This window comes from Uloborus diversus, chromosome 3, assembly GCF_026930045.1.
Source record: "Uloborus diversus isolate 005 chromosome 3, Udiv.v.3.1, whole genome shotgun sequence".
NCBI lineage: Eukaryota > Metazoa > Arthropoda > Arachnida > Araneae > Uloboridae > Uloborus > Uloborus diversus.
This window is the reverse complement of record NC_072733.1, coordinates 118,626,145-119,101,586: the sequence shown is the minus strand read 5'-3', so window position 1 is coordinate 119,101,586 and position 475,442 is coordinate 118,626,145. Positions and strand designations below refer to the sequence as shown.

At 33.2% G+C, this 475,442-nt stretch overlaps 1 protein-coding gene and 1 long non-coding RNA gene across 2 annotated transcripts; both read right to left on the bottom strand.

The window, feature by feature from the left end:
• Window positions 1–16,258: 16,258 nt before the first annotated feature.
• Window positions 16,259–290,673, bottom strand: LOC129218165 (plastin-1-like). Its single transcript, XM_054852379.1, has 13 exons — window positions 290,580–290,673; window positions 117,669–117,836; window positions 107,472–107,638; window positions 101,798–101,893; window positions 98,274–98,481; window positions 96,573–96,758; window positions 82,602–82,676; window positions 72,567–72,777; window positions 63,470–63,558; window positions 57,926–58,115; window positions 27,854–27,963; window positions 21,661–21,804; window positions 16,259–21,547 (listed from the first exon to the last, which is right to left on the bottom strand). Exons 1-13 carry the CDS (start codon window positions 290,652–290,654, stop codon window positions 21,371–21,373), a joined length of 1,896 nt encoding a protein of 631 aa, XP_054708354.1. The 5' UTR covers window positions 290,655–290,673; the 3' UTR covers window positions 16,259–21,370.
• Window positions 290,674–361,235: 70,562 nt separating this feature from the next.
• Window positions 361,236–370,940, bottom strand: LOC129218164 (uncharacterized). Its single transcript, XR_008580298.1, has 3 exons — window positions 370,692–370,940; window positions 367,733–367,824; window positions 361,236–361,447 (listed from the first exon to the last, which is right to left on the bottom strand). It is a non-coding gene; the product is annotated as an uncharacterized LOC129218164 (long non-coding RNA).
• Between the last annotated feature and the right edge of the window lie 104,502 nt (window positions 370,941–475,442).

The following is a 475,442-nucleotide window of genomic DNA, read 5'->3' as shown; positions in this document are numbered from 1 at the left end:
AAAATCAACTTATTTAATTTTTTTCCAGTAAGCAAATTTCGCACTCAAGTTACATTTCATCACTTTATATGCTTTTCCAGAGTTTCATTTAATTTATCACATTTTATTTAATCAACTCTATTAATTATTTTTTGATTAGTATTTAACTTAGTCATTTTATCGCATAGTGTTTTACTTTATTATTATTATTTTTTTTTCATACAAGCACTCTTGTTAGAATAAAACAAAATTTTCAACATTCATGAATTAGAATCACTTTGACTATTTCATTTTCCCAATAATATTTTACTTTAACAACTAATTTCTTTAACAAAATCGATATCATTTATTTTAGTCTTTATCCTTTTCGAACGATACATTCAAATGGACAGCTATACGTTAAATTAAGAAACTTAATCTAAATTTTGACAAATTAAGTTATAGCTAAATACTGACTAAAATTAAGTACAAAAGACTAACCTTTTTGGGGTGAAATCCCTCAAGTACCAGCTATCGCGAAGTTATTTAAAAACAGTGAATGAAATTGTAATAAGTGGATTGTTAATTATAACTCAATCTCACAAATTACAACTACATGCATGTTTTATTTGAAATCGCTGCATACGGCTGTTTGCCCATCGTCGATTTGCAGAAGGCATGCCGTGAAATCGCAAATCAACGCGGCTGTTGAAAAAAACTACCATAATCCCAAAGAACTTCCCATCGTCCACACACACCGATGCGAATTGAGAAAATGACTTTATCAATATTGCTATCTACCCCTTTACCGATAACAGATAACAAACCCCACGTGCGAGTATTATTCACCACCTGGCCTACGTCTTTCAAGTGATGTCACTGTTTCTGACCAATTAAAATTAGTTCACGTTTCTCAAATATCAAGCACATAGATCGACAATAGCCTGATGTCTGGTTTTCCAAACAAAATTTTAGATTTTAATTCGTAGTTTCGAATTAATTTCTTTTTCATTTCAAACTTATATAAAAAAATTTCCAGCTTGTAAGAATATTTCTTTCAAAAACAGATTTTTGATTCAAAACAGTATTTTTTCAAACTTGTAATATTTTTCTACTTAGAAAATGAAATCAAAAATTTTTGTTTTCTTTAATCATATAAAATGTTTTTAAAAAATAATTTCTCAAACTTGTAATATTTTTCCACTAATTAAAAAAAAAATCAATTTTTTTTTTCAATCATATAAAAATCAATTTTTATTCTTACAACAATAAATTTTGCCGCAAAAATATTTTTTTCAAATCAAAATAATAATAATAATATTTTTGTAACATATTATTTTTTTTTCTTTTCAATCTTTTTTTTTTCGCAAAACTATTTTTTTTTTCAAAAATTTTCAAACTTACAAAATAAAATTTTTTCAACTGAATCTTTAAACGAAATGATTTAATTAAATTTAAAACTCAATATCACTTTACTCTTAGTATTAATAACCAATAGCACTTAACCATTTACTCTTCGCACTCTAAGTATTAATTAACACACATGCATTATAAATAATAATAATAATGTTTAAGATACTTACAAATCATCTACTCAAGCTTTCAAATATCCATCTAGCATGTTATTGTTCATTCGTGTGAGGGAACTTGTAATAAAACTTTACTCATCAACCGAAATTATAAGCGAAAATATCACATTTTTAGCACTTAATATAATCCTACAATTAACAAATTGGTTTTAACTTTGAATTTAAGAAAAATAAAAACTATTACACACTTAGTAACATATCTATCGATGTATATTATTTCATGACAAATCACAAATAGGTGAGGATCTTTTATCGATCATGTGACCAACTAAGTTAAGAAAGAGCATCCTTATCTCATATGAGAATTTATAAGTCTTTAATATTTCTCTTTAATGTAAGTGTATTCATACGTACGAGTTTGTGTATGTGAATATAACTGTGTATTGTTTTCAAACCATTGACATGTTTAAGCTTTACGGTTCTAATTTTGACTTTCCACTTAGCATTAGTCGAAGTCCTTCGCATGTATTTAACTATAGAAATATCACAAAAATTATATTTTCATTCAGTCTTAATTACAAAACCATACAATAACATGAAGACAACACCGATAGTATAAAGATTACTTACAATAAAGTGCATATAAAAAATATATGTAAGAGTGATTTCAAAGTATAATCCATCAACCATATTCAACATCTCAATAAAAACACAAGTCTCTTTTAAAATGATAAACACAATTTATTCACACACACAGTAAAAGACAATTAAAAAAACTTACATCTTTAAGTAAAACTCTTCAAAACTTTCAAGCGTATTTTTAACATCAATTGCATCAAATAAATCAGACACATGACATTTTAAACATGGACTATCAACATTCAAAGTAACGAAGTCACGAGTCAAGTTTTCCCAATTAACATTAAAAAGAGCCTGTTCGAAAAAAGTGTCGAACTTCCGACCCCTTGTTAATGATTCACATTCATGCACGCTCATGTAAAAAATGAATCCATTTTTACAATCCACACATTCTTTTTTAGAAAGGTAGTTTATGTTGCATATGAGCTCATCAAATAGTCACTTACGTAGAGAATCAGCCAGTTTACCAACTTCTTGTGATGTATATGTGCTGATTTTATCACATCGACAATCACAGGGATATTTTTTCTCAATTTCCGGAAGGATGTACTCTTTTAGAGTATAAGTCATAAGTTTGTCTTTGACACTACGTGAGATACAAGGGGACGCGTAGCACAATTTGTCAATCTGGCTTTCCAAAAGTAGAACTCTATCAGGTATCAACTGGAACACTTCTCGTTTCAGTTTGAACAATCTTTGCACACTAACACAGATGTTACCATTCGCACTCGACTCTCCTTTTTTATAACAAAAGCGAAATCACGGTCTTCGATTAATTTTTGATTTATATTTTTACGTAGGCTTGAAATTAGTGATCTCCACACATCTGGTTCTAAGGAAACACCATCCTTAGTTAGTCGAAGAATACCATCTTTCCCACACGTATATCTTCTAATATGCACGCGTGTACGTTTCCGAAAAGTATTCACCTAAAGTGAAAATACAATCACCCAAGTGTATCGTATCATCAGGCTGTGGAGAAGCCTCAGTGTTCATTTTCATGTTCGTTGCATCCCATCTGTTCATCTTCAGGCTTCAAAGTTTCAGAATGATTTTCACCAGCGTTACTCATTCTTAACTCTCATAGGATTAAGAGTCACAATACTAAAACAACTTCCTGTGAACTTAAAAAATAAATCAAACTAGGTTTTAACACTAGCGGGTGAAGAAAAATCCTAAGTACATAGAATGAAATTTCACGACGTCTTTCAAAGCTCAGAATCACTCTGAAAATGATTCTCCAAACATCCACTATAAACCAATGAATATTCACTTTAACCAATGAGAAGTGTAAATAAATCTCCTGCTACTGACGTCATAGAATATCACACGAACTTTTGAGCAGAATTGAGTTGTTTTCCACAGTATTCAGATTTTTAGAAAATGCCAACACTTTGACTTCCAACTTCATCCTGACCTACTACGAGTAATTTTAAGATGGTAGCAGGTTTTCACATCACGCCGAATGCCGATGACGGTTTCGCATCTCGCGCATGACATGCTCAATCACGTGTAATTGATCATGTCAATTTGCAGGAGATGCGAAACCGTCATCGGCATTCGGTGTGATGTGAAAACCTGCTACCATCTTAAAATTACTCGTAGTAGGTCAGGATGAAGTTGGAAGTCAAAGTGTTGGCATTTTCTAAAAATCTGAATACTGTGGAAAACAACTCAATTCTGCTCAAAAGTTCGTGTGATATTCTATGACGTCAGTAGCAGGAGATTTATTTACACTTCTCATTGGTTAAAGTGAATATTCATTGGTTTATAGTGGATGTTTGGAGAATCATTTTCAGAGTGATTCTGAGCTTTGAAAGACGTCGTGAAATTTCATTCTATGTACTTAGGATTTTTCTTCACCCGCTAGTGTTAAAACCTAGTTTGATTTATTTTTTAAGTTCACAGGAAGTTGTTTTAGTATTGTGACTCTTAATCCTATGAGAGTTAAGAATGAGTAACGCTGGTGAAAATCATTCTGAAACTTTGAAGCCTGAAGATGAACAGATGGGATGCAACGAACATGAAAATGAACACTGAGGCTTCTCCACAGCCTGATGTTGTGGATACACTTGGGTGATTGTATTTTCACTTTAGGTGAATACTTTTCGGAAACGTACACGCGTGCATATTAGAAGATATACGTGTGGGAAAGATGGTATTCTTCGACCAACTAAGGATGGTGTTTCCTTAGAACCAGATGTGTGGAGATCACTAATTTCAAACCTACGTAAAAATATAAATCAAAAATTAATCGAAGACCGTGATTTCGCTTTTGTTATAAAAAAGGAGAGTCGAGTGCGAATGGTAACATCTGTGTTAGTGTGCAAAGATTGTTCAAACTGAAACGAGAAGTGTTCCAGTTGATACCTGATAGAGTTCTACTTTTGGAAAGCCAGATTGACAAATTGTGCTACGCGTCCCCTTGTATCTCACGTAGTGTCAAAGACAAACTTATGACTTATACTCTAAAAGAGTACATCCTTCCGGAAATTGAGAAAAAATATCCCTGTGATTGTCGATGTGATAAAATCAGCACATAATATACATCACAAGAAGTTGGTAAACTGGCTGATTCTCTACGTAAGTGACTATTTGATGAGCTCATATGCAACATAAACTACCTTTCTAAAAAAGAATGTGTGGATTGTAAAAATGGATTCATTTTTTACATGAGCGTGCATGAATGTGAATCATTAACAAGGGGTCGGAAGTTCGACACTTTTTTCGAACAGGCTCTTTTTAATGTTAATTGGGAAAACTTGACTCGTGACTTCGTTACTTTGAATGTTGATAGTCCATGTTTAAAATGTCATGTGTCTGATTTATTTGATGCAATTGATGTTAAAAATACGCTTGAAAGTTTTGAAGAGTTTTACTTAAAGATGTAAGTTTTTTTAATTGTCTTTTACTGTGTGTGTGAATAAATTGTGTTTATCATTTTAAAAGAGACTTGTGTTTTTATTGAGATGTTGAATATGGTTGATGGATTATACTTTGAAATCACTCTTACATATATTTTTTATATGCACTTTATTGTAAGTAAGCTTTATACTATCGGTGTTGTCTTCATGTTATTGTATGGTTTTGTAATTAAGACTGAATGAAAATATAATTTTTGTGATATTTCTATAGTTTAATACATGCGAAGGACTTCGACTAATGCTAAGTGGAAAGTCAAAATTAGAACCGTAAAGCTTAAACATGTCAATGGTTTGAAAACAATACACAGTTATATTCACATACACAAACTCGTACGTAAGAATACACTTACATTAAAGAGAAATATTAAAGACTTAGAAATTCTCATATGAGATAAGGATGCTCTTTCTTAACTTAGTTGGTCACATGATCGATAAAAGATCCTCACCTATTTGTGATTTGTCATGAAATAATATACATCGATAGATATGTTACTAAGTGTGTAATAGTTTTTATTTTTCTAAAATTCAAAGTTAAAACCAATTTGTTAATTGTAGGATTATATTAAGTGCTAAAAATGTGATATTTTCGCTTATAATTTCGGTTGATGAGTAAAGTTTTATTACAAGTTCCCTCACACGAATGAACAATAACATGCTAGATGGATATTTGAAAGCTTGAGTAGATGATTTGTAAGTATCTTAAACATTATTATTATTATTTATAATGCATGTGTGTTAATTAATACTTAGAGTGCGAAGAGTAAATGGTTAAGTGCTATTGGTTATTAATATTAAGAGTAAAGTGATATTGAGTTTTAAATTTAATTAAATCATTTCGTTTAAAGATTCAGTTGAAAAAATTTTATTTTGTAAGTTTGAAAATTTTTGAAAAAAAAAAATAGTTTTGCGAAAAAAAAAAGATTGAAAAGAAAAAAAAAATAATATGTTACAAAAATATTATTATTATTATTTTGATTTGAAAACAATATTTTTGCGGCAAAATTTATTGTTGTAAGAATAAAAATTGATTTTTATATGATTGAAAAAAAAAATTGATTTTTTTTTTAATTAGTGGAAAAATATTACAAGTTTGAGAAATTATTTTTTTAAAACATTTTATATGATTAAAGAAAACAAAAATTTTTGATTTCATTTTCTAAGTAGAAAAATATTACAAGTTTGAAAAAATACTGTTTTGAATCAAAAATCTGTTTTTGAAAGAAATATTCTTACAAGCTGGAAATTTTTTTATATAAGTTTGAAATGAAAAAGAAATTAATTCGAAACTACGAATTAAAATCTAAAATTTTGTTTGGAAAACCAGACATCAGGCTATTGTCGATCTATGTGCTTGATATTTGAGAAACGTGAACTAATTTTAATTGGTCAGAAACAGTGACATCACTTGAAAGACGTAGGCCAGGTGGTGAATAATACTCGCACGTGGGGTTTGTTATCTGTTATCGGTAAAGGGGTAGATAGCAATATTGATAAAGTCATTTTCTCAATTCGCATCGGTGTGTGTGGACGATGGGAAGTTCTTTGGGATTATGGTAGTTTTTTTCAACAGCCGCGTTGATTTGCGATTTCACGGCATGCCTTCTGCAAATCGACGATGGGCAAACAGCCGTATGCAGCGATTTCAAATAAAACATGCATGTAGTTGTAATTTGTGAGATTGAGTTATAATTAACAATCCACTTATTACAATTTCATTCACTGTTTTTAAATAACTTCGCGATAGCTGGTACTTGAGGGATTTCACCCCAAAAAGGTTAGTCTTTTGTACTTAATTTTAGTCAGTATTTAGCTATAACTTAATTTGTCAAAATTTAGATTAAGTTTCTTAATTTAACGTATAGCTGTCCATTTGAATGTATCGTTCGAAAAGGATAAAGACTAAAATAAATGATATCGATTTTGTTAAAGAAATTAGTTGTTAAAGTAAAATATTATTGGGAAAATGAAATAGTCAAAGTGATTCTAATTCATGAATGTTGAAAATTTTGTTTTATTCTAACAAGAGTGCTTGTATGAAAAAAAAAATAATAATAAAGTAAAACACTATGCGATAAAATGACTAAGTTAAATACTAATCAAAAAATAATTAATAGAGTTGATTAAATAAAATGTGATAAATTAAATGAAACTCTGGAAAAGCATATAAAGTGATGAAATGTAACTTGAGTGCGAAATTTGCTTACTGGAAAAAAATTAAATAAGTTGATTTTTTTAAAATCGTGAAAATTTATTAATGATAAGTGTTAATTACTACTAAGAGTAAATTGATTGCAAGTTTTTAAAATAAATTAGTTGGATGAAAATTGTAGACCTGATAATGTTTCGAAAAATTTGTGGGTTCGATTCCTGTTACTAATTGTGAAAAATTTCTAAGTTTAAAAATAACGGGAAAAAAAACGATAAAGTAAAAACAAGCAAGAAAATGATTAAGTTAAATACTAAGCGATAAAATGACTAAGTTTAATACTAATCAAAAAATAATTAAATAAAATGTGATAAATTCAATAAAACTCTTGAAAAGCATATGTAGTGATAAAATGTAACTTGAGTGCGAAATTTGCTTACTGGAAAAAATTAAATAAGTTGATTTTTAAAATCCATGAAAATTTCTTAATGATAAGTGTTTATTAATGCTAAGAGTAAATTGATTCCAAGTTTTGAAATGAATTTCAGTAGAAATTATTTTTCGGTAAGTCTATTTTTAAAATTTGCTGACATGAAGTTTTGATACTCGACTTATAATTTTAACATTTCTCGGGTTCTTCATTGATGCTTAACTTTTTTATGTGATGTGTTTTATTTTACCGTAGGTAAAAATAATTAAATAAAAGTGAAATTTATAAATTGTAATGAAAATTCTGTTAATGAAATTAGTTGGTTGTAAAGTAATATTTTGGAAAAGCTGTAATGAATGATAAATAGTAAAACGTAGTAAGTAAAATAGTAAAGTATGGTAAAGTAAAATAAAATAGTCAGAGGGGATTTAATTCATGAAAGTTGAAAATTTTATTTTATTCCATCAAGAGTGTTTGCATGAAAAAAAAAATAAATAAAATAAAGAAATCAAAATATGATTAACTTAAATATCGATGATAAAAAATAATTATTAGAGTTAATTAAATGAAATGCGATAAATTAAATGAAACTCATGAAAAGCATATGTAGTGATAAAATATAACTTGAGTGGGAAATTTGGTTACAGTAAAAAATTATTTAAGAAGATAATTTTTAAAATTCATGAAAATATTTGATAGTGATAAGTGTTAATTAATACGAAGAGTAAATTGATTGTAGATTTTGGAAAATTAAATGGATAAATGTATAAAAATAATAACGTATGTGATAATGTAAAATAATAATAATGAAAAAGAATCAAAGACGATTAAATGAATCTAAATCGTAAATGAGTTGCTATTTTAGTAAACTCAAACTAGAGTGAAAAGCATTTTAGTAGGAACATGTTAATATCTCTTGTGCTAAGAAAAATAAATAACTTTTAAGCATAATTTTGTAACTGGAATAAATGTATGATAAAATGATTAAGTTAAGTATTAATGAAAAAGTAATTATTAGAGTTAATTAAATGGAATGTGATAAATTCAATGAAACTCTTGAAGCGTATATGCAGTGTTGGAATGTAACTTGAGTGCGCAATTTGCTTACTGGAAAAAATTAATTAAGTTGATTTTTTAAAATCCGTGAAAATTTGTTAATGATAAGTGTTAATTACTACTACGAGTAAATTGATTGCAAGTTTGACATGATTGCAAAAATTGAAGACATGATAACGTTTCGAAAAATTTGAGGTTTCGATTCCTGTCACTAATTGCGAAAAATTTCTAAGTTTAAAAATATCGGAAAAAAAACGAAAAAGTAAAAACAAGCGAGAAAATGATCAAACTCTAAAATATACTTAAAAAAAAAAATCGAAATCACGAAAAAATAATTTAAGTCTGAAATGCTTGAAATTAGTTAAAGACTAAAAGGCTAAGAAAATAGTTAAAGACTGAAAATAATTGAAAAACGCTAAAATAGTGAAAAAAAATAATCAAAGTGCTAAATGACAGGAAAAACGTTAAAGTTCAAAATGTATGAACAAGTTAGAAAAAATAAAAATGATAAAGTTTGAAATGCATGAAAAAGAAAATCAAAGTTTAAAATATATTTCAAGTCCACAAAGCATTGAAATAAATCTAAAATCTCGAATGGGTTGTATTTAAATAAATCTTTACTTAAGTGAAAACTTTGTTATTATGAAAAATAATAATAATGATGATAGTTTCAATTATGAACTGAAATTCAGTTAATGACATGCCATGATTAGTACTAAAGAGTGAATTAACTGATGGTTTTAAAATTAATTTAATTGTAATATTCGTTGTCATGGTACAGATTCACATTAAGACTGAAAGTGTAATGGAAAATATAGCATAGTGGTTAGCATACGTTTTTGCTAACTCAAAGTTTGGGTGTTCGATTCCCAACACTCTGTAAAATAAAAATAATTAAATTCGCGGAAATATTCTAAGTCCGGAAAAAATATTCAAAGTTCCGATAGATGGCGCCACGAACGTTCTTAAAAGTAAAAATCGAAAAGTAAAAACATAGCAACAATTGTTGCCAACCGAAAACTAAAAACTTTGACGTTGCCATCCAAAAACTTACCTTCTACAAAGTGTTGCCATTCCCTAAAACGAAGTACAAAAGCGCGGGAAAAAAAAGCGCGCTAAAAATACCCCCTGTAACCTTTCACGGTAAAAATGACAAAGTCCAAAAATGCGGGAAAAAAAGCGCGCCAAAAATATCCTCGTCATCTTCTTCAAGATTCAGGCGCAACCCAAGGTCAACCCCAAGGTCGGGAGGAGGTGGAGGGGATCGACGGAGGTGTTAACACCTCAACACCTCCGTTGTCCCAGAACTGTCAATTATTAACTACTTATATCTAATTATAGTCGCACTGGAAAGCAAATGGTTGTTAACTAACTTAATAGCTGCGTGCATCGTCTAAAAAATCAAGGGTAGTCCAAAATGCAAAGGCGTAAAATTAGTTTCGACACATTTTACTACTCTCTAGACATGAAATAACAAGCAATCCAACGCTAAAGAGTTGCTGACTGCAGCAACCATAGATAAGAAAAAAATAAGTTCTCGTTATTTCCGACTCATTGGCGCCCATGTTGGAAAGATGAAATACGTTTCGAAGCGTTGCGTCATCACTTCCGCGTCTAGATTTCTTGAAATAACAAAAAGCTTTCTGAATAATGAGGAGTTCGCTATTAGATGAAGGGTTCCTACTATTTCGGAAACGTTTCCGATATATCCAGAAACGTTTCCGGAATTCGTTACAGTGCAGAGCATGTGCGTATTTTTACTCGGACTTTTTACTTTTTTTCCAAAATCGTTGTTCAGTCCGAAAAAAAACAGCATTAGATTCATCGATTTAATCGGAAGGAAACTAATATTTCACAACGAATATTTTTACAGGATTCACAATAAATCCACGAATAGAAGGTACTGGAAATGCACCAGCATTATAAACTGCAGAGTAAGGGTGGTTTTAAGTAAAGGACAATTTGAAAGTATAATTGGAAATCATAACCCGTTCAGAGTTTTTATTATGCCTAACGATTTTTTGGGGGGTTGGGGGGAGTTTAGTGCCTAAAATTGAATTACTTTTGGAAAAAAGACGTAAGTTTGTTCGTTGACTTACGCTCTTTCAACAAAAACTAATTTAATTGTTTTCCAGGCATCCAAAATATTGGTTTTAAATTTTTTTTTCCCTTCCGTGTGCGTTTTTGCCGATGAAGGAAAACATATTTTTTTATATTGAATGAGCCGACTAAGTGAAAGTGAGGCCCAAGGCCCACAATAATTTGGAGTCCCTTCTCCATTCTATCACTTTATGTCAACACAAAATATTGCTTAACTTCTCCTCAGTGCAGAGTCTTTTTTTTTTTTTTTTACATCATGGGGCCTTGTGCAGTCGCTGTTTGCCCATGTCTTGCGCCCATACTGCTTTTTTATAGTCATTTTATAAATTAATTTTAAACTGCTTTTTTATATTCATTTTATAAGTATATTATAGCTCAGTTAAATGGTGAAGGGGATATTGCCCGCCCCCTCTCACGCAAATATGCAAAAGAAAAAAATTGGTCATGTACCAAACAGTTTTTTTTTTTTTCAGTCTTCTTCGTTTTACTAGTCAGTTTATTAATGATAATAAACTTATACTTTGGATGAAATTTAAGGAATGAAGCTTTCGTACTGATACAGAACATCTAAATGAGACAAATGCTAACCAAGCATCATAAGAAGTTTTTTTTTAAATTAATTAATCATTGATTTTTTTTTTTATTATTATTTTCTAAACAATACACGATCCTTTTATGCTATGCATAGGTTTTTCAAAAATTTGGGTACCCTTAGGAAATTGGGTTCCCTAGGCCCAGGCATACTTGACCTGTGTGGTATTCAGGCCTTGAGAGGAAGTAGGAAGAAATCAGAAAAGCGCCAAGCTATTAGTGTATAAACAGGCCCGGACTGGCCATAGACTTGACCGGGACTTTTCCCGGTGCGTCCTCTCGAAAGGCGCCCTTCTGTTGTTTTCTTATTTTCCAAAACAATGTTTTAGCAATATTTAAATAAAATTATGTGGAACCAAGAAGTGATTTTGCATGTGAATATTTTCACATGCAAAAGCAATGTTCTTATTTATATGAACGTTCCTTTTTATTACCCCCATAAAGGCAATTAGTCCCCTCTCGTATTCAAAACATATTCCAGTTTTTGTAAATAGATTTAATTCCTTCACTGTCTTATTGGCCAGATGTGTGCACAAAGGAAGGGGGTCACGGCATAACCTTCGGCATTAAAATTTTTTGGGGATAACTTAAGAGATTTTTTTAATTTCTTAAGTTACCCACGTTCTTGAGGGGGGGGGGGTGTAGCATTTGGACGAGGGAGTTCGTCATTGGCCTGGAAGTGGGGGGTTGTCGCCCTTGTCTAAGCTACAATACTACCTTAAAAATATTTATATTTAAATTTCTACATAAAATCATTACATTTTATGCTGCCTTTATATCATTTTGGGAAGTTTTTAATGTGTCTTCCCTCAGATGAAGTTCTGTACCCCTCCCCCCTTGCTATCCTGTTGACTTATGAAGGTTATTATTATGAATAAATTTTGCATCAATGAACCAATACAATTCATTATGAGCGAAACGAAGTTCGACTTTGAAGAAGGAATGTATGACAATGTCAAATGTCACTAAGTAAAGCGCAAAGGTATTACTACTAGTGACGTCGCTAAGGTGGCCGGAAGGGGGGGGGGGCTGTCCGCCCCGGGTTTGACTTGTCTGATGGGGGGTGACACCCAAAGTGGAATTGCAAGTTTATGAATATGAAGCTGAAATGCATTTTTAAGACTTCTAATTTGAAAATTTTCCAGAGGGTGGGACCGCCCAGACCCCAATATTTCCCACTCCACATCATGGAATTAATACATACTACTATACTTAGAATTAGGTTCATACTGTCCATACTTAGACCTAGTACCAAAAAACTGAAAACCCATTGTCTTTCCCTGTGTGTGAGTTACGTTTAACACTAGAACTACTGACATTTTCTGTATACCTAGAAAGACTGAAGAGGCCAGAGTGGTCCCTACACATTTTTGGGGTGAATTATTTTAAAAATTCTTCCTGAGTGAGTACACATGCGTGATGCACCTTTTTTCATGACTAAATGAAAACTTAGTATGCAATTATTTGTAGTGTTTCTCTCTATACTGGCCAAAAGGTTGGATAAGTTTTTCTTTCCAAGAGCAATGGCCACAGTTAGGCTGGTAAGCAGTCGGTACTGTTTATAGCATTTGGATATCCACTAGCTGTATAAAGCGGAAGTTACAGGTTAAACTAGAGTGAATGGCCTTTTTTATGCTAGAACAATTAAGAGAAAGGAAAAAAATAATTTTTTTAATTGTAAAAAAGCTTAGGGGCCACTGTGGCCCCTCCCGTCTTTCTAGGTATAAGGATCAATACTTACAGTACTATGAGGCGAATGATTAAATGATTAAACAAGCATTTAAATAGTGTCATATAATGAAAAGTCAGGAAGTTACATTACGTTGTGTTAGACATTATCCGAGTTATTAAACAACAAACTATGCGAGGGGCCACACAGGCCCCCTCCGTCTTTCTAGTGTTAAAGTAATTACGGGGCCGACAATTTCACAGACCCCCTTCTTTTTTTGATCTCTCGATGCACACATGCGTCTAGGGCAAGTTACATAAAAAAAATCATAGTTTTTATTTGTCTTTTGTATATTATCCCACTTAGTTTTGTTTTTCACAAATACAGTTGTGTCTGAAAATTGTAAAATTTTCATATTTACATAGAATCGAATTTTTTTTTTTTTTTTTTGCGTTTCGAGGGAAGGGGAGCGGAGGTGTGACATCACAAATTACCACTCCGAATGTCCCCCATGCTAGGTACGCCACTGGTATTACGAATATTAATAAGAGTCAAGAAAGACTATATTAGAAATGTAATGTGAGAAATAAATATCGAAATAACCTTATTCGTTTTCTATCTGTAGTATAGTTATACACATTCCAGGGTAGTATACAGCCTAAAAAATAAAGAGCACTATTTCTTTCATAGAATAAAAGCTAAAGATTCTAACCATTTAAGTATTTTATGAGGGTCTTTCAAAGCATTCTTGTACTGCACAAGAGCTTTTGACTATCTTTTGGTAAGCAGAAAAAAGAGAGCATACATGTAGACCACACACTTGTTTTATGGCTTTAAATGACGCCTTTTAAGATGCTTTTTATGGATAAGGATCTGTGATGCTTGGGGATGTTCAACGGATCTCTGTTGGACAAGGGAGGACAAATATCATAAAAAGACAACTATTAAAAATTGTATAGTATTAATATTATTCCAAATTAGTAAATTTGAGAATGCATTGGTAATTTATAATTTTCGTAGATTTTCTAAAATTGAGGTATTTCCTCCCCTTCATCATTTATTCTCACCTCAAAAAAAAAATAAAAAAAGATATTAATAAGGTCTGCCACGGAGGTGAAGAATTTTCCATTAATGCAGGCCTAATAGATAAATTTTTCAGGGAAATAAATTTTTTCTTAGTTGCTACAGTCTGCTCAGGTTAAGCATATGAAAACATGTGAACTTCTTTTTTTACATTAATTTACGTTCCGAAATTCAAGTTCACGAAAGTGAGAATTCCCAATAACCACCCTCAGTTTTTAAAACCAAATCTATCTTGATTTTCAAGTAAAATCTCACAACTTCTATATGGCTGAACATAAACAAGGGGGCTCCATCGCATAAGGGAAATAAAATGTGATGTCATTACTGCCATCTGTTAATGAGAAATGGCATTTTGTGACGGAGGTGAGAATTTATTGTATGACGTAATTCCTTATGGTTCTAAAACGAACTAAAACACACTATTAAAAAAATAAATATACTTTAACAGTTAGCATTTGAGGCACTTGTGAAAGAAATAATAAATAAAGAACCAGTTATTAAGCAACAGAAACAGTAACATCAGGTGTCTGACATGCCACGGAGGTGAGAATTCACATGCTGTGAACCAAAAATATGTTAAAATAAGAATTACTATTAAAACATTGCTGGCAGGTTTAAATAGATATATACTTTTGATGAAATTAAAAAAAAAAAATTAAAAAAAAAAACAGAAACTTTATAAAATGAATTGTTTTTTAAAGTATTTACTAAAAGGCGTGTGACGGAAAAGATACTTTTTGGAGATAACCCTAATAGTTTTGCAATGACAATACAAGTTGTAAGTTTTGAAAGCTAAAGTTCCAATGTTAATGAAACATATCTCACTTGCTTAAAAATAATAACTTGAACCAGTGAAAAAATTGAGTATGCAATTCCACGAAAAAGTAGCCATTTTGTCTAGTACATGAGGGTTAAGAAGCATTAAGAAGTTTGATAATTTTAAAAAGGAATAACGAAATTTTTTACTTAATGAATCGCACATACATGTGTGTTTAGGTAACAAGATATTGTTCAATGCCGATTTAAATTTATTATTTTTAATCTAATATATGAGGCATTACTTGCGAGACAAAGTGACCGCTTTCCGTGAAATGGCCCTAATGTGTACTTCATGAAAATAAAGAGCTTCGTGTGAATAATACGAGAAGTTAGTTTTAATTCTTTATTTTCATGCTATTTCTGAATTACTAAATTTATTCTTTATAGGAGCTTTTTTTTTTCTTGGTTTATTTATTAAATAATAAGATAGGTTGAATGTTGTGAAATGTAGTTTGCAGTTATCAAATTCAGACAGGAATAATTAACTTTAGGAATGTATGCAATTAACAAGCGCATGAATTAAATTCATTTTCCATACAAAAAAACTTTCAGATTTTATTATTTTTACGATTAAAATTATTTTTTTACTCAGCACATCCATAATATTCATATTCTAAATAGCCATCCCACATTAAATCACATTTAAAATGTTTCGGTTTGAAAATAAATGTACTGTATAAAAGATATTAAGACATTTCACGAAGAGATTCAGAAATATTTGGGAAACGCCTTTGCCTAATAATAAAGTTTTAAAATAAAATTTTCTTCCATTTACAGTACAGAATATGATATCGTCAAGAATCTTAAAATATTTTGAACAAAAAAAAAAAAAAAAATTAATGAGAAACAAGTTGTGTAACTCAATATATCTTCAAAGTGGACTTTTAGAAAGACAATATTAGCATTTTGTAGTCCAAGTTGGCGGTCTAACGATAACACACGAAAAAAATCCCTGAAAATTTTCCCTCTCGCTCGAGTTGGAGGAGAAGGCATCTATTGCAATTCTTATCTCCCCTTTCCCCTTTGTTCCTTTCCAAGCCTCCCGAGTTTGACACTTATTCCCTAAGGGTTGGGGCGAGTTTTAGGGTGAACCGTTAAAACACTCCACTCAGATTTATATCTCCATGTGCACATTGTTTTGTTTACTTCCACTATCAGTTCTCGCTGAATTCATTATCATTCACTCAAGTTGCCTCATGTGAAGGAGGCTGAACTCATCATTTTACCATAGGGACTAAGAAACACTCTTACAGCTATATTTTTGATAATATAGATAGTTCTGTAAAAGAAATAATTGGAATTACAAATTTCAGCAGTCAAAGCTTTATTTTACAAATAAAGAAGCTGTATGTATGTAAAACATAAAAGGAATAGTTCAATACATAAATATATGACTTGGAATACCAATATTTTGAATTCAATCAAACATGTTGATGTTTTGAATATATGTATATACAGCATAAGCACTTATGAAATGTACAAAATATATAAAATATCTAAATATTAAAATACACATTATGTAAATTGCTCAAACAATTCAAGATTTTTATCAAAATACATTCATACAAAAATCATTAAAATGGCCGGATATATCAAAGACTAAAAAAGTTTGTCTGGAAAGCATCTAATTCAAAATTGTAGTATTACAAGATATTTTCTGATTAATGCAAGCTTTTTTTTGGAAATGTTATATAACTTTGCACATTAATATTCTTCAAAAGTAGCTTAGAATAAATGTTAATATTGACAAAACAGCCAATTAAAACTCAAATTTATTAGAAAGGATTTCTTCTAATTAAAACAACATAATAAATTTCTTGAAAAAGATAAAACTTCAAGCTGCAGTTCTGCATTCAAGTTGCAATACAACGCAATTCTGCTTTAGCTCTGTGGCGGAAATTTACAACTTTATACGGCAGCTTTTATCTGCACTTTTTGAAGTAAAGTTGTACCATGTTTAGGAACCTCTCACTAGCGAGTTAAAATACTTATAGCTATTAGTATGAAGATGTACTTAGCTACTATACAAGACCTTCAGCTCTATAATGGCTATTCCAGCCTGACATGCCCAAAAAATGGATGAAACTGTAATACTGTTGTTTGGCATTTGCTTGCAAAGCGACAAGGATTTGTGTTAGAAAACTTATTGTTATTCTAATTGATACCATTGTATAAGAACAGCACAGTTTTAAATTAAAATAAATGCTCATTGTATTTCTTCTCTTCCTACTAAAAAAGCTGGTCTTTTTACTTGATTTATTTTTAATTATATAATTCTAAATAGTCTATCTGAACTTATAGCAATTTGAAAATTCGTTTTATAAATTAAAATCATAAGAGCAAACAGCACAATAAAAGACATTAAAAATACATAATATTACCATTATAAAAACTGCACAAATTTTAATAAAAAGTGAAATAGCTCATGTGCATTAATTTCTTGAATGAGTATATTATGCTAAGAAATGGATATCTATTTCTACAATTAGGACATATTAAACCTTTCACATTTTCAATATGAATAATAAGAAAATTTGACAAAACTTATGCATTCTGGACAGTAACTTGGCACATATTCATTTAAAATTAATTTCATTTAAAGATATTAGTAAAACATTTATTTCATTCAAATCAGGAGAATATTTAAAAACATAAATAGCACCCAGATAAACATTTCACATCTAGATATGCATATGTATTTCTACTATTATAAATCCATAGACCTTTTAAGTTTCAGTTGCTAAGAAAAACAATACAGTCAACTCACAGTTTGAGATGTGACCAATAAAACTTAGTTAAGTGCTGAGTAGGAATTTCAGATTGAATCAAAATTACGAATGTTAAATATAACCTATTTTTAATTAGATTTATTTCACTAAGGTGTAAATTTTATGAATATAATTTAAATTAAGAATGAATCTTATAAATATTTTTATGCTTTACTTTCTGCAATCATCTGACTTCACATTTTTTATACTTACTTTTTGGTACATCTATTGTTTCTTAATATTTAAAAAAAGTTTTTCTACCATTTAGATTTTATGTGTTAAGTGCATTATGTTTGGAACAACATAGTTATATAGTGATACTAAAAAATAAAAATTTGAGTTATGAGCAGAAACCAAAAGCAAAGCAAAACTGTGTACAACTATTCACGCATTATAATTACTTTTAGTCTTTTAGGTCAGTGGCATAATATGTAGGTGTTTGTCTCTTATGTCTTAGGGTGCAGGCTTAAACTGTCTGCAGACTGAATTTGAAAGAAGCAGACTATTGTCAATGTTTTTACATGTTGCAGATTATTCAGCATGTTAAAAAAACCCTCAAATGTCTATTTGAACCAGATACTCTTGGCTGAATTAAAATTCCAAGTGCAATTTTGCATTGAGACAGCCCATATGCCTTCATCTGGTGGAAATTGGGCGTCAGAATTTAACAAACATTTCATATCCTAAATTATAGCTAAAGTGGAAATATCCCTACAAAAGAAAAAAAAATCTGCTGGAAGCAGCTTTTGTTTAGCTACATTTATTGCTCTAAGTTATTGTAAAATTAGTTTAATTATTATTAAATAAAATCATTATGATTTTATTGTTAATATTTAAAGAATGAAAGATTATTCTTTGAATTCCGTAACCAAAATATACACATACAATTTTGTCAAAATTACAGGTCCACGCTTTCATTTGGAGTAGTTTAATTTCCCTACTACTCTGTAAATTTGTATGCAGGCTTGCATACATTGAGATGCAAAAATATTTGTAAAAAGTTTTAAAAATCAAGTACAAAATGTTGCTGGTTCATAATTAGTGATTTTATCATGCTTTTAATGGTTTCTTTCACACATCTTTTTATCTCATCTTGATTATTTCCAACACTTTTTTTAAAAATCAATTACAATGCTTTTGGGGGAGATTTGATCATTTTCCTTTAATATTCATCAGTGGTTATAAGCATGTCATTTATATTTATACCCTAAACATTTTCTAATAAAGATCCCTTACTGGGTTGTTTATTTTTTATATATAGACTGCATGTCCTTTTTTCCTCATTAAATATGTTGAGAACTTTTTGATTTTATCTTGAGAAAATTTGTACATCACTCACATAAAGTGCAAATAATATGCATATGTTAGTAACATTTCTGAATAATTTATTGTAGATCATTTGTATTTAGAAGCTGATTGGCTACTTCATGTTTTTATGAGAATTTAATTAAATACACATAAATATTTTAATAGAAGAACTATTTAAACGTAAGAATTGCATCTAGCATGTACACTGAAATTGATCAAAAAACAATTTTTTTTTTTTTGCACGGGGGCCTGATTTAAAGAAAAACAAGACACAATCTTTCATACATACGCACACAGTTTTTAACTCTAAAACTTGTTATTTTTTTCATGAACTCACAATCACACCTGGGGATGTATTTGGTAAATTTAAGACAAAACGACACTTAAAGAATTTTTTTTTTCATGTCACAGTCTAGTTTCTAATGCAAAACACAGCTTTTCAGTCTGTCTTGTCCATTTAGAATTAATACATACTTGGCACACTTCATGAAAGATTGTTTCAATACAATAAATCCATTAGACATAACATCTTAATCAATTATTGTCATACATTCTACCTTAGAAGAGGAAAGTGATTTTCCCCCTTTTCCTTTAACCATGTTTGCACCATTGTGTAGATACCTAAGTCATTTGAAACAAAAAGGTATCATAATTCAAGTTTTGAAAATTATATTTCTTATCACATTCAAAAATCATGTTTATGTTTCTGTCATGACATTCTTTTATTGCACCAAAATTGAAAAAACATTTCTATCCCAAAAATAATTGATAAAAATTTCCAAGATACCATACTTATTCATAAGTAACATGGATCTACTTTTAAAAAAATGCCTGAATTTATCTTCAAAAACTTCCTGTTAATACATTTTTTGCAAAAAAAAAAATACTTTTTTTTAATCACACTTTATGAATACTTTTTATCAACTTACTTTTGAAACATTCTTGAATGCTTTAACAATTTTTTGATATTTTTAATGTTAGCATTAAAAACGCAAAATTTATTAACTTTTGGTTCACATGAATGGAAGAAAAAGTAAGAGCATATGTAAAATGAATGAATTAGACATTTAAAGATGACATTTGCTAATGTCACAAGTCTATACACAGAACTCAAAAAAATAAGAACATCAATTAGTTAAAAAATATGTATACACTCAATGTGCGATAACTCGAAGTTTTTATCAAGTCCTGTCTTTAATTCCATGCTAATTATTCTCAATATTTCGAAGTAAACTTCCTTTAACTCTAAGTTTTTTCCAAGATGATAAATTCATTTCGAAAACATGAAAAAAAAAGAAGTGACTATGAGAGAAAAATTATTTCACCTTTACTTGCAATTCCTGCAAAATAGACCTCTAAAGCAAGGAGAACCCTTGTTGAACCTATGTGCGATAAAGGAGTTACACGTGCGGAAATGAGTTTGTTGTTTTATTTTGTTGTACTGTACTGTTTACACTTTGACATGCTGCTAGACTACAAATTTGTTTTTAAGCGGTCAAGTTGTCAAGTCAACTGATTGTACCTTTATTCAAAGGCTGACCTAAGTTAAGATGTGTTCACCTTCATTCTTTAGTTCGATCATTTGCTGATAAGTTCCTGTGAGACAGAGCGAGTTTTCTTTACTTTTAAAGATGTCTAAGCAAATACTCTATCAATGATATTAAAAGAGAAACTTCTAAAGCGGTAGAATTGTTGAATCCGAATTTGAAACGAATGGAGATGTGCACCTTTTCTGAAGTAGAATCAGATCTACTCAAGTGGTTCCAGCAATATTGAAATCAAAACCATGCTTTTAATTTTTTTTTCTCTCAATATATTTGATTAAACTGTGAATATTGTGCTGAAAAACTTTTCTGTAATTTTGTCTGTAATATGTACATATTAATTAAAATATTCGATGGTTTTTAATATTAAAATGACGAAAACCGAAACTAGCGGTAAGTCAAACTTCCGATAAGTCTAAGTTTTTCGTCGGTCCCTTTAGATTCAAGTTATCGCGAATTGACTATATTATACAAGAAGTGCAAATAATTGCATACATGTATTTTGGATTTAAAAAAAACCTCATTTTCAATGCAGAAGATGTAAGTTTATGGACAAAAGAATATTTGAAAGTAGTGCAAGTATTAGAAAGTTATGTTATGCAATTATGCTGAATGTAGTATAAGGTTTAGGGAAAAAACAGTTTCTGTATCTTTTAAGGAATTCTCAACTCTTGAGAGAAAGAATTAGATTTTTTTTTCACTGAATTTCAATCTAGTATTTACATCTAATTTTGTATTATAAATTTGCAATGCAGTTGAAAGCACAATATTTTTCCAAAATTTACATAACTTCTACATTTCTAAGTTCATTCTGTGATGCTTTTTACACCCATATTAGGAATGTAGTCCCTAGCCATAAGACATGCAAAAACTGTCATAACCATCTTTTGCTTTACTTCTGCAATATCTTCAGGAAGAGCATAAATTCTAGCACCAATTTTTCTTGCCATAGAAATGGCATATTTTGCATTAGCCATTCTATCCTATAATGAAAAAAGCATTCATTTTTCATCTATGCAACTTTTTTTTATGAACACATGATAGTACAAGTATTTCTCATTTAATATGTTTACAGTAAATTAAACCATATACGTACCTCTGGTACATTACCAGACAAAACTTGACTATAATTTATTGAACCTGGTTGAATGGCATCAATTAGATCAATGATAGGTAAAGCTGAGGAAATTGAGGAATCTTGAAAATTTTTTATACTTGTTTCTTTTCCAACTTCTTTCAGCTAAAATTTAAAATAATATTTTAAGCACCAAAATTAACTTGTCAAGCACACTTGTTAATGCATGCACCTATAAATTATAACTGTAAATAAAGAAATTATGTTATGCTAGGAAGCGTTGAAAACTAATATAAGAAAATGCTATTAAATAAAATTTGGCCAACTTTTAGAAATGTGTCATGCGACTTACAAGAGGAGACGAGACAATTCCATTCACAAAAATAGAATAGATACTATGAAAGAAAACACTCAAAGTTGAAACCAGTTAAGGAAGGCACTTAAATTTTTCCATCTTATTCGAATGCTCCCGGTCCTTTACAACCGCTGAAGGCAACCTGAACTGACTGACAATCTCCTTTTTGATTCAGTGAATACTAGTTTTGACGGGGGAGGGGGGTGCATGATGGAATGGAAAAAGGTTTGCCAAGCCTTTTTTTTCTTTGTTGGTTAAACGAAGTTTCCAGTAGTAGAAGATTTTAGGGAAGAGAAAACTTTTTAAAATAGCATAACTAAATTGCCATATAATAAGCAACCTGCTAACCAAAAAAAAAAAAAAAAGAAATTAGGTTTCTTTATCTTTTCATGGCTGGATTTCCAATAAATTTAGGGAAGCAATTAAGAAAATTGTTTTCAATAAAGATTACATTAGCTGCTTAAAGTTGCAAAATAAAATGAATAAAAATAATCTGACTTTCAAAAGAAACCTTCATTTTAAACTAAAATATCTTCAAATTCAAGCAGGCAATATATGCATGCAATATATTGACAGTGGGGTTAGTTCATCCAGCGACTGCAGTTTCATCGTTATTGCAGACTCATTAGTCTAGAATAGACAATAGCTGAGCTGGAGCCAGATGTCATCTCAGTGAAGCTGAGAGTGCCAACGAAGTAGTAGCTGAAGTAAATTTAGCACACCGGCAAGAGTCAAGATTAAAGAAAAAATGACAGTAGTCTTAAACATCATTCATATGTCGCTTTTAGGGACAACAGTTTCAAAAAAATTAAAAATGATCAAGCGCAGCCATCCATCCTACGAGTCTGTATAGGTCAACTTCATGTGACTTTAACTAGGGATGCACCGGATAGTGATTTTGCCGGATACCGGATATCAGGGGCGGCAAATAGGGGGGTCAAGAGGGGGCGGTCGCACCCCCAAATATTTGAGCAGAATGATAGAAAATGGGTGAATTTAATTTATGTAAGTCGGAAATCAATGTTCGTTAAAGGAAATCTCGCTGGTTCTCAGCAACTACTTGATGAAACTCGACACATTCTCAGACTAGAAAAAGTGTTTTTCGTTATTTGGATGATGACTTAGAAATTCATGAAGTATTTTCGGCTTTTTCAGAACATAGAAAAGTGTTAGAGAACCATGGTTAATTTTAACTAAAGACATTGCTTCATACAGACTAAATATTTCACACTTGTGTGTCCAGTGTAACGATGGTATGTCCAATATGAGAGGCTCGTGAAAAGTGGTGTGGCTGCATGGTTTTCACAAGAAAATTCCTTGATATTTTACATTCACTTTTACGCTCTTTTTTTAAGTGTATATTTATTTAATGAGTGTTCATCGCTTTCTTCTGCTAGAAACACGTTCAAAAAAATTCTTCCACCAAGCCAGTTTTAAAGAGGCGCAAAAAAAAAAAAAAAAAAAAAAAAAAAAAAAAAAAAAAATCCCACATGTTGATGTGAAGTCAAACATTGATTTTTGAATATTTTGTATGAAGTAATACATTCGGTTTTGAATGAAATTAACACAAAACTTGATGATAATTACTTTTCTGTATGGTTGGCTGGAATTATGGTTATTTGGATTGGATTTGGTCACGAAAAATAAAATGTTTCAACTGTGAGTAAAATTTTTAGCATGAGGCAAGAAAAATTGCGAGCAATATACCGACAGAATGGTTTTCACATCCAGAGACTGCAATTTCGTCCTTGTTATGGACTCATCAGTCTGGAATAGTGAATAACAGAGCTGGAGGCAGATGATATCTCATTGAAGCTGAGAGTGCCGACATAACTAGATTATTAAATGATGAAAAGTTTAAGCCCCTCACAGTTTTTGAAGTAGCCTGGGTGATTTTCATACATAACTTTGTGTTACTTCAATTATTTTTTAACTATTACTATCAGCTTAGCTAGTAGAGAAAGATTTTTTTTATGTCTCAGGAGGTTAGAGAAATATTTACGAAGCACAAAGGGGTGGAAAAAAATACCTTTTCCATTTAGCCGAACTGGCAAAACAGCACCACATTGGGCACTGATAGATTAGTAACACGATTTCCTGCTCTTCCCAATGCCAACAATCATGCATTATAACTTTTCCAAAAGGTATTAAAACTTTATTAGCGAGATGTTTTGTATGATAACTTTTTAGTCAATGAATCAAAATTTTAATTGTTTCTAAACACTAATTTTATTCTTATTAAACCGATTTTATGACAACTTCTTGTTAGCTAATGTGCGTTTTGTTTCGCTTTGGGGTTATAAGAAACTCGACCCCCCAAATGAAATGGTGAAATGCCGCCCCTGCCGGATATCCGATGCCCCTTACCTGCCGGATTTGGATATCCGGGCCGGATAACCGACGGATATCCGGCAATACGATTGCACTGCATGTTCGCATATTTTTCTACAATGCCGTTTCAAAACAATAAATCAAACTTGTTCCACATATCATTTCTTTAAAAACATGTTAAGTACATTCAAATGTACTTTTTTAGAGCCTCTATATTTTAATTTAGGAATTGTGCTATATATAAAATGAAACATTAAAATATTGTTTTATTTCGAGAGATTTTTTCGAAAGAGACAAACTTTCGGCAAAAATTAATTTTGTATGTGATGTACACATGGTTTAAACTTTTAATTATTCATAGTTGAAATCTTAAAGGTCGTATAATGAGTCGTATTTGTTATTAGATTTGCATGACGTGTAGAAATTGTTTTAAATTTTAACATAAAGTAATACATTTTCTTGTTTCCAATTTAGAAATAACAAAAAATAAAACTTTGCTTTGAAATCATTTTTATTACAGATAATACACGGGTAAAATTTTTCTAACATACAAGTTAAAAAAGAAAATATTAAAACAGGGCCAGTTTGACTCAAAAAATAAATAAACTTAAATAATCAACTTAAAATTTTACTTTAATTCCAGAAAACAAAGATTCACTCTCTCTAAAGATGCAAATTAGCATCTTAAATACAGGGGTGCCCCCCTAAGAGCAAGGGCCCACCCCCTAAAATCCATAAATACCTCCCCCCCCAAAAAGAGAGAAAAAATACCCTTAAAACATCCCCCCTCCTAGGTGGGCACCCCAGCTAACAAATTAATAAACTTATGCTAAAATAATCAACTGAAAATTTTACTTTAATTCCAGAAAACAAAGATTCACTCTCTTAAAAGATGCAAATTAACATCTTAAATACAGTATTAAGAGTCATTCTCAACGCGTTCACTTTTTAAAAACAAATTAATAAACTTACGCTTAAAGAACGCTCTGAAGAAAGCAATCCTAGCCTCAGTATATATGAGCAAAAAGTCTGAACTAAAACGATCACGTCATTAGTTTCAGTTCAGATCTAAATAGCCCTATAGTATAATCAAAAATCATGAAGCAAAACTATGATGTCATCAGTTTTAGTTTAGATCTAAACCAAAACTTAATTGGTCTGTGTTTTGCTAAGTCTAAATGCAAAGCAAAAGTAATAGAAAAAATGACAAGACTAGAAATTAAAACTGAAAAAAAAAAAAAAAAAAGCTCTCTCCGTTTTTTCTTTATTTATATTTTTAGTTCATACAGAGATTATTTGAAGCCTGAGAACTCTAATTTCACTTGCCCGATCTGCCACCCTCCCTTCTCCTTCCTCTAAAATGTGTGTACATTTGATCTGAGATTTTTCTTTTTTGTGGATGGTTTTTTTTCCAGGTAGATTTCAACTCATTTTTACGGAAGTGGAATAATTTTAAAAAGGGGGAGAAAACTTTTATGGATAACTAAAAATGGAAAAAATACAAATGCAACACAAAATTTTGGATATAAATGAATGCAATGAAAGGATTTTAGCATGTGTAGAAATATACAAGCAAAAAAAATTTCGAAAATAGTTCATTTGTACAGCTGCGCGCGCTGGGTGCAAGCATCGACTACGTCATTGGTCACTACATATTGGTTTCTTGATGGTTCTTCATCCTTTTAGTATCACTGAAAACGGAAGTTTCCACACCGTACTACTCTAAACATTGCTTTGTTTCAGTGCAACTATTCCGCATTTTTCATTAGTTTCTTTCATTCTTTGTTTTAATGTTCATGAGATATAATGGCACCAAAGCGTGCATTATTAAATTATTAATACACTGTAACTATATTATTGTTTTATTTACATGCCTCTCTCCCATTGACCATTAATTTTGTACATTGTAACAGAGTTTTATGTTGAATAATGCAGCTTTTTTTATGCAAGAAACGGTAATATATAGTTAAGAAATGGTTCAAAATAGTGTGAGAGGTGTTTACAAATGCCTACACCTTTTTAGTGTGTTTCTAAAAATCCGAATTCATACATTTTTCTACTACGCTAAATTTCAACTTACGCGAGAGGAGTAGTGGAATGCATTCCTCCCCCAAGTCGGAACTTGACTGTATTTTAATTTTCAACACGGCCGCTCCTCCAACTTCAAGTGCTTTGATATGAACCATTTCAAGGTCGACTTTTCACTTCAGCGTGTTAAAGCAGAGAGTGAGAGAGGGAGGGAGAAATTATTGGCAACATACCGTCAGTAGATTCGCGAAGGAGAGGGGGGACGACGCGGGGGAATGGCAGAAGCTACGTTTGAAGAGGAATGGTCGTTTTTGAAGCAGCAATTAAAAGAGAAAGCATCATCAAAAAGTTTATAAAACAGTGAAAGCTTTAACTGGAATTTTTGCAAAAGTAAATTCAAAATTAAACCCTCATTTCGTACCGGATAACCCCACATCAACCCCGGATATCTCTCACATTTTTACCGAATAACTGCCCGGATATCCTGGAAAAAAACTGTCGGATATCCAGATCCGGAGTGGCTTGCCGGATCGGATACCTCATAGTTCCGGATAGTTAAAAAATCAGCCGGATAGGCCGGATACCGGATAGTTACCGGATATCCGGTGCATTCCTAACTTTAACTTTGACAGTATTTGAAACATCTCACAAATCCTGATAATTCTAGAATTTTATCTAATCTTAAATACAGCATATCTCAACAGGTTCACGGCACTTCCCAGAGCACAGGGAGGTCAACTGTATAAGAACATGCTATCTCACAAATCTAGAAAGTTGGCAAAAATGATGGTCGTCATGTTGCTAGATATTTTTATGTTGCAAGATTTTTTTAAAAACCATTTTAAATGTTCCATAAAAACGCCCTCTGGCGGCGAAATTTTGAACTATTTTTTTTATTCGCACAAAGAAATTTCCATCCCTTCATTATGTAGTGCACAAAATTTTGTTACTTTCTCACACAGGCAACTGAAAGGGGAGGGGGGGGGGTGGAGCACTGCCCCATCACTTCCAATAGTAAAGAGGCCTTGCTCCCTCACTTTTCAGAGTTAAAAATTAATGATTGATACAAAAATAATTCTTCCTTAGATAAACTGATATATTTCACCAAAATAAAAGCCAAAAATTCGAAATAACGTGCTTTTTTCATGTTATTTCATAAGAGTAGAATATTTCATTAGAAGGGGACAGTCTATGGTGGCCATCTGTTCTGAATTTTGATGCCATACTCCACATTTTTAGAAGTCATTTAATCATTCATGTTAAAGTTAAAAATTGTAGCCCAATTTTACAGAAAAAAAAGCTTTAGGGGCCCCGCCCCCTAACCCTTCACACCTCTTTTGACCCCCCTATTTTTTTTGTGCACCAGTTGCTAACAATTTCTCAGCAATAGTTTCATCGCTAGACAACTTGGGACCTAAAACAGGGTTGTTAAACTAAGGACACACTGTATAACAAAAAGATATAAATGTAGGAATTAAAATGCAAAATCAAAAAACTTACTTTGTTATTAACCCATTCAACAATTTCTTTCTCTACAACTGGATGACCTGTATTTGCTAGCTGTGTCAATATTGTCAGGGTATATGCTCTCATCAGTTGCCATACTAATGCTAAATTAAAATAGAAATGAATAATTCATTAGTTATATTTATTGTAATATTGCACAGTAAGCAAATTTTGAAAAATAAAAATAAGTAAGTGAAGACATTGCACACTTTTAGATACTGTTGAAAATATATTGGAAAGAACTGGGTAAAAAAGTTTTAAATTTTTTCTAATTACAGTATCATGTTTGACTGCAGCAAATTATACATTTGGGTATAAAAACCAACTTTTGCATATTTAGAACAAAAAATTGACATTATTTAAGTTTATGTGTGTGTTTTAGAAACAATTAACAATAATAATTAACATGTCATAAATGTCTACCAGGTAAGATCAAAAGTTATGCCAAGGAAATTAAAAACAAGCTTTAACCTTTCTTAACACTATTTTGTACGGTTGCTCAAAGATAACATGTTTTCATCATGTCCAAATCTGAAACAAAAGTTCTACAACTTCCAAATGATTGTTATATAGTACTGCAGCTGTATTTTTAAATAAGAGTGAAATAACATGTATAATTTTAATTAATTTATATTTTTGAAATTTTAATTATTTTATAAATAATTAAATTGAAAAAAATAAGAACATATGAATGTAGTATACATCTTCTACTTGTTTACAAAGTACACCTAAAATTTTTAACAGAACTATTTTTTCTTTTGCTAATCAAATAGGCAAAAAAAAAAAAAAAGTACTGTCATGTAGAGGAAAGTGGGATAAAACATGGGAAGTTGGGAGCAAACCGGGTACCCCCTTCTAGCCACTGTGAGCACTGCAATCACGTGGACAAGAAAGGAATTACCTTCCACCTTGATGAAAAAGCAGTGGCCATTAAATTAGAACGCAATAGACTTGCTTCTTTCGTTCCTGTGAAGAAAATTCTGTTTGAGTGATTTTTGCTTAAAATTTTTGAACAAAACTAGACCGAGTATACTACAATCCTGTTTCTGCAACAGTAAAGGAATATAGCTATCTTTGTACAACATTTAATTGCCTTCATTATCATTCTAAGTAATTGTCTGTAGCATTCTGTATAGTCATATGACGGCATTTTTTATGAAAGCTGTACGTGCGGGGCAAAACCGGGTACTACTCCCATACACTGAGAGCAAGAGGCAGTCGAAGGAGGACAAGAGAAAAGGAAAAACTGTAATTTTGACACCCTGCCCATACAAGCTTCATCTTCGGGCAACATTAGAAGAAAAGAAAAAGAAAAATGATGGAAAGATGACCAAAGATGGACGGAAGAAAAAAAAACCTGAAAGAAAGATAAACAAGAATCAAAGAAAAGGTAACATTATAAAGATGCCAAAAAGGAACAGACTGAAAATAAAGCGTTGAAGAAAAGAGAAACAGAAGGAGCAAATGAGTGATGAGTCCAGTGAAGAGAATGACAATACTGCCTGCATTTACAGCAATGAGCTTTATTCCAACTCCAAGGGTGGTGAGGGATGGATCCAATGCATCCAATGTCATCGTGGGCTCATGAAAGCTGCTCTGGGGCCGAAGAGGAAGATAACTATTTTATTTGTGAATGTTGCCAATAGGCCTTATATTACAGCAAGTAATTAAAGGTAAAGACAGTTAAATTTACTTTCAACTCATCAATATGCATCTTTTATACTTATTCTAGTATGTTATGACAATAGTTAACATATGTCACTAAAAAAAAAACACTTATGGTTTTCAGGTGTCATAGTGCATTTTGACAGTCAAAAAGTAGGAAAAGTAGGATATTTTTGCAAAAAAGTAGGAAAAGTAGGACACTTTTACCAAAAAGTAGGAAAATGTAGGATCAGTATTTTAATGCAAAAACAGGAAATTTTCAAAACAATTAAAAAGTAATTGAACAATATTTTTCATGAAAACTTCCTTTCATATTTTTAACTAGCCAGTACATATCTTACATGCAAAATATATAAATAAATGAACAAACAAACAAAATACAAACATAATTATACTTAACCGGAGTACGATATACACCTTTTTTAGGTCAACTCAACTTCTCATTCGAGTTATTAAAAATTACATTTCTGTGAAGTTTTTTTTTTCAAAATATCATTCATAAGTTGCATGAAATCAAAAATGTGTACAATACTGATGTAGAAGCAATATTAGATTGCTGACTACAAAAACTTCAAATTATAAGTAAAACTTACAACGTTTTAGAGCTGTTGGTGCATAAAGCTTTGTTCTTTTAATTTTACCATTTTTTAAAATTCTAATAAAACATCATTCATAAGCATGGAATCAAAAGACATGTACAATACGTATGTCGAAGCAATATTAGATTGTTGACCTGGAAACTAGTAACGTTTTAGAGCTGTTAGTACACAAGGCTTTACTATTTTAATTTATTATTTTTTAAGGCTACTTCCTTAGTTAAATGCCTTATCCTAGAGCTCAGTTACATTTCCTCTAAAATTATTCTTTTAAATGAAAATTTTATTAATTTTAAATTGTAAAATTCCTTTTTTAAATACTAATATGTAAATTTAACTAAATACTTCTAAAATGCTAGCTAAAAGCATGCAAGTAATTTATTTAAAAAAAAAGAATAAATGTAATGTTTGTCCACTGTAATAGGAAATTTGAGTGTATTGTTTCAAAGCAGTTTACGTATTACCGGTGGAATTTGATATGAAAAAAATTATTATCCAGTATCGCAGGTTGACAGGCAGTATCTTGAACATAATACGAACAAATATGTAAAGTTATATCACTGAGCAAGAACAAATAAGACATGGGTGCTCCCCTGCAAAATTAAGGGCACATCACCCTAAATATCACAAAAAACTCTACATAGGAAGCCCCCCCCCCAAAAAATACCCCTTAAACCGCCCCCCCCCCAAAAAATTCAACGACACCATCTGCGCCATGACCCTTCTAGGTGGCACCTATGATTAAGAATAAATACTTGAACCAATTGCTATTTTATTTCTCAGAACCCACTCCCTCCCCTTTTTAGCCTACTTTCCCAGTAAAAGTCAGAGAAAGACGAAAAAAGCATGTAAGAAGGCTTAATGCATCTTGAAAATATTACAAAAAACAAAAAAAAAAAAGTCAAAAATAAAAAAAAATAGTTAAATAAGTATTGAAAAATTGAAAAATTGGAAAGTAGGGTATTGAGATGGGGAAAAATGTCTGTCTGTCTGTCTGTCCTCCCCCCCCTTAATAACTTTTGAGTGAGTAGTCTGATTCGAACAAATTTTTTTTTTGTTCGAAAGATCTCAGCAAGGACACCTTATTCCTATATTTCATTTTTTGATTTGAACTTGTTTTTGTTCAATTTTGAACAGTTCAAAAAACTTAACATTAGCGCCTACGGGGAAATGCAAGGCAATTTCGAATTGTGAGGCGAATTTGCTTCAAACTTTGTATGAAAAGCATTTGATGAAAAACTTGTATATAAAATATCTTTTTGATTTGAACAATTTTCCGTTCAATTTTGAACAGTTCAAATCCCTTAACATTAGCGCCTACGTGGGAAACTGAAAGTCAATGCAGATTACGCACTTGAAGGCGGAATTACTTCAAACAAATTTTGTTGGAAATAGCTCTTGACGACAAACTCCCGACTCCAAGAATTTAGGGGCACCTGACTCGCGACTCCTGTGCCCGACAATTAGTCGGACTCCAACTCCACGACTTTGTAGCTTTGGCAAAAATTTATACACGGAGGACAAATGACTGCCTCTGATTTTTGGATATTTGACTCCGACTCCTTTATCCCAAAATGAGATTGACTCTGACTCCGCAGCTATGGTTTTAACTGTGAAATAATTATTGTTAATATTACTTGTTTTTATTTTCACGCTAAAGTTTTAATTTAGGTATTTAGTTTTCGGCGGATAAACTCGAAGTCATTAATGTTTCTACATAAAGATAAGCGCAGACGTTTTTTTTTTTTTTTTTTGACAATGAAAATTATTTCTTTAAGTTGACATTTTATTGTTTCTATTTATTTTGTTAAGTGCATTAATTCATTTAAAAATTATTTTTTGAAACAGGGGAAAAAGAAACATTTTTTTTTGTTGATATGATGTATTTATTTTAATAAGCCTATTAATTTTAATTATTATTTTTTTGTTTTGAAAGCTGTTAAAGAATTTTTTTTAATGAGAAAAATTGTATTAGCTGCTTTGTTTAAAAGGTGCTATTTTATTTGTTCGTTTATTTATTTATTTATTTTTTATGCATCTAATTTTTTAGATGAGTGATAAATATTTTATTCTTAGAAATCAGCATAAAATATTTAAAAAATATGTTTGAAACAATTTGCGATTTTAACTATTTTTGAGAATATTGATCAGGTACTAGAAAGTAGTATGGGTATACGGGAAACTAGGCTCGTTTAGTTCTAGACGGCACTTCTTGTTTCTTATCTTTTTTTTTTTTGAGACTTTGTTCAATACACTAGTAGTAACATTAAATGAAGTATACAGTTTTTGCTGCACCACTTTTAGAAAAGTCCTTTAAGTCAACAAGAATTTTTTCACTCAAGAATTTGTGGGTCATTCGATGTAAAATGAATATAATTTTCTACTAAAATTTATGTTACCATTTAGGGTTTCAATGAAATTGGTGCAGGGGTGACACATTCAAAGGAAGTTTTGTCTTTTACACTTAAATATGAACCCCATTATGATCCATGCCATTTCAATACATACATTTTTTTTTAAATTTCTGAAGAGTTGCATTTTGGAAAAAAAAAGAGACTTTATTTTAAATTTTAATTTCAAGAAAAGTTTGTATCTTAAACCTTCAAAGTTTGTTGAATTTTTTGGATTTTTACATTGCTGTACTTTCAAAATGGACGAACCTTTGAGATGTTTTTAAAGACTTTTTATGTGTTAGCAATATCATCCTCTATAATTAATTTAATCAAACAATGCTATTGTGCAGCTAAGTCAAGAGTGCCCCAGTGGGAGGTCACTGTGGTTTTCCAAAAATTTCTTTATCCCGCAAATTTGGGATGTAACTGCAATTTTTTGATACCCAAATGTCTCTTTTTACTAACATACTTTTATTAACTTTACGTGTATGTATGTATCTTGTATCGGGATCTTGTAACTCAAATTTCGCCCACTTCCTGTGATCAGATTCTTTTGAAATTTGGCATGCAACCTCAGACTCGATTACAATGCAATATTTTATAATCAAAGTAATTAACTATTAATTGTTAGCTTATTCCAATTTTAATCAATGTTTCGGCACAAATCCAACAATGTGAGGAAGAAAAATTAAAAATATATATATTTGAAAATATCTATAAACACCTTGGATTTTTGTGCACCCGACAATGTTTGTTCCAATGTTCTAAGGTAATTAGTATATGAGTTATAATTGTTTATAAGTAATTTCATGCCAAAATTTAGATGAGCCTTCAATTGGCATTTCATTTTTGATCAGGCCATTGTCAAACAATACTTTTATTAAAATATGTCTCAAATTTTCAAAGTAATATAACTATGATTTCCGCACACATACATTGATGACTGAGGTGGATTAGCTGGATTAGACAATTACTCCACAGCCCAGTGGCAAAAAGTTTTGTAGCTGTCTGCGACAAGCTTTTAGAACTTCATAATCTGTCTGCAACATTTCCGGCGTGATTTCAATAAAAAAAATAAATAAATAAACAAGTCTCTTTTTAAATAATTATTTTTGAAATAAGGCAGGACCCCCCCCCCAAAGACGATGGTGCACTTTCCTAAATTCTTTGAATCACTCCCCTCTCAAGAAAGAGACCTCCCCCCCCCCCAAACGAAGACCAAAATCTTTTTCAAATTACCTCCCCATAAAAGTTTCAATGGTGCAATCTGATGACCCCTCACCTCTGTCCTTGGTGGGCACCTGACATTTGCAAACATGCGTTGGCTATTGAACAGGGGTCTGTCCAGGATTTTTCACAGGGTCCATTTTATTTGTGAAAAATCAATTCATTTTTTGAAAATATAAAAACGGCTCATAAAAGAATTTTTTAAAAATTGTTTTAGAAGCCTATGATAAACAGATCATTAACATCTACAGACACAGTTGCAGCAAAACTGAAATTAAACCATCTATTCAGCATTTAAGATTTTGACTCAAACAAAAACAGAATTTCGTTTTAAAATCTTGAAATGATGGTTTTAATGGACTTTTCATGAATTTGAATTCATATAGCAAAGTTGGGTTCAAAGAAAAGAGAAATTTCGATTCTCATATCGGATGCAATCAGCAATCAGATTGCATTTTTCAAAATGGAAGCAATAAAAGTATAAAAACGGTAAAAAAAAGTTTATTAAAATAATTTTAGAATTACCATTTAACAGGGGTGCATATTAAATTTTATTAATATCACTGACATATTCACCGAAAATTCGGAGCCGTGAAAAAAAAAAAAAAAAACAGGATGAGTAAAGGTTTAACGCTAGACACTAAATGGCGCTAATTTTAAAGATAATTTTAAAGCTGGTAACCGTATCTGAAGCGATCGCATTTCAATGCGCTGATAAATGCTTTTTTTTCTTTTTTTTTAAGTCATTAGCGGGAAGAAAAAGTTCTTACACTGCGTATTTAGAGAACTTTATAACAACACCATTGCTAACGATATGATAAAAACAAACAAGCAAAATTATTCACTATGTTAGTTATGTATCGCTTGCATCACAGAAATGTGCTAAGTTCTTTTATTTTTTTGTACACAGAAATATGCTTTATTTTGATTTCAGATTTGCTTTTTCAGCAAATAATTTGAAAAAGATCGTTTTGCTTTGGTTTATAAGTGTGGCAGGCTTGCGAACAAGAACAATCACATGTGCGATCATTCTCTCCCTGAGTCAGTTTATTATGTCCATGTCCGACAGTTGCGGACAGCTTTATTTTTTCTTTTTCTTCATTGCGGACAGTTTTTTTTTTTGAGGACAACTTTTATTCTTTTAGCGCGGACAGATATTTTTTCTTTTTCTTCATTGCGGACAGTTTTTTTTTTTGAGGACAACTTTTATTCTTTTAGCGCGGACAGAACTGTCCGCGATAGGGTTCCGTTGTCCGCGACATCGTCACCGTGTCCCGCCGTTTCTGCCACTGGGCTCCACAGGCAATTTATCAGCACAGTTGAATGTTTTTAGAGCTCGGCTACTACGCTTTAAGGAGTATAATTATTCTTTTTGGAGTTCAAGAGACTGCGGTTCGAAAGCTGCCCGAGACTTATAGACACTTTTTTTGGGCAAATTTCATGAATATAAAAAGTTTTGAAAAATGTTGAAATGAATATTCTTTCATTAACAAATTAAACTTTAAAAAAAAGAAAAAATAAGAAAAAGAAAATAATAGTTTAAAAAACTAAAAAAAAAAGCACGCTAACAAGCTTTTGTAGCAAAATAAACTGAAAAGTAAAAAAAAAACTTTAGATAAGGTTCATTTTGCTAAAAAAGCATGTTTTTTTGAAGTTTTTCAAACTATTATTTTATTATAAGTTATATTTATATGTTGATACCTGTAGTTTATCATTCGCCAAATTCAGAATTTCTGCCATTCAAAAATTAAAACTCGAGACGCCCCTGAGCCAAGCTATTGTCAGCAGCAAGAGCGTTTAAAGAAATTATGATACAATTTAGATAAAATTTCAGAACATTTTTAGGACAATCAAAATAAAGTTCAAACAATAGTGATAAGAAACAATGCAGAATTATTATCTTTTTGCAAAGTGTCAGCTTCAAAATCAATGATGATTGAGAAAAGAGGAATTTTTTTGGTTTCTGGCAAGAGAGGTACTGGATACATGATAACCATTTAGCAGCATTTTATTGTGCTTTAAATGTTACTATATATCTAAAGACCTATTTATTTAAAGAAAGCAAAAAATTTGAGTTAATTGCACTCAGTACTTTGTATGCAACAAAATATTTTAGGTCAGAAATAACATGAAATTTCCAATTTAAAACTTTTTGACCCAAAAAGAAAGTTTTATTTCTCTGATTTAACTGAACTTCATTCTTCCATACCGAAAATTATATGTACAAAACTCTTGAATTTTGCAAAAATGTGACAGAAACAAAATTAAAAAAAAAAAAAAAAAAAGAAAAGAAAAGAAAAGGTGGGGGAGAATTCAGTTATTTTGATTATAGTTCAAACTGAAATTCAAATATAATAACTAACATTACATGCCAGTAAAAAAAAAAAGAATAACATACATAATCAAGTATAATTATCAAAAGTTTGTACTTATATAGATGGATTTTTTTTTTTTACTAGATAATTTTTAAAAACCAAAGTTTTTTCTTAACATAAGCAGTAGAATTCAGAAGAAATTGCAAGCATGTATAACTTGGTGAAATAAATTCAATATTATATATAAACAATTTACAATTAACAAATTTTCATTTTCTGAATGCAAATTTTTTGAAATCACATCAATTTCAAAGTCTTTTGAAGGAATTTCAAGTTAAATTCTAAAGGAAAATCATGCTAAAAAATAGGAGAAGTAAGAATTTTTTGCTGAAAAGTAGGAAAAGTAGGAATTTTTGCTGAACAGTAGGACAATTCATACTTAAGTAGGAAAAAGTAGGAATAGTAGGAAAAGTAGGAAAAGTAGGAGGAAAATGAGCCCTGGGTTTTGAAACTGTGGTTGCATTAATATATAAGTAGCGCATACTTTTACAAAATTTTGTTCCTTTATGCTAAAAACTGATTTCTGGAAGCCAGCAAACCTTAGGGTCCTCGTTTTACCCCACTTTCCCCTATGTCAATGCTATTTCTTGCATTAAATATGCAACCAAATTTTTTATTACCATATTTGGACAAAATACAACTATAATTAAATTAAGTTCATTCTAACTATGATAAAACTGCATAGTATTGATACTCCATGAATGATTTTATCTAAATTCAAACATAAAATAACCAATTGCTGGTTTCTTGCATGTATGCTTATGATTTTTGTACAGATGGTATGGAAAATTTTATTTAACTTCTAGCAGAGCCATAATGCAACTCAATTCTACTGCAAGGGAATCCATGTGGTAGTTGTTCTACATATTACATTGCTTAGCTGGCACTCTGTAAGTGTAATCATGCTATGTAATGTTGTATCTAATTAAATATATTGTGTCCTGATAAAAAAGAAAATAAATAAAATAATTTAGCAGTTCATATACTTTGTTTATAACCATAAGAAATTTAATATCCTTCAAAAGGTGAATCTCATTTATTCCCTTCCATATTCTATTCTTTATATTGAAATAATACATTAAATATTAGCAACAATATTTAATTTTATGTTTTATTCTTTAATAAGAATAATTATGGTGAGCCAGGAGTTTTCAAAAATGTCAATTATGCTAAAATTCAAAGAAAAAAAATCTAGCAACTTTAATATTTCATCATTGAAAACATTTTTGATCACCGATTCCATAATATTTCTTTACTTTCCCTTGTTTCAAACCAAAGCTGAATTGATTTTAAGGAGTTCTAGGTTCTTTGGGAATTGATTTCTGCAACTAAGCAGTTTCTATGGAATTTTTACACATCCTGAATCTAGTGCAAAAATCATTCAACAAGGGCTGATGAAGCAATGATTCTTTTAGCGTGCCTTCATTTCACCAAAATTAGTTACAAATTAAGACAAATGCTGATTGTGAGTTTTAATGAGTGAGCAATAGTCTGACCCTAATAAAATATTTTTGTCATAGAATATTATGATGAAAAAATTTTAGTTTTACAAGTCTTGTGATTAAACTGGTCTACAAATATTTATTTTATCTCCCAAAGACATTATTGACTGAACCTGGTATTAATTTTCATGCTGAAGTCGAAAATACAAACCATTTTTTTCCATCACGTTAGGATTTTGCGAGAAAGGTGCTGTAATAATTTACAATATAGTGGCATCTACACTATATTCTAGTTAGGTAAAAGGTGTTACTTTGGTTTGTTTGACACAATTTGCTCTGGAAAGTTCTACAATGAAGTTCATCAATAATTTGCAAATACATTAGCTCCCTACTTTCTTGATGTATCTTGTTACAAATGGGAAATGTCCTGATAGAATCATCCATTATTTTCATTGCTGCCTTTGCCCAATTTTTTTGGGAAGAAATCCAAGTAAGAGTGAAGAAAGTGTATTTTTAGAGACATATTAGAGCCTTCTTAGTCTATGATTTCAGCATCGCATCCACTATATATCCCTGCAAATTTCAGATTTCTTGTTTCATAAGAAGTTTTCTACTACATCCTAGAAGGAAACACATTTACTTTTTTCAAAATTAATGTTATTTGAAAAAGGCTATATTTTATTAGATTTTTAATTTGTGGTTCCCCCCCCCCCCTTACAGAGCCTTCTTTAATTTTAATATCGCTAAATTTGGTAAAGTTCTCCTTTAAGTACAAAAAACATCACTATTTTTGTACATAGGCTTCATATTTTTTTTAAATTAAACCCAGTTTTATGTTAAGAGTGTATTTTCAACATCAAATTTGCGTATCAGGGTTCATACTTATTTTTAAAAGTAAAAAGTAAGGACTTTTAAAGGATTCTCAATTTTTTTTAAGAATTCATTGGAAACAATTAGATAACTTTAGGGCCATTTCCATGGACACTTTTGACCCAAAAAAAACCTGCTTTTCACCGCATTCCGGTTATTTGCGGGGTATATGTGGATTTTTTCTCCTCCTGCTTGCTTCTGGGAGTAAAGCAGAATTTTACCCAGAACAAATTAAGCGAAACAAGTTCGTCTACTAATCGCTAAGGATGCTGGGTAAAAACCGCTTTCTGTGTTGCAATGGGAAACCTCTTTTTACATGGAAATGGGGAATTTTTCAATCGATTTTTTGCGGAGCCAGAGTGGATATCTACCGGGTCAAAAAGCGTGTTGTGAACGCGGCTTTTAGGTACACTATTTCCAGGGGTAGAAGTGGTCAATTTGTAATATATAAGACATTTTCCACAAAAAATATAGGACATGTTTTATGAATAATTTTGATGTGAAAAAATAAACAATTTAAAGTTTATATAATCTAATTATTTTGCACCAATTACTATCAATGATTTCAATGAATCATACTGCATACAGTTTAAAAACCCAAATAAAAAGTTATACTTAGAATGAGTTTCCTATTCCTGAAAGAATAATATAATAAGAAAAAAACTTTTTTTGTATACAAAAAATATTTTAAAACAAATTTAAACAATCTGACATCTAATTACTTTTAATTCAACTATTTACAATCATTGATTATTTACATTTTGGAATAGCTTTTGCCAAACCTTTTTCTGCATTTCATATTTTGTGAATGTAATATTTTTATAACCAGCATCAATTAGAGTTAGAGAAGCTTAAGACCTCATTTGCTTCTCTGTTCAGTTTTGGTCGCCTTATCTGAAGAAAGATATTTTTGTATTGGAAAGGGTTCAAAGAAGGGTAACTAAATTAGTAAGGGGACTCTCAGATTTAGATTATGATACCAGACTTAATAGGCTTAACATGTATAGCCTGGAGCAAAGGAGAGTCAGAGGGGACACGATTCAGTTATTTAAATTTATCAAAATGAAAGATGTAAATGGATTAAATTTTTGCGGGGAAAGCAGGACAAGGGGTCATTGTTTTAAGCTATTTAAATCTCAGGCTAACTTGGAAATCAGAAAAAACTACTACTTTAGCAGGGTCGTGGGCACTTGGAATAGCTTACCGGAAGAGACGGTAATGAGCAAGGGGGTGGATAGCTTTAAGAGGGCCATTGATCTTCATTGGGGACTAATTAATTGACTAGGACCAGCCTAGCTGGGCCCAGAGCCTGTTGCTGGTCGTCACATTTGTATTTGTATTTGTATATATTTATGTTTTAGGCCATTTTCTATGCTTTGACTGCCTACATGAATCAAACTGAGCAGAATCAGTTTCACTATTTTCTTCTTTGTTTGAAGGTACACCAGTCTTTTGTTTCACCTTTGATTGTTATGCATCTCTATAAGATTTTTCCATTGCTTTTTGAGTTTTGTATTTAGCACTAAAATAAACCGTGACAAAGCGGAAATTTTTCCTTAGTAATGCACGCACTTATTGCTTTCCCCAATTGCAGCATCTTAATCAATCTTAAATTCTCATTATAGCGTCAATGCTTTTAGATGATCTTTCTTATAACAGTATCTTTCTGTTTGCGAGCATTTGCAACTAGAAATATGCTCAATATTTATTATTGCAAAGCATTTTTCCAAAATGAATTAATTGACTTCCAAGTAAGATCAAATCCCCATTCCTCAAAAATTTTAATATTGATCTTTTTTTTTTTGTATAATTACCTATATTTAAATGTTTTAAATATACCTTTTTCTTGTATTTATAACAGCTGAATCTTCACCACATTTTTTTGTTAGTGAAGATTCATTGACAAAGTGCTTCATCAATGGTTTGGAGAGCTTATCATAAAATATGGATCACTGAACCTTTCTATTAAAACAATTTTTAATTTTTGTCAAAAATACTCTACACTAATAACAAAATCTAAATAGATGGGTGCCGGCAGACATTCCAAAAAAAAAAAAAAAAATTTTATACCTATGTATCTCGTTTTTAAGCAGTCTTGAATTATCTTTTGTCAAGTTGTGAAAGAAAGTGCAAATCAAGTGACCTAAAAGCTTTTCAATAGTCATTTTCTATAAATCTTTATAACAAACTATGGGAATATAGGAAATATACAGTGGCGGATCACCGCATAGGCGCATGAGGCGATAGCTGGGGCCTCCAGCAAAGCAGGGGGCCTCCGGGCCGCAAAGTGTTACATACTCAAAACCAAAATATTTTGCTTTAGGATTTGCCATGGAAAGTCATAATTTTGAGTTCAAAATGATCAAAACTCATGGAAATTGACAGTAATGGATTTTAAGCGCTGACTGATTGCTCCCCATAGGGCCGCGCCTAAGGGGGCCCTAGGCGTCAGGTGCCTTTGTTTGGATCTTTCCAGGGGAAAAAATTGTTCGTTTAGAGGAATTGCAATGGGTAACGTCATAATTTTGAGTGGAAAATGCTCGAAACTCATGGAATCGACAATTAGTCATGGATTTTAGGCGCGGGTTTGCTGCTCCCAATGGGGCCCCCCTGCGTCTAAAGGAGCCCCAGGCTTGGAGTGCGTTTGTTTGGATTTTTCCAGGAGAAAAAATTGTTTATTTTGAGGATTTGCCATGGAAAGTAATCATTTTGAGTGGAAAATACTCAAAACTAATGGAAATTGACAGTTAGTGATGGATTTTTGGCGCGAGCTGATTGCTCCCAATAGGGCCCCCTAATGGGATTGCTCCCAATAAAGCCACATCTAAGAGGACCCCAGGCTTCAGGTGCCTTTGTTTGGATTTTTCCAGGAGAAAAAATTGTTCGTTTAGAGGATTTGCAATGGAAAGTCATAATTTTGAGTGGAAAATGCTCGAAACTCATGGAATCGACAATTAGTCATGGATTTTAGGCGCGGGTTTGCTGCTCCCAATGGGGCCCCCCAGCGTCTAAAGGAGCCCAAGGCTTGGAGTGCGTTTGTTTGGATTTTTCCAGGAGAAAAAATTGCTTATTCTGAGGATTTGCCATGGAAAGTAATCATTTTGAGTGGAAAATGCTCAAAACTAATGGAAATTGAGTTAGTGATGGATTTTTGGCGTGAGCTGATTGCTCCCAATAGGGCCCCCTAATGGGATTGCTCCAAATAGGGCCACATCTAAGAGAGCCCCAGGCTTCAGGTGCCTTTGTTTGGATTTTTCCAGGAGAAAAAATTGTTCGTTTAGAGGATTTGCAATGGAATGTCATAATTTTGAGTGGAGAATACTCAAAACTCATGGAATCGACAGTTAGTCATGGATTTTAGGCACGGGTTTGCTGCTCCCAATAGGGTACACCGCTTCTAAAGGGGCCCCAAGCTTCAAGTGCGTTTGTTTGGATTTTTCCAGGATAAAAAAATGCTTGTTTTGAGGATTTGCCATGGAAAGTAATAATTTTGAGTGAAAAATGCTCTAAACTCATGGAAATTGAGAGTTAGTCATGAATTTTAGGCGTGGACTGATTGCTCCCAATAGGGTACCCTAATAGGATTGATCCCAATAGGGTTTCGTCTAAGGGGGCCCCAGGTTTCAGGTGCCTTTGTTTGAACTTTTTCAGGAGGAAAAATTATTCATTTAGAGGATTTGCAATGGGTAAAGTCATAATTTTTTGTAAAAAATGCTCAAAACTCATAGAATTGTCAATTAGTCATGAATTTCAAAATATATTTGTTTCTTTCCTCCGTACTGCTTCATCAAAACAAACAGCATATTTCGTGTTCCACCGTAGCCATCACTTTTTCTGAGATCGGAGAGTTCCCGCTTTTTTTTTCAAGGTCATGTGTCCCCTAAAGAAAGTGGGGTGTTAGATAAGAAGTAACAAAGGGAAAGGCATTATATCGCTCAAGTTCCACGTCAAATGGAAGCCAAAACAGGGCGGTTGACCTTGGGAAAATGACCGCGAGCACCGTTCTTCTTCCCTGTACATTTCAATCCAATTCAGCAGTGCAGTGTTATCTTGTCTTGCAACAGTGGTCAGAATCTTGCTAGTTTAATGAAAGAAAAAAAGCCTTCTCCCCCCCCCCCCCAAAAAAAAAACAGCACTGGAATTTAGGTGAGCAATCAAACTTTTTTTTCTCTAATGCCTGAACTTACTTTTTAGTCGTAAGTTTAAAAACGAAATTGTTTTAGTAGAATCGGTAAAGTAGGGAAATGTGGGGCAAAGTGAAATGGTTAAGATCACTTACTTCATTTCAGTATGAACAAATTGGAATTTTGTTCGAAAATTTTCGACTCATAAAGTAGGAACAATATATTTTGTAATAAAACTTGCATTTAAACATTATTTTTAATTTTTAACTATAACTTTGCACCTCCAAAAAAAGGTCGAAATATTTACTTTTTTTTCTATGGGGCAAAGTGAAAAATGAAATTTTTTCGAATTAAATATTTTTTATTTGATTATTAAAGATATCTTTGATCAAATGAATGAGTAAATAAAAGAACAAATGAATGAATAAATAAAAAGAAAAGGAAAAAATAAGCAAATAAAAAATAATAAGTTAATATATGAGAAAAATTAAATGAGTCAATAAAAAAAAAATAATTTTAATTTTGAAATTTTGAATTCAAATTCTGTGTTTCGCAATAACGAGTTGCGACCTACTCATTGGAGTTATTGTTGACAGAAACGGCTCCTGTCCCCCCAAGCCTGCCCCTCCTCCTGGGAAGTTACGTGTGCTTAGTTGTGTGTGTAAACCAATGTGTATGCACGTAGGCGTGTGTGTATGTGTATGAGCGTGCGTGTGTGCAGGACATCGACGCCACCTACCAGAAGAAGCAGATTCCGGGGGACAATGCTCAGGACCAGCAGAGGACGGTGGGCGGTAGTGCTGCAGAGGAAATCAGGAGGAAAATAAAATCACAGTAACGTCAAGGACAGTCAAATGAGAACAATAAGCAATCGTGATTGCTCAATAGTGAATGAATAAGAAAATGAATGAATGAATAAATAAGGTAACTATTAAATAAAAGAATGTAAATGAAATAATTAATAAATAAATACGCAAGTGATTTTATAAAGTATTGAAGAAGTAAACTAAATGGAGCTGTTTCACTTTGCCCCACATGCACTTGAATAATTGTACAAATTATTTAAAACAACAAATAAGAAGCTTAATATTAAACAAATACTTTGCCGAATATTAGTAGATCTCAATTAATATTTAAAACATTAATTCTAAGAACTTTATCATCTAATAATAACAAAAATAATTTTTGACTTACAGCAAAATATTACAATATGAGTATCAATTTTTTTTCTTTCTTTTTCTTTTCTTTTTCTTTTTTTTTTTTTCGCTCACAAAAGTAAATTTTTATAATTTGCTTTCAACTGTCGGGTCTCGCCTAGGGTGGTTAAGTAATTATATCATATTAAACCAAGATTTCTGTTCCTTGAATATAAGGCACGTGCGCAGACCAAGTTGATACCGTGTAATACTTAAGACTTATAAATTTTAAGGTTTATTTCCTTTTACCAGAAATGCTTAGAAATGCCCCCCCCCCCCCAAAAAAAAGCATCTATCAGTCACATTTGAATTTCGACGTCTTGAATTCAAATTATTTTTTAGAAATCAGGAACTGCAATAAGACCCTACTCGTTGGGTTTCTTGTTTTTACAAATAAAATGGAATGATCAAGAAATTTGCACCCGTCATATTATGACTGGTGGTTTTCTAGAATTGGTAACACGAGGTATTTCCACAAAAAAGAAATAGTGATTAGATTGCGGTAATACAAATGAAGAATTTATAGCCGATATCCACCAGTAAGTATACTTATCATGAAGATTATTTACAGTGAATAACGTTATGTATTTTAATTTCTTATCAGTCTTAAATAACGGGATAAGTGGACAGAGTACCAAGTGCGTACCGAGTACCCGGTACCACACTAATTACTGCTATTCTTTGACCACTATTGTAGAGAAATTGATATAATTATTGCACATTACTGATTCTCGTGGACATGTTTTACGTAATACATTGTTTTAAGTAGCTCCCCCCCAAGGCCGTAGCCAGAGGGGGGAGGTCAGGGTGTCAGGCCCCTCTCGAAATTTTCAAAATCTTGCATGCTATAAAAACGCTGTCAAAAATGTTTCGCACTTCAACTCGAAAAAATTAAAGATCTCTCCCCCCCCCCAATATCACCGAAGATCGTCTAAACTTCCGTTTTAAAGGCTTCAATTCCAAAAAAATCTCCGTTGAAGCGCCCCCGAAAATCAGCGAAAAAGGGCCCACAAGCCTCTCCTCCCACTATCGTTACCGAAGATGTTCTAAAACATGCGTTTTAAAGCTGACTTCAAAATTTTTTGCATTAATATCTCTCTGCCCCCCCCCCTCATTGAAATCATTAAAGATTATCTTTAATTTATTTTTCATGGCTTAAATTTCAAAAAATTTTCAGAGGAGAGCATCCGAAAACTCCTTTTTCCCCTAACAGCATTGAAATTCAACCAAAATTACATTTTCGGAGCTTCAATTGGGAAAGATGGCCAATCCACTTTACGTTACCAAAGATGATCTTTCAATCGTATTCTAAAGATTTCAGTTTCAAAAAAAAAAAAAAATCCCGGAGATTGACACCAAATCTCTCTCCTCCCTAACATTACCAAATATCGTTTAAAACTCCGTTTTTGCAACTATAATTTCGGAAATTTTCGGGGGAGAGCCGCCGAACCCCCTTTCTCGTAGCATAATAGGTGATAATCGACAGTTTTAAAGGATACAATTTCAAAAAGGACCGGGGGAGCGCCTCTGAACCTCTATTTACATTATCAAAAGTTGTCTAAAATGCATTTTTAAAACTACAAATAATGAAAATTTGCGAGGTCGGGCCCTGGAATCTCTCTTTCCCATAACATCACCAAATGTCTTCTAAAACTGCGTTTTTAGAGCTATAATTGAAAAAAAAAATTAGTTGGCGAGCTCCCGAAAAGCCCTTTCATTAACATAATTTAGAGATGTAACAATACTGCGGTTTTACAATTATCTTCATACCTCTTCTGCTTCTAACATTACAAACGATCGTCAAAAACGAATTTTCAAGACTACAAATCCTTAAACTTACTGGGGCAGAAGCCGCTGCATTAAAAACACTTATGACATAAAAGAAGAGACCTGCATTTTCATACACCTCCTATTACTTTTTATTTGACTTCGGAATCGCCCTGAAAGTCGGATCATGCCGCGACAGCAACTTCTGACACTTACCACTGATCCAAAAGAGGGATTTAACCCTTTTGACAAGATCAAAGACAGTCGAAAATTAGGTTTTTACGATCGTAATTTTGGAAAATTTTCGACTCAGAGTCCCCAATCCCTGTTATCCTCCCAAAAGTCACTTAAAAGTCCATTTTCAGAATTTTGATTTTGAAAATTTGCGAGAGGACAGCAGCTACTTACCCACCTCTTATGCGGTTACCAAAGAGAACTTTAGAATGTGTTTTAAGAAGGGAAAACTCCTTAATTTAAATCTCCCTCCCGTAAACTCTCCCAAAGAAAATTTGTAATGGCGTTTTTAAAGTTTTATTGTATATAACTTGAAATCCTCTCAAACCTCTTCTCTTCTCCACCAGCATCATCAATCGTAGACCTTATAATTTCAAAAACTTTCCGAGTTAAAGCAACCACCTCTCCCCCTAACATGTCCACATGCATCCCAAAATTGCGTTTTTTAAACTACAATAACAAAATTTCCTGGGGGTCAGCCCCAAATGCGTTTTTAGGGTTCAAAAATTTCCAGGGGAGCCTTCACAAAACAAACCCTTTTCCTTGTGTTTTTACCAAATATAGCCTGAAATTGCGTTAAAAAAATGTCTTTTGAAATTGCATCTAAAATGAGATATCAAACCCAATCAGTGGTTGGAAGTAGCGCGCTACAAGTAGCGACGCTACTGTAGTAGCTACATTTTTTAGTAGTTTGTAGTGTAGCGCACTACTTTTTTATAGCGAGTAGTTCGCTACAAAAAAAAAGTAGTTTGTAGCGATTTCTGGAAACTACTTTTGAATCAAGTTTAAAAAAAAAACGCATTTTCAAACGAATCTGACTGGTGCAAGTCTTACGCGAGTAAAAGTTTGCACCAATCAGATTCGTAAGACTGAAAAATTCGAGCTGACCTCTAACATATAATTTTGACGTCATGTGTTGTATCTGTTTGACGCCATTACTTTGTTTGGCATAGAAACTTTCACATTTTCCCAATATTCGCCTTGAATAGAGCATGGCTTAAAAAGAAAGAAACGATTTTTTTCCCGTTTCCTGCAAACTTTGCCCGTTAAGCAAAAAGCTTTCGGTATTAATGCCATTTGCACATGCAGTCGAAATAATATTTAGTACCCAAGAAAGAAGGTGATATAAGCCCTGCGCTTCCGTTAAGAAAATTTCCGTGTAGCGGGTGAGGAATTCGTGTCAGCTGCAAAATTCGTTCCTCGAGTAAAACTCGCTCTATATAGACATTTCGTGTTAGTCGAATTGCGTTGTAGCCCTAGTCCACTGTTGTTAAAAATTGCACATTGAAGTAAAGTAATCATTTTTAGTTATGTTTCATGTTTCGGATAATTAGTAGTACCGATTGGGATATTTTTCATTTTTCTTTATTTTGTCTTTTTTACTGATTGAGTGTTGATACATTAACATATTAAAAGTCAATTATTAAATGTTGTGAGTTTTTGAGGTTATTGGCAAAATAGAAAAATGCTGTTATTTCATTTTATTAGGGGCGTAAGAAAAGAGATGGTGTCCAGGTCTGGAACCCTAGCTTGAAGCTCAAAAGCAATCAATTCCTATGAAATAACTAATGTTATCCTATGAATCCCTAACTATGAAATATAAGTTCCTTTAAAATTAACTCATATAATGAAAATTTAAGTTTTTCTCTTTTGTTGATGCACTTCATCATCTAAATCAATTTTATGTATATGTATGTCTAGTCTATGTAAAATTTAAATTAAATTACGATTGGATTTATCTCAATTTCAAGTAGCCGAGTTGCTCTTCTTGAATGAAATACTATTTACTGTCAGGAAAGGATTAAAAATTTGAAGGTTGAACTCCTTCCACTTTTAAATCCTTTCTTGCAGGGAATATTCGTGCAATTGGTAAAAAATGTTTCGATTGACGAATCGTTTCAGTAAAGGAAGAAAGAATAAATAATTTATAGCAATATTTCATATTCAAATGAGCCAATATATCAATCTGAAAATTTTGCTAATTTTTTCATTCAATCTCAAACGGTGTGTATGTGTATGTTATTTATTTATTTAATTTTTAAAAAGTAGCGAAGTAGCGACTTCATTTCAAAAGTAGTTTGTAGTTGCTACATTTTGAAAAAAGTAGTTGTAGTTGTAGTTAACTACATTTGTGCTAAAGTAGTTGTAGTTGTAGTTCGCTACAAAAAAAATGTAGTTTTTCCAACCACTGAACCCAATGTCAGTTTTTCAAAATATTAAAAATACTTCTGGATCTGCTCCTCTCTTATAAACAATAATTTAGGTGCTCCTGACGTTCAAAGCTCAGGAAAAGTGATTGGTGGTTCATATTACTATTTCATGTTCTAATTTGTGAGCCAATTAAAGGGCTTCATGTCATTGGTATCTCTTTCACGATTGCGACATTTAAGACGCCACACATCATTTTTTGTACCAACAAAACTTGTACATTATTGAATTTTGATTAAGTGATATTATAATAATAATAAATTATTTGGAGAGTGGGAAAAAAAATTATAAAATAAAAAAAAAAGCCTTCAAAACGGCCGAGAAGATAACCAGCAGTAGCAGTGCATTTTTTAAAGTAGTATGAAATATTTAATATAGTTTGGAAATTCTTGGAATAATGACTGATAATCATCACTAAGGATCGCATTAAAATCTTATATTTGATGTCCTAAAGGTATAAATAAATTAAGATTCCCCCTCCCGTTGAAAAAAAAAATCAGGACTGTAATTGCTAAGGGGGCACCTAAGCATATCAAAATGACCGTTACGTAACGTTTCAGAAATTATTTATCAAATTTGTAGTCTCCAGTTACATTTCGTTCTCCAGCTGAGCTTTAATTTAGACTATGATGTGCGCAAAATTAGAAACACTTGTATCTGTCTAATATTAACTGAGCAAATTGTAACAAACTTCATCTTCTACAGAAGAAAAGCTCTTTTCGACGACGTAAAATATTAAGGAGTGCGTACGTCAATTTTAAAATACCAATTTTTGATATTTATACATAATTACACTAGTGGCGCAATCAGAGGGGGGAGGGGGGATCACGGCCTCCCCCTCATAATGCTGAGTTGAATTTTTTTAAACTATTCTTTATTATTGAAGCGAAGAAAAGAACAGGTCTTGGGAAAACACAGTGATTGTTAAAAGAAAAAAATAATAATGATGGGAAAAATCTAAATTTCTCTTTAAAAGAAATCTCTGAAATAAAAAAATTCAACAGTATGGCTTACTGTTCTTATTGTCACCCCATTTCTATTTCGTTCTTATCTCTCCCTCTTAAGTTTTAAAATGGACACTTCTCTAAAGTCCCCCCTTCACACACACACACACACACCGAAAGCATTATGGAGAGAAGAGCGAGACTCTGAAATACCATTTTTGAAGATCTTCAATTTCACAAAAGTTCCAGGGGTAAGCCCCCAAACAAGATCGAAAATCGCTTAAAACTGCGTTTTTGGAACTTTAATTTCAAAAAATTACTGGCCCTAATGTTGCAAAATATGGTCTTAACAATCGCGTTTTTAAGACTTGGATTTCGTAAAATATTCGAGCAATGGTCGCTGAACCACCTTCCTCTAATATCATAAAAAAATAAGTTTTTAAAATTACACTTAGAAACAGTTTAAGTGGAATAGCCCCTGAATATAAATGCTTAAGTTTTTAGAATCATAATTTTGAAACAAATGTCCAGGGGGAGAGGCTCCAGAACCTCTTTTCTGTAAAATTGTTTATCCCGTAATGTTGTCTACAATTGCGTTTTTGAAACTTCAGTTTCTAAAATCGGGAAGGAGCTAGGAGTAATTGATTTCGAGCTATTAAAAAAAAAAAAAAACAATCGATTGGAGGCAGTTCCCTGAGCTCCATTCTTTACCCTAACGTCAATAAATTGGCCTATAATCGCGTTTTTAAGGCATCTATTTCAACAGCTTTCCGCTGAGGCCCTTGCACCTTTTGCCCCCTAACATCAGCGAAGTCTAAAATCGCTTTTTAAAACTACAAGTTTCAAATTTTTCCCGGGGGTAACCCCCCGGGACCCCCCCTTCCTTATCCGATTAGAGGTTATCCCCCTCTCTTTTTGCCAACTACCCCCTCCCCCGTCCCCCGTTGGAAAAACTGGGTAATTCTGGGATTTTGCCAGAAGATGCCACAAATCGGGGTCGGATATACACCCCTGCATTAACTAAATTACAAAAAATAGAGAAAACAAAATTTTTTCGCTGTAAAGTTTTTTTTTTGTCGGAAATGTCGTTTTTTTCCTATTAAATAAGGATGTTAGCCCCCCCCCCCCATTGCTGCTTGATTCAAAAATAAAAGAAAGTTATGATTTTCTGATTTTCTGTATTGTTAATAGTAAAAAACTATCATTTTTGTCGTGTCAATTAGAGGGCCTCCGGATCAAGTTGCGCCTGGGGCCTCAAAATTGCATGATCCGCCACTGGAAATATAGGATAATTGGCAAAAATATGGGACACTTTTGATGCTTTTTTTGAAAATATAGGAAATATAGGACTACTTCTACCCCTGCATTTCAAAGTTTTCAGGGGGGGGGGGGGGGCACAGTACTTGATACATATTATGTATTATACAAATGCATAATATTGTTTCCAAAAAGCAGGAAGAGGCGCAATTGATTGGGATGTCCCATTATCAGTGATTAAAATTTCATACATCGCAGGGATAAAAGTGGTCAGAAAGGAAAATGGAGGAAATAAAAAAAATAAATAAATAAATAAATAAAGAATCCTCGAAATCAAGCAGAAAAGGGAAGAGATCAAAATAGTCCCTAACCAAACCAGCCATAACCAGTTTCAAAGATAATACGAAATTTTTTTCCTTCTTAATTATGCTTGAAATGATTGGGTAGTAATTAATACAATACATGGCACATATTTTTCTCAAAGCATTGTATTTATTTCTCAAATTTCAGTTATAAAAAAAAAGATCAGGAAAATGGGGATAACTGTAGAAAATTAGTTGTAGGGGTAAGTGGTATACCTCGGACATACGTGTACCTTGGACCTAGGCTGATTATAGCTCTGCTTATTAAAATAGTTGAATAGTAACATGAGTAGTTAAAGTATTTACCACTAAAGGTCTCAGTGCATACCTCTTTATTTTGTAGAAAGCTAATCTGATTGAAGTATTATTGAAAAAGGAAATCCACCATTCAAAAGTAAGTTTTTCCAGACACTTTTATGTATTTTTATTATGAAACATATCAGGCTTGGAGAAATCGCCAAATACGTAATTGTTATCTGAGTAATCGATTACGTTTTTGTGTAATCATAATCATAATTGTAATCTATCAATGGGATACTCAGAATTTTCATGCATAATCATAACTGTAATCTAAGTAAAATAATCCGTAATTTCTCCCTTGTAATCGTGTAATCTTGACTTTCTAAAAGTGAAAAAATTTAAGCCGTCCTTTTACTAATATATGAAAAGATAACATAGTTTAATAGTAACATAGAAAACAACTTCTTTCTTTAAAAGACTATTCAGTGCTCATCCCCACTCGTCCCTCTTTGAGAACAAGAGTCATAAATCAAGCCCCATCTTAAGTGTTTAGTACAATTAGTACACTGTGGGCTTGACAGGAACCTTTCAGGGCTTCTTGGGAACCTCTTCCCAAATCCTTACAATTGGTCATTCATCAGTTTCCCTTTCATCTGTCAATATTAGGCAATCAAGCGAAGCACATTACCACTTAAAGTCATATTTTAGCAGAAAAAGTACAATGATATCAAAAGTACAACTAAGTTTTGTGCAACAAAAAGCTTTTGGTTTTTTTTAATACTTTCATGAGAAAATAGTGAATGACTGAAAAAAAGATTTTGTCAAAAGAAAACCGAATTCGCATATGTGTTTCAGTGATTCTTTAAACACGCTTGCCTTTACACGTATTTACACATTGCATTTATTTTTTCCTACATGACATCTAATCTAAACTCTGGTGAATAAGATTTTTTTTTTGTATGTTTTCAAAATAATTTCTCGCATAGTTTCATCTTAAATGTATGTTGATACGTTTACAACTGATATTATCTCTAATTAATGATTTATGAAAGTAAAAAGTTTACATTGATAGATTTTATAAAATTTGTTTATGTTTTATTGTATCAAGGAATTAACACAAATTTTGAAATATAATTATCTTTTTATGCCACATTTTTAAAGTGAGAAAAATTGCACTTCACTGCTGCATTAAAACTGCGATGTATAAATATTATTATAAAATACTCATTTATGCAAAAAAAAAAAGCTATATAACTAAAAAGTGTGGAAATCATTGCAAAACATGTTACGCCCAATCTCATTTTTTATGAGTGTTAAAGCTGAAACCTTTTAGCACTTGTAAAGTGCAATTTCTTTAGTAAGTGATTGATTCAAGAATAAAATCAATGCATATGTAAATAGCTTATCAAATAATCATAAAACTGATCCTGGAAAGGAGTTGCAGGGCTCTAACACTCATATGTATCCTTTTGCTAAAAATAATACTACCCAAGTATTTTTTAAATCTCTGCGTCATCTGCTCCAGTTCAACGACTGTGTAGCATTGCTGGAAATTTTTTCACTTCTCAAAAAATGAGACAAAAAAACCAGACACCTTTAAAGTATTAATTACACTTAAATGCATTTAATTCCTTTTTTTCAAATGTTCAATTGTTTAGTTCCATATCTTTTACAGTAGAGAACCAATTACAGTAGGTGCCGCTTAATGTGATCACTTTGGGTCAAATACAATTTGATAACAATAACCGACTAATAACAATAACTGAAAAGAATAAAGGACACACAAAATAATGATTTTTTTTCCAATTAAGGTGCATTTATTTTGGCAACCTCAAATTAAAATCACAGTGACTCAGCTAAACGCATTTTCAAATTATAAATTATTAAATTAACAGAATGGAAATATCTGAATTATAAAAAGTTAAAGCTAAATTATGCAATTTTTAATCACATAATAATTGGTGAAGTAAAATATGACCGTTTTTTCCTGACATTAGTAAACCAGTTTCAAAGCACATTCAGCTTTTCTATCTTTTCCAGCATGGTTTTGCTTGTTGTTCAAATTTTAATTTAACTTCGCTTTGTTTTCAATCTCGGCACAATTCTTTAATAGTTTACAAAGCAATGGCAACAATGGAGGTCCTACATCAATGCCATGTCCAGCGACTGAACTTTTTTAGGCGCAAAAGAAAGTTTTCTTAGGGGGAGTCTGTGGTCACTGGGGGCGAACTTTCTGAAGCTTCATTCCTAGAAAAATTTTGAACTGCTATTGAAAACCACAAAATGCTACACAGAAAGTTAGTCTCGTCAGGGTTTGCCTATGTATTTCTGTTAACTGAGGAACAAAAACGGGGAAAAAATTGAAAGTTTATGAAAAAGTGATAACAATAAACAAAGACGCTGATTACAATATCCGACTTTTTTAACGTGTGTTAACATACAAGTGTTCTGGGACTTCGTGAATCTGATAACATTAAGCGAATGATAAAATAAACTGTGATCATATTAAGCGGCACCTACTGTATCTGGGATGTTCGGGACCATCGCTATCCCAGATATCTGAATTTCCCGGTTTTCTGGATCGCTAAAATGCTCTGTTGACCAATTATTTATAAAACTTAAATTATTATAATAAATAGTAATTGACATAACATAGTAATAATACATATTAAAAATAAGAAGAAAACAGTTCAGAAATGATTATAAATACTATCAGACATATTAAAAAACTACTAGTGAAAGAATAATTTAAACATAAAAGAACTTCAAGTTATTCATAAGACCTGAGATCCTCACATTCTCTCTCTCAATCTGGAAAAGAAAAAACCCTCCACTTTTCGATGCTTTAAAATGAAAAAAAATGAAGGGGAGGGCTATAAACAAGTTTTTGAACGTAAATGTGCGATTTTCCTGCTATAGTGTATGAAAGAATTTGTTTTCATGAACGCATTTTTTTTTTTAATTTTATAAAGTTTTTGTGTTTGTAATTACTATGGTTATTGATTACTATTGTTTTTTGCAATATCAATAGGAATTTGATTTATGAGTTCTTGCAGCCTTATTACAGTCTTGCGTTTAACGATTTCTAGATTTCACGATCAACTAACTATCCAGAAAATTCGCGAATCTGGTTTTCAATGTTTCCAACTATTTTGCGGAGTTTTACGCTCTAAACGGCTTTAATTTTAAAGGCTGTTCACTAAAATATTGCATTATAATGCGACAATATTCATTTCTTTAGTTTTAAGTTGAAATAAAACACTAAAATTTCCGACTTACGAGTGTACTTCTTAATTCAAAAAAATATTTCGGAAATTTTGCCCCGCATAAAGGATTTGAAGTTCGTTTTTGTAAGCATTTTCCCGATTTATATGTGAGTAATATGGTATTATTAAGAAGCAGTTCATATTTTTTTTTAGGTATTTCAAAAAAAATGCTTAGTTTTTCGAAAATTGCCAAAAATGCGTATTTTTAAAAAAATGGCGGGGAAAACCGGCAAAAACTTGCCGGTTTTCTGGTTTCCTGGTTTTTCGTTCCCGGATAAAAGGTTCTGCACTGTATTTACACTTTCTGCATATTTTATTACATTGTAGTTTTTCTGCATAAAGAACCATACGAGATTCTTTTTTTAAAAAATAACTGCATATTAAATTAACTGATAACATACTAAATAATTGAGAATACAATGCTGAAATATACCACACAATTTTCAGAAATTATAAACTCTAAAATGTTGAGCAGTTTAGCAGTAAGTTAAGCCAGCAGTAGCAGCCATTGCAGTAGTTCTGCCTTAGCGCTTAAGCCAGGGCTAAGGCAGAACTACAGCAATCGCAAAATAATAATGAACAGCTTAGTCAAAAACAATATGCACTGTGTATACATTTGAATAAGAGTGTGCCTATACCTGTACAGTCATTGTAGCATTGTGTAATGTACGCAATTTGAATTTCCTAGATGTTTTTTATCTTTCATACATTGCTCTTTTTCTGCAACAGCATAATAATACAAAATAAATAATCTTTAAGGTCATACTACATGGTAAATGCAATTATCCCCTTAATATTAAATCAAAAATCATAATTTTCAACTATCAGATTGTTAATGCAAATGAGTGATATACATACATTATAATATAAGTCTGTAATCCTAATCAAAATCATAAACGGCGTATTATAATCATAATCGATTACATTTTCTACATAATAGGGAAGTTTTCGATTTTTCAATTTTATTTTTATATGATAGAGTAACATGTATGAACATCATAGGTGAAAAAATTTTTGCGATACGATAAGTAGTTTTTTTTAAATTAATTTTTAAAGTTCAAGCGCCTGTGACGTCAGATGGCATAGGAAGTGACGTCCGATAGGAGAGAAACGCTAGCGAACCGGTTCCCATGTCATGGGAGAAATCGAAGAACGTGCATTCGACTTCGAAGATGAAACGTAAAAGGCTTATCTCCTCGCGTTTCTGGAACATTAAATTCTCATCCTCTCGGAAATATTCGAATATCACCCTTGATATTATTTGAGGAAGATTATTTAGATTGTGCTTTAATGAATCCGGCCTCCACAGTGTGTTCAAAAGGATTATTGAATTTCTAAAAAATAAAAATATCAGCGCGCTCAAAATGTCCCTAGCGAAAACAAGGGATCTTCGGCGGAAGGCTGCCCATTCGCGCCCTGTGACGTAGGATAGTGACGTTTCAGAAGAGCGCACTTTTGCGCGTGGATTTTTAAAAATTCATTAAAAATCAACCACGGTGTTTTAAAATTCGGCGATGGTGAATTTTTTAGTTTTGAGGATCAATTAACAATATGCAATAGCCAAAATATGGACATTTAATAGGTTGCAACTTCCCTATTGGATAGTTGCTGTAATCGTAATTATGTTTTTCCAGAGGATTATAATTGTAATTGTAATCCCCCTTTTTTGTGCCCGTAATCATAATTGATTACATTCCCTTGTAATTAACTTCAAGCCTGAAACATGTATTGTTTATTCTGAAATGAAGGCCATGCATTATAAAGTCATGTTCTAACTCTAATACCATGTGCTTGAAACAAAGTTAGACCTAACTGTAACAAACATACTTTGTTTTTTATAACCAAGTGGTGTACCTTGGACTAGTCCAAGATACACACTTCTGCATAGCTATTACAACTCCTAAAATTTTACTGGGTGATGGTTAACTGGGTGATGGTTTAACTGGATTTTTACTTTATGATGTTACTGGTGTGTCAATATCTGAAGCTAGTAGGTACTTCTTTGCCAAGCATTGTCACTCCTGAAGAAATAAGGCTATATCCAAAGGCACTACCGAGAAAACAATTCTGTAGGGGATGACCTAAAAGAAAATCTTGAACTTTGACACCCAAGAAAGAGCTTCTTGAAACCGAAAAGGCTAACAGGGCAATGAAAAAAGTAAAGCAAACTAAGATAGTAAAACCCCCTACCAGTCCAGCTATGAGAAAACTTGATTATTCCTCAGAGTCTGAACTGGAGAATATCAAAGATTTATATGAGGAATTCGATATTTCAGAGGAAGATTTTAATGAGCTAGATGATCCAGATCACGTCAACATTCAGATTGGTGTTTTTGTATTGGTGAAATTCGCTGGCAAGAAAACTGTCAAATATTTTCTTGCAGAGATTATTTCTATTGCTGATGATGGGATATGAAGTTAAATATCTGAAAAAAGATCCAAACTGTCAGAAGTTTACAAGAGAAGATCCTACCATTTATGAAGTTGACAAAAAGGATATCATATTCAAGCTAAAACACCCAATACTATCCGGTGGGTCTGAAAGGCAGCTCGAGAAGTTAACATTTGGAATTGACTTATCCAATTACAATCTGGGTTAGACATAAGTGTAGCTTAAAAAAATAATCTTGAGTATGGTTTTCGGAAGCTTGTCCCTTTTCTAAAAAAAGTGAAACGTAATAAGATAACAAGATCTAAATTTTTATTGATCTTTGAAGCAAATAAAAAATATTTCTATATTTATGTGTGGTTTAATGATTGATAAATAGTGTTCTTACTGAAAATCATGTTTTCTTTACCTGTTAATCATTGATCCAAGGTACACCATCCCAAGACCCCCAATAAAAAGAATTTACTACTTGATTATTGCCAAATTTTACACACATTAAAAAATTTAGAGCAATACTACAAAAAAAAAAAAAAAAAAGAAAAAAAGAAAGAAATACATCTCAATAAATCATTTAAATCAAGCATGAAACTTCGTATTTATTTCTATCACATAAAAAAGCACTTTGCTTTAAATTTGCTTTTACCAATCAATTTCTAACTTTTGTATAAGTTAAGCAAAAAATGAAATTTGTTTCCATGCCTGTAATTAACATATTTTATCCATTATTTGAAGCTTTTAAAGCAGCACATATTCAGAATCTATTTTTGGTGCTAAAATAGACTTTAGTGCCAGTGATGCTTTAGATTATGATGTTAGAATTTTTCCAGAATATATGTATCATTTCTACAATATAAGAAATGATAAACAAAGCAATGATGCAAAGAGTTATTCACAGTTAAGTACAAATATTTCAAATCCCTACTTTAAACTACCAAGTGAAAAAAGAGAGACAGGGAGAAACATTAAATTTTAAAGCAGGAAATCGAAAGTGCATAATTTTAGGCACTTACATTGATAACAATAGTTCTTTTGCATTATAAAGTTAAAGAAGGAATGATAAAAATTTGTCTAACATTCATGGCAATTATCTTCAAATAACCTATGATTATAATTGTTATTTGAATACTAAGTTTATATTTTAAGGTAATCATTTTTCGGGTCAATTTCAGTAAAAAGTTAGGATTCGGTAAAACTTATCAATAAGCAAGTTCTTTGACTTCTACAGAATTGTGAACTTTTCTCAATTTTTCAGGCTTTTCACATTGCTTGCTACTCTGTGCTACACATCATAAGCTATCTATAAACTTCCTTCCACAACATAAAAATTACTCTTTATGAGAAGGGGATGTTTTATTGACTAAAGAAATTTTAAACCACACTATATCAAAATATATTTATTTCAAGTCTAAAATTTTGTCTTAGACTATTTACCCAAAGGAATTCTATATAGAACTACAATAACACAAAATTTCAGATTCGTATAAGATTAACGTATGAACAAAGCAACATACCTAATGTCAATGTGGGATTTCCTTCCGAAATATCATGACCAGCTATGCCAACTAAGGAAAATTTTAATTCTTTACCAAGAGAAACTGCATAGTTGCAGTTTTCTAATTTTTCCATAAATCCTTTTAGCTTGCTAAATATTTTGTGCACACGATTCCATTCAACAATCCCAGGTTTTATAGTATCATATAACTAAGGGGAGAAAAGTAAAATTTAAGAACATAACACCTAAAACAATTATTTTCATAAAACAGAAAATTGAAAAAAAAAAAAAAATCTAGAAACTTAGTTGTTAACTATACCACATGGAAAGCTTAACAGTGAAATAAAATTAGACAGCCTACCTAACTAAAAATCTGTTTTAAAAAAAGAATTGATTTTCTGATTTCTGAAAAACTCAGCATGTTCAAGCAGTATGAATTTTACTAAACTGCATTTCAAATGTCGTTTGTAATAATTAATTAGGTCACTCAACTAGAAATCATCTCCACCATTTTTTTATTTTGACTCTTCTCTGAAAAAGTTTTCTCACAGCATTAATACACTCCTGTGAGTTTTTTTCTTTCATATCATAGAAAGCATTTTCAATTTTTGATGTTAACACTACCTACATGCTTTTAACTAATGTTGCACCAATGGGGAAATATTGATGAGATATGGATAAAAATAAAAAAAAATAATTATGCATTAATCTTAAATAAGTTTTTAAATTCTTTTTTATTAGTGCAAGATTTTATAAATACCCTGTATATATACAGTAGTGTTAAAGCACTAGTATTACAATACTTTTCATGCTGTATGTCAACATGAAGTTGAGACAATTTTCAGAAACAACTTATTTTTATTTATGTGGTGTACATATATGTTAGTTATATGTATTAAAAGACATTTAAATTTTGAATGCATTGTGTGATGAACTTACTATTAAAAAAAAAATACATAATGTTTGGTAGATTAAACAAAATATAAAATATGCACTTTGTGGGTAAACTTCAGAATTAAAGTATTTGTGCTTCTCTTAAATCCCTTTCTGGTGTCACCCCACAGTGAACAACCCCTTGCATATCCCTGTAGTAATGCTACTGACATACTACGTGGCACATTCAGAAACTAAGTTCTATTTTGAAAAAAAAAAAAACAAAAAAAAAAAAACTAGTGTTTTTACAGGACAATGTTGTTTTGACATAAAATAGCATACCTTCAACTATTTTTCTACAAAGCTTCTGTCAACATTCAAACACCTGTCGAAGCAGATTACAAGCTTTTCTTCACCTTTTTCTTCGAAACTTCCCGCTAATAACGATAACCATGACTCTATAACATTTTGCAGAAAGTAGTCTGAAAGCATTGTTATTGTGAAAGGGACCACATCTATTCTAGTAGATTTTTTCCTTAACTTTCCTAACCAGATTATCATTGACAGCAGAAGGCTCCAGAATTCCAAGATTCAACATGGATATTTGTTAGACCTTCATTAAAATTTGTAACCCACTTTCGAACCATTCTACCCCTCATTGTCTCTTCAACATAAACATCATTAAATTGAAGATTTTCAGCTGGTTTGACTTTCCTTATAGTTAAAAATCAAATTACAGCACAAATCTCCCAGTTGGCAAGCTCAGTAATTGTTTTAACCATTTTAAATATGTAGAGCAAACTAAAAACAGAACGTAAAGCAACAAAAATGGCATCAGTTGAGCGCAAGTGAATAAGCAACACTAGTGCACATGCACGTCGACAGCAGCCTTGTGGCAGCAGTAAAATGAAACGATTCTACTTTCTGAATGCTGCAGCTCGTACATGTGGGCAGTTCACCAGAAAAGTGTCCTTTTGCATATCCAACTTTTCAACATTTCACAAGGAATTTAGAATTTTTTTAGAAAGACAAGATATGCAATTTTGTTAAACTAGCAGAAGTTCATTAAACATTTTCATTTATGTTAAAGGTAATGAGGGTTAAATTTATAATTTGAGAAAAAGTGTCATCATGCAATTTGTTTTCATAGTTTGCTAATTAATACTTCATTAAATTTGTCCTCTAACATCAAAATAAATATACTAAAAATTATAAAGTATTGAGCAATTTAAAAATACTCATCAACTAATTCTTCAAATGAGTTGTGATTAAACTTATGGAATAAAACATCTAAAGTTAAAAAAATTAACTTTCAAAAAATTAAGCATCTAAAATAATAAAAATAATGCATTAGTAAAATTTTATCTTGAGTCTACCTTTAGCAAACATAGAACTAAAAAATGAAGGAATTTTCAGGAAGAGCAAACCAAAAGAGATATAAGAAAAGAAAAGCAATTCAACATTTTATGCTGGACCCACATCTGTCTTTTTTTTGCCAACAAAAGTGGAAATAAACCAGAATAAGGGGATAAAATCTTTTCCTAGGTGTTTCAAATGGATTTCATTCATGACCCTCCGTTTCAATTTTCAAAAATGTTATAAAAAAGAGGGCATAGTTTTTTATGCCCTTGGGAAGCTAAGGTGACACTTGTATATCTAACGGCATGTCAGGAGCGTTTTCTGTCACTGTGGGAGGTTGATAAAGACAATTAGTTATTCAAAAGGTTGTTCCTGGAATTTATTTTTTGCTTACAAATAGAACGGGGGACATTCCTAGATCATTTTAGTGGTCAGAATCTATATTTAAGTCATTTGAACAGATGATAAATAGATAGACTTGTGTTGTACTCAGATCACATTAATGAAAAAGACATTAATAATTAATTTTTGCAGCTAAAAACTGTACTAGAAACAAAAGCAGACTGTAAGCAGAACATAAATGATTTTTGTTGGAGCAATTAGTTTTTTGCATTTTCAAAAACAAGACCTTTAAGAGCAACCAACTTCCGTTAACAACTACTTTTTTCAGGAACTGAGAGTGGTTGCTCAAGAGAAGTTTCACTGTAAATTGGATATTTCTAATCAGCACAAACTGAAATCTTTAAATAGTAACTGTACCTCAATTCACTGTTGTTTATTTTCTTCTAATGTTATTATTATAACATAATGGTGGACTTGAACTAATATTTCTTTTATTATTTACTTATAAATATACTTTTTTGTGTAAAAATTTATGTACTTAAAATGGTATTTAGGTATGAATGATATTTACAATCAGTTGTGAAGTGTGATAATTTAATGTTGTAAAAATAAAATACAGTCAAACCTCCATATATCGAACTTCCACATACCAAAATTTTCTATGTATCGAAATCCCAGCAAATTTCTATGTTCATTACATATAAAAATTGTTTCTATACATTGAAAAAATCTCCAAACATCGAAATTTTTTTCGAGACACTCGTAGATTTTTTTTTCCACTTCAGACTGTTTGTCTCATGAAAAATGAAAATTAGGGGAGAAAATTATGTTCACTAAAGGTTGCTATAAAACTCATAAGGAATCTGAGGTTGAGGGGTGTGTAGATAGGTTGTTGTTCTGTTCTGGAGTTCTTAACGTCCCTCAAGTTTATTTCAAATCTAAGTTGTAACCAGTAACACCGTAAAATCAGTTTCAAGTTATCCCTTTTGTCTGTTGATTATCATTCATAGTCTTTTTAGCTTCAGTAAAAATCATTCAAGTTAAGTAGATTGATTCTTACTTTTCTCTCGACTACACTGTCAAAACGAAACCCCTCTAATGTTGCGAATCAAGTTAATTGCCAAAGAATGAAGATTTAATGACGGTGCAAAAATGTAATTTCTGTTAATTTTTTATTTTTCAACTTTCATTTAATACGATGCTCGTATAAATTAGAAATTGGGTTTTATACACGAAAATTAGCTTTAATTTTAAAGGTTTTAGGAGATTTGTATGATAAAATAAGATCGTTTCTATATATCGAATTTTTTTCCGAAAATTTGCTACTTCGATATATGGAGGTCCGACTGTATAACATTACTGATACTTACACTGGCTATTACATTGAATATCGACTATCATATTAATGTGCTCTATAAAACTGATTACATATATGTTTATGTATGTGCTCTATAAAAATTACAAAAAACATAACAGTATCATATACATAAATATAAAATATCATATCAAATTAAATCAAGAGAAAATTAATTAAAACACTATTTTTATATTAATTGTTTATTGTAATGCATAATGTTTATATGTATTTTAGAATTAATATTTTACTTGAATTTTTTATTAATTTTAAATAAGTTACTTAACTCATTTTTTTTGCTAGCATTATTAGCTTTTCTTTTTTTCTTCTTTTTAGCTTATTCTACAAAATTATATAATACGGACATAAAAATACTCATTATTCTGTGCACAGCCATAAGCCATTTTCCTTTGATTTGACTAACTTTTACTTTTTAACTAGGCATTTTTGATCAAAATTAAATTTGTTACATAAGAATTTTATGGATATAAAATAAATATTATATTAATATATTTCTAAAACATGAATATATAATCATATAGTATATTACTTTTTTTGGTTGTTTTTAATTAATAAAAATGAATAACATTCAAATGATTAATATACATATTTTTTATGTTGCTTACATTGTAGTTTGAAGCATATACATCAAAATATCATGATATTTTCAAAATAAATATTGGATATATATCGGCAAATCTTGATGGGGGTTGCTTCCTCAATAGCCATTTTTACCAATTGTTACTTCTATTCTGGAATAACATCATTAAATTTATTTTTATTTATTTATTTATTTTTGAATTTTTTATAGTCTAATTGTATTTAATATTTTAAAATGAGCTTGAACATTCTCCTACTTCACGAAAATTCAGGTATCTGGATTTTGGTGTTTCCCCAAATCGATTCATGGATTAAACATGTGTAAAAGCTTAAATTTAGATTATGTTCAAGGTGTCAATCTTGTTTAGTAAAATGAATACAAAAAGGTTTTCCTCAAAGAAATTCCAAGTAGTTTTGAATACCTTCTCATACATGAACACAAATTACCCTATTATTTGAACAACTTCTCCTTTTTACATGGGTTTATAAATGTAGAATAATAGAAAAATACATATCATATTGGAAAAAAAAATCTTGAACATTACAGCTATTCTTTAAGCCTCATATAACTGATTCAAGAGTGAGAGGAATTTTGTTTTCATTACTAACTTTCTAAGTTTATGGTAAATTAACACTGTGATCCTGATCATTATGAATATGCAGAACTATAGAAGATTTCATAATTTTATTGCAGAATTTGATTATTCACTATCAACAACTAGCTCAATTACAAACATAATGCAAAATTTATTACATCTTACACTAAGCTGCACATTTTTTATGACTAATGATTGCTAATCAGTACTTTTACATTTTAATGTCATCAAGAATAACCTGGAAAGTTAGCTTCAAAATTTGATGTTAACAGTACATTACTTATTGAAAGTTATAATAGCTCTAAAAGTCAAAATTGAATAAATCTTTCTGCATTACATTCAAAAGAAAAATTAAAAACCTTAAAATTTACTAAGCAATCATCCTTTTGATACGCTCAGAATAACAATAAGTAAACAAAAAGAACTGCACAATCCATACTTGAAATATAACGAGTCCATCTGCCAGATCGCTGTATAGCCAATTCACATAAGGAGAAACACCCATGCTATTCATCCAATTTCGATATGCTAAAGAATAAACATAATATTTTCATTTTTAATTCATATAAACACTTGTATGAGCTTTCAATTAGCACATAAAGTCGAAAACCAAAATTCTTAACAATACAAATACAAAAGTGATGATCAGCAACAGACAGGGGTAGCTATCTAGTCTTTTGCTAGTTACAACTTCTTCTGGTAAACTGTTCCAAGCATCTACAACCCTTTTGAAGTAGTAATTTTTCCTTATTTCTAGATTATCCTGAGATTTGAATAGCTTAAACAATGATTTCTGGTCCATAAAGATCAAGATTAGCAGTTCTTATTTGCCACATATCATGTTAATAAGAAAAGTGTCAACTAAAAATTTTAGTTTATTTGCCACTTGGTCACCACTTTCCCCAACGCACCTGTGTTATCATTTTATGGTGATGTCCCTAATTGGTTAGATTAACTTTTATTTACACTGATAATTATGTTTCAGTAGCAATACAAAGGTTAATTTCATGCTTCAACACCTTTTTTCCCATTTGCCAAAAAAGTGGAGACTAGAAAAAAAAGGGTAGCCACTTATAAATTTGCTTTTACTCACCACTGGCAGCAACAAAAATTCCAATCTTTATCTTTACTGGTCCTGCCTTCCATGCAAAAATTAACCCACTCAATTTTCTTCATTTTGATAAATTTATACTGAATTATGTACCCTCTGATACTTCTTTGCTTGAGACTATACATATTAACCCCTTTAAGTTTGATATCATAGTTTAAATCTAGAAATTAATCTTCTTACTAGACTAGGAGCCATCCTTTGAACTCTTTTTAATAAAGAATATTTTTCTTGAGATAAGTGCAAGTTAATGGTAAAGAAAACATAAAAGCTTCAAAACTATTGAAACAATAATTAGTATTATTTATTAATTTTTATCTTAAATACTTTTTAATTAATTTTCTTTGAACACTTGGAAGCAAAAGTATACAGTCGACTCCCGCTACAACGCGATTCGACTTATGCGAAAGGGCTATAACGCGAATTTTTCATAAGTAATGAATTTGAGAGCTGACGCAAATCCTCGTTGACAATGCAAATATTTTTGGAAGGAAGTATCGGTTTGTTATTGGCTACTAAATATTGATTTCGTGAAATGTTATTACATCTCTTCAGCATCACTGACAGTGAAAGTTCTCACACCAAACTAGTCTACGTGTCGCGTTGTTAGTGCATCAAATAACCATTCAGCATCTTTCATTTATTTATTTTTTTCATTCTAATTATTAAAGTTGATGAAATATAATGACACCGTAGTACGCTGTTTCATCCAAAGTTTGAAGATGGAAAGAAAAAGAAAGTTTCTTCCCAAAATAAAAAAAAAAAAGTTTATGATTCTCAATATGCTTTTGAACGCAAAACGTCGACGGTAGCACTGAAATAAGTAGGAATGAATCTTCCATTCGTACAATTAAAAGTCAAAACAAAAAGATATCCGTAAAAGTTCAGAACTTAATTCCAATATTGAAGCTTGCAGAGTAGTGTCTAAGCAAAGCAAATATGTAAAATGAAAATGGAAGCTGATCTTATACTGTGGATTAAAGCAATCAGGGAGAGGGGCTATAGCATTAATGGAAACGTAATAAAAGAAAAGGCGAAGCAATCCTATTTAAAAATGTATTTAAAAAGAATAACGACCTGATCATGGTGCATAAATCATCACCAATTTTTATTTTTCAACTCATGAATATTATTACTGTATCTACTGTACAGTACTACTATAGTGCAGTTTTTATTATTACTACATGCTGTGTGCGTACCGTGTTTTATTTTATGTCTTTCCCTCCCATTGATCATTCATTTTGTGCATCTTACAGTACTTTATGCTGAATAAAACGTTTTTTTTTATTTTTTAAAAATAGTAAAAGTTCAGCTCTTTATGTAAGAAACTATAATGTGTGGTTGAGGAATGCTTTAAAGCAATTAAAGGGTGTTTAACAGCGTCTAAAAGAATTTGGTATGTTTCTAAAAAAAATGTATAAGTATTTTTCTACAACGCGAAATTTCAACTTACGCGAGGAGTCTTGGAACGCATCCCTTGCGTAAGTCAGAACTTGACTGTAGCTTTTTGAAAGTTACACACAGATATAGCCAAACCTTGTTATTGCGACACCCAAATTTCATGACACTCCAGATTTAACGTCATTTTTCAAAGCGTATGAACTTACAGCGTATAAACTTAATGTTAAGTTTTTCTGGATTTCATGACAGTGTTTTATTATGAAACTCCTGTTTGCATGACACTTTGGGCTTCTTAAACAGGATTGAATTTTTCTTTACAATTGAAATATTTTCAGTTAAAAAATGAAAACTCTGCCAGACTTTGTTATAGGCATTTCTGACAAGTATTATTAGATTTGTGTCGTTACAGCCCAAGCATGGCACCTCAAGAACGGTAGGGCATGCACAGAAGTTTTGAAAGCAAGATTTTAGACTTTGACATGAGGGAAATGAATGCAAAGACGATGGATTTTAAAACTGGACTAGAAAAGAAACAGGAAAAGGTGGAGAGTTCTTCAATTTGCTTCTTTTTTATAAAAACACAAAAAAAATTTTTAACTTAAAAATCAACTTTGCAGAAAGTATAATTCCTTAAATTGTAATTTAAAAAGTTCGTAAACCCTTATTTGGAAAGTATTTTAGGGTAAGGTAAAAGACGCGAGTTCCTTTACAAATTTTTTTTAAAATGATTTTTAGCCTTGTTTGTCAATAATTAAAAACTAAGTTAACAGAATCCCCTTAATAACAAATTATTCATTAGTTTATTAAATCTGTAATTCTATTATAAAATATTGTTTAATTATGTATTTAAAAAACTACTGCTAACTGACTAAGAAATCGCTCCGGCTACAACAACACTTTGTAGGCAGTCCTAAGGTTGAATGTGTAGCCTATTTCTATTGAAATGAAGACATTTTCTTTGTCTTTTTTTAGTATCATAAAAATTTTGTTGCAATCAGAGAATTTTACTGAAAGAAAACTAAATTTCAGTGCATTCAATTGTAGTAATAGTTTTGTGCAAGTTTGTAAATAAAATTTGGGTTAAGTAAGAAAATCGCCTGGTCCTAAGCAAATGTATGACTTTTGAGTGTGCAAGTCTGGAAAGTGTTTTTTAATTTTCCGCTGGTTCTGAATGGGTTGATGTTTTTTCCAATTTGTTTACTTACTTATAAAAGCACAAAACCATTAAGCTACAAGAATATAAGAATACTATTCCTTTACATTCAAGATATTAATGTTAAAATCTTTGAAGTAAAAGACTCCCATTTTTTGAGAATGGAAAAAGATTACATTTCATTTTATAGGTACAGTTAATGAATTAGTAAAATGTTGAATTGAAAAAAATACATTTTTACTTAAATAAAATTTTCCAGATCAGAAATACAGTCAAATGTCATAATAGCAAACACCAATATAACGAAATATTTATTCCAATGAAATAAATGTTCAGTCCCAATGTAATTGCCATTACAGAATTCCATTACAATGAAATTTCCGTAACAATCAACAAAATTTGTGGTCCCTTGCTCTACCTTGCAACAGGATTTAACTGCACATTCTATCAAACATTGATGTACATATTAAGCAGTAAGTTATCAAACCAGGGCAAAGGCAGAGCTACATGCAATAAAAGGACAGCTCAGTTATTCTACCTAGAGACCGCAGTTTCATCCTGGTTATGGATTCATTAGTCTGAGATAGACAGTAACTGAGTTGGAGGTAGATGACATCTCAATGAGCTGAGAGTGCCAACTAAGTGGTAGTTAAAATAAGTTTAGCACACCAGCAAGAGTCTGCAGCAATGACACGGCTCAACTTCACAATTGAAGGCAAAGCTTGAGCATTAAACAATAAGTTACCACTCTTAAGCCTGGGCTAAGACAGAACTTCATGCAATATATTGACAGCCCAGTTTTGCCACCAGCTGAGTTATTGTCTATTCCAAACTGATGAGTCTATAACAAGGATTAAACTGCAGTCTCTGAATAGCATAACCAGGCTGTCAGTATATTGCAAGCAGTTCAGTCTTAGACCTGGCTTTAGGGCAGTAACTTACTGCTTATTCGCCCAACCTTTGCCTTCAATTGTCGAGTGAAACCATCGCATTGGTGCAGGCTCTTGCTAATGTGCTAAATTTACTTTTGCTACCAGTTTGTTGGCACTCTCAGCTTCAATGAGATAACATCTGCTACCAGCTTGGTTATAGTCTATTTCCCACTAACGAGCAGTGGTGTTCCCATAGGGTAATTCCATATACGCCGTATACTCTCAGACATTTTTTAGACTTATAGCATATACCCTCAAGCTTCATAAATTTTCATATTATGACATACTATGTATATGATCACATACACAAATTGTGCATAATGGAATACTGGGACTATACCCTCAGGTCCGGATTACAGAATAGATCAACCTAGGCCCTGGCCTAGGGAACACAAGCAAAAAGGGTGCATGTCGCGGGGGAAAAAAATTAATAATCAGTTTGTTGAAAAGAAAAAAAAAGGTGGCATGCTAGCATGGAGAAGCAAAATTCAACTAGATTAGATTGCAACCAGCTTTTTAGGCAGAAAAGAAGCAATTGGAGGAGAGGGGAGGGGGCGTAACGCTAGAGTCGAGGTCCTTTTCCAGTCAAAGCAGATAACTTTTGATAGCTTTGATTTGAACAATTATTTCTTCAAAATATAGCTTTGCTCAGGGGCAGACTGGGTCCTTTCGAAGAGCTCACAGGTTTGAGGGCGCAGAGAAAAAGAAAAAAAAAAAGAAGTTGCACAAGTTGAAGGGCGCAATAAAACAAAAAAATACAAGAAATCCTTACATGTGCAAGGGCAACCCCACGAAGTCGCACTGGCTCGAGGGAGCGAAAAAAAAAAAGTCGCACAGGTTCAATGGCGCGAAAAGAAGGGGGAGGGGACGTGGAGTTGCACAGGATCGAGGGCAGAAAAAAAAACACGAAGGCGCACAGGTTCGAGGGCGAATTGATCCACGGGCCGATAGGAGGCTAATTCACCACTGGCTTTGCCAAAGTAAAAAACTTATTAAAGGTAAGTCACACACAGGAAAATTAGTAAAAACCAATGATCTAGAAAGTGTTTAGTTATAAAACTTGTAACTGTAACTATTTTTCTCTTGAATCTTTAAACTATGTCAGTAAGTATATGTTTTGCAATTCATTCATATTCATTTATTTATATGACTGCCAATCCTCAGTTGCGCCCAAAATTTTTGAGAGGGGTTATTTGTCAATTTACCGAATAAAACTTCAAATCTTTCCGAATGACAAAATACGAGCATGCACATCACGTACCAATATCTAACGAAAAGAGAAATTAGATATCCTTATATAAAAAATAACAAAATAATAGAATGTTGTCTCCGAATTTTCCGAACTGTCAGGCATTTTTTGTCAAATAAATAAAGTTTGGGGATGTCACAGTGATCTCCTATGACCCATCATCGGGGCGCCTCTGCCAGTCACCAGTTTTGCACAAAATATTTGCCACAGACTGCTGAAATTTTCTACACACACATGAATTGCATGGAAGCTCCAAATTAATAATAAATTATACACAATTTTATATATTTTTGTTAAAATTATATGGGGGTTTGCTTCTAACAGATTATTTTTATTCAAAATTTCATCACGAAGATCAGAACAAAGTGGATAAAAAAACATGGGATTCCCCGAAATATGTTTCAAATAGAAGAAAAATTAAAATAAAGAGAGAATGAGTGATTTAGAACATTGTAAGGAAGACCACCAGCAGTTCTAAACCTTCTTAAGGTAAAAAATGAATGAAGAACAAAAGTGTATCAAGAAATTCAAGAGTCATGATGTTTAAATTTAAATAAAAAGGAAAAAATCACATAAGATACCACTGCTAAATATCATCTCAGCCCAAAGCGTCACTAGTTTTTTTTTCTGTGGGGGAAAAATTTGAGGGGGAAATTTTGAAAATTCCTTTATGGAAAAACTAAACAATTATTAAATATTTTTGGAAAAGAAAAAGTGGAGCAGGATGTTTTACAACATATTTTTAAAAATGAAAAACTGTTACAGACAAAGCAAAATAGGAGGAGAGAGGCTTTTCTGAGCCTAATCATATCTTTTTACGCTACCAAAAGTAGCTTAAAATTGCATTTCTAAAACTTTAATTTCAGAGAACTTCAGAGGAAACTCCATGTGAACCCTAGTGGTTCACATGGAACATTATCATCTTCAAAGATTATTTTAACTTGTTTTTAATGAAACATGAATTTCAAAAAGTTTTCGAGTGAAACTCAATGAACCACATCCCTTCCCACAACGATTCAATTGCGCATTTAAGACTTAAATATCGTAAAATTTTTGAGGAGAGTCCCAAACATCATTCTCTCCCTGACATCATCGGAAGATGGTAAACAACTTCGCTTTTGAACCTCAACTTCTAAATATTTGTGCAGGAGCGTCCTCCCCCCCCCCCACCCTTCCAACATTTTGAAGATGATTTAAAATTTCAAAAATTTTCCGGAGGAGAGTCCCCAAACCCCATCCTGTCACTCAGCAATATCATATGCGTTAGAGGTACAGCATATTTAGAGTTTTCATTTCAAATTTTTTTTCATGGGAAAGATATCTAATGCTTCATTTTCACATAACAGATCGTCTAAGATTTTGTTTTCAGGACCTCAATTTTGAAATTTTTTCCTGAGAGCGCCCCCGATTTCAACTCTTCTTCAGCATTATTAAAATCATCCAAAATTTGTTTTTTACAACTTCAATTTCGAAACACCTACTGAAGAGAGCTACCAAACCCTATCCTTTCTCGCAATGTCATCAGAGATGGGCTCCAATTGCATATTTAAGTCTTCAATATCGAAACCATTTTGGGGAGGAACGGCTAAACCCCATCCATTTCCCAGACATCATAAAAAATGTCCTACAATTTTTTGGTCTTCAATTTCGAAATGTTTCCTCGCTAGTCACCAATCCCCCCACATCAAAAAAAGAAAAAAGGTCATTTAGAGTTGCGCTTTCAAACTTCTATTTAAAAAAAAAAATCCAGGAGAGCTGTTCCGACTATCACCGTTTCCCAGGATCATAAGTAACGATCGTCAAAAATTTCGTTTTTAATGAATTTTTAGGGGGGGGGGGGGAGGGTGAGAGTCCCCGAACGCATCCCTTTCTCTAACAACATCAAAGAAAACATACAGTTACGTATGTAGCACTTCAGTTTTGAAAATTTTCTGGGGTGGAATCTCAATGCTGTTACTTCCCGTTAAATCACCTTAGATGGCTTAAAATTGCATTTCTAACGCTTCAATTTCAAAAAAAATTCCCAGGGGAGCACCCACGAAACCCCCCTTTTTTCAGCGTAATGAAAGGAAAAAAAGAAAGAAACCTATCTTTTATTTTGTCAACCAAAGGGAGCACGAAATCTTCACTTGTTACTGGACGCTGCTATGCCTCTGGGAATGGATGGGGGGGGGGGGTCTGATTTCGATAGAGTTCAGCTACATGAGGTGAGGCCTAATTTTCAAGTTTGGCCTAGGATGTAAATATATGTAAATCCGGCCCTGTATACCCTCAGAAAAACTGATGGGAACATCACTGCTGACGAGGTCATAAGAACAAAACTACATTTCTGGATGGCATAAGCAGGTTGTCAGTACACTGCATTGATGAAAGTATTAGTATATAGTCCTCCTTAAATACCAACATAGGTAGCTTCATATACAATTTTTTTTTTAAAAAAAGCAGATTTCTGTATCTTTGCAGAAAATTTTCGAAACTTTCATGGTCAAGGGTCTTTATTTCCCGGAAGTGATCTGAGAAACGTTGCCGGATTACTGTTATCCTGCCTTCAATTTTAGCTTTTGATATTCACATACACATAAAATGCAAAAATTACTTTAAAAAAACCTTCCACCATCGCAATATTCATGCAACAAATATTCGGCTTGGAGCCTGTGCCTTGTTAATTATTCCCTGCTTTTATTATTTGTAAACTTATATCGATCATGTTTAATGAACGTTTTAAACTAAGATTGCTATAACGTATTGTCTTGTTGTTTTCATGCAATGCATTGTAATTTCAAATTGTACACTTTATTGAATGATTACTAAAAATATCTGTACTACTAATCTACGGCCCTTAATAAAAAAATAAAAAACAAGGAGTTTTCAAAGGCTTTGGCGGAAGTTGAAAACCCTGAATCAAAAGCAGTTGGACTTCAGTTGCGGACTCAGAGATGAGGAGAACAATTGAAAATATAAGAAATTGGAGATTTTATAAATATATTGTAATTGCAGGAAATAGAAAAGAAAAATGACCCTTGAAATAGTCACCTGAGGTCCCTCTTCACAATAAATAGTTACAATAAGTTGCCACAAGAGCAACTCTGAGATAATACACACATATATGTATACAGATACTTACAGTCCCTGGCCAAATTATTAGACACACCATAAGATTTTATGGAAAACGTTAATTATCAGGTGATACTGTATAGCTATATGGTTTTTACGATATACAATGTATTTTCATATTATTCACCACGTAAGTATCTATAGGTAACACCAATGAAAGATCGTAATTATAGGAAAATTATGTATTCATTAAAGTTTGAACAAAAATGAAGAAAATGTAATGAGCATATAATACTTTGTTGAGCCACCTTTAGCCGCTATGAGAGCTTTAATTCTGTGTGGTATGCTATCAATGCAAGACTGTACTGTCTCATGTATTTGAGGATGATGATTCCACACATGAATGAGCTTTTCTAAAAGTTCGGTTTTGTTTGTAATCACATCTTTGGCCACTTCTCTTTTCATCAGCTCCCACACATTTTTGATTGGGTACATATCCGGAGGTGGCCAATCCAACATATTTTAAATGTAACAATACTGCATATAAACTTGTCCAAAACATTGTTTTTATTAAAAAACAACGGTGCATCTAATTAATTGGCCAGGGACTGTATAATATGAACAAGATAAAAATATTACTTTTTTCTTCTCTAGTTTCTTCTAGATTGACCATTTCAAGGGGTTCATCTGGCTGGTCTAGAGCTGGATGATTATTGAATAAATTGGCAACAAAAGCAACATTGAGTTTATATACACCCTCTACAACATCATGAGGAGTCAAAAAGCTACGACATCCAATTTTATCAGCTTGCTTTAACATTATTTCAGCCCTATCAAGCATATCTGTTTTCTGAAAATAGGAAAATTTTTATATGTTATGTTAAATATAATTTCATTTCATTTGTGAGCTTACTAATATATACATTTAATAACTTATAGTTATATTTAATAACTAGAGTTTTTTTGCAGTGCAATACATATTTCAACAAAAAAATTTCAAGTTAAAAGTTTTCCTTTAAAAAATTATAGTTGTCATGATCAGTGGCGTACTTAGCAAAGGTGACACACAGGGTGGTAATTTGTGGTGTAATGCCCCTCCTCCTACAAACACAAAAGAAAAAACAAAAATGTAAACAAGAATACATGAAAATATGCAATTTTCAGAAACAGCTACATCTGTGTTGGAACGAAATTTTTTGTGGGCTAATGTACAAAAAGCAAATAAAAGTGGGGGTCTCGGGGGTATATCCATAGAAAAATGTTCAAATTTGCAGTCTTAAAAATGCATTTTAGTTTCCTATTTTCCACGAACTTGCAATTCCACTTCAGGTAAAAACCCCTAGACTGGTGGCACGCGGGGCGCCCCCCCCCCCCCCCCCCCCGTAGTGATGCCTCTGCTCATGATATCGAGCCAATGTTTAATTTTCTCTACTTTAGAGTTTTATGATTAAAGCAAACTATTTGTTGTAGTATAAAAGCCAATGTATAACAGAAATATGTCCTTTTAAAGCATAACAGTCATATGGCCATCAAAAGCAGCACAATTTGAAAAATTAAAAACTGGGAAAGTTCTGAGAGGATAGTCATAAAAGTTCCACATAAATGTTCAGAATAAAATAGTATTTATTATTGCAGCAGAGAAAAATGTTGATTTCATACATTTCTAGTTGATGCATAAAGTATTTAATCAATGAATATTCATTTTTTTTTCATTATTTGTTACTTCTTGGTATGCCACAAAAAGTGATTTAGAATGAATTTCTCTCAATCATGTCAAAAGTGACTACCAAAAATTAGATTTAATTCAAAACCAGTACCATCCATGCATCTGCGGAAAAAAGTCACTGTATAAAATGCACGGGAAACATTAACCAGATTATTATAATAAATTGTGAAATCAACTCACATTTTGGATTGTACAGGCTAATACATGCCATAAAATTGAGATACTGCACGAATTTAATATATACAGCAGAGAACACATCCACTCCTGAATGTACACCTCACTAATTTCATGGAACCAGACCTTAATAATGCTTTTCTGCAGTTTTTTGTGAATATCAGGATCACTAGCAGCAATTTTGTACCCATTACATGCCAAAAATTTTCAAAGCAGGACAATTCCCAGTTCAATCCAAAGCTGTAATTCTAGCTTTTATAATATAGAACTGCACCTGAAGAGTGGAAATTGGGAGAAAATTAATTTTCCAGTGTCTGTATTGTTTGGAAGATAAATAGTTGTAAACCAGGGAACAAAATCATTCATGAATAAGTTGGATGGTACATTAGGGTGACTCACTGTCCTATCAATACATATAATAAAATAAGATGTTTGTGTGTGTGTGTGTGTGTGGCGCGCATCCCGGGAAAACGGTAAGGCCTAGAAAGATGAAATTTGGTATACAGGTGTAGTTTTTGCTGAAGTTGTGCACCTCGGGCTTCGATTTTTGATATTTTAATTAGAAAAAATGTTATTTAATGTTTTATGCGTTTTTTTGCACTTTTTAGTATTTTTTACCTCACAGACCCCGAACCAATCGCACCACACAAATATTTTTTGTACTATAGTGTAGGAAATTTAATTTTAAATAGGATGAATGAAAAAATTTTGAAGATAGAGCAATTTTTGTATTTTTTATAAATTTTTGAAAAAACCTTTATTTCGCATTTTTTTCTGGGTTTAGTTTTTTTCGAAACCCATCCTGCGAAAAGTATTGAGCCCTCAATTCCAAAATTTTAGTTGGTAATAGTAAAAACATTCCGCCCCTTTCAGAAGAAAAAAGTTTTTAAAAATACGTAAAAGTTTTTTTATTACAATTTTTTAAATGCAGAACACGACGTGACCTGTAAGCATTGCCGGCTGAGTTCCGCACTTCCTAATCAAGTGACCTAACTGAAATCGTTTGCTTTCTCTTCATTTTTTTTTTTTTTCAATGTTCAAAGATTTCATATCTTTATTTTCCCCAACTTCCTTTTTTTTTCTTTTTCTGGACGTTTTGCTATATTTATGGGTACTTACTTAGAGCCTTTTTTTGCATGCTATTTAACAAGTAAGTAAATAAATAAAATCCGCGGTATTTTGCATGATTTTTGTAGGGATTAGTGGTTAGGTTTGGTAGATAGAGAGATGATATTGAGCAAAAAATGTTTTTTTTTTTAATTTTTTTACATAGAAAAGGATTGTTGATTACTATCAGAGGTAGATATGCATGGATCGTATAGATAGATAGATAGAGAGAAAGAGGGACTATATATGGACAAATATAGAGGTGGATACAGTAGATGGACAGTAAGAAATAGAGGAATTTCAACGGGGGATCAATGACCCCCCTCCCCACACACAAACACACACCATGACTTTGAAAAAACAATGCTTTCACATAAAAGTGGAAGTGCTTTTTGTTATTTTCCGACAAAATTTGCATGAAGAGTCCCTTTGTGCTTCCCCCCCCCTTTAAAAATATTACAAAGGACATAACGGGAGATAGATCTAGAAAATACTTTATTTAACACAAAATTTATTTAAGCAGCCGCCGCAGAAGCCAACGTTGGCGTAAAAAGGCGAATGATAATATTGATATATAGAGAAAAACATTGATTAATTCCGTCGCTAAATTGTCTAATCAGCCGCCGAAGGCGGCAACCCTGGCGCAAAAAGGTGAATTGCGTAAAAAGGCGGACCAGCTGGTCGCCGCAGGCGGCTAGTGGTTAAAAAAAAAAAAGGTTTCCGATTTTCATTGGGCATGGGAAGAAAAAGGTGCCAAATGACTTTTTAAGGTTATATATAAAATTTCATTCGAATTATTAGATCATTTTCTGCCTCCAAATTGAGTTTGAAAATCATATTTAAGAGCTAGTATTATTAATGTATTACAAAAACATTTATAATAATCATATATTATAATATTAAAAATATTTATCTTTAAATAGCATGAAAGTCCTTCTTACTATCAAATTTTGGCATAACTTTCGGTGACTCCAGTTGATTCTTTATAAAGCCTTCTCCTTCAGACTTTTTGCACAATGTAGCAGAAGCATCTGTCACAGTTTTATCTGCCCTTTCAACAGTCTGTGTGTGACATGGCAGGCGAATTAAAAACATTTCTTTTCTTCCTGAAACAAACAGTTGAATATCTTCGGCAGAGATTGATTTCAGTATTGGTGGGTCAGACACATTTTTTTCCAGTCAATCAGATCAATATAAGATACTGCATCAAAGTTAACAACAGAAACTTGAAAAAGTCAGAGTCTCATTTTGCTGAACAGTACAAGCTTCTATAACTTGACGGGCTGCCAATTCAAACTTTATGCTCCAAGTCTGTCAGCATTTCAAACAATACATTTTCAGGATGTGGGAAATTTCTGTTTCTTTGGATTACGAGATCTATTTTAACCTTTAACTCAGTGGATAAATATCGAGTTGCAATAATGAGTTTGAACAAGTGCCGAGCCACATCTTTACAGAGAGGGTAATGTTTGGTGGCAAACCAGATTGAAGCATAAATTTTGACAACATATGTAGCAAAAATTGCTAAATTTTCAGATTGAGATTCCACTGAAACATATACAAACACAGAATGTGATTAGCACCAGTTAGTCATCGAGCATGAGACAATTTTCCAGGCGACTTGTGTATCAGTTCATCAGGAAATATACCTGTTGAAACCGCCGAGACTATTCTGTGAAAATATGTTTGGTCTGAGCTAATGTCTTGAACGGGAAAACGCTGATAAGTCAGCTGAGATAGGTGTAAACCAAACAACGGACCTTTTTTCACATATTTCTAGATGTTTGCTGATTGTTCCTGAAAATGTCTTGCGTCCCACTGTGTTGCCATCAATATGTGAAAACAAGTGCTTAAAGGGCAATTCATTCATATGCAGTAGGCATATAAGATACTGTAATGGTTTATTTAAACCTTTTTCAAGTAAACATATCACACCTCCATTTTTACCGACGTTCGTTCCAGAAGTGGGTGCAATGTATCCCAAGAACTTAGACTCTGCTTCCATAATGAGTGAAATATGCTTCAATAAATGCTTTTTCTGTACAGTTTACCCTTTTTTTCTAATGTAATTAAAGCTTTATCTTTCCCTCTATCGAAATATAAAGCTTGTATTTGTACGACTTTGTCTTTTGCCAGAACAGATTTTCGTGCTAGTTTTCGCTTACGACGAAGCATGTTTATGTCAATAATTTATTAAGTGGTGGGGTAAAGAACTGCTGAAGCAATAGCTGATCCAGCCCTGTCTGATGCTCCGTATCTGTCACATGTCCAGGAAAGCAAATTAAAGTCTACCTTTTTGTTTGTAGCAGTTAATCTATTAATGTTAGCATTTTAAGTTAAAGCTTGTAAATGTGCTTTGAATTCATCCTCACTGTCCAGATCCAATACACTAGATGCGGATGAAGTAATGATACTAAAACTATCTTCATTTTCTTCTTGAGCCTGGAGCTGCACAATTTTTCTCTCAGCATTTTTCATTTACAAATATTTGTTACATTTTTAGTACTAGTAACAGTATCTACGGTTCAAGGGGCAGAGGATTAAAAAGGTGCTAAATAGTCTCAAACTAACATGTGTGAAATTTTATTCCATTCTGATAAGTCTTTTTGCCTCCAGATTGAATTTGAAGTTTGGATTTAATATCAAAATTATTGTGGTTCTAGGGGTTCACTTTTATTTAGTCGGGCTCTGCAAACTGCTATTTGATATTTCACCTTGCAAATGAAAAGATATTAACAACTTCACTTGTCGAAAAAAAAAAAAAAACATGAGAGAAAGAAAAATTGCAGCTTCGAGCAGCAAGAAAAAAAGGAAGACAATTTTAGTATTACTTCGTCGCATCTATTCTATCGAATATGAACAGTGAGGATGAATTCAAGGGACCTTCACAAGCTTCAAACTTCAAACGCTTATATTATTAAAATACTACTACAAGCAATAAGATTAACTTTAATTTGCTTTTACGGACATGGGATAGATAGGAAGTATCAGACAGGGCTGGAGCAGTTATTGCTTTGGCAGTTATTTACCCCACCACTTCAAAAATTGTTGAGAAAAATATGCTTCCTCAGAAGCGTAAAAGGGCCATTCCACGTAAAAGTCAACTCTATCCCGCACATAAAGGTTCATATATTTCATTAAAAAGTAATAATTTTAAAGGGTAATGAAATTTTTTGCTTAAGAAATCACACACAAATTCGTAATTTGTTAAGCAGAAATAATGAAATATATGAGGCGTTACGTGCGGGACAAAATGACTGTTTTCCCTGGAATGACCCAAAATAGCACGAAAATCTGCCCTGGCAAGGGACAAAACCTGGCGAAATGTCTCATGCTTGATGGCTAACTTGTGCTAATCAAATTCTATGCTTATGTGTTTCAGTGGAATCTCCTTCTGAAAATTTAATAATTCTTGCAATATATGTCATCAACGTTTATGCTCCAATATGGTTTGCTATTAAAAGTTACCTTTTATGTGAGGATGGGGCTCAGCCCTCCTTCAAACTCATCACTGCAAATAGATATTTATCCACTGAGTTGAAGCGCAAAATAGATCCGATAATCCAGAGAAAGTGTTTTTGCATATCCTAAAAATTAATTATTGCAATGCTGACAGAATTGGAACAGCACATCCATGAATTGACAGCTCATTGGATTTTAGAAGCTTGCAGTGTTCAGAAAAAAAGACTCAAAATAGACTATCCACTTTTTCAAATTCCTTTTGTTAAGTTTGATACAGAATCTCACATTGATCTCATTGACTGAAAAAAAGTGTGTGATCCATCAATACTGAAATCAATCTCTGATGAAGAAATTCAACTGTTTGTTCAGGCAGAAAAGAACTATGTCTGCCTTACCACACACAGGCTGTTGAAAGGCAGAGGACTTCATGGCGCAGACTGCGGCATTCAAATTTCGGGGGGGGGGGGGGATTTGCTAGGGCTTTTGATCTTTTTGGGGGGCGGGGAGCTCTTGTTCTGGGGTCATTTGAGGGGGTGTGCCATTGCACTTGGGGAGGGGGATGAGCACCCCTGTGAAAGGGCAGTTAAAACTGACAGAAGTTTCAACTAAAACTTGTGCAAAAAAAGCAACATTGTGCATTTTTTGCAACATTGTGCAAAAACTTGGAATGAGAAGCCTTAATTAAGATCCAACTGGAGTCCCGGAAACTTATATCAAAATTTGATAGTAAGAAGGACTTTCAAGCTATTAAAAGACAAATATTTTTAATTTTGTAAATTATTGTAAATAAATCATTAGTACTTGGATAATATTAAGTTGTTATATATATTTGTAAATTTGTTTTGCAGTTTCTTAATAAAAATAGATTTTCCCCCTTAAAAACGGGTATTTTAAACTCAATTCGGAGGCAGAAAATGATCTCCTAATCGAATTCCTATATAACCTTAAAAACCTTTTTCTTGCCCAACCGATGGAAATTAGAAACTTTTTTTACCATAGGATGGTGACCCACCCTATTGTACAAACCTATTTTGCTACAAGAGAGTGTGCAGAGTCCTATTGAAAAAAGCTACTTCTAGTACCTTTGGAATTATTCTGCAGAAGGGTTGGACACTTGAAACTTACAATTGGAACATTGAATGCAACCGTTAAATACCGGGCTTTTGGGGCGAGTGTTTAAAGGTAGTTTTTCAGGATTATTTAAACTGCGTGGAAAGTTGCATTTACAAAAAATAACTCATGAAAGATATGCCCCTGAATTCACCCTGTCATACCACGAAATCTGTATGTACAATCACTTTTCTCTTGATGAATCATTTTGTTGCTTAGCTTACAAGTTTTCATCTCCATTACATTACAGATATTTGGAAAAAATACTTTTAGTCTCAGTTCCCCCCACCAAGAGCAGTGCAACAAGGAAAAAATTGGGCATTGAAACTAGAGATTGAAAGAGGAATAATGCTGAATCGAAATTTGTTGGCATATAATGTGCACAAAATTGCTGCTAAGAAGATGATACTACTCCAATAAAAGTGAAGGAAAGCCTTGATCCTAATAAAACTATTCTGCTCAATTTTTCAAGGGAAAGTTAGAAATAACAGTTCTGTTCCTTCCAAGAAAAAGGGATTTTCTGCAAAAATGTGGGCCTTGTGGTACCACTGTTAGGTAAATGATGTTCCTAAATATAACAGAGCAAATTTTTATTGGTTTAAAGAAACTAACAGTCATGTTGATAAGAACTTGTATTGTAAGGCTAGGCATGCTTTTAAGTGTTTAGTAAGGATTAAGAAATAATTATTAGAACAACGGCTAGCAGATTTCATTAATAGGGATCCTAAGCAACTTTTTACAACACTAATAGACAACAACAGCATCTCGTAACTTTTCCAAATTTTTATACTAACTTATCAAAATTGATCTCTGAAATCTGAAAATCCAATTCTTCTTCCACACAAAAAATTCAATTAATTACTTATTAAGCATTGTAATTGTCCTAGAAGCGCAGAGAAAAGAAACAACCCCTGATTGGCCTGACATCATTTCTGCCAAAGTACACTATGCCCCTTTCCCCTCACAATACGTTTTTCAATGGGAGTTTAACGCTCATGCTCCTCTAAATTTCTTTATTTTGGAATGTACATTTAATATTTTGAATACATTTTCGACTTTCAAAGATTATTGTACAATGGAACAAGGACTCTAGATTTGACATTTATAATTTGCAGAAAATAAAACGTTACAAACCAGCATTTTTTTTTTCCATCTGAAATCAGAGATGTATTTGGAAGCTCAGAGGTGTGATTTTTTGGTTTATTTTTAAAGTTAGCTCTTAATAAGTCGGGATAATTACTATAAATGAGAAAATAGAGGCGGGTGGGCTGTAGAGTTAATAAGTTTGTGGTTTGGCTGCCATCGATGGATGGAATGCAGCGTGTACACAATTTTAATCTTTCCTTTCAATTCAAACACAATGTTTTAAAAGTTAAATGAAAAAAGTTAAATTAAGGCAAGTTACATAAGTTCATAAGTACATAACACAGAGAGTATGTTTGTATGTATTGAAAATTTTTGTATGTAAATTATCAGTAGTTTATAAATTAACTACTTGAGCTGTCAATCAAGTATGAACTACTCATTCATGTTCAAATATTTCTAAGTTATCAAATTAAAATAATTATTTTTATACTTACAATATGTTTTTTCAGTATAATATATTATTTAGAGCACAATATATGTAATTTAAGGTGTGATGAAGTTTTCACTTTTTATTTCTTTTTAGTGTGTGAATTAACTAGCAAAATTACTCAATTTCAAAGACCTGAATCTTTTTTGCAAACCAAATACACAAAACAATATATATAACATGCATAGTACTTGAATGGAAAATTCAACTGGCTAAGAAATTGTATTTTTAATTCCATCCTCTTTTGGTTTAAAGGGGTTTAAAAATGTCATTTTTATAAATTTTCTGATCTTTGAGGAGCTGTAATTTATAAAGGGTAAACAAACACACAATTACAGTTAGATTTTCTCATTAGTGTGATTCCAGTGATTAGTTTTTGCCACATTTTACTTTGTATTTTTATCCCTTAAGCGAGTTATGATCCTTTGAAATGAGTAAAAATTATACATTTGACCTTGAACTTTGGCCTGCTATTATTATTTTAATTATTAAGTTACAGCTACATAACTCAGTTTGTGAGACTATTATCTTATGTACTTTAACATCAAAATGTAAAATTTACTGCCATGAGTGTTATTCAATTAGAATTGGGCAAAAATACAAAGGTCTAAAAGTCCCATTTTTGACTACGAAAATGACTTTTGATGACCTCTAAAAAATCAAAGGTCATGTTTGGGGTAAAAATAAAAGTGGTTTTAAACATCATTCATATGCAGCTTTTTGGGATATGAATTTCAAAAAAATTAAAAATTGGCCGAGCGCACCCATAAGGCAAACCTGTATGGATTGATCCTAGAATAAATTATTTTGTTATCTACAAAACAAAACCCCTATTTTAACACTAGTATTAGGTTTCAATTTATGTGGCATTTCCGTGGAGAATAACCCCCGCGTAGAACGAGGGTCTGTTGTACAAAAATTACCTAAATGAATACCCGAACTAAACACAGAAATACTTAAAGCTCACTACATGGCACGAGGCACATCCCACGTCACTTTTCAGAGAGTCACGTGGCTCCCTGTTTCAGCAGAAAACGAAACAAATCTATTTTTAGTTATAAATAACTTTTAAAATATCGCTCTGAGATGAGACAAAAAATGCTTTCTGTCGTTATTAGGTCATTCTGATTGTTTTAAAATTAAAAACAAAAAATGCTGTTATTTTCCGTTCTGGGAAAACTCTTTTCAGCCAAGTACATCCACTGGTAGACAACAATAGCACTACTGTAATCTAAAAAGATGGGGACATTACTGATATTCTCACCTTTTTTTAAAGTGTTTTTAACAGAAATTGTATTTCCTCTTAATTAATATGAATCAGACGCAAAGCTAATATACAGCTTCAGCAATTTTTGTTTTCTAGGGAGAATGCATTACATTGTTTGTAACGAATCAAAGCATCTAAGGCTCCAGGATCTGATAACATTTATCCAAAAGTTTTAGTTTAGTACCTAGATGAATTAGTAGAAGTTATTTTATCTTTGATAATTAAAAACAAACAGAATCTGTAAATTATTCTCACCATCAGAGCTTCAAGAGTGACACCAGCATCAAGAGGAGCAATTTGCTTAAGAAGATGAGTATATATCTCAGAGTCCTAGAAGAAAATCATTTAATTAAAACTAAACAAATTGATTGCAATGAAACAAATTTAAAAAAAATCATGCCTAAAACAAAGTATTTTCTACAGTAAAATTAGTGCATCTTCATTATTTTCAACCTGCATAAAAAGCAAGAATAGCCGAGATACATGTATAAGAGCAATTGCAGATGTCAAAAGTAAAAAATATGTACTTTCATTTAGAACTCAGAAGAAAAAAAAAGAGAAAATTGTAAGTTTCTACACTAAACAGAGACACAACATGTACAGAGTGAACACTTTACCTTCCTCAGAATTGACATCAGTAAAAAAATAAAACGATTGAAAAAAAAAAAATTTGAATTTTGACATCTTGAATTCAAATTATGTTTTTCGCAATCACGAGTGTGTGTATGTAGGCTTGTGTGTTTGTGTGGGGGGATGTGTGTTTGTGTGTAGGGGGTATGTGTATTTGTGTCTGTTTGCTGGCATAAGTGTGTGGGTAGTTGTGTGTATGAATGTGTGTGCGTGGGGGCAGGGTATGTGTATGTAGGCATATGTGTTTGTGTCTGTGTGCAGGCATGAATGTGTGGATAGTTGTGTGTATGTGTGTATATGTTGTGGTTTGTGTATGTGTAGGTGTCTGTATGTATGCGTGTGTGTATGTGTTTGTATATGTGTGCGTATGTGTTTGTGTATGTGTATGTGCATGTAGTTGTGTATGTATGAGCGTGTGTGTAGGACATGGATGCAACCTGGAGACGGCTTTCGCTATAGGAGCAGCATCGTGAGGACCCGGTTGACGGTGATAGTGCAAAGGGTGGCGGTGGGAAAATAAAATGATAGGATGCCAAAAACAGTCAAATGAAAGCAATAAGCAATCGTGATTGCTCAAAAATAAGTGAAAATTTCACACATTAAACTACGTTTGAGGTTAAGCGTGAGCATTTTGTGTGACAAGCTATTTAAAAAATTCTTATGTATAACAAACTGAATAACAAAGATCTAAAAAGAACATATAACTTTGTGTACTTGGGCATTTTTAAGACCCAAAGTTAACTTGAATGAAGCATATTGATACAGCCATTGATGGAGGATATTCAAGATCAAGACTACTAAAACGTTTAGCAGATGTCACTTGGGGGTTCAACTCAAGATGTTTCTTGTTATGCCTATAACAGCTATGTTCAACCTGTTATTGAGTATGGAAATAAGGTTTTGAAAACTGCCACAGATTCTGACTCTAATTTCAAATTTGTTTTTGATTAAATGTCTCTTTGTAATGATCCTGATTCAAAGTGCCTTAAAGGCAAGCTTGACCTTCAAAACAACATGTTGCAATTAATTACAGATGGTGCTAAATCAATTCTTATAGTTGTTGTGGAGTTCCAGACAGAGTTAGAAATTCTGAGAGTCAAAGATGCCAAAGAAAACCCATAAAACTTGTTTAAAAAACCTTATGCAGAAAAAATAGATTTTTAAATTATGCAGAAAAAATAACTTTCTAACCTTATGCAGAAAAAATAACTTTCTAACCTTATGCAGAAAAAATAACCTACTAACTTATTACAGAAAAATAGTTCCTCTCGACTGTTCGTGGTCTTTACGATACATATGATATCCCTACACCCATTCTGTAGGACTCCTCACAAGAATTGAACCATGTTCTAGATCAAGCCATGTTGGAGGGCCACCTATACCTTATTTGGAATGTAAAAAGGCAGTTTTGTTCACAAAGTGAGTCAAAAAGTGCAACTTTGGTTACTATAGATAATAGGTACCCGCCTCAAAATTGGTTTGATATGTATGCAGATGGTTTGGATGAAGATGCTATAAAAAATGCTGGTGCTGAAGTATATTCAAGTACTTTCAGTGTCAGTGGTCTGGTTAGGAATCATTGTGACAATTTTGATGGAGAGATAGTCGCTATATCCATTTGCAACTGATTAAACAGTCCCAAACGCAAAATTGTTTCTAATTGATTCACGAGCAGCTATTTTGTCACTTACAAATACAAAGTATAATGAAAATGCTCATGTCCATTCCTGTAGAATGAAACTGTTGGAACTAAAAGAAACAAGGGAAAGTGTTGCCAATTCCAAATCATAGTGATATTTTTAGAAATGCGCAAGCAGATTAACTTGCTAAGGCGGATCTCTTATGACCCAACCAGATTCTCCTCTTCCTCTGCATAACATTAAACAAATTGTTTTTAACTATCTGAAAAATCCATGATTTCTTCATTTAGTCAGGCAACTGCTCAATAAAAGTAATAAATCCCCAATTCACTGCCTCGGCCTGTTGGAGTGGCTTGTTTTCATGTAATCACTGTACATATCTACAGTAGGCGCCGCTTAATGTGAACACTTTGGGACAAATTCAATTTTATAACAATAACCGACTGATAACATTAACCAAAAAAATTCCAGGACGCACAAAATGACGATTTATTCAATTACCATATTTTCCTGCATATAATCCGCAGATTATCTGCTAAAAAAGGCAAAGTTTATGCAGTGTGGATTATACGCAGCCATGGATTATCTGTGATTTTCCCCCCCCTTAACACTAACGCATTGAAACTAAATATTTTTACAGTGATTCACCGATCGAGACCGTACGCCAACTGAATGTTGTTAATGTTGAAGCATGCATGTTCTTCTTCGCTTCCTGCCTGTATGTTGGTTATTTTGCGTTGCTTGAATATTTCTCTTGGCGATTCAGGTCATGTAAAATAAGCAAGATTACAGTGAAATTGGTAGCGATTTGCACAAGATTAGACCATTTACTCCTTTAACTTGACTCTTTGTTTTTTAAGTAATTAGCGTACTATAATCAAGATTTCAAGAAGAAATCATTATATTTTAGATTATACTTCAGATTAATTTTGATTATGCTTTCAAAGTAATTACTTCTTCACGTTTTTAGTTTAGTTGCTCAAATGGTATGTTAAATTCAAATTTTATCTTTTTACATCGTATTATCCGCGGACTATACGAAGCTTTTTTTTTCTTCAGGCCGATTTTAGGACCTGCGAATTATAGGCTGCCCGCGGATAATAGGCAGGAAAATACGGTAAGAAGCATTTATTTTGCAAACACAAATTAAAGTTACAATGACTCAAATAAACACAGTTTGAAATTAAAATTTTCAAAATTAGCAGAATGGAAATACAGTGCAGAACCTTTTGTACGGGAACCAAAAAACCGGGAAACCAGAAAACTGGCAACCTTTTGCCGATTTTCCCGCCTTTTTTAAAAAACGTGCATTTTTGGCAAGTTTTGAAAAACTAAGCATTTTTTTAAAATACCTAAAAGAATATGAGCGGTTTCTTAAAAAATACCATATTACTCACCCATAATTTGGGAAAGTGTTTACAAAAATGAACTTCAGACGGTTATCCTTAACGCAGGGCAACATTTCCGAAATATTTTCTTGAATTAAAAAGTACACTCAAATTTTCATGTTTTATTCCAACTGAATACTAAAGAAATGAATATTGTCACATTCTAATGCAATATTTTATTGAATAGTCTCTAATTAAAGCCGTTTGGAGCGTAAGTGAAGTCGGAAAAGCGCGGGAAACACTGAAAACCAGATTTGCGAATTTTTTGGATAGTTGATGGTGGAATCTAGAAATTGTTAAACGCAAGACTCATAAATCAAATTTCTATTGGTATTAACTGAATGCAAAAGCAATAGTTATCAATAACTACCGTAATCGCAAACACCAAACCTTTACAAGAAATTTTTTTTAAAAAGCGCGTTCAAGAAAACATTCTTTCATACACAATAGTAGAAAAATCCCACATTTATGTTCAAAAACGTGTTGCTAGCCCTTCCCTTCATTTTCTTTTGTTTTAAAACATGGAAAAGTGGGGTTTTTTTCCGCTTTTCAAAATGAATGTGAGGGTCTCAGGTCTTATGGATAACTTTCAATAATAAGCATTTCTGAACTGTTTTCTTCTTATTTTAATATGTATTATTACTATTTATTGTAGTAATTTAAGTTTCATAAACAAATGGCCAATAGCGCTTTTTAGCGATCCAGAAAACCGGGAAATTCAGATATCCGGGACAGCAATGGTCCCGAACTTCCTGGATAATTGGTTCTCTACTGTATCTTAATCATAAAAGGGAAAACTAAAATATGCAAAATTGAAACACATAGTAATAGGGGTCAATCCATACAGGTTTGAGGGAGGGGTGCGCTCAACCATCTTTAATTTTTCTGAAACTCATATCCCTAAAAGCTGCATATGAAAGATGTTTAAAACCACTTTATTTTTTCTCTAAACTGGACCTTTGAATTTTTAGCGGTCATCAAAAGTGGTTTTCATAGTCAAAAAGGGGACTTTTAGACCTTTGAATTTTGGCCAAAATCTATTTGAATTACATTTATGGCAGTTAACTTTACACTTTGGTGTTAAAGTGCATAATATGATAGTGTTACATGCTGAGTTATGTGGCTGTAACTTAATAATTAAAATAATGGCAACAGATTAAAGTTTAAGGTCAAATGTAAATTATTTTACTCATTTCAAAGGGGGATAAGTCTCGTAGGGGACTGAAACACAAAATTAAATATAGCAAAAACTAATCACTGGAACTATGCTAATAAGAATATGTAACTGTTGCTGTGTGTTTGTTTACCCTTTATAGATTACAGCCCCTCGAAAATTGGAAAAATGACAGAAATGAGATTTTTAGACACCTGTAAACCAAAAGGGGATGGAATTGAAAACAAAATTTCTTGGCCAATTGAATATTCCATTCAAGTATAATACATGTTATATACATTGTCTTGTGTATTTGATTTGAAAAAAAAAAAAAAAAAAAAGGTACAGGTCTTTGAAATTGAGTAATTTTGCTAGTTAATTCACACACTAAAACAGAAACAAAAAGTGTGAAAACTTCATTGTACCTTCTTAAATTACATATATTGTTCTTTAAATAATATATTATACTGAAAAAACATATTGTAGGTATAAAAATAATCATTTTAATTTTGGTAACTTTTTTGACAATAATGGGCATTTTCTTTTGATAGTCTTTTTAGTAACACACTATTCTTCATATCTATAGCTAGTGGACAATAATTTTATTGTGATAATATTTAAGTAGGGTGGCATAAAGCAGTGATTAGATGTTGTAATGGGAATTTTATTTGCAGAGTCAAAACTTTCTTGCAGTATTTTTGCAGCTAGTTTAATATACTTGACAAGGATACATGTAATGTTTAGTAGCAAAAATGCTGAAGGTATACTTTTCTGTAGGAATTAAAATGTGACTTCTAGTAGTTCTTTGCAAGCTAGTCTTAGTATCAATTCTTTTTACAGTTCCTCTGATTCTGTTATATTGTTCATTACTATGTGATATTGCATAGAAATGCGATTCAGCCCTCAAGTTGACATCCGTTTCGTGATTACATAAATTAACCAAGTTTTTTCTATTTTTGCAATGTATTTGAGTAAAGTATTTCAGTACGTCACATACTGTCACCATCAGAACTATAGTACTACTGTGTGAGTTCATTTTCTTGAAACTACACTCAAGCAAGAAATGAAAAACGCATTTTTCCTTTTAACTATGTAGATAATGTTTTTGCATGTGTTTAGGCAAGTTACATAAGTTAATGTACAGAGAGTATGTTAGCATGTATTGAAAATTTGTGTGTGTAGATTATCAGTGTAATCCATAAATTAACTACTTAAGCTGTCAATCAAGTATGAACTACTCATTCATGTCCAAATATTTCTAAGTCATCAAATTTAAAATAGTTATTTTTATACTTACAATATTTTTTTTCAGTATAACATATTATCTAAAGAACAATATACATAATTTAAGAAGGTACAATGAAGTTTTAACACTTTTTATTTCTGTTTTAGTGTGAATTAACTAGCAAAATTACTCAATTTGAAAGACCTGTAACTTTTTTTCAAACCAAATACACAAAACAATATATAGTCAATTTGCAATAACTTGAACCTAAAGGGATCGACGAAAAACTTCGACTTATTGGAAGTTCGACCTACTGCTAGTTTCGGATTTCGACATTTTAATATTAAAAACCATGGAATATTTTAATTAATATGTACATATAACAGATAAAATTACAGGACTTAAAAGTTTTTAAGCACAATATGCACAGTTAAATCAAAAATATTAAGAGGAAAAAATCAAAAGCATGGTTTTGATTTCGATACTGCTGGAACTACTTGAATAGAGCTGATTCTACTTCCGGAAAGGTACATATCTTCATTCATTTTAAATTCAGATTCATGGATTCTACGGCTTTAGAAATTTCTTTTTTTCTTTTAATATCATTGACAGATAACTTTTTTAGACATCTTTAATAGTAAAGAAAACTCACTCTGTCTCTCAGGAACTTATCAGCAAATGATCAAACTAAAGCTTCGTAAGTTACATAAGCTTACTAATATTAAGAAAAGAACTAATTAACTAAACGAAGAACTAAAGAATGAAGAATAACTAATTAAGAACAAAAGAATGAAGGGGAACGCATCTTGACTTAGGTCAGCTTTTGAATAAAGGTACAATCAGTTGACTTGACAACTTGAAAACAAGCTAACTCATTTCCGCATGTGTAACTCCTTTATCGCACATTGGCTCAACAAGTGCTATTCTTGCTTTAGAGGTCTATTGTGCAGGAACTGCAAGTGAAGGTGAATTAATTTTTCTCTTAGTCACTTGCTTCTTTCTTTTTTTTTCTTTCGAAATAAATTTCGAGTCATCTTTGAAAATGCTTCGAGTTAAAGGAAGTAAATTTTGAGATATTGAGAATAATTATCATGGAATTAAAGACAAAGGGGTCGGGACTTCATAAAAACTTCGAGTTGTAGTAATATTCAAGTTGACGGACTTTGAGTGATCGTGAATTGACTGTATATAACATGTATGGCACTTGAATGGAATATTCAATTGGCCAAGAAATTTTATTTTTAATTCCATCTCCTTTTGGTTTACAGGGGTCTAAAAACGTCATTTTTATCAATTTTCTGATCTTTGAGGGGCTGTATTTTATAAAGGGTAAACAAACACACAATTATAGTTAGATTTTCTCATTAGTGTGATTCCAGTGATTAGTTTTTGCCATATTTCACTTTGTATTTTTATCCCCTAAGCGAGATATGACCCTTTGAAATAAATAAAATTTATACATTTGACCTTGAACTTTGGCCTGCTGCCATTATTTTAATTATTAAGTTACAGCTACATAACTCAGTGTGTGAGACTATTATCTTATGTACTTCAACATCAAAGCGTAAAATTAACTGCCATAAATGTAATTCAAATAGATTTTGGCCAACATGCAAAGGTCTAAAAGTCCCATTTTTGACTACGAAAACCACTTTTGATGACCTCTAAAAAATCAAAGGTACAGTTTCAAGAAAAAAAAGTGGTTTTAAACATCTTTCATATGCAGCTTTTAGGTTTTAAGTTTCAAAAAAATTAAAAAATGGTCGAGCGCACCCATCCGTCAAACCTGTATGGCTTGATCCTAAAAAGAGTGCTTAATAGGATAATTTTGAGCAAGATTTTTTTATGCGGTCCCTATCTACCGCACAAAAACAGGTTTAAGGTGAAATAAAATATGACCCTTTACTCGTGCATCCTTTTCTCTGACATTTGTATGCCACAGTTTCAAAGCAGATTCATTTACCACATGGTTTCGCTTGTTGCTTAAATTTTCATTTAGCTTCGCTTTGTTTTCAATCTCGTCTTGGTTCTTTAGGAAGGTACAAAGTAATTGCAGAAATTTTAGTTGTGTTGCAACATTGCTTTGAATCGGCATGGGTAAATTCTCGAAGCGTTTTAAAATGTCAATTTTCTCCCTGACAGTTAAATCATGGCGCTCTTTCTGCGCGGATAGAATGTTTGACCGTTTAGAGTGAAGTTTTTACGGTAACTGGACAGGGAGAAAACATCTTCTACTTTACTAAAAGAAGGGAATTTGTTTTTCTGGAAGCTACATTAATTTTCTCAAAGTGGGAGGAGCTCACCACATGCAACCAGGAGGTCCTACAACCATGCCTGCAACATGTCCAGCGACTGAATTTTTTTATCTGCAAACAAAAAGCATATAAAAGGGAGTTTGGTCACTGAGAACGAACTTCCTGTTTTTTTTCTTGAAATACTTTGCATTGCTATTGAAAGCCGCAAAATGCAACACAGAAAATTAGTCTTGTCAGGGTTTGTCATTGTATTTCTGTTAATTAATGAACAAAAACGGGGAAAAATTTTAAAGTTTATGAAAAAGTGATAACAATAAACGAAGACACTCATATTACAATATCCGACTTTTTTAACATGTGTTAGTATATAGGTGATCCTAAACTTCGTGATTCCGATATATAACATTAAGCAAATGATAACATTAACCGTGATCACACTAAGTGGCGTCTACCGCATTTGCAAAACAATCTACATAGAATTGGAGAGGATTGACCCTGCTGTCCTCTGTGTCGTTAGTTTGAGATCGCCGGTGATCAATTCAGGAAGTGCCCCATTATTTTAAAGTTTTTAAATGATAATTCTGAGGACGCTAAATTTTATTCACATTTTTATACTTCTTCATCTTATTGGGCTGCTTGTCCATTAATGCCAGAAATGCCGCAGATGGGCATAGGATTAAAAAAGAATTAAAAAGTTCTAACTTTTGAGTTTAAAAAACAAAACCAAGCTGCGAGCCAGTAATACATTGCTGATTATCTTTCCTCTATTCTGGGGAAAGTAAATTAGTGGAAGAACCATCCAAGAAATAGTGAAGGAAAAACAAAAATGCTAGTAAATCTTGACCTAGTGTAAAGTGCGAGTGCCGCACAGCACACGCATGTCGCGATGTATCCACACAGCAGCGAGTGTATCCACTTTTAGCGCTTAGGTATATACTATCCATTTATAACTTTTACAAATTAATTGAATAATATCAGTTTAAAAGAAATTAGAAGTAAGAATTTGAACGATTTTCGTGAGATGCATGAACGTATCCGCACAGCAGGGAACACATGCACCGAGCGCGCGGGTGTATATACTAACTTGTAATAATTTTTACAATCTAAATAAATAATACCAATATAAATTTTACAATTTTTGGACAACATGCAACTCCGAGGCGATGTATCTGCGCACGGCGTGTGCGTCTACATTATCTAGCTCTGCAAGATTATCTGAAACTTTGGTTAAGGGACTTGAATCTCATTCAAATTTCTGTGAAAGAGTCCTGAATTCACCCCTTCACCCTATCATCATTTAAAATCGTCTAAAATTTCGTTTTGGGAACTTCAGCTTGGAATAATTTTTGTGAGAGATTCTCTAAACCCTTACTCTCATCCTTGTCCTGTAGTTGTGTTTTAAGACTTACATTTTAAAATATTCCGAGGAAGAGTCCAAACCGCAACCTATCCCCTAACTTCAACAAAAATTCCCAAAAATGGGTTTTTAGGATTTAAATTTTGAAAAAATTTACTTAAAAATTCCAGGTGATAGCCTTTTTTTCTCCTTCACACAATTAAAGATCATATAAAATTTCGTTTATTTTTTTTTTGGAATTAAATTTCAAAAAAGTTGCAGGTGAGGGTTGCTGAACATTTACTCTTGTCATCAAAGATAACCAACTATTCTATTTTTTGGATTGAAATTTCGAAAAATTTCTTGGATTAAAAAAATTTCCCTCAATCCTCTCTCCCACCACATTATTAAAACTAGTCTAATATTTTGTTTTTCGAACTTCAATTCCGAAAAAATTCCGGGGGAGAGGCTCCGAATCCAAAAATTTTCCCTAACGTTTATAAAACGGGCTATAATTGAGATTTTAAGCATCAAATTTAAACATTTTCCGCAGAAAGGACGCCTTTTCTGCTCTTAACTTCAACAAAGACGGTTTACAACTAAGTTTATTTAGGGCATGTCATTTTAATTTCTAAAAAATTGGAGTGCATCCCCGATCCTCCTCATCTCTCTCTTATTGTTAAAACCATCTGAAACTTCACTTTTAGGACTTCAATTTCAAGAAATTTCAAAGGCAGACTCTCCGAGCTTGAAGCGTTCATAGAAGTCCCCAAACATCACCAGAGATCGTGTAAACTGCATTTCTAAAACTATGGTTTCGAAAATTTTCCCACAGAGGACCTTTGCGAATGTTAGACTTACGATTCAGATTCTGTAGATTCAGATTGTTTACTCCCTTTCTCCGGTTATATACTTCTCACGAGTAATCACCCCCCTCTCTCTCGTAACATTTCAAAAGAAATTAGCGGCCCTCTCCTTTGAATTTGCGGACTCGCAACTACCTTGTTAAAAGAAACTGTCTTCATTCACCTTAATAAAAGTTGGGGACACTAAGAGTACTTTAGATTTTAATGATCCTAGATCCTCTAAAAACCAAATTCTGCATTCGCCATTGCTGGGACGCAAGAGTTTTGAAAGTGTCTAAATGTATGTTTAACATTATAGACTCTTTTTTCAATTATTATTTAAGCAATTACTGTAGAAATGTACAGAAAAAAACCTTTAAGCATCAAGAAAATATCTCAGGCATCTTGAGTTATTCTGTCATGGGCAGGTAAAGGGCAGTAACTGCAAAGTTTTCATTTTTTTTTTTGGCATTTTTGTCATCTATTGTTTGTTAGCTTTATTGTATAAGTTTGCTTATTTGGTTTTGGTTTCCGCTGAAAAAAAGCGTGAAAAAAACGTCTAACTCCAACGTTTCCCTTTTGTTAGTGTTGAATCCAACACACATTTCTTTAAATATCTCGAACACTCATTTGTGAAGATATTGCCATCTACCAGCCCATGGCAGTATTATGGAAAATATGCGCAGTAGTATGCAAAATATATATGGGAGACACATAGGGAGTCGGGGGTTGTTTAGTTGGTGAAAAAGGGGTCGCAACGTGAAAAAGGTTGGGAGCCACTGGTATAACCGGTGCTTCACTGTATTTCATTTTTTACCATTATTAAATTTCATAGAAAAGCTAGAACAGACCCTGAAGTGGTTTTTTGAGGGGAAAAAGTAGGAAATAAGGAATCAAAAATTTTAAAAAGTAGGAAAAAATAGGAAGAGATAGGACTACACACACGTCAAGACAACTGACAATCATTAGTATGAAAAATAAACTGGTGGAAACAAAGATATTAATTACAAAAATATGAAAATAAAATCCAAACAAAGAAACACCTTTCAATAATACAGTAATAAAAAATTTTAAATGTGAAAGAATAAAATGCAACATAGCAATCGCAAAAAAAAAAAAAAAAAAAAAAAAGAAAGAAAGAAACTCCTATTTTGGTGCAATAAAACCATATTTGTTAAAGATTTGTTTTGTCAAAAACAAAAACATTCCTTCGAGAGCATCCATTTATGATTTAAAAATACTAACACTTTCAGCTCCTGTTATCATTAACTATGATACAAAAGCAAAACAAATATTAACTTAGTTTTAGTTAAAAGTAATCAGCAGCTGACATGCATTCTTGATTAACAGAGGCAGATGTTTGAATTTGAAAAAAAAGGAAACAGACTGAAAATGCAGAACTAAATTAAATGTGGGACATAAAATTTATAATAAAATAATTAAACTAAATAAATAACGAAATAAGTCAACTAAAGGGTTTGTACTATGTTATGTATTTTTAGCATTCAACACACATTTTTGTTTCAGGCACGTCATTTATGGGGGTCAATTTCTCCCCTCCCAGGCTTTGGAAAATTAATGCTTAGCTACACAAGTTTGCGCGGTTTTTGTTGTTTTCAGATAAAATTTGCATTTAGTATACATCCTTCACTAGTCACCTCCGGGGGGGGGGGGGGGGCTCCAAGTGACGGGCCAGTTCTAATTTTCATCATGCAATAAAAATGAATATTGTTTTAATGGTTTGATGATTTTTACCTCCTTCTTGTTCCAAAATTTTTGTCACGAAAAAAAAAAGGAAACATCCATGCATGGTAAACATAACATTTTTATCAAAGACAAAGGGTAGTTACTAATGTTTCTTTGTGCATAAAAGAGAAGGCATGTAGTTTCTCTCAATCCTCACCATACAGCAAAAATATTCATTCGGAAATTGTTCACGAAATTGAGAGTGAGGGGGGAGCATATGGCATCAAATGCCTGCATATATCTCTTTCTTCTCCCTCCCTTTGATCAGGCGCACTAAGTACAATAACTTACAGCAGATACGCCGCATTGGTATAATTGCCGCACCCTAAAAAGTGTAACAGTCTCAAAAAAATTTTAAATGCTCAGAAATGTCACATTGTCATAAACACAGCATATAAAAATGATGAGCAACTCCTCAATATTGATGATATATCAGAGTAGAAAATATCCATTAAAAAGAAAAAAAAATCATATTTGTTTGTGGCTCTATCCCCCAACTTAAAAAAATGTGAAGAAATAAAAAGGAAATATCGCATTTAAATTGATTTCCGATTTTTCTCCAAAAATTTAGAACGTTTTGCCCATCCAGGTTTTGCCGCTTTTTTTTTTTTGCAAATACACTCTTTGCAAGGAAAGAAAATGAAATTTTATACATTTTATAATCATGTTTATGATTTAGAATGAACAATAATCATATTTATGTACGATAAAAAATAGTTTCCACAATTATTTTTGAAGTGATCCGTTTTTGCGAATTTCCGTTATATGTCGCTTTTATGTTGTAGTAGTGGTACCCGCATGGCTTTGCCTGTAGTTGAAAATTAAAAGGTCATTCGGTTCGCCTTGTATATTTACAAATAACAGATGACGAATTTCTCGCCAATTGGCTATGTTCATTCGCTCTCCCATTCCACGTCATGATAATTTCGTGATTTACTTGTCCATCTTATGATAATTTTGTTCCGGAAAGTGTTCTTAAAATTGAAATAGAAAGAGAACAAAATCGAATTTTCGAAAAATCGCTTCGAGGTGCTTCATTTTACAAACTAACTTTGTGCCAAATTTCATAAAAATCGGCCGAAGGGTCTAGGCGCTATGCGCGTCACAGACATCCAGACTTTGAGCTTTAGTATTAGTAAAGACTAACATCAATGAAATATGTACAGTGTACAAGTTTTTCATTTTTTGCTTCCTTATGTTCCTTTTAAGGTTTTACGTTGCCTTTCTGTTTAAATAGGGCTCCATTTCACTTGTAATCATACAAAAAATTGGCTAATAGAAAATTCGTTTTTTTCCGTATTTTTTGAACAATCGCCGTTTACTTTTAATTAAAGCTTCTAATTGACGGGTAAATAATATATAATTGCATCAGAATGTGCCAGTATCTATTTCTTTTTTTACAGTAGGACTGAAGTCGGAGCAATAAAAAGAAAAGTCGATCATAAACGCCGCAATGGCAAAAAAGTCACTTACGAAAACTTAACTTTTATACACGCAAACGTCGCCGCCATCGCGGCGTTCGTTTCAGAACTTAATGTAGTCAGTCAATGAAAAGCTCGGGATCTGCTTGCTTCTTTTGCTTTTCAAAATTGAAACATGAAAAAAATTATTGGTGCGGCATTGTAAAAATAAGAATCAATGCACAATTAGAAGTGCTATACTAAAGAAAGAAAAAGTAGGAAAAAAAAGAAAAAAAAGGAAAATAAGGAGAGAGCTCTAAAAAGTAGGAAAAATAGGAACGCTTCGGTGTCTGCTAGAAAATGAAAGAATAAAAATTGAATGTGCATTTCATATTTAACTAAAATATGTGAAAGCTTTTTAAAAGTTATGTTTTGGAAGGGAAGACAGTAGTATTATGCATTTAGTAAGAGAAAATGTATTAGTTGAGAAAATAACATGGATACTTTTGTGCTTGTATTACTGCAAATAACTCCCTTTGCATGACTTTTTTTTATCAGTACAATATTTTTTAAATATTATAGTAATGCATTCATTGTTTTTAACTTACCTTGATATCATTTGTAAAGTTTGAGATTCGTCTGTTTGTTCCAGCTCTTTCTAAGTGGTAATTTACCCACCTCAGAAGTATATTCTCAGGAGATAACTTCATAAGATCAGACATTTCTTCACCAGGGTTAACTAACTGCACCAATCCAGGGCAATGTTCTAATGTTATTTGATTAAATAATCCAATCTAAAATATTTCAAAAAATTTAAAATATTTTAAATTTTTAATACATATTGAAACATAACACCTTAATGTTAATTATATAAGTTGATAAACTGAGAAATCTCACAGTAGCACAAAAAAGCTAAACTTTTTCGCTATTTGCAAGAAAAGAGATAAAATGCAATGCTGCTCAAACTCATCTGAAGTATTAATAATACTGGCATGTGTTACAAAGCAGCAATATAATCTTAGTAAGCATTTTTAACATTCACAGGGTTCCAACATATTTTTTTTTTGCCACTAGGGAGAAAAAGGGGAAATTCAAGATGCACTCTAATGAATCTTATTGATTCTGCATAGTCCTTCCAAGATTTTTTTTTCTATTTCAGGCACCAGTGACATGAGGTGTAAAACTCAGTTTCTTAATTTAGTAACATAGTGTAGATACACAATATTTAAACTTGAATTTTGATACTCCTGCAACAAAATAGTTAATATCCATGGTCTTGCCATAGGTTAGGAACAGACATATGGAAATTTGGTAAAATTTTAAAATAGAGATATTTGTTGCCAGACGTAGAATTTGAAAACATATAATAATATAACTATTTAAAACAAATATTATTATGAAAAATTAAATCATTTCCTTAAAATTATTTTCAGTTGGTAGTAAGATGATAGAAGAGAGAGAACCCTTGTTTCAATTTTGTTATTGATATTTCAATTCATTACATAAATAATTATGAGATAAAATGTTGTTTATTATAAAACATTTTATTAATATATATAATATAACAGAATAAATTTCTAAAAAAAAAAACTGCTGAGAAAAATTTAAATATTTCTTAACTCGAAATTAATAATGGCATTTCCAATACTATGACTAAAGTTATTAATTTATGGGGGTCATTGAGCACTCTCTTAAAACTTGAGCAAGAAGCTAAAACTTTTACAAATCATCTAAATAGTAAACTATTAAAAAACAGGGGATGGCCTGAACTCTAGCCCAAAAAAGGTTTTTTGGAACCAACCTTTGGGTTTTGTTAAGTTAAAATGAATGCATTTATCTACATTTAGTTAATCACAGCCGAAATTAAAAAAAAAAAAAAAAAAACTCAAAGTGTGAAAGATCAGGGATGAACCACACTGAGATAATCAGGAGTTTACTGTACCTACATTTATAATAGGAAAGAGGAATGCAAATTCATAGGGAAGAGTATTTTACTAATTTTAAAGAAGCAGAAAAGGGTGAACATAGATGCAGCTCCATTGATACAAAAGCAATAAAATGCTTTTCAAAAATGTTAAAAACTAAAGTAAAATGAGCAGAAATAAGAAAATATCGCCAAAAAAAGATGGAAAATTAGAAGAAACATACATTAAGTGACACATACTTTTTAGATTGCTTCCATTAAAAATCCTTGTTATTTGCACATAAGTTAAACCAAGCAATACCTTGAACAAACTATATTTAAATTTAAAAAAAAAAAAAAACAAGCATTGATAAATGTTTAAATTATTAGAAGGAATATTACTCACTCGTATAATTTGCCACAGAAGTCCTAACACTAAATGTGGCTTTCCTTTTGCCAGGTCATGTGCATCAATGTTAATTACATTGCATCCAATCGCTTGAGATGAATTTAAGGCTAAGGTTAAATTTTCATGCTTTGTATATACAGTTAAATTTTTTTTATTAATGACCCGCTCATCTATTGTATCTGGACATGAATGATTAATGATTTTGCTGGAAAAAAAAGAAAAGAAAATTTGAACAACAAAAGTGTGAGAGCAAAAAATGAAATTGAACAACTAGTTAGGCAAATACACAAAAATATTCTACAGTTTTCAGAATAAGATAACAATAAAAACAATGATGAAAAAGTTCATGAAAATTTATTTTTCACAACTGAACACTTGTTCTAATTGGCATGCCGTAAATGCGGGCAACTTTGGCCCTAAGGTTCTTCTTTGGCCCAAACTGAGAAAAAGATTCAACTTTCTCTGTAAAAACGCAGGAAGCAATTTTTGAACATATTTTGACAGAATCTGTAAGAGAGCAGCTTCAAGAACTCAGTATTGTATACCAAGCAGTTTGGTAGTTCTCCCCAAGGAGCAACACTTCTGAATAGCTCTCCACAAAGAGCAACACATAGTTTTTAGAAAACATTGGCCTAGTTGCATCTACTTGTTACAATTTTTTTTAACTTGTTGGAAAGTTTACGGAATTTTGTTATTATATAATGGAATGAGCTCAGGTTTCCAGGGATAGCTGTTTAGGCGAGAGAAAACGGAGCTAATGTTGTTGTTGTTGTCTTGTGCCAGCTAGGCTAGCAATTTGGGGTGCGTTGCTTCACTTTTCCAACTGTACTGTAATTTGGTGTGAAGTCCAATTTCCACAGTACACACATGCCATAGGGAATTGTTTATAGGGTAGGCAACCATTCACAGCATAACAACACATTCACACAAAGGAAGGACAAGGACAGGAGAGAGAAAATACATCCATGCTCGAGCTGGGATTCGAACCCGGGACCACCTCATCGCAGTCAGACTCCTCTGACCCCTAGACAAGGCGGGCAGCAACAGAGCTAATGTTGAGAGCAAATGAAACGGACCAAAACGTTTTGGAAGTGACCAAAAGTTTAAGACCCTTTGTTTTACGAATGGTATTATCTTAAGGAAATTATTAAAACCTCAAAAATGATGAAAAGAGGACTGCTCTCTGGCAGTAATTTCTGAACCAATAACTAGGTATGCACACACATTTTTAAAAAAACTTAATTTTCCTTAAAACAAATATTTATGGCTCAAACTTCTTGCAAAATGTATTTTTCTTTCAAATAAATAGTTCTCCCCATGAGCACACGTCTTTATTTGGTTATAGTTAATTCTACAATGGTTTTAAATGGGGAAAACTACTCAGGGCCAAAGTAACCCAAATGTAAGGGTAACATTGGCCCAAATAAAAAACAATTAAAAATGGTAATAACACTTTGAAAGAAAGTGATCAGTCTTTAAAAACTAAACTAAGATAACTCTAGATGAGTAAAAAACGTTTCCACAGCTTGGAAATATGAATAGTTACAAAATTGAGAAAAAAGGAGAAAATTTCCAAAATATGGGCCAAAGTAGCCCGCATTTGAGCCGCTCAGAAGCCAATGCGGTTAAGTCCAAAACACAAAAATTGAGAAAATTAATGTTTTTTGATACATTAGTTTTTAAAATTCTTGGCTTATTAATTTAATTAGAAAAGTGTATAAAGTCTTTTTTCAAGGTATAAACTCTGCAAAAAAACAAGATATGTACAGGATGTGTTAATAAAAACGTAAGTATTTATTGAAATAATGACAGCATCTTAAAAATTTTAGGACTTATACCTTTTGGCAGCTGAAAAAGATAAGAAATTTAGGTAAAAATAATAAAATAACATTTATTATCATAAGTTTTATGTTTATTCATCATAACAAACATCATCTTCTTCCGAGGTATTTAAAAGTAAATCTTGATCTCCATGTGTTGTCTTTAATGTCCTGTAAAAGTCGTGTTTAATTGGAGGTATGTACTTAAATAAACACATGATGTTTTTTTTTGTTTCTTTTGAAAATGTTCTGCCGTTAGGATATAACATAGGTTGAGTTATATTTTTAAAATGTACTGGTCTACCTATTTTTGTATTTTATTTTATTTTTTTTAATATCAATTACATGAAAGGTAACATCCTCGCCAAAATTCTGTTTGAACTTAAATATTTTTTGCAAACACCAACATCTTGGGAGTTAAGTCTAATAAAATATTCAAAAAACTGAGATCTTGGTCCTTTGGTGTTATTCCTGGGTCGTTTTCTTTTGATAGCATGAACTCTAATTAACTCACTTAAAAAAAATTTTGCTTATGATGATCATTAAGCTTGTAAAAAATTTTCGTCGCCTGTTTTCTTTGATAAAAGGTCATCTTGCGATTACAAAGTCGTAAACAGTTACAAGGTTTATAATCAAATTTCTTTGCAGGAAGTATTCTTTTATTTTTATTTTGATATTGTTTACCTTGTATCCTTTTTTGTTTCTCAACATTTCTCGACCATTTCGCAGGATTCCTGCTGCGTTTTCTACCAAATTTCCGTTATTTTGATTATTGTCTATATATTCGTTATCTGACAATGTATCGGAATCAATACAGTTAACTCTCCTTGAATTAGAATGAAATATCGTATCACTTTCACTATATTCCATTTCCATTGACATTTTTAGTTTTTATACCCTTACAATAAATCTTTTTTATTATTTTAAAAAGTCAGAGTTTTTACAGTTATTAAAAAAAAATTATTTTATGTTTTTGATGACACAATAATTCTCTCAAACACTTCAACGTAATATTTTTGTGTTCTGACGCACATGCATAAAACTCAAACAATTCTAATTAGCAGGTAACGGTTACAGTTACCATGAATTTCTTGTTTTTCAGTATTGCCAACAAATATCGAAAGAAGAAGAAGAATTTAATTTTTATTTCAAAGTTTATGTAAAAAAATATTGATAAAAGGTGGACTTATTCACAATGGCTTCTGAAATTATTATACAATAATTTTGGAAGCTATTAAAAAAAGGGCTGTATAACCTAGAAAAAAGTAACCAACGAGTAAATCCTTTAATAACTAAGAAGATTATTATTTATTTCATCAAAATTTCCAAAAATCAGAAAATATCAAAAAATTGACTTAACCGCATTGGCTTCTGAGCGGCTCATTTATGGTACCATCTTTAAGCCTGAGAGAGTGTACACTATGAAAATAAACATGACTTTCACAGCAAAGCTTACTTACAAATAATGAGCCACTTATTTCAAAGTCCAAAAAAAGTAGACAAAACAAATTAATTTACAGCCATTATTCATAAAACAAGGAGGGAGGTATGAAAACATTTCTTTAAATAGTTATTATTACTCTTCTATTATGACACCTTCAACTCATAGAAAATTAAGCTTAAAATAAAACAAAATTCAACAAATTCAGTGATTAATTTAAAAAAAAAGTTTCATTGCAATTGCAGCAGAAATAACCTTACCATAAGAGTATACCATCTTTCACTTTATCATAAAGACTTTTACCATCACTATCAATAGGCAATAGGTGCTTTAAATCTGGATCTCTCCCTAAATTTCTGGAAGAAAATTATGTTTAGTTCAGAAAAAAAGTTCAAGTATTCAAACTACACAATCAAGAAATAACAAAGAAACTAATTCCACAAATCTTGTCTTAATAATTTAATAATTTATGTGATTAAAATCCAAAAATATCAAACTACTTTCTTCGAGTGCTAGTTAGTTTACTGACAAAGAAAACAATCAAAACATTTTCAGACTTAGCCTCTTGTCAAAGTTGAATGAAAGATCCATTCTTACCACAAGACTTCCAAATGTTTTAGAATGTACAACCAAGAATAAAAGTAGTAATCATAGCTTTAGCATAATAGGTCACAGTTGGAAGACTTGAGAAAATTGCCTTGCCCTTTTTGAAAATCTAAGTTTTGGAACGTACAAGGATCGGGTACATTAGGGGTGCTTTATTGACATTTAAGTAACATTTTAAATAGCTAAAAATATGATATGTATTGAAAATCAAAAACTTTTCCTATTGCAAAACTTCCTTAACTCTTTCCAGCATGGGTCATTTAATTTTTTGAAGTATACAGAAAAACTATGAATGGGTGTAATTGATCATCTAGATAAAAATTCTACAATTAATTCCTTACTTAAAAAAAAAAAAGAAAAAATATTCCCAATGTCCCCATTTGTTGACACTATCCACCTACCGCAGGAAAAATGCATTCATCCATGCAAAAATAAAATTAAATCTGAGTGAAGTTAATGTAATTGAATATCTTAGGGAAAAGGAAGAAAAATGGTTGACTGTTTCAGAGCAAATTGAAAATTTTTAAATTTTACGAAGAATCATATTATTGAGTTAAAAAATTGGAGAGATGTGAATCATCAGAAAAAGCCATTTTTGTAATGCTAACACCAATGATCGTTAAAGAGGAAAAAATACTACCTCTGCAGCAATTTTTGTGGTTTTTGTGGTTGTGGAGTCCTTTTTCGTGACCACCGGGTCAGAAAGGGTTAATTAGCTACATACAATAAAGTAATAAACACATATTGAGAGGTAAGTGTCAATAACAGTAGCCAAATCATATGAAATACTAACAACTAAAGTTTGATTAAGATATGTTTTGGAGATAACTTGATACTAAAAATGGCTGACAATCAACATTGGTTTACAAAAAAAAAAAAAGTAAACAATCCAAAACTACTTTTGGAACTTTCAATTGCAGTCAAAGAGGGAGGCCAGAGTTCCGAAATTTGACACAGTTTGAGTTGCACACATAAAATTTTAACATATAAGAATAACAATTTTTGTTTTAAGCTCGTTGAAATGAATTCAGGGAGTCAAAATGCAATTTTTGGTTGCCTACAAATTTACTTATAGATACGTACAGATATGGTGAAAAAAAAGTAGTCAAAATTACTTTAGAAGCAATAAAAAAGGACATTTATATTGAAATTTGAGTGATCAATTTTTTGTGAAAATCCATAAGATTTTTTAATAAGGTTACATCAAAGATCACGCGTTCATGCTCCCTATGCGATGTGGTTCACAAGATTTAATGACAAAGGATTTGGCCGCATTTGGTACCATGACATGTTACAGCGAATAAAATAAAATTGAGATTTTATTTTTGATATGTGCCACACCATGAAAGGTTCATATATTGCATTTTTGAAACAAAACTTGTAGAGTTTCTTTCTCCAGTAAAGTCAATGTCGCTCCTGTATTGGCAGTATGTCTGTTTTAATCAACTTCCAAAACCCCATGGGAATTGTCACACATTCTGTATTATCACCACTTCTACCTTTTTTCATACATATCATGACATTCAATACATAGATAACAAATATTCATTCTGGTTCAGAGAAAGAAATAAAAAAGAATTCATTAAAGTATTTAAGTTTATACAGTAGGGTGGTTCAAAAAAACTTTTTTTCGGCTCGAGTCCAGGACACCCCCTATTTTTTTTTACACTTTATGCTGTAAAGTTTTAGCTTCTTACTCAAATTTTAAGATGGTGCTCAATGACCCCTTAATTTAACATTAGCCGTATCATAGAAAATGCCACAAATTGAGAAATAATCAATTTCTCCAGCTATTTTTTGTAAGTAATTGTTTTATTGCAATGTATATGCATATTTCTAGTGTATATAATAATATGTAGCATTGCTTTTTCAGTTCAAAGTATTTTTTAACCCCCTCCCCATACTATTGAAGTTGGGGGAAGGGGATTGAGCACCCTCTTTCAGTTGAAGTAGGAAGCCAAAATTCTTCCAGTATACTGCTACCCACAAGTCTAAAAATATTGAGGGGTGTTCTGGTACCTAGGAGAATTTTTTTTTTGCATGTATTTTTGAACCACCCTATGTACGATCAAGTGTACCAACTTTTTGGCAGCAACCACCTATGTCCCCTCCCAGTCAAATCTCTTTAAAATTTACGGCTATGTAATAGCTGTTGAAATGCAAATAAGGCTTTGAAAACATTTAATATTGCAGTACTAGCATGCAGAATGAATGCAGATGAATTTAGTGTTATACATTGTTTCTACATTGTCGTGAGAGTCTCGCGTGAAACAACAATTTCCACATATTTAAATTCCTGGAAGGTTAAATATTGTGTTTCTATGGTATCAAAGGTTAACCTGAACTGGCAATTGCACAATTTGTTCTGCTTAAGGCTGCTCTTCAGCGAGAAAGGAAAACGATCTTTGTTGAAAATGGTCTTTTTCATTAAACGAGGGCAGCGTTCATCAATGAAATGATTGACACTTCAACAACCAATAGAATGAACGGTGGCTGATCAATGTGTATATCATGTGACCTGTCACATTTTGCAGGGGGACAGATCGGACATTCCCCCAGCTGTGCAGAGCAGTTGAAGAAGTTATAGCTGACGGCGAAATGAAACCACAGCTTTTTAGGGACCCTTCCAAAGAAATTCTAATTCTTTCCCACTTGACTACATAAGTAAAAGGAAAATACAACTCAATGTAAAAGGCACAGCATTTTACATTACTATTTTGCAATCCTGCTTGCGATATTAATTTATTCCCATTCACACTAAAATTCATTTTTGAAATGACAATTTTTTTCTCCATTAATACGGTTCCAGATCTCATCTATTAAGTATCTATACTATACATAGGTACATTTAAAAAATACTGTACATTAGAAAGGAAAAGTTAAAACCGACCTTCCAAATTTTCAGTCAAATATTTTAATTCAGAAGTATTTTTAACACAAGTACACGATTTCTTGATTAAAACATTCCAAATCCTCAGTTAACCACAATAACGTTATATTTAAGTTAATTCTAAAACAGCTAATTAAAAAACAGAAGTATTTTAACTTTATAATTACTATTTTTTTTTTTTCATTGTTTCTGGCAATAAATAAAAATTGGAGGTAAAACGCAGGGATTGTGACACAGAATGTAAGCAAGGAAATAGTCTTGAATAAAAATAAAATTAACCACAATTCACATTGCTGTGCTGGAAAATAAAAATTATGCTATTTTGTTTCTCACGTAATGTTTTTAAAACTGTGTAATATCATACATGTCTTAAAAGTAGGAGTAATGTTGCGACCCCATAAGAAACGCTTCATGATTCTATTTGGGGTCACATTATGTATCAGTTTCCTCCTTAGGAAGTTTTTCAAAGAGAAATACAGTAAAATCCTATTACAACGAATACTAATACAACGAAATACTCGTTTCTAGTCCCGATTCTGAAGTTCGATGTAACTGGATTTCACTGTATATTATGAATTACATGTTCAATATGTATATACCTTCCAAAGAAATTTGAAGAGTCTGGCTCTTAAAGACAAATAACTTTCAAAAACGTTTGCTGAGCTGTGGAAAGCACTTTATGTGTGTACATTTGTAGTAACATAAACCACATATGAAACAATGCAAAATACCTAGTAAGTATCTGGACTACGATTTAATCTACATATAAAAATATTTTTCTACTGGAGGGGAATTAAATGTCAACTTTTCGCATTCGACAGCATTCTAACAATGTTCATTATATTGTTAATAAACAATTTGACTCATAAATACCCATTTCAATACTATTTCTTTTCAAAACACAAATTGAAAAGTGCAGATGTTACTAATTTAACAGCTAATAGCACGCATCTGCATGGATTCACTTTCAAAAGCACTTATTCTTCAAGAAAGCCTTAGGAAAAGAGTAGAGAAGAAGGAACGTCCAGCGAAGGTCATTGAGAGGAGCTAATGAGAGGGTAATAAATATTGCACTCCATTAGCGCTCACCCTCAAAAAAGGAAGGTTACTATGGGAGGCGGGCCAAATGCAAATAGTGAACATTTTTTGGAAATATTTTCAATAGTTGAAACCCTGATATTTTTTTTTAAAAATGGTCGCATTATTTAAAACAAAATCTCAAAAGAGAGCTGGAAATGTTTTGCATGTTTTGACGATCTTAAAATTTCAATATCACGATTTGCAGATTTTTTACAGAGCAAAATGTCTAACAGTACCTCGTTTTCGAAGAAGTTCATTTTTTCTCGAATTTTAAAAATCGGAGAATGGACACATCAAAAAAGTGAAAACCAAAAGACACAGACATATGCTTAAAAAGTACTCGGAAAAAAAAACCTGACCCGAAAACTTCAAAGGAATTTTAAAAAAACCATCCAACTTTCTCCATAGGTTAACATTGGATCTCAAGCTTTCAGACTCTCAGTGAAGAGCACCCTTAAGTGTTATCTTCAGATAAGAAAAACAAAATACAACTTGGTGCCCCCAGCTTTTACAGCTTTGAAACGGTACTATTTCAAAGTTAAACCACAAACAAGTGTAGCCCAATGCTAAGGAACTTGAAGAACTCTGCAGTGGGAAAAAAATTTGAATGTGGTTGAATCCCACTGACTTTGTTTGCTACTGAAAGAGAACTAGTTAAAAGGACCAATGAAGTCACTGGCAGAAAAATCTGGGAAAATTTATTTCTAACTAATATCAAATCATGATGATATCTGTACTTTTTTAAAAGAATTTTCAGCGTCTTTGACTGACACTTATATTTGGGGAATTCCAAATCTTTTTTTTTTTTTTTAAATCCTCTAAAATGTATCCATTTTTTAAAGATATGGTGCTCAAAAGTTTAAAATAAGTGCTATTAAGTTTCTGGTGACTTTTTATTATTTTTATTAAAAAAGTCTAAACAAAAAGATTCATACTCAAGGAAAAAAATATTTCAGCTCAAAGTTTGAGGAAAAAGTAGATATAAATAAATGCAAAAATAACGATTTTTTGTAGATTTCACTCATGGACATTTAAGAAAGACAACATTGCGCTAAGGTGAATATACATTTTGAGCAAGAAATAGGTAGTGGCACCAAGTTTGATGCACTCACATACACATCATTGTGTCATACGAAATAATTCTTTGGATTTCCCCTGCAAAAACCCTGGATCCCTGACTTGGATTTTTTTCAGCCATGGCAATACCTTTTTGAGATTCATAGTCATATTGGATAAAATTGCAATCACTTTTTCTCAAATAATATTCAAGATGTGGTTTAAAATCATAAAAAATGGCACAAAGTTGGCACATTTGAAGGTAAATTTTTAAGAATTAATGTTGAAGAAAATGAACATACGTATTTATCCAATCAGAAAATGCAACCTGCTCTTCATGTCTTACAGAATGTGTAGTACCTTCACTAGATGCTTCTGACATCCCTCCAAGTGTTTCTAAATTTTCTCTTTTAGAAACAGCAGTTTTGAACATGTTGGTAACTTCTTTTGATTTCAGCTCACCATAAATCTAGAATTTGAGAACAACATAAGCTTTATTTGAATAATGAATCACTTTTTCATACCCCTGATGATTATCTCAATAATGGCATCAAATATTTACTTAAATTAGTGGGAGAAAATAAACAAAATAAATATTTGCAGGATTGCAGGAAACAAAGTTTTTTTTTTCTTAGCAAGAGCAGCCTTTATGTATAATAGCAGTTGGACAACAGAATTCAGACAAAATGAAAATTCTTTCAAGATCATTATAATTATTTTAGGTAAGTGAGAAACAACTGCAAACGCTATGGGCTTATATATATCAATTTAAGTGTAGTAACAGAGGCATAACTTGACCACGTGAAGGGGGGGGGGGGGACAAAAGAAATTTTTCAAGGGAAATTTATTTGGTTCATATTCTGCCATCCAAATAAAATAATGAAAAAAAAATACTTTTTCAAAAAATAAATGAATAAAATTAAGGAATCATAATAACATTGAATGCAATGCATGTTATTCACTTTAAACATCAGAACCAAGTTAGAGAGTAATGCGTACATACATCCGGAGAAGTTTCAAAAAAATATGCTGACTCTCTTTTGTTGTCGTGTTCATAGTTTTCACAGTCAATGGTGCCAAAAGTTGTGCTTAGGTTTTGTAATCCTAAAGTACAAATTTCTTTTTCTGAGTTGCGTTGGTTTTAATTCGCGAATAATTCCATGGACTATATAAAGCTCAAGAAATTCTAAGTACAGTCGTCCCTCGCTACTTCACTACATCACGGTTTTTTCATTTTTTTCCCAAATATAGTAATGAGCCTTTTTTATGCACTCGTGTAAACTTTTTCCTACAAAAGAATAACGAAGTATGTCTTCCAAGTAAGGTAAGCTCTTCTGAGGGGCTGTAGTTGTACTAGTTGAGGAAGTGGAGGTATAAAATCGCCGAAGAAAGTGTAGGAATCCCTATTTCATTTTAACCATTAAACACTATAACTGGAAAGTATAAATCACCAGGGGATAAATATATCTGTAAATGGTGTTCAACAATGTACTAGCTTTTTAAGTTGTATGCACAATACCTTTAATGAGGATAAATGTAGAAGAAGAACGGGGACACATATGATCCCCAACTGGTAATTAATTTTTCATCGAACAAGTTAAGCTATTTTCATAGATTAATAGTAGTGTTTAAGAACTGCACGTGTGTATGTAGATTTATTTCCCAATAAGGAGAGAACTATGTGATATCTATTACATCTAATATATCTCATTTTCTCATATTTTGTGCAATATATTAAGTGATACAAATGTAATGGTGGCTTAGGGTGCTGTTTCATGTCTAGGGGCCTCTAATTATGTTAAAAACCTATTTAAATTGTCCTAAGTAAGTTAATGCGCTCTAGTTAGAAAAATATTCAGGTAATAAATACAGAATCCTACTTCGCGGAAATTCAGTTATCGCGGTAAAGCCTGGAACAAATTAACCGTGATAAACGAGGGCTGACTGTACTACTTTGGAAATGATTTTTCTTTCTTCCGATGTTGTTTTCCAGGATCCCAGGAATGAAGAATCTGTATAGTGTACACACCCTGTTATCAGTGACCTATGCCGTGAACTAAAGTAATATTCTATTTCAGTAACACAAACAGAAAAAAGATTTTAATGAGGGGGAGGGCACATCGAGAAAGAAAAGAAAACTTTTGATCTGACAGCAAAGGGGGGTCCAGAAAAATTTTGAAACTTGTAGCTTTAAAAACGCAATTTTAGACTTTCTTCGTTGATGTTAGGGGAACAAAAGGTAGAGGGATCACAGTGGAATTTCTAGAAATTGAAGCTTTAAAAACGTGATTATAGACCATATTTATTGGCGTTAGGGTAATGGATGGAGCTTAAGGGTCATCCCCGATTGAATTTTTTTAATAAGTTGAATTCAATTCCTCTTCTCCCCTGCTTTCGATATTGAAGTTTCAAAAACACAATTTTAAACAAATGTTGAACATTTTATGGGAAGGAGGTTCTGAAGCTCTTCCCTGATAAAGTTTTCAAAATTATGGTGCTTAAAACTAAAGCAATGTTTTATATTCAGGGGCTATTTGACTTAAATTTTTTGTAAGTGTAGTTTAAAAAACCTAATTGCTTATGATGGTGGAGAAAGATTGCATAGGCACCCTTGCCGAATATTTTCTGAAATTCAAGTCTTAAAAACGCGATTGTAAAGGCCATATTTTGTAATATTAGGTCAGGAATTTTTCGAAATTAAAGCTACAAAACGCAATTTTAAGCGATTTTAGATTTTGTTCGGTAATTGGGGACTTTCCCCTGGAAAATTTGCGAAATTGGAAGACCTGAAAATGAAATTTTAGATGCTTAAAAATGCTTCCGGTGTGTGAGGGGGGAGGAGGGGGGCTTCGGAGGAGCAGTATTTTGAACACTTTCTTATTTTCAGACAAACTGGAAAAAAAGAGAAGAAATAGGGGGGGGGGAATAGCTGATCAATAAGCTATTTTTTTTTAAATATTTTTAATTCAAAGATATATTTTTAAAAGAAATTAAGATCTTCCCCTAACATTACTATTAATGTCTAAAAATCAATTTGTTTTCCAAAGACGTGTTCTTTTCTTCTCACCAATAATAATGGTTTTGAAAAATATTCAACTCAGCGTTCTGGGGGAGGCTGTGGGCCCCCTTTCTGGTTGCGCCACTGTTCTATTTTGACCCGTCTATTACATGGTTGGTTGTTCATTCATGTCAGCGCCAGTTAAAGAATTAAAAGTAAATTTCACATTAAGAAAAACTTTGGAAATGCAAAATGTCGGCTCTTTTTCGAAAACACTTTTGGGCATGTAATCCTCGTTTAATACCTAAGTTTAGTAATCTAGGATTACATGCCTGATTGGGGGGGGGGGGAGGTTCATCATCACTTTAGGATCAGGTACACAGGCCTCTTCTGAGTTTCAGATTGCGCTGCTGTGGTGCAGTTTAATCAGGGCCGGATTTGGAAGTGTGGAGACCTCGGGGCAACGAAAGGGGTGGAGGCCCTTAATCAGGGTTCAAAAAGATCATCACATTTTCGAAAATATCGGATACTTTGATATATATCCAAATATTTTGATATATATGTACATATCCGATATTTTCGATTTTTTTGACCCTTGAAAGTTGGGATATTTTGTAAAAATTTTATTGTGGGGGGGCTCCTTTGTTGTGGAGGCCCAGGGGCAGTAGCCCCGCCTGCCCTCCCCTAAATCCGACCCTGAGTTTAATAACAGATAAACTATAGGTTGAAATTACTAATTGGTGGTTGAAGACAAGGATACAACTTTCGCATATAATTCATAACAATTGCATTGGTAATATGCGAATTACATTTTATTATCGTTTGAAAATAAGGTATAGATCATTTGACAAACAATTTTAAAAAATCATTTGCTTGAAAACTAGGGGGGGAGGGGGGCAAAATAATAACTCTGCCCATGACTCAAAAAAAGTAGGGGGCATTTGCCCCCCTAGTTTATGCCAATGTGTAGTAACATTAATATATGTTGTTTACCTATTCAACTAAAAGGACTTACAAATAATAATCCATCCTCTTAAATTTTTCATTCTATACTTTTTGTTTGAAATTTATATTTTAACATTCTTTACTCTAAAACATACCCACAGTACAAAGGCATTAGAATAAAAATTAAAATGCGTTGATAAAGAAACTTGCTCTAATCAATGTTGCAATGACAAATGATTTAGTAGAGGAACAATAAATATTCCAAAATTTTTATGCCCATTAGTATTACTGCTATTTATTAACTTATTTATTGAAAATAATGTGGTCATTTGGTCTATAAATAAAGCTTTTCCCATTATTTATAACATAATTTCATTGCTATAAAAAATAATTAAAAAAAAAAGACAAAATGCAAATCGCATTGATATTTAGGGCAGCATTTACTCTATTAAAAGATTTGATTCATATACTACATTCTACTTTAGACTTAATGAAAAAACAACACAAGTTCAGAGTAACTTTTAAATTTAGTAAAGAAATGGATAAAAAAAAAAAACTTTCTGAACCAACTAATAACTTAATTACCATAGACCTTAATAATATAATAACTTGGGAATAACAATACCATTGGAATGATGTCACATGGTGGTCATATCCCTTGCTGACATTACTCTGGTGCTTGTTTGTAGTGAGTAATGTGGTTCATGTGTTGAGTCATGTATTCATACAATATGCACTTCGTTCAATTTAATAAAAAAAAATCTGCCCCCCCCCCTTCTGATGTGAAATGTTTATTTGTCTTTAACTAAAATGCATACACATCTTTTCAAAAAAAAAAAAAAAAAACCACCTATTAAAGTTTCTCTGGAATCTAAAACTATTCGCCAAAACATTAAAAAAGATTTACATTAGATTTAAAACTCAAAACAATCCTCTAACTGTATTAGTTGAGAGCTTCGGTTCGCGAGATGGTCGGTTGACGGCTGTGCGTGGCATTGGAAAGGAGGAACCTGTATAAGGTTGCGTACGGAGGTGTTATATTTTTGTCTGCACGTTCGAAACGTGAGGAGGTAACTCTACTGATTTATTTCTTATTAGAATCACATTCGGTAAGTCCCGTTTTTCTATTATTATGAGAGTTCAACATGAAAAACTCGACCAAAAGGAAAGTAGAGAATGTTGAATCTGCAAGTAGCAGAGAAAAAGAAATAAAAACTGACAATAACGTTTATGAACCGGCAATAAATATAGTAAAAAAAGCCAAAATAGCATTCAAAAATGGTCCTCCATTCCATAGACACTCAATACAACCACATAACCAAAAATACGATCAGACAACATTCTGTCAGCATAAGTTACAAAATAATGAACAACAACTTTTGGTGGAACCCAAAATGCGCAAAATTAAAAACAGACAGAGATAGGAAGAGAAACAAAGCAAAAAGATCCTCCTCTTTGGAGGACTGGATTAGCTACAAGAAAGCTAACGCCGTACTCAAACACCATATCAAAAAAGCAAGAAGAGAATACTGGAGAAAACAAAATTATAAAATAAACAACCGCCAAGAGCTTTACAATACAGTTAACAGAATTAAAAAAAATCTAGAAAAGGAATACACAAACAACAACCTAACAATAGAAATCAATGGAACCAAGGTAACAGATATTCAAGAACAGGCAAATCTATTTGCGAGACATTTCTCTAACAGTGACAATACAGAAAAAACGGTCGACACAGTCAACATTTCTCAACAAGAAGGAGAACTTAAAATGTCTGAGGAAATTACCATTGAAGAAATAAAAAAAGCCTTAAAAACAACAAGGGATAAAGCCCCAGGCCCAGACCAAATCTCAAACAAAGTTCTTAAAATTCTACCAGATGAGGGACTGGAAGTATTAAAAAACGTCTTTAATCAAAGCATTCAAACTGCCTTAATTCCCGAAGACTGGAAAATTTCAAAAATAGTCCCAATTAAGAAACCTGGGAAAAACCCCAAACAGATCAACAATTATAGACCTATTGCACTAACCCAAAATATCAGTAAACTAATAGAGAAAATAATATTATACAGAATCAACAGAAGAAAAACTAAAGTGTTTCCAAACTACATATATGGCTTCGTCAAAGAAAGAAGTACGGAAGACTATCTTCATGACCTTTACAACTTAATTTATTACTTAAGGGGAAAAAAAAGATTTGTGTACGCCATCGCCATAGACATTAAAGGAGCTTATGACAACGTTTGGATACTAAAGCTGATACAAAAACTCATACAATTCAAAATAGACTACAAAATTATAAAATGGATTCAAAATTTCCTCCACAATAGAAAGATAATAAGCTGGAACAACAGGAATTCAGAAAAAGCCATAATTAACCAAGGAATAGCCCAAGGGTCAATTTTATCACCATTTCTATTTAACTGTTTTATTTCCGACATTGGAAATTATATAAAGAAAGGAAGAATATTTTGCTATGCAGATGACATGACAATCATTGTATCCGGGAAGAACAAAAACGAAGCAGAGGAAAAGCTAAACCAAAACTTATTATCCCTGGAACAATGGGGTAAGGAAAACAAAATAATTATCTCAACAGAAAAAACTGTCTTAATTGACTTCTCCCCTAAAAACGAGAAAAACTCCACAAAATTTAACTTACAGGGAACAAGCATCAAGTGGACAACAAATCACAAAATCCTAGGAGCATATTTTCAAAACAACCTAAAGTGGAATGTTCATACAAATTACCTAAATGGAAAAATGAAGAAAATGCTGCATGTAATAAATTGGCTTGGAAGCATTCAATCTGGCGCTAGTTACGCTAATATTCTCAACGTCACAAAGCAAACAATTATAGCTAAAGCCAATTACGGAATTACAATCAGAGTCAAAAATACAAAAGCGAATTAAAAACAAATTGAGACAACAGAAAATAAAGCTTTATGGAAAGCACTAGGGGTTAATACCTTCGCTCCAAATAAATTAATCAGGATCATTACAGATACAGAAAACATAGAAACCCGCATCAAATGGAATTACATAAAATACATCAGCAAACAAAAATTTAAAAAGAATAAAAATTATATCCCTTGAATCAAAAATTTCCAAAAAAACCAACCACACTTGTTCAAAATAGTCACTAACCTTGAAAAAATAGAAAGAGAAACCAGGGCGAACGAAAATTGCATATGTAAAGAATACATAAAATCGGAAACAGACATCAGCAACATCGAGTATATCCTGAAGAACAAAGAATTTCAAAAACCAAACCCAGACTACATCATCAGGCAGACCTTTGAAGAATTCAAAACACAACACCCCAATTATAACATCTGGGCCACTGATGGTTCAAAATCAAATAATACAGCATTTTCTATCTATAACAAAAAGGAAGGATTAAAAAGGAAAATAAAAATCCCACCCATCTGTTCAGTTTACACGGCGGAACTAGGGGCTATCTGGTACGCTGCAAAATTCCTCATTAAAAATGACTCCCCAAATATTATTTTATCCGATTCCCTAAGTGCCATTACAGCACTAAAAGAAGAAAACGAAGACCTACTGGTATACAACACAAGACAAAGACACCACTTATCGGAACTCTCAAAAAAGAACAAAACCAAAATAGTATGGGTCCCTGGGCATAAAGGAATTCCAGACAACGAAGAAGCGGACAAACTAGCCAAAGAAGCAGAGTCATGCTCCCAAACACCTATGTCTCCTATCTGTACATGGAATGACATGCGAAATTATATAAAAAAAGAGAGGAATAAAGAGTTGCAAATCATATGGGAGAGATCAAAATATTTCTCCAAATACAAAAACATAGTAAACTCAATCAATGAAAAGTATAAGTGGATTAAGAACAGAAGCGAAGAAACAAAATTGAATAGAATCCTAACCGATTCCTTCTTAACTAAAGAAAAACTGTTTAAACTAAGGAAATCAAATGCCCCCATCTGCGAGACCTGCCAAAAAATTGAAAATACCCAGCACGTAATATGGAATTGTAGTAAAAACATTGAACAAAGGAACTTTATTATAAAAACTATAAAGGCTAATAACTTATGTTCAAATGACATTTTTAGTCTGGATTTGCTTAAGGATCCAAGATACGGAAGGGCTATCCTCGCCCTCCTCTGATCCCGACCTCTCTTTGCTCTACTTTTATACTGTCAGATTACTTCAGTTATTTGCATATACTCATATTAATGCAGTTGCTTCACCCATCAAAAATAAATAAACAAATAAATAAATATATATAAATATATATAATTCTAAGCAATTTTTAATATATTTAAGACGGCTATAAAAAGATCTGCCTTAACACAACTGTTTTTAATTCAAAATAAGATACGAAAGGGAGGCAAAGCGCTCTGTACGCAGTCCTCAACAATATTTTCTTCCGGGAACTCCAGAAGAAGAAGAAGAAGAACTGTATTAGTTCATCACTTAATGCGCCAATCAACCACGCTACCGTAACCCTGCCCTTTAGCGAGTGATGCAGTTTTTCTTCTGCAATTTAAAATGTTTCATTAAGGGGGTCCGGGACACAAAAATCGTCAAATTTTGCAATTTTTTTATCATGTGAAAAATTACTCCGTTTTTTTCTGCTTAAAAGGACGTTTGAATCTTGTTTCTATCTTAAATAGAACGAAAGATATAATTATTTTTGTTGCATGCACCTAACTAATGTGTACGTAACTTTAAAACTTTAAACGCGTTTTTCTCCATGATGCAATTTTTCCCGATTTCTTGCATTCAAACTCTTATAAGTCAGGAACCGATAAAGATAAAGTAATGAAACTTGGAGCATATCTTTTTCAAACAGTTTACTTTAATTTTTATTCGGCGAATTTGAAAAAAACGTTTACTGCAAAAGTTATGATTTTTTTAAAAAAAAGTATCTTCGAATTTTTCGAAATTTTTATTCAAATATTTTTTATTTTTTATCGAATCAATATTTTTAAAATCGCCGAATAAAAATTAAAGCTTAGATATTTGTGCGTAATTTATTTTTAAAAAAATGAAAATTCATCAAGAATAGTTTGAGTTATAGCAATTTAAAGCAATCCCATTAGTTTTAAAAAAACTAATTAAATTTAAATAAAAAAAAACTTTTTTTTCATATTTATGTTATGATTTTGCTTATTGAATAAATGGTGAATCAGTGCAAAAAATTTCAAAACTCTAAAGTATATAATAAAAAAAATTCAAAATGTGTCCCGGACCCCCTTAAATAAACAAAAAAGGCATCAAAGAGTATCTTTCATATGTAAAATAATTCTGTAACTTTACTGTTTATCACCAAACTCGCCAAGCGACCACGCTACCGTAACCCAACTCTTAGCGAGCAAAGAGAACTGCGATTGATTAGTTATCCCATTTCTGTCTAACAAAAAAAAAAAAAAAATCCCATGGGACATTCGAGAATCGTCGTCAGAAAAAAAAAAGAAGAAAAAGTCGCACATTTCATTCGGTTAAAAACAAATGAAAGTTTCTTTGGAATTCAAAACAATTCGCCAAAACATTTGATTACACATACAGTTGCTTTAAAACTTAAAATAATCCTCCAGCTATAGTTATCGCCAAACACGCCAAGCGATCACGCTACCGGAACCTAGCCCTTTTGTAAGTGAAGTGGTTTTTTTTTAATTAAACATGTTTTGCCAAACAAATAAAAAAAGTATAAAGTCACATTAACAGTAGTTCTCAAATGTAAATAATTCCACAAATTTATTGCTTATCACTAAACTCGCCAAGCGACCACGCTACCGTAACCCAGTCGGTTAGAGAGCGAAGCGAACACCGATCGATTAGCCATCCGATCACAGAAAAAAAGTCCTTTGATCAAAAGGAATCCCCCTTCCCCCCTCTGATGTAAAATAATCTTTTTCTTTAATTAAAATGCATAAAAACCTTTTAAAAACCTAAGAACAATTCTTTGCAATTCAAAATGTTTCGCCAAATGAATAAAAAAGACAATAATGTTGACACAAGGAAATAAAAAGACAATAAAGATGTTCAGGTACATAATTTGATTTTGTAGGATTTTTCTATTGAGTTCAGTTTTTCTTCAACGTTTATTTTTGTTCTTATAGTTAAAGATAGTTACTCATCTAAGTAAACTGATTTGTCGTGTTATTCAATTGTTATTGTTCTTTATTACGTTTTTATTATTGCATTGTTTATTTGGCGAAACACTTTAAACTGCAGGTAAAAAACCCGCTTCACTTGCTAAAGGGCAGGGTTACGGTAGCGTGAAGCTTGGCGCGTTAAGCGATGAACTATACAGTTGAATTTGAGTTTTACAGTTACTGTTAATGTTTTTATGTGTTTTGGCGAATAGTTTTAAATTCCAAAGAGATTTTAATAGGTCTTTTGAAAAGGCGTGTATGCATTTTAGTTGAAAAGAAATTATCATTTCACATCAGAAAGGGCTGTGGATTTTTTTCTTCAACGGACATCCTTTAACTACTTAGCACAGGCATCGCCGTGCGGGTACTGCTAGTATTATATATAACATTTTAATAAGTAGATCAAAAATGCATACCTTTTGGAATTCATCGAAAGAAAGTTGGCCTTTCTTATCACCAACACGGCCTCTCTCCATGTCATCAAGCATCTGCCGAACCTGCCATTGAGGTATTTTGAATCCTACAATCTCTAAAGCTTGCTTCAATTCACTAACATCCAAGAATCCATTTCCATCTTTATCCAACTATTCAAGAAACACGAATGGAATGCATTAGTCTTACACTGCCTCACATGCTAAATTAAAAGCATTTCATTCAACCAACACTTTTTTGGTTAAAAATCAATAAAAAGAAAATAAAATGTTATGAACGTCTTCCAACCGGGCCTGGAGATCCTGGATGTACTCCTCAGGCGATGCAGGCGCATCCGGAGGACGACCGAAGACGAGATCACAAGGTAGCCGTAGCTCTCGTCCGAAGAGCATCTGAGATGGGGCATATCCGGTAGTCTCATGGACAGCACTGCGGTAGACCAGCAGGAACAAAGGTAGCTTCTTGTCCCAATCCTGTTGATTTCTGGAGACCATAAGTGAGATTATTCAGGATTGTGCGGTTAAATCTCTCCACCATGCCGTCCGATTGTGGGTGTAGTGGTGTTGTCCTAGTTTTCTCAATTCCGAGAATTTGACATAGCAGCACAGAAAAGGAGGAATTTCATCTCTTAAACACAGCAGAGATGAAATTCCTCCCTTGATCGGAATGAATTTGCAAAGGTGTTCCATATCTCAAGATCCAATGTTGGATTAGAGTCTCTGCTACGGTGGTAGCTTCTTGATCTGGAATGGGATATGCTTCGGGCCATTTGGTGAAATAGTCGATGGAAACAAGAATGTATTTGTTCCCATCAGCAGTTCTTGGTAGAGGACCCAGGATGTCGATCCCAATTCGTTCGAAGGGAGCTCCAACGTTGTACAGATGTAGCTTCCCTCTGCTTCTTTTCTTCGGTCCTTTGCGAGCAGCAAAGGCGTCACAAGAATGGCACCACTTCTCCACGTCATCCTTCGCCTTGCTCCAGAAGAAGCGCTTCCCAACTTTATTGAGGGTTTTCAAGACACCAAAATGTCCACCAGTCGCACTACTATGTATTTCTTTCAGAACATCTGAAATCCTTGATCGGGGAAGTAGTAACTGCCACCTAGATGTTTTGCCGTCATCAGATTCCCACTTTCGGTACAGTACGCCGTTCCGTAGATGGAGTGAGTTCCATAAAGCCCAGTATCTTTTTTTTTTTTTTTGCAGGACAGAAGATGGAAACGTCCTGCCAGCTAGGGCGTCGACTGTCGCTTTCCATGAAATCCAAAATTGGTTTTATGTCGGGGTCTTCAAGTTGATCTTTTCGAACTTGGTCGTCACTCCATGGTTCAGGTTCTGATGATGTTGGAGTCACTGTCACTTGATAGGCGGTAGGGCTAGTCGTTCCATACTGTTTCTCGATTTGGGAACAATAGTGACAGTTCTCAGGACAGGGTCTCCTTGATAAAGCGTCTGCATTACCGTGAGACAACCCTTTTCGGTGCTTGATCTCCATGTCATATTCCTGGAGCCGCTGTATCCACCTGGCTATCTGGCCTTCCGGATTTTTGAAGTTCAAAAGCCAAGTTAATGAGGCATGATCTGTCCGAAGCAGAAATTTTCGGCCGTAGAGGTAATGATGGAAGTATTCTACAGCTTTCACTATGGCCAGTAACTCCTTTCTGGTGACGCAGTAATTTCGCTCTGGCTTTGATAAGCATTTACTCCAGTAAGCGATGACATGTTCGTTGCCGTCTATTTCTTGGGATAAAACAGCTCCGATTCCCTCGTTGCTCGCATCAGGGTCGAGGATGAAGGATTTTTCAGGCTGAGGGTATGCGAGGATAGGCGTCGATGTTAAAGCCTCCTTCAGTCCTAAAAATGCATCTTCGCATTCTTTGGACCATTCAAACTTTTGCTTGCTCTCCGTCAGCTTATGCAAAGGTCGTGCAATGTTGGAAAAATCCTTCACAAACTTCCTGTAGTACGTGCAGAGCCCCAGGAAACTTCGCAGCTGATGGATGTTTTCGGGACGACTCCAACTCTTGATCGCGGATATCTTTTCTAGATCGGTTTGTACACCCTCAGAAGAGATGATGTGACCAAGGTAGTTCACTTCCCGGCGGAACAAATTACATTTGGACGGGCATAACTTCAGATTAGCTTCCTTAAGCTTTTGCAGGTTGCATAACAAAATGAAATACATTAAAGTAAAATGCAAAAAAAAAAAAAAAAAAAAAAAGTAATTAAAAACGAACAATAGATTTTATCTCTCTAGAAGTAACTTTGCCTTAACTGTTGGTAATCATGGAAACTAAAAAATCTGACACTTCACCATTCTTGGGTTTCGTCGTCTTTTATACTTTTTTTTCAGAAAACGCTGACTTTTCCAGATTTTTTTTACCCAAAGACAACTTTTGTGCTTTGTCCATATACTTACGCAACAATATGCTACAAGTACCCCACATTTTCCCTGAAAAAAGACAAAAAACCCACATTCCTTTTAAAAAACCCAGCTTTAGTTTTTTTTTTTTTTGGTTTTATTTAAAAAAACCCTGGGTTCATGGGCTTAAAAAAAAAAAAAAAAAAAAAAAAAAAAAAAAAAAAAAAAAAAAAAACGGGGGTTTTGCCAACTTTGCTCTGATTTCAATGCAATACAACTGTGATTTAGGGAATTCATGGGAATTTGGATAAGAATTCAGCTGAGGAAAATTAGTCATTCAAAAATTACATTTTCTGGGCCTATGGGCGGATTGATCCCATGACATTCGTGTTAAATAAGTAGTCTGCGATTAATCACTAAAAAAAAAAAAAGAAAGAAAGAAAGAAAAAAAAAAGAAAAACGAAATACTCTGTATCTTTTTGCTAAGAAGCAGTACGTTTAATTAAGTTGGAGTTATCAAAATCTTCCACTTTTTCTGGAGTGCTGTATTCATACAATGTGCCTGAATTGTACTTAAATCATCATGAAACTGAGCAGAGGCGGACTGGCCCGGCCCGTAGTGGGTCGGTGCGCCCTCGTTTATTTATTTATTTATTTTGCTGCGCCCTAAAACCTTTTTTTTTTTGTGGCCTCAAGCCTGTGCGCCCTTTGGGAGTCAATTTGGAGTTATTTCCGGCGTGTGTGGGGGGGGGGGGGGCAAAATTTGAGTACTCAATGGACATTTTATCTAAAATCAACAATCGTAATTTTTCATAATTTTTGAAAAAGATACATCTCTGGTTCTGGTCACTTCAACCGTAGTCACTTCAACAGTAAATCTTACTATTTCAAGCATAGACTAATAATAAGAGTAGACCGAGCTATGGCAACCCTTTTGCTGCTCATAAACCAAACCATGTGACTGGTGGATATCCTAGCAACAGCGGGCGTTAATCGTAGCAGACGATCAACGCCAGCGCGAAATAAAATAAATAGAATTGATGGAACACGGAAGAATGATCTTTTATGGAGTCCGATTTGTAAATTTGGTATTCTAAGTTGTAAATATTTTGTTAATATAGTGAGTTTTTCGTTTAGATAGTATTGTGCATTTTCTTTAGTCAATTTCAATAACTCTCTAAGCAATAAAAGATGCAAGCGACCAAGAAGAATCAGCAAACGGTTTTGCGTTAACGAAAAACGTTTACGCCATTTCGTTCACGCCAACGCTGACAGCTCCAAATGAAATAAAAGTTACCGAAAACTGATCAAAAACTATTACTAATGTCAAAATAATGCATAACTAAAAGAAAAACAGTTCAATCTCTGCACCTGGAAGTTTTTTTTAATGAAAACACATTGTCTTAAAATACATGTCGAGTGCCAAACTATGGATAATGCTGCCATCTAGCAACCATGCTGCCAAAGTCTTCGCCAAGCCCTTCCACTAGTCACATGATACATCTATGAACCAATTTTCTTCATCAGCAAGAATGAGAAAGCTCGGTCTACTTATTATTAGTCTATGATTTCAAGGCACAACCAATAACAAATAGAAATAAATGCATATCAAGCATTGTAAGGAAAAAGCGAATTTCCATTTCATCGAAGCAGTTATAGACAAGACAACATTTATGAGACCATTGCAGTTCATTAAATAAATATTTCAACATAAATCTGATGCACTATTCAATAGAAAAGACGCATTTTCACGGTCACCAAGGGTCAAGGCTAGCCCCTTGTCAGTTTGGTTGCCGTGCCCCCTCCTGCCGAGCTGCCCAAACGCCCGGGCCCTAGTTTCCGATTAACAAGGAGACCTTACGGTCTCGGAAATTCAGATCGGGATGAAATTCAGCAGATTAGTAGTACTCCCTTGAGATTATCCATACAGTAAAGTTATAAAGAGCACTTCCGAGAAAACAGCCTCTAAAGTTTTACGCGTAGCTTATACCTGTATGTAAGTAGAGATTTCTTACCATCAACAGCTCGGTGACTGTGTGGTCAGTGAGCTGCATTCTGTGCGGTCAATCAGGGTTCGATACCTCTCGAAGAACTTTTTTACATAAATTTATAAAGCGACTGTTATGGCTCATTGGAATTTTAATTGAAGATAATACTTTATTTTTAAATACGTAATGTACTTTTAATAGAGAAAACAGAGATAAACTCAATCGATTATAAATTATAATTTGAATTACTACGGTAGTAGTAAGTAGGGCACTCTAGGCCACAGAAGGAGGAAAACAACTCAACAGTTCTTAGGGGCGTGGTCGTCTGCCATCTTGGATTTTTCTCGTAGTCTTTTACGAGGGTATTTTTCGGATGACGTCACTGATTTCTTGAAGTCTTTTACGAGGGTATTTTAGGATGACGTCACTGATTTCTAGTAGTCTTTTACGAGGGTATTTTTAGGATGACGTCACGCTTTTGAACGACGCCATCTTGAATCATCCGCCATCTTGTATTACGTCATTTAACATGTTGATTCATGTCTTAATTTTAATTACTTAATTAATGTATATGCTAATTTTTAATTTATGCATATTCTTATTTTTTAATTGTTTAATTAATTTGTTTTCTTTAGTTGGGTAATTAACCTAATTAAATTTATTGAAATTATTCTGAAATATTAACGAGAGTAATATTTTAAAATACTCTCCCTGGGATTTGAACCCGGGACCTTTCGCTCCGAAAGAGGATGCGCTAACCACTAGACCAGGCTAAGCAGTTACTAGAGGAAGATAATAAAGCTTTAAATAGATAACTCTTTCAGTAGTGGCGCCATCTGTTGCAGGCTGTGAACAATAGAGAAATGTTATTTTTTTGAGATGAGAAGAACGCTGCATGATAGGAAGAAAAATATAAGGAAATATTTTTGAAGTTATGAAATTTTTTTTAAATAAAGATGGTTGAACGATAGTGGTGCCATCTATCGGAATTTTTATGACTTTTTTGTAACTTATGTTTGATTTTATTTATTTATTTATTTATATATATTTATTTTTGTTGAAATAGAACAAAAAGAGTTTTTTTTTTGTTGCTATTCGAACCTGGGACCTCGGGGTTACATAAAGGAACCATAGATGATTGGCGCGCGCTTTACCAATCATGCTATGGCGACTTCGTGCTATGTATGTTAATTATGAAAGACTCGAATGTTTTGGGGGAAACAAAGTTTGATGAAGTCAGGGTGTAGAGTGCGCGGTTGAAAAAAATATTCATGACTAGACGTGTATTTTTTAAGTAACAAAGTATTGTGTTTCGACAAATTATTTTATGCTTGAGTTTAATTTGAAAAATCGTAAGAAAGTAAAATGAATGATACTCTAATTTTGGAACACAAATATATTTAATTGCATTATTTATAAGCTTTTTCCCACTTCTTTCAAAAAAGACTTTACGAATCTCGAAGTTTGATTTGCTGATCTTCGAGCATTCGCTTTTATTAGTAGCAATTATACAATTTAGACCACGAAACTTTTATCTCGTTTCATGTTACAGTCGATCTTTGGAATCATTTTTTAAAGAAAAAGTTAAACTTATATTATTTGAGGAGAAATTAAAATTTTGTATTCTTAAAAAAATTTCATTTTAACATTAAATCAGTATAAAGAGGTAAGCAAATGTCTAGAATTATTAGTAACAGTCGACTTTTCAGTAAAAAGAAAACATATTTTTTTAACTGGGAGAAAAATAATACAGTAATTTAGCTATGAGCATACACCTTTTAGAAATTGAGGGACATTTTCCCCCGAATGGTACTATTGTTGAAATAGCTTTTAAGGTATTTACACCCTAAAATTTAGGTTTTATTTTGGGGGAACATATTAAATTGATAGTATATGGGCGGTAACAAAAGAAAAAAAAATCATGTAAATTTTTTGGTGTTTTTATTGTTCTGCTACTTTTTTATACTATATATAACTGTATAATATATTATACTACTAGCAAGAAGGCATATTGTTGTACTAAAACACAACACATGAAAACTTCGATGTATTTCAAGACTGTGTATCTTGCAACATTTAAAAGCATAGTACGTAGTTAAAACTGATTCTGCAATTTCACCATACTCGGGGTTTGCAATTGTGTTCTCATTCTTGAACCAACAATAAGTTTCAACCCATTAGTAAAAATATATCCATCATAAAATATAAATTTCTCATAATTTGTACTTACACGCACGCACACACAAAACACAACGGCACATACAAAAACAATGGAGCAAGCACACACACTGGCACTCATTCGCACACACAGACACTGGCATAACTTGCTTGATTTTTTGAAAAAGTAATCTAACCAATTTTGACTTATACATATTAAAGATAATTTATTTTCATAATTTTCGTTAAAATAAGCACATTATGTCACTTATTTTTTCCGAACTTAACATTTTTAAGTGTAAGTATTTTCTATTCATTTCACTAAACTTATACGTAGTCAAAGACTCAATTTTTTTCCCACTAATATTCAAATTACACACTTTTATTTTTAAATGATTTCTACGATTGTGTTTTATGCATTACATTCACGATTTTAAATGAATTCTGTTGTTATCTCAAGCATTTAGGCATTTTCATCGAATAATAGAAAATATTCAACACGATTTACAGAATTTTGTTCCTCGAATTTAACGTTTGTTTCTTTTCTCATCCACACGTATTTAAACTTACGAATATCTCATTTAATATTTTGAAAGCAATTATTTCAACATTTGACGTTTTCCAGAACACTTCACAGTTCATTTTCTTATACATCATTATGAAACAAAGATTTAAAAATAAACAAGAATACAACAGAACATTATTGGACAAGTTATTCAAGAAACTAGTTCATATGCATATGCAAATCATTTGTCAAACATCCCTACATAATAGCTTTTCCCTTAGAATTTTTCGTCACATATGATAGCGAATTTATTTCGCTTATGCATCATTGTAAATGTTGATATAAAGAAATATACATATTTATACTCTTAATCTTTTAAATTCAGAAGAAAAAAAGACCAACATATGTTTTTACATATTGTAACGGATTCGGTGCGACTTCCACTTTCTTGAAAAGAAAACACAGTTCTTGATAAAAACACAGTTCTTGATAAAAACACAGGAAATTTATTTACACTATGTACAGGAAAGATCTTCAACAACTGCTAAATTATTCATCAGCAATTAAGCAATTATCACACAACACCGTAAACTCAACGTTTACACACGTATTTACTTCCAAATACGAAAACAACACAGCGAAATGCCTCGCTATAAACAGAGCAAAATGCTCTCAGTTCGAAATATCAATCGAAACTCACTGTTTATCCATCGCTACCGGCTTTTATACACCGAAAAGAATTTTCCACAACATTCTTACCTCTTCGCGAAATGCGTCGACCGTTATCAAATTTTATCAATGGAAAGAAAAGAAAATAGGGGGACGTATACTTTAGCCATATGAAAAGGGGTTGTATATTCATTACGGGAAACTATTTACAGGTTACGTTCCTACAATAATTACTATTTACAGGATTTGTAACATTGCCCCCTTCCTAAGGACTGCACGTCCCGGGCAGTACAATCCCCAGAAAGGGTGCCAAACTTCTATCACAAGTTTACAAATATACACATTAATTAATAACTAACAGATACAGAAAACACAATAATAACAAGAAATATTACTAAACATTAAAAGCAAAAATTATCTACAACTTTTATGTTATCAACCATGGTTGTTTACGTAATACTCATGAACTATGGCCATAGTATGGGGCTAACCGATCATAATGTACAACCCTAGGTTTTGCATTAGGTGATTTTTGGATCCTCACTACGACGTCATTTAGTCGGTTAAGGACTTTGTAGGGTCCATCCCAATGCGACTGCAATTTGGGTGAAAGACCTTTCCGTCGGATGGGATTCCATAACCAAACCTTGTCGCCTTCGTTGAATTCATGTCCAGTAGACCTTGTGTCGTATCTGGTCTTCATCTTCTCCGCCGCGATGTTGATTCGCTCTCGTGCGAAGTTATGAACGTCTTCCAACCGGGCCTGGAGATCCTGGATGTACTCCTCAGGCGATGAAGGTGCATCCGGAGGACGACCGAAAACGAGATCACAAGGTAGCCGAAGCTCTCGTCCGAAGAGCATCTGAGATGGGGCATATCCGGTAGTCTCGTGGACAGCACTGCGGTAGGCCAGCAGGAACAAAGGTAGCTTCTTGTGCCAATCCTGTTGATTTCTGGATACCATAAGTGAGAGATTGTTCAGGATTGTGCGGTTAAATCTCTCCACCATGCCGTCCGATTGTGGGTGTAGTGGTGTTGTCCTAGTTTTCTCAATTCCGAGAATTTGACATAGGCCCTTAAACACAGCAGAGATGAAATTCCTCCCTTGATCGGAATGAATCTGCAAAGGTGTTCCACATCTCGAGATCCAATGTTGAACTAGAGTCTCTGCTACGGTGGTAGCCTCTTGATCTGGAATGGGATATGCTTCCGGCCATTTGGTGAAGTAGTCGATGGAAACAAGAATGTATTTGTTCCCATCAGCAGTTCTTGGTAGAGGACCCAGGATGTCGATCCCAATTCGTTCGAAAGGAGCTCCAACGTTGTACAGATGTAGCTTCCCTCTGCTTCTCTTCTTCGGTCCTTTACGAGCAGCACAGGCGTCACAAGAATGGCACCACTTCTCCACGTCATCCTTCGCCTTGCTCCAGAAGAAGCGCTCCCGTTTACCCCCCCCCCCAACTTTATTGAGGGTTTTCAAGACACCAAAATGCCCTCCAGTCGCACTACTATGTATTTCTTTCAGAACATCTGAAATCCTTGATCGGGGAAGTAGTAACTGCCACCTAGATGTCTTGCCGTCGTCAGATTCCCATTTTCGGTGTAGCACGCCGTTCCGCAAATGGAGCGAGTTCCATAAAGCCCAGTATCTTTTTGTTGCAGGACTGAAGATGGAAACGTCCTGCCAGCTAGGTCGCCGACTGTCGCTTTCCATGAACTCCAAAATTGGTTTTATGTCGGGGTCTTCAAGTTGATCTTTTCGAACTTGGTCGTCACTCCATGGATCAGGTTCTGATGATATTGGAGTCACTGTCACCTGATAGGCGGTAGGGCTAGTCGTTTCATACTGTTTCTCGATTCGGGAACAATAGTGGCAGTTCTCAGGACAGGGTCTTCTTGATAAAGCGTCAGCATTACCGTGAGATAACCCTTTTCGGTGCTTGATCTCCATGTCATATTCCTGGAGCCGCTGTATCCATCTGGCTATCTGGCCTTCCGGATTTTTGAAGTTCAAAAGCCAAGTTAATGAGGCATGATCTGTCCGAAGCAGAAATTTTCGGCCGTAGAGGTAATGATGGAAGTGTTCTACAGCTTTCACTATGGCCAGTAACTCCTTTCTGGTGACGCAGTAATTTCGCTCCGACTTTGATAAGCATTTGCTCCAGTAAGCGATGACATGTTCATTTCCGTCAATTTCTTGGGATAAAACAGCTCCGATTCCCTCGTTGCTCGCATCAGGGTCGAGGATGAAGGATTTTTCAGGCTGAGGGTATGCGAGGATAGGCGTCGATGTTAAAGCCTCCTTCAGTCCTAAAAATGCATCTTCGCATTCTTTGGACCATTCAAACTTTTGCTTGCTCTCCGTCAGCTTATGCAAAGGTCGTGCAATGTTGGAAAAATCCTTCACAAACTTCCTGTAGTACGTGCAGAGCCCCAGGAAACTTCGCAGCTGATGGATGTTTTCGGGACGACTCCAACTCTTGACCGCGGATACCTTTTCTGGATCGGTTTGTACACCCTCAGAAGAGATGATGTGACCAAGATAGTTCACTTCCCGGCGGAACAAATTACATTTGGACGGGCTTAACTTCAGATTGGCTTCCTTAAGCTTTTGCAGCACCTTCCTAAGATTTGCCAGATGTTCTTCGAAACTGCGTCCCACGATGATGATATCGTCTAAATAGACCAGACAGGATTCGTAGGAAAGTCCTCTTAACACTGTCTCCATAAGACGCTCGAACGTAGCTGGTGCATTGCAGAGGCCGAAGGGCATCACTTTAAACTGCCATAAGCCTTGTCCAGTTGTAAACGCTGTCTTCTCTCGGTCATCAGGGTGTATTTCAACCTGCCAGTAGCCGCTCTTCAAGTCCAGGGTCGAAAACCACTTGTGTCCGGAAAGAGTGTCCAAGGTGTCGTCTATCCGTGGAAGAGGGTAACTGTCTTTCTTGGTGATTTCATTCAGCCGTCGGTAATCAACACAAAATCTGGTGGAGCCATCTTTCTTTCGGACCAAGACGATGGGAGAGGCCCAAGGACTGGATGAAGGTTCGATTACATCATTCTCCTTCATCTCTTTCAGGAGGGTCTCAACCTCTTCCTTCTTGGCGAACGGTAGTCGTCTTGGATGCTGTTTAATAGGGGGGTGTTCTCCAGTGTAGATCCTATGCTGCGTTAAATTCGTCCGACCCACATCCTCCGATGTAGATGAAAACAGATGCTTGAAGTCGTCCACCAATTGTTCCGCAGCAGTTCTTTGATCTTTCGTTAATGGTGCACTCCCAATTAACTTCGATGTCAAGGACTCAGAAGACACAGTCTCGGGGGAATTGATTCTTCTAATGATGCAGTTTACTGGAGTACAAGTTGCTAACACTTCACCTTTCCGGATATTCCTTGGCCTTTCACTCACGTTGGCGACTCTCACGGGAATTACATCCTTAGAAAGGTCCACAAGCGTAGATGCTACCAGCACTCCTTTTAGGCTATTGCTTAGGTTAGGGTATTCAATGAGTCCAAATCGAAAACTATTGGTTTCTTCAATGGAGCCAGGTATTAATGATTCTGACCTTGAGGGAATCGATAAATCTGTTTGGGCTATTATTTGATGAGCGGATTTTACATCACTTTCTGCAGGGAAAACGGCTATGTCTTCTCTCATCGAGTGCAGCTCATTAGTCTTGAAGTCGAGAGTGAAGTCATATTTCTTCAAAAAGTCCAATCCGAGAATGAAGGGGTCCGGTATATCAGCGACGAATGCCGTATGATGGTAGGTGGCATTCCCAAACACTATTTCCAAGTCCACTTTACCGTCAATCTCGATTTTGTCACCTGTCACAGTCTGGAGACTTACGCGTGGCGATGTCCACAGCAGTTTCAATCCAAATTCACGAGCCACATCTGTCCTAACGATTGTCACATTGGCTCCAGTGTCGACAATCAGTTTGCAAGGATTCCCATTTACATGGGCGTAAATGAAAAGTCCATCACTGCCACTACTAGAAGAGGAAATCTGCAGAGCTCTGGTGGTGGTGATTTCCTTCCCTCGCGTAGCTTGGCGAGCCGGACAACTCCTTCGCAGGTGTCCTTCACTACCGCATTTCCAGCACTTCTGCTCTTGTTTCTTTTGGGCTGTTATGCTGCTCAGATGTCTTGCCAAGTCACCGAGTTGTCTCTCGAGTTCAGCGAGGTGGGACGACCTGGAATCAGACTCATCAGCTTCCAGAGTTCGGATGGGATGGCGATCCACACGGGTTGCTTGCTGGGCGGCCTCCAACTTTATCGCATACACAACAGCAGAATTCAGGTCTTTGACATCCGCCATCCGTAGAGCTTTCTGGATTTCCGGATCTCGAACCCCGTCGATGTAATAGTTGAGTGCCAGGTGGTCTCGAACATCCGCAGGACAGTCGCAAAAAGCAAGATGAGACAGTCTCTCGATGTCCGCCGCTAGCTCTTGCAGGGTCTCCCCGGTTTTCTGGAAACGGGACTTCAACTGGAGTCGGCTGAAATCTTTCTGGCACTTCTCACCGAAGCGAAGCTCCAACGCAGATGTGAGGGCGGCGAAATCCTGGCGCTGGCTGTCCGGAAGGGTCTGAAGAATGTCCGCTGCGTCACCTCTCAGGGATGCTGCAAGATGGCAGGCCTTGGTAGCAGAGTCCCATCCGTTCGCTTCCGCCACTATCATGAATTGGGTCTTGTATACCTGCCACGAACTTTTCCCATCAAATGTGGCCAGTTTAATGGACGGTCGAGCAACAGATGTGGGAGCGCCAAACTGTACAGAACTGCTTTCCGCGGTCGCCAATCTCCGTTCCATGTCTTTAATTATTTCTTCCTTAAATGAAGTAAATTTCTTGTCTTCTTCTTCCAACCTATTTTCCACATTGGCGATACGCTCTTCCACAGTATCAAATTTTTCTTCCAGAGCATCAACTTTATCTCCCATGGCGGTTAGTTGATTCTCCATCATGGTTTTCATCGACGTTAGGTCACTTTTTATTTCATTTTGACTTGTAGTAATTTTAGCAGTTAAATCACTATTTAACTGTTCTTGGTTAGTCGCCAATTCATTTTTTAATTGTACTTGGTTAGTCGCCATATCATTTTTTACAGAGTTGATTGCGTCAAGAAGTTGTTTTAATTGTTCATCCATTGCGCGAGTAATCACCATAAAAATAAAGTCCAAATTCAAAAAGTCTTTATGAAAAAAATGTCCAAAGTCACACTTACTCCAAGAAAGTCCAGAAGAAGCCCCACGTTGGGCGCCAAATTGTAACGGATTCGGTGCGACTTCCACTTTCTTGAAAAGAAAACACAGTTCTTGATAAAAACACAGGAAATTTATTTACACTATGTACAGGAAAGATCTTCAACAACTGCTAAATTATTCATCAGCAATTAAGCAATTATCACACAACACCGTAAACTCAACGTTTACACACGTATTTACTTCCAAATACGAAAACAACACAGCGAAATGCCTCGCTATAAACAGAGCAAAATGCTCTCAGTTCGAAATATCAATCGAAACTCACTGTTTATCCATCGCTAACGGCTTTTATACACCGAAAAGAATTTTCCACAACATTCTTACCTCTTCGCGAAATGCGTCGACCGTTATCAAATTTTATCAATGGAAAGAAAAGAAAATAGGGGGACGTATACTTTAGCCATATGAAAAGGGGTTGTATATTCATTACGGGAAACTATTTACAGGTTACGTTCCTACAATGATTACTATTTACAGGATTTGTAACAATATTATAGATACATCAAAACTTTTAACGATACTTTTAATCATTGAAAAACTTTTTACTTTTCAAGAACTTAGGTTTGCAACGAATGCAATCTCCGTCTCTTTGATATTTAACGTATTATTAAAAAAAATAAATAGTAATTCGCATTGGGACGTTAATTTTAATGCATAGAAAATATTCAACAAATAAATTTGTTAAAAAATACAAACATTGGTGAACATTTGTTTACCCATTTGCTTGCTTTGCACTGAGGATGAAGGCTATTGCCTCTAAAATATGTTTGCATTTTAAACTTTCCAATCTTTTATTTGTGCTTTTAAACGTTGTTTCATTACTTTTATCTCAGTAGATTTGTACTTGTATATTGGAACCATAAATACGAATTTTCGCAGATTACCGCATAGGTACAACTTTTATTTGTTTTAATATCCTGGCTATTGTGATTGCTTACTATATTGATTATCTATACACTATGGAAATGTAGAGAACATTCAGGAATATTTCTAACTGACCCACTGAATTAAAACAGTCACTAATTTTGTCATTAAAATGTACGAATGCTAAAGAGGTTTAAGTATTAATTTGCAAAAATTAGGAACAATAAATTTATAGAAAGCATTATTAAAATTAACAAAAAAGAATCTTATAATGTTATAAAGAAACGTTTATTGAATAGTTCCCGGTTTCACGCAAGGGAAATCATGCGAAAATTTTCTAAATTGAGAAAAATAACATTAGTCAAACAATAAAGTAATGAATTAGTAGAGATTTTATATTTTCTATCCTTCCATAATACGCTAGAAAATACAAACATACATACACTATTACATCATCACGTACCTAAAGTTGTAGAAAATTAAATCAGAAAAAATCATAAACTTGTAAACTTCCAAGTGGAAAAAAACTTGGAAATTTCGAAACAAAATTAACTAGTAAGCTTACTAGCGTATAATCTTAAAAATTTGGCATATCTTCACTTGCTAAAAATTCTTTTTTAATAACATTTTCGAAACTTATAAATTTTGAACTTTCAGTTACAAATGTACAAATTTTAGAACTTTGTAAACTTAAAGAAAATATACAAATGAATAAAAATAACTCGCAAGCTTCGAAACAGAAAAACTTACAAGCACGAAAATTTTGAGAACAGTATAGAGAATTGTTTTTGAAAAAAGCTAACAAGTTAACTGTAAAATAAAAAATATTAAGAGCGAGAAAAATCTTTTTGAAAACTTTGAAGAAGGAAATCTTTTAAATTTTAAAAACACAAAACTAGAGAACTAAAAAACCTTTAAAATTTTAAAACGATAGAAACTTTGAAACAGGAAACTTAGTGGGGAAAAAATATTTTGAAAAACTTTACAGGAAAATACTAAAAATGTTTGAAACTTGTGAACATGAAAAATTGGAAGCAGAAAAATTTAAAAACAAAAATACAGGGAAAAAAAACTTAAAAATTTATTGCAAAAAAAAAAATTTTGAAACTCCTCATTAACTTAAAAACGTATTTTCTTGACAAAATTTGAAACTCTGAATAAGCTTAAAAAAAAAAAAAACCTTAGCTTCGAAACAGAATAAACTTCAGATTAGAAACGGAAAATATTCGAGACTATATAAACTTGCAAACACCGAAGCAGAAAAACTTTATAAACTGGAAAAAGTATATGAACATAAGAAATTAAAAGAGAAAAACATACAAATTTGCAAACAGAAAATAAACTTGGAACTTAAAAACATTTTGAAACAGAAAAAACCTAAAAAGAATAATAATAATATTTAAAAAACAAAACCGTAATAGCTTTAAAGACTTCTCAGATGCTTAAAGACATATTCCTTCACAAACTTAGAGAGAAAAAAAAACTTTGCAACGAAACAGAAAATCTTGCAGTCTAAAGTTTTGAGACACAAAACGCTAAAAATAATTAAAAACTTAAAAACAGAAAAAACTCTCAAACCTCTTAGAAGGAAAAAACTTTAAAAAATAGATAAAATGAAAAAAGAAAGTCTTGAAAAAACTTGAAAGTAGAAAAACTCGAAAAACAATGCATGTAGAAGTATTATTAAAATTAAAAAGCATGGGGAAAAAAAGCACGAAAACTTAAAAACATAAAATATTTAAGACTGGAAACAAAATTACCATTCAAACAAGAAGTATGAATTCTTGTAAACTTCAAATTTTAGTTCAAAAATTTTAACATCCTGTTACTTTCATTCATGCCTACTAGCCAACGTTGAAACCAAACATCAGAGCCTTATAAAATATGGGTAATAAAAATTTGAACCAACCTAAGTCTTTTTTCATATACATATTCATTTATACAATAAGTCATCCCATACGTAAACATTTAGTATTGGTTTAAGTAAGTGATGTATGACTAATAGTTCGTTGCACTGCAGAAATTATTTAAAATGATTTAAAAAGAAAACATCAAGTCCAAAAATCTATTTCGCAATTTTTATAAACACTTTTGAATCAATTAAACAAATTAAATAATTCTGAATATTTCTCTGTTTTTTATTAAAGTTCTAATAATGCATAACGTTTTCAGCATAAGTACGACAAGTTTCTTATGGAATTTGAAAAATAAACAAACAATTATAGACCCTTTTTATCAATATCCTCATTACCTCATTTGTATTATTTAAGGATTGATGGAATTACCAACTTTTCAGCTCAATTAAATGTTATGACCTACCCGCTAAGAAATCAAAAAATATTCTAAGACCCTATATTCTAATACTTACAACTTCACCTCACACAAATTCGTGTAGCTGAATAACAAGTAGGTAAAATAAAATATCATCTATAGGGGAGTCTGGGGATACTTGACCCCTGAGGATACATGATCCCACAGCTAAACATTAAAATCATTAAGAAGAGGTTTGAAACCTGACAATAATGTTAAAGTTATACTTGTACACAAAACTGGCAACACTATTGTTTTTTTTTTTTCAGCCATTTTGTTTAACTCAAGAAAATGATTGTCTGAATGTGTCAAAGGAAACTTTTTTTTTTTTTGGAAAGCTTTCCGAAGTTTACATTATCCGTTATACACAACTTAAAAAATATATCGAAGTGTAATGTTAAAGTATAGACAGTCTATAAAAATTGAGGCATATTTTTAGTAAATTGCCTCTGATTGTTAATAATAGAACAAGTATCTTTGTAAAAATCGCATATTAGGGATACTTGATTCCCTCGTTTAGAGGGATACGTAATCCCATGGATCAAGTATCCATATCACAATATAAACACATTGAAAACAATATAAATCTTGTTTACTTAGTTGACATTAACTTTTAACATTCAAAACCATGATCACATAATAAAATTTCAAAGTATTGAAAATAAACACTGTTAAATACGATCAAAGTCCTATCATTCGATGGAAAATCGTTGAAATAATTGGAAATGCAAAAATTGTTGTGTTTTTGGAAAAATAATTAAATGTAACGCATAAAAGCGTTGAAAATATTAAAAATACTCTCGTTGAATGACTATGAATTGGAAAAATCAAGTCTGTGTGAGAGAAACGAATGGGATAAACCAACTATTGAAAACTGTTAAGTTCGGGTAAAAATATTTTGATTGTTAGCCAGTACAAATATATTTAGAAAAAATTATAATAGAACAACTGATAAGTGAAAAGAAAAGTTCATAACTTGAATATTTCGTTCGTTGAAGCGTGAAGAAAATACTTTTGAAAATTTCAAAGTATTGAAAATAAACATTGTTAAATATAATCAAAGTCCTATTATTCGATCGGATATCGTTGAAATAGTTGGAAATGCGAAAACAATTATGTATCGAAAAACAAATAATTGCAATGTATAAGCAATGAAAATGTAAAAATACACCTGCAAAATGACTATGAAGTGAAAAAAAATCAAGTCTCTGACTATGTATGAGTTATGTCAAACGAATGGGATAAATATACTTTTGAAAACAGTTAAGTTCGGGAAAAAATTATTTGAATAATTGTGGTTTAGCATGTACATTTCGCATAACGTAATGGAGCTGTGAATATCTAAAGGGCTTGCTTTCTCACACGTGATAGGAAAATCAGACTGATTCATTCCTCGTCGATGACTTGACTAACTATGAAACCACATGACTAGGGGAAGTTTGTATGCGAGGTTTCGTAAAACTCAGATCAGTTTGGTTTTCCGTGTCTGTCGGTTGTATGAGATTTCATTCTGCATTAAAAATTTGAAAAGAAAATAATAATTAAAATATTTTAATACAACTCTGGCGTGAATCGGTGTCGCATGCGGGAAAAATTATTTCAGTTATGACTGTTGGTTTGATTGAAATAAGGGCTGAATTGAGGTTACAATATTTTGATGTAGTGTATTTGATAACGACTCACAGTTTGTAACTTCTTTCAGTACTTTTATAAAAAAAACATCATTTCAGCAAACTTGGGGTAAGTTTCAAAGATTTTTACTTTTAATTAGTTAATTGTATTTGAAGGAATTTTTTTAGGATTATGTTTAAAGTTTTTTTTCCTTCTTTCCCAATGTTCAAGTTATAAAGATTGTATGTTTCTGTTTCTAAATTTTTGTGTTTGAGTTTCGCTTAGTTGTAAATATTCAAGTCTTGAAGATTTAAGTTTATATTCCTAATTTTTTGAATTTTTATGCTTAAGTGCTTTAAGTTAAACTTGTGTCAAATATTTTCAATGTTCAATTGAAAAATTCTTAAAAGTGATTATGGAAATAATAATTGTAACAAGTTGAAAATTGTGTTGAACAAAGTTTAATATCTTTTCGCCAGGACTTTCTATGTTTAAGTATATTCTAAAAATGCTTTGGAAGCATTTGAAATTACTTACTTAAGTTTCGTAAAAATATCGTTTCTGAGTATTCGTTCTGATTTGAAAGTCGTAAATTATCTCTGTAGTTGCTTTGAAAATCTGCGTTAGTTAAATGAGTTAAATTGATTCCAATAATTGAAAAGAATAATCGTGGTAGTGTGGAAAATACACAAAGTAAAAATGTGAGTTCAGAATAACATTAGGTTTACTTAGATTTTTGAATATTGTAGTAAAACTCTGTTAATGGTGTCTGTAGATGGTAAAATAATATTGGTAATAATAATAATAATGAAGTATTTTGAATATAACAGTGTGTAAATTACATTGTAAGTTCAATAAATGCGTGAAAGCAGTAAAACGAATAAGAAAACGATTAAGTTAAAAATAATAATTGCGAATAAGAAAAAAAATATCTGTGTCAATTCAATGAATTAAATCGAATTGAGTACGACTCAACTCTTGAAAAGTTGCAATTTCCCTAGCCAAACTTGATTGAAAAAACTTTGCTAGTGTGAAAGAATAATAAATAAATGAATAAAGTAAAAAATACAAGATTGAAAGTATTAATAATACGATTTTCTAAGTGAAATTCGAATAAATTGTGTTCTGGAAAATTATATGTGTGTTAAAAAAGAACTATGATGAAGTATTTTTGAATATATTAAAGCGTAATGAATTTTATGAGTTCAGTAATTGTATGAAAATAATAATATGGGTGAGAATATGATTAAGTTAAATAAAATAATTGTGAATATGAAAAAAGTAATAATATGAGTTAATTAAATCGAATTAAAAATAACTTTTGAATAGTTGTTAAAATCCCAACTAGAGTGAAAAAACTTTGCTACTGTGAAAAATACAAGTTCGAAAATATTAATAATAAGATTTTTTAAGTTAAAATCGTCAAATTGTGTAAATAAAGTGATACATTGAAAATGATGAAAGAATTATATTGAAAACGGAGAAAGTAAATTTGGCTGAAAAGAATTGAATCAAATTCTTGAAAAGCTGCAATTTCCCTAATCTAACATTATTGAAAAAACTTTGGTGATGTGAAAAAAAAAAAATAAAAAATAAATAAATAAATAAATAAAGTAAAAATACAAGTTTGAAAACATTAGTAATGAGATTTCCTAAGTGAAATTCTGAAAATTGTGTTTGTAGATTGTAAAGTCTCCTGTGCTAAGAATAATAACTATGGCGAATATGTTTAATGTGAATTAGTTTACAAGTTTAATAAATGCGTGAAAATAATAAAATGGGCAAGAAAATGATTCAAATGATTAAGCTAAATAAAATAATTGTGAATATGAAGGAAATAATATGCATTAATTAATAAAAATTAAATCGAATTAAACCTAACTCTTGAACAGTTGCTATTTCAATAAATACTAATTAGAGGGGGAAAACTTTGCTACTGTGAAAAATACAAGTTAGTAATAAGATTTTCTCAGTAAAATTCGGAAAATTGTGTTTGTAGATTGCAAAGCCCTTGCGTTAAGAAAATTAACTATGTCGAATGTACTAATGTGAATTAGTTTACAAGTTTAATAAATGCGTGAAAATAATAAAATGGGTAAGAAAATGATTAGGTTAAATAAAATAATTGTGAATGAAAAAAAAAAAAATGATATGAATTAATTAAAATGAATTAAACCTAACTCTTGAATGGTTACTATTTTAATAAATTCTAACTTATAGTGAAAAACTTTGTTACTGTGAAAAATACAAGTTCGAAAACATTAATAATAAGATTTTTAAGGGAAATTCGGCAAATTGTGTTTTGACTTGGTAGATGGAAAAGTAAAATGGTAAAGTCTCCTGTCTTCAAAAAGCACTATGCTGATGTATTTTTGAATATATTAAAGCATAATTTATTTTACAAGTCTAAGAATTGTATGAAAATATTAAAACGTATGAGAAAAATGGTTAAGTTAAATAAAACGATACATTGAAAATGATGAAAGTAACTTTTGACTGTTTTAATAAATCCTAACATTATTGAAAAATCTTTGATAGTGTGAGAAAAACAATTAAAGTAAATGAAGTAAAAATACAAGTTATAAAATATTAATAATGAGATTTTCTAAGTGAAATTCGGTAAATTGTGTTAGTAGATTGTAAAGTAGAATTCGGAACAATGTTTCTCGTATTGAAATAAAATAAAATTTTCTAATTTTGTAGTGTGTGTAAAGTATTTTACAAGTTTAATAATTGTACGAAAATGGTGAAACGTATGAGAAAATAGTGAAACGTATGAGAAAGAAATGATTCAGTTAAGTGAGTTATTACACTGAATATGAAAAAAAAAGTAATCTGAATTAAATGCGATGAATTGACTAAGTTAATTATTAAATCGGTGAATTACTTTTATTAAATCTAACTCTTGAATGATGTATATTTAAATAAATTCTAACTAGAGTGAGAATGCATATGTTTTAATAAATTCAAAGTTAATTGTAAAACGGTGTTACTTTGAAGAATAATTGTAATAAGATTTTTTTTTTTTTTTAATTCGATGAAATTCGGTTACTGGTGTTTGTAGATGGTAAAGTCTCTTGCGCAAAGAAATAAAAAATCTATTTCATATACATTAATGTGAATTAGCTAATAAATTTAATAAATGCGCGAAAATAAAAAAGGGCGTGATAAAATGAATAAGTAAAACATTGATTAAAAAAAAATGAATAAGTAAAATATAGATGAAAAATACTAAACAGAATTAATTACTTTGAATTGACAAAATCGGCGGATTAAATCTAACTTGTGAAAACTATATAATTTGACAAATCCTAACTGGAGTAAAAATAAACTTTGTTACTGCGTAAAATAATAGTGATAGTTTCAAATATATATTGAAAATTCTTTAATGATTAGTCTTAATTAATACTAAAGGGTAAATTGATTGTAAGCTTTAAAATTAATTAATCGTGGCATTTGAAGACATAGCATGGGAGAAATAGGTGGGAAAATAAAAAATATGGTTGAAAAAGAGTAAGGTTCTTTTGTCTGATTCATCTACTCTCGTCTTTCATCATTTAATTGTAAAATTATCCCTTGTGTGAGTATGTGAAATTTAAATTGCTACTTCTTTGTAAGATTCTTCAGCCGAGTGGCCTAATGCGTTGACCATACCGCCGACTGAAGAATCTTTATGTCACGAGTTCAAATCCACTCAATAACATTTTAATTCACAGTTAAGCATTATTCCTTCCAAAAAATTATTTTTTAAACAGAATTACAATTAAACATTTTAAACATCACTAGATGGCGCCATCAGCACTGAATAAAATTCTAACTATCCGTTCAGAGATGGCCTTGGTTCCCGATAGATGGCGTCACCATCGTTCAAACTTTTTAATGAAATTATTTTCCTATTGCTTCAAAAGAATCCCATAGATGGCGCCACCATCTTTCAACCATTTAAATTATTTTCCATAATATTTCCACATTCCTTTTTTGTTCCTTCGAAAACAAACCCTCTCTTGAAAAATAGATTCGCAATTAAGCAGTATCATTCATTATCACTAGATGGCGCCACCAGCATATCTTTTCAATTAAGTTCACACTTTCAGTTAAGCTTTCTGTCATGGCCCTAGTCTCCGATAGATGGCGCCACTACTGAATGTTATCCATTTAAAGCTTTATTATCCTTCCCTAGTAACAGCCTTGTCCGGTCTACTGGTTAGCGCATCCTCGTTCGGAGCGGAAGGTGCCGGGTTCAAATCCCAGGTAGAGCATTTTAGAATATTACTCTCGTTAATATTTCAGAATAATTTCAATAAATTTAATTAGGCTACTTACCCAATTAAAGAAAACAAATTAATTAAACAATTAAAAAATAAGAATATGCATAAATTAAAAATTAGCATATACATTAATTAAGTAATTATAATTAAGACATGAATCAACATGTCTTGTGACGTAGTACAAGATGGCGTCATTCAAAAAGCATGACGTCATCATACCTCCTAAAACATTACAACGATGTGGCGTCATTGATGACGTCATCCAAAAATTACCCTATGAAAGATTACAAGAAATCAGTGACGTCATTCAAAAATACCCTCCTAAAAGATTACAAAAAAATCACGTGACGACCACGCCCCCTCTTCCGACCACGCCCACTGTTGAGTTGTTTCCCTCCTTCTGTAGCCTACTTGGTGGACTCCAATTTCTTCCTCAGACCCGGGGGAATAGGGGGAGCTAACAAAGCGCTTATTGTTAGCCGATGCACTCCAACCATACCTCCCGCAGAGAAAGGGGTGTGAGAATACAAAACTGTTTTTCCTCTGAAAATGAAGTTGGCGATTTCTTGGCGTCTTAAGGGGTTGCCCACCCATAAACAGGTGAGTGAAAATTAAGAATAGGTAGCACGTGTGTCCACGATTTCAAAATGGCGGACGTAACATTTATTCTATCTACTAGAAAAAGAAAAACTCCGCGACATATAACGACTATTTGTACTGCATATTTTCATTCCAAAAGAGGAAACAAGACGTACTGTTCCCGCATTAGAAAATTGACATAAAATTGTCGTGGAAATTTTTTGTCTTCTAATTTTAAAATGGTTAACCAGGTTTTTTTTGGTTTAAACCGGGTTTATTTGGTTTTCCAGAATAAAAGAACCCTCAAAACTTTTAATAATAATGAAGTAAAAGTACTGGTGAATAGCGAATGGTTAAGCTGATTTTATTTTTTCAACTTCTGAAATTTTTTTAATAAATATATATTTTTTTTAATTAATAAAGGGGTCATTTCATAGTATTTTTTCCGAATGTAAGGCTTCAACATAATACTTTTTTTTTTTTTGCAATAACTGCTTGATGTACGGTTTGATGAGCATATTGTTTTATTTTGAGTTTGCGTGTTGGTAGGACTAACTCAAAATAAAACGATGTGCAAATTAAACTGTAAATTAAACTTGGTTAGTCATTCAGCTTGGATACAAATGAATTAAAATTTTCGAAAAAGGTAGAAGTGTACAAGTCCTTAAGTATACACTAAGACATACAAGAAGGGTGTAAAAGAATGCAAAGAACAAAATTATTAATGTAAAAACATTCAGTGAAGAAAGTCGAGCAAGTTTTACAGAAGCAATTGCAAACAGAATTTGAAACACGTAAAACACAAGGATTGACGCCTTAAAACGCAGGAAACGGAAAAGATACTAATTTTTTTACACCTAATCTGTGAAATTCGGTACATATATTTGTTCTAGAACATAAAATCCACAAATCCAAATTGTCAGTTTCCATGTCCATTTTTTATAATTGCTGAAATCCGTGATGATTTTCACTGACTTTCCAGTTGCACGGGTACTCTACAATTACATGTTTGTTCAATATTAAGGGATGGCATTTCTAAATGTTTAAATCCGAGACAGGTTTATAGTTTGCAAGATTACTGGGTAAAAATTGTAGATGTTTGTTGTTTTTGAATAGTTACATAATTCAGAAAGTTCATTTTGTCATCAGAGCCTATCCTAGGGTGTCGGCCGCTCGTGTGCAAAGACCTAATGTGCCGCCCCTGAAGAGCAATTTGCATGTTTTGACTAACACTTAACGCCCATATAAATTTTTCTTCAAATTCCTGAATCAAGTTCTAATTCAAAAAAAAAAAAAAAAAAAAAAAAAAAACAGAAGAAGGATGAATTTATGTAAAAAGTTAGAAACTCCTTAGGTACAATTTATATCTTTGAAGAAAGTAATAGGTATCGAAATTTACTAGTCGTAAAAATCCATTTTATAGTCTGTCTTTGGTGACAGTCGAGAAGGGGAGAGGATCGTCCCCAGAAAATATACGAAATTGGCGTATGAAAAATAGCTGTAATTAATCTTTGGTTGTGTTCAGTTGCAAGGACAAAAGAGTCGGGAACATTCAAGGTCCATGGAGAAATTTTCAATATTGACGTCAAAAATTGCAGTTTTAGGAAATTTTTCGAGACTTGAGGGGATAGTAATGTTGGAGTTCTTTTCTGAAATTCTTTCAGAATTGATGTCAAATTGCAGCTATTTTGTGTGACCTTAATTTAGGAAGGATCGGCGCTCTTCCCGAAAATTTTCTGAAGCAGAAGTTTTAATCACGCAATTTTGGGTTATCTTTGTTGAAATTGCTGGAGGGAGGAAGATTCGGTCGTCTCCTATCGAAAGTTTTTGAAATTGAAGTTTAAAACTCACATTTAGGCTGTCTTTGGTGACGTTAGGGGGCCTGGCATCTTTCCTCCGGTATTTTATCGGCACTATTGTTTCAAAAACACATTTTTGGCTAGATTTGGACACGATAGGGGAAATGGGAAAATATTCCGAACTGAAATATTTTCCGGAATTAAAATCAATTTTAGGCTATTTTTATGAAGGAAGGATTTTGGGGCTCTAAAAAGCGCAATTTTGTGCTAACTTTAGTGACGTTAAGGAAACCGGGAATTGTATCTTGAAATATGTATCTTGAAATTATGAAATGCAAAATTAATGCATTGTAAGAAACGTTATTTTATAAAATTACTATTAATTGAAAAAAAAAGTTCAACTTTCGAGTAACAAAATGTTTTAATTCTCAATCATTATTAAACAAATCAAGAATATATTAACCAAAAAATTTATGAATTTATTAAATGATTGATAACTCTAGAATCATTTGCATCGAGAATAAAATCTTTTGCAAATCATTTGCATCGAGAATAAAATCTTTTGCAAATCATTTGCATCGAGAATAAAATCTTTTGCAAATCATTTGCATCGAGAATAAATTCTTTTGCAGCTTTTTCTTTTGTGTGGAAAATAACGCACTTGACAGTTTCAGAACTAGTTCAGTTAGAATATCACGATCTATCAATGTTCGATAGGGTGGAGCGAAAAAAACGATTTTTTTTTTTTTTTTTGCGAGTTGCTATAGCACGGAAAAGTTGCGATTGGTGAAGACTTAAAAGAAAAAAAAATGAAATTGGATAATATCTTCCAGTTGTGCAAAGGAAAATTTTATGTTTTTTCACGAATTTTTAAAAACTTTTGAGTCTATGATGTTTTTAATGCTCTAAGACGGAAATGTTGCAAATGATGAAGCCTTCAGAAATTAAAAAGAAATGTTGAAATACAATACCTTCTAATTTAGGAACAGGCCTAAAATATCGAAAAAATTGAGAATTTCAGCTTTTCTTTGAGATTTAAAAAAATGGTCTAATTTTTTGTTCGGTTTTTTTTTTCAGTAATATAGGGAAAACTCTTTTATAAAGCACTATTACACAAAAGCATTCATTTATTTATTGATTCTGAAGGTATCTTCTAACCATGCAACCCCATTCTTAACAGTAATAAACCATTTTCAAATATTAGAAGGTTGTAAAATATTTAGCAAAATTTCTACCTTCTAGTACATTAGTCTTACTTTTTTTAGTGTTACTTGCTAAAACTAATTTATAATCAGAGTTTTTGGAAAATTGGGGTTTAAACCAGGTTTTTTTGGTTTAAACCGGGTTTATTTGGTTTTTATTACTATTTGTAAGAAAAACAATTTTATTTTAGGAAAATCATGAAGGTTTTATTATTAATTGTTAAGGAATGTTTTATATTCATATTTGTACCTAATTTCTTCGTAATTATTTAAATAGTTAAGAGTAAAATCTTATAATCGATCATTTTCTCATACTTGGAGGTTTCTATAGGAGAATAGTGTTTGAAAAATTTTAACTCCTATAAAAAGTACAATACGTAAATGAGTCTTGGTATAAATAATCAAATAAAGAATTTACTGTAATAGTTCATACATTATTAATTGCAAATAACCAAGAATAAATTCCTGCAAATTAATTTCCTCATAATCATAGCTATCTACTATAAATAAAAAAAATAAAAGTTAAATTAAAATCACGCATTTTAAAGCATGGAAAGTGTTTTGTAGTATCTACAAATGAATCATAAGTTTGATGTACATTATACAACTTTAAGAATCAAAAGTTCAACGAATATTTTGTCAAAAGATTTTACCTAATGTATCAGTAACAACAATTATAGAAACAGGACAAGTAGGTTTTAAGATAATCGTTATGTTTTTCATTGTAGACATTATTTCTCTTGGTTTAATGCATGTAACCAAAGAAAAAAAATCATTTTAATTAAAAGCCTCAAACTTAAATGAAAATACTCTTTAAAAATATTTTAATAATAAAGACTGTCATAAAAAAAATAGTGTTTATTGCTTCTTCCACCATTCTGAGTACATGAGACTTCTTTTATTATATTGAGATTAAAAAAAAGTTCTTTGAAAGGTGAAAATGTAGCATTATTTATTTTTTTTTTAAGAACACAGAGTTGCATGAATGTTTTCTGTTTTCGTAATTTTATACATTTTCTCTTGCTTTGACTGCATCGTCTTTCGGGGATGCAAAAAGTGTGCAGGTATAAGCGCAATTTTATGCCTCTACTCTAAGTGTTCTTGGACTTTAGTTAATCTTTCTCTCTTGTCAAGTATTCTAGTGTGAAGATATTTTTACACTATGCATCACTTCAATGGTACATAGTGATAAATTAAGATTTGATTGATTACATAAGATTTATACTCAATAAATCTTAAGTAATCAAGCAAATTAGATAGGATATGAAGATTTGGTTGAAATATGCTTTTTGGACTATTTTGAAATGCAAAAGGCTGAAAAATAATGATAAATAAAAATTATAACAGAGCTATTTGGATTTTTTTTCCATGTAATTTTAGAAAAACTTACATGGTCTGCCCTGTATATTTATGTACCTAATAGAAAAGCTGCATAGGTTTTTAAAAAGAAAAAAGAAAAAAAAAGAAAACTATTCAGCAAACTTTCATTACCTTAAAAAATATAATTTCTAAATTTATTAAATCGGTAATTTATCTATAAAGCTTGCTAGTTACTTTGCATTAATTAGATTTTACTCTTTGCAATAATATATTAAATTGATGAAAACATTTGGGGGAAAACAATAAAATGGTTAAAAAAAAAAAACTTGGTTTAAACCCTGCCTATTATGCACTATTTTTCTTTTACTAATAATAAAGCTGAAAGTCTCTCTGTGTGGATGTCTGTAGGACCTCCCCCCCCCCCCGTTTCTTTTCGAATCAAAGTTCCATTCGAATGATATAACATGAAAAAAGTCTATTTTTTGGAGTTTTCAGCTTTTTTTTTTCGCGAAATAAATCAATCCACTGAGCAGAAAAATATTTTTCGATCGATCACTAATTTTTACCTCCGAAAAAGGAGGGAGCAAGGAACGCTTTTTACTTTTAGGAGTGAGGAGGCAGTCACCCCCTTTACGACCCACCCGCCGCTGGGATGTGCATTATATAAAATTCGTTAAAGGTTAGCTAAACTTGATAGCAGCTAAGCAGTTTAAAATGTACTGGCTGCTCTAGACTAAAAATAACGGGAAAAGATAAAATACAAATTTTTGAGCTCCGTCATCTAGAAATCATATACTCATTTATTACATTTGATAATTTTTTAAAACGAACCAAACTCATATAAATAGTCTTCAGAATTAAAAACCATTTTGTGCATTTTATCTTAAAGTTTTTATCGTTTGGAAATTTATTTGTGGTGAAACTTCTTTAAATTAAAGGTAAATTTACCTGTTATTTTTTTTAAGTATAGACTTTCATTTAAAAAAATATATATTGCGCTTAAAGAGATAATAGCTTATGTTTCTCATTATCTGCTCTAAACATAGCAACTTTTTAAGCTTGAATTCAAAAACCATTTTGAACAATTATACTGAAAAAAAAAAAAAAAAGAGACTGTTAAAAGCGCTTTTGAACTGATTACTTGATTTGAATCACAGAAAGCTCAAAAACTTGCATCATTTGAAAAATTTAATTCTCGATATTAATTCGTTAAATTTATTAGCTAAATTTTAATTTTAAAATTACTATTATTTTGTAATGTTTTTCGAAAAAGCGTGCATTATGACAGAGAAGGTATGTTAAGAAATAGTCTTAAATTAAAAAATAAAATGGGTGAGAACGACTATATACTGAATGCTATGACGCATCTCTTTTTTCTTTTCTACCCGTTGCACTGCAAAGAGCAGGTTCACTGTTTCCAAGAATTTTCGAAGAACTGCGAAGAGAGAACACTGGTCCCTCTTTTGGAAGGATCGCAACAATTTGGCCTGTTATCCTTCTTCTTTTGGCGAGCGTCTATCCAAAGATTCACAATTTTGCGTGACCAGTAATGGCGGACATATTGTACCTGCTTTTGAAGTGAGTTTCCGTAGACAAAGGAAGTGTCTACAATGGATAATCTGACAGGTGACGTCTCGAGGGAGAGGAACTTGGGAAGAAATTGGATGTAGCCGGCCTACTTACTACTTACGATAACAAAATTAGGGTAGGACTAGTTAATTTATGAATAAAATTTAACAGTATAGTTTTTATTTATCAATTATTTATTTTTTTACATACACCAGAATGATAATTATCATTAAAACATAGAAAAAAAATGTCTTGACATCTTGCACAATGTATCAAGGAAGATTGTTTACAAAAGCAACTTTTTTGTAAAAGATTCGTAGGAAAACATACTTTATTGACATTCATGAAAATTTATCTTTTGTCAGAAAATTTGGAAGCATTCCAGGCATACGGAATCATTTTATTATAAATTGGCGATGACAGTTGATGAGGGACTATTGATTGTATTTTTATGCTGTCTTAGCGGGTATTTATTTTTCCATTATTTTCAACGAGAGACGCACAATTTTGTATACGTTTTTAGATTCTTTACCTGTCTATCAAAATAGACGTCGCAAGGTTGAATAAGTCAGGTAGATTTTGGTGAAAAAAAGAATTCTTCAAGAGGTATCTAACCCGGGGTGGGTTATACGGAAATCCAGTACGCTGACCACATAGCCACCGAGCTGCTGCTAGCGAAAATTCTCTACTAGCATATAAGCAGCGTGTAAAACTTGAGAGGCTGTTTTCTCGGAATGCTCTGGCTAGTGCGCTTCATTTACTGTGTGAATACTCTCAAGGGGCATTACTAATCTGTTGAATTTCATCCCGATCTGAATTTCCGACTCCGTAAGGTCTCCTTGTAAGCTGACATGGCCTTTTGCCAGCCTTGCGTATATGCAACAAATGAATTTTAAGCTATAAAACGAATGCGGAAAGGAGCTGTTCAATAATGATGTCAGTTTTTTCAACATTTTTGACCCCTTACCTCTTTGCCAAAGTTTCAAACTTCAACTTACCCCCCCCCCCCCCAATGTCACATGTCACGGCTATTTTTAAAAAATATATCCTTATAAAAATTGCATGTCACACTTGTTGTTACCTCTCCCTCCCTCTTGTCACAAACTGTCCCAATTTCATGACCCTCCTCCCCCTGAAAGCGTACCATCATTTGTGGATAGTCTCAACCGTAATAAACTAACCTGTTTTGTTTAACTAAGTTCTAAACCTTAATGGGGAAGGAGAGGGAGACCCCTCAGTCGAAAGAATGGGTAGAAACAACTTGAATGTCAAGCAAAATTTTTGTTTTAAGGAAGGTTATGACCTTGATTTTCGATGTTACGAAATTTGTTAAAAAAATTTCCAAAAAGAATCTACTAATGTGTCTACTAATAGTTAAGCTCGACTTTAAAAACAATTCCAAGTCTACGAACAATCTTTCTTAGGATTAGAGGGATAGCCATGGAATGTAACGGAAAATAAAACAATGTAGCTAAAAGAAAGTACATCGTAATTCTTCAGAAAATGGGTCAGGGGAAGGAAGGGACATAGTACTTGCTGAAACTAAATCAGGTATCATTCATCAATTCGAAAAGTCATTACGAATTATAAATAAACGTGAATTTTAATGTCTATGCCAAGATTTGGCTCTGAACTCTTATTTACACGGTTGCCATGGGCGCCAATAAAGGGGGGTAGAAGGGGGCTCGAGCCCCCTCTAGATATTAGCACTGACATTTTTTTCATAAACTGTGTGCATATATATCAAAACATTTCAAGGGACTCCATTAATGAACAATGGTTATAAAAAATCCTTTACTTACTTACACTTAAACACTTTAAACTTACTATACTTACAAACTTTATTTTTATTACAATTACTTTCAGAATTGCAAGAATGTATTTTACATAACAGATTTGTCTTCTAATGAAAATATGAATCCCCTTTACGTTGGGATTGGTAGCATAACGTTGTTAAATGTCAATAATTATTGTAAAACATGTCCAACATTACGCTAAGGACAACAGTAGTTTAAAATCCCCATTAAATTCAGGGCAATATATTCCTTTAAAATATCAATTATAATGAGGACAACAGATCCGAAAAATCCTCATGGAATCAAGTAAGAAGAAAGTTAGAAGTTAGCAAACAGGTAGAAAGTGGGGGGGGGGGGGAATATTTAAACTAAGGCCTTAAAACCTAAAAAAATATTTTAGTCCCTCTCTTAATTTTACACATATGAGTGCATATGACTGTTGCCATGGAAATCTCGCCTTATAATCCCGTTCCGTAAAATGAAATTTAAAACTATAAGCTCTAATTTAGCTAAAAAAAAGTCGGACCTGAAAAAACATGACTTTCATGAACGAATTTCTCGAAAGAAGCCAATCATCTCTAGGTATTCGAATACTACTAAGATGATAACTTTTGTCAAAGAACATCTAAAAAAATACACATGACCTTCGGAAACATGAATTCGGAGAAAAGGATTTTTTTCTTTTCGGCACGAAATGACGAAAATCTATCCGCAGGAAACCTTGTACAGAGCTTAAGCTTAAGCGAGTCCTGTTCGACTGTCAACTATAGAGATGGAGGAGGTGATGGTTTGGGTATGTGTCATAAGCAGCGGGATAAGCGAAATTTATTGAATCAACTATTAATAAAAATGGATTACTCATGCCATATACCAAACCAAATTTCATGCTCCACCCCAGTCACCACCAGACTTCAAACAAAAAAAGTATTCGTTTTTTTACTTTGGAGCATGAAATAACGTGTGCAAAGATCTGCTGAAATCTATCATGGTAGAAGAAGAGGACTAAATAATAATAGAAGAAATAGCTAATCTAGGGCCGTGGTAGCCTGATCGGTAAGGCATTGGACTCGGGACCAGAGGGTCTCGGGTTCGATCCTCACTGGTCAAAGACCCACCGTCGTCATTAATGGTGACTGGGCGACGTTAAATATGCTCGTGGTCACAATGTCCTCCAAGTGAAACGATACCTCTGGGGGTGCCAGACTAGGAAGTTATTCGGCTCCTGGCCTGGTTCTAAATTGTCTCTCGAACTGTCCATAGATGGCACCACCATCTATTGAGTTGTCTTTGTGCTGTCCTGGAAAAACAAAATCCTGGAAACATTGTGGATTAATGGAGGTATAAGCTTCCCTAGTGGAATAGAAGAAACCTCAATCTGTGTGTGTGAAAGAAAGAAGAAAGAAAGCTAATCTAGTTCAATGCACATGACTGGTTGGAAGGGTTGGAAGAGGTTATGAAAAAGGATTATACTACAAGGTATTAACTTTTAGTAACAATATATATATATATATATATATATATATATATATATATATATATATATATATATATATATATATGTGGTGATGTGTTATTTTCTAAGACACTTTATTAAGAACTCGAACTCTTGTGAACTATGTTTTTATTATTCCTACGCGCGGAGTGAGATTGTGCGCGACGCGACCAGTTTTGGCGGGTTGAAGAGGAAGGAATGATGGGAAGTGTGGTGGAAGACGTGTTGTTCTCGATGTTTTACTGTTTACTGTTCTATGTTCCTGTTTTCGTCTTGTGCTGTGAATTATTAAATGTTTATTAGTGTACGATGCCGTCATTATGCTTTGTTGTGTGAAGAATACCCCTGGACCAGCCGAGATCCTTACAAATGGGGGGCACGGCCTTTGATTCCGAAACCTCGCGCCTTTGAAAGTTTCAACGTGTAGCTGTTCCTTCAACTTTAAGCGGTGAGTGACTATTTTCACAATTTTCAATTCCTTATTTCAAAAACATACAGACGTGGTGTGGAAAAAATGAAGTCCAAAAAGAGAGATCAAAAACCTAAAGGCGCTGCAACTGCTACAGTGCAAACTGAAACCGAATATCCTAACGAAAACGAAACAAATATAATAACAAATGTTGATAATCCAAACACCGCATTACCGTACGTTACATTTTCGAAACTGTAGTTAAACGTTTCAATGGCGACGCAATGTCTGACGTCAACATTTGGATAGATTCCGTTGAAGAAGCGATCATACTTCTACATCTCAGTGATTTGCAAGCTTTGTTATTTTCTAAACGATTACTAGTAGGAAAAGCAAAACTTTTCATTGATAGCGAAATTTTGCCAACGTCTTGGCAGACGTTAACAAACTTATTGCTTGCGGAATTCTCCGACAGTCGTTGTCCGGCTGAAGTACACAAATTGCTTTCGAACAGAAAAATGCGTTATAATGAAAGTGTCGAAGAATATTTTTTTAAGATGCGTCAGATTGGTTCGACGGCTAATATTGATGATTCATCATTAATGCATTATATAATAAACGGAATAGGTGATACGCCATTTAATTAAAGTGTTTTGTATAATTGCTTGAATATTCATGACTTTCGAAATAAGCTGAAGATATATTCTGAAATGTCTGCTGATGCACATTCGAGAAAAAATACAGCGTTTAAACCTTTTCCAGTTTCAACTCGATCGGAAAAAAATTCACTAGGAGCCAGATGTAACGAACATAACGAAAGAAAGAAGAACAAATTTTGTTTTCTTTGTGGAAATGATTCCCACCTGCAGTATGACTGTCCAACAAAAAACAAAGGAAAACGTTGTTTTTTTTTTGTTCAGGCTTTGGCCATGTTAGTAAAGATTGTGAAAAGAAAACAACTGATAAGAGATCTTTTTCGAATTCTTCGAAATGCAAGGCCGATCCGACTCCATTTTCACCCACGGAAACGACCGACTGTGCTCATAAAACTTGTAATTCTTTCCAGATTAACTCCAACATGTTGAAGTCAGCTAAAATAAATGATTCAGTTATAACTACTCTAATTGATACTGGATCACAGCTAACCGCGCTTTCAAATAAAATTTTTAAAAATTTCCGAAATATAAGTTCAAAACCTACAAGTGCAACATTTTCCGGCTTGGGAAACAAAGCCTATTGCCCCATTGGCACTTTCTTTTCTGATATTGAAATTGATGACTGTATGTTTTCGACGTTGATTTATGTAGTTGATGATGATATTTTAAATGTGGATGCAATTATTGGTATTGATGTTATTAATCAAGGTATTTTATGTGTTGATAAAAATGGTTGTAACTTGAGAAAACATGAAAATTTTTTATTGAATGTCGCAAATATTGTGCCCAATGAACCTGAATTAGACCTTGCACATATTCAAAATCCCTCAAATACGTGAAGAAGTTAGTCATTTAATTAAGAGTTATAAGCCTGATAAAATTAAAACGACCAATTTAAAGATGTCAATTAATTTAGAAGATGAGATTCCTGTTGTAAGCAAACCCCGTCGGGTTATCCCCTTTGCAAAAAGAAATCGTAGATTCTCAGATTGCTGATTGGCTTGAAAAAGATATTATTAGACCTAGTTGTAGTTCCTTTGTTTCACCGATCGTACTTTGTGAGAAAAAAGATAATTCATATCGCTTATGTGTTGATTACCGCAAACTAAACCGTAAAACAATTAAAGATCATTATCCTTTACCTTCAATTGATGAAATTTTAGACTCTTTAAGTTCAGCAAAGACATTTACTAAATTAGATTTGAAAAATGCATTTTTTCATATTGATATTGAAGAAAACAGTAAGAAGTATACATCATTTATCACTCATAATGCCCAGTATGAATTCCAGAAATGTCCCTTCGGATTAAGTGGAAGCCCCTTATTATTCCAGAAATATATTAATTGCATTTTTCGTGAACTTTAATTGATCAAACCGTCATTATTTACATGGATGATATTCTTATTCCTTCCGTTGATGAAGTGGATGGTATAAACAAGGTGAGAAAAGTCCTTCAAATTGCCTCTGAATATGGACTCGACATAAATATTAAGAAATGCCAATTTCTCAAACGAGAAATAGAATTTTTGGGTCATGTGATTAAAAATGGAAAAATAATGCCCTCTTCTTGCAAAACCTCTGCAGTTCAAAATTTTCCCCTGCCGAAGAATGTGAAAGACATACAAAAATTTTTAGGACTTACTGGTTACTTCCGAAAATTTATTCAGCATTATGCATTAATTGCTAAACCACTCAGTGATTTGCTTCGGAAATCAACTCCATTTGTTTTTGGACCAGAACAACATCAGGCATTTTCTGTTTTAAAGGAAAAGTTAACTTCTTATCCTGTTCTCGACATTTTTCGTCCTGGCGTAAAACTTCAGTTACACACTGATGCAAGTAAACACGGATTTGGTGATATACTCCTACAAGAGTCTTCGAATAACAACTATAACCCAATTTACTACTTTAGTAGAAAAACAACCCCTCAGCAGGAAAATTATTCAAGCTATGAACTTGAAATGTTAGCAGTCATTGAAGCAATTAAAAAATTTCGACATTATTTGAATACTAAATTTATGATTGTTACTGATTGTGACGCGTTCAAGAAAACATTATCTAAGAAAGATATATTACCTAAAATTGCCCGATATGCCATGTTGCTTGAAGAATTTAATTACGATATAATTCATCGCCCCGCAACAAAAATGAATCATGTAGATGCCTTAAGTAGATATCCTGTAATGATGATAACTCAAAATTGCTTGACAGATCAAATCGCTGCAGCTCAACAAAATGATGAAAATTTAAAACAGTAATTGCCCTAGTCAAGGTAAATAAAGTAAATGACTATGTAGTTAAAAATTGTGTTTTGTACAAATTGATAAATGATCGCGAATTGCTCGTTGTACCCAAAGGTATGCAAACAGAGATTATCAAACATGTACATGAAAACGGTCATTTTGCAGTAGCCAAAACTGTTGATGTTGTACAACAAAATTATTTTATCCCTAACCTTAAACAAGCTGTCGAAACTGTTATTTCTAATTGTGTGCATTGTATTTTGGTAAATAAAAAACGTGGAAAGCAAGATGGATTTTTGAATCCAATTCCAAAAGATGATCGCCATTTAAGCACTTATCACGTCGATTTCTTAGGACCTTTAATGTCTACAAATAAGAACTATCAACACATTTTGACTGTTATCGATGCATTTACAAAATTTACATGGACATACCCGACAAAATCAACTACAACAAATGACGTTATTTCAAAATTAGAATTTCAGGAGAGTATTTTTGGAAATAATTCTCGTATAGTTACCGATAAAGGCCCAGCTTTTACGTCAAGAGAATTTAGCGATTGTTGTATAAAACAAAATATTCAACATGTAAAAATCACAACTGGAATATCGCGGGGAAATGGACAGGTCGAACGAGTCCACGGTACATTGATCCCCGTTCTTGCAAAGCTTTCGATAAATAATCCCACAAAATGGTACACATTTGTTCCAGCACTGCAGAAAATCCTGAATTCCACAAAACACAGAAGCACGAAATTTTCACCATTCGAACTCTTGACAGGTGTAAAAATGCGTTCGAACGAAGATCTAGAAATACTTAGTTTACTTGAAGAAGAAAATGAACAAACATTTCATGATGATAGAGAATTGCTTCGTAACACAGCAAAAACGAACATACTTAAAATTCAAGAGGAAAATACGAAGAATTTCAATAAAAAACGAAAAATTGCTACTCAGTATCAAATAGGCGACTTTGTTGCCATACAAAGAACTCAGTTTGGTACAGGTATGAAGTTACGACCTAAATTTCTTGGTCCCTACAGAGTAACGAAAGTCAACCCAAACAATCGGTATGAGGTCACCAAAGTTGGCACACACGAAGGCCCTCACTCGACTTCATCTGCTGCTGACTTTATGAAAAAATGGACAAAAACTCCAACCGACTAACTTTGTCCCTAAGAAAAAAAGGGAGAAAAAAATATTAGTGTTTTTCTTTTTCTTTTGGTGTTCCTGTTTAAATCCTGCTTTTGATGATGATCGGAGCGTACAACTGACGTCTTGCTGCCTTCAAAACCCACCTGATGATGATGACTACCATGATGACGACAACGATGCTGATGACTTCCATAATGAAGATTACGACAACGATGATGATGCTGATGACGATGGAGGAGCAACGAATTGATGCCAGCCCGACTCCAAAGGATTTGCAGACACCCCCCCCCTTTTTTTTTTACCTCTTTCCAAGAAACTTTTTAGAACATTTCATTTTTTTTTTTTCTCTCAACGAAATTTTACCAGTTCACGAGGACGTGAATAATCAGGATGGACGAGTGTGGTGATGTGTTATTTTCTAAGACACTTTATTAAAAACTCGAACTCTTGTGAACTATGTTTTTATTATTCCTACGCGCGGAGTGAGATTGTGCGCGACGCGACCAGTTTTGGTGGGTTGAAGAGGAAGGAATGATGGGAAGTGTGGTGGGAGACGTGTTGTTCTCGATGTTTTAATGTTTATTGTTCTATGTTCCTGTTTTCGTCTTGTGCTGTCAATTATTAAATGTTTATTAGTGTACGATGCCGTCATTATGCTTTGTTGTGTGAAGAATACCCCTAGAAAAGCCGAGATCCTTATATATATATATATATATATATATATATATATATATATATTACATAAATATATATAAGAAACAAAAATATCAAATCCAAAGCTGAAAGATGCACAAAAGCAGCAAAACAGTTAGGTGATGTGAATAGCCTATAAAAGATTTTAAGGTTTAAATAAAATACCATACGAAAGCACAAAATAATAAAGGGAGAACAGAAAAATAATTAATAAATGGAGCCAGAACTCATCAGCCGTGGAAACTCCATCAATGATTGAAAAATCAAAATCCCTTCACCCTCCATGGGGCATTACCTCCTTTAGAGGGGGGGGGGGGTGCCAGAAAATCAGTGAAATGGCATGTTTACGCCTATTGAGAACCGTATCTTTTTTTTTTTCTTTTCAACAACAGATAGAGTTTCCACTGCTGATGAGTACTGGCTCCATTTATTATTTTTCTGTTCTCCCTCAAATATTTTGTGCTTTCTAATATATATATATATATATATATATATATATATATATATATATATATATATATATATATATATATATATATATAGTAAAACCCCTCCTAACGGACACCCCTCTTATGCGGACAAAAAAAAATGTCCCGTTAGTGTCCCCATTAGGGGGTTTTTACTGTATATATATATATATATATATATATATATATATATATATATATACCTGAGTGTGTACGTTCTTCATACGAATCCCCAGTTTGCGTCGGATTTTTGCCAAATTTGGCAGAGGTCTTTTCATGCGCAGTAATTCACAAGAGAGATTCTCGCTCCCTATGAGAAGGGACGAACCACCCTCTATGGGGCATTACCTGCTTTAGAGGTGGGGGGGGGGGTCTCCAGAAAAATCAGTGAAATGGAATGTTTACGGCTATTGATAACAATGACCGAATTTTCGGAATTAAAAAAAAAATCTAAAGAGGTCTAAAGTTACATTTTGAGTCATAAAACAGCTCTTTTCTACACATTGGCGGGAAATTTTCAACTTTCTTCATTTTTTTATGCCTGATTGTTGCACCTGATACTACTTTTATTTTCGTGGTAGACCGTGCAACGAAGCTAGTCATTAATATTTTCAGAAGTGTAAAAGCAGATTTATGATACACACAATTTGTGTCATTCAAAAGTGCGGGATATTTTTATCTATATACATACATTTCTTTTTTCCATCAGGTGATTATTGATTACACATTTGAGGGCAAGTTGTCATAGAAATGAATAAAGCTGCATTAATACAGATCTCCATTTACTATGTAATTGGTTGCATGAACACGAATGATGATTATCTGTACATAGACGTTCGGTTGGAAAGGATTTTGGAAATGATCCGAATGTCATATACACACCATACACCTAGTTTTCGGTATTTTTTGATTTTTTAATTTTCCGGCTTTACAAATTGTTTATGTGGCCTCAAAAAAAAAAAAATATATATATATATATATATATATATATATATATATATATATGTATGTATAAAATAAGTAAGCCAAATTCCAAATATTAAACAAATTATATAAAAATAATGATGATGAAAAGGAAAATTGCAAATAGCTATAAAATAGGAAAAGAAAAAGTGTGAATCCAGAGCTCATAAGCCTTGGAGGATTCATTAAACTTTTTAATGAATCCTCCACGGGAGGATTCATTTCCACTGGAGGAATAAAATTTTTTAACTATGAACTAAAAGAGAATGTTTAAGCTCTAATACATGCAATATAGAGTAACATTGGGTAAATGCGCCACATGCTAAACTATAAACAATAAACAAGAGCTCAAACCTAAAACTAAAAGCAGGGGTTTCGCCTCGACTAATTAGGAAAACAAGTTCCGATAATTAGCCATCCACGGGACAATACCTGCCAATAACAAAATTATCTTACCTTGAGATCCATATAAACAGAAACCATTCCGATGTTCAACATGATAGAATTATTTCCAGTTGTCAACGTGAAATTAAAAAATAAATCCATATCTATAAGATCATTCCAGAAACATGCCAGTCGTCCGTTTCCCACGTGTAAAACTTCATCCATCCCGGTGATCCACAAAAATTGGTTTGTCACGGTTGTATTATACATTTACATAGTTAAACGGTTTCAACCAGATTTTTAGGGAAGTAATTATTAAAAAGTATATTTTTGAGTACTGAAATTTCTTGATTAAATGCGGAAATGGTATTGAAAACTTTTGTCTACGTATAGCCTTCGATGAGCATTTCGCTTCTTTTGAAACCGTTCAACTGTGTAAATGTATGATACAACCGTGACAAACCATTTTTTTGTGGATCACCGGGGTGGATGAATTTTTACACGTGGGAAACGGACGACTGGCATGTTTCTGGAATGATCTTATGGATATGGATTTATTTTTTAATTTCGCGTTGACAACTGGAAAGAATTCCATCATGTTGAACATCGGTATGGTTTCTGTGTATATGGATCTCAAGGTAAGATAATTTTGTTATTGGCAGGTACTGTCCCGTGGATGGCTAATTAACGGAACTTGTTCTCCTAATTAGTCGATGCGAAACCACCTACTTTTAGTTTTAGGTTTGAGCTCTTGTTTATTGTTTATAGTTTAGCATGTGGCGCATTTGCCCAATGTTACTCTATATTGCATGTACTGCAGCTTAAGCATTCTCTTTTAGTTCATAGTTAAAAAAATTTGATCTTTTAACCATATTTAATGAATCCTCCACGGCTGATGAACTCTGGATTCATACTTTTTCTTTTCCTATTTAATGGCTATTTGCAATTTTCCTTTTTTATCATCATTATTTTTATATAATTTGTTTAATATTTGGAATTTGGCTTACTTTTTTTTATATTTACTTGGCTTTTTAGTTTTGCTGCGTTGCGCATCTATGGGCTTTTGGTGTGGTCTTTTCAATATTTTTCACTTTTATTATATATATATATATATATATATATATATATATATATTTATATATATATTTATATATATATATTTATATATATATATATATATATATATATATATATATATATATATATATATATATATATATAATAGTGAAATAGCGTTACAACGATCTTCAGTTGACTGCAAGTTTTGTACTTTGTAATGGAATTGAAGCAATGCAAGTTATGCCGTTGAAACGGATATTTCGTTATATCGGTATTCGTTGCAACCGGATTTCATTGTATATTCATACATTACAAACTACGTTGCGTTAACGTGCTTCGGGGTGACAAGGAAACCCTTCATCAATGGGTATAACGTTGTTGCAAGCTTCGGGATGAAGTAATCTCGGATTACTTGAAACTGAAAACTAAGTTATAAAGATGTTGCCATTTAGCCCTAAAACACGTGTACGCAATATATTTTGCTATATGTGCCATAATAACTTTAGTTTGCCCATCAATTGTGTCCATACAAAAACAATCGTTTTACTTCTACTCCGTAATTGCTTCCCATCGCATGTGTTTGACTACCACTGATTCAACTTATCTAAATATGGGAAGAACGAGTGCGCAAACCGAAGCATGCATTTATATGAATGATTCTCAGTCACTGCGACAGATATCGCGAAAAGACTGAAAATTAGAATTACGTGCAGAAGGAAATGAGCTGTTTTTCAAACAGAAAACGAGACCTTGAATATAAATAGAGCCTCACTAAAAAAGCTAAGAAGGAACACAAACGCTAACGAGCGTGCTAATCATACACGTATGAGGTGAATCAAAATTACAGACATACGATTAAAGACGATTAAATTCATTACCAGATGCAAAACATTTCTCGAAAACCACATGAAGTCGAATAAACTGGATTATGAGGGAAAAGCAGTCACGGGAAGTACGGTCATAGCAAAAATTGCAGTAGGTTCGACTAGCGATTATTGAGGGAAATGTGGTCAGCCTTGATAATCAACTTACAGGCACCCTGAAAGCTACAAAAGAGGCAGTGAGAAACAATGGGATTTATATATATGTAAGTACCAAAACTAAAAATTTGGAGATAACTATTACAAATGGTAGGTGAACCTCTTCTCTGCCTTGGGGTAAATAGTACTAATAGCCCTGCTAGGTGCTACTATACAGCATGATTTAGAAAAAAATTATAATGAAAGTCTTCCGAGCACTGCAACTTTAAACGCGTTTTACTGAAAACTTGAAAATGTTCACTTACAGCCTTTTGCTTCTCATATATCTATTCATATATATATGCAGCGCGTAACCGTTTAACCAGTATAACCTCTATTTTCGCAACCGTTAGTCCTAGATGCATAATTTCCAACTGCAAAAATGGTCAAAGTAAGGTGCAAAGTCAAGTAGATATTACAAGTTAGAAGCTGAAAAGAAAATTAGTGAAAACATACGAAAAATCAAGTTTTCGGAAACGCCTCTTGCTGTTGCAAAACCTTGATGCATGCCTGAAGTTCCTATGAGGATTTTTTTTTAAAGCAAAGATCTAATAGAATTTTCCGATTTTTTGCGTCGCTTTCGGCAAGAAAAAAAAAATAAATAAAATTAACCTGTGTGTGTGGTTTTTTTTTTTTTTTTAATAAAGTTTAAAAGCACTAGACTTAGTTGTTCGGTTAAATTGATAAGTTTTTTTTTCGGTAGAGCGTTCGGCTATAAACTAACGGAACTTCGGGCAAGCTCGAACTGTCCAACATAATAGCAAATTTAGATTAATATTAATCATTACATGTACTCATAACATACAACAGATTACACACGTAATAAAATAAATGCAATGGGAATGCTATTTGGTGTTTCGACTCCTTTATGCCGGCTACAGTTATCATACGGATAAGTTGACTGTCAATCGAAGGGTGTTCTTCCTTTTTTTTTAAGCTTTGACTCCGTCCAGACCATCACTAAGCATAATGTAAGCATAAAAAAGTATTAGATTTACCTCAAGGGAATCATTTTTGTGTAGAAAAATTTTCATTGTATGCTGAAATGTAGATTTTTCCAATAGCAGTGTTCGACCTTTTGTACAAGCGAAAAAATACTACGCTAGATTGAAACTACGAGTTTCGCCCAGTAAACCTTTTTTTTTTATTATTTGCGAATACGATATAAAACATTAAAATTTTTATGAACTTCATTAGTAAAGAATCATTTTCTACTCCTCTGCTTTCGGCTGAAATAAATAAATAAATACACATTTTGTCTACGTTCGAAAAATTACACTTAAAAAACGGACTCAGTTCAACTGGTTTTGGTTTTGAATTTTAAGTGTTCGATTAAAAGAGAAACATGTGCGGGCATTTAAGACGTAACGGTTAAAGCAGCCTGCTATGGGAAATAGTTCAATATTGAAAAATCGCTACGTGAGATCTTCCTCATTCTTTAATCAAATTCTATGCTTTACGAATAATTTTAAATCGTATCATGCTGGCTAATGACAAAACATAGACGCATGATCTTATTTTTTTTTTCGGCAAAAAGCTTTTTTGCTGTTTTTTACTACGCATTCCTTCAATGAATAGCATTCGAAAAGGAAGGTGCAACTGCTAGGTTTGTTGGAGTGTCGTGCTGTTAATCCAAATGGCGCCAGTTCGAATCAGTGCCAACAAATATCTCTCTTATGTTTCTTTTTTCTTCCCGTCATAAGCTCACATGAGCAGGACTTTATTTGCCACAACCTGTTTTTTCACATGCACAATTACTGCTTTTTCACGAGTCACTCAGACACACTTTTAATGATATTTATGTTTGCATTGAAAATACGTACAACCAAAAGGTGTGCGATGATCAAATTATCACAACGTTGTGTTTAACGAGGTTTTGTTACTGATGTCTTCAAATTACATGCCTTCTCTTTTGCGCTTACTTTTTTCCGTTTACTTTTTTCGGTTCTTCTTCATGATGTTCTTTCTTTGAAATTTTTAAAGGGCGAAATGCCTTATGAAACAATTCGAAGCACAGTGCGGAGTTCCGCACGGGTCGACTTGTCATATTTTAAATTTCCAACTGACTTCAACAATTGGCAGAAATAAATAAATAAAGTAAAACAATTGGTGACCTCAAACGAAGTCACCGTAACCTTAAAGAGTCAAAGATTGAATGTATTTGAATTTTAGCCCCCATACGAAATCTGTATGCAAGAGAAAAAGAAGCTATAATATTGAAACGGAGCTAAGCATGAATATAGAAAACCAGGGGCGTAAAAATAAATTTTGAAGCCCGTCACAAATGACTTTTACGGGCCCCCCTCTATACTGTTTACCCCTACGTCCCTATTAGATTTACAATTCATTTTTAAAATCTGGGGCCCCCTTCAGGCTCGTGCCCAGGAAAACAGGTGTCTTTTTCCCCCCCCCCTTGTGCACGCTCCTGATAGAAACTAAACTGAAACAGAGCTGAAAAAAAGCGTGTCATAATAATCGAGTTAATGTGCGTAAAGTTAAAATGCTGAAATTTATGTACCTACCTTTCTCTCAAAAAGTTTTAATCAATAGACACTTACAATGTTCAGTGTTTTCAAGAAGATATCTGAAAGTCTACTGAAGTGAAATTTGAAGCCAATTCTATTTATTTCGTAATTAATTAAAAATTTTAACCAATAGTCACTAATGAAAAAAAAAAAACGTTTTTCATCATGAAAATTAGCTTTTTAGGAAAAGTCCTAAAGCAAAATTTTCAGTATAATTATGAACATATACAACTTTAGTATAATTATGAACATATTATTTAAAAAAAAAAAAAGTGAAAATTTCGAAGTAAAGTGGTTTTCTCAAAAAAGGAAAATGCGTTTTTAAAGTTGACATTTTGAGAAAATCGGGTTTGAAAGTAAAATTGAACGTACATTTTAATGCATTCCGGCCCCATTAATTTTTAAATTGAGCTATTTCCGTGTCGGTTAAAAGCTCTTCATTTGAACATTTTGAATATATAAAAACTGAAAAAATAATTATTTTTAAAGGTTTTAGGGTACCAATTCCACTTAACAAGAGTTAAAAATGTTAGAAATTGACGACACAAACAGTAGAAAAGTTATAAAATAAATTTCAAAAGGAGGAGAATGCAAAGCTTACAGATGAAAATTTATTTTATTTTATTTATTTATTTTTTTTTTTCAGTAGGCAAGAGGATGATAAACTTTATAATGACGATAAGTGAAAAACACAAAGTGGACCCATAAGGAATATCTCCATCATGAAAGGATTCTTTAAACCGCAGGTAAACATCTGAAAAGAAGACTGAGAAAAAATACACCACGAGAAAAAGAGGAAAAACATCCCTCTTTCAATACCGCAATTCCATACACGAAATGGAAATGCTGTGTTCTACTAACAGAGCCACCACCATCAACCGGAAATGAATGTAACAGAAAGTTCGAAAATCATACAAAGAGAAAAAACTTTTCTGAATTAGTAAATTATGTGGGTCGTTCCATTTCCTATAACTTGGCATTGTATGTAAACATGTGATACTATGCGTGAAGTGAGCCACTGAAAAACGGTTAAATTTTGCTGTGAGGCAAGTACAGTTATTTTCAAGGTCGCTTCACTTAAAACCGAAGGGAAAATATGATAAATCTTCCAATCGCAAAACGGCACAGCCAATGAAAGAACTTGTGAATTATATTTCTTGCGCAAAAGGGACCACCGTTTAGTTTGATTTTTTGACAGAATAAAAACATTTTATTGAACCGCAAATGAATTTTATGGTAGTAGAACAGAAGAGACAATGCCGCGCAAAATAGCAAGGGGAAACAAAAATCAGTTTTGAAAAAGCACCATAAACAATGATGCGACTAACTCGTGCTAAAAATGTATAATCAGGGATGCCCACTCCCCCTTCGAGCAAGGGCAAGGGCACCCAAGGGCAAGGGCAATTTTGTGGGGCCCCATTGAAAAAATGCCCCACAAAACACCCCCCCCCTAAAAATTTCAATGGCGCAGTCTGGAAGTAGTAGCGATTGCGGTCAATCGCTCTGAGGAGGCGGAGTTGTTATGCCCTTAATCCGACACATGATGTCTTTCCCCCCGATAAGAGTTTAGGGACTGTGTATACATTTAGAATGGGCTTTAAGATTACCCTAAACCCCTTAAGAACAGAGTGAAAAGGTGGTAAACCCCTTATCTAACTATGCAGCAAAACACCCCTTTGTATAGATTGCAATACCAGGTGGTAAGGCAAGTAAGCATTGTTCTTTTCCTGGAACTTGTATTTCAAAGAGGTTCATGTTTCTGTAGTTTTCAAAAGAAGCAAGTGAAAGTCGAAGTCGATGATGCAAGCATTTTTTTTTCCTACTTTCCGTAGAAGTAATTAAGAAAGTTAATCGAAAAAAAATAAAAAAAATAAAATAAGCTTATTTTCCAATAAAAATAAAGTTAATTAATAACTTTAAAAAAAATACTAAATCAAACTAAAATAGCGGCAATTCTGCGGTGTCAGACGTAGAATTTGCACAAAATTTATCCATAAAAGTTTAAAATTTTCTGAGTTTAAATAGATGAACTGGGCCCTTTTTTTTCTTTCAATACTTATACATTAGAGTGAACTGAAAAAATCGGATTTCTTCAACGCACTTAGCCTTAGTACGGAAAATTTGTGACACCCTAACACTAATTACTGTGCAAAATTTCGTGACTGAGTTGATGTCTTCTGCTCTGGTAAGAGACTTGAAATTTTCAGATTTTTAGAAAAATATCAAAGAAAGAGAAAATTTACAAAATATTTTTAATTCCGCTGAACTTTAAGCTTTGGTGCAGTAGTTTTGTAACTTCCTTACACAAACTACTGCGCAAAATTCCAAGCCTATGAGTTAATATTTTCTGTTCTGGCAAGAGGCCTGAATTTGGAGAATTGTATACAAAATTCATTAAATACGAGTGATACATTACAAAGTGGCTACATACCTAATACACTACAATACTTCGAATTTTTAATCACCCCCCCCCCCCTCTACTTAAAAATAAGGTTTTTACATGCAAGTTGGCGTGATTTTCTGGTTTTTCGATAAAATTTCATTCAGTTCACGCGCTTTATCTCCCCCCTCCCCTGTAAAAATTCGAAATAATTTACATATCTCGAAGGGAAGATACGTGGTTAAAATATTTGTTAAGCTGTCTGTTGTATGATGCATATTTCTAAATATTTTCAATTCACTAGATTGAAAGCTAGAATCATTCGCCAATTGAAGCAAAATCTTCGCACACCCCTACAGTGTTCTATTCTCCTTAGCTTATTGATGATACAACGTCAGACCTCAAATATTACTCTTATAAAATTTAAAAAAACCTATACGACTCTGAAAAGCGTCCCCAAATCGTCGGGCCAACCGATTGCAGGCCCGACGATATTGAGTAAAGACCAACAATATTTATTACTAATATCACATGCCGTAAAATACTCTTTATCTTGTTAACCGCGATCTGGAAGCGCTAAATATGTCTGTCTGTCTGAAAATAGCTTATAGAATCTTGAGATAGTACACTTTAATCTGTATTAATGAACTTTTTATTTAATCTTTAAAAAGTGGTTTCAGTATTGACATTTTTTATTTGTTCATTGGTAATTGCAATGAAAACGTTTATTGTTTGATTTAGTATGCTTTTATCACGAACTTTACCCTTTATTTAGGACTAGCTGCGTTGCCCGGCTTTGCCCGGTCTACCTTGAAAAAAACTATTGCGTCAAGTGAAGTATCTTCAATAACCGGGATTAAATGAAAGAAAAAAGAACCATCATGTATTTGAGTGTACGAAGACTTTTGTATCGTATCATTTCTTTGTCTCTTCGTTTTTTAACCCATTTCAAAAAGAAGATCCGTCAATATTTTCAAAAAACTCCAGGATTTTGTTTAGAATGTCATAGGAATGATATGAAAAAAATATTGAACTTCATATTCGAATTCAGTTTCGCGTTATTTTGATTTTACTAAAAAATTTCAAAGTGTGTATACGAACACTTTTGGAAGCCAACACTTTTTGGTCATTTGTTGTATATAAATAAGACAGAGAATATATTATATGTGTGTATCTGTGTATGTATATTCCCTATACAAATCCAGTTTACGTCGGATCGCGACCAAATTTGGCAGTGAGGTACTTGGGCACCCGAGAAGGAACGTAAGGGGGGGGGGGGGTCGAACGCCAAAAAAGCCCCGAATCGTTCAAATTTTAATTTTAAGGCCCGTAAATGGCATTAAATGGCTCTTTCTAACCCGAAATAATTATACAAGCATTTCGCATTTGGCGCTATTCGAACCCCACAAAAAAATACCCTTGAAATTGAAATAATTTCTTCGCATTTCATAAAAAACAAAGGCTGTAAAATCACCGGGAAAAAAATTTAAAAGCATTTTTAAGCCTAATGGAACAGAATTTCATATCGGGAAAACTATCATTTGCGCGATCTCATTTTAAATTAAAGTTCAGAACTTTGTCACTTTTCTTTTCCCGGCTATGACTAAATAAAATTTGGTTTTTGTTTTGGAGGTATCAATTTCCCCTTTTGATTATTATTCGGCGATTTATCTTTTTTTTTTTTTTTTTGTACTGCCATTAGAAGATAATCAAGAACTTTAGTTGTATTTATGGAGAGTTGCGCTTAATTTATTGGGGTATTTTTGATTTGCTGTTTTGTATCTTTAGGAATGATTATTTTGACGGGAAATTTTACATTACTTTTTTCCCTTCTCTAATTGAAGTCTGAGTGTTGAGCATGTGTCACTTGACATAACTTTTATTTTCGAGGTTAACCGTGTAAAGCCGGGCAATGCAGCTAGTGGTTCATAAAGTAACAGGAGAAAAACTGTGACTTGCCAAGAAGTTTTTTGGAATTTCTAAAATCTAAGCAAATTAATGCACTAATAATCACCTGGTTAGGAAGCTATAACTGTAAGGAGTTTAATCCTAGGAAAGTTCTAATGTTTATAACAACAAAAAGTTTCAAATTGTGCCGAACGTAATGTGTCAATACATTTGAAAATCACCCATATAACTCTTCTAGAGTTCATAATAGCATATTTAAGAAAATAATTGAAAAATGCCACAATGTTAAACCAAACAGCTATTCTTAAGTAGCATAAAAAAGTTACTCATAAGAATATGGTTATAACGAAATGATTTGAAGCCTAATAACTCTAATTAATTTTGAGTTTTGCTGCAATTTTTTGTCATTTTCATGCACTTTAGACAATTATCTTTTCATTGATAACAAATTTGTGAGGAAAAAACTAATTTACGATTTTGATACTTTTTCCTCTTTTCTACGGAGTTTCCCATAAGTAAATTGAAAGTGATGATTAGAGATTGAAAAATGTGTGTTTATTTTGGTTTTTCTTTCTCCTGTAATTTCTGAACTTAGAAGCATTTATAACTATTGGACCCGACATTATTTCTCTCGAAACGTCTCTTTTTAATTTAATTTTGTCCTACTCTTGATTGGCAAGAGTGGCTAGGTTCAAACAAAATTTGTCTTAAAAACTTTTGGTGTTAGAGTAAAAAAATCAAATAATTAGGGGGAAAAGAAAGTACATGCAAATAAAAGAAAAATAATGAAAAAAGAAAGAGAATTGTGTTCGTGCAAAACATTGAATTTCAGATATGAAACTAATGAAAATGTTTCGACTCGAAAAGAAAATTATAACAAAGAATTTTATTATTGTTACATTAGCCCAATAATGCCTGACAATTTGAGCATCGATGTGTAAAGATTATAGAATAAACTTCATCTCAGTTATTTGCAACTATCCACAAAATCAACTAACTTGAAACAATAGCATAGGAAAATTTTAATACAATTTGTTGATAAAAATGATTATTGTTTGGAAAATTTGAATGTATTTCGAGCCATCCCTAAAAAAAGACTCTAAAACATCAATGGATAAATGATAAATTTGGCCTAAGGTGATGTGTGTGCTTTTTTTTTTTTTTTTTTTTTTAATATTATTCAATGTTTTGGACATCAAATAGAAAAAACGTTACATGAAAATAAAAGGAAAAAAAGAAAGAAAATTAAAATCCTGAAACTGCGAATAAAATTTTAAATACGCTGAAAGAGAAATGCCAATAAAGGATTTTAATTAATTTAATTATTTTAATTCATAAAATTCCCAACATAAGATAAAGCTTGCTTGTTATTCAATGTTTGGTCCCTAGAACTTTTCACCTGTTGAATATTTTATTGCTACTCGATCATTCCAAATATTCGAGTAGATTACCTGATTAACACTTGGACATGCAGCAGATTGATGAGATTCTGCCATTCCTAAGATTATACAGAATCTTAGTGTAAGGACTATTTTAGGTTTGTGCACTTACATATTGAAGGTAAAGTGCTTGAATTTCCAAATATCCCTTTAAGAAGCTTCTTAAAACAATTTGATTGATGTATACATTTCCTTTAGTTCGCTAGTTCGTAAACAGGAAAGTAGTAGGATCCAGTTCTAGACCAGTTTTCGTAGCATTACTGCTGGCGTGTTTAAAAAATTCACTTTTTCTTTCTTTTTTTTTTTTTTTTTTTTTTGTTGTTTTTTTATTTATTTTATTTTATCTGATTTTGTTTCCTTTTAATCTTTATTTTATTTATTCATTTATTTTATTTATTTATTTATTTATTTTTTTTTTTCATTTTTATGTTAAGACATTTTTACTCTTGCTTGAGAAAAAAAAAATTAAAATAGAAATAGCTAAACTACATATGTTCGTTAGTTGAGCTTAGTCACATGTTCTCTTTTGTATATAGTATCCCTACCCTTTCTTTAGAATTCTAAGAATGAACCAGAACAAACTTGAAGTGTATTCCTTCCTCCGCTCCAGTCTTACAACAAATAAATAGAAAACGTGAGGAGTTGACAGTAGATTTGGGGGGGTAAGAGATAGATATATGAAATAAACTTGTATCTATATGCAACCATTCCACATGCATATATCTCCCCTCAGTGCTCCTGCCCATAGCTCACCAGGACGTCTGCTTATCTGGAGAGGTTGACACCTGTCAAATATCCATCGCCCGCAAACGCGACGCCACCGCAGTCTGCACCATGAACCTTCCCCCTCTCCCAGGTTGGTACCGCTGGTATAATAGTATATATTTTTCAGAAGGGTGAGTGACCACCTCTACTGGAGACAGACTCATTTTCAGAAATTTGGGACAAGATGAGAAAGAAAAATGTTATGAGAAGAAAAATGAGAAGAAGAAATTAGAACCAAACAAACGTAATATGTAACCTAACGCAACGAATGAAATAACTTCTGACACGAGCATGTTCCTTTATCTAACGTATCACACAGCATGTGTAAAAAAGCAAATATTTTACTGCAGAACTGTTTTCGCATTTCACAGCAAGGTTCATATGCAAATGTTATTGCTGTAACAATAGTTCTTCCCGAGTTATGCTAATTTTTTTGTTGGTCACTTATTTTTTGAGATAGTGTGCTGAAAGATTAACTTGTGCAGGGTTAAGTCAGTTAAGCTCTGAATATACTCAGAGGCAACCCCCCCCCCCCGCAAGAGCGATGGTTTACCCTCTCACAGAAACGCTACAAAACACCTCTCCAATTCAGAGCAAACCCCCTCCCCCCTGCAGGCACGTTTGATATATTTGTGCGTTTGTGTTCAGAAACTGTCTAAGCCCTCCGCAATCGTCAAGAACTAGAGCTCTGCATTTTTCATTGCCTAACTGCATTAATCCTTATACACATAAACATGAAATCAACTGAATTTCCTTGACCCACTTTTGACGACGATTTAAGACGCGCCTTTGAGATCGCGGGGGATTTGATCTCACATTGATTCCTATTGAATCCACAAAATCAAATTAAAAGTTAGTTGATGATATTTATCAAAGCTAAATGCAAGAGAACAAAACATTCAAATTATTTCATATGCTATAGCTTGTGCTGAAGAAAATTTATCACTGATCCGCCTGTTTCCTGTCAAAATTCCCTCTTAGTCAGGAAATGCCTTTTTCCTGCTCATGTGACTACAGGGAACATAAATTCTTTAATGAGAACAGGATATACATCTGAAAATGTTGCAACATTACAAACGCAAAAGATAAGTGATGAAAACAGAAAATTTTTAAATCTTTGAGTTAAAAATCATGAAACCAAAACTGCAATAAATATAAAGATGACTTTCAGGTTGTTCACTTAATCCAATGAAAGTGCCAACCGATATAAAAACTGTAACATTTTAATGTTCATTTATTGAATTCGTTTAGAGTAAAAAAATGACTTAAGAGAATGAACTTCTAAGACTTTAAAAAGATGAGTTTGGCTATGAAGCGTTGCTCATATGTTTAAATAAAAAAATCCTACACATTTGAATAAATTGATAAATAGTAGATTTTTAACGTCCAATCACGATAAGAGAAAATCTATTCCATTTACATCAATCGCTTTGAATTGATTATTGATGTTACAAAAAATAAAAGAGCAACATTTATTGCAAAAGAGAATCACAAAAACTTTGCTGCCGAGAAATTTTCTGAAAAAGGAAACCACAGTCTACAGGAGTGTTAGTGGAGGCCAATAAAATTTTCTGAAATTTGGTATTTTGGGTGGAAATTTTAGTTTAAATTTAAATGCTAAAAATATTTTTAAAAAATCTTGACGTGCATTTCACAGCTAAACGCTTTGCAAGCAAAAATTTCAATTCCTGTTAAGGATGCAAAAGATTGCATATGACAGTGTATATAGGTACTGTAGTGTACAGTACCTATTTTGTCCAGTACTACAGGATTGTCCTATTTTGTCCACCCCGGAAAAAACCGTTTTGTCCACTTCATCAGTAAACTGAAAGTTTTGAGTTAAAAATTTGAAGTTTGAAACTAGTAAAAAATTATATATAGATTTTTCCAATTCAAGAAATATTTTAATATAAAAATAGCATACATAAATACGTATATAAACAATTGATTGTAAAATATTTCAAAGTGAAAATAAAAAAAGTAAGATCAGTTGAAGTTTATGTAAGTGTGTTAATAAATCAAATGAGTGTTAAAATAAATTATAAGGCATGTAATAGCATTTATAAAACAAGCACATCAGCTGTAAATTTTAAGATGTTTATCTGTGATATGGAGGCTTATTGCCCATAATAAGTGCATTTATAAAATTAAAAAGTAGAAATAAAAAGTTTTTAAAGCTTGGAGTTTCAAAACATTAAAAATCATATTAAAAAAAAAAGAACTACTTGATATTAATAAAAGAAATGTTGGCATGAAGTGAAATTTGATCTTGCACACTGTCAAAAATGAAACGCTCAATTTTGACGATTTGGCAATCCTCGAGCACTATTTCGTTATTTTCGACGATTCTTTCGTCACCAAATCACGTGATATTTGACAAAACCAGAAATCTCAACTTTTTGACGAAATTATTTCGTCCCGATTTCGTCATATTGCAGTGCATTCTGGGAGTTTTCGTTTCAGTCTTGTACTTGCTCGTTAAATTATCCTAAAGGATTCATAAAAAAAGGTTAGTATTTATTACAATTTGTATGTGCAATGTGCTTTTTCTTTTATTTTTGTTACATTTTTGTTTAGTGTTGTGTTTATAGTTGTGTTTAAAACACATTAAAATTGAAAACGAACCGTTCGATTAGGTTTAGAACTCTGTGTGTTTTTTGAACTAACTTTGAGTCACCTCCACGTTAGGCTTAACTAGCGTTGATTTTTTATTTGCAAAGGGAAATGTTGGTTTATTGACATTATTTTCCCAAAACGAGCTTCCTTTATTTCGTTAAAAAAATGTCAAACATGACCACAAAATTTGTACAAATTTAAACTTACAAAAAAAAATTCCACCGTAGCTAAACTAACGCAGATGATAAATATAGCGCTTTTATAAAAGGCAGAGAACTTTGAAGCTTTTAATTTCAACGTTGCATGGTTATGTGTTTTCATTCTTCTTCATGAATTTTACAAAAATAATTCTGTAAAACAAAGTGTATTTTTTAGTTTAATAGTTCATTTTTTTTTCACTGTGCATTTTTATTTTCTTAAACAAATATGTACCCATTCCCCAATAAGTATTGATATTTTTTCTTCTGCGACTCTACATGTAATGTTTTATTCAATGTTATAATTTATACAGTTGCTCCCAAAAGTGTTCGTACACTTATCATTTTCAATGAAATATTGCTCTACCCGTTAGTAAAAATTAATATTTTGGAATGGGTAAACAATATTACATAACTACATGAAATATTTTAATGGGCAGTTCTCAAAAGGTGGGAGCAAACACAGACTTCAACTTTGAAGCTTCAACACCAAATAACTTTCATTTTAATTAACTCTAAAATTTATGAGGTAAATTATAATGCTGTATAGAGACAAGAATTGACATAAATTATGGAAAAAAAGCTCTTTAAATGCCCTTAAAAAATATTTTCTTTGCTAAATGGCACAATTTTGGACATACCAAAACGTTAACTGAGCAAATGTACCATTAAAAAAATTTTTTTTAATTATTTCCATACGTTTCAAAAAAAAAAAAATAAAGGCATGAATCTTACACTGAATAATTTTTTGTTAATATTTTACACAAATAACAAAAGTAAAGACAGATTATTTACTTTGTAAACGATTTTAGAAAAAAGTAAGTTTGAAATTTGATGCATGTCCAAAAGTTGCGATCTTTACAATGCTTTTATTTGAGAACTAAGTATATGATGTTTTCGTTTTAAAGGTATTTATCGATCCTCAGAATCAGTTTTCAATTGTTTAAAAGTGTTTTCATAAGCTTTTATGCAGTATCTTAGAAGAAAAATAATTTTTCTTAAACATACATGTGAGATGTCCAATCGCGTTACGATCTTGACGCCGATAATTCTGTCCGTTTATTTATAATTTTTTTATAATCCACTGTCTTCTAACATCAATAAAAAAGATTATTATGATGTTATCTTCTGTAATCCATTGGTATTTTGCATAATTAATACGTTACACATTGAACAATACATAAATTACAGTAGAAACATGGCTGGTTATGATCGAACGAAAGCCATTTTGCGCGAAAATCGCCAACCATACCTCCGTTGGCGACAACACAGCATACGAAAAGCTAAAGGTTACCAGAGGGGGATTCCAGTTTGACGAATGTAGTTAATCGTCAGCTGCACCAGTTTTGGCGCCTTTATCACCTGCGCTAGCAATTTTTTTTCCCGCCGCTTTTATTACTTTAGAATTTTTTTTCTCTTCTTTCTTTTAAACATAATTTAACGATCTCCAAATAGAAATACGAATTTCTTTTTTCAATAATTTTTTTTAGACATCGTTTTAATTCTTATGACATTAAAAAAAATATTCATTATTAAAACTGATGTCATTTTTTACATTCTTTCTTAAAGCATATTTTGTTTCTTTTTCCTTTAAAAATATATATGTCGTATTTATTTGTCTCTATTTTTATTCCTTATTTGTCCCAATAAATCAAACTACAAGTTTGTATAATTATTTCCATGAAACTTTTTTCTACCTTTCATCAACTTCTTCAAAATCATTCCAAAACTTTATTATATTTAAAGAGCAGTATGTATAGCCATTCAAGTTCTTCATTAATATCCTCTTTATCATTAAATTGCAAAATTCAAAAAGTAGTAAATAAAATTTTCATTGGAAAAGTTAAAAATCGGATTAACAGTTGTCAAAAATGGTGAAACTTACATTATGATGATGTCCAAAATCCGTTACCAACAGGACAACAATGTCCAAAATCTGTTACCTACAGACTGCTGATTTAATTTGCTAATTAACAATTTTTACAAATACCTGCTGTCTTTTCATGTTCATATATTGTGTTCTAGGTATGCATACTATAGAATAAAAGCAAAATTGATATAAAATTCGAAAATTTTTGAAATTGCTCAAAGTTAACTTTTTTGTTCCCACCTTTTGAGAACTGCCCTAAATAGCAAAATAAAACATGATTTTGAAGAAATTAATAATCAAAAAGTATCAAGAACTTTATAACACAAAAGTGTTCGTAGAAAATATTTTAAAATAATTGTTTAGCAATCTTTGAATAAAACCGATGAAACTCGAGGAAAAAAAGCGCTTGGTGCAATAAAAAATAAATGCATATCGCTTATATCAGCTTTTGGATCCGAAATGATACCCTCTTTTTTTAATGCTCGTAGACAGGACTTATAAATGCTTACCCCATGTTGTTTATATAATCTCTTTCCCTACGGCAGATGTTTCTAGAGCAATAAGTGCTTATGTTCATTATTTGTGGAGCCTTTTTTTTTTACTTGCATAAAACATAAAGTAAAGTAAATATCAATTTAATACAAATCATTTTAAGTTCGAGAAGATATTAATTTCCGTAAAGAACTCTATCTTAGTGCTTGATATTTCAGCAGAATATTTTTAATATTTTTTTCAATTTTTCCGCAAATTAAATAAATTAATGAAAATAGAGTTTTAATGTTTAACCTCGATTTAAAAAAAAATACATATATAGTAGCATGTTTTGAAAATAATAATGATAAGCATTTTTTGTTGTTTATTTCCACACTTAATACACTAAATTTATAAGTTTTTCTATGTCAATTTGTGTTACATGATTTTTGATAATTATGAGTTTTTCTATTATACATAGTTTCTACGGCTAAGATTAATGCAGCATTAATTTTATTGCCATATCTCATGTTTCAAGGTATTGTCAGCAAAAAATGAGAAATCCGGGTCTACATGAAACCAGACTAAGAAGCATTTTATAGATGATCTACCAATTAATCCAAATGTAAATTACAGTTGTGATTTTTGCTGGATGCAAAGTAAAATATCTGAAATTTTAACCGAACAGCTATACTTTAATTGAAAAATTGAAAGGATAATAATAAAAAAGAAAATCCATCGATATTTGTCAATTAGTTCTCAAGACACAAACAAAGAAAAGCACTATGTTATTGGGTTTCCCCTGTTTTTGGCAACTCTTCTACCTTGGCGTGTTTTTTATTTACTGCGTGAAAATTACATATTTTAGAAATCAAATATGCTTGGGGAAAAGGTAATACTTCCTTGGTAATACTCCCTCCGTCTCAAACTAGTAGAGCGACGTTTGAATATTTTTGTACCAGTGATTAATTCTGACGCTTTTATGATTTTGTTTGAATATTTTTTAAAGATTTCGAGATTAATCAACACTATCAATTAATCGAGTGTTGGAGCCCTTGGTTTTTGACTCTAATTTGGTAGTGGTTTAAGGAGGTAAGGCTCGGTAAGTAAATGTTACTTATTGATAACATAACACAATAAAATTTCTGAAATAAGTAAAAATAAATCGTAATCATCAGTTTCAGTACTACTTAAATTGTTAGTATCTTAATAGAACTAATTTGTGGTGGGGGGAGTGAATGAAATGAGGGAGAGGGGAGCTCAGCAGAGCCAAGCACTGCGACATAGGTGGAGGGAGTACTTCAGAAAACATTCGTCAAGAAAACTGCAAATCTGAAAACGAAAGTCGGGAGAAAACTGTGTATTTTGGCTGTTGGCTGAAATAAAAAATAAATTAAAAAAAAAAAATCACAGATCAACAATTGTCGCACCCTTGATTTTTTTTTTAAAGCTCGAAAAAAAAATGAAAATTTACGACTTGATATGCAAAGGAATTAACTAGTTTAATGGCTAAGTAATGCTGATTGTCGATAAATTGAAGAAACTCTCAATTCCAGAACGCTATTCAAAAATTAATTTCAGATACCAACTGAGAGAAATCATTGTCTGTCTGCCTAAATAAAAATTTTGCCCATCCGCTGTAAAAATAACTCACTCTTGCAATCTGCTTGGAAAAATAGCTGTCACCGTCGAAATAATCATATTTTGAAAAATATGAAAATGAAATCAGACGCTCCTTAAAGTCACAAGAGAATCGTAGCTTTTTAACTAAAGGGGAACAATTTTGAAAGAAATTGTGGAAAAATGCTTTATATCAGAAATAAGATGCTGCATTTAATCGTAAAACTTGCCTCGAAATAGAAAAAAGATCAATGTGCATGAAGGCATACACCCATGAACTTACACGATTTACTTATTATACATATATTTTCTTTTTAAAACTCTTTAGGATGGATCCAGCACCATGGAGATAATCAGAACCAATACAGACGAAGATTTTTTCCATAATTATAACAATATTCAGAGTGTTTTCGTATATTATACATTGATTTCATGTTACACATGTTTGGAAATAATAATAAAAACTTAGAGGTAAAAAGCAAAGGTATATTTTATAATTATTTAACAAGCATTACACTAAATTAATTTTACCAAAAGATTTATTTCACATCTGCATTTTTTTAAGATTCATATTTTCAAATACCTTTTGCAATTTTGGCACAGAATTGTTTTCAAAGTATGAAGTATGAAATGCATGCAATAATAAAGTTCCTGTATTAAACATAAATTTGGCCAAATAAACATTCTACATACAAGCAAAATTAATAAAACAAATAATTGATTGGAAAAAAAAAAGGTAAGCTTTTTCTTAAGATAATCTAATTTTACTTTCTGTATCTAATTTTAGAACAAAGATGTACTAACTTAAAGTTGTCCGTTTTATTGAACTTTTTCTTTGAAATTTGTGGTATAAGTTGGACAAAAATCTTTTTTTTTTCTGGAATTTTTTCATGCAATGCAATGAAGAAGACAATCCCCAGCAAATTTCTCCCGAGCATATATCGATGTAACTGTGCATAAAAGTGGCACATGATTTATTTTTCAGAACCCAATGTCTGCTGAGGAAGTGAGGAAGTAGCACTTTTATATTCCCAGTAGGACAGGGCGATGTAGGAATTTCTACATCGTGATGCATCGCCATCCTTACATCGCGATGTAGCGATGCATCGCGATGTAGTCCAAACAGTTTGAAATATTCTTCCCGCTTTAGGGGCACCACCCCTCCCTCATTAGGGGAGTTTTCCGTACAAAAATCCAGGCTTTTGTCAGATCTTTTTCTAATTTGGCACATAGGTCCTTTAATCACATGGGGTAGTACCTCATATGAATACTACCCCATGAGAAACTATCCTATGTGGATTTCCAGCATCAAAGACATCTGGGCCGAATCTGGAAAAGATTCGACGAAAACTGGATTTTTATAAGAAAAACTCCCGTGGGGTTTGGCACACATAGCGGGACGAAAACTACAATATGGGAATTCCCAAGCATCAAAAGACAAATGTACCAAATTTGGAACACATCAGACGAAAACTGGGTTCTTATAAGACCCCCCTCCCCCGACACACACATGGTTTCCCACTCCATAGCGGGACGAAAACGGGGATTCCCGAGCGTCAAAGGACATCTGTGACAATTTTGGAAAAGTCCTGATAAAACTGGTTTTTTATAAGAAAACCCCCCATTTTGTGGTTGTCTCCCATAGCGGCGCGAAAACTGCTTTATGAGAATTTCTGAGCATCAATGAACGAATCTCTATGCGAAATTTTGGAAAGATCCGAAAAAAAATGAATTTTTTTCAAGGAAAACCCTTATCGGGGTTGCCCGCCCCCCCCCCTCATAGAGTGACGAAAGCTAACCTCCGTGAATTTCTGAGCATCGAAGAACCTCTATGGCAAATTTAGAAAAGATCGGACAAAAACTTTTTTTATATATAAGGAGAACCCCCGATGCGGGGTTGCTCCCCCCACCCCCATCATGGAGGGTTGAAAACTACCATGTGTGAATTTCCGAGCATCAGAGGACCTCTGTTCCAAATTTGGAAAAGATATGATATAAACTGTTTTTTCATAAGAACCCCCCACCCCGTATGGGGGTTGTCCCCCCCATAGTGGAACGAAAACCACCCTATGAGAATTCCTGAGCATCAAATAACGAAACTGTGCCAAATTCGGAAAGATCCAACAAAAACTGGATTTTTTGTAGGAAAACTACCATAGGGGTTCCCCCCCCCCCAAAGAGGGACGAAAACTACCCTGCGTGAATCCCCAGGCATCAAAGAACCTCTGTGCCAAATTTTGGAAAAATCCGACAAAAACTAGATTTTTTTCAAGGCCCCCCCCCCTTCCTTATAAAAATGATAACTACCCTGCGTGATTCTTGAGCATCTAAAAACCTCTGTGGCAAATTTAAAAAAGATCGGACAAAAACTTTTTTTTAATACAAAGAACCTTCAATGCGGGATTGTCTGTCCTCCCCCCCCCCCATAGAGAGACATAAACGACCTTGTGTGAATTCCTGAGCCTCCAATAACGAACCTCTGTGCCAAATCTGGAAAATATCCGACAAAAATTAGATTTTTTGAAAGAAAACCCCCATTTTGGGGGTTTAATTAGATACCATGGGGAGTTTAATCTGCAATGATTTGTTTTACCTTTTTTAAGAAGTTGTTTTTTTGCATTTTTACATAAATAAAAATTTGCTTGACATATTTAATGTGCCTCTTTTTTCAACAATTTCTTGTCTTTTTTTTTTGATGGGGGGGGGGGGGGCTGCAGGCCCGTTATTTCAATTTTCTCCCAAATATGGCAAAGATTCTGCACTCAATAAAAATTTTACAGAAAACCAAGTAAAACGACGGCCAGTCATGTTCAAACATGTCAAAAACATGAATGTTCAAAAATCAAGACGGGAGGGGGGGGGGGGGCGTCAATTGAACCCCTGACCCCATAAATTACGGGCCTGTGAAAGTGACTATACGCATCAAAATGGGAAACTACGGTGGTAAGCTTCTGAAGTTACAATTTGATCACACGTACACGAATCTTATAAAATACAGTCGAACCTCGTTATAACGAACTTAAAGGGACCATTAAAATCGATTAAAAACGTGGTTCGCTTTTTCCGAAAACCAATAAACAATAAGACAAGGATTGTAAAAAAGTTCATTTCAGCAGTTATTTATTTTAAGCGTGTTCGAATTAACGAGGTTCGACTGTATTCTGAAAAATAAAAAAAAACTAGTGTGCTCCAAGATAAAAAAAAAGGAAATAAATTTTCTTAAAAATTTACGAAATTAACGTCCTCATATATGACGAAATTAATTTGACGAAACTAATGCTCTCAAAACTATGAAAATGATTGTTAATTTGACGAAACTAGAATGAAGAAATATTTTGTTACATTTGACGAAATTCGCATCCTCAAACCACTAACAAAAGCAGTTTCTTCAATTTGACGAAATGTTCGCTCGGAGCATATCCCTGGAAGTGGTTTCGTCAAAAACGAAGAAAATTTCGTCAAATTTGAAAGTCCATTTTTGAGAGTGCAATACAAATACAAATGTGATGATCAGCAACAGGCTATGACTAGGCTGTTCCTAGTCGATTTATTAGTCCCCAATGAAGATTAATGGCCCTTTTAAAGCTATCTACCCTCTTGCCTATTATAGCTTCTTCCACACTGTCAAAAATGAAACGCTCAATTTTAACGATTCGGCAATCCTCGAGCACTATTTCGTTATTTTCGACGATCTTTTTGTCACTGAATCACGTGATATTTGACGAAACCAGAAATCTCAAATTTTTCACGAAATTATTTCGTTCCGATTTCGTCACATTGCAGTGCATTCTGGGAGTTTTCGTTTCAATCTTGTACTTGCTCGTTAAATTATCTTACTTCAATTATTCTAAAGGATTCGTAAAAAAGGTTAGTATTTATTGAAATTCATATGTGCAATGTGCCTTCTTTTATGTATTGTTACATTTTTGTTTAGTGTTGTGTTGTAGTTATATTTAAAACACATTAAAATTGAAAACGAACGGTTCGATTAGGTTTAGAATTCTGTGTGTGTTAACTTTGATTCACCTCCATGTTAGGCTTAGCTAGTGTTTTTTTTTTTTTTTTTTTATTTGTAAAAGAAAATGTTGGTTCGTTGACATTTGTTTCCAAAAGCGTACTTCCTTTATTTCGTTAAAAAAATTACAAACATGACTAAAGAGTTTGTACAAATTTAAACTTACAAAAAAAAAAAAAAAAAAAAACTCCACCGTAGCTTAACTAAGACTGATGATAAATACAGCGCTTTTATAAAAGGTATAGAACTTTGAAGTTTTTAATTTCAACATGGAATATATTACATGGTTATGAGTTTTCATTCTTCTCTATGAATTTTACAAAAATAATTCTGTTAAACGAAGTGTATTTTTTAGTTTAATAGTTCAAATTTGTTTCATTCTGCATTTTTATTTTCTTAAACAAAATATTATATACCAATCCCCCAATACGCTTACCAGCTTACCCCACGTTGTTTATATAATCTCTTTCCCTGCGGCAGATGTTTCTAGCAATAATTGCTTACGTTCATTATTTGTGAAGCCTTTTTTTTTTTACTTGCATAAAACATGAAGTAATATCAATTTGATAAAATCATTTTAAGATTAAAAAAATATTAATTTCCATAAAGAACTCTATCTTTGTGCTTGATATTTCAGCAGAATATTTTCAATATTTTTTCAATTTTCCCGCAAATTAAAATAAATTATTGAAGTGAAGTTTTAATGTTTAACCTCGATTTAAAAAGAAAAAAAGAAAAGATAGTATAGCATGTTTGAAAATTGTAATAACAAAAATAAGCATTTTTTGTTGTTTATTTTCCCACTTCATGCACTAAATTTATAAGTTTTTCTATGTCAATTTGTGTTACATGATTTGTCATAATTATGAATTTTTTCCATTATACATAGTTTTTACAGCTAAAATAAATGCAGCATTAATTTTATTGCCATATTTGCCACCTCAAGATATTGTCAACAAAAAGTGAGAAATCCCGGTCTACATTAAATCAGGACTAAGAAGCATTTTATAGATGAACTTCCAATAAATCCAATCTTTTGGTTGGAGTTGTGATTTTGCTGGATATAAAGTAAAATGTCTGAAAATTTAACCGAACTTCAATTGAAAAATTGAAAGGATAGTGAAAATATATGAAAAATTAAAAGGATAATGAAAATATATGATAAGCTTTATATATGTAACAAGCTTTACTCACCACACTAGTCCCTATTTTCATTATATGCCTTTGAAAAAAAAAAATCCATCGATATCAGTCAATTAGTTCTCAAGAAACAAACAAACAAGAAAATGCACTTTTTTATTGGGTTTCCCCTATCTTTGGCAGCTCTTCTCCCTTGACGTTTTTTTATTTACTGCGTGAAAATTGCATATTTTAAAAATCAAATATGCTTAGTTAAAAGGTGATACTCCCTTCGTCTCCGTCCCAAACTAGTAAGTAGAACTACGTTTGAATATTTTTGTACTAGTGATTGATTTTGATGATTTTATGATTTTGTTCGAATATTTTTTAAAAATTTCAAGGTACTATACTATCAATTAACAACTTTACTTGGCAAGCATTCCCTCTTAAAATCATTACCAGCTGAGTTAAAAAAATCCTAAGTACACACGCCCTTAAGCTACGCCCCATTTTGTAAGTACTCTACCCCCCAGTATTGCAGAAAAATCAGTTTTTTTTTTCTACTAAATCCCTATCCATCAGCTAGAAGGGTAGCTTTATGTAATTACTAGTTAGTTTATGAAATGGAGCGTGGCTTCGAGTGTTGGAGCCCTGGGTTTTTTGACTCTAATTTGGTAGTGGTTTAAGGAGGTAAAGCTCGGTAGGTAAATGTTGTTTATTGATAACATAGCACAATAAAATCTCTGAAAAAAGGGCAAATAAAATCATAATCACCAGTTTCAGTACTACTTAATTCATAACTACTTTATTGGAACTAATTTGCGTAGGGGGGGGGGGGGAGTACTTCAGAAAACATTCGTGAAGAAAACGAAACACGAAAATCTAAAAAAAAAGGTGTATTTTGGCTATCGGTTAAAATAAAAAATAAATTTAAAAAAAAATCACAGATCAACAATTTTTGCACTTTTGATTTTTTTATAGCTCAAAAAAATGAAAATTTACGACTTCATGTGCAAAAGAATTAACTCGTTTAATGGCTAAATAATGCTGATTCTCGATAAATTGAAGAAACTCTAATTCTAGAATATTATTCAGAAACTAATTGAGAGTCTAGCTGCCTAAATAAAAATTTTGTTCATCCGCTGTAAAAATAACTCATTCTTGCAATCTGCTTGATAAAAAGCTGTCAGCATCGAAATAATCGTATGTTTTGAAAAATATGAATATTAAGTCAGATGCTTTTCAAAGTCACAAGCGAATCGTAGCTTTTTAACTTAAGGAAAAAAAAACTCAGATTTTGAAAGAAATCGTGAAAACATGTTTTATTTCAGAAATAAATTGCTGAATTTAATCGTAAAACTTTCCTCGGAATAGAAAAAAGATCCATGTGCATGAGGGCATACACCCATGGACTTAACCTTTTTCTTATTATGTATATATATTCCTCTTTTTAAAACTTTTTTAGGATGGATCCAACATCACGGAGATAATCGGAACAAGGACAGACGAAGACTTTTTCATAATTATAACAATATCCTAAATGTTCGTATATTATACATTGATTTCATGTTACACATGTTTGGAAATAAAAATAGAAACTTAGGGGTAAAAAGCAAAGGTATATTTTTATAATTATTTAACAAACATTACACTAAATTAATTTTACCAAAAGATTTATTTCACATCTGCATTTTTTTTAAAGATTTATATATTCAAATACCTTTTGCAATTTTGGCAGAGAATTGTTTTCAAAGTATGAAGTATGAAATGCATGCAATAATAAAGTTCCTGTATTAAACATAAATTTGGCCAAATAAACATTCTACATACAAGCAAAATTAGTAAAACAAATAATTAATTGGAAAAAGAAAAAGGTAAGCTTTTTCTTAAGATTATCTAATTTTATTTTCTGTATCTAATTTTAGAACAAATATATACTAACTTAAAGTTGTCCATTTTATTGTACTTTTTTTTTTTTTTTGAAATTTGGTATAAATTGGATAAAAATCTTTTTTTTTTCTGGAATTTTTTCATGCGATGCAATGAAGAAGAAACTTCTCAGCAATTTTCTCGCGAGCATATATCAATCTAACTGTGCATAAAAGTGGCACATGATTTATTTTTCCAGTACCCAATGTCTGCTGAGGAAGTAGCACTTTTATATTCCCAGTAGGGGCAGAGCGATGTAGGAATTTCTACATCGTGATGCATCGCCATCCTTACATCGCGATGTAGCGATGTAATTCAAACAGTTTGAAATATTCTTTCCGCTTTAGGGGCATCCCCCTCCGCAATTAGGGGAGTTTTCCTTACAAAAATCCAGGCTTTTGTCAGATGTTTTTCTAATTTGGCACATAGGTTCTTTAATCACATGGAATATACCCCATGATGGACCCCATGGGATATATGCCCCATATGAATACTACCCCATGGGAAACTATCCTATGTGGATTTCCAGCATCAAAGGATGTCTGGGCCGAGTCTGGAAAAGATCCGACGAAAAATGAATTTTTTTCAAGGAAAACCCCCATCGGGGATGCCCCCCCCCCACCCATACATTGACGAAAGCTAACCTCCGTGAATTCCTGAGCATCAAAGAACCTCTATGGCAAATTTAGAAAAGATCAGACAAAAACTTTTTTTATATATAAGGAGAACTTCCAATGCGGGGTTGCTCCTCCCCCCCCCCCATCATGGAGGGTTGAAAACTACCATGTGTGAATTCCCGAGCATCAGAGGACCTCTGTTCCAAATTTGGAAAAGATATGATAAAAACTTTTTTTTTTATAAGAACCCCTCCCGTATGGGGATTGCCCCCCATAGCAAGAAGAAAACCACCCTATGAGAATTCCTGAGCATCAAATAACAAACCTCTGGCAAATTCGGAAAGATCCAACAAAAACTGGATTTCTTCTAGGAAAACTACCATAGGGGTTAACCCCCCCCCCCCCCCCATAGAAGGCCGAAAACTACCCTGCCTGAATCTCCGTGCATCAAAGAGCCTATGTGTCAAATTTTGGAAAGATCGGACAAAAACTTTTTTTAATACGGAGAACCCCCCAATGCGGGGTTGTCTGTCCCCCCGCCCCCCACATAGAGGGACATAAACGACCTTGTGTGAATTCCCGAGCCTCCAATAACGAACCTCTGTGCCAAATTTGGAAAATATCCGACAAAAATTAGATTTTTTGAAGGAAAACCCCCATTATGGGGGGTTTAATTAGATACCATGGGGAGTTTAATCTGCAATGATTTGTTTTACCTTTTTAAAGAAATTGTTTGTTTGCAATTTTACATAAATAAAAATTTGCATGACATATTTTATGTGCCTCATTTTTTAACAATTACTTGTCTTTTTTTTATGGGGGGGGGAGGGCTGCAGGCCCGTTGTTTCAATTTCATCCCAAATATGATAAAGAGTCTGTACTCAGTAAAAATTTTACAGAAAACGAACTAAAACAACGGCCAGTCATATGTAAAAACATGAATGTTCAAAAATAAAGACGGGAGGGGGGGGGGTCAGTTGACCCCCTCACCCCGTAAATGACGGGCCTGTGAAAGTGACTATACGCAATAAAGTGGGAAACTAAGGTGGTAAGATTCTGAAGTTAGAATTTGATCACACGCACAAAATCTTATAAAATACAGTCAAACCTCGTTATAACGAACTTAAAGGGACCATTAAAATCGATTATTATAAAACGTGGTTCGCTTTATCCAAAAAACAATAAACAATAAGACAAGGATTGCAAAAAAGTTCATTTCAGCAGTTATTTGTTTTAAGCGTGTTCGAATTAACGAGGTTCGACTGTATTCTCAAATATAAAAAAAAAAAATCTAATGTGCTCAAAGAAAAAAAAAAGGAAATAAATTTTCTTAAAAATTTACGAAATTAACGTCCTCATATATGACGAAATTAATTTGACGAAACTAATGCTCTCAAAACTACGAAAATGATTGTTAATTTGACGAAACTAGAATGAAGAAATATTTCATTACATTTGACGAAATTCGCATCCTCAAACCACTAACAAAAGCAGTTTCTTCAATTTGACGAAATGTTCGCTCGGAGCATATCCCTGGAAGTAGTTTCGTCAAATACGAAGAAAATTTCGTCAAATTTGAAAGTCCATTATTGAGAGTGCAGTATACTGTTCTGAGTACCCACAACCATACTAAAGTAGTAATTTTTCTTAATTTGTATGACATTAACAGATCCATAAAATATGCTCAGTACATAAATATTTTACTATGGGGTGGGGTGACATCAATAAAAACTCTAAAAATATAAGTTATAAAATATTTTTAGTTTATAAATCTTTGTTTTGTATGTATGTCTCTAAGCATTTCATTTGACTTTCCCATTGAATTTATTTTCCACTATTGTGTATAATAGTCTAATCATGCCCAACAGCTTATTCACATTGTTAAATTTTATTACTTTTAAGTAAATTATGATCTAAAATTAGCTGCACCAATGTGTAATTATTTTTTTTTTTTTAGATTTATGAAGTTCTAAAGCTAAAGGTTCTATTTTAATTAAATGATTAATTCATAATAGGAAATCTATTAGAATAATATACTAATATTATTACACCATAACAATAAATTTATGTATGTATAGTCAGTTGATTTTTCATTTCGTCCATTTTGTCCACTTCGTCCAGTTTTGTCCAGTTTCTTTCGGCGTCCCGGACTTTTACAAAAAAGTGGACAAAACAGCAACCCTGGTAAACTAAATAGAAAGACAAAAAAACTGAAAAATCCGTAACTGATGACTGAAACCAGAGAGAAAAGAGACAAAAATCAAAAGACTAAAAGTGACCAAAAAGAGAGAGAAAGGAAGAAGAAAAACTATAACGCTGAGGTTTGCATTTTTTGTTTATAAGTTTTATCCCTCCGTCCTACTTTTGGAGAATAAATGAATAAATTTTCGGAACAGACAATGCAAAATATTCAGAATTTAAGGAAATTTCGGAAAACTAACATCCCTGCTGTCTAGGAATCTTTTCCCCGCAGTATCGATTGAGTCTAGAACAGTGTAATTTCATGGAGAGCAGAGTACTAAAACACAAACTTGCAAAGAAAATCATAGGCATAAGTTATATAGACTAAGAGCTGGCTACACAAAAAAAGTACTCATAAGGTACATTAAAAAATTCTGTAATGGAATGAAAGTACGAACATAGCCAAGCATTTTTCCCTTGGTCTGCCAGGGCGGGTAAGGGACCGGGCGGGTTGAAGGGGTATCAAAAATCACCAATTTTCAGCAGGAAAACAGCAGATTTCTGCATGAAAACTGCAGTTTTTCTCAAGGTAAAGTCTCAAATCTTTAAAATACCTGCAGAATTCTTCAAAATTTCTGCAGGTGAACTTCTGCAGATTTTGTGAGGAAAACGCAGCACATTTGGCTGTTCCCGTTTAAAATTAGGTATTTTCGCGCAAAACAAAATGTGGTACTGATTTGATTGCACTAGTTGCATTGATGTGTTTAGATACATGTATTTTAGTTACAGTTATGTCGTGAATGACATATGTGGGCGTGTACGTAGTACACGTATATGGCAGTATTTTTTCCTGTTTTTCAGAACAAAAATGATCTGTATGGGGGGGGGGGGTTGAACTATAAAGGGCGCCACTGATTAAGCTATGGATTTTAGGAAAAAAAGCTGGAAAGATTTTGGAGATGGCAGATAGCTAATCTCTTTTGCGCGTAGTAATACTTGGACACTATAGTCAGAGGTTTCTCCGCCCCCCCCCCCCATCCCTTCCTCAAAAAAGAAAGACCCTCTAAAAGAGTGACTAAAAGCACGTTAAAAAATCAGATTCAAAAATAAAAACAGCGCATTCTGCGTCATGACCCCCCCCCCCTTTTTCCCCTGTCTTCTCCGCCATTTTTGGGCACCAATGATTTTCAGCCATTACTATTGAAGTAACGTGTTCGAATGTTTTTCAAGATGGCCGAGAAACTTTCCGTATTAATACAAGGGAATTTTTAGATTTTAGAGAGGCGATGAAAATTTGCTAATGAAAATTGCTTTCAAGAATTCATATGATTGACACCTTTGTAGGTATAAATGTGCTGTAAGCGTCTGTTATTGTTACTGTTCAAACGTAAGTGTTTTTTAAACACATCTGAATTATTTCTCACTTATTAGTTATGCTCTTATTTAGAGAATAACTCTGCTATTATCTCATAAAATCTGTATATTGCAAGAGAGGAGGAGTGAGGGGCTAAATTCAAAATTATTTTTCATGTGAGATCTGACATATGCTATACATGCTATTTTGCTCTGATTTATTATCCAGTCGATTCTACTTGGATTCATGAACTAGCTTATGTTTATCGTAACATACGTAAACAGACATTTCTGTTTGACTTCATTAAAATTATAATTCATGTTGCACCTCAGTTTAACTAACGCATACGTTTTTGTTAAAGTATTTACTTGTATTAGGGGCGCCAATAGAGCTGTAGGTATAAAAATAGCAGAAGGCATTCAGAATTTTTTTTTTTTTTTTAAAGGTACACGCTGATCGAGAAAAGACACTTTAAAATAACTTTCAAATTTAGAAAATAGGTGTTAAGAATTTTCATATTTTCGAATGCATCCTATATAGCAGGGTAAGATGTACATTCGTCAATCAACTGAAATTGGCCGTCTTCGTGACGTTCCTGAATGACAAATATTACTCAAGCGATTATTTATTTCCATGCCTTTTCTGAGGAAAAATAAATTGACTTCCAGCAAAAAAAAGTTTCGGTCCGCACTGGGAGAATCAATTTCACGCTCTGCTTCAAGTGACCGGCAATAATCCACTTGCAATGCAAGGGAAAATGCCGGGGAAAAAAAAAAACGCTAAGGAAAACAGTAACTCAAGACCACCTATGTAGAAATAGTAGTTTAAAGTTGAAAATAATTAGATTGAAGAGTATGAGAGATATATAATGAGATATTTTCAGGCCCACTTTTATAAATATGCACTTGGTCACGTCTCCAAGAACGCGAACCATGGATTTGGCTAAAAAATAAAGTATTCCCTCATTATAAAGCGCTTGTGCGGAGATAACAAAAAAGTGATATCCGAAATCGTGATGTAACCAAGGTCATGAAAACCCCTATTCATTTGAAGTAAAGCACACAAATGATTTGGATACATACACCAGCTTCTTTCCTTATCATATACTAGCTTAATACCCGGCGTTGCCCGGGTGCTTCTCAATGCAACATATCTTTCAGATAATTAAATGGAGGAATTCTATCTAAATGACAGTAAAAACCTGCATTCACACCACTCTAGAGTCAAATTTTCAAGACTGTAAATAGCACAGAAAGTTGAGCATTTGCGGAAAAAATAGCATCAAGTAAAAACGAAAAAGCATGAGGCTTGTTATCGGGGTTATGTCAACAATGTTCTTTGGTTCTGTCGTGTCCACTGGCACGTTGTCTGCGGTTGAAACAGATGGGCGGTACATCCATTGCCTTAATGCAGAGACAAATGATTGTCTTGCATATCTTGTGGGACAACCTTTTACGTGGTGCTTCGAATACGAAAACCGTTGTTCTGTGTTTGAAGGTTTTGTATACCTCAAGACATTAAAGCATGTTGTAGTACTCTTCACATACATTTTATTCTGGAAAAAAAAATCATGGAATGTCTTCCTAGAAAGAGTCGTGAGTAAAATTCAATGGCTTTTATCAGTTATAAATATATGCAAAATATGACACCGTTACAATATTTTCAGATATAAAAGTTAACGTTCCGTTTCACGGATTTTCTGGCGGTGTTTTTACTTTCACGGTTTCACGTGTTAGGTAGACTCATTTTATAAGTTTTTGTAAGTGTTCAGGTATGCAAGCACATTCCGTAGAAAACTGTCACTTAGTATAAATAATTTCACAAAATGTGTCTGTTTGCCTTTTCCGTGTAGATTTAGTAGCATGCCATGTAGTAAAATTGGATAAGTGTAAGTTGCATAAAAAGACGTACGTCAACTACATTTTATTTTCTTATATTTATGTCAAATTTCTATTTTCGTAGGCGAAAATGACAGTTAGACATTAATATTGGTGTCATGCAACGATTCAAAATTTGTCTTGATTAAAATTTTATTTCCAATTTTTAAAACCTCACGCTTTTGCCGTAAATGTTGTACATGATAACTCAATCTGATGCAGGTAGTAAGAGCACTTATTTAAGTTTGCTGCTCTAAAGTATTCCTTTGAGAATATCGAAATTTTAATTTACATAGGCACAGTCGTAATGAGGGGTAGGAATGGTTCCACTGAATAATAGTTGCTATAGATATAGTTATTATTTTAAGTTACATTAAGCATTAAAAATGGAGTACGTGAACACGAACTTATGGAACGAACTATATAAAACCCGTCAATTGAACTGCCTTATAAAGAAATAGGCGTACACATTTTGGTCACTATCTGCGTATTTTTTAAAAAATTATTTGCAGGTCATGAAATTAAAAGAAAGAAAAAAACTGTCTTGTTTCAACTTACAACTGTATATTAGACAATTTTTTGTTTATGTTTTACAAAAGCTTGTTGCACATTCTGTTCCCCATATCCGCAGCTTCAAAACGAAGGAAATGTATTTCCACGTTTAGAAACGTAATTCAAACACTAAAAAGTTAAATTATTCAAAATTTTTTAATTTGTAAATTTAACTCAAATCTTGCTCCTAAATACAATTCTTAGTCCCCGTTCCAGCAGCAAAATGAAATACATTTTTGAGTGAACCCAACCTTAAGCATGCAACATAAAGCTATCTATATGGGAAATAGGTAATTTTCACATGCATTTAAAGTACTTGATCGCCTGCCCTTCTGACTTATTGATCGTGATACAGAACTTAAGTCTTACTGGAGATCGGGGGGCACGGCAGTGCCTCCGCCAAGTCGAGCGCGAAGCAAACACTGCCGTACCATCCTTTACTGGAACCATTTCGCCGCATTTTCAGGCCCCTATTTGAGAACCTTCTGATGAGACCAGAACGCAGAAATTTTCGTCATCCAATAAGCTATAATCACATACTTAAAATCCGAAATTTCAAGTCTGTAGGTCATTTAGTTCCGAAGTTAAGCGAAAGCAAAGTTTCGCATTTATGACACTCACTCACTCACTCATGATCATCAAAATAGAACTAGTACTTCCCATAAACTCAGAGAGGTGAAATTCGGTACAGAGTTAGGGTTTAAGGGGCACATAAAGGGAAAACTATAAAAACTAGGATAATCGAAGATCTGGCTATTAGACCAAACTATTAGAGATCGACATACCGCCTTTACAAAAAATATTCAACTTGGTTGGCCGCTTCATTTGATGTCAAAAATCGAAAGTCTGAAGTATCTAATGAAGAACCCTCAGCTGGTCTCAGCTGTATTAGAGATATGGTAATGCCCCCTTCTACTATTGGTGCATAAAAAAATCGACTGTCATTGCAAAAGTCCAGCGTAGTGGGACACATCTTCTAATTTAATTTAGCCTAACTTTAGTCTACTCGAATATTACACAAATTAAATGTTTCTACAAAAAGAAGTGAAATCCCACCAAAAACATTCTGTAAAAAACTAGCCAAGTCTCGATGGAGCTGTTTGTTTATCTCTAAAAAGTAATGAAATCTAGACAAAGTTATGACAAGTCGAAGGTTCCTTACTGCGATTTCTTTATTGTCATAGTTAATGTTGTGTGACTTGGCCGTTAAAGGGTACACAAAGGTACAAAACCAGGTGCTCCATGACACGATTACACCAATCTGTCGCCAGAACCGCTACCCATTGACGATGGAAAATTGCCACTTGGAAAACGTGTAAACAAAATTGACCTGTACCCACTAACGTATAAAGAATGTTTAACGGCCAAGTCACACTACATTAACTATGACAATAAAGAAATCGCAGTAAGGAACCTTCAACTTGTCATAACTTTGTCTAGATTTCATTACTTTTTAGAGATAAACAAACAGCTCCATCGAGACTTGGCTAGTTTTTTACAGAATGTTTTTGGTGGGATCTTAATTTCTTGAAGTTTAAAGAATGATGTATTGCGATTAGTGGTTATACATGAGATACAAATTGTTTCACCTTATCCCTCCACTGTGAACAGAGTTGCTTCTATAACACTGATGCGTATCCATTTTTATCTTACACCATTTTTTCAATGACGGTTGAATTACTTAGTAGTAGTTACAAACACTAATATTTTTCGATTGTTTACAATAAAAGTTATCGAACTGAGAGTCTTGGAATTGGAAATGGAGCTTTGCTCAACTAATTTCACGATGAAGACTAAAAAGAAAAAAACTTTATAATGTGGTGTAATATTTCATTACGCCCATTTCAGGAGCAATCTCTTAGTGTCAAAAGTTGCATCATACCCGCTAACTGATTTAAAATTATTGCTAGTCAGCGGAGATGCTCCATCAGGTGTACTATTGCTTCGAGCGTTAAAGTAACATAAAATTTTAAACGATAAAGAAATTTGTTTACATAAAAATGGAGACAGTTTATGCACTTTAAAAGTTTAAATTTAAATTAATATTTCTTTGCATTTTTTCAAACTTTAAACTTTTACCCTTCCAAAACTTTTAAGTCAGCCATATTACATTTCCGTGTGGTTTCGGGTCTAAAGGTGCACAGTCTTTTATTTCACCACACATTAGCAATCCTAGTATGGTAGTTTATGTACATGTAATGAACCCCATGACTATCCCCCTCCCCCTTGAAAGATAAATTCAATCTTTACTACTATGCACAAAAATGATTATTTTGCAATCCATTAGCCCTATTAGTACTTTTACCCCTTTTTCTTTGATAACCAGGAGCGATTTCGGTGAAACTTAGGTGAACCGAATTAGGTAAATCATGGAATAGTAAAAATAACATTTACATATTGATTTGTTTAAGGATAATACAATATTAAATTAAATTTCCTTTGCAAGGATGTCGTTTTAATATGAGTTTAGTATTCTAACGCTAAAACTGTTGAAGATTGTACTTCGATAATTGAATGCATTTTTAATACCTATCTCATTTTGGTATTTTCTGTGCTAGTTATGCAGAAAATACACATCAAAATTTCGTTTATTGTTACGGTATTATTACTTGAAAACTTATTAGCAAAATGCGCAAGCAAATTGATGAAGAACCGACGGTGTTTCAATGCATCCCTATGTCTTTTCCGGGTGCAATTTAAGAACTACTGAAAAACAGCATCTCTTTTTCGTTCGGATTTCTTTCCAAACATGCTTTACGCTTGTCGCTAATCGACATTAACGGCCATGGTTGAGGATACTTTTTGTGTTGATTGCATTTAAAATATCTCCTGGTGGTTATATGTTGCTAACCATTTTCATTTGCTTTGAACCAAGGTTCACAAATTTAACGATTACAGTTAAACTTTGAAGAAACTTCATTTAGGGCAGTTTTTTACGGGCTTTTCATGTAGACGTAATTCATAACTATACAAAAATTTGATCGTGCAGAAAAGAGCAATTTTATGACTCAAAATATGAAATTAGACCTCTTTGGGTGTTTTTAAAATTCCAAAAACCCGTCTATATGAATTCCTGAGCAACAATTTACCTTTGTGCCAAATTTGGAAGAAATCCGACGAAAACTGTGGATTTGTATAAGGAACATACACACACACCCACAAACATACATCCATTTTTATATATATAGAAGGACGACATTCATTACAAAAATTAAATTACTATTGTTATTTTAAAAGAGAAAAATGAATTTAAAATATTTTTACTGTTTTCTGAAGAAAAAGGAATCTCAAGTTGCAGGTGCACGGTGTAATGAGAGGTTGCAGTATAAACTTCGCAAAATTTTCTCTTAACTTTGAATGTGACTTTCAATTAAATTTAATGTACATCGTGTTTGAGATGAAAAGTCCGGACTGTCAGACGGCGGATACGCGCTAGGCGACAAAGCGAGAATTTGACAGAAAAATTGGTTTTGCATGAGAAGAAAGTCTGCGCACGCACAATTTTAAATGTACTATAACCAAATTTTTCAAGAGCTTTATCATTTATCGTTTTAACAATGCTATTTCACACATCGAAATGAGTATTTGAGGCGTTTAGTATCAAAACCAGCTCTTTTTTTTTTTATTTTTTTTTTTTTATTTTACAGGAGGGACGAATTAAAAAAAACATCAATGGTTTGAGCTGATAATATATATATATATATATATATATATATATATATATATATATATATATATATATATATATATATATATATATATATGGATGTATGTTTGTGGGTGCGTGGGTATGTGTGTATGTTCCTTATACAAATCCACATTTTTCATCGGATTTCTTCCAAATTTGGCACAAAGGTAAATTGTTGCTCAGGAATTCATATAGGCGGGATTTTGAAACTTTAAAAAGACCCAAAGAGGTCTAATTTCGTATTTTGAGTCATAAAACTCTCTTTTCTGAAAGAACGAATTTTTGTATAGTTATGAATTCAGTCTAAATGAAAAGCCCGTAAAAAACTGCCCTAGATAAAGTTTCTTCAAAGATTAACTTTAATCGTTAAATTTGTCAACCTTGGTTCAAAGCAAATGAAAACGGTTATCAACATATTACCACCAGGAGTTATTTTAAATGCAATCAACACAAAACGTATCCTGAACGCTGGCCGTCAATGCCGTTTAGCGATGAGCGTTAAAGCATGTTTGGCGAGAAAGCCGTAGGTGTAAAAAATGATGCTGTACATCGTTTCTTAAACTGCGACCTACGAAGCCCCCAGGGGTTCATGGATGCTGCTCATGTTGCTACTTAATTTGAATGCTACCGTTAAATCATAAGTTTTAAATATTGTAACGGATTCGGTGCGGTTTCCAATTTTCTTGAAAGGATGACACAGTTCTTGATTAAAAAAATGCAGGAAATTTATTTACACTATGTACAGGAAAGAGCGTCAACAACTGATAAATTATTCATCAGCAATTAAGCAATTATCACACAACACTGTAAACTCAACGTTTACACACGTATTTACTTCCAAATACGAAAACAACACAGCGAAATGCCTCGCAATAAACAGAGCAAATTCGCTCTCAGTTCGAAATCTCAATCGAAACTCACTCTTTATCCAGCGTAACGGTTTATATACACACCGAAAGAAATCTCTCAAATATTCCAAACGCTTCTGGAAAATAGTAGACCGTTATCAAATTTTATCAATGAACAAAAAAGAAATAGGGGGGTTCGTATACTTTAGCCGAATGAAAAGGGGTTGCATATTCATTACGGGAAACTATTTACAGGTTACGTTACTACATTAATTACTATTTACAGAATTTGTAACATTGCCCCCCTCCTAAGGACTGCACGTCCCGGGCAGTACAATCCCCAGAAAGGGTGCCAAACTTCTATCACAAGTTTACAAATATACACATTAATTAATAACTAACAGATACAGAAAACACAATAATAACAAGAAATATTACTAAACATTAAAAGCAAAAATTATCTACAACTTTTATGTTATCAACCATGGTTGTTTACGTAATACTCATGAACTATGGCCATAGTATGGGGCTAACCGATCATAATGTACAACCCTAGGTTTTGCAGTAGGTGATTTTTGGATCCTCACTACGACGTCATTCAGTCGGTTAAGGACTTTGTAGGGTCCATCCCAATGCGACTGCAATTTGGGTGAAAGACCTCTCCGTCGGATGGGATTCCATAACCAAACCTTGTCGCCTTCGTTGAATTCATGTCCAGTAGACCTTGTGTCGTATCGGGTCTTCATCTTCTCCGCCGCGATGTTGATTCGCTCTCGTGCGAAGTTATGAACGTCTTCCAACCGGGCCTGGAGATCCTGGATGTACTCCTCAGGCGATGAAGGCGCATCCGGAGGACGACCGAAGACGAGATCACAAGGTAGCCGAAGCTCTCGTCCGAAGAGCATCTGAGATGGGGCAAATCCGGTAGTCTCGTGGACAGCACTGCGGTAGGCCAGCAGGAACAAAGGTAGCTTCTTGTCCCAATCCTGTTGATTTCTGGATACCATAAGCGGGAGATTATTCAGGATTGTGCGGTTAAATCTCTCCACCGTGCCGTCCGATTGTGGGTGTAGTGGTGTTGTTCTAGTTTTCTCAATTCCGAAAATTTGACATAGGCCCTTAAACACAGCAGAGATGAAATTCCTCCCTTGATCGGAATGAATCTGCAAAGGTGTTCCATATCTCGAGATCCAATGATGGACTAGAGTCTCTGCTACGGTGGTAGCTTCTTGATCTGGAATGGGATACGCTTCGGGCCATTTGGTGAAATAGTCGATGGAAACAAGAATGTATTTGTTCCCATCAGCAGTTCTTGGTAGAGGACCCAAGATGTCGATCCCAATTCGTTCGAAAGGAGCTCCAACGTTGTACAGATGTAGCTTCCCTCTGCTTCTTTTCTTCGGTCCTTTACGTGCAGCACAGGCGTCACAAGAATGGCACCACTTCTCCACGTCATCATTCGCCTTGCTCCAGAAGAAGCGCTCTCGAACTTTATTGAGGGTTTTCAAGACACTAAAATGTCCTCCAGTCGCACTACTATGTATTTCTTTCAGAACATCTGAAATCCTTGATCGGGGAAGTAGTAACTGCCACCTAGATGTTTTGCCATCATCAGATTCCCATTTTCGGTACAGTACGCCGTTCCGTAAATGGAATGAGTTCCATAAAGCCCAGTATCTTTTTGTTGCTGGACTGAAGATGGAAACGTCCTGCCAGCTAGGGCGTCGACTGTCACTTTCCATGAACTCCAAAATTGGTTTTATGTCGGGGTCTTCAAGTTGATCTTTTCGAACTTGGTCATCACTCCATGGATCAGGTTCTGATGATGTTGGAGTCACTGTCACCTGATAGGCAGTAGGGCTAGTCGTTCCATACTGTTTCTCGATTCGGGAACAATAATTGCAGTTCTCAGGACAGGGTCTCCTTGATAAAGCGTATGCATTACCATGAGACAACCCTTTTCGATGCTTGATCTCCATGTCATATTCCTGGAGCCGCTGTATCCATCTGGTTATCTGGCCTTCCGGATTTTTGAAGTTCAAAAGCCAAGTTAATGAGGCATGAACTGTCCGAAGCAGAAATTTTCGGCCGTAGAGGAAATGATGGAAGTGTTCTATAGCTTTCACTATGGCCAGTAACTCCTTTCTGGTGACGCAGTAATTTCGCTCCGACTTTGATAAGCATTTGCTCCAGTAAGCGATGACATGTTTATTTCCGTCAATTTCTTGGGATAAAACAGCTCCGATGCCCTCGTTGCTCGCATCAGTTCCAGGATGAAGGATTTTTCAGGCTGAGGATAGGCGAGGATAGGCGTTGATGTTAAAGCCTCCTTCATTCGTAGAAATGCATCTTCGCATTCTTTGGACCATTCAAACTTTTGCTTGCTCTCCGTCAGCTTATGCAAAGGTCGTGCAATGTTGGAAAAACCCTTTACAAACTTCCTGTAGTACGTGCAGAGCCCCAGGAAACTTCGCAGCTGATGGATGTTTTCGGGACGACTCCAATTCTTGATCGCGGATATCTTTTCTGGATCGGTTTGTACACCCTCAGAAGAGATGATGTGACCAAGGTAGTTCACTTCCCGGCGGAACAAATTACATTTGGACGGCTTAACTTCAGATTGGCTTCCTTAAGCTTTTGCAGCACCTTCCTAAGATTAGCCAGATGTTCATCGAAAGTGCGTCCCACGATGATGATATCGTCTAAGTAGACCAGACAGGATTCGTAGGAAAGTCCTCTTAACACTGTCTCCATAAGACGATCGAACGTAGCTGGTGCATTGCAGAGGCCGAAGGGCATCACTTTAAACTGCCATAAGCCTTGCCCAGTTGTAAACGCTGTCTTCTCTCGGTCATCAGGGTGTATGTATCTCAACCTGCCAGTAGCCGCTCTTCAAGTCCGGGGTCGAAAACCACTTGTGTCCGGAAAGAGTGTCCAAGGTGTCGTCTATCCGTGGAAGAGGGTAACTGTCTTTCTTGGTGATTTCATTCAGCCGTCGGTAATCGACACAAAATCTGGTGGAGCCATCTTTCTTTCGGACCAAGACGATGGGAGAGGCCCAAGGACTGGACGAGGGTTCGATGACATCATTCTCCTGCATCTCTTTCAGGAGGGTCTCAACCTCTTCCTTCTTGGCGAACGGTAGTCGTCTTGGATGCTGTTTAATAGGGGAGTGTTCTCCAGTGTAAATTCTATGCTGCGTTAAATTCGTACGGCCAACATCCTCCGATGTAGATGAAAACAGATGCTTGAAGTCGTCCACCAATTGTTCCGCAGCAGTTCTTTGATCTTTCGATAATGACGCACTCCCAATTAACTTCGATGTCAAGGACTCAGAAGACACAGTCTCGGGGAAATTGATTTTTCTAATGATGCAGTTTACTGGAGTACAAGTTGCCAACACTTCACCCTTTCGGATATTCCTTGGCCTTTCACTCACGTTGGCGACTCTCACAGGAATTACATCCTTAGAAAGGTCCACAAGCGTAGATGCTACCAGCACTCCTTTTAGGTTATTGTTTAGGTTAGGGTATTCAATGAGGCTGAATCTAAAGCTGTTTTCTTCAATGGAGCCAGGTATCAATGATTCTGACCTTGAGGGAATCGATAAATCTGTTTGGGCTATTATTTGATGAGCGGACTTTACATCACTTTCTGCGGGGAAAACGGCTATGTCTTCTCTCGTCGAGTGCAGCTCATTAGTCTTGAAGTCATACTTCTTTAAAAAGTCCAATCCGAGAATGAAGGGGTCCGTGATATCAGCAACGAATGCCGTATGATGGTAAGTGGCATTTCCAAACACAATTTCTAAGTTTACTTTACCTTCAATCTCGATCTTGTCACCTGTCACAGTTTGGAGGGTAACAAAGGGCGGCGTCCATAGAATGTTGAGTCCAAATTGACGAGCCACATCTGTTCTAATGATTGTAACATTGGCTCCAGTGTCAATAATCAGTTCGCAGGGAAACCCGTTTACATATGCGTAAACAAACAGTCCATTACTGCCGCCACTCGTCGATGAAATCTGGAAAACTTCAAGATGGGGCTCATTCCAATTTGGCGACCTCCGCCCCGCGAGATTGCCATGGCTTAGTTTTCCTGGACCTGAGAGGGAGAGGTGCTCCTCCCTCTGGTTTCTTGGCGAGCTTCACAGTTTCTTCGTAAGTGACCCTCGCCGCCGCATTTCCAGCACTTAAGTGGTTGTCGATTTTGGTCCTTGGGGGCCGAAATCCTTTTGAGGGTTCCTGCAATTTCTTTCATTTGCTTTTCAAGTTCATCAAAACGTGACGAAACCGGATCAAGCTCATCAGTTTTCACGCCGCGGATTGAATGGCGATCCTTGCGGGTTGCTTGCTGGGCGGCCTCCAACTTCATCGCATACACAACAGCAGAATTCAGGTCTTTGACATCCGCCATTCGTAGCGCTTTCTGGATTTCCGGATCTCGAACCCCGTCGATGTAGTAATTGAGTGCCAGGTTGTCTCGAACATCCGCAGGGCAGTCGCAAAAAGCAAGATGAGACAGTCTCTCGATGTCCGCCGCAAGCTCTTGCAGGGTTTCCCCGGTTTTCTGGAAACGGGACTTCAAGTGGAGTCGGCCGAAATCTTTCTGGCCCTTCTCACCGAAGCGAAGCTCCAACGCAGATGTGAGGGCGGCGAAATCCAGGCGCTGGCCGTCCGGAAGGGTCTGAAGAATGTCCGCTGCGTCACCTCTCAGGGATGCTGCAAGATGGCAGGCCTTGGTAGCAGAGTCCCATCCGTTCGCTTCCGCCACTATCATGAATTGAGTTTTGTAGACCTGCCACGAAGTTTTCCCATCATATGTGGCAAGTTTAATGGACGGTCGAGCAACCGATGTGGGAGCGCCAAACTGTACAGAGCAGCTTTCCGCGGTCGCCAATCTCCTTTCCAGGTCTTTAAAGATGTCTTCTTTAAATTGATGAAATGTTCTATCTTCTTCTTCCAATTTATTTTCTACAGCATTGCATCGGCCTTCAACGGTACTCAATTTTTCTTCAAATTTCTCTTCGATTTTATTTTCTACTGCGATGAATCGGCCTTCAACTGCTTCAAACTTTCCTTCAATAGCATCAACTCGATGCTCTATCTCATTAAATTTATTTTCCATCAGTCTTTACCGAAGTAAGGTCGTTTTTAATTTCCTCTTGGTTAGAAGCTAAATCATTTTTCAGCACCATTAAATCACTTTTCAATTAGTCTCGATTAGCCGCAATGTCATTTTTTAATTGTTCTTGATTAGCCGCCATATCATTTTTTAATTGTTCTTGATTTGCAGTAAAACTTGCAGTCAAATCACTTTTTACAGCATTGATTGCGTCAAGAAGTTGTTTTAATTGATCATCCATTGCGCGAGTAATCACCATAAAAACAAAGTCTATAAATTCAAACAGTGTTTATGAAAAAAATGTCCAAACTCACACTTACTCCAAGAAAGTCAAGAAGAAGCCCCACGCTGGGCGCCAAATTGTAACGGATTCCGTGCGGCTTCCAACTTTCTTGAAAATATGACACAGTTCTTGATTAAAAAAATACAGGAAATTTATTTACACTATGTACAGGAAAGAGCGTCAACAACTGCTAAATTATTCATCAGCAATTAAGCAATTATCACACAACACCGTAAACTCAACGTTTACACACGTATTTACTTCCAAATACGAAAACAACACAGCGAAATGCCTCGCAATAAACAGAGCAAATACGCTCTCAGTTCGAAATCTCAATCGAAACTCACTCTTTATCCAGCGTAACGGTTTATATACACACCGAAAGAAATCTCTCAAATATTCCAAACGCTTCTGGAAAATAGTAGACCGTTATCAAATTTTATCAATGAACAAAAAAGAAATAAGGGGATCGTATACTTTAGCCGAATGAAAAGGGGTTGTATATTCATTACGGGAAACTATTTACAGGTTACGTTACTACAATAATTACTATTTACAGAATTTGTAACAATATTGTTTAATTATAAAATCCACAACAGTAAGGGTTGCGTGTAATTTTTGATCAGTGTTTTTCCCGTTAATAGCAGAGAAAATACGAACATGAGTAAGGTAATAAATATTGCAGTCAATATTGACGTACAATCTTCAACTGTTTCAGCATTAAACTACTTTTTATTAAAACTACATCTATTTCATCCTTGCAGCAAAAATTTAACTTAATGTTCTATGATCCTTATGACCTTATGAAACCAATTTGCAATATGTAAATTTTCTTTATACTATTCTTTGATTTACGTAGAATCTTTAAGTAATTCGGTTCAACTATAACCGATAACCTAATTCGGTTTAATAGAAGTCGCTTCAGGCTGTCAAAGAAAAGGGGTAAAAGTACGACTAATAAAGCAAATAAATTGCAAAATAATCATAGTAATGCACAATAGCGCATTCGGAATTTATCTCTCAAAGGGGAGGGATGTAGTCAAGGCTTTCTTTACATGTATCTATAAATATAAAAATGGACGTATGTTTGTGTGTGTGTGGGGGGGGGGGGCTGTATGTTCCTTATACAAATATACAGTTTTAATCGGATTTCATCCAAATTTGGCACAGAGTTAAATTATTGCTCAAGACTTCATATAGGTTGGTTTTTGGAATTTAAAAAAGATCTTAAGAGATTAAAGTTTACATTTTTAATCATAAAAGGCGACATAACGATTTTTCATATTGTTATGAATTTGGTCTGAATGAAAAGCCTGTAAAAAATGCCCTAAATGAAGTCTCTTCAAAGATTAACTGTAACCGTTAAGTTTGTGAACCTTGGTTCAAAGCAAATGAAAATGCTCAGCAACACATTACCACCAGGCGATATTTTAAATGCAATCAACACAAAAAGTATACTTAACAGTGGCTGTAAAATCGATTAGCGACAAGCGTAAAACATGTTGGCAAGAAAGCCGAACGGAAAAGAAATGCTGCTGTTACGCGTTTTTTTGAATAGCATCCTGCAACGCAGGAATCATTGCGGTTTCCGACGGTTCTACTTGCTTTGGTATTTCCATAGCAGTAATGGTAAAGCGAAAATATGGGTCAGTATTCTCTCCATATGAACAGCCCAGAAAATACGAAAATTAATTCGGTATCAATAATTCATTCATTATCCATGTATAAGCTTCAACAATTTAATGTTGGATGGTCTTTTAAACCAATATGCATATATTCTTTATACCATTCCATGATTTACGTCGGATCTTTACATAATTCGCTTCAACTAAGTTTAATCGCTGAAGTCTCACAAAGAACAGGGGTAAAAAATACTAATTTCTCAAATAAACTACAAAATAATCATATTCGTGCGTAGTAGCGTATATGGAATTTGCTTTTCAAGGGGGAGAGGGGATGGTCATGACGTTTCTTACATGCACATAAACTACCATACTAGGATTGCCAATGTGTGCTAAAATTAAAGGTTGTGCACCTTTTTTATCCGCAAAACCACACGGAAATATAATTCGGCGGAATTCATACAGTTTGGGAGGGTTGGAGTTTTAAGTTTGGAAAAAATGCGAATAAATGCAAATTTAAATTTAAACTGTTTCAAACTGCAAAAAATTGCTACGTTTTTTATCTAAACAAATTTATTCATTTGAAATTTTATATTACCTTAATGCTCGAGTAATAATGCACCTGATGAAGCATCTTCGCCGAATAGCAATAATTTTAAATCTGTTAGCGGGTATGATGCAGCTTTTGACACACAGAGATTACTATTTAAAGGCATGATGAAATATTACTCCACAATATGAAGTTTTTTCTTCATCGTGAAATAAGCTGAAAAAAGCTGCATTCCAATTAAAAAGCTAAGTTGCTATAGCGCAGTTTAATTGACGGTTTTTAAATAGTTCGTTCAATACCTTCACGTCCACCTACTTCCATTTTTAATGTTTTACATACCTTAAAATAATGACTGTAATGTAGTCAGTGGACCCATTCCCACCTCTCACGACGATTGTGTCCCTCTAAATTAAAGTTTTGATGCTTTCTAAGGAATACTCTGTCTAAAGCAACAAAACTTAAATACGTGCTCTCTGCCTGCATCAGTGTGAGCTATCATGTATAACATTTACGGCAAGTATTAGGTTTTAAAAATTTGAACTAGAACTTAAATCTTGACAAATTTCAAATCGTACAAGACATTAATATTACTGTCTAACTATCATTTTTATCTACGAAAATAGAAATTTGACGTCATTATAAGAAAATAAAATGTAGCTGACGTGCGTCTTTTTAGGTAAGTTACACTTATCCAATTTTACTCTATGGCATTGCACTAAATCAATGTCGCAAGAGCGAGCAGACACATTTGGTAAAGTTTTTTTTATACTAAGCAAACTTCTTTTGCGAAATGTGCTTGCCTGAAAACATATAAAATAACCTATCACTTGATAACTTCATTCGAAAAACACCGCCAAAAAATCCGTAAAACGGAGTGTTATCGTCTATTAACAACACTGACGTAATTCTTTATTTTCTGTACGGTGGACTATTTGTTTAGATTTTGGACATTGAGGCTGATTTTAAATTAATCTGAAAATATTGTAACCATGTCCAAGAAGACTTTTTTGTATATATTTGTGCCTAATAATAGGGATTGACTTTTATTTTTGGTAAGCTCACGACTCTTTCTAAGGAAACATTCAATGATTTATTTCCCAATAAAATGTATGTAAAAAGTACTGTTGCATTTTTTGATGTATTGGGGAAACAAAACCTAATGGGGGCACAACGCTTTACTTTCGAAGCATCACGTAAAAGGTTGTCCCACAAGATGTGCAAAAGACAATCATTTGTCTTTGCATTAAGACAATTTACGTACCGCCTGTCTGATTTAACCTCAGACAACGTACCAGTGGACACTACATAGCCCAAACAATATTCCCCATACTTTTTTGCTTTAAGTTAATGCTAATTTTTCTTCAAATGCTTGATTTTCTGTGTTATTTAATGTGTTTTGAAGATCTAAGCCTAGAAAGCGTTATGAATGTATTTTTTTACGCTCATTTAGATAGATTTCATTCAATTGATTATCTGAAAGATATGTTGCATTAAAAAGCACCCGGGCAACGCCGGGTAGTAAGCTAGTATATATATATAAACCAGTTATTGATCGATTTTCGACCTCATTGAACAGGGCGGGTTCAAAGTATCTTAGTACCACAATAGTATCTACCAAGAAGTATCAAATTATGAAATAAAAGAGCTTTTGAAATTTTATGAATCAAGCTGGTCGATATTATGTTCGATTCATTCCACGAGTAGAGGGTGGGAAGCCTCTGTATTAAGAGCGTCGTAGATATTAAAAAGGAAATTTAAAAACAAAAAAAGAAAAGAAAAAATACCGGCTCTCTTTGTTTCAAGTACTTTAGTTGACTACTTGACTTTAGTTGACTTAGTACTTATTAGTTGACAACTACTACTAGAAAAATAAAAATATGTTCAGTAATTCATGCTGTGAAAAATGGGTTGCATTACCTTTTTAGAGAAATATGAGTTCTTTTACACTTTCATCGAACGTTTCCTGAAAATAATATTATCAACTTATCAAAGAACAAACAATAAGCAGTCCTTTCTGTTTTAAGAAACAAAATATTAATGAACAAGCTATTTAATTTTCAAAAAACGTGCATCTATTCAATAATTAAAAAATAAATATCCTTTGTTGATAAAACAGCAAATTATCATTTTCCCTAAAATGATAACAGGAAAAAAACGAATAATAACTCCTTTAACAAAAAATTACTCTTGAAGATACTCTCTACGCTCACAAATTATCACCAAATATAAAAAGAGAAACACATTCACCTAATTTGGAAAAGAAAAGGCGAACTAATTGGGTTTTACCATTTTCAATGTTTTTTTTTTTAATTATTTTTTTGCATGAGAAATATACGCCGACAATTTTTTTGTTTTATTTAAATACTAGCCGCCTACGACGACCAGCTGGTCCGCCTTTTTACGCCATTCGCCTTTTTGCGCCAGAGTTGCCGCCGCGGCTGCTTAGACAATTTAGCGACGGTATTAATGTTTTTCTCTTTTTTCTCAATATTATCATTCGCCTTTTTACACCGATGTTGCCGCCTTCGGCGGCTGCTTAAACAAATTTCGTGGCGGTATCAATCAATCTATATCTATGTATATCATTAGTAGTTTGAATAAAATATTTTCTAGATCTATCTCCAGTTCCGTCGTTTGGAATATTTTTAAAGGAGGGGGAGACACAAACGACGTACTCTTCATGCAAATTTTGTCGAAAAATAACAAAAAGCACTTCCACTTTTATGTGAAAGCATTGTTTTTTCAAAAGTCATGGTGTGTGTGGGGGGGGGGGCACTGACACCCCGTTGAAATTCCTTAAATGACGGGCATGCCTCTTTCTTGCTGTCCATCTGCTATATCGAACTCTATATTTGTCTATCTATCAATCTATACGATCTGTGCATATCTACTTCCTGACAGTACAATCTTTTTTTTTATTTATATAAGTAGTATTAATTCGAAAACAAAAACATTTTTTGTCCACTCAACCTCTATCTATCTCTGTACCCAACTAACCTAACCGCCAATTCGTAACAGAAACGAAGATCATGCAAAAAATCGCGGGCTTTATTTATTTAATCAAAATAGCCCTCAAAAATAAAGGCTCCTATGTTCCCCGTAGTGTTCAAAAAGTAGCGCTTGCAAAAAAAAAAAAAAAAGTGAAGAGAAGGCAAACGATTTCAGTTGGATCACGTGATGAGGTAAGCTCGGAACTCAGCCGGCAAGCGAACAGCTCGCGTTGTGTTCTGCCATTAAAAAAATTGTAAAAAAAAAACCTATTGCGTATTTTTCAAAACTTTTTTCTTCTGAAGGGGGCGGAATGTTTTTACTATTACCAACTAAAATTTTAGAATTGAGGGTTCAATACTTGTCGCAGGATGGGTTTCGAAAAAAACTAAACCCAGAAAAAAATGTAAAATAAAGGTTTTTTTCAAAAATCTATAAAAAATACAAAAATTGCTCTATCTTCAAAGTTTTTTCATTCATCATATTTAAAATTAAATTTCCTATACAACAGTACAAAAAATATCCGTCTGGCGCGATTGGTTCGGGATCTGTGAGGTCAAAAGTACTAAAAAGTGCTAAAAATAACATAAAACATTAAATAACTTTTTTCTAATTAATATATCAAAAATCGAAGCCCGAGGTGCACATTTTCAGCAAAAACTGCACCTGTGTACCAAATTTCATCTTTCTAGGCCTTACCGTTTTCCCCGGGATGCGCGCCACAAACACACACACACACACACACACACACAAACATCTTGTTTTATTATATGTATAGATTTTAGAAAAAAGCACAAATCTAATTTTATTGTATGCATTACATTAACAATTCTTCTGAATGTGTCGAAGATGTAAAATATAACTCCAAAATTTTATGCTTTACGCAATGAAATTACGCAATCTCATTTTCTTGATGTAATTGATCATAACCCAATCTTTTTTAAAACTAAATTTATAAACTAAAAAAAAAGAAAGGAATCAAAGAAACGCACCTGGATCGAAATTTTAGAAAATATATAAAGCTTTCTCTCTCTCATTTATTTTATTTACTTATTTAAGTCACCTCCTAGAACATAAGGTACTTGGTGATGCAACTTGAAAAAATACACCAAAACATATTTCGCCATTCAAAAGTATAAGATCTATGGGCAAGCAACGTGCAAAATTCTAAGGGTTTACTTTTGTACCTTGAGGCTGACAAAAATTAATTCAATTCAAAAAGAAAGAAAAAATTCTTGAATCGATATTCTCGAAAGTCAGCGTGTACTTTGCAAACTCGACCTCTGGACTACAAATTTCAGTGCAACTTTTGGATCCAATCAAAGAAGGAAAATTGAGATACATGTCTTAAATAAGGCAACAATCGACGTGCGGGGCCAAACTTACAAATTGTAAGTCATACATTATTTTTAGGGACCTAAATTATATCATTTACTTAACTATAACTTAGTTGCGCTATGTGCAGTGCTAGTTAGTAACAATTCATTACTCTGCTATTTTATGTGTTACTAGCTGTACCCGACGCGCGTTGCTACGCCAACAAAAAAATACATCATTATACTGATTTTCATGACAATCGGTTGAACGGGGCAGAAGTTGCTACTCTGCAGTGCCACCTGGTGGAGAGTGGCTTCAATGAGCATATTATGCACCCTTCTCCGTGGAAAAAATACATATATATAGCAATTTTCATAATAATCGGTCCAGGTATCAAGTGAAGCCGTGACTATACTCAAATTTTGTACTCACGCAGTTTGCAAGATGAATCAATCGCTAAAAATATCAAATAGAAAAAGTTTTAAATCCCCCCGTCGCATGAACAGCCATAAAACAATAAAGAAAGAATTTATTTGTTCAAACTCAAGAAAAATGGCAACAGCTAACTTCTTATCAATGAGATCTTTCACGCGAATTAATTTCTGCAGCCGATAATTTTATTCGTATTTATCCAATGGATTGTGACTTAAATTGGAATAAAAAAGGAACTATCGATCGGATTTTTTTCGAACTGGTCTATAAACATTCCCAGTACCAAAAAATAACAAACGGTGAAAGTTTCAGCCAAATCTGCCGGGTAGTTTTTGAGTTCATGGATGACATACAGACAAACATTCATTTTTATATATATAGATTGACAAAAACACAACAGCTTTTAATTTTGTACAAAACTGCAACAGTCACTTTTGTAGTGGCTAAAGTGCATCAAAACCTGGGCTTCAGTTGTTCTTCTTGAGAATAAATATTACGCTTTATAAATGCCTAGAAATGCTATTTGTTTGATAAATTAAAAATTGTATTTTGTACCATTTTTCTAACTGCAAGAGGAAATTCTAAGCACATCAAATAGTTCCAAGAGAAGTGACTATTGTTTATCAATTGAATATCAATGAGGAAATAGTGCAATTTACTAACGGAGAATAAGCAATAGTTTCCCTATTCTTCTCTTTATTCTTCCATTTCTAAATATAGCATCACACAATAACAATTCATTTCAACCAGTATTCAGCGCATAAATTAAAATCTCTTTCGAGAAAGAATTAGGGATGTGTCGTTCATGAACGAACGGGTAAAAAAGAACGAATCCTTAAAATGAAAGGATCCGTTCGTTCACCTAAACAAGCTGATGTGTGCAGCACATGACTTCCTTTTACTCCAATTTAATGTCATTTCCCCATTACTGGCAGTTTTAATGTGATTCAATAGTTTACTCTCTAAATATCACCAACAGTGGCCAAATTGAAATCAGATTTTAAAAAATAATAATAAAAGCGCCAAATTTGTCGCCAAGTTGGCGACAAAACTTGGCGACCAAAAGACTGGCGATATATCGCCGTGTCCGTCAAATGATAACACCCACTTGAGTTTGCATCGAATTGAACAATGATTTCCCCCCAGAAAGGGGCAAAAGACCCTTTTAGAAACACCCGAATGCAACAAAAGGGGAGGTGCACAACTAGACCCCACTAGGAGTCTACGTACCAAATTTCAACTTTCTAGGACATACCGTTCTTGAGTTATGCGACATACATCCGCACATACGTACATACAGACGTCACGAGAAAACTCGTTGTAATTAACTCGGAAATCGTCAAAATGGATATTTCGCGTGTCTATACGTTCTTGGGCACTTATCCACGTGTGGTTGAGTCGAAAAAAAAAAAAACTCAACATTCATTCGGGGGTGAGTAAAATGGAAATTAAGGTCGATTTTAGAGTGAAATTTTTTTCGCGAATACAATACTTCCTTTTTTGTAAAAGGAAGTAAAAATGACGACCGTTCTTTTGAACGGTGAGCAGTTTGGAACATTGTATAGATGCATTGTATTGACAAAATCGCATGTTTTTTTTTTTTTTTGAATTATATTCATTTTCAAATTTTTTTTTTTTAATCAATCTCAAATTTCCTTTTTCTCAGTGCACTACAATATATTCATTTCGAAAATTTTTACTTTCTGCTTTATTCCTCATATTTCTTTAACCGTTGCCGTTCATTCGCAATTTCCATTGGGAATGTTTTGTGTAAGTTTGGGTTATTAACAAAATATTTGGACTTTCCACCTCCTGCCCACGCACCTGCTAAAATTCTTCTCACTCTTTCTGAAGCCAAAATTATTTCTAAAAATACCTTTTATCACTTTTTTGGAGATCCTTTTATCTTCTATACATATCCCTCCTATCTACATTGATTTGGCTTTATTTTTGACTTGGCGACATCCAAGTTGCTTATTTTACGTTATCCAGAGATTTTTAATAAAGATTACTACTGTCTAATTCCTCCTCCCCCATTTAAAAGTTGCGTTTTTTTTCTGTTCTCATTGGTGCTGTGGAATAATTTTGAAGCTTCCCAATATTTTGGCGAGTCTTTATTTAATTATTTTATTTTATTTATTTATTTATTTATTTATTTATTTCTTGAAGTAAGATATCCGGTACTCCGGCTGAGCTATCAATATATTTGTTGTTATCTTTTTCGCTATACTGGTCTATTGGTGATACCATTGGTACATGTATGTATACAGTGCTATACCTGGAAAAAAAATTGAAGGAACGCACTTCTTTCTTTTCGGTAGATGTCATGGTTGACAGTTTTTTTTTTTTTTTTTTAAAGGTTAAAAAAGGTCAGTTTCGACAACTTACGCCGGTTTTTATTTAAAAAGCAGCCGTTTTATGATAATATTGTTGTTAAGTTTATGTATATTTAACGCACAAAGTTGAAAAAAAATTCTTAATTATCGTGTGTTTTATGTTATAACCTAATTCATACGTTTGATTTTATTTTGTAGTTCTCTGTTTTATTGATTTCGTGATTTACATTTTTTTTAAATGTAACGTAAAGTACACATTCAAAATCATGTTTGATTTATTTTCACCTGTGATCATACTACACTTGGGGATATATTTCTATTTCAAATTAGTGCACTATTTTACTTAAGTTCAATTTCGCAAATTGTCTGTAATTACTTTTTATATAGTAATATTTAATAACTTAATTTTGTGACACACTGAAATGAAAACTGCGATTTTTGGAATGGAAAACATATCTTACCATTCGGCAGCTGAGAAACATCTTACAAAATGAACTATAATTGCTTTATACACCTAAACTTGATTTTAAGTTTTTTTGATTCATTTTTCACGGGCATATTTTCTTACTTTTAGATGATTTTAGTTATTTTTCTTTCAAAGAATATTACTGTTCTAGTGAAGCATTTTGAATGTACATGAGTAGAGTATGTCGTGCAGAGAGATCACCTGTAACTTTTTTAAATGAACGAAGTCGTTCGAATGAACGAGTTGAATGAACGGATCAAAAAAATGAACGATCCTCTGATGAACAGATCATTAAAAAGAACGACATTGCCCACCTCTAGAAAGAATACGGAATCCTCGGAAAGTTTTTCCAATTACATCAAATGTACGTGAATGGATTTGCTTTTCGGAATCAACAAAGGCGAAACTTTGAAACAGGCTTAGCTTCAGACTTCATTGTTATTTTCATGCGTAGGGAGTAATTTAAATGGATTTATTGGAAAAAGAAAGGGGTTGGAGTACTCACTAGCAGTGTTGGATCGATAACTCTGACTCAGCACTGCAGGAAATGTCTGATAAGCTGCACCCCTTTCGTCAATTAGGTAAACTATTTCGGACACCCTATCGTCTACAGTGCCAGGTTTTGTGGAACCACGAGTGCTTTCAAACAAGTCCGTTTATTTGAAGATATTCACTTAGTGTGGTTTACAACATCGTTCAACTTTTCTTTATAAAATCAAACGGAATAATAAAAAAAAAGGAGTACATGCCGTACATACGAAATTAAATTTTTTCTCAAGGATAGAGATTATTATTTCAGGTAATTCATGATCATTTCCATTCCCATATACATAGGGATGCCCACCGGGGGGGGGGGGGGGGAGGAGTCACGGCGCAGGCAGGAAATTTTCGGGGGTGTTTTAAGGTTTTTTTTTTTTTTTTTTTTAGGGTTGTCGTTGTTGTGGGACTTTTGGTATTTGGGGGAGGGTGTGCCATTGCGCTTGAAGTTTTCACTAAATCGAACACTTTTCGGTCTACATTAGGTCTAGTTTTCAGGATTCTATTATATAACGGAACGGAAGTTAGGATCGAATAGTTAAATACATAAATTAAAATACATTGAAAAGCTTTCTCTAATCAGAAGAAGACGCAAAGAAAATTTCTGGGAAAAAAAGCACGTTTTCAATTTTGTTGGAAAAAAATAGCAAATTTAATAAGCAACCCATGATATTGCTTCCTACTTAAGAAATATCTTTAATAATATATAACAATATAACAAGTTGGCTAGACTTATGTTTATTCTGTCAACGAATTATCTCGATTACCTGAGCAAACATCTCTGATAAAAAGCTTTCAACAGTACCGTACAACAGATAAAAGGGCTCATTGAAGATTACGCGTTACACCATGGATGCTGTAAATCTTTTTGAAGCAAATACTGACACAGAAGCAATAATTTTCATCCACTTCATATATTTCATTCACTTCGGTCTTATTTTATGGAATGATCAGCTAAAATCAAAAGGAGTTTTCGCAACACTAAAAGTCATAATATTAATTTCCTACAATTGGAAAAGTACAACGTACAATTTAGAATCTTAAAAAGGGATTATTATGAAAAACTAAACTATAATCAGCAAAGAGCTCTGTAGATACTTTTCAAAAAATACGATGACTTTGCAGTGAATATTCCATTAAAGTGCGTTTTCACCGTAACGTGTGTGACATTTCTATATTATTTTTTCTTTAATAAGTTATTTTTCATTAGCTCAGCATCAAGGGGGGGGGGGGGAATCAAGCAGTGTTTAATATTATCTTATTTTACGTCTTTTTATAAAACAATTCCATACACAACATAATTATTCTCCGTTTAGTATAATTAATTATTAATTTTGCTTGTAACGTGTGTGACAGCTGAAAACTGAAACTGTCACAGTTTCATAAAATTAATAATTATAAAAAACTGAGAATTAGACAGTGGTATGCAAAATTTGGTCAAGCCACCAAGCAGTACTTTTGAGCAACTTGAGTTTAAAGATGAGCATCAATGCCCAGTTTCTTAAAAGTAGGTTGACATTTTGTTCAATAGATGGAATAGTAAATACAGAATTTTGGCAAAAATCTTTTTTTTGTATCCTATATAGTATGTCAGTTTATCTACCAACCTATGCGAATATTTTTTTTTTTTTTGAATTTTTGTGAGTTAACTCATTTTTGCTTAACATCGTTCATTGTGTATAAATCGTTCTATAATAGGATGTAAATTAAAATAATATTAACTTGATGCTTGTTTTTTTTTTTTTTTTATGCTGAGCTAATGAAAATTATACTTTGAAAAGGTATTTCACTCCTAAAAAAGCGTCAAGGAGTATTTTCACCAGGGCTCGAAAATTATATTGCCTGACATGCCCGGGGCATGTAAAAATTCCAATCGAGCGTGAATCTTTTACCCTTATTTGCCCGGCTGGGCATGTAATTTTTCAATCAAATATTTCTTCCTAAAACTTTATTACTTCATATTTTATTGAAAAAGTATGGGAGCTCAAAATTTATTTCAAACTAGCTGCGTGCCCGGCGTTGCACGGGCTACTTAAAAAATGAAAGAGATGTCCAATTGATGTTTTTGTATTACTCTGACATCAGTTTCTAAAGCGCTAAGGAGTAAAAAAATACGCGTAATGCAAGGTTTGCAAAACACCAGTAGAGCATATTTTTGACAAAAATCTCTTTAACGTTAATCATAGTTATCAATGATACATGTTATGAGTATTTTCAATTAGCACAAAAGTTGAAAATATATGCATTATCAACTATAATCTGTGCTCACGTTAAAATGAATTACATCTGATAGACTATATCTGAACTATTTATGTACAATTACAATCAGCTTTTTACATAGAACGACACATACTTTTTGGTTGATTACGTGAAACTAAAGCACCAAGACTAAATAACTACTAATAAGCATTAATTTTAACCAAGTCATCAGATTCCAATTTAGCTTTAGTTAAAATCCTTAAAAACAATCTTTTTTGTTCAACTCTGTTTCACATAGAAATCAAAACATTCTTAATTTAATATGTTCTTTTAACGATATAAACTGTATTTTAAAAATAGAAACAGGAAAGAAAAAGAGACTTGTTACAATTCGAAAACTCATCCATGTGACGGGAAAAAGTCCAACAAAATAAACATAATTAGTCGGAGATCCTAAAATATGAGGCCGGTGAATGATAAACTTACACTACAATCAATAAACATAGCTAAAGAAACAACTTTCATATGCTGAAAAGAGTTAAGAACGTTGAATGTAAAAAATAAAAAAAGGACAGACGATAAAATAAAGGCTATGTCCGAATACGGCAACCAATGTTAAACTAATTTAAAATGAAATTCTAGATGGAAACGTTGTTTTAAGATTTGGACAGCAGCCAAAAAAATCTTTTTTAAAACAATTATTAGAATTTTACTTGCTCACGCATATGCAAAATGGCAACAGGAAAGAAATAAAAATTCCTGAATAACGTTATGTTAATTAACGTCTTAATTAATATCTCCGCTAATTAAAGTCGCACAATTACGAGATTGGTCCTATTGTTTTCTTTGGAAAATTTCGAGTTGATCGGTATCTCGTTTGACTCTCGATTCGCAGCGGTTCTCGAGAAGATCGATCTTCAGACAGACAGACAGACAGACAGACGGACGCGAACAGATTTTAATATATAGTAGATGATCGGTATCTCGTTTGACTCTCGATTCGCAGCGGTTCTCGAGAAGATCGATCTTCAGACAGACAGACAGACGGACGCGAACAGATTTTAATAGATAGTAGATGGTGCCGCTAAAAGCATATTTGGACAAACATAAAATCATTAGACATCATATAAAGTTGTTAAAATTATTTTATGTCCCATTAGTGCTATACGACAAATTCAAATGTTTTTATTAATATACAGTAGAAAAAACTGGGCTTGTAAAAATTTCATTTGGGCATGCATTTTTTAGATAAACATGCCCAGAAGGGCATGTAAAATTTTAAAGATTTTTCTAGCCCTGATTTTCACGCCTTGAAAAAAATTCTACGGATATCTCCGTGAGTGAATTCAAATACAAAAGGTGTTCTCAACTTGGGGTATGATTAGCAATGTCAAAAATCCGAACCCACACGCATGATGTTTTAATACATTGTCCTTTATGTTCAGCAAACAATGAGAGTTAGTTTTTGTTAAATTTTGTTTCAAAATGTAATTGGATATTTTAGCGTAATGAACTGTAGTGTGTTATGTTAATGCATGTCGAATAAACACTTTATTTGATTCAACGGCATGCTATTTTCCTAAACTGTTTTTTCTTGGTTATTTTTCGAAAATCCGAGCTACCTATGGTCCCAATTAGCTCGGATTTTTATAATTCAAAGCATTTAATAGCAACGCGAATTCTGAGCAAAATCTCAACGTTTTATTTTTAAATAAACCAAAATGAATTGAAACTTCAAAAAATTAGAAAAATTGTAACGACAATATAGTTTTTTACAGTAACTCAAAAAAAAAAAAATTATCTGCAGCGCTTAAAAATTACACGAGAAGTTTTGAAGAAATGAAATAGAAAAAAATTAAATAAGATTATGCTTCAGAAACTATTATTGTAATTAATAAGGGAAGTCACATCCCAGGTCAAAATTTTTGCTAGTACTAGCAACAAAAATATGCTAGTTTTTGCTATTTTGTGCTATGTTTGCTAGATATTTCTGCTATGATATGCTTTTTTATGCTAGCAAGCATCACACGCTAGAGAGCTAGCTTACACAATAATAGCTTGGCAAGCTATATACAAGCATCTTATGCTTATTAGCAGTTCCAGCTTGTTCGAAAGCATGTAGTGGTAGGTACCTTCATAAGCTATTTTATGCTTTTTTATGCTACCTAGCATGATTTGCTATGCAGCTAGCTTTCATAGAAATAGCATGGCAAGCTATGTACAAGCGTCATATGCTAATTTGCTGGGCAAGCTTGTACGAGAGCATGTAGTGGTAGGTACCTTGATAAGCTATTTTATGCTTTTTTATGCTAGCTAGCATGATTTGCTATGAAGCTAGCTTTCATAGTAATAGCATGTCAAGCAATGTACAAGCATCATATGCTAATTAGCTGGGCAAGCTTGTACGAGAGCATGTACTGGTAGGTACCTTGATAAGCTATTTTATGCTTTTTTATGCTAGCTAGCATGATTTGCTATGCAGCTAGCTTTCATAGAAATAGCATGGCAAGCTATGTACAAGCGTCATATGCTAATTTCCTGGGCAAGCTTGTACGAGAGCATGTAGTGGTAGGTACCTTGATAAGCTATTTTAGGCTTTTTTATGCTAGCTAGCATGATTTCCTATGCAGCTAGCTTTCATAGTAATAGCATGGCAAGCTATGTACAAGCATCATATGCTAATTAGCTGGGCAAGCTTGTACGAGAGCATGTACTGGTAGGTACCTTGATAAGCTAGTTTATGCTTTTTTTATGCTGGCTAAGCATGATTTGCTATGCAGCTAGCTTTCATAGTAATAGCATGGCAAGCTATGTACAAGCGTCATATGCTAATTTGCTGGGCAAGCTTGTACGAGAGCATGTAGTGGTAGGTACCTTGATAAGCTATTTTATTCCTTTTTATGCTAGCTAGCATAAGTTGCTATGTAGCTAGCTTACATAGTAATAGCATAACAAGCTATGTACAAGCATCATATGCTAATTAGCGGTGCAAGCTTGTTCGGAAGCATGTAAAGGTAGCAACCTTAATAAGCTATTTTATGCTTTTTTATGCTAGCTAGCATGATTTGCCTTGCAGCTAGCTTACATATTAATAGCATGGCAATCTATGTACAAGCATCATATGCTAATTAGCGGCGCAAGCTTGTTCGAAAGAATGTAAAGGTAGCAACCTTAATAAGCTATTTTAAGCTTTTTTATGCTAGCTAGCATTAGTTGCTATGCAGCTAGTTTACATAGTAATGGCATGGTGAGCTTTGCACCAGCATCATATGCTAACTTGCTGTTCAACCTTGTTCGAAAGCATGTAGGGTAGGTACCTTAATACCGTATTACCCGGCATAATCTGTTATGCCGCAAAATTCGCGGGTCACCAGATTTTCAGTAACACTTGTCTGATCCTTTCCGGCATGCCGGAAAAATGGAGGTTAGGAAAAAAAAATACTATAAAAGATATATGTTCAGATTAAAAATAAATATAAGTTCTATACATATCTTATTAGTATTAATAAACATTTTCATTTTGCAAAAATATTTACTAACACCGTCATTTGTTATTTTAACAAGAAAAATATTATTTAATAAAAACTTTTTAACAAAAAAATTGAACCGCCGAAAAAACTAAAAAGCAAAAAATAATAAACCATTTTAATTAAACCTTAATAACTAAGTTCTTAAACTGATGTAAGTATACCTAAGTATATATTTTTGTAATAATTTAGAGTTTTTAATTAACCTTAATAACTCAGTTCTTAAATTAATGTAAGTATACCTAAGTAGTTTTGAGTCGGTGCCAAACAAGCAAATTAATTATTTTTGTAAAGCGTGAGGCGCAGCGGTGGCGTATGGCGACACGCCCCTTCGCCGGAAAATGCCGAGCGTTCACGAAGTTAAACCCGAACGTGGTCGAGTGGTCTCGAAGAAGCACGTGTCGAGTATTTGGCTGCTACTGAGCTTTTGCCTCATATACAACAGTCAAAATGTTTATATCATTGTTCATCATACTGAAGAAGGATTTCTCATCTTGTAAAAGCTCAAATAAATGGTTTTGTGGGTCATAGTATTATTCAGCGTAAGTATGGCATAACAACTGTAGCCGTTAATTGCATACATGATCCTGAAGATTTTTCTCACTGGTTGTTTGCCTCTCTCGTGCGAGGTCCCAAAGGTTTCAAAGCTCCAACGAGAGGTACTTTTTGTTGTATACGATCTACTAGTATTCATGATTTAATGATGGCGTGTGGAGGGAGCATTTTTTGAAACATTTATGTTTATCGCCGGACATTTCACATTACATTGCTAATTTTATTTGGTTATTTCTTTAAATTTAGGTAATTTAGGGATCTTTGTTTATTTATTGTTTGGCACCGACTCAAAACTACTTAGGTATACTTACATTAATTTAAGAACTGAGTTATTAAGGTTAATTAAAAACTCTAAATTATTACAAAAATATATACTTAGGTATACTTACATCAGTTTAAGAACTTAGTTATTAAGGTTTAATTAAAATGGTTTATTATTTTTTGCTTTTCAGTTTTTTCGGCGGTTCAATTTTTTTGTTAAAAAGTTTTTATTTTATAATTTTTTGTGGCTATAAGCTACTAATGTGGCTATAATCTGCATGCTTATATTTTTGATTACTTTTAAAATATCTACCTACCTTACTTTAGCTATTAACATATATATATATATATATATATATATATATATATATATATATATATATATATATATATAATCGTATTTTAACAATTATCTGTTGTGTTACATAAATAATTTTAAAAAAGCAGGCTTTATATACTAACATAGGTAGGCCTACAAAAAATGCTGCTCGGATGAGGAAAAGATGTTTAGAAGAATCTATTAATGAGAAAGAAAAAAGGTTGGAAGCAAACAGAAAGAGAATTACATTAACACATTCACAGGAGAGTTTAGGTCAGCGCGAGGAAAGACTGTCTAGAATGAGAAGCTACAATAACGATAGGTTATTGCAAGAAAGTGATAAGCAGCGCGCTCGTCGTTTAGATATGATAAAAGAGCGACTTTCAAATGAGAGTGAAGAGCAACGCGCTCATCGTTTAGATCTGATAAGAGAGCGACTTTCAAATGAGAGTGAAGAGCAACGCGCTCATCGTTTAGATCTGATAAGAGAGCGAGTTTCAAATGAAATTAGGACGAACGTATGCTGCGTTTGGATGCTGCTCGTAACCGTTCAGCAATGGTGGTACTTCACGAATCTTCCGAGGAGAGAACTAATCGTCTGAGCGCCATGCGACAAGCAGCTCGCGATCGAAGAAACCAGTGTAACGCAGAAAACTTTAAGAAATCAATTAATGTTTATGCTGACTTTTCGTGTTCAATATGCAAAAAAAAATTTGTATCCTCAGCAACGTAGGAAATTGCAAACTAAAAATTTAGGCTCTATTTTGCCTAACGAACTGGTAGCTTTAGGTAATATAATTACTTGTTCACGATGCTCAAACAATATTAAAAAACATGAAACTCCTCCCCAGGCCTATTGGAACAAAATGTCGGTAGCTGCAATACCTACAGAAATTGATGAGTTATCGGAAATTGAGAAACGTTTTATTTGCAGAGTAGTGCCATTTCTTAAAATAATAAAAGTTCAAAATCGTTTGAGCCAAGACTGGTGCAAAGGGCAGGCAATCCTTTTTGCTCAGGATGTGGTCGAGCTGGCGGAACAACTTCCGCTTGAACCTAATCAAACTGGATTAGTGCTCGTAGTAGAAAGTCGTGAAAATTTAGAACATTCTAGGGAGTTTCAAATTGATATTGGTAAACTTCAAGTGGCATTGCAGTGGCTCCTAAAGAATAATGCACTGTATAAAGATGCTCGTGTGCATTTTCCTACTGTGATTGATATTTCTACGATAACACAAATTGCTGACGAATTTGCATTTTGTCATCTATTGTACGTTAGCTTTGTTGTACAAACTAACTTATTTGGTTTCCGCTGAAAAAAATATATAACTCCAACATTTTCTTATTGTTAGTACTACTGAATCCAACACACATTTCTTCAAATATCTCGAAAAGTCATTTCTGCAGATACTGCCGCTTACCTACCCACGGCAGTACACACGAGAGACATACAGGTCTGAAGCTCATTCAATGTGAGCTTTTTTTTTTTTGTAATACCCAACTCAGAATCAAAAAATCTTGGAGTAAACAACTAATCACCCCCTCTCCCCCCCCCCTTAGGGTAGGAATTTTTCCCTCAAATTTATAGGGGAATTACTTCAGGCTATACCCTTTCTAATAAAAAAAGAATATTCAAAATCGGACTATTCTGTAAAAAGTTATGTGTGGTCATACATTAAAAAAAAAAAAATATACGTGTCGACTTGAGAATCTCCTCCGTTTTTTCGTCGGTTAAAAATAGTATGTCACCATCACTAAACTTCGCCCTATTTTTTCATACAAATCCTGAATATAAAAAATGTTTGACGACTGGCACTGAAAACTAACCCTAATCACAAGTACCAGAGATTGAGAAGTCTACACTACCGTGTGCAGGTAAAGGGCTATAACTGCAATTTTATCTTTTTTTTTTTTTTTTTTTTTTGCATTTTGTCATCATTGTTTGTACGTTAGCTTTGTTGTACAAATTAATTTATTTGGTTTCCGCTAAAAAAAAATATAATTCCAACATTTCCCAGTTGATAGTACTGAATCCAGCGCACAATTCTTCAAATATCTCGAAAACTCATTTCTGCAGATACTGTCGTTTACCTGCTCAAGAGAGTACACACGAGAGACATACAAGTCTGCATCTCATTCATCGTGAGGTTTTTTTTTTTTTTTTTTTTTTTGTTATACCCAATTCAGCATCAAAAAATCTTAGAGTGAACTACTAATATCCCCCCTTTCCCCACCCTTAGGGAACGATTTTTTCCCTCAAATTTATATAGGAACAACTTCAGGCTATACCCTTTCCAATAAAAAAAAGAATATTCTAAATCGGACTATTCTGTAAAAAGTTATGTGTGGTCATATACAAAAAAATCTGTGAATGAACAACAAATCTCTCCCTTTTCCCACCCTTAGGGTAGGAATTTTTTCTCCAAATTTATATGAGACCAACTTCAGGGTATAACCTTTCCAATAAAAAAAGAATTATCAAAATCGGACTATTTTGTAAAAAGTTATGTGTGGTCATACATTAAAAATCTGTGAGTGAACAACAAATCAACCCCCTTTTCCCACCCTTAGGTAGGAATTTTTTTTCAAAATTTTTATGGGACCACCTTCGGGGTATACCCTTTCCAATAAAAAAAGAATTATCAAAATCAGACTGTTCTGTAAAAAGTTATGCGTGGTCATACATTAAAAAAAATATATATATACGTGTCGAATTGAGAACCTCCTCCGTTTTTTCGTCGGTTAATAAAGAATAATTTTTTAAAAATTAAATTAAAACTAAGTAAGCAAGAATCTAAGCAGCAATTTACCTCCCGCTAAAGAATTTACCATAGCTATTCAATAACTAAAAAATAAACATACCTCTCTAAAAGGAACCTAAAATAATTTATTTGAAAAAATATATAAACAAGTCGCAGTGACGATTATTGCTTCTGAATTTGATTACTTTATTGGCATATCATTAATCAGTTCATAATGACCTACCATAAATAAGCAGCACATATTATAGGCAATACATTTTTTTTTTTTTTTAAAGAAGTTTACTTTCGAGATTTATCTATTTTTTTCCTTAAAGTGGTTTGCTTTCTTGGAACTGAATGGGGAAATTTACTTTTGTTTTTGTTGCAAAATAAACCTCGAATCATACGGCATGCCGGAAAATTCGAATTTCCCAGCATGCTGGTGAACCTTGCTTTTTTCCGACACGCCGGATAATGAGGGTTAATACGGTAAGCTATTTTATGCTTTTTTATGCTAACTGGCATTATTTGCTATGCAGCTAGCTTACATAGAAATAGCATGCCAACAAGGACGTAGCCAAGGGGGGGGGGTCCATGGGGTCCGGACCCCCCCCCCCCTTCCCGAAAGAACATTGTCTGCTTTTTCTCGGTTGTTGCACCTCACGTCAACAAAAATTTTCCAAAGAGAGAAATTTTATGAAACCCGGTATTTTCCCCTTAAATATTCCCATTAATCAGCAGTTTTCCCGCATCCGAGTCAATTCAGAACACGAGAACCTCGTGCAATAACTGCAGTTTCCCAGTTGCCGCCTGTCTTTTACTGTGTTGCTTACTGCGTCCGAAAACGAAGAATTTCCGTATTCTTTCAACCCAGCAGGGTTGTGACCTTGAAATTCGGCCCCTTTCCCTCAGTCCACCAGATTACCATCGGCAAAGTAATTGTCAACAAACATTCCCCAGTCTCTTTGGGGTGGTTTTCTTTCTTTCTTTCTTTTTTTTTTTTTTTTTTTTGTTTCGACTCCTTTCCCGTTTGGAATTGATTTCCTAGACACATGCTGCACGAAGGACAGCCAGAGTGAGGTGCATCCCTGGTGAATCAGTAATTGAAATTCCTATTATTTTCTGTTTTAACACACAGTATCTTTCTACCACACACTTACAGGAAACATATCTTGAACGAAATTGTAATCAAAAGAAAATTAAGTTTACGCAAACTAGGTAAGTTGTAGTGTTTCCTTTTAAAGTTTTCTTAATAATACGAGCAATTTTATGTGTTAATTTGTTTTCCCATTTAAAAACTAAGTTCAGACAGCAACGAAAAAGAAATTCTACACATTTCGCGTGTCTGAGGATGAGAAAAAAATAAACATTAATTATTAATTAACTAATTTTTGTTCTTTATATTTTTGGTATGATTCATTTCAGATTTATTTTATATTTTGATTAATAATCCTATTTAAACTTTTAGTTTGTTTTTAACAATAATAGATTAATTATCTCCCCGAAAGCTTACAACTTTTAAACTGTAATCCTGAAAAATTCTTTTTTTTTTTTTTGAACATTTGTGTCTTATCTTTAGCACAAACTAGATTTTTACGGATGTTTTTCCACTCAATATTTAAACATGACCGTGAAACATATTAAATGTCCAAAAAGTATTTTTGTTTGAAGGTAAAATAAGTGAATAAATAAAATTTGAAGTTGTTGCAACGAAATTACTTTTCGCTGTATCAAAATTTTATAAAGCGAAGAATGAAACTGAAAATTACTCAAATATTTTACTGTGATCAGTTTATGAAATTGCAAGTTCGGCCATATAAACACATGTAATTTAAAAGTAGTTATTTGAAATTCGTACTTTTAAATCTTACTGAATTGTGAGTCTATGGTCCCAAGAGAAGAGCGGTTAGTCATTTTTAACTGAAGAAAAAAATCTTTCTTCGATGTTGTTCCGTTTTTCAAGAGAAGCATATTTGTATTTGCTTCATTGGAATAAATTATCTAATCGTTATTTACCGCCATTGTACTGAGGATTTATTTACTAAGCATCTATGCATCCATCATTAGTAAATTGCGATGGTAGCATTAAATGTAACAAAAAGCGGACATGTGCATTTAACTATAAATTGGTGAAAATTTCTGCTATTTACTGAGTTACAAGCAAATAATTAAAAAAAGGTGAATGCGAGGTAAATTTTCTTGTGTTTTTCACTTCTATATTAGATTTCTTTTTAACTCTTAATTTCTTCAAGTTAAAATTTTTTGCTATTTCTTGCAATAGAATATGTTTTACTAACATGACATAAAAGAAAGAAAAAAAAGTCAATACCTACGTTATAAAATATGATATGCTTTCGAGAATACAGGATGATTACAAAATTGCTTCTAAAATGGAAGTTATAACAATTTGAAAATGAGAGAATCAGAAGTGTTATTATTGTTATTTGAATTTTGGAAGGTAGATTTAAATCATTACTGGATTTTTAACCACAATCATTCTAAGAATTTTTTACAAAAGATTGTCTTTAGACTTTGGAACATCAGATGACTGAGGAGCAAAAAATTTACAAACAGAGGCTATAAGAAACTTATAAGTTTTGATTCCAAAAATTGGCTAGCTTTATTCATATTGCATATAGTTGAAAATGTATCTAAGTTGATGTTACGGTATTATCGCAATCTCAAACGGGACGAAGATTACCTTAATGATCAAAATTTGACGTTTGACTCCAAATTATGAAATTTTCGAGTCTGACACTTGCTTACTGCTAATAAAGACAGTAAAGTAACCAGGTTATAATCAAATATTGTCACGATAATTCGTAATAGAGCATATTGCCATTTTCCCTGTAGTTGTTTACAATCATATTTTTAATTTGAAAAAGACTGAAGTACAGAAGTTGTTTTGTATCAGCAGAATAAACAGAACTCGTGTTTGGTGGTGAGATAGGTGGGTGCGATGCCTCCTCTTGATCTTTTAAATGAAGCATCAAATTGAAAACATCAGAGGAAAATCGCCAATAATGTTCAAATCATTCATGACCTTATAAAAAACATTTATAAAAAGCAATCATTTGCATTTTTTCCAAAATGTTGTTAAAATAAAAATACACAGATGCTTAGTTTCATTCATTATACATTCCATTACTCGATAGGTAAAAGATCTCTCGGGTAGTCGTTTGGCTTGACAAAATTGAACCCCTAGTGCAGTTTCGCATCGAAGAGAGCTCAAGTGTCTCCATCTGGTGGAAACTCGGCATCAAAATTTCTTGTGCCAGTCACATCTGCGCCTTAATGGTAGCATTTGAAAGACTAGATGCCACATCGGTGGTTCGCACTAGGTCCGAAAAGGCTAAAGCCTCTTAACGAAGCCCCATTAGAAAAAATAATACCATAGCGGATCCTAAGATAGCTTATTTTACCAATTCGTTGCAAAAAAAAAAAAAAAATAATAATAATAATAATAACGATTAAAAAAAAAAGAAACGGCAATACGCCTTTTTAAAAAAAATGATTCCAGCATCAAAGGAAGTCTCCGTCCATCAAAGAGATACAATTGTTTGTTCAAGATTTTAAATGATGGTTAGAAATGATAATTAGAAAACGGATAAAATTAGAAATTTCATTCAATTTCGTATTATCAAAAGAATGTTATAAACGTAGATAAATAAAGAACTAGTTCAAGCTTTTTAAATGAAACCTTGCTAATATTTTCGTCGAGAGGGTGGTTGAATTTTGCCAGAAATCTTGATCAAATCGGGCAGGGTGACGGAATTACGTTATTTAGCATTCATACAGTTATACATTCGACGCGATAGATATAGATTTCTTTATTTTTTCAAATAAAATGACTTGTACATATTTTTTTGAAATATATTACAAAGCTTTAATATTTTATTAAATTATCACCTGCATTTTCCAAGTAATCCCTAGAACAGTTTTCGTTTTCCGATTTTTTTTTTATTGTGACTTTTTTATTAATAGGAATTATTATACTATCCCTCATTTTCAAAGCATCAGAACAGAGGAAGCTTATGTGATGGAATTTTTCTATCCATGTTTGGAAACTTAGTATGGGATAACTTTTAGTTTAACGTTAATTTTATAAACTGTCAATAATTTCTTTGCCACTTAATGTAAAATTTTTGTTTACTAATTTTAACAATTGCTCCATCAATTTCAATTATTTAATTAATTTTAGTTAATTATCATATTTTAATAATTAGTTTTAATTGGATTTATTTTTTTAACGTGAATATGAGCTACTAATTTTGCTTTAGCATGCTTCCTCTTTTGAAGCTCGCTCAACCTTGGACCCCCCCCTTAACAAAGTTCTAGCTACGTGCCTGATGCCAATCTATGCAGATGCTAACTTACTATGCAAGCTTGTTCGAGAGCATGTAGTGGTGGGTACCTTAATAAGCTGTTTTATGCTTTTTTATGCTAGCTAGCATGATTTGCTACGCAGTTAGTTTATGTAGTAATAACATGGCAACCTATGTACAAGCATCACATGCTATCTTGCCGTTCAAGCTTGCTCGAGAGCATGTAGTGGTAGGTGCCTTAATAGGCTATTTTATGCTTTTTTTATACAAGCAAGCATGAGTTACTATGCAGTTAGCGTGCGTAGTAACAGCGGGGCAAGCTATTTACAAGCATCATATGCTAACTTGCTGTGCAAGCTTATTCGAGAGCATATAGTGGTAGGTACCTTAATAAGCTATTTTATGCTTTTTTATGATAGTTACCATGAGTTGCTGTGCAGCTATCTTACGTAGTAATAGCATGGCAAGCTATGTACAAGCATCATATGCTAACTTGCTGTGCAAGCTTGTTCGAGAGCATGTAGTGGTAGGTACTTTAATAAGCTTTTTTAAGCTAGCTACCATGAGTTGCTATGCAGCTAGCTTAAAAAGTAATAGCATGGCAAGCTATGTACAAGTATCATATGCTAACTTGCTGTGCAAGCTTGTTCGAGAGCATGTAGTGGTAGGTACAATGATAAGCTATTTTATACTTTTTTATGCTAGCTAGCATGAATTGCTATGCAGCTAGCTTACATAGTAATAGCATGGCAAGCTATGTACAAGCATCATATGCTAACTTGCTGTGCAAGTTTGTTCGAGAGCATGCAATGGTAGGTACTTTAATAAGCTATTTTATGCTTTTTTACGCTAGCTAGCATGATGTGCTATGCAGCTAGTTTACATAGAAATAGCATGGCAATCTATGTCGTAGCATCATATGCTAGCTTGCTGTGCAAGCTTATTCGAGAGCATGTAGTGGTAGGTACCTTAATAAGATTTTTTATGCTAGCTACCATAAGTTGCTATGCAGCTAGCTTAACAAGTAATAGCATGGCAAGCTATGTACAAGTATTATATGCTAACTTGCTGTGCAAGCTTGTTCGAGTGCAAATAGTGGTAGGTACTTTAATAAGCTATTTTATGCTTTTTTTATGCTAGCTAGTATGAGTTTATATGCAGCTAGCTTACATAGTAATAGCATGGCAAGCTATGTACAAGCATCATATGCTAGCTAGCTGTGCAAGCTTGTTCAAAAGCATGTAGAGGTTGCAACCTTAATAAGCTACTATATGCTTTTTTATGCTGGCAAACATGAATTGCTATGGAGCTAGCTTGTGCGGTAATAGCATGGCAAGCTAGATTCAAGCATCTCTGTGATTATTAGCTGTTCGATCTGATTCGAAAGCATATAAAGGTAGAAACCTTAATAAGCTATTATATGTTTTTTTTTATATTTGCCAACTTAACAGGCTTAGTTGGCCAAAGTTTCTGTAAGCTTTGGGGAAAAAAGCAGCATGACATGCTATTGTATCACTAAGAAATGCTCATTTACATCACAATCTTCTGTAGATCATGGATAGCCACAGAATCAGACCCGGATCTTCATGCCCACAGGCCCTGTAATGCGGGGCCCTACACCCTAGAGGGAGCACAAAAGCAGGCCCGTTATTTAGGGGGTTAGGAGGGGCAATTGAGCCTCCTCCAACCTCCCCCTTCCGACTTTATGAATTCAATTTATATTTCCAAAATCTGCACATGGTTTGTTGTTTCTCGCTATAATATGCTGAGTATACCCTCCCCGCCCCCCTAGGAAAAATTTGAAATGACCCAGAAAGCAAGAAAGCGTGAAAGAAGGGCAGACCTGACTTTTGGGCAATCAAGAGACAGGTATCAATTGCCCCCCCCCCTTCGGCGCTGATTTTGGAAACCACCTAATTTGTATATGTGTGTGTATTTTCTTGTTTTGCCCTATAAACATTGAGTATATACCCCCCATCTCCCATTTGTAAAACTTTCAAATGACGGACCCAAAGTGGATCTCTTTTTATAATTTAAACTTTTTTACAATTTAAAGGGGGGGGGAGTCATAATCGCGTGAAGGAGCACACTTTTGCGCAGAAAGAACATTTTTAATTGGAGAGTTCGCAAAAAGCACTTTAGGTGCAATAGTATTAACCTTGCGTTACCTTCATGATATAACCCAAATAAACAGAAATAACTTTCCTACTTTCTTCTTAAAATCAGTCACGAAGTTACTGCAACCGAATTCATGGATAGGTGTAGAAATTTATAGAAACCACATATTTATCTTTATTCTTCTTTTTTAAATTTCCCTCTTTCTGATTTTATATTAATTATTTTCTATTTGGAAGGGAGGGGCAGCAGCCACCCTCTACCCTCTCTGGATACGCCCATGCCGAGTGATATTCAAAACGTATATAGAGTTTGCGTAAAATATAAATAGTTCAATTCGGAAATTTCCTCTAGTATATTTAATCTACTAAACGTTATTATCTTTTTTTTTTATTTATTCAGTAACACGTTCATCACACAATGCGTTCGTAGTTAAAACTTGCCTTTTAATGTTCATTAACTCATTAAAGTTTCGCTATGCCACGCAAATAAATATGAACTGTTTCTGAAAATCGTATGAACTTTGTAATAAAAAAGTTAGAAGGTGACCACAAAATCTTCGAATTTTAGCGTCGGTTACCAAATTCAATTTTTTTTTGACGCTGTGTCCCAAATTTTTGTATTAGTACGGAGGGAGTTGGAAATTAGAGTATTGTGCGAGTCCGCCCCTGCTCGCACAAGAATCAGGGGCGGACCCCCCCTCCCCCCCCCCCGCCGCCGCACAGTGGGGCCGGCCAAAAAATGGAAAAAATTCAATATCTCGAGAACGGGTTAACATAAAAAGCTGGTGCCGGTCTCATTCAAAAAAGAACAAAAAAATACATCAAATTCAACTGTTTTTACTGACATTTTGAAGTTAATTAAATAACTAATTAGGAAATGGAAGACTATTGGAAATATATATATATTTTTTTTAAATTTCCAAAACAGGTTGTACTTATAAAAACAAGTTGCAACAAGTATTTTGAGCATATATTTAAATTAAATATTGCTTAAAATGATTCCTTCAAGGAAGCTTAAAGACCTCAGAGTTTCAAAAATAATAAAGCTTGAGATTCTTAGTCAATAGTTGTTTAAATTGAAAGAATACATACCAATTCAAATTCAAGGAAATTAGATTAACAGTTCCTTAGCTGCCTCACTGATTTCCAGATGCTTTTCCTTTGGTTCGGGTCTCATGTTCGTGATAAAAATATCCGAAGTCTCCAGTAGCTTGTGGAACACGTCTTCTTTGGTGGATATACGAGACATTTTCCGCGAGTTGGTGAGCCCGAATGCCTTATAATCTTTGTTCCTACTTTCTTGTGCCTCTTCTGACAATATTTCGACTGGGAGAATTGACTTCTGCACTATTTCAGCACCGTGTAACAAATTCTTATGTACTGTGGATGGCATGTAGTACCATGAATACTTCTCAATGGCCAGCTCTGTTGTTTCTTTTGAGAATAGTCGGAATTTCTCTTGGTCAATCATTGCATTGCTGTTTATGACTTCCAGAATGGTAGCGATCCGGTGGATTAGAATTTCGTCGAATCCCGTTTTTGCACTTGTGACCTTGCAATCATTGGAAAAACGTCTGGCTGTGTTGCCATTATTTGAAGATTCGCAACCTTGCTTAACAAAGTCCTCTTTGATGCCGACTTTCTCTAGAAACTCTTGTTGAATACGTTTCTTTTCGTTTTCGTGCATTTCTCTTGTTTCTTTTGTAGTCCTCAATTTTTCGAATTTTTTGTTGTATGCAATGTGAAGGATGTATTCCATGAACTTGATTCTGGCTTTTAATGGAGAGATACCGAATTCGAGAGCATTCACATTAAGAGGTTTCTGTTGGATTTTTGCTAAGTCGTTCATTTCCGAAGGTAAGGCATTGCATATGTAGCAGGCACTTGCAGACTTTGTATTTGTGATGGCTTTAGCTACCTTGCCGTCCAACATTGTCATCACCATTGTGTGTCGAATACGGATGACATTAATGCCGATCACAACTTAGGTAATTTCCAACTTCTCTATTTCTTCTTCAACCCTTTTTTTTTCATCTCGTGCCAAATCAAGTGTCTCTTTCTAGAAACTGTATCTCAAGGGCCTGCAATGTCTTGTTGAAGAAGGTCGGCCGTTTTCCCAAATCGATCCATTTTGATCAACATCAATCGGAAAAGTGAGCTTCAGAGGAACTATGGACGTCACGAATAAATTCGAGTCACTCATTTCGTTACTGCTGATCGAATATTTTTGGGCAAATTCACTTTTATCTGAGGCACCGTCGAATCCCCATTTCGTCGTCAATATTAATTCATGTTCATTTAATTTTTCTAGTTCTCCTAGGGGTTTTGCTTCCAGAATTCGTATAGCTGTATGGTCAAGCAAATTCTGCAAAGGGACAGCTGCAGATGTTTCATTAATTAACATATTATCAGGTAGCATTGCTTCTTTGAGATGATTAATTTTTTATAACTTGGAAATACATGGCATCCAAGGTCTTTTAGTGTTTGTCGAATCACCTCGTACTGATATTTTGTCAGATTGGCCTGGAGAAATATTGCTAATACTTGATCGGCTGACAAAGCTTTGGGTTTATCGTGCTTTTCATGTGTCGCAGCTGCGTTAATCAAGCTTTGTTGGTACGATGCTTGAAGTTTACGTATTATATTCTTTTTGCTTCGTTCACCAGAATCATCAGAGTCTTTACTTGGTCCCCCAACACAACCTGTAGATTCCTGCTCTGGTATGTTGAAAAACGTATTCATTTTCCATCCACTCGCTGAACATTTTTTTGAACCTCTCACGATCTCGATTTACTTTATCTTTTTTCTTTATTAAAATGAGGCAAGAAACTCTTGCTAAGAGCTGTCAGCATTAAAGAAATGTTTCCTTCGTCAAGTTCCGGGTGATTTTGTCGAAGGAATACGTCGAAATTTGTACCACTCCACAAGCACTCACACAAATCACGGTATTTAATTTTGATAGAGCTCATGACTAGACAACGTTAGCAAATAGACTGAACTCAAATAAATAAGGTTTTGACGTGAGGAAATGTTTTGTCTGAGCCAATTCTATTAACAAAATAGTGCAACAAACAAATACGTACTGTAACCATTTCCTTTCTTTTTTGTGTTATGATCGGATAGGCAGATAAAGGCAGATGATTTGTGTTCTAATGTTTACTTAAGCACCCCTAGTTTGATAAATAACCTTCCCCATCGCGGAGGAGGCCGGAACTTTTTTTGTAACCTTAGCTGTTCTCAATGCTAATTTAAAATTCGTAACTTATAACGTTGTAAAGCGCTCTAATATTTTTTTGCACTGTTTGACTGATGAGTGGTTAAATTGACCATCGTAGAACAGGGGAAAAAATTGATTATTTTTTGATAACTCTTTTACATTTTTTTATCACTCATCTTGAGTAGGGTGGAATTTGGTCAAACTTACATAATTCTGACTTTGAGCCTAAATTAATGGGAATTCCCTCGATACAGCTGAAAAAAGCATGCCGTTCCTATATTCTGTATCTTATATAGTGTGAGAATCATAAACCAGATAATCGAAATAAGCGCTTTTGAAAATCGAATTTTTACCACTGTGGCACCACTGTGCGCCGGCCGATACGCCCTCCCGCCAATGCGCCTTCTTTGCCTTCACGTCTAAACACTTTTTTTAAAAAAATATTCAAATTTATTTTCTTTTTTGGAGCAACTTCCTTATTATTATTATTATTATTATTATTATTATTATTATTATTATTATTATTATTTGAGCAAACAAACCGTTTTCGACTTCACTTTTTTTTTCTTTAACCCCCTAATCCTGTATACTAGCTTCTCCCCCCCCCTTTTTTTTTTCTTTTCTTTACCTTTTTTTTTTTTTTTTGCTTTTTTTTGTGCTCTTTGGAGGCACAGGTTGGCGCCCTCTTGTGGTTCTCAGTCCGCCCCTGACAAGAAAATCTTATTGGTGTTATAAGCTAACTCAAATTTTTCGTTAATGTCCAAAAATAGTCCATAAGTAATCATTGCTTACATCATAATAAATTATTATGACCTGTTTGACTTAATTTAGTATTTTAATAAAATATTGTCCTTTGTTATTTAAGATTTTTTTAAAAAACCAATAAAAAAATTGCAATTCAGTGCAGTGCAAAGAACTGCTAAGGTAGCAAAAATGATCGCCCTATTTTTATACGAAAATGTTTAAGAAAAAATTATGAACAGTCAGGGGTGCCCAACCCCTTAAGGGCAAGACGCACCCCCCCCCCCAGAAATATCACGAAGACCCCCCAAAAGCAAAAGCCTCCCCCCTCATAAAACTTTCAATGGAGCAGTCTGCGCCAACGGTCGAAACGGTTGAGTCCCTATTTGAAAACATGATGGGACTCAATCGTTTAAGAACGCTTGCTGTGGCACCGGTGCCTGTTTTTTTAACTACGTAAAAATTACAGGGAATTGTCCCAATTGTCTTAACAAAAAACGAAGTTGAAAACACATGCAATTATATTGAAGAAGATACACAATATGTCCCCAAAACTATTTAGAAGTATCCCTAAATCGTTCCTGAATTCTGGGACATGTCCCCAAACTGAGGTTCAAAAATACGCTCACCTTGACTAAAAAGGAAAAACTAAATTAAATTCGACACATATTTGAAAAATGAAACACTTAAATGAATCCAGAAAAGAAAGTTTAAGTTTGCACGTGGATGTTGGAAAAAAAAAAAATTGAGACTTTTCCGTTTTCCCGTCTCACTGATTAACTGTAACTTTCTTCTTTCACTGGCGCGCATTGTTGGGTCACAGCCATCTTAACACAAGGCCTGCGCGCTCATTCAACATGGCCGCCGGTGAAGGCGGTTTGTTTACATCTCATAATAGCTCTACCGTGAATAAAAATTTAAGATTTTTTCAAAATCCATTGAGAAAGTAAATGGTTTTCACATGAAGTACTCTGATACATCTCCCATTTAAAACTTTATATCGTTTAAGATTTAATATCGACACAAATAGTTCTTAAATAGTAAATTAAATTAAACTGTATGCATATGACACATTAAACTATTACGCAACATATACAGATAAGAAAGGAAAATGAAAATTTATTTGTATGGATATGAAGAAAATACTCTTGAAATTTAAATCCTAAAGTAAAAGAAAGTACGAAATAAATTTTGCTTACTGTAAATTGTAAAATGAGTTAAGATAAACTGGAAGTGCGTATTGTTATTCATAATCTAATAATCATTTTTCCCGCGAATGATTAACAGTAGTATCGATTTTCTTTGATATAAATGTAAACAAATGAAACAATAATATAAATTGGAATTAAAAACCTATATTTAGACATTTTTCTGTTAAAAATAAAAAAAACAGCATACATTTTTGAGAAATGAATCGCTATAATACTCAATAATAATTACAGAACATCTAAACAAATGAAACAAACCAAACAATTGATATATTATGACAATACTGATGCATATGTTTCAGAGCAAAAAATGTATGGATTTATCATAAATTTTTACTGGGAATCTATTGTGAGTTAACTTCTTTATTTTTCTTTTATCTACTTTTTCATTACTACTTCTCATTCTTTTTTTTTTTTTTTTTTTTGGAAAAGTTATTCAAATAAGGTGTTCCCACAGGGTATACTCGATACGCCGTATACCCTCAAACATTTTTTAGACATATAGAGTATACCCTCAAGCTTCATAAATTTTCATATTATGACATGCATTTGCTCACATACACGAATTGTGCGTAATGGATTATTGGGAGTAAACCCTCAGAAAAATTGATGGGAATATCACTGTACAACAGTATTTTATATATCGCTTGCATTACATTTCGCAAAATCAAGAAAATGTTGTGAGACCAAAGATTGTAATGATCATGTACCAGATTTCTAATGCATGTCTCGCCAGTATTTGTTAAAAGCTTTAATTAATTTTCATTTGATACGAATTCCTCCTAAAAATTTTCCACAACATTTTGAAATATATTTGTACAAATAGAAGGTGCTTTAAAAGTTGAAACAGTTGGCCCTTTTAAAGAGCCGCGGTCTAATGTATCTATTAAACTGCACTCTTCAGATAATTTATGTAAAAAGTTCCTTTAAACATACAAAAAAAAAAATAAATAATCATTGCTTAAATTGAGGGCAAAAAAGCTTCGTCACTAAAATCGAAAGTAATAAAAATATATATCATGAAAAAAAAAACCATACATAAAAATGTGTACCTTACAGTAATAGAATACAGTACCTTACAGTAATAGAAGCTGCTTTAAAATATAAAACAATTGGTCTTTTTAAAATGCCGCTATCTATTGTATTCTACTAAAACGCACTCTTCAGACAATTCATGCTAAAAAGTTACTTGAAACAATATTTACAAAATATAATTATTACCCAAAGTGGGGGCTAAAAACCTTTGTCACTAAAATCGAAAGTAATGAAAATGTATAGCATGAAAATTAATTAACTAGTATTTATTTTTTATTATCGATTCTATTAAGAAAAAAAAAGCATTGATAATCAGACCTACCTTCTAGAAAACGTGTTACGGTCCAAAAATGTAGCTTCCAAACATATTCCGAAATTTTAAAACGTTAAATTTTCACTACTAAAGCATCCCAACGGCTTCTGCAGCGTTAAGCAAAACAATACAAAGAAAGAAAAAAAGAACATCATTCCAAGTCTTCATTAAAAGACTGCTGATAAACGTAAACTGAACATTCACACATACTTTTCGAATAATTATTACTTTGCTAACTAATTCCAGAGTTGTTTTGCCACGATCAGCTAGTCCACGAACGTTGTTTGAACTAAAGGGAATTTACCGCTCATCGCCTCTGGGAGGTCACGTGACATCGATTGCGCAATACAGCACGTAGGCCTGATATATAGAAGGCTGTGGTTGGGTCGAATTCCACGTGGTCGGTGGTCTTGGACCTGTGGAATTACGTTATTTAGGAGGTAAGTTTTATAATTTATATTACTTACAGTTATTGCTGATGTTTAACTTTTGTTGAAGAAATAGTTAAGGAATCTCTATCATAATTCTCGCAAAAATCTCTTCATTACGTTAGTTAAGTTTACTAATGTGTGTGAGTTTTTCACACGGCCAATTAACATGATGGGGAATATTTCATAAATGTGCGATGTGTTTTGTTTTTTTAATTTAGTCTTATAACATGCGCTATGTAATTTTTCTGTGCATACTGCAACGATATGTTCTAATTTTTATTCCTCATTCCAAGTGTTTCTTTTTACGAAAGTAACTTTTCGATATAAACATGTAGGAAATAAAAAGTTTAACTTTATCTGCTTGTGTCATTTATTATTACCTTGAATTACGATCCATAATTCGTAACCATTTATTCATAGCATGAGAAAGAGCGAATGATACCATCTAAAAAACCAGCCAGCCGTGTATACCTTATTGATGCTTTGATGCTTGTTACATTGGGGTAGGGGGTCATTCCAGTGTCCTAGTTGAACATTTTAGAACCTAGCAAACCTAGGTATAACTATAACATCTAAAGGATAGAATAATACACATGTGATATTGTAAACATGTATAAATTTTTGGTTTGGCTTTGTTTTTTCACAACTGCCGTAATAATATTATGAATTTTAAGTTAACTACTACAATAATAAAAAAAACTTATCTTAGGTGCCAGTTGCACTTCTATTTGGTTTTGACTTATTTTAATATTCTTCTTCTGATCTTAATATTTTCTATGTCAACAACTTCATTAACTCAAGTTAAATTTTTGAATTTCTTGAATGTTACAACTAGGGTTGGATTTTGGGCTGTCCTTATACTGTCTAAAGCTAGGCTTGCCAGATTTCTGAGATGTTCAACCGGGACACCGGAATGTCCCCCCCCCCCCCCACCAGCGTCGCTAGTATTCAAAAGGGTGTACACTGTACACCTGTAGCTGATTTTTCGAATGTTTTATAGAGCAATTTATTCTCAATGTTATGAATAAATGGTTACTAAATGTGAACCTAAAACAGGGGTAATAAAAAATGACATGAGTACATAAAATTTGCACATTTCACTTCTTAGATAAAAAAAAAAGATTTTTAAATAGAAAAAACACTTTGAATGATGAATAAAAAGGTGAACAATATTTAAATATACTTTTCATTTTATAAGAATTTTTTGTGTGTGGGGGGGGGGAGAATTTATCATGTTGTAAAAATTCTCACCAGTTAATCCAGTATTAATTTTAAGAATTAACATTACAAATGATAAGTAATTATCCTAAGTAATCCTTCATCTTGTAAAAATTCTCACCAGTTAATCCAGTATTAATTTTAAAAATTAATGTTACAAATGATAAAGTAATTATCCTAAATAATCCTTCATCTTGTTGTAAAAATTCTCAATAGTTAATCCAGTATAAATTTTAAAATCTAATGTTACAAATGATAAAGTAATTGTCCTGAATAATCCTTCACAATTTATTATTTTTAGACCTTTTTGGTCATTTGTAATCAAATTTATCTTTTTCCTGGATATGAAGTAAACCGGACGGGACACTGGGATTTCGTCTGAAAACCGGGACTGTCCCGGTCAAAATGGGACATTTGGCAAGCCTAGCTAAAGCTAAAGGGGTGTAATCTAATCAATTGCTATTCATTGCAATATTCTTAATATGCATGAATATAGTGATTAATAAGGTTTAATTAATGAATATTTGATAATATTTTTTTCAAATGTTCATTTAAAAAAACTTTTTAACAAAAAAATTGAACCGCCGAAAAAACTGAAAAGCAAAAAATAATAAACCATTTTAATTAAACCTTAATAACTAAGTTCTTAAACTGATGTAAGTATACCTAAGTATATATTTTTGTAATAATTTAGAGTTTTTAATTAACCTTAATAACTCAGTTCTTAAATTAATGTAAGTATACCTAAGTAGTTTTGAGTCGGTGCCAAACAAGCAAATTAATTATTTTTGTAAAGCGTGAGGCGCAGCGGTGGCGTATGGCGACACGCCCCTTCGCCGGAAAATGCCGAGCGTTCACGAAGTTAAACCCGAACGTCGTCGAGTGGTCTCGAAGAAGCACGTGTCGAGTATTTGGCTGCTACTGAGCTTTTGCCTCATATACAACAGTCAAAATGTTTATATCATTGTTCATCATACTGAAGAAGGATTTCTCATCTTGTTAAAAGCTCAAATAAATGGTTTTGTGGGTCATAGTATTATTCAGCGTAAGTATGGCATAACAACTGTAGCCGTTAATTGCATACATGATCCTGAAGATTTTTCTCACTGGTTGTTTGCCTCTCTCGTGCGAGGTCCCAAAGGTTTCAAAGCTCCAACGAGAGGTACTTTTTGTTGTATACGATCTACTAGTATTCATGATTTAATGATGGCGTGTGGAGGGAGCATTTTTTGAAACATTTATGTTTATCGCCGGACATTTCACATTACATTGCTAATTTTATTTGGTTATTTCTTTAAATTTAGGTAATTTAGGGATCTTTGTTTATTTATTGTTTGGCACCGACTCAAAACTACTTAGGTATACTTACATTAATTTAAGAACTGAGTATTAAGGTTAATTAAAAACTCTAAATTATTACAAAAATATATACTTAGGTATACTTACATCAGTTTAAGAACTTAGTTATTAAGGTTTAATTAAAATGGTTTATTATTTTTTGCTTTTCAGTTTTTTCGGCGGTTCAATTTTTTTGTTAAAAAGTTTTTATTTTATAATTTTTTGTGGCTATAAGCTACTAATGTGGCTATAGTCTGTATGCTTATATTTTTGATTACTTTTAAAATAGCTACCTACCTCACTTTAGCTATTAACATATATATATATATAATCGTATTTTAACAATTATCTGTTGTGTTACATAAATAATTTTAAAAAAGCAGGCTTTATATACTAACATGGGTAGGCCTACAAAAAATGCTGCTCGGATGAGGAAAAGATGTTTAGAATAATCTATTAATGAGTAAGAAAAAAGGTTGGAAGCAAACAGAAAGAGAATTACATTAACACGTTCACAGGAGAGTTTAGGTCAGCGCGAGGAAAGACTGTCGAGAATGAGAAGCTACAATAACGATAGGTTATTGCAAGAAGGTGATAAGCAGCGCGCTCGTCGTTTAGATATGATAAGAGAGCGACTTTCAAATGAGAGTGAAGAGCAACGCGCTCATCGTTTAGATCTGATAAGAGAGCGACTTTCAAATGAGAGTGAAGAGCAACGCGCTCATCGTTTAGATCTGATAAGAGAGCGAGTTTCAAATGAAATTGAGGACGAACGTATGCTGCCTTTTCATAAACCTGTGAAAAGTAATGCCTGGTCATACATGAAAAAAAGAACTTATATATACGGGTCGACTTGAGAACCTCCTCCGTTTTTTCGTCGGTTAAAAAACTAATCCTAATTACAAATACCAGAGATTGAGAGGTCTACACTGCCGTGGGCAGGTCAAAGGCAGTAACTGCATTTTTTTTCTTTTTTTTTTTTTTTTTGCATTTTGTCATCTATTGTACGTTAGCTTTGTTGTACAAACTAACTTATTTGGTTTCCGCTGAAAAAAATATATAACTCCAACATTTTCTTCTTGTTAGTACTACTGAATCCAACACACATTTCTTCAAATATCTCGAAAACTCATTTCTGCAGATACTGCCGCTTACCTGCCCACGGCAGTACACACGAGAGACATACAGGTCTGAAGCTCATTCATTGTGAGCTTTTTTTTTTTTTTTTTTTTTTTTGTAATACCCAACTCAGAATCAAAAAATCTTGGAGTGAACAACTAATCACCCCCTCTCCCCCCCCCCTTAGGGTAGGAATTTTCCCCTCAAATTTATAGGGGAATTACTTCAGGCTATACCCTTTCTAATAAAAAAAGAATATTCAAAATCGGACTATTCTGTAAAAAGTTATGTGTGGTCATACATTAAAAAAAAATATTTATATATATACGTGTCGACTTGAGAACCTCCTCCGTTTTTTCGTCGGTTAAAAATAGTATGTCACCATCACTAAACTTCGCCCTATTTTTTCATACAAATCCTGAATATAAAAAATGTTTGACGACTGGCACTGAAAACTAACCCTAATCACAAGTACCAGAGATTGAGAAGTCTACACTACCGTGTGCAGGTAAAGGGCTATAACTGCAATTTTATCTTTTTTTTTTTTTTTTTTTTTTTTTGCATTTTGTCATCATTGTTTGTACGTTAGCTTTGTTGTACAAACTAACTTATTTGTTTTCCGCTAAAAAAAATATAATTCCAACATTTCCCAGTTGATAGTACTGAATCCAGCGCACAATTCTTCAAATATCTCGAAAACTCATTTCTGCAGATACTGTCGTTTACCTGCTCAAGACAGTCACACGAGAGACATACAAGTCTGCATCTCATTCATCGTGAGGTTTTTTTTTTTTTTCTTATACCCAATTCAGCATCAAAAAATCTTAGAGTGAACTACTAATCGCCCCCCTTTCCCCACCCTTAGGGTAGGATTTTTTCCCTCAAATTTATATAGGAACAACTTCAGGCTCTACCCTTTCCAATAAAAAAAAAGAATATTCTAAATCGGACTATTCTGTAAAAAGTTATGTGTGGTCATATATAAAAAAATCTGTGAGTGAACAACAAATCTCCCCCTTTTCCCACCCTTAGGGTAGGAATTTTTTCTCCAAATTTATATGAGACCAACTTCAGGGTATAATCTTTCCAATAAAAAAAGAATTATCAAAATCGGACTATTTTGTAAAAAGTTATGTGTGGTCATACATTAAAAATCTGTGAGTGAACAACAAATCAACCCCCTTTTTCCACCCTTAGGGTAGGATTTTGTTTTCAAAATTTTTATGGGACCACCTTCGGGGTATACCCTTTCCAATAAAAAAAGAATTATCAAAATCAGACTGTTCTGTAAAAAGTTATGCGTGGTCATACATTAAAAAAAAATATACGTGTCGAATTGAGAACCTCCTCCGTTTTTTCGTCGGTTAAAAATATCTTTAAAAGATTGCCAATAACTTTAATGCATAAAAACTTCCTTACTTAACAGTTGGCAGAGTTATAAAAGGAAATTCAAAACACTACCAAGACAACTAATTTCATTTCCATTTACAACTTACAGGAATGTTATTAAACTTGCAATATTTAGGTGCGAAAAAAAAATGTTAATTTTTTTTGATGGTTTGTAAAAATAAGTTTTACATAATGTTTTAACAAAAAATATTTTTTTAATCATAGATAAAAAAGGAAAATTGATGACGAAACACTTGTATTTTAAAACTTGTGCCATTTTTTTTCTTCATATTTTTAATATAATACATTCAGTAACTACAAAAAAATTGTAATTTATTGTGTTTAAGTCATTTACTGCACTATATTTTGAACACTTTAGCACGCATGCATAACTGTTAAAATTTTTGGTTTATGGAAGAAAAAAACTCATGGATACAAACTGAAATTTTGAATGAAGAATTTTAATTTCTACGCAACTTGTAGATTAAAATCAGCTGTTTAAATAAGTTACATATATATTTATACTTGAATTTTCACATTGAATAAATATATTAAATAGTCAAAAAAACATATAACTTTGACATATTTTCAGTTTTTGATATTTTCTCACAAAATATAGTTCCTCAAAATGTAGTTTTAGATACATACAAGGGTTTTGAATAGGACAGTAAAAACCTTGCCAACCCTGCTTTCATTTGCACACATGCATAAGCAATATCAAAATTTGGTTACTATTATCAAAAAAAATTAATTAAAATAAACTCATGCATACAAATTGAGATTTTAGTCAAGAATTCAACTTCTGTGTATTTAATTAGATTAAAATCAACTGCATAAATAAGTTGAATGTTCACATTGAATAAATGTTTAATATAAAATATAGTTTTAGACACTTTCGGACACTAGGGTTTTGGACAGGACGGTAAAAACCAGGGTTTTTACTATAGTGTCCAAAACCTTGCCAACCCTGGTTGCAAGTGTTTATCTACTAGTTTATTTCTGTTTATTGTGATCTATAGTCTAACCTCTGAGAAACAAAAAAAAATTAAAATCAAAATTGTTTTTTGTTTTAGTTTATTTTAGGTTTTAATTTATAAGAATGTCAAAATGAATCTACTTCCTTAAAATTATCTCTTGTTACAATCATTTTTATTCAATAAAATATGAATATATATATATATATATATATATATATATATATATATATATATATATATATATATATATATATAATAACCAGAGTTATAACAAACACTCATAGTAGATAGTCAGTTCTTGGGGGGGGGGACTGTTATTCTAAACATTTTTTACTTGATTTTTAACAGTTTTATAACCAATTTTAGTCTTGCTATCCATGTCATAATTACTTATTTTGCCTTGTGAAATATCAGAATAACATTTATTATCAATTAATTTATTTCAATTTCCTTGTTTTATGTGAATGGCTCGAGTGACCACAGATGCTGCACAGCACGAGATAAGACAAGTAAACAAACTTCTCTCAGGTCAGTTTAAAATTCTGTATGTAAACTTTAATTCAAGAAAGAATTGTACAGTTGAAGGGGGAGAGGGTATTTAAAAAGAGTGACTGCACCTCCTCAGAACAAACATATAACTAATGTTAGAGATGCACCGAATATTCGGTTGATATTTGGTACACTGCATACTTGGCATAGGGTCAGGTGGGGTAAAATGGGTAGTCAAAATATATGGTTTTAAAAACAAATTATTTTGAATTAAATTTGCCGTTTTTTGAGTTGGACATTATACTTGACTGTTCTGAATTCTATTTCACAAAATATATTTTATCAATAGATTATTTTTTAGTGAGGTAACACTTCAAATTGAAATAGATAAATTCAAGCCGCCTGTTGTCCTTCTATCTCCAGATCCTGATTTTTTATTATAAATTTTTATTACTGTGTCATAATATCTTTAGTTGGACATTTTTATTGCTGCTTCAACTTACAGGGAAGGAAAAAAAAAGAAAAAAATTAATTTGAACTTTGACATCTTGAATTCAAATTATGTTTTTCGCAATCACGAGTGTGTATGTAGGCGTGTGTGTAGGGGGTATGTGTGTAGGTGTGTGGGGTAGGGGTTATGTGTGTTTGTGTCTGTGTGCTGGTATAAGTGTGTGGGTAGTTGTGTGTTTGTATGGGGGGGGTGTAGAGGACATGAATTCAACCTGGAGACGGCTTTCGCTATAGGAGCAGCATCGTGAGGAGCCGGTCGACGGTGATGATGCGGAGGGTGGCGGGGGGAAAATAAAGTGATAGGAATTCAAAACAGTCAAGTGAGAACAATAAGCAATCGTGATTGCTCAAAAAAATTTCTATTTTTAATCTCATATTTTGAAAATGGGTATATGGTTGGGCTTATCATTCCAGCAAGTTGTTTTAAAAGATTCAGTATATTTTCCTTGAAATGAGTATTAATTCATTTGTGGTTAATTTAAAACGATTTAAACATAAAAGTATGCAATGCCATAACTTTATGAAATTAACTTCGCTCCATCATAACAAATAATAAGAACCCAGCGGTATACTTATTCTAGAGTTTGTGTGCACTTGCGCACAAAATAACAATTTCTTCAGAATATGCTGGGCCCAGCTGTTGCTGGTGGACACATTTGTATTTGATTGCAATCAGATGCTACCAATTTCTCTAATGTACCTTTAAATTCTGAGAACTCATCCACGTTTCAATCCAAAAAATATACGTCACAAAGCACCATTTTGTCACCTTATAAAGATTTGAAAAGTGCAATATTGTCTGCAGTTTCAACAAGAGCTTCAGATTTGACAACTACCTACATGAGTTATTTAAAACAACTTAAATGTATGCTAGCAAATACAGGAAATATTGACAAAGATGTTTTAGAAAGGCTAAGAGTTGAAATTGAAAAAAATAATGAATTAAAAAACAAGAAAATAAAAATAGTGGGAAAAGAAAAATTCCATTCAGAGGAAGTATTTGGAATAGAAAGTGCTAAAAATACACAGGTGCCTGGGCATAAATATTACGTGTAGAGGAAACAAGCAAGAAAGAATTTATTGGCAAATATATGGCTGTTGAGGGCAGGGTCAGATTTGGAAGTGTGGGGGCTACGAAGCAGTGGAAGCCCCTAATCAGGGTTCGAAAAGATCACCTTGAAAGTTAGGATGTTTTGTAAAACCTTTATTGCGGGGCCCCGGGGCGGTAGCCTTGCCTGCCCTCCCCTAAATCCGGCCCTAGTTGAGGGAAGTATAATGAGATGAAATATTTTTTAGAAATCCGAGGTGGGGGATTTTTTTATTTTTCCTGATATAGACAACATGGATTTCACTGAAAAACATCAAATAATAAAAAAATTTAATGAGCCAGAATTTAACTATAGAGGCCATTACTTTTTTTAAGAATGACAAGTATGGATATCATGCATTGAAAGAAATCTTATTAATATTTTGTCAAATTCACTGTTAGCACTATTTTTTTTACATTAAATAGTTAAATTTTGTTAACTGACTCTTAAGTCTATATTATCACATTGCAATGAACAAAAAGTATGCGTTTTTATCGCTTCTTAGACTTCAATACCCATTCTCACCTGCGTGGGGTAAAATGGGTATAGAAAACATATAGTCATAAACACTCCTCTCAAAAACAAATTTTATCAAATTATGTATGAAAATCATTTAATTCTACTCATAACATATGTAATGTATACATAACACAAAAAAAAAAAAAAATAGAAACAAAATATTTTGACAAAAATATTTGATTCAAAATCCAGAAGTAGACCATGGGTTTACCCATTTTACCCCACCTGACCCTACTAACCGAATATTCGGTTCCAACACAATTCAATATTTTGCAACCAAGTAACAAACATTTAAATATTCGACAATTCATAAACGAACATGTTTTTTTATACATGAAAGTTACTATCGAAAAAAATCACAATACAATATTTTTACTTATTAATTTTATCACACTCAAAGTAAATGTAAAAAGAAAACGTATGTATGTAAAATTTTAAAATCTTATGACACAGTACATTAGCCTTACTAACTGCTTTAAAAACTATTGCACACTAGCCAGGAAAAAAAAACATAATCTTAAGTTGTAGTTATAAATATGCAAAATCAATTTATTGCCGAACTTTTTATATAAAATACACAGCAAAGAAAAAGAAAGGAAAACACTTGGTTGGCAGTTATAGACTAAAAACCACCTGTCTGTCCAAAACCCAACCCTGAATAACACTTTATCAGTTACCAAAAAGATTGACAGCCCAGAAATTTACTTGAAAGAATTGTAATTTAATGATATTTTAAGCAACTTTGTATTTGTAAGGAAACAGCATGACATAACATATTGTCGTGATTAAGGCTGTTCCGGTAGAAAAACATGCTAAACTTGACTCTTTGGAAACAGCGACAAAAAAAATCTAATCGCCGGATTGCAATGAAACTTTTTACTATATCAGATGAATGTGTAAAAAACAGCGTGCATGAAGTAAATTGCTGCTGAGTTACCTACATTTATCACAAAATGATATTAAAAAGTACTTTTTGTCAAATATGAAATATTTCTCTTACACACATTCATGAAAAATCATCTAAACACAGAGATTCGAGATTTTTTTCTCTGAACCATAGAAACAATGTAGACGCATTGCAATTGAAATATTTTGTAAATATCATTAAAAAAATTTTCAATGCTCACGTGTTCTGAAACTTACTCGATTCTGTCCACTAATCTTATAGTTGCCTAAAGTGCTAATAGATGGCGTCAAAAACTCGAATAAGTAAGGATACGTGAAATTAAGGTCTATTTTATTAATAGTTCGGCTTTTTTCTCATTTTTATGCTAATAAATGATTCCATATGGACCATAAACTTTCTGTAACAAGTTTCATTCCTTCATATTCTTCATAAATCAGTCTAGATTTTTTTTTCTCTAAAACCAATTGTTCGTGATCGCGTGGGGATGCCGCCGGACAAATATCGCCATCAGTGAGTTTTGCAGATGAACTAGATTTTTGCGAAAAAGTGAGGCTTTCCATGCGTGTGCCTGAAGTGATGGCCAGTGGTATCGGATGTCAGTGCTTGTAGCTTGTGCTCGAGGCGGCAGTGATTGTAGTCGAGGAAAGAGAAAGGGGGGAGGGAGGACGTCCCCGTGTGTATTTTCCGTGTTGTTAGAAACAGGTGGGTGAACAAGAAGTGGAGGGTTGGCCTACGAGTGCTCGCCACAGAATCTTTCCTAATCCGCAATGAATATCTTTCTAAATTGACGCAACACAGATCATTAAAATTTCGTGATATTTTATTTCAACAACGATTTTAACTATTTTTCAAGAAGTAATTAATATTTTCTAATGTTAACGAAGGACAAAGATGATCTGAAAATAGTTCTTATTTAATAAAAAAAACCTTGCTCAATCCATTTGCGCAGGTGTGACATCTTTGTGCATATATTTGCCCTTTATAACAAAGAGCAAAGTATTATGTATGATAATATATGAACTTTCAAAAAAAAATGAACTTGAAAAGTAAAGATTTTTACATATTGTGTGCGTACGCGTAATAGGCTCAAATCATTACCTTGTAGACACGAAACTTTTTTAGAAAGTAGGTACTTCGTATATTATGTAACGTTTAATGGTTTTTATATTTGAATGTATCAAAATTTTAAGACAAAGCTTAAAATTCTGGGAATAAATTGCAAATACAAGCATAAAAATGTCAAAATTGTGCAAATGGATTAAGTAAATCTTCATCTCAATTTTATACTTTAAAGTTTTAGACTTGGAAAAGTAACAGATTAAGTAAACATTATATTGATAAGCGTTTATTTAAATTGCACAGGAAGTATTATAGTGTGATCCGCGAGTTACTGACCATCAGCCAGTAAGTTGAACTAACTTGTAACAAAGGTTTTGATTGGACCATTATGAAGGTTACGCACGATATACTTACAGAGACATCTAGAAGTTTTCAAGGAAGTCACTTTTCTTACTGGTGCAAATTGTTATCAGATAAAATGTTGAATCGCCTTTTTCTAGGTTAAATTTAATTTTACAGGTTCATTTACTGAGATATGCTGATCAATACTTATTCTCAGTGAAGGAAAAAAAATGCATTTAATAACTATCCATTTATGCTGTTCGTTATTGAAGGTTGGTCGATTACATGCATTGATCTAAAATGCCTTCAACGCCAGTAATTGACAAACACAATCTATCTGTAGTAATGATAATGACATAGTTAAATGTTAGTTTTAAAGCTTTTTTCTTTATACCAAAGTAATTACAAACATTTTTATGCTAAAGATATGAATGTGTATAGTACAACTTTTATTGAGAAAAAAATATGGCAGCATGTTGTGACTTCCAAGGGAGGCGCGAAGAATTTCTTATAAGGGAACACATTCAAAAACATATCATTAAACAGTTTAAAAACTAAAATATGTAGAGGAAAAAAATCATTTTAGAGAAGCATCAATACTTGAGCGTAGTGGCGAATTTAAAGAGCCTGATGATCCCTCAGCATTATTTCATTTTGGTTTACGGACTTGCATCCCTACAAATTGCCGCGAAAGAGTCGAAAAAAACCTCCCTATAACATTATCCAAAATTGTCTGAAAGTTCGTTTTTGGAACTTCAATATCGAATTTTTTTGTGAGACAGTCTCTTAACCCCAACCCTCATCCTGAAAGATGTCATGTAATTGCGTTTTCAGGGCTTAATTTTGGAAATATTTCGAGAAGTTCCTAGAACCCTATCCCATTCCCTAAAAATAGCAAAGAAATGGATTTTTAAGCTTTCAATTTCGGAAAAATTTCACAGGAGTGCCTTCTATTCCTTTTGCATAATTAAAGACCTTACAAACATTCCTTTTTAGAATTTAAATTTTAAAAAAAATTCCGGGTGAGGGTCTCCGATCGTTTCGCCTTGCCATCAAAGATAATCTACTGTTCTATTTCTGAAACTTAAATTTCCAAAGTTTCCTTCATATTACCCCCAATCATTTCTCCCCCCCCCCCAATCACTAAAACTTGATTAAAATACGTTTTGGAGACTTCAATTCCGGAAAAATTCCGGGGGAGAGGCTACCTATCCAAACATTTGCCTAATATTTAAAAGAACAAACAAAAAATACGAACAAAAAGACTATTTTTTTAAAAATATTTCTAAAATCCAGGGGGTTCCAATGGCCCCTCCTCACCCTGATTTCCCAAATGACGGACCTGAAATAAACTTTGAAACGAAATCCAGGAAGGATAGATCGTTTTATTGATTTTTAAAATATTTTTGGGGGAATACCCCATTGGATCTCTCTTTTTGCTACATATTTTCCTTGTTTTCACCTCTCTAGCCCTTCAGAAGAATGCTCGTAGTCATAGTATATATTCCATTCTCCTCCAAATAAAAATGATGGCGATCAAATGACTACTCATCATCGAAGGAGGGGGGGGGGGGAGTTCACTAATCTCGCTAAAACAAAAGGAAAAAAAAACAGTATTTAGTTAAAATTTCATCACGTTTGGGAAGCAGAGAAGTGCTTGAACTAAATCCAATAAGTAAGTTTTCTAACTTGGTTGTCCGTTTTCTGCTCAAGTCATTGTGGCAAAACAAGACGCATGTTTTATTCTGATCAACGTTTTGAATACAACCAACTTTAAACTATAATACTCAAAAATATACTGTCGTGAAATGTATGATAAATTTACATTTTCCCCAATCAAAATTGAACATTTATATCTCTCATATACAGTCGGCTTCCGCTCCAAAGCGATTCAACTTACGCCAAATGCCTATAACGCGAGTTTTTCTCGAGTAACGAATGTTAGAGCTAACGCTAATTTCTCACCCACAACACGAAAACTTTTGGAAAGGAATCGTGGCGCAAAATGACGACTTCGCTATTTACTACTAAATATTAGTTTCGTGAATATACTTTCATCCTTTTAGCATCACTAACTGCTCTAGTTCCCACCAAGCACTAGTCAAAACATCGCTTTGTTAGTGTGTATAAATAACAACTCCGCAATTTTCTTTTAATATTTTAAATTCAAAATATGAAAGGTGATGAAATATTCTGCACCAAAGCACGCTGTTTCATGCTATGTTTGTGAAGATAAAAGGAAAAAGTGAAAATTTGTGACAAGATAACGAATTCTTGAACGCTTGAAACTCTAAAAAATGGTTCGAAGGCAGTGGCGGATTTACCAGGGGGGTGGTGGGGACGACCGCCCCCTCCGTAACTGTCATTTTCGAAAACCAATAATATAGAATTAAAGGAATTACTAGCTTTCGCTATTAATTTCAATCAAGTACATTCCACAAATTTGCTTTAAATTAAGTTGAGACAGTGTAGTCGAAGATGGACAGCATTACCCACTTTTTAATTTGAAACCGAAGCTCGCCCCTCCCCTCTTTTTTGAACATTAATAATTTTTATATTTCTATATGTATCTTCCAACCTTTTTCTTCCATGGACTACACTATACTGTTATGATGATACATTTTGCTATGACTTAGAAGAGTGGTTTCTAACCCTGGGGGTGATAGCCCCCAAAAGGGAGATTTAACTCTTGAGGGGGGCGATAAGTTTGTGAGGGGCGATAGGGGTGATTAAAATTTAAAATACAGGCTAAAAGGGGGCAATTGATTCCCTCCCCCCTACATAGTGGGTTGAGGGGAGGAATATGGCTTTCACGTTTTTCAACCAGCCACCCCCCTGAAAAGAATGTAAATCCGCCACTGATCGAAGATAGCACAGCAATACTGTATAGTACTATTACAGTGTAGTGCTTTATTATTACTGCATACTGTATGTACCGTACTGTTTTTTTTTTTTTTTTTTCTTTTTTTTCATGTCTCTCTCCCATTGATAATTGATATTGTGCATCGTTTGAATACTGCTGTTTTTTTAAAAATACGGTAAAAATTCAGCTGTTTATGCAAGAAACGGTAATATATTGTTAAGAAATGGTCTGGAACAGTTTAAAGGGTGTTTAAAAATGTCTTAAATAATTGGATAAGTTAATGCAAAATTCGTATATTGTACACGTATATTCGTATATAACACACACACACACACACACAAAATCAACTCCTTCAAAGTTTCTACTTCAAGTTCAAAGTAAAGATACTAAAGTTAGTTGAAATCTATGATCTAATAAACTTTCATTTTAAAAGCACCAGCTTTGATACGGTGCTCCTAAACTTGAATTTGTTTATATATATATATGTTTTTTTTTTTTTTAAATTATAAAATGAGAAAAAGCTTACTGATGATCAATTGGATGACGGAGAATTAAAAACAGCAACAATAGTGATAATAATAATGAACAGAAATTTAAAATTCAACTTTAAATTTCTTTCTATTAGAATTATGTTGTCTTAAAATTAATTTTTCTCTCTTTTTTTCTTCAAGTCCTTATTCTATTATACCCTTCGCAAATAGTTTCAATTATGCGTGCTCAGTCATTTAAAACGAGGGGCATCATGACCGGATAATTGGACAGTTCGGGCAATTAGAGTTTGGATAACTGGAATCCTAATTTGATATAACACAAATGTAATGTATCTTCAAATTCAGAAACCTGTAATTCTGTTATGGGGGGAAAAATTCACTTCAGAGAACTCATAATTTAAAAATATTGATTTTATTTTTAAAAAACCACTTTTTGTGAAGTTATTTCTGAAATTAGATTTTTTTGGAGTTTTAAATAGTAAAAAATGTAATAAACATCCATGGAATGACACAACCAATGATTAAAAAAATTATAATAACGAAAATTTAAAAAGAATCGCCGTTTTTGGTTCTGGACCAAAAATGGCCGCCAGGGGGGGGGATTTTGGAATGCCTCCCCTTTATAAAATTTTTGTTTATACAATGTCTACAAGCATGCCGAGTTTCATAATTTTATCACAATTTGCAGTTTCTTCACCGTAGCCCCCCCCCCCCGACTATTTCCAAGTTAGGCGAAAACTAAGATCGATCTCTGGGGGGGGAGCTGTTCCTCCCCCTCTTTGCACGACTGGGCCCTGTTAAATGCCGTAAAAAACTATGTTTTCTTCTTCAAAATTTTAAAAGATTCGTACCACCAAGTTTTCTCTGTAATTCCATGGTAATTTTTGTGGACCTTTGTCATGAACAAAAGGTAAAATTCCTCGTAAAGATTAAAAAAATGTGACCTTTCAAAGACAATTTTCTTTTAAACTGTCCAAGTCTGATTTAACAAACTTTCCAGTCTTTTCTATTACTATTTAGCAATTTCTATAAATGCAGCATGAAGGAAACAAAGCTTCTAAAGATTAATATTTAAAAAAAAACTACATTAGATTGACAATTTTTTATTAGTAGATTTAATAGCCAAAAAGAAGACATTTCTAAAATATGTTGCGATAAATTTACCGAAGTTTCCGCGGTTAAAAAGGTGAACCCTTGGTATAACGAAATCATTTCTGATCTAAACTTCAAATCGAAGCAAAAATGCTCTCATCTCATTTCTCTGCAGCGGTTTTGTTTGCTTTTCCGATTCCTTCGCGCTGTCAATGCCTGAAGGCACTTGAGGGGTGTGTTTCGAACAATGAAAGACATTCCTCACTGACTCCTCTGAAGAACAATATCTCCTCCACACAAATTCCGGTTTAGAGGTCCCCTTTTCAGTAGCCCTTCTTTTCCAAACTCACTCCTTACGGGAGTGGATCGTTCCATTTCCCTTACAGGTGGGGAAGGTAGAGATCTTCGCTGCTCTCGAAGCAAACTAATGCGCATGCTCAGAAACTTTGCGCTCTTTTATATTCTGTGGCTACGATTTTGTTTACAGCGTGCTATTTTGCCATGTCTGATCATTTTAAAACAAAAAGGCCGTTTTCAGGGCCAACTTCAATAAATTTGGATGACGACTCGGAACGGATTTTGGATAGTGAATTAATGGATACGGATCAAATATTGACTTCAGACAATAATGCTGACGACTCGGAACGGATTTTGGATGATGAAAGTGAACTGAAACATTAAGGTTATGACAGTAAATTACTGCACCTAAGCCAGGGCTAAGGCAGAACCTCATGCAATATAACATATATTTGCATTAAGTTGATGATTAATGATGCAGAATGCTTACTTTAAAAGGAACTAAGATAGCATCTTTAGTTAAATATTTGATTGTGTATAAAATAATTTGGATGAACTTTGGTGATGAAAACGTTTTCGGCAGTTATTCATAAAAAAAAGAATAAAAAATTGAATCTTAAATTTAGATAAATTGAATCAATGATATCTTTAATTATATATTCTAGTAGATTCTATGTCATGATTAATCAAAGACAATAGATCAATCCTTTAAAATACAGCTAATACAAATACAAATCAAAATTTTCATAAAATTCTTAAACTCAATGTGTACTATAATCAAGTATTCATAAGTCTTGCTAAAAAATTCAAAAAATGAACCGAGTACAGATTTAATAATTTTCTGTAAGCAAAATATACTATTCATTTTTTGCTCTTTTTTTTTTTTTTTTTTTTTTGTTTGTTTTGCTAAAAAATTAATTAAGTAGAGAAGAAAGTGATTTTATAATAATAATGACTCAAAAGTACAATTAGAACAAAAGAAATGTAACTCGTTGGCAGGGCGTCCCAACTTAAATTTGGGAGGGCAGAAATTCTTAATTTGCGGAACAGAATTCCAACTTGTGCCAAATGATAAAATGGTTAGACACATATCGATCTTATAAAAACGGATATTCTGACATTGGAAATCAATCTTGCAAAGATGTCGCCAAATCGTCGTTAGAGAATATTTGCCGAACAAGGAAAATTTTCCAGGAGTGAAGTAGTACCTCAGCTTGTAGAAAAATTTTATTTTAAAATATAAAAAAAAACTTGAAAAGAAATTATTGCTGTTTCAATTTGAAACCAGTAGATGGCGCCACTATTTAAAATTCAGGAAGAAATATTCTTCCTTTCCCCACCTGCAATAGTAATGGAACGATCCACTTCCATAGGGAGTGAGTTTGGAAATGAAGGGCTAGTCCCCTTTTCTGGATGTCGCGTAAATCCTGTCAGTTGTAAAACTAGTTTGCGGCTAAAACGTACAACGAGCATGATGCTGTCGTCACAACCAGGGTGCAACATTTTGCGCCATCTATTGGGTAAAGGGAGATTTTTTCATAAAATGAGACACTCTTAACAGTCACCAAATCGTATATCAGGAAAGAAAGTAATTATCCATTTATGTGGAATTGCAAATAAACATAAACCAAATTAGCTATTTATAGTATTAATTTATTTTTGCTTTTGAAATGATTAGTAATAATTATATTTATTGTAGATTAATTTACATTACCCAAAATGGATTAATATTTTCAATTTTGAATTGCTGTAAAATGTAAGCTAAAAAAATTTAAACAAATATTTGGTGAAATACACCGCCAGCTCAGTCATTTCCAGCCGAGGACTGCAGTTTCGTGCTTATTAGCACTCATCAGCTGGGCATAGGAAAGTGACTGAGCTGGAGATGGAAAACCTCTTAAGGAAGCCAAGAGTGTGAAACAAACTGGTAGCTAATATAGAATTAGCAGACCAGACGAGTGACCGAAGCAATGGTTTGCTTCAACTCGAAGATTGAACGCGAGGCGAGGTATATTCAGTAAATTACCGCCCATTAGCCAGGGCTAAAGCAGAAATACGTGAAATATACGTGAGTGCTAATAATCACGAAACTGCAGTCCTCGGCTGGAAATGACTGAGCTGGCGGTGTATTTCACGTATTTCTGCTTTAGCCCTGGCTAATGGGCGGTAATTTACTAAATATTTGGTATTTATTCTGTAGAATATGGTATTCAGTGCAATTATATTTTTTGTGGTACAATATTTCATGTTGAGGTTTTACAATCTGATTTGCTCGATTACTCTCGATATTATAGCAATCTATTAAATTTTATCTGCTATACAAATTAGAGTGGAATTTTGTACTTCAGTAGATTTTACCTTAATTATAGTTGTGTAGATTGTAAAAATTGAATACATCTTTTTTATTTTTTAATTCTTTATTTCCTTGTGTTTTTTAGTTTGTTACCTTTGAATCGTATTCCCAGTCATTTGATTATTATTTTCTTATTCATATTAGTTTCCTGCACATGTCAGTGAAGTGCTGTTATCTTTTTTTTTTCTTTAGCAATATTTCAATTTGATGCTATTTATTCTCTTAATCAGTGTATTTTAATCTAAAACCTTGTGTGTCTCTCAAGAGTCAGCATGTCAAATACAGTTGAACTTGTTTAATAAGGTTAAGTTTAGCTATTTAAATTAAAAATTTCATTATAATACATACATTAAATTGAAAGCAGTGATGTTACCATCAATTTTTCTGAGGGTATACTCCCGGTAATCCACTATACACAGTATGTGTATGCGATGATATGCATAATTTGAAAATTTTTGAAGCTTGAGGGTATATGGAGTATACCCTAAGGAAACACCACTGATTGAAAGTCTTGGCTCAAGATGAACAAAAATTTGACTTCTTTACTTAAAGTGTCCATGATTAAATACTGTAATTTCCTTTTTAAGAAATAATACACCATTTTGTTAGGTAGTAGAAGCATCATTGTATATTGAGAAAAAATTAGAGGCCCGTCCATTTGTTTACCTGTGGGCATTTCAATTTCAGCAATTATCCATTATCACCTTCCTTTTTCAAATGTATGTACAACTTTCTGAATGTACGACTAATTAGATTACAATAGGTATTAGTAGTAATATTTTTAAAAGCATTTCTTTATTTTTCACAGTTATCACTCATTCACGGTTCTTACGAATAATGGCTAATTTGAACAAAATCCTGTGTTTTTTATATTTCCCATTTGAGTTCAACTCTCAACATGATGGTAGTTCAATTTTACTGTTAAATGAGTTCAATAATATAACAAGCCCAGTGTACTGAATTATTGTACTAAAAAATTCTTTGTGGTGATATAAAGTGCCTTCTTGGAATACTTATTTACCTTTTGATTAGGGGAAATTTGGAATAATTATCATATTAAATTAATCTTACAATTTACCACAAAAAGCATCTTATCTCCTTTCTCAATGCAGCAGCTGATGTGATAGAAATCTCGGTTTCGAAGGTTTTTAGACAACATTAGATAGTTTATAATTTTAACAAAATACTGAAATATTCGACTTCCTATTTAAATTTTGTACTCATATAAGTTAAATTTTAAACAGGGAAAATTCAGGGAACTTTAAAAATTTCCATTAAAATTGGGAATTTTACTATTCCAATAGAAATTCCCAATTTTAGAAATTTAAGTTGCTAAACGCAATGTCTAAACATATTAACTACAAAATAAATAAATAATGAAAATGAAATAAAAAATTAATTACATTTTTTATACCTAAGTAAATATTAAAATGTCTGTCATAAGAACAATAGGTTACATTATGTTTTTATTGACATATAGCTTGAATTGTGCAAAATTAATTCAAAGAGATTGAGATAAGTTGTCTATTCTGTTCAGTTTAACTTTTTTCTTTTAAGATGTAAGCAATACATGGCTAATTTTTTTTTTTTTTTTTTTTTAATAAAAATATCAGCCTAAATGTCAGTTACCATGCTGCTATTTCAAATATAATAAATTTTTCTTTACTTCCTCTTATTCTTAATTGTTTTTCCCCCCTGTAATGAAGCTATCAACAAATAAATGTTAATATTAGTGTTCTCTCATTTTAAAACTGCATATTCATATGGGGAAAACACTAGGAATACCCCCCCCCCGGACTTTAGTGGTAACCGTGTTAATGAAACAGAGAACACTTCATCGCAATTTTTTTTCCCAATATTTATGAAGCATGGAAGTACATTGCTTGTACATGCAGTAAACAATAAGCGTCATGATTTTTCTAATTGTGTAATGATTATTAATAAGGGTTGTAACAAATACTTTTTTGAGATATTTATTGCAATTTCGAAAATTTATTTCTGTTAAAGATAGCCAAGTGTTGTTAGGTATAAAACATGTTCTTGGGGGGGGGGGGGGGGCTGAAAGGAAATAAACTTTCAGAAAGTTAAGGTGTTTCATTCCCCTCCCCATCCACTCATCCCTTTATAATTATACTTCAAGGCATTTGAATTAATTATTTGTTTTCATATGTTTCTTTTATCTATCTAGGATTGGCAAAAGGTGCAGAAAAGTTAAGTGGTGTAACTTCTGGCTCTTCATGATTATGACTTTTCTTTTTCCCGTTGTAAGATATATTTTCTGTATTACTTGTTTCAGAAATAAATGTTTCTTATAAATTGGTGTGTATATTTTTTAGTCATTTTTTTTTTACATTGAGTTCAACTTGCTGAATAAAATACCATGTGTGTATAACAAGACCGACACTAATTTTATTGATTTACTGATAAGTAGATACTGATATGTTGTTAAACGATTTTTTTCAGGCTTAATGCAGCATTTTTGTAAGGTAAAATTTCTACAGGTCATCTTAGAACAAAAGAAACTAATCAATGCAAATTGTTACTAAATAATTTGCATTAAATGTGCATTGTGAAATCCTGAAATAGAGGATGGTTTTGATAACTTAGTGTTTGTGATAAGAATATTTATAAGTTATTTATTAAGCTACAATATAATAAAAGAAGACATGAAGGTTGAAATTTAAAAAAATTGTTGACAGTTACTATTTAAACATTAATTACTTTTTACATGAACCTTTTTATTATTTTTTAAATATATATATTTTTAATTGCTGTAATGCAGCATTATTAGTTTCATTATTGATATTTTAATGAATATACAAGAAAAATGTTTCATACATAAAAATAATCTTCAGGTATTCTCAAAAAGAAAAACTTTGACATAATTTTAACTTGAATTTTGTGAAGAGATAAAATAAGATTGAACAATAATCAACAGCATGAAAAACTTTACACACAAAAAGGGGAGGAAGTGTTATACAACTCTGCCTTTTTTTATGGGGATGCTACTCACTAAGCGTCAAGATAATGATCTGAGAGTACAGTGAAAATGTATTATATGCATGTTACAAAGTCATATACACATAGCAGTAATAAAGAACCAGGAGTGGTTCAAAAGAACAAAAAAAGGTTAACATTTTCATTTCTTCTTTAAAACTAGAATTTTAAAAGTAAATATAAACTTTTTTGGTATGACTTTTTTTTTAAATAGAAAACCAATTAATTTTTTTGGGGGAATTTCAAACAAGGATATTTTACAGTTCAACAAATTATGAATTGATTAATAATCGAAACAAATTACTTTCCAGCCTTCTGCACTGTAAAAAATATCGGTGAAACATCGAACCAAAATCGGGAGAACATTTGCTGGCTCTTCTGTTTGGGGAAAGAATGAACCATAAAGCGGCGTCGTTTTCTTCCCGCACGAATGGTGAAAGCTGAAATCTAGAATGAGTCTCGCTCGCGCAAAAGACTAGTGCGAGGTTGAACCAAAATATTGATCGGTTGAGCGCGGGTAGATAGCATATGGTAACACAATGAAATGGTTTTATTTAATGCGAAGGTTGAGAGCGTGATCGAACTGTACTTTGGCTCAACTTTAATATTAGAAGCAGTGCGTAGTTTAACGTATACACACATACTAAATAAATAAACGGAATAAAATTAATTAAAAAATTTAAATTAAAATAAAATTCGGCTATCATTTTTTGAGATTTGGCTACCATTTTGTGAGGATCTGGTAGCCATTGGCTACCAATTCAAAATTTGAGTTTTGAGGTATAAGGTCCGGATCCCTAGCTTGAAGTTCAAAATCAATTAACTAGTTCCTCCAAAATATAAGCTCCTATAAAATTAACTCCTATAATGAAAATTAAAGTTTTTCTCTTTTAAAAGATGTTTTTCATCATCTAAATCAATTTTATGTAAATATAGTATGTATGCCTACATAACATTTTTTAATCAAAAAATGACTGCATTTATTTACATTTTCTTTGCACTTCTTGAATGAAATATTCACTGTCAGGAAAGGATTAAAAACTTGAAGGTTGAATTCCTTCAACTTTTTCAATCCTATCTTGCAGCGAATATTTGTAAAAATCGTAGAAAATGTTTGGAATGACAAAGTGGCTCAGTATTGGCTCAATAAAGGAATGAAAGAATAAATAATTCTTTGTTATATTCCATGTTCAAATGAGCCACTTTATTAATCTAAACCACTTTTTGAATTTTTTTGTTCAATCCTCAAACGGTGTATATGTGTATGCTTTTATTTACTTATTTTTTTTTTTTTTTTAAAGTAGCGAAGTAGCGACTACTTTTCAAAAGTAGTTTGTAGCTGCTACATTTTGAAAAAAGTAGTTGTAGTTGAAGTTAACTACATTTGTAATAAAGTAGTTGTAGTTCTCTACGAAAAAAAAATTAGTTTTTCCAACCACTGTTCAAACCATGAGTCTACAAACAGGCACACACTTACTATAAGCAAAGCTCTAAATATAATACAGCTAAGCCTAAGCGAAACTTTAAATGCATTACTAAAGTCAAAATAATGAAGGTTATACAAATATTTTACAGTCTAAATTATCTGCGTTTGTGATATTTAAATATGGAAACATAAAGTAATCATAGTAACATCAAGTACATCAAAATATTACAAACCTTTGGATTGCAGCTTTAAATTCTGTGCTGCGCCGCGGAAAGTAAATAAAGATGATGGCCGGTGAGTAACTTCACTTCACTTCGTTAGTTGAACTGAAATACGGTGAGATCCGTAATTTCGAGCGGTTGCACCATGATTTCGAGCCATCATCGCTTCTGAAAAATTTTAGTTGAACCTCTTTTTCGCGATATTTGTACAAGTGCACCATAAATTGGTTCAAAATAGAACGGATATTTTTTACAGTGTGGAGCTAAAAACGTTAGCAAACATTAAATGAAGAGAGGCATGTTTTTAATAGAGGCACATTTAAAAGTTTTTCAAAAACTAATTTTTAACTTTTAATGTTGACGATATGAAAAAGCCAACACTGAGAAGTATAATTTGGGGAAATTTTAAAGAAGTATAAATAAAGTTATCTTACCAGCAGCCAACAAAAAAAATAACATTTTTAAAAACGTTCAAAAACATAATCAGAAACAATACGAGAAAAGGATGGTAGAAAAGCCTAAACTAAAAGCAACAGATTTTAAAAATCATGTTAGGAAAGCAACTAATATGGAAGGTAACTGGAAAAAATGCAGCTGGTGGTAGTAAATTACTGCTAGGCTAGCAACTGATTCAAGCAACACAAGCTAGAAATTGTATGCTAGCTAGCATTAAAAGTGGGCCAAAACAGTGCATGGCATGCTAGCAAGTCTGCTAGAACTAGCAAAAAATTAAAGCAACACATGGTAGAAATCTTGCTAAAAAAGCTAAAAAAAGAGCACTGGATGATTGCTAGCAAAGAAAAACTAGCACCCTGTGGTAGTAAATATATGCTAGAATAACAGCAAGTAGTGATAGTAATTGCTGCTAGGCTAGCAACTTATTCAAGCAACACATGCTAGAAATTGTATGCTAGCTAGCATTAAAAGTGGGCCAAAACAATGCATGGCATGCTAGCAAGTCTGCTAGAACTAGCAAAAAATTAAAGCAACATGTGGTAGAAATCTTGCTAGAAAAGCTAAAAAAAAGCAATGAATGGTATCTAGCAATGAAAAAATAGCATCTGGTGCTAGTCAATTACTGCTAGAATAGCAGCAAGTGGTGCTAGTCAATTACTGCTAGGTTAGCAACTTATTCAAGCAGCACAAGCTAGAAATTTTATGCTAGCTAGCATAAAAATTGGGCCAAAACAGTGCATGGCATGCTAGCAAGTCTTTTGCTAGATAGCATAAAAAGTGGGCCAAAACAGTGCATGGCATGCTAGCAAGTCCTTTGCTAGCTAGCATAAAAAGTGGGCCAAAACATTGCATAGCATGCCAGCAAGTCTTATGCTAGCTAGCATAAAAAGTGGGCCAAAACAGTGCATGGCATGCTACCAAGTCTGCTAGAACTAGCAAAAATTCATGCTAGTTTATGCTGTTTTACTTGCTGGGAATAAGCATGTGACGCTATGCTAGCAAAGAAATTCTAGCATGAATTTTGACCTGGGATGCGTGGAAAATAAAATCACAGTTCATTGTCTATTCCAAAAGAACAGCCTTATCGCACAAGCACTCATTAAAACAATTTAACTCTTAATATGACTTTGACTGTCAACTACTATTTTTAAAAAGAATCTCACTTAAGGAAAACAACACGCGCTCTTACGAAAACAGCTACAGTTAAAAAGAAAACATCTTGAGTACCAATTATAAGAGGAATCAACTAACCTAAATAAAAACACATAACTTTTTTTTTTTTTTTGACTACATATGACGCATTCCTTGCTTCTTTAAGAAATGCCACACACTAAGCTTAATTCTCTCTTCACTGCCGTTAATAAAAATAAAATGATTTAACAGGAAATTGTACAAGCAGAAAACATAGCTCTTCACAGCTTCACATAAACACGTTTCCTCTTTTTCTTCGCAGTGTCTTTTTTTGTTCAGGGATTTAAATGATCCTTTTGCACAGGGTCGCATGGCACAGACAGACGGCTAAGTCGATGTTTTAATTGGGTTTTTTTTGGGGGGGGGGAGGTCAAGTGGTTTCTGTCTCCTTTAAGGGAGGTCCTCCTTAGTATTTAAGGAATGCGCTACGATTTTGGGGGAGGGCACTCTTGGATTCAGGGCATTTGTGATTGCTAAATATCAGTTTTCGCGGATTTTTACCAAAAAAAATTATGTATCGAAAAAAATTTACACACAGCAAAACTAATTGAAATTCTTTTGGATTAAATACGTGAATTCAATACAGAATGCTGATAGAAGTAATACGTGAAAAAACGCTTTTTGATAGATGAACTTTTACAAAATACCGATCATTGCAGGAAATTTCAGAAGCTCGAGATCAGCTCCCCGTTTCACATTACTTACCTACCACTAATGCTTACAAAAAAAAAAAAAAAAAATTTCTATGGTACTCGGATCCCGACTTACGCGAGGGATGCGTTCCAAGGACTCCTTGCGTAAGTCAAAATTTCGCGTTGTGGAAAAGAGTACGTATATGAGTTTTTATTAACATACCCAATTACAATTATATTAGACATTTTCAAACAACTTTCAAACTGTTTTAGACCATTTTTTAACTAAAAATACGAGTATTACTGTTCCTTACACAAAGAGCTGTAGTTTTGCTGTATTTTTAAAAAAAGCTGCATTATTCAACATAAAGTACTGTTACATAAAAAGTAGTCGAAAACTTTGTACTGCATAGTGAATAAAATATGACAACGTATATAAAGTACAAATTGAGAAATTTGTACTTTATATACGTTGTCATATTTTATTCAAAGTACTGTTACAATGCACAAAATCAATGGGAGAGAGAGAGATATAAAATAAAAGCAGTGCGGTAGTTCAGTATGTAGTAATAATAACTAAGCGATGCGCCATAATAGTACTGTACAGTAGATACAATTATAGTTACATTTATAACTTAAAATTTGAAGATGGTGATTTATGCTGCACAATGAGATCTTATTCTAATAAATTTTAAAATACAGAAGCTTCGCATTTACTTTTATAACGTTTCCATCTATGGTAACACCCCTCTTTTAGGGACTCGAAAATCCACAATACAAGAGCAGCTTCCAATTTCATACTGTTTGCATTTTTATTAGACACTACTAAGCGAGCTTCATTTTAAACTAAATTCTGAACTATTACGGAATGCCTTTTCTTGACTTTTAATTGAACGTATGGAGAACTGACTCATACCTAACTGTCGAGCTACTTTCGACGCACTTTTTAGTTGTTCAAGCACATCAAGATCTTCCATTTTTCCTAATTTGTCTGGAACTTTCTAATTTTATTTCCATCTTTCACAAACTTCAGACGGAACAGATCTTAGATGCCAATATACTTCATTCACTTTTATATTCCGAATAAATAAATGAAAAATGTGGAGTGGTTCTTTATGCACAATAATAAAGCGATGTTTAAACTAGTGAGGTGTGCGGGAACTTGCGTAGACAGAGTGATGCTAAAAGGATGAAAGTACTTTCACGAAGTCAGTATTTAGAAGCCAATAACGAAAAAAAAAAAAACTTAGCAATACTCCACCACTATTCCTTTCCAAATAAATTCGTGTTGCAAGCGAAAAATTCGTTTTTGAACTAAAATTCGTTACTCGAGAAAAACTCGCGTTACGTTATGGCTTTTTCGCGTAAGTCGAATCGCGTTGTAGCGGGAGTCGACTGTACCGGGCTAAATTCGAAAAACGTAATCAAAAATTGCACACATAAATGTATGCATCCGGACGTTGCATGTAGTACAATGAAATGCACAAGTTTCTTGGAACATATAAAGAGTTAAGTGTTAAAAAATATATGCAATCCACACATCTTCTTTTTCTGCTTGCCAGAAATACACATAAAGGTAGGTTTAATTAGAAAAACATTTTTTTTTTTTTTTTTTTTTTTTTTATAACTGAAAGCTTTCTTGGTCAAACACCAGAGAAATAAGGTTTCATCGTTCAACCAATAAATGGTATGGTGTGTCTAATCATAACAACGACATATTTAGATTGCCTTGAAACTTGAAATAATAATTGTAATTTTTGACTTTCAAGCATAAATAATATTGTTTGAAAGAAAAATAAGTATGATTTCCTTTCCTTACAATGTAACTTTACTGTTTGAAAATGAATGCTATTGAGTTTTGTTTTTTCCAAACTAGTCTAAGTTCAAAGCAAAACTAAATTAGTTTTTCTTTTTCTTTCCAACAGAAAACTCAAACAAAACTGTGTAATGGTTTCTAAAAGTGAACCAAAACTTAAACTGGAGTGTCCGTTTATTCATACGGCCGTGCTAAGTTTGAACTCTCTAAACCAATTTCTTTTATAGGGAATAGGATTGATTAAATGACCTGCAGCCCTTGAATGGAAATTTCAATAAGCAGTGGCACCTCTGTATTACTTCAAAAGGCGGCCAGTTTGAAACCAATTAATTTATGGATTGCTAAAGGTCTTCTCATATTATTATTATTATTTTGTGTTTTGTTAATTTATTTATTCTTAATCAAGTTACATGGAAAATTGCTTGGCTGTTTTTTTTTTTTTTTTTGCCGCACCCAGTACATTTGGTTCGCACAGTCAGCAGAAACATAGTTCTGTAATTAAAGATATGCTTGCTTGTTTTATGAAGAAGGATAATAAATTCTTCACTAAGGATTTTTTTTTTTTTTTTTTGCAAAAAGAATTAAATGCTTTTTGATCTATATGCAAATTAATTATCATACAACAACTTGCATTATCAAAGTTAGACAGTATTTCAACATACAAGAGGGGGTGAGGGGAGGAAATTGCATCAGAATTTAAGTATGAGAAGTTTCTAATCACTTTTTGCTGAAAATTTCAGTTAAAACTTCCTGAAAAGTTGAAAAAATTCATTCTTTCAATTTTTCCGGAGGGGAAATAAACCCCTTCGGGGAAAAAACTTATTTTCCGGTTTTTTTCCGACTATTTTTATCTCTAAGCAGGACACAAAGAAAATGTTTACAATTAATGCAAAGAAAATACTCGTTTTTCTGACATTTTTTAAGGCTATAGCCCACACGCACGCGTTCCTTGAATAAAAATATATTTATGTATGTTACCGGATATAAATTATAAACTCGATTATGGATAATAAATTTTCCCAATGGATATTCAAAATATAATACTGAGCAAGAACATTTTTCGAAAGAAATCTGTGGTGCGTAGAAAATTTCTCAAAAAAAAAAACTACTGACCAACGGCGCAGCAGGACCCCCCCCCCCCCCTCCGAGGCCTCTGCTTTAATAGTATAGCGAATCTTAATGCAGGCTTCTAAGAGTGAAAGGGGAAGTGATAATTTTGTGGTTGAGGGCAGTTACTGATTATGGTTTATTTTTAAGGGGTGATAAACAATCATGTTTCAATAGCTTTCGAAAGATTCCTCTCAGTATATTTATTTGTGGCAGCGGTTCCCAACCTTTTCGTCCTTGCGAACCCCGTCCAAACTCCGAAAGAGGTTGGCGAACCCCTTGGGTACAAGGTAAAAAATAACAAGCAAAAAAAAAAAAAAAAACGTGCACACACACGCACACACACACATAGACAATAAAATTTGGGAGGTTTTTTTTTTTTTTTTTTTTTTTTTTTGAGGCATTACAAATATTGCTACGAAAATGAATTACAAATATTGCTACGAACTAAAATGATCGCTAACAAATGAATGCAAAACAAATTCACCAAAATATAAACACAGCATAACATAATTATTCTGTGTTGAGCTTCAATCAACCTTGAAAAAAAAATTTTTATGTAAAGAATGATCTTTAAAATACCTTTCAAGGAACTGTCTTAGATTAACTAAATGAACTTTTTTCTTCAGATGAAGATATACTGCATACATCAATCGTTTGATTGCAGAAGAATTTTCTTGTAATTATGCTATAAGTGCAGAGTAAAATGCGTAGATTAAAAAATAATAGAAGCGTCTATTTTTCATTTACTCTCATTTTTGCAAAAAAGGAAATTTTTAACAAAAATATTTCTAAGCTCACTTACTACAAGAGAAGTTTTCTTCACAAATTTCATAAATTCCTTATTTACACACAGCACAAATAAAGTTGCATGGTTAAATTCCGCTGTTTTTTTTTTTTTTTTCTTATTGCGTAAACCTCATACTGCCAAACTTTACCCACGAAAATTTTTTTAAGTACTTAATTTTTCATACTTCCCGTGATATTTTTGGGTCGCCCGCCATTCTTTCTCTTTTTCAGCAATGAACCTGGAAGTAAATTGTACTCTATGTAGTGTGAAAATTATAGCAACAAACAACAGCGTGATTTCACTTCTATGGTTTATGACTCAATGCAAGAGAGGAGCGATAGGTATTCGTCGGACCCAAAAGGTAAAGAAACGAAACATCAAAATATTTGAGACGCTCGCATATGTTCCATATAATGTTTTCATCAAGTTTAATCAATCATTCCGATTAAAAGCTTCTGAGGAAACGAAAGCTTTCAAATTCTTTCATCAGTGGACCGTATTTATAAGTCGGAGCTTTTTTAGCATGACTTCAGAGCAATCATTCTCAATGAAAGTGCTAAAACCGGCGCTTTACAATGACAGACTAAATTCTTCAAATGTAAAATGTGTCAGAAGGTATGCAAATATTTCCATGCTAAAAGCATCGAATGGGCGAGGGGGAAATGAATAAAAAAGAAGCAAAATTTGCTTGAACATGAGACTTCATCAGACAAAGGCATGTTAAAACTCCGCCATTACAATATTTTTTTCGCGAACCCCCTGAAAACCTCTCGCGAACCACCGGTTGGGAACCGCTGTCCTAGACGAAAGGCAATTCTGGAAACGAAATACAATTGCAATGTCGCCATTTTTATCTGCTCTGTTGCAAAATGGAAAGAAAGGTCATAAACAATTCGACCTCCCATATGCTACACGAAGGCATCGTAGCTTTTTGTCAATGACGACGTCTAGCTTGCCAGCAACTTGTTTTTCAGATGGAAACAAAATAAAAAAGTAATATAGAAGTCACAAATCAAATTATCAATAACTCTATAAAGTTATTTGTCAGAAAATACACCAAAGATTTAATCTACGACTTCCTTTCCTGACAGTAGTGGGATGTGTAGAAAGGGTAAAAATTAAGGCAAAGTTAAAATATCTGTGATGCTACAGAGAAACAATGATAAAACAAATTTGATGCTTACTGATTTTAGTTCTAGCTGTTAGGTTCATTTCATTGCAATTTCTTCCTTCAAAATGTTTAATCTATTTGATTGAAACTATCCCGACCGAAAAATTTATGGTTTCTTTCTTCTTTTTAATACTATATCTCACACTCCTGGAAAAATCTAATGAGACTACTACTCTTAAAAATTAAATGATAAATCTTCGCACCGCCGCAAAAAATTACCAAAGGGGCTGTCCACAAATGATTTTCCAATTTGAGGGGAAAAGGGGGTTCATGAAAATGTGATAGTTTGTGACAAGCGGGAGAAAGGGGGAAACAAGAAGTGTGACATCGCGCATTTTCAAAAGAATATATTTATGAAAAATATCGGGACTGAGACAAGGGGGAGGGGGAGATGAAGCGTAACACTTCGTGAAAAAGGAGGAAGGGGTCAAAAATGTTTTTAAAAAGTGTGACATCATTTACGGACTGTCTCTAAGTTCAGTCTTTGGGATAGTCTTTTTCATTGAATTATTTCCCCTCCCCCCCCTCTTCCATTAATTTAATAGCAAACAATATTCATTTCGCAAACTTAGTAATGAAATGGTTGTCGTAGTAATTAAAAAATAAATAAATAAATAGATCCTTGGATAGAAGAGAAAGAAAATGTTTAGAGTGCAGGAAGTTAACGATAATTTGCTACAAAGTATTTCCTAAAATGAAAATTGAGCATAATTTAAAAAATACAGTCCTGTTTGAAAATTGCAACACCACGAAGGACTTACGCGAGTGAGCTGAAAATTGCATGAAATGCTAAGTAGGGCATGATATGCAAATGATTCGAATTGCAGACCGGTAGCGCATGCGTATGCTGAGCAGCGCCCTCTGAACGGCGGATCGAACCAAATATAAACAGACAACTGTAGCGAGGCGTGTATGATCATCGGTGGTTATATGCTAGAGTAAACTAGAGTTAACTGAATCTTTACTATGCCTCTTCGACGAAAGAAAGCGAAATTTGAGCAAATTTCGAAGTTTGAACTGGGCAAAATCGTCAGCCTTTGTGAAGCTGGATTGTCTTATTGTGCAGTAGCCGCTCGTGTGCAGCGAAACAGCAGCAGAATCATACGTGTTTGGAAGCAGTGGACGGACGAGAGTCGGACAGCTTGGAAATCCGGGAGTGGACCCCGAAATGTGACGTCAGATCGCGATGACAGACACCTGGGTCGTATGGCACTGACGGACCGCAGCTTCTTTTAGACAATTGGCAGCACAGTGGTTAACAGCTACAGGTGTTTCATTGTGTGCTTCATCAATTCGGAGACGCCTGCTGCAGCGTGGGCTGCACAAAAGGATTCCTTTATACAGGATTCCTCTCACGCAAAACTATCGCCGCCTGCGACTACGATGGGCCAATATGCATAGGAGCTGTCGTGCTGATTGGCAGCAGGTCGTTTTTTCTGACGAATCCCGCTTCAATTTGTGGCACCATGATGGCCGAATTCGTGTCAGGTGCTATGCCGGTGAGCAGCACATTCCGGAGTGCATTATCAAACGCCACAGTAAACGAACACCCGGAGTTATGGTCCGGGGTTCCATAGCATATCATGCACGTTTGACAATTGCTACGAATTGTGGGCAATTTGAACAGTACCCGATACATAAACGAAGTTTTACAGCTATTCCTTTCCTGCAAGGATTGCCAGGGGTTGTATTCCAGCAGGATAATGCCCGTTCACGTGTCGCCAGGACTGTTAAATCTTACCTTGATTCGCAGCAGGTACAGCTTCTTCCTTGGCCCGCATATTCCCCGGATATGTCACCGATTGAACATGTGTGGGATTTCGTTGGGCGGCGTACCGCTCGTGATCCTCGTCCTGTTGCTTCGACAGACGAACTTTGGTTGCGCATACAAACAATATGGAATACTCTTCCGCAGGCAGATATTCAAGCTTTGTTTCACTCCATGCCGAGTCGTGTAGCAGCTCTTAGCGCGGCGCGAGGTGGCCACACAAAATACTAATTTCTATCTCTTTTTATTGTTTGTGAGGTTTGAAAATGTAATCATTTATTTTTACCATTACCACTCAACTGTGTATTAAATTTCATTCAATTATGATGCTTCCTTCATATTGTTGCAATTTTCACAAGCAGCAGTGTAAGATCGGGCGATGCGTGAAAATCTATGTGTTTTCAATGCATGAAAATATTCCTTTATTTTTCTTCAGAGGAGTGAAATTCACTTAAGAGGAGAGAAACGTAGGAAACCAAAGAAGGTCATAATAAATCAATTCCATAAAAAAAAAAAAAATAAATAAACCGATCGGAAGCCAGGACTTATCAGAGTCCATACGATAACCAGCCAACAGTGGAGAAATTTGACACGAAATTACTTTGAACTCTACGGGTCCCCCTGGAATTATTTTTTTTTTTTTTTTTTTTTATGAATTCTATTTTGTTCTTTATTCAAATTTTAAGAAAAAAATGTTCACGTTCGTTCCCATGGGACAAAAATATCCTTAACATCATGTATCTATCGAAAGTTCTGATCTTTCAAAACGAAATGCAATTTGTTCGGTTTTTCAAGACAATAAGAATAAGGTCTTGCTTTTTTTTTAATATCCCTTATTTTTCTCCTAATTCCTTCAAAAAAAAAAAAAAAAAAAAAAAAGGAACTTCTTGATCTGATCGACTGGCCGATCTCGGGGTAATTTCTATTCAAAGTGCACAAGTTATTTCTTAGTGCATAATACTGTGCTTAACATTAAGGGGTCAGGCTTAGACCATTGAGTCAATGATTTAAGGGCCCAGGGGGGAGCAATTGCCCCCCATTGGCTCAGCAAAAAAGATAATGTTTTTTCTTTCAGTGGGCTAAGCCTTTAATGTTTTCCGAAAAAAATTCCATTGAGTACACCACTCCACGCTCCCTCCACCTCCCCCCCCCCGGAAAAAGTTCAAATGACAGGCCTGTATTTATGACGGACAAGTTAGCTACCACTGATGTAGGACATCTGTATTTTGTTGCTGCATCCGGGAAACAAATAATACAGAATAGCAAACTTTAAGTTAAAAAAGTGGCGAAAATCAAGTTAAAAAGGGGCATGAAATTTATCTCATTTATTGTAATATTACGAATAACCACAACGTTTAATTTTTCGTTTTCTAATTCCAAATGCATTTTCGAAAAGAAAATAGATTTTCAAAATGGATTTCAAGTTTTAATTTGAAAAAATATATACTCATTAGAGTACTTCTTAAATTTATAAATGTTGAATATCTATCTTCAACTGTAGGAAGGAATTGAAAAATCACTAGTTTTCTTTAATGAACTAAGTCGCCCGAGACAAGTCATTCCTGTCAAACGTCGAGGGAGCATAAATGGCAGCATGCAAAGCAAAGTAACCTACATTAGAAACAAGACGAAATACATTTTCCACACTTCTTTAAATTGATAACAAGCTCAGAATTTAATTAAAAATTTTGAATGACCATTCTTGTAATGAGCGCGACGGGTTAAGGTAATTAATGACTGAAACAACGACGCACAGTCGAATTTCACGCGATTCCTTTGTTCTCTCTTGTAAAGAAGATAGAGATGGTTCGCCGCCTGAATAAAAACCGTTGACTCACGACAAGTAGCTATTTATTCAGCGTGTGATAAGTTTCGCGTAATATAGCACAAATATGTCTGGCCTAGATAAGTAAGCACAATACGTTGCAAATTTTCTTCATATACAAATATTACGTTGTAATTACTTTGCATTAATATTATCGATGTCGCTTTCTCATCCCGCATGACTTCCTCCTGTCCCCCCCCTCTCCCCCGCCCACCACCAAAGGGGGGGAAATCACGACATACTTCGTTACTACATTATAGTCAGATTTTGATATTAATGATAATTTCAAATGATAATTGTTCATCACACTGCCATTTGAATCGCCATGCCTCCAGACTACTTTAACTTAATCTTCATTTAAAAAAGTAATAAATCTTCTCAGTTAACACTTTATACCATCAGGGTTGCCACGGAAGTTCAAGAATGAAATTCCCTGACATTTCCAGGTTTTCCAGGTGGTTTTGAGAAAAATTCCAGGTTATCGATCTCCACCTTCATTTTGCAACATTAATATATACATCTCAAATTTTGATAAAACTTACCTCATTTTCAAACTTTACAAACAATGGTTACCAAATTTAATTTACTCAAGCTGAAATAATCAAAAATATGTACTAAGGGTGGTTCAATTTTTTTTTTTTTTTCTCTCAGCTCGAGTCCAAGACACCCCTTATTTTTTTTAGACTTACTAATAGTATTGTGCTGTAAAAGTTTTAGTTTCTTACTCAAATTTTAAGAGGGTGTTCAATGACCCCTTAATTTAACATTAGTTCTAGCATAGAAAAAGTCACAAATTTAGAAACATTTAATTTCCCCAGCTGTTTTTTTTTATGTAAGTTATTATTTTATTGCAATGAATATGCATATAACTCGTGTAGATTATAGTATGTAACATTGTTTTTTCAGTTCAATGTATTTTTTTAACCTCCTCCTCATACTTATGAAGTTTGAGGGAGGGGGTCGAGCACCCTCTTTCAGTTGGAATAGGAAGTTAAAATTTTTCCAGTATTTTACTATCCACAAGTATAAAAACATTGAGTGGTGTCCTGTTTTCTAGGAGAAACCTTTTTTTTAAGTGTATTTTTGAACTACCCTAATGTACTAACACAAGTGAAGCAAATCACTGTAATAAACAATTAATGTAAATGTAGCATATCTAATTTTCAATAGCGAGGAGTCACTGCCTTACATCAAGTGAAAGAACTGCAAAATCAACAATTGTGACTTCTGTATCACAAAGATAAAGTTAATTGCTAAAATAATCTGAACTAAAAACTTATGAAACCTAAACTTTTTCAATTATTGCCTTCTACCCCTCCAATCCATTGAACTCAAAGCGCTTTTAGACTTTGGCCTGTAAAAAAAATCATGCATCTTTTAGCTTCACATATTTTCCCTGTTTGTTGCTCATAAAACAGGGGTGCTCACCCCCCCCCCAAGTTCAATGGCACAACCCCCCCCCCCCCCAATATTTCTGAACGCCTTACCGCTTTTTTTTATTTTTAACTCTCTTTTTTTATTTATTTTTTTTTACCTATTTATTTATTTTTAATTATTATTGTTTTGAAAGAAAAGTGCTCGCTCCCCAATAAAATACACACACACAGATGAAAATAATAAAGTAAAATAATATGAGTAAATAATATGAATAAAAATAAAGTAAAATAGATAATTAAAATATCCCCCCTTCCTCCAAAAAAAATAAAGTTAAATTTTGAGCATTGATCAGAAACTTCTCTGATGTGCAGATTTTTTTTTTAATCGGATTACTTTTATTTTGAAAGAAAGAAGCGCATTGGAAGTCTTTAAAGATCACTACCAAAATACTAAAAGATTAGCGATACTTCGGTAAAAAAGAAACTTTCTAATTATAAAATTGTCTAATGAACTAAATTTACAGAACAAAATTGTTTAGAATAATACGATTTCATTAATTAATTTAAAGAAATAATATAAAATATGAAAAGATTATTGCAGCTCATTAAAAACTCGCAGACAAAACAATGTGCTGTGCATCATAACTTCAGAACTGCTGACGTAAACAAGCAGCGTTTAAACAGAGCCCGCTGCGCATACGAGGAAGAAAAAAAGTACCTTCTGCGCATGTCCAGACACGTTTAGTGGTGACGTCAGGGGTTGCCAGAAACTCGGGGAAGTTTCCAATCATGGCGTTGCTATGCGCGTTGCTAAGGAAGAAACAACATAGGATCTTCGTACGAATAGGGTTAGAGCGATGTTTAATTGATGGTTTCTTGCCATTTAAATGCTTAAATAATTTTTTTAGTGGTTTCAAGTTACATATAAGCCACCTGTAGACATCATTTGACGAATATCGATAGTTTTTACATGTGAATCGGGTTAAAATTCGGCAAAACATAGACTTATGTGGAATACAAGTGTGTTTTCTACAGTTATACACTCTTCTTATTGTTATTTCTTTTTCTTCGGGTGGAGGGGAACAGCTCCGCTATTTGAGAGGGTCTGGAAAGACATTGCCCCCCTCCCCCGCTTTCGGAAAATTGCTGTATTTCTATAAATTTTGCGCAATTTTTTGTCTTTCGATGCAATATGCATTGACTATATGATTTAACCCCCCCCCCCCCCCTCCCTTTGCAGAAAAAATTTGAAATGACGGGATGAGGGAGATATATATATTTTTTTAAATCCTGTTTAAAGCTTTCTAAGAATTTGATTATAATTTATTTTCTTCGGGCGGAATTTTTTTTTTTTTTAATGGTATAAGTAATTTTTTGTTTGGGGAAGGAGAATTTTTCACTTTTCTCGATTGTGATGCTTGTTTGCATTGAAATTATTTTTTTTTTTCGAATGGGAGGGGGGATGTTAGGTTACATTGTCCTTATTCTAATGCGAGTTTGATTGGGATATTTTAGTTTTAAAAGTTTTTCTTCTGCGAGAACACACACGTAATTTAAGTTAAACTCCAATTGAGCTCCATTCCGAATCGGAATAAAAACTAGCTTGAAGAAATTGATAAAATTCCCATTGAACCTAGAAAAAAACTAATATGTATATCCTTGTCCCCCCCCCCCCGCTCCCAAAGAGCAATTCCTTAAAATTACGCGCAGCAAGAAGAAATATCCCCTCCCCCCGAAGAAAAAAAGAATTTAATTGAACTATGCATTGCAAATAGTAGAACAAACTGAAATTTTCAATGTATATTTATGTATATTGATATAAAAAATATGTATAACAAGTAGAGTAAAGTAAAAATCCCCCGCCTCGGAATACAAAAAAAAAGATTAAAATATTCGTGACAATTTAAGAAAACACGCAATTCTCCCTTTCCCCCAAAGAGCCCGAGAGAATGGAGTTTCATTAAAATATGCATTATTACTGGGACAAATGCAGAAAAATCCTCCCCCCCTCCAGGTATCGCTGACTAGGCTGACATGATCTCTCGTCTTCTAAAGAAAAGAATGCATACAATTCAATTAAAACTACTCCTCTTCCTAAAAATAATAATAATAATAATAATTAAATTTCGCTCTAAACTTTAAAGAAAAATCTCACCCCCCCCCCCAAGTCATGATATTTCAAATTCTCCTAGGAGGGTACGTACAAAAAGGAAATAGTCAATGTACGAGTATGTTGCGTCGGAAAACAGCAAAAATTACGCCAAATTTATTGAAATACAGTTATTTTCCAAAAGGCATGAGAGGGGCAATACCTCTTCTGACCCTCTCAAATGTCGGACCTGTCCCCCTCCCCCCCAACGAAAAAGAAATAACAATAAGAAGAGTGTATAACTCTAGAAAACACACTTGTATTCCACATAATTCTATGTTTTGCCGAATTTTAACCCGATTCACATGTAGAAACTATCGATACTCGTCAAATGATGTCTACAGGTGGCTTATATGTAACTTGAAACCACTAAAAAAAATATTTAGACCATTTAATTGCCAAAAAAACTATAAATTAAACATCGCTCTAACCCTATTCCTACGAAGATCCTATGCTTAGTCTCCCTTAGCAACGAGCATAGCAACGGCATGATTGAAACTTCCCCGTGTTTCTGGCAACCCCTGACGTCACACTAAACGTGTCTTGGGGAAGAAGAAAGAGGGGAATGACAAAACGAGGAATGGGAAGGGAATAGCAGCGAAAAAAACAAGGCTGAAAGTTTTTTTTTTTTTTTTTTTTTTTTTTTTGACGTCATAGACCGCGGGCCGCGCTAAGAACGATCGGAAATATGCAATTTTTCATTTTCCCTGACATTTCCCTGATTTTCGGCCATTTTCATTTTTCCTGACAATTCCAGGTTTTCCCGGTGCGTGGCAACCCTGTTATCATTTTGTTCCATGAAATTGATCAAATGAATTCAATTGATGAATAATATGCAGAGGCAGACTGGTCCGTGGGAAAATGCGCCCTCCGACTGTGTGTTTTTTTTTTTTTTTTTTCCTTTTACGAAAAAGGAAGTATTGTATTCATGAAAAAAATTTCACTCAAAAATCGGCGTTAATTTAAATTTTGCTCACCCCTGAATGAATGTTGAGTTTTTTTCCAACCCGACCACACGTGGATAAGTGCCTAAGAACGTATAGACCCTCGAAATATCCATTTTAACAATCCCCGAATGAATTACAACGCGTTTTCTCGTGACGTTCCTATGTACGGATGTGCGCATGTACGTCGCATAACTCAAGAACGGTATGTCCTAGAAAGTTGAAATTTGGTACGTAGACTCTTAGTGGGGTCTAGTTGTGCACCTCCCTTTTTGGTTGCAATCTTTTGTTTCTAAAGGGGCTTTTGCTCCTTTTTGGGGGGAAATCATTGTTAAAATTGTACTCATTGTTTTTTTTTTTTTTTTTTTTTTTTTTTTTTTTGCGCCTTCAAACTTGTGCACCTTTGGGGGTTTTTTTTTGGGGGGGGGGCTTTAGGAGTCAAGGTTGGCACCCCTTGGGGAACCCAGTCCAGAATCTGAGACTATTATATATTCTCCACTAAATAAGTAGAATAACATGGTTTTGTGCATGCAAAAATCACGCACAATTTTCAATAAAATTCGCTGGATGGAGTTTAATAAAGCTACAAAAATGGATTTAAAAAAAGTTTCATCCGTCATATCAATAACTAGGCATAAAAAAAAACGTAAAATTGTCTCCGAACACAAATACTTTGTTTTAAATTCGCTGGTATCCTCTAGATTCCGTAGGTCTCCTATCCTATATCACCACCAACAGAAAGAATACAGTGGGCAATTGACCCCCCCCCCCCTTACCTTGAGAAATCAATGCATTTGTATATATGTGAGCGTTGTTTTTTTATTATTTTCGACATAATATGCACTGAGGAACATACACTTTGATTCCCCCTTCCCACTGGAAATTTTTTAAAGGACGGGCCTGCTAGGATGGTGGATAAATCATGATCTATCTATAAATATAATAAAATAAGATGTTTGTGTGTGTGTGTGTTTGTGGTGCACATCCCGGGAAAACGGTAAGGCCTAGAAAGATGAAATTTGGTACACAGGTGTAGTTTTTGCTGAAAATGTGCACCTCGGGCTTCGATTTTTGATATTTTAACTAGAAAAAATGTATTTAATGTTTTATGTGATTTTTAGCACTTTTTAGTACTTTTAACCTCACAGACCCCGAACCAATCGCGCCAGACATATTTTTTGCACTATAGTGTCCGAAATTTAATTTTAAATATGTTGAACAAAAAAATTTTAAAGATAGAGCAATTTTTGTAATTTTTATGAATTTTTGAAAAAACCTTTATTTTGCATTTTTTTCTGGGTTTAATTTTTTTCTAAACGCATCCCGTGAAAAATATAATAACCGCTTTTCTACAATTTTACTATGTAGTAGCCAGAACATTTCGCCCTCTACAGAAAAAAAAAAGTTTTCAAAAATGTTCAAAAGTTTTTTTTTTTACAATTTTTTAAAGGCAGAACGAAGATATGAGCTATCGCTTCACCGAAGATTTGCTGTCCGCTGACCGCTGCGAATATGACGTAACGCAACCACGTGATCTAACTGAAGTGCATAACTTGCTTTTTTCTTTTCTTCCTTTCGAAGAATTCATTCGCTTTTTTTTTCTTTCCAGGTATTTCATTTGTTTCTCCCCCCCCCCTCCCCGGATGTTTTGCTAAACATTCGATTTCGGTTAATCAGACGGACCACATTGGATCGTTTTGGTCCCAGTCACTTTTTTTTTTTTTTTTGAATTTCAATAAAAACAATGATTTTTATACTTTGGCAAACTCCAGGTACCGCAAAGACATCAATTTTTTGTGCATTTTAATAAATAAGTAAGCGCGCTTTTTTTGCATGATTTTCTTTTTGTTAGGGAATAAGATTGGAGGTTAGATCAAAATAAATAGAGATAGATGAGAAAATTTAGAGATGGATCGAATAGGTAGATAGATATACATTGAGTGTACAAAAAATGTTTTTTTTTTTTTTAATTTTGTTCTCGGATTAATACTTTTTTTCTTTGAAAAAAGATTGTTAATTACTATCAGAGGTAAATTTCCATGGATATAGAGAAAGATAAATCTACAGGTCGATGTACAATGAGAGATAGACAGACCCCGTTATTTAAAGAACAACAACGGGGGTTGGGGGGGGGGCGCCGCAGCGATTTGAAAACATTGTTAATTACTGTCAGAGGTAGATACGCATAGATCGTATAGATAGATAGATAGATAGATAGATAGATAGACAAATGCAGAGGTCGATATAGTAGATGGAGAGCAAGAAAGAGACATGCCCGTTATTTAAGGAACTTCAACGGGGTGTCAATGCCCCCCCCCCACACACACACCATGACTTTGAAAAAACAATGCTTTCAAGTAAAAGTGGAAGAGTTTTTTGTTATTTTTTGACAAAATTTGCATGAAGTGCAAGCAGTTTGTGTCTCTCCTCCCCCTCCTTTAAAAATATTCCAAACAACGGAACTGGAGATAGATCTAGAAAATATTTTATTTAAATTAATAATGATATAGATATAGATCGATTGATACATCCACGAAACTTATTTAAGCAGCCGCCGAAGGCGACAACACTGGCGTAAAAAGGCAGATGATAATATTGATATATAGAGAAAAACATTGATTAATACCGTCGCTAAATCGTCTATGCAGCCGCCGAAGGCGGCAACCCTGGCGTAAAAAGGCGGACCAGCTGGTCGCCGAACTCGGCTAGTTACCAATAAATATGCCACTTCCATATGCAACAGAAATTATTGCCACAAAATCATGTTATAGAAATATAACTGAGGAAATAATAAAACTTAGTTAAAAAATATATATAAAAACTCAGCAATTTTTTTTTTCTTTTCTTTTTTTTTTTGCGAACGACGTGACGTTTGTCTACAACTGAAAGCACTTTATTTCATGAACAGCTTCAGACAGAGCTGCTATTTTGTTCACTTTTCTGTAAAAAGTTCGAAAGAACTTTTTACAGAAGGAAGAAATTGGAAGAATTCTTCAAAATGAAAATTCACTGATTTCCATACACGCTTGATACAATTATTGCGATGATGTAATATAATTATTATGTAATTTGGTTACATAATTTATTTTTAAAACGAAAAAGAAATCGATTTAAATTAATCATTCAGTAGAACCATAATTATTGTGTTAATGTGTGTCTAATAAATCGGCACACTTTTGGGCAATAATTTTTTACCGTAACTTAACTGAAATTAATCACACTTAACAAAATGAATATGTTGTTGAAAATAATTTGATTTTTTATACTGCTAGTTTTTTAAAAGAAAGTTATTTTTGTCATTTTGTCATGGTAAAAATATTTTTTAATTAATAAAAATAATAATTAAAACAAATGGCTGTATCATTAGGCAGTATCAAAAGATAACACCACATTAGGTAGATTAATTTAATGAATAATTTTAAACAACACCTTAAAAAAACACACACATGCACGCAGAGAGAGAATACAATCTGTACGTACTCCTTCTCTGAATCCTAAAGTTGCACTCACAGTTAACAATTTTAAAAGTCCTGCTGAATTAAGTTGGCACCTTTTAAATTGCAGATGGGGTATTTTATTGGTAATCATTTTTCAATAAATTACATCTATTGATCCATGAAGCCATCAAAGCTTGTAAATAGCAAAATTTGCACTGAAATCGGCGATGAACTCGATAGATTGGAAGAAATTGACACTAATAAAAAAAGCTTCACACATTTGATATTTGAAACCCCATTATGTTTTAAAGTGTCCATTAATAGAATATGGCTATAAAAAACTATTAATACATTAAAAACCTTTTTTTTAAATGAATCAAACACATGTGTATTGCATTAAATTACTTCTTATATCAATGTTTTTTACTTTACAACGTTTTGATTTATTTTGAAGATTGGACTACATTTCGACATTTTTTAGAAAGATTTCCAGCACTTAAAAGGTGTTTCATAGTTTTCAGCACATACAAAGAAAAAACTTTTATTTTTTGGAAACATGCCAAACATCAGGCACGCATTAAACCGAAAATTTAATGACGTGTATGAAATCTTAATCCTTTTGCATCCTGTACATATTTCAATTATTTTAAAATATGAAAGTCAATTTAACACACAATGGTTTAAATGTATCTGTTTTATTATTCATTTAAAAATTCATTTATTTTTTCAACTTAATTGCAATTATCATGGATATATTGGTGTTCGGTGTGCCCCGTCACGCCATACAGCAGCGCCAACTACGGCGAGTAAGAGTAAGCTAGCAGAAGCAATTGGATGTTCAACGAATGAGGAAGTAATCCTCAGCTGTGCCCTGCACATATATGTAACGGCCCCTTGGCCTGTGTAAAGAACCACTATCAGTTCAATGCCCCTTTGGCATTAATAAAATAATTAAAAATTTTCATAATACAGTCCACTCTTTTCTGAGCTTCAACATTTGGTCCGTGCGACCCTGAGCTCCAGTAAAATGACTTCAACACTTGTTGGATTAAACCGTCAACGAGGAGCGCTAAAAGTCAAGGTAGAGAAATTGTGTAAGTTCGTATCTTTATTTACCCTGGATATTGAAGATGTGACAGAAACAGAAATTTTGCTAAAAAACAAAATGAAAGCTGTTCTCGAACTGAAATCAGCACTTGAAGAGATGCTCTTGTCCTATACAAGACTCCCGGATGAAATCGATCTAAAGGACGCTCTATCCCTGACAATGGAGCTTCAAGACGAACTAGATCAAGCAGAGGTAAAAATTAATATTTTCCTCCTCTCGAAATTAAACTGCAATTCTTCTAATGAAGAAACTGTTAAAAATGTAAACAAATTTAAAATTCCCGACTTACCCTTACCCTCATTTTCGGGAAGGTATGAAGATTTCCAGAACTTTAAAGTTCAATTTGTCAATAATCGGGAATAATCCTGAACTAAACCCCACGCAACAATTATGTTATTTAAAAGGTTGCTTAAAGGGAGAAGCTAAAAGACTTGAATCGTCTCAAGATACATATGACTCTCTGTGGTCATCTTTAGAAGACAGATATGAAAATAAACGCGAAGTAATAGAACATTATGTTCTTAAAATATTAACTATGTCTAAGATTCAAGACTCTTCCAATCAATAATGCAATTGATAGATGATACAAGATGTCAAATCCGCGCATTAGATTTACTTGAATTAAAATCTAACGAACTGTCAGACACATTAATTCTGCACATCTTGTTTCAAAAATTAGATCCAGATGTCAGGAAGAGTTTCGAAATGAAACTAAACAAAAATGTCATTCCGAAACTGAACGATTTCTTAAGCTTTTTAGAAGAGCGTTCGAGAATAATTCAAGCGTCTACTTCTCAAACGCAGAAAAAGAAGTTCCAAGTTAATATGAAACTTGGCACCCATCCAAATAGTGAAAACCACTCTCTTCTTCTGAAGAATAATAATAATATTAAGCAATGTGTGATTTTCAATTGCAATGAAACGCATCCCTTATATCGGTGTGAGAAATTTAAACAAATGAATTTAAACAAAAGAATAGGCCTAGTAAATAAGTATAACTTTTGTAGAATTTGTTTGAATAACCATCTTCCAAATCCTTGCCTTTCTAAGGGCAAATGCTTCATTTGCAATAAGGCTCATCATAGTCTGATTCATTGCATCGCGCAAGAAGAAAAAAATGAAGACGCCAATACGTCTTCTCAAGCAGGCGATATATCAAGTCCACCCCTCCCTTCCTCCCCTTCAACCGCCTTACTAGCGCATGAGAATCAGAAAAATCCTTGCGTTATTTTGAACACAGCTGTGATTTATTTGAAAAATAGCAGTGGATCATTCAGTTCATTTGTAGCTTCCTTAGATTGCTGCTCAAGTGTTAATTTAATCACCACGAATGCCGCAAATTCTTTAGAATTAAAGAAGCAAAAAACCCACGTTCCCATTGCAGGAATCAGTGATTCCATCTGTAATTCAAAATCATTTATCTCAACTGAGTTATCTAACGAAACTAAATCTAAATTATACCATCTGGATATGTTAGTTGTTCCAAAAATTGCTGTCTTCCCTCCATGTCATATAAATATTTCCAATTATAATTTTCCGTCAAATGTGAAATTAGCGGACAATGCATGGAATATTCCAAAAAGGGTAGATGTAATACTGGGAGCCTCTCTGTTTTTTGATCTTTTAGGCAAAAATAAAATAAAAATTGAAAACTCACAATTATATTTAGTTGAAACTGTATTTGGTCATATCGTATCAGGTACTGTTCCGCCATCAAAATCCGATAAACCATCATCTAATTCATGTTTTCTACTTTTAGAATCTGAGCGTTTGGACAAAGCATTAACCTCCTTTTGGGAAATTGAGCAGGTTGATCAAACCAAACCAATAGTTAGTGAAGAATTGCGTTATTGCAATGAACATTTTTTAAATACTCATTGTCGGAAGAATGATGGTAAGATATGTTGTTTATTTGCCCTTTAAACCTCAAATATCGAAAGATGAGGGATTGGGGGATTCTCAGCAAATCGCTTCAAAGAGATTAACTCAGTTGTGGAAAAAATTAGATCGCGACCCAAAATTAAAAGAATTGTATGTAGATTTTCTTCAAGAATATGAAAATTTAGGCCATATGGAGGAATTAGTTGAAGATAAAAATCCTGAAGAGGGCTTTTTCTTTCCCCATCATGGTGTGCTCCGACCGTCCAGCACTTCATCAAAATTAAGAGTTGTTTTTGACGGAAGTTGCAAAACAACTAACGGGAAGTCACTAAATGATTTGTTATTAAAGGGAGGAATGATCCAAAATGATCTCTTTGCTATAACAACGCGTTTTAGAAAACATATTTGGGCGTTTACTGTTGATATCAATAAAATGTTTCGCCAAATCGAAGTAGATCCTTCTCACACTAATTTCCAAAAAATCCTGTGGAGAGAAGGAAAGGAGGAACCGGACAAAATTTTTCGCTTAAAAACTGTCACATACGGATGTGCAAGCAGCCCATATCTTGCTACAAAAACGCTGCAACAACTTGCAAGGGATGAGGAAAAAAGTTTCCCATTAGCCTCGGAAATCGTCCTCAACGATTTTTACATGGACGATTGTCTCTCTGGATCGTCCAATCTGACGGACTTCAAAGAATTAACTAGACAATTATCTGAACTACTTCAGGCAGGTCAAATGTGTCTACACAAATGGCGTTCTAATGCAGATGTAAGGTCATTAGACTGTCCAGATTTCTCTTTCAAGGGAAAAGATTTAGATTCACCAGTGAAAACACTAGGACTGCTATGAAATAGTAACTCAGACACCTTTAACTTTAAGGTTACTGTGAACTTAAGCTCTACTTATACAAAGCGAGAAGTGCTCAGCCAAATTGCTCGCTTATTCGACCCGTTAGGACTAATCGGTCCGGTAATATGTCAAGCCAAAATATTAATGCAACAGCTTTGGTTGCTAAAATGCGACTGGAATGAACAAGTTCCACCTGACTTTTTGTTGGAATGGGACAAGTTTCTAAGGTCTCTTCCAATTATAGAAACATTTAATATTCCAAGATGCATCCTTGTACAAGATCCGACCTCCATCTCTATCCACGGCTTCGCTGATGCCAGCGAAAAAGCGTTTGGAGCGTCAGTATACCTGAAATCCTCTAACTCGGACACTCATAGCTGCAAACTTATCTGTAGCAAAAGCCGAGTTTCACCTTTAAAGGCGGTCAGTATTCCCAGATTGGAGCTGTCAGCGTGCCTCCTGCTATACCAACTGGTTCACAGAGTGATGACCGCTCTCAAGCTTAAAATAGATAAGGTGACATTGTAGTCAGATTCGACTATTGCTCTCGCCTGGATCTCCACCTCACCACACCTTCTCAAGACATTCGTCAGCAATCGAGTATCATTGATTCAGGAACTTTCTAAAAATTTTGACTGGAAACACGTGATTTCCGAGTTGAACCCATCAGACCCATTGTCCCGGGGACAAGACGCCATTTCGCTCTCTACCAACAAGCTTTGGTGGAATGGCCCTGAGTTCCTTGCAGATGACAACTGGACCTTCAACTCAATCCCAGAATCTAATTACAGTGAAGAACATCTTGCGAAAGAACTAAAACAAAATACAACTTCCCTGTTGATTGTACACGACAACTTATTTTTTGAGGACCTCTTTAGTATTACTAATCTTTTCTTGAAATTAATTCGTGTGATTAGTTTACTTTTTAGGTTTCACAATAACTGCAGAAAACCAACTAAAATTAGGTAGTAAACTAACAGGCCCCATCAGTTCGGATGAAATGGAAAAATCTAAAATTTATCTTCTTCAACTTGTACAAAGTAAGTACTTTTTTGAAGAAATTTTGGCTTTGAAAAAAGGTTTGCCACTCTCTTCAAGGAGTAAGTTAAAATATTTTGATCCATTTCTTGATAAAAATGGTTTGATCAGAGTAAGTGGTAGGATAAACAATGCAAATTTAAGCTATAATCAAAGGCATCCCATTATATTGCCGTCTGCGCATAAGATAACCAAACTTATTTTTCTTTATTTTCATGCTAAAAACTTTCACAATGGCCCACAAGCTTTGTTAAATTCGGTTAGGCAATTGTATTGGCCACTTAATGGCAGGAACATTGCTAGGCAGATTGTTCACCAATGTGTTATTTGTACAAAGGCAAAACCTATCTCTTCTCAACAAATAATGGGAGAATTACCTTCAGAAAGGATTAATGTTAATTTTACGTTTAATTCTTGTGCTATTGATTATTGTGGTCCATTTCTGATTAAGTATAAGAGCCAACGAAAAGGTAACTATCACAAGATTTACTTTTGTATTTTTGTTTGCATGGCAACAAAAGCAATCCACTTAGAGATCGTAAATGACTTAACTGCAGAAGCATGTATTGCTTGCTTAAAGCGGTTTTTTGCCCGACGAGGTAAACCAGAAAAAATATTTAGTGACAACGCAAAGAATTTCGAGGGTGCAAATTCAGAAATTAAAAAATTGAGGGATCTTTTCAATAAACAAAATGATTCTTTGTACAATTTTTTAACTGAGGAAAATATAAAATGGAAATTTATACCTCCGAGAGCACCAAATTTTAATGGTCTTGCAGAAGCAGGAGTCAAGTCTTTTAAGTATTATTTCAAACGAACTGTAGGAGATACAATATTAACCTATGAAGAGTTTTTAACTATTGTTATTCAAGTAGAGGGAATTTTGGATTCACGCCCTCTAACTCCTTTAACATCAAGTATTGATGATTTAGATGTTTTGACTCCTGGACATTTTCTCATAGGTAGACCAATTAATACTATCGCTGAACCTAACTTAACTGAGTTAAATAATAACAGACTTAGTTTATGGCAGAAAACAACTAAAATGGTTCAAAATATCTGGAAGAATTGGCCAAATAACTATTATTAATATATTAATATAATTATAACATTAATTCAGAGAAATAAATGGTTGATTGCTAAACAAAATGTAAAAATTGGAGATATGGCAGTTGTAAAGGAAGAAAACCTTCCTACCTGTAAATGGTTATTGGGAAGAATTAATGAGATATTCTACGGAAAAGACAACCATGTAAGAGTTGTTACAGTTCAGACTAAAAATGGTATACAAAAGACCAATTACAAAAATTGCAGTTTTGCCTATTGAGAATGTATAAAGATTTAGTTGTAGAATTTTATATTGTGTGTAATTTTGAATTGTATGTGAATGTTCTGTATTCCTTTAGTCATTTTATATAATTGTCTTTTTACTATTTGTTTTATTAATTTGTTGAAATCAACATTTCAAACGCCGGGCGGAATGTTCGGTGTGCCCCGTCACGCCCTACAGCAGCGCCACCTACGGCGAGTAAGAGTAAGCTAGCAGAAGCAATTGGATGTTTAACGAATGAGGAAGTAATCCTCAGCTGTGCCCTGCACATATATGTAACGGCCCCTTGGCCTGTGTAAAGAACGACTATCAGTTCAATGCCCCTTTGGCATTAATAAAATAATTAAAAATTTTCATAATACAGTCCACTCTTTTCTGAGCTCTCAACAATTGGTACTTAATTATTTTTGGAAAAACATAAATAGTAAAAACTTACATTGATAAGTGTCACTCAAAGTTGATCGCCAATTGCTCCAGGATTTAGTCAAGTAAAATTTAATATCAGATAATGTTTGATGTTATCAAAATGTTTGCACAAATAAACTTTTTATTTTAAAAAATAAACTTCTCTACTGATTTGGACCTTTTTTGACTTTATCTCTCCAATTTCTTAAATAAAAGTGACATTAAATTACAAATCTTAGTTATCAGTTCAGTTTAACACTGCAGTTTAAACATTGAGGCTTTTTTTTTTTTTTTTTTTCATCTTAAGAACATGATCCTATAATTGTAACTGATTGCATCATTTATTTTTAGGACTTCTTTCATAATCAATTCTCTTTAGTTTTTAATCAAAGGATTAACATTTATAACGGTTATTACTTATTTTAAGATGGAAAGAACAAAGCCAAAAAAAAAGTTAGAAAATCTGAATTTCCAAAATGAAGAAACGAAAAGAATTGATGTAAGGAAACGAAGAAAAAATGACTTGCAGCACCTTACAGTCTTCTCCAAATTACTCAAACTTGTCTATAAACCTTTAAATCTTTCAAAAAATTTAAAGGGATCGTCTAAAAAAAATATCAAAAGCACCTCCACAATCAAGAACTGATGTGCTGGTACACAAGGTCTACAGAAAATAGTTATTTCTAACATCAGCAATTCTATCACAAATGAACTTTTAGAGCAAGAAGTTAAAGCTAACTTTGAAATTGTTAAATAATTCTTTTTTTGGTCATAACATTGTTTATAAAATTTAAAGATAAATTAACGAAATGAAACCATGGCAAAAATAGCTCTATAGAAATTACTTAAAGAATTAATTTGCACTGTTAAGATCAAAAATTATGTATAGGAATTTCACGATTTTGTTGTATTAAAAATGAGCCAGCTTATCAATGCAAAAAAAAAAAAAAAACACATGAAATTCCAAGCTGCAGATTAATGGATTGAAACCAGGGCCCAATACAGGCTGATTTTACTACCGTTTTTCGGTACCTTCACAAAAATTTTATTTTAAAATCGGTACTTTCACAAAAATCAAATTATAAAATCAGCAGCTTCACAAAACTATCTTTGAAAATCGGCACATTCTAGAAACAATATTAAAAAATCGAAAATTTTACAAAAATCTTTATTCTAAAATAGAAAACTTGTTTTTCTGTTTGAAACAGTTTACTCATAAAATGATATGCTAAGATGATTTATATGAACAATCGCTTAGGTAACAACTTTTTCATAGTATTAAACTCATTTTTAGCTGTTTTTTGCGAAATAGCATTTACGCAACGTAGCATCGTTTTGGGGGATGATAATTTCCTGAATTGTACACAGTACAAAGCCTGTTTAGCTGAGATAAAATGGTAATTTCCCTACCTCTTAGCCCCCCTACCCTCAAAAAAAAAAAAAAAAAACGTTAGAAATAATAGTAAACAACATTTGAACCTTTCTAACCATGGGCGTCGCGGCCGGGGGGGGTCCAAGGGGTCCGGACCCCCTCAATATTTGAGAACCGAACCCCCTCAATATTTGAAAGTCGGATCCCCTCGATAATTGTCAAGATGAAATTCATTATTTTGAAGGAAATTATTATGACAAAAAAAAAAAAAAAAAAGACTAAACAGTTGCATAATACATAATTTACCATGTTTAATTCATATCGAACAAAACGAAACGAACATCGAAAAAAAGAAGAAAAAAAAAAGAACTGTAAATAATAACAAAATAGGCGATGTGTATAGTGAACGGAAAGTGAAATCCAATGACAAACCATTGCTCTGCTCTCTGCGCATAGCTTCAGTGGAGGATGTAAGAAAGGTGACACTTTCTTCCGAGTGCAATGTCAACCATTCACAGAGTAGAGATGTGTTAGCAGGATAATAAATTGTTAACAGGGGGAGCCATGCCTTAACTCACAAAAAGTATCCTATGTCCGGTCCCGTATTGAAAACACAAGTCGTGTCCCAGGCGTTCCCAGCTTGGAAGTGATTCCAGCGTATTTGTTGCTATTTGGGAGGAAACAACTGGAAAACTTTGAGATACTGAAATCAGATGGACAATTCCCCTCCCTTTTTTTTCGGCAAGTCAGCAGAAGACGGGGATCTGAGTTTCGGCTCCTTTCTTTCTTATCTCGTTTCTCAGCGCTTGCAAGGTTCTGTTTCGAGTTTTGCAGTGTTTGTTTCTCCAATTCCATTCAATTTATATCGACCCCAATGTTACCCAAACAAAATGAGACACCAGACCTCTTTGGCGGTTTTTTGCAGCTGGCAAGAACACCCTGGCCAAAGGATGCTAAGAAATTTAGAAGACCACTTTGCTGGTCAAAGGTTAAATTTGGGATAGGAAGGGAAAGGAGACGCATCATGTGTTCAAAACTATTCAACATGTGTCTTCAAAGTACCTTACCGAAGCGAGGTTTCTTAAATGTGTTTGCGGCATCTCAAATTTGACCGAAAAAGCGTTACGTTTAGGGGGGGGGTCTAAAAATTAAAGGGTTATTTCAAAAGCAAATCGTAAGCCAGCAGAACGATGGATACTGTGATGACACTTCCAATTGACCAACGAAAAAAGAAGCTCAAGATGACCAGAAAAAAAAAAGACAGAAATAAAATAAGCTTCCCCTGTTGGGAAAAGTTGAGACAAAAATTAAGATAATTTTTCATGTGATCTTTTTGATTTCCTTGAGAGTAGATGTCCTGAAGAGCGCTCCTATTTTAGTTACTATACGTTTTTTACACATTCGATTACAACTATGAAAAGGTGGCTTAAAACGAGAAAATGTAGCAAACTTTCTACATCAAATGAACCTGAGCAATTTTTATCTACTGAATCACCATCAACATCCAGGTGCCACTATCAACATCCCACCGAACCGTCTTCAAAAAGGCAAAAGACAATGATTGGTAAGTACCAATCTGTTAAGTGTAATGCCTGTAGGGACGCCTCGATTTTATACCATTCAGATGGGGTTACTTTTCAATTTTCCGAATGAAATTCCTACAGTGGCTCCCAAAAGTGTTTGTATACTTACGATTTTCAATGAAATACGCCCCTATCCATTGGTTAAAATTAATATTTTAGAATAGGTATTTAATTATAAGATCTATGATCTATTTTCAGAAAAACTTCACGAAAATTTTTAATAACATAATAAAACTTGATTTTTAAGAAATCAATAATCAAAAAGTGCCAGAAACTTTATCTCCCAAAAGTCTTCGTACACTTTGAAAAAATATCTATATATTAGAAAAATAATCTAACTTTTTACTAAGTTCGTGCAGTATACCAACAATACCTTTTAAACGTCTGGGAATAGATTTCATTGTTCTTCCTTTCTTTTTTTGTGCAATTTCTGAGTAAGTGTTCAACCGCACTTCGAGTTTTACTGTTTCTAGTTCGTTTTTCGTTTCAATGTCGTATTTTCGTAATCTAGCCACCAGATATCTCTAAATATGCTACATTAAGTTTAAATCTAGGGATTGAGGAGATATTTCTAAGATTAAGGACAATTTTTGAGGCACCAGACGCAAACGTTGAAAACCGTGTGCTTCTCATCTTTATCTTGATAAAATACAAAGTTGTTCCCGATAGCCAAATTTTGGGCTAATAGTTAAAAATTGTTTTTCAAAATATTCAAATGAACAGCATGATTCACTATTTCATCAAAAAATTCCAAACTAACAAGTCCTAATGCTGATATGCACCCTCACACAAGAACACCTTCACCGTACTGATTAACTGATCCAACTAAGTTTTAAGATTAAATTCCTCATTTTTTCTTCTATTTACAATTACAACACTTTAACTTAAAATGTAGAATTCATTTTCATCTGTAAGTAAGACGTTATTCCAAAACATTTTGAGCTTATTTACCATTGATTTTGCAGCGGAAAGCGTAAGCTTTCTGTTTTTCGCAAGAACGAGTAAATTTCTGCGGGAAAAGGTCCCATTTGATCCAGCTAATCAGAGAACTTGGTGAACAATTTTAGGAGAAAATTAAGCGCGAAATTTTCATTAAATTCTGCAGAAACTTTTACAGCACTCAAATGTGTATTTTTCATAATTTTTTTCACAGTAAATCTCCGATCACGCTTTGTTAGCTTTGCCAGTTGACTTTTTCTAACCTTGCTTTTGATCTGATTCCTTTCTCAAAAGTATTTTATTAAGCACTTTACTATAGAATGGTACACATTAACTAATTCAGAGAGATTTCAAACCAATTTAGAGGATTTGTGGGGGGGAAAAAATCAAATTTCGAATGCTCTTTGTTGCTTTTTAACGAATACCAGTCATATAAAAATAATAAGCAGAATATTAGGGAATAAATGCACAACAAATTCAAGCCAAATGACTTTACAGTGTCAACACAATGCAAAAATAATTTTAAAAAAATGACCTGTTTCAATTTTAATCATGAATTTATTCCAAAATATTTCAGCGTACGGTGACTTTTGTGGAGTAGTGTTTCTCTATCTCTTCGTTTTTTGACAAATTTCAAAAATAAAATCAGTTGTGATGCAAAAAAAAAAAAAAAAAAAATTGGACTTTATATTCGAATTTAGTTTTGCGTTAATTTAGTTTTACTGCAAAATTTCAAGGTGTACGAACACTTTTGGGAGCCACTGTACATCTAATGAGAGTATCTTTTTAATGCAATATTTCACAAAAAACTACTCGAAATTTGGACTCGTCAGACAAAATTTTCTGGGAAAGAAAAGTTTATGGGAGGTTAAAGTGACCTCCTATCATGTAGCCCCTGAATGCCTGCTAATCAGGTATGATTTTACAAGAATTATTTTAACATTATGAGTTCTATCGAAGCTAATGCGTTCAACTTTTTTTTTTTTTAATGTTCCTTCTTTTAAAAATTTTAATGAAATGGCTACTTTAAAAACTGAGCTTCAACTATTCCATAAAAACTTTAAAGTTAACTGCTTAGATGAAGCAAAGAAAGCTTTGTCGTCAGCCGTTAAAGAAGTTAGGTGTCTGTTTCAAAATGTTGAAAATTTGGTGCAGCTGCTTTTGGTGTGCCCCGCTTCGTCGTGTGAAGCTGAAAGAAGCTTTAGTGCGCTGAGAAAGCTCAAAATGTATTTAAGGTCGACTATGACACAAAAGCGGTTAAATCATGTTGCTTTATGTTACGTTCACAAAAATATCTTGGATGAAATTGATCACAAAAAAATAGCACGGATGCCGATAGCCCATGTGCAGTCTAGAAAAAATGTATTTGGTGGAATTTATTTTTTTTTCTTATTGTGTAAATATGTGAATCAAGATGTACCTGTATAAAAATTTTGTCTGAAATGTAAACCCATTTCTATTTGATGTCAAGTTTTTATCTCATATACTATATATATATATATATATATATATATATATATATATATATATATATATATATATATATATATATATATATATACACACACGCATTTTTCTTGATACAACTTGAAAATGAAAGTGTCAGAATGGTCCCCCCCAATAAATTTCAGCTGACGACGCCAATGTTTCTAACTACCATTTATATTGCTCTAATTTTCTTAACAAAAAGTAGAATGTGCCTTTGAAAGATCCCAAATACAATGCTAATAAAACAACTTTCACAAAAATAGATTATTGATACACAGTACTTTCAAAAAAATTTGTAGTGTGAAAAAAAAATCCTGGATTTGCCCCTGGAAACTATCTTATGACAGCAATGTATGGAATAATCTACTATGAATTACAACACTGAACTTAAGCTGCTAGTAGAATAAGCATACAATTTGTGCCATGATAACAAAACTGCAAAAACCAAAAATTGATACCGAAGAAAACTTTGAAAAGCACTGAAAGAAGAATGCTGGTGATATATGATCTGCTTTTAAAACAGATTTCTATACTATTGTAAGGTATCAACATAAAACAGACTCAAGCTTGATGCATTTTAGAGGAGTATTTGTCCTTGAGTACTCGTATTACAAATTAAACAATCAATCACAAAATAATAATGTTATAATTAAAAAATCTACCAAATTCTATGTTTTTGTTAGAGATGCACCAAACATTTGGTTGTTAGGGTCAGGTGGGGGGGGGATGGGTATAAAAACAGGCATTTTCGAAATGATTATTAAACTATTCAAATTTGATATGCAACAATAAAAAAATCTTAACTGAGTTTTTACATTTCAACAATACACTTCACATATCCATAGTTATTATTACTGGAATAATTTTATTATTTAGTGAAAAAGCTATTGTTTCAAAGTGTGTTTTTATGCCCATTCTACCCCATGGGGTGGGGTGAAATGGGTAGTGTTGTTTTAAATTAAATTTCAGAGTGAAAACATGAATTTCTTTATTATTTTTTCACAAAAATATATTAATATAAGGGTAAAAATCTATTAGTCTGTAATTTCACTACAATTCTAGGTATAATGTCCACGATTATTAAGGATTGGCTGACTTAGGTTTTGATGATCTGTACTTCTTCAATCTCCATTTTCACTTTTTTGGGGAAGGTGGAAAAATTTCTCATCAAAGACTTCTTAACAGGGTTGGCAAGTTTTTGCCGGGGGCGGAAAAAACCACGGTTTTTACCGCCCGACAAAAATAGGTTTTTGCCAAAGTGGCAAAAATAGATGTTGTGTTAACAACTTACGGACAGTTTTTTTTTCCTTTTATATAAAAGTAAAAGCATGTAAAGATTTTGATAAAATTTTAATTTAATTATTTTTATAGTTTAAACTTACTTTTAAAGTTATGGAGCATTTTCACTTCTAAATTTTTAAACATTAACATAAAATTTCAGTTTGTAGCATCTAAGACAAATAATTAACTTACAATGAAAATGTAATTAGCTTGTTTATTATAGCATTTTTTACAGAATACTAAATATCTATATAAAGTATACTTAATCAAGATAAAACTATAAAATAAAAGTAATTAAAAAGCAAACTACACATTTCTTTAGATTGAAATATCACTTAAATCTTCATATCATAGTCTATACCATCTTCATCAAAACCTATTTGCTGTTTAAGTATGGCATAGCAATAAACTAGTTTCGCGAGAGAAGCAACTGACAAAGGGTTTCGTATTTTTGATTGTATAAAAGAAAAATTTGAGAAATATCTCTCTATTGCAGCAGAACTTGCAGGACACATTTGAAGAGTTGTGACTAGTGTGCAGAAATCTTTAGGTACTGCATGTAAATGCATTATTTCTTTAGTGAGGGAAAGTTAATATTTTTCTATATTCAAATAAATATTCTGTTAATAGTTAAACAGCTTAAAAATCTTAGTGGGATAAAGAAAAAAGTGATTAATTAAATGTATATATATATATATATATATATATATATATATATATATATATATATATATATATAATTAGAATGCAATCTTTTTATTAATTTACTAAGCTTAACCCTTTCAGACATGGCGTCCGGTATACCGGACATGAACTTTAAACAGCTGCTAATCATTTATTAATTGAATAAGTTACTTGATTTTTTCGTAGTTGACTCTTCACAGTCTGATTATTATTATCTGTACAAGAATGTTTCATTTTGGATTGACAACATAAAGAAATAGGGGTTAAGAGAATGGGATTTGCTTATTTTTCCAACCACGGATTCTCGTCGCAAAAGCGAGTGTTTTTTTATGACTTAAAAAAATATATATAATCTTATATTAATCATTTTAAATGCTTACATTATGTCTTATTATTGTTTAGAGAATATTTTAAAAACATGTTTGTTTGATGTCTCTCATCGTTTTATTATCTGAAATATGTATTTCTATAACATATGTCCAAATTATTGGACGTGTCATAACTCTTTTAATTCCTCACCTATAAACTTGAAATTTTGTCTATAAGATACTCTTTACCATAGTAGACTGTCTACCAAATAAAAACACTTTTGGATAAGTATTTTAAAATTCCGTCTGAAAGGGTTAAGTAAACCATTCTTTGTTTTAGCATTGAAGGAATTGGCTCATTCTGAAAAAATTGTTTTAGCAAACATTTAAAATCTTAAGTTTTGCAATCCCAACATTTCTTTTTTATTTATTTTTCACCTTATAAATTAGAAGTAACATGGAGAGACATAATTAAAATATTAAAGTGCATTATTTATATTATATTGTCACTATTTCTTGATTAACAATATAATGCTACTTTATTTGCAATTAGGTTTTTGCCGTTTTTTCCATTTTTGCCGGTTTTTTCCATTTTTGCCATGGTTTTTTCCACTGTCCCGGCAAAAATACCTTTTTGCTGGGCAAAAAACCCAACCCTGCTTCTTAAGAATTTTTACAACACAACCACTGTATATAAACATTCCAGAACTTGGGCAATAAAATACTTTTTGAATATCTTAACACTGTATTCAACTAGCACCCAATCTCCTGTAGATATTGTACTTCAACATAAGCTTAGTAAAATGGGAGTTTGATCAGACTGGTTTTCAATTTATTTAGTCAGTTCTGATTTTGTCTAGTAGTTGCATGGTAGTAGCCAAATGATAATTTCATTATCGATAGCATGCTTTACAGTTTTACAGGTCAGCTGGCTTGCATGTCTTTTCAGATGCCTTGCGAAAAGTTTGAACCATTCTTCAAATATTGTGTTTTCCATCCAACCAGATTTAGTGCAAACATAAGCAACTCCATAACATACGGATTTCAGAATATAAAATTTTTGATAAAATGAACAACTTACTTCAGAGAATAACATTTTAATAAGAAAAAATGTTAATTTCACAGCCTATGTCAATAAATCTAATATTATATCCATTGCACCCCACCTAAAATGTTTTAACATATTTCTTAAAATGTATGGGATTTTTCTTTTCGGATTTTTTCAGTTGACAAAGGAGACTTCTTTTAATGAAAATTATAGCAATAGAATGCTATCTAAATACAAACAAAATCCTGAAAACAAAGTTTTAACGATATCAGTTAGTTTTGATTTTTACAAGATAACTTACAAAAAAGCTGCCACGAAACTGACTGTTTCAATTCAGTTTTTTCTTGAACCAAAATAAAGTCAAACTATTGTAAATAACCTGAGTGTTTTTATTTTTAAAAAAAAATCTTGTTCATAACGCAAAAGATTAATAAACTACCTATTCCACCCCACCTGACCCTATTCAGCATGCTGCATATTTGGCAGACGAACTAAATATTCGTTTTGCCGAACACTTTAATATTTATCAACCAAATAGTAAACAAATTCAAATATTTGACAAATGGAAAATACATATTTTATATACAATTAATGAAAGTTACAGAATAGCACTATATAGTACAAAACTAGTTTTAATTTTTACTTACTAATTTTTCACAACTTTATCATTTTTCCTTAAATCTTATGAGACATTACATTAACTTTACTATTAAACTCATTTAAACATGGGCGCCGATATGCAAAATTATAAGGGGGGGAGGCTCATATATTTTTCCCATGGTTTAGCAGGATATTTTCCCCATGGAAACAGATTTCAGGACAGATTAGAGTCATTAAAATTTGTCATTTTTAATAACTTATTCATTAATGGCTGGAGAAGAAATGTTTTTACATTTTTGCAAAGAAAAAAGTACTAAAAGCAAGGAATTTCTAATTTGTAAGCCCCCCCCCCCCCATATGGGTGCCCTTGCATTTAAATATGACAGTATCCAGAAAGAAAAAAAACACTCATAATGGTAAGCCCAGAAGCAGACTTTGTTTCAGCATTAAAAAAAAAAAAGTCTGTACAATCTACCAATATTTGATTGATCATGAAACTTAAATAAGTACTAAGAAATGCAAAATATGCTGATACAAGTACATGCTACCTGTGGATTATATCTCAAAAAATTGGGTACAAATCTTCATTAGCTACAACTTAAGATTCAGAGATTTTTTTCTCCCCCCCCCCCCCCCAACTAAGAAATAGCCTACAGAGTTTCAAGAATATGCAATGCATGTTGCACTGTTTCTACCAGGAAGTTATGTACGTATTAAAATTATGAAGTCGATTTATTACTAATTAACATAAGTACTATTTTTACATACTGCAGTGCTAGAAATAAGCGGCAGTTAGAGACTTTTTGGGACCAAAAGTTTGATTTGACCCTTAGATTTCCAAATCAAGGTGCTAAATTTGATGCTTAAAATTGTTGATCACATCAAAGCTTTTCTTTCCTGAATCACCATAATACTAACCCCCCCCCCCCTCCTCCAAGCATGATAGAGCAAAAATATTAACTAATTCATACAGTAAATTACAAGGGGTTGACTTTCGGTCCGGCACATGATTGACACAGGCAAATAAATTAAATTTTAAAAAACAAAATTAAAAATTATAAATATAACTATGTTAAAAGTATCTTTGTCAAATGTAATATTTCATAAAAATGCTTTTTCCTGTTTAATTACAATAGAGTAAAATCTTGCAACAACAAATTTCAATGAATCTCAATTTTTGCTTGTTCTTTTGGGAATTTCATTGTTATGGAATTAAAATTTTCTATGTTATAATGTCATAGGAAAAATATCTGAACTGAAAATTTATTTCATTGAAACGGATAGTTTGTTCTAGTGATATTGGTTGTAACAGAATTCCATTCTAAAAAGATATAATAAAATGTTGGTGAGTGTGCCACACGTGACAGTAGAATGACCTCAATGTGAATTTTTTGGCAAATTGAAAAAACTGCAAATGTGGCGACTGTGAAAGGCCTCCATAATCTTTGAGGCCCTGTAAAAGTTATAAAAATATACATAATAAATGTTATACATAGCTTAGTATAGACATATGGAGCTCTAAAAGGGCCCCTTAACTTGTAAATGTGCCACTGGGTGTCAAATACGTCTGCGCCTAACTAGGTAAGATCAGAGGTAAAATAGATTTATGAGAATAAGTTTTTATCTTGATAAGACACAACATTTTAATTTAAAATATAGATGCCCCAAGTTCAAATTGAACAAAGGGGAAAAAAACAATGTTTACTTTTTCGTTCATGGCAACAAAGGAATCAAAATGCTACATTCCATTGGAGATTAGAACAAACATATTTCCATACTTTTTGACCCTACTTTACAGCTATTCATTTAGTTTCAGAGTAACAAGTACCTCAGACTTGATTTTCATCAACCTATTCTATAAATTCACAAGAACATCTTTCATGAAAACAATTTCTACGCACTGCAATTAAAACCGTTAAGATCAAGTAAACAATAATAATAACAGTAAAGGTAAAGTATGTCTGACAGCTTCACACAAGAAATTTAACTTTTCATTTGGTTGTAAATCGGCAGATCATTTGCTGATCACCATCATAATTTTTTTTTTCAACGGAAAGAAAATTCAGATTTAGCTTGTAATGACACATGCAATCACAGCCTACACTATTTTACGCAAAAGCAATTCATCACAAGAAATTAAAGCAGTTCCAAAATGCAAATCATGGAAAAGTACTTCGAAAACTAAAAATGCACTCACTGTGTTGAAATGATTACACAAATCGTCCAAATTTTCACTAGATAACATAAAACTTTTACGAAATGAACTTGCCATCTTCGATTACTGGAAAAACTGAACGCACTTTGACAAGTGTAGTGGTCTTGCCAGATTTATATACAAAGCAATACAGCTGGGTCAGGCATCTGCAAGGCTTCCTCACTTTTATTGGGTCTGAAAAGTTAGCAGCTGGGTCAGTTCAATATTAGAAGCAAACAACTCCGCTCAAGCGGCGAAATGAATCATAATTACGTCATAATTTTACTCATGACCACGGAGTAGAAAGACTTCTTCATGCCTGATGCATAAATCCACATCCTAGAGCTTTCGCGAACTGCTTTTCCCTGATTGGCTATCTGCTGGCGAAGTCATCCAGTGACGTTTGACATATAACTGAAAATGTCACTTCCGGGCTGCGAACATTCTGTTTTAAATGTTATCTCTACGAAGAGGAAAGTGAGGTTATGCATGTGTGGAATTTGAAAAGGTTTAATCCACTTATGCGGTTTAAAAAGCACTTATTTCAATACCAGGTTAGTTGAAGTATCAAATGCATTCAGTGTTATGTTCATTTTAGGTACAGATTTTATTGGAGAAATAGATAAAGTTTTGTTTACGTTCGCGTAGTGTATCATTGAGCCACATTGCATGTGTTGTTACTGTTATTCACTATTTGAATTAATGAAACTATTTCGATATTAGATGAGAAAAAGTCACGAAAAAATCCGTATTTCACGAAATTTATGGGGGTTTTTTTTTTCGGTTTTTCAGAACAATACAAATGTTTATTTGCATTCGTTAAGGTGTAGTGTTGGTTTTAATTCTGCCTCTTTTTTAAAAAAAATTCTGCATATTTCAACTTAGTTATGAAGTTTGTCATGACATTTCATAGTATGTTAAAGCATCATATGCAATGCGTATATTATAAAATTTTGTTTATAATCACTGATTGAACCACCCTGTTCCACGTTGTGTTGTTACTATTTCTCTCGTGAAACAAATTAATTACACATTTTTCACTTAAAAAAGCTATTCACTTTGAGATTAAGTAAACCTTTTCCCCTAATTTTAATGTTTTTATTTTTTAAACGAGACAATGTTTGTTTATGTTTGTAGTACAGATAACATCCTTCTACGTTATAACGTTTGCTGGTACCGTTTATTCTACTGGTATTAAATTCTTTCTGGATTTATTCGTCTTTAATTTTATTCTTATGGTTCAAAGTAAGTTTAAATAACAAATGCAAGCTATTGTCTATGTTCACTGAAATACCATATTTGGTGTTGTGACGCATCAATTTTCACTAAGCACAGCAGGTTTACCTTACATTAAAATCAATTTGCGTTGGTAATCAGTCAGTCAGAGTCAACAAAGTGAACTGCATTTCATTCATTTTATGTACTTCTTTTGTTTTTGAGAGTAAGACAAGTGTTTGCATTTGTTGAACCGATATCTGCCTGTCCTGTGTTATTTCATTTATCACCTTATTTTCTGCTGTGATTTTATAGTATTTTTTAGACATTAATTCCACTACCTCTTGAACAAAGTTAAAGCCTTTGCTCAAAAATCATATGTGTGACTTGTTCATGCTCATAGCATGTAAAATTTTAAATTGAGACGTTTAATAAATATCAATAAAGGAAAAGTTGTTGTTGGAGCTACCCATAGTTAATGATACGCAAGAGCAGTACATGGATTCAGAAAGGTTAAAAACCTCAGTTCTAGATTACCTCCTCTTAATTTAATTTAAGAAAACTTTTAATTAGATGGAAGATGTTCACATAAAAGTTTTACTGATATCCATTTCCAAAAGTTGGCACATATGCTAATAATATTTTCCCCCATGAGCAGCATTAGAAATCACTGGTTGTCCGCTGGTCCAACGCCAGTGAAAACTGTGTCGAACCTAAGCCCTGATTACCGAAGTGGCAAACTAGGCTGTTGCCTAGGACACCCAAAAGCCCTTAACTATTTTGGCTAATTGTTAAAATTGTAAGGATTGACTTCAGAGGACCCCTGACGACCTAGGGCCCCCCTATGTCTAGGGGGTCTTGGGTCCCCCTAATTAGGGGTCTTGGTCCCTGGTCCGACCACCATGGATTAGAGCTGAAGTCCGTGAGACTAAAGTCGGAGCAAACCTATCCTGGCAGCATTGTGAAGCTTACTTAATCATAGCATTGCGATGCTGTCGGGTTAGGCTTGCTCTAACAATAGTATTTGATGATCATCCGTAATTCAGAAATTTCATATTATTTACAGCTTTAATGTTTTATTTTTAAATTTGCAATAATTTTATTTGCAATAAATTTAGGTAAATTTTTCTCAGATGAATTTTTAATTAAGCCAATCATAACTGCATTTTGAAGATTTTACGAAATATCAAAATTTAAGTAAAATGGTTGCAGTTAGGGATGCATCGGATACCCAATAGCTATCCGGCTCATTTTTCTACTCTCCGATACCCGGCGATATCCAATCCGGCCGATCCTCTCGGGATAGGATATCCGGCAGATTTTTGCAGGATATCCGGCTGGTCATACGGTACTGTTGGGGTGGTTATCCGGTGTTGATGTGGGAGTTATCTGGTTTATATAAGTGGGGTTTAATTATAAATTTTCAATTTTTGTTAAACCTTTTGGATTATGTAATAACTTTCCATTTTTTCCTCCATTAATTTCTGCTAAAGCAAAATTAGCATATCCATCAATCCTGAGAAGTCCAGCAAACTAGTAGTAAACAGTTTTTTGGCCCTCTCAGATTCAATGAGATGACATATGTCTCCAGCTTGGATATTCACTATTCCAGACTGATGAGTTAATAACAAGGACAAAACTGCACTTGATGTGTGTAATAACTTGTTTGTCAGTGTATTGCATGTATTTCTGACTTTGAGGTGATAACTTATTGTTTAACATTATCAATGTTTGTTTTTCACAGAAAAACTATCTTTGTACCAAACGCCACTTCTTTGAGGGTCATGGATCTGGACAAATTCTGGATTTTAGGGAATTCGCCTTAGTTATGCGCCCAGATAGAGTGATTTGTTTGCATAGGCCCAAGTTCAGATGCAATGGGGGTCCAAAGTTGCTAATTTGGTTCCAGAAACTCAATGGTATTTTCTTTGGAATCATTTGTTTTTTAAAACCACTAGTAAACATTCAATTCAGTACACTCAAACATGTTTTTGTGTAGTGAATATTGATTGCATGAAAACAATTCTAATAAAATAATTGTCTGCAACTTCATGAGTAGCTGTAAAAAGTTTTTGCAACAAAAACTACTGCTAAATTGTACAAAAAAGACCGCACGAAAACAAGTGTAAAGTTCTGTTTTGTTTTGTAATTTTTTGCTTCAAAATATTAAAAATGAATTTTTGAATTTCTGGAATGTATTAAATGTGTTTTTCATGAGCCCTTTTTAAGTTCACCCTTTAAATTTGTTAGCTACAATCTGATGTAGGAACACATTTCAAGTTTAACTACATTTGGTGTTTAGTCGACCAGTCATTTTGTTTACTGACTAGTTACTTTTTCTAAGGATTTCTAAACATTGCTATTAGCATTCATTGAATAATTTTGGATTTTTGTTTCATATCTGATTATATGTAAATATTTATGATTTTCTATTCTATATTCAACATTTAACAACATAACTGTCAAAAATTAATTACAGTTATTAAAACATTGTGTGCAATTGGTTTTTGTGAGTGGTGGCACTAGCCAGACATTTAAAAATGTACCTCATTTTCATACCGTTTACAAGTTTTTAATACATCACAAAATATCACAGTGCAGATTTACAAATTGTTATTCAATGTTTCATATACAAATTTTCTGAAGTTGAATTCATGGAAAAGTTCTGAATTTTTTTCCAACTTTAGAAAAGCTTTCGTTACAATAATTTTACAATTAGTTCTCTGTTGCAGCATTCTTAATTTATTTTCAATTATTTACAGCTCATAATGATCATTTAATTTTACTTCTGTCATTTTCTGAAGTATTTTTAAAGAAAACAAATTAGCCTAGGTCGAAAGAAATTAAACCTATAACGTTATGTGTATTTATTTTTTATTATTCAGTGTTCTAGAACTTGTACTTATTTTATTTCCTCACATATTAATTTTATCCCCTTTTCCAATCAAAAATACTTAACTGAAAGTAACTGCTTTATGTATGAAATGAAATTGTAAGAGAATGTCTTACATTTTAAAAACCACCAGAAAGAAAGCTTTGTAGTGAAATCTGTCAGACAATCAGTATAAATTCTAGCATGAAATAATTATGATAGACTTATTAAAACAGTGTTTGGAATTTAACTTCAATACACAAATTTATTCCATTTTTTAAACATTTAACTTTTTTATCATTAATTTTAAATATTGGCTATATTTCAAATTTCAACCCTAAATTTTAGTGTAAATTTCATTGTTTTGATCTGAAATATTGTGCAAATTTTAGACTGTTGAAACTGAGATGCAAAGGGATGTAAATGGACATTTTCAAGTTTTCAGTAAAAAATGTTTGAAGTTGCCGTCATAGGTAGGCTTTCATTAACCTTTTACAAGCCCCCTCCAAATTGTTTACACCTACGGCTCTACACATATTTTCCCCCTCATTTTAAAAAAAATCGGGCCCCCTTCAGGCTCGAGCCAACAGGTGTTATTTCTCCACCCCCCTGCTACTATCTTTTGCCCCAAAACAGAGGAGAGGTTCACCTACCTTTTGTCCCAGTTATCTCTAATTTAATTTTGGCACCTGCATCCCTTTGCTTCTCACTGCCTCAATTGCAAATTTCAGGTCAGTGGGTTTGAGAATAGACTGTGTACTTTACAAGACATTTTTTATTTTTAAAATGCACTGTATGATATAATTATTATTATTATTATTATTATTTTCAGATTTTCTTGAATGAAAATAGTGAAATAGTTTAAATATCCCTACTGTTACCTTTTTTGGAAGATTGGCAAAACTTTTCAGATAAAAATTTTAGGTACAGTTTCCGAATCCTCAAAATATCTTTGGAATCAGTAGCATTCATTATTTGTTACATTTAAAAAACAGCTGATTTTTATCTGTATCATTCACAACAACTGCATCACCATGGTTTTAAATTTCTAAAATCTTAGTTCCATACTATGATTTTTTTCTTCAAGTTACTTGATATGTATGTAGTTGGATTTATTAACAGAAAATATACCTTGTCTTTTTTGTTTTCCATATTTCTACAATTCTTATCATCATAATGTCTTATGTATAAATTTCTGGTACTTCCTATAAATGTGAATATATTCGTTCCTTTTACAGATGGCATTGTTAAATGGTTTGATTTGTCACACCTGAGTTCAGAATAATACGCAGCTACATTTGATGTATTGCAGTTTCATGGTTATGAGGAGCCCTTTTCTTCAATGCAAAAGAAGTGAGCTTATCGATGACATCTGGAACAACACAGAATGTTGACAGAGGAAAAAAACTGCAATAAATGCAGCGGCTTACCGCAATGCAAATTTATAAGTCTTTGTCATCTTTTAAGGGATTCCAGAAAATCATTGGCACCTGGTGCACTAAAAAGAAGTGAGGAGGCTTCGGAGCCTCCAAAGCTGAATTTGTATTTTTAAATTTGGCTTACATTATTAGTTTTTAACATTACTGGTTAAAAGGCCTCTATATATATGGAACATAGCATGAAAAATTACATTGGATAACCATTGTAAACTGCCCATTTCCAATTTAAAAAGTTCTATTCTTATGAAATATGAGAAAAGTCTATTTATTTGTAAATTTTGTTTTCATGAAATAAATTAATCCACCCTGTAAAAATCACTTTTCAATCTATCATTAATATTTATCTTTTGAAGTAAGGGAGCAGTTTTCCCTCCTGCACGAGAAGCCTATGCTGAAAACTTAACTATATTGGAAGCTGGTAAACTATTCGGGGAAATATTCCTTTTATTCTTCCTACATTAACAATGTATCTCCATCTGCTGCATTGCATTAAATTACTCAAATTGTGTAAACATTCATGATAATAAAAAAATATTAAATCAACACATTTAAAATTTAATTAAACAGTACTGAAGAAATTTTTTTTTAAAGTCCATCCCATTTAGTTTTGTTTTTTAAAAGTTTCTGCCAAAAATAATCCACTTTGAGAATAACTACATTTCCAGGAAATGAATATTTGTTATTTCTCTGACATTTCGTGAATTAAATACCCATTAAAAAGAAAAGCATAAAAAGTAAGACAAATATATACTTTTAAAAAGATTTGTTCTTTTGAATGTTAGATTTTTTTTTTACATAAAAACTTTTAATTTTTTTTACATACATTCATAATATGTACCAATCCAACAATCAATACTAACACCTTAAGCTGTAAGCAAATATCAGTTCATATGAAAAACGTATTGCTAGGCTAATGACTCCAGACACTCCAGTTTTGATGACCATAGTTCGGGTCTTGGAAACCATGGAAATTCACTGAAAAGAAATTAACGATTTTTTTTCAGACCTGGAAAAGTCATGGAAAAATGTCCTAGTCAAAGAGAAAGTAATATTAACTAAAGCAGTATTAGAAATCTTAAGTGATTTAACAGAATAGCACACAAAAGCTATTAAAAGTGGAAAATTCAATGATCCTTAAATCAAATCTGAACTTTGAAATCTCATTGCATTCACTTATGTCGCAGCCGCTTGCCTTTTTTTTTTTGCGATGTGATTTTACTGCTTGGGCATCACTTATTTTGAATTCACTGTCATTTTCAACACCTCTTATGATTCATATTCCATAGTAGCGAAATTTCTTGTTCTTAGTTTTGCCACGCCCACTCAAAAAAAGTGATTTAATTGCATCCGAGTTCGATTCCATCACTCGTAAGAACTTTATTATTAAATTTATCAGAGTTTATCTTAATTTGTTGAAGGTTTTAGAAAATAAAGATCTTTAGTCAGGCAATAGAATACAGAAAAAGAGGAATTCTTATACTCTAAAACAGTAGTGCCCAACATATGGCGCTCAAAATTAATCCATGCTACCCACTGCTACGTTCAATGTCAGGAATCAAACATGTTTTGAAATTTCTGAACTTATTAATCAATATGCATTTGAAAATGTTCAAATAAGTAAACAAAACAAGTATACTTTTGAATCATTACTGAATTTTTTTTCAAAAAAAGATTTGGTTTAGAAACATAAAAAACTAAACTATGTGGCTTTACTTTAAAGAACCAAAATACTATCAAGTTATGTGGATGATTAAATGCACTGTTGACACTAAGGCAACTTTTGAGGCAAATTTATTGAAACTTAGTGATGACTCATTCAATCTTTGTCTCATTCATTATCATTCTGCCAGTTTATAAAAAAACATCAGGCATTTAAGCATCATACTCGTTTCACTGCATTTGTACTTCACTTCGTGGAGTAAGTGCTTCTATGAGGCTGTGGCATTCATGTAGACGTTTTGCTAATGCTCATTTCCAAAAATTAACAAATTTGAGATTAAAAAGTGCTATTCTCTTCATATAACAAGGTCATGAAAATTTTCATTGAAGTCATGAACAAGTCATGTAATTTTTTCATCTAAATAGAGTATGAACACTGGATGACCTAGGAAAAAATGCTGCACACAAATCCTTTTTGAGTATGAAAGGTTTAAAACAGAGGTTTGTCAGAGGATTGTAGTATAGAACATTAATAATCCCATTACAGAAAAATAAATAAAAAAAGGTGAAGTAAAAAAGAAATAATTAAAGCAGAAGTAATAATGTGGTGACAGAACATTTATATTTAAATAAAAAAAAATTATTTTTAACATAAAATATGCAAAAGTTTAGCAGAACAATAATTATGACTAATCTGATGTTTTCTAAATAAAATTTACATAAAATATGAATGACAGTTTACCATGAAATAACTTGTGTCTTTATGATAGATATTCGTTAAGTCATTTAAATTAATTCTTTCATTAAAAAAGGAATGAAGCTGTGGCATGGCAAGCGTACCTAGGACAGGGTGTAATTTTTAAAGAACAAATGTAGCTCTGTAATCATTAGGACAAAATTTAATGTGTAAATAGTCTGCATTCCATTTAATACATGAAACTTTCCTAACATCTTTTCTTCTCTCCTCGTCTGCCACGTTTTACATTTGATATTCATCACTTTTTACTTTCGTCTGAAATGTGTATATTTCTTAGTATTATTTAATTTAATTACTGAATGCGCTATTTATTGTGTGGTCAACAAAAGAAATTAGATAGAACAGAGAATGTTTTTGGATGGGGAAAAAAGTTTTTTCTCACCCGTTGATGGCGAAATATATATATATAATTTTTTTTTGTATCAACAATTCTTACTTATTCATTTCTAATTTATTCAAAAATTTTCTCAGCAAGAATCTTTGCGAAAACCGATGAATATTATTTGATTGTCCCGGGAAATTATTTGATTAAGTGGGGATGGTTAACATTGTGTTAATGGGGAAATATTTTTGTTCTGGGAGGTTTTTATTTGTTATCCCATTAAACGTGGCTGACAGTATTTCAATTTTTTGAATGAAGTTATTTTTTCGGTTTCCTCACGTGATAGTTCTCGTGCAGGATACATATTTATGATTACTTAGTAGTAATGTATGTAAAAGGTAATAAATATGTCAGGTTCTTGAATGATCCAACAGACTAATTAAATATATTTTTAATTCTTACTGTCTAAAATTATTTAAATGATTATGCATGGATATTAACATAACAAAACTAAATTATACCTTATATTTCTGATCCAATTTTCTCCTGCTTCTCATCTTTTGAGAATCTGAGCCATCACGCTCACTGAAGTGATTGCGAACATGAACAAAAAAATTCAGGGTTCTAAAAGAAAAAAGGAATATATCAAAAGATGTACATAAACACAACTAAGCAGATAAAATGTTCTCATCAAAATATTCAAAAATCATCAGATTTATAAGTAAACTAGCAAAAATACCCGGCGTTGCCTGAGTCAGTAATAATTATGAGAAAAAATCGTTACTTGCTTTTTTTTCTGGTTTAAGTGAAAGAATTTAAAACATCTTTTTGACATGATTAAAAGTAGAGTTTTTTCCTTACCCATAAAACTAAAATAGCAATAAGTATAAAGAACAAAGTAATATTGATTTAGAAACGAAAGCACTATATTTAAGCATATACAAATTTCCAAAACATGAAATTATACTTCTCATGTTTAAAAAGATTAATCTGTTGATACTCTTTTTTTTTAACATGGAGTCTAAAACCTTCTCTGTATTGCTATTGACGTTGCTCGTAATCCCCTTATACTTGCTTTAGTTATTTTGGGAAATTTCAATCAATGTGGGCTCTTGGTGCGATTTTACCGAATTTGCAGGAATCGTTTTGGGATACCTTCCATTATGCTCCCTCCTTCTTTCCTTACTTTGTAAAACGATCTATTAATTTTCGTTACAAAGATATTATCGCCAGGTGCTGAGATACTTTTGGTCACAATAAAATGGCACTAAAGAGTTTCATCCGAAATGTTTCCAAAATAAGTAGTAAAATTTGGCGATTGTTTGAAATTGTGCAAAAAGGAAAAATTAATGGAAGTTTTTGTGCTGTTTATGGATTTGCCTAACTTAGTTGCTGGATTATTTAACACAGCAAAAAAAGTTTTTTAAAGATTCTTTGATTGGCAATATTTTGTTTACATGGTGAAAGTTGAGAAACATTATGACGTAGTCTTCGGCTTCAAAAACAGCGAGGTTGAAAAAAACTGCCAAATGCATCAGCTACGAAAATATTTCTGCAAAAATTTTGGCGATCTGCTGGTTGATTGGATAATGAGTAAGTGTTCAATCAGCATAAATAATAATAAAAACCATTAATTACATTAAAGTTCCGTTCAAATGGAAAATGATCAGCCAAATCATGTATTATTTGCCAATCTTGTGCAAAAATCTTACTTCAAGATTTGACTTGAGAAAAGCCTTGAACAGTCACGAAAAGCAAAGATGGTCAACAATACAACAATAGTCGCTATCGACAGGGAGTTGAGATGATACACTAAATACTGTATCTTTGCATCACAGCTCAAAATGTTCTTTTTGAAATGCTTTAGACATTTAGACAAATTTTTTTTTAATGTAAAGCTATAAATAGAATTTTAAGAAAAAATTAATAAAAGCAGAAAATAACACCAACACTACATAGCAAATGACATTATAGGTGGATATAGGTTCAACAAATGTGGACAAACGTCTAAATCTGAAGAACAAAAAAAGGTACATGAAATGTTTGAAATACATAGATGTATTTTCTAACTTTAGTTTAAATCTTTTACCTATGCAAATGGTTTGTAATCCAAGAAAAACCTGCAGTGATTAGTGAACAGTGAAAATCACAACATGGAACATGGGTGGTTAACTGAACCTAGACTATACTCCATAATTATTGCATTCCTCGCTCTAACTTACTTTGAACCAAAATAATAAAACTTAAGGCTAATAAGTTCTAGGAAGAAATTAATATCTGCAGAATAAACAGAACCGTCAAACGATATAACGTATGCTATCGGTACGACGAATTGTAAACAAGCATTCATTTTATTTTCAAAAAAAGGAAAAAAAACACAAAATTAAAGAAATGCCGCTTATTTGGTGACTTTAACTCATTTAATCTCAATGTAACTTGTTTTTAATGAGAGAAAAATGTGTAACGCATTTGTTTAGAGTTTAAAATAGTAGCAACACAACGTAGAAAAGGGTGGTTCATTCAGTGATTATAAACAAAATTTTATGATATACGCCCTGCATATAATGCTTTAACAGACTATAAAATGTCATAAAAAGCTTCCTAACTGAGTTGAAATAAGCAGAATTTTTTTAACAAGAGGCAAAATTAACAACAACACTTCACCTCAACGAATGTAAACAAACATTTATGTTATTCTGAAAAATCGAAGAAAAAACCAATAAATTTCATGAAATACGGATTTTTTTGGTGACTTTTACTCATCTAATATGAAAATAGTTTCATCAATTCAAGTAGTTTTCGATGGAAGGAAAATGTACGACTATATAATAACACCACTTGCAGAATGTGGCTCAATGGTTCACTACGCGAACGTAAACAAAACTTTATCTATCTCTCAAATAAAATCTGTATTTAAAATGAACATAAGACTGATTGCATTTGATGCTTCGACTTACCTGGTATTGAAATAAGTGCTTTTGAAACCGAAGAAATAGATAAAACCTTTCCTAATTTCCCAAATATTATACCTCACTCAGCATTCTCGTAGGATTAACATGGTAAAGTAGAGCTGTCATGTAAGGGAGTGACGTCACACGCATACACTTCATTTCCGGTTAAACGGTAGACGTCACGCCAGCATGGTAGCCAATCAGGGAAAAGCCCTTCGCGAAAGCTCTAGGATGTGGATTTATGCCTCCCCGCATCATGACTAGAGTCCCTATTTGAAAACGTAGTTTTCAGAGTTGCGACAACAGCTACGCTCGGAAAGCGCTACCGGTTACAGGGTGAAAATAGGGTTGCCGCCGAGCTGCAAGATTGGCTCCTTGTTCGCTTTCGAGTTTCATTTTAAAAAATAGTCGCAAACGGGAGCGGAAAGAGTGGCTGAAACGGGTTCTGAAGGATGTTGTAGAGAAACCTAAGCTCTATGCTCATTCCCAACCATTATTCCAATAGAGAGCGCTGCAAGCGCTTATTGAATTAAGTAGATTATGGAAAAAGTTAGTGGCAACTCTGACTGTGGAAGAGATGGATAGAATTCGACACGAAGCGCAAGCTCCGTGAAAGCGAGTAATTCGCTGTTTAGAATAAATGATTGGGTTTAATCATCAATGTAAATAATGTACATAGTCTTCAATAAAGATGTTAAGTTTTCTTCGAATCGTGATAATTTGAACCTATCACTGAACCACCGGATCGACATAGAATTTGCACATTTTTTTCCCACAATGGTGCATCGGCCGGGAAGAATGAACTATAACTTTTAGTAAGTGAATCTCATTTGGATAGCATTTTTATGCGAAGACTGCAAAAGGTAGGAACTTTTGAATCATTTACATTGTTGAAAATCATTGAAAATGGAACCAAAATCATTTATACAAAAAAGAACTGTTCTTCGCTCTTCTACTACGGTAATCGTAAAAAATGTTGATAAATACATAGAAGAAGAGCAAAATGAAGAACTAGAAAATTGTTTAGAACTGTTAAATAGCAAGGAGATAGAACTTGATAACTTAGATGAAAAAATACAAATTTTGATAGAAGACGAGAAGAAACTAGATTCTGATATAGAAACTTCCATGAATTATAAAGATAAAATAACTTTGACGAAATGTCGGATAAATCGTTATTTTAAGAAATTAGAGCAGCGAAATGAAAATAAAACGCCCGTTAATAACGTATCAAATAATTCCTCTCTTATCGATGAAATTCGAAACCAAACACAAAGTAACGTACGGTTACCAAAAACTTCCATCCAAAAATTCAACGGTGATTACGGTGATTGGATAAATTTTTGGAATTCTTTCGAAGTAACTATTCACAAGAACACAACACTTTCAAAAGTCGAAAAATTCAACTATTTGAAAAGTTATTTGAGCGGAAATGCTGCTAGTGCTATAGAAGGTTTTTCGATTTCGGAAACAAACTATGATTCTGCGATAGACATTCTCAAAAATAGATTTGGTCAAAATGACTTGATAATTAACACGCACATTTCCAATCTCTTGAGTTTGACCCCGGTACAAAGCTCAAATGAAGTTACGAAATTAAGAAAATTGTATGATAAAATTAACGTACAAATAAGAAGCCTTTCTTCACTCAATGTCCAACCCGAGAGTTACGAGAATATGTTAATTCCTGTTTTGATGAAAGTAATTCCTGCTGATATCGCTCTAGAATTTCACCGCAATAGAGAGAATTCAGCCAATATAGATTTGAATGCATTTCTAAACTTTCTCCGTTCGGAGATAGAATCTCGGGAAAAAATCGCTAGTATAAAACTTCCGCCTTCGAATAGCAGTGAACAGATTAAAACAAGTACTTTGAATAATAAGCAGTTCAGAAAGATCCCTTCCAGATCACAGCACTTGACAGAAAACAGATGTCCTTCAACACATGAGCTAATTGCTAAAACGTCAATAAATCTTGACAAGTGTCTATTTTGCTCAGAAGATCACGAGTCGGAAAAATGCGTAAATCTCAACGTGGATGAAAAAAGGAATGTATTGCGGGGGGATGGCAGGTGTTATTTATGCCTTAGAAAAAATCACAGAATATCTGCTTGCCACTTTAAGGCAACTAAGCGTTGCAAAATTTGCAAAGGAGCTCATTCCGAGGCGATTTGTTATAAATCTCACTCAAAGTTAAAATATAATGACACCGACAAAAAAGAAGCAAGTTCACTTTCGAGAAATAATGATAGTCAATTTGAAAAAAATAAGGAAATCATTTCTGCCGTATCACATTCTAAATCCAATTCGATGCTTTTGCAAACTTGCTCGGTAAAAATCAAAACAAAACAAGGCATAAGCTATCCGCGTCTTCTTTTGGACAATGGAAGCATGAAGTCTTTCATTACACAAGAATTAGCTAATAAATTAGATCTTGAAGTAATTAGAAAAGAAAAATTATCGGTTTACACTTTTGGAATTACTGCGCCAATTCAAAAGACTTACGACGTCATTAGATTAGTACTTGAACATAGAAGTTCCCCTAATTCTAGAATAGAAGTTGAATTATTGGTAACCGATCACATATCAGGTTCGGACATTCCTCCACCAAAATCAAAAGAAATTAGACAAAATAAACTGCTACGAAATTTGATATTAGCGGATTCTCTTGACAGTCAACAACCTGTTGGCATTTTGATCGGAGCAGATTATTACTACAATATAGTAACGGGTCACATTAAACGTTTGAACAAAAATCTTGTCGCTGTAGAAACTATTTTTGGCTGGAGCCTACAAGGACGAGAAGGAGAAGATAACTTTACTTTATCATTTAATGTGATAGTAGAGGAAGATTTAATCTCGAAACAAATAGAAAAATTTTGGGATTTAGAAAATTCCGGTCTCATATGCGAAAATCAAAATTATAATTCAACCGAAAATGAAATCCTCAAACAGTTCGAATCTGATGTAGTATACGAAGATTGTCGGTATAAAGTTAAATTACCATGGAAAAGTGACACATCAAGATTAGATGATAATAGAGAAATCGCGGAACAAAGGTTCAACCGACTTAGAAATCGATTCAAAAAAAATCCGCAACTATTTTCTGAATACCAAAACATAATACAAGATTACTTGAAACAGAATATAATTGAACCCGTCACAGACGAAACGGATAAAGAAAACATCGTGTTTTATTTTGCCTCATAGGGAAGTAATACGTGAAGATAGAACCACAAGCAAATTACGAATTGTTTTTGATGCGTCATCACATGACTCAAACTCCGCATCTTTAAATGACTGTCTCCACGTTGGCCCAAATTTGTATCCGGAGATATTCGAAATTCTGTTAAGATTTAGATATTATCCAGTAGCATTTACTGCAGATATAAAGCAAGCGTTCTTACAGATTCTCTTAGATAAAGAAGATCGAGACGTAACCAGGTTTTTCTTCACTGACTCCCCCACCAATGACAATATCCCGCCTCTTGTTTATCGTTTTTCAACAATTCTTTTCGGACTGAATAGCTCATCATTTTTACTATCAGCAACTCTCAAACATCACTTTAAAATGTATAAACAACTCTACCCTGAAACAGTTAGTATTTTAGAAAATAATGTTTATGTAGATGATGTAATTTTAAGTCGAGACACAGTCAGGGAAGCATTGACTACTTCTTTGGAGACAATCCAGATATTCAAGGAAGCGAGCATGCAACTGCACAAATGGCATACTAATTCGAGAGAATTACATGAACTTTGGGAAAAAGAAGGCATAATTTCAAATGCAAATTTTCGAATTTCTGATGTTGAAAACGCCGCCTTAAAAGTTCTGGGCATGGCGTGGGATAATTCGAGGGATTTACTGTATTTTGATATCCGAAGCCTATTGTCATTTTTATCGAAGCCAATTGAGACAAAAAGGTTTATTCTACAAGTGTTAGGACGAATTTTTGACCCAATAGGAATTTTGGGACCCTTCACTGTAAGAATCAAACTCTTGATTCAGAAGATTTGGGCATCACATATAGATTGGGACGAGCCACTTCCTGAAGATTTGATCTCCCTATGGAGAAAATGGTGCGAAGAGTTGCATCAAATAAGTAAATTCAAAATCCCTCGACATTATTTTTTTGAAAGTTTGTGCTCAGACATTAGAAATCTCGAATTACATTGCTTCTCAGACGCTAGCACTGTGGCATATGGTACAGTTGCGTACTTACGTTTCAAGACGAATGATAAAGAAATTCGAACGACGTTCATTGCTTCCAAAAATAGGGTAGCGCCATTGAAAATACTCACCTTACCCAGATTAGAACTAATGGGGGCATTACTATCTGCCAAATTGGGAAATAATATAGTTAGAATTTTGAATTTAAATATTCCTTGTTATTTTTGGACCGATTCAAGCATAACGTATTTTTGGATCAAGAAACAGCCCGATGCATTTAAACCCTTTGTTAAGAATCGTGTTCAGGACATTCAGAAGTTGACGTCACCAAATAATTGGGGACATTGCAGAAGTTGTGATAATCCAGCGGACTTGGTCAGCCGAGGAGCAAAGATCTCAAAGTTGATTAATGAACCCCTTTGGACACAAGGTCCACCTTGGTTGAGACTTTCGCCTGACCATTGGCCAAAATTGATCCATGAGAAAATAGTAGAAGAATCTCAGCTAGAATATAGAAAAAAATCCCTGGAGACACATGAACTTGAATGTATAGTCGAAAAATAGAGAAGACCCAGTTGATTTATCCAAATATAGTGACTTAGAAAAGTTGTTGAGGGTTACAGCATGGACAAAACGCTTTATCGCGAAATTGAGAAAATCTAGTAACATACAAGGAGCTCTAATTACAGAAGAGCTACAAGAAGCAGAAAATTTATTGATACGATGTGAACAAAAGAGACATTTTGGAGAAGAATTTAAATCTTTAAGTGAGGGTAATTCGGTTGAAAAGAATTCCCCGTTGTACAATTTCGCCCCCTACATCGATGAAAAGCAAGTCATGAGATTAGGAGGAAGATTGGAGTTCTCAGAGTTTTCTTTGGATAATAAACATCCAGTCATCTTGCCTACAAACTCCGCGCTAACGAGACTGATAGTACTTAAAGTGCATGAAAAAATAATGCACGGAGGTACATCTGCTACTCTAGCCAAAATTAGATCTCGCTTCTGGATCCCGAAGGGGCGCCAGTTAATTAAAAAGATCATCAAAAAATGCTTGATTTGCCAGAAATATTTAGCCAAACCAGCAGATCAAATAACAGCGCCTTTACCGAAAGATAGAATCCAAGAGTCACCACCATTTTCCATTTGCGGAATTGATTTTGCGGGACCTGTATATGTAAAGAACTACAAAGATATGCAAAAGTCGTATATTGTTTTGTTTACCTGCGCAGTAACTCGTGCCGTACATCTTGAACTTGTGTCAAACATGTCGACACAAGCCTTTTTACTTGCATTCAGAAGATTCTTAAGTAGAAGAGGGAATTGCAAAATCATTTATTCCGATAATGCTAAGACGTTTAAGAAAGCTGAAGAAGAAATGAGAAAGTTTTCTAAAATATTGGAAGATGATACATTTAAAAATTTCATAGCTAAAGAAAGAACACAATGGAAATACATCATCGAAAGAGCCGCATGGTGGGGAGGATTCTATGAACGCCTTGTTAGATCGGTTAAGGAATGTTTGCGAAAAGTAATAGGAAAAGCCCTTCTGACGTTCGAGGAAATGACAACGCTTCTAACAGAAGTGGAAACAGTTTTGAACTCGCGCCCACTATCTTACACCTACAACGAGATAGATGAACCTGAAGCATTAACTCCCTTACATTTTTTAAATTATGCAAAGAATGACCACAGCTATCCAGTTCACTTCTCTGATCTCATCGCCAAAACTTCTCCTGACCAATTGAGAAGAAGAAAGGAGTATCAGACAAAACTGTTAAAGAACATTTGGCTGAAATGGAAAACCCAATATCTTCTAGATTTAAGAACTGGACATCGCTTGGATTGCAGTAAAGAAGGAAAATCTCTCAAGATAGGGGACGTGGTACTTCTCGAAGGAAGTAACAAAAATAAGTTCTTGTGGCCTTTAGGTATTATTACAGAACTCTTTAAAGGACGTGATGGACTTGTTCGTGCCTGCACAGTTAAGACAAAGGACGGACAATACAGGAGGCCGATACAACTAGTGTATCCTTTGGAAATGATCAATGGACAGTGAAAAAAAAAAAAAAACTTTTGGAACTTTAATTTTTTTTTCTTTCCTATATATTAGTTAAACGATTTGATAGTTTAGAACTTTAATTTCTTTATTTTTTATTTTTGAATTTGTCTAATTATGTTTCATTTGATATTCATTACTTATTGAAAAGCATAATAATTTGAATATGATATTATTTGTTTCTCTAAATACTTTTTTATATTCCTATATTCATTTTTTGTTGTGTAAAATTGTTATTGTTATATTTCGATATATTTTGATTACAAAGAAAATGTAAACTCGAGGAGTTTAGGTGGGGAGTGTGTAGAGAAACCTAAGCTCTATGCTCATTCCCAACCATTATTCCAATAGAGAGCGCTGCAAGCGCTTATTGAATTAAGTAGATTATGGAAAAAGTTAGTGGCAACTCTGACTGTGGAAGAGATGGATAGAATTCGACACGAAGCGCAAGCTCCGTGAAAGCGAGTAATTCGCTGTTTAGAATAAATGATTGGGTTTAATCATCAATGTAAATAATGTACATAGTCTTCAATAAAGATGTTAAGTTTTCTTCGAATCGTGATAATTTGAACCTATCACTGAACCACCGGATCGACATAGAATTTGCACATTTTTTCCCACAGATGTAAGCACGCGGATTCGAAAATGCATGCTGTTCAATAAGTGAAACGCTCGATTTTGATTCAAACATTAAAAAAAGACAAAATGGCCCTGTGTTAGCAGAATTAAGAGCAGATTTTTCTAAAATCTTATTTTCTTTAATACGATCAATTTTAAACTAATCAAAAGATTCCGAGACAACGAAAATTATATAATGATTTTAATTGATTCAAAAGGAATGAAAGAATAAAGACTGATTAAGAAAATGAAAATAAATAAATAAGCAACAAATAACGAACATAAAAAAATTGCTTGTTTTTGCTACATTAAATTAAGCTTTATAAAGATTTTTGAACATAGAAATATTTCTTGTATTGATATCAAAAGCTTTATTTTTTTTTTTTTTCTATAAAAGGAAAAATATACAATTTTCTGATTTAAATGGAAAAGTTTAGCATTAGCTTAAAAATTCCGAAAGGAAATATATGCCTGGGATGCCCACATACGGGGGGGGGGAGTACTGTTAGGGGTGTGGCACCCATGTATATGCAAAGGAAAGTTTGAAAGAGTAATACTAGAAATATGTAGAAGCTTAAAACAAGGTATCCTATCCAGGCCAGGATCTATACATTTTAGGCCTGCTGCAACAAAATCTGTATAGCCCCTCCCCAGAGGCCATCAGTGTATATTTGTAACGTTAAATAAGTCTTAGTGCTAGGTTTTTTCAATTTTTTTCTTTAATATCAGAGGCCATTGAACCCCTTAAGACGTGGGGCACCCCACACTGCGGGGATCCAATCTCGCCCCAACCCACTCCAAAAAAAAAAAAAAAAGAGATTAAGAACCTCTGAATATTTTAATGGTTTAGTGGGTACACAGTTAATAGATTAATTTGTATAAAGTTGAAAACTGAAATTATATTAATCAGAGGTCATTTTTATTTGAAACTAGATGCAGATAGAAATATTCAGAAATAAATTGGGAAGTAAAGGAGGGGGGGGGGTGTATTTTGACACATTATATTTTTTCAACATTCTTATATGCATAAGAAACAGATGTCTCCATTATTTTATATTTATTTCTTGAAAGTACACTATCTATTATTTAAAATTTTCAACAACATTTTTATACCAAAACAATACTAGAATGAAAGGTAGTTAGATAGTAGACATTTTTTTAATGAAACAAAATTAAAACAATTCAGAGCACCAAAAAAGGACTTGTACTTATTTTGAATTTTTATGACAAAGCAAAAACTAAAAATTAAAAACAATTTAGCATGAGGAAAACTCATTTATTTCATGCTAAGTTTTCAGATCAATAGCATGATCTTATTGTTGTAATCTTGTTGTTGTTGTAAACAACACATATCTCTGTTGTTCAATTTACTTTTTGGTGTTATTGTATCTATAAATTTTATTTAAAACACAAAATTTTCAGCATTTTCATCCAAAAAAGAAAACATTAGTTTAATTAAAAACTTCAGTCACTAATGGGCTAATCTTCAAAAAGTGCAACTTTGCTGTCACATGCCTTTTACAGTTACAACTAAGTGATAATTTATTATTTTTTAATTTCAGCAAAAATATATCCATATAAATCTGCCGACAGTTTTTTTTTTTTTTTCTTTTTGGAATAATTTTTTTTTTTTTTTTGGTTAGCAGCATGTGAATTCTCACCTCCATGTGTTAGAATTTAATTGATTCAAAATAAATAAAGAGATAAAAAAAGGTAAGAAAATGAAAATAAATAAATGAACGGAAAGGCAAACGTTGTAAAGAGTTTTAAATCTAAAAATATATCCTGTAACCATCTAAAAAGCTATATCACTAATTAAAATGGTTTTCTATTTTAAAAAAATGCTAATTAAAATTGTATGTTTAAGTTTACCCTGTGCAATTTTCTGATTTAAATGTGATTAAGTTAAACATTAAATTAAAAATTTGAAAGATAAATATGCAAAAGAAAATTTGAAAGTTCAAAACTAGAAATAGGTAGATGGTCAAAACGAGGTAACCCCCCCCCCCCCCAAAAAAAAGAAAGAAAGAATACCAAGAACCTCTAAATATTTTAGTGGTTCAGTAGGCACTCTTGGTTAAAATATTAATTTGAATAAAGTTGAATATTATTACTTTAATTTGATGTAGATAGAAATATTCAGAAATAAATTGAGGAGTTGAGGGGGTGTAATTTTAAACATTACTTATTTTCAACTCATATGAATAAGAAACAAATGTATCTATTGGTATTTATTTATTTCTCTGCATCATACATCTATTACTTAAATTTTGAACAATGTTTTCACATCAAAACAATATTACAAAGAAAAAATCATTCACAGCAAAAGTAGAGGACTAGTACTTATTTTCTATTTTCGTGGAAAAGCAATGTTTACATTTAATTTTGACAGATATTTTAAATACAACTTAGCATGAAGAAAACTCATTAATTCCATACTAAGTCTTCAGGTCATTACCACATAAAAATTACAACCAAAGTCTCTAATGTTCAATTTATTTTTTGGTGTTGTTACATCTGTAAACTTTATTTCAAACACAGAATTTCCAACATTTTTACACGAGGAAAAAACGAGGAAACAAAGACATTTTTCTCAACTAGGCAATCAAACTCAAACTCAGGGTACCGAAACAGGATTTGTAGTTTTTATAGATTTTGGGACAAACTATTATTATTAATAACTGCTTAAGTAACAAAATAGGCAAAGATTAATCTTTATGTTTTCTGAAATGCAACGTAATGTCAAAATATTTAGATGTTCAAAATGTAGTTAGTATTACCAAATTTTTAAAAATTCCTTACTCCAAAGTATCATTTCCTAAAATTAATAATTATGGACAAAACATTAGTTTAATTAAAATTTTCAGTCACTTATAAACATAAAGAAAATAAATTTTGTTATAGGCTTTATTCCAATTTACTCAATCAGGGAGTTTCGATTAGACAGGGCAAAATATACTGATGCTTGTAATTTATTTTCTCTTATACTATTCGTGAAGTGACTTTTTATGAAAAAAAACTCCCTTGATTGAAATAAATTGAATTTTTTGTTCAGATTTTTTCATATAGATTGTTATTCCATTCACTACTCCATATCATGGATGGATGAACACGACGTATGTTCTAATACACTGAAAAATGCTTCCAGAACTCAGTCAGAAACAGAACAGGTGCATTGACAGTCAGAAGTGGACTATGATAACAGTTGCTACCAATCCCTTCCAAAATTGGAGCTATTTGCAGTTATTCAAATTCTGTCCTGTAGTTTAAGTGGGGAGAAAAATCTCTTTTTGAGAGGGGAGGGGGTGTTTTGGATAATTACAGGAACAGAATAAGCAGAAATGAACTGTTCATTTAATGCTGAAATAAGGTATAACAATAAACAAACCTAAATACATGTTTCATAATTTCATGTATACCTAAATTTTTTAGCCTTGCCTTAAATACCAAAAAATTTATTATAAATCTGAATTGAAAACAATATTTTTACATGACAAACAAGCATAAACCTAAAGAAAGCACTTGATTTACAAAACAAATTCAAAACTCTAAATTTAGAGAATCAAAACAGAATTCCAGCAAAATTTCTGTTGCAAAAGTATTGTTTGTTTAACCTCTTTACATTTCAATATTATTATACAAATGAATGATAATAAATTTGACAATAAGCGTAACAAATCAGAAATACAGCATTGTCTGTATGAAGATCAAAATTTCATTTAATTACACTATTTAGCATTTAAACACAAAATTTTCGTTGGTTTGTACGTCGTTGTTGAAAATCCAAAGATCATTTCGGCAACAAATTTCCTGAAGTTTTCAACATAACAAACATGAATGGCATATTATACATGGAAATTTATTATTAGTTTTTAAAAAACTTCATTAAAATTAGTTTTAATAAAGCTGTCAAGCTAAGAAAACTTCGAAAATGATTTCTGGACATCCTTGTAAACTTAATACTGGAGATCATTCTATTATACAATTTTTTAAGCAAACAGTACAATATTATCATGAGTTTTCTAGAACATCTGCATCAGGGCTACTATTCAATTAGTAGTTGTGCTTTCTTTAAGTTGCAGAATATCTGGAAGAAACTTAAAAAACATTAAGGGCGAATAAATTTAAAAACTGAAGTAAAACTCTTCAAATGTGCTAAATCATCAATACGGCTGATGTTTTGAATTGGCAGGAATGTTTTTTAAAGTAGTTCATAAAATTATAAATGGAAAATAAATAAACATACTTTAACTTAAAATAGAGCTGTATTTCAACTACTTTGCATTAAGTGTGTTGTAAAGTTTAATTTCAAATAACAGGGTGTTCTAAAAACACATGAAAAAGTAAAACACATATTACAGGGAATATTTTAATTCATCAATCTCTTTTGACTAGCATAGATTGTGTTTTTCATTCATTTATGTACATAATATTATGTACATATTTTTTAGTGTGCATCATCTTTGCTCTTAAGAAGAGAAATCATCAGTTTATGATGACTAAAATAAGTAATGATTGTTCGTGATTCCAAATTTTATAGGAACCGTGAGAAAACTTTCTTGTTTTTTCTGCATTTCACTTAGGAATATCCGCAGCAAAATTGTAGGGATAGGTGGGGTATGTTGGACAGTGGGGCACGTTGTTCAAGTCCCAATTATTTTAATAATATTAATATTTTTTATTTTATTTTCTGACCAACAAATAGCTCCTATGGTCCTACAAATCCTATCACGAAATCACATGGCACAGTTATATTGAACAAATTTTTTTCCAGAAAGTGTTATTTCAGCAGTCCTGAGTAATTTTCAGAAAACTATAAATTAATTTCTTTAATGGTTTTAGTCAAGATTGAGGAGAAAAAAAATTAAACTCCTGTCTTAAACTTTTACGTGAATGCTACTACCTCATCAAAGAGCTTACTTGTGCTTTTGATTGAAAAAATGTGAGTGCATACTGTAGAAACTATTTATAAACTGTTCTTGTTTGGCTTTAACATATAAATTTAAGTGAAGTAAAAATATAGAGAATGCAATATAACTGATGCTCAAATTTAGATTCTTTAAAATAAAGCCACATTTTTCAGTAAATTCATTTATCTATACCAGATATTTCAGCTGGCCACATGAATCAGTTTTGAAAGCCGTATATTGGGCACCATTGTCTTAGAGCATTTGAATTCCCCTTTATTTCAATGTTCTATTTCCTGAAAAAAGTATTGATTTTCTAAAGCCTTTAACAAATTAAGATAATCTCTGATAAATTGAATATTTGTTTATTTATACATTTATTTTTATGAGTGGTTGAAATGAACTCGGATGCAATTGAATTACCTTTTGAGTGGGTGAGGCAAAATCACGAACATGTAATAAATGAATATAAATAATGAAAGAAACATTACTTTTAAAGTGGATGCATTATAATAATAATAATAATAATATAAGAGAAATAAACAACTCTGATTTAAGGAAGTAGTTACTAAACACTTTATTTTGCATTGATTGAAAACATCGGATAAATATCAAAATATCCAATATATATCAAAATATCAGATATTTTCGAACCCTGATCTTTACGGATAATCTCAAAAACCCATTATGACAGCCTTTATTTTAAAATGCCACACTAGTTAAAATTTAACTCCACATTAATCGAGATAGATTATTTAAAAATCATTTTTCCACCAAATATCGAAATTTTTACGAACTTGATGTGGGGTGAGAGCTTCATGTACTTTATTTTTCTGCTGATCTAGAAGAGTAGACTAAAGTTTGATTCCAAGAAACAGGTTGTGTCATAATGACACACGATAGACGTGAAACATTTTAACTATTCATCAAACACTTTTGAACAGATTGTATTTCTTATTCATATTTTTACAAAAAATTATATACATGTGTCCACTGATAATGATCATCTTCTTCCTTCTTAAGAAGAGAAATGATCTGTTTACGATATTTAAAGTAAGTAATTACAAATGTACATATTGATCTCTGCGCTGCCTGAACGCAGTACAAGCAACCATACAAAATGAGAAAGGAAGCGAGAAGAGTGTAATGCCTCACTTTTCTCCAATACCTGAAGGCAAGCAAGCCATTGCTTTCCTTCTAACCGACATTGCTTATCCCCACCACTTTTCGTCACACAAAAAGGTTGGATCATAACTTCAAAGCCCTCGCATAAAAAGTTTCACTTAAAAAATCTTTGATTCAGCATTTTATCATAAAAGTATTGATATTTCAACCCGCAAAATTTTAAATGTACCTAATTTCTGACAAACAAGAGCTGTTGCTGGAAGGATTTTTACAATCTCAAAAACCCTTGATAACGGTCCTGATCTCAAAGGTAATTCAACACTCGTTAAAACTTAATTATGTATCAATCATGGCCATAACTATTTAAAAATCATTTTCTCAATAAAAATAGAAATTTTTACTAACCTGAAGCGGGGTATAAAACCTGATGATAATAACCTGAAGCATGTACTTTATTCTTCAAGTGATAAAGAAAGAGTAGCATGTAAAGGAAATAACTAGGCAACCTAAAAATTAGTAAACCCTAATTAGAGCACAATAAAAAGTACCAACACACTACTTGAAACGAACTTAGAACATCTCAGTTTTCTGTTTATGATGGAACACACAGCGAGTGACATGCTTGTTGAATAAAAAAGAGTAAATTACCAAAATAACCAAAACTGCCAACAATTCATTAAATTTTTAATAAAATAGTACATTTTAAATTGGCTCGCTCAACCTAAAAAATCGATAAAAACTGCCGTGTGTCAAGCAAGTGTTCTACTTCATATCCACTTCAAACGCTTTGGCAATTTTTTACAATTTTTAACTAATAAATATTTGGCAGAAAATCATAACAAATCGTTTTTCCTTAAATCTAAACGTTATTAAAAGATACTGCTAGCAAGCATTGAAAGTTCTATAATTTATAAGCATTTTACTTCCTCTGCATCTCCTTTCAAAAAACAAAAATTTGACATTGTAAATACTTACGTTGCATAAAGAGAAGATTTAACTTGGAGTTTTATAGCTTGAAGGAATATTAAAAATGATACATAAGTCAATTTTTGTCAATGATCAGGAAAAATAAAAACCCTAACATTAAAACATAAGTTAAAATGGGTTTTAATATCAAGTCACATTTATTTTTAAAAAAAATATCTGCAACATACAGCATTTATAATACAAATCACAAGTTAAGACATCCTCACGTACATCACAAGTGTATGTTTTGTTTACTTCCACTCGTCGCCAAGCACGAAATTGATCGCGCCAAACCGAATACAGAGATCTATCGTTAAAAAAATTTAATTTACACAATTTAAACTTTTGCCTTGTCTTAAAGTGTTGTTTTTCAATAACGTTGTGATTGGATTAAATGATTTAACAGGAAAACTAACAATAAAAGACCCAAATAAAGTGTCAGAAGGGAATTTTAGCACACCGGAACACATGTTCTTGATATAATTACGCGAAAGTTAAAGAAATAGGAATGGACTCACTCAAGTAAAGCTACATACGTATAATTTGAACATTGTAGAACAGTAATATGAGCATTAAAATCTTGGACTCACCTTTAATTTATCAGATTCTGGGTTTTTCCACAGCACTGTCATACGCTCCATGTTAATCCTACGGGAGAAGAAGAAACCTTGCCTCAGGCGGTCTTCGACCAATAGGAAAATGATACCGCGTTGTCGCAACTCTGAAAACTACGTTTTCATATAGGGACTCTAATCATGACGAAACCTCTGTGGTAGTGCACAGTCATCTTAACACTAGGCCTGCGCGCTCATTCAACATGGCCGCCCGTGAAGGCGGTTTGTTTACATCTCATAATAGCTCTACCGTGAATAAAAATTTAGAGTTTTTTGTAATCCATTAAAAAAAACAGTTAATTTTTATATGAATTAATCCGATACATCTTTAAATTAAAAATTTATATCGTTCGAGTTTTAATATCGAAACAAATAGTTCCTAAATAGTAAACTAAATTAAAATTCATGCATGACACATTAAATATTATATTCGCAATAAATATATAGATAATGAATAAAAATGAAAATTTTAATGGGTAAAAAGAAAATACACTTCAACTTCAAATCATAATGCAAAAGAAAGTACGAAATAAATTTTGCTTACTGTAAATTGTAAAATGATTAAGACAGACGGAGAAGATAAACGGGAAGTGCATATTTCTTATTCATAAACTAATAAATATTTTGCATTTTTCACACGAATGATTTACAGTAGTATTGATTTCCTTTGATAAAAATACAGACAAATGAAAAAAAAAAAGAAGATGGAATAAAATAAACCAATATTTAGCCATATTTCTAACTGTTACAAACAAAAGAAACAGCATACATTTTTGAGAAAAAAATCACTCCAATACCCAATAATAATTACAAAACATCTGAACAATTGAAACAAACTAAACAATTGGTATAAAGGGACAATACTGATGCATATATTTCAGAGTTAAAAATATAATTAGATTTATCATGAGTTATCTGTGAGTTTTTTTTTTTTTTGGAGAAGTTATTCAACAGTATGTTATAAAATCGTTTGCATAATATTTCTCAAAATCAAGAAAATGGTGTGAGAGCTAAGCTCGTAATGGTCATGTACCACATTTCTACTGCATGGCTCGCTAATAGTTGTTAAAAGCTTTAATTCATTTTCATTTGCTATGAATTCCTCCAAAAAAAAAATCCACAACATTTTAAAATACATTTATACAAATAGAAGCTGGGTTTAAAAAAATTAAATAATAGTTTAAAAAACTAAAAAAAAACACACTTTCGTAGCAAAATGAACTAAAAAGTGAAAAATAATCTTTGGATGATACTAGTTGACCAATCACTTAATTTTAATGTAATACAAAAAAGCGTGGGGTGCTGTCTATTTATATTTTTGCTTGGACAACAAATGGAAGAAATTCAAGACAACTGATAAGAAGTCCCCCACGCTTTTTTGTATTACATTAAAATTAAGTGATTGGTCAACTACTATCATCCAAAGATTATTTCTAAAGTTGGTGTTTTTCAAAAGTCACGATTTCATGTATCTATTAAACTGCACTCTTCAGAGAATTCATATTAAAAATCTCCTTGAAATTTTAGTTACAAAAAATAATCATTTACCAAAGTGAAGACAAAAAGCTTCGTCATTAAAATCGAAAGTAATAAACGTGTATTACATAAAAAAAACATAAATAAAAATGTGTACCTTTCAATAATAGAGTACAGTACCTTACAGAAATAGAAACTGCTTTAAAAGTTAAAACAGTTGCTCTTTTTAATGAACCGCGATCTATCAGCACTCTTCAGCCAATTGATGTTAAAAAGTTCCTTGAAACAATAGTTACAAAAAATAATCATTACACAAATTGAGGGCAAAAAAGCTTCGTCATTAAAATTGAAAGTGATAAAAATATGTAGCATGAAAAAACATACATAAAAATTCGTCCCTTACAAGTAAAAAATCCTTAAAATATTATTTCACAAGTACAGTAAAACTCCTCTAATACGGACACTAACAAGACAAAATTTTTTGTTCGCAATAGAGGGGTGTCCGCATGACAGAGGTTTAATAATACCTTTTAATTTTACCTTAGAATCGAGGAATTAAATACTGTCCACATAGGAGGGGTATCCGCTAGGAGGGATTTTACTGTATTTATTTTTATTATCAATTCTGCTTAAAAATAACCATTGGTAACCACACTTACCTTCTTAAAAATTTTTAATCCAACAATAGTAGCTTCAAACATATTTGGAGATGTTAAACATTTGATACGTTAAATTTTCACCACCAAAGTATCCCAACGGCTTATAATGTAAACTTGACGAAACGTAACGATTTAGCACAGTCAAATACAAAGAACAAAAAAGAAAACATCATTTCAAGTCTCCATAAAGACAGTTGATAACGTATTCACACATTTGGAATAAATATTACTTTGCTATTTGATACTCAAGTTGTGAGATGAAATACAATATTGCATCCGCAACGAGCAGCTACTTGAAGTCCACAACACTGTTTGAACTAAAGGGATTTCCCCGCTCAACGCCTGCTTGAGGTCACGTGACACCGATTGCGCAATACAGCGAGTAGGCCTGATATATAGAAGGCTGTGGGTAGTGGGAGTATGGTGCACAGGGTGCGTTCAGACCTCTGTCTCGAGTGACTCCGAGTAACACTAGAGTGACTCCTTGCATTCAGCGCTGCCGGAAGTTATCACCCGGAGTAATTCCCAGGGCGCTCAGACTTGCAAGCGAAGTCACTCTCAAAGAGTACGGTCTAGGAAGATTGGGCGCCGCAGATTGGGCGCCGTAAATTGGGCCCCGCATATTGGGCGCCGAGCATTTTGGACGCCGGGAACTTTGGGCGCCGAGCACTTTGGGCGCCGTCCAGGTCAAAATTTGTGCTAGTACTAGCAACAAAAATATGCTAGTTTTTGCTATTTTGTGCTATGTCTGCTAGATTTTACTGCTATGATATGCTTTTTTATGCTAGCAAGCATCACAAGCTAGAGAGCTAGCTAACACAATAATAGCTTGGCAAGCTATATACAAGCATCTTATGCTTATTAGCAGTTCCAGCTTGTTCGAAAGCATGTAGTGGTAGGTACCATCATAAGCTATTTTATGCTTTTTTATGCTAGTTAGCATGATTTGCTATGCAGCTAGCTTTCATAGAAATAGCATGGCAAGCTATGTACAAGCATCATATGCTAATTTGCTGGACAAGCTTGTACTAGAGCATGTAGTGGTAGGTACCTTGATAAGCTATTTTATGCTTTTTTATGCTAGCTAGCATGACTTGCTATGCAGCTAGCTTTCATAGTAATTGCATGTCAAGCTATGTACAAGCATCATATGCTAATTAGCTGGGCAAGCTTGTACGAGAGCATGTACTGGTAGGTACCTTGATAAGCTATTTTATGCTTTTTTATGCTAGCTAGCATGATTTGCTATGCAGCTAGCTTTCATAGTAATAGCATGGCAAGCTATGTACAAGCGTCATATGCTAATTTGCTGGGCAAGCTTGTACAAGAGCATGTAGTGGTAGGTACAATGATAAGCTATTATATACTTTTGTATGCTAGCTAGCATGATTTGCTATGCAGCTAGCTTTCATAGTAATAGCATGTCAAGCTACGTACAAGCATCATATGCTAATTAGCTAGGCAAGCTTGTACGAGAGCATGTACTGGTAGGTACCTTGATAAGCTATTTTATGCTTTTTTATGCTAGCTAGCATGATTTGCTATGCAGCTAGCTTTCATAGTAATAGCAAGGCAAGCTATGCACAAGCATCATATGCTAATTAGCTGTACAAGCTTGTACGAGAGCATGTAGTGGTAGGTACCTTGATAAGCTATTTTATGCTTTTTTATGCTAGCTAGCATGATTTGCTATGCAGCTAGCTTTCATAGTAATAGCATGGCAAGCTATGTACAAGCGTCATATACTAATTAGCTGTACAAGCTTGTACGAGAGCATGTACTGGTAGGTACCTTGATAAGCTATTTTCTGCTTTTTTATGCTAGCTAGCATGATTTGCTATGCAGCTAGTTTACATAGTAATGGCATGGTGAGATTTGCACAAGCATCATATGCTAACTTGCTGTGCAACCTTGTTCGAAAGCATGTTGGGTAGGTACCTTAATTCCGTATTACGCGGCATGATCTGTTATGCCGCAAAATTCGGGGGTCACCAGATTTTCAGTAACACTTGCCTGGTCCTTTGCGGCATGCCGGAAAAATGGAGGTTAGGAAAAAAAATACTATATAAAAGATATATGTTCAGATTAAAAATAAATATAAGTTCTATACATATCTTATTAGTATTAATAAACATTTTAATTTTGCAAAAATATTTACTAGCACCGTCATTTGTTATTTTAACAAGAAAAATATTTTTTGATAACGAATAATTTTTTAAAAATTAAATTAAAACTAAGTAAGCAAGCATCTAAGCAGCAATTTACCTCCCGCTAAAGAATTTACCATAGCTATTCAATAACTAAAAAATAAACTTACCTCTCTAAAAGGAACCTAAAATAATTTATTTGAAAAAATATATAAACAAGTCGCAGTGACGATTATTGCTTCTGAATTTAATTACTTTATTGGCATATCATTAATCAGTTCATAATGACCTACCATAAATAAGCAGCACATATTATAGGCAATATATATATATTTTTTTTTGAAAGAAGGTTACTTTCGGGATTTATTTATTTTTTTCCTTAAAGTGGTTTGCTTTCTGGTTGGAACTGAATGGGGAAATTTACTTTTGTTTTGTTGCAAAATAAACCTCGAATCATACGGTATGCCGGAAAATTCGAATTTCCCGGTATGCTGGTGAACCTTGCCTTTTTTCGGCACGTCGGATAATGCGGGGTAATACGGTAAGCTATTTTATGCTTTTTTATGCTAACTGGCATTATTTGCTATGCAGCTAGCTTACATAGAAATAGCATGCCAATCTATGAACATGCTAACTTACTATGCAAGCTTGTTAGAGAGCATGTAGTGGTAGATACCTTAATAAGCTGTTTTATGCTTTTTTATGCTAGCTAGCATGATTTGCTACGCAGCTAGTTTATGTAGTAATAGCATGGCAACCTATGTACAAGCATCACATGATATCTTGCCGTTCAAGCTTGCTCGAGAGCATGTAGTGGTAGGTGCCTTAATAGGCTATTTTATGCTTTTTTTATACAAGCAAGTATGAATTACTATGCAGTTAGCGTGCGTAGTAACAGCGGGGCAAGCTATGTACAAGCATCATATGCTAACTTGCTGTGCAAGCTTGTTCGAGAGCATGTAGTGGTAGGTACCTTAATAAGCTTTTTTAAGCTAGCTACCATGAGCTGCTATGCAGCTAGCTTAACAAGTAATAGCATGGCAAGCTATGTACAAGTATCATATGCTAACTTGCTGTGCAAGCTTGTTCGAGAGCAAGTAGTGGTAGGTACCTTAATAAACTATTTTATGCTTTTTATGCTATCTAGCATGAGTTTATATGCAGATAGCTTACATAATAATAGCATGGCAAGCTATGTACAAGTATCATATGCTAACTAGCTGTGCAAGCTTGTTCGAAAGCATGTAGAGGTTGCAACCTTAATAAGCTACTATATGCTTTTTTATGCTGGCAAACATGAATTGCTATGGAGCTAGCTTGTGCGGTAATAGCATGGCAAGCTAGATTCAAGCATCTCTGTGATTATTAGCTGTTCGATCTGATTCGAAAGCATGTAAAGGTAGAAGAACAAGCTATTATATGTTTTTTTATATATTTGCCAACTTAACAGGCTTAGTTGGCCAAAGTTTCTGTAAGCTTTGAGGAAAAAAAACAGCATGACATGCTATTGTTTCACTAAGAAATACTCATTGTACATCACAATCTTCTGTAGATCAAGGATAACCACAGAATCAGACCCAGATCTTCATGTCCACAGGCCCTGTAATGCGGGGCCCGACACCCTAAAGGGGGGCACAAAAGCAGGCCCGTTATTTAAGGGGTCAGAGGGGGGGCAATTGAGCCTCCTCCACCCCCCCCCCCCACGACTTTGTGAAATCAATTTATATTTCCAAAATCTGCACATGGTTTGTTGTTTCTCGCTATAATATGCTGAGTATACCCTCCCCCGCCCCACTAGCATAAATTTGAAAGACCCAGAAAGCAAGAAAGCGTGAAAGAAGGGGCAGATCTGGACTTTTCGGCAATCAAGAGACAAGTATCAATTGCACCTCCCCCTCGGCGCTGATTTTGGAAACCACCTAATTTGTATATGTGTGTGTATTTTCTTGTTTGGCCCTATAAAAAGCATTGAGTATATCCCCCCCCCCCCCATTTGTAAAACTTTCAAAGCGGATCTCTTTTTATAATTTAAATTTTTTTACAATTTAAAGGGGGGGGGCATAATCGCGTGAAGGAACACACTTTTGTGCGGAAAGAACACTTTTAATTGGAGAGTTCGCAAAAAGTACTTTAGGTGCAATAGTATTAACCTTGCGTTACCTTCATGATGGTACTAACCCAAAATAAACAGAAATAACTTTCCTACTTTCTTCTTAAAATCAATCACGAAGTTACTGCAACCGAATTCTTGGATAGGTGTAGAAATTTATAGAAACCACATATTTATCTTTATTCTTATTTTTTAAATTTCCCTCTTTTTGATTTTATATTAATTATTTTCTGTTTGGAAGGGAGGGGCAGCAGCCACCCTCTATCCTCTCTGGATACGCCCATGCCGAGTGATATTCAAAATGTATATAGAGGTTTACGTAAAATATAAATAGTTCAATTCGGAAATTTCCTCCAGTATATTTAATCTATTAAACGTTATTATTATTATTTTTTTTTTTCAATAACACGTTCATCACACAATGCGTTCGTAGTTAAAACTTGCCTTTTAATGTTCATTAACTAATTAAAGTTTCGCTAAGCCACATAAATAAATATGAACTGTTTCTAAAATCGTATGAACTTTGTAATAAAAAAGTTAGAAGGTGACCCACAAAATCTTCGAATTTTAGCTTCGGTTACCAAATTCAAAATTTTTTGACGCTGTGTCCCAAATTTTTGTATTAGTACGGAGGGAGTTGGAAATTGGCTCGTACAAGAAGCAGGGGAGGACCGCCCCGCCGGCCGATACGCCCTCCCGCCAATGCACCTTTTTTGCCCTCACGTCTAAACACTTAAAAAAAAAATATATTCAAATTTATTTTCTTTTTTGGAGTTACTTCCTTATTATTATTATTATTATATTATTATTATTATTATTATTATTATTATTATTATTATTATTATTTTGAGCAAACAAACCGTTTTCGACTTCACTTAATTTTTTTTTTCTTTAACCCCCTAATCCTGTGTACTAGCTTCTCCCTCCCCTTTTTTTGCTTTTCTTTACACTTTTTTATTTTTTTTCGCTTTTTTTTTTGTGCCCTTTTGAGGCCCAGGTTGGCGCCCTCTTGTAGTTCTCAGTCCGCCCCTGACAAGAAAATCTTATTGATGTTATAAGATAACTCAAATTTTTGGTTAATGTCCCAAAAATAGTTCATAAGTAATCATTGCTTACATCGTAATAAATTATAATGAACTGTTTGACTTATTTTAGTATTGTTATAAAATATTCTCCTTTGTCATTTAAGAATTTTTTTTTAAAAACCAATACAAAAATTGCAACTCGATGCAGTGCAAAGAACTGCTAAGGTAGCAGAAATGATCGCCCTATTTTTATACGAAAATGCTTAAGAAAAAATTATGAATAGTCAGGGGGTGCCCAACTCCTTAAGGGCAAGACGCGACCCCCCCCCCCCCCCAGAAATATCACGAAGACCCCTCCCCCAAAGCAAAAGCCTCCCCCCTCATAAAACGTTCAATGGCACAGTCTGCGCCAACGGTCGAAACGGTTGAGTCCCTATTTGAAAACATGATGGGACTCAATCGTTTAAGAACGCTTGCTGTGGCACCGGTTTCCTGTTTTTTAACTTCGTAAAAATTACAGGGAATTGTCCCAATTGCCTTAACAAAAAACGAAGTTGAAAACACACGCAATTATATTGAAGAAAATCCACAATATGTCCCCAAAACTATATAGAAGTATTCCCAAATCGCTCCTGAATTCTGGGACATGTCCCCAAACTGAGGTTCAAAAATATGCTCACCGTGACTAAAAAGGAAAAAGTAAATCAAATTTTGACACATATTTGAAAAATGAAACACTTAACTGAATCCAGAAAAGAAAGTTTAAGTTTGGGACGTTGCTACTACTCCTCGAAAATAAGCAGCTATGATTGGCTAACGAAGTCTACTCCAGTAGGGGCTACTTATTGGCAAAGTAATCGCTTATTTTGGCGAAAAATTTCTAATTCTATAGGAAATAAATTACATGACGACTTATACACTTGAGTAATATTGTCGGTTGCCATTTTTTCTTGCGTGCAGAGAAATATGCTCGGATTCAATGTCACAAAAGCTTTGAGGCTTTGTCGTAAGCAAAAGCATTTTAAATGTTTCCTTTTTTTTATTATTCTTAAGAAATGCTGATGTGTATGAGAATTTTGTGGGATCGGTATTGCAATGAGGACTCCCCTTGGATTTATTTTTTTCCTTTTTTTTTGGGAGGGGGGGAGAATGTACTAGTACTAGTTCTCATGGGTTTTTGAACTAGTATTCCATAGAGTCCCTACGGAGATTTTTAGAGGACGGAAGGCGTTAAGAGCTATGTATTGGAAAGAAGATCTCTTAGAGATAACTACTGTCTATATACTCTAATGGAGACTTTCAGGGAATGTTTTTTTTATATAATATAGCTTGAGTTCTTGAGTATTAAATGTCCTCATTCACAGGGGTGCCCACCTAGGGGGGATCATGGCATTTTTAGGAGGGTGCTTCTAGGAGTATTTTTCTCATTCGGGGGGACTCTTGCTCGGAGAGGGGTGTTTTTTTTGCGATATTGAGGAGATGTGCCCTTGCCCATCGGGGATGAGCACCCCTGTCATTCAAATGAAACTTTTCAGGAACTACTGTCCTTAATTTGATGCGTCGCTTGAATAGGACCGTTGACGTTATTTAGGAAGGAATATACGCGGAAAGAGAGTTCATGGTGCACAGGCTGCTTTAATTAGGATTTTAAGGGGGTAGTTTTAAGTGATATGTTTATCCTTTATTTAGAGGGACTCTCTCTATGGAGCGGGTACTCCGGTCGTAGACGCCCATATGGGCGGAAAGTGAGAGCTCAAGCGCCCCTTAGAAATCACACAAGTGTCCCCCTAAGGGCAAGAGCGCACCCCTCTCAATATTGCCCCCTCCCCAATGAGAGAAATACCACTCAAATCACCCCCTAAAAATTTTAATAACGCAGTCTGTGGCATTCCCCCCCCCCCCCCCCCTCGGTGGGCACCCTCGGAAATCGGAACTTCCTTGATAGTAGTACTTTTTCTTTGCAAAAATGTATTAACATTTCTCTAGCTAAATGAGTAAGTAATTAAAAATGTCAAATTTTAATAACTCTAACCTGTACAGAAATCGGTTTCCACGGGGAAAATATATCCTGCTAAACCATGCGGAAAATATCTAGGCCCCCTCCTCTTAAAATTTTGTATATGGGCTCCCATTTTCCGGGATCAGTATGATATATCAATATTCTCCTGGGTTAAATGGAGTCAGGACATCGCTCAAGAGAAAGATTTTTAGGCACCATGATACTATTAAACTGTTGTCTTCATTCCAAGATCGTCACTTTTGGGGATCAGGAGGTGTCGACTGCCCGCCCCCCTCATAAATAAAAATTTTTGGACCAATGTCGACTGCTATACTTTATCTTAATGAAGATTGGCACGGTTGACGCTATTCCGAAACTGTTGACTTTTTCTTGTTCAGCATCATTTCTAGTAATTCTTCAGGAGAGAAATCCGACACTGCCTGTTTCTGTTTCTGACTTTGTATGCATATCGCGCGTCAGCATTATGTTAACGTCATATGTTACAAAGCATGAATCTTGCTTTGTAACCATGTTTCTGATCTACACACAGACAGCTTTTTGGACGATATCCCCTACTGTATATGTGCACAATGGGAGCAGGGGATCATCAGTGTCCTCGGTTCCAGGCCTGGATCTGGGTACCTGCAGACCCCGCGGTGAAGAGAGCCTAACGTCCCAAGAAATTGGGGGAAAAAATTGAAAAAAAAAAAAAAAACTAAAAAGCTACACAGACTTAATTACGTCACAAACATACTACTAGGGAAAGGGCCCTACAGATTTTTGGGCACAAAATTTATAGATCTGGGCCTGCTCAGTTCAAAGTAAAATAAAAAACAGAGCCCCTGATCGAGAAAAAAATAAGGACCACCAATACAGGGCCGCCAAAGCTTGAGTTTTCCTTCAAGATCTTATAGTTTTTTCAATCGGAGACTACCATCCTTTAAGACCAAACTGTCCAAATAACGGACCTGACTCCCCCCCCACGACTATATGACCTTATTGTGATAATCGTGAACAATGCAGTTTGCAATTGTCCCTGATGAAAAAAAAAATACTTTGTGCTGATTGACTAACTCGAATACGACGACCAGCCAGCAGGGGCGGATACAGAAAAATCATTTGGAGGGGGTACGGAAAATTGAATATAGCTCCCCCCCCCTTCGATGTTTCATAACAAATAATGGCTTTATTTTTAAATGTGCATGTTGTTTATTTCTCCTTTATATCAATGAATCTACTTTGAAGTACATAAATATTACGCACTAATACACTTTTAGTGTGGACGGAAAGCATCTTTAACGTTTCAAGCCATTTAAATACTAAACCCAATATAGTGTCACCGAGATGCTAGACAATGAGCAGTTTTACTCAGGAAAATTGCCATAAAGATTATAATACAAGGGCAAGGTTATTAAATAAACCCATATCTCACTTGAGTTTTTAAATTAATTTATAAAGAAAATCATATTCATAACATATAAGTTTTACTGAAGAATTCAGAAAATATTTCTGTGTGAATTTCAAAACAATTGCTGATTTGTTCTTAAAACCATGATACAGTTGAGATAACATATTGATACTACATGCCGTTTCCATTAAAAATCATGGTTTTTCAACGAAACTACCATATGATTTCTTTCATTTTGCATTTTTTATAAGCTGAAAAAGAAATTTATTATTTCGCAAATAGGTTCCTGGATCAAAATGACTCTTTTAGGTGCGCCAACAAATTTTAAAAAAAAATGTTAGTTATCGATTTCATGAAAGAAGAATTAGTGGATGAATCGCGATAATACGGTCCCTTGAATTTGAAACCAGCAAGTTAAATGTATTCTGCAACTCAGAGCCTCTGAATCCAGTAATACTTCTTTAGCAAGCAAATATGCTGTGTGTATTTTGTGTTCTTTTTAATTAACTACGTAAAAAATGTAAAAGAAAGGTCAATTAAAAAGTAATAAATAAAATAGTGAAATTGATTCATCCTTTGGGGGGGGGGGGCAACTCCCAGCAAGTGTAGCGTAGATTAGGGTTGGTGCAGGTGGGTGACAAAATCCCTCCTGAAACGTTGGTCAAAAAAAAAAAAAAAAACCCTTCCTAGAAAGAAAAAAAATCGATTTCTCTGTTCATGTCATAGTTAGAAACAACTGCCATAGCGCATTACAGAAGTGGGAAAAGCAGATTCTGTAAGTCGAATTTGGAGTTTAGGTTAGGGTAGGAAAAAAAAGCGCCAATCATTTTTTCACGGATTAATCGGTAAAATAAATTTAAGTGACCGATATGTTAATAAATGGGTGTATCTCAACTCCACATCAGGGAAATTGATATTCCGTTCAGATTCTTGAGTCATTAAATACAAAATTAATCAAAAAATTTATTTTACTTTTTTCTTCCCATAATGGGAGAAAACAAAATATTAAATTTGTATACTCAAACCCCAAATAATGAGGGAATTAATAAAATATTTATAAACTAATAAAATTTTGTTTTAAACATTTATTTAGCGACACTAATTTTCGTCGTCATGGTTACAAATCGTCTGCATTCATTCAAGACTTACCTCAAATAGCTCTTGCATCAAGTTTTTTGTTGTGTAAAATCATGTATTTTCAGGAAAACATCTAAAAAAATTTAATACTGATAAGGATAAAGGTATCATAATGTTAACGCTGTAAGTGTAATCTTTATGATAAGTGCCCAAGTTCAAATTGGCCATATCTTATCTTTGTTACCTCATCCTAATTACGAGTTTTTTTTTTTTTTTAAGAATATGCCTCGTTTTACCTTACCTAGAAAATCACTAGTCAGATATGAGTGTGAATTTGTCCTCTACTTCCATTCTATTTATAGAAACAGGAAACTCAACGAGTAGGGTCCTATCCCAATTCGTGATTTCGAAAAACATAATTTGAATTCAAGACGTCAAAATTCAAATGAATGCCAGGAGCTTTTTTTTTTTTCCAAGTTATAACAATTTATACGTTTGCAAGTACAATTGTGAAATCAGTTTATGTGTGGTCTTTGTATTACTGTGGGGTCTCTTGGCCAGAATGTGCTACGCTGCAAATGCTTGAAAAAAAAAAAAGACAGAATCTTGGGGAAAAAAAGAGGAAGGAAACAAAATTTTGAAACCTAAGAAATTATGGCTAAAACTAAAACAACTGAAAATGTGTGAGGGCTATCAGCTAAAAACAGATAAATAATTATAAATCATGTATTAATTTGAAAAAGAAAGGCATATCCTCTCTAATATGCACACTTGAAGAATCCATGAGCAGTGCATGTCTGGGACAATTTCTTTTACTCATCATTTGTCCTAACATAACTGAACCAACACTTATTTGCAGTATTAGCAACCAAACTTCAAATATTATTTTTTTTTAACCACATTTGTAAGGTTTATATGAAATGGCTAGATGTAGCTGTTAAAAAATACATAGTAGCTAATTTGAGAGGTTGCAGAAGAAAATTTATAACAATCTGGTAGAAAAAAACGAGCTGATGTGTGCATCACATGACTTCCTTTTACACCAATTTAATGCTATTTCCCTATTATTGCAATTTTAATGGGATTCTCTCTCTAACTCTTTAAATATCACTAGCAATGGCCACATTGAAAGCAGATTTAAAAAAAAAAAAAAATCGCCAAATTTTTCGCCAAGTTGGCGACAAAACTTGGCAACCAAAAGACTGGCGATATATCGCCAAGTGACCGCCAAATTATAACACCACTTGAGTTTGCATCGAAATTAACAATGATTTCCCCCCAAAAAGGTGCAAAAGACCCCTTTAGAAACACCCGAATGCAACCAAAATAGGAGGTGCACAACTAGACCCCACTACGAGTCTATGTACCAAATTTCAACTTTCTAGGACATACCATTTTTGAGTTATGCGAGATACATACGCACATACGCACATACGCACATACATACAGACGTCACGAGAAAAGTCGTTGTAATTACCTCGGTGATGGTCAAAATGGATATTTCGCGTGTCTATACATTCTTAGGCACTTTTCCGCATGTGGTCGAATCGAAAAAAAAACTCAACATTCATTTGGGGGTGAGCAAAATGGAAATTAAGGGCGATTTTTGAGTGAAAATTTTTTCGCGAATACAATACTTCCTTTTTTGTAAAAGGAAGTAATAAATATACAGACACAGATTTGATACAAAAACTTTATTTATAGCTTCCAAAAATATAAGCATAGTGGGTACCGATTCAAATTATCAAAACTTTATTTCTTCATGAATGAAACAGAAATATAACTGTTTAACAAATTGGATTTGATCAAAAGATCCTAATTGAAGGGAAATGGAGCAAGTCTCCAAACAATATGGTAAAAACCTTTAAAAATTAACTAATTCCTATTAAATGAATTGTTATGAGGCATGTTATGTTTTCAGAAACTTCCACCCTTCTTTAATGACAAGCAAACAAATTACACAAAATACTTTCAATATTTTGCCCCAATGTCTCGTAAGTTCTACCATTATCCTGCTTCACACCGTTCCTTCAATGTTCTACGTAAGATGCCTTTAAAGATGTCTTAACAAGCTTCTAGGCAAAGATCTAGAAAAAGGAGGATCCAAGCTTTAAATCTTCAAGAATATGCTCCTACTTAGTCTTCCATGGAACTTTAAAATTTACTTTCTAAATTTTCATTTAAACTATTTTACAAAAATTATGGGTACTATTAACACAGCTGGGGTAAGTGATATCAAGACATGAAAGAAACAGGTGATCTAAAGAAGCACTAAACATCTCTATATGGAGTAAAATTGCTTAACACTTTTTCATCAGGGATTTGTAAAGAGGTTTCAGAAGGTATAAAAATTGCTTAACTAAAAAATACAGTAAAAATTAATTTAGGTTAGCTATGCCAATCACTGTAAATTCAAGGGATCAATGAGCCTGAGCTGTTATCTTTCACTAACAGTTCAGTTAGCAAAAGCTAACACAGTTAGCTTTTGCTAACACTCCTCAGATGTGTAGACAAAATACTACATAGTACAGTTAACTCTCAATTACTGTACTCAAAAGTCCTGAAAAAACGGCTGTAACCTTTGAGTTACGGGAAGCAACCACAGCCTTCTTAAGAGTAGGGACCCAATGAAATCTATGAGAAAAGGAAATATTAGAGTCAACTGCATAACACAAATCAATGAATAATAAAAAGTTAGAATATAAGGAAAAAAGTCATGTATACTTGTTATTTGATGATTTTAAATTTGAATAATTTCCTTCTTGATTACTTATTACAGATTAAAACTCTTGAAATATCACACACATTCATACTTCTGTTAAATCAGTTATTACTCTTCAGGCTCAGACTAAATTGAAAAGCATAAGCAGAGGAAATGACAGCAAATCTCTCTACTATGTGCCATTCAGTCAGGAATTTTCAGTTCCTGCAGCTGCACATGCAAAATACTTCTTGGACTGCGGGGGAAAAACAACTTAATTTAAAACTTAAATGCACCAATATTACTATGCATCATAATCATACTGGAATAATACACAAATGCATTGTTTTTTCTACTTTTTCAAATATCAAATTGCAGTTGTTTCTCTGTTTAACGACGCTCTATTGAACGACTTTCACAGGTCCCAGATACTCCACTGCAGTTTTAGAAACATTTTATTTAACTACGATTTTTCGTGGTCCTCTCAAAGTCGTTAAATAGAGTCAACTGTATTATATTTCTCATCTATTTCTAATTAAATTATTTATTTAATAGTTTTAATAGGTTAACAAGCTGTTTTTGATAGCTTTCTCTGTTTTACTTTTTTTGAACACAAATCAATAAATCAAAAGTTAGAACACATGCGAAAAGTTTATGTAGGCTTGTTTCATTTGTCGACTTTTAAAGTTTAAAGTTGTATGATTTTCTACTTGATCACCTGTTACAGATGAAAACCTTGAAACATCACACAGATCCATACTTCTGTTGATACAGTTGTTACTCGTCAGGCTCAGGCTAAACTGAAAAGCACAAGCAGAGGAAATGACTGACAGCAAATGAAGCCAAATCTCTCTACCATGTACCATTCAGTCAGGAGTTCAGTTTCTGAAGCTGCACGCCCAAAATAATTCTTTAACTGTGGGGGAAAAAACCGACTTAATGAAAATCTTAATTGCAACAATATTACAATGCATCATAATGGAGTAGTACGCAATGCATGAGTTTTCACTGTTTTCATAAACACATTATTATATTTCTGTTGTCTATTGCACCATACTTACTCAGATGAACAATATAGAATAGCATCCAAAAGGAGAACAATTATAATAAAGTTATATGAATTAGACATTTTTCTGCCTTCTGTGCATAGAAAAAAATTCAAGAATACCAAATATCAAGTGGGGAAATACTTTGCACACAATGCATTTTAATCTGGAGTGCTTGCAGACATATAAGATAAACACATCAGTTGTGGCCAGTGCTTCAGTAGTAGCAACTTCAAAGTTAATACTTGAAAAAATAGGATTCCAGGTCTCCCAATGGATTCAAAAGCGCATCTAACCTCATTTCACCTTAATAGCGAAATATTAAATACATTGTAATATTTTACCGGCATCAAATCATATTAACAACATGCAAGGTCGAGCGAAACAATTATGTAATAGATTAACTAGGTGCATCAATTTTTAAATACATATTAGATACTTTTATAATTGAAGTTTTTAATAGTTTTTTTTGGGGGGGGGCACTGTTATCTAGTTCTTTTGTGAAGTATAAATTAAATTTAATTATTAAAATTTGCCTTACCAAATTATCCTTGGGTACCTTTCCGTTTGTTCATGCGCGTCAAACCATTGCAGTCGCCCAACGTCACAGTTGCCATAAACTCCAGGTCAAAATCACCAATGATTTAGCTGTTATTTACATTCACTCAACAAGATGCAGTCCATCTTTAGATAAAAGTAGCCTCACAAAAAGTAGACCAGTATGCATTGCCATGAAAAGAAAAAAGAAGGCGGGAATATAATACCAACATTACAGTGCAACAAGAATAATACATCGTAAAAGAGCTACAGAAACATTATTGAAAAGATATTACATGAAACAATTTGGCAATAAGCATAAAATAATAACCCATAGCTATTTTAATTGCGTGTTGAGCTGTAGGAGCTCTTAGTGTAAAAAATGGCTGTTAATGCAATAAATGTATCATCAAACAGAAAGCAGCATTTTTGTTGATTAAAAATACATCAAATACAGGTCCCAAAAACACCAGAAAGCTTCTTTGGTGGCTAAATACGGTTCATAAAACCAATCATCTTCAAACTTAGGATCATAAATGAATTGCGACACATTTTGAGCAATGTATTTATTTATAACCTTATGAAACAGCTAATATATGCAACGTAGTATTACTTTTTAAAGAGGAAGCAACTTGCAAGAAAGTTACATTAAATTTTTTCACATGTCAGTTCCGTGTACTGGTCAACACACAAAACTTATACTCACTTAGATTTCCTTTCATTTTTGTTTTCTTTCCTTTTTTTTTGGCTAAAAACATTGGTGTATTTTAATTTGTAATACACCAATTCAGCATTTCCATGTTTGTAACGTGTCGAATATGAACATCACACGTCAATTTAGCAGAATCTTGCACATAAAAATGCACAAAATTCTCTTCTTCCGTAATTTATTTGTAAGCTTTCTTCTTCTTCTTCTTCTCTATTTTGAGGTATATGCTTCACTCTAACACAGTGGCTTCACCTCTATTACTCCAAAAAATTTTCCTGTTTCTATTTGAAACAAAAGGAAGGACAAGGTTCAATAATCAGAAAATTCGACAAAATAATAAAGAACGAGAGGCTGAGGGCAAGAAAGATGCAAAAAGGAAACAAAGCTTAATCCCAACTAGGGGGAAGCCCAGGAAGGAGAACACCAAAAGGAAAGGAAATTTTGAATCAATAGCCTTGAGCAAATCAATGAGAAGGGACATCAAGCGGCGAGAAGCATGAGCGGACGAGAAAACAAGAGAGAAGGACAAGGGGACACATCCCATATAGGCGCGAATTCTGTCTCTTTCCTTATTATATTTATTGCAGACAAGAATGGCATGGTCTACTGTATCAGGAGTATTACATGTTAAGCACAGAGGGGAGTTACTATGTTTGATTCGGTGCTGGTTGAATTGAGTGAGAGTGGTACGGGTCTGAGCTCTTGATAGTAAGACATCTTCATATCGAATTTTTGTTAAATTGTGTTTGCTGTTTCCTTGACCATTTAAGTGGCTGTATCCGATATAGTATTTAGATCTGTTCCAGGAAGTTGTAGCTTTATCTCTGTACTTTTGTTTCAGGTTCTGTATTATGTCTTCAGGGGCAATCCAGTTGAGAATGAAATTTTCCCCGTGTCCCATGTTAGCTAGTCTGTCAGCAGTTTCATTTGCTTTGATTCCCACGTGGGCAGGGGTCCAAACGAACTCGAGTGTATGACCGGTTGAAGTGTGATTGGCAATACTTTTTGAAATCATCGTGATGATGTGGGGAGACTTGTTGTTAGCTCTTTCAAGGGCAGAAAGACTGACAGACTGTCGGAGCAGAATATTACCTTTGGACCTGTGTTTCCGAAACGAACAATAGCGAGCCATACAGCGAGCCCTTCAGCAGTGAAGATGGAGTTCATGTTAGAAATTTTTCCCTTTATATTTTCGTTTGAATTTGAATTGTGGACCCCTATTGCTGTTGAGTATTGGGTTTTTGATGCATCAGTTGCTATAATCTGGCAGTCTTTCCAGTGGGTGGAGCAGTAGTCGTCAAAGGCTTTGCTAATTAGTTGCCTTGGAATATCATTATTTTGGAAAGTAAGGGACTTGAGGGAAATTGTTGTTCCGTTTGGATTAATATTTGAAGGAATACAAATAGGTATGCATTGGCTGGGATAGATGTTTAGGTCTGTCAGTAAATTTTTTTTCCGCATTCCTAAAGGAGTTTTTTCTAATTTGGTAGGGATTTTTTTAATCTCATAAGAAAGAAGTGTTTTTCTGATTGGTGAGAGCTTGTCCAAGGCAACTTGTCTGATAAAAAACATCTCAGATTTGAGATCGTGTGTTTGGCTGCAGGAGGTCTCATTTGCTTCTCTAAGCAGGATTGGGATTGGGGTAAATTTTGGGAGACATGTTGCTACTCGTAGAGCAGCATGGTATATTATTTCAATTTTATTTTTATTTGTCTGGGAAGAAGATGAGTAGATATGACTGCCAAAATTAATCTTGCTCTTGATGCAGCTATTCGCAATTTTTAGAAGATCTTTTGTTCTTGCTCCCCATCTGTTCGAGGCGACAACTTTTAGAATGTTAGTATATTTAAAGACTTTTTTGGCTAAGTAGTTTATGTGTGATTTGAAGGTGAGATTATTATTGAAGTAAATGCCTAATATTCTGATATCTTCCCTCCATTCGATGGTGTCTTGGTTTATAGATAAATTACGATCTGTCTTCTTTTTTTTTACTTGAAAAATTAACTGCCACACATTTCTCCGGTACAATCGTCATGTGCCAAGTTTTACACCAGGAATATACTTTATTTAGCGAATTTTGAACGTCATTGAGTGTGTTGTCAATGTCCACACCTGAGCCTAAGATAAAAATATCATCAGCATAAGTGATTATTTCTACATTTTTAAGATGTAGGAGGCAAAGATCTTTGATGTAAATTTGGAAAAGAAACGGGCTCAATACCGCGCCTTGGGGGACTCCTCTTTGTGATGTTATATTAGTTGAGAAATGATCTCTCCATCTGACCTGGGCAGATCTGTGACTGATGAAGTTGTGTATCCATTGTGCAGTTTTGCCTTGTATTCCGTTTTGTAGCAATTTCCATATTAGACCATCATGCCAAACTGCATCATAGGCTCCCTTAAGATCCAATGCGACGAGGAAGGTGAACCGACCTTCATTTCTTGCTTGGAACAGCTCGTGATGGATTTCTGCCAAAATTACATCGCTGCCCCTAAAAGGTATAAAGCCGTATTGATTGGGAGGGAAAAGATTCTGTTGAATACTATGGTTTGTCAGCCTGGTTAAGATCATGCGTTCGACAGTTTTAGCGAGAGTAGATGTGAGTGAGATTGGTCTGTACGAGTTTATGTCTTCTTTATTCTTCCCTTTTTTGTGAATTGGAACTATATATGCATTTTTAAAGGAGTTTGGGACCTCTCCGGTATTTCAGAGATGGTTAATTATATTCAGAATTTTATTCTGGTTATTTGCTGAAATATTTTTTAATGCTTTTGCAGATATTTTATCAGGTCCGGGGGCAGAATTCCTGTTTTTATTGATTGCTTCCTTTAGATCGTTTAAAGTGAAAGGAGCATCTAAGTCACAGTTTCCACTGAGGTCTAGGGGAATAAATTCGTTGATTTTCTGATGCATAAAAAATTTACTGAACGCATTCGCTTGGGCAACAGGTGAATGGAGCTCTCCTGCAGGCGTATTTAGGATATAGTGAGATTTTGTGTCTTCATACGTTCTGTTATTAAGGCTCTTTAGAATTTTATATATGCTGTGATTTTCCTTTGCCATGTTAATGGTCTTATTCCAATAAATTCTTCTTAAACAATTACATAATCTTCTTAGTTTTGCCCCTATTTGTTTATATTTTCCCCATGCATCACGGTTTAGAGAGTTTCTTGAAAGTCGATGATATTTTCTTTTTTGGCCAAGGAGAAAACTGCATTCTCTGTTCCACCAGGGATTATTGCTGCTTGTTTTTATAATTTCATTCTTGCTGTTTTTAAAAAGGGTTTTTTCTATGATATTATTAAATTCGTTAATATTAATGTTGTTGGCATCATTAAGGTATTTGTTTAAATCAGAGTTGAAATTCTTCCAGTTTATTTTCCATCTGTTTTGGTAATGACTCCCGAGATGCGGAATATTTATTTTGATAGGGTGATGGTCACTGTCAAAGGTATCGGCAATTACTTCGTATGATAGATGATTGTAAAGGTCCAATGATGTGATTGTTAAGTCCAGAATAGCAGGTTTATTGTTGTTTGAATAGTATGTGGGAGTACTGCAGTTTAAAAGAGCCATGTTGTTGTTAATTATCCAGTCGATTACTGTTTCAGCATCCCGGGAGTCATTATCACTGCCAAGAGAGGTGTGGTGGATATTGAAGTCCCCCATAATTAAAAAAGGAGGGGTCAGATATTGTTGAAAGGTAGATAGCCAGTTTTTGTTCCATGAGCCGGATGGAGAGTAGATATTAAAAATTTTTAGGTTTTTTTTTTTTTTTTTTGTAAAAAATTTCAATTCCAAGTACTTCAACATTGGAGATAGGTAGGGTGATGTTGATAATTTTAGCAGAATATTTTGTACTGACAGCCGTAATGAGCCCGCCCCCAGGACGGTTTCCCCTGTCCTTACGAAAGATGGTCTTATCTTTTAGATTAAAATTAATTTGATTATTTAAAAAAGTTTCTTGAATAGCGATGACATCAGCGCCCAAAAAAAAATCCGTGTTCAGCCAGGTGCGCTTGTTAGTGACGCTTCTAGCATTCCACTGTAAGAAGTAGCAACCTGCCATGGAAAACAAAAGGGGAAAAAGGACGAAAAAAGGAAAAGAACAAGCGCACCAGAAAGCGGCCGGGAAAGCTAACATTCCACAAAAGAAGAAACAGCAGGGACCGGCCCAAGAGCCTCATGATCCATCTGATTTTCGTCTTCTAATCAATCCGTGTCTCCTCTTTGCCTCTTAAAGGCGTTCCAGTCGATCTTGGAGTCCATGTTTTGAAAGGATATTTTTTTTTTATTACCAGAGTTGGTAACTAAATTTTGTAGCATTTTCGCCACGTTGGTGTTTATTTGAAGTATACAGTTTTTCATCACCATTTCAATTGATGTTTGTAGCTGGCTGATTTGGCTGATGAATTCAGCCCTAATTTTGGATTCGAATTTTTCCATTCTTTCTTGAATGGCTTTATCCATAACCTCTTTGGTTATGAATTTATTTTAATCGCCCTTAGCAGTAATCTTAGCATAAGTGGTGTTGTTACTTTTTATTCTTCTTCTAGCTTCACTTAAACTTAAGTGATTGATGCATTTGAATGTCATGATTTCAGCTTCTTTTATCCTCTTTGGGCATAAATTGAAATTTGCTGGATGTGCATTTTCGCAGTTGATACATTTTGGAGGGAAAGTACATATCTCTTTGTGTCTATCTCCGCAATTTATGCACTTACTTGCCTCTGTGCATTTGCTGGTGATATGGAAGAAAGAGAAACAGTTGCTGCATTGTCTTGGCTTGTCAATGAATAGAGATATTTTTTTTCTCATCATGAACACTTTGATATACTCAGGCACTTTGTGCCCTATGATTGTGATTAATATCATTTCTGTCGGTATCTGCCCCTGAGGGGTATTTTTCTGAAAGCGACGAGCTTCCAATATGATAATTTCATTTTCTAGTCCCAGTTCAGATGTCAGGTCGGTTTTAGTCCTATGTCGTTATTGATGTCCCTAAGGAGGAAGCGTGAGGGGTAGTTTTCAATGATTAGATGGGCTTGGACTTTTATATTAAGTATGGTCGTTATTGATGTGATTTCTTTAGCACATTCAAAGCTATCAGTGATAATCAAAAGGCTGTCAGTTCTGGTGAAGTTGATGCTAGTTATCTCATTGGAGCGTTTGATTTTAGCCATTAATTCAGCCTTGATAAGCTTTGGTTTGTTACGAGGAATTTTTTCTGTGTCGATACCCGATAAAAATATGGGGAACGAGGTGACGCCATTTTCAAATGCTGTTTTTACAATGTCCGCATTTGGTATTTCTTTAGTGTACTTGTGGGGCTCCATGAGGATGGGAGAGCATGCATAAATAGGAGAAAGCAAGAAAAAGCAAAAGGCACCTTACCTAGGAAACGAAAACATGAAGTGGCAAACTCACCACCGAAAGGGAACTTGCTTGCTCCCCAGAGCAAGTAGAAAATTCATTCGTGAAAAACAGTCCTGTATCCGAGAACTACGAAGCCTATAGGAGAGAAAGACCAAGGCCGAGTAGAATCTTATATACAATAGGCGGACAAACAACGGGACCACCTCGCTCGGCAGCCAATCACTAGACAAAATTTCCGAGTTAGGCCTAGCTCGGATGCATTCCAAAGTCCAGAGTGTTAACTAACAAAAGAACAAGCGGACAAAAACCGAAAAGAAAAAGAAGCGACGAAGTGCGGTTGCACTCCTATCCTATTTACATTCCTCTCAAAAAACACAACTATCAGTTACAATTTAATAAGCGGAGCCCTGTAAGCTTTCAAATGAAGAAAACTTCGCCCTTACTTTAATAGTCATTCCTGAAAAACACGAGGCGCAGTTGTTGCTCGCTGGAATAAACAACGCGAACGTGATCGCCAAATATCGAGGACGTTTGAAACCACGCCAAGTTACTACAAAGGTTGCTAGAAAAATCGAGGAGTAGCAGACACTTCCTTAAGTTTGCACGTGGATGTTGAAGGAAAAAAAAAAAAAACTTGAGACATTTCGGTTTTCCCGTCTCACTGATTAACTGTAACTTTCTTCTTTCACTGGCGCACATTGTTGGGTCGAATCCAAGCACGTGGTCGCTGTACCTGTGGAATTACGTTATTTAGGAGGTAAGTTTTATAATTTATTTTACTTACAGTTATTGCTGATGTTTAACTTTTGTTGAAGAAATAGTAAAGGAATCTCTATCATAATTCTTTCAAAAATCTCTTCATTACGTTAGTTAGTTAACTAATGTGTGTGTGATTTTTCACACGGCCAATTAACATGATGGGGGAATATTCCATAAATGTGCGATGTGTTTTGTTTTTTTAATTTAGTCTTATATCGTGCGCTATTTAATTTAATTTTTCTGTGCGTACTGCAACGATATGTTCTAATTTTTATTCCTCATTCCAAGTGTTTCTTTTTACGAAAGTAACTTTTCGATATAAACATGTAGGATATAAAAAGTTTAACTTTATCTGCTTGTGTCATTTATTATTACCCTGGATTACGATCCATAATTCGTAACCATTTATTCATAGCATGAGAAAGAGCGAATGATACCATCTAAAAAACCCTAAAAACGAGCCAGTAATGTATACCTTATTGATGCTTTGATGCTTGTTACATTGGGGAGGGGATCATTCCAGTGAATAGTTGAACATTTTAGATAATGTGACCAGACGTCCCGCTTTTTGTCTTACTGTCCCGCTGCGGGAATGTCCCGCCAAATTGTCACGCTTTGTCGAAAAAGTCCCGCAGTTTTTATTTAAATTCCGTCACACAAGAAATATAACATACAATCTAGATTTTTTAAACGCTTTTTCGATTTTTTGCTGTCAGTAAACAAGAATTTGCTTCTTAAAATTGCTTCTAACAGAAAGTACAACTGAAAATAATAATTTTGATTAATGAATTTGTTGTGTGATGCAACATTCTTTACATCAATACTATTAAATTATTTTTAACTTTATTGAGTTCTTTATTGGTACATTTGAGTTATTTCTTGGCATTTTTCTGTTACGTAAAATATTAAGCCTGTGGAAAAAAAAAAAACTACCCTACCTCCCCTCCCCCCCCCCCCGCCGTCATGTGTCCTGATTTTTAGCTTGAAAAATCTGGTCACATTAATTTTAGAACCTAGCAAAACTAGGTATAATTATAACATCTAAAGGATACAATAATACACATGTGATATTGTAAACATATATAAATTTTTGTTTGGCTTTGTTTTTTCACAACTGCCGTAATAATATTATGAATTTTAAATTAACTACTACAAGAATAAAAAAAGTTCATCTTAGGTGCCAGTTGCACTTCTATGTGGTTTTGACTTATTTTAATAATCTTCTTCTGATTTTAATATTTTCTATGTCAACAACTTCATTAACTCAAGTTAAATTTTTGAATTGCTTGAATGTTACAACTAGGGTTGGGTTTTGGACTGTCCTTAAACTGTCTAAAACTATGCTAAAGCTAGGCTTGCCAGATTTCTAAAATGTTCAACCGTGACACCGGAATGTCTCCCCCCCCCCCTACCAGCGTCGCTAGTATTCAAAAGGGTGTACACCTGTAGCTGATTTTTCGAATGTTTTATAGGGCAATTTAATCTCAATGCTATGAATAAATGATTACTAAATGTGAACCTAAAACAGGGGTAATAAAAAATGACATATGTACATAAAATTTGCACATTTCACTTCTTAGATGGAAAAAAAAAGATTTTTAAATAGAAAAAACACTTTGAATGATGAATAAAAAGGTGATCAATATTTAAATATACTTTTCATTTTATAAGAATTTTTTGTGTGGGGGGGGGGGGGTAGAATTTATCATGTTGTAAAAATTCTCACCAGTTAATCCAGTATTAATTTTAAAAATTAATATTACAAATGATAAAGTAATTATCCTAAATAATCCTTCATCTTGTAAAAATTCTCCATAGTTAATCCAGTATAAATTTTAAAATCTAATGTTACAAATGATAACGTAATTGTCCTGAATAATCCTTCACAATTTATTATTTTTAGACCTTTTTGGTCATTTGTAATCAAATTTATCTTTTTCCGGGACATTAAGTAAACCGGCCAGGACACCGGGATTTCGTCTGAAAACCAGGACTGTCCCGGTCAGAATGGGACATCTGGCAAGCCTAGCTAAAGCTAAAGGAGTGTAATCTAATCCATTGCTATTCACTGCAATATTCGTAATATGCATGAATATAGTTATTAATAAAGTTTAATTAATGAGTATTCGATAATATTTTTTGCAAATGTTAAAAAATATCTTTAGAAGATTGCCAATAACTTTAATGCATAAAAACTTCCTTACTTAACAGTTGGCAGAGTTATAAAAGGAAATTCAAAACACTACCAAGACAACTAATTTCATTTCCATTTACAGTTAACAGGAATGTTATTAAACTTGCAATATTTAGGTGCAAAAAAAAATGTTAAATTTTTTTAATGGTTTGTAAAAATAAGTTTTACGTAATGTTTTAACAAAAATTATTTTTTAAATCATAGATAAAAAGGGGAAATTGATGATGAAACACTTGTATTTTAAAACTTGTGCCATTTTTTTTTCTTCATATTTTTAATATAATACATTCAGTAACTACAAAAAAATTGTAATTTATTGTGTTTAAGTGGTTTATGGAAGAAAAAAACTCATGGATACAAACTGAAATTTTTAATTCGCAACTCGGAAGCTCGAATACGCTACCTTGCGGTGATTAACAATACTTCCGAAAAGGTAAAACACTCCATTCCACGTGTTTTCTTTAGGGTAAATTACAGGCTTCAGGCAGTTTGTGGTGGAATGTAATTTCAGAAGAATAGAAGAGAAAACTTCCCACAAACACGATGAAAATTTTTTGTCATTCACAAAGCGTCAAAGCAAGTTATAAGTTACGGCATTTGTTTGTTTTACCTTTTTCATCCGCCATTAGCCAGTGGCTGCAGCGCCCTCTATAGTTTTTTGGAGTTGCGAATGAAGAATTTTAATTTCTACGCAACTTGTAGATTAAAATCAGCTGTTTAAATAAGTTACATATATATTTATACTTGAATTTTCACATTGAATAAATATATTAAATAGTCAAAAAAATATGTATATAACTTTGACATATTTTCAGTTTTTGATATTTTCTCACAAAATATAGTTCCTCAAAATGTAGTTTTGGATACATACAAGGGTTTTGAATAGGACAGTAAAAACCTTGCCAACCCTGCTTTCATTTGCACACATGCATAAGCAAAATCGAAATTTGGTTACTATTGTCAAAAAAAAATTAATTAATTAATTAATTAAAATAAACTCATGCATGCAAATTGAGATTTTAGTCTAGAATTCTACTTCTGTGTATTTAAGTAGATTAAAATCAACTGCATAAATAAGTTGAATGTTCACATTGAATAAATGTTTAATATGAAATATAGTTTTAGACACTTTCGGACACTAGGGTTTTGGACAGGATGGTAAAAACCAGGGTTTTTACCATAGTGTCCAAAACCTTGCCAACCCTGGTTACAAGTGTTTATCTACTAGTTTATTTCTGTTTATTATGATCTATAGTCTAACCTCTGAGAAACAAAAAAAAAAAAAAAAATAATAATAATAAAATTGTTTTTTGTTTTAATTTATTTTAGGTTTTAATTTATAAGAATGTCAAAATAGTTCTACTTCCTTAAAATTATCTCTTGTTACAATCATTTTTATTCAGTAAAATATGAATATATATATAATAACCAGAGTTATAACAAACACTCATAGTAGATAATCAGTTCTTGGGGACTGTTATTTTAAACATTTTTGACTCGATTTTTAACAATTTTATAACAAATTTTAGTCTTGGTATCCATGTCATAATTACTTATTTTGCCTTGTAAAATATCAGAATAACATTTATTATCAATTAATTTATTTCACTTTCCTTGTTTTATGTGAATGGCTCGAGTGACCACAGATGCTGCACAGCACGAGATGAGACAAGTAAACAAATTTCTCTCAGGTCAGTTTAAAATTCTGTATGTAAACTTTAATACAAGAAAGAATTGTTCAGTTGAAGGGGGAGAAGATATTTAAAAAGAGTGACTGCACCTCCTCAGACCAAACACATAATTAATGTTAGAGATGCACCGAATATTTGGTTGATATTTGGTACACTGCATACTTGGCATAGGGTCAGGTGGGGTAAAATGGGTAGTCAAAATGTATGGTTTTAAAAACAAATTATTTTGAATTAAATTTGCCTTTTTTTGAGTTGGACATTATACTTGACTGTTCTGAATTCTATTTCACAAAATATATTTTATCAATAGATTATTTTTTAGTGAGAGGTAACACTTTAAATTGAAGTAGATAAATTCAAGCCGCCTGTTGTCTACTTAAACTTCTATCTCCAGGTCCTGATTTTTTAGAAATTTTTATTACTGTCATATCTTTAATTGGACATTTTTGTTGATGCTTCAACTTACAGGGAAGAAAAAAAAGAAATATTAAAAAATAGAAAAAAATTAATTTGAATTTTGACATCATAAATTCAAATTATGTTTTTCGCAATCACGAGTGTGTATGTAGGCGTGTGTGTTTGTGTGTAGGCATGTGGTGTAGGGGTATGTGTGTGTAGACATGTGTGTTTGTGTCTGTGCTGGTATAAGTGTGTAGGTGTATGTGCGCGTGTGTGCAGTTGTGTATGTATGCGCGTGTGTGCAGGACATGGATGCAACCTAGAGATGGCTTTCCCTATAGGAGCAGCATCGTGAGGAGCCGGTCGACGGTGATGGTGCGGAGGGTGGCGGGGGGGGGGGAATAAAATGATAGGAATTCAAAACAGTCAAGTGAGAACAATAAGTAATCGTGATTGCTCAAAAAAATTACTATTTTTAATCTCATCTTTTGAAAATGGGTATATGGTTAGGCTTATCATTCCAGCAAGTTGTTTTGAAAGATTCAGTATATTTTCCTTGAAATGAATATTAATTCATTGTGGTTAATTTAAAATGATTTAAACGGAAAAGTATGCATTGCCATGACTTTATGAAATAAACTTCGCTCCTTCATAACAAATAATAAGAACCCAGCGGTACACTTATTCTAGAGCTTGTGTGCACTTGCGCACAAAATAACAATTTCTTCAGAATATGCTGGGCCCAGCCTGTTGCTGGTCTTCACATTTGTATTTGATTGCAATCAGATGCTACCAATTTCTCTAATGTACTTTTAAATTCTCAGAACTCATCCTCGTTTCAATCCAAAAAATATACGTCACAAAGCACCATTTTGTCACCTTATAAAGATTTGAAAAGTGCAATATTGTCTGTAATTTCAACAAGAGCTTCAGATTTCATTTGACAACTACCTGCATGAGTTATTTAAAACAACTTAAATGTATGCTAGCAAATACAGGAAATATTGACAAAGATGTTATAGAAAGGCTAAGAGTTGAAATTGAAAAAAATAATGAATTAAAAAACAAGAAAATAAAAATAGTGGGAAAAGAAAGATTCCATTCAGAGGAAGTATCTGGAGTAGAAACTGCTAAAAATATGCTTATGAAGCAAAGTTTAACCACAGGTGCCTGGGTATAAATATTACGCGTAGAGGAAACAAGCAAGAAAGAATTTATTGGCAAATATATGGCTGTTGAGGGCAGGACCAGATTTGGAAGTGTGGGGACAACGAAGCAGTGGAAGCCCCTAATCAGGGTTTGAAAAGATCATCATAGTTTCGAAAATATCTGATACTTTGATATATATCCTTATATTTTTATATGTATGTATATATCTGATATTTTTGGCCCTTGAAAGTTAGGATGTTTTGTAAAACCTTTATTGTGGGGACCCCGGGGCGGTAGCCCCGCCTGCCCTCCCCTAAATCTGGCCCTAGTTGAGGGAAATATTATCAGATGAAATATTTTTTAGAAATCCGAGATGGGGGATTTTTTTATTTTTCCTGATATAGACAACATGGATTTCATTGAAAAACATCAAATAATAAAAAAATTTAATGAGCCAGAATATAACTATAGAGGCCATTACTTTTTTTAAGAATGACAAGTATGGATATCATGCATTGAAAGAAACCTTATTAATATTTAGTCAAATTTACTGTTAGCACTATTTTTCTAAAATTAAATAGTTAAATTTTGTTAACTGACTCTTAAGTCTATATTATCACATTGCAATGAACAAATAGTATGCGTTTTTATCGCTTCTTAGACTTCAATACCCATTTTACCCCCACAGGCTACCCATTTTCACCTGCGTGGGGTAAAATGGGTATAGAAAACATATAGTCATAGACACTTCTCTCAAAAATAAATTTTATCAAATTATGTATGACAATCATTTAATTCTACTCATAACATATGTAATGTATACATAACACAAAAAAAAATTAGAAACAAAATATTTTGACAAAAATATTTAAGTCAAAATCCAAAAGCAGGCCATGGGTTTACCCATTTTACCCCACCTGACCCTACTAACCGAATATTCGGTTCCAACACAATTCAATATTTTGCAACCAAACAACAAACATTTAAATATTCGACAATTCGTAAACGAACATGTTTTTTATACATGGAAGTTACTATCGAAAAAGTCACAATACAACATTTTTACTTATTAATTTTATCACACTCAAAGTAAATTTAATGTAAAAAGAAAACGTATGTATGTTAAATTTTAAAATCTTATGACACATTACATTAGCCTTACTAACTGCTTTAAAAACTATTGCACACTAGCCAGAAAAAAAATCATAATGTTAAGTTGTAGGGGCATTCCAAGGTATTTTTGACATTTATGTAGAGTCCTTAACGTGACCTTTTTTGCCATAACTTTTTAATTTACAGTTTGATTTGCAAATTATTTTAATTTGAGCTGGTGTGTTGGTAGGAAAAGATCAAAATAAAATAAGATGCTAATCAAACAGTAAATTAAAAAGTTATGGTAAAAAAGGTCATGTTACGGACTCTACATAAATGTCAAAAATACCTTGGAATGCCCCTGTAGTTATAAATATGCAAAATCAATTTATTGCTGAACTTTTTACATAAAATACACAGCTAAGAAAAAGAAAGGAAAACACGTGGTTGGCAGTTAGACTTAAAACCACCTGTCTATCCAAAACCCAACCCTGAAGAACACTTTATCAGTTACCAAAAAGATTGACAGATCAGAAAATTACTTGAAAGAAATGTAATTTAATGATATTTTAAGCAACTTGGATTTGTATTTGTAAGGAAACAGCATGACATAACATATTGTCGTGATTAACAGTTACCAAATCGTATATCAGGAAAGAAAGTAATTATCCATTTATGCGGATGCAGATAAACATAAACCAAATTAGCCATTTACAGTATTAATTTATTTTTTCTTTTGAAATGATTAGTAATAATTATATTTATTGTAGATTAATTTACATTATCCAAAATGGATTAATATTTTCAATTTTGAATTGCTGTAAAATGGAAGCAAATAAAATTTAAACAAATATTTGGTATTTATTCTGCAGAATATGGTATTCAGTGCAATTATATTTTTTGTGATACAATATTTCGTGTTGAAGTTTTACAATCTGATTTGCTCGATTACTCTCGATATTATAACAATCTATTAAAGTTTATCTGCTATACAAATTAGAGTGGAATTTTGTATTTCAGTAGATTTTATCTTAATTATAGTTGTGTAGATTGTAAAAATTGAATACATCTTTTTTATTTTTTAATTCTTTATTTCCTTGTGTTTTTTAGTTTGTTACCTTTGAATCGTATTCCCAGTCATTTGATTATTATTTTCTTATTCATATTAGTTTCCTGCACACGTCAGTGAAGTGCTGTTATCTTTTTTTTTCTTTAGCAATATTTGAATTTGATGCTATTTGTCTTAATCAGTGTATTTTAAACTAAAACAATGTGTCTCTCAAGAGTCAGCATGTCAAATACAGTTGAACCTGTTTAATAAGGTTAAGTTTAGCTATTTAAATTAAAAATTTCATTATAATACATACATTGAATTGAAAGCAGTGATATTACCATCAATTTTTCTGAGGTTCAACTCCCGGTAATCCACTATACACAGTATGTGTATGCGATCATATGCATGATTTGAAAATTTTTTGAAGCTTGAGGGCATATGGAGTATACCCTATGGAAACACCACTGATTGAAAGTCTTGGCTCAGATGAACAAAAATTTGACTTCTTTACTTAAAGTGTTCATGATTAAATACTGTAATTTCCTTTTTAAGAAATAATACACCATTTTGTTAGGTAGTAGAAGCATCATTGTATATTGAGAAAAAAATTAAAGACCCGTCCATTTGTTTACCTGTGGGCATTTCAATTTACTCAAAGATAAATCTTCGAATTATATAAATTGCAACTTATTCAGCGATTATCCATTATCACCTTCCTTTTTCAAATGTATGTACAACTTTCTGAATGTACGACTAATTAGATTACAATAGGTATTAGTAGTAATATTTTTTAAAAGCATTTCTTTATTTTTCACAGTTATCACTCATTCACGGTTCTTACGAATAACCGCTAATTTGAACAAAATCCTGGTTTTCTTATATTTCGCATTTGAGTTCAACTCTCAACATCATGGTAGTTCAATTTTACTGTTATATCAGTTCAATAATATAACGAGCCAAGTGTACTGAATTATTGTACTAAAAAATTCTTTGTGGTGATATAAAGTGCCATCTTAGAATACTTATTTGCCTTTTGATTAGGGGAAATTTGGAATAATTATCATATTAAATTAATCTTACAATTTACCACAAAAAGCATCTTATCTCCATTCTCAATGCAGCAGCTGATGCGATAGAAATCTCGGTTTCGAAGGTTTTAGACAACATTAGATGGTTTATAATTTTAACAAAATACTGAAATATTTGGCTTCCTATTTAAATTTTGTACTCATATAAGTTAAAATTTAAACAGGGAAAATTCAGGGAACTTTAAAAATTTCCATTAAAATTGGAAATTTTACTATTCCAATAGAAATTCCCAATTTTAGAAATTAAAGTTGCTAAACGCAATGTCTAAATATATTAACTACAAAATAAATAAATAATGAAAATGAAATAAAAAATTAATTACATTTTTTTATACCTAAGTAAATATTAAAATGTCTATCATAAGAACAATAGGTTACATTATGTTTTTATTGACATATAGCTTGAATTGTGCAAAATTAATTCGAAGAGATTAAGATAAGTTGCCTATTCTGTTCAGTTTAACTTTTTCCTTTTAAGATGTAAGCAGTACATGGTTAAAAGTTTTTTTTTTTTTTTTAAATAAAAAGCTCAGCCTAAATGTCAGTTACCATGCTGCTATTTCAAATATGATAAATTTTTCTTTACTTATTCTTAATTGTTTCCCCCCCCCCCTGTAATGAAGCTATCAGCAAATAAATGTTAATATTAGTGTTCTTTTATTTTAAAACTGCATATTCATATAGGGAAAACACTTGGAATATCCCTCCCCCCCCCGGACTTGAGTAACCGTGTTAATGAAACAGAGAACACTTCATCGCAATTTTTTTCCCCAAAATTTATGAAGCATGGAAGTACATTGCTTGTACATGCAGTAAACAATAAGCGTCATGATTTTTCTAATTGTAAAATGATATAAGGGCTGCAACAAATACTTTTTTGAGATATTTAATGCAATTTCACAAATTTATTTCTGTTAAAGATAGCCAAATGTTGTTAGGTACAAAACATGTTCTTTTGGGGGGGGGGGGGGGCTGAAAGGAAATAAGCTTTCAGAAAATTAAGTTGTTTCATCCCCTCCCCATCCACTCATCCCTTTATAATTATACTTCAAGGCATTTGAATTAATTATTTGTTTTCATATGTTTCTTTTATCTATCTAGGATTGGCAAAAGGGTGCAGAAAAGTTAGGTGGTGTAACTTCTGGCTCTTCATGATTATGAGTTTTCTTTTTCCTGTTGTAATATATATTTTCTGTATTACTTGTTTCAGAAATAAATGTTTCTTCTTATAAATTGGTGTGTATATGTTTTAGTCATTTTTTTTTTTTTTTAGATTGAGTTCAACTTGCTGAATAAAATACCATATGTGTATAACAAGACCGACACTAACTTTATTGATTTACTGATAAGTAGATACTGATATGTTGTTAAACGATTTTTTTCAGGCTTAATGCAACATTTTTGTGAGGTACAATTTCTACAGGTTATCTTAGAACAAAAGAAACACTAAACAATGCAAATTATTACTAAATGATTTACATTAAATGTGCATTGTGAAATCCTGAAATAGAGGATGGATTTGATAACTTAGTGTTTGTGATAAGAATTTATAAGTTATTTATTAAGCTCCAATATAATAAAAGAATACATGTAGGTTGAAATTTAAAAAATTTGTTAACAGTTACTATTCAAACGTTAATTACTTTTTACAAGAACCTTTTTATTATTTTTAAAATATATTTTTAATTGCTGTAATGCAGCATTATTAGTTTCATTATTGATATTTTAATGAATATACAAGAAAAATGTTTCATACATAAAAATAATCTTCACAAAAAGGGGAGGAAGTGTTATACAACTCTGTCTTTTTTATGGGGATGCTACTCACTAAGCTTCAAGATAATGATCTGAGAGTACAGTGAAAACGTATTATATGTATGTTACAAAATCATATACACATAGCAGTAATAAAGAATCTGGAGTAGTTTAAAAGAACAAAAAAAAAAAATAGTTAACATTTTCATTTCTTCTTCAAAACTAGAATTTCAAAAGTAAATACAAACTTTTTTTGGTATGACTTTTTTTTTAATAGAAAACTAATTAATTTTGGGAGGGGGGGAATTTCAAACAAGGGTATTTTCCAGTTCAACAAATTATGAATTGATTAATAATAGAAACAAATTAACTTCCATCCTTCTGGAGCTAAAAACGTAAGCAAACATTAAATGAAAAGAGGCATGTTTTATTTTCAGGAAGATTATTGTAGATTTTTCAATAAGAAAAGAAATGTACACATTTAAAAGTTTTTCAAAAACTAATTTTTAACTTTTAATGTTGACGATATGAAAAAGCCGACACTGAGAAGTATAATTTGGGGAAATTTTAAAGAAATATAAATAAAGTTATCTTACCAGCAGCCAACAAAAAAAATAACATTTTTAAAAAAGTTCTAAAACATAATCAAAAACAATACGAGAAAAGGATGGTAGAAAAGCCTAAACTAAAAGCATCAGATTTTAAAAATCATGTTAGGAAAGCAACTGATATGGAAGGTAACTGGAAAAAAATGCAGCTGGTGGTAGTAAATTACTGCTAGAATAGCAGCAAGTGGTGCTAGTATTGCTGCTAGGTTAGCAACTTGTTCTAGTAACACAAACTAGAATTTGTATGCTAGCTAGCATTAAAAGTGGGCCAAAACAGTGCATGGCATGCTAGCACGTCTGCTAGAACTAGCAAAAAACTAAAGCAACACATGGTAGAAATCTTGCTAGAAAAGCTTTAAAAAGATCAATGGATGGTTGCTAGCAAAGAAAGAATAGCATCTGGTGGTAGTACATTTCTGCTGGAATAGCAGCAAGTGGTGCTAGTAATTAATGCTAGGCTAGCAACTTATTCTAGTAACACAAACTAGAATTTGTATGCTAGCTAGCATTAAAAGTGGGCCAAAACAGTGCATGGCATGCCAGCACTTCTGCTAGAACTAGCAAAAAATTAAAGCAACACATGGTAGAAATCTTGCTAGAAAAGCTAAAAAAAGAGCACTGGATGGTTGCTAGCAAAGAAAACTTAGCACCCGGTGGTAGTAAATTACTGCTAGAATAACAGCAAGTAGTGATAGTAATTGCTGCTAGGCTAGCAACTTATTCAAGCAACACAAGCTAGAAACTGTATGCTAGCTAGCATTAAAAGTGGGCCAAAACAGTGCATGGCATGCTAGCAAGTCTGCTAGAACTAGCAAAAAATTAAAGCAACATGTGGTAGAAATCTTGCTAGAAAAGCTTTAAAAAAAGCAATGAATGGTATCTAGCAATGAAAAAATAGCATCTGGTGCTAGTCAATTACTGCTAGAATAGCAGCAAGTGGTGCTAGTCAGTTATTGCTAGAATAGCAGCAAGTGGTGCTAGTAATTGCTGCTAGGCTAGCAACTTATTCAAGCAACACAAGCTAGAAATTTTATGCTAGCTAGCATAAAAATTGGGCCAAAACAGTGCATGGCTAGCTAGCATAAAAAGTGGGCTAAAACAGTGCATGGCATGCTAGCAAGTCCTTTGCTAGCTAGCATAAAAAGTGGGCCAAAACAGTGCATGGCATGCTAGCAAGTCCTTTGCTAGCTAGCATAAAAAGTGGGCCAAAACAGTGCATGGCATGCTAGCAAAGAAATTCTAGCATGAATTTTGACCTGGGCGGGAACTTTGCGCACCGAGCATATTGTGCCAAATATTCCCGGGGCCCAATATGCTCGGCGCGCAAAGTTACTGCCCAGGTCAAAATTCATGCTAGAATTTCTTTGCTAGCATAGCGTCACATGCTTATTCCCAGCAAGTAAAACAGCATAAACTAGCATGAATTTTTGCTAGTTCTAGCAGAGTTGCTAGCATGCCATGCACTGTTTTGGCCCACTTTTTATGCTAGCTAGCAAAGAACTTGCTAGCATGCCATGCACTGTTTTGGCCCACTTTTTATGCCAGCTAGCATAGGACTTGCTAGCATGCCATGCACTGTTTTGGCCCACTTTTTATGCTAGCTAGCAAAGGACTTGCTAGCATGACATGCACTGTTTTGGCCCACTTTTTATTCTAGCTAGCCATGCACTGTTTTGGCCCAATTTTTATGCTAGCTAGCATAAAATTTCTAGCTTGTGTTGCTTGAATAAGTTACTAGCCTAGCAGCAATTACTAGCACCACTTGCTGCTATTCTAGCAGTAATTGACTAGCACCACTTGCTGCTATTCTAGCAGTAATTGACTAGCACCAGATGCTATTTTTTCATTGCTAGATACCATTCATTGCTTTTTTTAAAGCTTTTCTAGCAAGATTTCTACCACATGTTGCTTTAATTTTTTGCTAGTTCTAGCAGACTTGCTAGCATGCCATGCACTGTTTTGGCCCACTTTTAATGCTAGCTAGCATACAGTTTCTAGCTTGTGTTGCTTGAATAAGTTGCTAGCCTAGCAGCAATTACTATCACTACATGCTGTTATTCTAGCAGTAATTTACTACCACCGGGTGCTAAGTTTTCTTTGCTAGCAACCATCCAGTGCTCTTTTTTTTAGCTTTTCTAGCAAGATTTCTACCATGTGTTGCTTTAATTTTTTGCTAGTTCTAGCAGAAGTGCTGGCATGCCATGCACTGTTTTGGCCCACTTTTAATGCTAACTAGCATACAAATTCTAGTTTGTGTTACTAGAATAAGTTGCTAGCCTAGCATTAATTACTAGCACCACTTGCTGCTATTCCAGCAGAAATGTACTACCACCAGATGCTATTCTTTCTTTGCTAGCAACCATCCATTGATCTTTTTAAAGCTTTTCTAGCAAGATTTCTACCATGTGTTGCTTTAGTTTTTTGCTAGTTCTAGCAGACGTGCTAGCATGCCATGCACTGCTTTGGCCCACTTTTAATGCTAGCTAGCATACAAATTCTAGTTTGTTACTAGAATAAGTTGCTAGCCTAGCAGCAATTACTAGCACCACTTGCTGCTATTCTAGCATAAGTGTACTACCACCAGATGCTTTTCTTTCTTTGCTAGCAACCATCCATTGATCTTTTTTTAAGCTTTTCTAGCAAGATTTCTACCATGTGTTGCTTTAGTTTTTTGCTAGTTCTAGCAGACGTGCTAGCATGCCATGCACTGTTTTGGCCCACTTTTAATGCTAGCTAGCATACAAATTCTAGTTTGTGTTACTAGAACAAGTTGCTAACCTAGCAGCAATACTAGCACCACTTGCTGCTATTCTAGCAGTAATTTACTACCACCAGCTGCATTTTTTTCCAGTTACCTTCCATATCAGTTGCTTTCCTAACATGATTTTTAAAATATGATGCTTTTAGTTTAGGCTTTTCTACCATCCTTTTCTCGTATTGTTTTTGATTATGTTTTAGAACTTTTTTAAAAATGTTATTTTTTTTGTTGGCTGCTGGTAAGATAACTTTATTTATATTTCTTTAAAATTTCCCCAAATTATACTTCTCAGTGTCGGCTTTTTCATATCGTCAACATTAAAAGTTAAAAATTAGTTTTTGAAAAACTTTTAAATGTGTACATTTCTTTTCTTATTGAAAAATCTACAATAATCTTCCTGAAAATAAAACATGCCTCTTTTCATTTAATGTTTGCTTACGTTTTAGCTCCAGAAGGATGGAAGTTAATTTGTTTCTATTATTAAAATCAATTCATAATTTGTTGAACTGGAAAATATCCTTGTTTGTAATCCCCCCCCCCAAAAAAAATAATTAGTTTTCTATTAAAAAAAAAAGTCATACCAAAAAAAGTTTGTATTTACTTTTGAAATTCTAGTTTTGAAGAAGAAATGAAAATGTTAACTATTTTTTTTTTTGTTCTTTTAAACTACTCCAGGTTCTTTATTACTGCTATGTGTATATGACTTTGTAACATACATATAATACGTTTTCACTGTACTCTCAGATCATTATCTTGAAGCTTAGTGAGTAGCATCCCCATAAAAAAGACAGAGTTGTATAACACTTCCTCCCCTTTTTGTGAAGATTATTTTTGCGCGCCGAGCATATTGTGCCAAATATTCCCGGGGCCCAAAATGCTCGGCGCCCAATGTTCCCGGCGGCGAATTTTGAAACGCTCTCAATGCTTGCGTTCGACGAGCTCAACCGGTTAACAGATAATGTGACATCTAATGATCACGTGCTTCAATCAACTAATCAACAGATTAATACGGTAACCGGTAGATGATAGAACGCAACGGTTAGCAACCGGTTATTCAATGGTCGACCGGTTAGGATCGTCGAACAAAACCAATTACAGTACTCAAAAACTCAATAATCCAACGTCATAAAGCACAAAAATTGCAGAAATTGCAGACTTTATGACGTTGGATTATTGATTGCAGAAATTGCATGCTTTATGACGTTGGATTATTGATTTTTTGAATCTTCAGCACAAATTTATTTATTCGTCAATTACAGTTCGTTGGCGAAACGAGAAATAAAAACGAGCGCGTTATATTAAACAACATAAAAACCTGGATACATTAAAGCAACCCCGAATAAAATGTAAACAGAACCGTCCCTTTAAATTGTGAGGTAGAAATTGCAATGCGAAATATTGCTGTTTAAGTTTTAGTTCGTTTTAATTTCACGATTTACTGTTTTTTTTTTTTTTGTGTTGTGAAATATTTCCATTTTCGTGGGGTTTCTTCTGAATCTTAATTTACGTCTGTATTGTTGTTCTGTTTGGAAAATTCTACTTGCTGTAAACATTCGCAATAAACTCACATTGAAAGAGACGCAGAACAGATTTTAACATGATAGATAATACATGCTGTTTCAAAATGAGTTTCTTTGACTGTTGATTTTTTTTTATATTCTTGAGAATGGTAACTGAAATACGATCCGAGTGTGCTTCTCTTATTATGTTGTTGATGTTTTAATTTATTGGTTTTCTCAATGAACAATGGTTGAACAATGTTGAAGATTTTGGTTAGTTCATCAAGTTTTTTAACGATCAAGATAAAAATGTGGTGAGAAAATCTGTAAAAAATACTACCATTTAATGATCTAAGAAATACATTTTATCTCAGGAAAGAATATAATCCTTTTTATTTAATTTGTAATTTCACCTTCATCTGTCTCAGTTTTTAAATTTATAAAAAATAAAATAAAAAGGGGAAGGGATGGGTGGGAAGATATTGAGTCACTGCTCCTGTGCTCTGTGGGACTCGTGAGAATTTGAGCAACCAGTGTCCAGGCAAGTACCACGGTACTTGGAAATTATTCACAGCCACACCACCATGCTCAGTTTTTAGAATGAACCTAAACTAATAATTCCCTGCCCATTAAGCACATGTCACGATAATAAAAAGAGCAGCTCTAAAGCCTCATTTGACCTTATTTGTCATTTAAATTTTTAACAACGAGGGTACATTTTAAGCACAGGAATGTTTTTAATATCGTCAGTCTCTGTGAGTCCGGGCCCCTATGCATTTGCCTCCTTCGTCCCCCTTGTCGTCGGCCCTGCCAATGAATGATGAAGTAAATATATTTACGAAAAATGTCATGTTATTTAACAAGAAAAATAGTGTTTAATAACAAATAATTTTATTAAAATGAAATGTAAACTAAGTAAGCAAACATTTAAGCAGCAAGTGACGCCCCTAAATCAGTGCAAAAGAACTTACCATGCCTATTCAATAAATAAAAATTAAACTTACTTTTCTAAAAGGAACCTAAAAAAATGTATTTAAAAAAATTTGAACAAATTGCAGTAACAATGATTGTTTCTGAATTGATTACTTTACTGACAAATAATTAAATGGATTAATAATAACCTACCATAAATAACAAGCACATATTATAAGCATAACACTTTTTTTTTTTTTTTGAAAGAAGGTTACTTTCGGTATTTTTTTTTTCTTTGCAGTGGTTTGCTTTCTGATTGGAATTGAATGGGGAAATTTACTTTTGTTTTGTTGCAAAATAAACTTCGAATTATCCGGCATGCCGGGAAATTCAAATTTCCTGGCATGCTGGTCAACCTTGCTTTTTTCCTGCATGCCGGATAATGCGGGGTAATACGGTAATTATACAACCTATGCACACTCCCCCCCCCTTTCCTGGAAAAAATTGAAATGACACGTTTGGCTACCACCAACTACTCGCAATCAATAGTCATTGGCCCCGGGAACTGTAAGCTGTTCCATTTCGATTGTTTCACGCTCCGAGCTTGTGTCGCTCCTTAACTGTACTAAATCATTATAGTCTAATAGGTGTGAGTTCATTTGCATGCTAATGATAATAATATATTCAGAGCTCTAAAAAAAATTTTTTTGGCCTTGTTAATCTTGCCTGAATGAACTGATAATTGATAACAATTTGCAGATTGCCCCAAAATCTTAATTATATTAAAATGTTCCCTACTAGGGGCTAATGGACCTATTGGCCCATGGGCCTGTGCACCTTCATTTAAAAACAAATGTACGTTCAACGTGTATAGAGCAGCCCTACTCAAAGGAGTTTACAGCAAATATTGTATAATTGACTTTGAATTCATAGCACCAGTGATAGTTAAGTTAGAAGGGGGAGGGGAGCCAAAGTGAGTGCCCTCGGCTAGTGCATTCTTACACCCTTTGAACTTGTTCGCTTCCATTTTTTTTCGCTCAAGACAGGGACTTAACATTTTGTTTGATTTCTGCTTCCAATTTGAAAGTTAATGATGATTATGAGTAAGATTTGAAGAAAAACATTTTTTTACACATTTGTCAATTATGCACTGTATGACATCCAGAGACTGCAATTTCATCCTTGTTATGGATCATCAGTCTGGAATGGTCAATCACCAAGCTGAAGGCAGACGTCATCTCATTGAAGTTAAGAGTGCCAACAAACCCGTAACTAAATTTAATTGAGCAAATTACAAGGGTTCACAGCAGTGATGTGCTTCAACTAAACAATCGAAGGCAATGCCTGGGTATAAAGCAAAAAGTTACCGTCCTTAAGACTGGGCTAGGGCAGAACTACATGCAATATACTGACATCCCAGTCATGATATCCAGAGACTGCAATTTCATCCTTGTTGTGGGCTCATCAGTCTGAAATAGTCAAGAACCGAGCTCGAGGCAGATACGAGACGCATTCAGCTTCAATGAGATGATTTCCGTATGTTGCCTGTAGAACGACCTTAGCCCTGGCTAAAAGGTGGTAAACTGCTTTATACCCATGCTCTGCTTCCAATTGACGAGTTGAAAACTGCACCATTTCTGGGGACTCTCGCTGGTGTGTTAAATTTAATTTAGCTACCAGTCTGTTGGCACTCTAAGCATCAACGAGATGATATCTGCCTCCAGCTTAGTTATTGACTGTTCCAGACTGATGAGTCCATTACAATGACGAAACTGCAGTCTCTGGATGTCATAACCAGGCTGTCGGTATATTGCATGTTTACCTTGGCCTTGGATAACTTACTGCTGAATATGATTGTTCCATACATATTTTTCTACAACAATGTAATTGTCTTTAAAAGTTGTGCTGTAATTAAAGTCACTGAAATAAAGTACTTTTTGAATACATCTGTACATTAAAAACTTTTAAAAAACTAATTAAAAAGTATGGCAAAAATCAAATCATCTTAGGATCCTTATTTTGCTTCATTAGTTTTTTTAAAATGAAAATGTGGACACTTTAACCACTTTAATTTGGTTTTAAAAAAGTGGTTCATTATCTACATAGTTTAAAATTAATATGAATTGTTGCTGTTCAATATTTTTCACGGATCATTCTTTTTGGAACACCCTGCATTATGATCAATTAATTTTGTTTATTTAAGGGTGTATTCAGGGGGCTTGTCATTGCTCCCCTCCAGCTTTTGGAAATTACGTATTTTGAATTTTTTCTCCATAAAATGCAATGGTATGTGCCATCCCTCCTGGATTAACCTTTCCTTTCTAAATTCTCACTGAGGGTTCAGTTAAGGGTCATATCTAAGGGGTGGGTTTTTAGTGTTTAAACCAACTCAGAAATTTTTCTAATACTATTCCAAAACTTGCTTTATTACATTTTTTTTTTCTTTTTTTGCGGACAAACTACAGTAAACTCTCTATTATCCGCGAGTCATTTAACAAACAGGAACATGTGTTTTTTGCAGTAAGAAGCAGAAACAACAATGACTGTTTTTTGTCTAAAAATTGTAAATAAACTCATTTATTTTTGTTTCATTTATTTATTGTACTGTCCGACCATCACGAGAAACGCCATTGCCGAAATATCTGCGCCTGTCTACTGCTATAGCAACAACCAAAGGGAAGCTTAATGTTGGGGAAAACCCGTATGACTGCATAAAGGCGAGCAGACGAGAGGCGAAATGGCTCCAGAAAGCCTTCCTGCTAGCCCTGTACGCAGTGACAAGTTAACCCAGGTTAAGAAGTTTAGTGAGTTAGGGGGTTAATAATAGGGATGTTCTATTACAGAACTCTTTGGAGTTAACTTAACCCACTTTGGCAAACAGGGTCAAGCCTCTGATCATTAGTTAAATCGGATCACGTGATCTCGAGCTGCCGCGAAACTTGTTGTTTACATTTTGCATGGCCGCCGCGCCAAGCGCCATTAGAGCAATATGAGAAAAGTGTATTTTCAGTCTTAAATTTTAAATCATTTTAATTTTTTTCAACTACTGACAAAATGTCTACTTGAAATTTCACATTTCAGATCGGCATTTAAGATTGTTGAAAAAGTATTTTAGTGTGTAGTAGTTCATAAACACGATTCATTTCTATTTGCTTCAAGCTAAATGAAAATTTCATATGACATTTATTTCTTTTTGAATTCCATTCCTTGTACATATTGACAGAAAATTCTGTTCGTTTTTTTCTGAAGAAAAGGTTCACCAAATACTACAATATTCTTCCAGTTTTAAAAGTAGCGAAAATCATTTTACAAACCCCCAATTTCTTATTGACAACTGTTAAACATGTATTTATTCCAATAATTCGCCAATTATTTTTAATGCACGTAATAACTTTTGCCAAAACGCTGACATTACTTGCCATCACTTTTTTTTAGTACTTTAGTACCGCATATACAGTAGAATCTCATTAATCTGGACTAATAAAGGATACACTGCAAATAATCAAACACTTTTTGAACACTTTTTTCACACGGACACTTGTCCCCTTTTTTAGAACACTTATTTCGGAACATTTATTAGAACCGTTGTAAGAACAATTTTTAAAACATTTTTTGAACACGTACACTTGTTCCCTTTTTTAGAACACTTTTTTGAGTCATTTTCCAAAACACTTCTAGAAACACAGTTCGGAACATATATTTAGTTCAGCATTCTTTTTAGCGCACTTTTTAAGCACTTATAGGATCGCGTTAAAGACACGTTCTTGAACACTTCACTGAACATTTTGTGGCACACATATAGGTACAGCTTCTAGAATGCGTTTTAGAACAATTTCTTCGCACTAATATCATCGGTGGATACCTACCGCACAAATATAAAAGAAGCTTTTAGAAATAATAAATATGCACTAAATTTGTGTTCATTTTGAGACTGCAGGCTGATGATGGTTTAGGCTTTGGATGAATCTAATTATTAATCAGTATTAGCTACTATGAAAATTTAAAATACAATGATATTTCCAAAATAATTGAATAGCTTACAGCAGAATTGCACACGAACAATGTTTACTAATAAAAAGGTTGCAGGAAAATGTAGTGCACAATATTACTTAGTACAGAAACTGCATATACATTTAAAATATTAATTTTCATATTTACGCTTTCAAAGCTAATCCATACTGTAAAAAGTAAACAAAAGTGTACAAACAAAGGCTCACATAACTTCAGTTTGTTGCTTCACAAATTTCATTTTCAAAAATTTTAATTTCTCAAGATCAAAATAAATTTGCCTTAATTGTTTGAATTCGTGCTACTTTGCTATTCAGTAATCTATTGCTTGGTATCTGATCAATGACCTTAAACATTAGTTGTGTTCTTTTAAAAATGTAAGTGCAGTGGAATTCTTTAATGACTGATCATTTCCTTGAATATTAACTAAAGAGATGAGTGCTGGATGTGGGAGCGAAGGGGGGAATCCGGACACTTGCCCCCGTGAGACAACTTTTGGGGGCAAACAAATTTGCTCTATTTCCATGAGGGTGTTAGAATACGGTCAGTGACCGGCAGAAAATGGTCCGGTCACTGCCCGTAAAAATAATATTCTGACAATGTGCCCGTGAAAATTATATTCCTTTTTCTACGGCCACTGCCCGTACATTGACTATGTGCCCGTAAAAGCTAGAATTTGTTTTCTACGCCCATTGACCGTAAATTGATATTGTTCCCGTAAAAGCTAAAATTTATTTTCTAGTCCTATTGCCCGTAAATTGATATTGCTCCCGTAAAAGCTAGAATTTATTCTCTACGCCTATTGCCCGTAAATTGATATTACTTCCGTAAAAGCTATAATTCGTTTTCTAGGATCACTGCCCGTAAATTGGCGTTATGCTCATAAAACTTTTCTATGGTCACTGCCTCCAGTAAATTAACATGATGTTCATAAAAAAATGTCATTCTTTATCGTCACTGCTCACAGATTATTAGGTGCTTTAAAACTTAGTTTATTGTCATATAAGAACCAAGTTATAAATAAAAGTTTTAAGAACACAATAAAATGCAAGTCATTTTTACAATTCAATTAATGCGTAAAATAGGCTAACACTGTTAGTAATGCAGTTTGAGGACCCCAGTTGCCAGAATTATAAATATTCTATTAAATGATCTCTAAAAATGAGAATGCATGTTTAAGAGAGAGAAGTATAAAAAGAAATATAGAAAAAATCCTGTGAAATAAGGGAAACTTAACTGAAAAAAAAAACAAAAAACAAATTCAGTAAAGCTTTTTTACTGTATGGATTATAGTAAAATACAACACTTAATATTTTATGTAAAATGCTTACATACACAATAATTTGTTTCATCGCTAAAACACATGTTACCAATATTGGCAACTAGTGTTTTTTTAATGGTTCGTCCATTGCCTTTACTTGTTTGCTAACCTCGTTCATTCAAAGAACATAGAACATTCAAAAAAGTTATATAAATTATTAAAAAACATATTTATACTTCATATTTAAAAAGTTATAAATTAATTAAATTATACATAAATTAAAAACTTGTGCAGTCGACTTCAAAAATAGACTGCATTTTTTACTAGCTAGCATAAACTTGTGAATAAATTAATTTTTAAACACCATAAGTATCCATTAAAGGTAAGCATCTCGAAAACAATTTTATCGAGAGAAAGAATTTTAGCTCAAAAATTATTACCAAAAAAATATGTGAGCATGTCTACATAAGAAATAAGAAGAGACAATATCCAGAAGTGTCAACAATGAAAACAAAGAGTTTAAAACATCAAAAAGGTTTATTTTACACTAATTACAAGTTAAATAACAACATAATTACAAATAAACTTTTTCAGAAGAGAAATTATGGTCAAATTTTTCAAAACTTGGTTGAATCACTTTTTCCAAATCTTTATTCCTTTTGGATCCTTTAGTTCAGTAACTTATCCAAAATATTGCCCTAAAAAGAAATCACCATAAGGAAAATTAAGAATGATTTATTTTTCACACATTTAAAGCAGAGCAGCATTCTCACTAAATAGTAGAGACGTACCGAGTAGCACTTTGGCCGAGTAGCCGAGTACCGAGTACTCGGCCTTTTATTACTCGGCCGAGTACCGAGTTACCCAGAACTCGGCAGAGTTTCAAGTACCAATTATGTTTTAAGAAGAACCACTGACACACATGTGATGAATTTTGAACTTATTGGAATAGTAGTATAAACCTCCTTGTCCATATAATAGTTTTTAAAACTAAATTCCTGCTGAAATTTAATTACGCATTATATATACAATTTTGTTTGTGTCAAAAATTTTACAAAAAAATAATTTTTTAAATTAAAATGAAATAAATAAAAGGTATGATTAATCAAGTTGGAATTAAACCAAATTACAGCAAAATCCCTCTAATGCGGACACTAACAGGACAAATTTTTTTTTCTGCAATATAGAGGTGTCCGCAGGACAGGGGTTTAATAATGTTATTTGCATTGGAACTGGGGAATTAAAAATTGTCCGCATAAGAGGGGTGTCCGCCTTTGAGGGGTGTCCGTTAGGAAGGGTTTCACTGTATACCAATCAATTATAGTTCTAATCTGCCAAACATAAATAATTTTTAAAAGCAGATAAAACAAATGTGCAGGAACACTCCAGACCGCGTGTTTCTGCCCCCCCCCCCCTGCGTTACAAGGAACGTCTTTTTCAGTGCATAACATGTGAGCTAAAGAATGTAAAGACATTCAACAAAAAAATACGACTTTTGTCGGATGCCTTTAAATCTACGAGCCCCCATTTTGTGCATTGAAAAAGGAATTCCTTGTAATGCCAAAACACGTGTCTGCAGAGTTCCTGCACTGTACTTTTAAGGTTGTTTTATTTTTTAAGCAAAGGTATTTTTACATTTTTTATAACTAATTTTTGTTTGTAGCAAAAATCCATTTTTAATATAAAAATTCCATATTTTCTATACTTACATTTCTTGCGTAATTTTTAATAAATAAGTTTTATTAACTTTGGGGACATTAAAATAAAGATTTATTCCATTGAAGCATTACAAACTTCATTATTCTCAAAATTTAAACTTGACTTATAAATTTTAATTGTAAATGATTGCAGAATATAATGCTTGCTCTTTTTTTTATAAATTTTAGTATCTGTCTTGGACAATATTCAATTTTTTGCAACTACTCGGTATTGGCCGAGTATCTGATCAGAATTTGGCCGAGTACCGAGTACTCGGCAAATTGGCGGAGTACGGAGTAGTTACCGAGTACTCGGTACGTCTCTACTAAATAGTGAAAATCAAAATAAAGCATTTTAAAGCACCCTATTTTTTTTCACCCCTTTCCCTGGTTTCATAAGGTTTTCCTCCCTAATATGATGTTCAAAGGATTTTTACATAATTTCCAGGAATCCTAGGAAAAAGCACATGCATACATAGAAATATAAGCTATAATAAAATTAAACAAAAAATTAAGGCTAGATCAAAAGATATCGTAACTGCTAAAATGTATAAATCTTAAGCTTAATGCATAAAAGCTGGTAAACATGTAAATATCGAAAAATTTGTTTCATCAAATCAAACGAATGACAAAGAAAAGCATTTTTCCGACATCAATTCAAAATATGTGGTCTGTTTTGAAAAGAAAACAAAATGAGGTTATGAATATTTAGTGAACATCAATTTCAAAAAAAGAAAGAAAATCAATTGAAAACATAAACAATAATGATGATCATTAAGAGATATAATTAAACATAAAGCACTTTGGAGTCTTGCACAGATCTCGGGGGAAACCTGCAACTGTAGTACAAGTATAAGGGGAAATTTCAGGGAAAAAACATTTTGGCATTTTTAGTGACAATACTGGGCTATTTCCTGACGGGCATCTACAGTATGATAAACAGATATTGAAAACACCTTTTTTCAGAGCATAAGCATCTAAGCTTTTGGACCCCATACATAAGCATGGTAGCAGATTTTCTAATAGAGGGGCTAAGGGGGGCCACAAGGGATAAATAAAAATAAACTATTTTATTAGATAAATTTTCATTCATTTTCCCAGACATAAATAAAACTTTTAAACAAATTTTATAAATAAAAACATAAAACATATTTGAATAAAACCACTTTTGTTCGCTATGGGAATAATATCAGAGTCCGAGTCCAGTCCTAAAGGATGCATTTGTACTGGTTTAATATTTGTATTTTTTTTTCCAAGTTCGAAAAGAAAAGTAAAGACAGAAAACATGTTGCATTGTTGGAAGGAAAAAGAAACTCCGGGAATCTTCAACTCCTTTACCCCAAAATAAGAGACAGCAAATTTATTGGTCAAAAATTTTTTAAGTACAAAGAAGCTAACCAATGTATGACTAACCAATTTTTAATGCTTGAAAGAACTGTCATGGAAAAATTAAGTTTTTTAAATCAATTTCAATTTTTTCCTCCATACATTCAGAAAAAACTAGTTTTAAATTTTAAACTTTAAATCTTTTTGGATTTCCTTTTTAACTGAAAACTTATTTCATGCTCAAGATCCATATAGATGTTCCAATAAGTGAAAATTTTCCCTTGTGTATGTCAGTTGATCGTTAAAAAAAGATCTATATTCGGTACTTGACCCAGTAGCAAGAACTTGGGTCGAGTACTAAATAATCATCCTAAGTACTACTCAACCACACTAAATTACTGCAATCAATAGTAGGACAATGTTTTCAACCACACATGCACACTGGGTTTTAACATGCATACCCACCAACTTTGAAAAAGCTCATCGTTTAAATTAGGGATACATTGAGTATGCAGTTGATTTTTGGTATACTGATGGCTATTTGGCACACAAAACCGAATACTTGGTTTGGCTGAATACCTTAATATTTAGTCAGCAATTGAATAGTAAATAACATAAATAGTTGACAATTAGTAGGCAAACAATTTTTTATACAATGAATGTACAGTACTCTAGTACAAACTTCCAACCTGTTATTTACTAATATTATCACATTTGGGTAATTCTTCAGAAAACGTAACTTTTGAATGCAAATATTTTTCAATCTCGAAACCTTTTGTTTCCTTTTTTTTCCCATTCTTACATGAAAGTGTTACCTACTAGAAGTAACCATAAACAATGGCCCAGCTAAGTTTTAATTATTTTACGCATAAATAAAAAATAAAATAATCCCTTGTTCGTAGAAATTTTTTTTAAAAAAAGAAAAAAAAACTTTTAGTATTTAAAAATTGAGGCCAATTTAATATCAAAGTAGTAGTTTTGTTAATTGTGCAATCAATCAGCTATTTTAATGATTAGTGGGAATATAATATTAAGTTCTCTTAATTAAAGTATGGTTTAATTAGTAGTTTCAAATACATGTAAAATACTACTAAAATGAACTAAACCACAATATTAAAAAGTTAAATATACTTAAACAATTATCATTTGAGGCACTTGTGAAAGGAATAATTGATAAATAAGTATATACTTTTAATTAAGTTATTAAGCAACATAAACAGCCACACAAGGTGTGTGACATGCCACGGAAATGAAATTCACACGTTGTGAACCAAAAATAAACTAAAATAAAACTTATTATTCAAAAATTGGTGGCAGGTTTAAATCGATATATTTTTGATGAAATTAAAAATCACTGTTAAATGAATTGTTCCTAAAATTTTTTACTGTAAAAGGCATGTGACAGAAAAGTTACTTTTTGAAGAATGACTCATTTAAGGTGATTTTAGTGCAAGAGAAAACATTCAGATATTACATTTAAGTTTCGTAGCTTTTCACTTTCTTTTATATCTTACGCCACATAAAAATTTTTTTTTTACCGCTCATAAGTCATAAGTATGAAACTAAACTCAGTGGCGCAAAATTAGAGGCAATCCCACCGTGCCCATATCAATCTTCATGACAGAGGGCTGTGGGGTGAAAAGGCAGGTGTTCTAGTTAGGTGGTCAGCCGAACGTGGAACCTCCAGTGTTTAGTTTCCAAGCATGCTTGGTACTCATTTTATTGACCCACTTATGGGATGAAAGGTCGAATCAACTGTGCCCAACGGGGAATTAAACTCAAATCTGCAATGAGGAGGCACAAAGTGCCACTGGACTTCTTAGGTATGAAACACTAAGCAGAAAAAATCAATTTGTGAAACGTTTCTCGTCTCACAAATGTTTAAAAAAGGCAATTTATAACGTGCGAAGAAAACACTCAGAAATTAAATTTTGCAGCATTTTGATTACGGAAGTTTTACCATTCAAAATATTATGTAATGCTTAAAACAAAATAATTAATCTACAGAAAATAGATAAGCATCCTCAATTCTAAATTGCCATAAAATAAAAATACAAAAATTACATTTTTTAGCCAAATATTCAGTCTAATATTTGACTAGAATTCTAATAAAATATTCGCTCAAAAACATAATTGAACTATCAAATCATCCAAAAGAAATCAATAACCAAACTCTCGACAACAAACATTCTTTTATAACACTATTTAATTAAAACACTAAAGAAACAATCATTAAAAAAACACAAAGGTATCTGTTCCACAATAGTGGAGGCTCATCCCCTAAAAGACGGTGCCTCAAAGAAGGACATTCCTAAAAAAGACACCCTTACAGTAAATTTTATTAGCAGTCTACTTTTGGTTCTTTTCAATAGTAAATGAGTGTTACTGATATGATTAATATAATTCTTAGATTGCAAACATCGCAATTGGAAAACAAAATATCAAACATATCATACTATTTTGAACACGCTTAAAATGAATTTCTGCTAAGATAAACTACATTTGTGATCCCTGTCCTTTTGATTGTTAATGATTGATATTTGGATAAGATAAACTAAGGTGAAGGCCAATAGATTATAAAGGTCCCTTGGAGTTAGTTTTAATAAGGTTTGACTGTATTTTCAAAATAAATATGGAAATCTGTGCATCTTACATGCAACGATGGATACAAGGTGAGGGTCATAATTCTCTGCAGACATTATTATCCAATCACTTTGTGCTCAAATATACTTAATGAATAACCTACAAACAATTGGAGTATTTTTTTTTTAAATTCACTTAATATTTTTTAAAGTAAAAATCTGGAATACAACTTCCTTTCATTGCTTTTAAAATTAATTAGTATTGTTTATGTCTCACAAGGTGCTTTATTTCTGGATAAGTTATTGCTTTAATTGACACCCAAGTATTTTCAGAATTTTTTATGCACCTTAAAAATATTCTTCAGCATGACCAGCCCTAAAATAGCAGTATCTAACCCCTGATATCAACCTTTTCATCATTTATAAGTTGTACCACAAAAGATGGCTAATGCACTTCTTTTGTCGTAAGTAGGATCAGGCCCGGCATTTTAACTACTGTGAATGCGTTAGGCATTAGGATCGGCAATGGGGTTAAAACCAAGGATTCTGGGAGGAATTGAGCCCCTAAAACCTCCTAACTGGCAGCGCCCGTGCATACCCTAGTCATGCTCATCTTTTTTTCTTGAAAGAAAGGGAGGGGGGAAATCCCCCCCCCCTCCAATGACGAGCATGGATGGGTATGCAGTGGGACAGCCAGGGTTGAGATTTTAACTGTTGAAAGCTGCCCAAGTATCCTTGGTTGTAGCACATGTTGCCAATCTGAAATACAGTAGTTTATATACGAATAAGGCAAGGGGGCCCATATAGGGGTGAAGGGGGGCTAGAGCCCCCCCTTGCAATTAGAATTTCCTTGCTTTTAGTACTTTTTTCCTTGAAAAAATGTAAAAACATTTCTTCTCCAGCCATTAATGAATAAGTTATTAAAAATGTCAAATTTTAATGACTCTAATCTGTCCTGAAATCAGTTTCCATGGGGAAAACATATAGCTAAACCACAGGGAAAATATTTGAGCCCCCCCCTCCCCTGCAACTTTGCATATGGGCGCCCTGCCTATGCAAATAGGACGTGTTCTCATACCTATACAATACAAATAGACTACTAAAGATTACAAAATGAAGAGTTCTGTTTTCGTGTCCAGTTCATCGGACATCACTCTGTGGCACAATTATACTGAACATTTTATATTCTTTTAAATTTATTATAAAATTTTATTATTTCATATCGATAACATTTAAATACAACAGCGACCAGAAATAAAAGCACTGAATACAAGTAACAAGTAGAAAAATTAAAATTGTTAGTTTAAGAGCAAAGAAACTGATCGTCGCTCAATCGAGTTTAGAAAAACATTTCTTAAAATAAAATATTAATACATACCTCTAAATAAATTCCGATGAAACACTTCTTGATCCAGAAGTTATTTTTCATCCAATTGTGCAAACTGGATCAAACTTTAAAGCAAGGATTGTCTGGGTGAAAGAAAATTCAACTAAGTATATGAAACAAAATAAAAAATGGTAGGTATGATTATGCATCATTTATATAAAAAAACTCCAGATTAAATAAAAAATTATTAAATAAAAACAAAAAACCCGACTGCGTAAAAACCAAAAAAACTAAAAAGAAAAATGTATAAGCCCAGTAGTTTAGAATGTATTAAGTACTACTAAATAACTACACCGTTGAAATAGTTTTATAACCGTACACACATAAGACAAAGCATAAATTCAAAAGCAGAATAGAAGGATCAACAGTAAGGGCCCATTCCTTTCTGATTCAAGAACCCCGTAAAGTTTGAATGAACGACATTTTCGAAAACGTTTTCGATTTCGGGTAGTTTTTCGAAATTGAAGATCGAAAAATTCAAAAATTTTGGCGATCTTTGATGACATTGGAGAGAGGGGGTTGAGGACTCTCCCCTAAAAAAATTTTGGAACTAAAGTCGTAAAAATACAGTTGGCGATTTTTTGTGATGAGTTTGGGGGGGGGGGGAGGTTTGGAGACCTTTTCCGGAAATTTTTTGAATTTACAAATTTAAATTTGCAAAGGTAAATTTAGGTTTGTGAATTCGGGAGGGGGGGGGATCACCCCAATTGCTCCCTCTGTGGATCCACCACTGCCCCTCCCCCACTTCAAGGACCTGCAACCATGACTCCTATAAACCTACCATTATGATTAAAACACATTCCAGTCAAAAACATTCATACCAGAACCAAATATTCAAAAGAATAACATGAAACGCGCCTTTGACAACAAACATTCGATTATAACACTATTTGAAGGAAACACTTCAAAAAACAGCAGTACAACCAGGGGGAGCGTTCATGGATCTAGACCCAAATTGAAATGACCAAGAAAATTCAAAAATGAAAATATTTGTGTTTCGCATATAATTTCATTAGTCGTATATAAGAAAACTTGAAGTAAGCACGATTTAAACGTTTTTGAAAGTACTGCATGAAACAAGCCTATTAAATGAAAAAAGTATAATAGGTATTCGTTATTATGTATTGAACTCAGCAGTGACTAATTTTAAAAATGTATAAATGATAAAAACGTATACAAGAGAAACTTATAAACTGTGCTTCACTGTATAATACACAGAGTGGTCCGAAAGCGGGAGTAACCCTTTTTTAATTTTACTATGGTTGAATGTTTGCTGTAAAGTTCAGGCTCCGATCTGAGTACCTACAGTTCGGGGGGGGGGGGGGGGGACACATCCTTAAGGGACATTCACGGCCCAAGAAATTGAGGGAAAAAAAAGAAAAAAAAACTAGTACTGAGACTTATTTACGTAAACAATATACACTGCTGGTCTAGGAGAGGACCCACTGAGTTTTTGCAAGGGGGCAAAAATTTATCGAGCTGGGCTTAACAGTTACTTTGAAGTCTTAAGAACTTCAGTTGAACAAGATCCATGTTGCAACACAGCTGAATTCTGCACCATATTCCACTTAATTTGGGCGTTTAGAACATTGCGTTTAAAATTCTGCTCCGAACCCAGCAAAACATCTGCAATAACATGGAGCAGAATTCCGCTGTGTTACGACATAGATGGTGCTCTGCCGATTTTTACTACTTTCAAGACTGTAAAGTGACTGCGTAACGAACATAACACAGAATATACGATGGGGGAGGGGGGTCACCCCGTTTGAACCACTCTGTATTCTGTATATTAGACCCTTAAAGAAATGAAATCCTGGCTATGCAACCCCCAATAAAAAGTTATTTGATTTTATGAGTCACATGAACGACTCTCTAAAAAAGGCATAACCACAGTAAATTTCAATAGCACAATCTCACCACTTTAATCACCTCCTCCCCCCTCCCCCCAAAAAAAACCTATACACACCTATGCAAACACAGCCTAAATTTCCTACTAGAAAGACATGGCTTCTCCTCCGCTCAGATTGAGCAAATTGAAAACTGCTTCAATTTCATAGAGAGCTGCGATTCAGACAATACAGCAGTTAATGATGTGAACATTCTTCTTACAGTAATTATTATACAAAATATTATATTTTAAGTTATGAATAGTTGTAAGTTATAGTAAAACATAGTATTATTATAGAAATTTACATTTAATTTATAAGTTTAGGCACATTGAACCAGAAACAATTCAGTAATTAATTAAGTGTTGAAAGTTGATAAGAAATACATGTTACATCACATTATTTTTGGTTTATAATAATTGTATGAATAACTGTTTAAAGATTTAGCTATAAAAAAAATGTATGAAACATGTTTTAAACATTTATAGCTGTGAAACTAATGAAAACAATGATGTCATTATTTATATTTTGTACTAAAAACGAATCTGCCGTTAATAGGTAGCCTAAAGCAATTTATTTTCAACTACGTACCTATGTTTTATTTCATTGGTTTAAATGTAACATTTGAGTTCATTAAAAACAATCTAAAAAATTTAACCAATTCCTATTAGTCATTGATCATGGTTATTTAAAACCAGGAATATAAAGCATGCAGAGAATTAGTAAATAATTCATTTTGTCCTCATGCACAACATCTTTAATTAATTACATTAATTTAGAAAAATACTGCAGAAATTTTTGAATGAAACTATGGAAATTAAAACACATGGAGCATAATATGATATTCATTTGTGCGTTTATATTGCATCACGTTTGCATGCATTGTACTATGTAAGTACGTCTTGATACAATCAATATCAATGCTAAATTTCAACGTTACAGCGACGCTTCCGTACTCGCCATCAATCAATGCTCACAAATTATTGTTATCAAAATAGCTAATAAAAAAAGAACAGTGGATTAAAATTACACTTAAACAATAGTATAGAAAAAAAACCACTTACTTAATATTTTGAATCCAGACATTAGAATCACATGGCGACGAAGCACGAAGACAACATCTTTCTGTTTTTGATGAGGACTACAATCTGAGTGTTTTGCCTCCCTTACGCATGATATATATTTTTTATTAGACATATAAACAACACATGAAAGAATTTACATCACAAAGAAGGGAAAGTACAACCGGAGCGAGGGTGGGAGTCGAACCCACCGCCTCAAGTGTGCCAATATCAAGCGGTCACTCAGACCGCTCGGCCACTGAGGCCCTGACAACATCTTTCTTTCGATGCCTAGGCGCAATACTTAGATGAGAGCCTGTATGTCAGAGTCCCTACTCTCCAATACGTATATTTGGTCCAGATATTGTGGGACTTATATCATACATTACATATTTAAAAGGTTAAGTTGTTGGAAGGGACTCTAGTTGGAAGACAACATTCGTTCAACACAGGCCATCCATCTTGATTTTTCTCCTTCCCGCTTCTTTGCGTAGAAACACGTGACAACGACACGTGATCTTTATCAGCTAGCATATTACGGGGAATGACCGTATTATGCACAGATTAAGGGACTGGACGACTGCCCCGTAATTTTACGGTCAACGCAACTTAAATTTACTGTAGTTTTTTTACAATTACGGTCACTGCCCTGTTTCCTCGAAGAAGGGCACTTACCGTATAATTTTATGGCCAATGCGCCTAAATTTACGGAAATTTTTTAGAGTGTGTGGGTGATGGGCTTCGTTGAAACTCAATATAAAACTTAAAGGAAGATGAGTAAGAGCATCAGTTTCAAGATTTGCCCTAGCTCGGAAAAATCGTACATCCGACACTGACAATTATCAATTAATTATTTTTAGTTTTAGCTCCTTGCATAAGGAAGAAAAATGTTCGCAAAAAACAAAATAAATAAATAATTACTTAGTCGCCAGTGGATGGCATACACTTTCAGTTTAGTAGCCCGTTTTTTACCATTAGTAGCCACTTTATTCAAAACATTTATTTATTTCTTGAATGAGGGAAAAAAAGTACTGCATTAAAACATGAGCTGTGGAAAAAGGTATTGCCGTATGAGATCTAACTGCAATTCCATTAATTTGCCTTTTTTCTATCCCCTCCCCCCTCCCGCCAAAGGTGAGTACAAACCTTTTGTATAGGGTCTGGTGGGGTAAAGTGGTCATAAAATCGTATGTTTTCAACTTAGGTGAATAATAAATGCAACAAATTCTTTAAACACTTCAACTTTTTTTGTTGTTATTTTACATTGCATTATTAAAGAACACGGTACATTAAATTTTAGGAAGAAAAATATTGATTTTAGTAGTTTTATAGAACTTTCTTTTCCCTATGTTTTTATGACCACTTTACCCCATGGGGTGGGGGAAAGTGGTCATAGCATGGGGTAAAGTGGTCATAGTTAAAAATAGTAGCAAAACCATTATAAAAAACTCTAATACTTGTATATTTCAGTTGTTTTTATAATTACAAGTATATTCACGAGTACATTTGTACACGAATATATACGTGTTGTGTTATACACGAGTAAACACGTTCCTATATGAGTAGATACATGTATACATCAGATACATGCATGCACGTGCCTACTCAAGTATATACGTATAAATACGAGTATATAAGCATGTATACTTGATTACCTACAGGAGTCTATACGTGTCTACATGAGTACATACGTATCACATGTATATACGTGTCACGTATATGTACGTGTCACGTGTATATACGAGTATATACGCGTATAAACGAACATCATATGCGCGTATGCACTTGTATCTCGAGAAAATACGTGCATACTTGAGTATATATGTGTATACTAGAAGTATATACGCATATATAAGTGTACGTACATACATATACGGGTGTACACGAGTTAATTCGTGGATACATCCAGTGCGTCTGTGTGTCTACTCACGTATATATAATATGGAAGCACGAGTATATACACATGTACACGTGTACACACGATTATATACCTGTATAGACGTATATACGTACATTATCGTGTATACACCAGTATATGTATGTGTACACGAGAATATACGCTTATATACATGTCGGCCTACAGAGTGAATCTAAGCTCTTGGGCAAAAATCAAAGGGGTGTGAGAGGGGAGGATAGAAAGATAAGAGGAAGAAAGATAAGAAGCAAAGAATCATAAGGAAGTTATAATCACTGACGGGCTACATGCACACAAAGCCAGGAGGCAAAGCAGGGCACAAATTTGTTGCACACAGATGATTTTACCTAACATTTTAGTTTTTAAGAAATATTTAGAGCAGTTGTTGAAAGTTACGGTCCGTAGTAGCTCTAATACACGCATCGCAACAAAGGCGCAGCGGCTGATGAAAAATTTTCGAAAGTCTCGTTTTTGCAACAGAGAGGGATCTGTAAATGCGACGCATGATGTTTTTCAGCTAAAGGCCGTAAATTTCATCAATCGGTTTAAAACTTTCTTAAGTCCTAAAATGTTGTGTAAAATTGCATTTGTGTAATATATATATATATATATATATATATATATATATATATATATATATATATATATATATATAGAAATTTGTGACTTTTTTTGCATCCATCAATTTCTCACTTTGCGTGCATGTAGCGCGTCAGCATTGTGTTTGTGACCATATGTTCCTTATTAACTCTTACTTCTTCTCCTCTCCTCTAACACCTTTTATTAATTTGCTCAAGAATGCAAACTCAACCTGTACACTTTTATATCATATGCTTGTATGTAAGTGTCTACTCGAGTACGTACGCGTATATACCTGAGTATATAAGTTCTTATATATACGAGTATAAGCGAGCATATACGTGTATAGTAGAATGTATAGCTGTGTGGATAAAAAATATTTGCAGATACCATATATGTATTTATTGGCGCATTTATGTGAATACGTCTATGTACATGTCTGCACGAGTATATATGCGTATATATATACGCATATACTCGTATATTTAACCCCGTTTACTGTAAAAACAATACATATTGAGTAAAATTAATATTTAATTTGTATCTGCCTTATACCTAAAGATTAAGTGACATTAGAAGAACAATATTCGTTAAGCCTAATATTATGACCAATTTACCCCATCTTACTGAAATTGTTCTAAAAAATTATCTAAAATAGATTCAGCTAACTGCTAATGAGTAAGAGTTCTTGAGAAATGTAGGAAGCTTCTTGTACAGTCAATCTGTTCCTAATTCTAACAAACAAAATTTCCCAAGGATGTTAAAATAGGTGTTTAGATTTAAAAATTTTTCATGTTCACGAAAAATATTTTTTTTTACCAAAAAAAAATTTTCCAGTTGTAAAATTTTGTATTCAAAATGTAGTTTCTAACTGCTTTACTCTAAAATAAAAGTTTCACATTCATTCGAACGTTTATTTCCAAGCTATAGCCATTTATTTGACGTATGACCACTTTACCCCATTGACCACTTTCCCCCACCAGACCCTAAGCTTTAAAGTTTGTACTTGTTTTTGAGGGGTGTGGCTTGGATCCTGAAAATAATAATGGCTTTTATTATTGATTGAAAGGCAACATGTAATACTAAGGTTGAGATTGTTCTTACATCGCAAACTAATCGCTTCAAAATAGAAATGATTTGTGTATGAAAAATCATTGGTGCAAAAATTGTGTGGCCATTTCGGTTCTTAAGACGTGACTGGTTGAGTACTCTTTTTAGCTTCTATCGTATGGCATTTAATCTCCAGATGGCAACTAAATGCCATACATTCAGGTCTAACTCAATCAGACATTTAATATCAAGTTCATTAACTAATGCAGCTAAATTTAAATACACATGGGATTTATGTTTCATACTTACGCACATAACACTGAACTGAGTTTATCAAACTTATCTAGTCATTAAACACAATATGTTTAAAATGAATTTATTTAACTTTATACATACACATTAAAAAAAAATACATAACAATGCTTGAAACTATCTTGCTTTCTACAACCTGGTAAAACATTACCTAAAAAAAAAATAAGAAAAAGCTTTTTTCTTTTTTTTTTAACAAAAATACGCTTAATTACGAGAACACAAGCAATACGTTATACATTTATTTGTAAGCTGTAGGGGAATGTGGGGCAAAGTGAAATAGTGGTGCAAAGTGAAATGGTGAAATAATTACTTTTTTCTAATATTGGCAAGGTGAAAGGGACTAAGTGAAATAGTTTATTTCGTTTACTCACTCAATTACACTGTTCGGTTAAAAAAAAAAAAAAAAACTTCAAAATGTTTCTGACATTTCGTCGGCTGATTCTTATGTAAAATGACCCCCTGAATCCAAATATGACCTCCGTTTTCTCCATATACGTACCAATTTTTTTTGTTAAAGACCCACCAAGTTTTTTTTCAATTTTCCTTAGTTTTAGAGCATTTTTTTTTTTTTTTTGGAGGTGAAAGGAGCTTTACATTAACTGCTAACATAGTGTTGGTGGGCAAGAGAGGTTCAAAGTTAAAGATCATGGACACCCATCACAAAAAGGGGGACTTGGGGGATTCCCCCCCCCCCAAATATTAGAAAAATTACGAAAAATGATCTTTTTATTCTGCTTTATTAAAAAAGATGTTTTAAAAAGAATTTCGGTGTAGAATGAGAGTATAAGACTCCTTTCTATGACTCCTATGTCCAAAAAAAATTTCGGATGTAAAAAAAATTAAAAAAAAAAAGAGACTGTGTTATGAATGCCGCACGTTGCATACGTGTTGAATCGCAGGTCCTCATTCAAATAGATATTCTTCTGGCTGATTCTTATATGAAATGACTCCTTGTTTCCAAATACGACCACCTTTCCCCCATCACGCCCCCCCCCCTTTTTAGAACCTCCCCCTCCCCTGATTCAGAGCCATTTATTGTTTTAAATTTGGAGGGGAAAATGAGCATTACAATAATCGTAAACATTATTCTGAATGACTAGAGATGTGCAAGGTTCTAAATCTTGTGCATATATAGCAAAAAAAAAAACTTGCCCCCCCCCCAATAGAAAAGGAGGCGTGATTTTCTACAAAAATCGGTACATGTAGGAGGATAACGGAGATTATATTTGGATTCAGGGGGTATTTTGCAGAATCAGGCGGAATAGCCTCAGAAGCATTTCAGAGTAATTTTTCCTGCACAGTGTGTTTGGAGGGGTGCCCCCCCCCCCTTGTTTTATTTTTGCTACATATGCATAAGATTTTGTGCTTTGCACATCTCTAATCATTCAGAATAATGTTTACGGTTATTGTAATGCTCATTTTCCCTTCCAAATTAAAAAATGGCGGGGGAGAGGAGGAATGGGTAGGTTCTAAAAAGGGGGGCGTGATGGGAAGAAAGATGGTCGTATTTGGAAGCAAGGGGTCATTTTATATAAAAGTCAGCCAGGGGAATGCCTTTTTGAATGAAGACCTGCGATTCAACTCGTATGCAACGTGCGACATTCACATGATATTTTTTTTTTTTACATCCGAAAATTTTTTTGGACATAGGGGTCATAGAAGAGAGTTTTATACTCTTATTCTGCGCCGAAATTTTTTTACAAACATCTTTTTTAAAAAATCAGAACAAAAAGATCGTTTTTCGAGATTTTTCTTTTATTTTGAGAGAGTATACTCCCCCCCTCCAAATCTCCCTTTTTCGATCGGTGTCCATGCTCTTGAACTTTGAACCACTCTTGCCCACCAAAACAATGTTAGCAGTTAATATAAAGCTCCTTTCATCTCAAAAAAAAAAAAAAAAAAAAAAACTCTAAAACTAAGGAAAATTGAAAAAAAAAAACTTGGCGGTCCTTTAAAAAAATTGGTACGTATAAGGAGAAAACGGAGGTCATATTCGGATTCAGGGGGTCATTCTACATAAGAATCAGCCGACGAAATGTCAGAAGCATTTTGAAAGTTTTTTTTTTTTTTTTTTGCCGCGCAGTGTTATTTACAAAATCACTTACGGATTCATTTATTAATTTATTTACATTCCCTCATTCATTAATTCACTTAATTATTCTTGCCTTCACCCATTTTCTTATTTATTCAATATTTTATACGGTCATTTATTTTTCTTCATGTATTAAGTATATTATTTATTTAAGTATTCATTCATTGTTTCATTATCTTTTTATTATTCATTCTTCCCTTCTTTTACTCATTCATTTGAACAAATAAATTTTTTATGAGTGAAAAGAAGATTTTTCATTTAGAAAAATATTTTATTTTTCACTCTTTCTATAAAAAAACAATGAAGGGAAAAATTTCCACTTTTTTTCTTTTTTTTTTTTTTTTAGGGCATTAATTTACTACCAAGAATTTAAAAAAAAAGTTTCATTGCAAGTCTTGTTATAAAATACAATGTTCTTTCTTTGTAAAGTAATTTTCAAAAGAAATTTCCAATTTGTTTACTTAAAAAAAACTTAGCTTAGCAATTTCACTTTACCCCACATTCCCCTACTATTTTTTCTATAATGATAATTTTTCCGAAAAAAGCCCCTATACACCTGTCCTCCTCCTTTTCTCTTTACATCATCAAAGATAACTAAAATGTTTTAGACGCATCAGTTTTTACAATTTTCCGGAGAACCCCCCCCCCCCTCCAACCAGTTTCCTTCCTCTAACATCACCAAAGATAGCTTTGAACTAAACTTTAAAAAAAAAAAAACATTTTCAAAATATTGTGGTTAATAATACCCTTATTCCTCAAGTTACCTCACAAAAATGTTTTTAACACTTTAGCTTCAAAATAGTTTCAGCTGAAATGAACCCCGGAACATAAAACCCAAAGTTCCTTAGAAATGCCCTAAATGTACAGTTTTAAAACTGCATTCTTAAATTTTTTTGCTAGAGGTATCCTTCCCCCCTCTCCATACTTTTCCCCATCTTTACATAATCAAAGACAGCTTAAACATATTTTAAGAATAGATAAATCTCCGAGGAAGATCTCCCTACGCCCTTTCCAGAACTGAAAAAATGGCTTAAACTTGCGTTACTAATATTAAATTCGGCATTTTTCTCAGAAAAAGGTCTCATATTTCCTATTTCCTCAGTCTGTGGTTACTCTTAATCTATCTTTCAATGTGATGGAACATATAACAACTAAATTACAATTGAAATAGTTTTTACACTGCAACAGACATCACGTTTAGTTATCCAACAATTTTTACTAAGTCTTTCATGGAACTTTTCATGGTTCAAAAAAAAAATGTTTTTGTGTTTACGTTATCAGGTTGTACATGTTTTACAAAGAAATAAAGGTTTTTTTTCAAAGAAATAAAGGGTGAAATTTTTTACTGACATGTTTTTTATCACACGGCAAATTAAAAAGTGGGATTAAAGAAAAAACTATTAAGCATTGTTTTCTGAATTAGCGGTTTTAACTATTTTTGTGTCATGACCCCATTTTTAAGAACACGACACCCGATACATGTATTGTACGTACGCAAAACACGCATTTATTTTAGGCACCCTGTTTGCTCTAATTGCTTTAATGATTTCAGAAATTCGACTAAGATACTTAATAAGATTTTTAGCTAATATTTTGAACTCAGATTATTCATTCAACCAATACTTTGCTTGGCATTTCTGCAAAACATCGATCATGAAGCTCAAATTTCATGATTTTTTTAAATGCAACAGATAATAAAATTAATCTATACATATAATAAAATAAGATGTTTGTGTGTGTGTGTGTGGCGCGCTTCCCGGGAAAACGGTAAGGTCTAGAAAGATGAAATTTGGTATACATATACAGTTTCTGCCGTAGATGTGCACCTCGGGCTTCGATCTATACATATAATAAAATAAGATGTTTGTGTGTGTGTGTGTGGCGCGCTTCCCGGGAAAACGGTAAGGCCTAGAAAGATGAAATTTGGTATACATATACAGTTTCTGCCGTAGATGTGCACCTCGGGCTTCGATTTTTGATATTTTAAGTAGAAAAAAAGTTATTTAATGTTTCATGTGTTTTTTTGCATATTTTAGTACTTTTACCTCACAGACACCGAACCAACCGCACCACACAAATATCTTTTGTACTATAGTGTTGGAAATTTAATTTCCAATAAGATGAAAGAAAAATTTTTGAAGATAGAGCATTTTTTGTATTTTTTACGAATTTTTGGAAAAACCTTTAATTTGCAGTTTTTTCCGGGTTTTATTTTTTTCTAATATCATCCTGCGAGAAGTATCAAAGCCTCATTTCTAAAATTTAAGTTGGTAATAGTAGAAATATTTCACCCTCTTAAGAAGAAAAAATTTCTTTAAAATACGCAATAGTTTTTTTTTTACAATTTTTTTTTAATGCTGAACACATCATGTCTTTCCACGCATCGGTCGAAAAAAGGTTCTTCATTCCTTTATGCCTCTGACGTCACTACTTGGATTTCGATTCGATATTTACGACGGAATCTTAATCGCAAACAATGTTAATCATTTTTTTTTTTACTATATAGCTTACTTCTACATTTTATGACGTGATGACTACGGGTTTTTCCGGCAGCGCTTGCTTTTTTTTCTTTCCTTTTTTTGTTTTATTTAGGGATTGCATTTATTTCTTTCTCCATCCCCCCCCCCACTCCCAAGCTGGACGTTTTGCTGCATCTATAAAACGAAACATTTCATAGTTGTGCGCATTGAATTCAATAAAAACAGAAAGATTTTCTTTTCTTTGTCAAATGCTACTTTTTACACACTACGTGAAATTTTGGAGATAACTTTTTTTTTTTTTGCTCAACTTAAATAAAAAAAAAGCAGTTTTTTGACTGATCTTTAATTTTATTATGAAATGGGCGGGGAGGTTAAAATAAATAGAGATGGATAAGAAAATTTAGAGATAGATCGTAAAGGTAGATAGCCGCCGAAGGCGGCAATCTTGGCGTAAAAATGTGAATGGCACAAAAAAAGATAGAGATGAATTGTTAATACTGCTGCCAAATTTATTTAAACAGCCGCCGAAGGCGTCAAACTTGAAGTAAAAAGGTAAATGACAAGTTAGCCAAATAGCCGCCGTAGGTGGATGCTTGCACAGAAAGGCGAATGGCGTAAGAAGGCGAACCAGCTGGTCGCCGCAGGCGGCTAGTTATTCATAAATAAGATACTAAATGGTACGCAATATTTCATCCTCAAAATTCAAAATAAAATTAATCGATATGAAGCATTAGACAATATATTTTGTCAAAAATCATTACTTAAAAGAATCTTGATCCCTGGACCTAGGTTCGAATCTCATTCATACTATTGTGGTAAATTTTGATCATATTCAAGTTTAACCTAATCTAAGACGCAGAACCTCCAGCGATTCATTCTTTTTCGGTTTGTTAAACCAAAAAGTTGTGCACAAAATGATCGATCTTATGGGATATTTACAAGCAAAAGTACTAACGTATCAAAAAATTGCTAACCAGAAAAATAAAATCACCTGAAATATTTGTAAAAACAAAAGGTAGATGACAGATCTTATAAAAAGCATTTAGATGAAAGAGATGCTTTTTTTTTTAAGATTGAAATTGAACAGCGTAAGAAATGCCCTTCGACCGTCATTAGAAATGATTTTAGGTCATAATCTGTGGTTTAAGAGCCCTTGTTTAAACCTCTCATTCCGATGTTCTTAAAAAATTCTAAATCTAAAGATAAGGACAGGAGCCCTAAATCAATCGTCAAGTTTCAAAATTAGAATCGTAACACGTTAGTCTTAACGTAACCACACAGTTTTAAAACACAGGATTTCATTTTATTTCAAAACTTAAGCGGTATGGTAAACTATTAGTTTATTTAAAATAAAAGTATGAAGCTCAGTAAATGTACAAATACAAAAATTATCTGTAAAGAACATAAAAAAGGAAAGTGGCGTACCTTTTGAGCATTCAAAAATATCACGAAAATGATTGCGGCCGATCCAGATTGTTTACAAACATGGCGTAGCAAAGAAAGCAGTGATTTCACAAGCACTCTCAAATCTGCACGCGATGTGTTCTCAAGTGTATTCCCAAACTTCGGCTGAATAGAGATTCCCAGTAAAACACATTCGGTGCACTTTTGGAACGTTTTCTTTATAACGGAACGTATTAGTAAAACATTTCAGCTTCATTTCTTTGTACATAACACATTCGAAATACATTTTAGCACATATTCAGGCAACTGGAACACTTAAAGAGTTTCAAATGTGTACCGATTATTTGCAGTGTACAGGTTGTCCAAATTAATGATAGTAATAGTTAAACAAAATGAACTATAAATTGAGACCAGATACCTATACTGTACACAGTAAAAATTACAATCACCCCAACTTGCTGTTATTGACACCATAATAAAGGCCTACAAAATACATAGCACATTTTTTCACTTTTTTTTTTATACAGTATGTACATCTAAATGACTGTTCGGATTACACGAAATTCAGTTTCATAGGATCTGGATTTATACTTTATTACACTTTCCTGTGACATGAAAAAGTAGTTGGACGTGCTAGACTATAAAAATTTCTGGCGGGGGGAAAAAAGATTTTGAAATACGGTGAAAAAGTTTAACAAACTGAATTGACCAAAATATATTTTCGTGTTAAAAGAATTGAATTAAATTACACAGTACTCTGTCCAGACTACAATATCATTTCGTGTTAACCATATTTTCTGTTAAGAGTTATCATGTTAAACTTTTTTCACTGTATATCCATAGATACAAGTTGGGGGATGATTCCTAGATTGAAAGTCTCTTGATGATATGCCACCGTTGGACAATTTCAAAAGACAGTTTTTTGTCGCTTTAGACGGAGACTGAATGCTAGGACCCTTAAATATCTTTTAGTGTAATGAAGGACACCCATCAGCTGAATAACCTTTTCCGTAATCTGCAAGATGCAGCAAACCAAGTTTTACTGCAAAACCATACCACCTTTGCATTTTCCAGTATTAAATTGAAAACAAGTCATTTTCGGTAAAAAAAATTCTCTCTTTTGACTCTAAAACTTTGATGGCAATCAGGGCTGCCGCTACCAAAAATGCGCCCCAATGGCAAATTTTAATCCTCCCCCCCCATGAGCCCCTATCGCCCAATGCATAATTTTATGCCCGTCTGCTTAATTTAATCTCCCTCACACACTTAAGAACTTCAAAATGAATAGTTTAAAATTGCATTCATATGTGACGTTGCATCGTTTACTTGCTTATAACTGAATATTTAAATTTTAATGTAAATTTTAAAATTGTAATTTGAAGTTAGCATAAAAATATATTTACAAATAGTGTACCTTTATTGTGTAAAAATTGGATAATTTGTCATGTCTGAGGTAAGCAAAGTAACTATGAATTTTCAGTAAGGCGAAGTTGGACGGACCAAGGGAAAAGATCTGATTTTGAAATAAAAAGTTCTTTTTGTAAAAATTAAAGAAAACTTGACTCAGGCACTTGTAAGATAAATCGAAATATCATTGAATGAAGTGTTGAAATTATTATCACACATACATATTACATTTGCCTTTTTCTACCCACCACCACCTTTGTATTCGCTTCTGGCGGTTTAGGTTTATCAGGTTGGTTTTCGCTTTGATCAGTTCTAAGTAGAATACCATATGCGACTCTAGTTTTAAGAAATTATGCTCCCATTGTACTCAAAAACTTTTGCTATTTTTTCGTTGCCCAAGAGCATTTCATTTATATTTATACTATCGAGAAATGGTAATGTAATGCAAGTTTTTTTTTTTAGAAAGTAGCATAACTTTTTTGATGGAATTATTAACATTATTATTTGAAAAACAGTTTTATGACATGCGAGCCCCTCAAAGCTACGGGTCCCGGTACTATAGGTCCGGTATCCTCACCCAAACGACGGCCCTGACGGTAATTAGAAATATGGATCACACAAAATGTTTAATACCATTTGGCCGATTTTCATGAAATATGGCACAAAGTTAGTTTGTAGCATGAGAGTGTGCACCTTGAAGCGATTTTTAGAAAATTCGATTTTGTTCTTTTTCTATTCCAATTTTAAAAACATTTTCCGGAGCAAAATTATCATAAGAAGGACGAGTAAATTACTAAGTTATCATAATGTGGAACCATAACATGGGCAAGTCAATCGGCAAGAAATTCACCTAACATTATTTGTAAATATACAGGCGAACCAAAAGATCTTTTATTTTTTTACTACAGGAAAAGCCGTGCAGGTACCACTAGTACTATAATATAGCCCATATGTTTTTTAAAATAACCATTTCACTTTGCCCCACATTCCCCTATTAAAATTTTCATTTTATTTTGTATCAAAACTAGTGGTACCCGCACGGCTTTGCCCGTAATAGAAAAATTAAAAGGTCTTTTGGTTCGCCTGCATATTTACAAATAATGTATGGTGAATTTTCTCGCCAGTTGGCTTCTACCCATGTTACGGTTCCACGTTATGATAATTTCGTATCTCTCCAATTGGCTTGTGCCCGTGTTACGGTTCCACGTTATGAAAATTTCGTAATTTACTCGTCCATCTTATGATATTTTTGTTCTTAAAATTGGAATAGAAAAAGAACCACATCGAATTTTCGAAAAATCGCTTCGAGGTGCACATCCCAATGCTACAAACTAACTTTGTGCCAAATTTCATGAAAATCGGCAGAACGGTCTAGGCGCTATGCGCGTCACATCCTCCGGACAGAGAGACTTTCAGCTTTATTATTAGTAAAGAAGTAGAAAGATAAAGCTTTTCCTGCTAAGTACTAACAGTGGTGATGTTGCAGAGGGAAGGATAATAGCATGGTGTCGAGACAGAATCGTTACTTTGCAAATCGTAACAAGTGCAATTGCCTAAATTAGTCATCATTAGTGATTCTTCATGAAAAAGTATTATTTGTTACTTGTTGGAAACCATTATGTATCAACTTATTTTTAATCACTTATTGACTTGAGAATATTCTCCAGTATCTTTTTTCTGTAGGGCAGAAATGGGACAGCGATACATTCTTGCTGATTAAGGGGGGAAAAGCAGCTTTAGACTCTTACTGATGCATTTACTGGGCCAGCTAGAAAAGCTTTTTTACATTTTATTTCAGAATTAATTCAGTCTTGTCTCAGTCCTCTTAATCTTTTTTTTTTTTTTGCTATAGGGGCTCTTATTATCCTTAATGTCTAACGAAACAAGGCACAATGAACGAAATCGATAGCGATTTTTCAAATGTTAGATTACGGGGCATACTCAACTGTAACAGAATTAGATGAAATCAAATACGATCAATTGTACTTACCAACAGCACAGCCAGAAATTTATTTTTCCCCACATAAAAGTAAATTTCTGGCTACTACTGGTCGACAGAATTTAATCAATTCGAACACAATCTAGTTGAATATGCCTCTAAGATAGAATACAGGAACTGAAATATTGAATATTTAACGATTGATGCTGCATTATCTTAATGTATGAAAAATTAAGTAATTTAAGCTAAACATAAACTAGGAAGTAAAATTCAAGGAAAATGGACTTGGTTAGAAAAGAGCGAAATCAGCCAGCTCTGGATAATACATACGAAGAGGCAAATGCCATTCACAGGAAATTTTCTAAATTTGCAAAATGTTTTACATTATTGAAACTAATTCTGTATAACTACTTTTTTGGCAAGTGCATGGCCGCAGAGAGCCAAGGCCCAATAAAACTTCAATAATTTCTCAGATTCCAAACTGGGGCCCTAGTTCCCGACTAGGCGGATATAGCCTCTTGTCGAACAACAAACGTTGTTCGCAAATTTTGAGATTCTCTCAATTAATAATGTTGAAAAAGGAACAAATATAATTTAAAAAACATGCTAGTACCATTGTAGTACTCTAACTCACTGACATTTTTGCTGTTGGCCATGATATGAGACTTGGGAGATGTGCAGCGGGGTTTTGCAGAATGTTTTTAAAAGATATTTTGAATTGATAGACAGTTTTAAATTTATCAAGAGCCTGGCTGCAGTTCTACTGTTATTTCTGATTTCGACAAATTCTATCAACTTTAAACAGCAAAGCATGCAACAAAAAATCAAGTAGTTTCATTTGTTAATGGACAAAGCTCCTGATCCAAATGTGGGAAGAAAACTTATTCGATTTGAATAAGTCAAAAAGAAATCGGTTGAGTTTTGAAAAAAATAGCAAAGAAATGTCGCTGTTTATCATCCGCAGTGCGGAGGAAATCAAAACAAAAATTGAAAACTTGATGAAACTCTACAGGTTTGTGCCAATAGTTGTTTTTTTATCTGTGTTTTTTACGTGTTAATTTATTAAATCACATGTATTAATAAATCATTATAACATGACTGTGATTTTTGTTTTTTTCTCTTTCATACGATGCAAATAATCAATCATACTTAATTGAGGAGAAATGAACTTTTGTGTATACAAACTTTTTTTTAAATTTAGGCTACCATTTAAACTACTACTTTATTTTGCACATTTAAAACGAAGAAACATGTATGGAAATCTTACTTTTGCATTTAGTTACTTTTTATTATTTTTCGCTAAGAATTGGGCTATTAATTATTTGGTTCTTTGTTTTTGTTCGTGCATAACACATAAACGCTTATTCGAACTAGTTTTTTATTATCAATGAAAAAAAAAGAAATAACATGAAAATAAGGAATTTATTTTCCTCATTTTTTCTGTAGTGCACATAATTTTTTAAAGTCTTTTGTATTGATTTCAAATGAATGCAATTCTTGCAGCTATGCTTGATGATCACACTGTTTCAGGTCCATATTAAAATATCTTACCGGTGTTAGGAAAACAGAAAGTGTATATCCAGTGTATGTGTAAAAAACTGTTACATTTCTATTTTTTAAAGCCTTAAATGTCCACTCCTTAACTCCACATCTTTATTGGGAAAAATAATAGAGTATAACGCTATCTTTTTTTCAACTGGTATGCAGTATTTAAAATTTGTATCCTGGCGGCCAATAAACATAAGTTTTTCGCACAGGGAAGCATAAAGTTTTTCCCGATGCGAAAATTCTTCGCCCACTCTTCATCAGACATTATACTCCACGAACTGTCGTTTTTGCCCAAAGAATTAACACTTCTCAAATTAAGCGAGTGCATCATATTAAGCAGCAAACTTCGAGAAGCAAAACCAAAACAAACTTTAGAATACTCTCGACACCAGTCAATTTTCTCACTTAAAAACTGGTTCTAGAGTATTTTTAACCCGGATCAGCGGTAGCTAATGCGAACAGTGAGAAAAGGGAAATGGGTTAACTTTAACTCGGATCAGCGGTAACCAGGATCAAATGTTGCAGTGCGAACAGGGTAGAAAATTAACTAAGTCCGTTTCTTCTCTTCCGTCCGGCAGTAGATGAGCTCAGACTTGACAGTGGGAGCTTTTCTCGTGAAAGACAGACAGTACTTTCTTTATAGTACATACACTTGTTCTTTTTTTTATGTAAGTTCCGTTGTGCAAAAACACAAAACTTTTTTTTTACTTTACTGTATAAATTTTCAGTTTGAAGAAAGTATTAACGCATCAATGCAACTATATTTTTGTGGGAGGACAATTTTTACCTTATTGTCCCTCATTTTAGCCTTCTTGGGGTTTATCCGCGATTTTTATTATCCGCGGCACTTGTGACACCCAACCCACTGATAATCGGAAGTTTACTGTATTATATGTAAACGCTGTATTATTTTTGAAGAATCGCACCACCTCAGTGCTTTAACTGCAGTATTTATTTTTATTGTAGTTATTGCAAACATCATTTGTTTCAAAACAATACAGAGTTCCCTACAAATGTTAAATACCTATCACATACAAAACATACTTTTTTTTTTTTTTTTTTGAATTTGAAAGTACCAAACTTTTGTAAAACATTTTAAAGGTGTCAAAAAATATTAATTTAATAGGTGCGTATATTTGAATGTGCATGTATGAGTTACACGCATCTATTCTTTTGATTTTGCTGGGGTATAATACCAATTGGATTTTTTTTTTAAATTTAATTAATGTCATTTTTTACATTTGCTCATGAGGAGGAGCGCGTAAAGCGCAACTTTCTCAATTAAATTAACTATCATTAGAATATATGAATGATATAGAATTTTATTCATTATTTAGATTTCACTAGATATACATTTAATAAAACTTTTCCCAAAACAAAGGTCTCATTAGAACACACAGGGCCAGATTTGGAAGTGTGGTTGCCTCGGGGCTATGAAGGAGTGGAGGTCCCTAATCAGGGTTCAAAAAGATCATATTTTCGAAAATATCCGATACTTTGATATACATCCGAATATTTTGATATATATGTATATATCCGATATTTCGATTTAAAAAATTTCCATTTAAGTCATTTCGTCAAATAATTTTTAAATTTTTGAGCTTAAGAAGCGAAAAGTTGTAAGGATGACCTGCAAAGTTAACCATTTTCATTTTTTTTACTTACTTTATTTCTCTTTAACTCATAGGTACAAATTACGAATTAAATGAATAGAAAAATATATTGCCACTGAAATGCTCGATCAAATAAAAAATTGATAGTAAATGGATACTTGTAATCAGGGCTTTCTGATATATCGATAATAATATTATTTTTGTGCAAGCATTCTTTGTAGAAATACAAAAAAAAAAAAAAAAAAACATGTCTGGGAGAAAAAACGTAAAACTTGCTGACCCGTGAAAGTTAGGATATTTTGTAAAAATTTTATTGTGGGGGCCCCTTTGTTGTGGAGGCCCCGAGGCAGTAGCCCCACCTGCCCTCCCTTAAATCTGGCTTTGAGAACACACTTTTACAAAAGAAATGACTTTTTTTATGGGGAGTTTGCAAAAGGGAAGTGTTCTTGATGCTGTATTACCCTGTGTTACATCCATGGCGGTTTCAACTTAACAAAAGACCATTAACTTTCCCTTTTCAATGAACTTCCGAAGGAGAAGTATCTGAAATTTTTAATGTTTTTGCATTTTTGTCGCCTGTTATAGGTTAGCTTTAATTTACAAGCTTGCTTATTTTTTTCATGCTGAAAAAAAGTGCAAAAAAACGCCTTATTCCAACATTTCCCTATTGTTAGTATTGAATATAAAACAAGTTGCTTCAAATATCTCGAAAAACTACTTTCTGCAGATACTGCCATTTATCTGCCTACTGCAGTATAAATGTTTGAAGGTGCACTGAATTTTTTTAGTGCCAAACTCGCCCGTAAAAACTTGAAATTGAAACAACCATCAATCAATTAATTTTTAGAAATACCTTGTTTTTTTTAATGTTTTTTATTTTTAAAAAGGGACACATCTGCTCTTTCTCGATACCATCTGGATGTGCCCAAGTCTTTATGCACGATATTTAGTATTATGTAGCAAAATTCTGAAAAGAGGACTAAATTTTATGCATAAGGATAACATTAGAAACACTATCACTTCACTACTATCCTTGATCACAATAGCTTAAATTTGTCGAAAACCAGTTCAGTTTTATTTATTAAATTTATATAGATCTTGCATGTTTATGTTCTGATGGCATTGAAACTTCATTGACATGACAGGTCTTTGTGAGCCCAAAAATCTTTTTTGTTCAAAAATATTCTTTTTTTCCTATGTCGTATAAAAAAGTGTATATTTTAAATCTTTTTTCATTGTCTGCTGAGTATTTTCTTAGAATTCAATTCAAAATTACAGCTTAAAAATAGCTAAAAACGGAACGAAACTCACGTGACACAAAAAGAGGAGGAGCATGCACAACGTCAAGATTCAGTCCCTGGGTTACAATAGAACCAGTTCCGAAGGAGTCGAAACGAAGGGGATAGGAACGCAGCGTGGTTTGCCGTTGTTTATTGAAAACAAAGGTGATCTTATTTATTTGATCTTCAGAAGAGGAAGAGGTGTATATCTTAGCTGAATCACCCACCCTCAACCCCCGAAATTCCGACAACAAGAAAACTGACTTTGAATTGAACATCAATATTTTATTCACAAGTAAATTACTTCAAATTGTTTACACAATAAATTAAATACAGAGCATTTATTGACCCTCTATATGCCATAAGCGTACGGTTTATTGAGACACAACCCTCCCCCCCCCCTTTGAAAAATTCATTTTGAGCTGTACATCATTAACTAATTCAAAATAAAATCACTTTAAAGTAAAATTTAAAAATTAATAAAGAAAACAAAAATGAAAAAATTCTATTTCTATATTTATGGATACCACTCAGAATTTTACAAATTAGACCAGTGCCAGTGACTGCAGGGCCGGACTAACTAAAACTGAGGCCAAGGCCTACAATGCTTAGGAAGCCCCCCCCCTCTCTATTCTATCACTTTAAGTCAACGCAAAATAATGTTTAACATTTACTTAAAACATAATTCATGTTTTTTTTTTCATTTTCACAAAAATACATGATTTTTTAATGCTGGGCATAGGTTTTTTAAAAATTCGAAGCCCCTTAGGAAGATTGACCCCAGGCCCAGGGCCTAGTAGACATGTGCCTTAATCAGGCCTGAGTGACTGTCACAGCTTGCAAAAGATGCTGACATTCATAAAACAGTATTTGTGTTCATTAATGAGGCAGAGCAAATGAACACTACTTGCCATTTTAGCCATGAAAAATAATGAAACTCAAAAAATAAATTAAGAAGATATCAAACAAATTGCTAGTGTCAAGCTAGGCAGATACCTCTCCCCGCATGGAATATGGGGGAATAAACCTTCTTAATTTAATACTTTATAACATTAAGCAGATATCAACTTTACTGTTTTCTACCTTTGTTTGTCAAATTAACGCACTGCTTTTTTCCTAGTGGGGTTGTTTAATCAGTCAAAAGTACTACTTTTAATCACTGAAGTTTATAGAATGAAAAAGAAATAACACGAAGCCAGGAAAATCTTTTATTTTCAAAACATTAAATTTTTAATTTTTTTCAAAACGTCCGATTTTTAAAACAAGGCGTGGTCTCTATAACATCAAAAGTGATGAACTTTGGCGCGCACTCCACTGGCGCACTGAAAGTTTACGCTTGCTGTCTAGCACGTTTCCAGGTTATGATAATTTAGAAGCGAATTATATATTGTGCTCTGCGGTAATGGCATCAGTGAATGGTATTTCATCACTTGTGATATCATGTGCAGAAGCGTAAAAAAAGGAAATTGAATCTGCGCAACGATTAAAATAATTTTTAAGAATATTAAACTTTGTCAAATTATTTAAAAAATGGTCAAATCCTATGTTTTTAAGCATGCTCTTTCAGGAAAAAATATTTCTTATAAATTTCGGAAACAACTCCATTCTCTTTATATCTTTTTTTTTAATTTTGGCCAGTTCAAATTGATATTATTGATCCGAAAAATAACACATAATGTGTTAGGTTAATTAATATTCATTATTTTTGTGCTTTTAAATGCTTATACATGTTTTCAAATTGATTTAAATGCGTAGTGAATTAATTTTTGATTGCTTCTTTCTTATCTGATGTAGTGACAGTTTACAGATAAATTTAATTTAATTTTTTAACAGTATTCCTTTTTTCAAAAATTGTTTTTGAAAAGCTAACACTTAATAAATATAAATAAAAGTTTCATTTGCTACTTTTTTAACTACCTATATAATTCAGATTTTTATTCATTACCAATTAAATTACGAAGACGTTCGTCTATTGTGCATTGAAGTTACAACGAACCAGCTTAATTTTTCTGGTCGAATGGGGGAGGGGGAGGGTAACGTCACGTCTTCGTACGATTCGGGTTTTGGACGCAGAAGTTAGAGCAGAGGAAAGTAATACAAATTAATAAATGAAAACTATATTAATCTTTATTGTAACTCCTTTCGAATTTTCTACTTCTTTCAATATGTTTTGAAGTAAAAAGGAAATATTATTTTAAATTTAAAAATTTTGAGAATTTATCATTTCTTCAATACGTTTCTTCCTCATTTTTATTGTTTGCAATTAAAGTATTTTATTTATTCATTATTATTTTTATTCATGAATTTTGAAGACTGGAGATGCAAATCATTCAAAAAGCCTCTTCATTTCTTTTTTTCTTTTAATCCTAAAAATTACTCAAAATTCAAATCGAGACTTTTGATTTCAATAATTGTTTTGAATGCAATAGTTGAAGCAGATTAAAATGAAATAAATCAATACATGAAAAATAACATTCTATCCTCAAAGAAAATAAACTCGTTTCAATTCGAAGAATTTTTTAAAAAAAAAAGAGAGAGAAGTGATCAGGGATAGCTTTTGTAAAAAGTAAAACAATTTTATATAATTAATATAGAATTCTGTTAGTTTCTGTAAAGTAACTTTTGCAATAGAAGAGTGAATAACACAGTTTAGTTTTTTTTTCTCTCTCTCTCTCTCTTTAATAGTGTTGATGGCATTGCACTATTTTTATCTATTGGTACTCTAAAAATATTCAACTTGTTATGTACGATGCTGAATATTTCAATGAGGTAAAGTATAGTACTTACAGTTCGTCAGTTTGTGCGTGTACCACTGGCGTGTACCCATCTTGAGAATGCTAGCGATGTTCTATACACGCACGTGCGTCCAGTGCCAGAAGGAGCGGGGAGCGGGAATGAATCTTGACGTCATCAGCCATGGAGCTCCATGTCATCAGCGGAGATCGGGAAACTAAGGGGGCGGGGCTAATCGGGAGACTTTAAAAAATAATTAAAAAATAACTAGCATTCCTAATGAACTGAAATCGGTGTCTATCGTTATAAAATGGCTTAAATTTTCATTTAAAAAATAAAAAAATGCATGCAGGTTCCTCATTGCCTCACCCCTAGCTTTGAGAATTTAATGTTACATATGAGGGGTTGTAATTTTTGCAATAAAATTTGCATTGAGTAAACACCCTCCCTCACCCCTCAAACCCTGGAAAAATTCGAAATGACAAGCCTGCTTATACGAATTGTTAGCAGTTCAGGAATTCTAAGAAATTAAGAATTTCTGTACTTATTCATGTCTTGAACAAACCAATGTGATTTTAGCCAGTTGTAATAACTACTGTGAATAAGAAACAATTACTTTTTCACAGATTATAGGTAGTTTAAGTATTTGGTAAATATTCACTTCAAATTACTTCAGAGTTACCAGAAGATCAGTTTTCAGTGGCTGATTTATGGGCTTAAGGGGCCAGTTGAAATATATTTTTGGGGAACCCTTTGTCTATAATTATCATCATAATTGGCTGGATAGCCCATTGCGAGCCTTGACCTTCTTCAAGAGATCCCGCCAGGCTGCTCTTCTCTTTGTCGTTGACCTCCAGTTTTTGATTTTAATGAAATCAAAATCAGTCTCCACACAGTTGACCCATCTCGTTTTTGGTCTACCCCTTGGTCGCTGTCGCTGTCCAAAAGGGATTGCATTGAAGACCGTCAACGAAGCTCTATCATTTTCCATTTTCAAGAGAGGACCAGCCCATCTCATTGTTTAGTTTCGTAAATTTCAAAATATTGATATCTCTAAAAAGTTAATTAAGTCTTTGTCTATCATAGAACTAAGTTAAAAAATATAAAAAAAGGCTGCAATTTTTAATTATCTATATAGCCTTATGGTCCTGGGAACCCCTTACAATTTTGCAACATGGTAGATCTGCCACTGCATCTTTAGAATTTTTTATTTTTTGAGCAATCACGATTACTTATTGCTTCCATTTGACTGCTTTTGGCGTGCTCTCTATCATTTTATTTTCCCAACGCCATCCCCTGCACCATCACCGTCGACCGGCTCCTCACGATGCTGCTCCTATTGCGAAAGCCATCTCCAGGTTGCATCCATGTCCTGCACACACGCGCATACATACACAACTACACACACATACACCTACACACACATACATACACACAACTACCCACACATTCATGCCTGCACACAGACACAAGCACATATGCCTACACACACCCACACATTCATACACACAACTACCCACACACTTATGCCAGCACACAGACACAAACGCCTACACACACATGCCCCTCTACACACAAACACACACACCTACATACGCACACTCGTGAGTGCGAAAAACATAATTTGAATTCAAGATGTCAAAATTCAAATTAATTTTCTTTTTTATTTGTCTTGATGCTGTCCTAGATATTCTGGTCTAAATTCGGATTTTTTTAATGCAAAACCGAAATACATCGTAGCTTCAGAACAACAGTAAGATATCTAATCCCAGATATAACACTAAGATATCTTATTGTTGCTTTGAGGGGACAATATAGGGTATTTTTAAAGAAACACAACCGAGATTTTATTAGTATTTAAAATAAATTGATGGGATATTCCGTTATCATTCTTTATTTTCAACCTTAACATTTTAATCACCAGTAGGATTGCTGGAAAGGAGGAAAAATTCTTAACATTTTTTGACTGTTCCACAACCCAACCAGTTTTTAACTCATAAGTAAAATGCATTTTCATATTTTTCCGAAAATATAAAAGGAATATCGTCTGCAGTTTGAATTATGCATAACTTCAACACACAGAAGAATCAAACTGAAGTATATTTACGAATTAAAATACATTGAACCAATACTGAACCAAAAGAAGTGACAAACATAGCCCAAAAAATCCATATATTTTTTACATTATATTAGTCAACAATATAACAACTTTTTAGTACGGCTAACCAAATTCGTGGTTGTTTCACAAAATAAGATTGTATGTGATAATACATAAGTTTCAAAGGATTTTTCAAATTAATTGTGCAAAATACTAAATATAATACGAGTTAAAATATAAAAGCCATAACGTATGAAGATGAAGCCAAGCTTTCACGACTGCACACGGAGCATTTGTAAATAAAATTTATAAGTCTCAATACAAAATTTAACTAATTCCACGACTTGCAACATTTAAAAATTTGATTCATCTTGTGTTCAAATAATAGTTTAATTAGACCAAGAATATCGTTAAGAGATTTAAAAAATACAGAACTTTATGACAATGACAATCGCGACTATTATAATGAACTTTGTTTTCAAACACAGGTTGCAAGCAGCGGCCTTGCGCAGAGCATAAGCAGCATTGCGCTCCGCAAAGAGCAGCACTGCGAAATTCTCGCCAACCATTTTGGTAGCTTTCGAATTTCGCCAATGCACTGTAACTGAGGGTTTCAAAATTCGCTTCCCGGCGCCCAAAGTGCGCGGCTTCCAAAGTGATCGGCGTCCAAAGTGCACGGCGCCCAAAGTGCACGGCGCCCAAAGTGCTCGGCGTCCAAAGTTCTCGGCGCCCAAAGTTCCCGGCGCCCAAAGCGCTCGGCGCCCAAAGTTCCCGGCGCCCAAAGTGCTCGGCGTCCAAAGTTCCCGGCGCCCAATGTTCCGGGCGCCCAATCTGCGGCGCCCAATCTTTCCATTTCGCAAAGCGTAGTCCGATCGACGGAGAAAAAGTGAGGTCAGATCTGAGGAAAATCCAGATGGCGCTGCGCTCGAAAAGTACGTTATGCTCCTCAATCAGACTCGTTTTAAATCAGCGATTGCATGCTGATTTCGCAGTTTAAAAGCCCCGTTTTTCGAATTTGAACTTATTTCAGCGCAAAAGACAAATTCTGTAATAAGTGCTATTTGTTACATGGGTTTTCATTTATTTTTTGAAGCATATAAAATTACCTAATGCTAATTTATCTTCAATAAAAATAATAGACTATAAGTATTCAATAACTGCGCATCTCTTATTTCTCTACTAACAATAAAGCTGAAAGTCTCTCTGTCTGGATTTCTGTCTGGATCTCTGTGACGGGCATAGCGCCTAGACCGTGTGGCCGATTTTCAGGAAATTTGGTACAAAGTTAGTTTGTAGCATAAAAGTGTGCACCTCGAAGCGATTTTTGGAAAATTCGATTTTGTTCTTTTTCTATTTCAATTTTAAGAGCATTTTCCGGAGCAAAATTATCATAAGATGGACTAGTAAATTACGAAATTATCACGACGTGGAACCGTAACATAGGAAGAGCGAATGAACATAGCCAATTGGCGAGAAAATCATCATCCATTATTTGTAAATATACAGGCTAATCAAATGACCTTTTAATTTTCTACTACGGGCAAAACCGTGCGGGTACCACTAGTTTCAAAATAAAACTGCTTCTAAATTCTTGAAGCTAATTAAAATTATCAGGGCTTCTCACTCTGAGTTGAAGAGTCGGAGTCGCTTGAAAACTTACCGACTCCGACCTGCTTTTTTTTTTAATTTACAAGGACTTTCCTTACATTAAAAAAAATAATAGGACCACTTGCTCCAATCACATATGGGTCATTCCATGTCAAGTGATCCAAAGTTTTTTCCCTCACCTTTTTGTATTTCTTTGAAATTTGGCTCATCAATTGTACCCTTCGAGGTAATCAAAAGTCCAAATTTTTAGATTTTTATCTCTATTATTTTTTTATTTATGACACTTTGATTTTTCGAAAAACCCTCTTTTTTTCATGGATGTTTGAACATAAAATGGACGATAACTCAGCACCAAATATAGATAGAAAGATTTGGTAAAAAGCATTTTAAAGTACATTAGTTGCTGTTTAATTAGATATGCAACATGACTAATTTCAGAAAATGTTTAATTTTTAAAAAATGAAATTTAAATTTTAAATTTAAATTTCTCAGAAAAGGTATAATGAATTTTTTTTTTTTAAATTCTCAAAAATTTGTGTGTATTTTATCTTCATTTGTGCAAAGTTTCAAGTTGGGATCTCAATGGGATCATATTTTTACGAATTTTTGAATAAAATTTGACTTATGAAATAATGACATTTTTCAGATTCTAACTAGTTAAATATAGGGTTATCTTACTAAGGATATGGTCTAGTAAGTAGTAATTGATCATGACTATGCTTGAAATGAGCTGACATGAATTTGTAGATTGGTACCCCCCCCCCCCTGCCACACAACCACTTTTTATCTTTTTTTTTTTTCAAAACTGTATTTAAAAAAAACAAAAGAAAAAAGCTGGCACGTAAGAGTTATAATCATAATAAGCTGGGATGCACGCTGCTAAACATCAGCAGTGACTAAGGCTTATAAATGGGGGGGGGGGGCGTCATAAAAACTAAAAGTCAGAAAAACTTTAACAGACAAATAGAGCCACTCATTTGCAGCTTTTTTTTTCTTTCGAAAAGTGGGACGATAGGGGGAGGGGGAAAGGGAGGGGGAAGAGCAATCTGGAATGAAGCTTAACAACATGGAAGGTTATGCTCAAACCAGCAAAATTTGTTTGATCTATAACTGCTTTTAATATATGCATAAATAGATCTCGCTGCATTGCTCTCCTTCACAACTGAAACTAAAAAGAAAACTAGCATTAAAGAAAAGAAGACCGCCGCACTCCAAATGTTGTAGAAAGACAGTTTTATGCGGATATACATATGATCTGATACTTGGATTGATTTTTAGTTTAGTGTGAAAAGAATGAAACAAAATGGGGGGAAACACTCCTATTTTGCTATGATCTTGGGGCAAACTATTTCTTTCCTCCCTCCAAAAATTGACAGTTGGAGCAGGGGTAGGGGATGAAATGAATCATAACTTTCCTTATCAGATAGTGAATTAATCAAGTAAATTTTGTGAAGTTCGGATTGAAAAAGAAACACTTGGTCCAAAAAAAAAAGCGTCAGGTGAGGCGTGATACTATTATAGTGTTAATCGTATGTGTGGGTGGTGGGGGGGGGAATGTACTTCGCCTTGCTTTAAAGAAGACCATTTACCAGCTTTTTATACGCTTTCTATTCATTTTGTTTTATTTTATTAATTTATTTATTTTTGCGTTTTGAAAATAGTTTTGAAAAAAAAAATAAAAGTGGTGGTGCTGGGGGGGGGGGGGGCTTTTTCTTGTTTTAAAGAAGATTATTTACCAACGTTTAATAAGTTTACTATTTATTTTGTTTTATTTATTTATTTATTTAATTTTAATTTTCGAAATGTTTTGAAAAAAAAAATTAAAAGTGGTGGTGGTGGGGGGGGGGGGAGCTTACCAATCTGCAAATTCATGTCAGCTCATTTCAAGCATAATCATGATAAATTACTACTTACTAGACCATCCCCAGTAAGAAAACCCCATATTTAACTAGTTAGAATCTGAAAAATGTCATTACTTCATAAGTCAAATTTTATTTAAAAATTCATAAAAATATGATCCTATTGAGATCCCAACTTGAAACTTTGCACAAATAAAGATACAATACACACAAATTTTTGAGAATTTTTCAAAAAAAATTCATTATACTTTTTCTGAGAAATTTAAATTTGAAATTTAAATTTCATATTTTAAAAATTAAATTTTTTTTAAATTAGTCATGTTGCACATCCAATTAAACAGCAACTAATGTACTTTAAAATGCTTTTTACCAAATCTTTCTATCTATATTTGGTGCTGAGTTATCGTCCATTTTATGTTCAAACATCCATGAAAAAAAGAGGGTTTTTTGAAAAATCTAAGTGTCATAAATAAAAAAATAATAGAGATAAAAATCTAAAAATTTGGACTTTTGATTACCTTGAAGGGTACAATCGATGAGCCAAATTTCAAAGAAATCCAAAAGGGTGAGGGAAAAAATTTCCCAAATTTTGGATCACTTGACATGGAATGACCCATATATAACTACATACTAATTTGCAAATAACTGCAATTGGCAAACAGCTGGCTTACACAGGGATTCAAGTGAAACACGGCCGATCGCAATGCACCGATGCGATCGCTATTTCCCCAATTTGAATTCAAGTGTAACATTGCGATTGTCTTCAGTCCCGATTCCCTCGCAAAATTTGCAATTGCTCTCGAGCTCTTGTAAGTCTGGAAAATCTCTCGCAAGTGCAGAAAAACATCAATGGTGTCTGTTTTGAATGCAAAGTTGATTTTAGAATTAATGGAATGTTATTGTTGAAAATTTTCAATTCTAAATTGGCAACTCGATGCAAGACTCGTTTTTTGTTTACCATAGCATTTTCGCAGTAGCCTTCATTTTACATTGGAAGTAAAATTGGTTTTATTTACTTAAAATATGCGATACTTCTTCAATTTAACATTGTTTTCATCCACAAATGCAGTACTTATTTTAATTATGACTTAATACTTGATGGCATAATATTCTGCATAGTCATTATACTACTTCGTCGTTTTGAAGAAATCAACGGAATTTTTTTCCGGCTGAACAACAATACAAGTTGAATTACGACTGTGATGAGAAATTATAATTAAATTCTCTTCATTGTTGTAATTTTACTAGTTAGTTCTATACTAGTTGAGAAAGAAAAAGAAAAGGGATTGTTGAAAGTGAGTAAATTTGTTTAACGTCCACTATCTTACTAATATAAAATCTCAATTCTAGGCTAGTATTTTTCAATTATTTGCTAAAATTGCATTTACTTGCGCATTATGGTACAATAACAAAATGCATCAAACTTACTACATGGCCCCGGCATAAGTTCCTAGTATGACATGCATTGTACTCCCATTAAAAGGTAAATTGTGAAAGTCTGAAATCTGGTAAATATCAACACTAGTCAGTGCATATCAACATACACATACCAAAGTCTCGGTGATATACTTAATATTTCTGGTGAATCGTCAGTAAAAGTCGACATTCTTTAATTTTGGTGTTTTGCAGTAACATATATGTACTGCATATCCATGATTTAAAAAAAAAGTAATTGGCAGAAACATTTCGCTATAAATAAATGAAAAAATAAATGACGATCCAAATCCCATTGTTTTTTTTTTCCAATGAGGAAAAAAATAATGCCAGTACTTCACAAAGGTGCATATGCAAAACGTAGTCAGACAAGGGGGGCAAATTTCGAATTCAGTCGTTTAATACTGGTTTGGGAGGGGGTGATAGTGAAAAGCGAGCAGTGCCAGATGTTTAATTTTTCTGTTATTTTTATATGTCTGTGGCAAATGTTGAAACTGATGCCCTCACTAGTGATGGGCATTATCGAGACCCTTTGATAATCAATATCTTTCCAAATCGAGTACTTGAGCGATTGATAAACCAGATCTTTTGAAATCGAGAGCTCCAGCTGAGTCAATCAATAATCAAGAATTCGTGACAATAAGAGTTCTCAACTGATTCGATTATGCCCATCACTAGTCCTTACCCGTCTACCTTCAAGGTTTTATATCAAGTTTGAATAAATTTGAAGAAAATAATTATGGTGAATTTTGCCGCCTTTCAGAAGTTGCCGACTGTAGCAAGGGCTTGCTCCCATATATGTAGTACAGTTCAACTCACTAAAAACAAGCGCAAAGAGACTGCAGCATTTGCTTGTTATATATACCAGAGTGCTCGTAAAAAAAAAAGGGTTTGTGGAAAAAATCATGAAAATTTATACATACTGAGTTATTTTTATATTTCAATATAACACCAAAGTTAGCTATTTTCTTTGAACTGTCTTATTTCTCTCTTTTTTCTTATTTTTTCAAGGATTTCATGATATGAAGAACATCGCCAATGGCATCTGCGGCTTAAAATAGTTTGAATTTTTTCTGCACTTTAGAAACTATTGAATACTGTAAGCCCCGCTTAATCGGGTAACGGATAAACGAATAACCCGTTTATACGAATAAAACCTCCTGGAACCGAATATTTCCCCATAGATGCAATACTAAAGATCCCCGCTTAATCGAATAATTTCCCCGGATTATCGAAAAATATTAATCAGCTTTCACAAACAATTTTGATGAGAAACATTTTGAATTCATTAGAAAAAAATTAAGTAAGAACACTTATTGTTTGCATTCGACGAACCTCACCGGTCGACCGGTGAGTAACGGGTTACTAACCGTAACGTTCTATCATCTTTCGGTTACCATTTTAAGCTGTTGATTGGTTGATTAAAGCACATGATCGGTTAACTGGTTGAGCCGGTTGCAAGAAAGCATCGAGTTAAACTATAAAGTAATATTTATTGCCAACTATCTTTACATTAAGAAAAATAGCGCAGTCGATAACCTGATTAAATAACACAAATAAATATTGTACACAATTTAGACGATGATAAATTGACAAATATTTAAAGTAAGATACAGGTAGACAAGGAGGGGGAAAAGGGTGTCAGAAAGTGTTCCCAAAAGATCTTGAGCGAGCAAGCGCCTATTATGGAATTTTTCAAAAAACAATGTTGTTCTGAAAAAAAAAATGCCAAAAATAAAGATTTCATTACTGAAGTTGTAAGCTACTTTTCATAATTTTCATACGAGCTTGTAATATACTTGTTTATATAAGTAATTATTTTGTTGTTTATTTAGCTTATTTCTAAAACTTAAGAAATAACACTAATTATTTCCCTTAAAAACTTGTTTTTTATTATTATGTTTTAAGACAAGTTGTAAATTTAAAAAGATAAATAAAATTTCCCTGCTTAACCCTTTATCTACTGCATTATTAACTACCGAAAATTTCTTCATAAATATATTTTCTTTAGCTGCTATATTGATAATTAAAGAATATACGAGAAAAAAAAAATCCCTGGTGTGAAATTTAATTTGTTGGAGCTAATTAATTAAAGTGGTACTTAAAAGTACCGCCAGTACACTATGCATAAATTTCGTCATAAAAGAAAAAAACATACGGATGATCTTTCTTATGAAAATAAACCTCTTAAAAATGCTAAATAAACTAAAAACCACTCACAATAAAACAAAGAAATTATCAAATTGACATAATTTTATTTTATACATAAAAAAGGTAGAAACTCACATTTGATGATAATCATAAAAACATTTTTTTTTTTCATTTACGCACAAAAATATATCACAAGTTGAGCATTTTGAATGTGGTTTTGATTGAATATTTTTTAGTGCACAGAATTCACAACGTCCTCGATTCGACACGAATGTTGGCCAATGACATCCTCTATTTTCTAATCGAACATCATTAGAAACAGACAAATTTCCTTTTCTTCTCTTATTTGTACTAAAGGCTTGTTCATTTCCATTAGATTTCGGTCTCCCTTTTCGTTTTGGTTGTGGTTTTGATTTCGTAAGTAATCCTTTAGTAATACAGCGATTATATTCGAGGGATGACATTTTCTCATGACGTACTTCCACATATGCAATATATGAATTTACATATGCTATTTCTAGCGTAGCAAAAAAAAGCCTGTGCCACCATTTTTTTGATTTTCTGTCCCTATCATAAATAGCACGTAACATGTCGGCTTTATCAATTCCCCCCATGTGTCCGTTGTAGTCTTTTACAACAATGGGTGCGGTGACATCAATTTTGGAACCATCTTTGAGTCTCCTTTGCACTTTGCAAGTTTCGTTTCCGTGATAATTTGAGAGAAAGTGTACGGATCGATTGTCCTTCCATTTGAAGTAGGATATTCCTTGATCAGATATTTGATAATCCAAGTCCCCACGTTTCATTTTTTTTATCATCCATAAGTTTGGGTAAACCAAGTCTATCAGGATGAATAGTGCCAACTGCATATATATTTTTCGTTTTCAAATATTCAAATAGTGGCACGGAAGAAAAGAAATTGTCCATGATGATGATATGGTTTTTGTCTGCCATAGTATTTGTCATTTCATCAACTATTGTTCCGCCCAGTCCAAATCCTCTCTTTGAGCTGTCGCTATTAATCTGCTTCCCTTGATAGACGTCAAATTCATATATATATCCGGACATATCTGCCCGGCACCAAAGTTTGAAACCACGCTTGATTGGTTTTTTCGGGTTGTATTGCTTTAGAGAAGACCTTCCTTTGAATAGCATCATACTTTCGTCAATAGATTGGATCTGAGTGCCTATCCTAAAGTTCTGAAAATTCTCATTTAAACTAGAAATAAAGGGTCTCAGCTTGTACATTTTATCAGAGTTTTTATCCGGCATTGATAAATTGTCATTTAGATGGATATTCGATAATATTTGAAAATATCGATCACGTGTCATTGTTTGAGGGACCACATTTACAGAAGTATCTGTATCAGATGACCAGTACATGTGAGTTCTAGGTAACCTGTGATATCCGAATAGAAATTGTAAGCCTATAAATCCATAGATCTCTTCAGCAGTTATAGGAGTAATTTGCTTGTTATTTTGATTTATATACAGATTTGTCTGAAAAACTATGTTTTCAACAATAGGCTCATCAAAAAATTTTAGAAAAAAATCCGTGGGAGTGGGCAAAGAATCAAAAATATTACTTACAAATCCAGATTTCAAAGAAAAAATGGGAACCTGAGTCTGAAAATCTCTTTTCTTCCAACGTCTATCAATTTTTTCTTTACTTTTCGAGGTAGGAACTGCTTTTTTTCCAGAGTTTGACACCTGATTTTCCTTATCACTGGATTCAGGATCTTCTTCCGTCACCGCGTCAACATCATCAGAATCTGATGAAAACTTCTGCAATATATTATTTGAAAATTCTTCATCAGATGAATCATCAGTGATGTCACTTTCTGATGGCAAGTCTTTCAGCACATCTAAAGCCTCCTGAATGGTGAGACCTTTCTTTCGGGGCATTCTAAAAAAAATAAAATTTTATTTTTACTATTGCTTGAAAATCTTTACATTTGAAGTACATTACATTTACCCACACACACTTAAAAATTAAAATCTTTTTTTATTCGGAATGCAAAAGTAAATTTACATTCAATACTAACATTTTCCAATGCTCTTGACAGTGTTAGTAAAAAATAAATTAATAAAAAACTTCAAAAAAGCTATAAATGAAATCAGTAAGAAACTTCTAAAGCATACTGCTACTCTACACTTTCATAATTGCATTTATACAAACGAAAATACTATAGAGAAAAACAGGGATAAAATGAGAACAAGTTTTTCTCCAACACTATGTGTACTGGCGGTACTTATAAGTACCACCGAATAATTTGACCCTAAACCACATTACATAATCTGTTACCTTATATGATTGGACAAATAGCATTCTTAGACAATACAGAATGAATAAAAAAATACAACACTTACCTTAGGTTCGATATTATGTATTTACAGCAAAGAAATTCAAGAGCGGCAATCCGTACAAAATGGCTGCAAAAGAACACAATGTCTGTTCGAAAAATAGCTTTCCTTCTCGCAAAAAAAAATCAGCCTAGAACAACTGCTTCCATCTATCGTAAGAAAGTAGAGTTAAAAGCCTTGTTCTAAAATGTAACATGTAATATGTAAGTAATGGTTGTTGTGTTATTATTTTTTAAAGTGATTGGTACTTATAAGTACCGTCAGTAGATAATATTTCTTGGAACCGACGATATTCGATTAAGCCGGTCTGACAGTATGTCCAAGGCTTAAGGCTTAGAGCTACAATATCCTTGGAAGCATATCTGGGAAATGATTTAACATTCGCTTCAACAATTTCTAAATCCTCCTAAACTCCACAAATTTTTTTTAAAAAGGCTGTGTCACTTTTTCTCAGGATTTATGTCTTTTTTTTTTAAATTTAAAATGTTAATGAAATTTTTCGAGAAATAGAATATGTTTTCTGCAGTGGAAATTGACAGAAATTTTATGACTGACAAAAATATTGCTCGCTTAAAGCGGGGTTTGCTCGATAAGGTGAGTTACGCTCTTATAGGCTTAACATTGTACCAGCCAAAGCTTTTTGATTCCCTCGCTAAATCCAAGTTCTCGTTAAAACAGGGCTCGTTATAAGCAAATTCGACTGTATTAACCCGATACACTACAAGAAATGGTTCCGTAGGTAATTTAGACCTTTTAGGAAATAGGCAAATGCTCGAACAAGATGCAGGCGCGGATCCACGGGAGGGGAACTGGGAGAACGTTCCCCCTCCAAAATCCCAAGTGTACCTAAAAATTTTCAAAAGAGAGTACGGGAAAATAATTCCATTTTTCAAAACTTGAACTATAAGAAAGGCGCAAGAAAAAGATAGGAGAGAATTGCAAAAGCGGATCTAAAGAGGAGAACTGGGGAATGTTCCCCTCTTCCCTGCATAAAAATAAATAAATAAATAAAGACAAACCTGTTTAAACTGTTTTTTGCATTTATTTGGTGAAGGATTGATCATTATATTTAAAGCTACTGCAATTCAGTGGCGCTATTAGAGGTGGAGGCTGGAGGGGGGGGGGACACAGGGCGACAGGATCCGTGATCCCCCCAGAAGGCCGAGCAGAATGTTTTTGTAAAACATTTCCTATGATTAAAGAGAACAATAGAACGTACCTTGGAAACAGTCGCCTTTTTTAGTCGGTCTAAAAATAAGAAAGTCTTCATAATGTCGGAAGTCCGCTTCCTCTGCCAATACCTTTAAAGCGCGTCTCAAATCTTGTTTTCAGGACTTCAATTTTGAAAATTTTAAAGGGGAGAACTACCTAACACCTCGCATTCTAATAACATCGAGAATCGTTTAAAATTGCTTTTTTGGAGCTTCAATTTTGAAAAATTGCTAAACCGCTGACGTTACCAAATATGGTCTACAGTCATTTTTTTAAGATGTCGATAACGAAAAATTTCCGGACAAGGGTCCGAATGCCCCTGTAGAAATTCTGAACATTAAAAAATTAAGGTTTTGAAAAATTTAATTGGGAAAGCGTTTAAATCCTTTATCACCGAATATCGCTCAAAAACTTCGTTTTCTAGGACTTCAATTTCGAAACATTTTTTGGGAAAAGCCCCAGAACCGTACTGCTCGATGTATTGTCAAAGTTAGTCTGTAACTGCATTTTTGGAAATTCAATTTCAGAAAATTTAGCGGAGGGATTTTCGATTTAAATCTATTTTACAAAAAACCGGAGGCAGCCCCCCAAAAAAATCTCATTTCTGACCCTACCGTCAATAAATATCGCCTATAATTGCGTTTTTAAAACTTTAATTTCCGCAGGTGGCCCCCAAACCTTTCTTTTTCGTAACATCACCAGAGGCCGTCTAAAACTGCGTCCTTAAGACTAAAATTTCAACATTTTTTTTCAACAACCGCCCTATCAGATAGTGAAAATTTTAAAAGTGCACCCTCTATAAAATTTTTGTGGTTGAACCACTGGTGCAAATATTATTTCCTTTAAGCACATACAAATAGAAAAATGAACAAACTTTTTAAACTAATTATTTAAGAATTGTACTTTTAGAATTTGTAATGAATACATTTTTTTCATAAGAGGCATTAAGAAGCAGTTAGATACGTTGTAAAACTCAATATTTATGGTTATTTTTTAATGAGTAATTTCATATAACTCCCCCACCCCCATAAACATACTTGCTAGAAAAGTTCCCCTCCCAAATCCATAGTCTGGATCCGCCCCTGACAAGATGTGCAGAAACAACTTCTGCCGTAGCCTCTGATAGGATGGAAACAGCATTGTATCCTCGATGGCTATGTTTTTGCCCATTTACTTCAAAATTTGCACAGTCGGTGGCTGCAGCTGAGTTTTGCATCTAGTTATATTACAACATGCTTCCTTCGCCCTGGAACCGGCACTTGATGTACGAGAGAATAACCTGCAATTGTACCAGACAGTCCGGTTATCACATCCAAAGACTGCAGTTTGGTTCTTATTAGAACTCATCAGTCTGGAATAGTGTGAACAACCGAGCTGGAGGCAGATATCAACTCATTGGAGCTGAGAACGCCAACAAACTGGTAGACAAAGTAAATTTATCTCACCAGTGAGTGTCCGCAGCATGGTGCGGTTGATATGTGGCGGGTTATACAGCATGTAGCTCTGTAATACTACATGAAGTACATATGGCTGGTTTAAGGCCAATGTATGCCTTTACGTGCGGCAGTGATGGGAAAATTGTATTACAGCAATGCATTTGAATTTTTAAATCTCAGACTTGTTTACGCAGGGCCAACGAGAGACCATTGCAGCCTAGTCGAAAACTAGGGGTCACAGCTCAGAGTTTTATGAGGAGAGTGGGGGCTGGGGACCAAACTAACAACAGGTTCGCCTTGGCTCTCAGCTGCCCTGCTTTTACCCCAAAAGCAAACGAATTTCCACTATTACTCCGTATCCCTGAAACAGCTATAGTCTAGAGGGAAAAAGATTCCAAATTCCTAGAATTTCAAAGCTTCCAACTTGTATCTCCTAACCTAAAATTGGCCTGACACTGCAAGCCCGGTTATAAGTAAACCTTCACCTCCATATAAAAAATTTCTCGTTATGTTACAATGCCCAAACACACCCCTTTGTGTCCATTTCCAGGGCTAGCAGGCCCCTTGTGAGCCAGCTTCAAAGTTTTTGCCTGGCACATGGCTGTCCAAAGAGAAGGATGAGCAGGGCATCCCCCGCCGGGCGGGAGTGAAGACATGACAGCGAGCTCTAAACTGAGCTTTAGCTGCATTAAAATGTATTCTTTTTACTTTTATTCAGTACTAGTGGTACCCACACGGCTTTGCCCATAGTAGAAAATTAAAAGGTCATTTGGTTCGCCTTTATATTTAAATAATGTATGGTGAATTTCTCGCCAATTCGCTTGCCCATGTTACAGTTCCACGTTATGATGATTTCGTAATTTACTATTCCACATTGTGATAATTTGTTCGGAGAAATTTTCTGAAAATTGGAATAGAAAAAGAACAAAATTGAATTTTTTAAAAATCGCTTCGAGGTGCACACCCTCATGCTACAAACTTTGCTAAATTTCATGAAAATTGGCCAAATGGTCTAGGTGCTATGCGAGTCATAGAGATCCAGACAGAGAGACTTTCAGCTTTATTATTAGTACAGATTTAATTTAAAATACTAACACATTCCTGTCTTTTTTAATAAAAGGAAAGATAACATGGTCAGTCTCTTTGGACGGCCCTGCCCCTGCTTTCCTACCTTCTGTGCGGCCTTGGTCAGGCCCGGATCTACATACTCGCAGACACTGCAGTGTGTGTGGGGAGGGGGGCATGCCACTGAAAGTGCCCCCCGGCCCTTAGTTACATAGAAATTTAGTAGGCAGTTAGCCGCCGTGCTGATTTTTGACAGGGGGCCTCAAAATTGATAGATTCGGGCCCGGCCCTGGTCATACTGTGTTCTTTCATTGTTCGTATTACAGTACATGTAGGTGTAATTAGTTTTATAATTTTGTATTTGAATAAAATTTCTTTTTTGAAGCTACACTTATTTCAGGTTAACAAGAAATTAGTTTACATTTTACTGATGAAAAAACAACTGACTTCCCTTAATAACAAAGAAGATATACTGCAATCACACCTGTTTAAACGAAATCAAAGAGACCTATTATGATCTAGATGAACTAAAATAAGTAAAATACAGTAAAAATGTGTTTAGTTGAAGTAAAAAGAACTTATCTCTGCACAATGTGTATCAGCATTTCAAAACTCGATGTATCTTATCAATGTGATTATTTGTAACTATTCTAGAAATTGGCTCCAACTTTTGAATTTAAACTTGTACATAACCCAAACTATTAACAAAAACTCTCATTTTGCTTCATAAGTAAACATATTTTTACTTACTACTTGTGCAAATGTATTCAACGTAGGGAAACAAACATGTTCAAATCAAACAGATATTACAATAGGCAGTTTAAATTCAAAATTCTCTAAGTATTATTCAATTGTCGTTGTGAGAAGATTATTTGAAAATCTTTGATCCTCATCAGATTCATTCTCATCGAATGGTTATCAAATCGTAATTTTCCTTTAAACATCATGCGTTTTATTCAAAACAAATACAATATGCATGTGGAACATATAAAGCATTTCTTAAACGGCAACATTTTTTATCCAGTTTGCTTTCTTTTCTAACTGTAGAACTGAAAGTTGAAAAAAAAAATAGCACGGAACATATCCATTACGCGAGCGAACATGAATTCAACATCAAAACAAATATTGCATCACGATTTTAACCATCTCAAACCCAGGGAGCGCAAACCTAATTCTCTCATTGGTTGACATCAGTTAATCGATCCAAGTACATGCGATTATCATCGACCAGTAGCTCCTACCCCGACTTCTCACTTGCGATTGTCCAAATTGTTTCACTTGAATTTGACTGCCAACAGCGATTGCAAATCTCGGCGATTGCGATTGTCTTTTTTGCGATTGTGTGTGTTTCACTTGAATCCGGCCCTTGATTATTTGTTGAATTTTCGGTAATGCTAATCAACGTCAAACTGCTAGTTTGCTTATTTTTATAACGTTCTTTAGAACCTGACAGCAAACGGTTTTGTTGTCGACAATTATCGAAATAGAGAAGTAGTTTTTGAATCTGACGTTATCACTGTCAAAAAAAAATAGTATTTATGTACTTTTATCTTTTATCTCATATGTAAAATAGCGAAAGAAATGTATCCTTAAAAACTAAAAACAACTGGGGAACCTCCTCGTCTCTCTCCTTTGTCTAACATTGCTTATGATAGCTTTAAAATTTTCTTTAAAAAGGAAGCGCAGCTTCTGAATCTCCCTGCCCTTAATCAGGAAACAACATGACAGTGTTACAATTAAAAAAAATCTATCCATCAAAAATCTATTTAATCCATCTTATTGCACACGATTCTAGCTTCAACGACAATAAAAAGTTTTCTGACATCCGATACTGATTTAAGGAGAGGATAATCTGCTTTTACACCTTTGACTAAAATAGTATCATTGATTTGTAAATTTTCTTCTACATCAATAATGATCTTTTTGTTGTCAATATAATTTTCCACATAATTTTCATTATATACAAAAACTACAATATTTGGAATTTTTTTAAATTTCATACAAACCCAATATTCGTTAGGCAAATTAATATGAACAATTTCATTTATAATAGATTTATACGTGGTTATTTCAGTTTCATCTGTAGAAAGATCAAGTTTTATTTTTTTCAAACGGGGAACATTTTTCTTAACTGCATAATTCCTGATGGACCTTTTCTTTGGTAATTTTTTAGTAAAGTATGTTGGCAGATTTGGGAAAATTTTCGGAATTGCCTCATCTTAAAAAAAAAGATTTTCCCCGAGGAATCAAAACTTCCTCACCATTTGTAATATGCCAAAAATGCATTTCAGTAAAATGTTTTTCGAAATGCAGAGCACAAATTGAGTAATATTTATCAAATCTTTATCTAACCTGGGAATTAACGAGTTCCACTTCTTTAGTTTTTCTTTATCTGCTGGAGCTTTAAAAAGCGAACGCATTCGTTGCATGTTTTGTACCCACTTTTGCACCCTGGTACGAAACAAGATGAATTCTAATGTTCAACTTTGATGCCTCCATTAAAAGTCTTAAACGCTGTTTCATGAAATATTCACGAAACACATCGAAATTGAATGTGCACTCGTGTGCCGCACTGCCCTCTAGCGGTTTTTATAAAATTTGTCTTTAAGAATCGCGGGGGAAAAAGCGCCGGTCGGCACACTTAGGGGCGGATTCAAGTGAAACACTACACAATCGCAAAAAAGACAATCGCAATCGTCGAGATTTGCAATCACTGTTGGCAGTCGAATTCAAGTGAAACAATTTGGACAATCGCAAGTGAGAAGTCGGGGTAGGAGCTACTGGTCGATGATAATCGCATGTACTTGGAGCGATTAACTGATGTCAACCAATGAGAGAATTAGGTTTGCGCTCCCTGGGTTTGAGATGGTTAAAATCGTGATGCAATATTTGTTTTGATGTTGAATTCATGTTCGCTCGCGTAATGGATATGTTCCGTGCTATTTTTTTTTTTTTTTTTTTTCAACTTTCAGTTCTACAGTTGGAAAAGAAAGCAAACTGGATGAAAAATGTTGCCGTTTAAGAAATGCTTTATATGTTCCACATGCATATTGTATTTGTTTTGAATAAAACGCATGATGTTTAAAGGAAAATTACGATTTGATAATCATCCGATGAGAATGAATCTGATGAGGATCAAAGATTTTCAAATAATTTTCTCACAACGACAATTGAATAATACTTAGAGAATTTTGAATTTAAACTGCCTATTGTAATATCTGTTTGATTTGAACATGTTTGTTTCCCTACGTTGAATACATTTGCATAAGTAGTAAGTAAAAATATGTTTACTTATGAAGCAAAATGAGAGTTTTTGTTAATAGTTTGGGTTATGTACAAGTTTAAATTCAAAAGTTGGAGCCAATTTCTAGAATAGTCACAAATAATCACATTGATAAGATACATCTAGTTTTTAAATGCTGATACACATTGTGCAGAGATAAGTTCTTTTTACTTCAACTAAACACATTTTTACTGTATTTTACTTATTTTAGTTCATATAGATCATAATAGGTCTCTTTGATTTCGTTTAAACAGGTGTGATTGCAGTATATCTTCTTTGTTATTAAGGGAAGTCGGTTGTTTTTTCATCAGTAAAATGTAAACTAATTTCTTGTTACCCTGAAATAAGTGTAGCTTCAAAAAAGAAATTTTATTCAAATACAAAATTATAAAACTAATTACACCTACATGTACTGTAATACGAACAATGAAAGAACACAGTATGACCAGGGCCGGGCCCGAATCTATCAATTTTGATGCCCCCTGTCAAAAATCAGCACGGCGGCTAAATGCCTACTAAATTTCTATGTAACTAAGGGCCGGGGGGCACTTTCAGCGGCATGCCCCCCTCCCCACACACACTGCAGGGTCTGCGAGTATGTAGATCCAGGCCTGACCAAGGCCCCACAGAGGGTAGGAAAGCAGGGGCAGGGCCGTCCAAAGAGACTGACCATGTTATCTTTCCTTTTATTAAAAATGATAGGAATGTGTTAGTATTTTAAATTAAATCTGTACTAATAATAAAGCTGAAAGTCTCTCTGTCTGGATCTCTATGACTCGCATAGCACCTAGACCATTTGGCCAATTTTCATGAAATTTAGCAAAGTTTGTAGCATGAGGGTGTGCACCTCGAAGCGATTTTTAAAAAATTCAATTTTGTTCTTTTTCTATTCCGATTTTCAGAAAATTTCTCCGAACAAATTATCACAATGTGGAATAGTAAATTACGAAATCATCATAACGTGGAACTGTAACATGGGCAAGCGAATTGGCGAGAAATTCACCATACATTATTTAAATATAAAGGCGAACCAAATGACCTTTTAATTTTCTATTATGGGCAAAGCCGTGTGGGTAACACTAGTACTGAATAAAAGTAAAAAGAATACATTTTAATGCAGCTAAAGCTCAGTTTAGAGCTCGCTGTCATGTCTTCACTCCCGCCCGGCGGGGGATGCCCTGCTCATCCTTCTCTTTGGACAGCCATGTGCCAGGCAAAAACTTTGAAGCTGGCTCACAAGGGGCCTGCTAGCCCTGGAAATGGACACAAAGGGGTGTTTTTGTGCATTGTAGCATAACGAGAAATTTTTTATATGGAGGTGAAGGTTTACTTATAACCGGGGTTGCAGTGTCAGGCCAATTTTAGGTTTGGAGATACAAGTTGGAAGCTTTGAAATTCTAGGAATTTGGAATGTTTTTCCCTCTAGACTATAGCTGTTTCAGGGATACGGAGTAATAGTGGAAATTAGTTTGCTTTTGGGGTAAAAGCAGGGCAGCTGAGAGCCAAGGCGAACCTGTTGTTAGTTTGGTCCTCAGCCCCCACTCTCCTCATAAAACTCTGAGCTGTGACCCCTAGTTTTCGACTAGGCTGCAATGGTCTCTCGTTGGCCCTGCCTAAACAAGTCTGAGATTTAAAAATTCAAATGCATTGCTGTAATACAATTTTCCCATCACTGCCGCACGTAAAGGCATACATTGGCCTTAAACCAGCCATGTACTTCATGTAGTATTACAGAGCTACATGCTGTATAACCCGCCACAAGTCGAACCGCACCATGCTGCGGACACTCACTGGTGAAATAAATTTACTTTGTCTACCAGTTTGTTGGCGTTCTCAGCTCCAATGAGTTGATATCTGCCTCCAACTCGGTTGTTCACACTATTCCAGACTGACGAGTTCTAATAAGAACCAAACTGCAGTCTTTGGATGTGATAAACGGACTGTCTGGTACAATTGCAGGTTATTCTCTCGTACATCAAGTGCCGGTTCCAGGGCGAAGGAAGCATGTTGTAATATAACTAGATGCAAAACTCAGCTGCAGCCACCGACTGTGCAAATTTTGAAGTAAATGGGCAAAAATATAGCCATCGAGGATACAATGCTGTTTCCATCCTATCAGAGGCTACGGCAGAAGTTGTTTCTGCACATCTTGTCAGGGGCGGATCCAGACTATGGATTTGGGAGGGGAACTTTTCTAGCAAGTATGTTTATGGGGGTGGGGGAGTTATATGAAATTACTCATTAAAAAATAACCATAAATATTGAGTTTTTCAACGTATCTACTGCTTCTTAATGCCTCTTATGAAAAAAATGTATTCATTACAAATTCTAAAAGTACAATTCTTAAATAAGTAGTTTAAAAAGTTTGTTCATTTTTCCATTTGTATGTGCTTAAAGGAAATAATATTTGCACCAGTGGTTCAACCACAAAAGTTTTATAGAGGGTGCACTTTTAAAATTTTCACCATCTGATAGGGCGGTTGTTGAAAAGAAATGTTTAAATTTTAGTCTTTAGACGGCCTCTGGTGATGTTACGAAAAAGAAAGGTTCGGGGGCCGCCTGCGGAAATTAAAGTTTTAAAAATGCAATTATAGGTGATATTTATTGACGGTAGGGTCAGAGATGGGATTTTTTTGGGGGCTGCCTCCGTTTTTTTTGTAAAATAGATTTAAATCGAAAATCCCTCCGCTAAATTTTCTGAAATTGAATTTCCAAAAACGCAGTTACAGACTAACTTTGACAATACTTCGAGGAGTACGGTTCTGGGGCTTTTCGCAAAAAATGTTTCGAAATTGAAGTCCTAGAAAACGAAGTTTTTGAGCGATATTCGGTGATAAAGGATTTAAACACTTTCCCCATTAAATTTTTCAAAACCTTAATTTTTTAATGTTCACATTTTCTACAGGAGCATTCCGACCCTTGTCTGGAAATTTTTCGTTATCAACATCTTAAAAAAATGACTGTAGACCATATTTGGTAACGTCAGGGGTTTGGCAATTTCTCAAAATTGAAGCTCCAAAAAAGCAATTTTAAACGATTCTCGATGTTATTAGAATGCAAGGTGTTAGGTAGTTCTCCCCTTTAAAATTTTCAAAATTGAAGTCCTGAAAACAAGATTTGAGACGCACTTTAAAGGTATTGGCAGAGGAAGCAGACTTCCGACATTATGAGGACTTTCTTATTTTTAGACCGACTAAAAAAGGCGACTGTTTCCAAGGTACGTTCTATTGTTCACTTTAATTATAGGAAATGTTTTACAAAAACATTCTACTCGGCCTTCTGGGGGATCATGGATCCTGCCGCCCTGTGCCCCCCCCTCCAGCCTCCACCTCTAATAGCGCCACTGAATTGCAGTAGCTTTAAATATAATGATCAATCCTTCACCAAATAAATGCAAAAAACAGTTTAAACAGGTTTGTCTTTATTCATTTATTTATTTTTATGCAGGGAAGAGGGGAACATTCCCCAGTTCTCCTCTTTAGATCCGCTTTTGCAATTCTCTCCTATCCTTTTCTTGCGCCTTTCTTCAAGCTAAAGTTCTATATAACTGGAGAACTTCGCTATAATACGTTGTGAAAATTTTTAAGTACACATGAGAATTTAGAGGAAGGGGAACGTTCCCCCAGTTCCCTTCCAGGGATCCGCCTCTGCTATTGTTTGATCGAATTTTCTGGAGCTTTTCCTCGAGTTTAAGTTCTATAAAACAGAAGATTTTTTCTACACTCTATTGTGAAAATTTTTAGGTATATATGGGGGTTTTGAGGGGAGGAGAAGGTTCCCCCAGTTCCCTCCATGGATCCGTTTCTGTTGTTGCCTAATTGCTTTTCCTGGTGCCTTAGTTCACGTTCTAAAGTGTGTGTGTGGGGGGGGGGGACATTCCAGCAGTTCCTCTTTTTAAATCCGCTTTTGAAATTCTCTCCTTACTTTTTCTGGCGCCTTTCTTATAGTTCAAGTTTTGAAAAACGGAATTATTTTCCCGTACTCTCTTTTGAAAATTTTTAGGTACACTTGGGATTTTGAAGGGGGAACGTTCCCCCAGTTCCCCTCCCGTGGATCCGCGCCTGCATCTTGTTCGAGCACTTGTCTATTTACTAAAGGGTCTAAATTACCTACGGAACCATTTCTTGTAGTGTATCTGGTTAATAAAGTCGAATTTGCTTATAACGAGCCCTGTTTTAACGAGAACTTGGATTTAGCGAGGGAATCAAAAAGCTTTGGCTGGTACAATGTTAAGCCTATAAGAGCGTAACTCACCTTATTGAGCAAGCCCCGCTTCAAGCGAGCAATATTTTTGTCACTCATAAAATTTCTGTCAATTTCCACTGCAGAAAACATTATTCTATTTCTCGAAAAATGTCATTAACATTTTGAATTTAAAAAAAAAGACATGAATCCTGAGAAAAAGTGACACAGCCTTTTTTAAAAAAATTTGTGGAGTTTAGGAGGATTTAGAAATTATATTTGTAGAAGCGAATGTTAAATCATTTCCGAGATATACTTCCAAGGATATTGTAGCTCTAAGCCTTAAGCCTTGGACATACTGTCAGACCGGCTTAATCGAATATCGTCGGTTCCAAGAAATATTATTTGATTAAGCGGGGAAATTTTATTTATCTTTTTAAATTTAAAACTTGTCTTAAAACATAATAATAAAAAAACAAGTTTTTAAGGGAAATATTTAGTGTTATTTCTTAAGTTTTAGAAATAAGCTAAATAAACAACAAAATAATTTCTTATATAAACAAGTATATTACAAGCACGTATGAAAATTATAAAAAGTAGCTTACAACTTCAGTAATGAAATCTTTATTTTTGGCACTTTTTTTTTTTTCAGAACAACATTATTTTTTGAAAAATTCCATAATAGGCGATTGCTCGCTCAAGATCTTTTGGGAACACTTTCTGACACCCTTTTCCCCCTCCTTGTCTACCGTATCTTACATTAAATATTTGTCAATTTATCATCGTCTAAATTGTGTACAATATTTATTTGTGTTATTTAATCAGGTTATCGACTGCGCTATTTTTCTTAATGTAAAGATAGTTGGCAATAAATATTACTTTATAGTTTAACTCGATGCTTGCTTGCAACCGGCTCAACCAGTTAACCGATCACATGCTTTAATCAACCAATCAACAGCTTAAAATGGTAACCGAAAGATGATAGAATGTTACGGTTAGTAACCCGTTACTCACCGGTCGACCGATGAGGTTCGTCGAATGCAAACAATAAGTGTTCTTATTTAATTTTTTTCTAATGAATTCAAAATGTTTCTCATCAAAATTGTTTGTGAAAGCTGATTAATATTTTTCGATTATCCGGGGAAATTATTCGATTAAGCGGGGATCTTTAGCATTGCATCTATGGGGAAATATTCGGTTCCAGTAGGTTTTATTCGTATAAACGGGTTATTCGTTTATCCGTTACCCGATTAAGCGGGACTTACAGTATTCAATAGTTTCTAAACTGCAGAAAAAATTCAAACTATTTTAAGCCGCAGATGCCATTGGCGATGTTCTTCATATCACGAAATCCTTGAAAAAATAACAAGAAAGAGAGAAATAAGACAGTTCAAAGAAAATAGCAAACTTTGGTGTTATATTGAAATATAAAAATATCTCAGTATGTATAAATTTTCATTATTTTTTCCACAAACTCTTTTTTTTTACGAGCACTCTGGTATATATAACAAGCAAATGCTGCAGTCTCTTTGCCCTTGTTTTTAGTGAGTTGGACAGTACTACATATATGGGAGCAGGCCCTTGCTACAGGCGGCAACTTCTGAAAGGCGGCAAAATTCACCATAATTTTTTTCTTCAAATTTGTTCAAACTTGATATAAAACCTTGAAGGTAGACGGGTAAGGACTAGTGATGGGCATAATCGAATCACTCGAGAACTCTTATTGTCACGAATTCTTGGTTATTGATTGACTCAGCTGGAGTTCTCGATTTCAAAAGATCTGGATTATCAATCGCTCAAGTTCTCGATTTGGAAAGATATTGATTATCAAAAGGTCTCGATAATGCCCATCACTAGTGAGGGCATCAGTTTCAACATTTGCCACAGACCAGACATATAAAAATAACAGAAAAATTAAACATCTGACACTGCTCGCTTTTCACTATCACCCCCTCCCAAACCAGTATTAAACAACTGAATTCGAAATTTGCCCCCCTTATCTGACTACGTTTTGCATATGCACCTTTGTGAAGTACTGCCATTATTTTTTTCCTCATTGGAAAAATAAAACAACGGGATTTGGATCGTCATTTATTTTTTCATTTATTTGCAGCGAAATGTTTCTGCCAATTACTTTTTTTAAAATCATGGATATGCAGTACATATATGTTACTGCGAAACACCAAAATTATTAAAGAATGTCGACTTTTAATGACGATTCACCAGAAATATTAAGTATATCACCGATGCCTTTGTTATGTGTATGTTGATATGCACTGACTAGTGTCGACATTTACCAGATTTCAGACTTTCACAATTTACCTTTTAATGGGAGTACAATGCATGTCATAGTAGGAACTTATGCCGGGGTCATGTAGCTAAGTTTGACGCATTTTGTTATTGTACCATAATGCGAAAGTAAATGCAATTTTAGCAAATAATTGAAAAATACTAGCCTAGAATCGAGATTTTATATTAGTAAGATAGTGAACGTTAAACAAATTTACTCACTTTCAACAATCCCTTTTCTTTTTCTTTCTCAACTAGTATAGTACTAACTAGTAAAATTACAACAATGAAGAGAATTTAATTATAATTTCTCATCACAGTCGTAATTCAACTTGTATTGTTGTTCAGCCGGAAAAAAATTCCGTCGATTTCTTCAAAACGACGAAGTAGTATAATGACTATGCAGAATATTATGCCATCAAGTATTAAGTCATAATTAAAATAAGTACTGCATTTGTGGATGAAAACAAATGTTAAATTGAAGAAGAATCGCATATTTTAAGTAAATAAAACCAATTTTACTTCCAATGTAAAATGAATTCTACTGCAAAAATGCTACGGTAAACAAAAAACGAGTCTTGCATTGAGTTGCCAATTTAGAATTGAAAATTTTCAACAATGGGATACTTTCACGTGACGTCACAGCAGCTTTGTTGTCCATAAGACACGTGACTTTATCATAGGACACGTGATCTATGCAGATTTTGCTGCTTTGTTTTGGAAGCCATTGCTGACCACCCAGCTTCAGCTACTTGTCATCACCAGTGAAAAATTGGGTAAAACTAGCATTTTATTAGTCTCGCCGTAATATTTGAAAGATTTTAGATCAATAGAAATGCATGATCATTTTGAAAACTTCAGCAAAATTTTTTCGATGCATACGAAATGAATATGATTTGCAAAACTAATGAAAGGCTTGGAAGTTTGTAAAGAAAAGTTTGTTTTGAACCAGCATGTAAGTGAACTACGAACGGAAATAATGAAAAGTTATTCTTCCTGAGATTTTGCACCGTATTTTTTTTTTTTTTTTAAATACATTACAGAAGATTCATGAGATGATATTAAGTGTTTAATTAAGCAAACATCCTTATAAAATAAAAAAGAACTGCCATGTGATCACAAATAAATAGTTGATTTTTTGTTCCTAACCAATATAATGTTTTTTTAGAGTTCTAAATCGATATACAAAAGTAAATAGTGCATGAGGTTTCTTATTTACTCTATGTACAGTGTCTTTTTTATTGACGATATTCTAAGCATTAAAGAGTAAGAATTTTGATTTTATGATGAAATGGATAACTAATAAACAAGTTGCCTATTTTTCTCTGCTGGTTTTGTTTTTCAAAGTCAACCACTTTTTCTGTTCTGTAACTAGTTTGTAATGGATGACGTTAGGCAGTCACGTTACAGTGACATTTAGTGATTATCCATCCCTCGGAAAAGCAGAAATATTTCTTTTATGAACATACAAAACAACTGAAACAAACTTCACCCCTCCCCCACTGAAATGCAGCGACATCCCTTCCAATTTTTTTCTGGCTACGCCAATGTTACAAGGACTTTATTTCTTGATAGCTGAAAAATTCAAACTGCAGTGAATGATGCTAGCAGATCATTATCATTATTCCGCAAGCTGTTTTTTGCTAAGCAATTTTCAATCTGTTGCGGAGAACCCTCAGTTTTTTTGAATTTAATGTGGCTTATGTTTAGGCGAGCCAGATTTTTGTACTGTTAAACCGAAACCATCGAAAAACTCCCCCCCCCCCCTCTTCAGCATAGCAAGTATTCAAAAGGGTAGGGATTTGTTCATGAACAAACGAGTCAAAAAGAATGAATTCTTAAAATGAACAGATCTGTTTGTTCACTAAAAAGTGAACAACCATTCCTTTGAACGGTGAGCATTTGGAAAATTTTACTGATGCATTTGTGATAAAATCGCATTTTAATCGCGAAAATACATTCATCTTTAATTTTTTAACGGGTAATCAATTTCAAATTTCCTTTTTCTCAATGCAGTACAATATCTTCTTTTCGAACCTTTCTACTTTCTGCGTTATTCATCATTTTTCTTTAACCATTGCAGTTAATTTGCTATTTTCCAATGTAGTATTCATTAGTAATGTTTTGTGTAACTGGTTTGGGCTACTAACAAAATGTTTGGACATTCCACTTCTTGTCCCATGCACTTGCTAAAATCCTTCTCACGCTTTCTGTCACCAAAGTTATTTCTAAAAATACTTTTTATCACTTTTCCTGGTGATCATTTTATCTTCTATAACATTCCTATCAACTACATTCTATATTGATTTTACTTTATTTTTAGCTTGCTTAGGCGATTTTCAAGTCGCTTATTTTACATTCAATATCCAGGGATTTTTAATAAAGATTGTATAATTAGTTCCCCATTAAAAAAAGTGTTGCCTTTTTTTCTTCTGTTCCCATCAGTACTGTGGAATACTTTTGAAGTTCTCTAATATTTAGGTGAGTACCTTTTTTTAAAATTAAGTTCTTCGGTACTGCGGCTGAGCTACCGATGCATTTCTTGTTACTTTTTTCGTTTCAAGAACTGAGACTACGACTTAGTACCGAGTTACCGAGTACTCGGCCTTTCACTACTCGGCCGAGTTACCAAGTACCAATTATGTTTTAAGAAGAACCAGCGACACACATGTGATGAATTTTGAAATTATTGGAATAGTAGTATAGACCTTCTTGTCCATATAATAGTTTTTAAAACTAAATTCCTGCTGAAATTTAATTGCGCATTATATAAACAATTTTGTTTGTGTCAAAAAATTTTGCAAAATATTATTTTTAAAATTAAAAATAAATAAATAAAAGGTATGATTAATCAAGTTGGAATTAAAACAAATTACAGTAAAATCCATCTAATGCGGACATTAACAGGACAATTTTTTTTGTCCGCAATAGAGAGGTGTCCGCAGGACAGGGGTTTAATAATGTTATTTGCATTGGAACTGGGAAATTAAAAATTGTCCGCATAAGAGGGGGTGTCCGTTAGGAGGGGCTTCACTGTAAACCAATCAATTATAGTTTTAGTCCGCCAAACATAAATAAATTTTAAAAGCAGATAAAACAAATGTGCAGGAACACTGCAGACACGTGTTTCTGCCCCCCTCCCCCCATTGCAAGGAACGTCTTTTTCAGTCATAACATTGGAGCTAAAGAATGTAAAGACATTTGACAAAAAAATTCGACTTTTGTCGGATGCCTTTAAATCTACGAGCTCCCATTTAGTGCATTGAAAAAGGAATTCCTTGTAACGCCAAAAGATGTCTCTGCAGTGTTTCTGCACTGTGCTTTTAACGTTTTTATTTCCTTTTATTTTTTAAGCAAAGGTATTTTTATATTTTTTATAACTATTTTTTGTTTGTAGCAAAAATCCATTTTTAATATAAAAATTCCATATTTTCTATACTTACCTTTTTTGCATAATTTTTAATAAATAAGTTTTATTAACTTTGGGTACATTAAAATAAAGATTTATTCCATTGAAGCATTACAAACTTCATTATTCTCAAAATTTAAATTTGACTTTTAAATTTTAATTGTAAATGATTGCAGAATATAGTGCTTGCTCTTTTTTTCATAAATTTTAGTATCTGTCTTGGACAATATTCAATTTTTTGCAACTACTCGGTATTGGCCGAGTACCGAGTACTCGCCAAATTGGCCGAGTACCGAGTACTCGGTACGTCTCAAAAAAAAAATTTATAATTGCTTTATACATCTAAACCTAAATAAAAAATTTTGATCAATTTTTCATAGGCATTTTTTATTACTTTAAAATAATTTTAGTTATTTTCTCTTCAAAGAATATTACTGATCTAATGAAACATTTCGAGTCTAAGTGAATATGTTGTGCTGAGAGATCATCTGCAATTTTTTCAAATGTACGAAGTAGTTCAAATGAACTAGTTGAATGAACGATCCTCTGATGTGTGTGTGAACAGATCATTAAAAAGAATTACATTGCCCACCCCTGGTTGATTTTTAGAGTTTTAGAGGGTGGTTCATTCTCAATGCTATGAATAAATGGTTACTAATTCTAAGGATAAATCAGGGGTAATAAATAATACATGACACAATCAGATACATTTAAATATTTTAGTTCCTACACGTTAATATTTTTAAGTTACTTTAGTAGGAAGGAAAACTTTGATTGAGGAATAAAAATTTGAACAGTATTTACGCATTCTTTGCATTGGCCAGGACTGTTTTAGAAAGTCTTTTTTGTTTTAAATCTCGCTGTGAAAATTTCTCACAAGGTAATCCAATATTAAATTTACAAGTCAACTTTACCTCAGAGCAAGACTAACTTAAGTCCACAATCGCTACTTTATAGGAAAAAGAAGGAACATTTGTCTCTGGATCATGCAAAGGATAAGGGGTGCGCTCTTTTAACACTGGTAAATAATTACAGTGGATTTTTTTTTATTTTTAGAATTACATTTGCATGACTCGATATGGACTAGGATTATACATACAATGCAGAAAATCGCAATTTATAGACTCGTGTCAGTCTGGCTCTGAGGTACAGAAATGAGTTTTTCGACTTTTTCGGTCATCTGTAATCAAATTTATCTTTTTCCGCAACGTGAAGCGATTTTGTTTGAAAACTGGGACTGTCATGGTCAAACCAGGACGTCTGGCAAGCGTACTTATATTCTACAATTTCACCATCCAATAATGACTTAACCTTCCAAAATGTCTACGGCATAATAGATTTTTCTGTATGATGCAGTGTTACATTTTGTTGCTTTTATATTTTTCTTAAATCTTATGATAATACCATCAACCTTAATTTTAAAACTCATTTATTATTGCTTATTACAAGAAAAAGAAAGGATGTTTTTCTCATAGCATGAGTATTGGAAAATAAATATTCATTGAAATCTGTTTATTGAAAACTAGTATTACATTAGTTTTTATGAATCATAAGGCAATCAAATGTAAAAATAGTACATGTCTGTATCATTGTATTGTTTAATAAAAATATTTGTTTGTATTTAATGAATTTATTTTTTCCATTTAAATCCATATTCACTTTAAAACAGCCTAGGCTGATACCACAAGAAGTTATGATTCATTAAGTTTGCTTCAGATATTGAACCAAAAGTGAAAACATATAAAATGCATTAAATTTGAACCGGAACAAAAGAGCTTAACTTTAAATTTACATTAATGTCATACTAAGTACTGGTTTCATTTCAATGTATATTGTGACTCTGATAAGTTTAAGTTTGACCTTGATAATGTTTATATTCTTTTGGGATATCAAGGAAGGGTAATTGGCACCAAATTGAGTTGGGTTGCTTTTGTAGAAGTTTCTCAAAAGTATTCCAACCCAAATCCGTGCAGCAGTTACACGTCCCTTTTTCATTGAAGTTCCCAAAAAGAAGTAGTCAAGGTCAAGCTTGCATTTATCAGAGCTACGCTATAATATTTTCTTTCTCAACACCAACTTTTTAATTCATTTTATAACTTTTGATACTGGACCCAAAATTTATGATTTTTTGTATCATGATTTAATTTTTAATTGCATTAATTGACAATTTAACTGCTACATTACAGATTCATCATTTACACAGATTACACATTTATTTATTATTATAAAGCTCAGCGTTTTCGATTTGAAAATTTTAATGTACTGAAAAAAGGTGGATAGGGCGGTTTTTCCCAGTGTGGACAAAATCTGACAACCTTGCCTTTCGGTGGTATTCTGCATAGCTTTGAACCCGACATTTCTTTGAAAAAACTTCTCAAGATACCATTTAAGGACTTGATTCATACATATTATAGGATTCTAATAGAGAATTTTATCAGTTTATATTGATTGTTTTCAGTTGTAAGACGTGAATTTTTTGATAAGTTGACCAAAAGTTTAAAAAGATGTGATATATGGAAATTCACTGTATAATATTGTTTACATTTTGTTTCACTAGCTGTGAAACTAGCTAGCAGACGAGTGACCGAAGCAATGGTTCGGTCGCTCGTCTGGTCAGTGCTAATTCTACATTAGCTACCAGTTTGTTTGGCACTCTAGGCTTCCTTAAGAGTTTTTCCACCTCCAGCTCACTCTCTTCCTATGCCAGGCTGATGAGTGCTAATAAGCACGAAACTGCAGTCCTCGGCTGGAATTGACTGAGCTGGCGGTGTATTTCACGTATTTCCGCCTAAACCCTGGCTATAGGGCGGTAAGTTACTGAAAAGTATATATGGACTTTCAATATTTTACCCCGCCATGGAGAACAACATAGTGTCATGTTCTAAGTATGAAATCTCTCACTACAGCAAATCATGGATTATACAAAGTATAGTTTTACCATATGGACACATCAAGCCATTGTTGAGTATATATAGATTATTGTGTGTGTGTTGTAATTTTTTATTTTACTTTATCCTGGTAAACTTGGCTTCTTTACTACTAGTAAATTGATAAAAATTACCCTCTTATCCATACTATTCACTACTTACTAGTAATCAGACTGCCTATTGTTTGGGAGGAAAACTTTTTGATACTTAAAATACATATTACTCATTAGTCTTAAAAACAATTTTGAATGTTCAACAGTTTGTATAAAAAATAACTGACACATTCAAATAAAATGTAATTTTATTTTCAAAAAAAAAAAAAAATTACATTGCTTTTATGAAAATCAGCCTTCTTGTGTGCAAAATTTTTCGCTATGCCAATGAATCTGATGGGATGTTAGCCACTTCAACTGTGATAACATAGAAATATATGTTGCATGCAAATCCTTCTTGTTTGAGTATGAAAGGTTTTTTAAAAAAGATCAAGTTCTGCATCAATTTCCACACTACCTTAAAGTGGCATCCAGACTGGAGCATCATAAAACAGCTTCTGAACATGACCTAAGATCAAAATCACTCTAGTGGGGATGCCACTTTGGAGGTATGATGCAATAAGCGCATTACCCCTTTTTGCAGAAGCAGGGCGGGTTCCCCAGGAGGTATATTTCCATCACAGAAAAGAAAAGCTCTTTGCTACTATTTATAAAATGTCATTAAGAATTGATGGTGTAATAATCATTTACAAGAGTTGTTAGATAGTTCTAACTAATTTGAAAATTTTATACCAGGTATGTATCCAATGAAGGTGTAAGAATTGAAACATTTCTCCATTTATAAATGTTCATCCATCTGAAAATGCAGCAAGAAACTAAAAAATACAAAATTGTGTTTGGAAAATCAATAATTTTATGTAAGGACATTACACAAATATTTTATTTACTTTGAAAAATAAAAAATCATTTATAAACAGAAGAGATTAAAAGTAATACCTCTAGTGTGATACTTTAATGTCCAAAAGAAAAACATTTACTTGAATTGACTGGTTCTCAAAAATATTCATGGGTGCAAGCCTTCATTGAGTTAGCACACTTTGTCCTTTGCCTAATATTTTGAATAAAAGCAATGAATAAAATTGTGGAAAAGTTATCAAAATTCAACATTTGACAAAAAAAAAGAAAATTAATTTGAATTCTGAAATTTTGAATTCAAATTATGTTTTTCGCAATCACGAACTGAGACAGGACCCTACTCATTGGAGTTATTGTTTCTAGAAACGGCTCCTGTCCCCCCCCCCCCCAAGCCTGCCTCTCCTCCTGGGCGGTTACTTGTGCATTAGTTGTGTGTGTGCGTAGACCTGTGTGTATGCACGTGTGTGTGAGTGTATGTGAAGTCGTGTGTGTGTGAACGTGCGTGTGTGTAGGACATGGACGCCTCCAACCAGGAGAAGAGCATAGCTCAAAACCGGAGCAGCCGCGCCGAGCCGCCAGCAGAGGACGGTGGTGCTGCAAAGGCTTCTGGTCCAAGTTGAAAAAGGCACGGACACAAAAAACGGTCAAATGAGAACAATAAGCAATCGTGATTGCTCAAAAAAAAAAAAAAAAAAAACACAAATAAGCAATTGTTGAAAATGCAAGAATATTAATGAACAACAAATGAGCTATTTTCGGAAAAAATGTCCTGTTCGTAATGCTGGAGAATCAAAAATCAAGATACTACGGATAAAAGCAAGAGATCCTTAAAGAGGCATAACAATTTTGTATTGAGATAAAAAAAAAACTACGTTTTGTTACAAAAATTAGAATTGTTTACAAGACATTAAAAAATATATGAATAATTTTCCACATTACAGTAAAATCTCAATAACTCGAATATTCCTTTATCTCGAAGTTTTCATCAGATACCAAACTTTTGAGACTGTTGTGAAAAATTCCCCATAACTCGAACTACCAACAACTCGAACGTTTTAGCCCATGGGACTTCGAGTTATCGAGAGTTGACTGTATAGGGCAGTAGCAGTCAGCTGCTTTTTGCATAGCAACGGAACCTGGCAACCGTTCCTGGTGGACAAGCAACCTCCAGTTCGCCGTATTAGCTGCATGTTATTGCGAGTGCGATGTTATTCTTTTATGCTTTTTCTTTGTATAAAATGCATTCTGAATATTGTCAAAGCCATAATAACGAAGAAAAACGATGAAAAACTGAAAAAATCAAGATAATCAACAATAAGGACCAATATTTATTGAGTAAAAATGAGCTTTCAACAAAGCCATCTGACTTGACGGACTTGAATCCTGAATTATTCGATTTATGGCTTCAGTGCCAATGCATTAGAAGAATTTAAAGCATACTGAAGTTTAAAAGCTTATTACCTTTCCTCTTGTGGATGTATTTCGGATTTTTTATGTGTAAAATTTCGGCGATATATGTGCGGTGACTGAAACGATAAGTAAAAATCATGTTTAGCATACCGGCGTCTGTCCAAATATTTTTGCAATGACCTTATTTTGTGCGCGTTTAATTATATAAATATAAAATTCGATTCATTTTCTAAAGGATTGATTTTTGTTTCGAATATCATATTTTCTATGAAATTGATCCCAGAATTTATGCTAAACTTGGTCTCCTAAGAAATACAAAATTTTTAGTGCAGTTTTTCAAGATCAGATTAATTGTTGAATTGTTAGAACTTCATGAGCAAAAAAAGACAACACACGAGAGACAGATTCAGTTTTCACACTTGTTAATAAAACTGAATTATTGGTGAACATTTTAAACAAATGGAAGAATGGAAGAAATTTTTGGCTCTCAAAAACTAAACATGCCTTGACATAAAAGTAGTAGAAAGCATAAATAATAAAATAATTAGTGTTTTTACTGTTTAAAATACATGCTGGATATTGATTATGTATATTATCTTCAAAGATAAATGATTATTCTGATTTTGAAATATTGAGAAAAACTTCATTTGCCAACTTTTCAATCCTCTGAATATTGATAAAAGTTATCCTTCTCGTACAACTCAGATTTATAACATGAATTGTGGAGTATATCTGCTAATTTGCGTAGTAAGTTTTCAGTCATGGAAGTTTTTAGACAGACCTGTCATTTAAGGGTCAACTGCCCCCCCCCCCCTTCAGGCTTGTCATTTCGAGTTTTCCAGGGAGGAGCAAGCAATGCAAAACCCTTCTACATGTAAAACATTAATTTTTCAATGGCCAGCTTTGTAAAATTAATGTTTTTTTCATAAAAGAGTGCAGGTTTTGTTGTTTTTCAATAAAAACTTGCATTATAGCCCTTTGCCCCCTCCCCGAAAAATTCAAAACGACAGGTTTGTGTTTTGAATCTTTTCATCAGTCCTAAATAAACTGTTATTTATTGTGGTAAATTAATTACAATTCGTAAAGCAATATGTGATTCCATTTTGAGCGGGACTATTTTTTGTAGTTATTGTAGAAAATTCGTTTTTGATCTCTTAAATACTTGGTTTTAACAAGGCGGGTAGGTTTGTGCCAAGCCTGATCGGTGCCCTTGTGCAAGTGTCTTTTAGGCACCTTTATGCTATGACGTTCAGGAAAATCTAGTTAACACCTGTAGTGAGGTTTTGTCGACAAATATAGCGAGGAAAAAATACAGTTAAATTTAGGTGTATGTTTTGGTTCATAGCTGCTCGAAGTTCTCTCGAGTTCAGTAGCTCATCTGAAATGCTAATGGGGCATTCCACGGTATTTTTGACATTATGTAGAGTCCGTAACGTGACCTTTTTTTGCCATAACTTTTTAATTTACCGTTTGATTTGCAAATTATTTTAATTTGAGCTGGTGTGTTGGTAGGAAAAGATCAAAATAAAATAATATGCTAATCAAACAGTAAATTAAAAATTTATGGCAAAAAAGGTCACGTTACGGACTCTACATAAATGTCAAAAATACCTTGGAATGCCCCTAATGCGTTTCCAGAAAATAAAATACAGTGCACCATTTATACTTATCTTTTTTATATGTTCTTATCAATTATATGTTTTTTAAATTGTCCCCTGCAGAGTCTAATACACATTAACCTATACTTATAATACATTTTTTTTCATTTGTTTGCTTTTTTCATACAGTCCCTTCAAAAAGGTATAAACCGTGCTTTACTGTATTCTAATACTGAAGTTAACGCCACTCTAAATTTCTCTCTAATCTTTAACTGATGAATAATTAATCAAACTTTTATGACTGTCAAAACATAACAGGTGCTTTACTGTATTCTAATACTGAAGTTAACGCCACTCTAAATTTCTCTCTAATCTTTAACTGATGAATAATTAATCAAATTTTTATGAATATCAAAACATAACAGGGTACTGACTATATTCAAAATTGAAGCACAATAATATAGAGGATATTTCACCTCAAAAACTGAAATTTAATTTTTTTCCTGCAAAATAATTCTTAGGTACGGAATCGTTAAAAAGGCGTTGAATTTAATATCTAAAACAAATGCATTGTGCAAAGCTCTATTTTTTTAAATGCGATATCCAAATAGTTGAAGAAAACGGTGGGGGAGAGGGAGAATCAAGGTTTTTACTTTTTGGTCAAGTGGTCACTTTATGGAACTAAAAGGTTAACCAAATTATTGTCTACAGTATTACAATATATAAATATTACACACAAGTAAATAATATGGGCAATTCCATGATAAAGTCAACCAGATGATCAAATTTTCAAAATTAAAATATGTAAACAAATGAGGTGTCATTTTAAAGGTAAAGAGTTGTATATTTTGAAATGCCTGTCTAAAATTTGATCACTTCAGTTATAAATAAGTTACAGCAGGTTAAACCAAGGTCAGCATCTTGAATATTTTCAAACCACATTTGTAGACTCTCGAAGAAATTCTGTTTTTTCCAAAAAATACATGCTAATATTATGAATTCAGATGAATAACCATTTAAAGATACAGAGTGTTGCTGGTGATGTTGCAAAAATACGTTTATACTTTAGGAATCTATTTTGAAAAACTAATATGATTTTTTATTCAGTGGGATGTAGGAAGTATCTTGTAAATAAATTTGATCATTTTGGAACAGTTTATATTTGGTAAATAGAATTAAAACTGAGAAATTTTTCTTCATTTTTTACGTCCAACACCATGGAATTGCCAATATGTAATGTGCTTACCATATTTTTATGTATGATAACATGAAGCAGCCTAATTACCACAAATGATAGTTAAAAATCTGAAAAATATGTATTGCACAGATTATAATGCAACATATTCACCACAAGCAATGGCACAGCCAAAGGTGGGGGGGGGGGGGGGGGAGGCATCGAGTTAGAACCCTCTCCGAAATGAGAAAGAAACTTCAAAAATGGAAAATGTCCATTTTTTACACGTAGTTTTCTTACATAGAACAAAAAAAAAAAAAAAACAACTAATTGGAGTGCGTAGAATTCCATATACAGTGAAATCCCATTACAATGAAATTTTCGAACAAAAAATACAACGATATTTTGTACTTAATGCTGTTTTCAGAAACTAAAAAACAACTTTCACAAGTCGCTATGTGAAAACTCCATTTGTACTTTCAAAACAGAGCCATTCAAGGTGGAAATGCACTCATACTGAAACATGGGTTTATGTGTGACAACAAAAGCTAGTGTCTATCCAAGCGCTGTCGATTTCTGCACACCAAAACGCAAGGCACCTTGCGAATTCGGAAAGGGTTCTTGTGGTCAGTATAATAACACTTTTTGTGATGACGACCAGTGAATAAAAGTTCAGTGTTCAATATTTTAATTTTTTTTCAGAATAATTAATGTGTTAATTATATTTTAGTTTTTTGTAACTGTAAAAGTTGCATATTTACGTATATTAGGGTGTAGGTTTGTAAAATTGACACTTTTATAAAAATAAAGTAAGTTTTTAGACAATTCCGTTACAATGAAATATTTTATCAGTCCCTTGGAGTTCGTTGTAATGGGATTTCACTGCATTTCTTTTACTTATGTAATGCAAGGATCGATCGAATTTAAAAACAAACTTTTTCCTCCTTTTTTCATTAAAAAAAAAAAAAACCTAAGGATTTCACAAAACAATGATGTTACGACTAAAGACAATTATTCGATAGCGGTTATGGGAGGGAAGGAATTATAGATCCGGGCCTAGGCCGGACATATGAAGGTGGGGTTGATTATTGCAAGGCCGTAGCCAAGATTTTATTTCGGGGGGGGGGGGGTTTATAACGAAGAAAGTTTATAGATAAAAATGCAAAGGGCAGAGGCCCGGTAGCAGATGTTAATTTATTCTGTTAAGTGCTCTCTCTCAATTGCCGGACTGTCATCAAACCCGTTAGAGTTATAAAGGTAGGGTACTCTGTTCTAAGGGGAAGAGGTGGTTTCTGTGCCAACTCCTTCTTTTTACCTACCCCAACAACTGTTTGATAATTTTTAGGTTATCATAGCTATGGGCTTACAACCCATAAAATTCGACATAATCATAAATTTTTCATATGAGGGGTGATTTTCACTTATAACATATACACGTCAGCAGTGCTTCAATTAAGAACAAATGTTTGAGGGGACTCATTAAAAGAAAAGGTGGTTTCAAACCAATTGACATCACATTTGCATTTATTACAGTAAACAAACAAAACAATTATACTACAACTACAGCATTGTGTGTAAGTATAAATATGTATGTATGTAAAAAGGAGCAATAGAAATTTTGTTGGAAATAAAAGTTTTTATTTGAATGTGTTCTTTTTGTGCCTTCCATGTAAAATTATTTAATTGATTTCGATGATTTTTGAATGATAAAGTATCAAAAAATTTTTCTCCCACAATGGGCAGTTAAATTGCAGATACAGTGGAACTCCATTCTGCTGGTCTCTGAAAAAGACTGTACTGATACGTTAAAATATTCCGGACTTACTTTACCCTTTTTCAGAAAGTCCACGATTGTTTTTCTACAAACAGATCAAAATAATTTTTCAGCTACAAGACTCACAGAATTTTTTTAAAGATAAATGTTTTATAGCTGTTTGAAGCCGCTCTGGCATCCTTTTTGCACTGTCTAATTTTTCTTTGTCTGTGAGAAGGATTTCCTCTGACCGTCCAATATTCCTTCATGGCAGTTGAGGACTAGAGCTGCTGGTACCCTTCTTGAAATTTTTCCAGCAGTTGGTGACACGTGTCATCTCGTTAAATAACGAAGTCCTTCAAGATCAGATTAACTGAACGCCTTTGATGATAATAACGAAAACAAAGAAGATATAATCGAGAATGTCCCCACAGATGATAAAGCAATTCTAAGTACAAAAACTCTAAAGCTATTTACAATTATAAATGCCAACCAAGAAGTGAATTTGTAAAAAAAATGTTAACGAATCGAATTGTGCTATAAATGAAATTGTATCAAAAAACAAGTAAAAAGGTTACACATTTCCCCCCCTACTTCATTGAATAAGAGTCAATTTTTAAACAATGTGCTCAGATTTTGAACAAGGCCCTGATTTTAAGTTTTCCCGCTTGGAACGTTTTTCATCACTGGTTCTACAGAAAGTATAAAATCAAGTTTTCACTAAAAGATAATTTTCTATTCATTCTAAAAACTTAATACAGTTATCTCTGACTTATATGTCAGCACATGGGATCAAAATAAAAATAAGTGGCACATTCTTTAACGGAATTCACATTTTAGATCAAATTAAATTTCAAACCAGTTAAAAGAGTTGACACACATAAAGCAAAATGAACTTAAAAATTTTAACATGAACCATGAACTATTAAGTTTCACTTTATTTCTGTCCATGTGGTAATCGTATGGTCTAATTTAGCGAGAAACTTTATATTTAGAATATACTACTATGTTGTTCCGTACTTTGTAGCAGAAACGAGTCCATATTTCTGTTGTCAAATTCAACGCATCCTTATGAAGTGTAAATAGTTCTTCCAAATTTTCATACCAACAAGATCATTCGCAGGGCAGAATTTTAAAGACTAACTCCGTCTCTGAACAAATGATCCAGCTAGTGAGAATTTTCCTTGTGTTTCTGATACAACTTTTTTGGCACTTCTCATCCGTAGAGCTACAGGGGCGAAACATTTGCAAGACTGTCCCGGGATTACATTCTTTTTCGATAGAACATGTATTAAGCACATATCCTTTGCCTCTTTTGGGAATTGTCATAACTATACAAACGTTCAAGAATAATAAATTTTTAATAAAGAACATTTAAGCATAAATCCAAGGAGAAATTTTTGACAACATGGTCTGTAGAGTTGAAGGGGAAATAAAAGAGTCCGGCAATTTAGAGCCTTCGACTCTGACTCCTTTACCCCAAAATCAGTCCCACTCCGGCTCCGTAGACCTGATCAAAATTTATTGCTTAAGAAACACTATGAAAAACTTAATAGCAGCAGAAAATAACACCTACACTGCACAGCAAAAGAAATAGTATAGAAGGCAACAAATGTCAAAGAAACAATCCCCAAAAACAAAGGGAGGAGGGGGAGAGAGTTCATAAAATTTGTGGAAAACTGTTTATTTTGTGACTTTGACTTATCTAATCTCAATGTGATGAGTTTTACTGAGAGGAAAAAGTGTAACGAAGTTTGTTTAGCATGAAATTGAATAGCAACACAACGCGGAGCAAGTCGGTTCAGTGATTATAAAAAAAAATTTTAGAATCTAAACATTGCGTATTGTGGTTAAACGTAACACGAAATGTAATGACAAAATTTATGACAAGGCAAAAAAGTTATATGATGAAGGGATGGAAAAAAAAAGCAGAAATAACACCCACACTACAGGCAAACGAAGTTGTGACTTTGACTCGTCGAGAATGCAAATAATTTTTGATGCAACGCAAACGTAACGTAAACATCGTGGATGGGTGAGTGAAGTAAACAAAAATTTAATCTCACTCTAAAAAAGAATCTGTACATAAAATTAACAAAATACTAGTTGTATTAGTCACTTCAACTTAACTAGTATTAAAATAAATGCTCATCAATGCCAAGAAATTAGTTGAACAGTGCCTAATTCAACAAAAATTAGATCACACGCAGCATTACGATGTAAAAACATGGAAGCGAAAGAGATGCTTTGACAGCCGAGCGAACAGCACGTTTAGTTGTCAGCAGCACTTGGAGTTTGTTTGTCCACCAGGATGACGTCGTCTGCTACTGCCCTATTTCCTAACAAAGAATTAGTCTACTTACCTTCTGTTTCAAACACAAGTGACATTTCAATGAGGCATGGTCATGAAAATGCTTCATTAATAGATCAAAATATAAATGGAATCTTTCCTGCACTCAGAGTTATATTTTTACTTCCATAACTTAAAATCATATCTATTTAAAAACAGGATTTTTAAAGAAATTTTTTAATTTGATTAACGAGACTACTGTACTGTACATTGGTTGAAATGCACTTCTTAATTTCACTTCAACAGCTTTGTCAAAAATGTTTGTATTCTCCGTGGGCCCTCACACCGAACATAGCCTAACAGTAAAGCAGACCTGTAGGTACTCAGAAAAGTAATTTTGCATTAAAGGTGCACTGCTTGGCATTCAATTTATGGTACGATATTTGGCGAATCACATAATATGTATACAGTATAGAAAATATGTTTAATCATCCAATGATAAATATAGAATGATAAGTGTTCCTCATCTATTCAGCAGGAAATTACTAAGATTTAAAAGATATAAATATGGCACAGCTCCAAAGACTAGTTTTAATCATTAAAATTTTGTACAGTATTTATATTACTTGACAAATATCACATGAATTTACAATTAATATACCTGAATCAATGGAATGCATGAGCTGTATTTGAATGTTGAAAATTTATTTAACCTGAGAACTAATAATCGAGGATGAAGGAAATAAGAATGAATTCAGGTAATTGCAGGACTAGTAGAATAAACCTTTGTATTCAACAAGAAAAAATAACTTATAGTTTTTTTTTTTTTTTTTTTTTTTTTTTTGTACTAATAATGAGACAAGTTTACAACATTATTTTTTTATACTCAAAGCTAAAAAATAAATAACTGAAAAAAAAAATTAATGGTTTGTTTATAAAAATTCCATTATTTGATTTTTTTAACGGGAATAAATGAAAATTCAAGAAATATTATACATATTCAACTTTACATGGGCAAAACTGATGTAAACATAACGACTATAAAGTGTAGATTAATGACGAAATAACTTACGATGCTTCAGCAGCTCGAGTCATAAAATTTGTATTCCTCCTTTTTACAAGATGGCTTGCACAAAAAGAAAGAAAAAGTTGACACAGCATCAGTTTTCAGTACTCTTTTTTAGTCCGATAAAATCCTTGTGGTCATACATGGCCGTCGTGACAACCTTGAATATCGTGATTTGACATTGACAACCGATTTATTTTTTTAGCTCTGTAGTTGAATGTGGAAGGATATAGAGGGATATTTCCTGCTCCTTGCATTCTTCTTTATCGTCATTATTCGTCATTTACACGCACAACAGCTTGTTAGCATTTTTCTTCACGAAAAAACCTAATTTCGACAGCTTACGCCACGCTCCCAATACCATTAACATTACCATGTGCGTTTGTTTTGCATAAGGAGCCGTATCCGCGGTGTTCTTCTTCTCGGCGTGAAAGTATCCCATTCTAAAATCAACTTTGCATTCAAAAAGACGCCATTGATGTTTTTCTGCACTTGCGAGAGATTTTCCAGACTTACAAGAGCTCGAGAGCAATTGCAAATTTTGCGAGGGAATCGGGACTGAAGACAATCGCAATGTTACACTTGAATTCAAATTGGGGAAATAGCGATCGCATCGGTGCATTGCGATCGGCCGTGTTTCACTTGAATCCCTGTGTTAGAGTCCCTATACGAAAACGTCGTTTTCAGAGTTGCGACAACAGTTACGCTCGGAAAGCGCAACCGGTTACCAAGGGGGATAGAAGAAAGGGGAGACTCCCAAAGCCGTAAACTTGCTGTGCGCACTTGAAGCCGTGGACAGAGCGGGTAAGGGAGAGGGGAAGGGGAAAACTCTACCCAAGAAAGCAATGGTATTCAATGTAGAATAACAGGGAAAACGTTCAGAAAGAGAAATAAATGTGCGGTATTTTTATAATTTTTACTGTCGGAGCAAAAAAAAAATTAAAAAAAAAAATGCTTTATTTATCCCATACAACAATGAAAAAAGCTATTTCTTTGTGATTTTTTTTCTTATTTTTATTCATTTTTGTTGTTAGTGAATGCATTTTTGCTGTGTAGAGTAGTTATTTATTTCCCCCGATTACCACACAGTTCAGAAGCTTAAACGCGCTTAATTAATGAAAACGTATGTATGAAACTGTGCTTAGTTAGAATTAGAGTATAAACACATAAGAAATAAATTATACAAAAAAATGTGGATGAACAAAAAAATGTGATGAATGTGCTTTAATCTTAAATTTTGAACATTGTTTGAAAGAACTACAGAATGTACATTGTTTAAAAGAACTACAGAATGTACCAAGTACAGAAAATGTCTTTATTATATACAACAAATATTGACAAATTGAAAGTAAAACACAAAGGTATGACAAAAATTTAAATTTCTTAAAAAATACCCTTAAAATAATAGCCAAAAATGTAAAGAATTTTTCTATTACAATTTCTTTGTCAAGAGCTCTCTTCAATAAGTTTAGTTTTTTTTTAAAAAAACCTGCCTTGTAGTTCAAAATTTATGTATTGCTTAAGCCATTTGCACAAATGAGACATTTTTGCGCGCTGTATTTCTGGAATATTAAGCTGGTTTTTAATTGTGACAGTTAAAATATGATGAATCATCATTATATATCATAATATGATGTAGCAAATTCATAGTTTTCTTGCATTTAAAAAATATGTGCCCTATCCTCTTTTTTCTATGGTTCTAGTAGAGATATTTCGAACTAGAAATGAGTTATTCAAGTTGTATTTCGCCACGGGTAAAAAAAAAAAAACACGGTTTTCCCCTTCCAGCAAAAAAATATTTTTTTGCCAGCATTCAAAAGGGAACAAAAAATGGAATTTTTACATACAACTTATGTAGTTTTTGAAATTTTGCCCTCAGTAAATTAATAAAAGATATTAAACATGCTTTAATTAAATTCTAGTTTTGGTTTTCTTTGACATCTAGCTTAAAATAAATGTTATATTAAACTTGATTTGATTTGATCTTATATTAAACTTGAATTTGCTTAAACAAATGCGTCCAAAGATTGTTATTTTTTTAAAATAAAAATTGAATTTACAATTTGTATTCGAGACAGGAAAATAAATGCAAAGGATGATTGTCTAAAAGGACTAGACATTACCAGTTCTCAACTACTTTTCCTCGGGTATCAATTTCCCCAGTCAGGAGAAAAAAACGTATTATTTCTTTAGAGAAAAAAGATAATTTTCTATATTATTTGACTATTTTCTGTCAAAATTAAATAGCTTGAAAATCTAATTGAAATCTGGAAAAAGAATAACAGTTTAAATTTTTGATGAGGTTGGTCATCCTGCCCGCAAAGGGTTATTTTTGCCAAGATAGTGGCAAAAACTGGGAAAACAAGTACAACAATTGTACAATTTGAATAATCCAATTAAAACTTAAATTAAAGCAGACCAAGACTAGGTTCTTCATTAATATAAATGTATAATTAAAACAATTTAAAGTAAACTAAGGGAAATAGATAATGATTTAAAACTTGCATATTGCGATGCAATGTTTAAAAAAATATCCTGATATATCGGATCCAACTGAATTTGAATGAGCTTTGGCTATTTTTCGGAGTAATTGTCAATAATAAAATTTCATTTTGTATGAATTATACATTTTTATCACATTTATATTTCACACTATATATTCATAGTTGACCTCTTATAATTTTTAACAACGCTTTTATTAGCTTCACCTGTTTGTATGTATGTATGTATGTAACGATGTATGTATCTTGTAACGGAAACTTGCAGCTCAAATTTCGCCCACTTCCTGCGATCGGATTCTTTTGAAATTTGGCACGCGACCTCAGACCCGATGACAATGCAATATTCTATAATCAGATTAATTAATTAACTCTTTTAATTTTTAGTTTCCTCCAATTTTAATCAATATTTTGGCATAAATCCAACAAGGTGAAAAAGGAAAAATTCTTAAAAATACATTAAAAAATGCTTGCAAAAATTATTTTAAAATGTCTACAAAAACCTTTAATTTTTCTGCATCAGACAAAATTTGTTCCAATGCTCCAAGGTAATTAGAACATGAAATATAATTATTTTTAACTAATTTCATGCCGAAATTTAGGTGAGCCTTCAATTGGAAATTCATTGCTGATTAGACCATTGTTGAACAAAACTTTTATTCAAATGTATCTCAAATTTTCAAAGTAATATAGATATGATTTCCGCAAACATACATTGATGACTCACAGTAGTTTCCCATCGGGTTGCCCTTGTCTTAACTTTAAGATATTATCTCGCACCCCGTTTTATAAATAATTTCGTCGCCTGATAATTCTCCAACATAAGACTAAAAAAACAGAAAAATAAAAGAATAGTTTAAAAAACTAAAAAAACACGCTTTCGTAGCAAAATGAACTAAAAAGTGAAAAATAATCTTTGGATGATAGTAGTTGCCCAATCACTTAATTTTAACGTAATACAAAATAGCGTGGGGGGCATCTCAGTTGTCTTGAATTTCTTCCATTTGTTGTCCAAGCAAAAATGTAAATAGACAGCACCCCACACTTTTTTGTATTACATTAAAATTAAGTGATTGGTCAACTACTATCATCCAAAGATTAATTTTCACTTTTTAGTTCATTTTGCTACGAAAGCCTGTTTTTTTAGTTTTTTAAACTATTATATTTTATTATTACTCTGTTGGCATTGCAAAATTTACACTACTTCCCTGCTAAAAATTAAAAGATGAGAATTTCTTATTTAATAGTTAGGACAGTTTAATATTTTATACCAAAGTCAGTGAGTTGATTTTTATTGCTTTTTACCCTCCACTTTCTTTCTGCATTCATTAAATAAAAAAAAAGCATTCCACAAAAACAATGGATAACTGTTCCACTGATGCAATTTAATATTTTAGGCACAAAAACATGAAAATTATTAGAATGCAGTTAAAATTACTATGATATTAAACACCATCCAATCCCCATAAATGAAGCAAATCTAGTTTTGCCACTTTGGCAAATATGGGCAAAAAATAGTTTTGCCAGGACACTTTTAGAATTTTTTTCCCCTACCTTTGGTAGAAATGTGTCAAACCTAATTTTTTAAAAAAATTACTTATCTGAAATTTTATGCTTAAAAGAATTAGGCTCATATAAAAATTGTACTGCATTATATTGCAACATGTTGTGGTGGAGGTTTAAAAGAATTACTTTTGTTACTAAACGCAAGTTTTGCAAATTATAAATAAATATAATAAATAATAAAATTGATAGCTAAAAAATTTCATTCCTATATCTTTGTTAACAGAACTCAATTCAACTTTCTCTAATTCTGTTTTTGCCATTTTTTCCATTGTCCTGGCATAAATGACTTCTTGCCTGCAAAATATCTAACCCTTCGTGTTACCCACTATTGCACTTTAAAGTGCAATAATTTTGAATATAATTGTCTAAGTGAATTGCTATTTTTTTTCAATATTTTTTCCCCAATACCTAAACCAAACATCTAAATATTCTTTTATAATGGCACGAAAGATATCCCTGGAATCTTGTTTCCCGGTCTGTTTGTACAACCGTACTCAACACAAGCGGCATTTTAGTTAAATCAACAGAAAATATTCACTAATAAACACAGCATTCTAGGTAAAATAGCACTGATAAAGTCCTTCAAAGCCGAATGTTTTGGGTAGACTTTTCTCCGCGCCAGTTAAAACCGGTTACGGTTTTAGCTTCAGGTTTTGTTGCGTTGAGCGTCTCCCCTTTCTTTTTCAACGTTGCGACAACGCGGCATCATTTTCCTATTGGTCGAAGACCGCCTGAGGCAGGGTTTCTTCTTCTCCCGTAGGATTAACATGGAGCGTATGACAGTGCTGTGGAAAAACCCAGAATCTGGAAAATTAAAGGTGAGTCCAGGATTTAAATGCTCATATTACTGTTCTACAATGTTCAAATTATACGTGTGTAGCTTTACTTGAGTGAGTCCATTCCTATTTCTTTAACTATCGCGTAATTATATTAAAAACATGTGTTCCGGTGTGCTAAAATTCCATTCTGACATACTATTTAGGTCTTTTATAGTTATTTTTTCTGTTAAATCGGTGATTCCAATCACAACGTTATTGAAAAACAACACTTTAAGACAAGGCAAAAGTTTAAATTGTGTAAATTAAATTTTTTTAACGATAGATCTCTGTATTCGGTTTGGCGCGATCAATTTCGTGCTTGGCGCGAGGGGCAGTAAAAATAGGCTACGACAAAACATACACTTGTGATGTGAGGAGATCAAAACTTGTGATTTGTATCATAAATACTGTATGTTGCAGAAATTTTTATTTTAAATGAATGTGACTTGATATTAAAACCCATTTTAACTATGTTTTGATGTCAAGGTTTTTATTTTTCCTGATCATTTCTTAGACAAAAATTGACTTATGTATAGTGATGTAAAATACCCGGGTATTTATTTTTAGGGGTAAATACCCAGGGTATATACCCAGGTAAATACCCAAAATGGGTACTTACCCGGGTATTTATTTCAAAAATTTATATTCAACTAAAATACTTTTCTGTATGTATTCCACTATGTATATATATTACCAACCATATACAAAACAAAAAAATTTTGCCAAAAACTTGTATTTTGATCACATATTTAAAGAATTATTGTGTGAAACAACTTAGCAATCTAATATGATATGCACATTAAATGTGTTGGATATGTCTAATCAATATTGATAGCCAAATTTCAGACATTAAAAGCCATTCTACAAGAAGTAAAAAGCTTAACTGGTTACAAAAAAAAAGCAAACATCAATTTTTTAAGGTCCTAATCTTTTATAACCCAGTAATATGTCCCTGCATGACATCAAAATGTACTGAAGAGTCGCCCAATTTATTATTACTATTTATTTACCTATATCTTTTGCAGAAATTTCCTGCAAACCTAGTTCACAAGTGTTCAGGCATATTTTGCATCTCATATATATATATATATATATATATATATATATATATATATATATATATATATATATATATATATATATATATATATATATATATTCTTTTTATTTTTGAATTTTAAATGCTTCAGTATATCTATATATATATATATATATATATATATATATATATATATATATATATATACTGAAGCATTTAAAATTCAAAAATAAAAAGAAACAAACCAAAGATGTTCTGAAGAATGTACCTTGCGAACTAAGTGGTTTGTCTACCTCCTGATAACGTATCAGTACTTAGTTCGCTTATTTCATATTGATGTTTTGACTTTCTCTTTTTGTTTTATTTCAAGCATATGTCTTGAGTGTGAGAAAAAAATAGAAACGTTACAGCTGTTTTACAATATTTTAATTTAAAGAACAAAACAATTTAATACTAAAAATAAATGCAGTACAACAAAAAGAAAATGTTATAATAAAAATACTCAATCAATCCTTTTTCAGTAAAATGTGTTTGAAGATGTTTCAAAAAAATTTTTTTATTACAGTAGATCCTCGTTTTACGCGGGGGTTACGTTCCACGGAAATGCCGCGTAAATCGAAATCGCGTAAATTGAGACCTAAAAGTAGTGTTAAAATAGGGGTCTGGTTCCGTAGATAAAAAAAAAAAACTTCATTATAGTGATGACTAATTGTGTAATAAGTTTAATGTGTACTTATATCGATTTTTATGCATAACATGCATAAAGAAAACATAAATTAATTTAATGTTCTGTTTATAAAGAGGAACTGGCAATGATAGTCTTTTGGCAGTCATTAAGAATTTTTCTCTGTAATTCTTTGCAGAGCATTAACGCATCCATGACCACTTGCGTTATTTCCATGATAGAATCTTTCTTCACTAACAAATCAGAAAGACCATTTCTGTTGTCTAGGAATGGTTCAAAATTTTCAATGTGAACGTTTTTGGTTGTGTGCCACCGAAGTCGGTATCCTCGTTGGTTTTGGCCTCCTTTGTCACTCCTCAAAACTCTTCTTCCAGTGAGTTCTAAACTGTGCGAGTTTAATAACTTTACCTCTGGAAAGAGCTCTAGAACCAATCGCATAAGATGTCTCCAGGGGCCTCAAGTTCGGTTATCAGCACGCCAAAATGCAGTTTATTACGTGTAATCTGCAATTTTGAGAAGTCTTGATTTTGAAAGAGAAGAGAATGTTATCTGTTTGCATTGCCGCATCCGCGTAAAACCAAAACTCATCTGCGTAAAATAAAATAAAGGTGTGAAATCTTAAACCGCGTATAATCGAAATCCCGCAAAATAAACCCTCGTAAAACGAGGGACTACTGTACTTCTTCAATTATGACATTGAAAAGAAAGATTCTTTGGTTCACGAAATGTTTGTTTCATAATTTCATCAAATCTTTCAATCAAAAATATTATAAACTGTGTAATTACATATGTATGTATCAGTTTTACCAATAATTTCATATTTAGATTTTTAAAAAAAATTCCCATTCACTTTTTGCATTTTTTTGTAAAATACCCAGTTTTGGGGTATTTACCCAGGCCTTGGGTAAATACCCGGGTAAATACCCAAAAAATATTTACCTACCCGCTGGGTATTTACCCGGTCCACATCACTACTTATGTATCGTTTTTAATGTTCCTTCAAGATATAAAACTCCAAGTTAAACCTTCTCTTTATGCAACGTAAGTATTTACAGTGTCAAATTTTTGTTTTTTTTGAAAGGAAATGCAAAGGAAAGATATTGCTTATAAATTATAGAACTTTCAATGCTTGCTGGCAGTATCTTTTAATGACATTTAGATTTAAGGAAACGATTTGTTATGATTTTCTGCCGAATATTCATTAGTTAAAATTTGTAAAAAAAATGTCAATTCGATTATGAAATTAATGTGACCACATAAATTTGCCAAAGCAAATGAGGTGGATATGAAGTACAATACTTGTTTGACACACGGCACAGTTTTTATCGATTTTTTAGGTTGAGCGAGCCAATTTAAAATGTACTAGTATTTTATTATAAATTTAATGAATTGTAGGTAGTTTTAGTTATTTTGGTAATTTTTTTTTTTATTCAACAAGCATGTCAGTCGCTGTGTGTTCCATCATAAACAGAAAACTGAGGTGTTCTAAGTTCGGTTCAAGTAGTGTGTTGGTACTTTTTATTATGCTCTAATTAGGGTTTACTAATTTTTAGGTTGCCTAGTTATTTCCTTTACATGCTACTTTCTTTATCACCTGAAGAATAAAATGCATGCTATCACCCCGCTTCAGGTTTGTAAAAATTTCTATTTTTATTGAGAAAATGATTTTTAAATAATTATGCCATGATTGATACATAATTAAGTTTTAACAAGTGTTGAATTACCTTTGAGATAAGGACTGTTATCATGGGTTTTTGAGATTGTAAAAGTCCTCCCAGCCACAAAGCTCTTGTTTGTCAGAAATTAGACATTTAAAGTTTTGCGGGCTTAAATATCAATACTTTTTGATAAAATGTTGAATCATAGATTTTTTGAATGAAAATTTTTTATGCGAGGGCTTTGAAGTAACGATCCAACCTTTTTGTGTGACGAAAAGTGGTGGGGATAAGCAATGTCGGTTAGAAGGAAAGCAGTGGCTTGCTTGCCTTCATGTATTGGAGAAAAGTGAGACATTACACTCTTCTCGCTTCCTTTCTCATTTTGTATGGTTGCATGTACTACGTTCAGGCAGCCGGGAGATCAATACAGGGCCGTGGAGAGAGGGGGGCAAGCCTATGCAATGCACAGGGGCCCGTGAGAGATTGAGGCGCCCGTGAAGCGGGCCTAAGATAAAGATAAATCCCCCCCCCCCTTAAAAAACTTTTTAGTTTGAAGGAAGTCTTTCTCTTAGAGTTAAGATTAATAGTTAAGATTATTAGTTTAAAATCAAAGTGAATTCAGTGAAAGTGATCAGGCTTGAAGTGAGAAATTCTACTTGCCTTTATCTTCGTAGCCCACTATCAACGCCTTAAACCAAAAATAAATGTGATTTTTTTTTTTTTTTGCGTGAATTCCAAGGCTAAAAAAAATTGCTTCTTTTTGAAAGCTAAACAGAATTGTAGTAAAAGGGAAAAGGGGCAAAGAAATTAAAAAAAAAAAAACATTAATATAAGCGCTTGCATTTTCAGCGTTCGAAACTCAAAACATAGGCAAGCGACGCAGTTCGATGAAAAGATTTAAAATATGAGTTGATTTAGTTTTGATTACAGTGATACAAATTGAAACTAGTTCTAGTGTTGTTTCTAGAGTAAAAACGGGAAGGGGCAATTGGGGGGGGGGGAGGCACTTTGAAAGATGTTTCCTTATCGAAGTGCATAGCACGCCCTTACATATCTAAAAAGGGCACAGTTATGTCACCATTAATTAGAATGAGTACTGGATTTACCTATAAGCTAAACAAGCTATAATAACTTAGGTCCCCCTCTTCTTTGGGGGCCCCCAACTCTCGAAAAAATTGCATGATTCGATCCTAAAAAAAAGGAAAAATACTTTAAAAAATGAATTTTATTTTCACAAGCTTAAAAACCTAAAGAACTTGGGACATTTTAAACTTCCTCAAATGGGAGGAGGGGAAAGGGATGCCAAAATGGGCCAAATTCAGCTCCTCGCTACATTCTGCATCAAAATCAAAAATGTAAAAAAATATGGTTATGACGTTCCTGTAACATATTGCTTGCTTGAGGTACATTTTCATGACTACCATGTTCACATTTTGCTATTTATTTAAACCTAAATTCCGTATTTTGAAAGTTACTTCGTTATTACCTGCTTTTATATAACTTCTACTGCATACTGTCAATCTGTTTCGCATGAGAAAAATTACTACACTACCTCTATTCCTTTTCATTTTCAGCACTACTTGTTATTTAAAAATACAAGTAGTGCAGAATAACAGGTTTCTTACTAAGTTAGAATGTAAAACAATGCGATCAAGTATTAAAATATCAGAGATTGGAAAGTACAAATGAACTGCTTTGAATAATTTTAATTGTTCTAGAGACCTTGAAAATAATTTAAAAAGTTTCTGATACTGTTTGAAAAGTGCTTCAATTTTATTTCCTATCAGTTGTATAAAGTGTGATTTGTCCGAATGGTTAGGCTGTTATTTGCACCATTTCTTTTAAAGCATATTTTAATCTTGATCATTTTTCAGTTAATTCAGTGTTCCGTTTGTTGGTGAGTTCATAAGGGATGATAGAAAACTAATTGAAGAGCAAACATTCAAACAGTGTTTTCTCCAAAAATGAAAAAAAATGAGTTAGTGATTTTTCTTTGAACTCAACATTAAATGGTACAAAAATATGCTATCGTTTTCAACCAAAACATATTTTTTCCCATTATAAACCTATTTATAAAATTCAGGTTTCATTCAAAAAGTGTTTCCTCCAGAGTCAGTTTTCAGTCAGACAGTGATTCCTCCAGCCAACCAATCAGAGCTGTTCTTACTGATCACGTGACCCAGCTATTTCCCAATGTGTCTAGTGTTTCAGAGGTTATGTTATTGTTTGCTTGGTGCTATGTTGGGGGGTTTGTTTGTTTATTTTAGAGCGGTGTGCTTTTACCTAAATTTTTATTATTAATTTAGGGATGGAAGAAATAATAGATGCACATTGTGAAAAGTGTTTTCTTACAATCTCTTCCTCTTAGCCATGGAATATCAGTTGAAAAGAAAAGAGACGTAGACAAACTTTTAAACTTAATGTATGGCGAAGAGTGGAAAAATCAACCTGATTTTAATTGGTACAAAGACATTATTTATAATTTACCTAAACGCAATGATGAAACGGAGGAAGTAGTGTGTGATTGTTTGGATGAGGATTACGCAGGACAATTTTTTTTTCACATATAAATTTCTAGCTTTATTTTATAACAATCAGTTTTATTATGTCATTAATTAGTTTTATTCCATTAAAAAATGTAATCGTAGCAATTTAAGTTACTATCTTTTTCATTCAAAAAGTGTTTTATCCACATTGAAAACATTCAAAACACGTTTCCTCCTTTGAGTTCGGTCAAAACATGATTTCTCCAAATTTAAAATGCATTTTTCTAATTCATTTTAAGTTTATTAGGTAAAGTACGCCTACAAGTCTTACTAGTAATTAGTAATACAACTAAAAAAATGATAATTGGGTTCTAAAACAAGTTTTTTTTAAATATATTAGTTTTTTGTGTTTCCTGAAAAACTGTATCCGAAGGAGAAAACATGGTTTGAATGTTTGCTCCTCAATTATACCGAAAGTTGATGTGAGCAAGTGACGATGCGTCATCGTTTCTCCCTCGTCGCTCTTCCTCTCTGTCAATTAATATCAACAATTTGTCGAACCACGAGCAGTTTGTATTTTGTATTGTCTTAGTTTGCAAAAGTGTGTAAAGTTTAAGAAATTTTTGTTTTCCTTTTTTTTCCTCATGTTTTTGTAGTTCCTATTATCCTGTATAAGACCTCAAAATGCAGAATTTTTTAGTGTATTTTTCTAAAATTTTCCCGGGGGAGAAACCCCTCGGATCCCCTAAAGTTGGGGATATTCTACCTTCAACCCAAAGGAGATCCCTGCATCACTCTCCTGATATTCCTCCTCCTCCAAGGAGGTAAAAAAAGACAGACAGCAGAAATTTTTTTTATTTATTTATTTCTGTTAAGCACACACACACGCGCGTAGGAAAAGGCACATCGTGATGAAAAAATATAACATGGCCTATTTTGCTATTGACATCAAATTGTCCGAGCTACAAAAGGGTCCCCCATACCTGAAATCGCAAATCGATTTTAAATATTTATGTGAAAACGGAGCCTAGAAAGAGGAGGTTTAAGTTTAAATAAAAAGTTAGGGGTCCTGAAGAAAGTTGCATAGGGCCCCATAAATCCTGTCGACACCCCTGGATCAATATGTACATTTGTAATTACTTACTTTAGTTATCGTAAACAGATCATTTTTCTTCTTAGGAAGAAGGAAGAGGATCATTATCAGTGGACACATGTATATAATTTTATGTAAAAAAATGAATAATAAACACAATCTATTCAAAAGTGTTTGATGAATAATTGAAATGTTTCACGTCTATCGTGTGTCATTATGACACAACCCGTTTCTTGGAATCAAACGTTAGAAGAATTCTACTATTCTAGATCAGCAGACAAATAAAGTACATGAAGCTCTCACCCCACATCAAGTTCGTAAAAATTTCGACATTTGGTCGGAAAGTGATTTTTAAATAATCCTATCTCGATTAATGTGGAGTTAAATTTTAACTAGTGTGGAATTACGTTTTAAAATAAATCCTGTCATCATGGGTTTTTGAGATTATCTGTAAAGATCAGGGTTCGAAAATATCCGATATTTTGATATATATTGGATATTTTGATATTTATCCGATGCTTTTAACCAATGCAAAATAAAGTCTTTAGTAACTGCTTCCTTAAATCTGAGTTTCATGTGTTTTTAGAACACACCCTGTTATTTAAAATTAAACTTTACAACACACTTAATGCAAAGTAGTTGAAATACAGCTTTATTTCAATTAAAGTGTGTTTATTTATTTTCCATTTATAATTTTATGAACTACTTTAAAAAACATTCCTGCCAATTGTGCTCAGCCGTATAGATGATTTAGCACATTTGGAGAGTTTTATTTCTGCTTTTAAATTTATTTGCCCTTAATGTTTTTTAAGTTTCTTCCAGATATTCTGCAACTTGAAGAAATCTCAACTATTAGTTGAATTATTGTCTTGATGCTGAAGTTCTAGAAAACTCATGATAATATTGTACTGTTCGCTTAAAAAAATGTGTAACAGAAAACACAAAGATTAATCTTTGCTTATTTTGTTACTTAAGCAGTTATTGACAATAATAGTTTGCCCCAAAATCTATAAAAACTACAAATCCTATTTCGGTACCCTGAATTTGATTTTGATTGCCTTATTGAGAAAAATGTCTTCGTTTCCTTTTTTTTTTTTTTCGTGCAGAAATGTTGGAAATTCTGTGTTGGAAATAAAGTTTACAGATGTAACAAGACCAAAAAAAAATTGAACATTAGAGACCTTTGTTGTAATCTTTATGTGGTAATGACCTGAAGACTTATTATGGAATGAATCAGTTTTTTTAGTTGTATTTAAAATGTCTGTGAAAATTAAATGTAAACATTGCTTTTCCACGAACACTGAAAATAACTCCTCTACTAATGCTGTGAATGATTTTTTTTCTTTGTCTCATTAAGAAAGTGTCTACTTTACTTTCTTTATAATATTGTTTTGATGTGAAAATATTGTTCAAAATTTAAGTAATAGATGTATGATGCAGAGAAATAAATAAATAACAATAGATACATTTGTTTCTTATTCATATGAGTTGAAAATAAGTAATGTTTCAAATTACAACTCCTCAATTTATTTCTGAATATTTCTATTCACATCAAATGTAATGATTTTCAACTTTATTCAAATTAATATTTTAACCAGGAGTGCTTACTGAACCATTAAAATATTTAGAGGTTCTTGTTGTCTTTTCTTTCTTTTTTTTTGGGGGGGGGGGTTACTTTGTTTTAGCTACGTACCTATTTCTAGTATTAAGCTTTCAAATTTTCCTTTGCATATTTATCTTTCAAATTTTTAATTTAATGTTTAACTTAATCACATTTAAATCAGAAAATTGTACAGCGTAAACTTAAACATGCAGTTTTTTTAAATAGCAAACCATTTTTAATTAGTAATATTGCTTTTTAGATGGTTACAGGAAATATTTTTAGATTTAAAACTCTTTATAACGCTTGCCTTTCTGAAACAAAAACAAGCAATTTCTAATGTGCATTATCTGTCGTTCATTTATTTATTTTCATTTTCTTACTTTTTTTAATCTCTTCATTTATTTTGAATCGATTAAATTCTAATACATGAAGAATTTCACATGCTGCGAACCAAAAAAGAAAAAAAAAATTACAAAAAAAAAAAAAAAACTGTCTTCAGATTTAAGTGGATATATTTTTGCTGAAATTAAAAAATAATAAATTATTCCTTAGATTTAACTGTAAAAGGCATTTGACAGCAAAGTTTCACTTTTTGTAATAATAAACACATTTTGTACATCAACTATTTTGAAGTTACATTTCATTTCAGAAAACACTAAGACTTCTTTGCCACATAAATATAATAGTTTTAACATTTAATTTTAAATTCTGTCTTGGTCCTCTGGTTTTGATTGCTTCATTACGAAAATGCATTTTTTTTTTTTGGTTGAAAATGCTGGAAATTTTGTGTTTTAAATAAAGTTAATAGATACAATAGCACCAAAAAATAAATTGAACGACAGAGATCTATGTTGTTTACAACAACAATAAGACCATGCTATTGATCTGAAGACTCTGAAGCATGAAATAAATGAGTTTTCCTCATGCTAAATTGTTTTTAATTTTTAGTTTTTGCTTTCTCATAAAAATTCAAAATAAGTGCAAGTCTTTTTTTGGTGCTCTGAATTGTTTTAACTTTGTTTCATTGAAAAAATGTCAACTACCTAACTACTTTTCATTCTAGTATTGTTTTGGTATAAAAATGTTATTGAAAATTTTAAGTAAATAGATAGTGTAATTTCGAGAAATAAATATAAAACAATGGAGTCATCTGTTTCTTATGCATATACGAATGTTGAAAAAATATAATGTGTCCAAATACATGCCCCCCCCCTTAACTTCCCAATTTATTTCTGAATATTTCTATCTGCATCTAGTTTCAAATAAAAATGTCCTCTGATTAATATAATTTCAGTTTTTAACTTTATACAAATTAATCTTTTAACTAGGTGTGCCCACAAAAACCATTGAAATTGTGGTGCATCGAACTAATTGAACTCCGCTATCGTAATCGTAGTGACGTCAGAAGCCACTGACGTCAGTGGGGAAAAACATCCTCTCGACACAGAGAGCAGATCGGAACGAACTCCGGAGATGTGCGCATTGGCGACACACTCTGTCTTGTATATAGTATTATGTATATAGTAAATGTAGCAATTAGAATAGTAAAGTCTAGTATTGTAATGTCTGAATGATTAATAAACCATTACATGTTCCAGCGAGCATAGGTTCCCTAAAAGGAACCATAACAGTGGCGACGAATGTGTGTTACGAAACCACTAATGTAGTGCTATAAAAGTTCTCGTTTCAAAAAGGATAGGATAATTACCCGAAGACGGCTCAAGGTAGGAAATTTATATATTTTTGTATTTTGGATTGAAAAATAATGGAGGCACTGGTTCAGGAACTCATGAAACAGAATGAAGCCCTTGTACAAACTCTCAAGCTTAAGTGGATACCCCAAATGAATCAAAAGTGACAGGGGTCAATTTTGAAAAATATGATGAAATGTCCGAAAATTTTGATTCTTTTATAGAACGTTTCGAGGCATTCTTAGATATTCAAAATGTCCCGAACGAAAAAAGGGCGAAAACGCTTATATCAAGTTTGTCAGCAAAATTATACAATTTACTGAAGAATCTTTTGTCACCCGACAGCCCTGGGGAAAAAGATTTCGAAATGCTCAAGGACATACTAAGAGATCATCTCAATCCGAAGCCATTAATTATTCCTAGCCGTCACATATTTTTAAACCGCAAGCAGAACGAGAATGAGCTGATCAACGCCTACATCGCAGAACTTCGCTCATTAGCAATTCCCTGTATGTACAAACCAGATGTCTTAAATATGATGCTTCGAGATGTTTTTGTTAGCGGATTAAGAGATAGGGCAATACTAGATAGATTGAGGAAAATGACCTTGAATTAAATCAAACCTTACAGATTGCTTTAGCGATGGAAAAATCTCATAAATCCACGGCAGAATTAATTGGTATAGGCAAACGGGAATTCATAACTATAATGCTGAAAGGGAAAAGAGCCAATATCGGAAGAAAGAGTGCTCTCAAGATAAAAATATTAGAAAATGCTCTCGATGTAATGGAAAAAATCATTCTACAGATGATTCCCAAACAGCACAAATCGTCCCAAAATCGTAGAAGTAATGTAACATCAACGTGATCACATGTACCGAAATCCTCTTAAATTCGTAGAGAACTGGTTAATAAAACAGCAAAATGTCCGCCCAGCACAGCAATTTTACGTGAAATCGCTGTAGATATGATATGACTTTCAACATTTTTGGGAGCAATTATCAACGTTTTTTGGATGCTTACAAAATATCAACGATATTTCTACTTTGGTTATATTGTACTCTGGAGGAGTTTTCAACGGATTTCAGAGGTTAAATGGATTTATCTACTAATATTAGATGAACTAACAACCTGTTTCAAAGGATTTATCAACGATTTTCTCATGTGTTTGTGTCACGAAATATCTACATAAATTGCATCTTGGTAAATTAATTACCAATAATTTATAGACTGTTTGCACACTTTTTGAAAGTCTTAAAAACTTTTTTTACCCTCAAACTTTTTAAAACAGTAATATACTTAAGATTTTTTAAAAAATAGTTTAAATAAAATTCAAATTTGGAATATAACTCAATAAAATAATTAAGAAAGACAAGAAAAATGAAATAATTTTAAAATTAATTTCAAATATAAATAAATATGTATAGTTTATTTAAATAATTTAAGAAAAAATGGCTGATGGTAACTATTTTTAGCGTTTTAAAAAAGTAATTTTAAATATTTAAGACTTCCAAGAAACACGCCAGTAATCTATGAATCATTGATAATCTATTATGTGTTCATATTTAAGTAGACAATAAACCATTTCTTTTGTATGCACAATTCACAAATTTCATTACAGCAATAATCTGAACAAACAAACAAAATAATAATAATAATAATAATAATATGAGAATTTTTAATTCAAAGCTATCTCTACGTCGTTCTTGACGATCAGAACATTGTTTCTTGAATTTAGAAAACATAATTTAAAAAAGCTTAAAAAGCATGCAATTACTTACTTCACGTTAATACAAGAAATCACTAATTCATTTACACACTCACGCTCGCAACAATGCACAACCCGACAACTGACAACGTGGAAACATACTACAGTCAGTAAATAGCCATTTTTCTAAACTGAAATTGTTGCGCATGAGCAGATTAAACAGTTTTCAGACATGTAAAAACTCGTCAAAATGATTACAAAAATTAGAAATACGCTTTATACTATAAATGTAAACTTTCAAACATGTTTTGGATTTATTTTGAAACCTGTGCAAATTTCGTACTTTTGTCAACCATATTTGGAAAAGCCCAATTACGTGAGGAAATCTACATTGCGTCGATATCCGTTTGTGATATGTCATGAGTTTTGCACCAGTTCAACGATATAACAACGAATATTGGAAGATCTGTGCTGTCTGGGTTGTAGGTTCAAGACTTACAGATGCAAATTATGCGGCAAAATTGGTCATTTAGGAAAAGCATGTTTTTCTGCCAAAGCAAATAAAGTTAATAAACCTGTTAAGCAAAAACAGGTGGATGTAGAAGCGTTTTCTGAAGATGAATGTACTGATTCCGTGCCTATTTACACAATTCAGTCTGAAGAGTGTACACTGCCTGAACAAGAACCAAGGAAACCTATAATGGTAAAAGTTCAAATAGAAGGCCATTGGGTAAACTTTGAAGCCGATACAGGTGGAGCCGTTTCAATAATGTCGCTGAAGAATTTCCGAAAAATTTCAAATAAGAAAATTCAGCCTACAAAATTAATTTTTAAAACCTACAAAGGGGATAGAATTGTTCCAATGGGTTATGTAACGGTAAATGTTACCTATAATGAGGTTACGTACGCATTAAACTTGTATATCGTTAAGGAAAATTTAGATACAATTTTTGGTCGCGAATGGTTGTATAAAATTAAACTAGATTGGAATTCAATAAAAAATTGCAAAGTTGAAACAAATGTTAGTCTTTCTAAATTGTTAGGCGAATACAAAGAGTTATTTAGTGATGACTTGGGAGAAATTAAAAATTACGAGTGCAAATTAGAGCTAAAACCTGACGCTAGTCCGGTATTCTGCAGACCTAGACCCATGCCCTTTGCACTGAAAAATAGGGTTGGCGAGGAAATAGATCGCTTAGAACGCGAAAATATTATCGAAAAGGTACATATTTCGGATTGGGCAACACCGATCGTACCGGTGATTAAATCAAATGGTAAAGTTAGGTTGTGTGCAGATTACTCTGTAACATTAAATAAGAATTTAAAAGTGCAACAACACCCACTTCCTAGAATGGAAGATATTTTTGCATCACTGAGTGATGGCAAGGTGTTTTCCAAGGTTGATTTCTCTCAGGCATATTTGCAAATGAAAATGCACCCTGAAAGTCAAAAATTGTTGACAATAAATACACATAAGGGACTCTATCTGTGTAAAAGATTAATGTATGGGGTAAATGCCGTGGCCGTAATCGCATTTTACATAGCAAGCTTTGTTGATTTTCCCATTTGTTGCGAGCTCTAGCCTATTTCGCATTTCTTTTTACATAATAATCTCTTATTTGTGCAGTATTTTTATATATTTCAGTGTTAGGGGGGGTATTATGTTTAGTTTCGTCCAGTGTTGTAGTATAATATCTGTACAACTGTCATTAATGTCAAGTAGTACTAACATAGCTTCCTTGTTATGTTTACGTTATCGGTGTGAATGTATAATGTAACTGATATAGCGTTTGACTCCGCATTGCATGTTTCGAGTGTTTTTTATCTCTTAATTGCAAAAAGATAATTGTACCCCCTGTGCTTTTATTATTTTAAACATTTTCTGGCAGAAGAGATTCGTTACACCTGAATGTTTTGAAAATCAAATGACACTGCAATACGCTTTTGTTCACTGCTCATTTTTACTTATTTCAAGTTAATTTCTCTTCATTTCCATGCACTTTCTTTAAAAATTTTATCAGAATTACACATTGCGATAGTGGCTTTGTTTATACTCAATGAGTGGTATTTGTAATGTAAAACTAAAGTGCAAACATCTAACAGTCTCAGACTAATTTTAGCATTTGATAATGCATAGGTAAAAACAAAAACTTTGAAAATACTACACATGATAGATAAATTTTGTCTCCCCTTATATATCGAACGTTAAAAATTATCCAATGTCCAAATATCTTATGAAAAATATTAATGTTTCAAAAATGGTCTTGAGATATAAAAATTGAATTCTAAAAAACTTCCATACATATATGCATGTTTAGTTGGATAAACAAACACGGAAAGACAGATGGTTTGTTTTTAGTCAAAAAAAGGGGGAATTTCTGAGTTTTGGGGAGGGGTATGTCCTCTACTCCTTTGCTACATCCTTGTATTCAGTTTGTGATGTATTGAAAACTTTTTACAAAAGTCTCAAGTGGTTTGATTGAAAAGAATACAGGGAATGAAATCCCATTGTGACGAACTTTCAATGAAATATTCGTTTCAACGTAAAAAAAAAATTTGATTCCTGGTCTGAGTTTCAATGCATTGCTTAAATTCCATTGCAACAAAATTCCGGTGCAATGTACAAAATGTGAGGCTCCTTGAAGTTTGTGGTAGGGAGATTTCAGTGTACATAGATTTGTAGGGTTTGAAAGTACTCTTAGTTGGAGACTTTTGATATCTATAAGTTGCAAATGAGCTCAAAAGAGTATATTTATTATTACATACTTCATATTTTAATCATAGTAAAATTTTCATGTTGTGGTTTTTTTCTGTGATTCAAAAGATGACTAAAGTAAGGCTAATACAGTGTATACCGGTTAATTGAATAAACTGCATTGATAATATCAAATCGTCAAAAATAACAAAATTCAGCTTTATTGAAGCTGTTTAGAAGAAAGTTGATTCATATAAGCTGCGGTCACTGTAACAACAAGATCCGTGGGCCCCATACATCGGGAAATCACTTCAGTGATAGAAAGAGGGGACCCTCGGAGAGTGATGTAGCAACAAGAAAGTTTATAGTTATTGTATTCAAGTTAAAGGACCCTGGTGCATCGGCAAGCAAATGCAGAACTATGTGGACAAAAAGCATTTCGTTGACCCTGTTCTTGTCATTTTTGCAGAAAATTTAATTCAAGTATCACACTTGTTCCTTTCAAAACTAGCTGGTTTATCAATATTGGCAGATTTAAGAAACAAAATTATCTGTCATATTGGTAACTTGCTAATCAATTATTTCGGCATCACAGTGCTATGAATAAAATTGGAGTAGAAATTAGAAAATGTTCTTTGCTATTGCTTCAGAGAGAATTTGATTTAGGATTGATTGGCTGGAAGAACCTGAAAACTGGAAACAAAACATCCCATTTTTTGAAACCTGTGAAAATATATTTCTTAGTACAGTCCATGTCACAATTGTTGGAATTTTTCTGTGGGCAAATCTACTTAAAAAGTGATTAAAAATGAAATTAATCCTGGCTAATCAAATCAATCATTGTCAAAACAAGCTTTCTTCTAGAAGAATCACCGTTTAACAAGTTTGCAAGCCTCGTTCTTAATAGAGGTAATCTATTTTTGTAGTTTACCGAGTGGCACTGATAGTGAGTTGATCTACATATTGATATATCTGCTACAATTTTATTGTGTTTAAATGTTGTGCTGTCACTTTTTAAGTGTACATAAAATGTAACTCAAATAAAGTATTTTCATACATTCACTAACTTTTATTTCAGTTTGAACTACGGTTGTCAAAAACCAGTTTTATTTTTTCCAAGAAGAAATATTAAAATATCGAAGCTAAAACTGGGGGGGGGAGTCAGGTTTGAAAAGTGTAAATGTCAATATAATTTTATTTTTCGGGAAAAGAAGATTTTATAGAGAAAAGAAAATTTTACAGTTAACTTGAGATAACTTGAAACCTTATAAGTCTAATATTCCTTCATCTTGAAGTTTACAATAGGCCTCAAACCCTTGACAAGGCTATGGGAACTTCCCATAACTCAAAGGTTTTAGCTGGTTGCTAGAACTTCAAGTTGTCTAGAGTTGGTTGTATTCATATTTCTCGTTTTATGTTTCAGTTAATGCCCACAGACATATCTAGAGGAAGTAGGCAGGTAGGAAGAGCCGCTGCCTGTCTTCTTTACTAATAATAAATCTGAAAATCTCTCTGTCTGGATCTCTGTAACGCGCATAGCGCCTAGACCGTTCGGCCGATTTTCATGACATTCGGCATAAAGTTAGGTTGTAGTATGGGTTTGTGCGCCTCGAAGCAATTTTTCATAAATTCGATGTGGTTCTTTTTCTATTCCAATTTTATGAACACAACTATCATAAGATGGATGAGTAAATTACGAAGTTATCATAACGTGGAACCGTAACATGGGCACAAGCCAACTGGCGAGAAAATTCACCACAAATTGATAACATTGTAAATACACTGGCGAACCAAAAGACCTTTTAATTTTTCTATTACGGGCAAAGCCTGCGGTACCACTAGTTATAAAATAAAAGTATTTGAATCAAAATATATTTAAAAATTAAAAATTTTGATGAATTGATTTTTTTTTTAATTTCAAAAGAAAATTGAGTTTGGCTCTAGTAACTTTGTGACAGATTGAGTGTATTATTTTTTAAATTTTTTTATCACCCAGATATTACGAATAACCCCAATTTAACGTATAAAAGTTTCAGTCCCGATGATTTCGTTAAATCGGTGTCCGACTGTAGCTATGACAGAGTAGCGCCGCTACTTCCGACCACTGACCTAGTTAGATCATGATTATCAGATGAATCCATGTACTGGAATGAAAATACTTTCTTAGCAGAATTTTGATGAACCTAACTTAGTTCCTTAATCAGGAGTTATATTAATTTGCTTTTGGAATGATTTTCTTTATTTATTTTTTATTAATGATTATGCTATTAGGATTTTAAATGGAACTAGATTGAAATTTCACATTAGACACAAAATAGATAAACTATTTTAAATTGGTATTGAAAAAAATAACATACAGATTTAAAAAAAATAACTCTACATTAGATGTTCAAATGTTTATCGAATATTCGGTATTCAATTCATCTCTTTCAACAGCAATATGATTACTAGATATTAACAGCTGCTTTTAACTGAATCATTTTGTCGAGTAATTGATTAGATACTTCATGGAACAAAATTTTTTCTGTTTAATGTAAGAATGAAGTTTTGACTTTTTCTTCAATCGCTATCGCCATGAATCCAATCCAGCGTTTATGTTGAGAGCCAAGATAAGGAAAATGCCTTAGTATTTGCAACAACTATCATAATTTTAAAGGATATAATGTATGCCGAGTTATAGAATCAATGTAAATTTAATAACCGACTAATGCTATGCATTTCCGACATGTGCACTTTAAAGTAAATCATTAATCGTGTAATGGTATGCTTTTTACTGTCACTGAATGAGTGTTTCTTAAAGCCTGGTACTGTTCCTGGACAGCATATTGTGCCTGGCAATAAAGTGTCCGAATGAAAAAATGATTGATTTTTACAAGCAATAAATAAAAACCTAATGAATTTGTGCTGCATCCAAAAACATTACTTTTAACAGCATTTAATAATTAAGGTAGGGAGATCGAGTTGAACATTTTAAAAATAACTCTTAAACATTTATAACATTTAGCATTTTCAACAAAAAATGCTAAATTTATTATAATTAACAACCATTACATATTGAGATTCCACGGGACAGAAGAAAATTAGAGAGAGTTTTGATAAAAGTTATGAAAATAAGCAAGTCGAAGGGTTGACATTCTTTTTTATTGATATCGTTCAACATTCTATAGTATGATGCTTTGATTACACGTTTTAAATTTAAGAGATTGTATCGACAGCAAGTTCATGCATCATTTAAGGATAAAAATTATCTTTCAATGATTTTCATTCAAAAATGTCGATATTTTTATTTATTCAATAATCAAAGCAATTAAACATTTGAAGGAATAGAACAAAAAAAAAAAAAACTATTACTGGTGGACTCGAAAGTAAGACTCTAGATTCATTTTCACTCCTCAAAAATGCCCTCTTTCCCATAGTCTCCGAGTGGATGAAATTGATGGAAAACACGATCTTTGTACATATAGTTTTCCTTGAGCTACATGTTTCACAAAACTTGGAGAATTATATGATTGCTAATACCAGGTGGAAATGTTTTCTGTCACTAAGTTTTACCGTTGATAAAGATCGCTGGGGATTGAATTCAAAAAACAGCAAACTAAATTTGAGATAGAGGTTTTTGTAAAATGGACAACACTGAATTAATGCTGTAAATGCCAAGAAAATTTAAATTTCAGTATAGAGAGGTTGTCGAGAAACAGGGCCAAACACTTTAATTCCGAACAAAATTCGTCAAGTTTAGAGTATTAAAATTAAAAGATCAAGGTAGAGGAAAACAACAAAAAAAGATGGATATTCATCAAAAGATGGGGTTGAGGAGTCTTTCAGAATTTTTAATATTTTACTCATTTTTTAGATTTCAGAACAAGGTAATTTTGGGTTTATGTCACACACTAATTAAAATTTTCTTGTAGCAAATTCTTAAGGAGCCTACAAGAATGAATAGGCCTTGACAACATCAATATTTGCAGCGAAGCACTTTACTCAGATTTAATTTACAACACAAGCCTTTATCAGATGTGTTTACCTTTCGAAAGGTAATACTTTTCTGCTGAAACATTCATTGAAATATTTTTCTTCTGAAACTGTTTTGAAGTTATGTATACGAATTTTCAGTACTTGTAGCTTCATGCTCTCATGGAAATTCAGCATTTAAAATGTCAACATGCCAGTAAGATCGTTTGCAAGGCAGAACAAATTTATAAAACACTTCTGACTGTGCAACGATCCAACTAGTTAAAAAGAAGTATAAATCCATATCATTCATATAGAGGTGACAGGAACAAATCACTTGAATAAAATTCTCAAGCTCAAAATGCATCATCTTCACTCCAAAACATATTAAACTCAAGATACGCACGATTCAGTAACATCACAAAAAGGTAACAAAAGCTATTTCACAACATATCGATTAGCAAAACTAAACATTATATTCAGGAATATGTTTCACAATAATAGCGACCGAAACAAAGATGACATTTCACATAAATGAGGCATAACTAGCGAAGTAAATGTCCATCACTTAACACTGTGCAAATGTAAACAAGCACATTATACAGACGGCTCTAGACAAATCACCAAGCGTAAAATCCACAACCGAGCTATTTTAATTGGAACTTTATTCCATCTAAGACACAAACAATTCGTTAATTTCGCCAAAATCTTTTTTTGAGATTAAGAAATACGAAAACAAATGACTTCGATTAACATGCGACTGCTATTCACAGGAGCAGCGGTTAAAGGGCTATTTTGGTTAATCGTGACGCCAGAAGAGGGCGTCTTGGACCGCTGGAATCGCCAATAAGATAAACTCTCAAGGACTATCCCAAACATCTGAAAAAGTTAAAGCAATTAAAAATTCCGTGGAACCCAAAAATGTTCATGAAGTTAAATCATTTATGGGGTTGTTAAATTTTTATTCGCGCTTTTCAAAAAAGTTAGCTACACTGGCTTATCCTTTGCATGAGTTAACGAAGAAAGATGTTCCTTGGAAATGGGATAAAAAATGTAAGGAAGCTTTTCAAAGGGTCAAAGACGAAATTTGTTCGGAAAGAATTTTGGCACATTACGACTCGGAACTTCCACTTTTGTTGGCAACTGATGCGTCACCAGTTGGACTGGGAGCAGTATTGTCACATAAATTTCCAGATGGCTCAGAACGTCCGCTTGCTTTTGCATCTAAAACTCTTTCTTCGACCGAACAACGGTATTCTCAAATCGACAAAGAAGCCTTAGCTATAGTATGGGCTGTAAAGAAATTTTTTCTCTATGTGAAAAATACCAAGTTTACTCCAATTACAGATCATAAGCCACTACTGGCAATTTTTGGCTCAAAGAAAGGCTTGCCAGTTTTAGCTGCTACACGTCTATTGCATTATGCGTTGACTCTGCAATCATTTCAATTTGACATTATTTATCGTCAAACTAAGGAACACGGCAATGCAGACTTTCTTTCGCGTTTACCTACGGATTCGAAAAAATTGGCTATACATGATGATACTGATATCTTCCAGTTACATCAAATTGAAACGCTGCCGGTGACAGCGAAAGATTTAGCCAAAGAAACGGAAAGGGATGAAGAACTCACTCCGTTATTACGAGTCCTGGAAAGCGGAGGTGAACTGAAGGGAAGGGAGATGGAATACAGCCTGCAAGATGGTTGCATAATGTATGGGCAACGTGTATGCATTCCGAAGCTGTATAGAGAAAGAATTTTAAATGAACTGCATCACGGACACTTAGGTGTAGTCAAAATGAAAACAATCGCGAGATCATACGTATTCTGGCAGGGAATCGACAAGGACATTGAAAGGGTTGCAAAAAACTGTGTAGATTGTGCAGTTAACAAAACTGATCCTCCTAAAGTAAAAGTACACCATTATTGGGAGTACCCTAGCGCTCCGATGGATAGAATTCATGTTGATTTCGCAGGCCCTATATTTGAACATATGTTTTTAACAATAGTTGATGCACACTCAAAATGGCTAGAAGTATACCCCATGAAAACTAGGACTACGTTCAAAACTGTCGAATGTTTACGAGATTTCTTTGCTCGCTTTGGACTGCCGATCATGTTGGTAAGTGACAATGGTCCACAATTTACGTCACAAGAATTTCAAGCATTTCTGAAAGTTAATGGCATAAAACACAAACCCACAGCACCGTTCAAACCATCAAGTAACGGTCAGGCCGAAAGGTATGTGTTTACTGTAAAGCAGTCTTTGAGAACTATGAAAAATTATCCTGGAACTCTTAGACAAAAGCTGAGTACCTTTCTTATGCAATATAGGAAGGCCCCCAACATGACGACATTACAAAGCCCAGCTATTCTCATGATGAAAAGAGAAACTCGTACAAGGATCGACCTGGTTAGACCAGATCTAAAGAGCAGAGTCGAGGAAAGAGTTCGCAAAGGAACTTATGAATTTTCGGATAGAGGATTCAATGTAGGAGGTAAGGTTGCAGTTAGAAACTATCGTCAAGGCGATAGAAAATGGCGATTTGGAACTGTAAAAAGCAAAGACGGCCAACTACACTACACAGTAGGTGTGAATGGTCAACTCTGGTGACGTCATATCGACCAGATGCGTGACGGGGGAGACATTGAAGACGTCGACTGGGTGCGCCGACCATCCTTTCGGAAAAGATCCAGTGACGTACGTCCTGAAAGCGGTCCAGCCGACAACGATAACAGCAATCTCAGCAATCTACAGGGAGACCGGTCCATGCCTTTCGAGATGACTGATGTCCGGCCAGGATCTCCAGCCGCCATACCTATGGCAGTTACCAAGATGCCAGGAAAGCCATCAGCTGCACCTGTTCCACTTAGGCGTTCCACCCGCGCAAGAAAAGCACCAGATAGACTGGGCTACTAAAGATTAAAAAGGGTGGAATGTGGTGTATCGAACTAATTGAACTCCGCTATCGTAATCGTAGTGACGTCAGAAGCCACTGACGTCGCTGGGGAAAAACATCCTCTCGACACAAAGAGCAGATCGGAACGAACTCCGGAGATGTGCGCATTGGCGACACACTCTGTCTTGTATATAGTATTATGTATATAGTAAATGTAGCAATTAGAATAGTAAAGTCTAGTATTGTAATGTCTGAATGATTAATAACCCATTACATGTTCCAGCGTGCATAGGTTCCCTAAAAGGAACCATAACAGAAATATTCAGAGGTTCTATTCCTATTCCTATTCAGAGTCACAACTGACTACAACTGTATTTATGTCGAGGACTGCATACTAAGTGCCTTGCCTCCATTATTTTATATACCGATAGATGGCAGCACCATCACCGGATCGAACAGTTAATGAGAATTTAGAACTAGTCTAGGAGCTGATAGCTATACCTGGTGCTAGCACCCCCAGAGGTATCGTTTTACTTGGAGGACATTGAGACCACGAGCATATTTAACGTCGCCCAGTATTCAGAGGTTCTAAATCTCTCTTTTGGAGTGGGAGGGGGGGGAGCGAGATAGGATCCCCGCAGTGTAGGGTGGCTCACGTCTTAAAAAGGGTCCAACGGCCTATGAAATTGAAGAAAAAATTGAAAAAAACCTAGCACTAAGACTTTTTAACGTTACAAATATACACTGATGGCCTCTGGGGAGGGGCCATACAGATTTTGTTGCAGGGAGGCCCAAAATGTATAGATCCGGGCCTGGATAGGATACCTTCGTTTAAGCTTCTACATATTTCTAGTATTACTCTTTCAAACTTTCCTTTGCATATACATGGGTGCCTCACCCATGTAGGGTTGTGGGGTGGCACCTCGGGGGGGGGGGGGGCGTCCCAGGCATATATTTCCCTTCGGAATTTTTGAGCTAATGCTAAACTTTGTTCCATTTAAATCAGAAAATTGTATATATATATATATATATATATATATGTTTTTACCTTTATAGAAAAAAAAAATAATGCTTTTGATATCAATACAAGAAATATTTCTATGTTCAAAAATCTTTATATTGCTTAATTTAATGTAGCAAAAACAAGCAAATGTTCGTTATTTGTTGCTTATTTATTTATTTTCATTTTCTTAATCAGTTTTTATTCCTTCATTCATTTTGAATCAATTAAAACTAATATAATTTTCGTTCTCTCGGAATCTTTTGATTAATTAAAAATTAATCGTATTAAAGAGAATAAGGTTTAAGAAAAAAAGAATCTGCTTTTAATTCTGCTAACATAGGGCCATTTTGTCTTTTTTTCATGTTTGAATCAAATTCGAGCGTTTCATTTATTGACAGCATGCATTTTCGAATCCGCGTGCTTACATCCTTCAGAACGCTTGTGACTTTTTTTAAAGGAAACTCGAAAGCGAGCAAGGAGCCAATCTTGCATCTCGGTGGCTATCCTATCTTCCCCGCCGAGCTGCAAGATTGGCTCCTTGTTCGCTTTCGAGTTTGATTTAAAAAAATACTCACAAGCGGGAGCGGGAAGAGTGGCTGAAACGGGTTATGAAGGATGTAAGCACGCTGATTCGAAAATGCATGCTGTCAAAAAAATGAAACGTTAAAAAAAAAAAAAAAAAGGCTCTGTGTTAGCAGAATTAAAAGCAGACTTTTTCTTAAACCTTATTCTCTTTAATACTATTAATTTAAATTTAATCAAAAGATTCCGAGACAACGAAAATTATATTAGTTTTAATTGATTCAAAATGAATGAAGGAATAAAAATTGATTAAGAAAATGAAAATAAATAAATTGGTAACAAATAACGAACTTAAAAAATTGCTTGTTTTTGCTACATTAAATTAAGCTTTATAATGATTTTTGAACTTAGAAATATTTCTTATATTGATATCAAAAGCATTACTTATTTTATTTCTATAAAGGGGAAAAAATACAATTTTCTGATTTAAATGGAAAAAAGTTTAGCATTAACTTAAAAATTCCGAAGGGAAATATATGCCTGGGATGGCCACCTACGGGGGGGGGGGGGGTGTTAGGGGTATGGCACCCATGTATATGCAAAGGAAAGTTTGAAAGAGTAATACCCTAGTAGCACATAACGTACGACGATATCGTAAAATTTACCAATACTATATCGCTGCGTCATCGGGTCACGATATAAAACGATGTCTAATCCGACAGAGCGTGCGCTATCGTAACAATATCGTATTCGATATTACAACGATAACGGAAGCGTCATTGTGTCGTTATCGTTTTGCCCATAGTTCCGATATCTCCCTATATCGTTTATGCGTCATTGTAACGATAACGTAAGCGTCATTGTGTCGTCGTCGTTTTGCCCATAGTTCCGATATCTCCCTATATCGTTTATGCGTCATTGTAACGATAACGTAAGCGTCATTGTGACGATATCGTAAGTGACATCGTGCTGTCATCATTTGGTTGACTATTCTTATATCACCCCTATTTCGCTTTATATGTCGACATCGCCAGCTGTAATTAAGATCATCTTTTTTTACAAAGAAATAATAAAAATCAGGTTTGCTCCCCCCCCTCATCTCAACTCTCTTTCCTTTTTTTTTTTCACTTTTTCGTAATTTCATTGATTTTTTTAAATTATTTATTTGATAATTTATTTATTTTAATTATTGTTGCTATTATTATTTTGATAGAAAAGATCTGTGCTATGCCAATGACACACACACAAGCTAAATAAATAAATAAATTGAAGTAAATTAATAATTGAAATTAAAAATAAATCAATAAATTTAAAAAAATGAATGCTGCCTCCCCCCCCCCCTGCTTTTTTTTTTTTTTTGTTTTTTTTTGTTTTTTGATGCCGCAACTTGCGCCATAATCTTCCCCTGTGGGTACCTTGGATAAAAATTAATTGATAAATAGTTTAATCAAGCTTTGTTTAGTTTTAAATAGGGTTGCGGAGTCGGAGCCGTATTGATTTTGGGGTGAAGGAGAAGGAATCGAACGTTTGAAATTTCAAGAGTTGGAATGAGTCATTTTCTCCCAAAGTTTGTAATGCTGCCTGTGCTTGCGGAGTCAGAGTTTGAATCAGTCTGATTTTAAAGTAGAGTAATCAGAGAGTTGGTCATTTTTCCTCCCACTTTGCAGCTCTAGTTTTAAAGAACTATTTTTAAAAAATATTTAAACATTAATTATAAGATTAGAAATTATTCTGATATAATTATACATGCGTAATAAAGACTGCAATGTTAAACAAAGTAGAAAAATACGAATATTAACAACAAATTAACGTAAAAGATTTCAAATAGGTTAGATAATGCAATATTTTTTTATTGAGAAGTCACAATTGTTTGTGGTTTTACTTGAACGTTGAAGTTGAAAGACATTCTTTCCTGTTTGAACACCCCCCCCCCCCCCAGAATCCACAGACTGGTGCTCCTCCTGGGCTGTGGCATCCATGTCACCTGACCTGGAATAGATTTCATTTATGCCGGACCCACTTGACTTTATACAATCCTTTGTAGACATCCGGAACCCTGCGCACAGCATCTGGCATGCAGTTCCCTGCATTAATTTGAATTTTGACATCTTGAATCCAAATTAAGTTCTTATTAAATTATAGTTACAATAGGAGGCATTTGTAAAAACAAGAATCGCAAAGAGTATGATCCTATCATAACTTGTGGCTGCGAAAAACATAATTTGAATTCAAGATGCCGAAACTCACATGTGTGGCAGGGATTGTACTCTAAATGTTGTGAGCTAAACATTAAATCTTTTTTTTTTCTTTCCTTTTTTCTAAAAAAAATAAAGTAACTTTTTTAACATGAACTAACAAAAACCTCTGAGGACCAGTCAAATTTTTCTGTGAACCAGTTTTTGGTCCTTGGGACCATTGGTTGAGAATTGCTGATCTGCATAGTAAAATGAACACTTACTTCACAAAATGTCTTTACTTTACCTGATGCACTAGTCAACAGCAATAGCTATTCTTTGGGGTTATTCAATAGCAACCAGCAAGGTCATTAAAATGACAAAATAAAATTTTGCCTATCAAAATCACTCAGCTAGTGTTGAAATTAATTTTCAAAACTGCTGAAAACATACTTTTTTCATTTTAAAAATACTTGACTTGCTCAAAATGCATGTTATTGCATTCAAACTTATGCATTCAAACTACATGCATCATCTCCCCCTACATAGTCAAACTTTGGCCAAGAACTGAGTATTAAGGGACGGATACAAGGAGAGGATCATGGAGTCACTACCCAACTAAACATCCACAATCGCATGCAATTGTCATTTCAACCAATGCCTTTCGATTTTTTTTTCCACAAATTTTACAGCTAACATAACTCATTTATGGTTGGTAAATTTCAAAAATGCAAACAGGATAATTTGAAAGACTGAGATTTCTACAGATTAATCATACACCAGTCACCATTAGCAAACATGGATAAACTTACACCGACAGGAATTGAAACCATGGCCATCCAGCCGGCACGGATCTGTAAATTGTAAGCGGCCCTCTTCAAAAATTTTGCAGTGTCCCAGCGGCTCACTGGATTGCCTCCCCCCCCCCCAAACGATGAATTTTTAACCAAGTGATAGTTGCTTGTTTCTACCTGTTTCAATATTTCTTCTCAAATTTTGGATTTATTTGTTCAAGTGTTTTTATTTCATTTTATTCTTATATTATAGTTTATTGATTTTTAACTTACCTGTTTAAGCGTATCGAGGTAGTTACGTGGGTTTTTTAATGTTGATTTTGTTAAACTCATTTCATTTATAAGTTATGTCAGCAAAGAAACAAGTTTCCCATAATTTTACAGCTCTCCGAGATTTAACCAATCTTTTAATTTCAATCCAAGTTTAAGAACCTCAAAACTGTTTCGGTTTTGAAAGAATTTTTACATTACACGGAATCAGCTTAACGTAGTACAGGGTAGGGCTTTCATTCTATAAATCGTTCAAGTTAGGCTTACATTTTTGCCCGCTTTATAGGTTTTCTCCCAATTCGTAATTTAATCATGAGTCAAACTGAACAATGCTTCATACACTCAATGGTGAGATAAATTTACTTTACCTTTCGTTAGTTGGCATTCTCCGCTTCAATGCCATTACATCTGCCTCCAGCTTGGTTATTCACTATTTTAGACTGATGAGTTCTAATAAGAGTGGAACTGCAGTCCCTGGATGTGATAACTGCAGGCTCCGATCTGCATACCCCTGGAGTGGGGGGGGGGGGAGCACGTCCTTAAGGAGGTTTTTAAAAAAACATGAGCACTACAACTTATTAACGTTGCAAATTTACACTGTTGGCCTTTGAGGGGCGGGCATACAGATTTTGTTGTAGGAGGGCCCAAAATTTATAGTTACAGGCCTTGATAACCGTGCTGTATTTCATGTATTTCTGCCTTAGCCCTAGGTTAGTAGTGGTAACTTACTGCTAAATCACTCTATATTTGTTATTGTAGCCCTGATTAAGACCACTTAAGGAATTTCGCAAAACAGTTTTAACTCAGGAGTGCCCAGCCCCCTTATCACGAAGACCCCCCAAAAACCAAGAACCTCCCTAAAAAGGTAAAAAAATACCCCCTAAAAACTTTTTGGACGCAGTCCGGCACCATGATCCCCCCCCCCCTCAGGTGGTCATCCCTATTTAACTAAAGTTAAATGTGTTTTAACCCTAATTTTAGTTTACGGCAAAATTTAACCAAGAGCCAAAAAATTGAAATATGATAGCCTTCCTCTATTTCAAGAGCAAAAAATTTAGAATACTATACTACAGTCGACTCTCGATAACTCGAAGGCTTATAACTTAAACATTCGTTCATTTCGAAGTTTCCATTTGGTCCCAAAATAATTAAGTTTTTCTTGATACCAAGTTGTTTCTATGTCTCAAATGTACCCCTACGACTGCACTATAGTCTTTACTTGTAATGGCAGCAAGAAAAAACAATAAGAATAGACGAAATGTTTTGATGGAAAATTCAAGTTTTTTCTCGCCCGCTGAGGGCGGAAAATATTGTTTTACATTTTTACGTCAATAATTGTTCTTACTAATTTCAAATTCATTTAAAAAATTTCTCAACAAAAATATTTGAAAGCTGATCACTATTATTCAATTACCCAGGAAAATTATTCGATTAAGCTGGAGTCTTTAATCAGGCCGGATTACACAATAGGCCACCCTAAACCCTGGGCTAAAAGTGCAAGCCGAAAAGGGCACACGTCACGGGAAAAAAAATTAATAGCTTGTTGAAAAAAAAAAAAAACTGGCATGATATTATGAAGAAGTAAAATTCAACTTTATAGATATGCAACCAGATATTTAGACAGAAAAAAAGCTATTAGAGGAGAACTGAGGGGGTGTATGCTTGAGTCGAGGTCCTTTTCCAGTAAAAGCAGATAATTTTCAATATCTTTGATTTGAACAATAATTTTTTCAAAGTATAGCTTTGCTCAGGGTTAGACTGGGTCCTCTCGAAGAGCTCACAGATTCAAAGGCACAAAGAAAAAGAAAAAAAAATGTTGCACAGGTTCAAGAGAGAAAAAGTTTGGGGATGTCCCATGACACCTCCATTGGGGCGCCTCTGCAAGACATATCACCTATTTTGCACAAAATATTTGCCATAGACTGCTTAAATTCTCTACACACACATTAATTGCGTGAAAGTTTCAAATTGATAGCAAATTATATACACAGTTTTATATATTTTGTTCATAATTATATCGGTTATCGGAGTTTGCTGCCAACATATTATTTTTTGGAGCATTTTTATTCAAAATTTCATCACGAAGACCCCAACAAAGTGGATAAAAATACATGGGATGCCCCAAAATATGTTTTAAATAGAAAACATAAATAAATAAATAAATAAATAAAATGAAGAAAGTAATTTAGAATATGGTAAGGAAGAGATACTAGCAGTTATAAATGGTCCTAAGGTAAAAAATGAATGGTGAACAAAAGTGTATCAGGAAATTCAAGACATATTTAAATTTAAGTAAATAAAAAAAAAAAATACATAAGATACCCACCTCAGCCCAAAGTATCAATATTTCCTTTTTCAGGGGGAACAAAAATTTGAGATTGAAATTTGAAAATTCCTTTATGGGAAAACTAAAAGTTAAATATTTTTGGAAAAGAAAAAGTATGGCAGGATGCTTTACAAAATATTTTTAAAAATAAAAAATACAGTAGGCTCTCTGTTTAACGACTTTCAAGGGACCACAAAAAATCATCCTTAAGTAGAAAGCGTCCTTAAATAGAATGCTTTTAACATTATAGTGGACTATCTGGGACCGTGAAAAGCCGTCGTTAAACAGAGAGCCAACTGTATATATTACGGACAAAGCAAAATACGAGGAAGGAGGCCTTTTCTGAGCCTAACCCCATTGGGGTGGGGGGCTGATTTCAATATAGTTCAGATGTGAGGTGGGGCGTCATTTCAAAGTTTGGCCTAGGGTGTATATGGAACTTAATCCAGCCCTGTCTTTAAAACTGCATCTATGGGGAAAATTTTGGTTTCAGGAGGTTTTATTCATACAATCGGTGTAGTCATTTATCTGTTACCCCATTAAGTGACAGTATCTTTAAAAAATTATTCTGTTCTCTGTAAAGTTATTTTTATTTAATACATATTAATATTTAATTTATCCAAACTATGCATGTTATAATAGTTTATGTATCGGGCACTATTCTTGAGAAACAAAATAAAAATTATACTTGAGAATGATAGGAAAGGAAATTACGGTAACTTGAACTGCTGATTATTGGAAGGTTTTAACCACGTTCTTGGGACTTTGAGTTACCGAGAGTTCACTGTATATATTGGAATTCTATTTCACTAGCTTTCTTGTCTGTTGTTGCAACCATAATGTAGAATTTCAGGCAGTTCTAGTGCGCACTAAGCCCATCATTTAAAATTTTTTCACGGGGAGCGAGGCAATGGACATATACACATTGCAAATGTTAGGAAAAAACAGTACAGTAACGCTCAATGCAATAGCTTTGGGACAAATATATTTTGATAACAATAATCGAAAAGAATCCAGAAAAAAACATTTTTTTTCAATTAAGCATGCAATATGCTGTAAATTAAAATTGCAATCAGTCAACTAAACTGTTTTAAATTACTAAATTAGCAGAAAAGAAAAGCAGTTTTTTCCATCAATTAAACCATTCCACCGGTGCTTTTTGGCCTATTTTTAAAACAAGATCTTCTGTGTTTTTTTCCCGCAAGGACAGTGTACTGAGAAATACTAAAAAAGGGCACAGGGTCTTCTTAAAATGCCAGGGGAGGGGGGGGGGGACATAATAAGAAAATCAAAATTTATTGGGGAAAAAATGTCAAACTATAATTCATCTTGCTGTAGAATATTCAAAATTGCAGCATTTCTAGTAATGAGATAGATAATCCAGGAGCAGGCAAGCATATCAGCCATTTTTATTGTACCGTTTAAAAAAATACTACACCTAGTTATATACAATGCAAGTGTTTGTTTTAATGGAATTTCATCTGAAATAAATTTACTGAAGCAGCTTTGCATAAGGAATTAAATTTGTGATTTAGTTTCAATTAGCAACAAAAAAATCATGTTTCAGCCATAACAGCGTTCCAATACCTTGCATTCAAACTCACTGTCGCTAAAACAATGTTTAAATTTTAAACACAAATTCATTATTTTAGAGTTTGACTTTGAATTTTAGAGCTTGTTGACACAAAACAGTCAAATGTCATAATGTAGATCCCGAAAATTAATTATGAAATTTTTCACGTTCGCTCGAAGCAAATGTTTGTTTACACTTGAAATTTGAATTAGAAAACAGCGCGAACGCCCTCTGGCTTCTGGAAGAAGCGAAAAATATCGTTGTCATTCCTAAAAAAAAATGAAAAAATATGAAACCTATTTTCGAACGTAGAATAAGTTATTTTTCGAAATTTCTTGTTTAGAGAGGAGTGACTATCCAATATATAAATGGGTACAAGTAAAAAAAAAAAAGAAATTACAATGACGTACGACGATATCGTGAAAATAACCAATCCTATATCGCTGCGTCATCGGGTCACGATATAAAATGATGTCTAATCCGACAGAGCGTGCGCCATTGACAAAATCGTCACGCGTCATTATAACGATAACGCAAGCGTCATTGTGCAGTCATCGTTTGCGATATCTGCCTATATCGTTTACGCGTCATTGTAACGATAACGTAAGCGTCATCGCGTCGCGATTAGAGAAGTGCGTGAAATTTCAAATATTTGAATTTTTTTTATTAAAACTGAATTATTTTTGATTTATTCCACTTTATTCATAAAATAACTGTACAGTTTTGAAATTTGACTATTATAAGCAATTTTGTAAAATGCCGTTTCGTGTGATATCGTGCCGATGACGAGCTATACAGTAGAAACGATATACGATATCGGGTAGATGAAACGATATACGGCAATGACGTACAGATGACGCTAAGATATCGGGTGCTACTAGGGTACTAGACATATGTAGAAAGCTTAAAACAAGGTACCCTATCCAGGCCTGGATCTATACATTTTGGGCCTCCCTGCAACAAAATCTGTATGGCCCCTCCCCAGAGGTGATCAGTGTACGTTTGTAACGATAAATAAGTCTTAGTGCTAGGTTTTTTTTCAATTTTTTTTCTTCAATTTCATAGGCTGTTGGACCCCAGGACGTGGGCCACCCCACACTGCGGGGATCCTATCTCGTTCCCCCCCTCCCCCACACTCCAAAAAAGAGATTAAGAACCTCTGAATATTTCAATGGTTTAGTGGGCATACCTAGTTAAAAGATTAATTTGTATAAAGTTGAAAACTGAAATTATATTAATTAACTAGATGCAGATCGAAATATCGAAATATTCAGAAAGAAATTGGGAAGCTAAAGGGGGGGGGGGACATGTATTTTGATACATTATATTTTTCAACATTCGTATATGCATAAGAAACAGCCCAGTAAGCAAAATATCTTGCCTCAGTATTGCATAAAGGTTGACATGCAAGAAAAATCATCTTGCATTAATGCTGCCTCAATGTTGTTATGTTACTCCATTTATGCTGTCAGCAGGCTGCCACAATATTGACTGACAAGGTGTATGCAGCATAATATCAGGAAAATATCAAGGTAGGCTGCTTTTGTAATATTGCATACGTATTGATATGACAGGATAATATCAAGATGTTGTCATGACAGCATGAAATCAAGGTCTAGGCAAGATGATCTTGCTTTTGTAATCTTACATACGTATTGATATGACAGGATAATATCAAGATGTTGTCATGACAGCATGAAATCAAGGTCTAGGCAAGATGATCTTGCTTTTGTAATATTGCATACGTATTGATATGACAGGAAAATGTCAGGATACATTGACATGACAGTATGAAATCAGCACGTTTGCAAGGTGTTTTATCTATTTATTTATTTGTATTATTTTCACTTTAAACTTCATTCATTGAATTAAATTTCATTCTTTAATTATTTCTGTTATTCTTCAAAATAGTTTTCTAGCCTAAGAATATTTCCTTAAAGCTGACATCTGATCGGAAATTCATATAAAGGTATTAATAGTACTCGCAATTTAATTTAAAAAATGAAAGTTTCTTCGTTTTGGGTAATACTTGACTTATTTTTTAATTCATGCTTCTATTTGTATTATAAAAACATAAAATGCCTAGTTAGGAATAATTGCGGAAGTTTTTATAACACATTTAAGAGTAAAGAAAGCAAAATAATAAATAAGTAAATAAATACAATAAAGTACATTTCCAAATGGATGTCAGCATTGAAAATATCCCATGGACAAAACACATGAATTTATCTCAAAGAATAACATAAATAACCATTGAATAAAATTAATCTTACTCATGAGATTGAAGTGATAATACAAAATTCTGGGCTTCATGTCCTTTGTTTCAAAGTCTAGGGACGAAAAAAGTTATTTTCGACCATTTCTAACATTGATCGCACATTGTCTGCGATATGACTTGTTTAGTACTATATTAATAAACAAATGCAATTATCACTCATTCATAAGTTATTCCTAAAACAATACTATTCCACACTAACAACTAAGCAACCAACTTAACAAAGCCTAAAGAACGCAACGCCAACGCCACGTGCAGCTCCTCTGAACCGACTGAATCGTAGGATAAAGGAGGGAGATGTGCCAGCAATGCTAGGGACGCTGGGTAGAAAGAACTGTGAGCATGCACAAGTATCAACGAAGGTCCACCTGTTCTATTGTGTACTAATTACCTTGACGGCGACAGCATGAAATCAATACATCTTGACGCCGTCAACATGTATGCAATGTTGTTATTGTAAGGTAATATCAATATTGATATTTTAAGATGAAAGCAATGTTGCATACGTGTTGTTATTGTAATATTGCTTTTTAATCTTTATGCAAGCTTTATGCAGTATGAAACACGTCAATATTGACGCCGTCAGTATAATATCAAGATCTGTCAAGGTTGTTGCAAGAAATTTTGCTAGTAGGGAGATGTCTCCATTGTTTTATATTTATTTCTCGAAAGTACACTATATCTATTACTTAAAAGTTTCAACAACATTTCTATACCAAAACAATACTAGAATGAAAGGTAGTTAGGTAGTAGGCATTTTTTTAATGAAACAAAATTAAAACAATTCAGAGCACCAAAAAAGGACTTGTACAGTAGAACCTCTCAATAAGGGACACTGAGGGGACCAGAAATTTTGTCCCTTAAATAGAGGTGTCCCTTATTTGGAGGGGGATGAAATGACGCATGCAATATATTAACTCAGTATAATTTTGTACTGTATTAGTATTTATAAAAAATGCTAAAGATCAATTACACTGAATGAAAATAAAAAGTAATTAAATTTCAAATGTTATTCTTTTAATAAATAAAATTTCATTTAAAAAAAATGCAATGGTATAGTTTTGTAAGATATATATGAATTATTTTGAAGTAATTCCATGACTGTGAACATGAATGTACACGAACTTGTTCGATTTCATGCAATTTAAAATTGAAATGATATAAACTTCAATCATTGTTCATATTTCAAGTTTTTTACTCGAAGCTATTCATGGGCGGTTAATTATCCTTCGGCTGTGAGTCTACTTGAAAGAAATGCTAAGAGAAGAAAACATGCATGCAAATTTTAGCAAGAATTTCACAATACAATCCATATGTGTAAACATTTGTGTCAAACTTTCATTAGTTGAATTTTAGATTCTAAAATTCCAGTAAATTCAAAACTTTGTATGATACATTTATACATTAATTGTTGTTAAGTTTCCGCTGTAACTGTCCCTTAAATAGAGTGTCCCTTATTCAGAGGCAAATACATGGAGGTCCCAATTCAAAGGGACTGGGACCTGATAAAATGTCCCTTAAATAGAGGTGTCCCTTATTTGGAGGTGTCCCTTACAGGAGGTATTACTGTACTTATTTTGAATTTTTATGAGAAAGCAAAAACTAAAAATTAAAAACAATTTAGCAAAAGGAAAACTCATTTATTTCATGCTAAGTCTTCAGATCAATAGCATGATCTTATTGTTGTAATCTTGTTGTTGTTGTAAACACAGATCTCTGTTGTTCAATTTATTTTTTGGTGTTATTGTATCTATAAACTTTATTTAAAACACATAATTTCCAGCATTTTCATCCGGAAAAAAAATTATTTTTTTAATGAAGCAATCAAAACCAGAGTACCAAGACAGGATTTAAAATTAAATGATCGTGAGTATTATATTTATGTGGCAAAACAGTCTTAGTGTTTTCTGAAATAAAATGTAACTTCAAAATAGTTGATGTACAAAATATGTTTATTATTACAAAATGTTTAAAAATTCTCACTTCAAAGTGTCGTTTCCCTTAACTCTTAACCTCTTTACTGTGAGAACTTCTTCGTGAAAAAAGGTCCTTTTATGCGTAAACATTTTGAAGAGAAATGTTCACTTCCCAGCAATGCATTTGGTTCCGGGACCTCCTGGGTTGCTACTCTTTTCGTTTTACAAAGGAGCTTCTGCTTGATCAATCTAGCCATTATGGGGATCCAGCGTGCGATGGTTTCTAAAGAGTGGGAGGGAACGTTGTCCCTGAGGTGCAAGGGGTAGGTTGATGATGACAGCTGGAATGTATTCATTTTGGCTTTCTCTTTTCTTAGGTTTGTTCTGGAAACCATTTTGAAATTCTCCTAGCTTCAAAAGGACCTCTAAGCATTTTACTACGAAATTCCGAAATATTTACTTATATTCAGACAGACGTTATATATTTTGTAAATGCTAATCAAACTAGTTTAGATATTGAAATTTGCTGTTCAACTTTTAAAACTGCGCAATTAAATCAATTTAATTTAAAAATTGAAAAAATAAGATTAAAAAAAAAAAATGATGGAAGTTAAAATAACTTTCCCTTACCACAAACTTTAACATGAAGTTCTTTATATTCTATGGATAATTAGATTGCTTATTAAAACTGCGAAGCTTAGTATTTGCTACATGATTATACTATGATAAGCAATGTTATTTTTTTACAAACTAACGGTTTGTAGTTTTGCTGCATAAATTTTAATATAGTAGCCAAAAGCTATGGCATTAACTTTCATCACGTATGACTTGAGTCACACCCATTTACTTGGGTGTGCTACTGTTTCCTTGGTTCCAACCAACTTAAAACCAATGTTTTCTAGCAATGAAATTCAGACTGAAACATTTATAATTTATCCTGTTCTATATTAATAATTTCAAGCCGGCAAAAAATTCAATAGCGATTGTATTTTTTTAAACGATAAACTTGAATGCTTCGTATATGTTATATTGTCATTCGGAACCGACGTCTACAAACTTACAATTGAAGAAGAGTTTGATTACAAAATGTAACTGTAGATGGGGCAAACCTAACCTGGCAGCATTTTGAAGGCTGAGCAGATCCTAATGATAACATCACGACGCTGTCAGGTTAGGTTTACCTCAACTGTAGCTGAAATCAAAATCAAATGCAGGATCCGACTAAAATATGGGGAGAGTGGCGTAGATAGACTTTGATGCTCTCCCCCCCCCCCCGCAAAATGTAAATTTCAACATAGTGCTTATTTTTCTGAACGTACGCCCTCATACTTCTTGCGCCCCCCCCCCCCCCGCACCGCGGGGTTGTCATGTGCGCCACTGGATTTAGCCATTGGCTAAATCAAAATCTTAGTCACTTGGGAGCATTTCAAAAGCAGGAGCCGTAGGCTACGGCCCAGTTCCCAGATGGTAATTCTGATTACGCCAGTGACTGCTATAATACCTAAGCACTAAATTGATTTTTCTTTCAACCTTTCTTGACCCGCGGGCCGGCAACATCTTTTTAAAAGAACTCCCGGACCGGTCAGTTTTTTTTCTTGCCTTATTTATTTTTATTTTTTTATATGAAAAAAAAAAAGAAAATGACTCGCAGAACTTGAAAAATCTGCTAAAAATCTAATCTGACCGGAGAATCCCCCCCCCCCTTTTTTCTCCTTTTCTTTTTATTTTTTTTTTCTCAAAAAAAAAAAAAGGGAAATTTTTGACTTGCGGATTGTTGTGGAAAAAGTTAGTGGGTAGTCGAGTTTTTTTTTTTTTTTTTACTACATATTAGAGATTTGTTGCAAAACATTTTATAGCAAAGGTTGTAGATAGCTAATTGTTGTAACAACTATCCATAAGTAAGTGAGCATTTGAGAAAAATCAGACAATTTTGAAAATTAATCACCAAATTCATGCAAAAACCGTTACATAGGATATTATTAGACTTTTACATTTATTTCTTTATTTGTTTTTGAATAAAGAATTTTTAATTTGTTTATTTCATAGCTGCGTCACCTGGGCTTCAATCGGTCTACCTCGAAAATAAAAGTTATGTCAAACGATCAGGCTAAATAATATTAAAAATCTTCAAAATTTCCTGACGAAGCGAGAAAAAGTTACCAAAATAGAAAATTTTTAAATCCCCCAATTATTGAAAAAGCCTCAAAACAAAAGGTAGAATTTTTTTGTTCATATCAGGGAGGCTAAAAGGAAGGAGGCTTATCTCCTTTGGCAGCGAGGCGAAAAAGTGACCGGATTATTCCATCGCCACTGGTGGCGCTAGTGTTCAATCTCTCGCAGTTCGCTCGGCTGATTTAAAGGGAAAGGAGATTTCGCTTGACCGACCCCGAGTATTCGACTGGGTGGATGCCGGCAGTTAGCTAGTTTGGTGCCCTTGATGCGAAAAATTTGTTGGAACTCAATAATATCGCGCGGTCATCACGATGGACCTAAAATTACTTTCTTTCTTATATTTGTTCTAGAATTTAGACATTAATTCTGTGTTTTAGCCATTAGAATTTTTTTTTTTAATTTTATGAATTTCATTAAGTTAGATTTCACGTACCATAGTTGCTTAGTTCTTTTACTCCAATTACTTTAATGTGTTACCTCGATCTTCTTTCTCCTTAATTCTTTTACTCCAATAAGTTTATTCTGTTACTTCAATCAACCTTCTCCCCCTCCCCATAAATTTTGCTTGATATAAGCTCATTTAAAATTAAATATTTTACAGTAATATGTGCAACAATATTTAGTTTCTTTTTTTGTTTACTTCTGCTGAAAAAGCCGGGTTTTTTTTTCCTTTTTTCTGTTGGATTTATTTTTAAAAACGATAAGAAAAAAAAAATCATTAATACTTTGAACATTGAGAAAAACTGCTTTTTCGTTAGTTATTAATTGTGAACAATTAAAAAAGAATCTTACAAGAAAGCGCTATTCAATTCATTCGCTAATCTAGTTTATTGCTTATATTTATCAAGCTAAATTTCGTTTTCACTTACCATAATTACTTGGTTCTTTTATTCCAATATTTCGTTCTGTTTCACCGAGTTTCTTTATCCTGCACCTCCCCCCCCCTCACACACACAAATTTCGTGCGATATTAGCTCATATAACTTAATATATTTCACTGTATTATGTGCACCAATATTTAGTTTCGTTTTTGTTTAATTAATTACTTTTGCTGAAATAACCTTTTTTTTTCTTTTTTATTTCGTTGGATTTATCTTTAAAAACGATTAGAAAAAATATTAATACTCTGTATATTGAAAAAAAAAAATTGTTTATCGTTAGTTATTAGTGAACAATTACAAATAATGTCACAAGAAAGTACCATTTATTACAAGCGTTGATCTAGTTTATAGCATATATTTATCACATTGTGTTTCGTTTTCACTTACCATAGTTACTTTCTTTCTCCTCCTCCCATACATAAATTTCGTGTGATATAAGCTTACATAAAACTTTATGTATTACATTTAGTTTGGAATTGTTGCTCTGCGCTCGATTTAAGTGAAATTTGAAGAAAAAAAAAGCAAAACATAAATATTTTGATGAAAATTATATGTTAAACAGTTCAATCTGAATTTCAATTGAATTCTC

Coding starts and splice junctions, on each gene's coding strand:
- LOC129218165 (XM_054852379.1), bottom strand. CDS start 290,654: ATGGCAAGTTCATTTCGTAAAAGTTTTATGTTATCTAGTGAAAATTTG. Junction 117,837..290,579: donor TGTGTAATCATTTCAACACA/GTGAGTGCATTT, acceptor TTTCTTGAATAG/TTGGATAAAGATGGAAATGG. Junction 101,894..107,471: donor TTTTCTGATTGGATAAATAC/GTATGTTCATTT, acceptor ATTTTCTTCCAG/AAATTTAGGGAGAGATCCAG.